The sequence below is a fragment of the Tinamus guttatus genome, unplaced genomic scaffold (assembly GCF_059628265.1).
Source record: "Tinamus guttatus ecotype Peru unplaced genomic scaffold, ASM5962826v1 Tinamus_guttatus_pri_ptg000451l, whole genome shotgun sequence".
NCBI lineage: Eukaryota > Metazoa > Chordata > Aves > Tinamiformes > Tinamidae > Tinamus > Tinamus guttatus.
The window spans coordinates 1,961,402-2,538,117 of record NW_028288985.1 but is presented as its reverse complement, the minus strand read 5'-3'; the positions used below and the strand labels follow the sequence as shown (position 1 = coordinate 2,538,117).

The window sequence follows — 576,716 nt, the reverse complement described above, 5'->3', positions numbered from 1 at the left end:
AAATGTTAAAAGTACAGCAAGTCCACACAACATTCCCCATCTACTTTTGTTTTTTTCTTCATTGCAATGTACTGGTTACATTTTCCTCATATTTTTACACTCACTTGCAAGCCTTGGTGGAACAATTTTCTCTCAAATATGATATGATTTGATATATGTCAAGGGAAAATAAAAGCTATAGGGAAAGTACTGATCTTAGTTGTACAGGTGTAAGGCAAGACTTAGCTTTACTCACTGGGATTACTCCTGACATGTATGGATGTAAAAGAGGTTAAAATGTGGCTCCTAATGTATCCTGAGAGTTGTGTAGATAGGGAGTTTTCTGGTGGAAAAAGAAAAGAGGTGTGGGAGAGGGAGGGAGGAATGAGGGGAGCATGTGGAATTGGGGAAGAAGAGATGCTTCGAGCCTTTGCCTTGGACTCCGATATGCAGGTAGCCACTGGGAAAAGCTTGTAACAAGGGTGAGACTTGGGGTGAGTGGCTTTACTCGATAAGAATATAGAAAAATTATACATGCGATGAGACATAGTGTTAGAAAACTTGTTTCTTTCTGTTTTGGAGCAGATAGAGAGGTCTGTAGCAAATTATTTGGGCTACCTTAAATTTGATCAATAGGAAACTTTAACATACATTATTTTGTATGTTAAATCCTATACCTTTTGGGACAAAAGGATTGTATCAATTTACTTGTAGTAGATCCTTGGATTAAATACAGAAGTGGTATTTTAATTTGAGATTTAGACTCACAAAGGTGATAATGTGTTTGGTCTCTTCCATTCTTCTCTTTCCATTTTGTCTGTCTGGATTCTTTTCTCCTGTTTATTTTCATTTTTCTGTTTCTGGGCATATAGGAAGTGATCTTCCATTGGGAGGTTATTTATTATATGGTTATAGATCGTGAGTGTTCTTGCCATGGTGCTGGTTTCCATGTAAGCTGTTACTTTGCTTCAAATTCTTGTGACTTCGTCCTCCCCAAAGTAGTGCAGATGCAAATGTGAATTTAGCCTACCAATGACCCCTACGAAAAACACTTTGTGCTTTCTGAAGGTGAATATATGGAGACTGGGTGCAATTTTTATCCTCACTTTCTGGCCTTGATACGGCAAGCCAAAATAAAGGGAGGTCTTAAAGGTGTCAGCAGCTGGACAGAGCAGCTGAATGAGTGATAGTCCTCTCAGAGGTCCTAACTTTGCTGCTCGGTATCGGTAGGGTTGGCGACATGGGACCTCAGCGTGGTGGGGCTCTCCAAATCCCGCACTGCTGAACTGCTGCTCGGAGTGTGAGCGCGTGCGGGGTTTCTGAAGGCCAGCGGCCATGTTGTGAGCAAGCCAGATCTAGGTGAAAGGGCAGCAGGACCACTGACTAAGGGTAAGGAATTCAGCCGAGAGTCCGATAAGGAGTAAAAGAGTTGAGACAAACAAGTAGAGGGGGACGGTCGTTAAACGTAAGGACGCGTGGACACTGCTAGTTAGCCCATCACGCTGTGTAGTTAGACGGGTGGACGCGGGGTCTTAACCAATCATTGTAAAGAAACGCTCGTGTCTTGGGAGAAGCCTTGCATATAAGTGTGCTTGGAACCCTGAATAAACGGGCACTGCTTGATCACATTGATCGTGTCCGTGGTGTCCAAGACCCCCGTGCCAACAAGCACGGGTAGAACAACCATCTCCTGCTTGATCCTCATGGTTCTCCAGCAGAGAAAGAAGCCCTGTGGCTCTTCCCTGAACTGTTAGCACTTCATTATTCACTTTAAGAAAAGTGTGAGAAGTGTAGTTCAGCCAGCCAGCAGTAAGGAGACCCATCTTATTTCTGCTTGCTTTTCCCTGCTTGCTGTCCTCCTGCCATTGGGCGCTTAAAAGAGCGCGTGGTTGCTCAGTGCCTGTAGTTTGCTCTGTTGCCTGACCCAATTCATACCAGTCCTATTGATTTTGCTTTCCTGTCTGCATATGGCTGTTTACTAAAGATTATGTGCTGCTGCTTCTCTTTTGACTTGCCTAGAAGGCAGTAGTGGTGAAAGGAAGGTTAAATTTCTGTCTGTATTTGTTTCCCACTCTATAAGTTAGCAAATAACAAGCAAGCTCTACCACACTGTCCTTCGCTAACTCATTAGTAGACTTGTAATTCCCATTCATGCATGTGCATATAGGCAGTGAGACTCCTAAATAAGTCATATACAGGATTTAAGCAAGAATATGATGCACATTACTTACTCTTTGCTAAGTACAGTAGAAAAAATTGCTTTGTCATAGTATAATACCTATAGAATATTGCTTTTTCTATCATTAAGCTTTCATATACAGTGATTTATAAGCCATGCTTTCGTTTAACATATCATATTCAGCATATTGTATTCAGTAGACAGTTTTGTCTGTTATTTTATAATTCATTCTGAACACATTGTACTAAACTCTTTAATATTAACCTCTTGCTAGGATAATCTTTTGTCTTTAGAGCCCTGATCATCAGTAATTTTTAAAGGCCATATTTACAGGTAACCAAGTTGCATGTTTTTCCACGTTTTTCTGTAACTGTATGCTAATTACATATGCTTAAGCACTGGTTTCAGTTATACCACCCAAAACTGAAATAATGCTACCTATCCTTTGAGAATTACTGCAGAGCTTTGCTCTTATAACAACTGAAACTCTCCTGCAGTTCCAATAAAGTGCAAGGGTAACTAAATGCTTTCTCACAAGTGGATAACAAAATCCCTGCAATACAAAATACATTCTTATAGAAGTTATTCAAGGTCAAAACTGTATGATCTTCTCTTTCTTTCTGTATTTATACTACTTTAAAAATAGTAAGACAACAAAAACTGAAATGATGTTTAGTCAAATATATAAGAGAAAATAAAAGTAATGCATATTTGCCCTGCCAGGTATTAATCAGCATACTCTGAGGTATTAATCAGCACACTTAGCGTATGAATTCTGGTTCATAGCACAATGCAAGCTACCATCATTCAACAACAATGAGAAGAAAATGTTTTTTCTTAATGACTTAAAGATGCATTTAGGTAAAGCTGATGACTGTGGTTTAAAAGGAATAATCAAGAATTCCAAGGCAAGCTAGAGATTTGAAGAAACCTGTCACCATAATTAAGTAGGATGTCAGATGAGTAGAAGATGGAACAGAGAACCTTCTTCCTATGCATGGAAGTTTTCTTGTTGTTGGGTTTTTTTTGTTTGTTTGTTTTTTCTACTCTAAACTCTGGAATGGATTTGAACTGTAACATTTAAATCAAAATTTTTTAAAAAATAGTGTAGACAAGTATATTCTGGCAGAAGATTTAAATTGAAATCAAAGCTACTGCACTGATTGCTTTTCCATGTAGGCAGATCCACCAAATTTATTTTTATAAGCATGTAGGCATCCAGTGTAATTTTCAGAAGCTGGTTTGATCACACAAAGAGAAGCTTATTGCTTAGGCACTTTTAAAAATTCCTCTGGCGGCTTTATGAAACTCTGACTTGTTGAGTCGTGTTTTCATTATCATTAATGTTGGACCTGTGTGTTACTGGAGCTTTTAACTCTACAGATTTGGCTCTAACCATGTATGAACATAGTTATATTCTTGTGGTTATTCAAGAGTTGTGTCGGTGTCATTGTGGGTACTTCAGCTCATAAATTTATTTTATATGCCCCTTTCTCTAATATTAGTCAGTGAAACTTATGCAGCTGATATTAAATGATTTAGTCATTTAATCACCCTTGAGCATTGATCTGTCCATATCTTTTTTTATAATATAGATTTAATGTCATTCTTGTAGGTCATAACAGATATCAGTATTCTGGCTATGTTTCAGCTTAGTAAAACCACTAACACACTTCTATCTTTTGCTAGTACTTTTTAAAAAGAAAGTCAAGTTAAAAAATCTTTCATCTCAATTGTCTAAAGTATTTTATTTGCTGTTGAATGTTTCAGTTTAAAAAGGAGTTTCTCTGTACTTTAATCAAAAAGAGGTTTGTAGATCTAGTTTCATGTTAAGACATAAAATTTGCTAATGTGAGACTTCACAATCTAAACTACTATGGAGCAGAGTTTGTTCCATTTTGACCAGTGATAAGATGAAGGAACTTCCTAGTGGTTTCTCCAGATTTGCCCTAGAAGAGTGAGCTACTGTAGGTTGGTAGATCTACTACTTAGTCCAGAAACTTACCCAGCGATGCAGTAGAAAGGTTTGGTTCAATAGCAACGCTCACAGGAAATGATTCAAATCTAGGGCACACTTTTCATGTGTATATAGCCTGTGAGAATTGCCTTAATTCATCTCTGTCTCTGAATAAAATTTGGATGACAGAGTTGCTCTGCTAACCTGAAATTGAGTTAACTTGACAGGCAGAGAGTAGCACTGTTATTGGTTGAATATCATTAATTTTGATGTGACATATTTCTTACTAATGGGAACTTTTGTATTATCTGTATTTTCAAAAAGCAGGGGAAAATATGAGCCACCACAACGCTGTCAATATTTCAAGGGAAGCCAATACAGTAGGGAGCACTCTCTGCTTCCTTAGCCACTGCTTTTATTGACTGCTATAGATGTGAAAAATCATTTTACTCTCTTCTGTGCCTTTCCCCTTCAGCGAATGCTAATGCATGTTAAGATGAAATTTAACGTAATGAAGGGAAAATATGAAAAAGCTATTGTAGTACCATGAGTAATCTTGAAATATTAGATGTATTTGGACAAAGCAAGCACTATATAGACCTTAACAGGAAAGAAGGGCTTGAAACAGAGATGGTAATAATTGAACATTTGCACAGAAATTTACATTCATAATTAATTAGATTTGCAGTCCTGGTTAGTTGGACATGCGTGCTAGGAAAAAAATGGATTGATTTCTGCAGGGTAACACCAGATTATATATGGAAAAACACAACTAGGAAGTAGGCCTTTATATAAACACAGGGAACATGAGATTTCACTAAAGACCAAAGCAAGGTCTTACCCTTGTGCTGCCCCTGAAGGTTCAGGTGTTCTTGGTGCTGTAGAACTAATACCCTCACTCAGTTGTATCCTCAGGACACAGTCTTAGAGATATCTACACATATAGGCCCCAAGAGTGTTGTCTGTGGTCACGCTTGTGTATATGCAGGCTGCCATCTCATCCTTCAAAGACTGAGAGCAGTGTACATCTAAGGACTCTCGTTAACTTGAGTTTCAGCAAGAGATTTGTTCTGTGTTTTCCTCTCATAAATGAGAGAAGATGACCTGTGAAACCAATGAAAATGCTTCTGAATCACAGCAAGGAAAAAGAGAACAGAACTAGTGTTTTGGACGGGAAAGTTAACAGGAGCAACTGAGTGAAAAATCATTACCTGTATTCTGTATCCTATAAAGCTGTTCTTAATAACGTAAGAGAAAGGGAACTTCAGTGCTGAAAATAAGTATATCCATTGCAAAGGACATTCCAAACAAAAAACAGCAATGGGAAATAGTACTACAAGTAGCTCCTCTGTAGTGTTTGTTGCCAGTGGTGAGCCAGTTGAGGAGGTTGGATAAGATTTTCTGTGGGATGAGGTCCTGTGCTGATTGCTCCATTTGATTTGTCAGAGAATTGGTGCACCTGCTTCCAGATCAGCTTCATCTGAATTCACAGCTCTAGCTTAGCTCCTCTTTAAGTAAGATTCTAATAAAGTAGGACCGTTTTTAAGTAAGAAGAGTAATAAAATGAAGGAGCCATGGTCACAGAGATTGAATGAGGTGTAACGTCCATCTTTTCTCTGCTTCTCTCAAAGAATTGTTGTTTTTGCTGAATGGAAGTAAGGGACAAGCCGATAGGTTTAAAGTTTAGCTGTACATCCTAGAAGGTAAGGTGACTGAACTACTTTCTTTTGTAAAATTTCTGGTAACTGAGTTCTGGATTGATAACAGATATCATAATGATATTAGAAAATGGAAGAACAGATATTTTATATTTAGTATTTTTCACTTTGTAGCCACTGCTTTACTTCAAATTCAGGCTGAGTTCAGAGGCAATGCTTTTTTCAACTAAGCTAAGGACATCCAATCTAGTAACTCATATAAGATAGCATTTTTTTGGTCAGATTTCACAGAAATGGAGAGGAATAATTCAACCCTGCAGGTGAGTTCAGTCAAAGAGATTTCAGTGAAGTTTCAGCATATTATTTCTACGTCAGGGTTTTGAGATGTGGCAGCTACGTTTAGACAGTGAGAGATGCTTTTATTGCAGATTAACACCTGCACACCTACACACTCCCCCGCTCTCTCCTTTTGTTATGGCTTTGGCACGACAAGGAGCCCTATGCTTGAACTTGCACACCTCCACAACAGCCTGGAAGCTTTCTGTGCAGAATGATGGAAAAGCATTTTCAGGGCTGCGTGAAGGCAGGAGGCTTCACCTGTCATGCTATTTGAGAGCATTGTTGGTATTTTATGTAGGGTAAAAATTCTTCTCAGCAGAACTAAAAATAATCTGTAACACCAGAAAACACACAGTAATATTCTTCGCTATAGTTTGCTTCCAAGCTAGGAAAAGTTATTAGCTGAAAAACTGAATAATAAAAAAAGCAGTAGAAAAAAAAGTCCTTTACTTGTGAACCTCTCTAACTGTCAGACAGACCAAAATCTTCAGGCAGGGATAGGAAGCCCCTGTGAAGCCCATCTCCAATGCAGGTCAGTCCCAGGGCACGGGTGGCTCCCTCTGCCCCTGCTGCCTCTGTGCAGGCATTGCCTTGACCTAAGCATCTTCAAAAGCTTTATCAGATTTCATTCTGCACCAAAGACGTTGCATACCTTCAAGCTTGCCTATAAGAAAGCAGAAAGGCTGACGTATACTCATAGTCTTTAAGTAGTTTAGTCACAATTTTATTTAAAAAGTCGAGACATTAATGCGCAAGCACAATTGCTTTCCTGACACAAATACCTTATTATTTCCTAACTGTTAGCATGGCTGACAGTCCCATGACATGTGAATATTTTTACATATAAATATTGAGAAGTTTTATAATGCATTGCATTAGTTTGCCAAAAGAAAAAATGGGGTAGACTTTAAAGGAAAAATTGCAGAATTCCTGTGGAACTTCACATTTGACAGCCATATAAAATCTTAACACACAGCAACATTGCTATGTGATAATATTGAAGTTTGAATTTCTGCTATCTTGGCATCTGCTGGAGATAGAAACATGGTACTTGGTCTTCATATTTGAGTTATATGCAGTAGTAAGGTCTGTGGATGTCCAGTTCCTGGCATGTATGCGCCCAGACGCATATATGTATATGTGTGTGTGTATGTATATATATATATATATATACACTTTGATAAAGCTGTAGCTAAGTTGTGTGACTTTGCAGAGGCTGTGAGGGAAGAAGGGGAGGGAAGAATTTGAGCCTAAGCTGATACCATTATAGATGAACAGGGTCAGGGCTGGAGAGTGCCATGTGTGCCGGGGTGTCATCCCAGCAGGCTGGAGATGGTCATGGGCTTCCCCTGCAGCTGTAGCTATTTACAGGCTTGGGATTATAGCCAAAAAGTTCTTCCTTCATGGCTCTGAGAGAACTTGAAAGTGAAGAAACCTGCTGTTTGGGGAGCGGTGGGGAATACGGAAGAGCCCCACCGTTGTAGGTGTGTGGGCTGTGGTTTAGATTCACATGTGTGAGTTCGGCTCTGAGGTGCTCTGTGTAGGCACCTGCGCCTAAATAAAATCATAATAAATAATTACATATAAATACAGCAAATATCAACAATATTATAAAATATATAAAACATATTTGGATGGTGAGTTAAGGCACTCTGGTTTTCCGTTCAGATGCTCATGCTCAGGTCCAATGCTGTAAGTTTACAGCAGGCCTGTCTCAAAAAGTTGCACGCTCAGTGATGAGAGCGATTTTAAGGTCGAATGCTTAGGTTAGCACTCGCTGCTGCTAGACATGCATGCCACAGCGTTTGGCAGGCCCAAGGCTTTCCCTCCTGATGGATCAAGCACATTAAAAGGCTATTTATGTCAGCACTTAAGGTACCTGTCTTGTTGAAAATTATTTCATGTTGTGAAAGCCTTCTAAGGATTATAATGCCTGCTTTGATTTTTCCAGTGGCAGCTTATCTAACTTTGTTTTGGTTAAATATGTGATTCTGTGAAGTGCTTGGGAATATTATTTTTGAGACTGTAGCTTAATTAATATTTCAAAGGGGAAATATTAAGGCAATTATTAAATTAGAGTTAATTATTAATCCCAGAGAGATAATTATCAAGGTTTGAGGCAATTTATCTTCTATTTGAAATAGATTTTTCATTTGATTAAGCTCTATTTGTCACTTGGATCCATGGTTGTCACTGCAAAGAACTTCATTATCTTGCAAAGTACAGAAGGGTTCTGGCTTGTTGGCCGTACCCCATGGGGACAGGTTGGCTGAGCGCAGCGTAAGGGCATGAAGCGGTCTGGGACGCGCTGCCCTTTTTGCTATCAAAGGCAAAGGTCACTCTGAATAAGTAGCAGTTCTATCACAGGCGTAATAAAGGACAGCTTATAAATGTAACAACAAAATGAGTAAAATTTAATTTAGCTTTGGAAAACAATATTTTGAAAGCTATATGAATATACAATACTGTAATCAAAAGCTTATAGTGATACTTAATTGTAATGGCAAAAATCAATGTACGTGATCTCTGCTCTTAAGCAGAGTTTATATTCTGTGCACAAGTATGAATCTTATACAGCATATGCAATGGTCGTAGACATTTTAACCCTTAAATTTATAGATTAAGGCTCTAAATAATGGGTACATTAAATGTACATTAATACATTAATCTGGGTTTTATGTGTGGTATACTGTGGTATGTGAAATATAAAGGATTTGTGAATATTATGAATGTTTGTGCATAAATGTGGTTGCAAATCTTCTGAGAAACGACTTTTTAATGGGTATGTGAGTCATAAATTCCGGTTTAATTACTCTGGAAATGTAAGCAATAGTGCTGTGCTTTAATATTAAGTGGTTTCAGCCCCACTGCGTTCCACAGATACCTGGTTGGTATGTGGAATCTTTGGAAACTCTTTCCTGTCAGGTGCGTGCTTTTTGATCAGGACTATAGAGGGAATGGAGGATATTCTCACTTTAGTATTTTTCTGTCAAGGTAAAAATATATCCATGTTTTCCTTAAAGATGAGGGATTCAATGCATCTAGTGCACAGGGAATGAATGTTCCCTGCTTCATTTCCTAGTCATGAAAGAATTGACTTGACAGGAGAATACTTCTTGTGTTCAGATGTTTTTCATCCTGGAGTTCAAAGAGCATTATTCATAATCTCCCTTTTGGAAATTCATAAAAAATGCTTAATTTTCTTTTCAGCTTAATTTTATTCAGTATACCTACAGAAATAGGGTACTCTGTTTTTACTGGGAGGAGGGGGAAACTGAGAATTGACGCATTTCCTCTAGGAGCTGAAACAAATGCTGTTCATTAACTTCTACTGAGCGAATCCATGAGAGAGCCTCTCCTCACTGACAGCCTGTATGAGAGAGCACTGCAGACCTTCTGCGCTCAAGTAGCAGAGATAAGGTATGCCAAGGAGTTTTGAATAAAAAGATTAGCGGAAATAGAACACCGAAATTTAGCAAAAGGGTGGAATACTATTTATTCTGGTGTAACTATAGCTACAGTGTGTGCCATGATATCTTAAGCTGCAGCCCATTTGATATTTTTGTTTGCATAAGATACCAATCCCAGTTGTCCATGTGAAAGAAAGGTTGAAGCATTCTGTGATTCTGTGAAAAATTTCCAAACTGAAATCTCCACTATTGCCTTAGCATCTGTGAGCAGATGTGTGCAATGACCTCAGGGGTTGCTGGGATTTTAGGTTCACCAGCCAAATGATCAAGTTTTGTCCTTCCAGCTATGGATTATGCTGGTTGTCTGTGGGGCCCCTTCAGGATCCTCTGCTGCAGCTGGCAAAGCAGCCAGGCAGGGTGGTGTATTTGCTGCATGTCAACTTTAACAATATTTTGAGGCTTGACTCTTCGTACTCAAGCTCTTCTAAAATATGGAGGTTTGTATTTGGTGCCTAGACTTGGCCAATGTTCCAGTCTTGTCAGAATCCCTCTGTTCTTCAGAAGCATCAGGAGGCACTGCAGGGCACCAGTGCTGCTCTGTGTCCTTGTCAAAATATTAGGGTCATCACTTAACGAGCCAGAATGGAGCTACTTAGTCATGTATGCTTAAGTTACAACCTGTGCTAATCACTACTGAGATTATTAAAATATTTAGGGCAAAGATTTAACTGATCAACCTGTTTTCCTCAAGAGTGATGGGAATACTTAGCCCCTTTTGCATAATTAATGTGGATGGATTAAACAACCTTTCAGAGGTCACTTAAAGAGAACGATTTAACAAAGTCTCTGATAGGGTCTTCGGCTTCGACTTTACTCCTCGGAGGCTTCTGTAGTCAAATGTAATGGTGATACTTAGCCATGTTACCACTGTACAGGCATTAACTAATTAAACTTCCCTCATCCTTAAGAGGGAGGTAAATATTTGTCTTCTTTTATAGTTAAGGCAACATGAGATAAAACAACCAAATGATAAAAGAGCAAACACAGCAGTGGTGCCTGGCTGTGAGCGAGGCTGAACAAAGCAACCCGCCGAACTCCTGCGGAGGCTGCACGCGGCCGCATCAGCTCTCTCCAAAGAGCTCTTTCTCCTAATTAGACACTGTTTAGATGTTTTAAGCTCTTCTTGCATGTGTCACAAACAAGATTTGTATAACAAAGTGGTTGTTATTATGGTAAATTATGGGGTTTTGAAGCCCAGTTTTTACTTTGTTTCTTTTCCCTCTTCCTGCTTTAGAGCAAATTTTAAATCTTGGATCTTCACCAGATGTGAATACACAGGAGGCAGCTTCAGGCAGTCCTTGAGGGTGGTTTTAGGCCCCATGAGAGTGGTGCAGGTGCCAGGTGTGCAGCTTGGTGTGATGTGAGAATGAGCACAGAAGGGAGAAGCTGCGAGATTGCTTTGAGGGAGCTCTTGGGCTGCAGGTTTTTCCTCTGTGACCACCCAGCAATTTTATTATCATTAATAAACTATCTCCTGTAAACCCACTCTGCAATAAGACCAGAATTTCATTCATCAATGCCTGCTGCTTAAGGCTTTCTTACAGTTTCCCCACAGACATTTTGTGCTTTCCTGGCAACAGAGTATTGAAGAGAAATTGCCTCCAATCTTCTGTAGGACTGGGATGCAGTAATGGGCTGCGCTTTGGTTGCTTTCCCACTGCCAGCTTATGAGAAATAATAAAGCCAAGGAAACAAAGTGGATATTAAATAGTTTATTCGTATGTGCTGCCTTCCTTCCCATCCGTCGCTGGTTCCTCCCACGTGCTGCTGCTGGAGGTTCTGCTGCTGGGGGCTGCCGCAGAGGCCCTGCTGGGGCTCTCGTGCTGCGAGCGAGCATTGGAGCTGCTGGAGTAGCCCAAATGTGCTTTAATGAGACCCTTCCAAATTATCGTGCTGGAGCTGCACATGGTGCTCCACAGAACACCAGCTCAGAGTCTGTCAGCATTTTCTAGATGATTCATTGTAAGAACTTATTCTATGTAGAAATTTGACATATAATGGACAAAGTCATTCTTTTCTCTTTACTCATTTTTCCTGTTTTCCTCCTTTTTCCCCTTCTTCTTCCTTTGTCCTCTTGGAAAACAATCTAGGTGCATTGCCCACTAAATTTGTCTAAAGTATTGCCCTACCCAAGGTGAGAGCGCAGGGCGTAGGAGCAGTCGTGGCGTCGCTGCACCAGGCTCAGTGCAGTTCTCTGACACGGTCCTGAGAGACAGGCTGCAAAGGAGGAATCTGAGTATAAAAACAGGCCTTCTGAAGCAGACACATGCTATTTTGAGGAATACTAGTTTTGTCAGCTCTAGCCTGCAGCCTTAGGTACTCTGAAAGGCAGTGTCTAGTTCCTCATAGCATTATTAGGAAGATTTTCGTACTTTTTGTAGGATAGACTGAGGGAAGATGTAATTTGGTTCAATACAGGTTTTCTGATCAGAAGTACAGCTGAGAACGATGCTAACTGGCATCGTAACCCTTTCATTGCAGAGTGACCTGAGCAGAATTTATTCCTGGGTTTTCATTTGAGGTCTGCAGTATGTCTGTAATGTGGGATGAAAATTGTTGTAACTAAAAAATATGCATAATTGAGCATGTGAGATATTTCTAAAGTCACTCAGGGTTCAGCTAACTTGAAGGTAACATTTTTTTTTTTTTTTTGGAAAGCCATGAAGTAGATCCTGATACAGGCAGAAAGACCCTTCTTTAGGCTATCAAATCTGACTGTAGCATTAGCAGCTGTGGCCAGGCTGAGGGGAAAACAAACAGATGAATCAAAAGCAGGAGAGGCTAGTAGGAGAAGAGAGGAAGTAGCAGGTTTTGTGAAAGGGCATGGGACTTTCTAGGGGTGTTCTTGATTACAGCTACTTCCAATGAGAAAAGAAAAAAAAACCATAGTTTTCTAAAAGCAGCTGAGGATAGTTTCTGGTTTTGAAGATACAGGTCATGTAAAAGGTAGAAGAAAAGCTGTTGTCGATAACATTTTGAGTTAAGGTCTCTTAAAAGTGCCCATCAGATGCTTTCCTGAAGATGCCTGTCTTGAGATGAGATACTGCTGCCTACTTTGCTGTCCACTGTCCATACTTTTCCAGAGGATTGCTGCTTTCTGAACTGTGCTTTATCAACCTCATTAACTGCTCCATTGGCGGTTTGTAAATTCCAGGCCATGGTTTATTGCAAGGTAACTGCTTGCTGCTTTGCCTGGCTCTTGTTAACCAGTGAATACTGTATAGCAAGAGCTGTGAGGCTCTGGAGCGGGTAGGTCACCTTCCTGCAGCAGGGGTGCTGGCTGCCAAGAGCAGGCATAGATGAGCTCTGGGGGGATCGGCAGCATCCAGAGGAGGCAAAGGGAGCAAACACGTATTGCAGAGTTTCCAGGAGGTGGCAGGAGGGGAGATGAGGTGAACAGTGACAGGTAGAAGCAAAGTGATTCAATTCCATTTAAATAGATGCCAGGCAGAGCAGTCAAAGTGTAACAATACTTTCCTCGAGTTACTTATCCCGTTTAATTTCCATGCTGCTGTTCCATGGTAATTCATGTGTTTGTGGATTAAGATGGATATCTTAGTCAGTATACCAAAAGAAAATCCTAAAGATCTTTGGCCTGCAGCAAGATAGTATAAACATATTTAGAATAAATCAAGTACTTTACTCCAACGGCAGCAGAATAGAAAGGTGTTAGTGTCAGACAGACGCATTTGCACAGGTGCAAATGGAGCTTATGAAGTGGGATACTTTAATGGCATACCATACATCTGCTGTAAATGTTTTATGTGCTTTATTATAGTACCACTGCTAAGCTTATTATATGCACCTCATAACCAAGTTCTGCTCTGAAATCTGCAGTGCGGAGTCTTTGATTTCATCCATATTCTGAATTAATTTGCTCATATGCCGACATTTGTGCTTTCAGAAGTGTACATCTTTAGGAAGATAATTCTCTAAAAGATAATGGAGTTTGAGTGAAGTGAGAAACATTAAAAAACGGCATCCTCACATTACACTTTGGATTCTTGTTATGCTTACTTGCAATCACATGTGCATTGTAGGCAATAAATACTATAATCAGAGCTCCAGGGTTGGTGACATCTGGTTTCAATACTACCCTCATGATTTAAAAGATAGTCAGCATTCATTGTCAAAACAGTTACTGCTAATCTGTGTAAAGGACTGTCATGTTTAGCTTTTTGCTAGTGTTCTTGAACACATCTGAAATGTCTCCTGCTTTCTATTAAAGCTCCTCACGGAGAGTCTTAGCATATGTACTGCTTGGCAGACTTCAGATATGCAAAGGATGTAGAAGCATTTTCTGTGGCTGGATAATTTGGATTTCTACTTTCTGTGATTTATGCTTGTTGACTTCAAATCTTGTCCCACCAGGAAGATACATCCTAAAGCTATTAATGTCGGGCAGCCTTTTTTTCTTTTTCTTTTTTTTTTTTTTTTTTTAACATGTCCCTAACTGCATAAAGGAATGTAGTGGCCTGCAAAGGCAAAATGCTGAAAACAAATTGCTGATGTTCCTTGGCATGACCAAGGGCTGGGGGACTGGGAAAATGGACTTTGCAGAAGTGAATGCAGTTACCACTTGCATTTTGTTCTAGCTGTACATTAACTTGTTCTCCAGTTCACCTCAAGTTATAAAATAGCATAGAATCATAGAATCCTTGTGTTTTTTTTTTTTTTTTTACCTAATGTTTCTCCTATTTTCTTTTATCAAGTAAGGTAAATGGATCAAAACTCTCCTGCATGTGATGACTTAAGACATAGTTTAATTTTCACTCTCATGGAATAATTTCACAGGATTTTAAAATTCAGTTTAAAATTCAGTTTATTTAGAATAAATCAAGTACTTTACTCCAACGGCAGCAGAATAGAAAGGTGTTAGCGTCAGAGAGAGGGAGCACAGGTGCTCTCAGCACCTGTGGGAGGGAGGTGCCCTCCGCTCTCAGCTTGGTTATGCTGTGAACTGCCCTCACACTGCAGGTATCTTGCTTGTTCAGGGTCCTTTTCCATCTTGGGGTTCAGGGAGGATGAAGGTAGATGCCTCATCTGAGCCCTGCATACTGCTATGAGCACGCATCTTGCAGCTGAGATGCTTCAGTAAGTGTGCTGGTCTTTGGGACACGATGCTTTCTATAGCTGTTTTCCTCTGCATATGTGCTCTTACAAAGGCAAAATTCATTATAATATGTCTTTTGGTCATTTCTCTGTGGGGAAAAAAATGTGTAACAGTAGGTGCTCGCAGTGCAGTAAATTAGATAGCATGGTTTTTCTTCCAGAGAAAAGAATATAGATTTTAATGCTGTTTACGCTTTCTTCTGTGTGATTTAGATTTCAGATTGAATAAATGAAAGCTGTGGAGGGATGGTATTTGTTTCATTTTATGTAAGATATGTAAACTTTCTCCTTCTAAGCATGTGGTAAACATCTAGAAGGTTTTATTGTATTTAGTGAATTGAAAAAAATCTTTCATGCATCTAAAGGAACAAAGGAAAAAGAATAGTCAGAGGCTGTAAAGCATTTAGCTATAGCAGTCTGTGCAGAATATCTAAATTCAGTGACTTCTTGGTAGATAAAGAATATATGGATGTCCTTAATCCAATGTCTTGTTCTATCTCTGACCTTAGCAATGTTACAAAGTCCAAAATTTGCCATGGTTAGAAAACTCTGCCAATGCATTAGCCTCAGAAATGTTTTTCTTCATGCTTGTTTTGCTTTCCTTTTTTGTTTTTGTGTTTTTTTCAGATCACTGAAGAAAAGTTGTGTTCCTTACAGTATATTTGTTCAATGTTAAATGTACAATGTATAAGTGCAGAGGGTATAATTAGAAGTAATGGAATGGAAGAACAAATCAACTTCAAACCGCTCTCGCTGTGAGGTCTATTAGAAAAGTCTCATCCTTTCTGGTGCTTTATCTTGACTGAACACAGCTCTAGAGATGATATTAAACTGTGTCCTTGTGCTTTGGAAGTAAGAACTGAAAGAATGGTGTGGCAGAAAGATGGATCAAACACTCTCAGATCTCTAATTTCTGTCTTGAAAGAGTCAGATATTTGCCTCCCACTGTAAAAATATTGTCCTCGTTGCTTTTCTGACAATTCTCATGTTGGTATGGAGGTCTCACGAGGTGATGTTAGTCTCTGAATTCTGCAAACGGTGAGCAACCCATAAATCTCTGTAAAGACATGCTAGATGCTACACCTGGGAAAAAGCACAGTGCAATTATGTAGGATCAAATGCAAAACGTCACTTGAAATGACAGCATGAAAGCAGGATGTTTGACCTCTTGTGACTTGGTATTCATCATAGGCTGACTGTGAGTCTTTTTTAATTTCTGAAAGTTAGTGGATTTGTCCTACGTAGGGAAAATCCTGTGTAGGATGAGATGGCACTCTGTCTAAAAGTGGTATGGACTTAACAGAGCAGCGTTTGTAGCATAGTAACTTGTAGTTTGAAACTCATGATGGATGGATCATATTCAGCTCCTATTTAAGCAAGGACATCTCCCACTCCAGTTGTTTTGCACTTGCCTATCAGCTTGTTTCATAGATGAAAACTAAGGATGAAATGCTTTAATCTAGTTAAATATTGCCTGGAATGCCCCTATGAACATCCCTGCTGTTTCTTTAATTATGAGCTTCTGTTAGAGTACTCTCCTATCTGGGTTCGTCTTAGACAGAAACTATTTGTATGACAGTAATTTGGAAGCAAAAAGTTTCCAGTTCTTGTGCCTGAAGGACGAAGGCAGGAATACCACAAGGCTAGTCTGATAAATTCAGGTATTTTTGATGGTCCTTCTGTGGCTTGTCTTTTACAGGTGGTTGAAGGTTTCCAGAGTCAATCAGAAGATTTGGCTTTATGGGTGTTTAAGTCAGGCTGCTATATTGCTGAAATCCAGTGCTCTTGCTCACTCTTGTTTCTTCCTTCCTTCCTTTTATTTATTTATTTTAATTTACTGGTTAACATTCTTCTATGCCTTGAGTTCATACACACATCATATATCAGTCCTATGCCACTTTCTAGGCTCAGTTCATCCCAGAGAGATAAAATACTTTTTTTTTTTTTTTCCTTCTTCTGATAACATGTTTCAAAGTATAATCTAAAGCAAAGGTAATAACATGAATGTTTGTGGAAATATTGATTTTACAGAAATACAATGCCACATCAGGAGCAACATGTATGTCTTCCAAATGAGTAGAGAAAACATGAGTGCCTTTTACCATGAAGAGGGAGGGATTTGAGAAGCAGCTTTTCAGTTTTGCGCTCTGCATATAGTTTAAATGCTAGTCAATGGAGAAGAGGAAAGTTGTGTCAGCATAATTGCATTATTCCCTGTGATGAATGCCTAACTGGGAGAGGATGACCAACATTCCTAGGAAAGCAAATAATGGTGTTATGAGATTAGATGAACAGTAAGAATAATGGTTTACCTAACACTCATACACTGCCTTTCATTTGAAACTTGTTACAGACATCAATTACTTTTCACAGGGCATCTGGCACGTACCTAATTGTTATTTAAACAGGGGAGAATGGAAAAGAGAAATAGGGAGCTGTGCTTAATGCATAGTATTATCTCCATGTTCTTAATTCTGCCTGATAAGATTTTGGGTGAGGGACAGCCTGAGTGGGGTAAACTTGGGTTGTTGCATTGGGAGCCAAATTTCTAATTCCAGTGAAGTGGGAGGAAGATGCTATGTGTCTATCACAAGACACCCAGATGGATATTGAGCAGGAATCTGCTCTGCTGACAGGAAAGAAGGGATGGGGGAAGCTTCTGAAACAAAAAACAATAGGAGGGAAAAGGAGATAGTGGCAGAGCAAAGACTTCTGCAGTGAACTAAAAGGTCCAGCTGAACTACACTGCAGAAGCAACACAATGATTAAGACTTAGCAGAGCGGAGAGGTCCAGAACGGCAATAAAATCCAGAATGGTGAAGTGACTCACCCAGACCAAAGGGTCTAAACACAGAGATGATAAAGGCTGCAGGCACTGCAGAGCCCAGTGCGGGCAGAGCGCAGATGTGGGCTCCAGTGCTGGCCAGTACCCTGCAGTAATGGGAAGAGCTGAAATCAGCTGGGCTACCCTTGCCAAAATCTATCTTTTGAAGCTCTAGTGTTTTAGTATTGATCAGTGCTGGCTAAAAAGAGTAAGGAGTCTATTTTGTGTAGTCTGGGTTTAATTCTTCAGTTCTGAAGTACAATTTTTGCATCATTTTCCACTAACGCTGTTTTTCAGAATACTGTGATATGATTAGCTCCTGTAAGTCTATCAGACTGTTGAAGATCTCAAATTATTTGAGATTTTTGGTAGGAAAACTAATGCATGTCTTAGGTTAGGCCTTTCACTTAAATGCTAAAATTAAGCAAGTGCTTCAAGTGACTCCCTGAATTGCTCTGATAGAGAGCAGCAATGTAAGGCAGTTCCTGTGCACTGAAACTAATGACCAAGTGCAGTGGTTATGGTCTGATGCAAATGGCAAAAGAAATCATATATATACTCAGAAGTCTGTGCAAACCTGATTTTAGATTTGCAAGAAATTTCCATCATATCCATGACTGCTCATAATGGTTAGTGCTAGGACAAAAGGCTGAAGCAAAATGAGAATATATGTGCTGTTTGTTGTAAAGTATAGCCTACAGTCAAATGGAACGGCCTTTCTACATTTATAACTTTTTGTTTACTATTAATTTACTATAACTTTCTTGGCAAGGATATATGCCTAGAAAGGAGTGTTTGCTGATGCCTGTGCAGACAACAGAAGCAGTAGGACACATCTGCAGTGAATATCTCTACTGCAGGCTCTTGTGGCTTGAATTTGCTTGGAAGCCTGGAGCATATTCTGTCCCTGTTCTTGCCAACAGGTCAGCCAGTGTTTCCAGAAATCTGTCTAGCTTGTTAACTGATTTTCTGAGTCAAACCATGTACAGAAGATTAAGTGCATATGAAAATCAGTTTGTGGCAGGGAAGGGAGAATGAGTCAGTTGCAGCCTAAACTGCCAGAACAAGATACTGCTTACAGGAGATCACAGCGATACGGTTGGACATGATTTCGAGGTCTCCTCTTGTTCTCCCTTCACAGGGCTGGAATAGGCTCCAGGGCTTTGCTGGTCTGTGGAGCTGGGTCCTCCGTTAGCCTGAGCAGTGCAGGGGCTCCACAAGCTACCCACGCTGTGGCATTAGAGGTGGTTGTGCATATTTGTGCTTTTCTCTTTTAATAATTTCATGACCACTAATGGTGAGGTCATGATAATGATGGTTTGTGAACTACTAGTGCTTGAGGTATGAAGTAGCTTCTCCTTGAAAAGAGTGAGGAAACCTGCACTTCTGAATGCTTTCTTCCTGTATTTTTTCCTTCATTTTTGCATTATTTTCTTTGGAACTACATTAGAAGGATGACTGAGAAAAAGCTTTTATGATAGAAAACAGTGTACCACAGGCATATATTTGTTTATAAGTCATGATTACATAAATGACACATCCAGTTTAGGAACACTTTGTGCGTACATATTTGTGCATATTTGATGTGTTATTTCATTAGTCATAAAACATGGTCCTCTTTCTTCTGAGGGACTTGTAATTTAAGACCAGCTGTGACACGTGCAGTTTAGGTAATGTTGATACCCTGCAGAGATGTCTGTCTTACCAACCTGTCTGCACTGTGCAGCTGTGCATCATGCCATGCGGACAGTGGTGTATGGGGTCAGCATATACTAGCTGAAGTAGCATTTACAGGGATGCAGTTAACGTATTCAGGATTTTTAATAAATCTCCTTCACTCGTGTGCTTCAGATGGGTAGAATTTCCAGGAGAAAAATGTTCAAATGTTATATGCAAGTCAGCCCTCTTATGTATTCCCTGGCTTAGTTTTTGCATGGAGCTCTTGCTGCGCAAGTGATCACTGTTTAAACTTCCTGAAGTGGCTTGGAGAACGTTTCTGAATGGAGAAGTTACTGAACGGATAACAGACTGATGCTTTTTCCCTCTTCCTCCCTGCTATTTCTAGTGTTTTTTTTTTTTTTCTTAACACAATTTAGAAAAGTTAATTTGTGTGCAGGGAAATCTGCAGACAAATCAGAGTTCTGACTTGCCGCTGCCTTTGATCCCATTTGTTGCAGTGCAGTTACCTTCCAGAGGCAATGCACAGATGGTGGTCCTACCTGCTCTTCACAAGATCCCACCTTTAATCATATACATGACGGAGTACACAGAGAGGTTATTTCTGGGCTTAAGTTATAGATAAATGCATGAATTTAAGGTCAAAACGGTCTGTTTTTGAAAGCCGAGTAGCAGGGTGCAACACACTGTTGTCATCCTCCATGAAGGAGCTGCATCTCATTTAGCTTTTCATCTTGCTATAGAAATCCCAGTGTGATTTTATTTCCATCTGCAGAGGGCTTTGATGTATCCTGACTCTCCATGCAAGTAAAGGAAACAAATTCTTGCGTCGTAGGACGTCTCAGCTTAAAAAATAGTTCATGTCTATAAATGTCATGAATGCAATGAACCTCATTAAAAACTATTAGCAATGTTTTGAGCTTGGTCTACATGCAATTTCCCTTAACCCTTATCCAAATGGGGAGGGTGATGCTGTTCCTGAGTGCGCAGGTAGAAGTAGCGTTTGTTCCTGCCATCCATATCCACCTACTGCTGTGAGAAGAAATTGACTGTCGGACTATTTTTCTGTATGGCATCAATCTAAGCAACTATGGGGAAAAATACAATGCTCCTTTCAAAGCAGCAAGCCAGATATTTTTTTAGCTTGAGTTATATATTTTAGAAAATGCTGGTCTAATTTAAACTGGGATTGTGAGAACTGCCTTGTTTTCCTTCTCTTTTAAGGGTATTTGCAAAAAACAACTTTATTAAATATTCTCTACTGAGAGAGGAGATCTCCCTTGTAATGGAGGCAAATCAAACAGGGACGTAAGTAATGGCAAGTGAGAATTTCAGAGCCATAGGCAGAAGATGATTGTGAAGTGCTGTGACTTATCCCATTTAATTTCCATGCAGAAGACCAGGTGAGCTTTGTGGGGTGAGCGTGGCCAGATCTTTGTGCTGCAGCCGCTGGACTGCTTGTGATGCCCAAAAGGGCTTGGGCTCCTCACCTCCTAAATGCTACTTAGAACTATTGGCATCCAAGGTCAGGTTTTGTGATACAGGGAGACATACTGGAAGACTGAAGAACAGCAATAACACAGTACACTTTAGTTTCAGAAGTACCCAAAGCCTGGTTCCAAAAGACTGGGGAAATCAGTAACTTTTCTTTTTGCCGGGGTCTTTGCGGGTAGCTCAGGAGCCAGTGCCAGCGCTGGTGTCCCCAGTGGCAGATTCAGAGAGGCCTGAACTGGTGCTGGACCCCACGGGGGAGCACGGAGCTGCACATGGGGCAGCTGATGCCCAGGACCATGTCCCCGCAACGTGGCTGTGGGTGGCCCAGCTGGCGCAGGACGCCACGTTGTCACCAGGGCTGCAGGCCCTGCCCTTGGGGCAGCTGGGAGCCCTGCTGTGCTTTGCAACACAGGCATGTCTGCGGATAGCTAAACATCTGTGAAATTGGGTAGAAGTTTCTTTCCCCAATGCCTGCATCATTTTGAAAAGGGATTTAAGTGTTGTAGTAGTTCTGAAAATTTTATGTATCATCCTCACATTAAGGATATTTCATTTAGAATTCAAAAGGCAAACTTTGCTCTCACTTACCAGGCTAGTCCTTGCATGCGTAGCTATAAATTCAGTTTGACCCAGTATGTGAGTTTCAAAACTATTAGGCCTATCTATTTAAAATATGCTGACTGATTTTTCACAGATCACTAGAAGCTTCTGCTCTGATGCTGTGTCAAAGCATATTTTAAAGGAACAAATCAAAAAATCCTCAGCAGTGCATTGCATGAAATAATAATTTGAAGAGCTAAAGTCTTATACCATGGTGTTTTACAGTCCTGTTTCAATATATTTCTCTGAGTAAATACTTCTCCAAAAGGCTTGTCACTGTTCCATTTGGTTATAATGCTTTATACTTGCAAAACTGTAATCTGTAAAATGTCGTAAGTAGTTCCTGAGTAGAGGAAACTATTAATGCATGAGATGTCTAATATGTAGATATATTTTTCCTCAGTGAAGAGTAGTAATTTCTTTATGAAGTTAAATTTTAAGATGTTACTGGTTAGTAACTTTCCTATTTTATTACTTGGCTTCCATTAAGTTACTTGGGAATTTTTACATTATGGCAAAAACATTTTGTGATACGCTTAATTCATCCCTCTGCCCTATGAAAGGGCAATGGACTGTGCCATTTACTAGGCATAAATGTGGCAAGTAGTGAATTTTACTATTCTTTCTAGACCACGTGCTGTCATGGTATGATTTACAACTATAGAGCTAGTAATGATTAAGATCCAAATCACCAGTATTATTTCTGTATGACCAAGGCCCAAATCGTTGTGATTTCCATCAGGCAGGACTGCCCAGGGCACCCCACAGCATCATGGTTCGCATCGACACTGTGATACTTAGTGTGCTGGAATGAAATTTTGGTAAGACGCGAACAGTAACTGAAACAAAACGTTTATTTAAATGTTTTTTTAAGGCAAGAGATTGATAATTTGCTCTTCCTGTTGTGGCACTCGTACAGCCTCTCTTTCTCCTTTGGTTTTAGGCACTTGGGAGGATTAGTAGTGCTGCAGTAGCATTATAGGTCAACCTTAAGTTGATGAAACTCAGTATAATTTTGTAAAATTCAGCAACAACATTAACTTTCATATCCTTTCACTGGTGTAAATGGATGGAGTTCACACTGGACTGGGCAGCATACGAAATGCTGGCGCATGTTTGATGTCAAACAGGAATTAAGCTTAAAACTGACAGGGTGAACGTAACTCAAAATAGGAGATGTTTTGGGAACCATACTTTAGTTTGTTAGTAATTTTAAAATTGAATACTGCCAAGACAGATTCTCTTTCACTAGTCATAGACCGTACTTTTACTCTTTTGCTCGTTTTTCCTCAGTACTTGCTTATTTTTGTGGGTGTTCTGCTAAAGAGTGGGCTAAACAGGGCATGCACATGAAGCCCTTTATTGTTGCAATGAACTTCAGTCATAACTAAAATACCTGAGCTTACCATAATGTTGCCCGTCTTGAGAGCAGAATGATGTTGAAGTCTTTCTCACCACAAGTTACCATGCTGAAAGAGAAAACATTGAAAACATTGAAAGTAAATCGATAAACAACCTGCAGCTTTGGAAAGCATATTAAAGAGCAGAGGATGCTCTTCTCAACCGTGTGTGTCTGAGGCTGGACTGTCGTGTCCTTCAGGTCTGTGGTTTACGTGCACCAAAGCTGTGACCGGCAGCTCCAGTAAAGCATGGAACATCTCTGAGCTAGCAGCATGTGTCTCTGCTAGGGAAGTAATTATATTTACAAGGTCTTGTTATCTCTGACAATAAGGCAATTAGCAACTATTCATAAAAATTGTAAATTATTTTTATAACATGGTTCTTCATTGGCAGAAATACCTTAGAAATGCTATTCATTAGTGATGTATAGTAGTTCAGGAGAGTTAAGTAAAATTTGCTCAATTACCCATCGGGTGGCAGTTGAGGGAATCGTTAGTACGTACTCAGTTAATGCCTCCTGTCTCTACTGGACTCAGCACACAATTTGCTCTTCCAGCTCCGCTCCTATTAAAGCCCCTTTGGGGGAGGCTTTGTGCGGGGTTCAGAGCGTGCTGTTTTGCTCATAGTCAAGGGCAGGTTTGAAGGTCCTTCTGCTCATTCAGATTTTTGCTGCTTACAGAGAAAAAAGAGGTTCCTGCATCTATTACAAACCAGAGCACTAGTCTGATGGGGCAGACTTCAACTTTTTCTCCTGCTGAAGCTTGTGAATCTGCTATTTTGTGTCCCTTGGAAAATGTTTTACAGCTTTGCAAATGGGCACAGCATGCCTTAAGCCATTGCAAGCACCTGACTCTCCCTGTTTGCTTCAGTTTGTTACTGGACCTTCTGGTGTAATATAATGTACCTGACAATCTGTTGCGAGCATGCACTTGGTTCCAAGGCCAGTGTTTGGATGTAGGGCTTCTCTTCTGTACCGCTTCTTCTCTGAGACCTACAATGTCTTTGTTTATAGTAAGACTTAGCCCAAACCCTTCGTCCTTGTCCTTGGTGTTGCTCGTACTTTGTGCTAATCCTTACCTCTGAAATCCTGCCAGGCATGTGCAAAGTTATGATCCTTCTGAACAAATAGACTCAGCAAATGGAAGCAGCCTGTACCACTACATGGTGATTTTGTTTAACTTCTGCAAGCCTGTAAGTAAACTTGCATTCCCCACTGTCAGGAAGATGTCACGTGTCTGCTTGATGCAAGAGTCGAGCCTTTAGCAGTGTGAGTTGCATGCAGTGAAATTGTGAAGTGCAACAAGTCAGAGGCTGGTCTCCAAACAAATAAGAATCCAAGCTCTTGAGCACTTGTTCATTTTGTTCCCAAACTTTATCACTTTCTCCCATACTGAAAGAGCTTCTGTAATTAGGTAACTAATTATCCGACAGCCAGATAACCAAGTTTTCTTTAGTAGCAGTTATCAGATGACACTGAAACTCTGTGTTTTGGAGGCCTGTATGTGCTCCATATGTCTAGGGGGTGTTGGCAGTGACAACTGCCCTCACGCTGTGCCTTTCGTGCCAGGAAGGTCTGTGGCTGCCTGTGGTGTGGAGGGCAGCAACACTGATCTGCAGTGGACGTGAATGATGAGGCCTCGCTTGTACCAACAGAATGGTGGCTGTGCCTGCTGGCCCCGTGGTGACATGAGCCTTCCTTATGTCTTGTCAGAGGTGTTACAGACTGAGCATTTCTCTGAGAAAAGAAGGAGCTAAAGAAAAGAGCATGTGGCTGGAGCAGCATAAAAAGGCAGCAGGTGCTAGAGGCCAAAACTTGCAATTGTGAGTGTAGTTCTTCCTTCAGGCTTTGTCATCTTCAAGAATGACATCGATGAAAGAGAAATTTGGGTACTGACCTTCAAGGTGATGTGAGTAGTGTATGAGATGATTTTGTTCTAGAATGACTTTCATGCTTGTCTATGAAAACAAACAAAAACCCTGGAAGCTGAGCCTCTAACAGTACCAAAAACATTATTTTCAGGTTTCGATTTATCTGCATTTGAGTTCTTTATTAATAGTGTTTTCTTGCCTGCTTTTCCTCCGTTCTTTGGCTATAAAATTCAAGATGAGTCTGTTAGAATTATTTTCATGAGGTTGTATATGCCATAAATGTGTATTTGCAACATATTCAGTGGTACTGTACATCTGAACAGAATTTAACAAATGCAATCTCAATCTCAGGCAAGTACAACATTAAATGCAGGAAAAAAGAAAAAAAAAGGGCAGTAGTTAGTTCCAGAATGGCATCCTGACTGTATTACAACTGTAATAAAGCTATTTCTTATCTCTAAAGAATGTGTTCTTGTCCCACAACTTTTCTTGATGAAAATAATTTCACTTATGTCAAGATTAAGTAGATAAAATAGTTTTTATGAAGATGGAATACAGATTCCGATTCCTAACTTTTTGTCTCATAGAGTAATAGTTATACATTAGTTTCAAGTAAGGGTGAAGTGCAGAAAAAGTCCGTTTCTGTGAGCACGCAGTGCGATCTGAAAATGTGTGAGGAGAGTTCCAAGGTGCACTGGATTCTTTAAATTTTAGGCACATATTTCATATATTATGTTCAACATTAAGACCGCATTTATGCTTTGTTTACATTTAATTAAGTTACAAGGGTTTAATGTATTTTATCTAAACTTTTAAAGTTCAGTTCACATTACTTGTTAGAATCTCATTAAGTAGATAAGCTTCTCATGGTGTATTAATTGTATAAAACTTTTCTCAGTGCCTAAATACCTAATTTCAGCACTTCTGAAAATCCTATCAAGAATACATTCAATTTTCTCTGTACCATAAATAAAATAATTTATGCAAGACTAAATTCTTCTGAGCACTCTTGCTAGTCTCTTTGTAAAGGAAACTTGAAAAGTTTTTGCCTTTTCTATTTTTTCAGTAGTCTGTAAGCAGGTGCAAGGGAGGCATATATAAAAGAGCCTTCATTTTACTCCATTGTTATACATTTTCATTACAGTATAGTTATAAACCTTTTGTTTTTCATAAGCAGTTTTTAGCAACATGTCTGTGTATACATATATATGTATATAAATAATAGAAATTGTGTCAGTGCCTGTCTCCTGAGTGGACTTCTGGAGCGATTTTAAGCACAATAAAAAGAAATGTCAGAAAAAGGCTCTGGAAGCATGTGCCACAGGTCTGCCAATATCAAACATACTGATTGTCTGTGGGAATCCTTCCATCCCTGTCCTTCCTGCTCCCTGGTATCTGTACACCTAGAAGTAGATAGGTATTTATTCTTTTACTGTTACGGAATAGCATAATTTGAATGGAGAAATCTATTTATTGGCAAATTGGATAGGAAGCTCTCTACTGTTCGTGAAAAATATCAGTTTACTCTTTTTTAATATCTCTTTCCTTTGAAAGTGTAGAAGATGTTTTGAAACTCTGGTATTTATATACCTATTTGCGCTTTGTTTGTGTACCTGCTTGCCCTTTGTAAATATATCATTTTATTGTGAAAAGCTAGAGGATGTTGACTTTGAGACTGTTAGTATTTACTTTTCAAGAGAAGAGCTGAAGACAAAGCACATCACTTTTAAGCGTGCATCTGAAGTATCTCACGTGATGAAATCACAGTTGCCTGTGCCCCTTAGCAGACCCTGCTTCTCTAAGGATGCAGCCGCAGGAAGCTCATACACACCTCACATGTATCCTTATCACCAGCTATTTATTCTCTTATTGGGCCTTATCCCATTCTAAATGTCTCTGTAAGCCCCTTGGCAGACCAGAGCTGAAGTCTGGGGCAGTTGGGAGCAAGGTGGTGTGGTTGTTGCTTAGGGGCTGCTTGGAGTTGCTTTCTGGTAGTGCAGATTACCTTTCCTCCTTGTTGGTCCCACCTTCCTGTGGTACGTTGGGTCAAAACACAATACGGTGAATTCTAGTAAGTGTTTATAATTGTGGAGTGGCTTTATTTACTGTACTGATCCCATGCTGATAGTCAAGCACGTGGTGGGTTGTTGATGGCCTTTGTGGGACATTGCTGGTAATTGATGAATGCACAGAAGCTCCATGATTATAGCAATAGGTGGTTTCTGTCAGACATCCCAAATAAAATACATATTCTTTGAAGCTGTAGGAAATTCTCTGAAGAATAAAAGGTTTTTCGGGTTTTGTTCAACCTGATATTGGAATTCACAGAGTTTGATTTGAAGCAGCTTAGGGTTATTTCAAAGGTTATTGAGTTCGCACAGAGTTTTCCATTGGTTTCAAAAGGTTATGGATCTTCTTCAATCAAACCACAATGACAAATACAACCTTGGAAAGTTTCTGTAAATTATAGCATCACAGGGAGGAAACGCTCAAGTCTTACTGTCGGCTTTGGTCTGATTTATTTTCCCTATCAGGAGAGCCAGAGAAGCTGAATGACTTTCAGATGCTGAATCAAGAGAGACCTAAACCTAGAATTGTTTCACACTTTGGTCATTTCTCATAAGCACATATTTTATTTTTGAACCCATCTATGTCTCGTATCTCTTCCCTGACGAAAAATACCTGTTGTGAAATAAGAATTTTGGGTAAGTTTCATTCTGTTGAACCTCTGGGGCTGACTCCACTTGGCAGTGTGCTGTGCAGTGCAGCTGGGGCTGAGCGACAGTGCTGCGGAGCCTGTCACTGTCACTGCACAGTTGTTAGAGCAGCCCACGGCTACCTTAAACACCTAAAAATAATGGGTCCTGTGCCCATCTGGCTTCTGCACGTTGCAGTCTGGCGCTCATCGGCCTTTTGCTGTCAGGGCTGCCTCTGTGCAGGTCAAAATACTGACTTTCATCATGTTGCTCCAGTTCTCTTAACTTGCATGAGCTGGTGTCTTTAACAGGCCTGTCAGGGACCTTTTTGAGCTGCAGGATGGTACAGAATAATTTGTGCATTACTGGTAGGAAACACTTTGGTGATGAGTAACAGCACATTTCCAGGAAGGTGGTTTCAGAAGCCGTGGATTCTGTTGAATGCCCTGCCTTTGGCTTGCTTTGCCTTGCTCGGCTTGGATTAGTCTCTTAAACTTTGGCTTCATGCTTGTGAAAGGAGAGTGTAACCAGTGACCTACCTGTCTTTCGTGTCATGACCTGTTCTTTATTATTTTGTAGCCTTTTAGAAAATCCTATCAGCCTGATGAATTCTGCAGTACCCTGCAGGAAATGAGCCTCATTTTGCTGAAGTTGTCCTGTTTTATTGAAATCTGATGAAAAATCATATCTGTGCATCTTTTTCCTCTGTTTTATGTGAAGATCATTTTCATATGAAATTCATCAGCATGCAATTCATGCATGCAATTCATTAACATGCACATCATGATAGTGAAGAGTAGCCTAGCTTGTTGCTGGTCTTGGTAATATCTGGGGTGAGCTTTGACTCAGAAGAAGGAAATTTTTATTTCTTGGTAATCTTTTCCTCTACATAATTAAGCCTCACTCCTTCTATACAATTAGCAAAATTGGATTTACTCTCTCAAAAGAAGGTCCTGTGGCCTTTATCCAGTCTCTGGCAATCTTCTATATGATATAAATTCATAGTTCTTATGCTTTCTGTATTTGATACATCATGTAAAAAAGTGTCATTTATGTGCACTCTCCCTCGATCACTATGAAGTCAGATCTTTGGACTAGCTTCCAGGTTTTACCTTAGCATTTTCTTGCCTGTGTAGTTGCAGGGGGGCTTTGGCTGTGGTTATCAGCTCATAGCCCTTCGTATCAGCAAGGTTTCCCTGCCTGGGCTGTTGACATCAGATGCAGAAAGTTCATGCAGTTACAGCAGGCACAGACAGAAGGGTAGAGTGGCTTATATTGCTTGGGTCATTTTTAGGTGGCATTTGCTGGATAATATAGTCAATGTTTTAGAAGAACCAATTATGGCATTTGTAGTATGTGTCAGGGCATTTCAAAGCAAGTACAGTGGATCTTTCATGAAGCTAGTGGAAATCCTTATACATAAATATGTTGGATTATTTGTAAGAAGTAGATTGTTGATAGCAATGGTTCTCTGTTGCTTTTTGCTCATATTCTCTTTAGAAAGATAAGTATATCAAAAATGTGCCGTATAATTTAGTTCCAAATATTTTATGGAATATAAAATCTGTTCCTGTAATGTAGCACTATTTTAGAAGCTTATTAACATTTTATATAGTGTACAGTGTATAAAAGTAATGGTCCAATTATTTATGTGGCAAGACATTCCTGAAAATTTTCATACTCATGCTCACTATTTTAATACGGTACTAAAAAAGGCCATAATCCTGTGACACTAATGCCTTTCTTGGTTACCATAATCAATTATACTCATATTCCAGTTTACTTCAGTATCTTCATTAAATCTATTTTTTTCTTCTCTTATGCTTTAAGGGAATAATCCTATTGCAGTTAAAAGACAGCATTAAATCACACACGATTTCCTAGGATGGTTTCTCCTCAGCAGGGCAGCCCAGCAGACAAGGGCACGTGCAGTAGTTACTGCTCTGTGCATGTGTTGTGAGCAGCACGTGTATCCAGAGAAAGGAGCACCTGGGCCAGGGCCCTTTTACGCTGTCTTTGGAGTCCAGAACCATTTTTAATATGAACAGACAATACAAACTGTAGTTTTTTTACTCTCCTGGCTTTCTAGTCCGTTTCATATCAGGGCAAGATCACACGATAGTTCTCAGAGTGTTTAGCCTGGCACTTTCAACATTCTGGCTGTTGCATCACAGTGTGTGTCTTTCTCTAGGCAGCTCTCGCCACTTTATTTTGCCATATTCACAGCTAGATGTGGAATTTCCATCTATCCAGAAGCAAAAACTATTGATGTTTTGGTTAAAAATCTGAAGACTTTACTTATGAGAAAAGCTAAGTATTTATAACACAGAATTGCAGTTAGAAATGTGGAAAGCTAGCTTTCATGGAGGTGAATTTGATAAGCAAATGAATAAATAAATAAAACTAACAGAACCCTTCCTGCAGCACACTAGGCACTGGTATTATTGAGATTATAGGAAACAATCAAATAAAGCCGCTGCCTTGCAACAGGTAGAAAATACTGAAAATGATTCTCTAAAGTTTTAGTGTTAAAAATTAATAAAACATTTTATTGTAAAAAGTAGAGTCAACAAATTAGAGGAGCAGATTTACAGTTCAATTAGTTAAAACTAGAAATGTAAGACAAAAGATAATTTGAATTTGTTACAGCTAATGGGTGTCAGTGAATACCTAAGTTGCTGTATATTACTAATAAAAGCAAGGCAAATACCTACGCTAAAATGAGTTGTGAAAGGACTCTCCGTCTTTTGCACTGACAGAATTAATTCCCTAAGAATAAGGCAGTTGCAAAATTATTGGCTTTTTCCTTTTTCTTTGGTATTAACCTACTTGTAAGCATGGCTCAGCAGGATTTACTTTAAGCTTAAGAAGGGCATAGACGTAACGTGAGGAAGGAAGAAGCAATAGGACTATCCTCAGCCCTGGCTATGGGACAAGCATTTGCAGAAGATGAGCTGCTGGTCTGAGCCTTGAGAACAGGAGAGAAGTGGGTGCTGAGAGGGGGCCGTTGGATACGATCTGGCAGAGAAGGAGAGCCTGGGGCTTGGCCAGGGACAGCAGCAAGGAACGGGGCTGCTTCCTTGGAGCCCTCAGCCCGGCGCGGGCTTCCTTCTGCCCAGCCGAGGAGCATTAAATGTCACCCAGTGCCACATACCGATTAGAAACCAGAAAGCTCTAGTTCCTGCAAAAACCAATTTTGCACATGGATAATTACCATCATTCTGGATTTATTCTCTTTAGCACAATTAGTCAGTGCACATATGAAAATAAAAATCAGTGACTGTCTCAGACTTTCCATGCCCATCTGCAAGTCGGTCAAATTAAAGGCAGACAGGAGTGGTTTGTGCCTGAGTCAACTTTTAAAATTTAATGAGCTTGTACCTGTGCCACCCGTGTACTTAAGCATTTGTCCCTTACATAAATTATTTTTGTCTTCAAAGTTGAATACAATAACATATCATCACTTACCACTGGTATTGCTGAATATTTAGGAATAAGCTGATTTTTAAACCATGTTTGTTTAACTGAAGATTTTAAGGAGATTTAACCACACTTCCAAAAGTGGTATTTCACATTCAATTAATTAGTTCAGGATTGCATAGTAAATCTTTTTTTTTTCTTAGGTTATTTATGTAGTTATATGTTTGTAGTTATATACTTTTATACTTTTTCTTTTGTTAAAAGTTTAATTTCCAAATTATGTAAGCGTGCTTCTTATAAACAAGTACAAAACTCTACCTATGGTGTTAAGAATGTAAAATTGAGGTAGATTCATATTGTTGACCTTTATTCCTTTTAAAGTGCCTTTTCAAGATGTATTTAAATGAGGAAGATAAGAAGAAATATTAAATTTAATGTGATTTAAAGAAATATAAATGCAGGGAATGTGAATTAATATGAAAGATTAACATGAAGTTGGTCTAAGTAGGATAGATGTTATTTGTAGCATGAATAGCTGATTCCTAGGATGTGGGGTATGGATTAATCGCTGTTATCTTGGTATTAATTTGTAGCACCAACACAGAATAAAAGCTGATGCAAAAAATCTGGTCCTGTACTTAAAAGTGATAAATTTTGCAATATCTTAGTTCACTTCAAACTATAAAAGCTTTATTTGCAGATATGTGTATAAAAGTTTAAAATGTTGCCCATGACAGGAAAGAGAGGGTGTCTGTAGGACACATTGTCTTTGATACTCTTTAAAACGTGTCATACTGCAGTGATTCAAGGTATTGCTGGTATGAGGTTAATAAAACTTTGTTCCTGTGAGCTTTCAGCTCCTTTAAATCTATCTTTGGAGTAAATGTAGTGTTATAACATTATAAGAAGTGATTTTTCTCTAGTTTTCGTATGAAGTAACATTCAAATTAAATTGGAATAACATTTAGATAAAATCTGAAAATGCTATAGATTACATAAAACATCTTGGCAAACACTTATGTAAACTTTGGCAGCTGTAGGCATGGAAACTTTGAGTAAACTGTAACAATTTAAGTGCAAGTTAAATACAGTTTTTAGAGTAATGTTGGCTGTGATTTAGTGATCTTCACCATGAGGAGCTCCATTGATTTTTATGCTAATCCTAACAGAAAGATAGCTGTCGTACCCACCAGCTTCAATAAAGTTAATCCAACTCATGAAAGTCTTGTAAATAGCCAGATAATTACATTATGGTTTTGAAGGGATTTAATCTTGCCAAGGTGCCTGTAACCCTGAACTGCGCATCGCTCTGTTCGGAGGCTGCCGGGCGCTTTCCGAGCAGGGCTTTAGTGTCGGGGTCAGGAGAGCCACAGCTCTTCCAGGGCTTGGGCCTCCCCACGGCTGGAGGAGGTGGGGGACGTCTATTAAGCACTAATGTCCTACAGCAGGGGCTTGCTCTGCTAGTCCTGTTAGCAGTTTACACGTGCTAGTACGCTTAGGAGCACTAAGTTGATCTTAATTGCTTCCCAGTGATGACTGGCAGGATTGGGGCATATCCAGAATAAAGCTCCATGTGTGCTGTTCACCCAGCAGCTAATCACTGTTTGTATTTTTGAGCCATGCGATAGTATCTCCACACAATCCTTTTCACTTCATCTAAATAAATATGTATTCATGTGAGTGCATATTAACTGCCAAACACAATATTGAACACAGAATTAGTTTCTTCATTTAATACATGCAACAGAATTAAATTAAACCTCAGCATAAGCAGAGCAGGCTTTGGTTATTAATCCTCCCAAGAGCAACTATAATTATTTTTGCCAGCCCTAATTTCATTTGCATATGTATTGTTAAATTGCAAATCACAGTGAACCAAGCAGGGTCTTTATATGTTTAGCTAAATTAAGTAGTGCTGCTTAAGCACATTGACTGTGGTAGCTAAAGTGCTAATTTAAAGGAAAAAAGCAAGAACAGCAACGCACTCACATAAAAAGGCAAATATGAACATCTTTGAGTGCTTTCTGATCCCCCCTTTGTTTGCGAGTTTCCTGGGAGAGTTTGTTGTCCTAGACGTAAATGTGCTGTTGAATTTGATGTGAGGATCATAAGGTTAGTTGACTGAACAGAGCTCAATATATCTGCTCAGAAATAGGAGAGATAATCACAAACATTTGTTGCTCTCTCTTTTCCTATTGAAGCTCAGCAATGCCATTGAAAAACTCAGCAATTCAGTCCCCTCCAGAAAATTGTTTAAGTTTGGCATTATTCTGTGGAAAAAAATAATTCTTCTTCTTATTCCTGAAGCAGCTCATTAATAGCAGCACTTATTCCCCAAACACAACAGGCGGGTTATTGGAATCAGTTAAGGATGTAGCACATTTGAAGGTCTGCAAAGAAAACAAAATAGTGCCATTCTGCTTATTTGATATGCTCTTGTCTTGGAAAGCCTTTGGTTTAGAGAACTGATAGAAATATCCATTTTGTGCCATCAGGAGGCAGAATTCAAATGCCGCTCTGAAGCCATCGCGCCACCGATGGCTCCCGGGAGCGGGTTGCTGAAGCGGTTTGTTGCAGCGTTACCGCGTGCGCATCCCAGGGGCTTCACAAGAGTGGCATTAACCGAGCTCCCTCTGAATCTCTTTTGTGTTATTAGAATTAAGAAATAATAGTCAGAATTGCTAACGGCTTCCCTGAAGCATGATCTGTTCTTTCCCAAACTTCAGATGGTATATCTGTAAAAGAGATAAATAAATAGCAAGTGCGTCTGTACCTGAGACACATTGAAAAGTTGTTCAATTTATTTCCTGGCTTCTGATCAAGCACCTTTTAGTAAAGGAAAGATGGAAGGAAGGTTTGCTGCAATATTTCATGAACATATTCGCAGGTAGTCTTCAACACTGCAATAATTACTTCTTTTGTGGCATTTCAAAGGTGGCATTTCTGTTACTAGCTGAAGGCCAGGAATTGATTGAGACTGGGATACTGGATACATTTCCACCGCAGATGAATAATGTTATGAGTTTATTTCAAAGCCAGATAATGTGTTTATTTCTAGATTTAATTTGTAGGTCCTGCTGCTGGGAGCTCATTGCAACTCATTTTGGATACTGGGGATTTCACTGCAAAAAGATCTGGAATGAAGTTACAAATACACAGAGCAGCTTGTGGGTCAACTTAAAGTCAAAAGACCATGAATGTTGTTTTAATTTTAATCTCAGATTAAAATTCAATCTTTAATCTCTTCCTCCTTTATTACAGAAGGAAGTGTCTAAAGGAAAGGATTTCAAATTGTCATGAAAATTAATACTGTGTGTTTTTTATTGTTGTTATTGTTCTTTGTTTTCCTTTGAAACTGTTGTTAAGTTTGGACTTTATCCTATTGACCTGTGTCTTCATTTTTTTGTAATCTTCAGCCCCCCAAAACTGTAGAATTCATATAGATGTTCAATTCTCCTTCTTCAGATAGGCACACTGGAGGTTCGAGCTGAAATTTATGATGCCTATTCAATGTTGGTAGTTTTTGATAGTAAAATAATTTTATTTCATAGCAATCTTTTTCAGACATGCCTTGGGCTGGTCATAGCTTTAGGTGATGACTTTGTTTTTCGTTTGCCCTTCACTTTCAGGTTCTCATTACAATTTATTCTAAAGTTTTATTCTGGGTCTTGTTGGTTTGTATTGCAAATTATTATTATTCTAGGGCTGTTCTACACAGTCATTTTTTGGCAATAACTTTTGTAATAGAGCAAAAAATAAGGTACTGACATCAGTAAACTGAGATAGCTCTAACTTTCTATATTCTTTTGCAGCTCTGGTTTGGGAGGATTAAATGTGACGCTACCAGTTGCATATTTGCAGATGCTGGATGTGACGAAAGCAGCTCCTGTTGTGGGAGGAGAAGCAATTCTCATCTCTTTGGGCTTTCCTAGAGGCTTGGTGTGCAGTGGATGCTAATGAGAACTTCAAGGAGGAGATGGGTTGGCTTGCTTAGAAATGGGGGGCGAGGAGGCTAGGAGCAGCCGAGTCTCAGAGCCACTGCTGGGAATTGCATGCAGCTTTTTACTTGCTCAACAGGCAGGGCAAAATAAATTGGTTTTATTAAAGGAAATCTAGTTTTTCAATAAGAGGGCTGGGAAGGAAAAGAACAAGAAAAGGGAATGGTTCACATCATTTCTAACTGCATAACATTTTAAACTCATTGATTTTTACAAATAACAAAATGAAATAACATTTAGTGCCGCTGAAACCAAGCGGGTCGGAAATAAGTCTCGTCTGTAAAGAGCTGATTTCAGGCAGTCATAAAGGAGCCACCTGTTTGTATATAAACCTGAGCTCTTCTACCAGTGCTATGTGACTTTCTGCATTTAATGCAGAACTGTTGATTTCCCAGGTTATTTCTGAGCAAAACCTGTCTGTTCTTTCCAGGTACTGAAAGCACTTGGTTTGTATGTGGTGTCCTTCCCTCCCCACCGAAGAGGACAGGGCTGCAGAGGAAGGAGCACCACGTGCTTCCTCATGCAAAGGGCAGAAGGGGAAAAATTCCCCCGCTCTGCAGTCTTGTCTGCACTTTCTGAGCACGCTGTGTGTCAAGCTGAACTTGTGCTAGGCCAGAGGTGCACAGCAGGTATTAGCAATTGGTAGTGATGTGGTCTTTCATCAAGAAATTAAGAAATAAAATAAAGAACCTGGGTTGGTAGAGTTGAGTAAAAAGATGTTTAGATCTGTGCTCTTTTATCTACAGATAAAAGCAGCTAAAAAATAGATATCATGAAAGGTTTTACTACCAAACATGGAAAATGTTGTGTGAAATTGCCGAAATCTTGTATGTCTCTGTATGCCTTTTGCTCTAGGAAACATGGTATGGAATGGGGCTCCATATTTCCCTTTTGCTGGTTTTATATGTTGCAGGTCTCTGAAGGGCCTCCGCATTTTTTTTCACCCCTTATGAATAGACGATAATGAGTATATGAAAAGGAAGTTACAAATAAAGTGAAGTTCCTTTAAACTTGAGTACCAACCTGACTTCTAGTTTGTTCTGTTGTGTGCTAAATGGTGACATGTTTAAGTAGGTGTAGAGATGGTGTGAGCATTTCCAAGAGTCCTTATTCTTTGTAGGAAGTATCTAACTGAAGATAGATGGAATAGATGTGGGAAAGGTCCCTTCACCTAGGGAATAAATGCCTTAAAAAGGCAGCAACATGGAGCTGTTGCCACTGGCACTAGGACCGTAAGAACAGATTCAGCAGGAGGGACTGAAGAGCTGTGCTGCTTCTTGCAGTGTCCTGCAGTGGCCGAGAGCCCTTGTCCTGGCAGGAGCATCCGTTGGGGAAAGCCACAGGTGGGACATCCCCAGCTGTTCTCAATTTGTGTGGAGCAAAGGGTTCTGACTGCAAACTGCAAACTCCAGTTTGCATCGCCCACTCCTTTCTCTGCCAGCATCTTCCTGCAGTGGGATATTTCTGTAAGTTGTTGTTCCAGCTTGTGATTTTGCTTAGGCTCCTGGCAGTAGTTCAGTGTGAATGTCGAATAATTGCAGACTTGGTTCTTTTTTGTGTACTATCTCCTGAACGAGCAGATGGTGCTGGTGAAGGGGCTGGTGTTGGAAGGAGTGGAGCTGCGCCGCGATTCTTCCCTGTGCAGATCAGGAGGGTGAGCATGATGCCAAATACGAGGCAGAAGCTGTCTCTGAGCAACCTGTGGCACCGCTGCCAAGCAGAGTTGCAGCTCTGTTTGAAGTGATCGTCACTGGTGTCTGTTCCAGTGCCGTGTGATGGGGGCTCCTCAAGTGCTGTGTTTTAATCCTGGCAAGGAAGTAGGAATGCGGTTATAAAGCAGTGTTGCCTGAATTCTCTTACAGATTTAGATGATCAGACTCTTGGTAAATCTCACGGCTTCCCCTCGATGTCTCCAAGGAATGTTTTAGAACAATATTCTTTTTTTAGGATTTCAGACATAAAATTTAGCAATACTGTAACATTGATTTTAAACCTCTGTTTCTTCTGACTACCAGCTGTTATTGTAAATAAAGAAAAGGAGGAAGACACCATAAGTACATATGTTGCTATTCATATATCGGTTTAGTTCAACTGAGGGGTGGGTCAAAGTCTACCAGGAGGTGGCTTTGGCTTTGCTTTCAGCAGAATCTGGTACGTTAAAATAATGAGAAGCATTTGAAAACTCAGCAGGGATGATTAGCATCAGACTTACACTCTGCTTTTGTCAGTTGCATCATTGCCTTAGTGAAGAGCAGATGCCCTAGACAGCATCTGTGGTCAAAGGTTCAACTGCTCAGTAGTGCATGGTCCCTCTGGAAGAGCCAAGTGTGTGCCTGCCAGATGCTTCTCCGGGAACAGCCCTGAGGCAGCATGTGCAGCTGTTGGGTACGTCTGTCTTTAAAAAAACACCTGTTATTCTTCCCACCGCCAGCTCTTTCCTCCTGGGGTTGTTCCATTGCAACCTATTTTGCAGTGCTCCAGTTCACTGCTGGCTAAACTCTCTACTAACATTAGCTTTCTTCTGCAGAACTTCTACCAGATTTTAAAGCTTGAAAATAGAAATCAACAGAACTTAATGAAAAATTTTAGAGCTAAGGTGATGGTGACGCCCCTCCCATGAGGTTCTCTTGAGAGCATTTCCACTGCTCTCGTAAGCAGCCTCCTGTATCCGTGTGAATCGCGGCATGCCTCAGGGATGCAGTGTGACACTCTTTATGTTTGTCTTCTACAGCAGTGATCCACAGAACTGATGGTACGGCTCTTCTCTCACATTTAGCAACCACTTTTAATGTGTATGTCACCTGATGTGCAATGCAAGGGCATGGAGAGCAGGCTGGCCCTGCGAGGGGCCTGCGTGGACTGCCCGCTCTCACCTGGCAGCTGCAGCACCGGCTGGTCGTCCAGACAAATCAGGCTGCTCCATGGAGAAGCCTGGATCTACTCTGGTCGTATCCATGCCAAGCTATATAATTTTCTGCTATTATGAAGTCAGACATGGACTAAAACTGCATACCCTGTTCGAATACTTTCCCATTCCTCTCCTCATTCTTTAAACCTCCTGTGTGGGTGCCTGAAGAGGCTGGGTTTTGTCGTGGGCAGTTTGGATGTGGCTGTATCCACTGGAGCCTGTCACTTCAGTCCTGTTTGCCATGAATGTTTCACAGTTGTGCGCTGGCCTGACTGCAGAAACGACCCCTTTGATAGATGGACTTCATGTTCCAAGATTTTTTTTTTTTTCCTTAAATTTCAGATGAGTTTTGGATGGTTTAGAAACCAGCTTGCAAATGCCTCATGTTGCTGCCTGGGGCAGTGAGGGGTGCCTAGTGGAGACACTGAAGAGGCTGTGGTTATCACTGCTGGGAGATGCCCTTATTTCTGCCTGTGCCAGCTGAGCTCCGAGCACGACTGCTCCAGCTGAACTTTGTTCCCCAAGGCTCAGGGCTGTGTCCTCAGTGCCCACCCGGCGCCATCGCTCTGTGTACGCTGAGCTCCTCTTGCTTTAGCCCATAGGCACTTCCTTAGGATCCCTGCAGGCTGCTCCTCCGTGTCGTGGCCGTTGGTACTGCTGGAGCAGCCGGATGGTGGTGCAGAGCGGTTGCAGCCGGCCATGGGGACGCTCCTCACGGGTGCCACGTGCGGACAGGGCTCTCTGAGCACCGGGGCTGGCAGGGACGGAGCGGCACTGGCTGGGAAATAAGGGACTGTCTTGGCTTCTGCGGATGGCCATGCCCTGGCCTGCACCAGTCCTCTCCTTTCTGCTGCTGCCTACTGCAGTGCTGCGAGTTGCAGAGGCTGCGTTTTTCCCAACACACTGCAGGGAAAAGGGAATCCTCTTAGCGGCAGCTGCTGGGAGAGGGGCGACAGCAGCTGAGCTCACGACCACAGCGGCACGTGCTGGCACGTCCCCAGCAAACTCCCTGCCACGCTGCTCCTTTGCACCCGCTGTGGCTCTGCCTTGTTTGCCCATTTTGCACCTGCACATTGGTGTAAAGGTCAGTGGCTGTCTTTTGGGGAAAGTTTTGCAGGATTATTTGGCTTCCTTTCGTCCTTGAAGCAAAGCAGAGGCTTCAAAGAGCTTAGTCTATTTGCTCCTAGGAAACTGGTTATGTAAAAATGGGTTATGTAACCAATGCAGATCATTCTTGCTTTTATTTTCCTAGTTTCCTAGCCATTACCATACAGTTTTCATGCCTGTGGCATCACCTTTTCTCTCTGGGAATGTCAGAGAAGGGATCCTTTTCCATTTGTGTGGAATACTCAATTTTTTGTCTATTCTCTCCACCGTAGGGAATTTTAGAAGACTGTCTCACTGTCAGTTCAGAAACCAGTGGATACGAAAGAGATGTCCCAGGCTGTAGCATACCCGTTGAACAAAATGCATATTTTATGTGCTGCAGTTTCTGTGGAATAATCCTCTTTTGCTGAATTTCCAAACCCTGACTCTTAAAATACATTAGGAGCCAGAAGATGTGTTTTAAGATGTGTATACTTTTGAGTGTGCTTATTTTTTTATCAAATATAATATTGAAATGAGATAAACATATTGAATATGTACAGTGTTAGCTATACGTATCATTTTAATATGATCAGTGAGTTGATTGACCTGTGAATGAATTTATTTTGAGGCTGCGGTAAACAATGCAAATTTAATTGGCAACAGCTGGATTTGTATGCAGCTGTATTTCTAATTTGTGGGTGGAATGCACCTTTTCGTCTTAACACTACATCTTGAGCTTAGAGGGACCATCTGTTGACGATGTCAGTTTAGCCTTTCTTTAGAAGAGACGCAGAAGTACTAGGTGCCCTGTAGGTGCCCTGATGTGTGTCGTGGCGGGACAGCAGCTGCCAGCGGCGCTGGCTGCGGCAGAGGGGATCGAGGCGGCCCAAGGCTGCTGGCCTGGTTACTTGGCTGTCAGGGCTCCCAGGATGGCTCCCCTTCTCTTTGCGTGATGGGCTTCTCTCACACAGATTTACCTTTCTTGTGAGATGGATGTTTAAAGGTTGCTGTTTCTGTTTTGAGGTGAAGAGAGGAAGCCACAAAATGAGGATGCTAAATCCTGTCTTTGAAAAATGATGAAGTTGCTTACATCTCACTATAACCTGCTTAGCTGCTTACAGGTCTGACTTTTGTCAAGTTCAGATGCCTAAAGAAGCAATGTGGAAGACCAAATTCCTCGTCATCTTAAAGGAAACAGAACCATTTGTGCATTGGGTATCTTATTTCCCTATGGGTGCTCATGTGTGCATCATTATTGACCGAAACCTGGATAATTTTACTTTGCATGTTCATCTGTCCCACATCGCAAGCAGCTTCCAAGAAAAATCAAATAATCCTAATTGTCTTGTCTGTGTGGTAAATGCTTGACTGTAAAACGTATGCAGTTGCATATTTAATGCCCCAAAGTCATGTGTTGAGCAGAGAATTGTTCTTTTTCTGTTCTTTGGAAGTCTCTGAGTGCTTGTTCACTTGCATTTTTTCTGAAAAAATTGTTTCACAGATAAGTCAATAGATATCCTAAACTGCTTATGAATAAATCTTATGAAAAAATTACTAAGCAGTGTTGATCAGTAGGCAGATTAGAAGGCTACAGACTCGGCCCACAATGAAATTAATAGCAACCTCGCACTGATGGAAGAGCCAGCCAAATTATCCCAAATCAAAGGGTTCAAGAAACAATAAATACAAATTAAGGCATTTTGTTTCTGCATTTGTTTATTTTGTTAAAACAGTTATCAAAGTTTTCAGCTAATGCTTAAAACCTCAATCCTCTACACAATTATGCACATATTTACCCATGAAAACAAAATGTGACCGAGGACAAGAATACACGTTACTAAAAAGAAAAAAAAAAAAAAATGTTTTGAAGCACCACTCAAGGCCTACCTTTCCATGGCAGACAAAGGAAAGCAAAAACACTGTGTACTTGAGGCAGGTTTTGTTCCTCGAGATCTTTGGCAGCCCAACTAAGAGCATACATGGGCGTTAATTATCTTTTGGGTTTAGTTTTGTCATGCTCCGAAGGTGACGCGAAGGCAGCTGCCTTCCTGCTGCGGTTTGAAGCACGGCCCTCGCTGCCTCAAGAGGTACAAGGAGCCTCTCGCCATTAGTGGCTCTTCTCTGGAAACCTCTCTGCCACAGCCGCAGTGCAGGAGAGACCATCTTCAAGTGCTCGTGAGCTCCCTAGACACAATACTTCATCTGCAAAAGGAAGCACTCGAGCTCCAGGCTTTATTTTCAGGATGGCATGAGATGTAATTGCAAGATCACACTTTTAATTATCGCACAGTAAAAGGAAAGTTATTTCAAGAAAAGAAAAACAAATCTTTTCACTAGCTGAAAAGTTTATCCCAAGTTCTAACTCATGGCTTTAATAAATTGTGTCTCCAAATCAGGAGTCATAGCTATGTACCTGCTGGAGGAGAGAAGAGAGGAACAATTTTGAACTGGATATTAACTGAACTTTGATATCAAGTCCATATATTCTATTTCAGTTTAATTTCAGAACATGCTGTTATATGCTAGCCAGTTGTGGAAGCTCACACAAAACAGCTTCTGAAACCGTATGCTAAAGACAACACTGAAGATGCAGTGTAATGCAGGCTGGCAAGGAGAAGGATCCATGGGACAGTTTTCTCCCAAAGGAAACACATCCACCAGCGCCGCTGGAGTATCCTGTGGCTCTCCGAGCCAGATGAACCCGACTAGTGGAGCAGCACTGTTGCTCAGGAGCTGTGTCATTGGCAGGATGGTGTAACCCCCCCAGCAACTGGAATTTAACCCCCACCACAGGTTACAGCTCCCCCAAGTCTTCTCCTTGCACTGGAGCTTGTTTCTGTTTGCTTGCAGCAAGGGCAAGGCAGAGCAGGCACCCGCTTGTTCTGCTCTCGTTCAGCTCCTGTGAGCACAAGCTCCGGGTCCTTTGCCTTAAATATTCAGCTACCCAACCAGACAAAATTCATTTTCTTTTTTAACATTTAAAATTTAATATGAAGTTAGAACTAGAGCATCATCTTTTCTTTGGCTATGGGAGCATGAAGTGGACAGGAAGTTCAGTGTTCCCGGATGGAAATCTTTTGTGGAATGTTGATATTCAGTTGTGTGAGCGTGGTCTCGTGGCTGCACACACGTGTGCTGGCTGGCACGCTGCCCGCTCCTTGTGAATCTGCATGGCCTTAGACAAAAGAGCAGTCAATTTCTAGACTTTGACTGCTCTTTCTGATGATCTTGGCAGGGGAATTCCTGGCCCGGGCTTCTTCATGCAGCCTTCGAAGTAGGTTCTTTTAAGCCCCCAGCTCTTGGGCTGCTTCGTCTTGGCTCTTGGCTGCTCAGCATCTTTTACTTCGCTGCTGGCTGCCTCCAGCCCTGCAGTTGGCATTGCCAGGAAATATGATCTGAAAATCCATGGAATACAGCAAGCATTCAAAAACTCCAAGGTATCATTTTCATACTTCTCTCATTATTACTGCACTTCAAGATATTCTCATTTCACAAATTTAAATTGGTGATGAGTAGATTAAGGGATTTTCCACCACCTGTTGAACTATTGTAAACCACAGGTGTTAGGTAACTCTGGAAATATAATTCTGGCCTGGAATTTGTAATTCTTCATTTATTTGCATACCTCAGTTTTTTGAGAAATGAAATAAATGTGATTTTTATGATCTCACACACAGAAGAAGACTTCATCTTCTTAATTGTGAAGATAAAATTATTTCTGTGATGATAATGAAGTAAAGTATACCAGGTAGAGTGGCACAAGAGAAATTATTGGCACTTACAAACTCCCTAGCTGTTTTTCCATCATAAAATCTCTTATACGTTATTCAGGAAAAGCAAAGCACAATACCCCAAGGTAGTCTAATTTCATATCCAAGAAAACAGAAATCTTTTATTTCTGACTACATCAATTTGTGTGCACAAATTACATTTTTATTACAGCAAAAAAAAGCATAATTTTTTCTTTTAGCTTACTGAAAAAGCAGTTGATGTAATTGGACAATTGGTGTAATTGTATATGCAATTGGAGAAATCATACATGCAAATAAGGTATTATATGCATCTTATGCAACTTCTGCGTGTGGTTTCAATATATTTCTGTCTTATTTAGGCATATAATTGTATGCGTGCTTTGCATCAAATGTTTTTATGCAGGGTCCTACATACTTACTGATTTTAGTTAAGACATTGCTTTCTAAATATAAAGTGTTCTTTACACTATAAGCTATAAAAATAATGGGTTCACCATAATGTTCAGGGCTGTGAACACATTATTTCTAATAAATTCAACTGTGGTGAATTGTACTTTATAGGGAGGGAGTTACATGCTTGCTAAAGATAAAACCTCATTTAAGCTCCAGTCATTTCACAGCAATCTACTGTACCCAGGTTGGTTTGCCAGTTCCTCAGGCTCTGCAAAGGGAGCTTAACAAGCACTTGTTTAATAAGTTTTTAAACTTATTGTTGCAAAGGGTAATATTTTAAAACTTTTTTGACTTTATTTTTTCCATTTTGCTTGACAACACAATCATATTAGGGCATCATGAAATGTTGTCTATGGTTAAATAAAATAATGCACTAGGCAGAATATAGCACAATATATAGGAGTCAGAGAGTTGTGCCGTTCTGTTTCAGGCTGCTGAGGTTTCAGGATGGAGTTGTATACATTGAGATGATTTTTTTTTATAGTTAAGTAATAGCTCTTTTACTCATTTTCTCTCCCTTTTTGTCCTGCAGTGACTACAGTGGCATGTATTAGCAAAGCATTTCAGTGACATGAGAATTCTGGGGCAACTAACAGAGGTAGACCAAGAAAGATAAAGTGAGTACAATTAATTTATTACTTTCATTGACTTCTGGTACTCTGGGGCAGGAGTACTCAGAAGCTCCATATAGGCTCAGAAGGGAGAGTCTTTGAATTTATAAGGCAAATAAAATTCCAAAATGGGAATATCATTGTTAGTAAAATCTAGTGTCAGGATCAAAATAAAATAAAAATTTTAACCTTTTACATATGCCATGGCAAACCTACCTAGTATTAGAAAGGGCCAGGTAGATTCTCTGTTTGTGTAACAAATGAAAGTTCTGTCATTATGAACAGAAGTCTCATTTATGTGATAGGATTTAATGAAAACAGAAAGCAGGGCCTAAAACAGTGGGGTCATGGCTGTCCTGTGTGTGGAGATAAGCTGTGTCTGCTTCAAAGGGGAAATCTGGAAGACGTTTGCAGCAACTTCATTCCTACTAGAAAGTTTGGTTAGACATCACCAAAAATTGAGTAATTTCCTTAGGGGGAAAAAAAAAAAAAAAAAAAAAAAGGAAAAGTGTCCTGTATGTTACGGGTTTGCACAGTTCTCTAGAATGAGATTTAATGTATTATTAAATGCAATGTATGCACTAGTCTATGGACATACATCCACTAATTAGGTTATTCCAATTTTCTGAAGTTTAAAAAATTGCTGCAAAGCCTGCCATCTATTTTTTGTGAAGATATAAGGAGAAATGTTTTCAGCTAGGCATAGCATAAAATCATATTGAACTTTCTGGTCTAAATCTGTGAGATACTCAACACCTATAATCTGTCCTTAAATTGATAATGTTGCATGCTGTGTCTCAAAAGCAGATCCCGGTTATGTAAGGTTGCTCAAAATGTATTATATCATTGTAAAGGTCTTTTAAAATATGGTGTGAGGTAAAAATCTTTTTAAAATCTTGTGACTTTTGGCTTTTGCTTAATGATTTGTACATCGTCTGGCTAACTAGACTACTTACCTTTGGTAAACGGATTAATAGGCCAAATGCACTGTTCTTTTTTGTTACTTCTAAGATGCTTATGCATAAATGACTGAATACATATATCATAGTTAAACCTTTGCCTGAGGACAGTTTTCATTTTCCATAGTGGTCCTGAGTGCAGAGAATGTTTGTCATGCCCAAGTGTTTGGCCTTTCCCTTACTGGGATCACTTACAGTTATTTTATGGTCTTAAAGTAAGTTTGTTACTTGTTTGTTAATTGCTTGTTAATTGCAAAAAAGGGTTCACATTTTCAAAACACATTTTAATGCATTAATATATGTCTTACTACAATTTTTCTTCTAGGCTAAAAATGTTTTGTGCTCTCACCAGTAAGGCATTTGAATGGGAGGCACAATTTTGGGAGTTGCCTTGGTCGCAGGTGGTGGCGGTTGCAGGTTGCTGCTTGCTTGACGTAGATGAACTGTTTGTCTCCAGCCCCACAGCCTTTCTCCTTTGGGATTCTTAATCCTTTTGGCGGAAGAGATGCCCACTTTTGCAGCCTTTATTTGGTCTTTATGTTGCGTTTAAACTGTTGCGTTATGCAATGAGCTAACATGCAATTCAGCAGCAAGTAGAAGGGGAAGAAGTGTGATGAATAGGGACTACCTGGCTGTGAAACCAGGTATTTGTGAAAAGTTGATTTATAATTTAATTGGATCTTCTATGTGTAATTAACTATGAAAATGTTACTTGTTTATGCTAGTTATCTTACTCTGAAATGTGGCAACCCTCTGTCCACCCCAGAGGCTGAATGCAGACATTGCTCCACCATTGCAGTCCTGGCAGCCACTCAATTCTCTATTGCTAATGTCTGAAGTGTTATTTCAAAAGAAGAAGAGAGTGTTATTTTTTTTAAGAATAGAGAGAGACAGAGAAAAAGCAGTGCTTTCTATTGACTATAGACAGTAACGTGTGGAAAAAGCAATTTTTGGACATCTTGAAGGGTACAGAAGTCAAAGCCCTCAAAAAGGCTTATTAAATTAAAAGAATTTAAATTATTTCCTGGGCCAAAGGAAGACAACTTAAAATCTATCAGTCAGATTCTCCAGATTCTCAGTAATATGGGTCAATACGTCCATTAAACTGTATAGAATATACTTCTTTATGTGAGGTACACATAAATGTCCTGTATGTGCTTAACATATTTAAACTAGAGAGATTCTGAGTCAGATTATCTCATTTCCAACAATATCCTGGGCAAATGAGCCAGAAAAAATGTATGTCTACTTATATACTTATGGCACAACAACTACATCTATCAGAGCAAGCCATTGTTTTATGCAGGTGATGGTACCGCGAGCAACTCGGACCACTGCAAAGGAGGTGCAAGGTGGAGAGAAATCTACCCTAGATAGGCGGATCTACCTAGAGTGGATCTCTATCCAAAAACTTTATGGATTCCTGCTTTGAAAATGTTATCTTGTGTCTAATCGCTGCCAGACACCACATTATTTAGACTTTTGGCTTGGCTCAGTCTGACAGTTTTTGTTTTAATGCAATAGGCTACAAACCAGCTGTGGTTCTGTGAGGGCATAGAGGCATGAGCTGAGGAGACCCAAGCAGAACTCAGCCAGGGCCTGACCAGTCTCTCCAGTTGGAGCTTTGATGCCACTGTGCAGGGATCTGGCCATTCTGGCATTTCTGCATTTCTGCAGAAATGCATAGTGGCATTTCTGCATTTCATTTCAATGTGGCAAGTTGGTGCCCGCTGGCAAAATGGGAGCAACTGGGAAGCACCTGGGAGCTGAGAGCTCAGCCTTGTTCTGAAAGTGGTGCAGCTCCAGCGTGTGAGTGTGTGCAAGGTCTTGGGCGTCACCAACCCCTAGCAATGGTGGGCTCGATGTCCAGCACAGAAACCGTGGCAGCCTCGGGGCTTTCCTCTTGATGCACCCCAGCAGGCTGGCTCAGCAGCGGCTGGGACAGGTTGCAGGTCTGGCACAAGAGTGAGTGCTGCATCACCTGCCTCCCTCCTTCCTATCACATTCAACATGTCCAGGTAGGGATCCGGCACAGAACTGAAACTGCCTCTTCCAGGCTTTGCTTTCTCCTTGTGTTTGTATTTCCATTGTCCTTTTTGCAGGACAGGTTCACATAAATGCGATAGTTGGTGTCTTTGAACTGTGTTAACAGTAAAATAAACATGAGGTTAAATCAGAATTTTTTAATTGAAGTGGAATCTACAGATATGCACACTCTTCTGTGAGTCAATACAAAGCTATTTACAGTTTCCGTGTCAGATACAGGGAATATTTGCATTAGAGGATGAGGTGAGATTGGTCAAGACATTGTTTTGGTGTTTAGCACAAAGCACATCATCTGACTCTATTTGTCCTTTGTAAATGTGTCCACAGAGGAATGAAATATAAGGATAATATTTGAAAGTTCTTACTGTTTAGCATTTGTATTTTGTTGAACAAGCACTGAAGCCTTCAGATAACACTCATATCTTGATATGAAGGATCTAGTTTGATTGGTTCCAGTGAGATATGAAGATTTATCTTTTCTTATCAATTCCATATAGAATTTTAGGGTCAGTTCTTTACCTGGTGTAGTCTGGTGCCACTCCACAACTGTCAATGGAGTAGCCATGGTGTATGATAGGCTTGGGTCTTGGGGAGACATCCTAATGCAAGGAAAGGCTTTACATTTCCTGTATTTCACCCTTTCTTATCTTGATATCCTGAAATCACTCCTGTAGTTTAATTCCAGTAGAAATCCAGAGAAACTAAAATGACGTAGTTTGGTTTCCATTTCCTCCCAAAGGTCTGCATTGCAATAGCCCTCCCTGCTCAGCTGTCCTTCCAGAGACCCAAAGCAGCACCAGGCGGGCATCCCTCTCACAAGTAGTAGGGCAGGCGAGCGATGTTTCCTCTTCCAAGTCTTTAGGTTGCCCAAGCAAGCTTGCAGGCCAGGACCTGGCTGTTATAGCTTAGCAAGAACAACCATGGTGTTTGTTACTGGTTCTTTCAAAGCTTCTCCCTCTGACTTCTAAAACAAAATGCCTACGAGGCTCGGGACTAGTTGCACAGGTCAGTTAACAGGACGTGGGATATTCTATCACGCAGCAAGTCTATGGTCACTCATGCAGTATAAGCTTGTAGCTATGTCATCTTGTATTATCCTCCACCTCATATCGAATTTATAGCTGTCTTGCTTGGTGCAACTTGGTGATAAAACACCTTCAGAAAGAGTTACAGCTCCTCCCCACAGGCTCAGCATTCTGCATGGCAATACTGGCACCGCTCCACACATGTGTCACCCCCGGTGCAGTGCATCTCTGCTGGCAAACTGCTCCCTGATGATCTGTCCTAACAGCAAGGAAAGATCTATACAGCAGGGAAGCCGTTCTCTTACTGGAGCCTGCTGATGACCTCAGCCCACAGTCCCGTTTAGGTGGTTCCTTCATCTTGCTATTTCTTACATTGGTGCAGAGATGACTTTTTGCTGTTTTGTTCCACATTTCCTTGTCTACATCTAAGGACTTTGTAACATGATTAATCCCCAGTACAGCATAAGGATAACAAGATAACAATTTGCTGAAATCCACCCTTAATTCATATATCTTAACATTTAGAAACCAAACCTTTATAATGAAAGGACAGAGAAAAAAGTGAGGAAAAGAGATTTTTTTGCACTGTTTTTTCTTTTTCAAGAAATTGACTCAATTATGTGCTTCTCTCCAGTGTTTAGAATGTGGTTCAGGAGCTTATGCAAACCTTGCTCAAAATGATTTAGTGTTATTCAGTGGAATGAGACTTCTGCAGAAGAAGATTTTATAAAATGTTCTCTTCAGAATATTCCTTCCTATTCCAGTCAAGTCAGAACTGCTGTGGCGTGGTAACTACCCCATGTTTCACCTGTCACATCTTTGTTCTTTCCGTTACTGCTGAATGCACAGAGTGAATGAAATGCTGAATAATTTTTTTTTAATGATTTCATATTTCTAAAAAGGGTTCTCAAATGCTCTGTTCTGATCTGCTCTTACCCTAATCAGACCCTTTCTCCCATTTGGAAATAAATAATCTAAGTCACTAGTCAGAAAAATACTTGTGTATGCAACTTTGAGAATTTTAATTGAAGGAATAGCATGTTTTCACCTGAGGTTGGTGAAATAGTTCTGTGAGAGTAACAGTGCTGTGATGTTTTGGTGGTTGCTGAGGGAGGGCCACATAACAGGAGGTGTCAGAACCTTGTGGTATCTGGCAATAACCTGGCAAGATTCCAGCATATTTGAGCCCTGTACTGCTATAACAAAGAACCTGAGCCTGGGGCCAGACTGTCCTTCCTTGTGCTGTGAATATTACTGGTTTCCATAACGATATTCATAAAATAAAGTATTCTAATTGCAGTATCATGGCTAAAGGGATGGTGGACAGAAGATTTTCACCCTGAAAAAAATTGTATGGATGTTCTGGCTTTTAAGGTGGCAAAATGGAACACGTAAACCATTGATAGTAGTTCTTAGAAGCACACAGATGAATTGGAAAGGAATTTTAGCCAAAAGGCATCAAAATTCAAAATATACAGATCTGTTTATAACTCAGATTGATAAAATGCACGTTTCACAGTAAGTGCAGGTTTTTAAAGAGGAAGGTAATTACAGACCTAAGCACTTCATGATACACAACTGCGTCCCTGTGCTGCCTGAAATGAAGTGCAGTGATTCACTGTGCAGGCTCGAGCTGCTCCACAGATCTCCTGCTGGAAAATGAGCTCATGTTGCTATAAGGTCTATTTGCAAAAAAAAACCCCAAAGTTTCTTGTATTAAAACAAATTCCCCATATGGTGGCACCCTTTAGAAGGAGATGGGGAAAAAGGCAAGGTGGCTTTAGGTTTTGCGTCCTCCTTGGCGAGGTTGCCCGCGAGGCCTTGGCGCAATGGGCTGAGCCGCGCGTGGGAGGCCGAGGAGAGCGGCTCCGCGGCTGCGGGGCTACTGTCCTCCCCTCATCCGGGCAGCCCTGCAAAACAGCAGGATTTCTGCAAGCAGATTTACAGGCGTAGTGATTACATACGGTTTTGTATGTCTTATTTCTCAAAGTGGGACTGCTCTACCACCCTGAAATAACCTTGTTTGTGCAATATTTGTCCCCAGGTAATAATAAGAAAGCAGATATAACCTGTGATAGGTACACTCTGAAAGTGTAGCTGGTATTTGTGGTAGGAGCTCCATTTCCAAGGTTCTGAGCTTTACAGCTGGTTTCGCCAAGAGGCAGCTGCTTAGATGGTTTTGCCTATGGTGGAGCTACTGTCAACCAGCTGCCTTTCACCTTTGTCCCGTGCCCTCCTCCACCAGGTCTAAGTCAGGTGAGGAGGGAGCACATCCCAGGCCGCCCCTTTCTTGACGTTTTGGCGGCTGCTGGTTGTGGCTCCTTCCACCAGCTGTGAAAGGAGCTGCCTGAGGACAGGGGCAGCACTGCCCTTTGCATCTCCTCTCTGCTCTGCACTCTCCCCTGCAGCATCCTCAGCATGGAAAGGTGCTCAAGAAGCTGCCTTCCCATGGGAAGGGTGAGACTGGGGCGCTGCTGCTGCTGAGATGGGCTTTCCATCCATGTTTCCTACCCTGGCCACCTCTAGACCTATTTCTGCTGGGAGATGGATGCCCTAAATTTCCATGGTGATGGGGCATGCATTCTTTGCCAGCTCTTTGCACTGTGCTTATGCACATGAAAATCACTGTGTTCTGAGTAACAGTGATGTGAGTTACAGCCTGCTTATTGTTTTAGAAATAAAGATATTAGTATGCAAATGACTCTGGAAGGTGTTCCTTCTCATTAGAGAATGGAGATCATTTGATAAAAGATGCAGCGTGCTGCTTCTGTAAAAAGGCTTAGAAAATTTGTCTTGTCTCAACAGCATCCTAACAACAAGACCGATCGGATAATGTAGAAAAGAAAGCACAGAAGACAAATGGTTTATGACACTCGGGTTACCTTTTCTGTGCAAGGTGGGCGTGAAATTTTTTGTGGTGAGACAAAAAAGATGATGGGCAATTAACTATAAACTCATGCAGCAGGTTTATCATATGCTCAGCTCATCCATCTGTGTCTCAGTCTCCAGTGGACTCATGAGTTTCATCAAGAAAACCATTTTCAAATCAGCAGACCAAAACAGATCATTTTCAGCTCCAAACTCCATTGAGCCTTTGTGCTAGCTTTACCTTATTTTAAGATTCACGGATGCAGCATAACACACAGAAAAAGTGTGATCCAAATATTTTTGCACTTGCAGAGTATCGTTTTTAAAAATATTTTTCTAATTCAGAGGCCAGTTTTGCAAATACTTACATGCATATGAATAACTTTTTTCACTTAAATTCTGTTAAATCGTTTGGATGGTAAACATGGTGCATAACTGCATTTAAATTTCAGCTTCTGGGCTGTGATGTTTCTGAAAGGATAGGTTCAGGGAAGTAGGAGAGAGGGGAGGAGCCGGCAGTTAGAGCAGTGGATCAGTACTCAAAAAACTGGTGCCTAGGTTGTGTGCTCTGCTGCAGACTATCTGCGTAACCTTGAGCGAGCCACTTGGTCTTAGCTGTAAGTGAGTTTTGACCTATAAAATCAGGACAATTGTGTTTATTTTGCTGACCTGTTGGTGCCCAAGTAGTTAACTTTTAACTATGGCGCTCTGCAGTATTATGGAAACATACTTTAATCTTATTGAGGGCTTTTAAGTACTAATTCAATACAAGCAGGATTTTTCCCTAACTAATTGGTTTGACATAGTCCAGAATCTAAGGAAATGGTTCTATGAATTTTTGAGTCTCTTTTCTCTTTTAGGGCTCTAAATTAGGGCTCTAAAAACAGCTTCAGGAAATGTGTGTGTTTCCTCCCAGTGGATCATGTTGGAGAGGCAATCAATAATGAGAGAGCACTGGAATTAATCAGTTAAATCGTCATAAAGCCCCATGATTGTCTTTTTTCACCTGAGAATGCAGAGGTGCTGAACCATGGTTCTAGTGGCTTCCAGAGAATGGTGGCCCTCTCCTCAGCTCTGCAACAAAGCCTCCTCCTTTTGCTTACATAAAGATGAATATGTCTAGAAGGTAACACACAGATCCCTATATTTTCATTAATTTGTCAAATAAGTGTGATTTTTTTATTGCTTTAGGCTGATACTAAACACTGTTGTAGCACCCTTTATGCAACACCATCAGTCTTAAACAAGTCAAATGCCTCCTTTATAATTCATTCCTTCACCTCTCAGCACCACTGAGGAAAGCGAACTGCTGAAGAAAGATATAGGCCTTGTGGTGTTCCCTGACAGTCAATAAATCGGAGTTTTGTCAGACCAAAGAGATGCCATAAAGAGAGCAGATTAAAAGAGATTAGTTCTGCCAACTGGCCTGAAGAGAGAATTTACTCCTTCCCCTTCATCTGTCAGGCAGAATGAGAAGGATGCACAGGCCATAGAGGTCAATGAAAATCTTTCTGTTGGTTTTGCAGGGATTAACATTGCAGCCAAGAGGAAAACTGCTGTTTGAGAGGGGAGGGAGAGGGAGAGGTCAAGAGACGCTTGTTTCTGTTTTTCCGTTGGTGCTACATTTGCAAGAAGCCTGTTTGATTGATTGATCTTGATCTCTGTCACCACCTATTCATACTCTCTGGGTGACAGTAGTTATTGCTAGCAAAGCAGGTGGCTGTATAATTGAATTCAAAGGCAAAGTAGTTTAAAAAAAAAAAAGAAAGAAAGAAAGAAAAAAAGGCATAGCGGCCCTGCAGAGCAGCCCTGTTGCCCAGTGGTGCAAATATCAGTATTCACAGCAGTGGGGCTGCCAAAAAAGAAAGTGGAACATGCCCAGGCAACAGGGATGATTCCTCCGCAGGTTTTGGGTGACCAAAAGACAGCTACCAATTGCTCGAGAATAAATCAGGGTTAAGCATTCAGAAGTAGTGAGAGAAAGGGAGAAGGTTTACCAGGGAAACTGAAGTGGGAGTGAAGGGCACTAAACCTACTGCAGTTAAAATCCACATATCAAAGGTTGCTTTAGCCCTTTTGCTCAAGCCAGATGGGTGTAGAGAGACATTATATAGCTGTTTCATAGCTTTTGTGAAGATAATGAGTCTTTATTTGCTGTGGTGACCAAGCTTTGCACATGACACAAATTATACACCAAATCTGAAACATATTTCTGCATTTATAAATAGTAGCATAAATGTATGTTTTACATTTTAGCTTTCATTTTGCAGGTGTTACTTCTGAGCCTATTTTTTCCTAGGGCCATTTCCTGTTTTATTTACTTATTCAGGACCTATTATAGAGAAAACAAGTTAATCTACAAGCTTATGTTTTACGCAATAAAAAGAATGTTTGTTCAGTCACATACGGTCCCAAAGATCGTGTTCTGGGCCCATCCATTTTAGTGAAGAAAATGAAATGAACAATCAGTAGGGAGAGCACAGCTATAGTAGTAAGAAACATAACATTTATTCTTATGTACCTCATGCATGCTTAGCAGAGCTTTCAAATGGTCTGCTAAAATGTATCTTAATGTTGAAGTTAATGCTTTTTCATTTGTAAACAATAATAACTACATATGCAAAAAGACAGATACAAAATGAGATATAGGAGGTTAATACCTTCTGTAAAAGTCTGTCTATACAAATAAATCCTGTAATATAGATCGCAAACTCAGCGATGCGGGGATTATATTTTATTTGTACAGCACACTGCACTTTTAACGAAGACAGATGCTCTTGAGCATCAGTATAGTAAAATTGGTAGCAGATGAGCTAAACAGCCCAATTCTTTTGATGAGAAAAAGACCATGTGCCCAGTTGCCCTATTACTGGGGAACTGGACTGATTCTACTGTAGCTGTTTGAAGGAGGTCTGTCCAAATTGCCTTAAAGATTTTCAAAGCATTGATCGTTCTTTAAAATTCAGAATAAGAAAGAGTCCCATTACCTTTCACATTTTCTCTCCCACTCATTTTCTCTCTCTCTTGTTTTCCAATGGATGTGCAAAGCATTGCATGGGCAGAGAGCTCTGGAAGCTGCAAGGCAGTGATGCCTCCAAAGCGCTCCTTGGCATGCTCTCAGTGCACCAGGTTTGTGGACTTGTGACCTTCTGGGTGTACAAATAATCCGAGTTTCAGGAAATTCAGTTGCAATTAATCTTTTAAAATAATAACTGAGAGAGTAAGGGCTGTTTTACAAATTTTTGTAGTTACCTTGTTAAGAGCATCTTCACCCTTGGAAAGAATAATAGCTCTTCTCCCTGCTGGCCAGCCACAGTACTTGGCAGCTCTCTTCTAAATCATACCACCAGCTAGTCATTCACCAAGCATCCATTAAAGTTAATGAAGCTACTCTGAGTGAGGATCTGCTTCAGACTAATTTGGTGTAACCTGTTTGGATTTTGGTCATGCCATCTTCCATGGTAGCCCAACCATTAGAGTACTATTAGACTATGTGATTGTGCAGGCTGTGAGAAAAGTGAAAAAGGAAGAAGTACATAATTTCAGAGTTCTCTTTTTGCTTTCTCCTTTTGCAGTTAGGGATACCAGGAAATGGACTATAGCGCTATCAGAGGTAACTTTCCTATTTAGATTGACTTTTCAGTGAGGAATAGCCTTAACAACACTCCCCCCCACCCCATTCATAAAGCCTATGATCCTACCATTAGACTGAAGCAAGCACAATTTTTTCCCCAAATGCATTCAATTCTAGGATCAGAATCAACTTGTATGTACATGATTCAGTTACAAAATTGATTTTGTTTGGGATATTTTTCCTTCATGAAATGCTGCTTGGGAAAAAAATATTGTTTGACTTCTATCTTGTTCCCTCCTTTTTGCTACTGAATTCAAAGAACATCAATTACATCGCCACCACCCATGCTGTTATTGGTAATGAATTCTTTTAAATTAAGTATTGCAACTCTCATAGCAAATATGCAGAATACTATATACAAATTTGGCACACAGGATTCTGGAGAAAATAATATTTTGATCTTTTCTTACACTTAAACTTTGAGAAAGTTACATAACTATAACCAGAATATGGTTAGCATGAGTAAAGAGGGACAACCAGACTGTTTAATATTGATATCAAAAAGACTGAGAATAAGAACAAAAATATGAAAATTCAATACTTCAAAATCTGTGTCTTCACAGAAGATTTGAAAGCAACTTCCTCCCTTCCTCTTCCTTTGAGCTTTTGCTGAGAGGCTTTGTTTCCAGAGGCCATTCTCAAAAAGAGAGGGAGGGAGAAGGCTGGATAGAAAATTAACTCTTTAAATGAGCCCTGCTGTTCCTGAATGACCTCAGGGGAGAAGCAATGTGGGGGACTATTACCTTGCAAGGCTGGCTCCTAACATGAGGGGGGAAGGCAGTAGAAAGGGCTACATTTGTTTTACATCTGTAAAAGCTACTGACTCATATTGAGTGAAGCATTATATCTTATTTTGTTTAAATTGATATACTTCTCTGGATCTTTGGGAACAAAGGTTAGACTTTCTGGACTTTCTGTTGTCCTGTGAGATCCAGCAGCTAAAGCGTTGTCTCTAATTTGTGTGATTTTATTCAAAAGGAACGAAAATAGTTCTTTTTCCCTCTCCTGAATCACTGTCTTCCATTGTGGCTTTTTTGCTGACTGATCATCCTGCAAAAAAAAAAAAAAAAAAAAAAGAGACAAGCAGACGTGTTACAGTGGAGACTAATGGTAAATGAAGGCATTAAGATGTAACCTTCTATTATCTAGTTATGATATGAACTGCAGCTGAGAATTTTTAAAGCAGAAGGTTAAAAATAATGACTTGCAATTGAAAAACAGAAAACATTGTAACAAAGAAAACAATGTGATGATATAGCCAAGCAGAAACACCTGTTACAAGAGAAAATGTGGTTTTGAACATGGATGAAGAGCCATGGGTTTAGTCTCAGGGAAGTCATTTTGTGGGTCTGTTTTCTCAACTGTTTAATTAAATGCATCCTGGAATCCCTTTCTTTAAATCATGATGGTGATGCCGTGTACAGATGATGGTAGTGATGATGTCTATTAGCTGTTCTGCATTGTCCATTATCTTCAAAACAGCAAAGCATAGAAGCAACTAACTGTGGTGGTATTTGAGGCAGAGTTGCTTTCCTCTCCTGTTATTCTATCCTGCATTAAAGCATCATAAAGATTCTGTCTATGAATTTTATGTAGAGGATGTCTCTGTAGACCGTACGATCTAGCAAGAGGAGTTATTTGTTTGAAGTGGGAACTTTGGGGTTTGGATATCGAGAGTTTTTCATGTTACCCAGAGGGATGAAAAAGCAGAGAAAGGGATGAACCCTCACTATAGATTGTTGTTGTTGTTCAGGAAAAATAATATTTTCTTGCAAGCTCACTGTAGTGTGAAGGTCATTTCTTTAGCAGGATTTCTAAGTATTTATGCAATGTGGCTACATGAACTATTTTCATAAACTATTGATGACCTTATACAACTCAAAGTATCAGAGCAAAACAACTCCACCTGACTTACGAAAAGGGCATCAATAATGAGTTAAGAGAATGTATTCACAACTGGTCCACTGCAACTTGTACTTATGCAAGAAGATTTTTGAAGATCAGACTTTTAAGGAAGATTTCTTTTAATTATTTCCTTTTAAGGTTATTCTATTTTACCAGAAAGCATCCTGCTGCTTCTCCTGCTTGTGCCTGCTGAACCAACCCTGATAGCCCTGCCAGGCCGGCATGCCCAGCATCTCCTGCAGATCTGATACAGGCCAGGTCTGCAGTGAGGATGACTCAGCCACGGCCTGGCTGAAGCTCTGGCCAAGCACACGCAGGAAGCAGCGCTCAGCACCTTCTCCCTGTGCCCCCACCTCTGGTCCCATTTTTGTGTGCCAATGAGAAAAACACACCCCACTTTTCAGGAGCAATTAGCATTTCCCAGGTAAAGACGGCAGCCAGCATAGGTATTTTCCATGTTTGCATGGTTTCCTTTTGGTGACTTTGTCACTTCATACAGCACAGAGCTAGAGCTCTGCAGGATCACACTGTACGTTTTCATCTGTGTTTCTCTGCCAGCCATTGTGAGGGGAACTAATCCTGCTTGAAACCTGCTTCATAGTGAGTGTCATATAATAAATCTGTTGTAAATGGAAAAAATTATGAATGTGCAGTATTTTTAAGGCTGCTTGATCAAAAGAGCTTATCCATAACCTATGGCAGAAGAGTATGTATTGATTCATGAATAATATATAGGTTATATATAAATCTCGATATGTATATTTTGACTTGAAGCCAAAAATCTCTCCAAAATGCATTGTTAAGCAAGACAAGCTCTTAAATATCAACACAGGACATTTCAACTTTCCTAAAGTGCAAAAAAAACGAATGAATAAAAATAATAGTTGTCTTTTCATACTATAGAAAAAATAAATTTCTGATAAAAATGGGCACAGAAAGCAACATGATCTGTGTAAAATATCCGCGAATTATTGTTATTACTATCATTGCTATTATTTCAGGAAGGACTTTAGCAGTAGGTATTTTTATATGCAAATATAAAAATCAATTACAATCTAAAGAATTTCATTTATTCCGTTTCCTCATAAATTCTAATTTCTTTAAAGGAAATAATAATGCACACATTGCTTTACCTGGTTTTGTAGTGTATTGCACCTAAACATACCAGCTGCCCACTGATAACTAGCCAGACAGTAAAGGCCAGTATAAACCTTGGTGTGGGAAAGGCAGTGAAATACGAAATGCCAACCCAAATTACATCTATTTATTCTCAGTAATCTTTGCACCATGATTCAGAAGAGTGACGGTAATCCAAGAATAAATGTGTACCTTTTTTACAACATTAACTTACTTTCTTATAGCTTGTCAAACAGCTTTGGGATTTATTATGTGTTTATTGTATGCCTCACCAGTTTCTTTCCAACTAGGGGACTTCATATTTATTTTTACCTTCCACCTTTGAGCATTGAATTTGGCTTAGTGAAGCATATTTCATAATGGATTTTAGCACCGCAAGACTGCAAATTTCTTGCCTTTTTTTTTTTTTTCAACTAAGGGACATTGGAGAATGTGGTGTAAAAGCAGAGTAACATAAAACTGCCTGTCAAAGGAAGTTTTCCACTCTATCATAGACAAATGTATTTTCAGAGTGCGCCATAGATCAGGGCTGCAAAATCAACATTGCAGGAGTTTGGACAGTTGCATGTTTGCTCAGCTCAGTTTTTATTTTCTAATCTCTGGACAATTTTAGTATGCATGCTTGTTCACAACTACTTTATCATGATTCTTCTCCATATTTTGCTATGGATAATAGTTATATGCCAATATAGATATTATACTAATATACTAATATATTCTGTATTCCAGAATGGCTGAAAGTTATGTAAGAGTTAAGCTAGAAAGCATTAATCAATGTCTATGGAATAATTATTTTTTGATGAATTGTTGATTTATCAGGAGCTAAGATTGTTAGCTCCTGATATATGATTTGTTCTTTGACAAATTTATACTGTATGTTGAACTTGTTATGCCTAGAAATGAAATGGAGCCCTGTCAAAGACTTTTTAATTGATACTTCTTTTAGATAATTGTTAGGTGCCCACTGTTATTCCTGTGATCAGAGTTATAATACATAAACAGGTATTTTGTGCACTGCAAGTACAAACTCAGTGAATAGCAGTCAAAAGTTTCAGTAACCTTTCTTCTCTTATAAAGAGAAGTTGAGACTACCTCAAAGGTGGTGCTATGAACTAATGACATACATTCACTTTGTCATTCAGGTTTGTGTTTTGGTAAGTGTAATTATGGTCTAGGTAAAAGTAAACTGAAAATGCGCTTACATTTCTATTGATTCATTACAGTTCGTGTACATCCAGCTGAACATCCAGCCAAACAAATTAATATCTTTTGTGGTTTAATTTTTGTGAGCAGCACTGTATGTCTATTAAGTTCTTTGGCTAGCCATTTCCAGGGAAATTGGAGCTATAATGCTACCTTGAATGCAGACACATCTTAGGCCCAGTGGAATGCATGCAGTAGAAGATTGCTAAACACTTTAAAAATTCTTTCTTCATTAGGTCAAGAGACATTGTACTTGTCTTACCTTGAGCACTCAACAGCAGAAAAAGGCTGTTGGAGCTGTTCAGATTGCAGATAGGCATCAGCATAACACTGTTGCAATGCCAGTATGTATTCCAGCACCGTTTTTCTGCAGTATCATTCAAACACGTCTTTTGAAAATTTGGGTGTCATGTCACTAGAGACCCAGAAATTAGTGGGACATACCTGAAGGCTAACGGTTAAGCAACAAATATGATTGCTGTCAAAATTAATTAGTTCTGAAGAGTTTAGATGCCACTTGAACTTCTTGGTTATCAATGGATTTAACAGCAACAAATTCCCTTTGCAGTGGAAAAAAATCTGTCATAGAAAGGGTATCCTGTACTGTGTTCAGCTGAGGGAAAAGAAGTAACTAGAAATAACATTATCTCTTTAAATTTCTTTAAAATTTCCTAATAAAAATCTAGTTCTGAGCGTTGCCCCAACTTTTCCCTCAGGTTGCCCTCTGTGTTTTCCTGAGAAGGAGCTGTACCATGTTTCCCAAAGCAGCCAGCTTGTCAACATGAACCCATCCATTAACCAGCTGTGCAACCAGCTGGAGTTCCTCAGGTTTGTTTGTTTTTTCTTAACTTTTATCCCTTTATTGTTGACTTGCTCTGTTCTTCCAAACCCCAGTTGAAAACTGGCTTGTGAAAAATCTACTAGCATAGTAATTTATACCAAAGAATCAAATGAAGCATTTCCCTTGCATAAGTTACTGTGAAGTCAGACATATGAAATGTGTTTAAGAGCTGGATAAGGTCCTTAAGTAAGTGTTAAATGGAAAATCAGCATTATATATATATCACTATTCTTCTTGCTATTAATCCACATAGATACAGCTGGGGATTTTAGCTTACTCGTGGGTTGTCATAAGTGCAGTGATTGAATAATACTGTTTTTCATCAATTTTTAAAAAATTAATTCTGGATCAAACTCTGCTGTTTCTTAATGGTACCAGCTTTCACTAAGGAAAAGAGGTTGGAAACAGTGTCATAGCAATTTTGGATTAAAATTAGTTTAATGATTATCAAGAGAGAAGAATATAATGTGTCATTGTACATCTCAGTGATAAAATGCTTATCTCATTGCATGTGTCACATTTCTTGGAGTAGTCATCATTTGTTGGCCATATTTAATTCAAGACAGATTGAAGGCTTTAAATAAAATACATTGATTCCTCTTTTGGAATCCTTAAGGATTCTGATTCACAATTTGTAGCTCTGCCACATCTTAAAAGCATGCCAAAAAGTCTGAATATAGTTTTTGAAATGTGCCAGAGCCTCTGAGAATAGGGTTGGATCATGTGAAGGACGCCTAAAGCAAGGTTGCTGCAGCCGTGCATGCGGGTGGAGAAGAGGGGCTCCAGGAAAATGCAAGCAGGGCTTTGGAAGGAATAGAGCATTGCTTGCCTTGAACGCAAGAGTCAATGGACATACAAGTTCTCAGCTTTTTCTGCATATATTTAGCATGCAAAATCAGATAGCATGTGAAGCAAACTAAAAATTCAGTTGAAAATGATGCCAAGTCATTACGTGAACTCTGATATGTTTTTCTTTTTCATTTTTTTGTGTTCCTTGTGTACAAGATTGTTTAAATCCAGTTGGTTTGTGATTGTTCCTGTTCTCTTCAAATACAGAAAAAGCAAAAACATGTTATATATTAAGTAAATCTGTTCACTTGCAGAATCAAATATATATATAACTAGTATTTATAGGCTTTGTTTATTCTTTTTGTTAGTAAGTATGTTTATTTTTGCATTTGTTATTTATGAGGACACTGTTGTTTCTGCTTTGATTTCCTTATATCTTTGTGTGTCATAAAATGTGGTGTCGATTAATATTCTGGAGGATCTTGTTAATGGTTATTGAATTACTGTGTATTTTATGGTTCTAACATAGCAGATAATCTTCCCCTCCTTCCCATGCCCCAGCAGGCACAGGATTTAGACTTGCTGACACACAACAAGAAAACCTCTCCTATGTGAAGCTTAGCCCAGTTCTGCAGCACAGAGACTTTCTGATGGCACGGATAAGCTTAAATAAACATTCAGGCTCCTGCAAGCTTATCTAAATGAAAACCCAGCTTGCAAACTCTTTGGAGTCTTTCCCATCACCACTACAAAACCCCATACTTAAGAAAGAAAATGAAATGTTTCAGTTTTCAATTTAAAGATGATACAGTTATTTCAGTTCTGAAAAATTAGATATTAGATTATTACAAACTGCTTCTGCATCTGAAGATGGCCTATTGCAGAATTCCACAGTTGATTCAAAGTAAAACTCTTTCTGACAGAGAATGGTAGGAATGTCAAGAAAGATGTGAATTCTCAGATTCCCGTTTTTTCTGGAAATGCTCACTGCTGTCATCCTTCCTACAAAGGACAGCAGCAGCACTGCAAAGTCCCGAATGGTTAGGTTAAGGCTGTAGAGGGAGAGGAGCAAACACTGCTATTACATGCTAAGATTGCTCGATTTAGCACTGAGTAGATCCTGGAGGGATGTCCCTGGGAGCTGTGGTGGCCCTGCCAGGCCCTGCAGCCCTGTCTGACGCTTTGCTGAGGGCAGCACGATGGGACACGAGGCAGGAGCCGCAGCGGCAACAGGGAGACGATACCCAGGGCTCGTCCTGTTTTCACACACTCCGTGAGGGGCTCTGAGCTGGCCAGTGCTGCTGAGGAACTAGCTAGCAGGTTCTAGCAGGGTGACCTACAGAGGTGTTGTGTCGGGGCTTAGCAGTCCTCAGAACCAGACATCTAGTGTTAAGAATTGTGAGGATGGAAAGAGAAGCAAAGAGGAAGCAAGAGCCCCCCGTGGCGAGCGCAGCGTGCCCATGCCTTTGAAAGCTTCCTGGGCTTCTAATCCCTTCCCCGCAGAAGGGATTCGGAGAAATCCCTCAGAAAGTGAGAACAGTAAAAAGGATGAACAAAATGGAATAGCTTACGTACAATGAAGGATTAAATATACTTAGGCAGGAATTATAGGCAGCCACGAGAGGATAGGAGTCTGAGCACGAGCTGCTCTCCTTGGACGAGCAGTTACAGCCATGGAAGCCTGCGCTGCAGGAACCCTTGCCCTGACCATTGCGGTATCGTAGCCTTGAAATGTGAAAGCATCCACGTGAGAACAGTGTGTGGTCCTCTACTTGTGTGCCAGATTAATAGTAGCTACATAAGCCAGGCAGCCATCCTGTCCCTGAAAAGATTAATTACATATTAGTTTGTCAGTGAAAAAATATGCCAGTTGATATGTTGTTATCTTTTAGACAGGCACAGCTCATACTAGGGAAGTAATTACAAGAGTATATTTTTTTAATATGAATCAAAGCTATGTTCTGTTCAGACATGTCTGTAGCATAAATTGAAAATCAAACAGCAAACAAGTTTGTTACATCTCTGCTGAAAGTCTCCAGGCTTAATTTAGTCAACACTGTGAATTAATTTTCCTATTAAATGGATGCTTGCTTAAAATGTAGGGGGGCATTTTTTTCACTGATAAGATTGTTCTGTGAACCGTTCCTAATGAGTTGCTGTGTCATTCCCCTATGCTTTCTATTTGTCTCGCCTAGATTGCTTTAGTTTTAAGTATTCTAGCCTGCCTATTAAGAACTTGGGTTTGGGGGTTTTTGTTTGTTTGTTTGTTCTTCTTTTTGTTCTTTTTTAATTGGGAGCATCTTCAAAGCAAGTATTAAAAGCTGTTGGAAACAAAAACATTGTATCTATTTATTTTAATTGTCTTTTATTCAGGATGATAAAACACATGTTATTTTGACACCCTTTATCTATTTCGTCAAGATTACTAACCCAAATTTTATTTTCAATGCTTGTCTTTTTTTGATTCTCTGAACGTTTTTCTTATCCCAGAGAACACACTTCAAGTCTGCAGGGATTTCAGAGACCTGGTCACTGTAGCATTCTTTACAGCTCTGGCTGTAGAGGTGCTTAAATACATATAGCTTAAACCCACAGAGTACTTGCCCTGAACACAATAAATGTCTTCACTGGATATCTCCCTTGTTTTTCCAGCACACAATGCAGTTCAATAGGGATTTTGCCAAGGTAAGAGTGATTTAAAAAGAATCATATTTCTGATAAGGTTTATTATATTGATAAATACTTGTACTGCAAGCCTGGCTTGCTTGTATTTCTTTGATTATTCTGAGATGACTGGAGCACTACCATCTCTGCACTCTGCAGCTGTGCTGGGCTCGCAGACGGTGCCTTCCTAGCTCACGGCTTCCGCTCAGAAAATGCCTTTGCACTGCTGCATGAGGAACTTAGACACGAATCAGTGTCTGCAGTGTTACAAATGCATTGGGTTTTTGTTTCTTTAGTTTCATCTCGGTATAGCGGTATCATTTTCAGTGGTAGCTCAGGCTTTTTTGCAGAAGATATAAATGAACCCCGTGATTGCTACGAGGCAGAGTGGGATGTCCAGCCCTGCAGCAGGCAGGGCAGGGGGAGGCTCCGGGCAGGCAGCGGCCGCAGCAGCTCGGCCCCAGCACCTCTTGCCACAGAGGCAGGGAAACAGCCACATGGGCATGGAAAACACTCGTAACTTCCGAATGACCGTTTCTCAAGGTGTCCATAAAGAATGAGGAGGTGAGCACTGAGGAGAAAATCTTTCAAAATAAAAGAGCCATTTAAAAATATTTCAGGCCAGAACAAGGCTATTATTTTCAAGATGACTCCCCAGGGCTTGCACAGCTTAAACAGTCCTATGATTAAATGTGACTTTTTTCTGGCCTAGGATCTCTTGGCAATGCTCTGTGGGATTCCCAGAGCCAGTTTATGTCCTAGGAAATGTGCTGTGATTCATCCCCACTTTTCTAGCCTCGTGCAGCTTTCTGCCCTCTCTGTGAGAAAAAAACAGATTCTTGCAGACTCTTGTCAACATCTGGCGCTGGCTAGTGCCACATTTCACACGTCTCCCTGAAGGAAAGGTTTGAAAAGAGCAGTATTTGCCTCATTCCTGAGGCCGGGGCTGTGCAGGGACGTTCCCGGGGCCCACAGCACCCACAGTGCCTCTGGCAGCACCCAAGGCTTCAGCACAGCGCCCTTCCTCTCCCTTTACCTCTCCACATTCTCTGCCTCTGCATTTTGGTAGAGGTTTGCAGCTTTCCAATATTTTCAAAGAACTTCAGTGAATTAGAAAAACTGCTCAAGCAAGAGCTGGTCTGTTCCTTGAATTTGTCTGTACTTCTCTGAGGAAAGGAGAACTTTCACACTTTTTCTGCTTCTTTTTCTTTTTATACTGTGAAATATCATAGTATTGTTTAACAGTGTCATACCTATATTTCCATAATTAAAATCCAGTTTTCCATCCCCATTGTACTTTTTGCAGTTTAAAGTCATGGATTTTAGAGCGCGTGCTCACAAGGCAGCCCTTTGCCAGTAACTTGTGAATAAAGTAGCATTCAGGCAATCATTAGGAAAAAAATTATTCAAATGGTGCAAATTCTATGCTGTAAAGAATTATAATGTCCTGTGTATAATGTACGTTTTCTTTACATTTTACATAATCTGTTTCACATGATAGCACATCTGTCCTTAGTTTTCTTTCCTTCTAGTTTAATGAGAATCTCAGTTTTTGAAAGTGCAGTTCTGTCCTTTGTGTCTAATCTGTGCCCTCTATTTCTCTCCCTCTCTTGGAGATAAAACTGCATTTTGCTGCTGTTGCAGTTCCAGGTGAATTTGATCAAGATAGAGGAACTGACTCATCACCTTTCCTTGAATCTTCTGGACTCTACTGGCACGTGTGTCCTAGAGGAGTCAGGATCAGCACTGTGTGGTATCTACTTGTATTGCTAAGAGAAAGGGGGGTTTTATTGTTGTTTTCAAATGCTATCCATCAGAACTCTTTGGAGCCTGTCTCCATTTTAGCTTCTATAAATGAAGAAGCAGAAAAAGCTAAGCTCATGTGTCTGGGGCATTTTAGAGCGACTATTTGAGAAGGGGGAGTTTCAAAAAGTGTGGTGCTTACCCCAGTACACCCTGCAGCCATATGCCAATACTGTAGTTGCTCTGTAAAGGGAATTGTCCTGGTACTTGTGTTTAATTTTCCATCCCATCTAATGCTAGATGCTTTTACATGAGTTGCCAGATGTGCCATTTTTGCTCTGACATAATAGGGCCCTTAACTCCAGCTTAATAACTTGCCTCATAACTGAGTTTGGATAGACAATACATTTCTAAAGGGCATTCAGTCACACTAAGACAGCATGAGTTTAAACGGAGATATTAACCTTCAGGAAGTGATGCTTTAACAAACCTGGCCACTTTGTTGAGAGGAAGAATCCAAACACCACAGCCATTTGCAAGGGCCAGTAGCAGAGGTCGGCATGGGCTGCGGAGGACTTTGAAGATGAGTTCTTACAGCAGTTGTTTCCCCACAAGTATCTCAAGCTCCTCTGTATGTTTGTAAACAATGTATTTTGCTTCTTATTTGCGGCATCAAATTAATAGCTGTTATTTCCTTGGAGCCTCATCAGCACTTTTCCTTATGGGCATTAAAGAAGCTTGGGAAGGGAAGAGCTTTTTACAAAGGAGCACAGAAATGTTTTGTATGCTGTTTCCATCTCTAATGACTCAGGGACGCTAAATCTTTTCTGTGGCTTGCAGTGAGATTCCACTGCAGAGGAGTGCTTTGGGTTTGTAGTATATTCAGACATACCTGTTTTTACTGCAAATTAAAGGACTTCTGAATAACTTTTGCTACTCATTCCAGCAATGCTTTGGCCATTCATTTGCTGTCTTTCAGCACAGTGTTTCTTGTGCGTCTGCCCTCTGATCAAGAGGAGCAGAACTTGCCAACTGTTGGGGCTATCCAGGTGCTGTTGGAGCACCACATATGGGACAGGGTTGTTGCTGGTTTTCATGTGGTAAATCACACCTGCAGAGAGACATGCAGGTGATGTTTTCATCAGTATGGAAAACAGAAGTGTTAGTGCTTTTAAAGTCTTTTTTTTTCTATTTGCTTGTTTTGGAGAGGGAGTCTTGAGGAACAGGGGAATTACAAGCAGCCCAGGCAGGACTGGCGCAACAGTCTGCACACGTCAGTGGCACTCATGGCCCTGCATGGGAAGCCCAGGGGCTGTGCTTTAACTTTGCCCTTTCTGGAGGCAGAAGGTAGCTACAAAATTCTTGAATTTTGCAGCTAGTTCAAGTTCTGATCCAGCTTAGCTAGTGTGTTTAAACCCAGAGAACTGGAAATCAATCTTCAGCAGGTGGTCTGGGTTTGAGGATTTATCTGCTCTGCAGGTGCAGCTCCCTACAGTGATCAGTGCACTTGCCCTGGCACAACAGTTGGTGCATGTCTTTTACTTCTTTTTCTTTAAGCCTTGTCCCCTCTCTTTTATTTTTATAAATTACTGTTTTCTATTTAAATGCTGCACTTTGGCAAGGTGGGCTAGAGGAGCTGTTGAGCAGGATAGTGTTCTGTTAAGATACAGCCTGTGTTTTAATAAATGCTTGAGTCAGGTAAATTGTTTCTTCCTGGAAAATAGCATTTGCTTTATCAATGCTGGATTTTTATTCTTGAAATTTATTCTGTTTGTTTTGTTTTACTGTAGAAGTTATTTAATGCTATGATTGCAAGGAAAAAAAAAAGATGCTTCCTAAATTATTACTGGGAATATTATTCCCAAATAATCCAAATAAATTAAACAAAGGGGAGGGAAAGGAGAACCTCTAAAATGTTCTCAAAATTAAAAGCTGCAGTGTGCAGGAGTACCTGTATCTCTCGGGTTGCAATCTCAGTCTTAATATTTATCATTGAAACTAGTGGAAAATATGATTCCTTCCGTTTGGTTTGTCAGATAGATAAATACTTTCTTTAAAAAAAAAAAGGGCATTTCTAGTAAATAAAACAATCCTCTGAGAATAAAATAGATTAATTAAATCTGCATGCCTATTTTTCTGGCATTCATAATATTATTTTTGAATTTCTGAATGTATTTTAATGACAGTTTTTTATTTGAACAGACTGAGAGTTGGGTAATGTAATTGTAATCTATCTTCAGACAAAAAGACTAATCCAGGAACAGACAAATTTTAAGTGTTTCATACGTGTAAGGATTTTTAGCTCTTCTGTGTAACTCAACCTTTCCCCTTTGCTTTCTCCCAAGTAGGTAGATGAAAATCGCTTTTAACTTTTGATTTGTTCTTTCTAACCCACCAGTTTTCACATTTGAGTTGTGTTCTCATTCTAAGGCAAATGGTTAAGTTTCTTACAGCTACATAGTGGATAGGTGAAAGTTCTACCTATCACACATTGATACAAAAATTCACAAGACCATGAATTTATGTTTACACAGAGTTAGAGCTGTAATGCATTTTGAAGTTAAAATACAATGAAAAGGGATGGGAAGAATAAGACAGAAAGAAATAAGAGAATTGAAGAACAGTGGGAATAGATTAACTAGAATTGTGTCTTTAAACATGCAGTAAGATTTTTGTGAAGGAATGCTACAACAGTCAGCACTGTTCTAGCTACAGCGCTAAAGGTGCTACAGAAATGCCCTTCTCCTTTCATCCTCTTTCTCTCCATTCTGGAACATATTCTCAATCACAACATTTGCTGGCCGCATTGAGGCAATGATTACAGGTCATACTGGGACACATTTCCTTAAACAGCTCCTGAAGTAGAAGGACAAAGTCACTACTCTGAATAGAGCACAATCTAATTTTAATCATGATGTGATAAGATGGGAGGTGACAATCTGATTTTGAAAAAGGGGTGAGGTGAAGAAGGGCAAGAGTACGTCCAGAAGCACTGTCTGGGCTCCAGGCCACAGTGTTTCCTTCCCAATACGGAAACCGAAGTGCTTTACGCAAGCATTCAGGAGTGCACACTTATAATTAACTTTTCCTGAATATTAATATTAGTGGAGCTTTGTTTTACTTGTAGAAAGAAAATGTGAACAGTGTGTGTATGAGTATGCAATGTTTAACTGGCTCTGGTACAATGCAAACCACTACAGGTGACTTGGAGACTTTAAATGCCATCTGTGATAACATTGGAATTGAAATCCTTAAACGTGCTTGCAATAAATCGCTGCACCAGGTAAGCATGAGCTGATCCAAGGTTTCCCTATGAACTTTTAATCTATCTTTGCAAAAATTATTTATGCTTGTGCAGCTTTGAGCAAGGATTTAGTTTAGAATTGACCTTGTTTTTCATTTGGCATCAGAAAAGCATAGTGCATACCTGGCTTCAATGCAAAGCATTATGAAACACAGTGACTGAAGATTTAATGGAATTATATGGACTGTCTTGTGTTGTCTTGTTCACAACATTGGAATCTGCAGCTTCTGGCAATCAAAATGCAAGGAAATGTTTGCCCAGAGCATTATTACTGAAGCCATTTCATCTTCCACGTATTTAAATTGAGTTTATTTTGTAAGGCAGAATTGGAAATTACAGTTTATTAAATATTTGTATAGGTATATATTTGATTCTTAGCTTCACATTTTTGGTCTCAGCTATGCCTCCTTAGGATTTGAAGCCTTTGATGTCATTAGACATGGTACATTTTGCAGAGACTTTCTCTTTCAGGAAAATTTCTGATGACATATATCTATATATGTATGCTGTCAAAATATTATGTGCTATTCTAAATTATTTGGTAGTGATGGGAAAAACACCTGCTTCCTAAGAGTATTTCATCCATTCAATTATCTGCAAGAAGTCTTCTGGAGATGTATTATTTAAAATGGTAATGACAACCTGACGTAAAAACTAGGTAATTTTTGATTCCTCTTGTTCCATTCCTTGACGTTAGCTGTTTTGTTCTGTATTCCATTTAATCATGTGCAAATGCCTTTCACAAAATGAAGTAATATGTGCCGTACTTCATCCATTATATCTGTGTACTGTTTGATATGCAAAATCTTTTTGGATGCACTGTGCAGCAAATGCTGCTTTTAATTATAAATATATTTAAAATATGCAAGAAGATAACTTGACATGAGGAAATAAAGAGCAGGAATGTGAAATGTATGTCCAGAAATCACTGTGCTTTTCTATGCTGTGGTGGTTTTTAAAAAATAGCTTGGTATGATAATGTTTAGAAGTACATTTTCAATATTTTGAAAATTGTGAGACATTGAATTTAAAATATAAATTTGGCATATATGTCACCCTACCTAATTAGTTACCTAAATTCATTCTTTTCCAAAATTAGTCTGCAGTATTACCAGCCACTGCATTTTGTGAAGAAGCTAGAGCAACTGAATAATATTATTATACTCAGAGTATAATTGGCTTAGTTTTGATTGAAACATGCTTACCAAATAAAACTGTATTATTTTTAATTTACAAGTATAGACTGCTCCTGATGTAATCCCCATTAAATTCTGTAGCATTTTGTCTTATGTGGAGCATTTTAAACTTCTTGTGTGTAGATTTTGCTAGTCACTGTTGCTTAGCAGTTTTAGGAGGTGTATGATCTATGTAAACTGAAAGGCATAAATAGGTGACACTCTTTTCCTTGTCTTACATGTTTTTGTACATGTAAGCAGAGGCTCCAAGGGCAGGAGTGTGAATTAGCATCACTGGCTAAGGGACTTTCTTCCTTCTTTTCACTTTTTTCCGCTGCTTTGAGGTATGTCGGCAGATCTCTGCTGAAATAATGATTGTTAGTTGTATGAAGGGTGGGATTAGAATGGAAATATTCAAGCTTGAGCTTAATTGAGTCAGAGCTGGAGCCATCCATCAAGCTGGCCGTGGTCAGCGGCATGGCAGAGGCAGGGGGCGTGATGGCAAGGGGCACTTCCAGGCCGTGGTTTTAGTAACCAGTGTGACAGAAAGGGATGATATTATCTTAAGTACAGGCCTGGAGCAGGGACAGCGATGGGAATAAAGCTTACCCTGAGCTCTGCCTGGCAAAAAAACACTTTGTTGGTCCGGTGTGGGGCTCGAGGGGACAGAGGCCTGCAGAAAGCTTCCCAGGTCCTGAGAGGTTTCATATTAGCTGCTCCTCCACCTCCAAGATGCAATGAAATTTGATTAGGTCTAGAGTTCTCCTGGGCCACAAAGAAAGAAATTGCAATGCAGAGCTTGCATGTGGGTGAAAGCAGCTCCTGCTTCCTCACGAGAACCTCTTGCAAGGCCTCTCTGACATCTGGTGATTGCAGAATCAGGGCTACCTTACATGAACATGACAGCTGAGAATTTTCTGGAGAATATTCTTCTTTGTTAAAATATATATATATGAATTTTTCAATTTCACTGGACTAGCATCTTGCCTACCACCCCCTTTGGGCATTCTGCTTATTGATTATATGGAGGTAAAGATGATCATGTTATTCAGAAAAAAAAAAATCAAATATAGAGAAAAAAGTGGGGGAAAAAAAAGGAATCTATATTTAGCCAGGAAATTTAATTGAACTTAATGTGAAATATATTGTCATAAAGATTACATCATTTGGCCTCTGTTCAACAACATCTGAAATTATACCGCGTATTTCCTTTACAGCACTTGCTGCATTCACTACGAAACTCCAGGCAAATTGCTCCTGTTCCACTTCCATTAATTATTCTGAGGCATTTAAACCAGGAAGAAATTTCATTGTAAGTGGCAAATATTGTGATGGGAACACGGCTGGATTTTGTTTTATTACTGAATATAAGAAACATGTATTTGCTATTGCACAATATGATGTACTATAACAGTGGTACAGAATATGGAGCAAATTACTGATTTGGCTGGTACAGTTAAAAAGTTAACTTACAAAGCTTGATCCAGACTGACATAAATGGATCATGAGAATTGACTTCAGTTTACTTGGATTGGGTCCATTGCCCGTCCTCCTCTTGACCTGCAGCAAGGCTACTGGCTCTATAATACCCATCACAGTATTCTTGAACAAATTATCTTATTGGCTCTTGCCTGACCTAAATTAATATGAGAGCAAGAAATGCAAAAACCAAGTTAAATTACACTTTAGCAGGAATTTCAGGCAACGGACACTTTTCCATGAATATTTCATACAAAGCTATAAATAATTCTGTTGGATTTTGAAGATCAGAAAGTGACTACTTGGATGATGTAGGGCATTTATGTAAGCCTTATTGCTTTGTGCATGCTATAATAGGCATACTCATTCATGGAATTCAAGTCATGTATGGGTGAGTGTGACATTTTTCCTTAAATTTCCCTTAAATAGCTATTTGTTTAGGTTGCTTAAGACTGAAAGGCAAATGACAGTGGTGCATTTGTCTTTTTCTTCTTACCTAGGATCTGCATACATCAAACTGTTTTTTCCAAAGCTTTCTCATTTTAAGAACATTTTATTCATTATTCTAATACTAGAGCTGAATGTATCATGTTCATAAAACACATGTTTGTTTGATTACTCAAATATAAATCTCTCTTAACCTTCATTCGAAAAGATAAATTAACTTCACTCAATTGAGTTTGCTTGCTCCTGAACTAACATGAATGGCTTTTTCAGTAAATAGTGACTATATTTTCATGTTAAACAATGGAAAAAAAAAAAAAAAGCTACATGCTTTTTCCCTTTGTTTCATACTCTGGGGAATTTGGTTAATCTGCAAATTTTATCTTCTAATAAAAAAGTAAAGTTTCTAGGCTTCTTTATGGTAAAGAAAAACTCAAAGAGGTGTTTATTTTTACTGTAAAATCTTAAGAAAGAACCCCAAATCTTTCCTTGTTTTTTGTTTAAAAAAAGAAAGAAAACCCCATGATTGTAAAGGTGCTGCTTCTTTTAAGCATTGCTGCTAGACGCCTTGGTGCCAGCAGAGCCAGCTTCTCCCAGCTCCCTCCCTGAAGGCAGCTCTCGGCACGCGTGCGTGGGCTCGTGTCTGGGACGGCCATCGCGCGTTTTCCTAGGACTGGTGTCTCTTGCTCCTCTGCATTCTGAAAGACGGAGTTACTGGCAAACAGAGGAAGTTAAGAAACGTCTGAAGAGCACGTTCTCTAAATTCCCAGCAAACACCTGCGAGCTGAGCAGCAAGGATGCAGACAGTCATAGCAGCAGCTCATGGAGAATGGCAGCTTTTGTGCTTATAGAAGATGCTTATGCTGCAAATATTGACACTTCTCTGGCACAACAAATGGAATAGCCTGTTGACATGTCCTCCTATGTAAACACTTGAGAGGAAACTAGACCTCAGAGCACCCTCGCTGTGGAGGCTGCTGGCCCTGTCTAATCTCACCATGTGTCTGTCCCTTGAGTTCTCTACACAGGAGTTAAGCAGGCAACCGGCTCCCAGGTGCTCAGGAACTTAGTTCTCTTGAATCGCCCTCAGAAACCAGTCCAAATCAAGCCTGTGAGGCAGTTTTTAAGTTGGCAACCGGTGTCAGTCTCTAAGAGGTGTAGCTGACACTCCAACCAGCTGCCCCAAAAGGAACCGTTGAAATGTTTCCCCTGGCAAGAATTGGTCCCCGAGGTGACAGTGTCTTCCCTGACAGGGAGATGCTGTTACTAGAGCAGAGACCTTGCGTAAGGTCTGTAACTCCTCCATGAGCGGAGGAGTTGCAGCTTTCAAGTTCTACTTTTCATCTTCATCAATCCTGTATATTAATGAAGAGTGTTCAAGTCACTCCACTGAAAACACTAGCAACTAAATAACTGGTTGCGGTTTTGGTCTTTGTATTTTTTGTTCAAATCAGCTCCTCAAAAGAACATTTCTTGTTTTGTTCTATGCATCATTATGCAGAAACTGAAATGGTCATTCAGTTAACTATTTTTCCCCTTTTGCTAATATTTTTGTCCCTATTTAGCACAGTAAAACTGGGATTTTGTATAATATTTCCATGCTGCAATTCATTACCATTTTTCATGTCACATCATTTCATAACATCAAACATGCTACCAGTGCATGATAAATTTGTATAACAGCAAAGAACTTTTCTGTTGTTGTTCTTTTTATAGCTAATGTATACTATGACAGAAAATATTGCTTGTGTACTGGCTAGTAGATATCACAGAATGAGGGCAGACAATAAGTAAGCCAAGCAAAATTACCAGGTGAGAGAGAAAAAGGTAATTCATATGTAACAACATTCAACTGGGTGCTGAAGTATATGCTGTAGCAACAAAATCTGCCATGAGAAGTTTGAATGAAATACTGAGTCTGGATGGCAAGAGCTAGGTTAGAGTTCAGAGAGATGACTCCAGGATTCTATCAATGTAACTAAGATTAAAATAGAACTTTTATCAGAATTTAAAGTAATTTAAGGACAGAAGGAAAGCTGATAAGTTGGAAACACTATTTCCTTTGATTTAATTTTCTTTCATCTATTGCTGTTGCCATTCATGTCTCCCCTCCATGCTTTTTGGAACGAGTATGTAATTACAGTGCTTCTGAATTTGCCTTCATTATTGCGGGATATTCACAGTTTCTACATTACATTGGCTTGATATTTGTACCTTGTGCAGCATTTCCTTATAAAAGAGGATCTTTTCAAAGATAATCTGCTTCCTCAAACAATAAGTAACACACTAACAAACTGCCAGTGTGTGGTACAGCTTTATTTGCTGTTTAGCTGAAATGTCAGGTTCAAGAGACTAAAAAACACTGGCTGTCTCCTGTGCCCTATTTAGAAAGTATAGGATGGGATATATAAAAGAGAGTTAAAAGAACATTCCTAAATTCATAATACTAAAGACTGCCAATATCTCTAGTGACCTTTTCTTGATGGTAAATTAGATTAGTAAGACTTGACTTTGCTTTCATCTTGTAATGTCCCAGCTCATTATATATTAATTTAACATAATTTCAAAGTAGGCTGGAATTAAAATTTTGCTTTTTAAACCATCTAAGGAAAAGGTGGTTTACCTTCTTGTACAATCCTCTTCAGGCACCTGATGGTAATGACTTTTTTGAAGTTTCTCAAAACACTACTGTGGTAACTCTCTTTTCTATCCTCTAGCTATACGAATATCTGCTGTGATATCATTCTTAAAAATAACTATGGTAAAATCTCACATCACTTTCTCAATGGTTCAATACAAATATAGTCTAAATTGATGCTAAAGCTAGATATCTTCTCATGTCCAGCTCTTTTCTTTAGACAGAATATTAGCCTTATTCATAGTCCCGTAAATTCTTCTACCTCCCAGAGCCAACATCACTTTCTATGAGTTTTGCAGCCTGACAGTTTTTAATTTACCATAGTATTTCATATTCCATGCTTTCTATTTTGTACCTTGACATTTAACTATTACTGACCTCTGGCAACATAAGGCTTAGAATGGCAGGAGAAAAGTAATGAAGCACTTGACGTGTCAGTCATAAAATGCGGACGAATGCTTGAATGCTGTTGTGTTGAATCCAGACTTATTTTCATTTATATCTGTCATAGCCAAAGGTAATATCACAGTGGATTCTTTTTTTGCTTTATAAATTGAATCTCCAGTTTTATTTTAGGTTCCCTCAGGAAACTGTAAGTGAAATTGTTTTCCTGTCCTGCAAAATATTTTAAAAACTTTCCTATCCAGAATTGAGGTAAACATTTTAGTGTCATTCCTATTGCTTTCCTTAAAGTAGTATGTTCCATTTTCCAGTCATTTAAAAGCACTTCAATTTGTATGTTTTTTTTTTTCTTTAAATTTCAACTTAAAGAGCATTTTTCAAAATCATGTTTTATTAGTTCAGAAACTTTTCTATATCAGTCTTTCACAGGAACAGTTTCATTATATCATTGTTTTAAATGAAAATGCTTGATGAAAATTTGCAGCCTTTCTTGTCCTTAATCTCTCCCTAATACCTCAAGTATATATTTATCCTTTTTGTTTTTTTTGTTAAAGGCTGGTGCTGAAGAAAAATGCATAATGTCTTCACCCATGTGACTTTTTTCCTTGGACCTTAGTGTTTCTAGCCAATTTTTCCATTGAAATTTAATTTCAAATTGTCTTCTTATGTTTACCTTTTCTTTTTGTCTGCTCAAAGCTTTCCAAGCTTTCATTTCTGTGCTTTTTCTTCATTTTCATCTTGTCCTGGGATATCTGGTCATAGTTATTTTGGGTTCAGAAACCAGATTTAAGTATGGCTAAGTACCTTTCATACATCTGGTAGCTTCAGCATATAAACTTAAATCAAGGTAGTCTTGAAAGACGCGTTGCTATTTGCTTACCTGGCAAAACAGTATTTCAAGATATATTTTTCTTAAACAGAAATTGAGCAATTTCAACAGAGTAAGGAAAAATATTGTCTTCTTAAAGATACTCTTTTTAACTGCTGAGTGCCACTGTCAGTGGTACGACACTTCTCCTGCCTCTTCCTACGACATATTAAATGAAATAGCACACTTGGTCTCACCTTTTAGTTAGCTCTTTTCTACTTACATCTTAAAAACTTCACACTACTCTTTAACGGCATTTGTGATATACTCACCACTATGATTACATCTTTTCCTTGTGAAAAATAACCATAAATTATTTGATGCAAATACTGTAAAGCACAGTATTTAATAGTTATTCTTTTATAGATTTAAAACTAGAAAGTATTTCTGTGGAGTTTTTCTGCTGCCTAAAAGAACTAACTGCAACTTTCATCTGTATATACTCAAGAATATTTTCTGGTTTATTCCATTAAGGAGATTTTTTTTTTTTGCATAACAAATCCTCACTGAGGAATTCCATGAGATGGTTTGAAATTTTTTAGTTGTAGAACTCTATCGTGTATTGTCAATGTGTAAAATGTTCAAATCTTTTAAGTTTGGAAAATACAGTGTTTTTTATAAGTAAAAATACAGCTGAAATATTAACTTTACCTCCATCTGAACCTTTTACATTTTGATGAAAGATAAATGAAAATGTGAGTGAATCCTGTTGACTTATTTCTTGCCTAACTCTAACTACTGGTGTTTCTTTCAACAAGATTTATTCTTGTTTTAAGTCAACTAATATTAAGGTGAAAACTGTGCCCACAGAGGTTTGTTTATTCATATATTGTTTGCTTTCTGAAGTTTACAGCCTATCAAACATTTATTCCTAACAGTAGTGTACTTAAGATTGCACAGTGATACTACAGTAAAGCATACATATATGCATATAGAGGAAAAAAAAGATAAACACTGCTTATAAATAGTAATGATTTACAATTGGTTGCCTGACACTCCAAACTGCAGACATTACTCAATTACCCTCTAGTGTAATGATTTGGCATTTGGCATTATTTGGCACTATATCATGTGATAAGTATTTTTAATTATTCTTTTAATGTGTATCAAAGGTAGCACGATTGTCTACATTTTCCCCTACTCTTCTCACTACTGATGCTGTTCCCCTGTTTTGTGGGCTCTCATCCATGCCACAGGATGTTAAGGACCCTCCTTGATGGCTCACAGTTTCTCCAGGAGGAATTGCTTGCGTTCTAATTTGCCTAAGCGTTCCTTGACATGTACTTCCTTTCATAAGCTTTAACACATTGCACTGCTGAAATTAATGCAGTAAATATTTGGTCCCAGGTGTATGCCCAGGCCTGGCTCACTTTGTGCTATCGTGGCACATGAAGAAAACTGTCAAGTTTCAGAAGCCTTTTTAATGGTTTTCTGAAGTAATAGTCTTAAAAATTAATCACTCCCACATGGCTTATATACTTCATTTTTAGTAAATGTCAGAGGAGTTCTTTTTTTGACCTTGAGGAACTCTGTATCAGTATCTTTTCCCCTAAATTTAGCCTATTATGAAGAGAATCATATATGATAATGTTTCTATGGGTATCTTTCAGTGCTGCTCTTTCTGGAAAACATTCAAAAACTTTCAGCAGGTGAGGAACATTTTCCCCCTTCCTTCAAAAAATATTACTCATCTATGAAGAAAGAATTTGAAGCACCAAGCCAAGTAATTCTAATATATGAAAAAAAAATCTCATGACTTATTTCTACTAGAATGTTAGCAGCTGCTCAGTGAGCAGCTGAATAACAGAGTTAGTAACTGGAAGAGGAAAGATGTTTTCTGCCTTAATTCCTGGGATTTTAAAACAAAGTATGTGTATTTCTCAGACTTTGAGCTGTACACAAAAGAAAAAAAACAGGCTGGCATTTTAGATAATCATAAATCATCAGAATTTTGGAAATCATCATAATCATTTCCCATAAAGGTATATTTTATGATCAAATGTCTGTTTCCATGTGTGTCATTTTGGAAGTGTGCTGAAGGCTGTCAGCATTCACTGAGGGAAATGGACAACCAGGTGCTCATCACTAAACACAACTAAGCTGCTATTTCATATGCCTTACCATTATATTTCAGGTATGGTAGTTGTATTCCTAAGGAGGTCAATACCATGTAGCTTTAAAGCTGCGATTATTACTATGTAGTTTTAGAGCTAGAAATTACCTTATACATTGCCACAGATAGATGTGCCTCTCCTACTGTGCAAAAGGAGGATGTACAGAGATGGTAAAGTAGCAATGCCAGCTAAACTGGCTGTGGATTTGTTCAGTTTATTATGCCTTAACACAAGAACTCCGAACATATAGTGCATTCCAAAAACCCAGAGCTTACAAAGAAAAACAAAAACAAAAGACAGAAACATGCCAGTCTTGATATTCACATGCTGCTGCTTTGATTGTTAATTTCTCTGAGCTGTTTAAAGAGTTTGTCAACCTCTTAATGGAGCTCAATATGTTAGAAATAAATAGGAAACCATTTCCCTTGCTCTCGATCTTCTGCAAATTCTTTCCTTTTAGAAAAGTACAATTTTTTCTTCTCTGCTGTCCTACTCTGTGTAATTAACTCTGTTTTCCCATTCTCCTAGCTCCCACATCCATTCTTTCCCATCTCCTTAACACCCTTTCCCTTACAAGTTTGGAGAAAATGGTTATTCCACTAGAAAATCAAAACAATTCAAAGTATCCTTCAGTGACAGCCATGCTAAGCATCAAGTGCGGTTTGCTTGGCTTTGGCTGAAAACGAGTGTATAATTATATGAGAAAGAATATGAACTTGCTTTTTCGCATATATATGGGAGCTAAAACCTACATCAGGAAGAGGAGCGTGAGGGAGGGGGTGAGGCACAGTGCCTGCCTCAGGACTTCCCTATGGCAGGAGAAGCCTCCCTGCTCCCTTCCCGGATAAGTAACTCATTTTCCTCTTTAAGTTTGGAAAGGAACTGTGGGGAAGGAAAATAGTCCTAATTTTGTTGATGTGGAAAGGCAGGGGAGATCTGCTGTAGGGAAATGGGAGCGTACAGAAAAACAGAAAGATCCCTTCATTCCTCATTCTTATTTGGAGTTAGGCGGGAAGCTGGGAAGTCCACATTGGCAAGCAGTCAGCAAGGGACTAGTCACCTTTTACCAGGAAATGTGGAGAACCTTGTACCTGGCAGGTACATGAACAGAGACATGTATCTGCAGTGACAAAGGCAGTGTGTGCGTGGGGGGGAATGTTTTCAAAAAATCAAAATTAAATGTCCTGAACGCAACATATATTTATTCTTCATGATTCTTCAGCTAGTCTGATGATTTCTAGATGCTTTTTGTTCAAACGCAAAGCTTGCAAGGTAAACTCCCAACAAGGTCTTATTACATTCTGGTTAATTACTATTAGTCCGAAAATCCTCAGGTTCATTGAAAGGAAGAAATAAGAGAACCATGAAGATGAGAGATACTGTAGAGATGTGATATGCCCAGACCAAACAAATGTACTAAGTACAAGATTACATAGATATAAACCAATCTAAAAATGATGTTCCAGAAAAATATTTAATGTTCTATGCAAAAATCAATTTTAGAGAATGTGTGAATATTTCTGATGCTGATGTCTTTTTGGTATAAATTGTAGTTTCTCTTTCTAATATCATATTTGCCAATTACTGGATTATAATTTGTAAAATCAGACAGCAATTTCCTTTAGGGAATCTGGAATGAGAAAGAGTAATGTATCAAGACTGTTGAAAACCAAGGATATTGTAAAAGCACTTGCATTACAGAATCAGATTTCAGCCAGTATCTAAGTGAGTTTATCTACAAATTGTCACAGACTTGTTTTCTTTTTCCCTCAGAGCTTAAACAAAAAAAGATTAATCTGTAGGTAGTACAAAGATGCTTACGTTTAAATAGTGGATACATACAGAATAATGAGCTTTAACTGTTCTTTTAGTGGCAGAATTAATGCACTTTGAAAAAGAGGTTTTCTGCTGGCAGTTGAAGTGTATCAGTCAGTCAACACAGAATCATGTTTATGAATTAAAAGTTATTGTCTGTCTGAGAGGGGATTGTTGGTTTGATTGGTTTGAAGAATTCTATTGTCCTGGAGTTTAAATACAGCTGAGTTCTTGTTTAAGAAGAGGTAACTATAGCAAGGTATTGATAACATAATTGGCTATTGATAAGTAAGTTAGTCTGCTTTATTCTTTAGTTTGTTACACTTCTTGCAGATTTATTAATGAAAAACAGATATCACTTCTTTGTATTTTGGGGCCAGTTGCCATGGTTGTGCCTCTTTTGCATTTTTACTGTAGGATTGTGTCAAGGAAAGCTGCCACTGCAACAGCAAACAAATTAATCTGTCAGAAGTTTGGGGACTGTATATTGTCTCATGCCTGCCTTCTTCTACTGTAACAACACATCCATCTTAAGAGCTCACTCATTTTGACCTTCCTGGTGTGGCTTTCCTTTATTATGTAGCAAGAGAATTTCTAAATTAGCTCTTGCATTTTCCTGTAATCACAGCATGTTTCAGTTGTGTACTTATCTATAAAATAATGTGAACTGATGTTGAAATCTCTTATAGACTTGAGTTGCATAACACAGTATAAATGGAGTATGAGGAATGATTCAAACGCTAGTCTCAAAATTAGCAAATAGCAATGTCTTGAGCCTCAGTACAGAAACTGGGAAAAAAGGAAATACCTTGCCTCTTTTGTGCTTATTAAACATACTACTTCTCTCTCATCACGCCTGTATGTCAGCCATGGAAATACTTTATCAGAGGGCAGGAGGCACCAATGTATCATAGCATTAATATGGGACAAACAGTGACAATGTAGTTTATTTGTGATATGAAATAAAACTTAAAATAGTAGTACCATGTGCATGTTTGTCCCAAGGGCATGAGACATGTTATTCCAGTAGTGACTTAGAACATGGCAGCTGAAAAACTAAAGTGAGTGAGAATATGGGTTTAACTTTCCTGAAACCCCATTTTCTTTTTAAGAGAGAAAGCTGCCCAGACTGAGGGTTTTTCAGTAAACCCAGTCTTTGGAATACGTCTCACCTCTTGATATGAACTAGTTCAAATCTGCTGACAACCTGCCTGTGCAGAAAAATCCTCTTTGGATCTGCATTTGAGTAGGAGAGGGCTCCTACCCAACCTATGTAGGGAGGATTCTGCTCTCTGCACATTTGGTATCATACCAGATTCATCATTCATACAGTATCGAGATGCACTTGATTCAGCACTCTGAACTGCTGGGAACATCATCTGTAGGGGCTCAGGGATTTACTGAGAGCTGCAAAAGCCTCTGTGATTCTTACAGTCACTTTACTGCTTTCAATGCCTTGGAAATCAAACCCGGGGTTGCCTGTAAGGGTCAGCAGCAGAGGCTGCACAAGGGCATCTGAGCATCCCTGAGCAGCCTCCAAGAGCAGGACCTGAGCTCAGACCTCTGCCATTAGATGAAGTGGTAGAAAAGTGTGTTTGGGAGAAAAGGGTTACTCATCCCTTACAGGGAAGAAGGCAAGAGGCGAGGGAGGGAATCAGCCAGGTTATTTTAAAAATATTGTTTTCTATTTGCTTTCCTGGAGACGTTCTTAATAAATCTTGGTCAGGAATCTGTCATTCTAAACACAGCTTACACAATTAAGGCATTTTCTGCAGAGAGGTCTAGACATTAAAACTGCTTATCTGAAAGAAAGTTATAGTGGAAGGGCTCTGGGCAAATACTTGTTTTTTGAGTGGATGAAAGGACAAAGCATTTAAACAGTAAATATTGACTACAAGATTTCCTAGAATGGGATGTATTCTTGTAGAACCTTTGTTTGTCCACTGAAGAATATTGAATAACATCACCTTCAAGTTCTGTTCAGTCCCAATTTAATGCCAATTATAAATGATAAAAGGGAAAAAAACAGAGTGGAGTTTAATAAGAAGGAATATAATTATACAGACATCTTTGCTTGGGCAATGCAACATGGTGGTAGCAGAAGTTCTGTTTCTTGTTAGTGTGACCTAACAATATCAATATCATCTGTTAAACTATAATTACTGAGCCATCTTTGCCAATGTAACATGTTATTTTGTTTTGTACTTTATGTGTCTTAATGTAATATACATAGATAGATATAGACAACTTGGCTCTTCACATTCTTATCCTATTGGTAAAACTAAAAAAGCCAAAAAAAAAAAAAAAAAAAAAAAAAGAAAAGGAAAAGACTTCAGCAAGACATTGCAGCAAGCCATTTTGTTCTCCAAAAGTCTGGTAGGTGATCAATACTAATTGATTAGATCAAGGTGACTTGTTCTGCTACAGTACAATTCTTATGATCTCAAATTCAAAATAGCTATAATAAGATTAATGAACCACTTTGCTACTCCCAAGAAATATTGTAATATAGCTATATATGATGGGGGTTCACTCTTGAAAATAAATTAATAGCGAGCAAAACACAATGGAAATACAGATGGGAGTTTCAAGAGCAGTATACAGCATTAGTTCCCGTATTAAGAAGAAGCATATGAACCAGATTATCAGCTTGTATTGAAACGTGGTTCCACAGTATTTGAAGGACTGATTTCCTTTCACCCCCACCCAGGCAGCTAATAAAGTTCACTATTTTCCAAAGTGCTCTTCTACTTCTGTTTTCCATGTTTGTGGTTCATTTTGCATTTGGTCGACTATTACTCAACAGGTAACATGGCTGGGTCAACTCAATATACTTAGAGATATTGAATATAAAATGAAAAATCCTCTGTAAACTCATCAATACTTACAGTGTTAGAATAGGATGTGTAAAGAAAGGTAAATGCCATGGTAACTGAATTAATTATTATTATTATTATTTTTAACATAGTGTGGAATTCCAAGGGGGAAAAACTGCATTACAGTCAAGTTATTTTCTTTATGCTGTCACTGCAAGCCTGAATCAGAGGATACTTCTTTTCACAGCCTTGAACAATAAATTCTGAAAAATTTTGATTAGGAAAAAACAAAGACAAAATAGGAGGTTAATGGTATGTTGTGATATATTTTCAAAACCTAATGCAGAAACACAAGTGGATATATTTTCACTCTGGCTTATCTGAATAAAATTCACACTTCACTAGACTCTTATGTTTTAACTGTGAGTATATCTTCATTGGCAAAAAGGGTATGCCCTACAGAAATGGCCTTCTTATAAGCAGAGCACACTTACTGTCTTTTCCCCTCCATGCTTCACAACTATTTCCTTAATTCTACCAGTTTTCAGCACTTTTCCAGATGTTTATTATATCTGGAGTGATCAACACAGCCAAGCAAACAATTACATTCTCTAGAAACAAATATGCTACTTATGTCCAAATAACTTCTCTACAGCATGTTAGATATTGTGGAAGAGCTCCCTGCTCAGTCCAGGGCAGAGCAGTGCCAGATTAAAGCCCTCCTCGGTGATGACTATTGATGAACAAGCAAAGAAGGCTGGTGGAGGTGCCAGTAAAGAGAGTATCTTCATACATGCACTGCTTGTGTAAACCTAATATTAGCTGTTGAATGTTCATGCTGCTTATCTGCAGACCATTAACATCAGTCTAGTATTTAAAAATACTCTTAGAAAAATGCATATTCATTTCTCTCTCCCTCCTCCCCCTTTCCTCCTTCCCAGGATACTCAGATAATACTTCAACATGAATCAATATTTAACTATATGGGACTGCTTCAAGACATCATGAAATTATGGCTGAGAAAAAACTCTGTATTCCAAAGGAAGAGGCCAAAGAGGCTATTTGTGACGAGCTCAACATTTTCAGCCACAATACTTTGTTTTCCTCAATTTTCCCCTGCCTAACGTGGAGGTAAGTCTTACTGTGTCTGCTCCACCTGATGACTCTATAGTGTACTGTGGGATACAAATGTAACTGTTGGGTTTTGCTCACGTCCTTTACCTTGTAAGAATTAAAATCTAAGTGAAGATAATAGAACTATGCAGAGAAAGCTTGGGATAAATGCAAGTTAGCTGGAAGGTACTACTGTATATTCACTTCAGGCACGTCAAGATGTTTCAGAGCTAAGAACAGTAAAAAGTGGCACCTGAATGTTATGGAACATTGCTAGTTTAATAGCATTCAGAAATGAGTAATGTTCTAGAGAGGATTTATACTAGAACCCTAAAATCATAGTAAAAGGAAATATTCTGTAATAAGAACTGGTGTTTGAGCCAGAAAAGGCATGAATTATTCTGTAATAACAAGTTTATAAATGTATGGTATAGCCCTTTTTCAGACATAAGCTATTATATCAGGGTTCTACCCTGCAAGCAAAGGATCATGTTGCTGAGAAATAACTAACAAAGCCGTGATTTAGGGCAATGTAATTGTGCTTGTACAGAGGATAAATGAAGTTAAAGTGCTTTGGGCACTGTAATTATGCCTTTTGTCTCTGGCATCCCAGTACCACAGAGAAAACTGTATTGCTGAAGTTAATAAATCATTCACTAAGAGTATAGTGTAGTAGTTCTAACACAACATAATTAACAGGCTAAATTGTGACTATAGTACATGCAGCTGTAGAGAATGGTGCTTAATTAAAAATTATTGTTCTTCCAATGACTTGAATTAGATTTGGGTTAAAATTTCAAGTTTTTTTCATGTTAATTTGGACTTTATAGCCTGAAATCTCTTGTGGGAAATAAAAAATCCTGTATTGTGAAGGTAGGAATTAAATTTCTGCATAAACTTCTGCTGAAGATTATATTTATTAGGACAACACCAAATTCAATTTCAGATTTTTTTGAGATGTGGCTCTGTAAAAAATACAGGTACGACTTCATGATGAGACCTCCATGTCATTTAGATCAGTCTTCCTCTGTCTGAAAGTAAATCTAATTATATGTGTAGGTCTATACACTTGCACAAAATTTGTTGTGAAAAATCAATGCTTATATTTACAACTGGCACAAACAAAATATACTTTTTAATTTAGCAGGTGTGTGGGGTGCATCTGAACAGAGGATCCTGCGTTGTCAGATATGTACAGAGCATGAAAAGAAAGGGTGGCCCTGCTTTTCAGATGTCACCCTTGGATTTAGGAGAGAAGAAAACCTTTCCTATAAACGTTCTGCACTGAACTTGGCTGCATCATTTAGGTATAGATCTCTCTTATTGATTCTAATTTAAAACAATAAGAACCCGGTCAACTTCTGAGGATTAGATTCTCTTTAATTCTCTTTGCATTATGCACCGTGTGAATCATATCATACAGGTCAGTAAAAACTGTCTTTGAATCATTTTCTGTGCTCCCTTTGGAGCGGTTTACACTGTGTTGTATCAAGTTGGCAACGTGCACATGCTCTGCTATCCAGGCTCAGCAGAGGTGATTGTATGTTCTTTTTGGCTTTTGACCTAATTTGGAATTTACTTAAATTCTCATCAGTAAACTGGATTAACAGCAAAGTAAAGAAATATAAATACATTTGAAGATTAACTACTTATATAATCCTAGTGCAGTGGGATTTATATACTTATATGTGTTACTAAAATATATATGGGTTAAGTTCTTCCATTTCTTGCGAGAATAGCTACCAGGTGTAAGCAAGTGCCAAATGCTAGAGAATGCTGAGAGTTTCTGGGGTTTTCTGGGCTGTATTACCTCCCCAGGTCAGAGCATCTGAGCCTGCCACAGGCACAGCCAGGCTCCTTGTCCAACCTTTAGAGTGCTGAATTCCTATTTTGCTTTTTATCCATTATTAAATATTATAGAATAGTCAATGATTTGCAGTAATTTTGTAGGAGTAAATTTTTGTTGCTCTTTAATTAATAAACCTTCATTTTGAAAGCATTTAAAATCTGAGGCTGGAAAAGAGCAAAGAGTGATTTGTATTTAAGTGCTAGCCAGTGATACTGTGGAACATATGTGCTATTACGGTAATAGGAGGAATTTAGTGTGTAATGTGCACAAAGACAAGCTGCTGAACACTGATTAGTGACAAAATGTTTATCCCTAATTATTAAGAATAACCCCAATTAAGGATTTCAGCTGTTTTATTTAAAAATAAACGAAACATCAATTCCTTAAAAGGTTCTGAATACCAAATGGAGAGGTTTTGCTTGCCACAAGTCACACCGCTTGTTATTGCAGGAAATTGTAGTCTTTGCTTAGTAGCTCTAACTTTTTATTTAGATAAATATGGAAAATGCTAATTGAGAAATGCTACGTGGCTTTAATATACAAAATGTAACATGTTTCTGCGAAAGAAGCCTTTTATTTGATTCCAGACATCTGGAAAACTCAGATTAATAAGAAGAATACAGTATTGCTCTGTCTTTTTAGTAGAAATCCAATATTAAAGACATAGGGAAAAAAGCAAAATACTTTTTCTTCTACCTCAGAAATCTTTGTCTAAAAGAGAATGGTCACCTTTTATGTGACACTGTAATTGCTAGGCTCACCACAGGGGTTTTCACAGTGGGTCTGTCACATCCCAGGCAACTTTCTGAACCACATTTCTGCCCAGGATAGCTAGCTCACACATTGAAATGATTCCTTGATTGGCCCATGGCTTAGAGACAAAAACTCACATTTTTCCTTGCTTTTAGTAAGGTTTTTAGCTACTTAAAACCTTCCGTCTTAGAAAGTCCCAGACAACAGGTTCAGAATTATGCTCATGAAAGCTTGTTATTGTTTGCTCTAAATAAGCTTTTCCTGTTCTAATATTCTAACATATACTATAGCATATTCTCTAATATTTCTGTTCTGCTTAGTCTTCTGCAACTCTTCGTATGCTCACAGATGGGACATTAGGTTCCATCTTGAAAAAGAGTTGTTGCAAATAAATTATTTCCCCACCTAAGCTCTCTGTGTTGCTGTTATGTTTTATTCTATATTAGCATATCCCTGCGTATTAAGGGTAGTTTTTTATATCTTTGTTTTTTAAAAATATTTTTGACATCTGTGAATGGTCACAAGTATTGGGATATATCTCCACAACAGTATACATCAATATTTCCTATATTCACTTAGTGTCTATTGACACTGTGCAATGTGTGTATGAAATAGTGATAACAGGAATTGTGATCGAGCCTTTTCTGAGTTATGTCATCTTTTGAATTTCATTCAGTTCCTCAACCCTCCTATTAGGCTCTTCATTCAGCGTTTCTCTGATGTCAGCTCATTATATCTTGTCATCTCTTTGAGCCAGTAACACCCCCTTAATGTGTCACTCTACTCACTCAGGAATGAAGAAACCAAGGAAAAGCTTTTTAGATTCTAATTGCTAACTGGATCTGAACTTTATAAAATGTATTTTTCTTATCCGAATGAATTTCAAAGTTATTTGGTAACTGTAATTTGGAGCATACTTCCAGTCATGCCTCAACTCACTAGTGTGAGTAAGTCAACAAGGTATGACAAAATCACATAGCAGCAACTTGACAGAGGATGTCTTGCACTAAGTCACCAAAGTTACATACTTCTAAGGACAGAATTAAATTAAAAGGAGTAATGGAAAACTTGGGGGTTTGAAGTGTTATTTTATGTTGTGTTTTAGCTCTAAATGAAGTGGATTGTGTTTTCCACATTTTTGTAGAAAGGATTGCAGAGTATGTCTGATCCCATTACCAGCTATCTAATTTTGCATAGCTCTACAAAATCAAAAATGCTGTGCCAAATTCCCTCTCACCCAACTCCAATGCAGGGAGAATAAATTATATGATTGTAAATTCTTAAATATGCCTTACTGGGATAAAATGGGTTTTTTTTCCATGCACTTCATTATGCAAATCTATATGCTTATTATATTGTGAAGCACGTTCATCTAACAATGTGAGTGGGTATTGCTTGCCCAATCAAACAACATTACCAACAAGCCGGAAATAATGATTTAGAGATAACAGCAGCAGATGTCAGATGATTAATACAAATTTCTTATTGTAATAATGTATGTATATTCAAATTCTTTTACTAAACAGGCAGGATTACAGTGAAAGGGATTAATTTATTGCATGCACAATCTTCCCCTTTATTTGTTAATCCTCAACTCCAAAACTGGCTGATAAACATTAATTGACCACAAACAAAGCCTCTCCCATGAGCTTGAAAGTATTAACCTCTCCTTCTGAGTATCATTTATCTTTGCCATGCACTGAGGATACATAGCAGGTAAAAATGACTTCACGGCAAAAGGCCTGTGCCAAGATTCTCCTCAAGGGTTAAATCATGGGGGGATCAGTATGAAGGACCAGCCCTGCGTGTCCCACCACCTTGGCAACATTTAGGTTTTCTTGGAAGGGGTTGTGATTTTTACATCCAGCCTCCTGCCAGGTGCTAGTGTTAGGGAATAGAGAGTCCTGCTGATGATTATCGTATTGTAAACAGGTGATGAGAAGACCACATAGGTACTGCGAAAAGGCACTTGCTACGTCAACAGACCTCCAGCTGCCTCCTGCCAGAAAATCAAACACTGCAAGTTTGTGTACAAATCTGCTAGCTAACGTTAAGCCCATTTTATCTAGGTGGCAAGTGATACTAACAGGCTACTTTCCTCTTTTTCCTCTCCCCACAGAGAATGTCTGACAAGTCTTCCTGAGTCTTTTAAAAGCAGAAGAGTGGATATGTATGTATTTTAAAGTAACATGCATTTAGTAAAGAAAAAAATCAAAGTGAATCGTGTTATGGTGAAGCCCTTTCACAACAGCAAGGGACTGGAAGTGTGGTAGTGGCTGTGAAAGGGATGTTTTCACCTGTGCTTTACACACATGCTTTCACCTGGGCTACTTGCAGGCAACTGGCACCTGGAGCCAGCGTGTAAAGAGAAAGAGAGAGCCCCAGGCTTCTCCTTCCAGGGGTGTCCAGCCGCGTGCACAGGGCAGGACTGTGCTCTGTGCTGGTCCCTGATCCCAGCACCCACTCGGAGCTGCGGATCCTGGGCTCCTTTCACCACCACGGGATGCAGCGGGAGCGACCATGTGCAGCAGCAGTATTCAAAGCTTTCTTACACAGTTATTTTTAGCTCTTAATTTCCTAAATACTGATTTTCTAGATGATATGATATCTAAACTATTAGATATTACACTATTTAAAATATAAAGCTAACTATATTTTATGTGAGAAGTTATAAAAGTCGTGGAGATAATACAAATGTGTACTCTGATTTCATTTGAAACAGAGCTTGTTTCTACCAAATTGAAGAACTTTTGTGGTTGTATTCAGACTCACCTGTCAGAGAATTTCTTCAGAAACTCTCTCGACTATAGGTGTTTTCATGTCTAAGGAGCACGGATTTAGCTCACACACACAAAAAATGAGGTAAATGTCACAGCCTTGGATCTTGTTCCTGTTAATAGAGTAAGTTACAATAACTTCAGTGTTTATACAGAAATATTCACCTACAAAAGCTTGAATATCAGATGAGGAAATAGGAGAAAAAAAATGACTCAATCTCAAAAAAGTTTTTGCTTTATTTTATGGCATACTTCTATTTAAAAACCTTGTGGTTAAAAACAGCAGAAAAGTTGTATGTATTACATTTTATTGAAGAGCAAATGGACATATGGTCCATTTAAGGATTTGTTTTCCATAAAGGTCATTGTCTAACATTTTTCTCCATTCTCCCTCAGTTTCCCATGCTTTCCCGACTGTAATTACTCAAATCAGCAACCCCGACCAGCAGGCAAGGTATCGGAGGCAGGGAGGAGAGCGGGCGGGCATTTGAATCATTAAATTGGTTGCAGCAGACTATGCTCGTTGTCCAAGGCGTCAGCACAGGGTTGTTGCCCAGCTGTGTGTGTGTAAGAGGGCTAGTCACGGTTAGGGGAGGACCCGGCACCAGGCGGCTCAAACCGGCTTGCACGGAACGCCGCGCGGCTCAGGATCCTGTGGGAGCTGTGGTGCAGGAAGGGACCAGCCGGGAACAGCCATGGCAGGGACACGGCGCAGGTAGGTTTCCTCGTAACCAGCTCCCCTGCAGGACCTGCCCCCTCCTGGCCCTGGTGGGAGATCCCTGTGCTGGCCCCAGCAGCAGATCTTGTGGCGAGCTTCCCTGGCCTGCAGGTGTGGGAGCACCAATTAGCTGCCTGTGGCTGGGATGGAGGGCTGGCTGTGGTCCGTGTGAATGGATGAGCTAGATGGTTTTCCTACTAAAGTCTTCTAGTGCACCTCAGCAGTAGTTGGCTAGAGCTGCATACTTGGACTTGAGGACTGAAACAGAAAATTCACACAACTTTATGAAACTCCTGGAGCTGGCTGTTGAGTTTTTTGGGTTCCCTGCGCATCAGAGGCTAAAAGCGCCTGCGCTAACTGTGCTTGTGTTGTGCTGTGAAACAGGTAATCTCAGCACGGTTAGGCCTGTCAGTGGTCAGTGCAGGTGACTAAGCAACCATCTCACACAGTCCCAGTTTGGCAAAGCAGTGATTTGCCAAATTGTAATGGATGACAACTACTATGTGAGGCTGGCTGCACATAGAAAAAATACGGTTGGCAAAGACCTTCCAGATCATTGAGTCCAACCACAAGCCACTCCACACCATGCCTGTTAAGCCATGTTTCTAAGTGGCTCATCTACACTTTTCTTGAATATTCTCAGGGATGGTGACTCCCCTACTTCCCTGGGCAGCCTGTTCCAATGCTTGACTACTCTTTCTGTGCAGAATTTTTTCCTAATATCTAACCTGAACCTCCCCTGGCACAACTTGAGGCCATTTCTTCTTGTAGAGTGACCCTCTGACTTCTGTTAGTAAACATAATCATTGTATTTAGGTTGGCACCAAAGTTATCAACAGGCTTAAAACAATCTGCTTTAAGGCTAATGTGTCAGTTAACCTTGTGTAGCTGAGGGTTAACTTCTATCCTTTTCTTAGCTAATGCCTAAGTTTTTTTTCTAATCACTTTTTCTCTTGAATTTACAAGTTCTGTATTGAATGTTTTAATGAAACCCAGGCATAATAAATTACTGAGCTCTGTTCGCAGCTATAACACTGGGGATACTTGGCATGGAAAGCTTCTATTTGTCTGTTTTTTTTTGTGCTAAACATGTTTGTTATTCATCAGGGAACTACTTGTTCTAATCTTGGTCGCAACAAGACAGCAACCTCCCTAGGTAGCAAGTTTCCTAAACAAAAGCTATCAAGGGAAGATAAAACTTTCAGATAAGGAGTTATGATTGAATTAGATTATCTTGCTCATTTAGCAGAAACAACAGAGAATAATGTTCTAATTGGTTTCAAGGAAAATACCACTTAATGCTGATTTCTGCTACTTATCTGTTGCTTATGAAGCTTTTCCTGTGAAGGGAAGGGCTTGTTGCATCTTGTATGGTTGTCTCCAGTAAAATATATAAGGAAGCATGAAACATAGTGCTTACAGGATAGGAGATGGTAAATAGTCTACTGTCAGACTGCAGTGTGTTAATGATGAGTAGGTATGATCTGGACTACTAAGAGTTTCAAGATGATTTAGTTGAATAAAAATAGTGTGAATTATTGTTTTCTTTCTTTCTTTTTCACTTTTTGTTCTTTCTTTTTTTTCCTAATTTATCAGAAGATGGATTTGGACGGACTCTTGTGAGCAGGTTTTTTTTCTCCTTTTTTGCTTTTAAAGGTATATTTCACAAACTGCTAACAGCCTTGAGGTTGATATTAAATAAATCTGAGCAGTACACTTTCTCATTGGCTTTATTTGTGGCTTAGGACTACCCCATTGATGCTGCTCGCTAGCTTTACGTTAGACCTGCTGACTGTGAAGTTTCGTCTTTGACATTTGGTTCAGAAAATATCTTCTATTATTTGTCAAACTGGAAAAAATAGCCCTCAAACAAACTTTTTGTCCTATTGGCAAAATCAAGCTGACAGGCTGCCAAGCTCAGAAGTTTCTTGCCCTTTCGTGGGTAACCTTGTTCTTTGCTGCAAGCCTGAATACCCCTATTAGGCATCTCAAGATGAACAAGAGCCTTAAAGGAAGCACTAGGAGGTTATGCAAGCTTTTCCCAAAACTGAGCTATGCTGAAGAAATGAAATGAGCTTTATTGGTAGAATTGTGGATGTGGCCTTTGATTCCCTTTGATTCAGTTAAATCCATATGAGGACCAGGGCAGTTTTCACTGTAGAAATTTTCTTTATGTTGTTCAATAGACAGAGTGTTTATTGCCCTTCTAAATGGAACTGATGCAGGGCAAGATTGACTTGTGGCTCCTAAGAAGGACTTTCTGTGCTGTTTTCCCAATCTATTTCAGTTTTTGTGGTTCTCGTTACTGAACAGGTTATTTTGGTGACAACTGCTGTTTCACTGTTTCAAAGTAGGAAATGAGGCTTGGTCAGCTAATAGCGTCAACTCTGACTGTTGCAAGGCATTCTGCTTCTTACCCACACTGCTCTTCCCACATGGTATTTTGGACCTTTGGGGATATTCAAGAGAATAGCTCTTGGAAAGAGCTATGTAAAAATGTTGAAGAAAATCAGGAAACTGCCACATCTTCCTGCATTATCAGCCCAGCTGTAATGTGCTTCAGTTTCTTCCACCTTGGGAATGCAGTTGAATAGAAATTGCATTCACTGGGAAGGATGAGAAGCTAACTTGCTGTGTTTAACCAGTCCTCCTGTGCTTTAAAACGCTGAATTCAGGGTTGGACCTCTGTCATTTTAACTGGCTGGTTTTCTTTAGTATCACAAGTGTGAACGAGAGCACTAGAAAATGATCACGTAGCATAAGCCAAATCTGATTGAACTTTGGACTGGAGAAATGGAAGTAAGGAGATGGAATGGCCTCAAAAATAAACTAACTTAAAAATATATTATTACTATTTTTAATGCTCTTGGTGAACAGGGTAGATTTCTCATTTTCTAGAAGCAAAAGATGTAAGGCTGTTTAGGATACCAAAAAAATATTTTCTTGTTTTGTAAATATTTTGCATTTTTATTTGCTTGAGACCTTGTTATGCAAACAACACATAAGCTTTCATTGCAATAAATTCAGTCCTTGCATAGGTGGAAATCTGCAATTTTTATATTTGTAGAGATGTATGGATGTGGTTATGTTGGCTCAAAATATGTTTATTTAGATTATGCTGCTGTACAATGTACATTGTTGTTGGTGTGGAGTAGTATTCTGGCCTGTGACTCAGTCTGTCCAGCAGCTGTGCTATACTGCATCTTCTAGAAACTACATTATTCATATATCTATTACAGATACATTGCGTTGTATTTTTTCCCCTAAAAAATTGTTGACTAATTGCAGTTAATACTGATTCTTAATCTTGCCAGTTACTGTAAATCATACTCTGATAACCAGCTTTTCTTTCAGTGGCAACAGGGCTTTTTCCTCCTTGCAAAGTGCGTGCACTTTATTATAATAGAAATGTCTCAAATATTGAGATTTATTAGTGTGGGGTATGGAGTGTTGTGTGGTTGTAGGTGAAAGCAACATGCTGGGTGATTTAAAAAGAAGTCAGAACAGAAAAGTCATGGACCCTCTAAAATACTTTATTAATGCTAATGGTAGTCTGTAGAACTTTAATGTCTTAACTAAGGTGGCTAAACATAAGACCTTTCATGAGAACTATTAGAAGCCTGCAGTGTTGCTGACATACTGTTTGACAGGTGCAATTTCACCTCTGAGAAATTAGCATTTCAAGCACTGCATATTGGCATCCATGCAGTCCTCCCATAGATGTCTGATATTTTAAGACTTTTCATATGGAATGCTTTGGATTTCATGGATAATCAGATCATCAAAGTGTTAGATCATCAAATTCTCTTAGCATGTAAATTTGGTTAAATTAGATTCACAAGTTTACATTACATGTAGATCTGTTTAAGGATCTCCAGATTAAAATAAAAGACCACATTCAAATTTTACAGGATTTAAAAATTGAATGTTATCTGCCTGAACATTCTTGTACTTGCACATAAGTGTTGGCATCATATTTGACTTTGATATTTGAACTGAATTCCTATTGACGTAGAACTTTTTTTTCTTGTTTAAAGGAAATAGTTAACTTGCACATTTCCAGAATGCAAATTTACTGCTTAGCCTTAGGAAGATAGAATTAAAAAGTCACCAGCAATGGATTCTTTGAGATCATGATGGTAAAAGCTAACAATATTTGGAGTTATGAAAAGAAAGCTAAATTTTATTTTTGATGATTAAATATGTACATAAAATGCTGGATTTGTAATGTGTATCACACATATTTATTGAAGAATATCTGTAAATGCTGCATTCTCACTCGTTGTGCTAGTACCTTGCACATTCGATTTTGTTACCTGTTTCCAATCTTGGCTGTTCTTCCAACCAGCCATGTTAACAAATACCTGCTGATAACTGGCAATGTCGTCAGCTCCGATGTGACTGCGTCCTCAGCATCAGGCCACACCATTACACCCCTTCAATCCTATCGTCTGTGTGTAGCTGCCAAATACAACCTGCTTTCCTTCCGTTATGTCCCTCTTCCATACTTTCTAGATAACAACTCCCTGTTGAAACCAACTAAATAATCATGATGAGCTATACTAGCCTCTCCATCTGACATGTCACTGTCAAAGGAAGTTTTTAATCTTTTAACAGTCTTCTACACTGTAATTTGCGTATATAATTGTGTTATTAAATACTTAGTATAGTCATGAAAGAGACATGCTTGCATATTTCACAGGTCGCTGTCTAACTGGGCAGCATCATCAAAAAGATTAGAATGAAGCTGCTTCTAGTAAACGTTGTTATTCTAGGCAGCTCATCATTGCCATGCTTGCAGGTATTCCATGGAAATCCTCCCCTACTATGTGACTACTGTATTTATTATCCAGTGTTATCAGCTGGCATCAAGGACTTGTGGTATGGGAAGGTATAGAGTCATATAGCAATAAAAAGTCCCAGTTAATCTAAAGTGATCTGGCAGACAGAGTGCAGTCCCTGTGATGAAGAGGAATAATAAGACACCTATTTTTCCTGTTATAGAACCTGCTGAATGCAGCTGAGACAAGATTTAGGTATTTGTCACAGATCATGCTTGAAAAACCTGTGAAAACACTTTAATTACATCTTGAGGGGACCCAAGAGGCATCTCAGCAGCTTGTTAAAGCTGTTGCAGGATCCTTAAGACTCTGTGTAGATTTTTATGGAGACGCCCCTTCCAGGAGCTCTCTGTAGAATGCTGGTGGTCACTGCCTAGCCCAGAGCAGTCAGGGATGTAGGCATGTCAGGACACTGGTTTGACATGCCCTCCATGGCATAGTTCTTGGTAATCTCTGTAGAAGCCATTTAAAGTACCATAGAAAACTTATGGTTCCCATATGCTCCTTCACCTTGAAGACAGACTATATTTCCTGCAAACATAGGCTTCAAAGAGCAAGGAAATAACATGTCTTACTAGAGACCCATACCAACTCGTTAATTTAACCCAATGAAAGGGAAAACACAGAGTTCACATTTCTTGGCTTGAATGTTGTTGTTATGGTTAATTCAAAAAATAATAGAGTCTCAAAGATGTTTTTAAAATATGTATAAAAAGTGGATAAACTGGTAAAATCACAGATGTCTTCTGCATGTTTGAAAAGTAGAAAAAGGAGGCTCTTCCAGTTCCCTTAAGAAAAGTGCTGCATTCCAACCCATACCTTTAATACCTTTAGGTTTCTGTGAGTTTTTTTTTTTCTTTGCTTTGGATTTACTTGTTCCTGCACTCCTATTGTGTATCCAAATTTGTTCTTTAGTCTGGTTTGCTTTTGGCAAATGTTTTTGTTCACTGCATAAATAACCAGAGATACGGAAACTTACACAGATTCTCATGTTGGAGATGTGGTTGCCCTGCCTAAGGGAGGTAATAAAGATTGACAGGGGCACTGACATTTTGGTTAATTTGTCTTCAGGAGCCTTAGTCATTACAAAGTTGACCTATGTTAAATATGATTTTTCTTGATTCATGGAGAGGTTGGGGGAGAGGGAGATGATGATACAGGAAAGTTGCCAGAAGGTTGACAGTTGACAGCCCTTTCCATTGAACATTGACTTAATCTGCCACTTAGTCTGTCAATGACTACTGGAACTTTGAATTCCCTAGTATTTGAAAAGTGGGATGACTGGATCGCATTATCAAAAACAAGTTTTCAAAGCCCATGTGCAAGAAACGTTATGAATTACAGAGGCTTATCCCTGCTTAGGATATGAGGGTATAGGACTGGAAGACTTTGTTCTGTATTTTTAAGCTATGATCAGTGCTTCTTTTTTGACTTATTCTCTCTGGCCTCCTTCTAGTCTTGTTGTTTCATCTTCAGGCACATTTCTGTTGACTTCAGTCATCCCAAGTATCTTCTCATAAAACTCAAATTAATGTATGAGTGCACATTTATAAAATTGGGTTCCCCCCAACTGTTTTCCTTTTTTTTTTGGTCATGTCAATTTCAGGAGAACAGTTCTTAAAGATGATGTGAATCACCTTAAACATGATGTGAATTCTTTGTTGTTGTTGTTTGTTTGTTTGTTTTGTGTGTTTTCCTTCTTCCCTCTATGTCGTTTGAAATAATTACTGTTGCTCATCAGGCTGATCTTAGCAGGTTCGCTCAATTGGGCCACTTGACACCATGTAGCATCAGCCATCCATACGGTGATATTTAGGTTGATCACTAATATCATGTGGCCCGCTGGAATGCAGCATATGTCAGCTGGAAAACGAAAAGGAAAATCTGTTTAAGTGCAGGGAAGACAAGCTTGTGTTTGCTTCTACAATTCAGAGGAATGAGTTAAGTCTTAATGAAATATGGATGCCTGAAAGGAGTTAAGTCAGGGAGACTTCTGCAAAGAATGCTGTACTACTTCTATTTTTGGAAGTATCTTAGAGCATCTAAGTGTCTAACAAGGAAGTATCTAGCAAGACTGATGGTAAATCTCTTAGGATCAAACATAATTTGTTCTAGAGGCCTAAAATCAATTATAGTTTTGTTTGAGGAAGGTGTACAGAGTTAGAGACACTGAGTGTTCTTCTGTTGACTCAATTAGGAGCAAATTGAATAGAGGCTGAGCTTTGGAAAGGACTTTGGAAATCTTTTCTGTTGTAGTCAGTCTTGATACTTGGAACTGCAAGGCTTTATTTATTCATCTTGTGATTCTGCTTTATTAGCATTTTGTCAATAACTGACACTCTGCAAAACAAATTCTGCAAGTTAGATATGTTAGAGAGATCTGTTAAAAGTGTTTTTGATTTTACATCGCACAAATCCTGTTGGCTCATTGTTCTATTCCTCTGCATGCTCCTACTTCTAATGAATCATGAGACCTGACCTATTCCTGATTCAGATCCTGTGTTGGATAGCGCAGTAGGGTTACTAAAAAGGGAAATATTATAGAATTTATCTTTAGCCATTGTGTCATTAAAAGAGTGTAAATCTGACCATTCTGAAAAATCCAATTATATTTATTATTTAGTGCTAAAATTTCTTAACATTTTCTGTAATGCAGAACAGTCTAGTTTCAGAGTAACAGGCCTTGAAAAAACAAGTTGTTTCTTTGCATTCATCTAACTGAAATTTGACTCTGAAATATTTTAGGAAAGGATTGTAGTTGTCAGATACTAGATGAATCCTACGTATCTTTATATCATATTTTTCTTTTAGAACCTTGACTATCATTTACAGAATTGCAGTATTTAGTCCCCAAATATATTAATTCCTACTATCAGTAAAAATCATAATTAAGTCCTGCTCTGTTTTATCAGATTTTACATAAGTTTATAGTAATTCCCCAAAATCAAGCAATTGGAAACCTCTCTCCATTCTGAATAGGACTGGGTGGGGAGACAGTGGCAACTTCGAGTGCGTCGGCAAGACCCCAAAGTGTGTGTTGAGCAGGCTGGTCTTGGTGTGGCAGTGAAACCTCCATACTCTGTCTCTAGGAGTGAAGCCTTTTTCGTGTCTGGAATGCAGAGGTGTTTTGTACCTGAAATACATTCTCTTCTTAATGCTTTTCATTTATATATATATAAAAGATAAGCTCTTTTGACCCTTCTCCATTACAGATGAGAATAATGCACTGGTAGTCCTTAGGTTTCAATATTTGACATGCAAATAGACATGACTATTTGTAAAGCACTTCTGTTCTTTAGTCCAATAATTCCCATAGCATTTGCCTCAAAGCCCACAGAAATAAGCACTTCACGCTGTCCAAAATTAAAATTTTACATGCATATTCCATTAAGAATAAATGTTGAGCAAACTAACGAACTTACCAGAAGCCCAAAGCTTAGTCCTGTTAACATACAATCTGAGGAAAGGATTTGAAGTGAGAGGAAAACAAATATATAAGGCAAACTTCAGTATGAGGCAACTTTCTTAGAAAGCTGAAACAGGTAGTGGACAAAAGGGCTAGAGATGCAAGAGCAAAAAAAAAAAAAAAAAAAAGGACTAATGATGGAGTGAAAACTAGTAGCCCACATAACAGAGGTATCTAGCCAACAGCAGAGATCAGAAGAAGATTACATGGCCTCTGCCTTGGCTTCCTCTTTTCCCACTGTTTCAGATTTCAGGGCTGCCTGATTTAATAGGAAGTTGTATGTTTTTTATTTAAAGGTTGATTTTTTTAAATAAGTCATTTAGAATATTTACAGTGCATGGCAAATTGTCTCCTGTCTTTTCGTATTTCCTATCCTACATGTTTTCTCTATGGCTTCCAATTTTTGGTTAGTTTTCTTAGGAAGGTAGATTGTGTCAGTGTGTGATCTGAGAGAGAGAAGCTTATGGATTGCTCCATCATCCTGAGAAGGCCAAACTGGGAAAAGGGAGAAGTCAATGTTGCTGGCTATTCAGAAGGGCCTGTAGTAACAGCCCTCCCAGACTTTTTTTTTTTTTTTTCCCCCCCCTTCCCCCAGTGTTAAGCTACAAAGTGCTTGAGCTGTGTGGCTCTGTCTATATCTAAATGTAATCCAATTAAAGAACCACGTCTCTGTTCCCATCTTGATTTTACAATATGTGCTCATTTGACTTGAAGCTTCATCGGAGCTTGGGGATACCAAAAAAAAAAGGAGAAAAAAAAAAAAGGATGCTGAAGCTCAAGATCTTAAGGTCTTGCCAGGCTTGAAGATTTTAAACTAATTACTTCATGTAAATTTGTATCTTTTGGAATGAGAGGCTTTGTAGGAATGTATACCTGTCTGAATTAGAGGCATATTGATGAATATTAAGAAATGAGGCACAGCAGAGACCTAGATAGTTACTATACTAGACATATGAAAATACACTTGTGCTTATGCATCCCAGCTATTGCATTAAACTCTTCATAATTCACTTTTCAAAATCTACGGATGAAATGTAGACTTAAATTAAGTGATGAACAACGTATTTTCTACCGTGTAAGGATAGCCTTCAAGGGGCCCCAAAAAAAAAGGAAAAAGGAAAAGAGCTGACTGTCAAATAAGTTAACCACTGCAAATTATTCTCTTAGATTTAATGAATGATTAAGTTTTTTATATTAAGCAGAAAGTATATTAATTTAGCTTTTAAAATGATCTTTCTTTTATGGAAATTAAAAGCGAAATAAGTTCTGAATGGAAAATAGTTATGTTTCAAGAAAATTATGTTCGAAGAGCAATGGTAATGCCAATAAATCTTCTAGACAGCTTGCATCAATTTGGCTGCAGTTTAGCTAGTAGGCAAAGTTCCTATTAGCTTAACTTCAGGGTGAGAAAGAGGAATGAACTGGTGTCTTGCTTGGAAAAAGAAGTCAGACAACTACCTTGACTGCCAACCACACAAAACGAATAAATTTAGCCTTACTTAGATTTAAGATAGTGTTTTCATGTTCAATTAGCTCCTGTAAGATTAAGATAATTCGATAGTACCGATTGAGATGAAGGGCCTGGCACAGAGTTAATGTTCTTCTGGCATGGAACCAGCATTCATGTGGATCTTTGCAACTGCAGATACTCCAAAACTCTCCATGAAACTGCCTTGACTTTTGGTTTATTATGTGTGATTTTCTGCCCTGATAGTTTAATTCCCTATTTTGAAGGGTGAGGATAGGAATTGCATTTACATCTTGACTTTAAATGGCTTATTTTATTTCTGTTTATTTTTGATTTCCATGCAATGTCTGCCATATAGCTACCAAATGCTTTTTTTTTTTTTCCCACAAGAATTGGGTATCCTTCAAGAAGCATTTAAAATATTCATGACAAAGTACTGAAGATTTGTAAGTAATTAGAATCATTCTATTTTATCACATGTGGTTTACCTCTAACAGTCTCTTTCTTTATAAGATGATATTTCTATATGGATATTTTTGCCCTGTAACTAATATAGAGAAAAAAAAAATACTAATTTTAAGTTCCTGTGGGTTTAAAAAAAAAAAGTACCTTTTTTTTTTTCCCCCTTCACAGTTACTTAGGACTCTATTTCTAGAAAAGCAGTCCACTTGGTTAAAGGTTACAGTCTTTAAAGGAGTTCATATGAATCACTAGGATATATGTATACTCTTCAAGATATGTGTTATACTCTTCAAGGTATCTATTTTTGTATAAGCCTCTTGTGACATTGTTTTGTTAAAATTAGGTTGAGCTAATAACCTCCTCTGAGGGTGTTATAATAATAAATTACTATAGTTTTACCTAAATTATACTTAGCTTATACTTACCAAAATTATAGTTGCTATAAATTACCTGAGCTAAAGCAAGCTTATCTGCTGTGCAGTACACTTTGACATGCTTTTATTAGAAAAAGCTACACTTAAGGTTTATTTGTGCATATATTTTTGTCCTATTTCAAACACATGTTTTTATGATTAGTTGTCAGTTTGGTAGTTGGGTTATTCTCTGAATCTACTTGGATGCGTAATCCTGGCATCAAGGCTATGCTTGAGATTTAGGAAAAGCCAGAAAAGCTGTTTCTGTCTGCCAGCAGAGCAGTTGTCTTACAGGCAGGGCTCTTGTCTCTGCCTCGCATTTTGTTTTCCTGTGTTTGAGGATTTGCAGACAGAGATGTGGAAGGGAGTATAAAGGCTCAGATCCTGCAGTTCCAGTTCATAGGAAGACCCAGCCACTCTTGAGGTAGCTGGAGAAATGGTGGAGGTTGGCAGAATTACAGTCAGAATGGGACAAATACGCTGAGTCAAAAGACATTTCCCTACTCGTAGGGGATTATGTAAATAGGACATTGCCTTTCCTGAAAGTGTGTGAAGGTAACAAAGTTTAGTCATGTTGCCATTTTTCATTGCTATCTCTGTACAGTAGGAGACATGCATACCTGATTCTCCCAATTAGTAATAACTATCTCCTATAGAGAATAAAATCTAATTCATATACAGCTCATCCTGCATTTGATGCAATGTTTAATATGAGGCTTTCTGGGACAAATGTGGAGTTTCATAAAGATCTGTGTTTTTCCCCATGTAAGAACCATAGAGAGCAGTCCCACTGAGCTGACCAACAGGTGCTTAGTTTCAGTGCTAGCAAAATAACAATGAAATTGTTTGACCATTAAGACTATTCGAGAGTAATAACTCCTAATGTTAAAATAAAATGACTTTTATACAGAAAGTCAATTAGAACAAAACTAAGCAATGTCTTGAGTTTCTTGCAATCTGTAACACCGACTTTTTCAAGATCAGCTTGCCAGTTACACTGTTGAGCAGTTGAGTTAAAAGGCTAGATTGAGAACATCAGTATGTATTTTTATTTAGAACAGATGGATGGAAAATTCCCTTGAGCACTGTATTAATGCCTGCCATTCATGACATGGATGCTGATAATGTTCTTGATGGACTTTTCTATCCATCTGATAGTCCATCTATCCAATATTGCCTGATTTAGGGAACATTTTAAACTTGAAACATCAAACAGCATAGTAAAGTGCTAGAGATGTTTTGTAATATTTATGGATTATGCTTGATAACATTTGAGAACATTTCCTGTGATTCATCAAGAGTTTTCTTGATTTGTATCATCTATTAAAAATGTATTTTAATGAGCTGTATGTATCTTTTGTAGCTGTACTGTTCGATGTTCGATGGTGAGACAATTTGAAACAAAACTATGATATATTTCATTAGTGGTTGATTGCCATATACTAATTCATCAACATTTTAAAGTATCAATTTTACTGCAACATATTATATTACTGTAGGAAGAAAGGATTTTGGTATTTTCAGATGAGGAAAATGAAGAGAATGCTTCAGCAATTAGCCTGCCTGTCCTATAGCTTCTATTTGTCTTTGGGTGACCAGGGAGTCTGCATGATCAGTGGAAAGCTGTTAATCTGACTGATAAGTCAAACAGCCATCCCATTGAAGAGAGAACACTCAATTGATTTGGAGGGTGTATGGTCTTTATTTTCCCCTTATTTCCTGTTGTCTTATTTATACTTGATTGGGAAAAGGTCCCTTGATAAACCAGAACTTCATAACTAAGATTAGGTTGCTCTTGGCTCCAGGACAGTTAAGATATGTGTCCTTTGTGAAAGAATGTGTTTCGCACCTCTCCTGTGCATTAACAAATAAATATAAAAGGATTAACATGGGTTTATACAGTTACAAAGGAGTTGAAGTGTTACATACAGCACTAAAAAGGATGTGAAGATTTAGTGCTGCTGTGCAGTACACTAAATAACACCTAATTAACTCATAAAACATGTCAAGACTTGGTACACCAGCTACTCCATCTGTGTAGAGCTGCCCCCTCTTAACTGCTCTGTAATTCTACCTCCTGTGCCTGTGATAAGGCATTGTAGGCAGTTTCAGAGAAAATGCTCAGTGGTGCAACATATTTTATAAAGATACTTACCTAAACCAGAGTTGGACTAATTTTAAAGAATGCTATAAGGTCATAAATAAGAATGAATATAACTTCAAGGAAAGGCTCTTAAATAAGGAATGGGATTATGGAGACAGAGAGCGAGCAGAAAATGACTCAGTTGCTAGAGTCCAGTTGAGATTTGCAGTATAAATCTAATGTATTTGGAGATTATTTAGACATCATAGTGACATTTGTTATGGCTATTCCTAAGAAAGCTATTTAAGATGTTTGTAAATTTTTTGGATTTCTAAAATATTTCCATGAATTGGACAACATCATGTCAAACTGACAGCTTCCCTTGACTTAGTAACATCTGTCTGCAGTCAGGACAGAATATGTTTCATTGGAAATTCATGTAGCTACATTCAACTATTTTAGTGAGGTACAGGGAGAAGGGACTCTGTATTTTACTCTTTATTTATTACTCCCAGTGATCTGACTCCCTCCCCTTCCCGTTATGCCACTAATCGTCTCCAGCTTTGCCGTGCCACAGCTTGGTGCACCATTCCTGATTCATGTGCCTCTCCACTGTGTGTATCGCTTTTACCCTTCTCTCTAGTACATGCGCTCTATCTTCTGAGGACCTGAGCTGCAGTTTTTTCCCCAGGGTTGCCAATGGTCTGGAAAAAACTTTGGTTTTCTTTCAGCAAAGTAACCTTCCTCTTCCTTTTGCAACAGGCTCCACTATTCATTAACGAGTAATGAATAAAAAACATCCATGTAGAGGTTATGGAAGATAAGTTGCCCCCCCTAAAAAATTTCTGGATTACTTGAAAAGCCTAGATGCCAAAATCTTTGCTGGCTCAAGCAGCAGTTGAAAAATTGGTCTCTGTGTTTAAGCAAAACTAAAATTTGACATTAAATGGACTGAACTCTCTTAGTTATTTAAAGTTATTCTCTTGCGTGCAAAGTCACAACATGAAAATGGACTTCAAAAGCAAAAAAACATAAAGCAACTGAAGGTGATTGTAAAATTCTGATATACTCAGAGACATGGATTAGTCTTGCAGCATAAGACTTAATCATGTGTTACCACAAGGGACAGCTAAATGCCGTGCAGAATTTAAGGCTGCCTTCCAATTGGTTAGCTCATTGAACAAATTCTAAATCCATTCCTTTTTCAGTAATTACTAGAAGTAAATAAAGAGAAGAGTTCTTGGTAAATAAAGAGTTTATGGATTGTAGATTTACAAGTAGCCTAATGTAGCTCTATTGCCATGGATGATAGTTCGCTGGCCATTCTTTATAGGATGCAACAGCAGCTGTTGGTAAGAAACGTGCATGTGGCTGTAGGAACGAAGTCAAGGACCTTGCTGTTCAGAAAGGATGTCTAGTCCTCCTGCTCCAATAGGGCAGTTTAAAGTTGTTCAAGTTCTGATCAGTCAAAAATCACCTGGCATGAAACTGAATGGAAATGTAAGATAAATTGTTTAAAAACTGAAGCCATTTATCTGTGACATTTAATTAGTGTAAAGGGATTTCTCCTAATCCATGAAAACCCGAGTTCAGCATAAATGTAGCTAAACCTCAGCAATAAGGGCATCCCTTGGTTTATATAGCTTTGTTTTTATTATTGCAAGTTTATTCTCAGATCTAATAAAGACCATTCATAAATTCATTTTTAAAGCTTTTTTTTTTTTCATTTTTTTAGTTTGTGAGCAAGGATGTTATGTAATTCCAAACTCAAAATCAGGCTATGATACTATGATAACAATGGTGCCTGCCATACCAAGCTTTCAGTCATGTGTTATCATCACAGGTGAATGAACTAAAAATCAGAATAACTCTTTCCCAGAAACAATATAGATAAGCTCTTGTCTCATCAGGCCGTACGGTGGGATACCAACATTGCTATCGCTTTTTCTAGGAGGGGGGGAAATGGTACTTTCAAAATGTGATTCATCATTTAAGCAAACTCAGTGACATTTGCAAAGATTTTCTTTAGCCCATGACCTGTTTTCTTACTGACATACTTCTGTGCCTTCCAGGCTTGGTTATTCAGTGAAAAAAAAATGTTTTATTTTGTTTTATGGTACAAAGTTTGTTTGTGTGCTTGAGCTTTTATTACATGATTGATCATTTTGCAGGAAGAAGGCACTTTATTGGATTTCTACCAATTTATGCTGTATTTAAATTTGGTCTTGTGAGACGCTGTTCTTCAGAAATTCTGTTCTACTTGAATTCAAACAACCACCCTGGAAATAGTTTATATTACCAAAAAGAGAACCCAAACACTATTTTTATGTTTGTTTATTGGAGTCTGAGGACAAGCTAGTTGTAGCTGCAGTATTTTAGAATTGCAATATGATGTTTGTCATCTTATAGTCATAGAATAAATATAAAATTTGGAAATGCACAAATTCTGACATAATAAGAAAAAAGTTCAATTTTACTTCTTTCTCTGAGGTGATAAAAATTGAAATATTGCTGAATTTTGAAGTACTGTTGATAAGTGAGATATAACTGATGTGAATAAGAATGTATTTCTTTACTTCTGTCTAAAATTCTAATGTCAACTTTGAATATGTACATAATGAAGAAATACATTTTCCCTAAAAGAACATGTAAAGTACTTCATTATTCTATTTGTATTTCCAAGCAGATATTTTACTGAAACGCGTGACTTCATGATCTTGATCTGCCTGGCTCAGTTCTGCTTGCTGTGGGCTCTTGTTTCCAATCTTGCACAAAGTTTAGGAATCAGCACGTTTTGAAGCACCAGTGTGCAAGAACCTTAGTAGCCCAGACCCCTTCATTTCCTGCTTATTTTTTTGTAGGATGTTTTTTATTTAGAATCATGGAATAACAAAGTGGAAAGGTGGAAGTGATCTGGTCCAAGCCTCTGCTCAGAGCAGAGCCACCAGCTTTGGCGCTGGCTGTGCTAGGTCAGGTAAGGTTTCTTATGGCCTTACCCTACTGACATTGTGAGCATCGCCAGACTCCATAACTTCTTCTAAGGTACTGTCTTCACTGTAAAAATCCAACAAGTCACAAGATTTCCACTGTCACCATATCTTGGTTCTCTGTGGTTGATGTTTTAGGGGTGGCTGCTCCTGAATCCTAGTCCTCAAACCCCAGGAATGCAACGTATTTTCAGTCTTTCCATTAGTCCAGACATTATGAGTTTGAGAGACAATCTTTTACAGGATTTATGCACTCTGTTTGTGATTTAGAGCTGTTCATTTAATTATGTCTGCCTGGCTTTGTAGGATATAGGAGCTTAAAGACATCTGTTTCCTTGATGTGATACCATTGCCTTCCCCCAGGATGCTTTACCTGGTAATAGGATTTTATTTCATTTCTCTCATGTAACCCACTGTTTAAAGTATGTAGGGACTTCAGCAAATGAGTAATGCATGTCATAACTCTCAAGATTGTTATAAATTCTAGTTGATTATTCTGCAGTAATACCCAAAGGCCAAGAAATGGTGTAAGTTCTCTTGCAAAGAGCTGTGCCTACTGTAGGGTAAGCTGATTGCCTTGTATTAGAATATAGGCTTGCAGAGAAAGGTAGTGGAAGGCCTGGAGAAGAAACGACGGGTATATGCTCACAGTGATGTGCATAACACTTACTATATACATTGCCGTTACATTGTTACTGCTATATTGTTTTTCTATGTATACATAAATACTTATGACCAATTCACAGTTGCAGTTTTGTTCTAGGAAATGGCATATTGATCAAGCAGCTCTGCATATGTGGCCTTCAGAAGTGTTTTGAATAGGGAAGACTACAGTGGCTTTCTGAGCTGATCCAGGAACTTTTTACTGTAATTCCCTACTCATATGCCTGCAGGATCACTATCATCATTGTCAATGGGAACTGTGTGCGTGATTTGAGATGAAAGCAGCTGCCAAATGTTGAAACATGTTCAATCACAACTGTCGCAGTACTGTGTTCTTCCAGCATATTCTCAGCTAAACATTAGCATACAGGGCCCAGGCATGTTGTATGAATAACACGTAATATGAATTATGGTGACATATCCTACCATTCAGTGTCAAGCTGTTTCCACAAACTCTATTGAGCTTTATTTAGTTAGCTTTATAATTCAGCTTTATTTTTAGCATGGGAAACAACGTGGGTCAAGGTCAATGAAAAAGTCCTCATTTTTTAGTATCATTTATTTTGAGGGATATTCAAAAGCATTTAAATGCCCAGAAGTATAGAGGAATATGTCTTGAGATTTATAGCCCTGTGTTTTGTATCTTCGCATATTTTTAATGTGTTGAAATACATACCAATATTTTGTCTGGCTCTTGAATATTACTTTGCAATGTAAAACATGTGCTCTGTGGTCACATAGTGCACTAAGGTGCACAATATAGTTAAAGATATTTTAACCTTGTGAACATGTTTCCACTTGTTGAATATATTTGATGCCCTTGGTTCACCAGAGTGCATAAAAGAAAACTAATCTGCTGGGTCAAAGTGGTATTATAGTGCAAATTGACTGGCGGGGACTGAGAAAGCATTCTCATTGTTATTTTCTCAGTGGAATAGACTGATGTGGCATCTGAAATGACAAGACTAGATTCTGAGCTGACACCTTCATCTCTTAATTAGAGCGAGTAATTATTTTGAACACAATAGAGTTATCATTGAGTTTATTCTATCCCACTGAGATTAAAGAGTGCTTGATTTTTGTTTTATTATTATTATGTTTTGTCCCAAGAGTGGGATAATCTCTATAATTGCATAATATTATCCACTGTTACTCATATATCACCTCTAGTGATATGGGGTTCTTCTACAGATTTCTTTCAATATATTAAACAAAATGTGCCAATATAGTTCCCATTTATCAGTTGAAGGTTTCTGTAGTGGAAGTTGCTACTTTTGTGTGAAAGAGGGTCCTGCCATGGTGGTAGAATAATCCTGCAGTGCTAGGAAGGCCAGCACAGGCTCCAGCAGGTACTCCTCAGGTTGATGACTTTCAAAAGATCCAAAGGTGCATTTTAAGTTGGAAGTGGCCGTTTGGGAACAGCTCTGAATTTTTGTCTCTAGTTCCTATTCACATGTCCCAGATCATCAAATTCCTCAAGCCAGTCCTCCATCATGCATTTACTCTACATATATGTTAGCATCTAGAGAGCTGCTTGCAGCTCTTTGTCAACCAGCTTGTCCTGGGCACCTGTCATCGTCGTGGATAAGCTTTTTCTTTCGCTTTGTGTTGTAAAGTTGCTTTCTAAGATGCCAGTATGCATCTTCCCACATCTGCGAGAGGATTGCACTTTACGGAGTGATGACAACATAGGAAAAACACGCTCTGTTAGTAAATCTATTCCTTACAAATATGTATTTGCATAGTGAAATTGGACTTCACTTATAACTAATTCTTTTAATGCATTAAAAAAATCATCTTCTAACATTTGATTGGAATGTTATTAGTGAATGAAAAATTGCTAGAAGAATGAATGTTAAAAAAATTAGTGCAAGGCTTCAGATCAGAACTGAAACATGTGGAAAGCAGAGTGGAGTGGACTTGTTTATGATTCCAATATTTTCTTCTAAAGAGCTAATTTCCACATAAATGAACTAGAAAGTTGTCAGGAAAAACTGTGATGACCATTTAGAAGGTTGGTCTTCAGGGTAACATAAAGGAAGTTTGGGATGTATCTTGCTTAATGGGAGATGTCATAGCATGCCATTCTCCACAAAACTGTCTGTAAATCCAACCTTGAGAATATCACAGTTAAAACAAATGATGTACTGGGATTGAAACCCTCTCTTCTTAGGTCTCACAGTCTATGGAAAGATGCCTGCTGCTCCTTGTAGTGTCTTTCTGGCAGCATTGAGCATTGTTGAAGAAGGTCTTTGTAAGCATTCGTAGTGCAAGGAGCATGCCAGAGACACAACGAAAACTGGGAGACAGATCAATTATGAAAGGAAGGCATTTTGAATGTTTTATGGTTATTCTGGAAGGGCACAGCAGCTCCTAGAAATGTCACGTCCAAGGTGCTACTGAAAGCGCTTGCAATAGTCGCTCTTATCTGTGTTCAGGAGTAAACTGACCCATCTAGTCTGGAGTGGACACAAATCATCTGCAGAAGGAAGGATTGTCATCATATAGGAACTTGGCTTTCAGAGAGCTAATGTGTTTTATTAATCATCCTAATATTAGAAGGAAGATACAGATATTACAGATTACTATAATTGAGGAAAATGTTAAAATAAGCAGTTACTCCTTTTGGAATTAGACTTGCTGCTTTTGAAACCTCATTAGATAAGAATCTAAGTCACCCGGAGTATATACATAATCATCTCAGCTGCAGAGTTCAAAGAGTTCTGTCAAAAATGAGAGGCCCAAAAATCTGACCTACCTTTCTTTCCATTTCAACTTTCCAGGGAGTTATTAAAAATTAAAGATACCTCTAATGAGCTTTCCAGAAATCTGTTAAAATGTAGGACATACTGTACCAGCAGGTTACAAACTGAAACAACTTTCGTGCCATATATTGTGCTGCAAAGCAATTTTGTTCCAAGTATTTTAAATATTTCAGTTAAGAAAAATACCGATAATAATAATACATCATTTTGGTAGGAAGGGATTACATCATTATCTCTATAGTTACTGTGCCAGAGCTGCAACTATAATTAAAGTTTTAAAGGCCATACTACATATATACCATTATTAAAAACCTAATGCTAATGGCCCACCCCACAGTCTTTTTGCCTTCCCGTCACACAATACTTAAAAGCCTGCTTTAAGCAGCGGACTAGAGTCTAGAATCAAATACATCACTATTGGATTAAATTCGTGCCAAATAGTAGGTCAGTGCTCTTGTTATGAAACCCACATCTTGACACTCATGGAAAAAATACATGTTTTTTTTTTTTTGAGGATATGGGACAAGAAGACTATCCAACTTTGCCACATTTTATTTAAAGCTGCCATATTTCATCACCACAGCTAAATAAGGACTGGCCTGTGTGTGTGCTAGAGGTCTTTAATAACTTTAACATATTCTGTTATTCCCATTTGCTTTGATTTAAGGCTGATTATACTGACACACCTTAAAACTGGAATGCACCTGACCACTCAATATTGTTTTAAGCAGATGCAGCTCAATAGTATTTTCTAAGTATAAACACAGTGCTTGCTATTATGAAGCCAATTCATTGTTTAGGCTTGTCCTTATTTCGTCTACTTGTAAGCTCGGAAAGCTGTTAGGCTCTTTTGCAAAGCTGTTCCTAATTGGGAAATATCTCACTGCCCCCAAACTAGCTCTTGCTAACCTGCTACTGTTGTAACTGTTAATTTTCTGCATGAGTCCTTTGGGAAATAAATGAGCCCAGCTGAGAGGGAAGGTGTTAGCTGTGAGCTCAGCATCCATCCAGTCAGACTTGCAAGAAGCTAAAGGTCTGATGCTTCCCAACAAATAACAGATGTTGATTATGCTTCCTTATTGTGCCTGAATTCAACCTATATGTTGTAAATGCCTGAGGCTGCCACGCAGATCACATAGCTAAAGAGGTACCACTGGTGCAGTAGAGGCACCCATGCAGTGTAATTCATTGCTCTCTAACAGCATGTGACAAGCAGACAGCAGCATTTCCAAGCTGGAGTGATCTCACTTCAAGGTATTGATCTTCTCAATACACTTGTTTCAGTCACAGCAGAAGAATTACAGGGATTGTCACAGTATTAATGTGGTAGGCTGACCTTGTATTTTAGTAGTAGTTTTATTCTGTCTTTATTGAAGCATCATCTCTTTTAATTGGCTAAATTGTAGGTAGTATTGCCAACTGTTTTGCATTTACTGCTGTATCTCTAGAAATAAGGTGAGAAGAGCTGGCTGAGCACTGAAGTCTCATTCCTGCTGCTTTTATAAACTGGGTTTTGGGTACCACTGATTCAAATGCAACTCAAATGTATGAGATTTAGTAAGAAGCTGGTGCTAAAAGTGGTGTATCTTATTACTGATCTGCAGTCATATATTTAAAGAATGGCAGACGAGGGACTGTAAACTGCAGATGAATGGCTAATATTAATTTTATCATGATTGCATAGTGGTTTGCAGCAACATAGGCAGGGTTCTCTGGAAGCAGACTGGTTTCTGCATGTCTGTACGCAGTGTTACTATTGTGTAGGGTGTAACAGCATTGTCGTAGAGTTATAATGAGCAAGCAGCTGTTGCAATGTTGAGAATACCTTCGTTTGCTTCTTGGACAGTTTAAAGGATAATTTCGTGGGTGAAGAGTTAAGGACGTGCAATAAATTAATTTGGCCAATGTTTCTACACAGTGCTTCTCTTGTGATCAATGTCATCTTTTGTCTTCTATCTGCAGCACCCATCTATCTGCACAGTTCAGTGCTCTGCATTTGAATAAACAGTCCTTACAAGCTGGGGCTGGCAATCCTTGTGCTGATGATAGTTTTATTGTTACCACACAGAACAGCAGGCATAATAAATTTATATTTAACGTATTTTGTAAACAAGATATCATGTATATAGTTAACTATGCTGAGTCTGTCCAAGTGTGCCATAGCATGGGGTTTGGAGTTGTAGACAGGTATAATAGAAAATAACACGTTCTGAAGTGATAGGAATGAATCAGAATTCTGCTTTTTGTCACCTTGCCAAGGTTGCATCGTCTAAGCCTATGTCAGTTTGTTTCCTATGGTTTCCTCAGTGGCAGCTCTGATTAGTGAATGGGATATTGAACAAAGATGAGGAAATAAGCTGTTCTCTGTATAAACAGCAAAGCCTACAGTATTGAGAATTGCAACCAAGATGCAGGAAAAAAAAAAAAAAAAGCTAATAAGGCTAGTATTAGATCTAGCCTGGCTAATATTAGATCTAGCCTTTTTTTTTTTTTTCCTAGACATATGACATCCAGAAATAACTTGATAAACTCTACTAATATCAGTAAGTCTTTATATTTTACTCCATATCATTGTCACAGCACTGGCATCTCTGAGGTTGAACGAGTGCAAGCTATACTGTGTTATTGGTCAATATACCTTTCAAGTTTGCTAGAGCTTACCCTTAACTGCACTAAACTTCCATTTATAGGTGCCCACTTTCTTTCAAATGGCTTCCAAAGAAAAACACTGCTCCTCAAACATAGCCTTGCAGGCTACATGACACTCTCAGCTGAGCTGTTCACCACAAAGGCAGTTCGTCAGCCTGTGTTCCAGTCGTAGCTTTTTGTTACCTCTCTGCTTCCTCCACCTGCTACCTTAGGTACAAGCGCTTGCTGTTTGTGCTTATTAATGCTCCATGAAAAAGGTTCTTAGACAATTTTGGGCAGTCTCTGCAAAAATATGACCTTGATTTTGATGGTGTCTGTGGGAAAACTGCTCAAGAAAGAGGAAATCAGAGGAAAAACCAGGGCCTAACAGAAGTTATGGCATTACAGAGGCTTGTTTGGGGGGTGAGAGACAGTTCCAGATGGAATCCTCTCCTCCACGCTTTCCCTCACCAACACAATCTGCCCTCCTTGCACACACTGATGAGGGCAAACAAAGAGTGGAGCTGCGTGAAAACACCGTGGCTGAACTCTGCTCCCTACGGAGGTGGCAGCCCAAAGGCGCCCCACAGCTGACTGATAAGCCACATGGTATGTATGACAAGCTGTCTGCTGCTGGGCAAACCATGGTGGCAGATCAGTCCCCTTGAGTGGACTTTGCTTGGACGTTGGCTCATTCTAATCATGTAATTAGAATGGTTAGAGATAACAGCAACACACACCTCCAGGCCAAAAGCTACCTGCCTCCAAGGTGCAACACCCCCCCCACTGAGCTGCTCTCCGGATTTTTCAATTGACTTGAGAAACTTTTAAACCAATGAATAACAAAAGTAGGCATGCCTAGAGTCACTCAAGCTCCACCTAAATGTTTTTATATATATATAAAGGTGAACTAAGGCGGGAAGAGGGTAGAGGGAAGACTCCATTGTAGCTGCTGGGCTGGGTCAAAGGGCTGAACCCCGCCATGGCTTGGCTGCCTGCCAGGTGGAGCACGAGATGTATTTTTTTGGCAAGAATCCAGTCATGGCCTGCTGGCTGCTGTAGCCTATTCATTTGCCTTTGGACCTGGACTGTCCCCACATGCTGGGGCAGGAGCCTGAAAAGTATTTGGCAAATTTTGAGTGAAATATCACTGTTTGATGGCATCAATATTTAGACAAAAAAAAGGGGTCTTGTCTGTCCTTGTGTCTATTCACAGTGAAAGAAGAAAAGTTCTTGCCTTATTGCAAGGCCAATGTTCATTTCTTGCTAACAAAGCCTTTATCTGGGTAGAAATTCATCTTCTGTTCCCAATATTTTATTCTTATACATAACAAACCTTACAAAAACAATGAAAAAAACCCCTCATATCTATACAGCCTATGTGGTGGCATAGGTAGAGAGTCAATCAAGGTCTACTACAGAGGTCTTCATCACTATGCTCTGTTGCTCATGTTGCAGCTGTCACATTTTCTTTGATGCTGATTAACTTCATCAGTATAATAATCAAGTTGTCTAGTGAAAATGGGAGGCTAAATACTTTTAAAAGTAATTGCCACATTGAAACCCCCCCCCCCCCCCCAAATGCTGTTCCAATGGCAAAGGCAGCGTGCAGGTGTGACACCTTGTCCTGGGTGCTGTGCTGCAATTTAAATGCGTTTCCTCTTGCCTCTTGCATAAATCCTCTTTTTTTGTGTGTTTTTTTTGTTTTCCCAGCTCACTTCCTATTCTGATTATTTTTTATTTAATTGTGTGTTGCTGGGATGTAGGGAAGACTGTACAGTTCAAGACAGCTTTGCAGATCATGGACACCAGAGCTGTACGTTAGCTTTTATTCCTGAGACCAGGATTTAAGAGGGCTTTTGTTTCTTCCCTGCCCCCCCCGCAGGTAGCTTATAGCAGTTATCAAATTTATTGGAATTTCTCACTGGGAATGAAGTTCACTTTGGTTTAACATGTAGTCTTGATTCTTGAAAGGGTCAATAATAAGTGTAATCTGTGCAGCTCTGTGATAACAACAACAAAACGTCGCCGAGATGATGGAAGCATTTTCTTCACTATTAGAGTTGCCAGAACCACTTTCGTAGCGTCTGTGCTGACAAAACCTTCATTGTGTGTTATCTCAGTAGGGTTTACTTTATAAAGCTGTCTCTTTGCTGAAGGCAAAAGTGTGCTTATAGCCAGCACAGGTCACCGATTGATTCAAGGGCACGGGTAATTGCTGCCTGTTTTCGCTGTTTCTGTGATAGAGGGCTGGAGGCTGTGGTGATCAAGACACACATACACACTGAAAAGGGTTTGGCAATTATTGCTGAAATGTGATCAGCTGTTTCCAACTGTTTTCATTTACTCAACTGTAACTGACCAAAATAACTTCATGGCAAGCAAGAAATTAGGCAAATTGCATAGCAATTGATCAACCTGAAATAAAAAGAAGTATTTAATAGTGCTTGCTAAGAAAGGATATATTCAAATATAGAGCAGTCATTGCTCAAAGGGTTTTGACTCGAGTTGTGACATGGCCATCAGCACGCAGCAGACACGGCTCGGGTAATGGAGGAGCACACGCAGGGTCGGCTGCTTGTTGGGCTGTGCTGGGGAAGGGGGCAGATTATTCTCTTTCACATTTCAGCTTTCTCTCTCCCATTTTCCATGGTTTGCAGGTTCAACTTGTGTCCCAGACTTTACACAGTCAAGCTCAGCCCCAGATCTGGATTGCTCTAAAATCCCTTAAACCGCCCTGGCAGAAGAGAGCTGGCAGGAATGCGCACGTGTAACTTAACACTTGTGCAGTGGACACTTGGGCCCTGAGGTCCAGCCTGATACACACTGCAGAAGGTTTATTTGTAGACACCATGGCTTCGGGTCCTTCTGATAAGCCAGCTCCCCTCAAATCATTTTCTGTGCCCAGTCTTTGTGCACAGCTTGAAGTATCTCTCTGTCATTTAGTTTTTTAAAGTTCCACATCTGACAACATAATGAAATAAATTTAGCCACAAGGGGGGAGGGGAAAGGGAACAACTAAAAAAATATATTTATTGGAGTAAATAAAAAAAAGTTAACCAAAATCTTTTATTGATACATTCTTGGATAATATCACAGGATTGAGAGAATGGAAGGGAAGGGAGGAGTTAGCGGCAAAGGGTGTTTTCACTAAATTGGCACATAAGCAGCAAGATTAACGAAATTACTTATTACAAACAGTATAAAACATACATGCTTTTTTAAGTCCTTATCACACTGGTCAGTCATGTTGGGGCATCAACAGAGAAAAACCTCAAGACATGTAAAAGCCATATTCCTTCTTCCAAATACCATAAGAATTATTGAAATTATTGCAAAATAGTCATATACCTTAAATAAAATAACAAAATAGAACACAAATACAAATATCAAACATAAATTATTAACATGTACCATAAAATACATTACTGGCATGCATTCCAAATATCAAGACCTCTACTAAACTCAGCAAAACTCCCTTCTGCTTCCTCTGCAGCCCACCAGAGTGGTGAAAGGCTGGGGGGAGGGGGCTAACATCGCCAGCACAGTTTTTGGTCTTTAGATTCTTTTGTTTACGTTAAAAAAAGTGTGTATGGATTGCAGTGATACAATAGTAGTCATACGAGTCATGTACATAGGTCTTTTAAATCCTTAGGTTTTTTTTGATGTGCTAAGTCTGAGAGAATAGGGCCTCAATGAAACTGTGCATTCAGAAAACAAACAGTGAACTCGAAACAACATGGATGGCAATATGCAAAAATCCTCACAAACTGTACAGAAAGTTCAAAAACTTGCAGTCTGGAAGTACATATAAAGACAGAATTAGCCCCTTTAAAGTCACTGTTGCTAAATACAGTTCACCCATAAGGAGCTGGTACTCAGGTATTTCAACTCCCATACGTAGAGAAGGTCCAAGGTCACAGCCTAATGGCAGTGCCAGTGACTTATTAAGCCAAGAATAATGAAGGATATTTCATATAGCAGCTGTTCAGAACACTTGGATCCTCTATCACGGCGGGTCTCCACACTGCCTGCCTGGCTTCCCCTCCTGCTGCAGGTTCCGTGCAGGCAGGAGGAGACGTGTGCCAGGGTGACTGAACGGATGAAAGGCTTCATCCCTCCACAGCTTCACTGACGGAGCGGACTAGATAACCAGGTTGTTATAACTGACGTACTTCTTTTTTGCAGCAGGGCCTGAAAGAAAACAAGGAAACAGTCATGAAACTACTCATTCGAAACCCTCTGTGAAAAGGCTTGCTGCTAATGCTGGATGTGGAAAGCCACCTCAACCTAAGTGGCCACCTGGTAACTCCTTTGCGCTGCTATTTTAAGCATGTGCTTACTAACCTAGGCAGACTATTAGATCAGCTGAAACGATGGCTCCAGGTCTAGCTGGTCTATGAACAAAATTGCCATAGATTGATTTTTCATAGTCTGCAGACTGTATGTCTTCACTGCTAGGACACTGTGACTAGATTCTATTAGGACTCTTTTTCAAGTAGTGATATTCTCTCCAACATCTTAAATCTCATGGGTAAATTTGGTTTTCTCAGGAATTAAAAAAAAAATGATTCTTATTCAAGTTTTATGACTGCCAAGAATGTTTTAATCTGGCAATCAAGGCAACAGCCTTCCTAATTATGATCGTGAATTTGTATTTTATGATTACAAATATAAATAAATAATGCCAGTCACTAACTACTATATGAATGATACTACACACTTCCATCAGCAGAAACTGTAAATACTTGGAGCCAGATACAAAGCAAAACACCGTGCAGTACTGTGGCAACACTTGACAGTTCCAGGACATCTCAACTGGTAACATATTGCCTATTAAGCATCAGTAACAAAAAGCAGCACATATGTGTGAATTCTGGAAGTAGGAACATAGAGTCTAATAAAAATCCAATAATTAATCAGTTATCACAAGATAAGTTTAAGCTAATGTTTATACCCAAAAGGTCAAAATTGCCAAGCACTGCCATTATTATTAACTCTTTCAATTTGGCCTTTTTTGAGTAACTTGGATTCAACAAAACACACGAATGTGAAGCATAACCAACCATGCACAGAAGAACTGAATCTGTAAATGAAAGGGATGCCTTAAAGCATCCCCCAATAAAATTTACATTTGGAAAATAAGAGAAAGGCATAAGGCTGATTTTCTGGGATTACTCTTTCTTTTTGTTTAGCTATTCTAAGTTCAAAAAAGAGTCATTGTGACCTGAACCTCAGAATCTCTTCTCTTGCAGACACCTAGCTCACCTAACTTTCCTCCCCGAACTTGGTGTATATTTTTCCTTCGGTCAGTCAGAAAGTACTATTAACTAGCAGCTACTATTAAGTTCATATGGCACTTTTTTTTTTTTTTTTTTCAAAAATGCTTGTTTAAAAAAGGCTTTCCACAGAAAGCACAGAGTATTTTTGAGGGTATAATCTATAAGAATGCAATCAAATATAAATGTTTTTCCCAGTGTTCATTATCTTTTTTACTGAGAATTTTACTCCTGGGTATTTTCATGGTTTTCATAAAAGAACCTCCTGTGTAACTTGATGACTTCACACTACTCTGCAACCCTGCTCCCTGCTTTACCATGTTCTATACAAGCATCAGAGCTGCCTGTTCAATCAAGGTCAAATTCTACAAAATGCAGATATTCTTCAATTGCTGTTAACTTCTCTGAGACATGAAGGTGTTCAACACATAGGAGGATAAAATTATCCTTACAAGGAGCCTCATTATCCTTCAAGGCTTTACTGCAAGTATTCAGTAGACTACGGTATGCTCTTAAATGCTAAAGAGAGTTTAAAATGTAATTGGAAAAAAAATGTATAGTTATGAAACAGGTTACAAAGTAACTATATGTACGATGTTGTAATATAAAGAGCAGCAGAGAGCTCATACAGAAGAGATTTTGTTGATCCATATAGTGTCAATTCACACCAGATTTACTTACAGTGGTTTCACTCTACCCTTCAGCAAACCTGAGATTTTGCTTTGATGAGATTTCTCACAATTCAACCACAGGATGCTATTTTTCATTTTTGCAGTAATACAATGAAACACCCATGCCCAGCGAATTCAACTAAGGAAAAGTTTTGATAGCTTGTGCTTCTGTAACCTCTCTGTGAAGAGATGGAATCCAAACATTTGAGTCATAGGCAATAAAGTTATCTTTGGTACTCTCTATTTTAGCACAGTAATGCAGTTGACGAAAGCATCATCCATAATTCAGATACAAGGATCAATAAAAGGCTTCATGGTTATTTTAGGAGGGGGAGGAGGCTCTTCCCTAGGTTCTAAAGACTGTTAGGCCAGAAGAGGTCATGTCTCTTATTATCTAAGTGGTGCATTTCACAGCTGTACCCTTGCATCAACGCTAGTATCTTGGGGCCTTGCAGAACTTTACCTTTTAGGAGGACTTCAGACTTTCAAGGCTTCTACAGGGAGAGCCACTACTACATAATGAATCAATGTTGAGTCTCAGCTCGTCATTATTGGGCAATTAGTGCCACGAGGCAGGTACTGACTAGATTTTTCTCAAATTAATTTACATGAAAATGGAAATTGCTAATGAACCCTCAACATAACCAACATTTACCATGCTTTAATCCATGATGGATGAGCATTTCCCTGTTCTTTCAGTGGAAAACAGATACAGATCTCATAATTATGCTGCAGTCAGTGTTAAAAGATGATGACTTTCCAGCAGCAAATATTGTTCTTTGTGCAAACAATATATATATATATATATATATATATATATGCTAAATAATACCTGTATAATTGTGTCAATTTTTATCCTTCTGTATAAATAGAAAAGATGTTATTAAACAAAAGTAAATCCTTATAAGCTAGGAAATCTAGTATGGCAGAAGCTGTGTTGCCATCATTTGACCCACTTTGTCTCTATACATTGCTGCCCCAAACAGCATGATGCAATGTAATGATTGAAGTACTGCCTGCGTGAGCAGGGACGGACAGGACGTGTGTAGCAAGGGCCCATCCAAAGCAGCTACAGGCTGCAGCTGCAGAAGCAGAGGGGTAACTTCAACTCCAGCTGGCCCGTGAGTCAGGCCCTGCTGCAGGGCCAGCTGTGCCTTGGCTCTGCCCTTTCTGAAAGGCCGGGCTACACCTGAAAAATCCAACTACACATATCAAACATACCTATTTCTGTTAACCAGCCCTGTGTTTTGAGGTCCTTGCAAAGGAATAAGCAAACAGACCACATCATAAATATAGGCTGCTAGTTATTCTTAAATAGAGAATATCACATAGGAAGGAAGTGTCCTGGATATTCACAAAAAATATATTATTGAAGTAAACATTATCAATTTGTAGCTTGTTTTTTAAAAAAAAAAAAAGGATAAAGAATCTATTTAAGAAGAGGTTACAGTGTGCTTTTTACCACTAACCAGCCCTGAATAGCAATAATGTTACTAGCAGAATTTAGAATGAGAAGTGCCCGAAGAACACAATTTCACAGCCAGACAGGACCACTGCACTTGAAACGATGTCACAGATAACCACATCACATAACTCCATTTATACACTGATCAGGCTCAGCATAGCACAGAATTCTTCAATTCCATTATAGTTTTGCCTTAGCTTTGTTCTACTTGAACAAAAATCTTTTTGTCCATGTTATGGTTAGGAGGATCTGTGCCAGGAATACACAGAATTACAAACATGCCATAATATTTTGCTACTATAAGCACAATACTAGATAGAGGGAAGGTGCCACTAGCAAAGCTGTACTGTGCTTGGGGACACTGCTATTAGTCTTCCAGTTTTGTGAGCATTACATTTAGTCTCAGTTTGAAAATAAAAACAAAGTTTCAAGAAACAAGAATGAATTCTAGAAGAAGCTGCAATAGGACTAGCACTGGATGTCCTGGCAGCTGGGCTGCCAGAAGTGTAAAGGCAGCATCGCAGTCACCACAAAACCCAGGAGCTTCGTAGCAATGTGCTAACGTTAAAAATTTGACTGTGTGCAACATACTGACAAGCAACAGGTCCACAGTTCTACACTGTGCCTTTTCCCATTTTCCCAGGAGGGATACCCACCCTCATCACTTGGAAGATTAAAAACATCAGTTTCAAGATACCTGCCCACAGCCAACATTGGAGGAACCTATCAGCAAAGATTTGCTCATGCAAATTGTAAGTTACACAAATGAACTTAGCATTGAAAATAAACCGTGTTTCTTTTATGCACAACAATTAATTTAAACCATTTCTTTTCCGACATCAGATAATTTGTGTGACAACCTGCAGAGGGCAGTGATATTCTACAACTATCCCCTGGCAGAAGCAGGTTAACAGGATTTGAAATAACTGCATCTCCTTTTCTAATAACATATTAAAAACAAATACGCAGAGGCAAAAATCCTCTTTGGATATAGAAGTTTCATCACTTGACTGGTTTTCATTATCTTGAGCATGGGCCACAGAGAAGAAGCTCCTGCACTATCCAAAAGCATGGCAGATCTGTCAATACTTACTCAGAGTGAGATTTAATCACTTTCACTTCAATTTTATGCACATTTGTAACCTCTTCCAAGCTTAAAGAGAAAGCTTTACAGTATAAAAGACAAATTTTATTACAGCCTACAGGCATCTCAAGCTATCAAATGTATGACACATGACCGTCTGAGCAAGAATTGACACCATAATGGCTACCAACCTGGAACTCCTGCTCTTACTCGCCTTTGCATTCAACACAGCACATCATTCTCACCTCCTCTCCTTTGCTTTACTAATTTTTGCTTGAAAGCCTGTATCAGATTCATGCCAGACAAAACTGTGGCTATTAAATTCTGGTTCTTGCTCATCTGAAAGGCAAATGGATACAGGGCTCCTCCCACAGCTCCATATCTGAAAGTCAGAGCGCTGGTGCCTCTAATTGGGGCACATATATGAGCAAGAGTTGAAAGAAGGAGGCCTAAATACTTACGCATGGAATGAAACCTACAAAGAATAACACAATTTTAAACTTTTGTACTTGAATAGATTGTTACATGACGGTTTTCAGTATGTCCTGTTGTGCTCACTACCATGGCATATTGGCGATGTATCTGGTATATAAATCCCTGCAGTTGTATTAGAAAAAGATCCCTCACTTTATTGCATGCTAAGTTTGTGTGCGTGTTCTTGGATAGCTGCCTGGTTTTGAACTGGAGCCTGAACTGAATGGCTTTTATGCAGATCAGCATACAGAACGTCATGTTTTAATAACAGAGTATGAATATATTAAATTACAAATATAACATTAGTAAAAAGTGTGTTCCTTCATAATTGCTTTTATAGCCTTCTCTTCTCATAAATTATATCATCTTTAGCTGTCACATTTCCTTGTCAGTCTCAGTAAAGCAGCAACAATTAGCAATTCAGCCCTGAACACAACCATAAATAGAAATGTTGTTGTAGTCGCCTGAGAGGTTTGTCAGCAGATCACAGATTACAACAGGGAGTGCGAAGGTGCTAAAGAGATTGCTGCTTCTTTTCCTGATTACTAATTTATCTCGTACATAAATGGCATGGTGGCAACCTGATGACAAGTGCAAAGAGGAGAACTGCCATTTTTTTTCCTTTTTTTTTTCTCTTGTTAAGCACATCTTGCCCCTCTTCACCTGAACACTGCTGCACTGGACTGAGTGCTAATGCGCGTGTCATGCTGCATTTTCATTTCCCTTGGCTCTCCAGCTCTTGACAGGCAGACTGCAGTACACAAAATCCACATGCTCAGGCTCCATCATATCTGACATGGTAGCTAAAAGATACTGTCCTGCTTTGATAATGTTACAGGAATGCCTTGTTTTTGTTTTTGCAATTTTAACACCCAAACTCAAGTCACCAAAAATGCAGCAGTGGCTGCAATTAAATTAACTCCTAAGACAAGCAGTGCTCACATATAAGCACTGATTGAAGAATGAAGGAGCTGAATGACCCTGTCTGGCCATCCTTGTACAAGCCTGCTCCGAGGCACAGCCTCCCCCTGGTCACAAAGGAAGATGCACCCTGCCACATTTGGGAGATGTGGAGCCAGCTGAGCTCATGCCTTGCCACAGCACGAGGAGAAAGTCTGAATTACAGCAGCCAACTTCCTCAAGTGAGCACTACGGCCACTTGGGACAAAAGAAATGAATTCCCCTTGCTGGTTTATAGTCTATAGGGCATCCCATTTACCACAAAAGCTCCTACAGTGTAAATTGTAAAGTGTTTCTGTTAAATATTCTTTAAAAACACAAAGTAATTAAATACGCAAAAGGGTCACTATTAGGAATAGCTTTCGGTCCTGCTTGGAAGCTTTGCTGAACTGTAGTGTAACTGATAGGAGCACATTAAGAAAGCAGAGTGGATGTGAAGGTCGGTATTTGTATGTGCAGACTATATGCTGATGTGCACAACTAGATTCTCTAGTTGGGATAGTTGAGCGGGATTTCCTCAGGAATTACTTGGGAAAGGGCGAGAAAACCAGAATAGGCCAGAGACAAGACTGAAGGAGCACGTTATAGGGAATGCTGGGGAGAAAGAGCAAGAGAACAGGGCTGCTTACCCAAGAAAGAGCAAGAACACTTTAGAATTTAACAGAAAAGCAATTGCATAATAGAATCATATAAATTTATGCAATCACTAATATTTCTTCAACTATCTTTGCGACACATTGTATTATAGCATGTATTACTAATATACTACTTGTAATCTATATAAAATAGCAAAATCAAAACCATGACAGAAACAGTTAGTGAAAGCTATATTTTAAGTAAGTATCTAATTCTGTAATAGGCTTTTATCTCTTTTCTTCACTCCAGTAAATTGTGTTTTTTTTTTTTTTTCATTTTGTTCAGTAGTAACAGTACTCTTACTATACAATCTTGGTAAGCAAAGGGACTTTTATAAGGGATTCTCTGGAAACAATGAATCCAAAGGGAATGCTGTTGAGGAAAATTCTTTGGGGACTCCAAAGAGTAACTCCTTCCTTAAACCTATTGCCACCTTGGGAAAAGCATGTAATTTGTGACTGTGGGAAGGGATTTCTCCAATGAGGTGTTATCGAAGAGGAATCCCAGCATCTGGAAAGCACGCGCTGTCACAGTGTCTTTGCGGGAGAGAGACAAATATTTCCCTTAAATAAGTTTTCTCTAATTCAGCTGGGCATTGTACATTGTTAATACTATTCATTGATATAAGTCCTTTTGCAATTGCTTACCTCTCAGCCTGCTCTGCCCTAGTACTTGGAACTAAATAATACATATGAAATAAGAGTTCAGGTTCTGGTGAAGGACATTCTGTGTGCCACAACAGTAAAACAAATACAGAGAGCTTAGAGGTGGACTGGCTCCCCAGAAGCGCAGGCCTCTGTGAGCAGTGTAATTAATCCATGAAATACCATCAAAGAGGTGGATAGGAGGTCAAGGAGAGGGGAGGGAGCTAACAGAGTTAGAGCAAAAGGTCAAAAACTGCACTGTGGTGGATTAACAAGCCCAGATTTTTAGTTCAGTTTCACAGGTTCCAAATCCAATTTTTTTTCCCCATGTGTGACAATTTGTACATGCTGTGCACATTAGGATCCAGGGTACAGACCCCTAAATTGTCACTGCAAACAGAACCAAATAAGTCGCTATAGGCATGGAGCATAAAGCCAAGAAGGAATTAAATTGGCATAAAAAGAGAAAAGGCCTGAGTTGCCTAGCAACTATTACCTTCTCCTGTGAATTATATGAGTCCAGAGACATTTGCATTGTTGACATTTGTTGCTTCGAACATAAAGTTGTTTTCCTATATCATTGTGTTAGACATTCAGTTACCGAGCGTGGTGTTAGCACTGAGAGCAGGCGAGTACCAGCTGCAGCCCGGGTGTATCAGCCTCCTACGCACCCCGTGATGTCAAGGTTGAGGGCTCAGATCTGCTTCAGAACTGTAGGCACAGGAGGCCTGAAGCTGCTTCACTCAGACTTCGATTCCGGTTACTCCAATGCAATGAGAAGGCCGCTGCTGCAGGCAAGGAAGGCTTAGCCATTTTCTACACCCTACAAGCAGGTCTTTCTCCAACAGGTGTAGGCAACACCAAACCCAAACCTGTATGTAGGTAGCATTGCTCCTTCAGAAACTTCAGCCTGGGCTTTCAGGGTCATTCCTCAAACAACTTAGTAAGCTTTGTGTATCTCTGCTCTCACCTAGGGGTTCAGTTTTTTTCACAGGCACTATATTTGCTTGCCTTACTTGCCTAGCGAATAGAAGCTGCAGGGCTGCCAGCCGCCCCTCACACACCCTGTGTCTTCATCACACACATCGGAGCCCTCTGCACGTCTAAACCACCACGAGCTGCGACGAGACCAAGCTCAACCAGGTTCTGAGAGGTACTAGTGCCACAACCAGACTTTGTTAGATGAAAGTAACTGCCACCGTTTAACCATGACCAAGCTTGCCTGAAAGGTGGCTCTGGTCCAATGCCTGTTATAGAGCAGCCCTGCAGCAGCCCACGGCCCACGAAGGCCTGGATTTAGCACAGCTTCTTCTGTATGCTCGAGCTCCCTACAGCAACCTGCTTCCATGGGGAGAAGGGAGACACACATATACGTGTGTTGCTCAACTAAGGTTAAAAAAAAAAAAAAGAAAAGAAAAAAGGCCTATGGCATGAAGAAAAAAACAAACAACAGCAACAAAACCCCCGTGCTGAGGGGAAGCAGCCACGCGCCCGGCAGCAGGTCCGGAGCGCTGCACGTGATGGAGGCCGCCACGGCCGCGCTGCTCCCGTCCTCGCTCTGCGGAGCCCGCCGGCCACCGCGCGGGCAAGCGGCCCCCTCTGCCACACGCCTCTCGAATGGCCGTTTTCTAGGTGCTGCTTTGGCTCGTTGGTGGGATTCAACCAATTTTGGGGACATTCACCTAAGATACTTCTGTAAAGACAACATGAAAATCTACTTCTATGCTAAACTGGTATTTGCTTTCACAGCTTGAGTCAACAGCGGTGAACTTCGGCGCTGGGTGGGAGATGATGATATTCTCCTCGCTCATTCGCTTTGACAGGCAGCTGCTGAGGACTTGCACCTGGTTGGGGTTTTGTTTTTCAACATGTAATAGAGGTGTTTTTTCTTCTGCAGTGCTACTCTAAAACCTTTTATTTTTATTCATTTAAGCTGAACTGTAGTTTACCAGGCGATTGCCACTAAAATAATAAAATGCAGCATGTATTAAAAATATCTGAAAAAATCTGCCAAGGTTATTTGAAATACTTTGGGTACTTTCAAAAAGATGAATTCTGCAACCAAACATCTACTGAAGTGTCATTATGCCATTTGTTTTAGGTTTGCAGAGATTCATTAGATTGGCTGATATCACAGAAGAATTCAAAGACATTCACAAACTGCAGCTTAAAAAGAATTCCTCTCCATAGAAAAGTCAAGTTTTTATGGAGAAGCTTTCGCATGCAGCTGAGCTATTCCTGCCGTTTGACACAGAGCATGTTATCTGCGACATTCCTGTTAGCAGCAAGGAAAGAAAAATGTTTATGAAGTAGGAAGATGAAATTACCACATACAGAAAGCAAAAAAAAAAAAAATGGAGTTGGGTTCCTGAAGTTGAACTTCTTTGAACTAATTCTTAATAGCTGTAGGCGAGTAAGAATAATAAAAATGTCCTGCAGATTATAACTGGAAAAAAACAGGCTCATTAACTTAGAAAGACAAAAAATGCTGAACTTTAAAAACTACAAATGGGAAGACCATATCTAGTGGAATGGAAAGCGGAAAAGAAAATTCAAACACTGTCTGAAATTCTCACAAGTTTGGTTGTACTGTACGGACACATTTCCATGCTGCAGGCGCATCATGTTGTCCTCAGGACTGTATGTTATCCAGATGTCACAAAAATGGCAAACGCTACAAAAGGAAAAACGCCAACCCCCACCCCTGCTTCCCACACGCAACAGTTGAGAAGGACAGAGCCAAGTTCTTGGTTGGCTCAAGTCTGCTGGCATCAGGTCACTCACACCAGTTTGTTTCCCCACGTGTCCTGTTGGAACCATATTTACAAGCACCGATCAAGTGATGCCTACATATCTGAGAGTGAGTTACTAATGTCAACGGAGCACAATCAGAAAAATAACCACAGGAATCTTGCAATCCAGTGCTGCTTTATGTACATTTGATAACAGGTTCAAACTGTTAAACTGCATGCATATGCATGCAAATATACTGCACACTGTAGCTATGTAAATGTTGCACTTACTTCTATCTAAAGTGTGCTCACACATCTCTCACTTTACACCTACATACTGCACCTCTAAATTTCTCACATTCATATTTTACCTTTAAGACTCAATTATTATCCCTTTTAGAAATGGGTATTTACTCTGCTATACAAGCTACACAACAGAAACTCAGACTGTGTAACTAGTGAAGTGAATTACATACCCAGAGAAGTGAGCTTGATACACATGGGACCAGCAAAACACTGCATAGAGCAGTGCCAGCACTGTAAGTAACAATTACAAATATCCAATATAATGGGTTATTCTAACTAGGTTTGCTTTGAAGTTCCCAGGAGGATTTAACAAGAAGCAGGAGCACCTCCTTGCCAGTTCTCCAAGGCACACTGGGGCTCGCAGTAAGTTTTTCTTTAAACTAAAGTCCCTTTTAGCTTACAAAGCTTTAAAGTAGCAGCTACTATGAGAGGTGCATGGGTTGTTTGTTTGTTTGTTTTTCACCATGCACTTTTTGTTAGAATGGAAAATATATCCAGTAGGAAGAAAAAGAAAGACAGGTCTTGGGTAAGAGAACAGCACAACAGAATTATCTCATTTCCAGATGGCAGCTCCATGACATTTTTATAGCAAAAGACAGTTTGTTAGGGCTTGAGTCAGTAAGGTATATATTTGCTTTGGCGTTCTGCAAAAGTATTAGATTTAGACCAATATGCTGTTGAATTTTTTGTCAATAGAGATATTTGGAGGGGGAATCCTGGTAAAATGAGGTCTCTGTCCATAAAGGTTAATCAACCATTACCTTTTTAGAGCCAGCATTAACACCTGAAGCACATTTGGTCTGCCCCATTAGAAACCACCAACAAAAAGGCAGCAGTGAGGTGAGCTCCACTACCTGTATCCGGAGTTTTGCGGGGAGCTCGCAGCAACTGGTGACAACCCAGATCAAATGCTGGCAACCAAATGAGCGTGGCCCCTCCGCCAGTGCCACTAGCAGATCTCTAAGTGAGAGACACAATGGCAAAAAATCCCTGCTTTTATAATGGCGGCTACCTGGGCGTACACGTATTGCAGAGGCTGCACTGTGAGCTTCATTTCACGGCATTCTCCTCTCTCGTTTCAGAATTCTCCTTTCCTCTATTTTGTGAAATGAAAACTTTGTATTGGTGATTTAAACCATGTTTGGATTTCCCATACCCGTTAGCCTTGCCAACTCAACCCACTCCAGAACATAAGTCATGACACTAACAATCACATATTAGAAATAATCTTCTTCCTTATAAATGTTACAGTTTTTATACAAGTCTTAAGAATTGGGATTTTGATGGACCATCTAAGTTTGGCAACAATAAGATCTGGTGGCTCAAATGTTTCCACTTCTACACTGTATATTTTTTAAGTAATGTGACCCAACGCCTGTGTGTGTCTGCTTTTGGGGGCCGGGGAGGGACTCGAGGGGGCAGGTTGTTGGGAGGGTTTTTTGGCCGCATACACAGCAAGCAGCACAGATGTGTAGCATCATCCCAGTGCTCCATCCTTGCGGACTCACTCCACTCATCAGTCACAAGATCATTCTGCAAGATCATTATGCACAATTGCACACAGCGCACTTCCCTTTAGAAAAAAATATTGCCTTGTGGTAGTAAATTTCATCTTTTTGACTTTATAAAACCAAGTAAAGATAAAGCCTAGAGAACATAGTACAAATACATACTTGCCATTTTTAAGGCAGTCTAAGGGTGAACTGTATTCTTAGGTTCCAACTCTATAGAAAAAGATGCAGCATTCTGTGACTGAAATCCTCATCTCACTTGAGTCAAGGACAAAACATCAGCTGCTTTCAACCAGTAAGTCTTGCAATAAAAATTTACAGTATAGTATAAAATTACTATGGAATGGTATTGGTTTCTCACAGTGTTTCTAAAACATTTTTCCCATTGGAAACAGGAAGGCCTTTGTCTTTATTGCACTGCTCACACGTTCTGCTCACACCAAACCAACGATCCTTCCCCATGGTCCTCCAGGCTCCATCTGCCACTAAATCGTGACCCAGAGTTCCCAGGACTGGACTCTGCTCCTGGTCAAAACACATGATGGAGCAACGTGGCCAAAACAGAACGGCCTCTAAGGGGAGGTAGAATGGAGTGTCAGAGGAAATTCACTCTTCTGAACAATATATGTAGTTTATAGCCTTACTAACACCTAAATTAGCTCTAAAAATGACATTCATGGGATATACAACACATGGCCCCTTTGCAATGGCAAGATAATATCATTTACAAACACTCAGCAATGAAAGTGCTGGTTCTCTGCAAACAAACAGAAAACCAAGTCACTCAGCCGCTCAAGTGCTTGTGCTGAGAACTTGGCCAGAATCAATCAACTATTTTTGCTAAGAACCTGTAAACATGAGCTAAACTACCTGCACTGACAGGCACTGTTTTCAGTCTCTTGAGGACAGTGCTAAACGATAATTTTTATCAGCCACACCTTTAACTGCTTTACAAGCTATTACTAAAGTAGGTGCCTTCAGAGGCAAATTTGGAGACTGACTCAAAATTACTTTTCCTATCTGAACCATTAGAAGAACATGTGAATTTGAGTCATACAAAGAACAGAGCAAGGCACACACCATTACAGTCTGGAAAAGAAAGGTTGAGCATCCTGGTTTTGCATGAGTGATGCCTCCAAGATTGCCATTTTGAGCTGGGATAGGATAGTAAAAACTGAAACCAACAAAGTATTGTACCACTCAAGAGTATCAATCTCGAGCATGTTGGCTGCATCTTTCTCTTATTTCCTACTTACTTTGCAGATAAAAGCTCTCGGTCATGTGAATTTTGAAAGAAAATAAAGCATGGGGCATGCCACTGGGAACAAAGGAGAAATAGAAGAAAGTCTTATCAGTGCTTCCAGCAAATGAAAGATTGCACAGACTCTTGAAGAAGATCTTGCATGAAGAACAGCCCAACACCTAGTTGTGAGCTGCAGTTAAAGGATCAGGTGAGCAATCCAAGGAGCACTTTGCTTTGAGAGGTTCCCAGAGGACAGCAAAGGCACTGTGTGAACTGTCACATCTGCTACATTCACTGAACTTCGCTGCAGCTCTCAGAGCAGGAGAGCACCATCACACAGCTGGAAAAGAGCACAGGATCATAGGAAACGTGATGCCAAGTCTTTACGTGACTATGGCAGGAAAGCAACAAGATCAATTCACATTACTGCTTAGCTAGAGTCAGGAGTACAGAAAATGTACTAATCTTAACTACACTCGAAGTGGCCCACTTTAAATCTGTTGATTGGAAAAAAAAACAGTAACAAGCTATTTCCACCTGCTTAAAGCAAAATTTTAATTAATATATTAATAACACATAAATCAGTTACTAGCACTTTTGTTTTCCTACCTGGAAAAGAGGGCTCTGCTAAGAACTTTAAACCAAGTGTGGAAATAATTAGAAATAAATATAACTGAAACTAGGACCTGAGCGACCTAGAATCTCCTGAAGGAGGAGGGAAGGGAAGGTGGTGCTCTCGGAAGATGCTTCTTCTCCACCTCCTCTCCCTCGGCTCTGTGGCTCGTGCTGCCGCACGCTCGGGTGTCTCGCTGCACGTGTCAGGCCCTGCTGCCCCCCGCGTTCACCTCGAGTGAGCGTCGCAAGTGACGCTTTCAGCCACGCGCACGCACGGCACAGCAGCACCCCTGAGACCCAGAACGTGCTGTTCCTTGTGGCCATCCACTGAGCACCACACCGGAGCTTTTCCCAAAAAAAAAAAAAATTCTGCCCCTCTGCCTAAACAGTGCTTTTCTGCAGGCCATCCCTACCCTGGCCATACTTTGGCACCTGTAAAGGCAGATCTCTGTCCCTGGTACAGGAAGGGCTACCCAAGTACATCTACCATTTACCCTGAACATCTATCCAAGCACACGTACAAATAAAGACAAGGGTACAAAGGAGACTATGCCTAGTAATAGTTTTTATGCTTTTATCTACCTTTAATAAATATGGCTCTGCATGTCTAGCTAGTTTATCCATTAGGTGGTGCAAAAACTGAAAATATTTTTGTAATTAATTACCATACGTAATAAGGAACAAAAAGGCTCTGCCATTGTCATTTAGAAGGAATACAGAGATAAAGGACAGAACAAGGCTTGCCCTCCTCTCCCCCTTTTAGAACCATATTCAGTTCATATTCCTACTGAGTTGGAGTAAGAGAGTATTTTCTGTTTAATGTTTTAATAAATTACAACTAGGCCATTAACTGTGTTTTTTTCCCCAGGTTTTCTGTTACCTACTAGTACATTATCCTCCAAACAGTCCCTTGAATACAGTGGATATATCTGTGCCATAAAGAATCCCAATGCTTCCTAGAACCTGGACCCAACCAAACCAGAGCATGGTAGCTAAGCAGCTCAGGCACTCACAGAGTCAAGCCTGGATCGCCATTCGCAGAGTCTGGGGACATATGCCATTTTTTAACAGCAAACCGAAACCAAGATGACATTTGAAGACAAAACATCTGCAGAAATTGCATTCAGATTTAACGCAATCTCACAGTCAATAAACTGTCCCTCGGTGGCAGCAGTCAAACCTCTGAGCAGCCCAAGAAACTTTTCAGGTGACATGAATGACAGCAACACCCGGCAGCAGGCGCAGAATGACATCTCGCGAAATGACTGTTAAATGGAGCCTCTCTTTGTTGGACAAACAGGTCGTGGTATTTTGAATAACAGCAAATGTCACACTTACTGCTCCATGTTATTCTTTCCAAGAAACATAACCACCGAAAAGCCTGAACAAGCCCGTGGTCACTGCGTCTTATCTGGCCTGCTCTCCCTTCTGCAGAGACTGCCTGCGGCTTGGCAGCGCTCGGCACCGCTGGGGTCCGCGGAGCGTCACACGCTGCTGCTTTCCTCTGGCAGTGCCCATTCCCCAGGGCTCGAGGCTCTGTGCCAGGGCAGCCTTCCCGCTCGCTTATGCCATAAAACTCTACCAGAATTCCCAGCTGCATCTCCCTGCTGCGCACAACTTCCCCCAAGGCAGCAGCTCCTACCCCACAGAAACTCGGGCCCAACTTCTGACGAGTAATTTCTGCAGTAAACTACGTTTCTTTCTGCTGCAAGGGCACAAATCAGAGGCTGCTCGAAGCAGAGCTGTGTGACGGGCTGGTGGGCAGCTGTGGGGACAGAGGGGAGCTCAGGGAGGCTGCCCGGGCCTCCCAGGAGCGCAGGGAGCCACCGGGCCAGGCCCTCCTCGGGACGAGGGACAACGCGGCCACCAGCCCTTGGCTGTGCCGGCCCGTGCGCAAGCGGGGCTGAACCGCCAGCAGCAGCCTCGCCTCCGCTCACAAGGACGTCTGCGCCCTTCCCTGGACATTGGCCTGCTCCAGCCTTTTGGCAGAGTTTTTAAGCAACAAACATCTTAATAGAAAAAAAAATCAAGAATGTTCATGAAGTGCAATGAGGCTAAAGTCACTGGATAATTTAATTGTGGGGTATATCTGTGGAGTATATTGCATCTTGAGCTGCATGTTTAAACATCACAATTTCCTGCAGTGAACATTTTATTTGTTTGCAGAAAGCCTTGATTTCAGATATTTTTGAAAATATTTAACACTTAGTATTAGTGAAAGTATGGATTCAATACAGGGCTCTTGAGTGCACAGACATGAGAAGCATCCTGACAAACGGGTAACTATGGCAACTGGGTTTTATTCTTTTTCCACTGAGCAGCAGGAATTGCGAGCGAGGGCGCCGGCTGGAACGCCAGGCTCAGAGCTCTGCGCTAGCAGAGGACGGACTGAGAGAAGTATCAGTTCCAGTATTCCATCCTGGAATGCCCTTCTTTTATGTATTTCAGTTGTGCTTCATTGGTATTTACATACATTTAGCCACTAACCTAATTCTCTTCCTTTTGTTGTACTGTGGCTGGAAAATAAAAACATGCCTTTTTTTTTCTTACTGCAAGACGGAGGATTCAGGACCAACAGCCTCATCCCAAAGTCCAAATGCCCATTTTCTTGAGTCACAGGATGGTCTTCTCTTTAATGTAGCAGAACAGATGAATGGAAGAAAATATGCACGTTTTCTTTCCTGAAGCCAATAAAGGAAAAGCAGTGACATGGTCCAAGATGCTAGTGTGCAAATGGTGCCTGTCTGCATACAGTGAGAAACAGTGAGAAAGACTGTTTTCTTATGTGACTTCTTTTTTTTTGATTTGGTGCTGTTTACTGCTGCTGCTGCAAAAAAAAAAACAACAAGCCGGCCAGGCTCCTGCTGCACAAATATCTTCTGTATTCGCTATCTGTGTCAATGTTAAATAATGTCTATCTCATTTTACAATATTATCTTCTGTCAGTGACAAATGAACGCTCAGCAGTGTCTCGTGCTCATTTTAACTCACGTGTTCCTTTAGCTCAACAGTACAGTCATTCCCAAGCACTACTCAGATGTTGTATCTGTTTCTTTCTTACAGCAAAGACAAAATATCTCAAGACTTGGGTAAAATTGTCAAAAACACACCCCTGTGTGCAGAAGCCAGCTTGTATAATACTATGAAACATGCATCTTTGCATTACGGAACCACCAGGTACTGGAGCTCCTTGACCAGAGGGGTGGCAGCTCTCGTGTAAATGGGATCCAGGGCAGGCAGGTCCTTCCAGGGCACCTGTTCTTTCTTCTCTCTCTAATCCTGCTCACTACAGGATGCATCATCCACAGTGCATCACACCATGATTCTGCACCACAGATTTTTAATTTTGAATTTGTATCTAGAAAACATTTTAACAGTTTTAATTGTGCTTGAAATCATGTGCACAGGGAAAACTGAATGGATTCACATCCATTTTGATAACTTTGTTCATCTGCAACATTGCTTATTTTGCTTTCCTGAACTTTTTGCTCCATTATTACTCCATCATTTACAAAACTTCCCTACTAATTTTTCAGCTGGTTTGTGAGCAAGCGGTTTCTTCCAACCTACCCAATGCAACTTCTTTTCCCAAATGTGGAAACATCCCCATATACAACCTTGCTTTTAAGCATGAGATGTTCCACAACAGAGAGGATTGTAACCATTTTTAAATGGTATCATTAATCTAAGGGGGAGACACAAAAGACGCTGCGTGGGCTAGCTGGAACCTTGCCCTGAGCCGTTATGGCTTTTGCAGCTATTCGTGTCACACTGTTAGGAGTTCACCAAGGTTGCAGCAGTTGATAGAGGTCATCAGAGCTGGGTGAGAATTCTTCAGCTTCTGAAATGTCTCGGAAGCTGCAGCAGGAGCTGCCTGGGAGCTGCCATGCTCCCAAGTTCCTTCTTTCCTTCGTGCCCAGATACTGAGCCTGTCATAGATCGACAGGATGCACAAGAGTTAATGTGAAATTAGTTTCATTCCCACAATCTATTTCTTACTGTTCCCTACTCAAGCAAGTCAAAGCGACTATCTGAGGCGGCTCTTCAGACCATCTTTCAGCTCATGTGGCAAGCTCTGGGTCGACCCTGTGTTCACATTTTTTTTATGTACAACAAGCGGGGGCATCACTGACCAATTCAGCGAGGCCCAGCCTGGCCATGACACCGTTTCTCCCATTGCAGGCACTTGCCAGCAGCGGCAGGCAGAGCTCTCTGTCCTCAGGCGGGCTTGATGAGGGACGAGCCCTTCCCAAAGCTCAGTTCTATCCAGGGCTGGGACCATTACATTGACTAATAAATTCAATTAACCAAAGACAAACTAAAATGGCTGAAAAATAAAGCGTCCAGCACTCTAAATCACAAACTGTGAACAAAACAAGAAAATCTACGAAGACTCAGAATTGTCAAATCTCACATTGAGCTCTCTGCCCAGCTCAGAAGCCAAAACACTGCACGTTTCCTTCAGTCGCTGACCTGAATGCCATTAGCTCTTCTCTCTTAAAATCTCTTTTCTGGCTACTTCAAACGCTTCTGACTTTCACCTTCTGCATCAAGGCAGCACCATGCATCTGAGTTCATAAATCTTTACCAGACTTGGAAGCCTCTTTTTTTTTGTATCTAGTCAGCTTTTGCATCTGACTTTAGAAAATACGGCTATGTGTGGAAAAACTGTTATTGCAAGTATAGTAGCAATAACAACTAAAAGAGCCCACGCGCAAAATATAAATTATAATACCTCTTATTGCAAGTGTAGAAGATAAAAAAAAATAATGTCTTCAGCTATTCCAGCACGCTACTCTGGGGCTACTCCAGTGACTCAGTGAAACTGAAAAGAGAATGTCAAGCCTTATTTTATAATCCCACAACATGGGATGAGTCATCTCATTAACATCTACGAGGATGAGAGTGCATCTACACGAAGCTACCACGTGAGAACAGTATAAAGTTAGTCCTGTCAAGGTGACATTAACTCTGCTCAGGAGAAAAAGATTAAATATAAATATATGGAAGACAAGAGAGCCAAAAGTCTTTGTCTTTTTACTGATACTAAAATTTATGAATTTGGCAAATTCTCCCACAGAGGATGTAAGGACTGATAAATTAGTTGAATGGATAACTCAGCACTACTAAGAGTTTATTAGGCAAAGAAGCAAGAGTAGATCAAGTCCATGAGGTACCCTGTGCTTGCAAGATTTACAGTTCACTCTTCCTCCAAATTTCCTAAGAGTTCAAAATAAATCCTGCCCCAAAAACCAGAAAATACAGAGAACAACAGTACAAAAAAGTAATACTAAAATTATTTCTGTCTCAAAGACATATATTAAACTAGCTAGATTTTTATATTATATTTTATATAATAGTGTATTTTAACTAGGACTGCTCAAATCACACAGTATTAGGTCATCATTTAAATGCATAAAGAATTTCAGGTTTGTACAAAAGAAAAAAACTGCCCTTTTTCTGCATATTTACAGTCTTGAAGCATATAAATTATGAAAGATGCGAGACAGTCTGTGAAAATAATTGGGAGCTTGCAATTATGCAAATGCATTAAAGTGCACCATCAATATTAGTTATTTTGAAATATAAAAAGTAAGAAACCCAATCCCAAAACATTTAAGTAACAGGGAATCTACCCAACATTGCACAAGAACTACATCATGTCTCGAGGCTGTCACTTATGGTATTAATTACTGGCTGATTATTGTTATTATTATTAATTACTGACTGGTTATTGGCACGCACTGAACTTTTCCAACAAAACTTCTCTGTACTATAATAATGTTAATGGTAAAAATGAATGAATAAATAAGCTCATTAAGCAGCCAGAGTCTAGCTCTTCTTAACAGATCCACAAAGTCAGACTTTGTTCCAACTGACCTCACTTTAGGCCTCATTTAAGCAATATTTGCAACTGACTTATTTATGAGAGGTTTTAAATTAAAGCTTTAAACAACACGTACTGCTGTCAGCCACGCAGTATTCTGTGATGTCTCAAAAAGCATATATCCATGGTGATGGAAATTCTGCAAAGCTTGAAATACCATAAGAGAAATCTAACCTTGCATTAGCTAGGAGAATAATTGCAAAACCACTTGTTTCACTCTTAAGATGGTTGGAGAAAGATAATTTCTGGCACTTGCTTGGCTGCTGGGAAATAGGATGATGGCATGGATAAAAAGAACCTGAAAGAAAATACTGTTTCAATCAGTATTGAGACCTTGAGAAACTGATGGAAATTAAAATGTAACTGAATGTGCAAATGTGAATCAGAAGGTAAAATGGAACCACATTCTGAGAACAGAAGTCCCTCATTTAACTTTCCCTCAACACTCTTCAGAGCACATGAAATGTTATTTTCTTTCCACAATACTGAGCTAGAGGCTTCTGAGCTGTGTCCAGCACCCTTCCTTCTATGTCTGCCTACACACTAAGAAACAACCAACCAGCCAACCAACTCCACCTAGATCCCTACACTGGGGCATCCATCCCAAGGCTCATTTAATGTCTGGGGAGAGCAACTAATGTATTTACACTTCTGTTTAAATTGAACACATCCTGTAGGCCTTTATCACCTAAAAAAAAGAGGATTAAGGTAGTAAATCAGAACAGTGTCTATCTTCTACTTTGGAAGTTGGATTTGTACAATACTTAAATAAAAAACAAGCCAATACCAACCAGCAAATTTATCCCAGCGCAAAATTTATGGAAAATAGTCTCACTAGGGATATAGCATGTACTATATTAAACACTGTCCAGTCTCATCAAATGCTGCTGGATTGTTGCTTCCAAAATATGTCCTACTTCATGAGTGATTTCTGGAATAAATACAGGTTCCAGATGAAATGTGCAGAAGTACTGGAGTGCAAGGCACTGCAAATCTCTTAATCCTGAACAGAAGAGACCTGTTCACATCTCTTGATCAATATATGCACATCAGAGCATTTGAAGCAGGTCAAAATTATGAAAAGAACTTGAGATTGATTGGTGGGCACTTGAGAGCAAGTTCAGGAAAAACGGACATAGGAATTAAAACAAGTGGGAGAGAAATCAACTTTGAACTGCAGAAAATGGAAAAAAAAAGGCAACTATGATTTCTAGTACAGCATAAGGGCTGCAAATCTGTTCTATTAAAGTATGTTATCCAAGAATAAGATTAGCATTCAGGGGTGGGAATCAATAATAGGAGAAAGATTTTAAAACTTACTAATAGAAATGACAACAGTTCTTTGCAAACACATTTCTGCTCAGATTTTAACCGCTGCCCAACGAATGTCAGCAGTATTTCTCTAGCCCTCCTAAAGGGAATCAAGCAAGTCTTCCAGTATTTCTCTCTTTTAAGAGAGAGCTTAACTGGCCTTACAAACTGTGTCATTTAAGCCTGTGCAATAGTCAGGTGGCAGGAGAAAACATATGAGGCAAGAGAAGGCTGACGCTTCCTCTCCACCCCTTCAGCGTGTGGAGCTGGGGGTTCTGCTGGGGGTTCTGCTGGAGCTGAGCACGGTGTGTGTCCATCTTCGCCACAGCAACCGCAGCACCCTCAAATCCTGCTTTATTTCCTCCAAGACAACCAGTTAGTAACTTGCTTGGTGTGTGAAAGGAGAACCAGTGGAAAGGGCTGCCCCTGGGTACCGCTTAGTCCTTCTCACAGCGTGCAAACAGCATGTGAAGCATCGGTTGAGAACCATAGGAAAAACGCCGAGGTTTTGCAGTAAACAGTAGCCAAAACCAAAATGTAAATCCAATCTACTGTACAGGAATGTCCTTAGCCAACTCCAACCCTGAGACCATGTTACAGGCAGCTCCAAGCACTTCCCTGCCCTGAGGGAACGGGGATATCCTGCTTGCCAGGAGTCCAGCGTCTAAGGCGGAAGGAAGGATGGAGAACACACAGGGCAGAGAGTGACTGCAGAACTCCTCCAGCCCCGAGCTGAGCCGACACGGAGCTAAGCGCATCTTGGGAAACCAGGAAATAAATATTAGGGACTAACTTAGGATATTGCTGGCATTTGGATGTATGTGTGTATAATACTTTTAAAACAAGCCCATCATTGTTGGAAGACATTTATGAAAAATGCTTAGTTTTTCAGCAAGCCATTCTAGAATAAAAATAGAGGCAGTGAAGGCCTGTCAAAGTTTTCACTTATCAAATTTGACTGCATATTCTCATTTCTTAGCAGTCTCCACTGAATAGAAAATCCTTCAAGTGAGGTTAAACACAGAGCACTATTTCTCAGGATGAAACTAGCCAGATTTAAAAGGAAAATGAGGCTTCAATCCAGAAAATAATTATTCTATCCCACATGCTCTAAGGCATGACGAGCTATAGAACATCACACAATTTGGACCTAATCCTTCAAAGAGCTGTCAAGTCCCCAGCGAGGATTTGGTGGATACAGCAGGGGGGACGTGGGGCTGCCAGGGCTGTGCTCCAAAGGGAGAGAAGCCTGGAAAAGCCTTGGTACAACTACCGACAGGTAACTCAAACTATCCGCCTCCCTCTGCACACCGCAGATTGCTTCGATACCATTGCAAATCACATCACAATGTCTTCATTAGAGCATAATCTAAATAACTGCATAAATGTTTTCTGGAAACGATATGCCACTGAAATGTAATGACTTCAAGCAACATGCTGCTGCACGTACCTTTCAAATGATCTAAATACTCTGCAATCACCATAGAAATGCTTCTGTAGCAGACTTAGCTAAAAATCACTTGTAAAACAACTGTGAATCTCTTGAAAGCAGCACCGTGTGCCCAAGCCTTGGGAACCAGAGACCCTGCCTGGGATTAGGGTGAGCCCCTGTCCCCGCCGGCCGGGCCGGGCTGTTTCAGAGCCTCCTCGCTGGCTCAGCCCTGCTCTGCATTAAAGCCAGCCCTCGAGAACTTCCAAGCCCTGTAGAAACCCAGCTGCCCCTGCAGAGGCAGGGACCGCACTGCCCAAATAACTCTGATAGTCCCAACACCTCCAGGATACATCTCTGCATTGCCGAGAGCAGCTCTCCTTTGTGCCCAGTCGGGCCCTGCGGCGCGCAGCCACAGGGACAGGACCAGAACTTGGAAAACCAGAGGCCAGAACTTCAGTTCGTATCAGTCGCCTCTGTCTGCCCGCAAGCAAGGGGCATTTGTGGGGCCACGTGCGGAGCACAGGCCCAAGGCAGGCGGCGGGACGGCGGGCACCCCGCAACAGCCCTCGAGGGGTTTGGCACCCGTCCTGCCAAGCACTCTCTGACAGAAGCTGAACAACTCCACGTACAATCATGCTGCAAAATGCAGCCAAACAATAATAAAAATTGCCCAGCAACAACCAGCTAGCCAAGAACTCAGTGGGTACTGTTCCTCCTGTGTGACTTTTATAAACTTAATGATGGACTTCAGAGCCCAGCCGGCTCATGGGATCCACTCAGGCCCCTTCCCAAGCAAGCAAATAACCAAGTCACCAGTTTCTTTTTCCCTCTTACACTAAAGCAAACCCCTTTTATACAGTTTATTACATACATGTACAGCAAAACGCCCAGTAGCTGGAGGATGGTGAACACACAGGGCAGAGAGCAGGACGAGCTGTGCCCGGCTCTGCGAGGGGCTGCCCGCGGCCTCCCGCACTGCAGGGCCACGAGCGCCGCGGCCTGGGCAGCCCCGGGGCTGGGCCCAGCTCCTTCAAACATCCACAGCGCTCCAGTCCCGGAGCACGTTTCCCCTGACCTGTAAGTGCGTTGCTTGGAGATGGATCGGGGAAAAGAGCAGCTGCTAAGATGCTTCTGCAGGGCAGGATCTTGGCAGAAATATTTGCTATCTCCTCCCCTTATTCAGATTACGGACAATTTTCTTCCCTGACCCAGATACCACACAGAGGTCTCAGGCACTGCATTTTGATCAGTCATTGCATTTTCATCAGTAAAGACATCCTATTTGTCACTCTCAGGAAACTATTTAAAAGCATTATAAACGCATCTTTCCAAGCCTCACATAGCAGATATTGATAAAATTGATATTGATATTGACTTTTTAGAAAAACTTTTAATTCCTGAAAGAACAAATCAAATTGCAGCCACCACAGCTCCAGCAATCAGCCCAGCTGGAAAAGTAACACCGATGTGCAAGAAATGGAAAAGATTGCCTGAGAGTAACAGCAACTCTGGAGTGGGCAAAACCATCACAGGCCCAAATTATGCTCGTCCACAGCAGTTTCCTTTGCTTTGTGTGATCTGACTAAAGCATTTTGAATTGCCAATACAATTTGTAGGACTTGAATCACAAAATATATGTGTGTCTTTGCGGTTATCGATTCCTTACATTATACAAGAATGCTACACAGAAAAACATGCTTTTAGCAATCTGTGTGATTTTCTAATACTTTTTAAATTAAAACTTTTTTTAAAGTGACTTCTCCTGAGATTTACAGTTTCTTCAATTTTATGTCTTCTTGTTCTTCTGACATCTTTTCTTCAGCAATTTGCACCTTCACAGTGGCCCTTTACTCTTTCCAATTTGATCTGCAATAATACTTTGAGTGGCCCCTTCTCCTCTCCAACCACTTTGTGTTGTTCCCTTTGGCATGAGCCACTGTTCAGTCTACTGACTCCAGCCCTTGGGTGAGCAGGGCCATTTGGATGTTCATATAGAGCTCCATACCTTAAATAAGGCTTTCTGTGCGAGTTTAATAATGGGAGGGATTCAAATACAATAAGAAGCAATTTGACCACTTCACAGGAAGTCAAGCTGAATTGAAACTGCAGCTGGGGCAATTCACACCAGCTAAGGATACTCATATATTTTACTTTGGACTCCAGGACTCAGTTCAAGCAACATTCCTACCTCTGCTGATATAATTTCTCACCTATTAGGGAGCAGATACACAATGTTTTTGAAGCATGTCTACCACAGTCACTTCTAGCAGCAATTACGCAGTTCCATAGTAACAAGGACAGCATCTTTCATACATGGGCAAAATCTCAAACAGTCAAAGCAGTATGAGGACAGACGAGACACACACAGAACTGCACATATGACAAATACTTATTAATGGCTGTTAGCTTTTTGCCTCCGATATCAAATGCTTTCTCATTCCCCTAAAATTACACCAATTGCTGGCTGATGAAGTCACAAGGATGAAAACCACTCACAAAATCACCACGTAGGCAGCAATGGCACTTAGGAAAAACCAACCCTCAAAAATTGTTCACTTGTGATTATTCAGAAATGGTCACTGTGATCACCTACAGTGAAAAACGTAATTTGCAAATTATTTTTTTTCAGCACTTTATAATTTTAGAGTGAAGCAGATTGCTCACATGTTAGCACTGCATTATTTTTATGCTGCCAGGCAACCTGGCAGTACTGCTGCTAGAAATGACTCAGAAAGCATTCTGTTAGTTGTTGGATCGATTGCCATAATTAACTTCTGATGATTTGTTTGCTCCTTTTTAAACTGTTATCAGATATCTACATCTTCAAAGGTTTATCCTGACCCAGCTCCACGGGCAGACCTGGAGGATAACCAGTGGCCTGTGCCGCAGTGGCAGAGCCGTGTCCTGGATTTTCCCATTCCAAAGCAGGTCCTTCACATGTAAACTGCAGGAAATGGATGTGTGAACAATTTTTAGGTTAGATCTTTCTTTTAACATACGTGAATTAATGTACATTCCCCATTTATTTATATACAGCGATACAGAATCTTTATTATTTTTTAAGTATAAAGTAATAAAAAGTCAGATTTTTTGCTTACCTTTTTGGAAAGCAGGCAAAAGCTATACTGTAGGTGGAATAGTGTACCAAGTAACAGATTTTTGAACACTCTTTCTTACTGGTGGTATGCAGTCTACAGGAAAAGTAAATACATTGGCATGTATAATATGTCTGTTCACAATAAACTCTTCAAGCTTTGTGCTGTCATTGAGGCCATGACATTAATTCAATTGAAGAGCTCAGATTAAAAGCGTGATAGTGGAAAGCTTAGAGCATGGCAATATGTGAAATTAATTCTGGGCTAGAAATAAATGAACCAGTTCACAGAAGTTCAGGTACCTCTGAACATAGGAGCAGCGGCTCAGAAATAAGAGGGTGGCTCTGATTGAATTCCTTTAGCCTCCCCTGACCAAGCTGCGGAACATTTTGGCTTTAATTCAAGATTCCCAGCCCCTTCCTCATCCAGGCAGTCACTCTCAGCTTCCTCGGCATCATCAGCAGCTGTTTTCATTTTTCCTCGGGAGGATGAAATACGCAATGTCATGTCCACGGTGTTGAGACTCAACATGAATGAACAGACAAAAGCAACGCAGCAAGGCACAGAGCATTTGCATAGATTTGCATAGCAGTGTGTGCAAGTCTCGCTGCAATGTGCAATGTTTTCATTTCATACACACTATTCGCAGCTTATGGATGGGAATCCACAAAGTCAACGTATATTCACAACACACAGAGGAAAATGAGGACTGACACTCTGCTCTGATTCTCTTGCTGTTCTGACAGACAAGCCACGGACGGCAGCTTTCATTTTGGATCCTAACCGTTCATGCTAACAGTACTTCAGGACACTGGAAGCACCATTTTCAAATGGGAAAATGCAAAAGTTTCATATTGGGGGAGGGCCACGGCAAGTGATTACACTTTACTACTGACCTTCGAAACAACTGCCAAGTAATTTCTACTTAATGCTATGTAAAAAAGAAAGAAAAAATCATCTGGAATGTGCCTACGCAGATACGGGCAGCCTTCTAAGTCTGCAGACTTGTAACTTACATATTAACTTATTTTTTTAACACAAAATCAGTCTGGGTTAGATTTCTGGCTCTGTATGGTGACACTCTTCTTTTGTCCCTTCTCAACAAATGAGAATATCCCAGCTAGCCTCATGGGGAAACCAGTCCCCTTTCGAGTGCCACATTGCTTAATGGACATCATGGTCTCGGTCGTAGAGACGCTCACAGCGCCTACTCAGTATTACATAGTGATGGGCTACTGCACAGATCTCTTCTTCATCTCAGACTTTTCTCTCACAACAGAGAAAAACAAGAAAACATGAGCAAACCTGACTACAGCCATCTCACAAACTGTGAGACTTTTCCCAGGGTCTGATAACAGGCACACTGGAAGATGAACACTGCCCATGCTGCTGAGGCCCAACAGCCCCAGGCCTCTTCAAGTGCTGGAAGCCTCTTTCCAGACGAGCAGCTCCCGAGCCCCAGGTCTCTGCACGCCACGTGCCTGACGTTCGCGCTTTTGGGAGCAACGTATGGGCTGGCAACGCAGGGTAACAAAGTCAGCGGGTGGCCACGTTTCGTGCGGTGGGAACCCGGCTGTCAGCCAAGGTCTCATCCCGCCGAACCACTGCCCGGCCCCGCGCAGCCCCGCAGGCCGTGCTCAGGCACCTAGCGTGGCAGAGCACCTTCTCCCCATGGAAACTGCTACGTGGAGCAGACACTGAAAAACATTAAGAAAGGAGCTGGTGCTTGTGTCCCTGTGAGGCAGGAGAGGCCGGGATGCCCTGCTCCTCCAGGGCTCTGTAGGAGTGAAGGGTCTGAAAAGCAAGTGCCCTCCCAGCAAGGGCTGCTAAGCCCAGCACGCGACGAGTGCTACTTCCTCCTTATGAAACAACTGACATGTTGATTTGCTGTTGCTGTGTTTGGTAAAGACACAAATTACAGCAAGTTGCAAAGGAAAATGAGTAATTACATGTAAATCTTCAATGTAAGTTAAGTATGGGTTGGAGGTTCAAATGTCTGACACTCTGCTCTTGCAGCAGAAACAAACACTGCTGAGCAGGAGAGGCTCTCGCTATCAGTTCAGCTTGAGACTTGATGAGAAGTATCTTTTCAAATAGTGTGAAATTCAACCCAAGACACATGAGAGAAGAATGAACTTGTTACAAGGAAGTAAGCTGCTGTGCACCAAAATCTGCTCATCTTAATCTGCTGCAAAACACTTTAGATACAAACATGTATTAGCAGAAAAAAGCTGTTGAATGAGTAAAAGCATGCACATACCAGATGGCAAACTGGAATGATTAACGGAATTGACAGAAGTAGAATAGCTTGAGGTAGAAAAGTTTGGCCTTAATATATCCCATTCAGCATGAAACCTCTCTCAGGTCATGGCAGGGGAGCTCAACCTGTGAAATTTCTCACTTTAAATATATCCTAAATCAAAATCGGTAGCACAGCAACCGCCTGTTCCTCCTGGTGGGCAGACTGCAAGGTGACTGCATTTCAAATGGTTTTCCTCCCACATTAGGGCAGTTTCACCACTTACATTCCCTTTCAGAGCTCAGCACCTGAGCCCAGCTCTCCCCAGTTCTCAGTATCTTTCTACTGAGCTGCAAATTCCTGCAAATCCTAAGGGATTTGTGGGAGCAAAGTGTGAGACATGCTCAGCTCCATGACCCAGGAACATGTTCTCTTAGGAGACCACTGAGGCCTTCTCTTCATAGGGAAATCTTCAGTTCACCAGGCATTCTTTTCAAGTTAATACTAAAACATGGAGGTTTTGTTCAGGCTTTTTTTTTTCTGTAAAACCATTCACAATTTGCTTTTGATCCTGCACATGGAACATATGCAGGACCCTACGATGGACCATAAATTTAGACTTAGACACAAGATTCTCCAATGTTTGGAGGTACATGAATCCCATGTTGGTAGCTCAGTATAAAACTGAAGATATGAAACAGGATAGGTATAAATTGGAGAGATGAAACAGTTGTATGTTTGCAATAGGAATGGCAACTTCAATCTTCAGTACCCGGACAACACATTAACAGAAGCATCACCGGGAAATACAATAGAAAATCAAACTGGCAAACTCAACTGTACTTCCACACTTAAAACACTGAAAGCTAAGCTGGGTCTGCCCCTCTTTAGCTGTATGTCCCTCTGATGAGTCCAGCCTCATCCTTTGGCCAGTTTGCTTTCAGCCTGGCATGCGCAGACCCGGAGGAGACCGACACGGAAGCAGCAGGGAGCGCGTCCCGGCCCCCTCCAAGCAGCAGCTCAGAGCTAAAGGGGCAGCCCTGCACTTGGTTCAGATCTGCATCTCCTCTTCTCTTCTTCTGTATATAATTATCAGCTACGTTTAATGGATCTAATATATAAGGCATTTTTAAAGAGGAAGATACTAAAAAAACCCACTGTTTTCTTTTGAAATAAAATAAAAAATATTCCTAGAAATGACTTAAAAGTCTAGGGAAATTTCTTTTCATAGATCCTGTTTCCCAATTGGAAAAATTTCCCCATCTGAGGCATGAAATACTTTTTGAAATTAAACTGATGGGAAGAATTCAAATCTTATTTATTTACGAAGTTCTTTTTCAAAATTTCACTGGAATTGTAAGAGTTTTCTTTCTATGACACTGCTTTTTTGAGCTCTATGTACTAATATTGTTTGAAATGTTTCCATCAAAAGGGTAACTGGAAGCATTTTTTTTACTAGAAATACTAGAATTCCAAAAAAAATATGAGCTGTATCAGCTACTGCAATAAATGACTTGCACAGACACTCATGCAGAATGTTGCCTGATTAGGGGGATTTGACTGAGAGGCTCCTGAACACAACAGCAAAGCTCCCACTAACTAAAGGAGTAGCCTATGCTGGGACTAATTGTACACGAGTACAGAAGTAGTTCAGTTCATTTGATTTTCTAGTAGATTTATTAATGGACAAGTTCAGGAAATGAAGTAATTAGAGTAGATGCATAGCACTGCATATGCAGTGATATATGAACACATGGTGTGATGTATATAAATAATTAAAGGATTTGAAATAAAATGCATACTGCAAACTATGAAACTTTTTTTTTTTTTTAAACTGTCTTGGGGAAAAGACACATATGTTCATACTATTGCCCATTTCCTGGCTGGTTACATTTAACAAACATATTTACATGCTGTAGAAGCTGACACATAAGCAAAAGCACATTAATTGCAAATTTTGGGGGGTTTCACTATCAGTACTGCACTACCAGTGCAGCTTACTCTAGGTTTAAATCAGTGTTAAACAAAGGAGCAGAGCATATGGCAGAAACCCACACATCACAGCAACCAGGGGGGATTTTGTCTCTTACTTCTCTTACTGGCTCTGAAAAGTACATTTTAGCATAAAGTCCTGGACAAACAAACAAAAAGTGCTTTGTAGGAAATTTGGTTCTGACTTGCTTTTTTAATGAAAGTCTCTCCTCTTCAAGGAAAAATATAACAGTTCTTTAGCTCTTCAGAAGTCTGAGAGCATCACTAAAATGCGGCACAGGGGAATGAGAGCATAAAGGCAAACTAAGATTATGAAGCCTCCAACTAATCCCCACAGGGCAGCACATGTATTTTCACATTAAGCACTTCAGCATCAAAACTTCTATGATGTTCTCACTATTCATAACTTTGAGTGGAAATTTTTAGATTTCTTTTCTTCTTTTGGAGGAGAAACTAAATCCAATCCTTTATGACTAGAACAGGAATGAGTAAAATGCAGTCCAGCTGTATCTATACTCACATTTCCCTTCATTTTGATTGCCTTTCAAAACCCCATTCCCTTCTCCTCTACATTTGTTCCTCCTTCTTTCTCTCCCTCCATCCTCAAAGGCCTTTTCAGACTTGGTCATATGAGGAACAATCCTCCCTGGACACCTCTAGGAGTTGTAGTAGCTCCTACACTGCAGGATTAGATCTCAGCAACAAACGCAGCAAGGAGCAGATTTAAAGACAAGAGCTAATGGAGTGGATTTCCTGCAGCGCCATGTATCACCTAACAGAAATTTGGCTTAGCAGAAGAACTCTCAGTCTTGGTGGGTTATATCCTGGCCTGGAAATACATTTATTTTCTTTTGGAGAGATGGTTCTGTTCAGTATGAGTAGAAGTGGCAGAACATGATCCTTAATTTATCAGAAAGATTTTCTTGCAGTCTTATAATTCTGACACTCATTTTTAATAAGGCGGTTTGTGATTTCTGAAGACAAATTCTGTTTTTCCATTTAGGATATATTTTCTATACCTGCATGATCACAGAAGAATACTCAAGGGGTGAATAAAGTGAGGAAAGTGCTGTGTCAGTGATTTGCTAGCTGTTTCCGCTTTGCTTTGACAGCAGAGTTTCTGCTTTCAGGCAGATATTCAGGCAGCAGTTTAACAGACAAGAAGTGGCAGAGATTTCAGCAGCAAATGGATGAACAAAACATAGGCAAGGAAAGGGCATTTCTCCACATTCAGATTTGGTTTTCGTAAAAACTGCAGACGTGCCTAAACCTTTCCAGTAAGCTACAAAGTTGTGCAGCTGTCTCCTTCCTCAACTCCTTCCAGATTCAAATGCAAATCAAATTTGATGGCCTTAGTGTGTAATTTTCTGCTACAATATACCATGCTACGCACATTAAAGAAATTAGAAGCATCTTCTCCATCTTTTTTTTTTTCCTCTTTTAAATCAATGGCGAGATCTGCATTAAATTTTACAGGACCAGATAAAATGCCTAAATGGGAATCTTCGAGGTTTGTGGCATTTCTGCAAGGAAACTGCTAAAATCATAGCTGTGGCTCAGGTTAACAGAGGCACGAAAGGAAATGCCACTTAATCCCTAAAGACGATTTTGGTACCTGTCGGCGTTGTCTTGGAAATGCCCCAGGTTAGATTCTGACACATCAGGGAGCAAGTTCAGACTGATGGGGTTGTACTCATGGGTGCCCTTATTCACAGAGGAGCGAAAGGAGGAGGAGCAAGTTACAGCTATCAGACCTTTTGTGAGGAGCTGCTGAACTGGCACATCTCAAAAACAGTGAGGAGAAAATAGAGAATTTAAAGAGAATTATGGGACTTTTACCTGAGGAGGTCACACAGTATTAATATCTGAGAAGTCAAAAGACCCTAAAGACTGATCAGTGTCTCCAAAACATATAAATAGCCAATGAATAGGATTAGAAGTACTTACTGTTTGGATCTACGTTTTCACAAAGTTCTGTTTTTGCTTCGCCGTTGGGCCTGTCACTAGGTTTGTGCGAAAGCCGTGACGACATGGTTGCTGCTGTTACCACAGCCTTGAAGCTGCGTTTCCGTTTCTGGACATTTAGTTCAGGATGGAAGATGATGATGTACACTTTCGGCATGTAAAGCATCCCCAGGGCCACTGAAGCACTTAAGTTCATGGATATTGTAAGTGTGGTAGTTTGTATGTAGAGCTAGGAGACACAACACATGAGACACTATTACAAATAAAATGACTGGCAAGTAGGTTGCAGTATTTAAATACAAAGCATTAAATATAACTAATCTAACAGAGATAGGCTAAATGTGTAGAAAACAGAGCACAGCACTTTGCAAAAATCATCAGAAAGAGAGAAGCAGAGAGAAACCAGCTGTGCCTTCAAGCCAGCACAGGCTGCCCTGTCCTCCCGGGGCAGAACTGCTGCATCAAACACAATAGCACCAGCCTGGGAGACTTTTGGCCCATGTTTCTCAGTGTTCATATTGGTATTTTCACTTGTGGCCACATATTAATCTTGATATTTCTACCTGTGGCCACAGCACTGTATACTAACCTCGTTAACGCTATAAAACCACACTTACTGACTTTGCGAGCAAAGATACATGACCCTTCCCAGTGCGAGTTACAACATCCATCAGTTATGTGTGATACCTGTGGCCACTTCAGAAGCTCTGTCCTAGAGGAAGAACCATCAGTGTTCTTACTGATAGCATTTCTGTGGCACTCTTACATTATAATTGCACTTTATTCAAGTGCAAAGATCAGCTTTGGATTTCAATAATGCTGATATAAGGTCTACTATAAATTACAGCAAAGGAAGACTAACAATATAATAATATGAATTAGTTAAAAAAAAAGAAAAAAAAAGACTTACCTATTTTTTTTTTTAATTTCAGTAAGGTTTTTTTTGTTGTTTTTTTTTTCCTCTATACTTCAATTCTCTACAGGTCACTGAAATAACTATGCAGAGACTACACAATAATTTGTATGCTGCTGCCATTCAGCTGCGCTTCTTATAGCACATAGAATGTAGGCAAGTCAGAGAGGAACTAGGAGCACGAGATGGGAATCCAAAGAACTCACAATGCATTAAAACATACTCTGCAAACACAGAGCGAAAGACAAGCCTTCCCCTATTTTTTAAAATCTTTTTAGAGATCACACCTGACAGATGAAATCGAACGATTCTCATCATTTAAGAAGATCGTCCTAAGTTAAAAGGCAGAGACAGTGTGTTAAGGTGTGAGTGCACTAAAAAGGACACAAAACCTCTACAGCTCCTCTTCGGAGATCAACATGCGTTGTAAGACCATACATATGGGAAATTACTACCCATTGTGGTGATTCTTTTGAAACAAAATTTCCCCTTTGCCTCAGAGCTAATCAGTCTGAACTCCTGACAGAGAAAACCCAAGATAAACATGATGGCAGAGTAAAATGCTGACCTTGCCCACATTTTTTCCAATTCCTGTATTTATAAAACTATAAATGTTTCCAGACTTATTACTTCTATCTGCATAGCAGTTGCTATTATACTGATTAAGAGGACCACTAGAAATAATAAAATGCTGTAGGAGAAAAATAAAAAGGAGGCTTGGCATAGATAGGTACCCACCTGTAAAGGTACCCACAATCAGAAAATAAGTGTTTTTGTTTATTCTTCATTAGAAGTAAATAGCAGATATTATCAGGAATTTTGCACAAATCAGGACATGAAGGTATAACCAAGCATATTATGAACAAATATGCTCGGTCAAATCATGTAATTTAAGGCCAGAAGAGAACGTAAGGAGTCACCTAGTTTAGCTGTACAATTTATGCCAGAGCTCACAGGTGACTTTGCCCCATCTTGAAATTGTCCTCTGGGAGAGATCTGAGCACTTCACCAGCCATCTCCTCCAGAGCACTCAGGTCTCCATCATGTTGGGTCTGCGTCTCCCAGCCAGCGCCGAGCTGGGCCTTGTCCGCTCCCACACAACAGTCATTCCCTTTCCCTTCCCTTCTCTTGCCATCTTTTAGGTATTTAAAGAGCTATCACGCTTCCCCCTTAGTCTCTGAGAGAGAATTGGGTCATTTTTTCCAAGAGCAGTCACAGGAAAGAGCCTGGACCCTCCTTCCTGCTCTAACGTGGAGGCTACAGCTACCTATCCCACCACCCTGCGGCAGCGTGAGGCTCTACCCCAACCGCCCTGCTGACTGAGCTCACAGCACTGCTGTTGGACACGATGCTTATTTTTGGCAGACATGTAGTACACTTGCCCCCTGCTCTTCCCTGCACAGTCACTATTTAGCTAGTTATTGCTCACCTTATATTTCACAGTTCAGTGTTATTGCGATACATATTCTCTCTATCTCTATGTACATAAGCACTACGTATATTTATCTTACACTATATGAGGACATTTAAAAGAGAAGACAGTTTACAAGGCATTTGTTTCTTTGCAGCTGACTCTCCTCTCAGTAATGTTAGTGTAAATCACTTGTAGCTCAGCAGGCGTCGCTTGCACTACGCTGACATAAACAGCACTGATTCAAGTTCTTATTGAATAAACTTAATAGTTCTTTAAGAACTGGAAATGAAACATATCACATGCAAGGGCTGGAGGATAAACAGGAAGACACCCTCTTTGTCTTCAAAATGTTTGTAAATGAGTATCGACTTTTATCTTTGCTAAATAAGGTAATAATTATTTCTATTTTATAAAGAGCTGCTCCAGCAGTGCTGAGAGCTGCAGGTACCACCACGTCTGCAGGCCAGGAAGGCGCCAGGACTGCACAAGTGACGGACTGCACTGAATCAGGGCTACTTCTCAGCCTAGTATACAGACCACACATTGCTCTGCTAATAATTTGGAAGAAAGTTTGCTGAACTAACAGCTGCAGAGCTCCTAGTTCAGTCTGAGAAGGCTGGAGGTCTGTAACCTGCTTTCATATGAATTCTCCCTATATAAATACCAAGTAGCTAAAACTGACAGGCACTGAATGTATAATAAGCAATATTACTGAATGAAATCTGCATTTCTAAAAGGTCAGAAGAGACCTGTATTGGTGAGGACTTCTCTCATATATGCAAATCAGGATTTTCAAGTGACATTTTCCTCAAGAGCCATCTCAAATGACTTAGTCTCACAGAAAGTCTATTCAAGAAGCCATATATATGGTGAAAATGCATAGCACTATTTAGACTCATCTTTTTTGGAAATCAGAAAAACCTTTACAGAGAAAGGTAATTTGGACCACAGCATAAAGAAAGAAAAAAAAAGGGAGGGGGAAAGAAAAAAAGTAAAGAAAAAAGGAAGAAAGAAAAAAAAAGAAAAAAAAAGGTAAAGAAAAAAAGGGAAAAAGGAAGAAAGGGGGAAGAAAGAAACTAATGACGGAAACTGCGTAATGGCTTATTAGTTTACACTACACAATTAGAAATGTTTGTATATGAATATTCCCCATCCAAATCCAATTTCTATTTCTGCAACTAAAGCAAAAGGAATTTAAACAGAGCTGTAAGTTAAGCAATATAACTGTATCATCACAGCATGAGGAGGAATGGATGGTTGCCATAGACACAGGGCATTTGACAGTAATGAAGCAGAAGGAAAGACATATAACTAAAGTAACATTTTTAAGGTAAAGCAAGGTAAAGCTATTTTTAGGTAAAAAGCATTATGTTGCAAGATTTTTTTCACCTGGATCCTCATATAGGAAGCTGTTTATTTCATAGGCCTGGCATTTTCTGAATTTTGGGTTATTTTGGTACGTGACACTGATGTTCTGTTTTCAGAAGCAGAAGACAAGAACAAGTCTAGATTTTAAACACCAAGAACAAAATGGGCTCCGTGTGCTCACGGCAGCTCCTGAAGGCTGCAGCCTCGCGGAGCAGCCGCCCCTCGCCGCGCACAGCGTGGGGCTCCGCAGGGACCCTCGGAGGCGCAGCCTGCGCCGCGCGGTGCTCCGGGGGCTGCTCGGCACTGCCTCCCCGGGATCGCAGGGGTCTCTCCGAGGTCCTCCCAGGAGCCAGGCACGGTGCTCATGGACTTGTCCATGCTGCCGGGGGCTGCACGAGATGGCACGTGGCATCACAGCTCCAGCACGCGCCGCGGGGCAGCCTGCTGCCCATCCTGCCACCCATCCTGCCAGGCCCTCCCTCCTACCCCGGCCTGAATTTGCCAACGGACAAAGGAAGCCACTGGCTCCACTGGTCTGTCCTCCTATGCTGTGCAATGGAAAGAAGAGCACAACAGGGTGGTGCTGCCCGCCAACGCCGCCAACACAGAGCTGAGTGCCGGGGTGGCAGCCTGGCTGCTGTTGCTTTTTCCACTAAAATGTCATCGCCGAGCGTGGCATCCAGGCGCCAACCTTGCTGCAGGCCACTTTGTGAGCAGGGCTGGTTGTGGGACCCCTCTGTCTGCTGATGGGCTCCCGGGCCCAAAAGGAGGTGTCCGAACTGGAGAATCTGACTCTACCTCTGCTCATGTCCCTCGACCAGAGCTGACTGGCACCCAAGAAGATGCACCCCAAATCCACCCCTAAAACCAGTGCTGCTGGGACTGCAAAAGCTGCAGACCACCTGCCTGACATCTAGCATCACGTGCTATTAACACGTCTATTCGAGGGCACATAGGTATTAAGATGAAATTACTGTTTGGTCCACTGGATCTTTTGCAGCACAATGCCAGCAAAGTTTCCTCCCTTGCAAATGCAGATGGAGACAAAGGCAGAGCCAGAAAAGCGCTTCTGTAGAACAAGAGATGAGTGACATGAAACACTTCTCGCGGCAAATGGAGCCTTATAAAGATAAGGGAAACGAATACATGTGCTTATTATTAGAATTAAAATCTTAGTTTTATGCATTTTATCTCTGCTTTGTGGCTTTACAAGTCAAATATAAAAAAACAGTTTACATGAAACTGTTTCATTTCTTATTTCACTTTTCTGATAAACTCTCTGGAAGCATTTTAGATCAATGCAAGTTGATGGCTTAAAATACAAAGGATAAGATTTAACTTACAATGGAAGTCTTAATAATTCATGCATGGCTTTTACAAATGGACACTGAAATCTGATAGTTTCCAAATCTGAGATCAAATTAAGAAATTAAGATGTAAATTTTAGTAAGAGATGCTGTAACTCGACATGAATGAGAATTGGGATTGAACTAAATATTTCCATTGAAAAGCATAACTCTTTTTGCTTCTGCAAGCTCACTGCCATGGCCGTTTGAAGCTGTATTTGCTTTGCCATAAGACAAAGGTCCATTTTGGATGGTCACTTACATGTCTCTTTCTCATAGACTAGCTCAGACTACACAGCTGGACAGGGATTTCTTGCCAGGAAGATGTGGGTTCAGGTCCCCATAGGCAGAGATGATGACCGAGCCCAGCACTGTCATCCTCACTACCAGCGTCAGTTCAGTAAACCCTGGCCTACTCCTCGCCTCCCCTTGTCCTCCCAGGGCCCAGCAGGCCCCTCTGTGACACCAGGAAGGACCGTGTCAAGTGGAAGGCGCTTTCGCTGCATGTTGCCCGGCGGCTCGTGTTGGCTGCCGGGCGCTTTGCTGCTGCTGGCAGGCGCTCCTGGCGCTGCGCGTCCTCGGAGCGCCGGCCTTCACTGCTGCCGCTCCGAGTCAGCAGAGACACCAGACCTGCAGCGCCCCGGCCGGTACCACCAGCCGGAAAAGACCACTTGGAGGTGCCGGGCACTGTCCTGATGGCTAAGCTAAGCTCACGTGGCCGGGCACTTACTCGGTATTCAGCTGTAACCCAGAGCCTTTCTTACTACGTGCTTTATACGTGTTTGTACCATGATTGTTGCCAAATATGGACTGTTCTGATGAAACAGGAACGGCGACATCAGGCTCCAAATTTTGAAAAAAATTCACTTGGTGTTAACCATACCACTAGAAATGTATCAGACTTTGAGGCAGCACACTGGAGAAAGCTGAGCCCTGAGGACATCATTCACATGCAAAGACACCTAGATTTTATCATTTATTTTACATAAAGGATTGCTATTTGAATTTTAGATTCCCATGTTTTCCAGATTCTTGCTTTATTCATGCAAATGATGAAAATTGCCTTAAAAACCTTGAGAGATAATTAGACTCATCCTGAATACAAACATCTAAAACCCAGCAAGTTTCACGGCCCAAACGATATCATCGGACAAGTCTGCATGAGCTAGGATGGCTCTGAGATGTAAAGCACTGCAGCACCGGGCCCTTCATTCCCCTCTAAGCCAACGGACAGATCTCCAGCTGCACAAGCACAAAAACAGAAGTTGCAGCAATATTTGTTGCTAAAGTCTTTTTACAAGTTAGAAATACTTTTTGTAGGCTAATACTTTGTATTCATAGTCTGATTGGGGGCAACTGCTCCTTTTATCTAATTCAGCTTTTTAATCATGCAGTGAATTGAGTTATTTTATAATATGGAAATAAATTGGTAACTCTAGATATTTTTGGACTTGTGTTATCACAAACTAATTTATCTCATTTTTGTACGGGAATTAAAACAAATGTTCTTACATATCAAGTAGACAGCACATAGATCTCCCACAAGACTCTTTCAGGTCATCTGAAGATTTCATTGCATTCCTTACATTATGTTACGTAAATATAAGGATGAGAAATACTTTTTAATAAAAATTAAAATTGGCTCCCACTGCCTTATGTGGCTGCAAAACCATGCAAAGCAAAAAAGCTTGAATATAAATGTCACAACAGACATCTTACTGTCTAATGCCTCCATCCACTGAAGATACTGCAGCATTAAAGGCAAATGAAAACATATGAAAACACCTTTTTACATAGAATCCTATGTTTCTTATACTCAGTTTTGCTTTGGAAATATCAGTGCCTTCTACACCCAGAAAGGTGGTGATCGCTTGTTACCCAAGCTACTACAGGAGGACACCACTCACTTCACAGAGCAAAATCAGCTCTGGTCACTGAGACCTATTCTGGGTCCGGGGCAAACGCCACCGCGCCGCAGCGAGGAGCTGCAAAGCGCCCGGGGACTCAAGGCTGTGCCGGGTCCCTCCTGCCCAGGAGGACCCCGGGGCACACAAAATGCCTCCTCCTTGCTCCGCACGGCTTGATTTATGGGAGTTTCTGGCAGATGCAACTTTACTCAGGCAACTGTGGCTTTTCATAAGGACTGTATACTCTCACTGCCTGAGTACTATAAAATATACGTATGGAGTAAACCCGGCAGCTCTCTCCACCGTCCTGGCTCAGTAATCCTCTTTTCATGCACCACTGAAACCTTCCAACAGCCCAGGCACGTCTCAGGCGCCTGCCGCTGGCTCCACAGCTACAGACACACGTCCCCTTTCTTCCCTCGTGTGGGACCAGCTCAATTGCAAATAACAGCACCAACGCCGACCTCCCCTGCGGACGACGTGCGAGCCCCTGCCTCCATCGGCAGCCTCCTAAGCACTATAACCTGAGTCAGGCATCAGTGCCCTCCGGGGAACAGAGCAGGCAGAGAAAAACAGAACTCTGCTGAGATTAGAAGGGTTTAGCAGCACATAGGGAAAGCCATTCCCCTTTCTTTCAGCAAGATAACATGATGTTGAAAATAATAAGGGACTCCAGGCTCCAGCGTTCCCTTCCCTTGGCTCCTTTTCAGGAAGATCGCATTTTCAGACGAAAGTGGAAAACATCTGCCAAATGGTTCTGAAGACAGATACACAACTGCAGGAGGGCATTTAAAAGATACAAAAGAGAGACTTCACCACTCACCACTCTACTAGCCTGACCGCTGGTAAAGCTATGGATATAATCCACAGGCATTTGCCTAGTTCATTACGCAGCACTTAAATATTTTCCAGAGAAAACACAGCTAGAGGCCCCGGTGCGCCCAGCCCTCCGGGCTGCGGCAGCCGCTGCAGGAACGCTGTTAGGGTCAGCAGGGCTGTGCCTCGGTGCCAGCCCCCGGCTGCCCGCGCGCAGCCCCTCGGTGTGCGAGCACCACGCGCACATGCGGCTGGGGCGGGAGGACCGCACCGCTCCCGGGACGGGAGGACCGCACCGCTCCCACGCGGTCCTGAGCGAGGAAGGCCCTGCCTGGCCGCGCTGCTCTGCGCCCTGCGACAGCGCGGGACGGAGCAGCGGGTGCCCCTCGGGGCTGGGTGCCGGGAGCGGGTCACAAACACGACTGAACAGCAACTCGAGACTGACAAGGCACGCACACTGTCACGCTGGCTAAGCCTTGAAAATGACAACAGATGCTCCCCAGGGGACATCTGATAAACAAATGATAGTAGTTATGATGATTGCAGTTATTACTGTACCAAATAGCAAGGCATGCAAATAGCCTTTGTGAAATATCTATGGGAATGTCACAGAATCAGTCACACCATTTAATTATAAATTCTGTGCCTAGTAATTATAGAAAAGGTGACACAGGAAATGATGGGATTTCAGTTTCAGCCAATTTCCCTTTATGAGGCAGTGTTCTGCAGGCTGAGCGCAGTGGTTGTACACAGCGGTTTTGCGTGGCGGTTGTGCGCACCAACAGCTGAGGTGTAACCGGTGCCTGTCATGGGGTTCAGGCCGCACTCAGGGCGCCTGTATGGAGGAGGTGCTGCACACCCAGCATGGGATGCACATGGGGGGTTGGAGCCCTCTGTAAGAAACCCACTCTAAGAGAGTCCCTCTTTCCTGCAGTTACGATTTGTATGCTGTCTTAAGTCCAAAAATCAAATGGGATCAATCAAGACTTGTTTTTTCCCTAATCTCAGAGATTGCAATATTCACGGTGATTCTCAGATTGGAAGGTCTCAGGTCTTTCCCAGACATCTCACTCCCCTGCTCGGCTCTACAGCACGCGCTGCCGTTTCACTGTGGTATCACACACATCCATCCGCACACAGGGAGGTGTGCGATGCACTTATGGTTAAATCAATTAAGCTGATACCAGCTGTATCAAAAAGGAGTTCATAGGTGATGAGGTAAGCATTTGCAAACTTATTTTCAAACTTAAAAAGTATGTTTTCCTGCTGCTCCAAATGGAGATTTGTGTGTCCAACAGGAACAATTTTATTGGCTAGCTGCAGCACACCTGAGGTTGGATGGTTTTTATCAGTGAAAATAGCTGGTTTATTAAGTTAGTGTCCCTTGGAAATTCTCACAATATTATATCTGGTAGATCAAAAAAAAATGTGGGTTAAGTTTGTGGATATATTTCAATGTAATGGAAAAATAGAATAGTTCTACAGAAGCAGCAGGAAACTACAGAGCAACAACACAATTCTTTCAGACGTATGAAAGCAAAGAAGATTAAAGTTTTGAAAGCAGCTCCCAAATTACTGTTCTTTTATACACAGTAATAACAATCATATCTCACTCTTTCAAGAGGTTATCAGCTATCTGCTGGCCCTCACTAAACTGGAGTTCACATCAGTACAACCCTAAAATCCTGCAGCAGGAGCAATAAATATTCATCTGGTGGTGACAGTCACAGAGTAGCGAGAGGAGATGAAATCAAACCAGGTCCCCACTGTCAGGCATCGAGGACTGTCTCACAACACCCCAGCGGGGCCAAGTTTGGGACAGCAGAGGAAAATTAGGCAAACACAGAAAAAAACACCTTCTCACCCAGAATTTTAAGAAAGATTTTCAGCTTCATTGCATTTGACAGTCTCATAAATATTTGAGGAAAATTAATTTTTGTTAGGGCAATTTAAGACAACTTTTCCCTCAAACATATTGACTGTAGGGTTTTTTTCTTTGCAAATAATGAAATAAATAAATGTAATAGGTTCTTAAGGGTATTTTTTAGATATGCCTTCTGTGTTCATCCTTACCATGAAGAGATTAAGAGTTATGGATAAAATATGAAAACAACAAATAACAGATCATCACAAAAGCATCAGGCACCTGAGCTTCCTGCATCTTGCCGTTACTAACTCAGCAATGACAACATTATGTACCATGTTATGCAGGTAATGAGTGGGATGAATTATGTTTCAATATGTTTCTTACAGCAGGAAGCTTAGCACATCAAAGGGAAAATGGGGTCATATTTGGACAGATTACCACCTGCAGAGGTCAAACGTCAATGTGGGCAGCACAGCAGCAAACAGCTCCAAAAGGACTCGTTTTCAATTCCCTCTGCTGGCTCTGTAAGTTGCTCCTTCTAATGTCACACTGCCATAGCCAAGCTAAATTTTCATGTCCTAAATCAGAGCACTCAACACAGCTGGGTTTTCACCTTTCTAAGTCTTAAGAAATAAAATTAAGAACATGCAGAGCAAAGGTGAAGTAAATGTATATATTTTAAGCATAATTTAGCTCCTTTGAGCAAAATATTTTACACAACTTGTTTCCTTGTAATAGGAACTTCTTTATGCAAGATATTAGCATACTTCAGTAAAAAAATAAATATTTACAGATTACATCCATAACTTGTATGATAACTCAAAAAAACAAATATTAAAGCACTTGCTCTGAGGGTTATGAGGCAAGTGCAGAAGGAAGAGGAATTCTGTCCCTCCATCCTTTGAGAGAAATTCTAAGAGCTTATCTAGAAGCAACACTGAATATTCAGATAATTGTACAGAGCAGTGATAAAAAAGCATGTTGCTATTGTCACGGGGCATAAAACGGCTAAAAGAGAAACAGAAGGAGTATCAAAGCAAATCCCCAAAAGTCAAATAGTTTATGCAGGATATATATGTATAGATTCTACATCCTCTAAAGAAGTTTGTACTTCTGTATTAGTTGCGGAAACAACAGAGGCCCATGAACTACATAGACTGATTTAGGAATCACTGCTACTGCTCATGTAGGAAGTAAACAGTGATCACACTGTCTTTGGTCAACCATAATTTGTTGTATCTTTGAGACTCCCCGGAGCTGGCCACACCTGGTGACATTACAAGGATTTTCAAATATTGTTGTCTTTGAAATATCAAGCTGGCATAGAAGGACAACAAAATTATCCTCTTGCAAGGATACTCACTGGTGAACCAAGGCTCATGCATGTCCTCCTCTGAGGAAGATGAAGATGTTTTCCTCTGCGCCCTTCGTACTCACCTGCTCCTGCTGTCTCTGTGCTCAGCTGTTGGCTGTGCCCACAAGCCAGCTCGAGCATTTATGGAGCCCTCCCATTCCCCACATAGTGCTAAAACACTTAAAAGTTACAGAACTATCACAGGTGCTGAACAGGTGAGCATGCCTCTTTCTTCTGTGTTTTACTCCTGCTATCAATACACGCCTGTGAGCTGACGGAATTTATGATCCAAATGAAGTCTGCCACCACAGATTTCACTGTGAGGTGCTTTTATCCAGTGTGGATGTTTGTCCACTTGAGAAGCGTCCTGAGAGTCACCAAGTCATTTCATTTGTATCACTGAGGGGTCTTCATGTGGTAACAATTTCAGTCATGGACGAGTTTTGGTTATATGTCAAGCAGAGAAAGAAGTGAAAGGGCTCAGAAAGCCCATTACCATCTCCCAGAACTGTCTAGTATCCCTTACCTGACATTCTCGTTTGCTCTAAGATCTATAAAATAAGTCAGACATTACTACAAGAGACAAATATAAAGTGCAACAAAAGCCATGTATTTCCCCAGCTTCTACTATTAAAATAATGGCTTTTCTGTCTCTTACTTAGCAAGCACTTAGCTATTTCGAGCTAGAAATAATTCCTCATCTGACATTTTTTCCAAAGATTACATCATCGGAGAGAGCCCTCATTTCATTCTTTGCCTTCACCATTGCACTGCTAAATTGACTGACATACAATCTTGGCATTTTTGGATATTCACTGCCAGACTTCAGCTGCTGTTATAAATCATATTTCTCCACACTTACTGCATTTTATTCATTTTATACATGACCAGAGATTAGAGTTCAAATGAAATAGATTTTGCTATCCTTCTTATATTCTAAACGTCACTAGTCTAGAAATCTGTAATTTTACACACTTCAGCTACTGAATAATTCAATGCAAAAGAAAAAGAAAACTGCCCAATGCTCAGTTTGAAATTTCGAGCAAAACAAAGCAAGGATATTCTGACTGCAGCAACTTTATCTCTGTAACCTTATGCGTATGCATTGCACAGCTCTATGTACCCTTCTTGAACTGATATCTCAGGGCATGTATGAAACTAGAACCTGCATGGACAACAGCTACCTTGGGAGGACTCCAGGGAAGAGCAGAGTAATGTCATTCAAAACAGAAACTCCTGCAAAGAACTCGGTATATTCAAATTCTCCTCTGGATTTTGATAGTTAAGAAGGTGTGATCATGAAGTGACTCTGCCAGTTAATGTGATAGCTACAATTACCAAAATCTCAAACATCTATCTTCAGTTTTCAAGAGAATACTTGCAGAAGTGGTAAAAAGCTTTCAATTAAAGAAATGCTGGAAAGTTGCACAAATTTGAATTGAGCTCACAGTTGATGATGTACTAAGTGGGAAAACTTTCGACAAAAATACAGATGTGCAAAGCATCAATTTCCTGAGTTTATAGGGCGTTCTGGAGCCCTGAACAAAATCTCTAGCCCTGAGACTCGAAGTCCAGAACATAATTTTGTAATGAGGCAGAGCCCGCAAGCTATGATTTTCATTCCTCCTTCATTTCCTTCTACATGGTACTTTTCTCTGGTGGAGCCAAAACGTTCATCTATATGATAGGAGTTGGGTTAAGGTTAAATAGATACCATATCAATAGAGCAGCATTTGGATATAAATAAAATATGTCTTTTCAAGTACTGCTCTGATGGTATGCACCTAAAAAACTGTATATAAACTGTTCATTACATATGTTTGGAATACAGGCACAGGGGGTTGCAGATCATTTCTATCTACAGTAAATAGTAAGAGAATCAATATGTCCAATTTCTCTTTCTATAGTGGATAAGCTAACTATTTTTTTGCCTCCTTAGAACATGCTTCTGCACCCTTTCTTCATTTATGCAGAAAGACAAATAAATATGCAAATGTAACCGAATAATCTATTTTTTAGAGCCAGATTTTCACAGTTGTGAGCAAACTGCACATCAGCATACTGCATGCAGTGTACTTTCCAAGATACGAGTGCCAAATACATGCAATCCCACATTCACTTGCACTCTAAAATATAACCAGGTTTATTCTGTGCGGATGGGGACTCACGCTCCCATACCCAACACTGCAAAGAGGAGAGCACAACGCACGCGGCGAGCTGATGCCAACGACGTGGCCAGCACGAAGAGGCGCAGGACACGTGGCTCTCGCCAAGGAGGCTGCCCCCTCAAAGCTTGGTAAGCTCCTGCTCGGAGCAAGCATTTATTCAGCAAACTTTTACTCACCTTCTCTTGAGCCAATTTCATTATGCAACTTACAGTGCCAAAAAGAGTCACGAGTTATTTTGTGTCTACACTGCAGGGCGTGCGGCTTAACCTCCCCCTGCGGAAGGGAACTGTCCAGAGTGCAACCTCTTTCTGTGGATCACTGCCCTGCAGGGCGCTTTGCTGTCGGCACTGCCAAGTGCAGAGAGACTGAGAAGCTCTGTCACCACATTTAGTACTTTTCTATGGATCTCCCACGCTTGTGGCCAAATTAGACCAAGGCATACATATGCCAGGCCTCTCACTGCAATAGCTTATCAGGACACACATGCCAGAAGGATCAAAACATTCTCCTTCTATCCTCTGCATGAACAATTATTGCACAAAGCCTGTTGGAAGCTAAATAGGAAAGACAAAGCATAAAGTACCTTAATAAACTATAAAGAACCAACTCTAAGTAAAAGCTGAATGAAAACCCAGGGATAGAAGGAGCTTCTGAGATTCCCTTTAGTTCTCAGGTTGCCTCTTTATACTTGGTAAACATTATTTGTACGGGCAAATGAGATAGCAGCTTGCAACACGGTGGGTGCTAGCAGGGAGGCTTTCAGTGAAGTTGCAGGTCACAAGCGACAGCAGCCTGACAAGCCGGCAGCTCCTGCACGCCCAGGGTTGTCATGGCAATGCAGCCGGCCCTGCTGCTGCTTCGCCCTGATAGGGCTCCAGAAATGCTGCCCAAACTACTCAGTGCCTGGAAATAAGAAAGAAGCAGCCACCCTCATGGTTTTCCCTGCCCTGGGCACTGTTACCCGCTTGGCGATTTGCAATTTTCTTCCTATCGGAGAGCAAATTGGTCAGTCTTACCCTAGGAGAGTAAGCAGTGCTTTCAGTTCTCTGTATTCAGTTCTTGCAAAATACATTGTATACTCCAAACTAAATACAATAGTTTTTATAGTTTGCAATCATACAGAATAACCTCACACGCTAGTATCACCATCAGAATGAAGGCCCCAGCCCCCCATGACAAGAGTTGCCAGCCAAAGCCGCGCGCCGGGAGCAGCGGCCGTGGGAAAGCGGGACCCCGTCTCCCCGCAGGGTCTCCCGGTGCGGGCGGCTTCGGGCACAGCCGCAGCCCCCGCTGCTGCCCGTGCCCACCCCGCTCCGCAGAGGCTGCCCTTCCTTCACCTGCAATGCACAGACTTACGGAAAATAAAGAAAAGCTATTTCAGCCTGTGATGCTAATGAAAAAGTAGGAACTACATGCAGAAAATTCACTTTTCAGAGGAAGCTTTGGCAGCTTTTTCTGTCCTTTCACTTTTGTCTTCTCCAATCTGGCCATATGAATGCTTTGTTCATATCCAGTCACCTTCACCCAGTTGAACACATCCTCTGAAAGAAAACTGCTCTTTTTCTGAGACACAATCCCTTTACATCTACTCGCTTCAGCAACCGAATCGCTCGGCTTGCAAAAAACCACCAAAACCTTCTCCCCTACCAGCCCCCTTGGAGCAACATGCCCCATGGCCCAGAGAAATGCAAGAGCTCTTCTCCTCCAGAGTTGCATGTTCTATCTTTAATACCAAAACAGATGTTTCTGAACATATAGCTTGGTTGTATTGACTTTTGATTTCTCAAAGACATTTGCATGAAGTTACACCCCACGCTACTGCTGGACAGTTATCTTGCCTGCATCACCGTAACTATTGATCTATTCATAGTATTTCCTATAAACAGACCAGGTGCTATTTTCTGAAGAACTTATTTCTTCAGAACTCTCTTGGCTTCTTGCTTATGTAACTTCAGTTGGGCTGAATTCTTGTAAAGGCTAAATACTTTTTTTTATCCCTGTATTATGTTTTATCTCAGAGCAAGTTCCACCTAATGGACAAGGAAATTCTCCATCTAAAGCTTTGGTGCTGGTTGTTAAAGCAACTAAACAGTACCCCAATAAGAGCAGCTGGTATGCAGGACCAAAACTCAATCTCAGAGAATAATTCTTAATGCTCTTCCATCATATCAAAGAACTGGACTATCTCAACAGCACAGTCCATCTCAAAGGCAATTATGGTCGTCACGAGTTCCCTCTATCTCTGTGCCCCTGCTATAAAAGCCCAAAAGTCAGTGGGAATGTTTGCGTCAATGTCAGGCTAGTTTGGCTGAGGTCTGTATTGAGAATATATTCCATATATTTGTCTACACAGTATGATCTAATTCTTCCTGGAGACCTTCAGGAAAACACAAAGTGAAAACTGATGCTAGTGAAGGAGTGGGGAGGAAAAAGGCTCCTCATACCACTCCTCTGCAGAACACTGGTTATTCAAAAGCACTGATATGCGTATAAAGCAAGTCAGGTTTTCAATGACTTTTAAATTATAATGTAATTATTATTTAAAGCAGAGCATTTGCATATTGCTTTTGCTGCTTTAAGCCAAAGTTGTTACTGCTGGTAGTGTCCTTTCTGTTTAACAATGTTATCTCAGTGCTGCATAGAGGGTGTATGTGACAAAGCAGTTTTTGAATGTTTTGTGATCTAAAGGTTGTTTTAAAGTATAAAGATCATACTGTAATTCCAGCCAATCCGCTGTATATACTGCATTCAGATTTGTTTATTACTACTGCTTCATTCGCATGAAAGTGTTTTTACTTTCTCAAGCATAAATGCCGAGGGTGTTTCAGCGATGCACAAAAGAATGGCTGGACTCATGAGAATAAGTAATAACAAAACCTTCATTCCTGACCAGCTGTCATGGGAAATTCAAACCATGGCAAACTGAAGAAAAAGAATGCCTCCTAAAAAAAATAATAAAAAGGGGGGAAAAAAAGAAAAACAAACAAATAAGCAAAAATAAAATAAAAACCCAAAAAGCAATGCTAAGAGCTTTCCCTTTCCATTAGTTATGCTAGGACACACCGGTATTTTGATGGAGGCTAATTTCTCAAAAGCACCTACACACAACATAGTGCACTGTAGGATGAGAGTGGGGCAGAAAGCAGCCTACAGAGCTGTGTTTGGCCTATTCCCAACAGGCAGCCCCAAACAAAAGTGTTTCTTGACATAAGCTCCTTTCACCAGGAGGGAAGTCTGCACTGCTCCCTAGGATGCAAGTGCTCATTTTCCAGTGTAACCAATTCACTGTTACTCAGTGGCAGAAAATTACACGGCAAGTCTGAATACTTTTGCTTTTGTTCTATTTTGATACACTTATTCTTGAGCCATCACATTTCTCAATAACGTAAAGTTCAAAGCATAAAGTTCGAAGCAGAACTAGCAGTAAACTGAAACCTTCCTGCCCTTGGAAACCCCCATGGATCTGCAGATAGCGGACATGGGTAGCAGACAAAGTCCCTACGCAGCTTTTGTCCTCAACCATTACTGACTGGGGCTCCTGCCAAGTAGTTCTGCAATTATGAGGAATCTGAATCTTTTACCCCAGGTGTAACTGTTAAATTCCACCAGCCAACTTCAGCATTTTCCTTTCTGAAAACAAGATTTGGCTTTCTCTACTTTAGATTGCATTTGTGACATTGCAGTAAGGTTTGTGTCAGCCTTTTCCATTATAAATCCCTATTTTCAGTATCTAAATGTGTTAGTCAAGGAGCTGTGGATTCATCATCTGGTATAATTGCTGCAAGTCACACTTCCCCCCAGCTAAAGTCTAACACGTTTTATTGGCTTGAACCATGGAACATGTTTCATTGATCAGCACCGTCATTCTTCATCTCAGCAAGTAGTTTAAAATAAATTATAGAACGTTCCCATAATAAAACATGTAAGGCTACGAGAGACATGTCAAGAATACACAAGTGCTTTGTAATTTTTAAGACAAATTATTCACATTTACAGGTGTATGCTAGTAGGTGTTAATTTTATCTATTATTCCTTTAGAACTGTCCAAGTTTGCATTTAATTAACTAAATGGCTTGAGCCATCCAATTCTTGTTGCTACTAATGTATCACAATTAGAACAAACTGTAGCCATGGAAACTGCTAAATCCATCATAATTCATAAAGGGGAGTAAGCTTGCCTTGTAGCTTAGGCAATCCTTGGGTTTCTGTGACATGCAGATGGGCATTCATTGTTATGTTAAATTGGGAATGGGTAATCCCAGAATACAAGATTATTTAGGTGCTCATTTAAATGAGATTTAATTATAAGAAGTCTATCATTTTAGTACCTGTCAAACTCCAGCCATTCCACAATCCTTCACACTGGCGTGTGGTTAGCAGATACCCATGCATGTGAACCCTGATGCAGAACACTGAGAAAGAGCTTCAACTCTTAACTATCAAATACTGCACTCATTTTACTGTAAGGATAAACAGAATTTCTGAAGCCTGATAATAAACAGAATTTTACTTATTTTATTGCACTTATTTTACGGTAAGAATAAACAGAATGTCTGAAGCCTGATGCTACAGTGACAGTTTACAGTAATACCAAAATATTTTCCAGTACATTCTTACTAGGTGATCTTCATCCTGTATTGCCGTAAGGCAAGTCACACTTGCTTGTTACCAGCTCTGTGTTAACTGAGAAATTACCTCCTATGTATCATACCTAAGAGATAACACTACAAATAGCTAGGAATTTTTCAGAGCTTCTTATCTGCAATTTCATTTGGGATATTTTACAGAAAGCAATCTGGCATATTAAGGGGAGAGAAAGCGCGAGTGGCAAGCCAAGTCAGCTCACATTAACAAATCCACGAACTGACAAGAGTTAATGACTCACACGCCCTATTCTACACCTTATGAAATGTATTTGTTGACAGGATTAAAAATACATTGTGGTCTTCACAACGATGCACAGCACACCTGTTTTTTTCTATCCCTTATTATGCATCAACAAATAAATGCTAAGTCTATAGCTGGTCCCTTATCGCTGCATGAGGAAGCCACAAGGAAGCTTGTAAATACAAGGATGAATTTGTGAAAAGCTATACCTTATGTCAGTGAATGTAACCCCTAGGCCTCAAGAGAAAAAAGGCATCAAAAGAAGGAATTTTTCTGTGTGTATGATTGTAATCAAATCAAGACATTTCTTCTCCCGGAGGAAGTTTCCTTTAATAATGGTTGTCTCCCGCTCATTACCTCTGGAGTCACAGCAACATTGCACCGGGCACTGAATAACCCCCCGCATTCTGCAGAGAATACCTGGGCACACATCCAGGAGCTGTATTTATTTTCTCCCAAACAAGCTCTTGCTCAGTTTCAAGTCAGACTAAATCTCAACTTGTACTAAGGCTGTGTTTGAATGTCAGTGCTCTGCTCTGCGTTCGCAAAGAAAGTGCCAAGGCCAGTGTGCAGGGGAACAGTTATAAGCAGGATATTTAGAGGCCCCAACCTTTCCTTCTTATCTTGAGTCACTACCAGATTTCATTTTCCAGTCAATAAAATGAACTAAAACTACATTGATTTTGAAGTTCTGGAAAATGAAAATGCTTTATCTTTCCACTTAAAATTCCCCAGCTCTCCAATTAAGGTAGCGAGCTAAATATTAGCCTAGTAGCTAATATCAGTTCCCACTGTGCTGTCACACCATCTGCAATCATGTGCAGGCACTGACCACCTTGGTTATACTAATCGATCTGCAGTCCGTTCTGGTAGTATCTCACACAATCTAGTGCTTAAGCTTTTAATGCATTTTCCTCTTTAACTTACTGGTGGATTACTGTTGCTAGCCAAGTTTGTTAGTAGGATCTGCTTCTCTGCCAAAAGAGAGCTATCTCGTCTTCAAATTATATTTAATTATCTCCATCAAACTTCACAGCTTGCTCTGATGTGGAAAATGTAAATCACATGGAACAAGAGAAAGATGATAACATATTGTTCATCTAATATTTTATCCTCCTACTCCCTCTGCTTGCCCTTAAATAAGTATCCCTCCCTCTAACCTTAAGTTCGATGAAGATCTTATGAATACTTAATATACTCAGTTTAAATACATGTATTTTTTGCTAGCTTTATAAAGAAAACGTGAACGTTACTTAATCAGTGAAACTATATGACTAGGGACCTGGATATGAGTTAAGCCTTAGTTTCCTGCTGTAGCAGACGGTGGTTAATAGCTGAATAGACGTTCATTTAATGCCATTTAATGGGCAATTAGTAGCATAAGAAAAATAGCTAGAGACAAGTGGAAAACATGTTCTTTGTAAATACGAGTTTCACCTTATTTGCCCATTCTGGGTTCTGGCACCACAGATACTTCAGTGATTTAAAGGCCAAATGCCAATTGAGACTAAATCATCTGTTGCTGAAGTGCCTGACACCATTAACTGAAAAGCGCTAAAGCTGCAAAACTCTTCAAAGAGCCTTGACAACCAAGGGGGTCGGGAAAGGCGCCCTGAGCCACCCCAACTTGCCCTCAGCAGCTGCTGGCCACCTCCACTTGCAATCCCCCTTCCCTGCTCCAAATTTTCCTTTCAGAAAACGGAATGACTTTCACTCATGAAAATATACCAGGCTTTAGCGTCCTTGTTGCTGAGGGGATATGATGACAAGCACCACAGCAAAAGCAATGGCAAGTTAAAGACTACGTCAAAGCAGCGTCCTTCAGAAAGGAAGTCTTCCCTTTTCCGTTTTCTCCCCGGGGGTACAAGGCCCTGCAGCTGCAAGCTGGGCCACGGCTCTCGGCAGAGCCCCAACGCGGGTCCCGCAAGCCCCCAAGCCTCCCTCAGGCCTCTTGCAGCCACAGAGCGGAGCTGCGGCTGCCGCGGCGCGGGCCTAGCGCGCTGCCCCATCGCTCGCTTCGTGCTGACACGCCAGGCACAGCGCTGCCCGGGGAGCCTCCTGAACGGCAGAGAAAAAGGCAGAAAGAGCACCTCTCCAACCCCCCCTCCAGGCTCCCCTTCCAGCTGTAGTCTGAGCCTGATCCTCTGAGCCAGCCTTTAGTTTTCTGCTTTATTCTATGAGAACTTCTTGTATTAACTTCTTGTAACCTTCTGCTAACTTTATCCCTCAAGACAGAATACAAGGTGATTGCTTTGACTGGAGCGTGATGATTTTTATGTTTATTATTGCTAAATGGCTGCTTAAACTATTTTAAACAGCAAATAAATCCTTCAAGTCAATATTTTTGTAGGCAGTTTTTATGTATAATAAAACCTCTTCTTTAGCTTTGCATTAAAGTGGCCTCGCTGGACTCAAGATGCACTTTCAAGAACAGCTTTTCTTCCCCTCTCTACAAATCCAGCTATATTTATCTCACTGACATGCACAAGGGACATGACATTTTTGTGTTAAGAGAATTCTGCTTGCAACAACCTGCAACAATCTTCGTGGTCAGCAAAGGCTTTGCTCTGCCAGCAAGGTGGGACTCCATGAGCAGTGACACTGCAGGTCCCACAACTCTGTATACAGCAAACTTGTTTAGAGGAGTAACTCTTGCCCTACTCTTAGGTCAAACAACAGCTGAATTCCTAGCCTGAACCGCAAGGTTCTCGCTGTTCCACCCTGCTAGGCACAGGACACTAGGATTCCTGCAACACGTCACACCCCGTGGCTTCTCCGAGGCACCTGCCCCACAGGCTTCTCCCGCTGAAGCAGAGGGAAGGCGGCTCCTGACTCCTTCCTGCCACAGGCTCCCTGTGCAGCTGCCCTACGTTTGTTTTCAGCTTCCATTTTGTTTCTGTTTACTCTAAACCAAAAGGATTGACTATGAACATGAGCCACTTAAGGGCAGCAGAGGAGCTCCCTCTGCCTCTGACTGAAAAGGGTCCTTATTTAGTCTCCATCCTCTGGCTGCTTTCATGATCCATTCATTGGCAGTTACAAAAGTACTTAAGGACCCATTCTTCTCCTTGAAATGGTTTGATCAAATAAAACCCTGACTCCTGCATAAAAGTTCATCAAGAAAATTCAGAAACATCTGCATAACTTACATTGTATTGAATAAGCCCTTTGTGGTTCTCTTTTTGTTCCTGGATGAGTTTGGAATCAGCAGCCATTATTTCTTACTCAAAATAACATTATTATGTTTCTACAATCCCCATGGGCTTCAGAAACTGATCACAGAACCATACTTCAGCTCCTTGCATTCGGCTTGTAATGTTAGCCATGCTCTACAGGATTTTTTTGAAAAGATGATTAACTCTTGTTCAAACAAAGGAGCATTAATGGGAATTGAGGTTTACTACAGCAAAAAGCAAACTGAACTATATATAGCACACTCTTCTTTGGCCAACTGTTATGGGAAAATGCTATACAATATGGCTCAGCGAGTCAACCTTTCAAAACAGTCCTAAATCATCCTACCTACCTTGCTAAAGCAAAATTCTAAGAAAAAATATACCGTAAAAAAAAAAAAAAACAATGTTGCAGGAATATATCGACATGACAAGGCAATTACAACACCTTTGCAACGCATATACCTTAAGTTTCATGTACACCAGAAATTCAAAATAACCACTGCAATACATTAAAACCAAATAAAACTCTATCTAAAGGCATCCAAACAAATGCTCCCCTCCTTTTTCTGACAGGCTACAATAGTTTCATGATTCTTGCCCTATAAACTAAATTTGAAGGGATATTTTGTAATTGTACACTCACCTCATATTCATACATGCGTGGTTACCTTACAGTAAACGTGATTGTTCATGTTACTGATAAGTGCTATTCATGCAAATGGTTTTTGCTTTGCAAGACTAAGATTTTAATGTTGGTCGTATCAAAACATAGCAAGATGGAAAAAGCCTCAACTGACACCAAGTAGCAGTTGCGTGGCTGATGCAGCAGCACTGCTGGAGAAATTATGCCGTCAATTCAAGTGAGTTTGACGTTGCAAAGATATCAAAATGCAAGCAAAAAGTTCCATGTACAAAGTAATTGCTCTTCTGGACTCGATTGAGCTGCAATTATTTCGCATTAAGGTGTTGTCAGTTTATACTGCAGATAAAAGCTGTTATGTAACACTGGTTACATACATGCAATTCACATGCAAAAGTATTGACACGTTTTCTAAAAAGTAGAAGCAAAAATGTACATGTCAACACGACGCATTAAACACCTACACATTCTTCCCTTTTTAAATTACGTTGCTTTTTAGCCACATGCAGTTATATAAGCCCCAGAAATCACAAAGCAAAGACAAATTTCTTACCTACTCTTCTGTAGCATGCTTTCTAAATGATTTTAGTGTTACTGTAAATTGCAAGATGGCGCAATGACCACCAAACAGAATTGAATGGAGGAGGAAACTCTTTGAGCACAAACAAATTCCAACTCAAACTCTTCCGAGCTCACGGGAGCCCATGAGAGGCAGCAGAGCCATGAGCTGCTGCCCCACAACCCCTTCCCTGCCTAAGAACATGAAGAGCCATTGCTTTGCAGATATGTTTTTCTCTACAGCTTAAGTTTTTCCACGTTTTGAGATGACTTATTGCAGCCGTTAAGCTGCTCCAGGCGATGCCAGCAGCATGAAAAACGCCTCTGCCCAGATGCCAATGAAAAATATTACAGTTTTGCCCCAGCACCTCCATTTCCTTCCTCCCACGATGGCACCTACTCAAGTAGGTTCCCACATTAACGTATCCTGCAGAGACACAACCTCACAGACCCAGAGACCCTCATCATGTAAGAGGGAGATTTGCAGTGATGCCCTTTTAGTGTGCTTACAAGGTCCAAAAAGGGAAATCACAGAATAAGCTGAAAATTGGCAGACTCTGGGCCGCGCTGCCTTCCACTGAGCCACAACATGACAACCTGGACTGCCTACGGTCCAGGTTACGGTACATATATACCTATTTTTCCCCTTTTATAATGCACACTCCTTTTTGGATTCCATTTATTTTTCCATGTTCCAAATCAGAATTTTTCTCTCCCAGTACAGAGGGGAATGGAAATGGCTAGAATTATCACAGTGAAAAGATCCCTTACTTTATACATCAGACATCAAAGCAGCATGCTTGCAGGCTTCAAAGAATCCCTCCGTGACTGCAGAACTACCTCGGGGTTGCTAACTCGAAGTAATTTCTGCTTAAATTAATACATCTCTGTTATGAGACAGCCACGTACAAATTTAAATGTAGTATTATTACTTCATTTTGGAGATACCTGTTTCAATTACTGAAAGTTTTGCAAAATGAATTGATTGTTAATTATCTTTTAGCGTTCACCTATAACTTCCTGGCAGGCTATTACCAGCACGGCAGCGAGCGCAGCGCCCGCGCTGCTCGCAGCTCCCTGGCCCCGGTGGCACCTCTTCCCGGGCAGCGCACCCTGCTCCGCAGGTAATTATGTGGAGCATGACTGTGCCCTTGGGCTCTGCCCGCGCAGTGTTTCCAATTAGATTTGACTACACGAGTACCTATTAACATTAAAGGAGCACTACAATGCAGCAAATGTGATGAAACAGATCAGTGGTAGATGTACCTTATGCTTCTGTTGTTTCAAGAATCATAATTGCCATTAATTTATGGTCTTTTCAGAAGGATCTGATTAATTATCTCTTATTTCACCCAGACTATGAACTTTTTCTATTAACAAGCTTTAAATACCTACCTTGAAAAGAACAGGTAATGTAGACCTGCAGTTTTACCAGACCTGCAGTTTTTTATAAGCTTGCCTGAATTAAAAAGGTGCTAAATACAGCTAGGCCCAGCCTATGCTTGGATGGGACATCTACAAGAAAGGATCAGGCTTGTTCCTTCCTGGGGTTGAATGACTGCTTTTTGGGAGAGTCCCAAAGGGAACATGGCACGGCGGCGTGGGCATGTGGAACCCTTTTGGATACATCCATTAAAGCTGCCTTGCTGAAGAGTAAAGGTCTCAACTCCTATATCCTGGCCAAAACCTTGGCGATCATTTGCTGCCCTCTTTAAATTCCCTGAGCTTCTCCAGTTGAAAATACCATTATTACTGTGGTTCATACAATCCTAGAAGGTACTCAGCACCTGCCAGTGATGAATACCATCCGCAAATATACAGAAAATTAAATACAAGTGCCTGCCTTAAACTGTATTTCGGAGTGCTGTTAAAATTGCTACACAATAGCTTACACAATACTTCTAACGGGTAGTTTATAAATCCATCTGTGAAATGCTTTAGGTTTCCTCCAAATGCAATGAACTATTATTAACTTTATTGCTGCATTCATTTCTGATCACTCAGAGCTTCACCTGGCGGTGTATTATATAAAACAGTGGTGGATAAAAAGCCACGTCACTAAACAGGTCCAGAAATAAGCATAAATTAAAGATTTTAGAACAAATTTAAATAAATGGAGATATTTTCCCAACACTTTTTGTTTTCTACCCAAAGCAGAAATGCAACTACCAGATATTTCAAAGAAATCTATATTAATTTACCATTTTAGTATTGCTTCACTGTGTAGTAAAACTTCAGGAAATACTTAATACTTCACACAAGTGACTCAAGGTGCTTTTGAAATACTGAATGTCAAATCCAGTTCAGAAAAATGCCACCCCGTTAGTGCCAATGGAGCAGCACTGGGATTCACGGCGCAGTCCGGTGGCAGCGGTTGCAGCAGTTGCAGCACTGCTCCTGCCGGACCCGCATCGCGGCTGCTCTGCGCGCGTCGCAGGCCCCTCAGCAGCACCCGCCCGAGGGAGACGGTCACTTGCTTGCAAGGGTGTCACAGCTCAGCTCGCCCTTGGAGAAGCTACTTAGGTGCTCTCATCTCTCTAGGGCCTTTGGGCACTGCAGGGCTAACATCTGTTGGGATTACCCCTCTATCACAGGTGAATTTTGCATAGCATGTATTGTTATGGATTTATTTTGTTATGGATGTGTTCTACGTTCACCTTTTAATATAAGGGAAAGCAGAGCAAAAGCACAGACTGCAACTGAGGCTGAAGGACTGTGCTTGATGTATTGCAAAACTTCCCCCGAATGTTTTCCAAGAAAGAGATTAGCAGGTGGCACAGCTACAGAACGAGGCCGCACCAGAGGCCTGATGCTACCAGGGCTGGCCTGGCTGCTGCCTCTCTCCTTGCACCTCCCGGCACAGGCTGAACCCCAGGGACGCTGCGAAGGACATGAAACGCAACGCCCGGCCTCTCTGGTGTCCAGGGTGGTCTGACACACATGGGGCACTGGCAGAAAGGAAAAAAAAAAAAAAATCCAACCACACTCTTCACTCTACATGCACAGCTCTTCTGTGACAAGAGAAAAGATGCATTGGAAGTCCAAGATCAGCCAATAAAACTACAAAATGGCCTGTGTAGTCTAGAACTGTTGCCTCAGGCATATCCCACATAGCCACAAAGTAAAATAGTTTCAGGTTTTAAAGACACAACAATCACAAGAAATAAATCTATCTTCCATCATGTATCTCTTCAAGAATCTTGCAAGTTAACAGGCTTCACCCAATCCATCTCTTGCTAATGAGAGGGCACAGATAAGCACCGTGTCACGGCGTCACCACAGCGAGCAGCACGCACACAACCACCGCCAAGGCCCGCCAGGGAGGACTGCACGCCGCACACTGCTGCTATCTGATCTGGTATCCCCACCATTTTTTTTTTTTTTTTGGCACCAAGCATACTAACAAAATTTTCTATCCGAGTTTTCATTTGACTCCCTCTTTGTCGGCCCTAAGACACCATCACTAATTTCAAACAGAAGTATGAATTCATCACTTTCTTTCCTTCTAAATGCTAGGGTATGATACACCCGATTGTACAGGATTTTCTGATTTTGAGCACACCTGGGTAAATACTTTTACATGTAGAGCTATGAATGTGGTGGAAAGTGCTTTCACCAGTGGGTGTATACTCAGTAACTTGGCTTTTCTCAAAGTCTCTTAGCTGCACAGGTATTTTAGAACAGGCCCAGTAAAGAAACCAGCAACTCCCCATTAGAGGGTTTGAGACATTTGCCACTCTCTTTGGCCAGCCCTGTCAGGAGGGCAGTGTCATGTGCAGTGACCTGGGTGCTGCCACATGCACCCAGGCACCAGAACAGTGATCCTTGACCGGCTCCCAACTTGTTCATCTCCCCAACTTACGCACCACACACTGATCATTTACTGTACTCAGACTGTCTGCTCAAGTTGAGTGTAGATAACAGTATTTAGCCAAGTATTTTGTTCAAAAGAAGGGTATTAAGGCACGTATCTGCCATTGCTGCAGTGTAAGGTCATAGAATGCTTAAGGCTGGAAGAGACCTCTAGAGGTCATCTAGTCCAACCCCCTGCACACGCAGGGTCACCTAGAGCACGTGGCACAGGACTGCATCCAAGCAGGTTTTGAGGATCTCCAGAGAAGGAGATTCCACAACCTCTCTGGGCAGCCTGTTCCAGTGCTCTGGCACCCTCACTGTTAAGAAATTTTTCCTTAAGTTCCTGTGGAACTTTGCATGCTTCAGTTTGTGGCCATCTCCTCTAGTTCTGTAGGTGGCCACCAGTGAAAAGAGGCCAGCACCATCCTCCTCACCGCCTCCCTTGAGGTACTTATAGACACTGCTCAGGTCCCCTCTCAGCCTTCTCTTCTCCAGGCTGAACAGGCCCAGCTCCCTCGGTCTCTCCTCACAGGGCAGATGTTCCAGGCCCCTGATCATCCTTGTAGCCCTGCGCTGGACTCTCTCCAGCAGCTCCACATCCCTCTTGTACTGTGGAGCCCAGAACTGGACACAATACTCCAGATGTGGCCTCACCAGAGGGGCAGGATCACCTCCCTGGACCTGCTGGACACACTCTTCTTAATGCACCCCAGGATCCCATTGGCCTTCTTGGCCACGAGGGCACACTGCTGCCTCATGGTCAGCTTATCATCCACCATGACACCCAGGTCCCTCTCTGCAGAGCTGCTCTCCAGAAGGTCAGTCCCCAGCCTGTACTGGTGTCTGAGGTTATTCCTCCCCAGGTGCAGGACCTTGCACTTGTCTTTGTTGGATTTCATGAGGTTTCTCACTGCCCAGCTGTCCAGTCTGTCCAGGTCCCTTTGGATGGCAGCGCAGCCCTGAGGGCTATCGGATACTCCTCCCAGTTTGGTATCATCAGCTCAAGTCTCTCTTATCCCATTGATCCCCATGTTTAACAGGGAGCTCTGGTGCAGACATGTAACACAGCACACTTCTGTATTTGCTGCAGATGAAACCAAAATCTTTGTTTTAATCAGAGCAGTATTCTAAATCTGCAGAAATCCTAAGTGTCTGAGTTGATATTGCTGTAATTTTGCTTCCCTTCTGCCTTTTTATGTGACTTACAGTCATCTAATAACCACAGAGAGAAATGTGGGCAGGTATTGCTGATGAGGCCCATAAACTGCAGCCAGGGAGGAGCTGCTGCATGGAAGTATTTAATAAACACTTTGAAGCAATCCAGTCTGCAATGTTATATCCTTTATGACTTGTATTCCCCTGTAGGAGTTCTTTAAAACATCTGCTAAAGGCCATAAGTCAGCTATATGCAGCAAGCGGCGGGTCTACGAGTTATCCGTTTAGGGAAGAAACCTCCCACCAGAACACTAGGGAGAGAGAAACAAGTGCGTGGGAAAAGATGAGGGACTTCAGCGCTCTAAATTCCTGTCGTGCTTACTGCTTCAATGATATCCCTGTTATTTTGAGGGCTGAATCACCGGTCTCAGTGACCCATCACATGCCTTTTTTTGGAGAATTTTTTCACTCATAACAGAATCCATTTCCTCCGGAAGAAAACTGCAGGTCAAAAGTAATAAAATAAATATTATTAATATGCTTTACCAAAAACCTGCACATTTTAGATTTTTGAGTGTTTCTATAAAATTTAACTCCTTGAGAACCTACAGTCACTTAAAGATATTCACAAGTTTTGTAACATACTTTTGAAGTAGTGATCTTACTCCTGATAAAAATAATGAGACACAGGGATTATTGGTGTCAAAGACCATCACAAACAAACAAAAATCCCACCCACTGATTAGTTCTTCATTAGTACATTTCAAAGAACACTTAAATTTCTCTTAATGAAAATGATTAAAATGAAAAGCTAGGTTCTCATTGCAAACAGCCCAATACTCCATGAAAGTGGAATTCATAGCATATTCTTTACTTAGAGGGCCCCAGGCTGCAGGGCCTGCATCAAACCTAAATCAAGATGCTTTTGCACCCAGGCTTATCTCAGAAGCCCTCCAGGAGCCAGGTCATTACAGTCCATGATTTCTAAAGAGATACAATCCTGAGGGTGAATAAAATTATGAACTACAGTATCTAAACACATGGACCGATAGCAGCTACTGAAAACATAAATGTGACAATATACGAACTGAATAACAATGAAGGAAATGAGTATTTTTGGTTATAGTGTTTTTATGCAGCTACTATTATTATAACCAGTCTTCATTTGTGTTTTGATATTCAAGGGAATATAAAGAGTAAATCATTACCCTTATTTAAAGCAATTCATTTTCAAAGGGTTATAAATTACATTTTTTTTTTAAGAAAAGCTACAATACACAATTGCCCTTCTATGTGCTGCAAATTATGGTATATTCATAGTCACATTACATATGAGCCTCAAAGCCCGATTTTCTCAGCCATCCTATAGGACAGCTCCAACAAATGTTGCATTAAAATCCTCATAACTCCCAAATCCGCATATGTACAGTTGCTATAGCAACTGTCATTTCAAGTGTTCCTGGGGGAGAAAATAAATGTGTGTCCTACCTGGCTAATCAGTATTTGTATTTCAGAGAACTGAAGGATAACTTAGTTTCACCAAAAAAAACAGAATATGTACTGAAGGGCTATCACATTAATGTAGCATTATTTAATCTGAATAAGAAACCACTTTGTCTGTGCGCCTGCAAATTATAGTATTTATGTAACATTCAAAACAATAAGTAAAAATATTGCTGCCAAATATACCTGACTTATCCCACTTATTGATTTGAATAAAATGGGCATTTACAAATGTAACAGAGAAATAGAGAGGAAGGTGGTAAAATAGATGGGATTAAAGACTTCAAATTTCACAGAGGCTGTACTGTAATGAAAAAAACTACAGAAGTTCATGCAATCTAGAAGGAAAAGCAAGCTGATGGAAAATGAGGAACGTATGGTCAATGTGTCCCCATTTCTCTTCAAGATTAAAATAAAAATCACAAGCAAAAATACCAGACTGTACTGTCAGGGAAACCACTGTCGCCTTTTTTAAGGTCATAATTGCAGCTTTACATTGAGAAATACTCAAAATATTTTAAGAAAAAAAAAAAACATTTGGATAATATATTCAGGAGCATGTTGACATTTATTACCAGGTTGCAGACATATGTGTATTTTTGTCTTAGCAATTACTAAATAAAAGTAATCATAGCTACTGGGCAATAAAATCTCCATAAAACATAAAAATATAATGATGACATATCCCTGCATATTACTTTAATGATATAATCTGAGAAAATAAGGTCTTAGGGGAATATTTAACATGCCCAACTACATCTGTACATAGCTAAAGAGTGCAGATATGGACTTCAAACTTGCAGAGACAATGATTCCTTTTAATCTAATGGTTGCAGAACTGGCAAATTTCCAGCTGCATTCTTTCCTCAAAATATTAAGAGCAGAATCACAGGAAGCCATAGACCTCTGCATGTCAATACATCATGCAAGGCTTCTGAACAACATGCCAAGTGTTCTTGGCTAGTGATGCAAGGCAGCATTATATTTCCAGGAACCAAAGTGCCCAAGTGGGTTTGGCAAGTCTGTTACATAAAGCAAATGGATATTCAGGTTTGCTGTTAAGAGGATCTAATTTTTCACTATTACCTTCTAGATATCCAGGGAATGTAATTTAAGCAACAGTATATACACACACACATATAGATACCAACACACTAAATATATGTTGTGTGTACATATATATATACACACACACGCAAACACACAAAATTGTCATAGGAGAAGAAAATTTGTGATTTCACAAAGCCTTGATAATCAAAGTGGAAGGTCATGAGAAAAAAAGGGATAAAGGCAGTGGTAGGAAAAAAAAAACACAAATGAGACTTATTAAAAATATAAAAATAAATAAACAAACAGTTCCTCCTGCATCACCATCCTGTTGGGAATGCCAAGAGTATACTGAAATTCAGCATTTCTGTAGTCTCTCACTTCACCCTTTCTGTCCAAATTAAAATATCCAAAACCACATCCAAAAGCTTATTTTATCCAAAACTTTTTATCTAAAACTATATTCAAAAAATTACTTTACATATGAGATAAGCTATTTATCTCAGCTACCTTCTTGGGAGGTTTTCCTGCAGACACGGAGAAGGAAAGGAACAGGCACTCAGCCGGGAAGATGACTGCTGTTCTAGGCTTTGCCACTAGACTGGGAAGAGACTCTTCTGACTGTGATTTTTGAGGGAGCACCAAGGAGGTGCTCTGTCTGTTCTGAAAGCCTCCAGTGAAATAAATCTCAATCTTTTACTATTGCCAATCATGGTGCAAAAAATGGCACAGAGATCTTAAAAAATAATAATAATTAATTAATCCTTTACCCTGAATCTGTCCTGGACTAGGCACGAGGGTGCCCCTCATCATGCTTCAACTCATTGTTAAGGGGGCCCCAGCTCGGCCAGACCCTCCTCACAAAACCGCCTCTCCCCAGGGTAACCACATGCAAAGGAACAGGCTGCCTCGCACTTACGGCCTGGGGAGAGTTCGTGTCGCTGTGGTACAACAACAAAGAAGAATTCCCGTTAGTGCTGCCTCCGACCACGCTGACTGAGCTATGGGAGATCTATTTCTGTCTGCCAGTCTTGCCTATCTTTTAAAACTCATTTAATCAAAAACTCAACAATAATATACTAAAAAAAAAAAAATAAGTTGCTTTTCCTAACAATGAATTGATGATTTTTCAGATGCAGAAAAAAAACCCTCAAATCCTCTACCTGTTACACTGATTTACTGATTTACTACAGATGCTTTGCCCCACCCTTTGCTTCATTTTTCTCTACTTTTAATCCATAAGTGTTGCCTCGGATAATTTTCAAAGATGCAAGTTCTAAAAATATTTATATCAAGATATAGTAGTAATAAAAAAGCAAATTGTTAGTGCCACCTAGGAATCAGTAAGTATTTCCAAGCTGTATTAGAACGTACCACATGTTCTGTCTTACTGTTTCTCTGTACAACGTTTGCAAAAGGAATATAATCAAAACAAGGAGAACTGAAAAGGTGCAACCTGACAAAACCATGTTAATCCAAAACACATCTTCTGAAACACTGTTCAGATGTGAATGCATGGCCAGGAAACGGTGCCTCTCTCTGAAGCACTACGTCGTGCCCCACGCGGGGACGCTGCCGGCCGGGAGCAGAGCCAAGCGCCGCCTCGTGCTGCCAGGCCCAGGGCACCACGCACACCCTGGCACAACTAAGTCCTTGCAGTGTCACATGCTGCAGGACAAGGGGAAGAATGTTCTGAATTAACATGAGACAACCACGTAAAAACTGATTAACAAATCAGCAGCAAATTGCTAGGGGATCATTACCTGGGCCAGAGCATTCTGCATAGGCAGTGAAGAGAGGAAGTTTCCAGAGGAATATCTATGTTCTTACACAAACATCTTGCATTCCTTCCTATCCCTTTACTTTTGGCCTCTAATATTTTGACTCAATTTGGTTTATTGATTTAGTTGTGCTTCACCTGACCTTACAGAGCAATCTGTGCTCTTTCAAGTGCCACTTCATATTGACTCCCGCATGAAACTATGACTCCTGTAATTGGCTTAACAGTTCTTTGAGGCCACTTTGTTTCTGAGAAGATACCCACACATCCCCTGAGAATTTAAAATAGTTTTGTTGTCAGAAACAATTACAGCAGCAAAGCACAGCTGATGTTTCACCACGGAGCCCCTCTCCAAAGGTGCAGGTTCAGCGCTGTGTGGCACCAAGGCGCGCTGCTGCCCGCACGAGGAGGCCAAGGCCGCCAGCTCCCAGCGTCGGGCGCTCGCAGCATTAACGCTGCTCTGGGGTCGCTGGTGGTGACCTGCCGTTCTCTGCAGCAGCTGGCTCCAGGGTCGGTGGCTTTCTACCAAATGCATCTTGAAGGAATGATCTTTCTGAGGAAAGACCTGCTATGATTCCAGTCTCTGCTACTGTGTCGTCACGGCTGCGCGTAAGGTACCACAGTGTTTTAGAACATGTGCTCAATATTATACAGAAATTCCCAAGAAGTCCCTAGACAATGCCAAGTTTTGCGGGCATGATAAAATGCATATGTGAATGCCATAGCAAAGCCAAAGAAATGCAAAGAACAGTAAAATCTCCTAAGTCCAAGTACCCTCCCACCCACTACCACCAAAGACATAGCACAGGGCATTATCCAACAAGCCCCTGAACTGCAACCAGCCAGGTACATTTTGAGCTTTTAACTAGCAGACGAAGAAATGGCCTGACTAAATGCAAGCTGCAAAGAGGACAGGAATCAATGCATTTCACAGATCACCTCACATATAACTTGAATGTTTTTAGCTCTATCCTATACCACAAGCTCTTTGATACTGGGCCTTCATCAAACCCATACCACCTCCCTGCAGGCTGTTGCAAGCACTAATGCCTACATAATTTTCCTGTGATGAATTACCAGCAACATACTTTCATTCTATTTCTCCCCCCACGAAGTTACTTTCTACACTGAGAAAGTAATCTTAATATGCTTCCTACCAAACCACATTATACTTGCATTTATTGCTAAGATAAAATAAGACCATGAGATGAAAATCACAACATTTTATATAGCACAATTTCTCAGTTTAAAAGATTGTGTTGCATGGGATTTTCGGCAGATGCAATTTCTGTTCTGGTTAAGACCTGTGTGGAAATATCTGTCAGGAAATCACTAGCAATCACAAAAAAATGCAATCCAAAAAAAAAAAAAAAAAGAGAGAAAAAATAAAGAACTAAAGCTGCTGCAGATTGATCTCTGTAAAAAAGGTTTTTCTGGTTTGTAGTTCAAATTTGGAACATCTCACTGCTTGTCCATTACAGCCTACATGAGGGAACAACTATCAGCTATAGGAGTCAGACAGGCCATCTGTTGGGGAATACCTAACAATATTTAGCTATTTTGTGTATACTCATGTGGCACAAGTATCATCGTGCCGAGTTGTCTGTCAGTCAGAAGAAGGGGGCTAAGCCCAGGAGCTGCTGGGAAGCGCGAGCAGGACTCGCGTCCTCGCACAGCCCTGGCTGCGCGCACAGCCAAGGGCGCTCGCGCCTCGCTGGCCGCACGCGCGCGCTTGAAACGCAGAAAGACTATTTGCTTCTTCTAGTACATCTTCTGTGCTCTGTCCGAGATTAAGTTAGAAACCATCCCTTTAGATGGAATACGTGACTTTGTACAAGAATCGCAGGCTTTCAAAGAAGTACTACCTAATTCAGCTTTTTAACTACATGAATATCTAAAACTCCAGCTACTAAGTGATCTTCACCTCTGGCAGCAGCCTTTGAGATTACTGCATCTTTCTATTATCTGCTTAAATCTTTGCAGGCAACAATTTAAATCAACGCCTTCTGGTTGCCACCTGCAGACCCACAGTGTTCCTGGGCGAACAGCACAAGTGCTGCATTGTGCTCACTGCATCGCAACAAAGCTACAAACAGACCCTACTGTGTTCAAAGCTGCTTACGCTAGTTCTTATCTGTCCCTCAACGCGGCTGAAGGATTTGAAATATTTGTGAGCCTTCTTCAGTTGAGATTATTTCCCTTTAGGGATGTAGTGATTGCCTGAAAAGCAGAGGTGAGACAATATTTGAGAAAACACATACACCTCCACAATTTCTCTCGTACATAACCTCTCATATGCCTCTGCTGGGGTATCACTTCTTGCACCCATAAACTCAGGCTGCAACAAACTATTAATCTCTGTATGACAAGCCTCTTGAATTATAAAGAACAAAATTCTTCCAAAAAGACATTGGAAGTGACATCCGTTCTACCATAGTACAAAATGAATTATATTAGCTGGGATGCAAAATTTCCTCAGTCATCCAAAAATGATATAATTCTACCCATACTAGTGAGCTTACCCTAGCTGTATGTTAAATTAAGATAGGTGTTAAACAAAGATATAGGGACAAAAGGAGCAAGAAGCTACATAAGGAAGTTTGGGTACAGCAGGTGAGAATAACTATCAGGACACTACTTAATCTGCACAAAATCTCTACAAAAACACTTGAAGTAAAGCAAATTAATTTGCTCTTCTGTCTAGATGGTGCACAAGTACACATTTGTGTAGCTTCCTATAGGCTGGATGCATGCCTTCAGAACTGCCTAAGTCAACAGAAAAAAGCCAAGTGCATGGATTAAGCTGGAGCCCTGACTAGCCAAGTCCAGGTCCTAGACCACAGCAGGTGTTTTCATTTAGACAACTGGTAAAAGGCGTTTAAGAATACCAAATCCATACCTTACTTTGGATCATTACTATTTAGAGTAGACATGGCTGTTTCCACACGCTTTTAAGAAGGAAGGGTCATGGCTGGGGAGGTTCCAAGAATAACTCAGTACAGCCTAATATTTCCATTTCTCCAGGTATTTGCCAAAACACTTTGAAATCACAGCTATTACCAAAGATGTTTCAGAGAAGATTAAAATCAGATCTGTATCACTAAGCATCAGCTGGTGCTACTTTGGCAGCAACAAGGAAGTGCAGAAAGGGCCTAAGACATGGGAGGCAACCAAAGCTGTAATGCTTAATCAGTACTGGATCATTTTTTCACCTCTTGAATACAGTTTATTCAAAACGCACAGTGAAACCCCTTTTTAAGGGCAAATCTGAAAAGATTTTCTCTTGCTAATAGAGTTTTGGACAATGTTTGGGAAAATAATCATACTGCCCTTTGGTTCCAGTCTTTTGCCTTCCTTCTCCAGAGCCATCTAAATATAATAGAAACCCACCACTAAATATAATAGAAAGAAGACAAATATAGTGGGAAGAAGACAGTAACTTTCTCCTTGTTATTCTGTGCAAGGAAAAACCAAGGCAGATAATGTTGGTATCTAAATTGTTAACTGCATCAACTGCACGACACCAGGTCAGGATCCCAGGTAACTGGGACAGTTCTACTAGCTTCAGCAGAGCTGATTTACCTTATACTTTTAAATTAGAGCACTTTAAAACTGAATTCTATTGCCAGCAAAGCCTTCAATTGACCACTTTTGCATCTTTTCACATTCATATCTTTCCTGTGCTACTAGGAGTGTATTTTTCTATGCACAGATGAAAATAGAACTGCAAGTGCATGTGAACTCCGTAACAAAAAGATAAAAATGCAGAGTCATGTTGAGCCATATCCAATGTCTCTCAAGGATGATGGGAATCTTTTAATTGAATTTGCAATCACTTTTAAATGATTCATTTTTATAACAATCCAAATAATGGATGAGATTCCAGTGTTTGCTTTATTATTATTATTATTATTTTCCTTCTTAACCAGTATATTTATAACATTTTGATATGGCCATTGGCTTAAAGGCAAGTGACTTGTGAGGACAGGCAATTTAATATTTCACTCCAGGACTCTTGACTATACCCATGCCATAAGCCAGGGTAAGTCTACCCAAGCTAGTTTATCTGCACAACTAGTGCAGATAATAGTGCCAGCCTAGCCTCAGCATCTGGAGCTCATGACAGGCTATTTACCCTGCGGTGCAAATATGCCCTGAGGCTGCTATTTGTGAAGCAGAGCACTCATCAGACAACTACTCACTGCCCTCAGAGCTGAACTCCAGAATACAGACATCTACAAGAGTACTTTTTGACAGATTCATAGCTTATATCTTGTGATCAAAAATGATTTAGTTAAGAGGTGTCTCTTTGGGTGATATGACAGCTAATTCCCATTTTGACTACTGAAAAGATACTATTGAAATGGATGCAACAATAAAACTAATGGCTCATCTGATTGCTATTTGCCAGTTTATCAAATGACTAGCCTACCAGCTAACTGGAAAAGGAAAATGGTGCATATATATTGCACATGTCTCAGTAATGAGTTTAACTAATAGCTCATTTTAAAATCTGCTTAAAGTTAAACTTTAGTGCCTAATTTATAACAGCAATCAAACCCGATATATCAGATGCATACTTACTCATTTTCACCTACCTTTTCAGCTGACTGGGCAGTGCCAAAAAATATTGGAATGAAGGCAAGCCACACTATACAGGTAGTGTACATAGTGAATCCAATGGGTTTAGCTTCATTAAAATTCTCTGGGACACCCCGAGTCTTGATGGCATACACAGTACATGTAACCATTAGAAGAATGCTATAACCCAAGGAACAAATGATTTGTAGATCCGTAATGTCACATTTGAGAACTCCTCTGGCTTCATCAGGGTTCATAGTTTTTTGCTCATCATAATCTATGATGATGTTGGGAGGGTCAACTGCAAACCAAATAAATACACCTAGAAGCTGAACAGATATTAAGCTTGATGTGATTGCCAGCTGTGATGTTGGGCTTATAAGCCTAGGTGCTGTCACTGATTTTTTGCCCTGTTCAAATATGCGGTAGATGCGGTTTGTTTTAGTTAACAGGGCCGCGTAGCTGATGCACATCCCCAAGCCCAAAAAGATACGTCGGAAAGAGCACACTGCCACATTCGGTTTGGCAATCATCAGGAAAGTAATTATGTAACAAAGAAATATCCCTGTTAATAGGACATAGCTGAGTTCCCTTCCAGAAGCCCGGACAATGGGAGTGTCATTATATCGAATGAACGTTGCCATTACAAAAATGGTGGCAATAATTCCAAGCATGGCCAAAAAGACGGGTATCACGGCCCATGGAGAATGCCATTCCAGCTTGACAATGGGTATTGAGCGGCAGCCAGTCCGGTTCTCATTGGGTCTCTCGTTGTATGAGCAGAGTAAACAAGTCACCTCATCAGCCTGGTACTGGTACCCATCACAGAGCTCACAGTGCCAACAGCAAGGCATCCCCTTGACCATCTTCTTCCTCTCTCCTGGTTTGCATGGGAGACTGCAGACTGAGGATGGGATTTCACGCACTCCTTTACCCCACTGCATTTCCTCAATCTACAAGAAATTCGAAACAGAAAGAGGTTGGTTATTTAGCATCAGCATCTGTCACAGGGAAGGGAGTGACCTACCACAGAAATAAAGGGTACATAAAGCTTTACACAAGGTATGTTGTGCATTCCCAAAAACTGCATGTGCCAGTTTCTGCCTTAAGACTTATACAAGCATGATGATATTTACAGTTGTAATTTTCATTTTTATTAGTTGCAAACTCTGGTAATTCACAACATTAGAGCAAATACCTGGAAAACCACTTTTTGCTTCATGAAAATTAGCAAGAACATTGCAATGCCTCAAAGGCAGGCAGGGGTTACATTCACAGAGCTACTCTTCATACATTCAGATGTTGGAACTTCTAACTGAAACCAGAGTTCTCACTTCTTGGAAATGCTACTGACGAGAACAGTATTTTAGAAGAGGTGAAATGTGGCATGTATGGGGTACAGAATCAATGAGAAAACAGTAAGATCTCCAATATTATGAACCATGTAAGAAATGTGCAGTACATAGAAAATACTTATCAATGATAAAAATAATTAGGTAAGACTTCATTTCAAAGTCATGTTTTATTCTTCTTTTGAAATATCACACATGTAAATCAAAAACAACTACACTAAATGAATGGAATGTCTCATCTCTTCTATAGTTTTAAGAATCCTAAACTCTCGAGCATGTACATGAAGCTTCTATAACTCCTGCAGAAAATCAGACTCTCAAATTATTTCAAATCATTATAAATTAAAGCTGCTTTCTGCCTATGAGCAAGGTTTGCAAGAATGAGGGAGGTGTAGAATTGGAGACCCCTTCCAAGAGTCTAGACTAGAACTACTCAAAAGGCTTTAACATTCCCAGTCAATTTACTGCACCAAATTCCTACTCAGTGGCCCAGCAAAACTTCAGAGCGTTTGCAGCACTCTGTGCACAAGTGTGCATGCCTTTCCAAATGCAAGGCAAGTTCTATTGTTTTCCTCAAACTAAGAAATTCTAAGACGAGTTTATTAAACCAGACGTGATTATTAATATGTACAGGAAGACTGGGATTTGCAGGTCTTCAACTGAAGGATTAGGTTACACTTTCCTAATTTAATTGAAAATAGGTCCTATATCGACTCCATTTCATATACGGGAAAAGAAACTCAAAGCCACACACTGTTTCAAATACCGTACTATCAAGAAACTCTACTGCTTGTTACAAAAATAATCCCATAAGAGTTGATAATTTGAAGGTTTGCCACTGCATGAGAAACTTCATTAATCTTTAATATTTACAACTTACACAGAAAGAAAAAATGGCATGTGAACTCTTCTTTCATACTCTGCTGAGCTGAAGGTATGTAACATGTAGAAGGAATACTGATGACAAATGAGAACACAAACACTTATTTAATTGTAATAATAAACAGTAACAATAAAACTGAATGAGCATGCACAAGGAGCTAGAAAATCCATTTCTAAGCCTGTCAGTGCTCCAACTGATAAACAAGTGGCAAGTCCCTTATAAAGGTTGAGATAAATTCCTACACTGCACTTATTATTTGTAACAAAGCTCGAATAAAGCAGTATGTGCACATGTAACTCACTTGCTAAAGAAGTAAGACAAGCTAGCTGAACAAGAAACATAACCAGAAAGATGGTGCACAAATTGGAACAGGGCTGACATGAGCACAGATTCGATTCCCCCTTAAAAAAGGGATGTGGAAGTATTATGAAGATTCTGTAAGAAACCAGCTGTCAGCTGACCTCTTTTTTTAGTCATCTTTTTCACTGATTTGTATTATGCTTGTTTAAAAAGAAGTAGACTGAGGCATATTAACTATAACTCATCCGGGTACACACAATGAGAAAGTGTCGAGACACTGGAGTCTCTCATTTGTAATGTAACTATAATGCGTAACATTATAATACATAGGTAATTTTTAGAGGATGTATTGATATGAAATAAGGAAAGCATCCTAACTGTATGTATTTCAACCCAGTCTGCAATAATGAAAAGACTTACACCAACCTGCATGATATCTCAAAGAATTACAGAATCATTAATGTGCTATCGTATTTCCCCCTCCACCATCATTTTAACTATAAAACGGTGAATTTACATATTCTCAGAAGTACTCCACACCTGATAGTTGGGACAGCCTAAAGGTATCTTACTCTGTACAGATACTGTGTGTAAAGAGATAAACAGAAGATCAGGCAGGAAAGTCCTTTTTCTGCTCTCCTGGGAATACACCACGATAACTCTGTATCATTTGCCTCAAAGATTTGCTACTGTTCTGTTGCTTCTGGCTAGAAAATTAATAATGAAAAAATGCCTGTCTGATAAGGCACCTGGCACAGAAACCTGGTGTAGTGAGATTAGAATCAAATAGAGACAGTTTCCCCACAAAGAAAACTTTCCTCACTTGTTTATGAGACTTTAAATAAATTACTGTTTCCTAATTCCTTTAAGAAATGCAAATAAAAGCAATAAAATCTTTGTCTGCGGTTTTTGGCTGCCTTAGGATTTAGTAATTGTGCCTAACATAGTTCTTTCTATTCCCCTTTTTCCTTACCTTCACCTCCTGTGTTTTGCTGAAGTTTCCTTGAAACAGCTTTTGCAAATTTGAATCTGAGAAAGACTTCTCTTTTGCAAAAGAATCGTTAAATTCAGCCATTTCTTGCATTTATTTAAATCTATATCTATTTGTATTTAATGACAGCTTTAGTCACCCCAAACTGGAAACTGCTTACTTAAAGCTTTTGCTGAGTTTAGACTTTCAGAATCAAGATCACAAAATACTGATAAAATAGCAAGAAATAACTTTTTCCTACAATTACTGTAAGAGGATCTTAAAAAAACAAAAAGTCACAGCATTTAATTCAACATAATCTCATTTGAGAAAGCCCAGGGATTGTTAAGGTTCAGGTAAATGCAACAGTTTTTAAACAATTCATTTGAAAACAAATACTTCTGGAATTTGCTTCTTCTGTTACTATAAAGAAAAACAGCTGAGATTAAGGTTAACTTAGTAATTATTTAATGCAATTGGTTAAAACTCAACATAATCTGTCATATTGAAGAGACTTATGATTGAAAAATCAGCGTCTGGAAAACTTCTTGCCCTACATCTGTTCCGCCTCCGTTTACACGTCAGAGCAAGAGCTTATGGGTATTCTGCCATGTTTCAGCTAACGGTATGACAACTCCCTAAGGAAATGAAAGAAGTGGGTTTTTACATGTCCAAGAATGCAAAGTTCTCAGTATTGCAAAGCATGGACCCATGTTTTACCCAGATGAAGCGCCCATAGGCGTTAGAGAGCCCTCCGGGCCGGGTGCCACTCGCCTTTCCGCCTGCAGGGCTGGCTCCCGCCTCGCCGCCTGCGCTGGCTCCGCTCCCTGCCCACGCTGTCGCTGATGGCAAACTAGTGACACGAAAGCTGAGCAACATTCGGAGGCAGCAAATGCAGAGTAACAGGCTGCCCTGACAAGTAGAAGCTTTCTGCACATTATCCGTCCTATTTCTAAAAGAGGTAATTGGTAAAATCACTCCTGTGCACGACTATTTCCAGTGCAGTTGTTTCAACATGCAACTAGCCATGCCCACAGGGATTTAGTAACAAATCCACATTTACCAAAAATACAGACAGATGACTTGATTAACTGGAGAAAGAACAGATCCAGTATCTAGGAGATTCTCCTGTTGACTCTGCCTTGCTTGACCAACTTGGGCAAAGCATTTCATGTTTTTTTTTTTCCCTCAGTTTCCTCATCTATAAACTGAAGATCATTTTAACAATATTTGTAACTAGAGCCTCTGTAAAATTCTCTGAGGTTAAGATTATAGAAAAATAATACATATAGGTATGTATTATAAACACATTGCGAAACCAAAAAGTAATTCCGAAAATACAAATTTTCTAGTTTAGAAAGTAATTATTTTTAAAAACATGATACAGTACTCTTGCAATTGTTATGTATAACCTTCCATTTCAATAATATATCGAAATACCACACAAAGGATTAGGAGTGTTTTTTTTTAAACGAATACTAAATACAGATGTAGTTGGACGCACTGCATTTACAGCTATACAACCATTTCACACCTTGAACTAAGCACTTGACCACATTAGCACACGGGTCACAGTGAACTCCTTTACTCCTCAGCAATTGTAGTTCATCCACTGCATAAACTGAGCTGATAAATGGGGGGAAAAAAGAAAAAGACTTCAAAGCTATCCCGCTCTGAGCAGCACTTGGAGCCGTGTCCTCCAAAGGTCTCGTTCAACCAAGCTCCTCCTGTGATCCTGTAACACTTGAATCCGCCATGGCTCAGCCATTTTTGCCTTACTATCAGAGTACAAGGAAAACATAGAAGGGAAAAACATGAAATGGATAGGAAACAACAGGAGACTGAAGATGAGAAAATACAGGCTACTGCTCAAAGAAAGCTTGCTCGAATGAAATGCACCCTGTCCCCAACAGTACTCTGCAGCAGTATCGTCTCAAAAAGTATCTGATGCACCTTTGAGACCGGAACGGCTCAAATAATATTCTCTTTGCACCCAACCTCCCAGTGTCCTGCAGGGTCTGGGGGTAGGGAAGAGCCTGGTTCAGACCAGCCCCCTGAGGCTTCGGAGCAAGCAGGCAGGCCCACTTTTCATGGGCAAGGGAAATGCTCCCTGCTCCTCTCTCTTCAAGTGGGAAAAAAAAGAAGAAAAAGAAACTCACAAATATTTGAATTTTAGTTTGAACTAATATTTTGTGTCTTTGGGTGAGAACACATCACATTTTGTATAAGCAACAGGAGAAGCTAAAACTGGAAATACCAATCGTTTCCTACTCAGTCAGTTGAAATGTGAATGCTTACAGCCATAACCCCAAGTATATAAAACTGCATGGCTGATTTTAGCCAAAAAATTCCTCTGTACATACATGTGAAAACTTCACAGTGCTACAATTATAAATACGAACAATAATTTCTCATTGGAGTTTCAATTTCATTTATTCTTCCAAGCCAGCACTTCCTTAATAAGGGATAGTGATGAACAGTCCCTTCCCAACGCACAAGCTGCCCAGTGACGCACAGCAGAGAGCGTCGCTACCTTGGGCACAAGGGAGGCTTCCCAGGAGCACTGCCCACTCCGGCACACGAACCACCTCCACAGGCACTGTTGCACTGTGCACGTTTTAGTAATTCGCTTCCATTTAAAACTTCCACACTCGACTCCTGCCAGCCTCTTCCCTCCGTTGCAGCCTCAGGGCCTGCCCCGGCAATCAGCACGATCCCCAGCTCCAGCAGGGAAGCGGTGCCGACACTGCTCCCTCAGCAAACACCTTGTGTCTGCATTACTCATTATTTTGTTCTCTGGGTTGATTTCAAGACGCTAATTTCAATAAATAAAGCTGCAAATTGGTTTGGGCCCTTGCTGCTTGAAAGACTGCCACTCTGCTCGCGCGGGACCACAGCAGTTAGTGAAGGTGATCGAGCCAGCGCTCATGTAGCTTTTGGTGAGGGGCCAAAACCAAAGCAAGAGAGACTGAGAGGCTTGCACAGGGTCACAGGAGACCTGCGCGCTGGGACTCAATCCTGCGCACCAGAGCTCTTGCCGAGTGCTTTCTGAAGTACATGCTTGTACTTCTCATCACTTACCTTCTCTCCAGGGCAAATATCCTCTTTGGTTACAGGTTGACTGTAACTCTTTTTTTTTTGCCCAAGCTCTCTCGACTTCTGCATATTGTTCAGGCCACAAATGCTCCAGGCTAGATCTATGGGAGCCATTTCTAATATAAATTCTAATTATGTTCACTACAGAATAAACATTAAGAAATGCTTAGTCTCTCTCAAATAGCCAAACATAATTGTTTGTTTTAATGAATAAAGTAACTCAGTATACGTGTAGAATTTAAACATCTTCGCTTCTTTTCTGCCCATCACAAATGTTCCTATAAGCTTTGAAGTAAATTGTTTTGTGCAGTTTGATTAAAATAGAAATCAGTGCAAAAATAGTGATAATTAACCTTCTCAGGAGGAAAAAAAAAAAAAAAAAAAAAAAAACAGCCACTATCCCAATATGACTTTCATAACCACCACGCCATTAATTTCATGGATATATTAGAAAACAATTGCTGAGGATTGCTCTTGAATTTATTGCTACCTTACAGATTGCTTTCAGACTCTGCTTACTAAGTCAGCAATACAAATAGTTTTTGTATTTTCAACTCCACAGATAGCAATATTTGCAAGACTTAGCTCTCTCTTATGGCTTAGCTATTAATGTCCTGTAATTAGTTTCTAAATCCAGGGCTTTAAAATGATAATGGTTTAAAGCTAAGAATATGTCAATAACACACTGTCAATAAAGCCTTCTGCAAAATATCAACTAAAATCCCTTAAATAGATAACAGCAGAGATAAGCCAATCTACCAAATAAAGATGCAAATCTACTCCAATAAATCACCCATGAATTGCAACGAAGTTCTTTTTATCTCATACTGTAATTTTAACTTCACTGCCTTGTCAGGAGTGACTGAAAGGCCTTGATAGGACCCTGAAGACATGAAAAAAAATGATGGAGACAAGAAATCTGAATGATTTTGGATTGTGTGTAACAACTACTTAATTACAAAGAGTTCAGACTTGTAACACTTTCAGGATAGCACATGCAACAGAAACAAGACACCTGATCTACACTCCTCCTCAGTTGCTGTAAGACCATTTATTGCTATAAGAAAGCTCCAGAGGGCACTGGTAGGGCCCTAGGCACCACTATTTAATCCAGGGGAATATTGATCAGACAATCAGCAATCTGACCATGAATTCTGCACGTAACCACTACATCATACATCTTTTTTCTCTCCTGTGCTTCAAATGCAGTTCCACAGGAACACTTCACTTCCCTTACTTCCTGAGAAACTTTAATGCTGGGGTCAGGATTTTCTTCTTTCTTACTCAGGAGCCAATACCTCTACTCTTTTGAATGAACACACCACTACAGCCCAAAGAGACAGTCAACCACAGCACATAGGAAGAGCCTGTGGCCTCATCCAAAGCCACCGCTGTATTTTATCTCCACCTGTACTTCACAGATATTGAGATAGAGAAATGTATGAAAAAAACACTAACAAAAAAAACTTTGTGAAAGAAGAGAGAATTCAAAGACAGGGAAGGTTTCCTGTGCTCAGAAAAGTCAAGGTTACTTGCTTTTACCTTGCAATGGTGACTGCTTCCCTAGTAAGTAAAGCCTTCTACATGATCTCTCAAAATAAGAAGTTCTTAACCCACATATAACTTCATTTACTTTTCTCTCTCCTTTCCTGATCTTATTTTTTGCTTAGTTTAATATCCGTCATCACTTGCCACCAGTCTTGCCTGCTTTAAGAACAGCAGAGATAAGTTATGATGAGCACTTCTAATAATGAGATGCAAAGGCTATTTGTTCTACATTAAACCAAAGACATTTTTAGCACAACACTGATGTAAGAAAAATGCTTCATCTACAGTTTTTGAGAAAATGCTTATTATCGTATATCTTTGTTGATACACAATAAAAATGTAAATTAACTATTTCAGTGCCTTTTTATCTGACTACAGCTTTGCTGACCAACTGCAGTCTTCCCAGTAGTAGAAGGGGATGCATATAGTTAAGTTGATATGTTTGAGCAAATCTATCTTCTGGAAATAGAGGAAATTAAGCAAATTTTTGGTCCTTAGTGGCACAGAATTCCAGAGCTGCTGCAGTCAGTCGCTAGCCATGCACTCGTCAAGTCTGATGGCTGAAGACTCGTTCTGGTTTATTTTGCTGTCCTACGCAGTACCCCTAGAATTTCTTTTCCAGTACATTCCCACTGTCAAGTTTGTCAAAACAAAATATCATCTAATAGTCATCGTTTACATTTGACAAAATATGCTAAGCTCGTGGTGCCCTTTCATTTTACATGCAGAAAACAGTATCTCCCATGTGGAGAGCAATACTCCACATTCTTGCATGCTGGGTTTAATTTCAGAATGTAATGTATTCATCTGAAAATTAACAAAAACAACTATCATTGTTCATATTGCTGCAGTCATTTTTTCCCCACAACAAACAAGAGAAGCATTCAAGGGAAAATTTACTCTCGGATGTTTTTTCCTTAAGTCCTGCCACAAGCACAGTGCAAACCTGTGCAACATGAAATTATCTGTTTTTTTTTTTCTTTTTATATTGAAGAGCTCTGAAGGCCTCAATTTGAAAGAACACCTATTGCATTGCATTAGGAAGATATTTACACATCAGATTTCAGTCTCACACACAGAAAATGACAGCTCACTATGGGACCAACCCTGAACGCCTTAATCAAGTAATGTTCCCACTGATTTCAATTGGAGCTCTGCTTCAGTGAGGAATGACAGATTCCTGTTTAATTACATTATAGATCACCTTGAAACCACCAGCAGCTTCCATGTTACCTCCCAAAACCAGGTATCAGGAAAAGCTTACCAACATGCAGGTAAAAAAAACATTGGAGGTGCGGGGAGAAGGGAGCAGCAGATTTAAAGAATGTGGTGCAGGGACTAAGAAAAACAACAGTCTCTTTTTAGCTAAACTACTGGTCTGTAACGTGCAGACCACAGAGAAGCAATCTGAGTCTGCCTGTTACTGAAATTGGAATAATATTTAACTAAGTATCCTGTATCTTGAGAGAATCACTGAACCTTGCCTAGCAAGAGACAGCCACACAAAGCGAAATGCAGGAGTATCTTTCACTGAAGCCCAAAAGCTAAGCAATCAAAGCTAGCCTCAGCTCATCCCCAGCAGACGCACTCTGACAGTTTTTAATTACATACTCATTAGCTATTTTTTCCCCACAAAATACCTTTCTCCTTAATGCATAAGTTTAATTTTATTATAACTTCTGAGACTTTTTTTTTTTTTTTGCAACTTCAATCCCCTTTTAAGAAGTATGCACACGTGTACTTTCCTAGGTTTTAACACAAAACCTCAGTGCCAGCAATGATATGATGGAGTCCCAAACTCAAACAAACTGTGACAGAGGGCACTCAGGGACATTTCTAGACAGGGCAGAATGGTGGTTCTGGAATTGCGTAAGCACAAACAATTTTTATCTTCATTCTTTGATTTTCTTACCCCAGCATCACGTTTGAAGTCCCACAAATGCCATTTAACAGGGTCTTACTCCACTCCCAGGAAGTTTCAGGTCTCCTCAGCTCAATTGTCCTATTAGTCACAAAAGATTTGTGCATTCAAAACCCCATTTTGGCAGCATTATTAAATGTTGATTGGAAAAGCAATGTCATTTTATCTAGATTCAATCTCAGGACCAGATTTTGGCAAGTTTTTGCAAATGTTTCAAAAAAATTCCAGAGCAATATATGTTCAGAAGAAAGATCCACGATTAAAGACTCGCAGTGACTAATGGAACTAAAAGCATCAGGCATGTTTTACTAGTGAGCAGCACAACAGCCTTCCACTGCCAAATGCTGGTTGCAGCAACTGAGCACCAGGAGGCTGAAGTGCAGGCATGGATGGACTGACCACGGGCTGCTCCAGCCCAGGTGCTTACAGACCATGCTGCAAACCCAGGGCAGGCTTTCAAAACACTCACTTTTCAGCTGGTTAAAAATAGGCTTCCTGGTAGTCATCTAGATGGATGGAGCAGCTAAAGCACTGCAGGCGCATGTTTTGCTTTTTATACTCAAATACTTTGTCCATACTGTCAGCCATGCCCCCCAAAACATCAGGCCAAAACACTGGAACAGAGCAATATACCACAAAATGTTCATATCTGTCTCAAACTTCCACTATTACCATATTTCTAGCTACAAACCCAGGACCAGTGAGTGAAGAGCGCTCAGCAATTCACCAAACTGAACTGTCTTCGTTAACATCAGCCTTGTTACACTGCTGCATTAAACTTCAAAATCATTAAACATGTACACAGCATTCACTGAGAGAAGGACATGCAAGCAATACCACTGCCCACTAATGATGGGAATTCATTTTCCTTCTTTCAAACGGTTGATCCACCAGTAAGACATTTAGAAGAGCTACCCATAGGGTGTGGGTCAAAAATTCTGAAGTCTTGACATAGCTAATATTTCTGTAAAAACATGAGTACATTTTTTTCCTGTTAAAAACTGCACAAATTCAAGAGTAGATATTAGTTTTCATTCAGAGATATTTAGAGCAGATATATTCAAAGAAATTTAGGTAAAAAATAATGATTGAACAACATCAAGACCTCTAAAAATATCTGTGTTTTAGTAAATGGGAATATGAGCAGACTGGTTAGGAAATCAGCCAATCTCAAAGTATTACTGGAAGAATCTGTAAGCCATAGATTGCAGCCTGAAAAATCTTCTAGCTCTCTCACTGATTCACAGGCTGCATTTTGCCACTCCTGATATTTCTCTGGTCATATACAACATCATAAAATTCTGCTTAAAGTAGTAATTTACAATTCTTCTGGCTACTACCTGGGTCAACAAAAGCAGAGTGACAAAAATGGTAGCCTAGATATCCCTTATGTGTTTTATGCTTTTTGGCAGGAGATAGGTCATCCCTTAGTGCCACAGTCTTAGCTGAATTTCAGCTGAAACAATGAAACCCGTCACCTCTGATGAACGGGAACAGAGTCTGTAACGAGGAGCCTTTTACCCCAGAGGTCATGGTGCCAGACCCACCGCCACTGCAGCTCACGAGCCGGCCTCCCTCGACACACACGGCACTCAGCAGCTGTTACCAGACTGACAAAGAGCTCCTGAGTTGTGTCCAAAACCATCCTGCACACAACAAATACCAAACTTTGCAATACAAATGGTCTGATCACAACAGGATTCATTTAAATGTCACTTAAATGCCACGGGATTTACAAAATATCAGCTACCTTACACTTGACTCTTAAAAGGGAAGACTGAAACGGTCCAGCCAACTCCCACACCGTTTTCCACCCGAAGATCTCGAAGTGGTATACAAATGCAGGAGTACTTGCTAAATAGGAAGAAGAAAACTATATCCATAATGAAAGTACGACCCAGTGAGCTGAAGGATCCAAGTCAGCAGCATACAGAATTTTCGGGCAGTAGCAACACACCCTTTGCATCTGAAGTTACGAACATGCTTAGTGCACACCCTGGAGAAGCAAGACTAAAGGGATTCCTTGTACAGGCTGATGAGAAACCCTCAATGGGAGCTGCCAAAGCTGCTCAAAACTACATGAACATTAGGTCAATGCGATCGCTCACATCCTTAAATGAACAGTTGAAAATAAATGCAAATTACTGGCCATTACAGACATGTCAGGAATGAGCAAGTTCAAGCCCTGAATAACAATCAGGTTGCTGCATGGCAGCAACACATCTAGCAGCAGAACCCAGGAGCTCAGATTTTATCCTGAAACTCTTTTTCTGAGCTATTTCTCATGGCACAGCCATGAGTTGGGCTAGGCTTTCAGAAAGGATTTTCTCCTTATGTTTATTTATCTCTGCTTATGAGCTAACAACTTTTTTTTGCTGTTCATGCTTGTGAAAAATGGATTTGTCTGCCAAATATGATACAATTCCTTCAAAATGGAAAGGGTGATAACTAGAGATGTACCAAAAGACATGTGTGTAATCTGGATAGCATTTATCCTGAATTGCCTGCCAACTCAAAAGCTTTAGCCTATTTACCATACTAATTCCCGAACTGATTCAAAGATCAGTGTTTGCTAGTCAAATTATTTGGTCCTAGTTTTCTCCTTTCAAAGGGCCAATATCAATAGCAAAGTGGTTTTCCCGTCATGTCTGGTTTCCACGGTGTAATGATGCACAGGTCAGGGAAACACGAAGAAAGAAATAAACTGCAAATATAACTGTGAAACTCAGCACCTCATTTCTCTAGGTCCTAATGGGATGCTGCAGCATTGCTAAAACTGTTACATTGCCTGGCTCAAGTTACACTGTCAATCAGTCCATAAGACAACTACAGTTGATACACAGAAAAGTTGAGTTGGCTGCTGGACGTTTATTGTAATTCATTTAAGATCTTCCATCAACAGTGTCTCACCAATATAGGACACGGAAAGGAAAATTCTGTTGCTCAAGACAGACGACTACTAAAAGGGAAGTTGCATAAATATGAAGATTAGAATCCATATGAGATAAGACACTGATTTGGTCTATGCTTTGAAAGGTAGACAGAATTGGCATATACTGGCAGTTAGTTGAAAACAGTTTACAGCTGTTTACTTGTCACCATTAATTCCTATCATGTAAATGACTAGCCTGGCATGCATTAAAATGCTATACATCCAATGCAATAGTCTTGCTGCAAACCACTTCTGTTTTCTATGCAAGCCACTATTCAGGGACATCTTAAGAATGATTATTTTTGACCCACTCAATGCATGGACTCCTCTGGGAACCATTACGCTTTTCTTAATTGTTGGAAACGCTAAGGATCGTTCACATGGTGCTGATGTGTGCAAAGCTTTTTAAATATCCTATAAGGAATTTTTTTCTCCCTTTAAAGAAAACGAGAATGGTATTAAGCCATAATCATAATTTCTATTCTGGTATCACTTGCATTTCTATGACTTTAAAATTTCATTTTACAAGACACAGCTGGATTGTGTTTTATGCCTACAAAAATAGCATTGAGTCAATAGCTCCTGTATCTCTTAACGCAACACCTTATAATATTTCATATGCAAACTTGATAAATGAGAACAGAGACAAAAGAGCAAGCCTTCAGCTGCTGCTCATTGCCACAGCACTACTGACGTGCCTGCAGAAGGACAGGGAACCTGCTGAGGGGCTGCTTCACTCAAATCTTACCAAGTGAAAGCCAAGTGCGCACGTCTAATTCTGCTCACTGCCGTTGCTTCCACAGTTTACGCATAGAGAGCATGATTGAATTCTCCGAGAATGAAAATCTCAACACGAATGACTGAATTTCAGGCTTTCTTTATGCTATACGAGCATACTAACAAAGCACGTTTGCTCTTTACGTGAGAACGTTGTTTGTGTGTAGCGCTCTGATGTGCTTCAGAACGGCATAGCGAAGCTCAGATCCCACTTTCACTGCAGTCCCGGCCACCGCAGCCCTCCTGCACCTCCCGCTACATCCTGACCTTTCGGAGAGCAACACACATCACTCACAGCTTACAGATATAAAGATATTAAACAAATAGTGTCTCTCACATCAGGCATATTTCAAAAGAAAGATAACGTGTATAAAAAAGATGTCAAGCAAGTAATGTAACAAACCGTCCTGAACCCATCCAGCGTGGCCGCGCCGTGTCAGAGCTGCGCCGTGCCCCAGCTGTTGTGCAGATGCCACGCGCCGGCGGCAAGGTGGCAGCCAGCTCTACTGTCCCCACTCGGACTGCAGCGAACAGCAGCTGACGGGACGAGGCCCGTCGCAGGCGAAGGCTAGCAGAAGTTTTGGCCATGGAGACAACACACAAGGTCCCGAGGCTGCGCCCGGGTTGGCCACCGTGCCCAGTCACACTGACATCCTCCCTTGAGCTGGGGCCAGTGCAGGCAGTGCAAACGAAGGGAACATGCCCGCGCTTTGATGGCATTTTTTCTGTTTTGTTTTGCTCCTTAACTTGGCAGCAAGCTCAAAGGAGCACTAGCACTAGACAGAGGCGGGAGGAGATGGCCAAGGCCTGGGCTCTGGCCTTTGGCCGGCAGCAGCACGAGGCCCGGGGGCAGCAGCTGCCACGAGGCCTTCCCTCCAGCGCCCCATTTTGCACCGTTACGCTCAGACCCCAGGCTGGCCAGGCACAAGGATGCCAGCTCAGCAACCACAGCACGGGATGCCTCCTGCGGGTGGGCTGGGGATGAAGGCAACAGGCCCTTCCCTTCCCCAGTGCACTTATTGGGGAGCTGAGCCAAAAGAGTTCAAGCCCAAGCTTGACCCTCGCTTTGGGTATACAGCATTTATCTAATAATTACCTCAGTCAGATGCGGCATATGGATTTGAGATGAAAGACAGAGTAAAGGCACCCATCACATGCAGTAGGTTTAATTGTATTTAAACTTCCAAGTGGATCTCTGGAACTGTTTCAAGAACCTTAAAACAGACAGTATTGAGCCCATGCCCTTTTCAAAACACTGAGACATTCTGCAAAAAGCATCTTTCACCTTTTACAGATGGGATGCCCTGTAGCTACAGCTTCTGATGCCATTCCCATGTGATAGCCTGTAGATACTATTCACAAAGAAAACTGCAGGGAAAAACAAAGTAGTGAATGTGTTTTCCCTGTACTGTCATTTTCTCTGCTGTATTGGAAGGTTTTATGTTCCAGGATCTCTTCCTTATTTGTCAGTGCCACAAAGAATGAAAAAACCCACAAATCTCAACTGCTGTACAAAATATGTAAGGAGAAAGTATATTTTGACAAGATTTTACATGCACTTCCGTTCTCATCACTAGTGACAAAATACTGAAACAGTTAACAATTCTGACGCTTGTCCAAAATGACATGGACATCTCCTACCAGCACTTCCAAGTTTTCCTGCTGCTGTGCAGCTGAGTTTTCTCAGACATGACCCTCCATGGAGGTGGCCCATCTACCCCCCAAAATATATATGTTGCAAAAGAAAAGAGAAAACCTAAATATGTTTGATCCAGAAGCAGAAATCCAATCACTCTGTTTTGCAGATACTTCTTAGGATCTCATTTCTGATTCTTCTTAGAATCTCATTTTCAGACACATTATGTTTTACTAGCATCCAACTTTGGCTCAGCCCTGTTTACTGGGCTAATCGCTAGTGTTTCTGTCTCATCATATCTTCTGCCTGAAACTCAAGGACTTATAATAAGGATAATATTTTCTGTCAAACTTCCCGTGACAGAACAAGGATGAGACGCAAACAGATAAGCTGCTATGGCAACCCTCTGTCATTAAAAATCATCCACTCCAAAAGAATCCCTCATTTGTTGGTGACATTAAAGGTAAAACAAAGCCACTTAAATTTAAGCTAAGAAGTAACTGATATTGCACCTTTATATGTGTGGGTTTCCTAGCACCACACAACAGGGTGTGAAAAAAGTGAACATTTTGGTTCAAAGTCTGCAGGAAAGCTACAGCTGATTTGCGTGTAGACAAAGTATTATCAGGATGCCCCACATTGCTTTTTGTGTCAAATGGAATAGTTTGGGGTTGAGATGTCTGGGGTTGTTCCTGCAGGCTTTGAGGAACTGGAAGGTAACAGACAAAAATATACCTGCTAGATATGCTGAGAGTTTGCCTGCATAACAGTTATTACCAATTTAAAAACTATGTTTAACTGAAATAAAATGAAGCCAAAGCAAATCTCTTTCATCTGGCACAAGTACCATAATATCACAATTGACCTAACTGGAAAACTAAGTTTTATACTTGATTTCATGACCCGTATTTGCAAATTGCCAAATGTTCAGCCATTCTTGTGTGAACTGTTTTATTCCGCTTTCCACTCGCAGGATGGCTATGCAGTAGGGTGCTTGCTTGGTGAGCAGAAAAACAGCTTTAGGTCACACAAACAGCATTTTGCTTTAAGCAGCTGAACAAACTTTTGAAAACAACAGGCATCCTATGCCAAAACACATTTTTGCATTTTCAGATATGAAAAGAGAGCTTTCAGGTATCACGTCTTCAATAAACCACAAACTGACATTATTGCCCTCACCAAAAGCAGCCAAACATGCTATCTGCAAAAATCCCGGCAAATATTTGCTTTTGAATATATCTGCTGACACACATACATTAGACTTGCCAAAAAAGGATTTAAGATGATGTGTAGGAGAGGAAATATCACCAATTTTAAAAATTATTTACTTTTTGTCCTTTTATTTCTTATGTTACTCGTTCTCACAGCGTAAGTCTGACTGCCTACAGCTTCATGGCTATTTCAGAGAATAACGCAAGATGAGGCAAACTGTGAAGTCATGTCATTTACATTTTTTTTCTTTTACAGATCTCAGTGATTTTCCTTTAGCATTTATATTCCTGAAGACATTTTACCTTATGACATTCTTTGATCTCCACAAAGATTATAACAATGGTCAGATCTGCCCAAAGCTTAATTCAACTTGCATTGCCTACGGTAGTACAGCTCATATGGTCCATGTTCACCAGTTAGACAAAATGGATCAATAACAAAGAGGAACTGACATTTCACATCTTTAATCCTGAGCCACTTACAAGCGAGGTATAAGCTTTAACTATACATCAAAATATCTACACAGAAAGCTCAACTTACTAGGACACAGTGATACTAAAGAGCTCTTCCTTTTAAGAAATACAGTTTTTAAGATTTTAAGATATGGAAAGTAACAGACAGGAAGTGGGTCCACACTGGTCTGATCTTTCTCTCCTTGTGAATTATTTTCTAATGCTACACATGTAGGTGACTGAAGGATGTACTTTTTCTTCTCCATTCTGTTACACTATTCACACCTAGCCATATCAGTCTCCTACTGCTAGAATTCTCTCTTTAAATTATTCTCTTCATAGCAAAAAATGACATCCTGGCAGGATTTCTGATTCACCTCAGATAATATCTTGCTTCAAGACAATTACACGGGACAACCACACTAGTAACTTAGCTGCAGCAGGACACATTAAAACTATTTGCTAATGTAATAGAGACCAATTCTCAGCTGTCTATTACATATATCTGGGTGTTAATCCATTGAACACTGTGCTACTCGCAAGGTTTTTTGGTTTAATTTGGCATTACACAGCAGTTGTATGGCACAAACACATTTAAGAAAATTGAGACAATATTCTCTAGCTTATAATATACATTAGCTGAGATTTTTTTATTAAGAAAACCCCAGTATTAATATGATTATCTGCACTTACTGACAGATTGTTTAGGTCTCTCTTGCAATACAGTTTCACAGAGTTACTTTACAGTTTTGAGGCTTTGCCCTTATCTGGCAAAAAATATATTTGCTGCAGCAGTTTATAAACCTAATGTATCGAAAATGTCTATGGTACTACAATCTGCATCAGTTTTATTCCAAGAGAACTTACCAAGTCAGACTGCAACCACAGCATGAGCAGGACTTCGGTGATTTCAGTCCTGCTGCCTGTTAGTATACATTTTAGACATATGATTGAAGAGTAAGGAATTAGCATATGGCCATTCAGCAGGCCAGTGGTTTGAAAAATTCCCTTCCAGTTGGCTGAGAAAAAATTAATTCTGCAAGTTAAGATAATTAAAGGTGTTCATGCCAGTCAAGGTTGACATGAGCAATGAAAGATAACAGAATCTAATGACCGAACAAAATAACACTTATGATTAATGTATACATTATAGCCACTGACATGCTGGGCATGGTAACCTCCTAAACTGAAACATGTAATTAGGATGAACGTTAATAATACACTGGTGTACTTATTCACCTTTAAATTTTTGACTGATTGCACACAATTTGGCTGAGGGTCTAATGAAGAATGCATTCACAAACGCCAAATAAAACCAAAGAACTTTGACAACAGTCTGCAGACCTTTCTGAAAGGACTTTGCATTTAGTAGTGCATATTCTGTGGAATAATTCTCAAAGCTAGACATCCAAGATCACAAAAGTGAGACCATTTCTCATTTTTTCCACTATTTGCTGTGGCACTTGTAAGCAGCAAGAAACAACCTCAGTGCAAAGCTCCACACCGATGTGACCTCTTGGTTGTCCCCTTGGTTGCTCTTCTCTTGATCCATGACCTTTATTCCTGGCTACACAGCAAACCTGCACTGCCAGAGGGAGCCGGTCTTCCCCATACCTACCCCATAGCTGAGATGCTGTCTTACACTGCTAGGTCTGAATCCTTGAAGACAGGGCACCTGAGCCACCCACATAAAGCCTGTGCTCCTGTTGTCACAAAGGGTACCTGCCACCTCCTCTGGTGGGTGCCTTTGGCAAGCTGCCTGCCTGCCCAGGAACATAAGGAGAGAGACCAGCTTGAGCCTGGTCTCTGCCTGGCACCACGAAGTGAAAGGTGCTTAAGGATTGTGACTGCTAGGTGACACCAGGGAGAAACAGTGATGGTCAGGTTTGGGTGCCATGAAATCTGGTCTCAGGTTAGCGGTACAGCTCATTAAACCAGAAACTGCAGGCAGGCACTAAGACTGACATCAGCAAGCATCCCCCAAGGTAAATACAGGGCAGCAGCTACCATGTTTATGAAGGAGAAAGGTAGCTTAGTGCTCCCATGTGCCTAGACTTTGCACACTTTTAGCATAAAGGCTAAGTTTTAGTAAAGTAGGAAATATGAAACGTGAAAGCATTGGGAGAAGAGGCCAAAGTCAGATCAGAACAGTAGGTGTAGTCATGAGGCCATCAGATGGGAAAAGAGAGCATCATTTCTCTGGCTGCCACCAAATTCAGTCTCAGTTTCAGTTCACGATCAGAATTAAGAGTTCAGGAGAACAAAAGATACTGAGTGACACTAAAAGTGCCACGAAAGAGGAAAGCATCAAGAGATTTATCTCAGCTACATCAAGTGTAAATGGCTGAAGAGTAAGTCCAGAATATATATTTTCAAATGTATCATACAACTAATTAGCTATTTGGGGTTCAGTAACATTTCCAAATTACTTGCTATGAAAACAAGAAATGTCCGCTCATTTAGGTGTTACGGAACATAGTCTCAGCCTAGGGCCAGTCAAAAGCAGTTTTACATCACCAGAACTGCAGAGAATGAACATCATTTCCAGAGGAAAGAACAGTCCAGATTAAGTGACTCTCAGAAAACACAGATGATGCATCAGTGACTAAAATGCTCCATTTTTTTTTTTTATCCATTTATCATGAACCCGGTTATTTCCGGATACAACTGCATCACCATGTATGTGGTTATACTGTCATGTATAGTTAAACAAACCTAAGGATTTACCTGATTTCAGCAAAAATGTAAACTGTGGTAATTTTCATAACTGGCTGCATCAGATGAATGCTTAAGATATTGCATTGACATATAAGACAAAACATACTAATACTTAAATACTTAAAATCTTACTTTTAAGTAACACCCTGTCCTTATTTCTCAATTTATTTCATGAACCTGTCTACACCGGAATAATGCACACCTCCTGTCAACCTACCATCGTACAAGATTTCAGTCTCAAAGTTGTAATATAAATTTGTTATTTTCATATCAGCTACTCATTACAGTCAGCAACAGAAATGCGAAATGACACCACAAGAGTCAATATACGTAACAATAATTAAAATGGGAAAGTAAATTGATACCAATTTCTACCCATCTTGGTGTAACAATCATGCAAACCATGATCTTAAGCTCTTTCAAATGTTGCAAACCAACAGAAACCACAAGGATTTGACACTGCAGAAGTCTGTGCATGTAAATACATCCATACACAGACACATGCATGTACAGGCATGCAAACACACGAAGACATATATACACACAATTGCAAACAAGGGTTTTGCAATTATGTATTGCAGACTTGTAGGAGCTAGAAGTGATAATGCTATGAATACTTGCTTTCAGTTACTTCTAAGTTTACTAAGTAAAATTGTTTAAGCTAAAATTTTCTAGGTTGGCATATGTCAAGTTACTGTTTTTAAATTTCAGACAAAATGGTTCAAAATAGTAGGTCAAAAGTGCAACCAAACTATGAACATTTTCTTGAAATTATATCATGTCATCCTACGTGAGGCAAAACTTCCTAATTGGTCATATATTGCCTTTTAACATGTCGATGCAAACTGGTGAAATCGCAAGCTTTCAAAATTTTAAATTTGCACGGGCTCCAGAAATATTCGATTTTCACTGTAAGATATTCTGAAAAATCTTTCTGTTCTGCACATGCTTCACCCCAAGAGAAAAATAGAAAAAAATGGACAGAAATAAATCTGAACACATTATTTCAGAAAACTACCATCTGTTGGCAGAATATTGTTCAGCATGAAACTTCACCAAGTAAATCAGTTTTTTGGGTCTAATTGTCTTTCTGAATATTTTAAGAAAAAAAAAATCAGGTATATATAGATCTCTTACCAAAATGTGAAACATTTAATTATTCTTTTCATAAGCCTGCTAATCGCAACATTTATTTCCAAAATCTATAACAGAGATGTTCACAGCATTCAAGTAAATTACTCAGAGCACAAAGAGATGCAATAGATGTTGACATATGTGCACGATTTGCATAAACTGTACAGATGATTACAAAGCTATTTTATATTTTCATGGGGGGAGAGAAGAACTGTAGTATATAAATCACAGCATTCTTTTTCACTGACATTTCCTTTGAAATCTGCCTACCTTAGAGGTGGCTCCCAATTTCTTCCTTGTCATTTTTCTTTGTAGGGTAAGAAGTTGAAGGGTAAGATCTAGGCAATGCTTATTTGTTTCTGAGACCAGCGAGACAGAGGTTTATGAGTGTTATGCTCTTTAAAACAAGACTTTTTTTCATCCTCCTATTCTTCTAAAATACTGAACCTACATAGCAGAAAATAACAAGCTATTTCCCCAAAGAGGACAGAATTTACTAAGGAACAAGCAGCAGTTTTCTCAGCACTATATATAATGCGAACCAGAATTTATAGACAGATGTATGTCATATAATATTTGTGAAATTACATTGATAATCATCAATACTATTAATCTTCTAAGCACATGTTTAGAAGGACAGCGCTAATATTTTACATATTGCTGAAGGAAAATATAAAGAAACTAAGGAATTCCTAGGCAGCCAGTACTCTGACATCTGCACACAAGACTCCATATAAACGGAAGTCATGTATCAAACTGCACATTTCTTAACACAGATTTTTATGTTTATCTCTGCACATAGTGTGTTTGGGCATCTTTAGTATGCAATTGTTTCTGTTTATAAACAAATTAATTAGAGAAACATTTAAATTTTATCTGGAACTAGCACTTAACCCTTTCTGATGCTTTGGAAACAAAGGATGTTTCAAATAAGAGCTACTTGAAATCTCTACAATACAATGGGCAGAATATCATGTGTTTTTATCCACCACTGTTTTTTTAATCAATTCAGGATGTATCTTCTTCAGTCGTTCTAAAAATGTGCTGCAGAGTCTGATTGGTACCTGCGTGCCCAATGATAGCTTCCTAAGCTGGAACAGTGAGCTGAAAGAGTACACAAGCTGGAGACACCAACCAAAATGATGCAACACATATGCAAATACTGATAGGCCAGAATCACAGCAATAATTAATGATCAAACTGAAATAAGTGTTAGTCGCTCTAGGAAGGTATTCTGTAAGGACAAAGAAATAGATCTCTCGTAACCAGTTTGGTACTCACCAACACTAATTAGAAGGCGAAGCACAAAGTCACATCTGCCATAGCATTGCAAGTCGCAGAAGGAATGTTACCAGATTAAACCACAACTTAGCCGGGCACTCAATCACAAAATGAAAGCGGGCACCCTGCCCTCACAGAGGGCTGGAGTCTTGACACTCAGTCAAGACCTCGATTCTAGTACACAGGGTCTCACTACCCAAACAGTTTATTTATTACTAGATCATAGAAAGCATGTTAGTGTCTTTATGCAGCAATCAAAATTCCTTCTATACTGTTTTCTCCAGCTTATTCAAGGTTCGGCCTCAGCGGTGGTGGCATTTCCAACCCGAGACTAAGTCAAACAGGACTAAGTCACCACTTCAAGCAGTGTGACCCTGAGATGTTTACTGACCCCAAGATGTTTGTCAATATGAAATAAGAAAGCAGGATAGAAAGGGAAGTGAATATTCTTGTGTCAAATGCAAACCTGACAGTGATACAAGAGGTTGAATTAGGATGCCTACTGTCCAAAGGCAGCAAGAGTGCCCTTACGGGCAACACTTTTGTGTTCACCACATTTAGAGCAATAATTACTAACAACAAGATAGTTTTTACCTAACTGTGCTTTCTGCAGAATTTTAGGGTATTTCTATATTTTGTCTCATATATATATATATACACACACACACATATATTTGTCACATATATATATATATATATATGACCCTCAGAGAGGATGAGATATATATATTTATTTCTGAGGAATCCTTTCTGAGTGTCAAGAGAGCTGGCCAGGTGGCACATGTACAACTCAAAGACAACCACAATATGGTCGTCACTTGTACAGCAAATTACATATGGATGTGGGAGAGAATTCAGGCACTGCTGGGAAACTGTGGAATCACAGAAAACATGATGGGCAAGCTGGTGGGAGAGGGTATGCAGAAGACAATTCCTTGGAAATTTTCACTGGGACTTTTTTATTTTGGAGTTTTGATATTCAAGTATACTTGCAGAAATTTGGATGTGAAAAATCTAATAAACATAGGACTGAATTAACATACTGAATTAACAATGTAGAGATGAAGAGGAGCAGTATCGCCAAATTTTCCATGAGAACCTCCAGTTCCTCTAAGGACAACCCATTTTTCTCTTTTTCAGGCACTTCAAGGCACTGGAAACTGCACTAGTAAGTCAGCCATGTCACAGAGCTGGTCAGCCAGTTCCTTGTGTACCTGTAGTGCCTTCTATTGATAGACATCAAAGTGCTTCATAAAGACTAGCAAATAAGGGCACATATGTCAAGAAAGTATCCATTGCTAGTGTATTTATGGCATATGCTAAACCAAAGCACTGAGACTTAATTATCTTTCTAAAAGTCCAATAGAAATTGAGGAGGTAGAAACAGAACCCCTAATCTTTTGGCCACTCTACCTTCCTGCTTTACTCACAGAACCATCTCCCTATTGCTTCAACAGCCCATGTGTTAGTGATCTAAGTACTGTAAAAAATATTAAGTTGAAAAGCAAATCAAACAAAACCCATCTGCTACCCTGACAAACCTTCCTTCCATCAGGTAAATTTGCTCTTTTTCGCCAGTAGCATGTCTTGCTTTTAAATACAGCAGCAGCCATAATGAAGGATAACCTTATGGCCAAAACAATGCAAATACATAGGCAGCCTGAAACTTAATAATCTCATGAGAAACTGCTTTTCTGATGTATTTTAACAAACCTGGCTGCTTTCAAGTTCGGGGAAAATGTGTATGCCCTCTTTGAGAAAAGTAAGAAAAATCTGAAGTGAAAGTTAAACTGTAAGATTACCCCTGCAATCTAAAAATATACCAGTGCAACAGAATGAGAGAAAGACAAACACCACAGACTTTCTTCTTATTTGGATTTCTTCTCCTCCTCTTTTAAAGAAGCAGACAATCTACAGGCATGCAGCTTTAACACAGAAGTTTAAATCATGGTATTTTTTAAAACATTAGAATATAATAAAACCATAGTCCTTGCTAATATACATTTAAAATACCTTCTGCACTAAGTGCACTGACATTCCAAAATGCTGCCTTAATGGTATGTATTTCTTATCAATTTAAAGCTAAGTAAGGACAATATATTTCTTTTTCCTTGGAATTATGTGACTGCCTTTAATACATGACCTCAATAGTGGCATAGTAAAATACAGACCTGGTTTCAGATGCTAACATTACCGTGATTTTATTGTCTAATTGAATTAGCATTATCTTTGCTATTAGGCAGGTGCTGCAGGTCAAAATACTGGATTTCAGTGAGGATGCAGCTGGCCAAACTTCTGATCTTGAATGCAGGGCAAAGCATTTCACATTACAGCAGGAAGCAAAGAATAAATGTTACACAGCAAATCTGCATGTAGAGGCCAAAAAGGGCTGGACAGAGCTTTACATAATCTTCACAAAACAGAGAGAAAAAAGAACATGCTTTTCCACGCCCTCCTACAGGAGGAGGACGGATATTCTTGTAATCACAATTTCACTGCAGGGAGAACAAGTACAGCAACATTTTTTCAGTGGAATACTGGCCAAACTATTTAAAATTAGACATCTGTTCATTTTATCCTTGTGTAGATATCTATGAAATACAGCCAGAATTGTCAATAAACCATGCCTTGAGTACTAGGCATAGCTGTATTAGGTTGCTTGAGATCAAGAAAACAAAAGGAAATATGGTGATTACATACTTGAGTTTCTTGCAGTGAAAAGCCACAAGATATTTTCTTGGTAATTGAACATTTTCTGACCTCAGATACAGAAATGTAATTTCAGTCAACTCTGCTCACAGGAAACACTTCACACATAAACTTGTTAAAGGCAGATCAGAATCTGGCCCTGTATTTACACAGAATAAACTCGTCTGCATTTTCTGAACATTTCTGGCAGGCATTAAAAAGCAAAGGTGATCTAAAGATGGGAAGAAATGATCAAGACTGAGACAAATATACCAATGAAGACTCAGACATTTCATAAAATCAGGTGTATAAACTGGTAATGAGAAAAAGAAAAAAGTGATATGGCATATTTTTAAGACTTATGAATGTATATTTTTAAAGACCTCCTCAGTCTATTCAGTGAGTGTCTCATGCAATAGAAGAGCAGAAATTGAGAAAAGAACACCTGATTTTACTTGAAAACACAGAAGAAAAAGTCCATAATGTTATTATATAAGTATCTGAAAAATATCAAGACCAATCAGCTCCTATCCCCCATACTCCCGCCTCACACTCAAAGATATGACTAGGAAGATAAAGTATAACCTTGTGAGATTAGACTGACTATAGGATTTAACAGTTGTGCTTCCATGGAAATATATGTTCTTGCTCATTCTTTGAATGAAGATGAGATAAAGAAGAGAAGGAAACAAATACTTCGCTCAACTGTGACAGTCCTTGGCACTTAATTATCTACCATCTTTGATATCTGGAGCATAAGACGGGGTGGTAGTGCAGTACAATTTTTGCTTTGTGAGGAAATTGAAACACTCAGAACTAAGAGATCTGCCCAAGATGGCAAGTCTCTTTAAAACGAAACATCTCTTCAGCATTTTCTAAGTTAAGATTGGTGATCTCTCATCAAACCATCCTTTCTCTCTCTCTCTTTTTTTTTTCTCCCTATATCTTATGTCAGTATTAAAGAAACGAGAACTTGAGAAAAATGTTCTAAAGTGTTATCCCCAACAATAATTACTGAAGAAAATTTAAAGTCTATGGCAGCTTTTCTTGGGACACCTTTAACAATATCTTACTTTGATTGGCTATGGTAGGAAACCTGACTTCTCTAAATTCCACAATTTTACTTTTGTTAAGAAACTATGTGCATAAACTACCTTAATAATGCTGATTCCTGCATGGATTCCAGGGAGAAATTAAGACCTGTAAGTGCATAGAAGGGAAGTTACTGTGACAGTCTCAACTACTGATAGAACACCATAGGCACGTGAGGATACAAAGGTGAGGAGAGTATGATTTTTATGGAAACATTTAACACTACAACAGGAATACAAATCAAGCTCCATTCATTTAGTTTTAAATTTTAATGATTCAGGATAAATAGTTTCTGTAAAGTAGTATTTACTTAATGAAATATTAATATTTTTGCTAAAAGAATTGTAAATTGCAAGTTAATATAGCAACTTGCCTCAAATAGAACATCTCAAGTTGAAAAACATAGAAATAGCCTGCAACAAATCAAAATCAATCAGAATTTAAGAAGAAAATATTATCTTGAAAGCTGGACTTTGGTAAACCACATTAATGCCTGCATTGAATAAAAGACATGAATACATTTAAAGAAGAAATACTTTAAAAGAAGAAAGTGGATTCTGTTACATCTCAAATTATCATACTTTATCTACCTAAATAGTATATAACCTGAATACAAGCTATATAGCTGGACTGGTGGACAGAGTTCCCAATGAAGTGTTCACATATAAAGAACTGAACCACAAATCAGAATTCCTGTATCAGCTACATCCTGATTACCCCTTGGCTGTGTGGCAGGACTGGACTATCATCACACCAGTCTTTCTTTTTTCCTTCCAAAGTGGCTTCTTTCCAAGGGAAATCCAGATACACAGGCAGGGAAAGAGCCACAGTACACTCAAGAATGTCTTCCCCTTAGATGATGCTCATCGGGGAACTTCTTGCATCAGAAACTAACACAGCAGATTAACTGTTGACCTCCTAGGCAAGTTCCTCTAGTATAACCTCAGGTGGAAACCTCAGCTGAGAAAGAAAACCCTTCTGTAGCAACTGCCCTTTCATTTTAGCAATACTTTGATTTTAAGCAGGTTCTCAGTTAAACTGAATCAAAAAAATTGCCTTTGTGCTTTAATAACAACATCTACAAAGAGACAAATAACCATAAGGTTAAAATGGCACCTCTTCTCCATGCATTCAAGGCCCAAATGACTTGTACAAAGCCAAGCAGGAAGCCTGTGCCATGGCCAAGGAGCGAATCCAGATCTCCAGAGACCCATGCAAGGCGCCTGTCACAGAATGTTCTTGCCTGGGTGAAGCTGCAGAGAGTTTCTAGCTCTCTTTGCTACCAGTCACATTTGTTTTTTTTTCGTGTGGGCAACAATCAAGTATTTTGGGGGTCTTGGCTCCTCTGTTTTTACATGACTACAGAAGGATCATCTCATTCATATGGCTATCTTTGTTACATGTATAAAAGTAACGCAGGAAAAGTGAGTGACACAAAAAATTCTTAATTTCTGTTTACCTAAAACTAGAAAAACTGAAGATAATCTAAAAATAAAAGTCCATTAGTTACAAACAACAATGCATTACTGGCTCATTTTCCTAGCTGGCGACTAAAGACATCAGACATGCAAAAGTAATAAAATCTGCATAATCATCTGATGTGTCTGTTCATCTGAAGAGCTTGGGTAGTCAGCATAGAGAAAAGAGATGGCATGATGGAACAGAAGAAGATACTATAGCTGTGAAGAGATAGTAGATCTCCATGTATTATTTCCTGCATGGTGACAAAATACTACTTAGTGGTTGTACCTGGAAAAGGAAAGCAAACGCTGAATAAGAGAGACTCACATTGAGCTGAAGGTCATCTGTCCACTGGCCAACGAGCCGGTAGCCTGGGGTGCTGGTGTTCGTTGTATGGTACTGAAAGATGTCATAGCGTCCTGGCGCATCACCATTTTTATTAAACATCACTGGAGTGCCAGCACTGCCTGAGGAAGGAAACAAGACAAAATCCAACCAAACAAAAAAGCCAAAGCTTTACAGTATCTGTTTTATTTACTTAGTCACAGTTGAAAGCTTTCAGACTGGCAACGTGTTTCAGGCAACGGCCGTCTATCAGCCCAGCCATTTAAAATAAACACACTACGACACTGTGGCATAATCCTAGCCCTCTTTCTGTGATTAATGATCACTACCCAAATGCACTGACGAATCCACTGAAAATAAAACAAAGCAAAGCTAGATCAGCTTTACTTCACTGTAACCTTGCACACAGCAAGAAACAACAGAAGGCTTTTCCTTCTGACCTCCAGTCTTCCTCCCCATCCTTCTTTCCTTAGGGAGTTCTTGAGTGAAAATCATCCCTGTGAATGGAGCCTCTAAATGATTTTTTTTCCCCCAGAAAACATTCCATCTGCTTCTGAGAGATACTGCTGTCAGAAGCCAGCCCAGGTCTAGTGAATCTTGACTGGCATCCAGAAATAGCTTCCTCCTCCACAATATGTTCTTATTCCAGTAATCAGCATGCAGCTGAGATGGAAAAGAACAGAGTAAACTAGAGGAAGACTACTGCTTGCATAGTTCCTTATTTATCCTCTGTGACACTGATACAGGCTGAGAAGTATTTCACTCAGGACCAGTTCAGGATCAGCATCCGTCACCCTGCACTGCTGATGGGCAGGAGGTGAAGCCTGCAGTGCACCCAAATACAGTGCACAGAATTGGATCTCCCAAGGAAGTCCACGCACTAGAAGCACTTCGATAGCTGAACTAAATTACAGATTATTCCTTAGACAAGAACGTCACGACCAGAAAAGCTTCATTTTAATTACCATAGCGATAGTGAACCTTTCTTAAATGACAATTCAAAGCAATGTTGTATTTTCTCAGGGCTCTAGGTAAAAACTTCAAGGATGACATTTATTTCAAGATATATTAAAACAGGTTTCAGCAGGGTAAAGTAATATTGTGTCAAGACTGAAGATTATGACAATGCTTCCATATATCTATATTCAAAGCTTCCTCCTACCCCATAACTTTCTTTTCCCCAAAGCAATGAAAAATCTCTCCTGTAGTAGCACTGAAATTTAAGATTATAGTTTCCTTCGCAATTCCCATTCTTCATTGAATTCTAGCAAGTGAAAGAAGATTTGGAGGAGTGAATTAGCATAGTTTCCATTCTAGCTCTAGTATATTGTTCCGTGTCTATTCTACAATGCTTCCCAGATCAGATAAAGAAGCAGGTCTCCCTGAACATCTCTCCGCAGCCCCAGAAGGATTATGGCACAGTACTGAGCCTGGATATGCAAACACACGTACAATTACAACACCCCACCAATGTGACAAAAAAAGCTAAACTCTGCCCTCAAATAATACACTTACAGAAATTGGTTCTTTTCCCACGGGAAATACCAGTAGCAAATAGCCAAAGAAAATTAAATGTTTATAACTGTATCAGTTTTGCCATCATTCTCCCTCTCCGCTAAAAAGCGAATCACTTCTTCAAGCCCTATGCTGGCCATGAGCCACATGTATATAACCAAGGAAAAACACCATATTGCTATGTAAATCTCATTTGAAGAAAGAAATCATCCTTTAAAATGCTGACCAAAGAAACACAACTACGGAAATCAAAGTTACTGCAAACCAGTTTTAGGAGCTGAGCAATACTCAGAATTAACTGGCCACCCATTTTCTCACAAATTATTTCTCAGCTTCAGTAAAATGATAGAATGACCATTCCTTCTCTTTATATGCAAAAGCTGTCTAGAGATGATAATGTATGAGCTGTTCTCAAGTGCTAAAATGGCCAAAGTACAACGGTGTATATGAATACCTTACTGCTATTTAATCTTTGTCTTTTTTATTTTTCTTTTTTTATAGTCACCTTCCAAAATGAGGAAAGTAGAACTCTCCAGACTTTCTCAGATTATTCATCTTGAAAGATGTAGTTAAGCAACTTCCCTCAGGGGAGGAAATAAAAATCTCCTGCAATACACTTTGCCATTCATAAGACAATTTTTACATAGAGGAAAAATATCCCTAACACAAATGACCAAACTTGACCATTACAGACCAGATTTGTTCCTATCTTTAAATCTCTCTGTTCCTATTTTTTTTTCCTTTATTAATAAAAACATTTATTAGTAAACTGCAGCAAAAATCCCAGAGCATGGGATCAAATTTGTCAAAATTCAGGAACCTAAACCTGAACACACATACCTACCTAGGTGCTGAAGCAGCTATAGCAGAGCACAAGATGCTGTGTCGCAGGCATGACCTGGCCTGTGTGGCCATGTGTGACGCACAGCGCCCTCAGCGCTCACCCTTGGAGGTGACGCACAACGTCCCCTGGGGCTGCTCTGGAGGCCTCTCCTTGTCAACCACAGAGCAGGTGATGTCTGCTCCATGAAAATCAGTATCTGTGGCTACGATGGCCATTTCCAATGGACACTCATTACTTTACAAAATCTGTTTTAACTAATCTATTTGGAGGTCCATCTTTTGGCCTCCAGTTAAATCCAGGATCTGTGTCTTACAGAGAGCTACAGCAGAACACTAAGCCCCCAGGTACCCACATTAGCAAGGTTTATTATGGGGAAATGACATTAGGTTGCTTGTAATGTTACCTGCTATGAGTGATCTGCTCCAGTGACTCTGGAGCTGGGCTCAGGTCAATCTCCCCCATGGGTATTAATGTAGCCAATAAAATTTCAGTAAAACACACAGAAGCAAGGAAATTCTGCCAGTACTTAGGCTTGATTCATACAGTACCAGGCAGAGGAAAGTAAGTGGAAGCCATTGACCTGTATGGAAGAGAGGGCTACTATTGTTCACTATCAATGCCACACACCAAATGGTGGAAGCATCAGTGGATACACAACAAGCAGCTGAATAAAAAAATTCTCCCATCCTCATTCCCAGGAAGTTTTGTGTTTCTGCTTCCTCAACCTAACTGGAAGAAGGAAAGTTGAAGTAATCAGTCGGTCTAAATCACACAGTTCTGATTCTACAAATGAACCTGTCCCTTTAGCTATCCTCTGCGTTGGCTTAAACATGAAGCTCAGCTGGGTTTAAGGGTACCAGATGTCATCCTGCTAGTTTTCTCCAAATAAAGGAAACAAAGTGAATAAATAAGAAAAAATAAAAAAGATATAGATATGTGATGTATGTGATGCTAACAAACTTCTAGGGCTCAAACAGGCATGTTTAATCAAAGACGACCTGAAGTTTTTCATTCAACTATTTGTTTCACTTATAGGAAATCAAAGGCTTCTGGAAATATTCTAAAATAGCAGCAACAATTTCTGATTATTTGCATTGGCTACCTGGGATCCTGCAAAACTGAAATGTTTTACAAAATATCAAATTCAAGTAAAGCAACACCATGTTTTTAAAGAGACACTAAATAAATACAGTCTTCTACCACAAACTCTAGTGAACCAAAAAAAAAACCTCCATCTGAATTAAATGAAAATATAAATAAACAAAAGTTTCATAGAGAAAAAAAAAAAACTTAGAGTGGTCAAAACGCTACCAATAAAATAGTCTTTCAGCTCACCGTTGAAGTTAACGCTGCGTATGTACTTCAAGAGCTTCTTGCCTCCTGCTTGCTCCATCTCCGGACAGACCCCCGGGTAATCCGCACAGAGGTCCTTGTTCATGTGATGGAGGGCGTGCGCCATCGCGTACACGGCATCGATCACAAACTGCACCTTCCCTTCTTGCTCATAATGGGAGTCTTTGCCAATTCGCTCCTGCCCTGCACATTAAAAGCAAACACACATACACACACAGAAGTACAATTAGGAACAATGTTTTCCTATTATCAAATACAAAGTAATCCTCTTTGGGCACATTTTAAGAAATGCATGTTTTAGTCAATACAATACAAAGTTATGGGATCACACACATACACACACACAAAAGCACTTTCTTGATAGCAGAATTACCAACCCTTATTCTTTAAAGTTAATTATCATAATCTAGAAAGACAAATCCTACTGCACTTACAAACTCAGAACTATAATCTACAGGGACCATCTTACAGAAAGGAAAAAAACATCAGGCTCAGCATGTTCCCAAAGTATGTCTTTGAGTGGAGAAAGTATTAAAAATAAAGCACAGCTGGTATTTTAAAGTCTGATGTTTTGTTCCATTTCAAATCCCAGTCTCTAATTGAAAGCCGTAGCCAGATTGAGGGAAGAAAGAATCACTTGAGATGCAACCTAAGCGGTGCTCAAGAGAATTCAGCCAACATGTCTACTATTAATGTAACCTCAGGAAGCTCAGTATGTTTGCATTAGCTATGCACCCCTTCTCCTCTACCTGCCGAGATTCAAACATCCTTCTGAATCCACTGACTGCCTTTAAATATTCTAGCAATGGAGAATTTTTGGAATCCAAACCCTTCATGTCATCTGAACAACAACCAGGGGAAAGCAGTGCTTTGAAAATCATTCCTTTATTACTGCTGTACCCTGCGTGGTAGAAACTGTCAACTCTCTGCCTCAGAGATCTCATCTCACAGGCCAAGACATAAAAAGTCTGAGAAAAGAGAGGCATTTTATAAATGAAAAACTGCGACATACAGAAATTAAAACACAAAAGATCCTAAAAAAACTCAATAGCAGTGTCACATAAAAGTGAAGATAAGTATTTTAAACAACAGATTAGTGCCATAACCATTCTCTCCCTCTCAGATTCAAGATGAAATAGTCGTCTGGTGATAAGACTGTAAAAACAGGCAGTGAGGTGGCTTGCTTGTTTTTCGTTGTTGTTGCTGTTGTTGTGTGAGCAGATAACTGGCAGCCTCTGCAATTAAGCAGCAAACAGAATGGTCTTTTCAGAGGGTTAGCAGGGAGAACATAATGGGTTAAGAATTAGGATCCCTTGATTTTTATTCTGAAATTGTCCACAGACTTGTTTTACTTTGGGCAGATAACACCTGCATGATTCAATCTGTCCAGCTGCAAAAATGTGTGATTATACTTACCTGTCTCACCAGGATTTTGTGAAACGTAATTACTGTTTGTTAAGTGTTCTGAGCTGCTTTGATGAAAGCAGCAAAAGTGTAATCTATTATTTTCTAAGGGTGGCAACACCACAGTCTACTTGTTCCATTTACAGAGTGACACTTTCTTCTAACCTCAGATGAGTCTTGATCGCTTTCTGCAGTACCTGTAAGTTTGGATAATGTAAGGAGGTGCAAGACAGCACTCTACAGAAATCACCTCTTGCAAATATTTCAGAGACCTTCAATTAAAGTATTCATTTGGAGGATACAAGGCAGAAAAAATAATCCTTTACTTGAAATAGAGCACAGTGAATTCCATTTGCTGATTGAAACCAGTAAGGAAAGGAAACCAAATTGTTAATGAACTTGCGAGAACTCATGAGGAAGAAAAGAAGCCCATTTTCCTGTTGCTGCTCACATCAAATGTTTGCATCTTTCCCCCTGCATCAATGAACTAGAGCTTCACCAGCACAGGACCAGAATCTATTGTCTAAAACCAATTCTGGCACTGCATTCTTCTAAAGAGTACAAACTTCTCAGAAAACTATTGTGAGAGAGCAGCTAAGGCCTTCTCAGCATAGATGTCCCTCAAGGCACTCTAAATCAGTCTCAAGATCATTTTGTAGTCTGTGACTGGCAAAGCTTTTCAAGTCTTTTCTGACAGTAAGGGAAGGACCCTGGCACAGAGACTCCCTCCTCAGCCACACTCAGAAAAGAGATATAGCAGTTGGCAGCAAGATCTGCTCACGTTTTACCTCGGCCCCAACCCTACTCTAGTTCATCTAGAAAGACTGCACAATTCTTGTGATGTCAGCTGTTTATAAAATACACATGCATACACAAAGATATATATAGCTATATATATTTACACACACATATATGTGCATACGCACTGTATACAGTCCAACGGTGAAGCTCCATTTGTTATTAAAACAGTTACTACTTAGGAACATTAATTTATGGCCTGTTACAAATATACATACCCTAGGAAAAATCCCACACTAAGATATCATGCTTTTCATACTGGACTCATTGAAAAGAAAAGACATGCTCCCCAAAAGAGTAAGTGATCTACATCATGACATACACATAAGTCTCTACCAATCCTTCTTCTCTTCTCTGGGTGGAGAGATGGTGGACTGGAATTACGAATAAACACAATCAAAGAAATCACCAACTTCCTACAGAAATCCTCTGAAATTATAACCCTCTACTGAAAAGAGTTCATATTCGGTTGAATATTAAAGGTCCAGAAATTTTATACAGTAAAGTCCAGATATGAAGCCAACTATATCAAAAGGCATGCATTCATTTTTTAATACAATTGAAGAAAATAAGAATACGTATTAACATGAGGATGTTAGTTTCCAAAGCGCACTTATTTGAAGTTTAGACCAAATCTGAACTTCCAAGTTCAAGTGCCATTTTTGAAGACAAAAATAGTCTTCAGACTTTTAACACTGAAACACCCAAAGAACTGGACCTGATTGAAGTTAGTGCATCCCTAGTTTACGTCAAATTAACATCACTTAACTCAGGGACCAGTAAATCGGCCGCCAAGCCCATTCTTGAGCTGGCATACAACTGAGCAATGAGTACATTTTTAACTCCAGCTTCAGCATTAGTTTGACAAATATTTTCCCCTCTTGGTTTTGACAGGAGAAAAACAAAAAAAAAAACAAAAAACAAGCAGACTTATGCCACGTACTTCAGGAATAGAGGAATAGTTATTCACTTATTCTAGTCTATTCCTGGAAGAGAACAAAACCCACAGAGGCCATTAGATTATTACAGAGACCCTGGCAGCTCCTGCAGTGCACTTCGTGTGTCTCCTGAACTCATAGCTGAATACACCACAGCAGTACTGGGACAGCAGTGGAGGGTCTCAGGACAGCAAAGCTTCATGTAAGAGGAAGAACCAGCAAACCGACTCAAGCTCCCAGTATAGTAAGTAACCATAAAGCTCTTCAAGATATCAAAAAACACTAAGAAACAGGAAAACATAAACACCATTTTCATTGTGATGTGAAAGCCTGTTTTATTCTTCCTTTCATGCTCCCAATTCTTACTGCTTCCTTGTTGGTTTTGGAGGGGGTGTGAGTTGTTTTACTTTTTTTAAAAACTTAGTGATCTCAGAGGAGCCATACAACAACATTGCTTTCTTCATCAATGAAGTAGCTGACACCTGAGACATATGCACACAAAGTAATTTCAAGAGAATGCACTTTTGTTCCATGAATTTGAAATGGATGTCAGAAGAAGGAAGAAACATAAAAGCAACTTATTGGCATGAACTTTTTTTTTTTTTTTTGCTTCCAAAAGATCTATTTGAAGGTGATGACATATAATTTAACCTCACTTCCTACTAGAGTCTCAAGTGCTCGTCAGTATGATTCCTAAGAGACTGAGTAGCAGGGTTTCTTGCTTCAGGCAAAACTTTGAAGAAAATACTGCAATAAAGAATGCAGGAAAAGAAAACAAAACAAAACAAAAAAAGCAAACCCAGATCAGTGAGAATAGAGGAGTAAATTCTCTTCTATGCCCTTCAAAGGAGCATAGAGGAAATCTGGGAACCAGATTTCTCCAAAGGAGGGCAAAGGAATGAAATGCAAGTTGAAGAATTCCTGGTCATTCCTTCCCCCTGTACAAGGGGCAACACTTAATGCCTCTGCTGGAGAAAGGAGCCAGTAACATTGTTTTTCACAGTGCAGTTTCTCAACATCTTTTTCAGTGGATTCTTGTGGATTAATCAATAATCTTCACATTGTTTAGGGGGATATGATAAGAAGTGTAAATTATATTGCGAGTACGATTTTTTGGATATATCATGCATACAATGGACAAACATCAAAAAGACACTTCACTGGTGCTTCTAATGGATGAATTCCAGACATTAGATTTAAATAGTGAAGGATTAAACGCATCTTCAAAAGAACTCAAACAATAATACTGTTGGGAACTTGTTGATAGTCATCATTAAGAAGAGATTTAATTTAAAAATTGCAGAACGCTCACAGTATCAAACAACAAGCTATTATTCGTATCATAAAAAATTCAGCAGCTGGTGAAGTACCAACAGAAAAACATATACTCTTCATACATCTACAGCATATTTAGCAGCATTAAATTCCCGAGGCCTGTGAACAAAGAAACAGCAATGATCTAACAGCTACAATTACTAGTCTATAACATTGTAAATGCCTACAGATGCGGTAGTGACACTGCAAGTCCCACCAGCTACACACACAGTGTGGAGAACTCGGCCTGCGCAGCTGCTCCTGCTGCTCTCCTGGCTTTCCAGCACAGGACAAGGCAGCAACTCTGGCCTCGGACAGACACCCAGGACTCCCCACAGTCACCTCAGGTAGGACTTGCTGGAAATTCATTCATGAAATAGACACTACTATACACACAGGAGGTGTAAAGTTTGAAGACTTCTTCAAATAAGCTCTTTATTTCAGTGTAGCTGAATACTACAGCTTGAGAAAAACTAACAATATCCTGGCGTAAATATTGTAATTCAAACACGAGGACAACAATCAAGCCTCTTTACAATATAATCCATGTATTGTATTTTTATAAAGAAATATAAAATCCAGTAATACAACCATGTAGTTATAGTCATCTATCCAGCTCATTCTAAATCAGAAGATCTTATTACAGACAAAAGCTCTTATCTCAAAACCTTCAAGCCACCACCTGTGGATTTTCTTAGGGAAAGCAAATGAACCTTCAGATTTCCAGACTGCCAATCAGACAGGAACATTTTTCCGGGATAGGACGAATTTCCAGTCTAAGCTTTGCCACGTAGCAGCACAGCCTCAGGAAACAAGGAGCAACCTCCTCCCAGCGCAGGTGCAAGCCATTTGTAGCATCTTTATAGCGATTAAGTAAACCTTTCCTTAATCTCCTCTGTAATCTTCAGTATCAAAGCAGCTCTACAGCCTCCTGGGGCTCTAATAGAGCCATAACTTATACTGCAAGATACACTTGGAAATCAGACAAATTTTCTATGCAGGGAATGCATTCTATAACTTAAAAGTTTGTTAGTTAAATTGGCACTGTCAGATTTTGCAATAATAAATATACTGAGATAAACCGAGACAGAGCTGTCCTGTTACTAGGACTAGTACCCCCACTGAAGAGCAGGTACGGTCAGCTCTGCCCTGACAGTTACTGTTTTTATCAAACTTGAGGCATCAGGCTTTCCCTGTGCCTTACAACACAGTCCTGTACCCGTCTGCACAAATTAGTATTCAAGTTAAAACCAAAATGAGCATAGTGCAGCAGAAATTCCTATCAATGCTTTTTTAACACAATATCACTAGCAACAATACTCCATAATAAGGAACATCACATTAATTTCTAATACACACACTAAATAAAGATTGAATTTTACATGCTTTAAATGATGCTCACCTTTGTGAGCTTGTGTTTGCTCCCATCTGTATCGTAGAACTGGCTAGACTGGGTCTGAAAGCAGGCTAAACTTTAGATGTAACAGGGAATAAACTCAGGCTCGCAGGAGCCGTGGGGTCTCATACACCCGTTGTGGAATGGACACCATTCCAGAAAACCTTGATGCAATGAAGTTTTTGAAGCTATACCTGCCTTGAGATTTTTTGGAAACTACATCCAGTTTGATTTGTCAGACCACATTTTGTTCTCAGTCACTGAGACTGCAATACTTTCTGTTCTTGTGTGTGAATACGTGTAAGAGAATAGACTTCAGATTAAAAAAAATGAACCTCATTTTCTTATCTGAAATATACTCTGTGCATTCCTAGTAAAACAGGAAAAGTAAAGCAGGTGCCCCTTATACTTCAATGCTGAAATATTAATCACAAAAAGTTACAATTACAAAACTCACTCTGGACCAAAATACACTCTGACATGTAACTCTTGTTGTGCTCAGTGGCAGCTGGGAGCCAAGTCACTACAAATCCACTACAATCCACTACAAATTACTTGATTATTTATAAATAGGACCCCAAATGACCAGCTTTACTGTACGTATTTCCGTTGGCCAGTGCCTTGACTAACAATTTGGGACTAGGTTACAGTTTAAGATTGTGTGTTCTGTAATTTGATCATTACAGAAGATGACAACACTGGACACCAACAGGAGTTGACAGATGGAAAGACCTAATACCATAATCATACCATTGGTCAAGATTTGGAAAAAAATGCTGCTGACTAGTGGATTACTTCCAACTTATTTTCCAGGGAAAAAAAGTAGCAAAATAGATGGCAAAAGAACCTCTGAAGCCTTACCACTTGATTACAGCACTAGGCAAGTAAATCACCTTGTACCTTATGTTACACACAGAGATAACAAGGCTCAACCCACCTTTACAAAGAATAGCAGCAAAAAATATCATCATGATATACACAAAATTGTCTGATAATTATGCTGAGCTGACTGAACTGTTCAACCTCTGTGTGATCTTGGAATATGTTTTTCACCTAAGGTCTCTTTGCTTCTGTTAAAGCTGTAGAATATTATTTATTTGGCTGTTTTGGAAACTTCATAGTCAAGGCAGCATTTACTGTATCATAAAACAGCTTTGACAATCAATGTAGCACAGCTGTGACCCTGATCGTTGCCTTGCTTACTTTTGTAACCTTTTGCAGTTAGCATATTTTCAATTTATGTTTTGCTTTACTATCAGTGGGGGCTTAATTGTTCCACATTTGTCTTTGGTGTAATTCTATCACATAGGTAATGATCAGACAGCATTCCAGATGGCTGAACTTAGACTTACATTCCCTTTCAAAACTTCAAAATGGCCATTTGATTGAACTTGCAAACTTTCCTCTCATTCCAAACAAACATTACAGCATCCCCTCCCTCAAGAAGGGACACAGTTTTTCAAACTGCAGATGAAGAAAAACAGACCATGGTTGCTTTGGACCCTCCCAAACCTGTTTTTTTTCTGCACAGTTCTTGATATCTGCCATAGAGCTGTACACAACAATACCCATTTAACAGCATAAACATCACTAGTACCAGCAAAATGGTGCTAGGGTGAACACAGGACATCCCGTGCTCCCTTCACTGCTGTCCACAGACAGGAGGCAGCTTTGCAAGGGAGGTCACACCATGGATGCTTTCATTTGTGTAGAGCTGCCAGCGTGACCTCGAGAGGCTCCGGAAGGGGACACTTTCCGGACTTCCAGCCCTCATATATTGTCAGTAGGAATCAGTCTAAATTTAGCCCCTCTTCCTGATATGATTTATATGGCAACGTTAATAGTTCAGATCTCCAGACACCTTGAAGTCCAATAGATTTTCATTCTAATGAATAGCACAGAGCTGTTCTCATAAAAAGTGAATCATGCACATCATGCCTCCTGGCAGTTGTTTAAAAAAATACTTTAGATATTTAGATTATGTCATTAAAGGTGCTTGAAACATCTCAGAAAATTCGTCTTTTTCCTGAGATGGGAAATTTTGAAAGCATTCTGGAAACTATTTTTCTTTCTATCTCTTTGCTAATCTATTAATGCACTAGGATCACTTGTTATAGACAAATTATAAATAATATTCTGATATCCTCAGGCTCTGCTATTTGTTACATCTTTAGTTTCTCATTATTTTTCTTTCTCTAACATATGGCTTCATGGTACAACCCATCTTTTTACTGCTCCTTATACTTAAAAACCTCAACTGATATAATTTCAAAGACAGACACAAATAATTAAATGTTTTTCCAAATTATCTGAGTTTTCTTCCGACAGCTCTCCATTTCTATGTTCATGATCCACTGTGCTGTGTCACATTTGGGGTGATTTGCCAAAACTTGGCTATCTAGACTTGGACTTCCAGCATTTTCAATGCATGATGCATTTGTCATGAGGGAAGATTTGGGTCAGAAGTTCAAAATCATTTATTTTGAGAAAATACAGACAAAGGGTAGCCCTGAGCACTACGTATGGCGTCTTTCCTTTCAAGGGGTAAATCCTCTCTCATACAAAACCAGCTACAGGAAACACTGACAAATGCACAACATGTTCACAACTTCACTGTCAAATATAAGTATGTATGACAACTACTGCTTTGCTGTTTTTCTTTATTCGATGGAAATCTGACCTTTTATTCCCACTATAAATAACCGTTGTATCTGCAGTGCACTGGGATACAGGACAGGACATCTGCCAATCTTGTTTTAGGCCCCTGACACCCTTCAGAGCACTAGTTGTTCTCTCTGCACCTTCAGAAGGGCATGCGCATGTGTGCAAAAACGCCTCGCTCTGGAATTCACAGTGCTCATCTGACTGCTGCTTCCTGATGGCTGCGTATCCGATTTAAATTAAGCACAAGACACCTTGGGTAGCCAAAGGAGACTGAGATGGGTGCTTCTTTCAAGGTAATTTGAACCACTGTGCTAGGATCTGCAGTTAAGGGAGTTAAATTCAGGTCTCAGAACGCCTTTTCTTCGTGCTCGTTACATTTGAAAACTGATTCAGGTTTTTGGAGCTTTGCCCAGTAAAACTCTGCTGGCAGAGCAAGTCATGTTGTCTTGTCCCTACACCTTACTCCATCTTTTTCTGTTACTTTTCCATACAAACATGGCCACGGTCTTCGAGACAAAGGCCCTACTCAGAGATCCCACAGCACAGTCTAATTTGCAAGTTCACTTCCCAATCTGCACAGCACATGAATTGGATTAAACAAGACTGCAAGAGACACTTATCAGTGCAGTACGCACGAGCAAACCAAATACTGGAATCCTCACACTCTTCCTATCTACACTCTTTACAAGCCTGTAAACTAAGCACAAAAGTAAACGTGGGTCTTTAGAATTTTTTCTACTCCATTTTACATTCTAAACCCAACACTCACTCTTTTGCAAACCCCTTTGCTAAATTTCTTTCACTTCTTTGTAAGGAGCTTCTCCCCAGCATTTTCTTTAGAGCAACTCATTGCTTGAGCCATCATCTTCAGACTGATTACACTGGCAGATAAGTAGAAAAAGCTCTGAGTAATCTACATTCTGATAGATGACATCACACTTCTACCACTTCATTAAGTCTCCTCATGTGTAAAACTATTTGAATTAAAAACTATATTTAACAAGTGAAAACAGTCAAGTGTTGCAATTTCCTTTTCAGTCAGTATTGCATTGCTATGGACTGCCTCCTGTGTGCATAGTCTTTCTGTGCATAGTGGAGACCTCCGCACAGTTGAGTAACTGCATTTCTCTTTTGGGAACACCTCCTTATGCCACCAGTGAGCACAGGTGCTTCTGATGTAGAAGGAAATATTTATATTCTCATACAAAGACGTTGCTATTATAATTTCCACTGGTGCTAAATACCATACAAATGATGCTTATTTATGTAAAATTTTCCTTAATTGCTGTATGTTTTTATTTCCTGCTGAGTTCAGAATAGGTCAAGATGCACCTGAAGCTATCCAACCCGCTGTCAGTCACGGAATTTGGCCAGCACAGGTATTTTGGGCTTCCTTCTAACCGAGCAGACAGTGGGGCCGAGGCAGCCGCCGCTCGCAGACAGTGCCGGGGCGGCCCCCGCGTCAACGCCCGTCCCCAGCCCAGCAGCCTGGAGCTCAGCAGCGCCGCCCGCACGGACACGTTTGGGTGCAAGGCAGCATTACCTATCCCCTGCAGTGCATATCTGATCTCAATCACCTCTTGGAAAATTGTGCTCATTCCAGTTTGTAGCATATCCACATAAAGAAAAAAAAATGTTTTATCATCTGCTAATTCTAACTCCATCGATAAATCTCAAAGCACTGAGAGCATTAGTAGCATGTGGGTTAGTTTAATGCAAAAGCTTCTGTCAAGCTCATAATCAAAACACAGGCTGATTTCTGTGAGGAATACTGTGCAAGGGGGAGTTCAGATAGCATGGTTCTCTGCAGAATCACAACTATTAACTGCAATATTATTCCTCTAATACAAAGAAAATTATGTTAATTCTTTTCTATAAAAACATTTTTACTAAGACACAGTAATTCAAACAGCTTTTCTGAAAATATGTGCTCAACAGATGTAACTTGTTACAAGTATGTCTAATATTCATAGGTATAAACCATATGCAGAGGCTCAGGAAATACAAGCCTGAAGCTACTTCACTTTTTTTTTGTATGAATAAGCGAAGTCAGTGCTCTCCTCCTCCCAAACAACTTAAAGAATTTAATAGAAAAATGGTATGTTTTCAGTTTTATTCTAGCTTTCAGGAAAATAAAAATAACCCAACAATATTCTGGCTACAAAACTCTTAAGCAAGACTTGAAAATTCTGATTTTATATTTTTTTGGTGCAGGGTCTGAAACCCTGCTCTCCTCTTTGCCAAGTGGGCAACTCTGACAGATAAGCTGGGGAGTGAGCAGGTTTCCAGCCTCATCCACCCCATCCTCTAAACTGACCCAGGGAACAGGGAATCATCAAGTGCAACAGCCCCAGCATGAATGAGCTTCCCATGTCTCACACGAGCACTCTGCAACTCCACTCCTGTCAAACTGATGGCCCACAGCCCAGGACCTGACTGCCTTACAAATTATCAATCAAATTTTAAAAGAGTGATGATGATAATTCATAATATTATTACATCAGTGGGACATTAAGAATCTCATATTGGCAATATAATTCAACATTAATGCTTTTTCTGATGCACAATTTACTTCAGTTTGTACAAGAGAAAAGAAAGATGACCAAGGGCAGTGCAAGTCACCTGGTGCAATATCTAGCTATAATGTGATACTTCAGTTCAACGGCTAGCCATCAAAAACTTAAGTATTTCTGCTGAAGCTGCTGAGGGAAGGCAGAATGCCACCTTGGTGCTCACATTAGAAAGCACAAACTGCAAAGAATTCATCCTCTTCTGTAACAAGATAAAGGCATAAACAGTAACACTTTCTGCAATTATCTTAAAGATATTTTAATGATTCCTAGTCAAATTCCAACCTTCAGGTGGGGTTTCAATTGTTGAATTTACTGGCAACATATTCCCACCTGTACCTGCACTATTCCTATGCACAGCACGCCCACTACCCTCCATGAATGGAAACCAAGAGCAGCCAATGTAAAAAATGAGATTATTGATCAAATTTCAACCAAAGCAAAATATATTGTGCTATGAACTCATTTTCTTTGATCAAAATTGAACACTATTATTGAATACAACACTTTATTGGTATGAAGAGTGGAAGGGCACGGATATTTTATGACTTAATAATAAAATGGCTTCGTTTATTTTATACAGGAGATAACGAATATGACTGGTAAGTCTATGCAAACCCTAAGGAAAACCTTCTGTGAAAAGTCTGTAATATTGTCAGCTATTTTTAATGTCAAGGCTAGCTCTATTCAGATCAAGGAGACACGAAACTGCTTGCTTATTTCTAAGGAAAGCAATTATAAAGCTTGGGTAGTCCTCTGGGAAATGTAGGAGTGTTTTTGTAAATGCACAACTCGAGCTAATTGAGCCATCTCATCATGCATCAATCAGTCTCTTATTAGTACAATGAACTACTGCTTTTCCTCCCAGACTTGCAACTTTAAAATGAATGAAATTATTGGCCAAAATGTGTTTAAACTTAATTTCTGTCTGAAAATCATACACTACATTTTAAATCCTGAGAAAATATTCCAATTCAACATACTAAGAATGGTTACACTTCAAATCAATGCTCGCTGCAGCTTGAGGACAGACTCCCTAAATATTTGAGTTTTAAAAATATTTCTTTAGACAAGATCCCCTCGGTCTAACTCCTTCATTGAGCAGAAGCTGAACTGGCAGCCTTCTGCTGTTTCTACTGATCATTTGACTGCACTTGGGCACAGGCATACCCATGCAGCATGGGAATAAAGACTTTAGTCCAATGAATTATATCACTCTGCATCACGAGGACAGTAGTGCTGCTCAATTCGTAACTCTTTAAAAACCTAACATTGCTGCAGTCATATTAAATCAAAAATGTTCTCAAAAACACAGTTGTTTCAATCAAATATTTTCAGCCAGATTCTTAACTGAGACATCCCCGGGTATGTTTCAGATGCCTTTAGCACTGGCTTCTCAGCATAGCCAGATGACCCAGTAGTATTTGGAGGCAGACCGTACAATGGTTCCTAATCTGCTTTAAGAATTCAATTGAAAATTATTATCCAGACTGAGTTCAGCAGCAGAGTAACATTGCCAGCTAGTCTAAAAAATGTGCTATCCTGAGGAAGAAGAGACGCTGCAAATTGTTATGAAATCAGACCCACTTCTATTTTAGCTATGTTCTAACTAAAACAAATTCTCTGGATCTGCCCGTGATTAGAAACAGAACTATGCAAAATATTATACTTCAGGTATTAGAATGTTAAGAGATAGCTCATAAAGAGGAGCGAATCTGATAGTCATTAGAAAATAATGGTGCTCAAACAGGACACTATGAAAAAACATAGCTACAAACACAAACACTGGATTTTCTATGTTGCTTTGTAGAAGCTGCAAGAATCTATTTAGCTCTCAGTTTTAAAATAACAGTAATCAGAACAAAAATCTGATCAACAACTTGAATTTTATCTAAAATTAAAACATTTAATTCTGTGCTAATACGTTCCAATGGGAGTATTTCCCCTAAATTTTCAAATTCAAATGTTCAAAATCACAAGATAGAAGTTCTAAAAATACACTTTATTTAAACAAGGACACCTCCAACCCATCCGCCAGTCACCCTATATTTAAATAAAAGTATTTCTGGGCCTCAAGAAAAATACTGATTTTCCTTCTAGGTGGAAAAGCAGAAATAGAAATACAAGAATGTAATTTTGTCTCTCTCCAACTGCTGCTCTTGTCCTGCAAGGCTTATGCTGCTGTTCCATTTTCTCTACAACCTTCCAAAATTCAATTTATTTTTTCAATCCGCCTCTGACAAGCTCCCTTGCATCAGCTATGCAGGCCACGTAGAGCAGCATGAGAAGGGTAAAGTGAAATAAATTACCTGTGCATTTGCGATCAGTGTCTTCCTTTTTTGATCCACTGATCGTTAACTTGCAGTTGAAGTTCTCCTCCCAGTACTCTGCAAACCACACGTTCCTTCTGTTGTTCTCCAGGGTACGTGAGGTAAAATAGGCATCAAACCCTAGAAAAGGAGGCAAGTAAAAAGCTCAAGTCTAGCTCATACTTTACAGAAACTCCTAAAACATGAAAAGCAATAGGCTGGTGGCATTCTCTGCAATACACAGCACATCATTATGCATCTATCCACAAGGGATGACTACAAAAAGGAAGGAAATTAGCTGTACATCTTATCTTATCAATTGCACCTTACAAGTAAATCACTCTGCTACTAACTGTGAGCTATACAACCAAGTAAAATATCTGTAGAACAGAGATAAATATTAAAAAGGAAGTATTATAAGCAGTAAGCGTAGACTAGATATATACCGATAAAGAATGCAGATAAATTGTATTGTGCAGCTGGTATTAGACTGAGCTTGATGCAATGGTAATTTTGTAATTAACCTCTCCAGTCCCCCACCAAGAGTCCCTGCCAAGAGCAGTCTCATCTCGCTATGTGGGCCACACATACCCTCTCTTGTATTTTATGTTTTCCTCTTCATTTGCTTTCACACAGGTGTAGATATATTCAGAGAGCAAAACTTCTAAGAGGCAACTGTAAATTATTGCTATTCACCAGATTCTTGGATTAGACACTCTAAAGGGGGAAGTTCCCCATCTTAGATTTGTGAGATTCAGTTTGTTATGTATGTTGTTCATTGCAGCCATGCGTAGTTTTCAGCACTGTAAGAGTAAAGCAACATACAACTCCAATATTAAAAGCATAGAAAACAAAATAAAGACAGTGAAGTGTCATGAAGACATCTGAAGCTCCTGTTTGAGGCTTCTTCTGTTTCAAACACACAAAATTCTGTTCTCTGAAGGAAACCGCATGACATCTAGAAGACAACTTAGGATCTTACTCTCATTCATTCTCTTTAGCACCTTGTTAACAGGACAGAAGCAGTTTCTTTGGTTTTGTGACTTTTTTGCATAAATATACAGCTGTACCCAGATGCATATTGTCATTAAGGAAAGAAAAAGCATACCCAAAAGCTCACTAATGTCGGGGGGGAAAGGGGAAGAAGGTTAGGAGGGGACAACAAAAAGAATTCATGTTGTACTATAAGATCATACAGTTCCTTAACTTCTGGAATATAATCACACCCGCTACAATGTAGGGATTTTCCCTATCAAGTTTTCAAATTCTTTATGTACAAACAAATTAAATAGGCCTCCATGATTTGAGGCAATACCCCTTCAGAAGTTATGCCTTATTTTAAATGATTTTTTTTGCACAGTACAACAGACAAATGTTTATTTTCCCAATAAAGATGCTAAAGAAACATCTCTTTACCAATTGCACTGTGAAATATTGCTTCACTTTGTTGTATTTAACTATTCTATCACCTATCTTCTTTCAGAGTTAACTCCCTTACAGCCTGAAATATATATATATATATATATCAATAGAACCCAAGCAGCAGCATGATGTCAGCAATTTCACCTTTATTCGTGTAACAGAGCAGACTCTCATGAAAGCGTGACACAAAGACAGACACGGGTGAATGCCAGGGAAGGTCAGGGGCTCGGACACCCAGCCGGGTGTCACTGTGCCTGGCACACGCAGGGGTCTTCACGCAGCTTGAGAGGGCAAAAACTATCAGAGATCACTACACTCTCACAACAAGTCATGCATTGCAGGATTAGAAACCTCCTGCCAAGCTAAATGGTGCAGCATGCCTCAGGCTTACAGTTTGCCTGGCAAACAAATGAAATCTCACTTCCATCTAAATTTTTATTTTATTGCTCTCCCAGTACGTTTTTTGGTTTTGCTGGTCTGTTTGGCAAAGAAATGATTTGCATGGGAATAAATATATCAGTGCACATACACAGTCTTATTTTCTCCCTTTATCTAGTCAACAGAAGCTATATTCTGTAATCTGTTCAGAAAGAAGTTAAACAAAATGAGAATAAAAGAATTCAAAAGATCAATACATTCCAACCCAACTTCAAATTTGAGCCTAAAGACAAATGGAATTAAAGCTTGCTCTAGTCCACTGTACTTGCTTTCTGAAGCCCTGTGCCAGCGCCAGGGACCTCAAGCAGGGAGGAGAGCACAGAGTGATGCCGCACATGGCCCCCGCCTGGGAACCGCAGCACCCACTGCCCCTTCGCCCCACGTGCCCCATCACCACTGGAAAAAACAAACTGTTGCATGTGCCAAGAAAAGGAATTAATGAAAGGAAATGAAAGGAAAACTTTTACCCACTTGAAATCCAAGCAGCTATCATGGGGAATGTTTTCAGTCCATGGTGCGACACAAGCAAGTTCTTCTTACATGTTATACAGAAAAGGTTTGTCACCTTTACATCAGAGGGTCCAGAAACATGGACAGTCACTGTTCCAGTTACACAGAGCTGCTCCTTTAGCCACATTACAGACTCCTGTTTCTGAAGTGCCAGTTTAATTTTGCAGGCTAAGCAACATAATACTGTTGATACATACACGAGAGAAGCCCAAAACCATCAAGCAGGAATTGATGAAGAATATGGCGCTTGTGGTCACATAAGGTCATTCATCATTTTTAATAAACATTGAACAATCAGTATCCCAGCATTTTGCAAGGGGGAATACTGAAGTGAAGATGATACCTTTCACATGCAGATAGAATCCATTAAATCCCACGCTAGAGTAGGGATACTAACTTAAAAATGGGTACATTTCTATTTAAGCAATGCTGTCATGCATCCTCCAATTTAAATGGATCATTTGTTTTCCTAAATGCTTTCATGGTATATCTTTGTGCTACTACATAGCTTTCTGACTTTTACTTTCCCTTTTCAGTGCTATGTTACACATATGTGTATATGTGTAAGCACATATACACACTTATAAGTACATACACTCACATACATGTACTTGTATACATACATTACATAGAGTACAACCACTGTATGTACACGCAACATATAAAATTCACAGTAGTCATGGGTATTTTGTATAATTTTGTCCATTATAAGAAAAAAACTTTTAATAGTTATTCCCAGTCAACAGATAATTCTTGTTTTGCTGACTCAGAAATCTAAGGAACAAATGAGAGCAATTTCCTTCTTAAGGTTTCATAAATCATTGGAAAAGCCAGCACCATAATCTAGACTCTCCCAGGCAACTTAGTCCATTGCTCAGTGCATTAACCTATAGGCATACCTCAAAGTGCTGCTGTGTAAAACGCGCTATATTGGTACATTATCATTAAAAACCACGGTACTCCTATCTGTACATCGTATAATTGCACAGGTTCTTGTGATTTTGCAGTAAGAAATTAGAGTAAATACATATTCTATTGAGGAAGAGATAAGGAGGTTCCTAGTACCATGGCCAACAATTTCTCTCAATAAAATAGATCTCAATCAATCAATAGGCTCAGTCTGGCAGTCTGCACAGTGAAATGGAGGCAGAGGAAAAACATATGGCTTCATTAAACTAGCACAGTAATCTATCAAGCGTGGGATAAAAATAGAGAGCAAGAAAACAGATATTTTAAAACAACAAATAAGATTAGGAGTGGGGTGGGCCCTTCTCACTTTATTAGCTTTGTGTGTTATTGACAATTATGTACTTTCTGTTCCTTGGTAACTCATGTCCAGAGTCCACCACTCATTCAACATGATGTACACCAACTCCCAAAAATCAAACTAGAAAAAGGATATTAGTGTTTTTCAGAAACAGCCTGAAAGCAAATTCAATTTTACCTTGCAACCACATTAGAAAACATGCATGAATCTCTTCTGCAGCAAATAAACCAGGAAGCTTCAGGATGATTACAAAATCCTGAACACAGTGCTGTACCAACTGAGCATCTTGCTCTCTGTTTGCTAACGAATACTTGAAGTAACTGCACCAAATCATGGAAACCTGCAAGCAAAACACCAAAACAGGACAAGAGGAAGCTTCAGTTGTTTACTGAGGCACTAGTTCAATCCCAGATATGCCAGTCAGAACCATATGCTGACTATGGCTGTCCATCCTGTAGTATCAGTGCACAGATTTCTCCTGGGCACTAGAATTTCTGAGTCCAAGTGATACACTGCTTTTTTTCAAGACATAACACCTATGTGCTTGTGTGATATTATTATCCTTAAAGCTCACCTGGTTGTCTTGGGAACAAGAGGCACTACTGAATCAAATTTCACTTCATTTGGTAGCCATACACTTATCTGCTAAAAAGTGAGTAAAGAGTTGCAGTTACTTTATTATGAATTCAGGGTGGCTGGAAAACAGATTTTATTTTCTGGAAAATGATGGTGTTTCTAAGCATGCTTTTATTTCCTATTTGAAAGACAACAAAACATTTCCAGAATAAAACCACAAGAACTTTCAGGAAAAGCATTCATTTGCAATGACAGAAACCCCAGATTAGCCGGACCATTTTCCCAATGAATTTTAAGGTAAGCCAGATATTTAACTCAGGCTTTTCACATTTTAGGAAATCATTTAGGAAGGCTCTCCTGCCACAGCAGCTCTAGCATAAACACAGAACCGCTGAGAGGCATGTGCCTCTCTGCCACCTCTCAAAGGCACCAGAGCTGTGCTCACAGCAGCCCATGTGCCCAGGGCATACTGTAATATGAATTATTCTAATAAAAAAAAAATATTTATCTTTTTAATGATTCCCCGAAGTATTCTCAAGAGGGAGGACACCACCAAACTGATTAACAGTTTACATTGTTTTTTACCATTATTTTCTATGGGTCAAGACAAGTAGGCAAATGACTGAGAGGTTAAGTAGCAGGTGACATTTTTAGCAATTTCTTCCTGGATAAAAGCACTACCGATTATGGGACTATTGCCGTCACGTGGCCAAAAACCTGAAGATGGTCTCTAGAAGGCATCAACTTGGCAAACTGTCTTCCTTCCTTTCATATCCCCTACAGCCATGATGAGTTGGGGGAAGGAGTTAATCATTAGCACTGAATGTTTTTTGCAGCTAACTCTGTAGCCGTACTTTAAAGCAATATTTTGAAAAATAATGGGGAGAGAATTATTCAATTAAGAAGAAATAAGAACAATTTAGAAAAATTACTGCTTCTAAACTTCACATTAGATGCACAGCTAACAATAAAGCAAAACCCAAATGCTCAGTGCATAGAAGTGCTTGCTGCATATGTCAGTGTGGCAGTATTGCTGCCTTGCAATCAACTAAGCTGGTGGATATAACCAAACACTGGAAATCACACGACGAGTTTCAGGATTTAAATTCCTATTAAAGAAGAGACTGTAAAGTAATTGCATACTTCAGTATTATTGTATTTTGAACACTAATCATAAGGTTAGGCTGGTACTGAGCAGATTTGTGCCATGTAATTACTGTAAGATAATGTGCAAGGATTTATATCATATAAGCTTTAACAGCCATGACTATAGTAGGTGTTCATCTTTGCCAATAATAACAATTGACAGCTTCTTCAATTTAAATGTGATGAAAACTTTTCATTTGAACACAAAGTAGTAATTTTTTCTTCAGCTTGTTGCATATGAATGGTTTCAAATGTAATCACACAACTCTGAGCCTTTATCCTACTCAAAGATCATACTCCCAGTGCAGAGTAAACTATTTTTGTAAATGGGCTTCATATATTCTTTACATCTCATTAGCGGATGATGAGCACGGGCTCATTCTTAGCTGCTTTCTGCACAGGACCGTGCCAGGCAGGAGGACTAGGGAGCTGCCCCATTGCTCTCCCTTTCCCGACACCTCGATCCTTTCTCTCCCAGCAGCACCTCGCGCACTACGCGGCATGCGCTGTGCCACCGTACACCGGCGCTTGCTAACTACATGAAAAGGGGGAACCTCTTCATGAGGAACTACCAGTGATACAGCTATCACACAGAGACGCTGTAATTCCTGCTTTATAAACACCATATTTTGTTGATAACTCCGTCTCTTCCTCCCTTTCTCCTCACAGCAGTGCCTGGAGTCCTCCAAGACTCTTTTGGCTTTGTACAATTCATTGCAGCACTCAGGCCGGTGGTGAGGCAACTGGTTGTTCCTACGCCCATGAATTCACCGTGCAGATGAGCCTGCATCTCAGTGGTTATGCCTGAAATCAAACCATGCCTTGCCAGGACCAGGCTGGGACAAAGCCTCCCGGAACACGTTGCAAGATGACACTTGTCTTACAAAGTTCCTATGAAGCAGCTTGTCTGCAAACTGGAGCTTCTGTGCCATTGTTTTCATTTATGTATTACAAGCAACAAAAATATATAGTTACATACTATAAAATAAATGCATTATTTTTCCAGATTTCTCAAACGGTAAAGGAATTTCCATAATCTCTGATTAATGCTGAATCCAGTATCAGGTAATTTTTCAACAATTTTTCCAACCAATCTTTAATTTGCTACCTCTAGCAAAGTCAATGCTTGTAATTGCAATGAAAATATACAAAAGATATTTCTGCTGTGAGGGTATAAAACTTTCTGTCTTAAATTTCTACAGCAAGTCTCATTTTCTCTATACTTCCCCCACACTGAGAAGCTGTCCTACAAACAAACAATTCTATCAAAACCAACAGTTTTGTAGCAGAGGGACATCTTAATTACCTACCTAATTTTAGACATTATTTTTGAATTAATGTGATTTAGAATCACATTAAAATCAGAATATAGGCAAATGCATTCTCTGTATTAAGGATATTAAGCCTACGCTTAAGTATTATTATTATTTTTTTTTTTATCTGAAGCCAGTGAGACAACTTATGGGCATAATGCTAAACATAAGAGTAACAAATTTTGGGTTCAGGGACACAAAGAATTAGATGACCCAAGTAAAGCGGCAGCATATTTACATGTAGAAGTACGAATAATCACTTTTTGCTCTTACATATGTCCAAGTATTACTCTTGTATAGCACATTTTAGTAGTCTTTCGATGTCCCCCATGTACCGTACTTAGGAAAAATACTTTTTTTTTTTTCCAGCAAATGCCACTAAGAGAGATAGTTATTTTATGATATTTTAATAACAAAAGCAATTCTCTTTTTACTTTACAGATCTGTGCTTTGATTAAATCATTATTTCTACACATAGAGAGATGATACTATCTAATAGGTTCATTTATTTTCTACCCAGAGGGATTCATATGTAAATTAACTACACGACAAAGAACCAGACTTAAAGAAAAGGGGGGCAGAAGGAGAGAAAGAGGAAAAAAGAAAAGAAAAACATCCAGAAGCACCAGGTATGACCAGTGACCTCTGGGTGAGGAGAAGGAAGGACTCTCACTCGCCTCTACTTTTACAAAGCCCGAACACCTTTGCCCATTCCCACGTTTCAGCTGGAATTTGCTCTCTAGGTAACATTCCTATACATCTAGGCATTTTATTCTGTGATAATTATTATTAGTCATCCAACTTTACACTGAACACCAGCCAATAACCGACAATTTCCTAACAAGACGTGCAACATTGCCCTAGGAAACATCCATAGTGCTCCAACCGCATCGTGAGTTTTCAAAACTATTTCTTAGATCTTCAAGAAAGCAGTATATGCTATTAACTAAGAAAGAAAGAAAGAAAGAAAGATGTCACAGTCCTGACAAAATTTGAAATATGTAAAACAGCAGTTTGATTCTTAGGTGGAAAATGGGGCTGACTTTTGACCAAAACCCAAGCAAATAAACCAGTAACTATAACATTAATCTCGTGTGTCTCCTTCCATGGGCTGTTATATGCTGATCATTTTTTGACTGAAAGAATAGTATTCAGTGGCAGAGGGGGCCAAGGGACCTCTTCGTGCTGCCAAGCTCCACGGCTAGCGGCGAGCTGCACTGAGGAGACGGGGCAGCCCCACAGCCGCGGTGCTCCCCAGCGCAGCGCAGCGCCCCAGGCAGCGACGCCAGGAGCTCCCTCCGCATCGCGGCCTGGCCCTGCCTCCTCGGGGCCCTCCTGCTGCCCAAGGACACGAGGACACGGGCAGAAAACTAACCAGCTCCTTAGGAAAAGCTAAAAATGCTTCAGCCAGCACCCAATACTAAAACAAACAGCGGCCAAATTGCAAATTTCCCAAATAGCAGAAAGCAATCTCTGCAGCTACCTGTTTAAAAATGTGGCCTGCTTCATCAATATCACTATTCTAAGATTTTATTGGCTATGTATTTTTTTTTGTATCACTTCTTGTTTATCATACTGTTAATATACACTATGAAACATTTATTTCACATGTCACCAGTAACTTACAGGGCTGGTGGAATATAGGCAGTTATTATTTAATAAGGAAAACAGTGAAACCTAATACAAAACAAAGTTGTTGACCTAGTTTGTATTTTTCTTTTGTGACTGAAATGTTTTCGTTTTCAGGCAATGTGGTTTGTGAGCAAATATAACACACTGACCCCATTTTACATAAGCAGTATTTTTATGTTCTCTATTTTGTCCAAGGTATGTCAAGAGTCATGATGGATAGTTATACAAAGTTTATTTACTCAGATACCAAACTATCACTTACTATGTGCACTGAGGCCTAGTGAGTTGAAAGCTACTCTCAAAACAGTCCTCTGGCTTCTTCAGCCCTCAGGCCAAAATAGCTTAATTTAGTGACATTAAATCTAGGATAAATGTATTAGATGTGGTATGGTAAGATGAATTTTAGAGGCACCCAGTACTTTCTGCAATTTTATGATGCTGCCTATGCCATACACTACATAGTTTTATGAAACTACTAAGGTAGTTTCCAACCTCCTCGCCCAGCAAAAAGGCCATACTATTGAGTTTTTTTAAAAATTTATTTTATAATATACCATAAATATGCTTTACTTTTGTTTTCCTTTTTTATTATTTGCTACGAGGAAGATTTAAAAAAGATTACTTTTGTTCATGCCACACGTTTCACATGTTTTTTGATACAGAGTACATAAAGTATGTGCAAAGAAATTATGCTTGACATGCTTAGGGCAAATCTGAGATTTAAACTATAAAGCTTTACTGTAGAAGCGATTGGCTAAGTATCATTATCATCAGTTTTTCTAAAAATATACAGCTGCTATGACAATGAGGCCATGACCTACGCATTGTCTAGACAGCACTGTAACAGAAAGGTTAATATACAAGTATATTATTATTCATTATTCCACATTTTATGGCCCTCAGGCAGTTCTTTCTTCCACAGAGCTCCCATTTATTTCAATGTAAGGGCTTAACAGCGAAACCTAAATTTATTTCCACTATTTGTTGTTTTAATGTCTTACCAAGACCACAGTCCCAAACAGAAGTCAAATGTCTGCTCTAACAGGCACTGGAGACACATGGATACGCACCATGCACAGACACAATATGGAACAAGCTTAGGACATCTAGTGCCCAAGGTTTTTCTTGCTGCTGTAGTTCTTTGGTGCCTCCAGGAAGGTAGGTCTTCTTACCAGAGCAAGAGGATGTATTTTAATCCACATGGAACTGTTTCTTTATAATCAAGAAAAAAACTTAATCCCAGCACCGAATATCAAGGGAGAGTTGTCTTCCTCTTCCCCTAACAAGTACAGAATTTATAATGCCTCACATCTTTACATTTTAAATCACAGAGGGACATTTTGAGCTGGCACTAATGTAAGTCACCTGGACTGTTTAACGCATTCTGTGCTCTCCCTGGAGCGAACAACTCCCTTCTCATTTCAGTGACTCCTGCTGCCGGAATGAATAACTTCTCTGTGGAGCGCAATAAGCACTGCTCCAGCTAAGGGTCAAATACTACTCTTATAAACCTATTCTATTCTGTCAAGAAAGACTGACCAGAATCAGACCAAACAGAATAGCTTTAAAAGTACATGGAGAGGCAGAACGTCTCTCCTAGTTATTCATACCTTTCTGCATCGATACTTTAATGTAAGCATAGAACATAGAGATCCCTTTGGATGTTATGATACAATGATCAGTGTAACACTAAAACATGATCAACGGGTTAAATAAATAGTTACCAGATGTAATTAAAAAAAAAAAAAAACAGCAAATGAAAGAACCCATTAGGAAGAGGCTGCAATCGCTCATTCCAGCATTGCACCAGGAAAGACTGGACTTAAGCAGCAGGGCCTTTCAAAGCGCTGTGAAACCACCCATAGATTAAACTAAACAGTAACATTTTACATGTGCTCTAACGTGGCAGTAGTAGTAAGCACAGGAGTTATACTGATGCCACACAAAAGTTAATTTTGTGACATTTTGTGACACGTGACTTAAATTCTGAGTTTGGCAGTCATAAATAACCACGATCAAGATAAATATCCAGCCTCCCCAGTTGTGCCCTTTGGATCTGCAGACTTAAAACCAATGTACAAAAATGCTCAGTTGCATTGATGCACATTCTCAGCAAACAAAATACAAAAAGTAATCAACTCCATTGTCTTCCTGCATGCAGCAAAAGCAGAAGAATAATGTAAGATCCATACCTCTATTCTGTAATAAGACAGGGAGAGGACAGCTGAGTTGTCTCTCATGGGTCAGCCATTCCCCAAGACTGCAGAATTCACTGGTTTTAAGATACACTTATAATGTATTCAATTACTTGAATAAAGAGTTTATATTCTCTTGCTGGATTTACTTTTATGTGTGTGTGTATCTAAAGTGTAACCATGTCAACAGGAAAATTTGCAGCATGTGTAGACATTTGTATGCTCTTAAATTTATAAGCATGCACACAGACCCCCACACACATACAAACACATGCACTGAAACAAACACTGATAGGTGCTGCTGCTGACATGGTCATGTTGGCTAATGAGAACAATGTTCTTTAAAAATCCTACCTAACATAATGCTACTTCTTTCTGCAGACAATCATTTGAGCAGTATAGATGGTAGACATCTGCAAGCCCAAGCTGTGAACTGCAGGCAGGTAAAGCTATTATCTATATAGACACATGTATCAATGCAAGGATGGACCTCGATGGTGCACAGAACAGTCATGTCTCATTGTTTTAAACTAATATATATATTATCTGTCTTATTTTCAGCACTCTCTTTGAGATAATATCTCTAACTAAATATTACCTCCTCGCAAAATAAAGTTGCCTGATTTTTGACAATCAACTTCTTAATTGTAAACAGGCTTTAACAGCGCTGGCCAGCTATAGGATGCTAGGATGAAAGGCAGTGTTATACAATTACTGTCCTCCTCCTCCTCCCTCTGTACAGCCTTCTCACCTGACACACTAATGACAAGTTTAAGTTTTCACTCCAACTGCGGACCTGAACCACGTCAAACTGCAAGCTACTATTGAAAACAGGCAGACTCCTATGTGTAAAGGCAAATATGAAAACAGCACAGCTAGTTTCTGAGGCCAAAAGGACACATTAAAGTCATCCTACATCAACCAGGCCATAAAACTCTACCAGGGAACTATTTACACCGATCTCAATTATTTGGGACTGAAATACAGCTTACCTTTTATGGAAAAACAAACAAACAAGAAAAACATGTTTCCTCAGTTTGACTTAAATATTTCAGGAACAAAATATCCTTTAAGCATCGGCACTTTTTCCTCTGATCGCCTCTGTAATTAGGAAATCTGATTTCTGCCCTTTCATTCATTTTTTTTTTTAGTTTATCTAGATTCACTGTCCAATATATAACCCTGGCTAGGTCTGCTCGTGCAACATCAGACAAGTACCTATTCTCAGTTTTTGGCTCTAATTTGTCCTCTATTTCAGACCCAAACTCAAGAAAATAGCAAGGCGAATGACTGCATATGACAGCCTTGTCTCTAATAAGACGCATACAGATCCTCTTAGAAATAAGTATTTAGCAACTATTCTGTCTGATCAAGTGATTCTGAATCCTGATCCCCTCTCACTGCCTAGAAGTCGAGCATCAGTGACAGAGGAGTTTCTAGGAAATGGAACAACGCAGCCTTTGCTAGAGTTGAGCATATGGAGGAACCTATGGAGAGATTTTCAAACCTGACTGAGGTTCAGAGGACTTCCCTAGTAATAAAAATGTCTTAGTAGAAATGAATAAAACACTCTTAAGTAAACTTTTAAATGACTCTCAAGTTGCAAGATAATTTGTATTCCCCTCTCTTCATAGTAACACATCAACTAAATACATTATTTCCATAATGAGCAGATGAACATCTGTGTGGCTTCCCAAAATTTCAAGTGGTAATACTTGAGACAAGTATTCTCTCCCTGGGGATTGACACATCAGCATTTTAAGTAATTGCCAAACCTAGAAACATAATTTAAATTCTAAGGAGACATTACAGCATGACTTCAGGTGTGATTTAGATTTGCGGATTTTACACAAAGCACACCAATTTAACACAAATTAAAGTTGCTGTAATATGGTATTAAAATTTGTACTTGTGTCCTGTGTAAGCAAACCGCTGGTAACTTATTAGACATATAAAAATTTACAGAGTATGAGATAAAATATAAATATCTGAAATAATCGTCAACAAAATAACACTAAGACAAAATTTTCTTGCAAATGCTCCGTTTACATCTACCATTTGCACAGTGTACCAGTGAATAGGCTTTGTAAGTTCTATGCCATTTCATTCTACATAAAACCTACACCATCAGTTAGGCACAAAAATACAGTTCTAACAAACCCGTCTTTATTCCTTCATTTTTTTTTTCAATAAATCTACTAAATCTCCAGAAAAAAAAATGCTAAGTTGCTATTTTACTAGTTGAATCCTTACTTAAATAGCTGTTTATTACAACTGAAATTTTAGAATTTCTAGAAAAGGCTTCTAAAATTTCAGCCATTTCAGCCTTGTCCACTGAAATCTAAGAGATGGACCCTGTGCATTCTGTTTCTAGGTTTTCCTTTCCCCTAACTTTAACAGTGGTTTGAAACTGGTAAAATGCAGATGACAATGGATTCTTCTCAGGATTTTCTTTTTTTCTCAAATTTTCAAAAATTTTAAGGTTCTTCAGTGATTAAAGAAAATACAATATTTTAGTTAAGAAAAAAATGTTGTCATACTCAGTCAACAAAATGAAAACGTTCTTGAAGGAGACCTACTGATCCAGCATGACGTGAGCATTTTAACATTCACTGTATCATCTTGAAGAGAATTAAGTATATTGGTTCCTAAACTATTATTTTCAAAAGCCTATAAACATTTTTATATTACCAATGAAAACTAAAAAAAAAAGAAAAAAAAAATCAAATCTCTCTTCACCTTCTAAAATTAGTATATATGTGTTACTCTATCCATCTTACCCAGTTAAGCTGAGCCTGTTTTGGAAACACAAACACAACCGTGTTCAGTTTAACAGTCCAGCAGCTCAAAAATTATGGAGAAAGAAATCTGGAGCCCTCAGAGGTCTTTGCCAGGATGCTCCAAATACTCATGGCAAGAATTAAGAAAGTAGTTATTACCTACTCTTGCAGGAAAACACCAGAACTAATAAATTTAATACTACAGTGAAAATAGTTTTAGCGTTTAACATCAGCATATTCGTTTGTTCACTTGTAAACATGCACATCATATTGGATTTTTACTCTCAAGCTTTTTTTTTCCATTTTGCGTTACTTAAGAAAGCATGAAGTACTATTTTTTTCCAGGCTTGCTAATGAAGAGTGTGAGTGAGTGATAGGAGACTTCAGATACTAATTTTAAGTGTCCTAGAAAGTCTTTTTAAATTACATAGCCAGAAATAAAAAAAAAAATGTGAATTTAGTAACTTTTACTCTCAATATCTTTTATAACCAGAAAAAAAGAACCCTAAGCAGCAGAAAAAAGTTTAAACAAATTAGAAGTGTAAAGTGAATAGTTGATAATATAAGATTAAAAAAAAATGAAATCCATGAATTTGAACATACTAGAGTGAAAATAATGTGTTTCTATAAATGTGTTAGATAATGTTATCTTGGGTAGAGGATCTAACATATGTGAACGAACAACACATGAGAATTTAATACACATTTCTGAAAACACATGTGCAGTTTCTTAGAGAAGCAGAACGATGAGCACTTAACATCCATAAATACATATCTACCCTTTCAATAGCACAGACTGATTTAATGAAATGCAACAAATAATGAAGTAACTCTTCTGGGTGGGTGCTCTGAGGCTGATTGGGAAGCATGTTTAATATCTCACCTCTTCTTTGCCACCAGATAGGAATCTGTCTTGTTCCTGACTTAGAGGAACAGCACATAAACACAGAAGCTGGTTTTGGTGGCTACGAGGAGACCCTTCTCTTCTTGGCTTCCTCTCTTCCCTGCACAGACGCTCTGCCAGTGGGCTACATTGGTACTTATGTAGCAGATGGCAGGAGGATCTTGATTCTTTCATTTTAATTTCTAATATATTAATATTATTTTAATTTTTTGTTGCAAAGAACAATCCTTGTAGAAAAGACTGATGACTGAACCTTTTCTTTCTTTCATCACCTTATGGCACAAGCAGATTGTATTTGTATTCTGTGCTTTACCGCCCTCAATTGCAGAGTCTGAAGCTTCATAAATTAGTTTAACAACTGCAGAGGAAAATAAACAGTCACCTAGTATCCATGAGTCTAATCCCCAAGTCCTTACTCAGATCTCTTTCTTGAGCCTATATTTATTATAAATGTGGCTAAACCTTGCAAGAAAGCCTAAGTCATCCAGCTCAATAACTGCCATTTTTGACTGTCTGTTCTGCAGCAGCTATGGGTAGCCCACCAGGCACTGGACCAGACATATCTATGTTACATATTCTATGAAATAAATTATTTCTTGTTACTACTTTCAGCTAAAGCAGCACATCAGAGATGAAAAAAAAACAAGTTTTATTAGCAACAAACTGTAATCACCATCCCTCATGCTGAATTGTATTTTTTAAACCAGGTATTTCGAATCATTCATGGATTTTTTTAATCAAAAAAATGAAACAGTTTGAGAGCTCCTGCAATTCCTAGCCTCTTTATGTAAAGAATAAGACATGAAGAATATGTGAAATATAAATGGTAAAGTGAGTATGCTACTAACAGGTTTCCTCTGAAGTAGACAAATGTGCTAAAATCTGAACTAATAGCGTAACAAATATCAGGCTAGATGCAACTTGCCAGCAAATAGCATAGGGGAGCTCTCTACTCTCCCTCTACATCCTTGACAGTGACACAGATGTAATGCAAAGCCTTGGGCGGCTACAGAACCACCTTATCCCTCTGTCCCCACACACTGTAATCCCCTTCTCCCACTCCTCCCTTCCAGCAGGGATAGCTCTTCTGCCGTTAGCACAGTACTGCAACTCTGCCTCAGCTTCTTCAGCTTGGTGGGTCCAGGCAAGGAGTCAGAAACAACGTGGGTGCTGTCTGGTATGCTATCAGTGCCAGTCCTTCTCTAAGGGAGTGCGAGAAGGTGATTCTCAACTTCTTTTCCTAGTACCTCTAGGCCTAAGGAGAATGACAAACTGAAAAAATATTTTTATAATTCTCCAGAACCAAGTTCTGCTTCAGCAGCCCAGAAGTTTCATTCATGTCAGGTCAGATCCACTGAGTTTCATCATCCCCACACCATTCAATCTCAAAAAAAGATACTCTTGAAAACTCAAATCAAACTCCAATATAAAAGATCTAATTAAGCATTGCTTATTGCCAGACCCAGAAACTGCACTGCATAAAAAAGCTAACCCAGCTTCCCGCAGAGACTGACACGGAACAACACAGCACCAAATTCTTGGGTAGTTTGTAAGATCACGAGACTTGTGAAAAGTCTTTCTGCGTGTAGTCAGCACTCTTATTAACATTTTGGTATTATCTAACAGCCTTCCCTGGGGACTAACAACGAGGCGAACTTCTGATCATTAAATATCCCTAGGTAAGTTGTAGATTTTGGAAATCTGCCAATTTTACAAACAGAAAATGAATTCTTATCAAATCAATGAGTCTTGCAACTCTCCGTGATAACAACAGCAGAGGCTAACAGCATTAGAAAACACTATAATTTCCTAAGGGGATGCCCTTTAAGGGACTTCATACCTATAGGATACAGACATTGCCTTCTTCATGTGCTTCCCAGTGTGCTATTCACACATAGCTCTACATGTTTCCCAAGGATGGAAATTTTGTGTGCCAGCCTAAGCTGCCTTTGGCTCTGCTTGCTTGCAGAAAAGCTGGAAAGCAACATATGGCTGTCTCCAATGTGGAGGAAGAAACACTTCCTTGCGAACCCTCTCTAATCTAATATACCCATTAGTACCTTCTGTGCAGAGCAAAGCTTCAGAGGAACGCTTAGAGCTTCTTACCACATCGCATGCCCATCAGGATCTGGCACACAGTAACACACTGCTTCCTAAAAATAAAGTCCCTTTCTGGCCGGACATGCTCTGCCTGACCACATCCAACAGACAACTTCAGGAGTAGATCAATGAGAAAAATGTTGCTATTTAGAGAATGGATAATTCATACCAAAGACCACTAACTATATTTAGCTGTTGACCACTGCTCAGATGTATTTTTACCTACAGACCTTGCCTTCTGACTGTGCCGACCATTTGGGAGGTGACGACAACACGTCTCTCACAAAATCACCCTCCAAGAAAACTTCGAGCGTCCTGAGATAACTGTTAAACATGAACACCAATGGGTGGGATTGCCCACACAAGCCCTAGGAGCAATATAGAAATATATATAAAGAGATAATAGATACATTATTTTAAAGATATATAGATGTGCATATCCCTACAATGAGAAATGACTCAAATCAGAGAAGTACCTCTATTATGAGCAAACCAGGTCTTTTATTTCAATAGGCCAAAAAGCTGGTCAAATTAAACTTCCCATCAAATTTCTTCATTATGAAGTGGTAATACCCTTTGAAAGTGTCCTGGTTCAAACTCCATTTGAGATAAAATTCCTTGCTAATGCTGCTTCTGGTCCAAACTCTATTTTGTATTGAGCAAGGCAGACAACTCCAATGTTCTAGGAAGACCACACCCTCATTAATATGTCTCAATAATTATGCAGAAGTTGGCATTTTGAGCTGCAACAGTATGTGCCTTTTTGAACATGTTCCTAATAGAACCATGGGTTTGGATTTCCAGGAGGTATTTTCTTTGAGTCTGCAGCAGTACAAAGACCACGTTTGACATTTTATTTCTGAGTGACTAACAGTTAAAGGGAGTCTTAAACAAAAGAAGAAAAGAAAGCTTCAATGCTTTAAGTTAAAAGGAAACTACAAAAATTAATTTGTAACTTGCTAAAACTGTGTTGCTCAACTTTCCTATATCTGCATATGAAAAAATAATGCTTCCCTTAAGCTACTGGCTCTTTGAACTTATTAAACCTCTCCCCAAAGCCTCCTTTTCAACCTTTTAAAGTTAAGCACTGCATTGCCACTGAAACACCAGTGAATATACAATTTCTTTCTACAACTGGAGAATAGGCCCTATTTGGCTGAATCTCAACAGCATTACCATATCTATCAATCTCAGGAGACTGCATCACTGCAGAGTGCTATTTAAGCCAATATTTAATTGCACTGCACTTTTCATGAGGAAGCTTCAAACTGGCAGTGCATGAAAGAGCACAGAACAAGCAGCACCACATGCTGCCTGGCTTACTAAGCATCCCCTGCTAAGGGTCCCTGCGCCCAGCCAAGCCCCTGGCCACATCCCGACATTTGCCAGGGCTGCCTTGGCTGCCCGCGCTGCGCTCTGCGGTCACGACAAGACCTGTATGAACACAAGCAAGAGGAAATGAGATTCAGCACTAAACATGGGGGAATCCACGTAGATCTTAATTCCCAATGTGACTTTTCAGCTTAAATCAAGATGCAATAAGCTTTTTACAGCTGCAAGGGTGTCTTGGATTCCCAGGTAACTGCAGTATCATTTTTAATTCAATTAACAGATTCATTTGTATTGGGAAGTATATATTCCTAGCAAGTTTGCAGACAGATTGACTACAACACTGTGCAATTGATAGAGAAGACTAAAAGGTAAATGCTTCCTTCACCTCTCCTTGGACAACTTACATATTTTCTGTAAGGGACAGGAAGGGGTACTTGTGAGGATCTTTTTGAGGAAAACCTATGGGATGGAAAAACATGTATCTTAAAAGATGATTTCTGCATTTACTTAACAATATGAGCACAAAATACTCTTAGCATTTTAATTCCAGTGCTGGTAACAATTATTTACTCAAGAGGAAATCATGCAAATAAACAGATTTTATTTATATATATATATATATATAGTTCCTCATGCAAACATTGCTTGTGAGATGCAATGTCCAAAAACAAGCCACTCTTTCAAACTATTGACATGAAAAGAACTTTGAGCAGAACTTCAAGTGCATTTCCAGACTTCTGCTGCTTTTACTCATAGTATTTTAATGCCCCAGCAACCAGAAGACTGAAATCCTTGTGTAAAGTATCCTGGAACCTCTTGCAGGGGCCACCAGCCCAGCTGCTGTTCAACATGCTGACTGCTATTGGAGAAAGGGAAGATCCCTTTACTGGTCTCAGTGTTCTCAAACAGCCAAAATGTAGAGGTGAAAAATGACTACATCTGTACATCATACATACATATCTTGATAGCTCGAGTCTTGCCTCTTAATTCAAAAAGCACATTAAAAGGTGGCATTTGGAAATCTAAAATTTCCAAAGAAAAGGTCCAAGGAAAGAAACAGTGAAATATACTTCCATTCATGCCTACTATTTTTTTTTTCTTTTTTTAGATGTAAGACTGAGGCAAACACACACACCTTTTATTGGGAAAAAAAAATTAAAAATATTTCTTTGATGGTTGAGCAAGTAAACAGAATATTGAAAAATTCCGGGACTGCTATGACAGTTTACAGCATTTGCAACACTTATAAAAATAATTATGCGCTTGTGAAATTCTCAGCTGTGAGGTTAAAGCTTAGCTCAAATTCAGCACAAGATTACAAATCTAGGTCACACGTACATTTTAAAGTTTCCTGGAACTGAATCACTGATCTTAAATTCTGACTTCAGACCACAAATGCTCTGATAATTTGTTTGCTTTTGTTTTCTTTTAAAGCTACTGGCAAAATATTTTGCCAGACATTCAAAATAATTACTACTGCAAAATATATATCAGTATCTCTATTTCTCCTCTTATATCTCTCCTACTCCTGGTCCTTATTTTGGTGTCAGCTAACTTCCATCAAAAGATACATGTTAAGAAAGAAGAAGATCATATATAAGCCAGAAAAATGAGAAAGACTATTTTAAAAGAAAAAGAAACTTAAAGAACAAGATACCTAAAAGTGTCAAGCTAGTAGCGTGGATATGAGCAACAAGGTGCAATACAATATAGCGGCCCAATTGGACAAATTTCTGACAGAAAGCAGTCACAATAAAAAAGAAACCAAGACTTGGATACTGTTTATCTTTTCTATAGACAAAGCTGAAGATGTTTCTAAGAAATATCTGACTACAGAGAGACTTAATTTATGATAGTTATATACATTTAGATTTAAATTGTTGCAAGAGTTCTTAGTAGCATTTGCAAAATTTAATGAAATTACCAATAGCCCAAATTATTTAAAAACATAGCTGTTATTTTCAGGAATCCTTAGTTATTTCTAGTTTATGACTTCTGAACTGCTTCCTAAAGGGAAGGTCCTCGGTATTTTCTCAATATCTTATCAACCTCAGTGTTATTCAGAGTAGTTAGACAAAGAGAAGCAAGCAAAAATCAGTCTCTTGAAAATAGCTCTTTTTACTAGATCATGCCACGCTTAACAAAGCACCTACTAGCACTTCCCTCTGCAAAAACTTGAACAGAGAGGTTGAGATTAGAGGAGACGCCACTGTCTGGAGATCACCAGTCAAGCTCAAAATATCTCACCCAGTGTCTGAATGGGGGATAAGGTTGAAAGGACAAACCTCAGAGCTGCAGGAGATGGACATTTTGGGAGAAATAAAGCCCTTCCTCTTACTTCCTGTTTTCTGGAGTTTCCTGGACAGTGGTGCAGAGCTCTAGCCACAAAAGCAACAATAACCAAAATACAGTATTCTGCCACAATGGTTCTTCCAAAAATAAATACTCCGCCTTTTTCCTTACAAACCTTGGAAAGCCTTTCAGCTGATACTTGGTTGAAGTTGGCTACGAAGCCTGTTTCCAACACAAGTTTTCATGAAGTGATTACTATTTAAGTGTGCACTTTCTCTGGCTCAGCATCGACTGCAATTATGCAAATAAGATGCAACTTCAGCCAGCATAATTACATCAAACACAAGCGGGCTGTATTAAGATTGACTTAAGATGAATGAATTCCGTTCATGTAATGATTTCCCAAATCACCCCACAGGACTAAGGCAAAGAAACATTTATCCCAAGAGTGGCATGCAGTACCAGGACGGCTAACTGCGTATCTGGGGCCTGACTGCACAGGCAACTGCAGGGTTTAAACTCCTGGTGGAGTAACAGGCTACCAGGATACCCACTGCTATGAAAAATGGGGAGTGCACTTCAAATTGCAGATGTGTAGACAAGTGAATACAATAACACACCTGCTTTGAAAGCTGGTGCTTAGAGTAGAAGAACATTATTTGAAAACCAGGTTTTTTGTTTGTCTTTGTTTCAGTTTATGACTTATGGGAACAATAGATTTACTGAATATACATGTTTCATAATCCAAAGAGTACTACATACACAATGTTGCCACATTAATTTTCAATGAAATCTAACATCTTCTGGCTTATTAGACTAGGATTTTTCTTCTTAAATTTGAGAAGAGGCTAGCGAAATTGCATATTGAACATCATGGTATGGTATTATTCCATCATCAGCAACAGTCCTAGAACTAGTAGCTAAACAAGCTGTTTCCAATTAAGTTTGTTAGGAAACTTTTTCTAATACATAGTAAGTACTACCAAAAAATTAAGAAATAAAATTAAGATAGTCTCAGGGAACAAAATAAGGGTAACCTCCTCATTCACCCGTAGAGTAACAGTTATTTTAGTTCAATTCTTAAATCTCACCAACCTCAGCAGGGTTTAAGCTGATGTGAGCTGTAGGGGCAAACTGCAACCTTGTCGCAGAGCACTACATAAAGAGGAGACTGTGCCAGGTTATGATACTGCTCCAGAATTGTTCCTTTAGGGAAAATACAGTCCACTTGTGCTAACTGAGTTTGTATCCATCAATTTAAAGTGAGGGTGGAGGAAGAAATAATCAAGGCTTAATTATTTTATGTATTCATCAAAAGAAATGCATTAGTAAGTTTTAAGAAATGGATGTTCACTGCTTGATGATAAAAGAAGGACATTAAGATGCATATTTCCAGTTCTCTTGTATTTGTAGCCAAATGAAATTATAACAACAGAAAAACAAAACAAAATACAGGAGCCTAAGTGCATGAAAGACAGATAATCCATAAAGAGAACAGCTTCACAAGACAAGAAGATGCTAATATGTAAGGATTACTTGCTTCCTGTAAGAAATTTCACTGAAAATTCCTCATAGCGGATGAACTAGAAATGGAAGTTGATTGAAAGATGTGTGGTTCTGGAAAAACACTTCCTACAGAGCAAAACAGTTCCTAGGATAGTGCTAGGAAGTCTGCATGAGGAGGACAGTATCAAAATCACTGTGCAGGAGAACAGGAATTTGCTCTGCATTCTTAACCATCTCTTTCCTTCTAATAGGACTAGGCAGATGGCAAATACAGATGGTAATTAGGGATGGATGAACGGGATTGAAAAAGGTAAGAACCAGCCTGAACCTTTCTGAGTGTTTACAAAGGATTCAGGAGCATTTGCTATTGACATCATAACTGTTAGTCTAGAACATATTTCCTTCGCATCCCCTTTAATAACAAGTTTGGAGTTTTTTTGTCTTTTTTTTTTTTTTTTTTTTTTTTTGCTGAGTGTTTTCCCCTTTCTGAGAACAGCACACAACTCATGGACCCCAAAATATGTATCTGTCCACAGGGCATTAATTCTTGAATATACATACAGAGGCAAAATATAATTTAAGCATCACAAACTCAAATAGTCATGAAATCTACATATCTATAAGTTGTTGCATTTTATATTAATTAATGGTCTGATTGTCTGATGATACTGAGGAAGTCATCTGAGAGCTCAATGGAAACATTTTTTCTTTGCAGAGGCACTGAATTTGCTGATGTTTAAATCATGAAAGTTTGAAGGTTTACAGTCACCACCATGTTTCCAAAAGGAGATGACATATTTCCCCTCATGTCAAATGCGCTTACTGTGTAATATAAAAGGAATATATTCTAAAACAAGTAAACTAGCAAAAGTTTTATATGTCAGTGTATGTACTGTTGGTAGACCCTCAGTTTCTAGGTCAGAAACCCTCTCAAGGATGAACACAGATGGTATGAGAGGATAATTAAAACATCCATTTTTCAGGAAAAAACAATCAGTTAATTCTCTAAGAACTTTATGTCATTATGGAAACATAACATGCAAAAATGTCTCCAATATTTCAAAAATATAAAAGGATGAAATATGTTATAGTTCTGTGAAGAATAATTAATAGGGTGGTAGTGTAGACACAATAACAAGGAATCCAACTATGTGATCTCCCTGTGACACCAGAGCTTATTTTAACGCATGAAATATGTTCCAAAGACTCTGTGGAGAGACAGATGAGGAACATAAAGCCACATACTGGCAGAGGAGATCTTTTTCAACACTTTTGTCTCCCTTAAAAAGAAGTTTTCTTCTCATATTAAAGGAGAACAGATTCTAATCATCAGGTTTGGTTTGCCCTGGAGGAAGCCACTTGGATTGTTAAGCACCTATGCAGACAAAGGGCATAACAAAGGAAGGGATGAAAAAGAAAGTAGTTATGTAAAGAAAATAAAATGTGCCTAAATTCGTATATACTTGTGTAAAATAAATAAATAAATACATGTAACGTTTGATCTGAATGATATATAAATTAAAATATAGGGACATTACTCAACTGAAAATGAATTTTTACTTCTTCAGTAGTAAATATATTACAAGTGACATATAAATTGCAACAGATTTTTTTCTTCCAATCCTTCTTATGTACACATATTATACATTAAGACCACTTTATTTTACTTGAGTTGGTAAGGGTCTTGGGCTATTAGCAAACCTTAATATAAGCTCTGAAATCATGCTTCTACTAAATAACTGCTGGTGGGTTTTCAACTGTGGATACTTTCAGATCAGGAAGACATAAGGGAAAAATCTCAGGTGATGAAAACTTATTTTATCTTACCATATCTATACTTATTTATTCATGTAAAATACAACAGAATATATAAGCAATCAATTTTGTATCACTGGAGATTCATGAAAACAGGCAAAAAGCAGTGAGAAGCTGTGACAAAGACAACCAGAAAGAGCTCTTACCCTCTATGGTAGCTCTCTTGGGCAGAATGGTGATTGCTCCCTCAGCAACATCTTCTTGCTGAATTAATGGACTCACTTTGGAGCCCCAAGTGTCTGAGCCCACCCATAGAAAATGACCAACTTGATCTGCCCTTTTAGCGGCTGCAAGGATTTGCCTGCAGAAAAGAACATTTTGTTCACAATTTTAATTGAAGTATTTAATTGCTTAGTAAAAATAGCATGCTGCAAGACTGCAGAATGAACAGAAAAGGCATATTCCTGTAACTAACAGAGCACACAAATCTCACAATAGTTGCCATGATCCATGCAGCACAGATTGATTCTTGTTTAATTCATTTTGTATACTAAGAATAAAATCCTGATTCCACTAAAACTTAAAATGTTGCCATTGACTTTACTGAAACTTTATCTTATCTTCGTTAGCATTGTTCTATATAACTGAGCCACTCATATTGACATACAAATCAAAATTCTAAGCTATTTTAAAAGTTATAGACAGAAAAGATGTAACAAAGGCCAGAAAAAAAATGAAAGTCATAGTGTTTTAAGCTATTATTTTAAGATCAAATAGTATCTGTGTGATTTAACCTTGAACATGCAAGCCATTTTATCACTAGTAGCCATTATTTGTCCTAAAACTGCCTGTATTAATAAATAATACACAGTATTATGAGGATGAAGGGAGAGGCATAATGTCTCTTTGAGAAGGAAGGTCAGGTCTGCCACCAAACGCATGAGTAATCTTATGACGCGGTTTGGAGTCACAGGGAAATCATTCATCAGACGTGCGCAGCACTCCCTCGCTGCTGTGACAAAGGGTAAACTCCATGTTCCTGCAGTATTTTTACCAACAGGTATTTCTACCTAATTAGTTGTATTCTTACTTGCTTTCTCTTTTACGTATATCTACAAAACAAATAAATTAATTTCCCCAATCATCCTTACTTTATGTCCTCATCGTTGGCAAAAATAACGATGGCCCTGGCATTGGGAGTTTCTAGAAGCTGCTTGATAATTTTATCAAAGTCGATGGTCTTGTCTTTGCGATCCTGTGGGATTTTCAGGGACTGAGCTATGCAGAGACCACCTGTTTAAGAAAGAAGAAAAGAAGTCTATAAATTACCATTGAAGGACAGTATGGTAAGTAATGGATAGTAGGAAATAAACATGAACTGGAAGGGGAGCCTAAGAGGAAGAAAACTCAAATCTGATTATCATCCTTATGGAGCAGTTAATCTTCATGCTAGGCCTCTCGAGGCTTTCTAACAACTAATTTTCTTTTTGGGAAACATACACCTCTCATCAGGACACATACAATATGCATGGCTAGGTAGGGTCACGGATAAGACAGACGGGCAAAAACAGCATCATAGAAAAACAAAACAAACAAACCAGTCAGCAGAGAGATAAAAACCAGTTTCAACTGACTAGAAAGGAGAAAAAAAATAAAAAAGCTGAAAGGCAAAAGACAAGGACAAAACATTAGACTAATTATCATGGTGAAGAGTTGGGATTCTTTTTAATTTAACAAGTTGAAGGATATTGAGAGAAAATGTCTCTACTGAATCAGGAATAACTCATCAGAAACAGGATTAGTACATGAGCTGAAACTGAAGTCTTTGCAAACAGAGATTGCTCATGAAAATCCTGACTCAGTCCAGGACCCATCATGGAACTGGGTAGAGCTGCCCAAGCAAGTGAGACCTCGAGGTGAAGTGCCTGTGAACTAACCTTCTCATAAGCACAGAAGCACTATTAAAAAGTAGTATCAATACAGTAATTACAGATAAACACATCCACACCACAGAACAATGCAGTTTTAACATATTTTGTATCTTACAGACAAAACATACATTTAGTTTAAGAAAAAAATAACCAAAATTACATCAGCAGTAGCACTTCTTTATCACTGAAGGAAGATGAAGACACACTTTTGATTTTATTATTTTGTTTCTCAGTGATAAACTCTTTCATCTTTTATTGCATCTTAGATACTAACTTCTTCCTTCAGTATATTGCATAGAGTGTTAATTAGAGTATTAGAGATGCATAATAAAAACAGCAGTGGGGATGAGTTAATTAAAAGACAGCAGGACAAAGGAGATATTCACAGATATGCTTTAAAAATACAGATTAAAAAGTACAGTTAAATGAGGAAATAGAAAAAGTGCATTATGGTAAGGATTTCCAGAGGAGGTGGTGCATGTACACACAATCTGTCAAAGGACAACATAATCTTCCTAAAATAAGGCAAAATAGATATGAAGACCTGGAGGAAAAACACTGAACTTTTTTTTTTTTCAAACCAAAGTAAATGGTTTTAAAATCTAACACACACACACACAAATCTCTGTCCAATAACACATCCCATCAGCAGATCTCTAAGCACTTTAGAAAGCTGGTCAGTATCGTTATTCCTTATTTTAGACATAGAGAAGATGACACAGAGGCTGCCTGATAGCAGGTTAGGTTTGTTGGTGCTAGATGATACAAAATCATTGGGAAAGAAAAAAAAAGTTGTGGCAGAAAAAAATAATCTGGAGAAAAGGAAAGATAAAACTGAAAAACAATCTCCAAGATTTTCTCTGACTCACACAAATGTTTCATTTAATTTTACAATTATTATACTATCTTCTAGTTTCCAGTTTCTCTGAAAATAATATTGATTTTTAAACATACACTCCCTTCTGCTAATGTGTTGAAAACATTTAATATGTCTGAAATGTTTCATCTTTTCATTTTCCCCAGTCAAACTTAGAAAAAATCAACTCAAATTCATGAACAATTACCCCACCTCCCCTGAACACTTTGTTTGGTGCAGACAGCCACCAGCCAGCTCTGGTTTTCAGAGCTGTCCCAAGAGACAGGGCATCCAGAGGCAGAGAGGCCCCAACAGAAAACAGACAGGAAAGTGATTTATTTATCTGTTTGCCACCGAGTGCTTCCCGTTTGAAGACCGGCCTCTCTCTCCTTTTGCTTCTCAGGATGAAAAATCTCTCTGTCCTGGCAAGCCTAAGGACAGGCTAAGGAGAGTTTGAAGTTATTAGCTGCTACTTTGAAGTACCACTGCCTTCCCTGGCACTCTATCAAGTCAACCTAAGCTCCTTTGAATCTCCCATGAGAGAAATCATTAAATAAGGGCTTAGGAACTTTGGAGAATTCATTGAGAAAAAAAGGAGAAAAAAAAGAACAGACTAGCGCAAAGTGCCAGATTTGTCACTTGAAAATATGCATGTTCCTGCTATGATATTCTTTCAAGAAGCTCCCATGTTGACATGCAGTTACAGAAAAGGATACATTTTACAGTGTAAAGACCACAGAGTTTTTGCATGCTGGATAGAACCATTGCTTAGACATTTCTGAAGCTACTGCAAGTATCCTTTGCAATCCATCATAACGCTCCCTCCAAAAAAAAGCAGACCTCATTCCTGAGAGGGTCAGAGGAGCAATTCTGAAGACCAGAAACCAGCTGACAGGATCCAGACCAACACTCCTCGACTTCTTGTTATTTCAAAGAACTGCACCAGAAAGTAACTTTAAGAACTTCATAAGGAAATATGGAAGCTTATAGGTTTCTTAGGTAAAACACATGGTGGTTAAATCTGCAGATTATTTTAAGGGGTGAACAGAGAGAAAACAGAAGCAAAATGGACCTGAGAGCTGAAATCTATGGCAGTAATACAGCATACTCTTAAATACAGGAGTATGAAGGGGAAAGAAAAAGACAAAACAAAAAACAAAAACAACAACAGCAAACCACTACACTGTTATGATAAAACTATTATAAAAAATACATCAGTATTTAAAAAGTAGTTGTGGCATATACCTTTTAAAGTGCTTGAAAAAATTGTTAAGTTAGTTAACAGCGCTATTTCAACAACCTATCCTGACAGCAAATATACTTATGGTGTGGATCAGTCAATCTGTATTGCATGGATGGAAGATTCCAAAATCTTATTACAGTTTATAATGATTACAGCCATACTGAGCATCTTTGAAAGAGACAATTGTGGTCAAACCTTCTCAACAGTGAGGGAAAACACCTCTATGGTAACATAGAAGTTAAAGGCATGTCATTTCCCTAGGACTTATTAAAGAAAAGAGGAAACATGGAACAGGAAAAAAGAATGAAACAGTTTGGAATTGGGAATCCACATTTCTGTGCCTTTTTGTGCCACAGACACTGTGCTAACATGACTGTTGAAGATAAATGGAGAAATGTTGCTATAGTCAGAGGCAGCGACGCAGCTTTCCCAAGGGACCGGCTACCTTGTTAACCTGTGTGTGTACCTTGACAGATGGCAGGCATTATGAATAAATGGCAAATATCAATGGCCAGGCAAACACATTTACATTACTGCAGCATCAATAGTTTCAAAAAAACAGCAGCCACACTGCTGCAGGTTTTTTTGCAGGCTCAACCGCAAGACTGCAGCTGAAGATCTGTGCAAGAACAGTGAAGACTCTAGATCTTCAGGGGAAGCTTCTCCAAAGTGTGAGCACCGTTTAGGGGAGAGCAGAGAACTTTGATATATATATATCAATTGGGAGAAAAGCTTTTGCTAATCCAACACAAAGGGGTGGCTGAAAGCAGAGGGGGAGGAAGTGAATTTCCCAGTGCTAAGTAGAAACGAGGCAGAAAAGAGGCTAGACTGGGAAGATCCTTGACTAAAAACATCTGTAAATGTGAGAAGATGAGGGCTAGGTAAAGGACGCTTCAGCGTTAGGAAAGCAATTTCTGAGGCAGCGTTACGAATAGAAACAGCTAGATATAAAGCATATCAAGCCTCAACAAAAGAAAGGCAAAGAATAACGTGCAACAGGACCAGGACCCAGCCAATGTAATTTAGACATGTTGGGAGATATTTAGATTTTAATTCACTGGTGTCTCTGAAAAAGGTTACCCTATTACAAACTGCGTAATACTTGTTCTCAGTCAGCAAAAGGGACAGTGGATATCCTTGTCTGCTTTATTTTTGCTCAAGTCTACACAGAGCTGCATGTAACAGACTACAAGTTCTTAGGGGAACATGGAGGTGATAGATCCCAGTCACCAGATAAACTCATGTGACTGGGGTGTATGTTTACACCCCAGCCTATGAGCTTGCTCCAAAGCATTTCAGCCTCCGAGAAGAGCTTCATTACAGGCAGGGGCACCTGTCATTTTTCATTTCCTAACAATAAATGCCCAAGGAATTTGGCATATATTGTCCAGATTAAATACACAGAGTAAGTTTAACTCTCGTGTACCCATCTTGTGTTCTTACAACAGAAGGAAACACATGTACAGTTATTTAAACTGTCAAGTTAATTCACTGTGCTCCTGAGGTAAAAACCTCCAAGGGAATTAAACAATAAAAATGTGAAACTTGCAAATTAAGAAATTTGTCATAGGACTTCTGCAGTAATACATTACCCTTGGCTGATTGGGGAACGGGCAAATGCTCCAAGTAGGTACAAACTGCCATAACAATTAATGGGAGCTTCTGAGCTCTTGTTTCAAACTGATTCTGCTGCAGCTTCTCTGCACGCCAAGAGCCCTGACAGCGCGTAAATGAAGCAGCATCCAGGAGCCTGTGAGTCATCTCGTGGGTCGCTTTCACCAAGAGTACTAGGATTTTTATCAATTGGTTACAAAGAGGTTCCCATTATTTGCTATATTACCTCTCTCTAGTGAATGAAGAGAGCAGGCAAATAATAGAAAACCTGTAACCAAATGTAAAGCCTATTATACAGGATGCAGGGGACACGTAAGAGATTTGAACTACAAGAATTATGGGGTGCAGCACTCAAGCAACTCTGCAAGCAGACAACACATGTCCTTACCTTGTTCTGCTTAACACACAGTATTTGCAAGTCAGGCAGCTGAGGCCTGCTCTTCCGCTATGCTTGGAGAAAGAAATGCAGCGTTCTCAAAGCTCAAACATGGCCCCTCTCTGTACACGAGCACGCAGCTGCATCATTAAGACTGATTCTTTCTTGCACTAATGACATCGGCAAAATATGAAATGGAAAACTTAATGGAAATGTTTAAGAGACATAATTTATTCTTCCTTTGATGCATATTGCGTCTCTCAGCAGCATCAATAAGAATTATACAAACATATCACCTTGGAGAATACCTGCAGTTAATAACATTAATGCATATTCCTTCTCCAGAAATGTTGGCAAAACTTACAGGTAAAAAACATCATCCATTAACCAAGCACAGAGTTAAGACAACAAGAACTGAACTTGGCTTCTGACAATTTTCACAAATGTTGGCACATGCTAGTGGCTAACAAAATGACTCAAATATACTGAACGGCTCCTCACTACAACAAGCAGCTGCATTTGTCAAAGTCTCTGCATTAAGACAAGCAAGGTTAGTGGTTTCATCTATGCTGTATATGCTACTGTCTCAATAGCGAGCAGATACAACCTTTGTACAAAATGATTTTCAGAAAAATCAATTCCAGCTTTCTGTATATTCAGGAGATTTATATAAATGTATCTTCTCTGGTCTTTCACTGTTATCCAAAAGGGCTTGTAGACTTTGCTACAATTGATATATTGTCTTGGATATTCAAACAGTTACAGGAAAACATCCTAACTAAATCCACAGAATAGAAAAACCCTTCTCTTACCCCTCAGAAATCCCTGAATTCCAGAAGGTGGCTAGTTTGAATTTCTTATGACTGTGCTCCGAGGCTAAAATACTTTTGGCTTCTGCTGGGAAAATGGGAGAGGGAGAACAAAAGGAGCAAATACTTAAAGATGGTGTTTGAGAAATGCAAGGAAAAAAAATTCTTTAAAGCGATCGCAACAGTAATGACTAAAGAAGTCAACTCTGTATCACTCTACTCTTGAAACAGCATCTTTTTTAAGCTATGTGTACGTGTCTGTCTTTTGCATCTTTCTAATCATTCTTCGCTGCCAGCAAACATTTTTGCAGTAATACAACGTTTTTGAATGGAACATCAGAAGCAGAACTAGTAGGTTCAATCTTTCCAGATGCTCCTTTGTCCAAAAAGTAAACCATTAAAATACCACAGTAATCTATGAAAAGGATAAGACAACATGACAAACCATTTCCTCAAACGGTAACATGAAATTATTTGGTTTTATAGCTTCTAGTTTTCCTAATGGTTTGTGCCACTTTGGCAGCCTTGTTTTTGTCAATTGTTTTGAATTGCTCCAGTCATTAAAATTCCCCACATTACCAGCCACTGGCAGTACTTGGAGAAAACAGAGAACTGCTAAAATGCTAAACTCTTCAACCAAAATTATCAGCTTTTTTTTTTTTTTTCTTTGCATTTTGTTTGTTTGCCAAGTTGGGCCTTTTCCTCTCTGGTGAAAAACCTGAAGAGCTGTCCTGATCCACTGGGCCATGTTTTGCACCAGGGGACCAGTGACACAGGTCAGGTGGAAGCTCTTGGTGAGCAGCTTTCAGGGCTGAGCAGGAGGAGAGGTGAGGGTCCAGGAGGAGCAACGTTTCAATTACACAAGTGAAACTTCAGCTGAAACTGGTGGGGTCAGTTGTCAGTCAAGTTGTGCATGCTTTTTTTTCCTGTTACTCAAATAGATGCTGAACCTAATTATTTTTCAAGAAAGGTCTGACCTCAATAAATACCTTGTATATAACCAGTAAAAATAACAAAACTAAATTTGTTCATTCCCAACTTCATTTATTTCAAACGTATCAAGGTTTTTAAAAAGCTGAGGCTTTTCAAGGTGCTTGTCAGTATGCTCCCTTTTCTAGGCGCTTTCATAGCCGAGGTACTGAATTCACTGTGATTTCTGGACTTTGCTAGAACATCACAGGCATCCTGTGTACCCTCAGTCAACCACTGCAGCAGGGAAGGACAAAAGGAACCATCACACGCTCCCTTCACCATCAAGCCTGTTTAGTCCTTAGGGACACACTGGGGGAAGCTGAGATGATGACAATCATTTTCGTTCAGACCCCCATCAAGACAAGTTCTAATTAAGCAGCTATCATGAATGTGGGATGGGAATCCCTATTCAAAAGGCAATTGCAAGGCAACTCTTTCAAAACTGGCATCTGATCTGAGGTCTTTGCCAAGAATAGGAAGTGACTGCATAAGAAAAACCATCTCAAATGTTGGCTTCTGAGTGCCCAGTTTGATGGGCTGACAGCTCCAGCCTACTCTAACAACCTAGAAGGCTGAGCAAACACAGACAAACAATTATTACTATGAAAATGAATTTGTAAATTCAATTTATGCTTGCAAGGCTATGGGTAGATGATGAGCTGCACTGCAACGTGGAACAATCCTGTCTGTACTATGAACTGCGTTTAAAAGCCTGGTCACTTACCTGGCTAGTGAGCAGAGCCAGACAAGCCCCAAGCTCTGGGGCTGTGCAGGACTAGAGCCTGATCCCAACACCTCGCAGCACGGAGCGCTGCTGGCAGCAGCCACTGCTCTTACTCCAGCGTGTGCCCACGGTTAGGGAAGAGAGGTATCCTAACCTGACACGATGAGGCGAGCGGAGGCAGACAAAAGCTCTAGCACTATCACAAGGATACAACTTACCGAATAAACATTTCTCAAGGGATCCTTGCAAGGAGTACTAAAAGACAGATACTTTATTTGGAAACATATAGTACATTTTTTCCCCAAATTTCATTTCAATAGAAGATTATTCTGAAGAGCATTAAGCCACTAATGAGACTCATTTTTGCAGACTTTCTGCCCAAGGAATGTCATTTCTAGTTAATTCTTGTGCAAAAAGAGCCTTCTTCAGGTTCACTTTGATTCTCACAATGGCTACTACTTTCTCATATTCTGCTGGAGGAATTTTAGTTAGCTGGATACAGGGAAAATTTAATCTTTATGTTACTCAGCATGTTGGCAGTTAGAGATATGTATAAACACCTGATTTTTTTTTTTTTGATTACCAAACTGAAAAGTTATACACCAAGCTGATTTTTTTTCTCTTAATGGAAGGTCATAAAATTAATTTTCCCTGAAACAAAACAAAACAAAGGCAACCCCCCCCCCCAAAAAAAAAAAAACAAACAACCCACCTGAGTTAGAGAGATTCACTGTTTGGGACTAGTACAGGGAAGAAAACAAGAAGCTACATTCACAAAAGAGGAGATTCCGTTTTTTCTCCCTTAGCTACTGATAAAACATTTATCCGAAAATGTGAGACCCAAGTTCAGGTCTCTTCTTTGTTAGGGAGGTTTTAAACTTGTATTCCAGACTTCTTAGTGTCCTGCCCTAGCAATCGCCTCCTGATACTCTACAGTGCTCTACCTATGCCCTTTCCCTGAGAACTCCTCCACCCAATGAAAAGCAGATGAGTCTGCTTCTCAGTCATAATAAACAGTGCAGAAAAAGAGACCAAACCTACCATACCCGGAGGATAAAAGGTACCCCGGTACAACAGCAGATCTAATGCTCCAGCATGGACACTGCAATTCCTGAGCTGAGACCAAAGGGATGGGACTGCAACCTACAGCCCTTGCTCAAGTTCTCTCCCACGCTCTTTCCAGCCAGAGCTACAGAATTAATCTCCGCTCACAAACAGATTTAAGAAGCATGAAATCACATTTTGCCCCCAAGTTAGTATTTGCCGGGAATTTTTGTTCTCCTCAATCTGGAATAGAACATAACACTCCTGAAGCGAGATGAGAGACTGAATGGTAAATGGTGATCAGAGGTTTGGGCCTAGTGAGAAAAACAGGCTAGCAGAGATAAACTGAAAAAGACCCCTTGTCTTCGGATATACCCTTACTTTTATCAGGCTGCCTTACAGGAAGGCTTCACTTTGCTTATTTATTGTTGGGAACAATGAACTAAACCCATGCTTTTTCTGACAGTAAAGGACACATACTTTCCTGTTTTCCCTCTTCCCATAAGACTATTACATGTCAGATTGCTATTCTTATCAACATTTTTTTTCATTATGAGAACCTTCACCCAGACATTCCAATAAGTTGATTTGATTACATAAAGGATATTTTTGTGAATACAAAAGAGCAGAAAGATAGACTAGCAGAAACAGAGCAGTCTTTACAAAGCATGAAAAAGGCAAAAGTATTTCCTCACATTTTGTCAAACTTCAACCTTTTGAATCACATGGCGATTTTACAACACAAAACTACTTAAAATTGCACAGATAGTGCAAATGCCAGCTCCAAGCCACAGCACAGTGGGAAGGGAGCACTGGAACAACAGTTCCTCAGAACCTGCTTTTTAAGATGTCCACAGACTCAAAAGCACTAGACTCACCATTATAAACAATCATACTCTAATAAACAATCATACTCTAGGAGCTCATTATCAAAGCACTTTAAAGAAATACACGTTTTATTTCTTTCCTACAAAGTTCACATCCACTATTGTACCCAAGAACCTTTCCTTTCTTTCCTTCTAAATAAAATGTTTTTTTTTTCCCCCATTAGCAGAGGACTGGGTTCTTTCAGCCAATGGAAAGGAACAGGACTCAGGCAGGCGGACACAGGCCCTGTTCAAACCACAGTCCCCACGCACTTCTCCTCAGATGCCCCCAGTAGCTTGAGCAGTTTCTGCAGAGAGCAGACTTTGTCCTATGGCTCCCACTCCTGCTCTGCAAAACAAATAGAGAAGTCAGAACTGTTGTGAAGAAATTGCGACTTCAACCTCATGATGGGTCCTGTGCCATGAAATAACTAACCTTGCTGTGATAAAAGGTCTAGTACAGCAAAGTAACAACATAAAGATCCATTCAGAGGGGAGTGCATCTTAACTGCACAATCGCTATAAATGGTTATCATATGAGTGGGATTCCCGTGAAAAGTCTTATGTCATCAAAGTGGGAGGGAGACTGGGATGTATCACGCAATGCTTCAGTTCACAGGCAGCTTGAGGACAGACAGTTGAATTAAGCCATCTGTGTGGCAGCAGTTGCAAAGCAAACCAGAACTTGGAAGAAGAAAGTTTTAAAAATATCCTAACTGCCTTCTTTTCCCCTGCTGACAGATTATGTGCTGTGCCTCTGAAAGCCAAACCTCAGGAGAATTTCTTTGAGCGAGTTCAAGCAGTCATGCATTAAATTGTTCAGGGCATTAAACACCTAACTCCAGTATTTAAGGGTAATGGATGTATCTAGTAATCAAAGTGTTGCTTCAGTATCCATGGATACCCATGATTATATGGTATTTTGATTCTAGTACAACACTGAGTGTATTATTCTGGTTCCCCGAAATTCTCCAAGAGCTATTTTTCTTATCACTACTTAATTGGATTATCAGGTAGCAAAAGAGAGATTTTTTTTTTCCAGATATTTCTCAACAAAGACACTCTCCTTTATAGAATCACTTTCAGTAATATTCAAAACATTGCTTCAGAAAGTTCTCTCTGCTGTTTCTAATTATTCAAAGGAGCTCTCAATTAATTTGATTAATATGTTACTTTAAAATCAGCAGTCGTTGAAAGCTGCCTCCTGGATGTTTATTCAAATTTGAACAGCACAAAGCAATGGGCTTATATGGCTTCGTCTTGGGGGAAAAGCAGGGAATTGCTTTTGAAGACTTTTTGCCCCCCGTATGGATTTGTCACACCTACAAACCTGGTAACAGCGCAATTACAAGACCTGACATTTGTTCACTTTTGTACCAAACAGCAGCAGCAGCTGAATCCGTCAGGGGCTCCCTGTCCCGCCTCGGTCCTGCACACATTCCCTGCTCCTCAGCCCCCTCATCCACAGGGGAGCTCCGCTCCTCCTGCCCGCCGAGGCTGCGGCTGCCCGTGTGCTGCTGCCCACCCGGCAGCTGAGCAGTTCCTCACGCAAAACTGCCAACTTCCTCGGGAGAGCCAGGCCGCACCTTGGCCACTCACTGCACGCTGCACTCGGGGAAGCCCGGCCCCGAAAACTTCCATTAAATTAATGAAAAGTAAACCACATGCTTCACCGGGGGAATACACAGTAAGTTAAACAGCTCAGGTAAGTTTGGGATTGCCTAAGGGGGAAGGAAAATCTAAGTGTAAAAGACTAATATACGGCAAGGGCACAAAGTAAATTTTTGGCTTTGTTGTACTAGCATATATTTATACACTCTGTGTCTAAAATCAGTTACAATGACTTTTTTTAAAGAAAAAAAAAACTTGGATATTCTATGGAAGAGGTATTTTCTATTAAAAAGGAGGAGAAAACAGCATCAGTAATTCTGAAGACTGAGAGGAAAGAAATCAGTATTCACCCTGTGTGAAGACTCATACTCCTTATTCTGGATATTTCCATGAAAAAGCTAAATTACACCATAAAGAAACCACTAAAATAAATATTACTTCATATTCTTGAAATATAATCAAGCTTCTAAGTTTTCTTCCACACAGTCAATTATCGTTGCAGGAGTTATTCACACAATTCACACAAAACCCACAAGGTCTTCTAAAAACAATCAATAAAGTTAATATATTAACTCACGCATTTGTTTTACAGGAAAAAAAAAAAAAAAGGGAAAAAAATCCTTACAAGGTTGTGTGTGATGGAGAGAGTTAAAGTAATTCTTTGGTACATGTGCATGGGGGTTATGTAGGAATTCTCATTTTTTGTTTTTTTTTGGCATTAAATCGAAAACAAAAAATAAAAAGAAGAAAAACAAACTCAGTTCCTACTGGGACACTCATTTTTTTCAAAGCAATTGGGAAAGACATACTTGCTCTCTGTCCTTTGGTAAGCAGCCTGTTCAAAATATTTCTGGCTTTATGGTCAGCATGAATGAAAATAATTTATTCTCACCCAAACAAGCTCTAAGGAGTCAGGAGGCTACTACCAGGCTCTTTACTCTTCACTTTAAATATTTAATATCCTCATTATGAAGAGGATTTTGGATATAGCATTAAAAACAAGTTTACAGCTGCACTGGTGTATAGATTGGCTAGCTTTAAATTAAATATATTTAATTATCATACTCCACAGTATCAGTATTCAACTGTGAAAAGAAAATGCACACCCATTTATTAAACATTGAAACCGTGATGACTTACGCAAAAAACTGTATTCTTGTGGACACTCAACAAGCCTAATTTAGAAACCTCTGTACAGAGAGATTCTACTGAACCATTGTAAGATTTCATTTTTGTAAAATTGAGTCCCTTTTTTCATGTTTCATCATAATCAAGCAATGGAAGATTTAAACCGGGACAAAAGTCCAATACTTCTGAGCACATAATAACCATCAATACTTAATTCTTTTGTATCATAGATTTGTTCTGACATTCCTTGTATGTTTTATAACCTCAAAAAATGTCTTTTATTATGACCATTAGACTCCAGCAATATATAAAAATCACAACAAGAAGACTAAATGAAGTTTTAAGAATGATTTAAGACCATACTTCATTGAAAGATTTAGAAAATATTTGCTGGGTGGGAAATAGAGAAAATGTGGACAAACTTGCAATGTCTCCTATTCTATCAACATCCATTGTTTTCAAGAATTCATGTTTTTTTCACTCTGAAATGCTCTAAAGCAGTTGAGAAGAGACTAGTTAACTACTTGCAGTTACAATATACTGCTTTCCCAAAATCTGTACTAAAAAAGTTACATTTGAGCCATGCAGTGTAGACACTTAGAAAAAAACATATAAAATAACTGCTCCACTTTGCTTCAAACATTTTAAATGTCCTCACTGTTACAACTTTTATTACAATAGTGCTTAAATGACCCAAGTTCAAAAGTGCTCTATAAAAGCCTGGAAAAAGAGACAGTTTATACCCCAAAGGAGCTTTAGATGAAACCGGAGTCTGAACAACTATATTCCTGGCTAAACAGCATTGTTTTTCAAATATTGCTCTATACTTGTTTCTAACAAGAAACGCCTATTTCCAAATATTAAAAAGGAACTCCCAAATTCAGACAAAAGGCTTATACTGAAAGGAATCAACTAAAAATTGGAAAAGAAGGCCTGGACCCATCTCCCGATCCATTGGATATCTGCAAAATAACGTATGATCTGATACAGTGTAAACCCAAAGAGAGTCTTCCCTCCTTCAGGTGTCCGATTTAGCCAAACTAAGACCGACTTTGCTGTGCATAAAAATAGTAAAGACAAAGTTCTCGGAAATGGTGTCAGAACACTTCATAAAACACAGCTCGTTTAGGAACAACTGTAGGCGGTTAAGATCTCTGGCTGTGATAACAGACAACAACAAAGTACCAAAAATACCATGTTTAAAAGCATAATGTACAGCCAAACACTGAAACAAATTAGAACTATGCTCAACACAAAACACTACTTAAGTATCTCAATCTTGCAGCTGGTTCATAAATCCTTAAAATTGGCAAATTTGAAGTCCAAAACTGAAATTTGCAATGAGAATAAAACAAAATAGTCATTTACAAAAGCATTTCTGATGCTATGTGCTATGAAGCTTCTGGCCCCAAAGAGCTCTAAGTGGGTAGAAATATCTTCTTTAATACATCCAGTTGGTAGCAGAAAAGAGAAGGTAACCCAGAAATGTTACCTTCTTAAAAAAAGAAGTGACCATAGGATTCAAATTTAAAAGGAGACTGAGTTTCAGTGAACAAAGTAAGGAACAAACCAACCGCTAAAACTTTTTCTAGTCTCCTGTAGTAAGTGCTAAGACCAAGGTATATTCAAAATCTGAATGTATGTATCTGAGATTCTGTGCCATAAAGTCAAATGATAAACAGAGATGTTACCTGCCATAAAAACTTCCAGGCTGGATGCTCGTCACCTCCCAGCACAGAGCAAATGTGGGCAGGGAACAGCTAGTCTCCCCTGTTCCTAATCTCCAGTTACTTGTTTGCTTCCTAAAATGCCTGACTGCAACACTGCTCATGAACAATAACTTCCAAGGCTGATTTGGCTCCCTTGCAAAAAGCAATTTCCTGCAACCTTCACATACACTAAGGAGTCGCATGCTCTATGACATGTTTTTTTTTTGTCTGAACTGCCTCTTGGAATTCCACGTTGTAATTTAGGAGCCTGCTTGGTGCTGTGTTGCTCTTGCTGGGATACTTCCCCCCTAGTAGTAATGATGCCACCTCTGGATAGTGAATCATTATAAATTGCAAGCACAAAATGATCTCTAATGACAAAGCTTTTCTAACTACAAATTGGAGTGTTCCCATGTTCCCAATTCATTTTTTCTTGGAGAGGTAACATAGTATTTTAGCCTTCTCTCAGTTAATGGTACTTGCCTGGTTGTTATATATCTCTCAGGGCAAATAAAGACTTGTCAATTCTTCAAAGAATGAGAAATCTAGAGTATAGTAATGAAAAAAAAATAGAGAAATCTAGGTGGAAAGGGAGGGAGGGAAGATTAGATTTTTGCCTTTTTATTTTTATTTTTTATTTTTTTTTTTAAAAAAGGATACTTTTGGAATGAAACTTGTTTTCTTATTTTTCCAGAACAAAAGAGATCTGCATTTGCAACATTCTGGGTACAGAAGAGCAAGGCACAGGACCAGAGTAGAGAACTACAGAGTTAAGCACCCAAAAGCAAACAGAATATGGCATTCAACTATCTTTGCTAGAAATACCAACTAACACTTTGGCAGGAAACAAAAGAAAACAGGAGAGCACAACAGGGAGCAATGATGATTATAGAAGGGAGAAAGAAAAGGTATTTATACTTCCTGAAGAAGAAAGGGGGAAAAAAAAAAAAAAAAGGAAAAGAAAAAAAAAAAAAAGGAGCATAACTTGTTCAACCTCCAATTCACTGCATCTTAGCCAAACCAAGGCAGACGTTATTTGCTTATCATTCCTATGTACAACAAATGAGATGAAGGTCTCTCTTCTGCAGGTGCCAGCAACCATCAAAACCCTTCTTCTGAGGAACTCTAATCAGCCTGTGCTATTTTGCTTCCCAGTTTCCAAGTTTAACTAACGCTCTATATAATTCTTTTCATAAGGTGCTAAACCTGAAGTTCTCTAGAACTGTACCTCCTACAATAAGGGGATCAGTCCCTACAGAAAGGAGATTGTAACAGAGAGAAGTACATAAGGTGTAATTTTATCGGCAGATAATTTCATGAAGCATTTCACTAGCAAATCGGCATTGGTTACTACATTAATATTTCTTAGCATTTTGGTGAAAATGAATAAAGCTCTGATGCACATACAACATTCTGCAAAGTCTTAAAATCAAGCCATCTCTGGAGATGTGATGGTTAGATGACAACTAGACTGCCTAGAACTATCAAAAGATAATTTTCCCATTAGGTGCCTTTAGGTTTCTGGTCAGTCCCCAGTCTTGCTGTAATCTATTTTCTCTCAAAACCTTGCATGCAAGCTCTGCAGACAAGTAACAGTGTCCACTGCTTTCTGGAACTCAAAATCTTGTAAATTTGTTTAAAAAAGATAAATTTAAATAGGATATATTCCTATCTGTTGGAGGGGGGATATAAAAATAGAAACAAAAATTTTTAGAGACCTTGTTTCTCTTCTACTCTATCCCATAGTCCTCATCCCATTTACACTGCAGTAAGGCTCTGAATGTTCAATATTGTCTTTTAATAATCTTCTCTGAAATGACTACTAAAAATGCAATGTAGTTCAATAAAATCATCATAGCAGCACTGCAACGCCCTCTCCTCCCAATCCTGCCAGAGGATAATCAGTTCAATTTAATGGGGTTCTGTAACAAAACATTATAGAAGCACAGAAGTTTGCAGCAGCCTCTTGGAAGGCAGCACAGATTTCATGCCAGCAGTGCTCTCTCAGGTAAAACAGCAGCAGTTACATCCTAGTTACACAACAAAAATATGCCAAATCCTTTGGGGACTATGATTTTTCTCAGAATAAACCAAGCATAAGGTGAAAGTCAGCCATACAGCTACGTATACTCTGGGGCCTTTTACACTGCCTAAAAATCTAAGAGAGTAGCGAGCAGTAAAACTTCAAGGGCAGGAAGTACATGGAGGCAACAGCCTGCCCACAGCAGGGCAGTCTAGGGATCGGATCCGCTGCCGCACACGCATCTGCCGCATGACTAGGACTCTTTAGCCTGGAAACAGGATTGCTGAAGAGAATATTGAAGCACTGTGTTTTCTGTTTAAAATTCTATTTGTTGAAATTGACACACACATCAGTTAATTCCCTGACTCACGTTTTTGTGTTACAACACTTGTATAGCATTTTCAAACTTTGGATATTAAAAATCAAGACAAGTCGTTATAGCCATTTGCTAATCCTACCAAATCTTCCTTCACTCATGCAGGAACACACAACAATTTATATATATTTGGAAAAGGGGTTCTTACCTTAGCAGCAGAATAGTTTTCGGCATAACAAATCTTTGAATATTGAGACTGTACAACTGGTATCTTTAAATATCACTCAAAAAGAATTTAAAGGCAGTTTGCCATCCAGAGAATGATAGTGCTTCAGCCTTGCATAGCCTGGAGAGCCTATTCAAGTTTGCTGTTGTCATTTCTGCAGCTGCTCATAGCAAGGTTGTGATCTGCAGAGGAGGGCTGGGATTACTTAGATGGCTAAATTGAGGATAACGGATGCTACTTCAGCAAAGCCCAGGTCACTACTGAATGGATTACATCAGCTTGCTTTGTAGATAATGGAGATACCTGTCTTGGATAAAATGTAACATAAGGCACTAGCACTTGAATGTATTAGAGATACTACATCCCAAAAGGCTTCAGGGCTAGAAACTCGTTCATAATTGTTCACAACCAGTACTGCACTGACATTCATTCTCATACATTTTCTGCTTTTTTAAAAATTGTTGCAAAACGTTTGTTCAGATGCAGTGATTATACAGATTAGAGCAGATGATGTCTCCACAGCAGTGGTATCTTCTTTGTCTCTGGCAGGTCATATACAGACACATTTAGGCATTTGATTGTGCCAAAATATACTTCCTTTACCCCACAAGTCCTGCCAAACTGGTGAGGGGTTCTGAACACATTCGTGCTAAAGCATTGTGTTTTGTACAGGCAACACAGCAATTATCAGGAGCATAAGGCGCTGTCCTTTAAACAGGTTTGCTCTCTTCCCGTGGCAAAAAACACAGAAACAACCCGAGTCTGACCTGCTGTCTTGGCCACCTTGCACAAGCAAGGTTTAGGTAACTCTGAGATGCCTCCTCTGAGACTAGCAAAGCAGCACCACACTGTGCACCCACAGCAGCTCCGGCACTGCTCCATACTCGGTCTTGGTGGCACTAAAGTCACTGAGACTTTCCTCCACAGTAGCTAACAAATGCCAAACAAAATCTGCACACGTGCCCTTAACCTTCCTAGCAGAGGGATTAGTTGTGAAGGCAGCTGTCATCATGGGAGCATTTCCCCTGGATGTTCGCAGTGCACGAAGGGCTCTGCAGCTGCTGCCTCTGAATGGAGCCTTGCCTTGCACCTAGCAGGGGGAAGGGAGAGTTTCAAAAGCAGCAGCTCCTTCTAAAAGACAATCGTGTCCTTTATCAGGACAGTGAATGTCCTCTGTAATAAATAAAATGAAAATAACATATGCATAATTTGAGAAGATCTTATTTTATCTGTTTGGTTCCACTTGTTATACAGGCTTATTTTGTGAAAATAAGTTTTTTTTCTTCATTTAGTTGATTGCAGTTAGTTAGGTAATATCTGTCAAATATTTTGAACAGTTCTATTTTACTCACGCAGCATATTTGCACCCATAGCTTTAGTTTATTGTGATAAAGCAATTTGTTGAGTCATGCGCTCTTTTTCCCCCCCTCTACATCCAGTTTTGATTCCCCAGACAGTGTCAGTTCTCCATTTGTTAATCCATATTTAATTCTTAAATCACAAAACAGTACGGTTTTAAAGATAAGCTTTTAAAATGCCCTCCTACACAGTCTTTCTTGCTGTCTCCCGGGATATTGCTGATAACAAGCAAAAAATCATATGCTTCAAATATTAATGAAGAAGCTGCTACTGAAAACTGGGAGCTTAAAGGCCAGGTGATTATCATGGGGATATGTGATTTTAAAAATCAAACCTATAGATTGCTGAAGAGAAATGGTGCCAAGAAAAAGAGAGCACTAAAAGCAGCCTAACAGTTTGCCAATATCAGATATGGATCTATTAATATATTTATATATATATATATATATATATATCACTTCACACTTCTGTGAGAAGATCTAGTCCTCATTTTAAAGCATGGAATTGGGAGTCCTCGATATGTAGAATGAAAGCCCGCCAAAGTTTCTCCTTTGGAGAAAAGGAGAAAACATGAAAATAATCATTAAGCTGCTGATTTCTCCTGCTTGGAGAATATTTGGGACACACAAGTAATCTACAAGACGAAATAAAACCTTTCAACTGCCTCACTGTCTCCCTGAAATCCAAGCACTTATTAAAATCCCTTGAAAAATATTTACCACAGCATTATCTGTCTGCTTTTGTTTTTACTGAAATATCATTTGTATGATAATTTCATGACCACCTCAAATAATGACTGCCACCTGGGAACAACAGTCTGTGCCAGGAGGTTGTGGTCAAAACCAGCTGCTGCCTCAAGGGCTACAGGAAGACGGATGTGTTCAAGGATCTTCATACCACTCTAGCACCTAAGGGCCTTTCCAAATACTGTAAGGGCATCTTACAGACATCTCAAACACCCAGAAAAATAAAGTAGAATACTTCAGGTTTGGAAGAATCACCTTTCTTTCAAAGAAACTCAAGATGGGTACAAAACCTCCACTGAAGAAGTCCTCCAGTAAAACCCTGCCAATCACTTTCTATCACAACACAGACAGAAATCTTATGTCTTTATTTCTGTGAATGACATTAAACCTTCTTTCTCGAAGTTGCCAAAAGGAACCTTCTAAGAGCTCTGAATCCACCTAAAAACACCTGGGAAGAGGTGTGAAGAAATGCATCTAATGCATTTTTCAGAAGAACATCATGGGACTTAGTATCAAGTGAATTCTATAGGCTTGCTTATAGCGATAAAATCATACAGCAGTGCTCTTTTAAATTACTGTTTCAGTAAGGCTTGTAAATATCAACTTGGTTTCTGTTACACCAGAATATTTGCATTAAAGGCAAAATAATTTTGATGATAAATTTTAATTAGCAATACTATTCACAATATACTGAAATAAACTGCTAGATAAGGAAAATTCACCCTGAAAAAATAGCATATGTAAATCCTGTAATCAATTAACAATTCTAGGAAGCAAAATTGGAGGAGTTTCTCTAATCTTTCATTCAATATTTCTGTTGTTGTTATGAAAGTTTTACTGCTTCAGAGACTTCATTTTTAAAAGAGGCTACTAAAAATTACTACAAATACTTTTCATTAGTATTAAGGTCATTACCATTAGACACCTCTGTCTTTTCTATGTCTCAAAACTTTATACAGTAATATATCATCCTGACCTCTTTTAATAAAATTTACATAGTCATTTTCTACCAAAAAAACCCCAAAGTCTTGCATTTAGTTACTTGTGTATCTACATGTCTGCTGTATTTATCCATGTCACATCCTCATTCTTTAGTCATCTCTAGAAAAGGGGGATGTATTTATATCCCTCTGCTCGCAATAATCAGGCAGTGGGAGATCTGTAAGGGAACTCTGGCCCCACAACGCAGTAACATTCTTAGTACCCCCCAACCACACAGCTCTGTTAACCCACGGGACGTCTCTGCTGCTACTCGCACCCACGCCGGCCCCTCGCCTCAGGCAGCAGCTCCGCGCCAAGACACGACCGCGTTGCGATGCGCACCCGGGCAACGCGCTGGCGGCGGCCTCTCCTCTGCCCTCTCACTGGATTTAAAGAATACTAACGTCATCTGCGTTTCGAAGCACTGAGCTTTTGTAGCAGAGGATGACATAGTAAAAACAAACCAACCCATAGATTCCTAAACAAGCACAAGGGCTTTAGTTGGTTGGTTGGGTTTTTTAGACAGTTTAGAGAAGCTGATGCACAGTACCACTTTCATTGCTGAAAAGCAGAGATGCTACTGACAACAGGAGAAGAAAAATAAACATTTAGAAACCCATTTCTAAACCTGAACATCACTTACTTCCCCAACACACTGTAAAGTATAAGAAATTCTCATGTTTCATGTGGAATATCATCAGGACAAGGAAAGAACGTGAGAAGTCAAATCCTCTATGCTAGTTCCTAAGCCTTTGTCTGCTTTGCCATCAGATAAATACTGGTAAATACCATCTACTAAAACCCAAGTTCATTCCATCTTTCAGAACCACCACTCAAATCAGAACATGCTTCATATGTTTAAAAAATAAATGGAATCTTTAAAGCAATGGGTCAAATGACTCACTTTAGTAGCAAAAAGGAAATCATGTTCCAACACTGCCTCGTATTTCTTAATATTGTCTGATAAAAATATGTTTTAAAGCTTCATCAATCTCACCTTCATCAATCTCAATCAATATCTTCATTCAAGTTCATTAAAAAAATAATACAGCAGTTTATGATAGTATCTGAGTTTAAAACATAAGCCACTTAAAACTTTCTTACTTGTAAACTGCTGACACTGGAAATACACTTTGAAAAGATAAACAATATCCTTGTTCTTACACTATTTAAATTGCTATTGCTGTTTGCATTCCTATGGCTATTTCATTTTAGTATTTAAAATATAAAACCTTTAAATCTCAGCTACTAACTTTCTATCTCAGATAAAATGTTTTAGACTGCTAGAGACTTTATTTATCCCTAAAAATGTGAAGGATAAATAAGCAGAGTATTTGGAAGATTTTGGTTTGTTTTAATTGAAGGCCTACTAACGTGTTAGCATAGAGCCCAGAGGAAAGGGAATCAAAATAAATCTTTTGTATATGCCCTTCTTTAGACAAATAATTACATTAGTTCTGAGCAAGAGTTGTGAGCATGGTATCAAATAAGAGCATCTAATTTTGCAAAGTCATAATTGGCAAGCCTCTGTTCTTAAATTCAGATCAAAATTAAAAAGCATCTAATTATGAACTTCGCAAGACTACCTTTATAAGTCTGTGACATTGTAAGACCTGAAAAATGCAGCATGATACAGGGCTTTATGAGTAAATGCCTACACAGAAAGTGAACTGGAAAGGATTTAAAATTCTTGTGATACTTTCCTTCTGTCCATCTGCAACAGACAATCAGCAGCAGAGAACAGGACAACAGAAAAATCCAGAGTGCACTCATAGCTCAAACAGTATTGCATTATACAGTACAACCTAATTCCTCATGATTTCATATTAACTGCAGTTCACTTACGTGATAGACTACAAATAACATATGAAAAAGAAAAAAAAAATACATCATATGCCATCTGATTTTTTCTCAAAATTTCTAATCAAAGTATTACTTAATGCATGGTTTCAGCAGGATGAAAAGATGATTTTTAAAATTTAGTCTAAAAAAAGCCTTTTCAAATGTAATTGCTTCCCTACTATTAGCTTGGCATCTTTATTATCCTCAAGCTTGCTTTCCCTTAAAAGGAAAACTCTAACAGGACAGAATTTCATAAAAATATGAGGATAAAGCCATTGGACAATGCTTTTATCTATAGGACCTAAAAGGTCAACAGAAAAAATGAGGTAGAGACAAATTAAATGAATGGTTGCTGAGAAATATTTCAATTATGGAGCAAAATTATTTGGAAGTATTTTTCAATCTTCATGTGCCTGTTTTTCTGCAGGTTTCCTCCATCCTATGTTTGATAGAAACATAGCTTATATAGCTTGTGAGGAGACAAACTAAAAAGAATAATTGGATACTAAAAGGGAGGGGTGAAAGGGATAGGGGAATGTAACCATGAAAAACAGAAGTAATCACAAAACTAAAAAAAAGGAAAGTTAAATGTCATGCCAGGAGGATGCAATTCAATCACACACCAGAATGCAGCAAGGCCCACAGAATTGGGAAACTGAAAAGTTTGAGGTTTTAATTGCGTTGGAAATCCAAACCAATTCTGACATACAATATTACAAATGGGATACCTTCTCTTGCATATTAACTTCCAGTCAGTGCACTACCTGTTTTGCTGTGTTTTTTTTTTTTTCTCTCTCTCTCTCCTCTCTCCCTTTTCATTACAAGGCATAACACCTTCTGCAAACTTTAGAAAGATGGTTCAAGTGTGCAGGAATAACTAAGTATTCCCATAAAACAAAATGGGAGAACAAATAAAACTCTTTCACTGTGAGCTCTCTGTGATGTAACAGGCTACTATAAGACAGTTTTTGGCGTAATACTGTGTTTTATTTTTTGCTACCTTTATTAATACACCATTTTACCTCTGGTATGTGTCAGCTCTTCACTTGCAGGAGAATTACATTTTTATGCTAACTAAGATAAAATGTGTAAGGACTCTCATGCTTCGTGCTATAAAATGAGCAGCACTTCAGGTTAGAAGTTCCATCAAGGGTAGTTTTGAATAGTTAAGATGGTACCGTGAGGTTTTTATGCCACCATCCCTCAAAACAACTGCTACCCAGCACTGTATCCCAGTTACTCCAGAGTAGGTCAACATATTGAATTTATATTTCCAGCTATGAAATCTAGAATTCAAATTTTCAGCTATGAAATCTAGAATTTTAACTACTTACTGCATTAAAAGAGTAGATCTCACAATTGTGTGTCACAAATCCCTCTACACATGCAGAAAAATCACAGGCTTCACAGCTTGAAGAGCACTTCCACAGGGCTCTCAGATGGGCAACCAGACTTGCAGGAAAAATGGCCATCTTTATTCTCTGCAGCTGCACCTTGTTCCTCTATCTGCTCTCCTGAGGTGGTTGCATTACAAGTTGGATTGCCCTATCAGTTCTTCTCACCAATTCTAACCCAACAGACCCGTTTTTTCTTCATGAAACAATCACTCTACACTTTATTGCTTTAAAAAAAACGTTACTGGCAAACTACCTCAGGTCCTGGTATCAAGGCAGGGTATATACATTAAGTTCCTGGAAGATACATGCAAAGGCCCAACTGATAGTTGGCCGAAAGCTAAAAGAGCGTGAAGAAGAGAGTCCATTCTTGTAATGTGCATCCCATCTCATAAGAGTGAAAAATCTAACAGTGCAGACTTGGAAACCAGGTAATGCAATGACCATCTATAGAGATTTAGCCATTACTAAGTCTCCTTGTTTTGTAATTTTAGAAAGGCCAAAAGAATCTTTAATCTTTCTTTCAAATAACAGACTTTGTAATCACTCTGAACTAATCTTATTGCTGAGATTTTGCTGTGACATATACTTTCTTTTTTTTTTACTTTTTTAAAATACTCTTTTAAGGCTGAGCTCCTCTTTCTTTTCCCAAGCACTGCAGGGAAAGCTCCTCCCCTGTAGAGCTGTATGTGCAGCTAATGCTAGAGAAAAATCCAACAAGAAAATTTCCTTAACACTCCATGTCAGACAAACGGAGTGCATAGAGAAACATAGAGAAATTCCAGAGACCATCTACTCAGTTCATCACATAAATAATTCACCCACCCCAAAGGATTTTTTTTTTAATATTTCACCATTTCTAATCGAAAGAGAAAACGATAAGGTTGACATATCAAAAGTAGGTCACAAATTAAATGATTGCACTTATCATTTTTTCAGGTTCTTTCTTCTTTCAACTCGCTCAATGGCCACACAGACTGATCTACATCCCTTACTGAGATCAAGACAGGTTGTCCGATTTAAACACTTGCCCAAACAAAGTAGTTTTAAGGAAGAAACAGAATCCTCATCACAATGCAGAGCCAAGTTCAAGACAGCTGTGTAAGCACCACTTGCTGCTTCTGTCCAGGTGTGCTAACAGCATCTGTGATCTTCTACTAAATCTGGAGAGCCTGAGGTTGCCGAAATGACTCCTTTAGGAACACACTGGCAACCTCTTAGTGGGGTTCCCCTCTTTCCCTCCTGTCTACACACAAAGCTCCTTCACACTGCAGCGAAGTGCAGGGGCAGGCAGTGCGTCTGCACAGTGTCTCTCTCCAGAGAATTTGAAAAAGGCTCAGTCCTGCAAGTTGCTACTTCCAATTGTACTCTACAAACATGAAGTTTCATGAACAGCCATCAGGAAACAGAATTATTACTGAAGAGCAGATTAACTGGTTTTCATATTACTATGGAGAGATTCTTTTTTCCTGAAAATGTGCTTTTAAAAATTAGTTGATGCATCCAGAATCAATTTTCACATCACACTGACCTATCCAAGCAAGAAAATGTGACAAAGTTTGGGGAGGAGCATAATCCCACTAGAATAATTTATACAGCGCAAGCAGTCCACACACAAAGTTACAGACATAAACGTAGAGTTCACTGCAATCTTAAATAAGTTACAGATATGATTTTTATTATTTTGGGTGGAGGTTATTTTATGTTAACAGTAACATTTTGCCCATTGTTTAAAGAGTAACTGAAATGTTTTTTACCTACCAAAATATGGAGTTCAGTGTTCTGTTTCCCCTGCAACAGCTGAAGACATCACTAACACCTAAAACAGAGCAGAGAGCTGCACTTGCATATTAAATGTCTAATGACAAGACGCAGAATAACTGTGGGTTATATGGCATCTCTCTTGCGATACTTACTCTAAAACATGTATAAAACATAAAACCAAGGAATATATGTCTTGTACATATCCACTAAAGTAGTGTGTGGGATAGATTATTTTCTTATATACATTTATGGGGTAGAAGTAAAATGAAACCTAGCTGATACCTCAGTCAATCCTGAGATGAAGAAAACTGCTAACACAGCCTCACCCTTCAAACACTGCAGTTCAACCCAGGCCACGCTATTAAAACCTCCAATGACTGTTTTGCAGAAGTTATTGAGATTCTGAGCACTCTCTGTGCGGGAGAAACTTAAATTTCCTCATCATTTTTATCAGCCCAGACAAAATTAGAGCTATTCAACGCTAGCTGAAATATGACTGCAGCTCCTTGAAATAACTAGACTTTAAAAGTTAAGTCCTCTCTGGACTCAGGTGAGGAGCTGGCTACATCCCACTTTCATCTTAGTCAAAAAAACAAACAAAAAAACACACTCTTGAGTAACACTCAGTGAAAGCTGTATCACATAAGGATACAGGAAAGCAGTATCACTGCTGTTATAAAGCACTAGTACCACAGAAGGTCCTTTGGAACACAGGAGACTTCACTGTTCTGGGCACCAAATAAAAAAGCCAGTAACTTTATAGTGTGGATTGTCATAGATGGTGCACAGTGAAATCTACAGGAGATTTTACATATATCTCAGTGAATATGTTGGCACATTGCAAAAGAAAAGACACAGGAACAGAAAACAAGCATGGAGAAATGCACAACTAGAAGAAACAAGGTACCAGACCACATTTCTTTTAGTGAAGAAGCTCCATATAATGGCAACTGCTGGTACCCAGCAAACCACAGTAGTTGCTTGCTGCTAAAAATATTCCATTTTATAACCTCACTAAACAAAGGGACCACAGTTTTCATGCAAACTTGGTAAAATTTCTATGTTACTTCTACCTTCTGGTGGGTTTGATATTTGATAATATCCTCACATTTCAAAGAGTGGATGATATAACACCTGCTTAAAAAGAACAGATTATTTGATGCATTTTTTCAATAAGACCCTCAAAATACTTGAAAACTCCTTATAAACTATATAGAAACACAAAACAAGATGAAATATCATTTTTGGGGAAAAAAAATGGAAAAATACAAAAAAAATCCATAAAACTTGCTTGAGGTTTGTCTCCAAATTTGGCCAGGCAAAAACATATAAAAATCAATAGTTTTCTGGCCAGGTGATATCTCATTAGTAACTCATGGTTCATTTGTTGCCTTTCACATTTTTCCTCTAAACACCCCAAAAATTCATAATCCTTTCAAATTAAATTTATCTTTGACAAAAATAATGCCAAAGAGCTTTCCTAGTACATCTGCAGAAGTTGGATGCAATGAAATTCTGATGCAAATGGCATCAATGTGTAGGCCCTCACGCTTGCCTTAAGGACGGGCGAAGAGGCCTCTGGGGATTGCCCAGCTCTAGCCATCACATTATTCTAGCTGTGTCCACTTTGTACCACCTGGAAAGCAGTGATGCATTAAACCTAACGTTAAAGAAATTCAAAAATAAACAGATTCATTTCCCTTTGTGGTTGATTTCCATTTAGCTGTACCTGTACATAAAAGGACTATCAGAGAACGCTATCTGTTACTTGCCAATGCAAAATGACTTCAGAAAGCAGTCCCCAAGCTCCCAATGATATATGTCCAACAATACAACCTCCTAATCTCTGCAAATTGTTGATAAGAGCTGCATTAAACCAGCCTCCCATCCATCTTTGTTCTCTTGGCTGTAACTTAACTAGATGTAATATCTCTAAGCACTTAGAAGAAACAGCTGCAGTAAGCTGCTACAGGAAAAATAAAGCTAGAAACACAAATGAGAGCTTTACTTTCAGAAAATCAACATCTTCATTCTACCATTGCCACTTCAAAGATAAATAAAAGAAAGAAAAGACAATACTGCCAATAGTATATTTTGCATTCTTTGCACAATTCACTGCTGCAAAATGTCTTCCCCATTCTTACATTTTGCAAAAATAATATCCTTGGATAAATCTTTAAAATATTTTTTAGTGAAAAATTAATTAAAATAAGCATAAACAAACGCTCACCTGTTGTAGGTTTCTGGTTCAACTCTAATTTGGTGCCTGAATGGTTAGTGTACAGTCACATTTATCATGAGTTCTTCATGGTAAAGGGTTAAAGAAATCAGTGTCACTGACTACCTCTTCCCAATTCTACTGAAAGTCTTTAGATTTTTTTCTGCCAGCTGGCGTATGATCTAAACCAAAATTACGGCCCTCCTGTGAACAGCTAAGAATGACTCCCAGGAGACATTCAAGTGCTATTGGAATGATTTTATTAGTTAAACTAACTTTATTCACATTTACTGTGGATGGCCACTTATGTGCATTTATTTAATGGGAGGATTTAAGCTTAGCTACATTGTAACTTAAACAAATTTTCTGCCTTCATCTTACTTCATTTGAATTCAAAAATTAGATAGCAAGATACCCCAAAGTTCTCACTAAGTTTCTCTGTTCACCTAGAAGTGGTGATTGATCTGGCCAGGTCAAAACCCGTCATTCAGTTTCAACTTTAGATGTAGTAGAAGTATAATCCAGGGATCACCTGTTTTCATGGCAAATCAAAAAGAACAAAACTGAAGTCCAGACAGTTAAATCTATAGTTTATATATATATACATATATACACATATATATGTATATATATGGAGAAAGGAACAGGGGCTGCAAAGATTTAGGCTCACTAGGCTGCCAATGAGTATAAAAATAATCACATCTGCATAGCTGTGGCTGAATGCAGAGCATTGCCTGCACTGGTGTCTTGGTTTACAAGGAAAGGATGCTGACTCCTACCAATGCATGTGCTCCCACTGAGAGAACCACTAACAAATGCTTCCATATGAACAATACTCCCTAATTATTTTCTTATAAATTGCTGAATTATCACATTTCTGAACCTTCTGAAGTCAAACTCACTCTAAAGTTCTGGCCTCTGAGCAGTAAGACTTACCTATAGATTGAAAATAAACATAAACCAAGAGATAAGATGTATCAGCCTGAAAAGCATGAACAAGAAAAAGCAGAACTGAGATAATGCAGCTGTGCTAACACCACCTCACATAGACCTGGGCAACCAAAAGCCATTTTTTTTCTTTTTCTTTTTTTTTTTTTTAATGTGGCATGTAATGAGACTAGTAAGATATAAGCTTTACTGACAAGTCCAAGCTCAATGTTAAAGCAACCTCACTCATCTCAAACAATTCAGTAAGAAGCAATTAGAAATCTAGGAGAGGAAAGCTTTTAAAAATCAAAGCCAAAATAATTCTTTCACAAAAGTTTATATTGCTTTAACATACACACTTGTTCTGACAGAAACTAGCTTAATTAGAGATCATTTTATGAAGATTTATGAGATTACAGAAATTTGGCTCAAATCAGTACATTTGTTCAGCAATTTGGTATTTCAAGATGTGACCAGTGGAGCCAAACCAATTCCTCAAAACTGCCTAGCAGTGATAGTTACTGGTTGAAGGAGAATGATGCAGAGCACCTTGTAGATAACAAGGCTCTTTAATACACACTATCCCATTAAAACTAAAGAGTGACATTTTAAGTAAGGTGGTTCAAACATTTATGCTGCTACTAAATTTGTCATAAATATTTATGCTCATTAGTCAACCTAAAAAGAAGAGGTGGTTGGGTTTTCCAGAGAGGCTAGTGAAACGTTGTGTCCCCGTGCCGTTCAAGGTCACCGTCCCTGACGGACTGCGCCAGGATGTAACACGGAGTGCAGCTGCAGCTAACGTTCCAGCACCGTGAGCACTTCCGCTCTACAACTTTGGCACTAGTAGACACCACAGAAGAAAAATAAAAGTTTGATGCTATTCCACAGTAGCTTGGTGCTCATTAGAAATCTCTACCTTAAGCCTCACTGCATAATTGTGACATAATTATGTGACATAATTGCCTAATGTTAGTAAAACCTTTTTGTTTAAAATCAGGAACCTTTAATGGAATGTTCTAGTCCTTACAGGAGAGTTTAATGTCCTGTTAATGTACAGTTCAGATAGACTGACTCTGAACAGACTGACTCTGTTTTGCATAAACAATTAATACGTTTAAAATGCATTAACAAAACTGAAAATAAGAAGAATGGATCATACTACATAAATTGGCATTTTATGTAAGGTTCCATCTACTCAAGAACCTTCTTTCCTGCCACAAGAACAGGTTATGAAGACAAAGCAGAGAGGCAACAGAGTCTCGAAGTGCTCACTAGATTCAAAACAAAATGTGCAGAAATGTCTAACAATTATTATTTGTTAATGTTTCAATCCTTTTCTTAGGTTTTTTTTTTCCTACAAACAGCTCATTTTATCAGGTGTTAGAATTTTTTCAGGCACAATATCTACTGCACCTTTTCCATAAAATCCCTAAGAATCCTCCTACTTTAATCACAATATCTCCTAAAACTGCATTATCATCAGCTTGTCCACTGATTCAAAAGCAAGCTGCTCCTTTCACAACTCCATCACATCTCCACAGCCTTAATCGTTTGCAGAAAAGGCAGATCGTTTTACAAAGGCTTCAAAGGACTTCCTATCCCAGTTACTCAAGTGAAAGATAATCAAAATTGAAAAAAAAAAAGAGGTATTTCCTGTAAATTAGTAACGTTACAGAAACTAGTTATTTTTATACTTCTAACACACCTATTTGTTTCAGGTTAACTACAATTGGTATTTTTACTGCCATTCTTTAGCAGACTGAGACTGGAGGTGATGCTGAACAGAACCTGAAGAATCATTTCTAGATTAAACATGCAGCCAGCAATGATGATAATGGTATTCAAGGCTTCTTTTAATTTTGCTTTGATTTTAGCTGAGCTCACAGTCACTTGTGATAACAGATCTGGATCCTAGTTGACCTATATAATAATATTGGTAGTGTAGAGCAGAATATAAATGAAACTGTGTATAGCTTGCCTGGTTAAAATGATTCTCAAGAGCTATATATTCCATTTTAATCAAATCTAAACTAATACTGCAAACCTGTCCAATTTGTAAGAAAAATTCATGGCTCAAATTCTTTTTCAAAAGAGGAACAAAACAATTAAAATAGGTTTATTATCCCCTTTTGAGGCATAACTAATCATTTTATACTATTTTACACTAATACGATCCTAAAGAAATTCAATACAGAGACGGCCGTTCTGGCCTCAGGGGAGGGGGAGACAGACTTTCTGCCTCCCTCCCTGTCAGTATTTACCCATGTAGCACAAGAAACAAACATGATAAGGCAGGAAGAGCAATGCATCAAAATAATTTCATGCTTTTTCCCTCTATTTTATTACCCTCTAATTGTCATAAATTAACCCTGAAAAATAGGAGACTTCTAAGGCTCCTTTCTTGCTCTCTCACTCCCTCTTTTCATGACAGCCTCACCCATCTGCCATTTCACAAACGGGAGAGCAACTGCTTTCAGATCCACATTTTAAATCTCACTTCATAGTAAGATAGACTTTGGCTATCTTAGCTGAATCAAAACTGGGGGAAAAGGTGTAAGAGATTACAAATAATCCTGCTGGCAATCTTAGAACACACTATTTGCAGAACAGATATTTACATGCCTTCATTTTACTACATTATTCCTGCAGAGTCCCATTTTCACACTGATGAAACCCGTGTGTGGTTCAGCACTCTGCGAAGAACAAGGCAAGGTCTCTCCTTCGGCAAGAGAGGGGTAAATAAAGGAAGCCCATCTGAGAAGAGTTTTGTATGCACCCAGAGGCTACGCATGAGCCAAGCAAGGGGTACATGGGATCCTGCAGCTCCAGCAAGAGAACAGGATACTCCCACTAAATTATTTGAAACTGTGTAAGACTAGCAAGAAATCAGCAGTGAGTTCATCACTTGCAACTTGGTGACCAGGCTGACTATTTATATTCCTTTTAAGCCTTGCAAATGCAGAAGTATATTATTTTTCAAGCACTGGGCATTGTTTCCTTCACATTAGCATATTGCCTGTGCTTTGTTAGAACAAAAAAAAGCACCCTCCAAATCACCTGCAAATATGAAAGCTATCTGTGCTCATACACAAGCCTTAAAATGGTCTTTCTGTTTTAAGAGTGGAAAAAACAGGAGCAGCAGAGCAGGACCATGAGGGAAGGGATCCTTCAGCACTGCCCAGCCCTACAGAGAAAGCAGGACCTTTGTGACCACGTCTCTTTTTGAAGTAAGGGCAAAAACGCGCCCCCAAGAGCCACAGCCGTGTCCCCCGAGGATGCTCCCCCCACATCCTGCACCCTTGCTCCAGCAGCGAAAGAAAGATGGAAATGTCACAGTAAATAAAGCTAGAACAGCAAACATCGAATCCAAGTGATGACCTTGAAGCCTGTTCCTGTTTTCCAGCACTTCACTTCTATCCATAATTACTGATATTTACCTCATGATTCAATACGTATTTTGTAAGTTCAAAGCTTATGTGTTTATAGGCATTAAGCAAAAGGCTCTTCTCAAAACAAACATACGAAAAAACTGTCCATAAGACTAAACACAGCAAAACAAACCCTGAAAAACAAATTACTGAAGAGTTGAAAAATCAGTGATGTGCATAATTTATGATTTGTTACAAATCATGCAACTTGAGCAATAAATGTATTTCATCACTGTGGACGCACACGATAGCAACAAATAATCAGAATATGACTGAGCAGAATCAAAGAATTAGGAGAACAGGAGAAAAATAATGCCTGTTATCATTCAAACACTGTTATCTGAGAGAAGAGAAGCCAAAGAGGATAAATCAATTTAAAAACAATCAATCAAAACAGGGTATTTGCCAAAGTAGCACGCATACATATTTTAATACAGAACTTTAATCCATTTCTGCTCATCTCAATTGCCTTACCTTAGTATTTTCTATCTTTTCTTCTAATACTTACAGAGAAAATATTTTTTCCTATCAGTAATCTTGTTTATTAAAGGACTAACTAAAGCAAAACTCTGTGAATCAAATGTTGACTCTAAACTGAGGAGAAATTCCCATAAGCAAATATTTTTAGTACTCTGCCAGTATGACTAATTCAATTAACACCAGCCAGAAAAAAAAGATTATGTAAACATAAAGGAAAAAAAGGAAAGAAACACAGGTTAAGGACCTTCTCTCCGGGTAAGAGTTGCATATTTTGACTTCTGGATTTCAAATACTGCCAAAAAAACTGACAACAGCCAGGGCAGCTTCCGAAGAGCTTTCAAGGGAAGAAGGGCAGAGCGTCCCAAGGACCTCCCAGCAAGTTCAGCCCAAGGGGCAAACTGAGGCCATTACATGGCAAATTGAGGTCATTTCAGAGGTTACAGGTCATTTGAGGGAGCCGTGTGGCCCCACCTTGCCCCAAGGGCAGTTTGAGGGGCCCCAAGTGGCTCTGCCCTAAGGACACAGATTTAGTATAAAATGAACCAAAAAAAAGTTTAAATACCACAAGCCTCCTTTCTTGGCCCTTCTTTTTCCTCTATCCAGATTCAAACTCCTTCCGCAGCACACAGGAGGGAAAGCTCTGCAAAGCAACAGCAGCAGCCAGAGGCTGGGGCTGCTGGGTGGGAGGTAGGAAGGATTCCCCTGAAATCACCTTCCAGAGGCTTCACAAAAACCCCATTCAGCTGCTCTAGGAGCCCTGAAATTCTTGTGACACAAAACGCCTTGTCCTTTCCTTCGAGCTCAAGAAAGAAACCCTCCCCCTAAACACCTGGCCCCAGGATGTGAATTGAAATTATAAAAATATGAATTAAATAAATTTAATGCAAAATCATCAATTAAGTTCATAGCCAATAGAGATAATCGGACGTTTTTTTCTTTACTTTTTTTCTCCCAAAACCAAAATACATCCTGACAATCTACCTGCAGGAGATGTAACTTTATCTGACTAAAAAGGCAGTTTTCTGAACAAATCTCACACCTTCTTTTAGGTAAACACATGCCTCAAGTTTTCCTTCTTTCAGGTTAACTTAAAATTCAAGATCATGCAGAGCAAATCTAAACTCCTTTTCACCAACACGCACTGAGATAAAGTTCTGCATTTGTTTCGTTTGGACTGAAATATTAATTTACAATCAAAAACAGCATGCTCTAAACTGCACGTTAAACATCCATATAGACATGCCCTGAAACCCCAGGCAAGAGAAGGATGAGTGCACAGCAGAGCCCAGCGGTTTCGCACAGGCCTGCTATAGTCACAAACTAGTAACGATTTTACAGTTCTACAGTTCTTCTAAGCTAACCTCAAAGCACTCCACTTGCAACATTCCCAGAAGCCTTACATTGCTCTTATTTTGACAGGATAAAGTTAGAACAGTATGGTGGATAATTTCACTGACTTCTGAGCTCACTGAGTTTTGGAATATCCCAAAACACTTGGTCCAAGCCATGAATTTCATCCACGGCGGAGCTGCAGAATCAACATCCTGTTTTTTCCCAGTTGGATTTTCAAGCAATGTTATTTTTGTTCCCACATACTGATTGGAGCAATCCCAAGGATGTTCTGAACAACATGAAGCACATTATTTTAAAAATAAAGATGCAGAGGTTGGTAGAGTTGCCCTTTTTTATATTCTTAATTATTATTTTAAACATAAGGGTAACATCTGTTCTAGGAAGGCTGCCAGGCAACAGACTGAACTAACGTGGTGGTCTGCAATAAGTCAGGCCACTGGGTATATAATTTTGATAGAGTAACAATATATTCCTACTGCTCACATACATCCTTACTCAGCAGCTTGTTTCTAAAGATTTCATATACCAAACAAATCAGTGCAGGCAGTGTAGGGACAAGCAACTACTCAACTTGCTCCCTTTTATGTCCAGAGGCACTCGATTTCTCTGCATCTCTCCCCCTTTCTGACCACGTTTGCTTCAAACCTGGGCAGATGACACTTCCAATCCTCCTGCCGGGGCCTCCGCAGCTGCTCCGCTGCCCCGGCTGCCCGGCATCCACCTGCGTGAAGCAATGAGATGAACAGACAGAGCTCGGCAAAAGGCACCATTTTTGCTTCATGAATTATTCACACAGAAAAATACAGGCTTGGGGATCTTGTGTGTAAAAAATGCAACAACAATGGCCACCACTTGCCTCTGTGGTCCTTCTTCCAAACAAGAAGCTTAACAAGGGCCAAACAGCAGCATTTTACTTCACGGCATGGCGCAACTTGGTGGGATTTTTCAGGTATCCTTGCTCTCTCTCCCTCAACAGCACAGATTCACAAACAAACACATAGCAAACACATAGCAAACACAGAGCAACAGAGCCTCATCTTTGCACTTGCTTCTGAGGCCAGGTGCAAATCCAGCATGGTTCTGTCTTTCACCTGTGAGGCTTAAGATAGACACATAGGCAGGGATTAAGTTTAAAAGGCTGATCTTCAAGATACGTCACAGAACTGCATGTGTATTGACCCATAAAAACACACATGTACAAAAGTTGGGGAAAATAGTAAAGTGCAAGATGAGAAGCGCACATTGTGTGTCAAAATAAGCCAGTTTTACATCATTTTTAACCTTCACTTGCTTAGGATTGCTGCCACTCAGCTTTTCTTATTTATGTCTGAGTTCAACTACAGGAAAAGCCATTTTTAGGGGCTTTTTTCACTTCAACACATCTTTGGAGAATACATAAATTCGAAGAAGGGAACAACAACCTCTATAGTTTAAACATAAGAGTTAGAGGATAACACCAATCTGTAATAAAATGGCTTACAAAGAATAGCATTTCCAACTCCTTCAGATAAGCATAGCATTCTCGACTACTTAAAACCTTCTTGTACAGTATTTTAAGGTAAGCACAAACATTCTCAGTCTTACATTCACTGTCTTACATTCACTGTACAAATAAGCCATCTGTTGGAAAGACTACAGAAGACCTTGTATCAGGTGTGGATTTTATCTGGTTCTTTTCTGATGACGACCCTCCATCAAGATGTTACTGGTATGGCCATTTGGGCCTCTATCTTCCCAATGCCCATTTGATGTATTTTACAGTAAATCATTTATGGAAAATTTAATTTCTTGGAACTGATAACAAGGGTAGCCAGATATGGATCCTTTCATTTAAAAGTTTGCTTTACAGCTTAATCAGCCTTACCACTAGCTTGAAAGTAATGCGGGATGGTTGTAAATTGGAATTAAAAATACATTTAGACAAAAATGAGATTAACTCTTTTATCAGAAATTTTGAGCTACTCTATATCAAGTTTAATTGTCATGTCCTCTCTCAACATACTCGCCACGTACTTTTTGGGGGAAGATTAGGTCTCTGTAACCAAACCCCAGCTGTGTCTAGGGGTTGAATCATTCCATATATTCACTTCACTGACCAGGCTTGACTCTACCCCTAAGCATAGGGGCTCCTGCCCCTACACATGAAGCAAGGACAGAAATGATAATATTTCAAGAGATTTCAGCCTTCCCAAGCTCCCTAACAAGCATCTTATGAACGAACTGATGTGACACTCAAAGATACTCCAGCAACCAGCAGGGAGCCTGGCAGGATTTACCCTTCTCCAGTTTTTCATCATGCTTCTGTGCCATAAAATTCCCACAGCCTGTTTATAGGTGCATTTTTCTCAAAATGCCCTATTTCCAGGCTGCATTCCCTTGTAATGAGTCTGGTCACTTTTCCCAGTGCCTGATGGTGCCCGGTGTTTCAGTTTTTCAGTAATAGCCTATGTTGTAACACTGAATCAGACATTGATTTCAAAGCTTATGCTATCTTCTCCCAAGTGCCAACTTCCTTTGCCATTTGCTCTACTCCTGCTTCAGTCACGGCCGAAAGCTGGACGAGCCCCTGGGCTCAGGTCCCTGTGCCCGCGCTGCACCGCACGCACAGACCGCGAGGCTCCCGCCACCGAACCCCCCGCCCTGTCCCAGAGGAAGATGTTTAATCCACCTGACGCCTCCTCCCTCGCCTTCCTCGGGGCCGCCGTTCCCCACCGCCCGCGCTCCAGCTCGCAGGCAGCGCTCAGGGCGAGCCGCAGCACAAGTGCCCCATGGAGCCAGTCCACACAAACTACCAAGCAGATTGCTTTCAAGATATTTGACCACTAAAATGCTTGTACATAAAAAACCAAAGCAAACAAGTGAAAACAAGTGAAAAGCTAGAACAATCACACATTTATCCTTATTCTACCAGCACATTACTCCCAGCATCGGCATTTGGCAGTGCATATTTTTTAATGGCCACCAAAGATTCGGATCGACTGTGATGGAAGGCAGCGATTACGTATGGGAACCCTGGAGAAGTAACAGCCACATGAAAAAAATCATACAGGATCTGCATTTATTCAGAAGACAGTACAAAATGGGGTAGTGATAATTTAAATGGTGGAAAAAAATATCACTTTGACTTAGATAATATAAATTCTTTACTCTTTACACTTTAAAGGGTATTAAACAAATATTTAGAGTGGAAGAGAGGAAATTGCTCTTTCTTTCACTTGGTAGTTTTTATATAAAAATTAGTAGTACCTATACAGAACAGAAAACTGAGTTCAGATGTTGGTTTTTATCTGCTGTAATTTCTCACAAGTACACAAATAAGATTACTATTCCCCAAAGTCACTAATGAAGCCTTATGAATTGTTACTCACAGTCTCAGTAGACTTATTTATTTGAATCAATTCTGAGAAACATTTGGGCTTCCTTAAGGATATTCAGCATGTTAAATACAAGAATATACATTTCTATTGATTGGAGGAGAGCTGGCAGTGTAGAGCACTGAATTACACCCAGAGCAAACAATCCAAATGCAAGTGATCATGAGATCAATGGCTGCACTGCAGGTTACAGTTCAAACAGGAACAAGAAGCCAAGGAGAAACATGGAGTGGCAAATGGCTATTAATAATGATCTGGAAATGATGAAGAAGAGGGGCCATTACTACTTGAGTCAGCATTAATCCTCCCCAGCCCTTCCTGCTAAACTGAAAGGCCGTCTTTAAATAACCTCCCTCACTGACTAAATCAATCTTTTTAGTGCTTCATTTCCAATTCGCTTTTGCTTCAAGCTTTCTCTCTTCTTTCTGGGTTCTGGCCCCATCATCTGTCTGGCAAAGAAAGGAAGTCCCAAATGGCACCGACCCTTCTTCCTTAAGTGTCTCTGTGTTATCTCGTATTGGCAGGTAAGGTATCTTCTCTGATGATGTTTCCTTTCCTCCTAAAATACTCTCTAACCCATTCAAAGAAAATGTGCCTAAAGAAGAGTGATGGCACGTAATACCATGCACTATACTGTGTAAAATGCGATCAGACTCAAAGCTTTGTGCTTTGAAGTTATTGTCTCATTCATCCTCCTAAGTAATCTATCTCCTTTCGGTATAGTTTGCCACAATCAATTGAAATCTCAAAGCACTGACTGCATGGCAAATCTGATGTGCAATGCACACAAGATTCATTAACAAGCAGAAGCTGACCTTAATTTGTGGCACGTAAACAGCCTGGCTGTAAGATAATCACAGCAATATGTAACTTGCAGGTTATATTTTTACTTCATTTTACATTTTGAAGAGTTCTTGTCGGTCACAGCTATATCTGGGACAGTTTCAAGCGACACCCATGGATGTTAAACTGGACAAAAGTAATCAATTTTCCTCTTTAAGGAAAATTCTATATATAAAAGACTAAAAACTTACACATCTGAAACATATTACCTTTATTGACTTATTGTCAGTTGCCACAATTTGCAAATGGAAAATTATTACTTCAAAGATCCAGGATATACTTCAATTTTACAACTATCTTTATTATAAATCAAACGTTACGCATGGAGCTGAGAGGTTTTTTTTGCCTTTGATGTATGCTTTAACAATGCCACACTTGCTAGAATACCAACAGCCACATCTATGAGCCCTTATGACCAATTACGCTTCATGTTTTTCCTCTAATTAATTTAGCCTGGCAACCTTTCCATCTTCAAGTCAGAGTGCCCAAGACTTTACAGTAAGTCATACCGATGTAATGACAGCACTCATCTTTGTTCTAAAATCATTCCTCCAAGCCCTACATTTGATCATGAAAAGCAAAAGTTGAGAGGGTAATTCATTTTTTCTCACTTAGGCAGATTTAGCTACCCAGAAAATGTTCTCTCAGGCTGTTCTAAATACGGCTCTTAGTTAAAATAATGTGACTCTTTGTCTGATTGTGTCATTGTCATATACTTTGCCTTTGAATATTCCAGATTTTTCACTTCCCTGATCCTGTCTCCAGATCACTAGTTTCCTTTATATCACTCTTATTTCCATATTTTGAGCTGTCATTAAGACTTGGCTAGACTAATTCCATAGTAATACTCTTTTCTATAATTCAGCACATAATGAAATCCCATACCACAATAGCCAAGCCTACAGATGAAAGGTACCTGTTAAATTTTAAAAACAAACTGGTAACCATCTTTTTTTGTAATAAACATACATAGCCAAAAGTATTACTTTTTTCTTTTTCTCTCTATTCCACCTCAATGCTGAATTGCAGAAAAAAAAATGAGATATGCCTCATCTGTGAATCACAGCTGTCCTTTTTGGCCCACAAAATAAAAACCGAAGGGGTATCCTGAAGTAATTCTAACATATATATAAATTACATTACATTATTAGCTAACTTCAAGAGTATCACTGCAATGTAATTCATTTCTGAAGAATGTTTTACTTCTGTAGTTGAGGCAAGTCAGAGAAGAATGGAAGCTGTAAAGCTACACGATTTTATGCTCTTTATTTAAAATTAAAAGTTAAACTGGCAGCAAATCCCACAAAGAAAAGGTGAAGACAACGGTCAATATCACTTACCAAGCCCCTGACCTAGCAGGGCTACGCAAGTGGCATCAGCTCTTTGTACATTTATGCATGATGGTGGGTTAAGCAGCCCCATGTCCAAGTCGATGTTTCATTTCCATACGCAGACTCGCTCGCACTCTTGCTTTTGGCAACTACGGTCACAACCCTGCAACAGGCGGCATGGAGATGCAGTCATCTGCATGCACACTGATGGTAACAGGGTCAAGACCTTAGCTAGTGAAGGATTTTCTTCTATGGATTTGCCAAACACAACATGATATATATAGATCAACTAGTTAAAAAAAGAGAAACAGAGCGAGCGCATCTTGGAAGGAGAGCAATTCATAATGACACAGAAATGTTCAGATGAGCAAAGGACATATCTGCAAATAGGCAAGGATGTGGCAGGAAAAATCCCATATTCAAAACCAGATGCTTAGGCACCTGTTCATGATCATATCCTGAAGAGAAAAACAGCTTAAGTACTAATTATATCCAAATTACATCTTTCCCATCTTTAATATTTATGATTCCTAGCTACTTTTTAAGAAAAAGGATGACACTGAAGCTTAACCAAGAGCATTCTACCTTAAGGAATGCTTTTTGAAGATGACAAGAACTGCAAAGGTTTTGCTTTGAAACCTGTTTGAATTTGAACAATGCTAAAAGGAATGTATTTTATTTTTCATGCTAGAGAGATCATTGAAATCTCTTCAGAAAATCAAACAAAACTACAGAATACGATTTTATCTGGGTTTGTTTATGTGCAGTGCAGACCTAAGAACCATGGAAAGAGCTGCATCTGCTGAAAATGAATGCAGTTATATCATAGCTGTAGGGTGTTCTGTTGAGAGGAGTACACTTGCTGAAGCAGGGAAAGCTCAGAAGCTGAAGACAAACATTTCCATAACTGAGACTAAAATATACTCAGACAAATACCAGTAAGATGCTTGTGCTTCAATTCAGTCATTACATTACTCAGGGTCAGATTCTGTTTTCTCTCACTGACTTGTTTTAATGGAAAACAACGCTCTGCTCAGGATTAATGAATGGCAAATCCGGGCTGTTCAGTTTTGCAGGGAAGTGTCACCTGGTGCCCAGTGGCGGTTGAGGCCGCGCTCAGGGCTCCGCACAGGCAAGCAGGGAACTCTTTGGCTCGAGCGCGCGCCCAACGCGCCCCTCCATGGAGGCGGCCAATAGGTCACTGTGCGGCTCATACATAGTAACAGAGCAATTCATAACCTGATTGACAGATTCACATGTACTCCAAAGCATTTACTTAGCTCCTGAACAGCTTCCGTGGCCCTCAGCTATGGAGTTTTCAGCTCAGCATCACCAAAGTGCTTACACAAATAGGACCCTTCAGTGGATTATTAGCCCCTGGAGCAAAAAAGATTTGCACTTCTCCAAAATACAATTTCTGTAATACAGAGCTTTGGTACAGTTCCAAGCTACAGTAACTGTATAGCACACATTGTAGTCTATCTCTCAGAGTAAGCCACTGGTTTGGCTTTTTTTTTTTTTTTTTTTCTCTCCTTCCTCTTAGTTTGAGGATGCCTTTTCCCTGTTTCCCAGGGAAATCTGAGGAATTGGCTAGGGAGGCCTAGAAGACATGTTCCCAAGTGCTCAAGTTAAAAGAATGGCTTTCTTGGATATCTGCTGTCCTTAATTTCAGTTTTCTTAGGGAGTAACACAAATGTAGAATGAGGAAAAAGAGAGTAAAACAGAGAAACAATATAGTGCTCCTTTAAAAAGAAGTACTTCTAATGAGTTTTGAAATTTTTCAGGAAGTAGGACTATAAATTGCAGGACTGACTGCAGTATAACTTCATCTCTCATTTATTACTGGAGAAGACTGAGAAAAATACTGCATCAAAGAAGTCTTTAGTAAAACAGCATTATTTGCAAGAGCCTCAAGAGGCAGAAAACTAATAAAATTTTGCAAAGCACTCAGAAGTGCTAATTGCTTTTTTAGTGCATCTTACAGAATGGTGGCATTATAGGGCATCTAAGTGTGAAGAACCTAGAAAGGGGCTATACTTTCTGACTGCTTCTGTAAAGATTTTTCAAAAGACGTTTATTTCAAGGAACAGCTTGGGTATCATACACTTTAGCTGCAATTTTGTGATGATGCTTCTGTCTTCCCTCCTGATGCTAATAAATAAATGTTATTTGATTACAGCAATTGGAGGATTGAGATCAAGTTCCGCCTGTAAAGAATGTGCTGTGCTTTCACAGAAACAAACAACAGGAGAAATGAACTGGCTCAGAGATCTACTTAATAGCAACAGAAGCTGGAGCCTCTCCATCCTGAGAGGGCAAACGGGACACTGTTCTTATCACTTGATTCGAGCTGGCAAAATGAGACCAATTTTAATAAATAAGCGACTAAAGAAAATATGCCTCCTTCCAATCCCAAAATAAACACCCTTTGACAAACCAGCAGACTTTAGGGTAGAGATCATTTAGCAAAGGGAATATTACTCCCAGAAGCTTCCCTCCGGGATTTTCTCTGAGGCCAGACATGTGCCCAGGTTGCTGCACTACAGCTACAGAGCATCACTTTTCCGTGGTCAGCCCCACACCTCACATGCACGTTGGGGCCAAGCAGCCGTGCCACTGGCACAGCTATTTGGGAATTCCCATAGGCGCCGAGCAACTGCAGCTCCAGCTGATTTTAATGGAAACCACAAATGCTCAGCACCTTGGACAATACAAGACACTTAGGTTCCTCTCCATAGATTCTGATGTCCAAACATAATAATACAAGTGGGATTTGTTTCTGATATTGATATGAAAAAAAAGCAATCCCCAGGAATAAAAAAAGCAAGCCAGACAAAAGGCAGATGCTGCAAAAATGGAGATCATCTTTTATCCACAGTCCACGGGTTATCCTGCAGTGATATATCAGCAGTATAATCTTAATTAGCTAGTAAATGTTTTTAGAGAACCTGTCTAGACTTTCTTTGGCATTGATATAAAATTGTCTTTAAAGGCAATGAAAAAGTCCATGAAAAGCTGTCAAAAAGCTTCCTGCTGCATCACATCTGCATCCTGCACTCTTCTTAAAACATGATCTTTCATATAAGTAAAATCTTTCATTTTTTAAGCAGAAAATCTGCCACATTTTGAATGGCTACACACCAGGCTCACAGTGGGCTTCCTGACTTGCCAGTGTAGAACTGCATGAAGACATCTACCCTACGAAGCTCTGATCAACATAGTTCAACAGGCGCCTTCATCTCACTGGTTTGGAGGAAGCAGAATTATTAGAAACAATCATACCTCTGAGAAGAGCCAAGCCTGAAGAGGTTTGGTCACACTAGCTTTGAAAAGGCCTTTTTACAGATGCACTAGTATTCTTAACGGTAAAATGCAGGGTTTTAGGTAGGGGGGACATCATTTCACATCAAAGCTAGAATTTCGACAGCTGAAAAAAACTACTTTTGACACTTCCAAGACAGGAAAAGCCAGCAAGATAAGACCCAGTTGGGATACAGGTTAATGCAGCAGATACTCCAAGCAGAAGTGGGCTAATCTAGCAAGCTGGTAGCACAGCCAGGAAGCAGGAGTGATCCTAGACTCTGTCTGCTCTGCTCAATTTGACCTTTAGGGATATTCTCGGAGAGGTTCATAGACAAGTTTGAGCCCAACATAAGGCCTCAGGGGTATTTGCAAAGAACCAAGTATTTTGAGTAAAAAGTACTAGGCTTGAAAAGGAAACAAATAATTAAAGGGGGATTAGACATATGGATTAGTGAAATTAGAGGGAGAAAAAAATACATTTAGGGAATTAAATTAGAATTTGCAGTTAATCAGCGTCTAAAGAACTTTTTTTCTTGATTGCAAGCTGAGATAGCAACCATCGGACTTTTGCATCTCAATAAAATCTTAACTGTAAGGCAGTTGCTGCCTGGAAGCTCTTTTACCTTTTAGTTTTCACAGAGGGCCTCTTCCTTTCTAATTCTAGAACTAGGACATTAGCAGGAATGTACTTGTACCAAAAAAGCAACCTGCACTCAGGGTAGGATTTATTCTGAGAGTTGTGCCTCTATCAGCAGTGTGTTCATCATCAGTGAGTTTAATTAAAATACACAGACATTGCTAGAAGTTTCTGTTTCACTGGGGTGAGAGTTGCTATGCTCAGGCTCAAAAAGAACATCACTGCCCTGAAACTGCTAGTTTTGCTGGCAGGTCCTGTGTCAGCAATATGTCTTACCTTGCAGTTTTCACTTCCACGGCTCACAGAGCAGAATCACCATAAGAACATGACACTCAGACTCACAAAATAGCACCAAGACATATTGACACAAGAAAGCTTGAGTTAAGGAAAGGGGAAATGATCAGAGTTGCTACCACACTCACATGAGGGCTGCTAAACAGCTTGAGAAGCTGAGTTGCTGTGTATCTACTCTTTTAAATTCTACATCAGACTACATTTGCTTAAAGCAAGCAAGCTGGCTGGCTCAGGAAGGGAAATTGAGCCCCTAATGACATCACCCTGCAACAGAGTTTCCTGCAAATCATACACATTTCACAGGCTGCAAAGACCATGCACGTGTATAACCCCAAGCAGAACGTATCTGGAATGCAGATGCCTGCTCACATTGTCATACTTGGGCTCTAGCAACCAAGTAGCAATTTAGCAAAGTGCTGCCATTTGTCATTAGGATGAAGACACCTTAAGTACCTCTTCCAATATCCACTGCTGGGATAAAACTTAATCCAAATTTCAAATGAGTATTGGCATGCTTGAGTTGCCTTTCTATTACCCAAACTTTAATCTGCTTCATCTCCTTGCTAACACAATGGAATATATAGCAAGTCTCTTCTGACCTGTTACCAACTTTGGGTTAGTAACGGGCCAAAAATGCTGCCAGCAGTGACTCGGAGAGCACCGAGATCCATCTGTATGTGGTGATTACCTCTTGTGATTTCCGAGGCCGGTCCGAAATCCGCAGCAGCATCACGAGACACAGGATCAACTGTGGGAGGGGTGCCGCCATCATTAGATTTGTGTTTTGTTTAACAAAAACTGGTAAATTGTTAAAATAATTTCATTAGTTTCCATTATAAGATCAAGCTAGATAGTATCCTGACGCTCAAAAGCCATGATTCTGAAAACACCAACAGGAGAGGAGACAGAACTGTCTGCTACATAAACTGTGTATGTAGATCTTCTCAAGCCTAGCCTGGCTCTACATGCAAACCACTAAAATACAACATTACTGTTTGTGTTTTCAGCTACGGGATCCAGTTGAATTATTGCACTAGAGCAAAAAATCCAGGTTATTTCACATTGCCATGATAAACAGATTTCCCACGAATACATAAGGAAAAAGTAAAAACAACTTTGATCCTAATTTATACCCCCGCACCATGATTTTGCAAAATGGGGTGCATACAGAAAGTTGGAGAGACTTTTTCCTCTTGCTGACCTTTTTTCTACACAAGCAAGTTGGTATGAGGAGGCTTCAGAGCTGCTGAAGCCTGACTAGTCAGTAGGGAGTATTTTCAGTATGCCAGTGAGTTTACCAGCAACACAGGAATGCCACCTTCCACGAGCCTGAAGGGTTTGAGATGTTCGTCACTCTCTGTTGTTGGAGGTGGCAGAAGGAATAAAGAGGCAGGAGAGGCACTTCCCAGAAGATGCATCTTAGAATTATTTATGGGCTGCTACTCCCCCATGGCTGAGAATGACGCTGCCTGTTTTATCGCAAAGTGAAAAGGGACTGTGAAGAAAGGAAGGTATAACATGAGACGGTATTTTATTTTTCCTCCTGGGATGCAGGATTTCAACACCAGAAACCGGAATGCCTTACTGCAATTGATTATACATTACCCTAAGATGCAGAACTGCTTTTAGAGCTGGTCCAGTGTGATGTATCAACCAAGTCAGCCTATTCTGTAAAACAGACTATACCCCATGGGAAAACCTGAGCGTAACTCAAATATGCCAATTTGCCACCATGAAAGTCAGAACGTGTGTGGGTTCCCAGCAGGGGAGTTTGGTGAAACTCCTTTTAGTCCTCCAGGAAAACTGACAAGACACTTTGCATGACACTCCACAGGGCTGAGGGAGGCAGGAGCCGGGGTTCTGGATCTCCCTTCCTTCCTTGGGTAGACTGGGAGGCAGAAAAAAGGCCTAGGGAAGGGCAGAGGCACTCAGGTCCAACAGCCCGGGAGTCTCGTGGCAGAAAGAATGGACTTCAGAAAGGATTTCTGTCTTTTCTTCTAAGAGTTTTTAATCTTCACATTCCATTTTGTTTCAGAAACTACTCATTTTTTTGGTGAAACAAATGTCATTTTCTAAACCACCCTCCACAGTAGGTCTTTCTTATTCACAGACTTCTCCTGTCTTGACTCACTCTTTCCAACTCCAAGCACTTCTAGCAGATTCCAGTGCATGGCTTTGCACTTCATCCTCCTCTAACACTTCCACTCACTCAATTTCCACAGACCTTTTCTTCCCCTCTGGTCCAGTAAAGCTGAATTCTCTGCTTTCCCCTTACTCCTGCCTCTCCCCAAAACAGCATTTTCTTTTGTACATCAGTACAACCTTCTCCTCACACTCCCCTATGCAATGACATATTTTCTGTCCCTTCCTCTAACATTTCTGCCAGTTTCCTACAAGTTTCTGTTCTTCCCTGCAAGCGATGGATGCAGAATGAACGCCTGTGAATGCTCCTGCTTCTCTGGTTCTGCTCTGTCCTGCTCTGTATCTTCCTCGAGGGGCACATACTACTCCTAAGATGCAGAACATCTTCCAAACAACAAATGAAGGACACTGGGATTGGGTGAAAAATTCACTGAATCTGCATTAAACCACCCTTTCAGCTTCTATCATGGGACATACACAGAGCAAAATACAAAATCATTTCATGACTATGTCTTGTTTTACAAGCAAAAATTAAGGTGCAACAATATATTTTCCTGATTTATAGTAACACAGACTTAATCACTTATTTGCAACTGACCCACATGACACACAACACCTAACCATGAAAAGCATGTTTTACTAAATTTGCAGTGGTATTTTTTTAAAGGATGTGAGAAGCTAATTTTTTGGTAACAAGAATTTTCTATTTCAATTTTATTCTATTCCTTGAAAAGTAATCTCTAAATGTTCAGTAAGTGCTATAACAGGCAGCAATTTGTCACTAAAGCCATTAATGTTGTAACTGCAACAAAAGTCTGTTACAATGGTCCAATACTAAAATTCTCTTTCGCCAAGAAACCAGATGTATGAGACCAGTCAAGAGGATAGAATGCAAGTTTCTGCACGTAGTATCAGCATGGGACTGGCCCAAAATTTCAGATAAGAAGGCGCTAAGCTAATCATCATATAATATCTTTACCGCCTGTCTTCTCCCCAAACTCTGTTTTATTGATTTTTCATAAGTCTGTTTGAGAAGCAAGAATTACTCCGACCTCTGCTAAATGAAGCTCCAAGTCATAACGCTGTTGAGGCAGACGGGCTTCTGCCACCGGGGTGCTAGCAGGGAGGGAGCTAAACCACGTGCTCTTAATGCCCCTCAACTTCAGTGCTTTCCCGAGTAAGATCATAAGCCTATAAGTCTACACCATATTTTTCTCCTCAAATGTTGGCAAAAGATATGAGAATACATATATCATACACATATCAATGCTTGGATTCATTTTAGTTTTTGCAGCTCTCTAAGCCAGGCACCTAACATGTTCCTCCCAGTGTCACCAAGAAGCCAAAGTTCAACCATCATGTCAACCACATCACTCATTTGCTTCCCTAAACGGCATGACCTCTCACCTCAGTTATACAAAAAAAGCCGCAGCAAGATAGATCAAAGCCCAAAGATGCACAGAAACTCACAGATTTACTTCGCAGAGCTATGCTTCTGTCTTGCACGCTGCTTACTCTTTTCCACTATCGCAAGTGTGCTATTAAGGTCTTAATATAATCCAGAATACTCTTGAGGATAAAGTCCAATGCATCTCCTAGCAGATCATTTACAGTTAAAATAAAATTCTACTGTAAACTGTTTTTAGCAAGGTGTAAAATGCATCTCCATTAATGTAAGTTATACTGTCAGCCAAGGAGATATAAAACATTTTCACGAGTTTCTACAACAAACAGGATCTCCAGTGTTCTACACAGATGATTTCATTTGGGAACGCCGAATACTCTAGAAATAATCCTAATATTGCATTTATATCTCTTAAAAACAACAATAAAAACATCTCAGAAAAGACTTTGCCTTAGTCTTATCACTAGCAACTGAATATAAATACTGCTTGTCGTGTGAAAACTAAACACAACATGCTGTAGCAGACAGTGCCTAAGTTGCTGGAACTTCAGAAAGCAATTTTTCTCAATGACTTTTTTTTTTCTGAGATAGCAAAACATTTGTTATTTGACAAAATGTAGGAAGGAAACTAAAATAATATCTTCATATTTAACATAACATCACTGAACACTAGAAAGGACAGTTGCACAAATGTTTCTGAAAACCAAAGTAAAGGAAAATGGAATCTGCTTTAAGTGCTTAGATATAAACTATATTCCATCAGTTTCATGTATTTATTTTACTGCATTTGATCCAGAGCTTTGCCTCAGCAGGAAATAAAAAGACGGTTTCTTATTATAACCAAGGTGCTATTTACCCATCACAGCTGACTGCCAGGAAAACGCTGTCCCCTGGCATCTGCAGTATTCAGATTTCAGCTCCTTGGCTTCACCAGGGTAACAGGGTGAAGTCAGCACCTTCCTTTCACCTCTCACCTTCCTTTCTTACTCTTGAGCTTCTTTTAACCCAGAGATTTATAATCAAGTCATTGTAATAAGTAATCCAAAAACATCCTGTAAGACTTCAATTTATCCAGAATTAAAAAAGGCAGAAACTGCTATTTGGCCACAGGAGTGGTATGCTGTTTAAGTTCCATTCTTAAAATACTAATATTTTGTACAACTCCTCCATAGCAGTGATTTTACTCTCTCCTGTTATCTAGCAATAATTTGTAGTCGTGGGATTTCCAACGACAGCGTAAACAGATTCTGTTACAAAACTGCAGGTTCAGGGTCATGGCAGGCAGTGACGAGCCCATCAAAATGCTGTGCCATTCCCTGAGGGGAACTGAGCAGTTCCGTGCTTTAAACAGTGTCAACTTCTATCATAGGTAGGTACCAAATTAGAAATCACATTACAGCATACTACACTGAGGTTTTCACAGGAAGTATCAGGAAATGACTCAGATAACGAAAAATCTGAATCAAAACAAACAGATCTTTTCAGAAACACAAGTCAGAGATCAGAACAACTGATAAGGTTTCGGCAAAAACTGCTATACTTCCACATTTACGTGATCAAAGACATCTAAAACTGTGTATGTAACAGTCCATTCCACAGATACCCAGAAAAAATAATTTCTCAAACTTAACTGTGTGCACCCAATTTTGCACAGAAACCAAGACACTAGGTTTTAACTAAATAATGCAGCGATTAATGATATGCAAAAATGGTGATTTTAGGTGCAGTATCACTTGAAATCTGTTAGGTGAAACAGCAAGGTAGCTCATGGCAGGGATATGCACATGCATGTGCGTATAAATGTTCTTTCACTGGAAAATACAAAGCTGGAAACAAGTTGAAAAAGAAATTCAAGCTTAAATTAAGAGACAGAGAAGAAATACTTGATCCATCCCCTGCAGCTCATGGCACTCGGCCCTCCTGGCACAACAGAGCTGGTTCAAAGCTTACTTAGCAGACCCCTGCACAGCGCTTGAAATTCATAAAAACAGAAGAATTAAAGAAAAAGGTATGTGCAAAAAAGTCTTTTTTTGTAAGAATGTATTATCTGAGAAAAAAAAAAAACAACAGGCAAAGAAGATAAAGAGATTGTTGCAAGTGTTGTGCCTGTGGATGTTAAAGTGGATTAAAGTTTATTCTGCTTTCTCATTCCACCAAGATGATGATAACCTTTTAACAAATGTGACACCGCAACTAAAAGCCTTAGTAGAAACTTCAGCAGATGCAATAATCGTATCAGCACACTAGTTCAAGAAGAACTTAAATCTTTTTTCCATGTTTTTATCTAATGCACAAAGACGACATGCTTTTCTGTATTTTTTTTTCTGCAGTCCTTCCAAAAGGTTGAGAAATACATTGTCTAGAATAATCTTTGTTTGCAGATTACGGTACTGCCTAACTGGAGCAAAGCCTGGCGCAGACACTACTCCCTGCAAGAGAGTAGGATTAGTTTGTGCAAGCAAACACAACTCCGCTCACGATCAGCCTTGCTAAGGGCAGATACTTACCCACGAAGTGGCATTTTGGACACAAGAGATGTGGAATGCAGAGGTGAAAGCAAGAGAAGTAGAGCTCAGCAGTTTCCTACACTGTACTGCAGCCTGTTGCCTAAGCACCGAAGTCTTCACAAGCTGAAAAGCAGCCACTATGCTTATCTGTGAAACTGTTCAGTTTTGGAAAAGAAAAATATGAATAAATGCATGTTGGATCTTTCATCTATCTGTTAGGAGGCATCCCAGTGGTCTTTCACTAATGACTTCAATATATATATTTCTTACAGACAGCAATTAACCTTCTGGTGCAGATTAATCTCTTAAAAACTTAAAAAAAAATCAAAGATGAAGTAATCTTTGAAATTCGAGTATTCAGTAGTTTCATTAATAATCTGAAATTGTCCTTCAGATATTCCATAATTAGAACATTCTCCTAATTTATTAATCCCAGACTGCAGAGCATGTTTCAAATCTTCATCCCCATCACAGTGACATATTCAAACTAGCTTGAAGTACTCATAATAAAAGTCACTTTGTGAAAGAATTATTAACCCAAAGGATCAGGCAAAGTCTTTATAAACTAAAAGTATACTTAAAAGCTAAGCATGGATAGTTTTTTCTACTCACCCTTACAATTCCTAAGATCAGGGCTTAAATAGAAATAAGTCTGGATAAAACATGGACTTTAGGATAATTAGCTTGCCACTGATTTGAGGCCAAAGATAATCAATGTGTTAGTACCTATGGACTAAATCTTCTTTTCTGCCAAAATACACTGATTACAAGACACAGGGCAAACGTCCGAGAGCTAATGATGACTGCTTATTTCCAGTATGTCCAAACTTTGACTAATTACTCCGCTCCAGGGTTGTTCCTGTTCCTGGCAGAGGAGAAAATCCTCAAGGACGACATATTTAAGAACTAACATAAAGACCTCTGCTTTGACATCCCTCCCCGCTCTCTTCCTCAACTTGATTTTTCTGCTAGTTAAAAGGAGGGACATGTGAGTTATGCCCTATAGCCAGGAAAACTCTTAAACAGCAAGTTGTACCTTCATGTCCCTACCCAGGCAGCATGAAGAGGAGACACAGCTAAACACAAAGCAGGAGCTCTGCTGTATATGCCACATTCACATATTTTCACCAGGCTACAGAGATTTTTTCTGCCACAACTTTTTGATTATTTATTTGTATATGAGTTTGTGAGTATACGAATTATCAATCTGACTGCACGTACACATTGTTTTTCTGCAAAGAGACTTTTCTGTTTCTAAACGCAGCCTTTCCTGGTGCTGACATCTGATTTGAGCAGGCAACTGTTTCAGCGCACGCAGCAGGCAACTTGTGCCCAGGACCAAATCACAAAATCTAAATGGACAACTCTTTAAATGTAACGCAAGCGCTCCTGATGAATACTGAATGCTTTAGCTCACTAGAAAACGGAGTAAACTATTAAGTAATTCTTCTACCTTCCATCCTCTCCTTTTTACTATGGAATACCCCAGGTATGCCTTCTAGCTTAGAAAAGATTGATAATCCTTCCAACCTTACTAATTTTCAGAAAAAAAAGGTATCGTTGACTAAGGAAACACTTCCCTGCACTGCTGCACTTGAGCCCGCGTTTCCCGCTGGGTGCCAGCACAGGCCGGAGCGCAGCGTTCAGCTCCTCACACAGCCGCAGCGTCGAGGCCACAATCGCCCTCCATTTCTTCGGGGTCACTGTGTTATGAGGATAACACAAGATACGGCTGCTTTTGTGAAGATGCTTTTATATTATACACCTCAGTCAGGCCACGTGTATTTGGTCCCATTAAACATACTCAATACCTCAAGTGCATTGCCCTTAGCAAAAGTCTTCTCTCCTTTTGTTGGTGATTACACAGCCTGCTCTTCACCACTCCAATGTAATTTTTAAATAGACAGAACAAAGCTACAAGCTCTGCCACAGCTGTGAGCCCAAAAATTTATGGCTGTTTGTGGCTTTTCTGTAAGGCCCCTACAGACTCTGTGACTGCAGTAACCACCTAACAGCCTCATTAATCAAATATCTGAATAAAATACATGGCAGGTAGTGCTCCCAGGAGGGGACACAAGGTCTCCTGAGCACCCTGCGCACAGGGTCATGAGGCCACCCCAACAGTATTGTATGCTTTCTCTTGCCGATGCTCTGGGAAATCATGTCACAGCAGCCCCCATCTGCCACCCAGAGCACACCCAGCCTGCCGTGACCCAAGGGACACGGCACGCTCAGCGTCTACGCCCTCTCTCATGAACTACGTTGCGTTTTATGTTGGCTACATGGAAAACTGCCATTAATGTATTCTACAGAAAATTTATAAAATGACACGGTATTATGCTGCTAGAATTTGTCCTTGACATGCGAACATACTTTTTGTATCATTTTGCAAGGATATTTGCAAATAAAGTTAATTTAAAATTATAATTAATACTGGCATTTTGTCACTTCCTGTGGTAATAAATCCAAAAGCATTTTCTTTAATACCACATAAATATGCATTCAAACGAACAGAAAAAAATTATGCAAATATAGGTTCCTTCTGTAATATCGACATAATGAAACAATCAGATTTTCCTTCCTAAAGCCCCTTGCTTTAAGTACAACCATCCTCTGTCGTCACTTCTTGGATTATGCTGACAAACGGGACAGAGGCAGCTTCCCGTGGCAGTTTGGGAGCAAGCCGACACGCGGCGCCTTGCGAAGCACGCGGACAACGTGCACGAGCACCGCGCACGCTGTGGGACCCGCTCGGCAACAAGAGAGAAAAGGGAAACCTCAGGTGGCTGCTTCAAAGAAACGTCTGTCCCATTCTAGTTTTTCCAATTCTGACTGATAGGCACTTATTAATTTGGCTAGTCAATTGTGTAATTTAGTAAGTGAATTATAGTTTGAGTTATGCCATTTATATTCAATATGATGCCAGGACAGCTACAGGCTGCTAGATCCATGAATTCCATTTGCAGAACATAAGAGAGCTTATTCTTATAAAATGATGATGTGTTCATGATTCGCTGTAACATGTCAGGATATATTGTGCATTTATGGAGATAGGCTTGGATGAGTGACATCTTCTGATTATTTTTCCTCGCTAGCAAAAGAATCAATTTCAAATATTTCAATTTACAAACCTTAATGATTCTGGATTGCAAATTAGCTTGTCATTGGTTTATATCTGTATTCCCTGAAGTGCCATCTGAAGTCCTCCTACGTTCTAGTGTCTCCAGGGAAATTTAGAACTACTTTACCCTGAAGAGCAAGTTAGCAGCACAAGAATATGACTGTGCAGTGGGGACTGCTGCATAACAGGCAACAGTGGCTCGTGGCTGACGAAGCAGCCACACCTCTCAGGCAAGCTGCTCCGCTTCCTACTGCCACAGGAAAACAAACTGCGGAATTAGGGACTTCTGTTAAATGACTTGTGATGGTTCCACACCTAAGCCTGACCCAATGTAAGAAGATGCATTTCCCTGTATGTTGGAACATCACTAACAGATGAGCAACACCACCCAGCACTGAAAGTATTAATTTTTCATGTTCGCCCTTACTGCACTACCACTAAATAAAACATTTAAGAAGTAAAAAGTGAATCATCTCTCAACAAGCACCTGATAGGTCTCACATCATACTGCCAAGTAGATCTTTGTGACTGAAGTTGTTTGCTTGTTACCTCAGAGCCATCAAGTAAAAGGGTATGAATTTTCTCAACTGAATTGGCCAACAGAAATGCTGAAAAAAAAAATCTATTTAAAAGGTGATTTGAAAGGTGAACACAATAGTATAAGACAAGTCAATGTGTAATAGTAAGGTATCTTCAAACAATCTCTTGCTGTGGAGAGATAATATTTCAAAATCTGACTTCTATCCATGTCAACGTAACACAATCCTGTTCCGTGGAATATCAAGAGTTTGGTAAGACCAGCATCTTCTATTTTCTCCAGAAATGACTGAACGTCACTAAGGTTTCAAGCTCTCAAACTCCATAAGCAGTTTAGGCATGAGTGTCTAGGAACTGTAGGAACAGTCCTAGGAACAAATGAACTGTAAAGAACTGGAGCAACCTTTTAATCATATATATTCTAGAAAGATAATATAACCTTTGGTACAAGACAACAGCATTTTCTGGAGGAAGGGGGGCGTTGCCTACCTGCCTCTCTGGAAATTTGCATGAAGGACTCGACTCCTTTTTCTCCATAATTCCCTTCAGATGCCAAAGTGGATACATAATTCCAGCCCAAAGCTTTTACAATGTCCACCATTGCTTGCGCTTGGAAGGAATCTGGAGGAACCACACGTGAGAAGAAATCATAGCGCCTGTCATCACTCAACTCTGGTGCGGTTGAGGCATAACTGATTTGTGGGATCTGTAGAAAAAAATAATTTCTGATAAATATACATATTCATACATTCATTGTACTTCTTGCAGCAACTAGCTAAAGCAGTTCGCTTTAGCTGAATCTTACTTCTCTGCCTTGTACCCATATGTGGTTCTCTATTGTGTTCCTTTACAATGTGCAAGTCAAAGAAACAATCTTTTCAGTAATTTCAAGTGGAAAATTATACAAAAAGTCATTAGTCAAACAACTTCACATATTGTACAATCATAATATGTTCCTTGCAGGCCATCTTAATCACATCCACCACATACAAACCATGTTTTTTCTTGATACGTCCTTTTTCTTGGTTTTCTGGTTTGACTAGTATCAGTCATCTAAGAGTTCAACAGAGGTGGAATCCACCCTGCCCTCACAGGTGACACACAGAGCTTTTATCAGTTCCTTGAGGAAGTTCTTAAACATCACATTTTAACTCCAAGTTTTATATACATATATTTATATGTATATATATATATATATATATTTCTGTTTTTTTCAGTTGGCTCTGCCCTAAACCCACATCCATCCATGACAAACCAATCACTGCTTTTTCTTCTCCCAAATGCAGACTGTGATGGATACTGTTAACTTATGAACATAATATTGTTTAGAATATTGTTAGAATATTGTTTAGGGTTCTTTTCTCCTTGATAAAAAAGATTCCCATCAGTTATGATCTCCTTAATATCAAAATACATTGTGTAAGTTTGAGGTAACAGTCTGGGACTGTTCCAACTGTTTCTTAATTTAAGGAGCCTTCCATAATTCTCTCTTGAAATGCCAAAGAGGATGAGAAAGGATCTGCAAAATCCGCAAGCAGGATAATAGATTTTGAATGCTGTAGATTGTGGAAAGGTCAGTATTTCATGCCTTGATGAGGCATTTTTAATATTCTATCTTTATATGGCAATTCTACAAGTATTTATTAGCTCTTCCAGTCTTCTCATACGTTCCCCCATGCTCAACATCGCAAAGGGCTCAGCACCTCCAGTCCCATGGAGGTCAGAAGCACAAGAGAGCAAACACAGCATTTCCAGAGTACACACGCTCGCCACGTTAACAAGTCCTGCAGCACAATAAAAGTGGACAGGTAGAAGCAAAATGAAGCCTGAAGACCCAGCAGACAATTGAACTTACCTAAAGCACACGAAATTAGTAAACATCCCTGAAAAATTGCAGAGAAATGTTCCTATCCTTAAAAGTAATATTCACTCTTCTATTACAAACCACAGCAAAGTACATGACTTATTTAAGATCTGTTTAGCCTCATTCAACACGGCCTAGAGCCAAACACGGTTTATGGCCCTCGATCAAAAACCTCCCGCGCCAGCGGGATCCCTGCGCGCAGCGACTCTGCTGAATCAGGTCCCTGGCGCAGCATCACTTTTAGCTGCTATGAATTATTAAACTGAAATAAATGCTTAAATTTTAGCTGGTGTTAAGGCTGTCATTATGTATGTTAGAGCACTGAATCCACCACTACTTGGAACAGCCTTTCTTTTGGATGTGTTGTGTCACTCATTTGGTAGCTTCAGCTCATGTTTTAAAAGACTGATGTCAAAAAGACATGGTTAATCATGCAGAAAGCTGGGATGCTGTAGGCATTGAATGTAAGACAGCAGTCATCTACAAAGCCTCGCCAGATTTATTTTAGATCTGTTGGTTTTAGACAGCATGTTGCCAACAAGACCTTCCACTGTTACAGTCACAGAAAATTTAAATAGTTAAAATTCAGGCTGGCAGAAAGAACACAGCAGGATGTTGACCACTATTACATGGCAGCCTTCAAAAACGATTGTAATTCCTAATTTGCCTGTGCTTACAATAACTGTTTAATAAATAATTGGTGACATTTTAGGACAGCTCTCTTCCTTTTTGTAAAATGCAGTTAAAAGAGCTTGCTCGGTTGCTTATCAGCTTAATTTGTCTATTCATTTGATGGCATTATATTAAGCAGAACAGTTAATCATGCCGACGTTATGGGTGCTATTAATTAGCCAAGCATCCAGTACACAATTTACAGCCCCGCATACTGAACCACACTGAGACAGCAGTGTGCTGGGATTTTTGAATTATAAATAGGAGATGTGAAAATGCATTTTATCTGCAAACGAGTATTTGCATTCCTCAGTGCCAACAACTGCTTTTTTTTAGGTAAAAATCAAAAGAAGTATGTTCTGCAGCTATACAAATGTGAACTGTCTGTGGAATTTGCTCCAGTACTTTTATTACTTAGGAGACTTTTGGGTTTTTAAGCCTCTTTTCCTCTGTCCAAAAAACACTTTCAGCTGTCACAGTTGCTTGCAGCAATAAAAGCATCCCCAGGCTTTTATATCTTTTTGATTTTGCTTTCTTACAGACTACCTAAAAACAATGTGAAGTGATAATGAAGAGGGGAACTGCAGTAGGGTTTTTTTTGGCTATCAGAAGAAAAATAATTAAATAGGTACAATATTTACCACAGCCACTAGAGTTTAACTTTGCCCAATATATCAGAGCATCTCAGAGCTGCCTCTGCAAGATGTGACCCCTTCCTGCACTGCTTCCTTCCCATCCGCCAGCCTCCCGGCAGCACAAACTGAGCATCTGTCTGCAGCAGCCAGCACAGCCCAGCAGTTCCTCTTCCACTCACTTTTGAGCGCTTCGATCTATTCCCCTCGGATGTGGACAAGCATCTCACAGACTTGAACGGAAACTGTTCTCCCATACCTTGCACCATATGTTCCTCTTGGTTATTATATTGTTTTACAGAGTGACTTTAGCTTGAAAAACACAACCTCACGTTAACTCTTAACCAGACTAACAACGAAGAAACAACGCGCCCTGCTGCGACGTGATGATGGCTTCTCCCCAACGCGCGCCTTGGGCTCCTGGGAATTTTGACAACAAAACACAGGAGACGAGAGCCTCAGCAGGTGGGGAGAACAGGTCAGACCCGCTCAGGACTCTCCAAAGCAGGGCTGAAATGTCTCAGTTGTGGAAAACAGACAGACTCCTTTTAACTCTTTTTTTTTTCTCCTACATAATATATTTTGAAGCATGATTTAAAGTGTTTCTCAGTCTTAGCCCCATAATTTCATGAATAAGTATCACACTAATGACAAATTTCATTTTTCCAGGAAAAAAAGAAGTAAAATTTGAATAGATTTGTTATGGAGAAAGCTTCATCACAGCACTGAACTTTTTTCTTTTTTTTTTTTTTACATTAATCAGCTATTTTATAAAAAAATTATTTTTCTTTTGTGTTGATATAGGCTGGTACCTCCTATTTGATCATCTGTTCAAAACTTTTAAGTTTAAAGAAGCAAGCATTCTCTTCCGTCATCTTTTTCCATCACATTTTTCTATTTTCTACTCTAAGACACGTCTGAAACATCAAAGCTTTAGGGAATTACATTCTACTTTCCAAACAGCTCAACCACTTTGGCAGGAGAGCTGCGATCCTTAAAGCCCCGGGGATAAAATCCCCTGGCCCCGCGCAGCACAGCGGAGCCCAGGGCTCTCCCGGGCGCACGCGCAGCTGCCCGTGCTGGGGCCACCCCTGCTCGTGTCCCCTGGGCCGCAGGTAGACGACGCAGCTGTGCGAGGGGCTTCTGCAGGGACCCTCCGCTTCAGCAAACGGCTCCGCAGAGCGGCCCTGCGAGAGGAGGATTTTCTCCAACGCGGTCACGTTGTTTACAAGATCATGGCAAACGTCACCTTCAAGAGCTTTGCATGTTGCTTGCCTAGTTGATGTCTGATTACACTAAGAGTGAATGATTAATGGGAACATTGCATTTGTCAGGGATTAATTAATGTTAATTTATTTTTAACGTTGAACATTATTCTTCATTTACTTCATTTTTTCTGCTAATGGAAAGCTCTCTTTGGATCCCCCTCATCACCTGGCTGACTTGCTAAAGACGCCGGGTCTGTTTTGCAAGCAGGCACAACACAAAGTGTTTCTCCTGGTCTGCTAAGCCACATCCTCCAGCATCAGGGCTGGAACTAGAAACTTGAGAGCAAAAACCAGCTGACAACTGAATGACAAACTTGATGAGTGTTTTGTTGTTGTTGCTTTGGTTTTTTTGGTGGCGGGGGGGAGGTAGAAGGAAGGGAAAGGAGGATGCTGAGCTAGGGAAAAATTCTCTACATTGTCCACCTTTCCGCCCATAAATGCCCATATTGAATATACCAAGAATGGACCTTTCAGCGCAGCAGGCACCATCCAGCTGAGCAGATGCTGGTCTCCCCATGCTTTGCCTATGCTATCCACCTGGACACCTATGTCTACCGCCCATACAGACAGCACAGCTGCTGTCTTACAGCACTCATTCCAATTCAGACTCCCTGGGGTTGTCTCCTTATCCCGTTGTCTCCTTATCTCAGCGTTCACGGGATCCTCGAGACCCTCCTCCTCGGCAGCTCGTCCAAAGGCTGCCGCAACCCCGGGGAGCACCAGCTCCCTTCCCCTCACACCTGCATCCCACCTACTCCCAAGTTCTGATGCAACTGCCCTTGCTCTGCAGAAGACCTGCCAAGTCACTGGAACCACATAAATAATTAGTACTGCCCTGCTATTTAAATGCGATGGAGTTACGCTATCTTCTTCCCAACAATCTATTAAAGGATTAATAAAATGGTGCACCTGAACCCACTCACCAAAGGACAGTTGTCAGAAAACTTCAGAAAAGGCAATTTCCCTAAGGATCATGTGCAATTAAGATAATGCATGAGCATACCTGTTGAGATATTAATGAGCTCCCACCAGGAAAATATTAAGTTCACAGTTTGCTGCAATTTTACTTTCAACTTCCTATTAAGTTTTATTAATATGATTTTCTGACAATAGAAGAAAAAACACCCTCTTCTGATAAAGCCTCTTGAACTCATCTTATTTAGCAGTGCAGTGTCAGTCTACACAAATTGCAAAACCCTGCCAATAACTACTTCACAAAAATAAGATGCCTGAAGACTTTTCACTTGGCTGCAGGACTCTTTGGTGTGAACTGATGGATGACTACATCTCGAGTCTGTTTAGGTCTCCGATTTTATTCATGTAGAAATTTCTCATGTCAGGATTTAATCATTAGTTAGTGCAACTATGCTTTGTTCACCATTTACATCTCAAATTGCATAACAAACAGCTTCGGTATCCTGTAAACTACATGTAATTGTTTTGATTGTCTTAAATTTAAATTATTTCAAGTTTCTAACTATCTGTTTTCTCTTGGCAGAGCTCCTCTATATTTTCTTCCTTTTCACTCTTTTCGCAACAGGAAGACAAGTCTAGGAGCGATACAAAGACGCCGGGATCACGGCTCGAAGCCTGTAGGGAGACGAGGAAGCAGCGTCTGCCCCGAGGCCCCTGTGCCCATCCTGGCGGGGCAGCTCGGCGGCCTCGCTAGCGGAGCGGGCTCAGTGCCTGACCGGGGCGCCCGGGGATCCGCTGGGAAGCAGCGCAACATGGGAACGCCTAGAAGACTGGGAAATAATATTGCCCACCATCCTAGATACTGATGAGAACAAACCCTACTAGGGTGCATCAACAATGCCGCCCCTTATGTTCTGTGCTGACACTGCAGAAGTACTACATTTCCAGCTGATTTTTACATTCAAGAATTAAGCGTTGACAATGAGAATGGAGCAAAACAATTAACAAGAAAGTTTTCGTGTAATTCAATTTTCAAAGCAATAAAAACCATATCTGCACAGCTTCACCACATTGCATAAGCTGTTTTAAGTATGGCAAACTGTGCTGCATGCAAAAGTCCCAATGCAAGGGCAAATGCCTCTGAGTAGTGAGCAAAAGTAGCACATTCAAGGAAGGGCATTTGTATAACAGAAAATTTTAAAAAACATTAATCTATTTACAGTTCATTGTTTACCAATTACTAAAGCTACCGGTGTTCAAACAAGGTGCTATTTGCCCACATCACCACCTTCCATATTTTATCCCACAGTGAATTCCTAATGACGTATTGGAAAGCAACACCATCACCTACAAGGGAATTGCAGAGATACTTCATAAGGAGATGAAATATAAACAAGAACAAATGCAATGAGATGCTGGGCCTGGAGGGAGAGAACACTGAATAAAATCAAATCAGTAAAATATCATTCAATAAAATACCAAGATAACAAAAGCACTACGAAAATGAACCCAATAAATGATTAATATACATATTAATCTATACCAGTCTCTGGTACAAGTTTGACCATTGCAGCTATCTCGCCATTCTTCGTGACATTACTAGATGAGCGCATCATCCCTGAACTCAGGGATGCCCAAAACAACATTGTTTGGAGCTCCCAACCCTCATTTAAGCTTTTTGGATTTTTTTATGGAAGTTTCTAAGCAGGATGGCAAAATTTCCTATCTCTGGAGAGCTACAGGTGTGTTCGGCACAACAGCAAGAACAGGGTCACTGCTGAATGGACCTCTTAGTATCAGGTAACTCGTGAGTGACACGGGGATAGGAGAACAAAGAAGTGTCAGCAGGGGTAATGGACTCACAAAGTACATGGAGGAGTAAAGGGAGAAGGGCATTTCTTTCATCCATAATTTCTTTTCACCGAATCGTCTTGCTTTGCAATATATTCCTCAGCTTCTGTACATAATGAATAAACACTAGAAGATCCATGCAGACTGCTGCGTGCAAATTAAGATGGAAAGGTTAGTTCTATGTAAGGATTGACTGTAATTGAGCGATGCAGCAACAGAGAGCTGTTATGAGACAGTAACACACCTCTGACCTGATCTCCTGACAAGGAGCCATCCTGAGCTACTGTAACACCCCAGCGTATCGCTGCTTCAGAAACAGCGAGGCTGCTTAACGAGGCCCTGGTCAAAACCTGCAGCTCCCTGATGCCCAGGATGATGATGGATAATGCTCTTCATCACTGAAACAAACACCTCCATCACTGCCTTGCTTTTCTCAAATGCAAACTCCAAGTGCCATTGGCCCCATTTCAAATCTGCTTGAGACAGCTATAAGCTTAGGGCATAGGCTTTTGCACCTGCAAAATATTAGGTAACCAAACACATAAGAAATAATCCAATATATGGCTTGAAAGCAGAATCGGTGATATTTATGAAAATCTGTATTAGCATACAAGTAAATATCTTCTCCTTCATTAAAGCTGTAAGCAAAACTGTGCTTCTAAGAAATAAGGACACCGTCCTGTCCCACCAGCTTACTGGCTCTCAGTTGAAAGCTTCCAACGTAAGCATTTCTCCTTAATGCTTCCCATGATCCTGCCTGCACATTAGGGACCACTGGCACATCAAGATAAGTAACCACATCTTACTAAATACACTCCAGGCAGCTAAGACCTACAAATTCTTGCACTGCAAATCAATTTATAATGAATTTACAGGCTCCCTTCCTATACTAATAAACAGGAAATTAAAAAAAGGAAATCTCTCTTCCATGATCTGCACTCCTTTCACAGCAACAGCCTGCCAGTTTTGTAATTGCAGGCATCTTAACCGTTGCTTTCTGACCCATTAGCTAGTCCTGGCTCTTGAACAATGCCACAAAACACAGTTAAAACACTTGGATCGATAAATTGCTACTCTTTTTCAAGAAACAGTAAGTGCCATCGGACATGCTGTTTATTATCTGGCAGGACTTGCTGCAAGAATGAAATGGATACTATAAAGCACAAGCTTCAACTCCAGATTTCCCTCCTTGAGCCTAGCCCACCTCCACAATCTCCAGGTGAACCTGGCAGTCACCAGAGACCCACCAAGAGCCGGCCGCAAGCAGGGAAGCTAACGGAGGAACACGGCCCAGATTCTCATCAAAGCTGCCTTGGCAAATGTCTTGAGATCTCCCCTTCCAGCAAGTGCCTCTACTGTACTGAACACTCTAATAAAATGTGTTTTATTAGCCATTAGACAGGCACACAACATGCTATGTGATTGAGCCCCTTAGAGACAGGCTTATGACCCAGGACCAACAGGTTCTGATACTTCTGAGCAGTTATTCAAACCTGTGCAACAAAACACTGCTCCCACTGCCTGGCTACTACCAAAAGAAATCACTTCTGAGGACGCCAGAATACAACTTAAATGCCCCTGTCAGTACTGCGCGGTGTTTTAAGAATAATAGACATCTAAATGGAATTAAACTGCTCTTTCACTTTGTGTCCTTGAGGGAAATAAATTAAAAAAAAAAAAAGAAAAAAAAAAAAAAAAAAGAAATCAATCCACACTATGGCCTGGACACAAAAGGTTCATACATATTTAAGATGACTTCCTTTGGAGGCAAAAATGTATTCCTGTATTCATCACAAGACATGTCATATTCTTTAACATTTCAATGGGATCAGCTGCTGTGTTACAGCACATCAGGAGCATCACAAAAAGAAGGTCCTTCTGTTCAGAGGCTATTTGAGGCCGCAAAAGCTACTGCTGTTGTCCAGCAGTTCTGGTTTTACACTTTTCGGACATTTCTGAAAGCATTCCTCCAACATCCACTTTCAAAATTACAAAATGATGAGAAATTAGTATAAAAACGTACACTGAAATGGAAATAAACTATGCTTAGATGCATGTGAAAATTCCTCTTTAGGTATAAAGTTGTGACCATGCACTCTTGGGACCACTTCTAAAAATTAACTAATTTACACAGGTTTTTTTGTAGTTTGATGTGATACTGTGCGCCGCCCTCGTGGCCACCAGCCCTGGTTAGCCCTTTGGTCTGGGTGCAGGTCACGGCGGTGCTGAGGCACCCGCGGGTCCCACAGGCTCCGGCCTCCCTTCCTGCCACACGACACGAGCTGGAGGCAGCTCGCACAGTTCCCACCCGCAACAAAATCATCTATCTGCCACATAACATGCATTATTGATAATAACGACAACAAGAACATGTACTATTATGAAACTTCAGAAATGCTTGAAGTATTAATTATGCCACAGAACTTGAGCCAGGCTGCTCACAAACTAGCAAGGCAATAAAGCTTTACTGATCTGTGGAGCTCAGGGGTGAGTTACGACCAGCACCACACATTTATACATGCTAGTGCATATTCATTGATTTTATAACATTAACTAGGATATTCCTTGTAGGATACATCAGTTAAACCATCAGCAGTGATTGCTCATCCACTGCAATGCAAGAACGCACAGCTCTTCATATTTTACCTCCAGTCCTGATGGCAAGAAAGCTTGAGAGCAGCATCAAAATAATAGATGGCCTCCGCTGCAGGTAATTTGAAATCTTAACAAAGCAGCACAGGATCTTGTCTATTACAAACTAATACTTCAAACCAATTTTTAGCTGAACTCGCAGAAGTTGATGGGAATACAGGGCCCTGTAACCTTTATAATAGGCATATTTCTGTAATCATGGCACAACAAAGCTGCTCATGCAGCAACACTCTTCTCAACCTTCATGTTGTGACTCCAGTTGCTGCAAAATAGCACATACACAGATTCTGCCCAACTTTCATTCCACGACACACCTCAATGTCTAAAACATAATTAGAAGGATATCATATGAAAAAAAAAAAAAAGGGAGAACAAAAGAAGCTTAAAAGAGGTGTATTCTGTATTCTTTGAATTTGTGCCAAGACTGAAGGTACTTTTCTGCTTGTTTACTTCTATCAAACCCTAAGAAATGCCTAAGTGATATATCCAGCAGATAAAACAGGCAATGATATTTCACAGCGAAGAAACCACAGTCAGGCTATTAAATACTACAGATAAGAAAACAACTTGTGTCAAAAATGCTACCGTCTTTGTACCAGAATCTTAAGAATAAGATTAATGTTTGTCTAAATCATCAGGTGCATGAGGATGGGAAAGGATACTCTCTTATGCAGGTAAGATGATGTACATCAAGAATCTTACATCAAGATTCTCCATGACTCTCCATGACTCCATGACGCAACATCAAACAAAATAAGAAATAAGGCATTTCTGGTTGCTGCACATTTTTAACACACATCTCTTATACACTAGATTCTGAAAAATAACTCCTTGAGGACTGAAACTTACTTTCTACGGTATGAAGATTTAGATCAAGGCACTCTCCAAATGGGTATTTCAACCATTCAAAGAGCTGCTGAACAGAGAACCAGAGTAGGGACGTGTCCTATATCCTGTTGTGGAGCATTACAGAAAGTAGATATACTACCCTCTCCTTGGACATATACCATCCCAGGGACCAATTTCTGCACTTCAAAAACTGGAAAATCAGGCACTGTGAAAACAGAGAGAAGTGCAACTATATATATATATGTGTGTGTATATGTATTTGTATATATATATGTATGTACACACACACCCCAAATATATTTATAAAGTGTGAATATGCTTGCCATAACTGGAACTCATACATCCATATGTAGACTTAGCCCAATTATTTTGAAAATAAATTTGAACCAGACTATAAAGCAAACTAGGTTTTATGTCCTATTTATGTGTACATATTGCTCCATTCATTGCACACATAATTGAACATTTTATTGTCTATGCATCTTTTTACAGGTTTTTAATCTGCACACATAAATATCACTGATTTTGAGAGTGCCCTCCCAAAGACAGGCTGAAACACAGAGAAGCTTGAGTCTAACAGAATTTCCTGAAAGGAATGCACAAAACCAGACACACACAAACCCACTGCAGTGGAAACAAATGATAATGTGGTATCATCCCAACACGATTGTTCTTCAAAGTCTAGTTATTAGTCCAAATGAAAGTTCCATGAATGACTACCATTGATCAGATTTTGTACAATTAAAAATTCAAGTCCAGGAGTTCAAACAGCCTCCAACTGGCCTTAATTCCAGCAGAGACTTTCAGAGTGAGAGTCCCTTCTCCCCCACCAGCTTGCCTTTCCCAGATCATCTAAAAACTGCCAGGGAATCCATTTATTAAGCAGTGTTTTAAACTGGTTTTCTGGAGCTTATTCCTTGATTCCCTTCCATACGATATGACAAGTACCTTTGCGTTTAAAAATGTCGGAATACTACAGAAAACTACTTTTAAAAGACAAGGACATGATATTTTGACTCTGATCTGATGTTACTGTCACGCAGTATAGAAAGAAATACTTGCAATGTCATCTTTAGAAAACTGATTTGAGCACAGCAAGTCAGTTTTAGGGAGCACTAACTCATTTCTGGTTGCTGATGGTCCGTGGCAAAACTGTGCATATCCTGAGGCACTTTTCCAAGGCCCAAGTGCAATATCCAAAGTATCCCAGTCTTTATTGGCACCACTTTGCTAGAGCAGAAGGAACTCTCATGGGCAAATTGGCAGTTTTAACATATAATTCAGTTCTTTGCAGATCTAATCAGCACAGTGTTACAAGTACCGTTAGCATCAGGAACCTCCCAACGTTGGAAACATCAGAGATGCTCAGGGAACGTCAGAAGTACCGAGGACACGTCAAGGGCAAAAAACCATTACCAGATCCATCCTGGTGCTCAGCGCTAGACAGACTATTAGTCCTTCAGGAGGCCACGCAGGTCATGCATACCAGTGATATGGCCCCTAAAAGTATAATTCCTAGGTTTTCCTCTGTTTCTGAGCATCTTTGCCTAAGCTGAACAATTTTATTTTGAATTAGTGCATTATTGCAAGACAGAGCCAAGAGCAAAATTATGGGTTAAAAATAAAATGTGCAAGGTCTTAATCTCTTGCTTGATTTTTTGGTAATTTATACCCTCATGCTTCAACAGTCTTTCTGCTATGTTTTCTTCTGTTCTGGAAATGCCTCTCTGCACTGACTACAGATGATGCCCCGGGTGAAATTCCCGTTAAGTAATCACAAGTAGAAAAAAAAAAAAAAAAAAGGAATCCAAGGCCACATAACTAATACAAAACTAAATGTGTGACCAAAGCTATATATTCCACTGCACCAAAACATCCCTCTTCACTTATGGAAGTAGCATTGCTTCTGAAAGTATTGCCAGTGATGTCAAGTAGCATAAATTCATTTTAGGCAAAAGTCTTCAAATGTGTAGGTGGTGCTCAGATACGTGACTGGGGCAATGGGGAACAGCCAGCACCATCACGAGGTGCCGCACGCCAGGATAAGAGGAGTAAAAAAACATGTCACAGCTGCTGATTAATGCTTTGAATATTATTATACTAACGTCTAATTCCCAGGGTTAGAAATCAGGATAAGATTGAATATATGGAGCAGATTACCCTATCTGCATGTATGGTGTGAAGTCTTCCTTCATGTCATATAATGACGTTCACAAATCCTAGAGACAAGATATGGCCTAAATGAACTCAAGGATAAAATCAAGCTCATTAGTTCCTGTTTTTTTCCTATAGATATTGCCTAATAATTTTCCTTTATGAAATACAGAAGAGAATTTCATAGCATCTAAGACACACTGAGTTTCAGGGACCTACAGTATATATGGCCAAGAACTATGTTTTCTACAATGAATAAATAAATAAAAAAAAAAACTCTGTGGGAGGGAGGGGGAAGAACACAACTAGATATTTTTATATCACATCTCCTTTAAATAGTGTCGTTAAAAGAACATTCCTATACACACTTTTAGCAAAGGTGCAATATAGGTATGTTCTCAATGTACATTTCAGGTATCTGAAGGAAATTCTCCATTTAAGAATAGTACTTAAATACCTTTTATTTGGATGTGCTCACTAGCGATAAAGCCTTTGTCTAGGATACTTGAGATGCCCCCTGTGTAACAAAATCCTTGATAAAATACTTGTAGCTCTCTTAAAAGTTACCAAGCTCTCTACTAAATCATCTCCTGCAGCAATAGCACCTGTATTAAAGGAAAAAATGCTGTTAAATCATAACAAGACAAATATAACATAAAATGTTTTCCTGTAGACAAGTGAAATAGAGAAAACTATAGCCATGACTAATTTTGACCTATGAGCTAAAAATAATAAGAGATTTGCACAATACGTTTTTAGGATGCATCTATACAAAGGACATCCCAGGAAACAGAGTCTGAATTGCATTTATAAAGTAGACATAAATCACAAATAAAAAATTTAAACCAAATAAAGTATTACTTGCAACGAAAAATGTCCCTCAGAGGACCTAAGCATGTGCTTAAAATTAAACCTGTTCATACTACTACTTCAAACAAGCGAAGTGATAGAAGTCTGTTTGAGAAAAAATGCCATTCATCACATAAGTGTTTAAATATATGTGAAATTGAAGTTCAAATTAACCAGCGTTTAAAAAAGATGGGCAGCCCTATGTTCGGAAGATGCATTGGCTGGGAAGGGAGCTGAGCCTGCAAGCTGACTCTGCAGTCAGCATGCTTCAAGGTAAAGCACCTTTGTCTTATTTGAAATTTACTGTTTTTCATGCTTGTGTTAGTGAATTTTGTGTTGAATGGATGAAGGAGCGAACAAAGGAATTAATGGGAACGAGGTAGCTGGTTTCATGCTGATTGGCATCCTTTGCTCCCATTAACACAGCAGGGGGTTTAAAAGACCCACTCGCAGGGAATGGGAGCTTTCCAGCCTCAGCCAATGCAGGCCGCATTAGTAAATCTGGCCTGGTCCTGGGGACCACAAACCTCTCCTTGGGCAGCCATGGTCCCTAGGCGTCAGTGGAATCATCCCACCCGCTCCTCCTCTGCCCTCACATTAGCTCTCTCACCTTCAAGTAAACACACACTGCTGCCCCGCCGAGATGCTCGCTGGATCGCGTCCCCTCACACTCGCCATCCTCAAACAAGCTCAGCTGCTCCTGTGGGGCAAATGATTCCTAGGACCATCTGAACTCTTGCTTCCTTCTAACACAGCCTTTCAACCAACACACGACCAAAGTACCCACCTCTGTAGCCAACATGCCCGCTCTGCCTCCTCACAAAAGCTTCTGCATGGGGTGTCATTCACTGGGGACAAGCAGCAGTGGCACTACCTGCTTCCACAAGCCAAGCAACATTTTCAATTGTTTCCCTTAGCCCTAAATCCAAGACACCACCTGCTTATCTTCTAAGGATGAGACTGTGACAGAAGCAGAAGAGGGAAGCATGGACAGAATAGATGATCTTACTGACAGTGAGAAATTTTCTGCTTCTCCTTCATCTGCTTGCAAGGTCACAAATGCACACTCGTGGAACGAGACAGCTGCAGAGAACATTTAGTGCCCATTTGGAAAGTTCAGAGGGACATCTCCAGGGACATTGCGCTGACCCTGTGCGTGGGGATGAACTGCACCAGTGAGACTGTTTGTTTACAGCCAGTTTGCTTTTGTTTTCACATTATCTTATTCTAAAATAAAGTTATTATGAGCAAAAATGCCTGTTGTGTCCTGAGAATATAAGAAACCCTAACGAGGTCCTTCAGGACAAAGCTTTCGCTTAAAGGAGAATGGGGAAACGCAGCAAGATGCAAGTGAAAGAGGATTATAATTACATGAGAAATCTGTGTTTGACATTTCTTATACTACACGTATAAGAATTACAGGATGTAATGAAGTTATAATGAATATCTACACCTTCAATTTCCTTATATTTCATCTCTAGCCTTTTCAGTAGTGTATCAGTAGCATGCAGTTTTACGTATGTATAAATATTTATATATTATTACAGGAAAAGCACAAGGCAATCTTTTACCTTCACTGGTTTTCTTCAACTCACCATTAAGCTTCCCAGCTAAATAATTACATTTCTTCTTATCTAACTTGTGGAGGAACAAATTTAATAACAGAAATACAGCTAGAAAGACAAATACTTGTGGGAGAATAATTTTCAGACTTAAACTTCACAAGCCCGATAGATTATTCTGGACATTGGATAATTACTAGACATGTCTTTATCGCAAAAGTGCCCAGACATTCTAATTAATCCAAATTGCTTTCTAAGGGCCATGCTATTAGAAACATGCAAAAGCATCTAGCTACAGAATAATTTCTAAGGTCTCTACCAGCTTCTGTCCTTCAGCACCATAATGGAAATCACACTGCAGAGGCCACCAGCTCCTTTCCTTGCATTACTGAAAGTTAAATGGAGAAAGAAAGAAGCCTGAAAAGAACTCCATGCAAGAAGATACTTTAAGAAAAAGCAGTATGGGCTAGATGACACACTGTTTTAAAAACCACTAAATAACAGCACCAAACGAGAAAGAGAGGAAGGATCGTTTATTCCCTGCTACTGAGCTTGGTGCCATGACTTGGCAAAGCCACTGGCAGCAGAGCCAAGGGGCAGAGAGGCCAGGAAGCCTGAGCTCAAGGTGCAGTTCGCGCAGACACCGCGTGCCTGGAGCCACGGAGCTGGCGAGATGCTCCGGGAGGGCTCCAGGGCACCCGCAGGCTGCGAGGCCCCGCAAAACCCTGTGCTGCTGGGCTGCAAGTCAGCTGCAGAGCTGCGGAAAAACGCAGAAAAACTCCTACGTCCTTCCTGTGATTCCCTTCATCGTTATCTTTGTTAAATATGTTTTTCTTTGGGCCAGATATGAACTTTCAACTACTTAAAGCATCTGTTCAAAAGAAGGTCATACATAAAATTTAGGGCAGCAATGTATTCAAGCAGAAACATTTCTCCTGAAGCAATTCTCCTTATGCAGCAATAGGCATTCCTATAAAATCACAGAGAGGACAAATATTGTAGGTGCCTGGACAGACAAAATGGTACAGAATATATCTGCTCCCTCAAGGAAATGCTTTTTCATTTCTGTAGTGAAATTCGTCCTAAGTAAAATGTAGCAATACTCACTGTCACTGAAACAAGCTTTCCTAGTCCTTGCCTGCCTTCTTCTTACTTTTCCTGAACAGGCCAATGTTAGTCCATCATTAACATAATTTTCAGTCATTGAAAAAGGATCAGAATCATCTTCTAAGCATCTTTTTAAAGTATCATTTGTGCAACTTTGGTGTAAATTGCTGTCAGTAAATCAATATAGGAGATACCACACTCAATCATCAATCAAAGAAAATATCTATGCAAAGTGCCTGCCTCAAGTAAATTAGGCCTGTTTTGTTTTCTCCCCGGATGCCAAAATTTTTACAATATACTTCAACTATCAAATCCTGTCATAGTCGTACGTATTTAGGTTTGTATTTTTAAGTGAAAGGAGAAGAGAAACAAGTGTCAATGAAGCCTCCTTTAATCATATACTAAAATACTTCCAGAACAGACCTCTCTGGTAATTTGCCACTCTTTGCAGGACCAACGAGAGATGAGCAGACTCTGGAAACAAGAATCCACTGGCAACTGCAGAGCCCATCTGACCAAACTTGGAACTTCTTTCTTCAACAAAACAGCAACTCAGGCTCCGCTTGGCATTTCTCTGGCTTTCTGGAATGATTTTTGGCTGGTTCCTTGCTGTGTCTACAAGCTGGCCTTAAGCTCTCAGGGATCAAACTGCTAATGGGCTTCCTGAGCAGCCTTGTGTTTTCGTAACTTTTTTTTTCTTTTTTTTCATGTTTGACTCACTTTCAGGGGTAAGGATCTTGCTGTCAGTTACGACTGGAAGTTTTGCATAAAATTTTGAGCTGATCTATACACAGGGCAAGTGAGCTTTGTAAAGGTGCAAGTGATCACGAGGAGCCTGAGCAACTCCAAAGATGAAAGGCAGGGAACAGGTTCCTGGAAAGCAGTAAACATTTCAAGAGCCCTAGTCTATATAATAGCAGATTTTTTTTTCCCTCTCTCCTCTCAACATGACAGAAGAAAGAAAATACTTTCAGAAACACAAAATGGCTGGAAGTCTTTGCACTCATCTCTTTTAGGGCTTGATTTTGCAAGGTGCTAAGCATCATTTCAACAAAGCACAGAAATCCATTTATTTTCTGGAAGTACCTGAAATAAATAAAATATTCTTGCATTCAAAGGTAAGACCAGATTTAAGGACTTTGCCAGACCAAATCTTCAGGCTTGTTTCACAGAATCACTGAATGGTTATGGTTGGAAGGGACCTCTAGAGATCATTTAGCCCAACCTCCCTGCTCAAGCAGCAACACCTAGAGCACATGGCACAGGGTGGCATCCAGACAGGTTTTGAAGATCTCCAGAGAAGGAGACTCCACAACCTCTCTGGGCAGCCTGTTCCAGTGCTCTGTCACCATCACAGTAGAGTTCTTTCTCATATGGAGATTAAACTCCTATGTTTCAACTTACACTCGTTACCCCTCATCCTGTCACTGGCCACCACAGAGAAGAGCCTGGCCCCATCCTCCCTACAGTCACCCCTCAGGTACTTGACCATGTTGATCAAATCTCATCTCAGCCTTCTTTTCTCCAGACTAAACAGAATCTGCTGGCTTAGTCTTTCCTCATATGACAAATGTTTCCTCAGCGGCTCTAAGGCAGAGACCAGGCAGGGCTCCCATGCCTGCCGGGAAGAGCTGCGCAGACACTGTGGCACTCTATCAGAGTTTTGATAGTTTTGATTACTTACCTATATCTGCACTTTATAATTTTAAGGACTGCCTTTGCACAGAAGCAGTAGTTTATAAGGCTCAACCATAATAGACAAGCAAGGTACAAGAAGTCGCCTGCTTCTCCCTGCTGCACATCCTCAGTGAAATGCAGCTCAAAAGTAAGCAGCACTTGGAAAACAAGGACAGCCCAACTGAGGCCTGTAATCCTGCTGAGGGCTCTGGGGTTGGTAGCGCTCACCTCTGCAAGCCACAGTTTTCAAATCCATATGGTAACATCGGTTCTTGGGCTGTCAGCCTTCAAAAAAGGGCAATTCCTGCTAATTCCAAGGGCAGTCTAGTCTGCTCCGGTGTAAAACATGCATAAATACATGACTCTGCCAGCTGTAATCTCCAAGTTGGACTGCAAACACCAGAAAATTCCACTGATTGAAGACGAACACTTCCATTTTATGGATGAAACAAAACCCAGGTAGCAGAATCCACGTATGCCCCAGCCCAGAAGGAGACTGGGCAGCACAGATGAAACGCTGCTAGCAAGAAGGAATTATATGATCCCATACACGCTCCCTTTCACGTAATAAAAATTGCACATAAGGAGTCACATCCTGAGCTGATGAAAATTGCCTTGGCTTCACTAGGGCTATACCACTTTACAGAGCTTGAAGATTTGATCCACAAAATCAACACTGCAATGAATAGTACTCCGCAAATAATCAGGCATCTGCATTATCATATTAAAATGGGCATCATGATTTTGGAGATCACTCCACACTGATGCGTGTACAGCTCATGCACTAAATCACTGTGTTTTTTAGCTCTTGTTGAATAGGTATTTTTTAAAAGGCTCTTTCAAGCAGAATGTTGGGTGTCAGATAATTTTGAACAAGTGAATATAAAGGTCTTATCAGCTATCACCAGAACAGATTAACAGTGCCAGAAGGCCTGCAGGAAGAGCAGCTTGTTTTGACGGTGGCGATGGGCTGTGATGTGCCCTGCTCGGCCCTGAGCAGCACACCCTGCTCGGCACATCAGTCTCCTGACACAAACTGGACAAGCTCTGTGACCCGTGTTCAGACGCCCACAGCCACCGCAGGGGCCTGAGCTCATGCAACATGGGACTGGGCTGCACAGCCCCAGCCCTTCAACTGGGGCAGGATCTTTATTTGCCATTGGATAATATTCCGAGGTTTCTGAATAATCTGAAAATTAAGAGCATCTCCCTGCAAGCCAAATTCCAGCATTCCCAATGTGTATTCCCCCAGAATTGCAGCCCGCTGGGCCTAGCACTTTCTTTCTGCCAGTGCTAAGGCATAATAAAACATGAGTGATGAATAAAGACGTGACCACTTTTCCCCCCCCACATGACACTGTTCTTCGTTGCAGCTCTTGCTCTGGTTCAGTGGCACAACAGCAGCTTTCCTTTCTTTGCACTTAAAACTTAGCACCGTCCAGGTGATTCCTAGGCATCAGCTTTGGAAACAAGCAGGGATGTTTTATTTGTTTCCTCATTACTTTTCTCAATTCCCTTCTGGGGATTTTTCTCCTCCAGAGGGCAAAGGAGAAGCAATGCAATGAGTGCCCTGTGCAAACTCCAGCAATGTCGCCGCCTGCAGACCACTCGTCCTGCAGCGCGGGGCAGAAATGCAGCCACCTGCTGTCACAGGCGCCCAACAGGAAAACAAGCACGGCGAACCCCCAGCCTCATTTAGACAAGCACAGCGCAAATCCATCTCATTTGTACCCAGAGTCGTTATATGATCACAGCCAAGCGACTCCAGCCTTTTCCTTCTTGTCTTTTCCCCCAAATGAGACTGCTTGGGCAGTGCCACTGGGCAGGGCAGCTGGTGGGGCCGGAGCAGCAGTGAGATGCACCAGGGTCCTCGTGTGAAGCTCCAGCACCATGGGGAAGAGTCACACGTCTGCACCAAAGCTTGGCCATCCCCAGGGTTGCTAACACTGAGCCAAAGGGCGGCTGGATAGGCAGAAATCCTCACCACTTCCATACTGGCCTGCTCCATCTAAATTGCTCCCAACGTTCAGGAGATTTATAGCTATCTCGGCACTTACACTGCTTCCATCACCATGGCATCCAAGCATCTCTCAAGTCTTTAAAAATAGAACTAATAACATTTCCTCCTTTCGAGCTTTCAGGGGAAATGCTTGATTCATTTATGGCTTTATTTTATTTATTCATTTGTTTGCAAAGAGGCTGAGTGGGGAACACAAGCAGGCAGAGCCGGCGCGTGCCCCGTGCTCACTGCAGCGCCCGGCCCGCGGAGGCTCCCCGGCTGCTGGGGGGGACAGGAGCTGCCTGCTTGGAGCCCCCGCTGCCGGGCCCGGACCTGTGCGCGCCCGGGAGGAGGCAGCGCTTCTCGCTCTCCGTTTCTCCAGGTCTGCAAGTGACAGGGAGGAGCAAACCGATGCTATAACCTAAGGAAAGGCGACTGGCAGAGCACAGGGCATCGCCGAAGAGACCCAGCAGCCTCACTGGCTTCCCAGACGGCGGGGCAGGAGCTGCCTTGCTCTCTGCAGCCTGCTTGTTTCCAGCGGGATGGGAGAGCCTCACCAGTCACCCCGGGCATTTCTGTGCAAACCGGCAGAACCTGGCGGCGGGTGAGACATGGGGTTGCAGCTGTCAGGAGAGCCAAGGAGACCGCCAGGCCGGGTCCCCTTTGCCACAGGATGGCCCCACGCCCCGGTCCGTACACGACCGGGGTTCCCGCCTGCCCATGCGGGAGCCCTGCGGCGCGGGCAGGCGCCTGGTGCCGCTGTGCAAGGGCAGACGGGTCTGCAGCACGGCGGGCTCACCCGCCACCCCTGGCACCACCACGCACACAGCAGCAGCATTTTGTACCTGCGCTTTGTAGCTCTCCGTTAGAGGGAACAAGGATACTACAGCAAAACTCAAGAAAATGGAAGAAAATTTTCCAAAGGCTTCAGATCTTTCATTGGTATCTTCTGGGAGTCCAGAGATGACGGATGGCAAAAACTTCAGAGCACCTATGCCGTTTCTAGGGCAAGGCAGAGGAGTTTTCCCCACAGAGCCCGGCAGCTCTGGCAAGCTTACTGCGGAATAATTACAGCGAGCAACATGATTTATGTTTCCCCAGAAGCAAACTTTCATATCCTGCCTGATATCCATGAACTTGTAGGGCTCCCACTGACAACCTCGCTTAGCCTCGCATGAACCTGCAGTATTTATTTCCAAACCATGCAGCTTCGGCAGGCACCTACAGAAATGCTCCCGATCTCAGGCTTCTGACCACTTGTGAGCAAAAATTTAACCTCACAGATTTATTCCATCCCATTTTACCACTGTAATAGCAGAGGGAAAGATACTAATTAGCTCAGTGCTGTCACAGGATTGCATGAATATTAATGCAACCATCCAAACTAATTTCACCAATTACTACTGTTACAGCAGCTCTATTACAATTCATAAACTGAGGATTGATATGAAGATCATTTTTATTCAGAGAGTGAGAACTGCTATAAGCAGAAGTCCTTACTTCATATCAAGAAGGTTAGAAACATTTTTTTGAAGGCAGTAGGAAATACGAGCAAGAACCTGCAAATATTTTAAGATTAACTGACTCTTTTTCATTCACTAGGTGAAAATTTCCCACCCAGCTTATAAAGATACCTCTGTAGCCGTTAATGAGAATGCTGAGATCCAGGACCTGCTGTTTTATTCCAGCTTTAACAGCAAGGGCCATTGCCTTTCTGCTTGTGCCTATCAGCTAAGCTGGCTTTTTACTCTAAACATTATTTATATAGACTATTCTCTCATTATAAAACATACACAGAGGTTTTTTTTACCACACATTGAGAGCAAAGAAGTTTGCCATCTCCTGTTCCTAAATCCTAGTGCACAGAGCATTTAACTCTGAGCTATGGCTGAAAAAGCCTCATTAAACCACTGAACAGATTCCTAGTCTGGGATTTTTGTTCCCTTTCTACATTTTGCACTGATACTCCCCTTTAAAGTGTTTGATCTCAGAAAGACTTCAGTATGTGAAATGGCCAATTGATTATATGACACATTAAAGCTTAAATGCACTTTTATTATGCACACAGCATTATGTTTATGCATTTATTGCCTTTCATAATGCTTTTTCCCTCACTGCAATACTGCCAGTACTTGGAAATTACATGGCTGATACCTACTGAAAGTGCAGAGAAATCAAAGTGCTTCATGGAAAAAAAAAACAAAAAACAAAAAACATAGAATCATAGAATGCTTAGGGTTGGAAGGGACCTCTAGAGATCATCTAGTCCAACCCCCCTGCATACGCAGGGACACCTAGAGCACGTGGCACAGGACTGCATCCAAGCGGGTTTTGAAGATCTCCAGAGAAGGAGACTCCACAACCTCTCTGGGCAGCCTGTTCCAGTGCTCTGTCACCCTCACTGTTAAGAATTTTTTCCTTAAGTTCCTATGGAATTTTTGGTGTTTCAGTTTCCGGCCATTTCCTCTAGTCCTATCAGTGGCCACCACTGAAAAGAGACCATCACCGTCCTCTGCACTCCCTCCCTTGAGGTATTTATATACACTGATTAGATCCCCTCTCAGCCTTCTCTTCTCCAGGCTGAACAGGCCCAGCTCCCTCAGCCTCTCCTCACAGGGCAGATGTTCCAGGCCCCTGATCATCCTTGTAGCCCTGCGCTGGACTCTCTCCAGCAGCTCCACATCCCTCTTATACTGTGGAGCCCAGAACTGGACACAATACTCCAGATGCGGCCTCACCAGGGCTGAGTAGAGGGGCAGGATCACCTCCCTCGACCTGCTGGACACGCTCTTCTTAATGCACCCCAGGATCCCATTGGCCTTCTTGGCCACGAGGGCACACTGCTGCCTCATGGTCAACTTGTCATCCACCATGACACCCAGGTCTTTCTCCGCAGAGCTGCTCTCCACAAGCTCGGTCCCCAGCCTGTACTGGTGTCTGGGGTTATTCCTCCCCAGGTGCAGGACCTTGCACTTGGCCTTGTTGAATTGCATGCGTTTTTTCACCGCCCAGTTGTCCAGTCTGTCCAGGTCCCTCTGGATGGCAGCGCAGCCCTCTGGGGTATCGGCTACTCCTCCCAGTTTCATGTCATCAGCAAACTTGCTGAGGGATATATACACTTAGCCTGCTAGACTGCGCTACCAAATCGCACCAATTCACACGTGGGTTCACAGCCTGCAGAGGACCATAGTTTCACAGCTGACTATCATGATTCCAGTAGCTAGCACCTCCTCAGATGCATCCTGTGCGAGACCACAGAGCTGGGACACGTCACCAAGCGCCTGAAACACGAGTCTGACAGTGACCAAAACTTATCTCGGATCCGAGAGAGCCAATGGAAGCCTCCAGCCAACGTGGAGTAAGTGAGAGCAGCAGAAATGCGCTTCCAGGTCCCACTGACCCCCGTTTTGTGCCAGATGCTTGACAAGGCTCTTTTGTATTGCAGGAAAGCAGCAATTCAATTTAACAAATAACAAAGCAAAGCACAGGACCCATGCACCACCTTTTTTTTTTCCTCTTTTCTTTTCTTTTGGCTGTCTGGTTATGATGAATAAACATGGTGAAAATGAAGCGAAGCAAACCCTGCAGCGCAACAAGCAGCACCAGAGGCAGCCGCTCCTAAGCTCGGGCAGACCAGGCTGTTACGGACCAGACACAAAACTCACAGAAACCCAGCAGCCCTGTGCTACATGTCCTAGTGGTCTCAAGCTTAGAAGAAAAGAGCTGCCATGTGAAGAGCACCGAAATGTGCAGGAATCTGGAGTTTTCCTTCTCTGCTTCCACCTGCTGGCCAGACCACATCCACAGGACTGTGATGCGGATGGACCTAAACCTCTTGGGAGCTGATTGCAGATGTGTGGCACCTGCGGCCGAGACCCAGGCCTGCATGAAGCTCTGCTGGCACTCACAAAGCAGCCTACCAATCCATTAGGTTGCTTCTTACTTTCTGTGAACGCAGGCCCCACACAGAGCTTTGCCGTGACGGACTGGATGCCAGCGCCTTCATTCCCTGGCGGTGCTGACAAACGAGGTACAGACACCGCGTGCAGCCGCACATCCCTGTCAGGCAGGAAGGGACCCGGAGTCTCCCCGACTCCAGGATTTCTGTGATGACGCCAGCAAAGAGGAGCTGAGCAGATAATTATTATCTGGGTGAGAAAAGTCTCCGTGCATTTCACGAGTTGTTTTTCCCTGCAGAAAGGACACTCACTGAAAATTGGAACAGCCTCATGAAAATTGTTCCTGGAGATAATTACTTTTAATGACTTTCATCCAGGATGAATATTGAACTAGCGCCAAATACTGCCATGATGTAGACTCGAGCATGCAATTCAAGCCTTCAATTTGAGCATAGCACTTGCTAAAAATCAGATTTATCTATTACCCTAGTCATCAACTTAAGAATTTCCATGCAATATTCTTATCCTTTCGGATAACATTGCCCTCAGATGCTCCCCAAAACATGTACTTGGGAGCAAAGATGACAAGACTATTTTGTGTATTTTAAATAAATGCAAACCTTGCTTTCAGAGTATACATTGTGAATTGCACTGGCTGCACCACCCTGAACTTAGGTACACATGAAGCGTGCACAACCATTGAAAAATCCAAAATCGAGCAGCAGGACAAAGCGGAGAGCGCGAGAGGCAGCTCCTCCTGCCCAGCCCAGCAGACGAAAGCACAAGCTGGAAATGGTTGCTGCTCGAGGCTCTCCAGAGCTTCTAGCTTCCCGCTCTGCCTTGAGACAACTGTGAAGGAGACAACCTGGAGGCACCCCTTCCCACCAAGCGCTCGCACTAACTGCGAGCTACGACCTACTTATTCAGGGCCTTTGCCAAATATGCTTCTATGCAAGACTGGAAGGCATCAAAGGCAAACAAGTAATGCAATTCAGCTACTCACACAGGCCTTTCTCATCTTCTGTGCTAATAATGTAATGAAATAACAGCATGTCAAGTTCCCAGGCAGCCAAACAGGAGGCAAAAGATATTGCAAAGTGTCACGGCACACCAAGCACATGAGGCAACGTGAAAAGACCCCTTTGCAAACAACTCTGCCATACCCACCAAGGAGAACCCTTCATTTGTTTCCCTTCTTTTGCAAGTTGCCTTTCCCAGGTCCTGCTTGTGTCACATGAAAGCCCCAGGACACTGTGCCAAGGAAAGGGCAGAGAGAGGAGGCAGATAGAGCCCTGCCACCCTCAGGAAAGAGCCCGGAGAGCAGGGCCCCTCGCAAGCCCCGCAGCAGCCCGTGGGGCCTGGGGACGGTCCCCATCAAAGCTTCAGCAGAACTGAGAGGGTAAAACAGAAGTGCTCATCAACAGTAAAGTTGTCACATTTAGGGGGGGAAAAAAAGCCACTGCTGTGACTTGCTCTGTAGCTGAACCTTCCTACCTCTGCATCCTTTGTCACTGCTCCTTTTATGTCTCTCTTTTCCTTTGAGAACCAGGGCTTCAGATTTGTCCCCTCAAGGCTTGTTCAACTTTTATTTCTTTGGGTCTCTATCTTTAAAGATGCTGCCTGTATTTCCAACTCTTTACTGTTTCTCTGTTACATATTCCTGCTCCATCTGGCATTTGCAACACCTTCCAATTTAGATTCATCTGGAAAGAATCCAGCAACAGCTTCAGAAATACCGAAACAGATGCTTTAAACAATGTCTTTTCCACCTTTTGCACTGCTAGAAAAGAAAGGAGCTGTCAGACTTTCTTGTTCGCTCTTCTGCACATGAATCCTTGAAACTACTTAGTCCTCAGCATGCATTAGGACTTACGGGCGAGCTCGCAGCAGTCAGGGCTAGCACACTGCCTGCATGGGCGCTGAGCAGAGACTTGAGCAAGCCCCAGAGCTCACTGGCACCGTCTCATTTTCTCCAGGCACCCAGGACTCTACACTCTAAATCCACATCATATCCTTGCTGCCCTACAAACAAAACCAAATTCTCTATTTTTTTGATGCCACTATCTCTCTTTTCACAGTTCCCAGCTGTGTGTAGCCATATTACCTTCTTCTTCAGTACTTCCACACCTCAGTGGCCATCAGCCCCCATGTCCATGGGGCTTTCTCGGATGTCTGGAAACACAACCTGGGACAAGCAGCAGGCAGGCAAACAGCAACCAAGGTTTCACAGCAGCTATTAACTGCTTGCACCTCCCCAGAATGGCAGCTACGAGCTCCACCTGTGTGACCATGGGGCCGGGGAGCTCCAGGCTCCGGGAGGGGAGGCTGCAGCAGCAGCCGCTCTCTGCAAGGAGAACGCACCTCCAGGTGTTCAAGTCAACCCCTGCCCTGTCCTGCATCTTCTTGTTGTGGCTATGCTGCTCCCCAAGGTCCCTTGCATTTACAGGCAGGCTTCTAACTCTGCCTTCACAACCACCTACTCAGGACATATGTCACAAATTTATTTAAGCAACTCCGTTTGCTTCTTCATTTTCTTTTCATCTCTGCGATTAGTGCATTTGATGCCTACCACACAGTAAGCCGTTACATCTATAATTCAAAACAGAGCTTCAAAACTGGCTCCTGTTTACAATTACAGTTTGGTATAGCATGGCTCTAGCTTCTTCCCATGCTGTAATCAATATAAATCAAACTAATAACCCTTCCCAATTTTAAATGCAGACCTACCACCTTGTAGCGAGCCTTATTCAAAGGTTTTTTTAAAAAAAATCCCAGGTGCATGTATAAAATCGTTTTGTAAGCCCCAAACTTCACACACACATGGGATGTGGCACTGAACCTACCCTCTAGCTGCCTTGAGCCTGACCTGGGCCCCTGCTGAGAGTTTAGGGTCGCTTGGCCAAGCAGGTCCCGCTCGGCAGCCAAGCCACTCGCTGCAGGCGCCGGGACCAAACACCCTTCCCAGGAACGGTCCTAAAGCTTATTCCAGATCCTGCAAGATCCTCCCAATGGGGAGGATATTTGCCATCATTCCTAGTCACCAATGTCAGCAAACACTAACACATGAAATATGGCACAGGCACCAAAGCACCGTGGCTTCAAAGCGCTACCAGCGAGGTAGAGCCCGCACAGAAACCTGCACCCCGGAGGCTGCAGCTGAGCCGCGAGCAAGCCAGGAATAGAAAACCACTTCCATTATATGCACAGCACCAACACGCCCGCAGGGAAACGGATGCATATCTTATAAAATCAGACACTGCAAGCAGCCGCAATTGTGCAGGATGTGTGAATGAGGCATTGTGTGTTTAAATACTGAATTAAGCTTCAAGAACAAAAAGTCGTATTTCGTTTACAGTACAAAGCTGTACTAAAAAAATCTCTTTCACAAAAATGCTATCTGAAAATGCCTTACACATAATTAAATGATACAGTTAATAAAAACAAAGTATCAAAGGGAAAGAAAAATAAAGGTTTGAAGGCAAGAAAATGATGTTTTCAGATCTGATTTCAAAATTATGTTGAGTAAATGAGAAAGCAAATTTAACAATATTATTATACTGTATCATTAGGAGAAAATGAGAGCAATCTACTTATCACTAAACTGCATTTTTAAACAAAACAAAAAAAAAGCCACTTAAAACAAAATACATGGTGGGTGTAAAGACCATAAAAGACGGGTTAATTACAACCAACCAGAAGGAAGGTTTCTGTAAAGCCTCCCTTCTTCACATGGTGCAAACCAGACTGCTCATTGCCTAAATGAAAGAACATGCTTTGACTAGTGTGGGGAGAAAAACACATTTAACATCGAAGCCACACGCTGAGAGACTGCAATCACTGCATATTCCACCTCAAGGCAAAAAAAGAAGTTAATCTGATGCATTTGTGAATGGAGTAAAAGGCCTCACACAGAGTCCACTCCAGGCAGAGATTTTATTCATTGCAAATTAAGTGGTCAAAGGTGTCATTCCACTTGCCTGATGCCAGTGCAAGCTTATAATGAGGTGGTTCCACTGCTTTTCTATTGCACCACAGGTTAAACCCCGTCAAACGCGCCGAGGTTTCCTAGAGCGGATGCACATCCTGACTGGTGTCTCATTTTCTTCAGGAAATGGAAACCAAAGTGAGCTGATTTTTATCATTAAATGCAATGGCTTCAATATAAAGAATGCTAAAGGGAGGTTTTGCTGTCCACAAACCTGCACTGTGACTAGGATGTGCACTGCATTTTGACATAATATAGTGCACCAATTTTGACATAATATGACCCCGTGGAAAACAAGCAAACCGCACAAATTAAGTGTCCTTTCCCCCTCAGGGACTGAATGCCCAATTCCCATAGCACACCTGAGCTGCAAAGGTGGTGTGTTCCTAAATTCTCCCCTACAGATTAAAAATAAGATGTATTTGCAGATAGGTACTTTGTTCCTTGAATAAAACAGAGAGGTGAAAAAAGTTAGTGAGATGAGTTGCCAAAATCTTAACTTAGTATCAAATCTATCTGTTCTACACATTTAATAATCCAATAAACCTCTATTATCATAATCTTACAACATAACCGCATTCAAAATACAGCTAGGTATGAGATTAGAACTTGCCTTCATAAACATCATTGGAAGCCAGTTTCAGAATTTGCAATTTTCATCCTAGATTAAGAAGAAATTAAAAAACAATGCTAGCATAAAAATACTAACATTATCAAAATTATTCTGTTCATATGGTTGACGAATTATTCCTTCAAAGAATACAGTGAGCAGTGAATTATAAACAAATAACACCCAGTGTAGCCAGGCACTTACTTGAAGCACTTTGGAAAAACAAGTCTTAAACATAGAAGAACGACACAAGTTTGCAGCAATGAATTGCTCAAAGCAAAGCATGTGCTCACCTGCTTGAGCGAAGCACGTGAACGCCACAAGGATTTGGTAGCTACAACCTAGCTGATTTAAGAATAGCAGCAGCTGCTCCTGTGGAGATTCTCTAACAGGTAGGGAAAAGCCAAGTAAAAATATAATCAAAAATTGAGAAATGCAAAACTGAGGAGCACTACTGCATCTGCTTCATTTGATCTCAGTAGTAGCTCTGGGACTGGGAAGACTTAAAGAAATGCACATTCCAGTCACTCATTTCTCAACCAAGAACCACCCCTTTAGCATCATCACTGTCAAAACGTCTATAAATTTAATGGACAGAAATCCTTGTAAGATGCAGCGAACATCTGTAGTATCTCCCCTGCATCTCTGAGCAGAGACACCGGTGCACTTATCCACTTGGAAATACCTCTCCCCTAACAACTGCCATGTATCAGGCCTGTCCCCTTGCTCCTGGGGGATGGCAGGCAGCCAGTCTAGAGCCAGGTGCTGAGCGGGAAGTCGGGGAGTACGTACGGAGCCTCCCCAGGCCTCAGCTGCCTTCTACAGAGCAGCACTTCTGTGTCCACTGAGTTAGGGTTTTGCTGGGCTTGTGTGGGGGACAGAGGTGACCTCAAACGCCGGAGGAGGCTTGTGACCGTCACCACTAAGCCCCTGCCATGGGGATCTCCTGGCCGTGAGCACCGGCGCAGGGGCCTGGCCTTGGCTCGGGTGCAGCCCGCGGTGGACACAAGTTTCTAGCAGCAGCTGGAGCTCCCAGTGCCAGGGCATTACCGTGGTCCCCGGCCCCCTCGGCGTGGAGATGGAAAACATGGAACAAACCCCTCTCCCAGCTCCAGAGCACCTATAACAGCACGCACGCAAAGCGACCGACGGCACTTGTTTACAAAATCCGTGGCTTACCTCCTCCCGCGCACCGGGGACAGCAAGGCTCGTGGAACAGCCTAACTTTAAGGTATGTCAAAATACGAAGAGGCTTTTGATGTATATTTAATTACAAAACTCAAAGAAAATCCAAAAGCAACCTGAGGTGAAAAACCCAGATATGTGATTCAGCTAGGAGAGCTCAGAGAAATGCGGAGAACTGCACATTTTCCCCCAGCTGAATACTTCAGACAATATTTTAAACAAGCAGCACAAATCTAGACGTGGCTGCTAAGCACCCTGACAGCCCAGAAAACTCAATGTCTTAACAATTAGGAAAAGAGTATTATGTATTATCACGTATGCTTTCAAAGCCAACCATGAGGAGAAAGAAAGAGGGTAAGGGAAGGAGAGGGAAAGAGAGGAAGAGCAGTAGAATAGACTTAAGAAGGTAATACTTCAACCATGTCTAATTGTGTGAATGCTGAAAATTAATTTTACCCCACACTTACACAGCATCCAGCAGATGAGCGGTCTGTGGCAACCACAGCTCGGTGGTGGATTAGGCAGAAAGTCTAGAGAAGCAGAGCCCCTGTGGCAGGTCGTGACACTGGCGAACGGGCTGGATTCAGGAATCCAGGCGCATCTCATATCTACTGTTCTTTTCCCTGCAAAGTGATGCAATGTTAATTTTTCTCCTGCAGCATTTCCTAAGTTTTTTTATCTATAGCTCATAGAGTTCTCTGCACTTAGTAAGGATGACTAAATCTGCTCCCCGACAGGCAAACTAGATATGGGTTTCTCCAGCTGCCTTGGACCTAAGAGAAAAACACTGCAGTGAGCTAGACACCATGAAGCGGCCGCTGCAAGGAGGGAGCAGCCTCCGTGCTGGCTCTGAGCTCTGCGGAGCTTTACAGCCTGCACAGCTGGATTCTGCCTTGAAGCAGCACCACCGTCCTGACCCTTTGTTTATCAACAAGGAGGCTGTGTCATGGAAGAATTAAGGTGCCAGCCACACAAATGCTTATGCACGGCCTCACTTCTACACGCACGTGAGCTGGTTTGCACTGAAGCTCGCTTGGGCAGGGGCCATCTCACTCACTTGTGCCTCCCCTGCAGCAGAGCTCACACCAGGGCTACTCCAGGTCTGAACAACAGCACACTCGTTCCTGCACCCCATGCATGGGAAAAGGTGGAAGGCAGTAGAGCTGCGCAGCAGCCAGGCAGGAAGCCCGCAGCACTCCTGCTTTGCCTTGCCCTCGGCCACTCGACCGCTGCACAAGGCAGCAGCTCTGCGGGACGGGCTCGCTGCCAGCTCTGCTCCGACAGAGCCAGACTGTCCCCCGGGCCCTGCGTGTCATTCACTGCTCGACGCATTGCAATAAAACTGGTAATTCCACCATCCTGAGGAACACTGAACCATCCGCAATGCTCCTGACCTACAAAATCTCCCAAGAGAGAGCAAAGCAGGTGCCAAAATAGAAGACTGATAATAAAAGATATCTAAGTTAAGACAAGTATACAATATTCCCGTTAGCACATTATATCCAAGCATTGTTTTTATCAACTTGAAAGCTACAGAGCATATGTAAGGATTACCTCCTCACAGACTTTATCTCAACCCTGTTACATATAAGGTTCTCATTATCATGTATCACTTGCACTGCAGAGCCCTTTTAATGCATTTATCTCGTATTTTATCAATTCATGCTCCCTTCTAAAGGACAAGCAAAGCATGGGCACAACAGGACACTTGCCAGAATGACGCCAGAGTTTCCACGTGAGCAGCACTAATGGCCCCGTTCCATTTTCACTGAAACTCCAAATTCCAGAAGATGATGGTCTCTATTGAGTCCACATCCTTTCAAGCCTCCCTTCTTATTTCCCCTGATCAGTAATGCTGAGGTTTGCACTATCACTCCCAAGGCAGCAATGGCTCTTCCAAGGGAGCAACACGGTGACCGTTCAGTACGTTCTGTCCTGGAGCACGTTTACGCAGCACTGGAGATGCCAAGATGCTAAAGACTTTTCTTAATTAAGAAAACTGATCCAACTGTTTGCAAAACAAAAGCAATGCACTGAACTACCTCCTGCTAAGCGGCTGCCCTGCAGTGGCAGAATGGAAGCAAGGGGCGAGTCTGCAGCACACACGTAGCTCTTACCTCGATGAGCAACGATTGGCGTTCAGAGAAAGAAAACAGAAAACGATAAAGAATAAGAAACCATTCAGAAAGAGGATCACATGCTGTGTTTTTAAGACATGAAATGTAATTTCATTTGTAAAGGCAGCTACCCAAGACTGCAGCTGGTGCCAGGCAAATATAATAAATAACAGACCTCACTGTCTGTGACAGCAGAGCTTATTTGCTTGCTTTTAGATGGGCCGCGTTTCGGAAAGGTGAAACGTTTAAAATACTTCGGCACATAATGTAACTGAGATTTTGGCTACCTGCTCATCGATTCAGAATAAATCCATCTGAATCTCCTTCGAAGGATAAATTTTGACACAGTTGAGAACAGATGCTTGACTGTATAGTGACAAAAACGATAAATATATTCTGTATGCATATTATATAACTATATTCTTACCAGCACGATCCGCCTCGAGGCAGCGCTCAGCCTGAAGGCGCGATGCAACGCGAAGGAGCCGCGGGCCGAGCGGCTCTGCCTGCCCCGGGGCAGCAGCAGCCCTGAGAGCCGCGTCGCCTCGCACAGAGCACCCCGAGCGCAGCCAACGACCAGGCACTCCTCACGGGTCCCACCAGCACCCGCCTGACACCACCGCATCGGCAGCGCTATGGGAGGAGGCTCCACAGGCATGTCGGGCAGCAGATGCACGTGTTTCAATGTGTTTTTCTCAGAAGTCAGGCTGCCTAGATTAGGAAAGGAGCAGCACAAGCCATCGCCCTGAGAAGCACGTACTTCAGAGGCGGGAAGGGCTGGTGGGGTCTGGGAAACCTCTCGCAAGAGCCGTCTTGGCTCTGCCACCACACAGCTCCCCACGGAGAAGGGTGAAACAAACAGGAGATGCAATCTGTGCTTAAGAAAGAAGAAGCTTTATCTAACCTTCAGGGAATATGTATTAAAATTTAATTCTCATAAATATCTTTTACAGCTTACAGAGTTAATTAGATTGAATCCATTTAGGTTTCAAACCATTAAATAAAGTTTTTCATTGATTTACAGATTATAGGTTGATATATCACAGCAAAGCTCCTTCCTGTTTTATTATCCCCATTGAATCCTTTTTAAAAATATTATTCAGCCTGAAATCAATAACTACCCATGCAAAGGAAGGAAGAGACAGAAAGTTTCCCAAACCCCAGCTTTACATCTGTGGGGTTAATCTTAGCCCCAAAGCAACAAAATGAGTTGTGCCTCAGCCCAGCAATGGGCTGCCCTAAGGTGGGCGATGATGGCAAACGCAGCATCACATTTGCCAAAGTGGATAGGGGTGATTTTCCAAACCAGAACGTGTATGGGCCAAGCTCTTGACACATCCGTATGCTCTCGGTAGAATGAACACCCCTCGATATGTTCAGGAAAATGTCTAATTATGATTACATGATGGTTGACCAGAAGGTTTTCTCAGTTTTCACTCTCTCCTGATTTCATTTCCCAAGATATCTTTTTCAATAGAAAAAAAAAAAAAAAAAGAAGCTGTTATGAACATTTGCAAAACAAAAAGCACTTAAGATTTTTGGTAACTGTTTTTTTATCTCTTTTGATGACTTTTTTGTATGGTTTTCAAATAAGACTGGATTGGTTTGGGAAGGCACAGTATTTTCTAGAAAAAGAGAAAATACATCCAACATAATAATTATGTTGTAAAAAAATGTATTTTGAAACTAGTTTTCAACAAGAACAGTTTTTTCCAAAAGCGTTAACCAGTTCAACTGCTGATGATTCATCAGACTACTCAAAAATATTCAAGAATGACTAATTTGAATTTTAAAGTGCAAATAAGCAGGTTACACACGATGAGATGCAGGCCACATTCCTCTCTAATGAGATCTCCTGCATGGGAGCGAGGCGAGAAACCGCTCGGCTCCTGCTGCAGCTCTGCCGAGGGCGGCGAGCTCTTCCTGCTCGCGCTCGAGCCCTCTCTCCAGCGCGCTCACCCGTGCGCTCTGGAAGCCCCTGCAGCACCCGGCAATCAACGCGCACAGCGCTGAGAAAACGACAGCATCTGCGGCGACGCTCCCGTGGCTCAGCCACAGTGAGAGCAGTTCTGCTACCGTGCTCAGCCCAGCAACGCAAGTGCTGCCAGGAGACGCTCTGCACAGGACCACCCCTCCAAAACACGTGGGAACTGCATCCCACAGGCCGTATGGGATGCTGAAGTCTGGGGGCACAAGGAGGAGGTGAAGACATTATAATGGTGTAACCGCACAAAACGCTGTCACTGAAGAATCACACATTTTTCTCCATCACCCAGAAAAGCATTAGCTAATAAAATCATCGGATCCATTATTAGATTCAGTTCCAGTCGCTTTGCCTGCTCTGGCAGGGCTGTTCCTCCCGGAGCAGGCAGGGCGCAGGGAGCGACCCCATGGCCATTCGTTGCCTGGCAGCTCCGAGACGCCAGGCGCAGAGACCCACACGGAGCCTCCCGTGCTGCAGCAGGGTGCAGGAGCGTGGCTGCTCGCGGCTCACGCGCTTATCACCGACACCATAATGCAATTTAAACACTTTCCTGGCAGAAAAGTGACACACTACAAAGCTCAAGTGCTTCTGACCTACCCTGTCCTACTAATGCCTTTTATAGCTGCAAAGAAAGAACGTCTGAGTTATTATTTTCAATGCGGGAGAGCGGGCCCAGGCGCTGGCATGCCGGGGAGGCCTCGCTGGGGCCATCTGCGGTGGCCTCCAGGGCAGTTCCTCCATCCGAACAGGAATCGTGCTCCGTGGCCCCACCATGAGCAGCAGGGCTTAATGTTTTCACAGGCTTTTCCATGTCTCAGCTGCCTGTACAGCCACATGTTCTCTTTCCTCCCCCTGCCTGGGCACTCTCTGCCCCAACACAAGAATGTTACCGCACTGCAAATAGGCCGGATGGGCACATAGTCCCCTAAAATGCCACAGCTTAACCCTGCCTATCAACTGCTCCTCTTCCCTCGCACACAGCTCAGCTCTCCCGGGCAAGCAGGGCGCTGGTGGGACCTGGCATCTGCACAGGGAAACCACTGGCTCAACCCTGGCTCCCGCTTGCTCAGGAAGGAGCACAGACAATGCCCGCGGGTTCCTCCTTCCCCTTCCGTGTTCCCCTTTCCCTGGGCAGCAACATGTCACACCGTTACCTACACGGCTTTGCCCCATCCCATGTCCCTCATCCTCCCACATTGCCTGGTGCCACCAACCTCCCCTCTCCCTCATGCCGCCTCCCCACACACGCTCGCATCAGGAGCTTCCTCAGCGGATTCTGTTTCAGCAAATGGATGTGCTTCAGAGGAAGCATCTCCAAAGGACCTTTTTTCTCCTACATTTATCTGCCGAGATGGTTTTCTATCCTGCTTTGCCTCATCAGTGTCAGCACTTACACTGCTGCTGCCCGAGCAGCTCCCTGCACAGCAGCTGCCTGTGCCTCAAGTAAACAATCTCTGCACTTGCTCATCACTAGCCGTGTCTCAGATCATGAGTGTAAAAGCCCCAGCATCAGCAGTTGAAGGGCCATCAGATTCTCCAGTCAGCCACGCTGATATTAAATTTTCCAATTGGATGTGCAGGATTGCTGTGGTCAGGATGCGACCCGCAGCCAGGAGCCAGCAAGGAAAGAAGGAAGCAGAAAAGGAAGGAAGGCGGAAGGCTGTGCTCGCTGCAGCGGGCGCTGCCTTGGGCTTTCCCCTTTGCCAGCTCCGTGCTTTGCCTCCTTTTGCCAAGGCTTTGCCTCCTGCTCCGTGCCGCCCACAGGTGCCAGCAGGCCAGGAGCGGACCCCAGCACGTGGACCCCGCGCGGCGCAGACAGCGGCCTCTCCTCCCGGCCACCGGCACAGACACTGGCTGCCAGGAGCTGCCTCCTCTGGAGCTACTGACCCTTGAGTGCTGGGTGTAGCTCACATGTAACAACATGATATTATACATGGGAAAATATCTTATTTTCCCCAGTGAAGGAAAATCATTCAAATGTAGCGTTATTATTATCATGCACGGAGAGTCCAACTTGAAGAGGAAAGGCTGCTGCTAGCTCCCATGGTAAAGAGGGTTTTTCTTCACCCAAATCCACCTCAGTGAAAGAGCAGGATCGGCAATGGCGCTTTTCATTCAAGTGGTGTTTTGTCAGAAAATATATACATAAAGCCCCTGTAAAGAACAGTTCATTTAGAATTAAATCAATTTGCTTTCTACTGTACTCCTTGCCTGAGGCATTGATTTGTTTAAAAAACTGACACAGAACATGATATTCTTGCCATGGATATCAAGAGATACACAGACTCAGAAGGTCTATATTTTCATGACAGTCCGAGTTAATTACTTTTAAAATTCCTATTAGAGCAGCTCCCATCTATCCCTCCATAATAATCTGGGGCATTTTTCAAATATGTAGCGAATGCCCCTGAATAGCAGGCACGACTGCAGGGTTCCTCAAAACATAAGCTTTCAAAATATAAATGGTGTTTCGAGATTTCATCAAATGAAGATAAAGCAGTAGCAGGGTCTCCTCTTCCATTAGGATAAATGGAAGGAAAGGTTTAGGACTGAAAACCGGAATCGCTTCCATTGTGCTCCAGGTCCATTGTGTCCCAAGCAGCCTGCAGTGTGCCAGAGCCTCCCAAGAGTCGAGTCATCCTCCTCACACAGGAGTATTAATCCTGCACACTGCAATGGGGGCCCAGTTGCCTGGGGCTTCCAACACTCTTAGAACAACTCTGTTTGATATATTTGTACCAGCTTTTGCAGAATATTCTATTCTGCTGTAAGAAGCAGTTGCATGGCAGGTAGGGAGGAGAGGAGCTGCCTTCATTTAATTGCAGCAGGTTTATTTCTGCCTCTAACGTTATTGTTTCTACCACCAAGAAATGATCATAAGAGCCTGTGGGCTCCTTGGTGCACATGTGGCTGCTGGAGGTGATGACTCAAGAAGGAAGGCAGTGGAGAAATGTGTGTTTTTCCCAGATCATCCCCACATACTTGGTAAATACACTGAGGCTTAAGAGATGCTCTGAGTATTCGCTAAGCTCCCCACACTCACTGCAGAGACCACCAGCACGGGTGCAAGGCCCTGCAAACACCGGCATGGGCTGAGCGGCCTGCGCGCAGCTCTCTGTGGTCACACTGCATGGCTGAGAAGTAATAAGCCATGATATAACAGCAGCTACCCAGCAGCATCCTCAGGGGAAAGAAAGTTATAACTTCGCCTCTAATAGAGTCCTCCAAACTTCCTACTGAATCATTTCCCTCTGAAGTTTCGGCAGCTACTCTTTCTTTCACTGCAGTAAATATTTCAAAGTGGACGCTAGGCGTTTATTTCAATTATTCTCTTTTTTTCCCTGCTTTTCAGGGAACGTCAGTGCTCTGCTCAGAACGCCCTGTTTATTCTACATTTTCACACAAGCGTTTCAGGAGCTCTCACACGTCGGCCAGCGCGCAGCCGGGCGCCACCACACGCGGCCTCCCGGGAGGCGGCCCCACCGCGCGGGCCGGCCCGGGCCTGCACCCGCACGCGCTCCCCAGCAGCCGCAGCCCGGGCGCTGCTGCGGCACCACGGCGGAGAGCGCAGGCTTCACACTGACAGGGTCAGCCGCACCAGCTGCCGCAGGGAACTTCGCGTTACCCCATCGATCCACATCGTGTCCTTCTCCTTGCTAATCAAAGAGCGCTTTCGCTGGCTAGTCAGCTGCTTTTAAATAAAGAAGGTGCATTAAGTAGCAGTTGCTGGAATTGAAATTTCATGATGAAATTAATGTCAAACTGTATTTGAAACCTGAGGAAGACGTGTGTGAAAAGTCTGGTTGGAGATCTGGAAGAAACATTTATGTTTGAACTCATAAATAATTCTGGTGACAGTAAGCTCAGTAGCAAGCTCAAATTAAACTCTAGGCTCAGTTCCTTAAATATAGTTTTGGTGGTATCAACAACTAAAACTGTATGGCTGAAAATCCCTGTTCAGCCCCAGGCACATCAGCGGGCACTGGCGCTTTGGCATCGTGTGGCTCAGCAGGGAGCGAGGGGCCGTGATGGGAGCCCCTGGCGGGGAGAGCGTCACTGTGGCCGGGCCAGACGGCTCTGTGCGTTAAACCCGTGTCCGCACAGCGCAGGGCACCCTGGGGAGGACGGGTGCTAGATAGGAACAGCGCACGCTGCCCTTGCCACACGCTGCCCTTCCTGCGGCAGCAGTCGCTCCAACTTTCTGCCAACAAAGTATTTCTATTAAGCAGCGCTCTAGCTAAGCACTGTGCAAAGCACCCAACCTGCTGGGCTTCCACTGCGTGACCTACATTTGCAGCACAGAGGGAGACGGGGGAGAGACTGAGGCCAACTCTGCGGCTGGCCTTGGGACACCGCGCTCTTACTCATCCCAGTCCTGCCCAGCTCTGGCACCCAGAGCTAAGTGTCTTAATCCTAGGGTGCCTCCATGGATCATGGCCAACCCAGACTGTCTGCTGCCCCAGAGCCTGTGGGATGGTTGGCGGCAGCCTGATCCAACTGGGGCAGGTCTGGACCAGATGGCTTCTTCTCCCAAGAAAGCCCAGACTCAAACATCTGTGATCATCAGTATTCACCACTTCCTTTACCTTCAAACGGTAGCGCCTGCTACCGCTGCTAAACATGGGCAATGCAGATGCAGAGCCCCATCTCCCAAAAGCCTAGGATTAATATTGCTTCCCTTGATGAAACAGCCTGAATGAGGCAAAGCAAGGTCAGGTTCAGAAGAACTAGGAGTTTTCTATATTGGGTCACGATTCAAGCTGCACAGGCTACACATGGCATTTGTGAGTGTCCCTCCCCAGACAAACTGCACAGGCGGAAGCTTTTGCTCTGTAACTATTCCGCAGTGAAGAGTTTATGAAGTTTCTATGATATAGGCAATTCAGTTCATCATTTTAATAGAGGAAGCAGGAAAAAAACCCAGTGACTGGTAGCCATAAAATTGTGAAGATCAAATGTCAAAGAGTAATTAAAAAGAAAGGAGGACTTGGATGGGATTGGATGTATAATTAGCGAGGGAGCTGCTGTAGAAGTGACACTTTGCTTAATAATCTCATTGTAAAAACTGACAAAAGTTGCATTCAGGGGAATTATTTTTGAATTATTTAGAATTGGTAGTTTGAAAATGAAATAGAAAATGGGTGATTGTACTGTTAAATGCTGCTAATGTGCAAGTCTCCTGAAAGAAAAAGCTCCTCAATTAAACTACGTGCAACACAGTGCCACCACTTATCAGCTGAGTGCATTTTGTGCTGCCGTTCTCTGGGGATCGAGGCTGTTCATGGCATAGGGAACTTCACAGCCACAGCCAGCAAGTGCTGCTGCACAAACTCCCAGAGCTTCACTGGACTTCACATAATGCAGAGTTCACTGCATTTTTAATCTGGATTATGATATGCTTTCTCTGTCCCAGCCATACTACCCAAAAAGAATAAACACCCCCTAGCTTGTGCAAAGTAGGAGGATTTGGTGTTATTTTTATAATGTTCCTTACAACAACATTCAGCCCAGGAATCAAGCACAGCAGCAGGCCTCATGTCATAGTATCTGACACAGCGCAGGGCAGAAAGGCTTTTCCCTGGGAAGTTTACAGCACAACACAGCTGCTGAAAAAGTCTCCCCTTAACAAATCTGTATGGACACAGAGGTAATGAATACTGCATTTCCTTCTTCTCTCTTTAAGGATGAAGAGAAAAGCATGCAATGCACATTACCACTTCCACGTCTCCAGAGAAAACAAATTGTTTTAAACACTTGGAACAGCTGTTAAGAGACCCAGAAGAACAGATAAGAGAAGGGAGCAGCCTGTCTTGCCTGACGCCGGATCTGCGCAGCGCAGAGCCCCAGACTAAGCGGTCCAGGACACGCTCCGCGGCAGGAGCAGCCACTCTGGCGCACGCTGCGTCCGCGCGTTCATAGCTTGAGCTGCCGAGGAAGCGCAGGGCCCTGCGATGCCTAGAAATGCACTGACTCCCCAGGAAGCAGGACCGACATCTAGAGATCTACATTGGGTGAGATGGATGATGTGAGAACAAAAAAAAGAGGAAGGCAACTGAAAACATCTCTCATGAGCCTCAGACCTAGAGCAGAGGGAATATAGCAGGCTAGGACCCTGGAACCTAGGTTTCCCTTAGAAAGATAAAAGATGGGTACATCTGGGTAGATGCTTATAGTAGTAGCATTACTTTTGTGGAATTAGGAGAGAATGGGGTACCGCGACCTACGCTTCATTTTAAATCTATGTTTAATTCAGTTCATTCAACTCCAGTTCTGTTGATGTTAAGCACTCAAGTAGGACATTTCTCACTGGGTATTTCAGATTGGGGACAACATTATTTTGCTCAGTATTGTAGGGCTAAAGGTCACAAGTGACTCCATGAATAACTGGAAAGAAATGCAGCGAGTCAGTGCCTATAGTACAGGGTCTAGTCACTGCTGCTCATGCACAGGGGGATCCCTCTTTCCCTCCAGGAATGACCTGGTCAACTGAACACAGAGAAACCCGGAGTGGCTTCACCTCGCTGTCATGTGTGGTTCTCCTCCCCTCTGCACTAAATTACAGACATCCAACAGCTCTGACATAGCAATGTTAATTATTAATATGATTTATCTCAATTGATTTTCCATTACAGAATATTATTTTCTATTACATTCCAATACACCTGCAGGAATTTCATTAAATTCAAAATGACGACCATCAATTTCCATTAAGAAAGGTGTAAACTAAATACATTATATCTCTGTTGAAGCCAATGAGTTCCATTATCCATTTCCAGTAATTTCCATTCATTTGAAGGGCCTCCATTTCAAATGGGCCTGAAGGATTTGATGGCTTATCAGTACTCCGGGCCCTCTAATTTGACAGGGACAAAAGCTGGCAGCCATCCCCTGCTCCTGCACATTTACAGGTTGAGAACCTCTATTGAACTTCATGATTGACTGAAGCCGGTAGCCAACCCATTCAGACACTTGTCCAAAGACAACTCTGACTTCTCTCCCTGCACCGAATCTATCTTAGGAAACCTGACACATTAAAATCGACAGATCGGGTTTCTTGCTCCTGATTAAAAAGAAAGAAAAAACTGCCCTCTTCTTCCCAAGCTGTTTCGTGTATTGACCAGTTCTCAGCTTGTGCCAAACACACTAATATCAGCTAATATCCGACTGTTCTCCAGACAATGCAAGGAGGGACAGTGATTTTCCCTGGAATTTCCATAATATAATGGATATTTGTAATCCTGCTAAGAGCAAGTGTTTATTTACAACACAGTGAATCAGAGTTTGCTGACCAAATGCCAGACAAACAATCTCTATTTTCTAGAAAACACATGATGTGGGATGATAAAAACAGAGTCTGCCCCAAAGAGGTCACACTTTCCATGCTTCTAATTGTACAGAAGAGATTCTTTACAAAATCTCCCCCACTCTTATCCCTCAGAATAATGTGCACACACTTAATAACAATATAACCTAAGTGTCACTTTAATTTTTAAGAATTTCTCATTAATTACTGACTAGTAAACCCCTAAGGCCTCTCCCTTGCGAGGGCTCCCTGCAATGCCAGGACTTGACGAGCCTGAACCCTGCTTCCCTGACACCCCGGCACATCACAGGCTGCATTTCCCACTCCGCTCTGGGGCCAGCTCGCCAGTTTAAAACAACATATTTGGGGGTTAAATAAGATAAGGGGGATAGCCAACTCTGGTAACTTGAAAGTATGCTTTTAGTAACTTCACTTGAATGGCAGGCTCTTAAATGCAGTAGCTAGGGATTGCCTCCAAGCTCTTGCCCAGAGTGGAATAAGAATATGCTGAAATATGACCCAGGATGCTCTGAATCTTGGCTTCCACGTTCCCAGCTCATGCCTAAAGGCGTGATTTTACACTTGGGATATTTTAGTTTTATTCTATGCTCTGATCACCTGTGAATGAGCTGGGAGTGTAAAGACAAACAGCGTTCAGCTAACTACATTTTTTTCTAAAAACACGTGAGATGAGCTGAACGATCAGCTATGACTCCCAGCTCCACCGACCGGAGGGCTCTGCCAAAGCTGCCTTCAGCACCGCGACCTGCGCGGATGCCTTTCGGATAGTGCTGATGCAGTGTGACTCATGCACCCGCACGCATCAGGTTATATCAGCTCACATCACCAAGCGGGATACGCTGCTGTGACCTATTTATTCCTCTCCGTTAAGGTGGCCAGACAAGTTAGGAGCAATAAAAGCGTATGATTAATCACTATCTCGGCCAAGAAGTAGGTGGCCTCTTCATACAACCTGACGCCAGTAAAGCAGGACAGTAAAACACTGATTTTCAAAGGTGTTAATTGCTCTTGGTTTTGCAAGAGCCTAAAAAGACTGAAGACATTTATAGCCAGGGAGGAAGGGACAAGTGCCGCCTGCATCTACAGCCCTGTAGCAAGCAGGTAAGTGCTCCACACACTGCCTGGGCAGGGACATGCTTGTGCAGCTGCACAGCACCTCTCTCTGGAAACTGAAATACTTTCCGAACACCTAAAATGGTCAAAAAATTACCCGGACAACTATGTAGCATAAAAGCACGAACAAGAACAGAAGAAAGAAAATTATGTGCCCCCCCTCAGGGGGAGCAGGACGTACTGCCTGTCCTCACCCCACCTGCAGCCCTGTGCCCACCACAGCACCTCCATCCCAGCCTTCTCCTCCTGCCACTGCCCTGGCCTCTTTCTGCTCCTCCTTTCTGCTCAATCAGAGCAACAACACCCATGGGGAACCTGTTTACATGGAAAATAGGACCTTCCCATTTTTCCAGGTGATTTCCATAGGCTTTTCACATCTCTGGCATGCTACCAGGATGCTGAATGCAACTCACTCCTCCTCCTACATGGGTATTTTTCTTCCAGATTTTAAGATACAGAGCATTTGAAGCACGAACATTAAAATAGTAATTTGTTTCTATGCTTCATGCAGTAAAATAAGCATTGGTTTTAAGCAAAAAGCTTCTTAGCATCATCTTGAAGGCGGAAAAGACAGAAGGAGAGACTTTCTCTAATGCATATGCCATATAAAATGCACTCAGGTGGTGGAGCAGAAACATCCAGATGGCTAATGTTTTGGGAACCTTCTTTCTTTTTTTTCCACTGCTTCAGACAACCATTTTTAGAATATTATTTTAAAGGATTCTTTCAACATAAAATTAACAGAATATACGCACCAGCATTATAAACACAAAGTCAAAACATGCAAGCCCAAATAATGTCAAAATTCCCTGGAAACCTAGTATAAGTTATCTCCAGTTTGGCTACGGAAGGTAACTGATCAATAAACACCCGTTATTACTGCTGATGAAATTATGGTGATACCTGCAGCTCAGTGAGCCCCCACTACATTAGGAACTCTGAAAAGATCAATAAAATCCCATTACAGACACCAGGAGCTTTACTATCTAAAAAGATCCTCAAACTGGTGAAGTAGAAAGACCATTGGTATTATTACAACTACATCAGAGAAAAAAATGAGAAACACTTTGCTTGCATGAGAAATTCAGTGGATCACTTGAAAGACTAAGACCCCCAGGTTCACGGCCTCGCGTTCACTGCATCAGCCAGGGCACGTCCTGGCCAGCACCAAGTTGGGGGAGCTGGAACGCCTGGTTCACAATGGCATCAGGGACCCCCTTTGGTGACGACAGGGACGGGGCTGATCTGGGACAACAAGGAGCCCGGGGCCATGGCTGCCTGCAGCGCCCCGCCACGCTGCAGCTCGCAGGCTTGAGGATTACTGCTAATTGCGCTGCCGCTTTGCAGAGTGATTAACTAGCCCTTCTCCTCAGAGAGGCTCGACACAGAGCAGCCACCACGCGAGCTTATCTCCTACGTGCCTCCACAGTGCGATAACTGGCAGGCAGACACCCGGCACAGCGACCTCCTCTGCGGCGCCTGCCAGGCGCTCACGCTCACTTTCCCTTGCTGAGGCAAGTCCCTCATCGTGTTTCTGTCCTGCCTGTGTGGGAGTTAGAGTTTCATAACGCTCTGGAGCAGATGGTGGGACCTGCGTGTCCACCCCATCTCTGCCCCTGGAAATGTGCCCAGAAGACTGAGGGAAGCAAAAGCCGTAAGGACCAGCTGGGGCCTGACCTCCTCTCCTGCCTCTTGCCCGTCCCTGCCCGCTTGACTCCTAAGCACAGCAGCTTCATGTAGATGCACAGGAATCTGCAACACAAAATACTCTCTCCTTGTCGCTTGTAGCAATTGCTAAAGGTGCCGCGCACCTGTGGCCTCCTTGGACAGAAAGCGCCTTGGTCAGAGAAGAAACGGAAAAGGCCAAAGGGATGTGGCTCATAAAAGCTTGGCAGCATTACTCTAAAAACCCATCAGGGTCGATTCTGCAGAAGAGATTGGGTGCTGCTGGAAGACTCACTTACAGATTTATAATGCCTGTTCAATTTTACAGAAATTGATAGTATTTCCCTATATAACATTAAATACAAGAAGATTTAAATCTCATTGAAAAACATCATTTCTGCTATAAAAGTTTAAGTCAAATCAGCCTGTAATGATCTCCTATTCTGGAGATACTGCATCTGCTGTTTTGGATGGACTATAATAACTTGGGAATGACGTATCTGATCCCCTCAGAAGCCTCGGTGAATTAAGCAGGCATCTGCAGGCAGAATCCAATTGACTCTGGAGAAAGCCAGGGAGAGAGAAGTTTAAATGCACCACATACTGCTCTCTTTATCTGGTTAGCAGATTAATTTCTCCCAGCATCAATAACTTATAAAAAGTTGATAAAAGCCTTTACAAAATAATAATAAAAAGCCTTTTTGCAGAAGATGAATACAGTGGAGTGGAACATGGGGCAAAAGGGTGAGGAGAGGGGGGCTGCCGGGGGCGGATCTGGCATCCATGTGGCTCTCGGGCATCTCTCTTTTCGGAAGAGCCGAACATACAGTCTTAAGAGAAACATACGTGACCCATTTTCCTCCTAAAATCAACATTGTCCGGTCTACTTTTTACATTAGTTTGTCTTTCCTTGCTTTGGAAAGTTTTTAATCTGGAAAGTTCTATTCCTTGTCAAATAAATGGTAAAGAAATCCTCCTGTTTGGTTGCTTGATACAGACTAACCTCTGGGATAAACAATTTTTTTTTAAGGAAAGTTATACTGAACAAAACGTTTTTCTATTGAGCAACTAAGATAGCCTTTCACACTCCACCCCATGCTGTCGGAAACCTAAATATGTGGCACTTGTGTTATCTCAGTTGACTCAAATACATTGTTCTGTAGGAAGAGTAAGTTACTTTGAAGGGGCGTTAGTTTGCAAGGCAATTTGCTGACATACAGCAGCAGTGCAATGGATGCCCACCTGCTACCACCCGCTGTGCTCTATCTCACCCCTCCAAGCTGCTGGTCTTGCCACCACCTTGCACTGGCACTGGCTCTTCTCATTGCCTCTAAGAAGATGCCTTCTCTTGGCAACCTGAAGCCCAGCTTGCCAGCTCCTCCTGGCAGAAGTTACTGCTCCCAGAATCCGGATGTCTCCCATATACTGAGAACAACCTACTAATGGTTTTATGGGGTTAATTAACTGGTTTTTTTTATAGATAATAGAATTTGCAATGAGGAACACTGGCATTATCTTTAGTGCTACCTCTGCAAATGGCCGAGTACAAGATAATTGATACTGCTTTGGATTGCCCGTTATGTAGAAAATTAAGGGAGGGAATTTACACACAGTGATTACCATTGGTATTTTATTACTTACAAATCCTTATAATAGATTGCAATTCAAACAACAGATTTGCAAAAATCCTGTGTCTGTTTTTAGTAAAAACAACATAATTAGCTAGGACCTCCCTCTTTATTTTTCCATTCCTTTTCTCCATGAAGCCTGCATATTTCCTAAAGCATGTAAAAGGACTGAAATATATCCCCTATCACCCTGCAGATGTCCAAGGTAGATCCATTAGGATCTGAGGTGAAGCTTGTTAACTAGGCAGCTCAGGAGGTCTGGGCACTGTGGGGAGGACCAGGCGCTGCTCGGGGCCACGCTGCTCCTGCCCTCCACTCACGGCCCCTCGAGGCCCCTTCCTTCTCTCCCTTTACCAAGTGGTGGGGAGGGGTCACCACGTGTATTTTACTGGTAGAAATTTAACACTAGGCTTACAGTACCTGGCCATTTATTAAAGGCCCTATTCTTAGGGTCCTGGGATTCTGTAAAAAAAATAATTTTTTTTTAAAAATGATAAGCTTTTCGTTTTCACAGTTGCTAAGTGAATTCTGAAAATGCAAATCTTTACTAAAAAGAAAACACTCAACTTTTCTCCAAACAGCCTGCCTTGAGCTACCTCAAACTAAATCAAAGCAGCCCAAAGATGCTACTGTCTTCAGGAATACATCTAGCTTTATGGACTTCTGTTTCCATTAAAAGGAACAGCGGGAACTTGAATGTGACTTTTCCTCCAGAGAGCTGATTTTTCGCAGTTCACCTAACACGTAAGGCTGACCCTGGCCCATCTTGACTTCAAGTATTGCACTCCTTCAACTGGCATTGTGATTTGGGACCTAGAAAGGGTATTCTGAAGATATGCAAAATAACTGTCTCTGCAACTATTCACGTATGACGCTGCGGAGGCGCAGAGGAACCCGGACTGAGGGCACAGGAGCGCACGGAGTGAAACCTCTGCGGCCAGTGGCGATGGTGCCAAGGGACTCGCATTGAGCCCCATGCTCTCCCTGCTCTATTTTACCTATCTTTTTTTTTCCCCCCTGCATTTCAGGTATTTTGTTCTTAGGGGTCTAAGTATCATTCAGATGCTGACAAACAGAGGCGCAGTTTGCAGAAGACATCCTTTTTAAATTAAAGCAGAGGCAGCCTTATCCACACCCCAGAGAGTGACGTAACTTCTCTTCCTCTAGGCTTTTTTTCACAGCAAGCGCTACTCAAAGGGCAGGTTTTCCCAAAAAGGCAAGTCCTGAGCTCCGCAGTCCCAGGTGGGCCAGAGCGAGGACAATCTCACTGCAGGTAAATCTACACTTCTCCAAAGAGGCACCAGGCAAACCATTCCATGCATCTCTCGGGATCATGGCAAACTGCCACAGATGCTTTTACAAACCCGACGCTGAGGCAGATCATTTGGAGCACAGAATCCATCTCCATCCACTTTAAAGGTTTTCAGATTACCGTTTCTTGCCTTTCTCCAGACAAATCAAATTAACACGACTGCTGGGAAGCTGTTAGGAAACTATTAGGAGTATATTTCCTTACTGGCAGAAACAAGTCATTTGAGCATAGCTATATTCATCCAACTTCTCAAATTAATAATTTATTGCCGTTTTCCCTCTCACTCAGTACCGGGCTGGCTCTACGACACGCTCCTCCTCTGCGTCCTGCTGCGCAGCCCTGCGCCAGCCTCGGCTCCTTTCTCCTCCTCTGGGCTTTTTCCTCTCTTAGTTGTTTTTCACCATTATGGGGATAAGTAATAAATGGAGCCTGTGGACTTTCCTCCAGCTCTCATTCCCTTTCCTTGGAGTTGTAATTCTCATTGCAAAGTTGATGCCAGTCGTTCATCGTCCTTAATAGCTACAGTTTGCTTTATAAATTTCTTATTGGTGTTACACCACTTAAATTTGAATTCCACGTTAGTATCACTACATCTTTCTCATGATTCCTTCTCATCCTTCTCCTTCTCAGAAGCCTAGGGATATCTGTAGCAACTGAGTATGCCACTGCAAATCTTTCCAGAAAACTGCTTGACCAGAGCAGCAGAAATCCTCACCCAGGCGGCCACGTGCCACCCTTTCATTTGGGGTTGATGTTGATTCACTGGAGCGTCCTGTAATCCCTTGGCATAAATACAAAGGATTTCACCCCAACTGTTAACACACAGAATTAAAGATTGCCAGGGAGTAAATCATCCACCCTCATCTAGTCCTATCAACAATAGATTGAGAAAAATTATTCATTCATTTTTATAGTCCTGTAATTCTTGCAGATGTTCCTATGGAAATTGATTTAAATCGATGAATCATAGGGCAAGATCGGTGCAAATTTTTCAAGCTGAAGACAATTGACTTCAATAGAGCAATCACAGAGCTCCCATATAGCCGGTATAACTCATAGGGGTTGAATGTTTAATGCAGCTAAAACTCTGGAGTCAACTCCTGAGGCACTGAGAGCAAGTGCTTTTTAATTAGATGAAGCCCAGCCTGCTCTGCAATATTTTTTCTGTTCCTCAGATGGAAGAGAAGGGCAAGATCAAGAGAAAGAAATTCACCTTTTTCAGATCACTTAGTAATCTAACCTCAACTGACACAGAAAACAAGACCCTGAGAGCCCGAGCTTCATACCCCGTGCTCCTAGCAGTGCTTCATTCATGGCTACAAATAAACCATGATACATGGGCTGTGGTTGGGAAGCGGGCAGCCTGGGTGCACCTCCCCTGTGGGCACTGCTGCGGGTGCTGCTGCTGGACGGTGCCACGGGCGCTGCTGTGGGTGCTGTGGCAGGATGATGCTGCCACGGGGTGATGCTGCGGGTGCTGCCGCGGGACGGTGCCGCGGGGCTCCCAGCTGCACGAGCCTCCTTGCCCGATTCGCTGTGTCACAGCAAACAGCCCAAAGAAACTGCCGGACACTCACACAGCTGCAGCGGGAGCTCTCAACGAAAACCACAGCTTCCATCTTCATCTTCAGCATGGGGCTAGCGTGCACCCCAAGGCCTCTGCGCCGCTCCTCCTTCCCAAGGGAAACAAGGAGGTATCCAGTAATTCCTCCCCATCTCTGCAAGGGATGCCCAGAGCTCAGAGCTGGGCTCACCAGCACCACAAGGAGAGCACAGCACTTGCTAGTTCTTCACATATCTTAGTCTGTAAAAATAACCACATCATCACTGAAGTTATTACTGTGCAGCCACTTCAAAAAAGACAAATAATTCGCAAAGAATAAACTAAACTAACCTTCTCACTTTATTATAATTGCTCCTTTCCTTGCAGAGACTCTGATCCGTGGAAAAGATGATGGGAAGGAACTACCTAAGTAGAGAAACCCTGCTCCCATGGGAACCCAGGATGCAACCAACCCTTTCATCCTCAGTGTGTCACGCACATGGAGTTACTGCCTCTACCACAGCGAATGGACTGAGACGCGCTAGTGAAGGGCAAACCCAAATATTTGTATTCATCTAGACACTTTTTCACAGTTTTTTCTTTTTAAAAGCACCTGAAATGCAACTTGGCTAAACTTCAAAATTCAGCTCATCTGTACAGCCAAGGTATCACGCCAAAGAGCAAAGATAAATACTGCAAGCATATAACCCAAATATAACACATAACCCAAATGAATATGGGCTTATAGGCTGTTGGATGCAGGACACTCTTCTAACTCCTGCAAGCTTTTATTGCTATTTTTGACCACAGCATATGAAAGATTCAGAGTGAAATTTGTACTTTGTAGGAAGACTCAGTGCAACCACATACTGCAGCGCCTGCACGCCTTTCCTGATGAAGGTTTGCACGGTGCTGGGCTCGCAGTAACTAAATAAAATCAGTGAAAGTTCTGCCTGATTTCAAGCTGATAAGAGGATGCCATCACTGGTCGCATGTGGCCAGGCTACTCTGCCCTGAACAGCACCTGCAAGCAAGATGATTCCTTCCATCTCTGGGAACAGCATGACACCAAGTAATTATCTTGCAGTGCAATTCTAACAAACAAAATAAGAGACCATATCTGAGTAAAGAGCTGCCTGTAGCTGTAAACAATTACTTGGAAATGGAATTGAGGATACCTTCTGAATAGCCAGTGAAACTGGCTGGAGCAATGCGGGAGAGACTGTGTTGCTCCACTGGAAATACTGCGGTCACATGCCAACCCTTTCCACTGTGCAACCCGCGCAGGGCATGAGCTTGCTGGGGAGTGTTTGGGCTGAGCCAGAAGATGAGCAGGCAGATTTAAGCTCCTAACTGTTGTCTGAAATTGGGAGCATTTGTTTCTAGAAACAGCAGTTTCGGCCACACCGCCAGTGCCGCAGGCATTCGGCAGCAATGCACCCGTACTTGGCACCAGCCGCACACGGCTCTTCCCATCACCTGACACGAGTGTGTGCAGAATACATGGGGCACCTCATCACAAAACCACCCGGGCTTGGAAAATAACCACCAGCTCCTTGAAATAAAAGGGGAAAAATAAAAGAGGTTGGCAAAGACGTTCAGCCCAGGCAGCCACAGGGACCGTTCAGAAGCAAGAGGAACCAGCTTCGGGCTGGGCCTGCCTACACACACACGATCCCCTTGCTTCCCGCACAGGCAGACACGCATGTGCACGCGCCGCTGAAAGCTGCCACTGCGGCGGGCGGGCTGCCAAGCCTGCTCTTCTCCTGCATCCTCCAGGCTGTTGTGAAGGGACAGCCCTGTGACTTTCTGCTTCTATAGAAACAGCATTACTGCTAAATTTTAGCTTTTGTTTTGCCAAGAAATGCCTTCTGGGCTGCTTAAGTGTGTGTATTCCACAGTAATTGTTTCTTTTTCTAGGGGTTAAAAAACATTATTCTTGCAGATGACAATGCCTTCAGTGTAAGGATGTAGTGCAGTTTGCAAACAAGAGGAGCTCTGTCAGTGGAGTGAGTGATCGCTTTTTGCAGCACGTCTCTTCATCGCAATTGTTTGCAGACGCGCAGCCTTCCCCGGGGACGGGCTCTTCTCCCCGCACAGTGCGGGCTATTGTTCTGGAGCGGCAGTAACAGAGAAGATCCTCATCCATCTGCAAAGGACAACACGCCATGGAGGGCTCCCACGGCAATGCAGTTTAAAGCAACAGACCGAAGGAGCTTGAAGCAAGACCAGGTGGAAGGCGGGCAGGCAGGCCAGGGCTCGCACCTGCAGCAGCGGCACCGCACGGCCCGCGTGCTCGGCACCCACGGCCCTCGCTTTCCCCAGCCATGCCAGTGCACAGCCCTGCGAGCAAACACTGCAGCTTCCTTCTCCCAAAGGACAGGGAGGGCACTTACTGGCGTTTACTGAATCCCAAAGGGACCCTGTATTTTATGTTACCTTTTTCCTCAGCAGCAGCCTACCGCTGAGGAGGGCAAGAGACCAGGCATCACACAAACACCGCTAGGGAAAGATGATTGCTCCCGACACACAGACTTACGTTCTTAACGCCCTTGGAAACACTCAGGTCATTTGGCTAGGAAGGAGATTTATAACTCCCATTAATACTATCCAAAGTCTTTTTCGAGATCTTGCTCACACACTCCAACCACGCTATTCAGCTCCCTGAACTCAGCGAGGGGCTGGGTTCAGGGTTCCTTTCTGCAGGTCTTCAGCACAGACCCCTGCTACTGCACAAGCTACGGAGCAAAATGGAGCCTGCCAGGCCCAGCAGGATGCGGCTACTCCCAGCAGCACCCGCAGCGGCGCCCGCCTCCTCCTGCTCCAGAAGACCAATGGGGACAGCACAGGGACAAGCTCTGTCACCTCCTCCAGGTGCAGTCACACAGCACAACCGCCAGCCTTGGAAGCCCGGGAATAGCCAGGGCTCCTTCCAGGTGCACAAAACACTTGCATCAAGTTATGCCTTTGGAAACATGGCTCAAACTCCAGTTAGTTGAATACAGAGTCTATGAATACTGCCAGCAGTAACTGGATTCTACAAGAGAATCATTTTATTGTTATGTTTTGAAGCCAAAGACCCATTGTTATCAGATGGACAACAGCAGAGAAATTCCAATTAAATACGCAGTAATTTTCATTTTCTTGTTTCAGCACTAGTCTAGTAACAGCAGCTGCCAAAGGCCATTACAAGTTATGTTTGCAGGTGGGAATCCTTTACAGCACTCAGGAAGTGCCATTACAAAATCAAATAAATGTGAAAGCCTGGTCTGCTCCCTGTCAAGTCAATAAAAAAAAAAAAACACCTTTAAGAGCGCAGATCAAGTCCTTCAGGCTTAGAGCTCTATCTGGACAAGTCCCGCTCCGCTCCTGTCTGCACTGGTTTCTCAGCAAGGCTTGAACAGCACCAGGGCTCACCCGGCCATCGCCGGCCGGGGCCGAGCACGGCCCTCCTCGAGCTCACGGGTTTCTTAACCAATAGTGAGCACAAAACTCAGAGTGGAGAAACGCTGAGGAAAAGAAATCAAGTAAGTGGCAAATAAATAGCTTACAAATCAAAGTACACAGCTGAACAAATAAGTTAACCCTCACTTTCTAGCCACTGCTATCTTTTCACAGCTTGAAATTTCTTAGAAATATATATGTACTGAAATTTTATGAGACAAAGTAGGGCTCAGCTAGGCTTTGGGTTAATACCATCAGGACATGTTCCTGGACTGCTTTTCCCTCTGGGCTCCCTTTTTTGGAGCAGGCCAAGATGGAAACACGGACTCCTTTGAGAGGGGAGCTGACGCTCGTGGGCCTGGCTCCCTGTTAGGAACCCAGTGACAGCAGGGTTTCGACACCTTCAGAAATAAGTTCTTGACAGACTGAAAATGCAGGTACGTCATGAATATGAGGAGTTTGACATGAGACAAAATACTATAAAAACAGATGAGACAAACCCAACTGGGGTATTACAGCACCTGGTCACTGATAGCTCTGATAGCTTTAAAAGAAGTGGCTTTAATGCACGTCCCAGAAATGTTCTTCCATCCTTCTTCTCCTCTTAACAACATCGTTCAGATCGCAATTCTTCAAATTTCATATTAGATTTTCTAATACAATTGGATTCCCAGAAGACCTAATTCTCTGCTGCTCTTCAACTTGTATGGTCATTAAGTCCAATCATCAGGCCTGGCCTCCATCACCTTTCCGTTCCCAATCTGCAGACTGCAGAGCCAGCTCTGCTTCAGAAATAAATTGCAGCAGCCTTACCGCAGATTTAGCTGAGGCACTCTGGTAATAGACCCAGAAAGTTATCAGGGACCAGGACACCGGCTGGATTTCAGCAGACTAGTAGCAACCCTTTTTTCAGCAGCAGACTCGAGCTCTGTCCTCCAGGGATGAGCAAGGAAGGTCCAGAGGACCCCTGATACACAACACAGCCTCATTTAGACCAGCTTAGCAGCTCTCAAACATGCTGGTGTAACTGCAAGCTGCTGCACACGCATTCATTTAGGGCAATCCTGTTCACAACGCTACCACTGATTCAGATTAGCCTTCCTTCCCTCAACGCTTCGCCCACAACCTCCCCATGAAAGAGGAGCCCTCAGATATTTATCCGCTGAAACCATCCCACGGATGTTCTGGGGTATCTCCGTTTCCCCAGGAAGGCGTCGGAGGACAGCACAGCCCCAGCAGTGTTACGTGCAGCCTCTCTGCGAAGGTTTCTTTGAAGTCTCTCCTAAGAAATGCCGTAGTCACTATGCCTGAACCTCTGAAGTGAGGTCTTCCGAGAGACACCCCTGCCACCTGTCCCCTCCTGCCCACATTTGGTCCTGGGGCCCATGCATCTTGGTAGCTTCTGAATCAGCACAAGCAACAACACAGAGCAAGGTAATGGAGAGGCAAGGGGCATACGGGAGCTGCAGGACCTGCTCCTGCCTCCGATGCACTCCGCCACTTTGCCATATGTGCTGAAGCCTTCACGTGCTGCAAATGGCAAAGGTTCAAAGAGCACGAGATGAGGGCTTGCCATGAGGAGGTAGGGTTTGTGTCCAGGCCTTCATCCTTCTCAGGCTCCAACTCTAAATGAGGGGGGTTTGTGATGCTGACAGCAGTGGTGCCTAGCAGGAGAGAGCTTTGAAAAGCCAGGGGCTAAAGCTAGCTCCAAAATTTAAGGAATGATACTTGCATGCAAGGTGCTCATAATAGTGCAGTGCCAGGTGTGGGTGTTCGGTAGAAAGGTTCGTCACTCTTAAATTATGAGGAATAGAAAAGACACAGGGTCTGACTTTCTGCCACCTTGCACTTTTTATTCTTTTATTCTTGTGCAAAGAGATGTAAAATAACACTATAAATGTTCTCTCTTTGAGCTAGTCATGTTTTAATACAGCAGTAAATGCCCTTTTTATAGGGCAATAAGAATCTGCTATTTGGCAGAGGTGCAAACTCTAGGGGTTAATGGAGAAAATTCCAGGTTCCAGGGTCAGATCTTTGGCGAGGACAACTTAGTGTGATATCAGTGATGCACCGGTAACAGTGCATAAATTAGCAGTCCTGGCTCCTGGTGGTCTTGCCCGCCTTGCCTCCCTTCTCCTCCCTTCTCCCTTCTCCCATGGTAACATGGCTCATTTATCATGGTCATTAATGGAGAAACAGACTGAAAAGTCCTCAGGAAATTACAAGCCATAGAAGAGCAAAGGTGATGGGTTTAGAAGCTGCACTTCCAAGAACGAGAATGCACAGCAGGGTTCGAGCGCTCTCCCCTGGAGAGGAGGGTCCTGGAGCCCCTGCTGAAACGCGGCCACACGCGACCAGAACCAGCTACTTACGTCCAAACTCTGAGCTTCTCTTTTTACAATAAGGATCAGAAATCTTCCAAGAGGGCCTCAAATGGTTTTGCTCAGTTTCACTGATAAAACACTATTTTGCTTTTGGATGAATAGTAGAAAATTGGTCTAGTAACCCCAAAGAAGCATCAAACTTGAATCTTATAAGGAAAGATTATACAAAAAATATAAAGTATATATGCAATGTTTATCTAATAAACATTTCAACAAGCTCAGGATAATCCAAGACTGTCTTCCTTGAAATTCTGCAACCAAGAGCTATTTCAAAACTGACTTACCAAGTACTTTCATTAAAAAGTTCTAAGAAGGGGGAAACAGAAATACTTTATGAAATTGAAAGCATGTTACGCGTCTTAATTCTGTGTGGAAACAACAGGCACTGGAAATAAATGGAAGTGACACACGGACTTTCGACATGCCGGAGACAGAACACGTTACACACGGGCTCCCGCCCGCCTTCCCCAGGACTCGCTCCGCTCCCCAGCGCTAGCCTGGGCTTCAGCACACGCGACTGCCCCACTGCCACAGGAAGAATCATCAGAGCCACCAGTCCGTGCAATTAGCAAATCAGCTGGTCCTCCAAAATCCTCTAATAACGAACAATAAATGAACGCTATGCCTAGCACTGCAGTGGCTCCTAGCCAGATTCTAGGAGAAGAAAACAAAACAAAGCAAAGCAAGTCCAGCTCTCTGCCCAGCTCTTTGCTCTCTAGTCTTCGACTGTGTGGCAACACAAGCTGTTTCAGAGCATTCACTACAGGGCACAGCCCGAGTGCTGCTGGAGCAACGCTGCAAAGAGAAAAGTAACTTTCGCATAATATTATTCCAAACCAATAAAGTTCCAAAGAGGACTACCCACATTACACCTCACTTGAAATTCTACACACGGAGTTTGTTGTGTGTTCAGTGAGGTAAGTCTTTGCGGTAACACCAGTATTAGGGAAATAGAATGATCCTGACCAAAGCAAAAATCACTTGGCTAAAATTCTTCTGACAAAAGTGCCCGGTAGAGCTGAAAGCTGATCTCAGACTGCTCCGTGTGATGCAGGGCCTGCAGCCACCCAAGCGACCGGCAGGAAGGACGGCCCCTCCTTGAACAGAGCTTAGCAGGGACTGGAGACGGGCACCACAGGGCTTCTCCCTTTGCAGAATAACATTTAATAAGACTGGTTCACGTCACATTAAGCAGGGAAAAAAAAAAAAAGGGAACTGGAAAGAGAAGGAGGCTCTAGTGATGCAGGCCTAGAACGGAACATTTTCCCTTAAATGAACAGGTTTTACCCAGAGCAGGTAGACACCTTACAAATGTTTATGTCTGGGTCCACTTCACTCATGTTACTAGCAATAACTTAACTCAGGAAAGCTGTTTGCAATCTCAGACACGCAGCAATTGTTATTCCAGAAAATTCAGATCTATTTAACAGCCAGTCACACCATACTTAGACTGCAAGAGTAACACAAGCAGATACTTGGCCTACTGACTCCATTGCTACGACTGACTTCTTGGTAGGTCACACATATATTTTTAATAAATATAATATTTTAAAATATTCTTTCTGCCAAAAAATACATTAGCACTTTACGTATCTATGATTTATAAAAGTGAACAATAACGAGTTTTCTGTCCAGCACTCTCGTGAGCAGAGAGATCTCAAAGTGCTTTGCCAACACCAAAAGGTTTCAATGCAAGGCATGAGGAAATTAAGTTGCAAGAGTCATTTCTCCCAAATTAAAAAATGCAGTTACCTCCAAGCTGAATCGAACAGGTAAGAATTTACAACATCCACCATACACATGCATGTAGAAAAAACACACGATTCAGAGGGAAAGTTCTGTAGAAGAAAACTAACTTCTCAGAGCTGAGATTTAACGGAAACCACTCCAGTAAATACATCTGTTCTTCGAGAGCCTTGAATGATTGCTGTGATCATATAAGAACTTGAGAAGACTTTCCTGCTATATTGGTTTGCTACTGATTGAAATGTGGAGTCCCTAAAATTGCAAGTGGTAGCACTGAAATACACCATGGAGAACTGAAAAGGCTTGGCTTAGAGCTGACAACAGTATCGAAAGCTCTGCTGCTGTCTTGAGAGCTTCAAACCAGAGCTTCATGTGGGAAGTAAACGCTCCTCCATTTGAACCACGATGTGCAGCACTGGCTGGTTGACCAAGTCAGCCATAACCAGCCTTAATGAATTGAAATACAAACTTTTTCTGGGTTTTAACTCTGTTAATTTCAAAGAAAGACTCTGCTCAGAGTGGGAAGGAATTCCGGAGTTTGGAATACTCAGCCAGCTCCAGTAAGTGGCCAGGCAGACTCCAAACCAGCAAGCCTGATACAGCCACATTCCGGGGAGCTGACAGCTGATGGAATGAGGACCTGACCCATGACGGAAGTGGGAAGTGACCAGTCAACCCTCTACACGCTGCCCATCTGTCTGTATAACTTTCTGCCCTTCCAGATTACAGAGAGTGATGTATTGGATGAATCTATGACGGCTGCCTCAAGCACCTGACAACTGGGGAAAATTATGTGACAGTTTATCATCAGTATGGGTGTCTGGAGTGCCAGGAATTCAGGATGGACAAAAAATACTCTCTGATTCATCAGCTAGCATTTCAGGAACCAGAACAGCCAGGAGGAATACAATGAACTCCGATGTTCACTGGCTCTCATACAGCCTTTTAGTTACAAGGAAGAACAGGTTCTTTATGATTCTTTTTGATTTTTGGAGCAGAAACATCCTTACCTGCATTTTTTTTCCTTTAAGAAATGCATCTTTTGCCTTGTCTTCTGTGGTTTATTTCTTACAAGTGCTTCACCTGACCTTCCCCTGATCTTAAAGTGTAAAAAATTTTTCTTTCTCACCAAGTATTTGCAACAATATTTGATCAGACAGCTCGTCTGATTTCCATCACACAATTTGCTCTGAGCATCCACATGACTTATCAGCACTCACAGGGCCTGGCTCATGTTACCGGAGCCTCCTGCCAGAGTCAAGTCCCAGCTCTTTGGCTGCAGAACCAACCCTGCAAATTCCTGGCACAAAAGGCTGCCAGAAGCTCTGTCTTGGCACATCAGAGACTTCTTTTCTATTGTAAACTTTTAATGGGGCATACATCCAGCATAATGATACTCTAAATGAATCAAAGTTATTTAAAATACCTCTCTCACAAGTGTAGCTAATGATCCCCATTTCAAAATTTCTTAGCAACCTCCTCTCTTATAGAGAAAGCAAAGTAAGCTGATGAAACAAATTACCAAACAGAATCACTAAGCTATTCATGGCTTGATTGACCAATAATTGTATGTAGCTGAGGCCCAACAGATAATGATCAGTAACAAATGATGAACTAATAAAATACATTTACTGTATATAACCCAGAAACATACGGTTTGCTAAACTCCTTAATGTTACTTGGGATGTACTAAGATCTGAACTAATAAGAGCTTGTAAATGTAAAACAATGTGAGTCCAAACCCTTGAGCAGGACAAGCTGAAGACAAGCGGTGACAGGATAGCCAGAACCCCTCTGTGTGCAGCACTCCAGCAGGGCCTCCTCAACCCCCTCAGGGCAGTGGAGCCCACTGCAGCTCTCCCTCTTGCAGTGAAGTCCGGTCAGCTCTGCCCTGTTTCCTGGGATAGCAGGGTAGGAAAATGGCAGGTCTATATCAGGGGGCTGAGCTGCAAGCCAGCCACTCGCTGCTGTAATAAAGTTGCATACTTTCCCTCATTTTAGTTTCATGCAGAAGCCTCCCCATTGCAAGAGACCTGAATTAGAGCATCTCAGAAATGAGTCCAAGGAGGAGAGGGACACTGGAGCAGAATCCCTCGAGAACTGTATCCAGGAAAAGCCTCTTCAGGAGTACAGCGAGGACAGCAGCACCATGACTTGGTGTCCTCAGATCTGGTTCAAGGATGATGGGGAGAGCATTATTCCTTATTTTTCCACAATCTATAAAGTGCTCCTATAAATCTCTTGCTTTCTATTATCCTCAGTCACAAGAAGAATCAGAGAATTTTCTACAATATTGAAATTAAAACTTGAAAATCTAGTCTGGCTAAAGTGGGAAATCAAAGAGAGAAGTCCAATAAAATGAGCTTTGATGAATTTCTTTCAAAAAGATAAATTAATCACCTCTTTTTTTTTTCCCTCCACTGATCCTACATAGATAATTTACATTAGACTTCACAGTTTTCTTGATATAATAGTAAAGGACTTTTTCACAGTGCATCTTTTGCGCTAATCACCACAGGATAATGGTCTCCTGTGTGGGAAGTCTGGATACAGACCCTTCCCTGACACATGCCAGACGGTGGCAGCGCTATGTGGTTTGCGTTCTGGGGCCCAGGCTAGAGGGTTACAGATCCATGCTACCTTCTGCAGCAGTCGGGTTGAGTAGGTCACCAGTGTCACGGACAAAGTTTGGAAGGGAATCGTGTCTTTCTCCTGGTTCACACGCTCTCCGCCCTTCCCTATCCCTGAGGAGGCTCGATATAAATACCAGCGCAGAGGAAAGTCTCATCAGGATGAAGTCGTACTTAAGTCTTTCTTAACCTATAGTCCCATTGTTTAAGTATTCGGTTACACTGGTGCCAAGACTTAACAAGTAGGGAATGAGGCCACTGTTGCGTCTTGCTATCCAACAGCAAACTGGATCAAAATTTAAGTATTTTCAATAAAAGCTAATAGTTCTCATCAGCGAAATTTTCTTAGTGAAAGACAGTACAGACCTAATAACGATGCAAAAATAAACAAATTTGCTCATATGCCAACAGTTTTGATGGTAATTAAATTTATTTGTTTTTCTCTAGAGTTGATCTCAGAAATTTACTTCTCCAAGAGCAAATTAAAGCTGATAACTGCAATAAATAAGGCAGCAGTTTAAATCTGAATGACATAATAATCAGCCTTGGAAATAGCTGCATTCTTGCATTATTAGGGTGCTGAAACGCAGATTGCTCAAAGGAAAGCCTAAGTGAGAACTCCCAGTGGCACTCAGCACAGAAATGTAGCAGTGATGGCAGAGGAAAAGCTAAAGCTTGGGCCCCCCTGCGGTGCTGCAAGGACAGTCTGGGGATTTACCAGCTGGGCCGTGGCACCTAGACCCTGCTAGGGCTCAGAGCAAGTCGTCCTGAAGAGCATTTCCTGAAACGTGAAGGACAAGATGGTGACTGCTCCTCCAGTAAGGGTTTACCCATGGGAAGCTGTTCCTGATCACCCCAAGAATGAAATTCACTTCAAGATCTCAATTAAAACAGCCTATCTCTAGTCCTCATCAACACCACTCCTACAAAGGGATGAATATTTAAGAACCCGAAAACCTAAGAGGAAACAGAAGCAGCTCCTTTGGGAGGGAGCCCTGCCTATCAGCTGTGCTGTCTGCAGCAAAGAATTGCCTGCAAAGCGGCACGTGCGAGCGCAGGCTGACACAAATGTCCAACGGAAAATGTGAGGGAGGCTGATGCCAAATTTTCCCCTCTCTAGCCCAATTCATCACAGAACAAAAGATGAAACACATCAGAAATAAAAAGAACCTAGCAGAAACTATATACTGAGAATCAAGTTGGGGAGAGATAGGTGGTCTTTAAAATTAAGCAAAGACTTCCTCAAAGAAAAAGTAAAATTGGACATGCATGAGTCTTATTTTCTAGATGTTGAGGCTGACAGAAAATGAGTTGCCTCCACGTTCTCATGAACTGACTTTTTTATTGTGAGTTACAGAGCCCTGCAATGTAACTTGAAAGAGAAACCCCTAGAAATGCAAAATAAAGGATGGATCTCCATGTCAAGCACAAAAAGGAGTTATCTGGGTTACATGTGCCTTTTCAGTCCCTTTTTTATTTCTTATTCTTTCACATTCTCTGTCATCTAGGGAAATCAGGTACCTACTGCCAGTTAAACTTTCCTATATTTCCTCATGGAATTCTAACTGACTTATTGCATTTACAGTAATGGCTGGGCTGTTGGCAGCAGCTACAAGTCAATCAACTGCTCGAAGCATTCATTTCAATTCCTTGTTAATGCAGGTTACTGATACCACTAGACTTCTGCTGCAGCAGCATTAGATGTCAAGAATCTCCAGAAGCATTAGAGACCCAGGACAAGGACAGGGTCTTCCCCAAATCTCAAGTTCATTTGGTGGAGGTGGGACCGTCAATTAAAAATCCGGGTTTACAGAAATTGGGATAGCCATTTTAATTCTGAAAAAAACACAGTATATATGAGAAAGTCTGTGAATGGTCTAAGAAGAGCCTCGTAAATATATTCCTGGCACGCTAGTAGCAATTTTGATCAAAAGTTACTGGGATTGTTTCTCCATCTACAATCAAAGGCTAAGCTACTTAGTGGGAGCTTTTTTGCAGTCCCACATTCTGGAAGAACTGCTTCAGGCCCTAAATGAAGGGTTAATCTTTAGATCCAAGAGGAAGGCAATGTTACTTTTCCTCTTTCTTGGTTCAGAAGTTGGAATCCTAGAGACTAAAATGATTGCACTTCTCTGAGCTGCACAAGCTTTATCCTGAGCTCTTAAGAAAGAAGAAGCCTACTGTGGAAATAGTGCAAGTAATTTATTTCCACTGTCATGAAAGCAGATCTTCATGATATTAATTTAAGCCAACCAGAGTAATTAGTTGCTGAAATCTGCAACTCTTTTCCCTCAGAAATTAAATACTTGCATAAAAGCATTTTCCAATCTTTAAATCTGATAGCACGGATGACAAAGCACAGTTAAAGCTAAAAAGTTTAAAGACTTATGCTCCAAATTCCAATTAGATGGAAGGATGAGTCACACATACAAACTTCAGGAGTCCCTGATATATTAAATAAGCTTACTATTGAGATAAGCACCGATTTGGGACTCTTCTGACAGCAGTTCTTTTGAGACAGTTAAAGTTTGCAGTGAGTTACACTAATTAGATACTACTGGTAACACCCCTTCCTATTTTACCGCGACACTTCATTTTCCGACATCAACAGCCATGTTTCCCTCACTGCAGAGTATCACTCACCAGTACAAAAGGAATCTGATGCCAAGGAAAGCAGAAATGCCAGCAAGGCGCAGAAAGCTTTAGGAGGTGCATTAGAAGGAACGACTGTATCTCTTGAAGTTCCCTCTCCACTTACTCTTGCTAATGACATTAGAGGAAAGATTAGACAGGCATATGGGGGGAGCCATAAAATATTTGATAATAATCAGGAACATCAAAGCCTTTCTCAGCCACACGCACAGAGGCAATCTCTTGTCTTTTCCTGGCTAGGCAGAGCAATGTCCACTGAGAAGAGCTCAGGCTCTTTAAGGCACAGCTGAGCTTTCTGATCCAAGGCACTGGCATCCAAACACATCAGCAGGTATTTGTCTATCTTCAAAGCACCCAAGATCCACTGGTCTCTGCTGCTATTTGAACCACATGTTTCCACAGCGTTTCTCCAGCAGGCACTGATTTAAGAATATAGGTTGCATCCGCATTTTGGAGGACTTTTGATAACTTACATCAAAAAAAAAAAAACACTTAATTAGAAGTTGAATATTAACCTCCAATTTTTAAATAATCTGTCATCTTTCGGGTCCATGCCTATCTGACACTTTATGATGCAAAACAACAAAATGAAAATAAACTTGCACATACATTATAAAGAAACCCTTGAAATGACTGTGGAAGAGCCATACTTGGTGAATGCTTTTGAAAGACTAATCAATTTATATGCGCTTCTGGCCCTCTTCTTCATTACTGTAGTTGCACCCTGACGTTCCTGTACAGGGAACCATGACATCTCACAAGCCGCAGCGAATGACCAAAACGGGGAGGTCTGGCTCAGCAGCTTGCGGACACACACACCGCAACACACTCGTCGGCACACCGTGCATTAGGAAATCTGCAGGAGGAGTCAAGGTTTAAACATCTCACGATGGTAAAGCCACATTGCAAAACAACAAACTTTTGAACCCAAACACTAAAATTTGAAGAAAGGACAAAATGATTGCATACTAGTAATTAAATTACATTGCAAGACAATTGAGCATATTCAGGATGCACACAAGTCGCAGAGAGTTTTACTGAGTTATATGCAGAAATGTTGACTGCAAGGTCAGACTTTTCTCATTAGCTTAATGGGGATACCACTCACAGAGAGATGTCGCCTGCACAACTTTCACAGCGGCTCTGACTAACTGGCTTAGAAACACAAAGCTGGTGCAGGAGACAGATGCTTGGGACAGCTTAAGCTCAAAAATACTACAACAAGAAAATGATAGAAAATTAAATGTCCCAGGAAACTGAGATTTTCTCTCGGTGTACCAGCACAAATTCCCTGAAACCTTAGTCTGTCACTTGATGATTTGCTTGAGGCAACAGCCCTTCATACCCTCCATGCTGCCCAGCTCGGGAGAACAGCTCAGGCCAGGAGCAACCAGCTCTCTCTGCAGCCAGCTGAGCTCAGTGCCACTTTCTGCAGGGTATCTGAATTACTAAGTACACAAAAGCAGTTGAAATCAAATTATTATCTGCTTGGATTCCTGCCAACTTGCAGATTAAATTGCCAAATTACTTTCCATTAACTTTTATTTTTCCCACAGCCATTCAGTTTTCCTCTGTATTTTAGACCTTTGTCAGTTAAGTATTTTAATGGCTAACTCTTCTTTTTCTTTCAGCTACCTTAGCATGGACTATTGGCCTAGCAATGCCATTTGTCCTCTGCACAGTGTACAATCCTGCAGAATTACTGTCAAATGTCTATAGGCTTGCTGTAAAATCCACCTACATCTAAAATATCTCTGCCATCAATATGCACCTCCTTGGGAATTAGTCTTTACATGCACAGGGTTAGTTCTGCATGGGAAGAGAGGCTCATATTATGCCTTCTGAAGGCAAATTACTTGTATCAGAAACAATATCTAGTTAAAAAAATAGTAAAAAATGGTTATAATGATCTTTCATCTGACACTATTTTTTAAAATCTCAGTATAGTAGTATATGAAAATTTATGAAGACCATCAAGAAGAAGCACCAGGTCCATCCTCCTGCACCGATGCAGGCCAGGGGCTGCCTGCTGCAGTGCAGCTCTGCTGGAGAGGACAGGGGTCCGGTAAACTTTCAATATGCTAAAGTGATATTTAAGATTAGACAAACTCAGAGTAAGAATAAAAAAGCATGGGGGAAAGCTACGAAGAATGCTGTAGGTTTCTAATGCATTTAGTGAGGACATTGGTATGGTCTGATGTCAAATTATCACTCCCTCACTAAGTCAGATCATGCTGGCTGATAGATGCATATATACGTACAGCTGCAGTTTGCAGGCAGGTGTGAAGAAACATTACTGTGTTTGGTGTGACATTCTCACTTAAAATCACAGAGCTTTTAAATGTTTTCTGTCTGGAGACATGTTCCACAAAAGCTATTTCAGTTCTTAAGGTTAGATAATTGCCTTTTGGTCATTCTGTTGGGACCGATTAATTACACTTCTGCTGAAAACACTGAAGAAACAAAGATCTAACGTTTCGGTAAAGTGTCCTAGCCCCTGGCTGGCACGTCTGGTTTTGGTTACGAGCTCTCCACATGAGAAAGAGGAAAGCAGCAAAAATACCACTGAAATAAGCACAAGCCTGCTGCGAGGCACTGCAGAAACATGGCAAGAAATGAAGGCTTTACCATGTAATTTCCTTCCCATTAAAGCTATTTTTTTTCTGGGGGACATTTCAATCACAGCATTACTAGCACATTTCCCACATATAAAAAGGCCTACTGAAAAATCACCCATGTATTAATGAATCTTCATTTACCTGCAGGTTTTCTGCCTGCTATTTGTCTGCCTTGTGTTTATCACTGCAGTCATGCCAGGGAGGCAGGGGAGAGCTGCAGACTGACACAGTTTTCCGATAATACTTGTGAATCTATAAATATGACTTTGAAATATCCTCTTTGATAATATCAGGCCAGATTTCATAACTTATTTACTCCGAGCAGCAGCTAACTCTGCAAATAATCCTACCAACTGCAGAAGGATTACTCCTGTAATGCATGGATGCACATGAGCAGTGTCGGCACCAGGCCCGGATGCAGTCTAGACTCAGAGCTGCGGTCCCAGTCCTCCAGATGTGGGAACCCCCTCCAGCACCTCGGGCACAGAGGTGCAGGGATGGAGGGCCCCGGGGCATCCGTGAGCCAGGCCAGCCAGGCCAGGCTCAGGAACGCACATCAAGGAGTCGTGCAGGTAGGAAACAAGCCAGAGCATCAGCAGAGCTGCACCCAGTCGTCACACTTCTTTAAATAACACCAGGCAGCAACCAAGGGCAGCTCTGCCAGGCTGAATCATGCCACTGAACTATTTTCATTTTCCAAACCCCTAACGACATCTCCCCAGGTGCAGTGCATGGGGTGAGGTGCACCTTCTTTTACCTGAAGTCCGCAAGGGACATGGACCCCAGGCATACAGTGGGTTCTCTGCCAGCGTTGCTACACGTGGCTCAGGTACTGAGGAACAAGGTGCTGACACAGACCAGGAAGGTGAGAGCAAAGGGAGCAGTAAGGCCTGAGCCTGGCTGTTACCTCTCGCAGCGCGGCCGCCATCCGGCCCGCAGCAAGGAGCTCCGCGGTCACCACAGAGCAGGCTCTGCTCCACACACCCTCCCCGTGCCCAGCGCCAGGGCAGTCATGGAACGTGACTGTGGAAGAGCCGCGCACAACAGCGCTTCGGCCCTTGTGAGCACCCGGGCACTCACTCAGGGACTGAGCAGCGATGCTCAGGCAGCAACTGCTCTGATTTTAGCACCGGTTCCCTTCACATTTCTGAGTGCTGCAGTCACGGCCCAATACAGGGCCACGAGGACGCCCGGCTGCCACAAGGCTCGGCCGCGCTGAGCAGAGGAGCCCTGGGCTCCCTATCGCAGCACTGCCTCAGTGCCTGGACATGAGAGCAGCCGAGGGCTTTGCAGGCGGCTGCCAGTACCAGCCTTGCAGCCACAAAAAGTAATTTAGAAAGACATCACATATTCCAACTCCTTCATAATGCTGACCTGCCACTAAATATTAAAGGCCTTGTTTCTAAATAGCACACTGAGAATGCACAGGGCCTCCGGAGCCTGCAGCAATCCCAACCTTCGAAACCCATACAAATCTAACATTTAACTGTGTACTAACATAACAGTAAGTAAGACTTTGATACTCGGGAGCCCTGTAGTTTTTGATATTCATTCTGATTTCATATACAGTGTTCTCTGCTCCAGCCCAAAACATCAACGTTCAATAGCTGGTCGCTCAGGGAGGTCACTGGCCACACGTATTTCAGGCTGGGCACAGAGGGGCCCCTGTGCAACTGGAGAGTTCGCCCCTTCTGCACGTACCACGAGTGCTCTTCCCAACCTCCTCGCATGGACCTGCCCCGCAGAAGCACACGAGCAGTTCCAGGGAGCTGCACACGTGCATGCAGACATGCGCACACGCAGCCACGCAAATCCTCAGCAGAGGACTGCACTCTAAAGTGCAATATTCCCCCAACTCCTCTAGAAGCCTGTTACTGCTTCCTGTAATTACACTGGCAATTTCTCCTTACTTTGATGTTGCTTTGCTTGTAAGGAGAGGAAAGTGCAGAGCTTTATTTTGGTTGTTTATACTGAGAAAGACTCATTAAAACATGCTTTGGGATGTGCACCTTTTTTTTTCCCCAAAATATTTTTCATTATTTTTTGGATTAATTTACTTGAAGGATCATCAGGGGATCAGCCACATGTGCTTTTGATGCTACATCATTTGTTTTTCAACCATAAGCAGGATTTTAAACACTACAGAGTGTTTCATATTATGCTGAGATGGGTAAATACATGCAATGAGTGCTGGATCCCAAGTCAACTACAAATCATGTTCAAACCAACGTTTGAACCAAATACCCTTTAGACACAGAGGCATGATTAAATGCTTTCATCCAAAAAACAGCTAGGGATTCTGATACACCAAGTCATCCAGAGGATCAGACTTAAACTGCAAAGAGCAGCATGTTGCCCTGATTACAAATGTGCAGGGCCATGGCTATTCATTGCAGCCTGCGCGTCCTGGAGATAACAGAAAACCCTACGCATTTGCAAGAAGGAACGTGACAGGAGGAGGGACTGGCTAGGAACAACATTGCTTCCTTTAGTCTGTGTTTGTTTTGACTAGCCGAGAAACACTTTTTGGACACGCTGTATAAATAAGCATTACATTACCAACATAACTAACTAACTTAGGATCTTAATGAACTCCTGAGTTTTTGCTAGCAGCCCAAGCAAAAGGGCACCAAACACACGCTCTGCTCCTCCTCACTCCCCCCAGTGTCTCCAGCCCCTAGCTGCTGCATGGCAGGAAACGCAGTGCTTGATGAGACTGCTTGCAGGACTGCTTAGCTGATTTGGAAGTATTCACATGTAGGTTTAGCAGCTCTTTTATCTTTTGCACCCTTCTGGTGTTATTTCAAAGTTGATTTGCATAGTCAATATAAAACTCTCTACAGAGAAACTGCCTGCAAGGATGACACCATCAATCCTCAGTTCTATTCACAAAATTTATTATTTGTTTCAATTTAAGAGAGATCATTGCCGGATTACACAGTTGCTGATGAGGATTTATATTTACACTTACAGCAAGCAAGATACATGTCCTAATTTTTAAAGTCATCTACACAAATGTGAAAGAGGGAACAAAAATAAAATCAGTGTGTATACATTGGTGAATGCTTGCAGATCATGTTCTGAGACTCCTCTTTCCTTCTAACAATATTGCAAATTAGCCAGCATCTGTGTAACATCAGCAGCATGGGTTAGATCATAAGAAAGAATCAAAGGATGCTATTGAGACAGAAGTTCTTAAATCTTACATGATTGTGAGACCAAACACTCCATATATGTACGTTTAAATGAAATGAGAAAAGTACCCAGTTGTGTTTCTATGACATCTTATCAGACACCAGAAATCAGACACCTTTATCAGATTAAGAAAGTGCATTATCTTTCAGAAATGGATTCACCCATACTGAAATGTCAGAGACCATGCAAAACAAGACTGTAAAGATTAAGGCCAGAAGAAACAGAGTTGACCCAGTTGTGCCACATAAAGCTCTTAATCAGCAGATTTCACCAAGTAAGTCTTTTGACATAACTCCGGGAATGCGGAAAAAACAGGGATGCATCACAAACCTGGATGAACTCTGCTTTACCATACACCTTGGGAAAGAGGAAAATTTAGCAGTGATTCTCTACACCATCCACAGTAGAAGTTCATAAAAGTTATGGCATCACTGAAAAGAAAGGATGCCTCAGTGTGAAATAACCCATACAAAGGCTGAGAGTAAGTCTTGCGTTTGAAAAAAATAAAAACGTTTTTCAGGACATGTTAAGAGAAAAGCTGTGCCTATACTGCCCTCCTTTAACAGATTAACAGACACATGTTCCTCAGAGGGTTGGCATGAAAAGACCAGGAACCTGTTTGGGGGCGCTGACCTGCAGGCCCAGCACCACCAGCTCCACAGCAAATACGTACCTTTTCCATTGATTTCCAAGACCCTAAGGGAGAGCAGATGAGCCTATCTAAATTCAGAGGTAAAGTGCAAAAGCACTAATGTACCTGAAATACCATTAAAGCAGAAAGTGACCTGTTCACAGTACTGGTTCTTGGGTCCATATTTTGTTAGTAAGAGAAATAATGAGATGGTGAATCAAAGCCCAGTGAAGGATGTGACATTCTACTAGTTTCACTGGCATTTGGATCAGAGTCTTAATTCCAACTCTCACTCACTGACTTCAGCCAGACATGAATACAATCTTAGACTTATTCATCAAGCACTCAACCCTTCCTATCTGTTTAAAAGGTTGTTTAAAAGGGAGGTAGAGATGCTAATTCGAGAACATATGACAACTTCCTTGTTTTATAAGACAGGTGAGCAGCTCTATTGAATGCAAAATAAGGACTCTTAATACTTGGCAGGAACTATAGTCCAACTCGAGCCAAAGGGCTCCAGTCAGCTTTTTTTTTGTAGCTCAAGGTAAAGCCTGAATCTTGCTCCTACTTAATGCCAAAATAGTGTTACCTTCATCATGGAAGCCAATAAACATCAGAGGTTTATGTCTTCCAAATAACATGTACTGTCTTATTAGTGTATTAGTAACAACAACAACAAAAAAGAATATGTGGGTTTTTTTTAATTTTTGTTGTAGCTTTTTAATCACTGGTTAACATTTGTCTTGGAAATTACTTTTAATCAAAAATACACATGCAATCAAGGAATGGCAAAAAAATTATGTTGCAGGGCGTGAATAGCATGCATATTTCTTAGGTAGATGCCCCGTTTCCCTACAAGCACAGTTTTGTTGATATGGACTGTAAATGAGTTTACAATCAATTCAAACTGGCACAAAGTTATTCAAAGATGAGTCAGTGAGAAAAATAGTGCCCAATAGATTAAATCAGCCATTGTGAAACCCAATCTGTTCAAAAATCATTGACACAACTGCCTGAGAGGCCTGCCAAAGTGGCAGATGTTGCTAAAGGATTCCACAATGTAGCATCTGGATCATGTGCTTGCTGTTTAAACAAAACAACACAAGAAAGAGAAGTGCTATGAGTGACCAAGAAAATCACTACTCCCTGCAATTCTTTCCTATTAGCTCCATTTTGTGCTAGGAGACCCCACACTCCTGCCACCCAGTCCCTCAGCTGGGGCACATAGCCGGAACACAGCAAGATGGGAGGACAAGTACGGCCATGCTCAGCAAGTGGGGATCAACAAAATTCCCATGCCAAATCTGTAGGAACATCTACAAATGCCAGATGCTCTACATTTCACCCTACCTCCTTCTGAAAAATAGTTACACTGAAAATGAACTAGTGACTTTAAACTAGTTGCTTAAGTATCATCTTCTACAGTACAAAGGTATGAGATTTTGTAAAAATATCACCCCCATGCTTCCAGAGACTGCAAGTAGAAAAAAAAAGATTGCAAGGACTGCAAAGCAGGGAAGAAAAAGAAAAAAAAAAAAAAAAAGAAAAAAAAAAAGACAGCCACATTTTGTCCTGTTTTATAGGAAATGAAGCTGAGGCCCAATGGAGGAATTGGCTGATCGTGTCCTCACTTTTCTAGTAAGAGAATTTGATAGAGATGAAAAAAATGGACTGTGGCAGTCAGTTTAATCAAGATTATGCGCGTACCTCAGTGACTAGATAAGGCTGTAACGATGCCCATACAGCTTAACAGCACATGCCTGTGCTTCCCCGCAGCAGTTTGCTGTGCCAGCTGTACAGCGTGTTATGGTAGGAGGCACCGGGGTCTGATGGTTAGCACAAGTTGAAAAGTCCAGCAACCTGGGATCTGTGCCCACATTTGCTTTGGGGAAATCATAATTTCTGGTTCGTGTATCTGTAAAAACAGATTAAATACTACTTAGTCATTTTGAAAATAAATTGAAGAAATGACCCAGAAATTGGTAGAAAAACATTGCATAAATTTATCACTGCTTCTACTAGTAGAGGTAGGTGAAGCAGTCACCATGAAAGAAAGATTAATGTCTCCTTTTGTTCTCCTTCACCTCTAATGCAATTTCCATCTTTCACATTTTAGGACATTAGCACTGTTTGCAAAGGAAAAAAAATCATACCAGCAGTTTTCTGCCGTAATCTGGAAGACAACAAAATTATCCAGGACTTTCCCACACAGCTAGAATTAAATTCAAAGGAGTTACTTTTGTGAATTTTGAAATTACTTCACCTCAATTCAGCCTTGTATATGAATGTTTACCACAAACAAGGCCAGAGTAGGCTTAACCCATTTCTGAAACAAACTAAACCAAACCAACTCAGCCATCTCTGGGGGAGACAGCTACTCAAAGAGCTAATGCAGCTTTAACCATAATCTGACCCTGTCACGATTAGGATGTGACTATCCTTGAAGTAAAAGAGATATATACTTAAGAACATGCAACAGCAAATCTTTAGATGAGAAGCTTCATCCAATAAAGCTTGCAAGGTGGAATTTAATGCAAAAGGTCACAATAGTCATACCCAAGACAACACAGTTAACACCTAAGAAGCCAAAACAAGACAAAAAAGATCCCACGCAGCTCTCAAAACCACAGAGATTCATTTCATTTTAGTATTTCTCCACTTGTATTTTCAGACAGAAGGACCCAGTAGAAGCATATTTAATCTGAACAGCATCTTGTCATGATTTATGGTAATTGATATTTAATGGCATAATTTTAGACTAGTGCAGTTTGTTTTGAAACCCGAGAGATTTGCAAAATCTTGCAGTGGAGGTTCTTTGTACACAAGGAAAACTGTCTTCTTGGGAAGCCAGCAAAGCCTAAGTCTCCCAAACACATGTATGCTTTTGCCACAGTCTTCTTCCATCTTTCTGAGGAAGATATGGGAAAAGGAGACTGATGGGCTCAAGTCTCACCAGTACAGAAATGTGGGAAGCAAATTAAACTGGGAACATTGGAATTAGCTTTTTAACTTCTCTCTCCTCAGAACAAGAGCAATCAGCAAATTATATCCTGTAGGATGGCGAGACTATTCAATGCAGCAGCAAAATCACCATCTCCTAAGAAGACGCTTCTCACTGCTTCACAATATTTGGCAAGACTCCTTTCAGCACCTTTCCTGTTCAAGGTCCACCCTGCACTCATTAGCTTCCTTATATGTAAGGTTTTGTTCTACCATTATCTGTAGTTCATGACACTTCTGATACCTTTCTTTTATATAAGGTACCTCTTTGGTTAAAGCTCTTTATTCATGTATTCAGCTACTTGTTTCTCAAAATCCAATTTCCTAGGTAGATAAAACATTCACAAAGCATCATTAATCTCCTCTCTCTTTGGATCTCAGAAACTTTAGTTCCATAACAACACCCTCAGCATTACTATGACTTTCCATTCTAGCAACCATTTCCCTGCTTTCTCTAAGATAACAGTTTTAACTGCAGAAGAAGCCAATCTAACTGCTAAGTCCTAGTAGCAGGTTTTGTTATTTCAGTAGAGGTAGCTATAAAATTTGATTAGTTCAGTTCAGTTTCCCTCTCTGTACCCCGTTGTGGACATGAAAGAAACAAGTATTTCTCCAGTTTCTCATTCACACACAAACACAGTGTCTATTAAAAATGACTGCTTACCACTCTGATACTATCCCAGCCTAACCATGCAGAATTCAGGTTGGCTTCACCTTCAAATGAATTCCTTCATTCTCATTTCCAATTGATTAGAGAGTTTTCATCCTTAAGCAAGCTCGCAGACACACACGATGCATCTATGCAAGGTAGTAAACAACTGATTTAATTTGCCTCTATTTCCCCTTTTCCTCACTCCCCGTATTCATATAAAAATCCAGTCAAGCAATGCCTAAAATGAAGTTACTATTCATCTTCCATCACAGCATCGCCTCTGGAAGTCACCTGTGCCCCTGGATCTCTGCTGCTGGCCAAATGCCACCACAGCGGCTGCACCATCCAAACCCCTGACAGCGCTTGGTCCGTAGGCTGCCCTGCCGTGATCCGCCAGGCCAATACGCAGCATCCCAACGCAGGAAAGCGGACAGCACAGGTTGCTTTCTTCCCGCCACCTTTGGAAAGGACTATAATAATATGCTTACAAACACATACCCGCTTGCATTTCAAAATGACAACAGGTTTTTGAGAATCATCTGTTACCTTGATAACTATTTCTCTTTCATTCTCTGCTCTAAAATACGGTTTAAAAGGATCAGTAAATACATATTTCAGTGCCAATGAGCACAGCCCTGGTGTCAGCTTGAGGCCTATGCCTGCACAGCAGAAAAACATAACTGTTCTGCATTTGCAGTATGGCAAGAAGTGTTGGCTTCTTACTTAAGGACAGAAATAGTAGTCTTTTGCTCTCCTTTTTCCCTAGCCACATGTAAAGATCACCTTGATCTTTTGTATTATTTAATGGCAAGCCTTTTTCTTTTCTGTTACCCTCTAACATAAATGTTTTTTTTAAAACACTTTAAAGCACATTTCTTTGATTTGCGCATTAGCATTCAGGAGGCAGTAAAAATAGGATAAAAATAGGATTTGCTCTAATGCGGTCTCATCTTCTTGTTTATTTCTTATTATTTCCACCCCGTGTAACTATATAGGTCATACATCACATTAATTTCAATACATCTGTCTTCACACCAGTAACATGTAGGTTAAATGGCATTTATGTTGGGCACTGAACAGGGATGTGGTTGCATTAGCTCTCTGAACTGGAATAAGTTTGATCCATTTATTAAGCTTCAATTTTACAGCAAACATTTCATAATCTACTTAAAACTGCATACCTGATTTTGTCAAAACTCTCCTAATGCTAATTCCACGCCTCAAGGACTCTCCAACAATGAGGGAGAGGGAGAGGGAGAGGGAGAGGGAGAGGGAGAGGGAGAGGGAGAGGGAGAGGGAGAGGGAAGGCGGCACAAAGGCTGCCCCCACACGCTGCTCTGGCACCACTGGGGCTGCAGCTCCTATCCAAACTGGGCATTTGTCCTTTTAGCATTAAACTCATTTGCCGTGGTTAAATAACTTAATCTTAAAGACAATTATCTGTAAGTGCACTCTTAAGGCATTTTGACCAAAAAAAACATACTAGGAGAAATACAGGGCATTTCTCTGTTTATGGTCTTAAGAGCTGCCAGTTCAACAGAAACCCAAGTCATGCTGATGGATACAGACAATCACAAGCCCATTCCGCATAACCAAAACAGGTTCAATTTAATGGGAGAAAAAAAAAAAAAGAAAAAAAGGTAAATACCTCAAACCTACAGTGAAAGGCTTCAAGAGTTAAAGAAGACTTGACTTTTAGCAACTTAAATAGCTAAAAATACTTAATATGCACATGAAATCCTGCTTAAATCATCTACCACCATACACAAACATTATGCCTCTAAAAAGCAGAACAGATCTTTGGCCTCATTTTTCTTTCAGTTACAGACTAAAAGATGATGCATCAAGAGAGCAAATGAAATGGGATCAAGGTCTCTTGAGGTCCCTATTATCTTTCAAAAAAAAAAAAAAAAGTATTCTAGGAAATAACCTCACACCATCAAACCATGGCTTTTTCAATCAATATTCAAATCTCTTTTTCAATTAATATTTGAAGCAGACCCACTTTTAAGATGAAAAATCCCCCAAACCTGCAAGGCTGAAGCCACTTCCTTCCCCGCTGTTGGAAGATGCTCCCGTGGACATCGGGGAGGGATGGGCAGCAGAGCGACCCCCGCCCTCGGCCGGCTCACCCCAGGAGCCGGGCGGCGCCAGGGCAGGATGGAACGGAGAGCCCCAGGGCCGCGCGCACCCAGCCCTGCCTCTCTGCTCGCAATACGCTGGATGTCATCCCGTGTCACACACACCTCACTTTTATTCAATGAGTGTGGATTTATGTGAGTTATCGCACCATTTGCAGAAAGCAATGGTCTTCTTATGAACTGCAGTTCTGGAGGAGGAAGGCTCTGTGAGGATGAGTAAGAAGCGCATGGCTTGATGTTCCTCTGAATTCAATGGCCTCCTGGTAGGAAAAGCCACAATGCATCACTTCTCATCAGCTCTACTTTTGAGTCATTTTATCTTATTTATGGGTGACTGTCAAGGCACTTCAGCTAGCAAAATAATTCATGTTTACTTGCATAGAAAACCCAAATGTAATAATGAAGTCTTTTTTTTTAAACAAATAAAGTTATGCATTATGAAAAAAAAATGCATTAAAGTCATTCTTTCTGGAAAATTCATAGCAAGAACTCCAAAGAGCTCCTTTTATACCTCTCCAGTGAGAACCTGCTCTAAGCTGGATGCGATCACTTCATACGCCTCTGAACAAATAGCCAGAACCCGAATGCTCGTTGCTAGTCAGGAGATTTCTGCTGTGAACTCGGAGTCATCAGCACCACCGCCTCCGCCCCATTCCTTCGTCACAGAATAAGGCCTTGGCAAAATTACACAACAGTTTGCAAAAGGATGAAGGCTGCACTGAATAAAAAAGTTCCTCCTGCCTCTTCAAGGGACTGAATAATACACATGATTTGCAGCTTCTTAAGAGACACGAGCTGACAGGCGGGAATTACTGCAGGGAACTCGGTGCAGACACTCGGCAGCGCTAGGGGATTTTGCTGCGCCAGGCTCCGAGTTTCCCAGCCGCTCCAGCCTGCATAATGTACTTCATTTCTCAGCAGCACTTACCATTTACCTACTGGTGAAGCACTTGCTTAAAAGAAGATTTTTCTTTGGGAACTTTCGACCTTTTGTCTCAAGAACCCTGGAAATACCTCTGGAGGGGAAAACTGGAGAGACCTTTTCACTGAGATTATCTTCTCGTTTGCCTTTAGAAAAATACATCTCAGACATGCACCATATTACAGTGTCTGTGAATATTCATCTTCTTGTAACAACAGCAATTACCTCATGCCTGTCAGGATTATTGATCACCTGATAAAAAATGCATTTGTTATCAAAACTGCTGTTCATTTTTCTTCGGCTGATCCTCTTCTGCCATTTTTCCCCACAGCGCCTTCCTCAGCCACCTCCTCTCCCATTTTTCTTCTTCATTTCTCTCCCCACAATCCCAGGCATGTCCATGTCCCTCCATTCACCTCCACTTTCTGGATGCTTCAGCCCTGACCTCCCTCTGCAAACATTCTGTTACCACCCTGGGGCATGATTTTTTTTCTTTTTTTCTCCTTTTCTTTTTCAAAGGAAATGGCATTAACTGTGTTCTGGATTGATATTTTGACCTGTTAAACAAACAACAGGTGTTTATGAGCTATCCTTTTCTTCTGCTGTTAATACTTGATTATTACCTGGTTTACAGTCAACACAGCCATCTGCCTGGCAATAAAAATTGTTGAGACACTGGCAAAACAAATAACAGTTGTCACAAGCCACTATTTATCCAAAAGGAAGAATTTTGCTTTATAAATGATGGGAACAGCATGATGGATGCCAAGGAAGCAGTGCATGACCACTACGCCCTCGAAGCAGACAAGCAAGATGAGACCCAGCGTCTCATGAGACGAGCTCCTTCCGCGCCTGTCCGTACGGCTCTCACGGGGTTACCTACATTAGACAGGTCGCGTGACCTACGTTCACGACGCGGTTCTCTCCCACGGTGTCCCCCAGGACCACAGGCGAGGCACCTACCCGTTCTGCCTCTCGGCCTGCAGGCAGGAGACAGCGCGTCGCTCCTCCGCGAGGATGGGCGTCCCACTGCGCACCCAGAAACCCCCAAGGGAGCTCCAGGTTAGGGCCTTGCAGCCTGCAATAAACTCCCAAAGAGCACAGAAGCTGAGTACCTTCCTGCAGCAAATGGCAGGCAGATGGTTTTGCTTCCCTTCCCTATCATCTTCAAAACTGCTCAAAGAATTATTTTCATGTTTTCTCATGGCTTTAAAATAAAAACAAATAATGACAATACTGAAAGCATATATACGCACACTGAGTCTTTTATATCTTGTGTGTGTCCTGAATTTAATTTTGCCCCAAAATTCTCTTTGGGGACTTGTGCAGTTATTTTAACAGTCCTAATTTTAAACCCATTTAAATGTATTTATGCACCTTTACACCAAACTCATTCAAGCATTTATACCACAGTAATGAATTGTATGACAGCAACGTATACACAGAAAAAAAAATCCCTTCCTTTGCAGAGCACATATTAGCACTGATTCATAAATTCAATAGTTAAGTTCATTGTCATGCGTAGAGTCAAGGGACCTTTGTTAAACTAGGACATTCGATGATGACTATTTGAGAAGATGCACATTGAGAAAGTCTTCCCTAATTTAATGTCGGGAAATTAGAAATATTATAATGAATTCCATTTTTCCACATCTTTCATCAAAGCCTTTGAGAAAGGTCAGTATTTAAACGTGTTATTTTAAAATGCCGGCTGCAATTTGCCTTACTGTGGTAATTGCAAGGGAAGTTCTCATGAAATAAAACTAAAGCAATCTGGTGGGACTCTTCGTATTTCTGATTTCAACAAATTTCAGTATTCGAAGGAAAAGATGATGCATTGCATAGGCACAATGTGTATGATGGTCACAGTAAACGTTATATAAAGTATTTACATTTCATGCTTTCTCTGAAGTAGGAGCTCCCTAAAGTCTCAGGTACCCTGAGAACGCTGGAATGATATTCTTTATCCCTCTTCGCTTTTTCAGACAAAACTATTTCAGACTATTTGCCAATTTGACGCAAGCTCCCCGGCTGCGGGAGCCTGCTCCAGCCCACGCTCCAGCTTCCCAGCCCTGATACGCTAAGGGCTACGCTCCCTATGCTCAGGAGAGGCCCAGGAAAACAGGGCTTCTTGCCATCCCGTAGCTATCTGATAGGCTAGGAATAACATTTAAGCACATGTAGAATAATAATCTCCCCTCAGCACATGCTGAGGAGCTTACACTGCAACTCCCCTCCACGCTCACCAGGAAAGACTACAGGTGAGTGCACCACAACCATGGGACTCTCATCAGTGCAAGGGCATGCACAGCTCGGGCCATTTCTTAGTTTTGAGGACCACGAACACTGCTCCAACTGCCTCGTGTGCCAAAACACTCATTTGCCCATGGCTGTGTGCCCACCTCAACGCATTTTGTCCTTAATGCAAAGCAAAATCCATCTCCAGGTCTTTGAAATCGCGCCTTCCACATCACTACTGTTAAGACTTCCCCCTGCCAGGGCAGTCTCTGCAGCCCCCAAGGGTCTAAGGGTTTCTACTGCCTACCTAGAAATACCAGTTCCTGAAAAATAACCAGATACCCAAAAGCTGGGATCAAAGCTGAGTTCAATCCTGGTTACATAAAAACTTGCTATCTAATCCGTATAAAGTAAGAAAATTGCACTTCCAATGACTGTAACTAAATGCAGTTAACCTTAAAAAGTCCCTTTTACAAACAGGGCAGATTTATCTGGATTTAAATTTTAGTTCTTGTACAAAGACTTAAGAACAGGTTCCTCCCTATTATTCAATTTAACAATAATAATAAAAACCTCCATGACAACGATAACAAAAAGCCTCTGATAAAGCCTGAAACCCTTTTGATAATGAAACATACAATTTCCCTGTTTGAAGTACTATTCCCTAGAGAACGCAAAAAAAAAAAAAAAAGATATAGAAGAACTGTCATTTTAAAAGTGCTAATGTAAAGAACGGTGTGTGAGAACAGTCCATGTAAAAAATAGACTTTCAGAAAAGCTAGAAAAAAAAGTGGGTGGAAGGGACTAGACAACTTGAAGGCAGCGTCTCATTAGCACAATTACAGGAGTCAATAAGAACTGGCAAAATTGAAGAAGATTCACTAGGCTGCTCGGTTCCATTTCCAGTTAATGCAGAGACAGAGAGGTCAGCTGCAGCCCGCAGTCATCTCATTTGACTCCTGCGGTGCGAGGACTAAGCAGGATCGGTAACTGCCTCTCCTCCCCTGCCAGCTGAGTACACCTTTTGTTGGAGCGTGACAGCTACTCAACAGCTCGTTGCTCTTTTAAAATGCGTCTATAACCACGCACCTATAATATGGTTTTAACAACAATAATTAAGAGCACATAAACTGTCGTAGGAAACACTAACATGTATTAATTAGGGTTAGGCCTAATCTTACTCAATTTAGTTCTAAATCTTTGCATTTTCTCATCAATACATTATCATTATAACACCAGAGAGGAATTAGTGCACTGAGAGCATGTCAACTCTTTGAAGAGGATCAGGCAAAATAATGAGCAGAAGAGCTGGATTAGTGAACCAAGTACAAGTGAGATCATCAAAAAAAGTGCAGAAGAGAAGGAAAAGAAAGAAAAAAAAAAGGCACTAGATCACACGGCTCCCCAGGTCAGAACATGGCTGGGAACTCAATGCACGTGAATTAGCTTTGTATGTTGTTTAATAAACTGTATGATCACAGTTTTCTACCATACTAGATTTTAATCATGTTTCAATCATTTTTGTACTACTGAGCACTTTTTAAATTGAAGAGCCTGAGACCTCTTTAATATGCATTTCTTCAGGCATCAAAGAATCAGAATCAACTGAACTAAAATTTAACTACTGTTCATAAGCAGATTTTTTTCAAGTTTAGGCCCTTTCGCGTACTGCAGAAACTCATGAGAATATATAATTCCTAACATACTGCAGCACCTTGCTAAGCATCGCTATTCTCAGTATTACCAGCTTTGCCATTGCACTTGCATGATTTTTGTTAAGGATCTTCAGTGCGGCAGCCCAGAGCCAACCCGGGAATCTACGCTGACATGACAATAACTGTGTCGCAGCCCTCAGAATGTTTTGCAGCCTTTTAGGCTGCTACACTTAAACTTGTTTCTTCAAAATTGTGTAGTTTTATGACTGGGAAGGGGCCTTCTGTACTGCAGAACATGAAAGCCTCAGTCCCCAAAGCCAGAAGAGCGTGGGCACATCCTGAGCACAGCCCAGGATCTCGTTCCCTGCTTTGCCCGGGCACCTCTATCACGCCAGCATCGCTTCGGACTGAAGAGTGCTCCTGGTGCACCCCGCGACCAGCACTGCCGTGACCGCTACCGTGCACCAAGCAAAGCGGGGACCTAAACACATTCAGAGGTACCTAAAGACAAAATGCCAAAATCAATTAATCTGAGAAGCTCATTTTAGCACAAAACTAAAGTCTGAAAGTCTCAGCACGTATCGGCCTCCTCTTAGACTCCACGCTGACAGGCGCGATGTGTGCCTTGCTTTGCACAGAGCTCAGCCCAGCAGCTCAGAGTCGCTTTGGAGCCTGCTGCTCCCCATCCTGCTGGAGCTCCGGCAACGACCGCCTGCCCTTCGAGGCCTCCAAGCAACCGTTGCTTCCAAGGCTTCCACGGCAACGTTCTTGCATAGGCATCGATGACACTGTTGCTTCCCTCTGGATGGCCAAGAAAATGAATGGAGTCACTGCGCAGGCCAGAGGGGACTTCACTGCGTACTCAGCAACTGCAGCATTTCCATCTGACCAAAACTACTCATGCTGTTCATATTTAATCCCAGCACACACGAACATCTTCTCCGTGTTCTCCAGAGCAGCTGAAGTTCTCCAAAACCATCAAGTTTGGAGAAGTTGCCAGCTCAGGCAGCCAGGAGTTAATCCATATTAGGAGCGGACAGAATTTCCTTCTGCATTAGAAGAAACTTCATTTTATCAGTTCATCAGATTACTGGCAGGGTTCATCTTTTTCCAAACTATGGAAGAAAATGTTGAGTTGGGTATTTTTCCAGTAGCAAAAGATGATGGCCAGCCTCAGGTATCACTGCTTGCTGTCATTTTCTGCTGAATAGCCCCACCAGGATGCCCACACATTTTCACTATGAGCAGTTTTACATTTTCAGTATTCCACTAGCAGGTATAAGTCCCAGCTGAGGTCCAAGCCTCGCTGGACCGGTCTACAGACATGAGTACATGAAAGAATATTTCTGATGCTGGAGAATCTGATATAATGCACACAAATGCTGTTAAGTTACACCCCAATTTTTATGACAGGGTATAGTTTAAAGTCAAAAATAAAGAAACAATATCTTCCAAATATATATTTTTTTTAAATCAGTGGTGCCTGAAATTAAAATGAGCAGTCTTCCTTTAAAAAAAATCCAGAGAACTTGGTGAGCTTTGCATCTGTCAAAGAACTCAGGTTTAACAGCACATATTACACTGTGCCAACTGTTAAGGAAAGCAGATGCCAATCGAACCATTTCACTTAATTTATGTGCGAGCTGGGAGACCAAGGGGAAAAACACCTGGAAAGCAAAACTAAACTTTTTTTTTTTTTTTGGGCTATTCTGACAATAAACTTGCCAAGTTTGAAAGGCTCCAGAGAGCCTCTTCAAAGAACAGAAATGGGTTTTGCTCCAAGAGACCCACTGCAGGCCCAGGTCCTCAGGCAGTGCTGTGGCCTCCTCTTCTGCACAAAGTTGCCTTAAAATGAGTCTAACGGCCACGAGTGATTCCCTGGGCGTCGGAGAGCAATGAGGGGGTCCCAGCAGGGCCCTGGCACCAGGAGGCCCGGGGGCTGTGGGCAGACGAGAGCAGTAACTTGGCTCCCACGCCAGGCGAGCTGCACCTCGCAGCCCAGCGCCCAGACCGGTTCCTCGCAGCCCGGTGCCACACACCTTCACGGTTGTGTTCCCCCTGGTTTCTATTCCAAACATTGCCCCAGCTTATGAGAGTGTTTCCCTCTGTGCAACAACATGCAGTAATTTCACCAGAACATGTCCCCTCCCTGCAGTAAATATCCAGGGGCCCATACTAAGCACAGAGACACAGTCCTGCAAGGCAGACGAGAGGCTTCCAACAGTGTCCCTAGGCCAGCTAGGGCCCCCAACTATCCCCAGGGCATAAGGGGACATTGTGGGTTGCAGGAAACGCTCCCAGTACAGGAGGTGCGAAGTACCGCACACCTCCACCTCACGTCCAGCCAACCACCATCCCTGCGTCCAGCCACCCCAAGGCAAAGGAACCCACCCTGCGGACACGGACCATGTCATTTATCCAAGGGACACAGCTGAAGAAGGGTGGCTAGAATTCCTGCAAATCTTAATTTTCACTACTGAAACACTGTCCAAAATACCATCGCCAACTACCAATAAGAAACCTTACTAAATTCTATAGAAATATTCAATACAATGATTTGGCTTTCAGACATAGGTGGGCGAAAATGGAAATAGTATAAACGGAAGATGTACTTGGCTTGTGCTTAACAGCCTCTGCTATCCCTGCCTATCTGATGCCACACACTGCATTCCTGCTATCCTCCCTACATTGTTGCACTCCAATCCATGACCAACAGGCTCCATTTTGTGCCTCAGCAAACTCAAATTCCACAGAGAAACTTCAAGGAAACCAGGTATAAAACACAGCACAAGATGGAGAAGCAAAGCAGCACAAATCTTGGTGCAATTTTATTTCATTAAATAACTGCCATTTCTCATTTGTCTTTGTGGAACACATTCAAAAAAAAATCTCTGTCAACAAACATGACAATGAGATTCATGAACAGTACAAACACAATTAGATTGAGAAAGATTGCGGTTTTTTCCTAGCTCTGTGTTTAAACCATTCCTCATTATTTTTAAGATATACTGTATTTATTATAATTTATGTGATCAGATTTAATGCACTCCCCACAAGTAGTATGAAAAACAGATAGAAGAGTTTGCTGGTTTAGTTAGGTCAATGATACCTTTATAATGGCATGTAAAGAAAAACTTCCTTTAAGAACTACAGAGCATCCTATCTAAAATTCACCCTGGAGATTAGGATCTACTGTCAGATCAATTTTCCAGACTGCGTAGGAGCTGGAAGGCAGAGGGAGGGAATGAGGGAGAAGCACACACATCTATTTCTAAATAAAAAAAAAAAATCAATTTCAAAAGCTAGCAAAAGAAGCAACAAAGCAATATGCATAAATGAGCCACCATGTAAAGTTACATTTAAGAATAGTTTGCTGTGTAAAGGTAAAATCAGCTAGTTCATGTTATGGAATAGTTAATATTTTTCATAAACTGTTCCAACTTCTTTCATAGTTTAAATGTATTATATACCTTAGCTAATTTGCTGCTACCTTTACTTGCTTACTCACATGTAAAAGAGATCCTATTAGCCAAACCTGCTCCAAGGCCAGGCTCTAGCACCACAGCTGAAGGCCCTGCTCTCATTCTGCATGGGGCCTTTTCACTGGGAGGGGATAACGGTTTCGGGCAGGGATCAGCTCCTGAGTTACAATAATCAGGTCAGTACACATTTAAATATAAAGTGTCTGGTTACAGAAAAAATAAATTCACACTCAAAAACAAATATGGAATTTATTTCCCATATCATAACCATGGTGATATATTGCACATTTTAATAAGCAATATTTAGTCCACCAACAGCTGGAATTCTTAAATAGAACAGTAGAAGTTTTACTTATCTCAAGCAGGCAGTTTTAGACAAGGGTTATCACCCCCATTCTTCAGTGCTTTTGTGCTTGGAGGTATTTATTTTCTTATGAAACATAAGAAGATTCCTCCTGAGAAAATAAGCACTAGAGTTGGTGGGGTTGTTTTTTGTCTTTTTTTTTTTTTTTTGTGATGATCTGCTGCTCTATCAAAATATATTTATCACAGGTGGAAAAAAAAAACAGTATTTGTGATTTCATTCATTGCCTCATGGATTTAGTGTCCTTCACAGTTTACCATATCACAAAAAAAAAAAGTGCTTCATGATGGAAACCTACCTTTAAACAGGCTGGAGCCACTCTTTGAGTGCCCCCATGGAACAACCCTCCACTGCTACCGAAGTCACCCTACAGCATTCCTGGAGATCTTCCAGAGGTTTGAAGAAATTAAGTTATTTCTCCATTTCTGCACATCTAATTAACCCATCAAAGTAAAAACAAGTGTGACTCCTGGGGGGCTGATACCATCAGGGTTGCCAGAGGCAGATGGAAAATTAATTTTTAGTGTCAACTTAAAAAAATCCCATACAGTACACAAATCCCTACCTGTGACAAAAGTCCTATATTATGGGAAATGTTTTCAAGTATTCACACAGGCATACAGCTCTCAGTTGCCTTGGAGCTGCCAGGGAGTGAGACACCTACCTATGCCTTGCTACCTCTGAACCCCCTTTGCCAGGATAATGGTGCACACCACTAAAAACCACCTTGAAAAACCTTCACACTGGAGACACTCAGGTATTTTGCGCACTGCGGTCACACAGAAACACTACCACGAGCAGCGACGCCACCTAATTCCTTTTTCTTGTCAGAATCATTATGCACTGCAAGCTTGGGTCACACTACAGGGAAGCTACTGTGTGAAACCACCCTATGAAAAACTACCGTATGAAAGCATCTGTACGGCACTTGCAGTTATTCCTATAATAACAACAACTTCCAGTCAAGTCTGCATTGATAGTTTCCCTTTAAGTTTTGATTAGGTGCCTGCTATTTTTTATTAACAGGATTTGGTGTTGATCCTCCCTAATAGGATTCCATCTCGATGCAATTGGCACGGAAAAGACACAACCACAGCTACTTGCTCTTTTCCACATGGCAGCAAGGCGTGCGCTTAATCAGAGCTTCAGTGGCGGTGAAGCTCCCCATGCTCTTATAACCTGCAGTTCGATTCAAGATAGCACATTTATTACTTTTCAGCTATTCATGAGGTTCATCTGTATCTTGCTGTTTCATTTTAATCTCTTTATTATGCATGTCATGAGAAACTACCATGTGTTGAGCACAACTAAGCACGGACAAGGTGGTAACTGGGGAGCATATCAGCTTTCAAAGGAAAGAAAAACCTAGACCAAAAGGTACAGAGTGGGTAGCCGAAGCTGCCAGAGCTCCACTTCCACCCCTCAGCTGGGATCTGACCCCACTCATACAGGATTCGCTTTTCTAAATTAAGTAAATAAGAACAGCTATGCCATTATCCCTTTTAATCACGACTCGGTTGGCGTTGCTCAGCAAGATGCTGGCACGGAGGATTTTGGCAGAGGAGTGAAGTGAGCTGTGGGGATAGGTGACCTCTGCGTGGGCGCTCAAGCACCAAGGCATGTGCCAGGAGGAGAAAAAGCTGAAGGCTTCCAGAGCCAGTAAAAGAAAGGGTGGAGGGGGAAGGTGCAGCATGACTAAAGATCAGGCAAGGCACATGGAAAGGACAGGCTGTGAGGCTGCTGTTGTGCATAAGGGTACAAAACTCAAACTTCACACTAAGGAAAACAAGAGGTGGGCAAAGAAATTAGGAGAGTGACATAAATAATACTCCAGACAGACATCTTCAGCAAGTACCTTTTAAATGCAAAGGGAACGACTGCAAGATGAGGAGGCAGCACAAACTGTTTGGTTGCATCAGCAGAAATGCTGGCTTTGAACTTCAAAGTACTATGGAGAGCAGCGACAAAGACTGGACATGCAGCACCAGCACACACAGTGCTGCCCACAGAGTCCTCATGGACCTGAGTGTCAAATGAAATTCCAGCATTAAGGGCTGGAGACTGGGAAAACAGTGGGGAATGTAGCACAGTGAACCCTTAGCCCTTCTTGACATTGATGACAAGACCTAGGTTGATACATGGAATTCAACGAATTTGCTTTTTTTTTAAAATATGGAAATTAACCATTGGGATATGTGGGGCACAAGGTCATGATTCAAGGCAAACAGTAGCTATTGATCAATAGCTATCATCATCCCACTTCATCCTGGAACATCCTTTCCTTTTAGATTAGAAGACATTCCTCTGCACCTCTTCCCAGTGCTTAACGCAAGCCAAGAGAAATGCCAGCTTAACCAGTACAAGCACAAAGCAGGTCAGGATTTAAGCAGTTTTTAATATTAAATGGAGTCTTGTATTACTGGGATTAGGCATTCATGCTGCCTGACATTGTCGTTGAGAAGACCATGTTGATTATGCTTAGAGCAAGACAGAGGTGTCACCCAAGAGGACACAGACACAAGGGAATGCAGGGCTCTCCCGAGAGAAAGGTCCATAAGCTCAGGAAAAGGGGAATTTGCTGGCCTGGCTGCAATCTCTAGCTTTCCTCAGCAACACCACAACTTTTAACACTACCATCAGTCTCTGTGGTGGCACTGGAGCATCAACAGGAGTTTTGTCCCCGTCTCGGGGGCACGTCGGCAGGGGCAAGCCCTGCTGGGGGACAGGCGGCCTGCTGGGCTCCGACAGCCGACTCGACACTTCCGGCAGCCCGCGATGCCTGTCGGATCCCTGCTCCCCTATGGAGCGGCTCCGTTGTCCTTCACGGAGGAGCTGGCTGCAGTTCTCAAGGCCCAAATCCTCCACTCTCATTCAAAAAACTTCCTGTCATACCATTCTTTTTGGTATACTGAATATGCTAATATCTAGAGACGAAAATCCTGAAAAGCTGTAAACTACGCCTGTCTCACCAAGCCTGGCACTGCATTTACAGAGGAGCTGCCCCAAGTTTGTATTGTGTGCAAAAATACCATGCATATAATTATGAGGCTGAATGTAATGACACTGAAACAAATCTCCATTCTGATGAATGCGTAATTACTGTTAATAAAATATTTATGAAATAATAAATTTATCAGAAAACCTTCTGCATGCGAGTTTGCAGACAGTTCTTCCAAGCAACTTCTAAAATGGCAGCAGAGAAAACAAACTTGGGAGACACCAAGATCTGAACTGAAGCATTTTGTTCCCAGCAGATGCTGGTGTCAAGGCTTCAGAGACTGTCAGCCACCTATGACTCCCAACAAACCAGGAGAATGGGGAGCGAAGATGAGAAATGTGGCGAGACCCGCAGTCACGATCTCTGCCCAGGGAACCACAGGGAAGGGACGGGCAGGCCAAGGGCTGAAGCGGGAGGCTGGCACTCTGCCACATAAGGGTACTTCCCAGCGCTACCGACTGCAACTCTCTCACCCTTAGGGTCCAGACTCATGGGCAAAAAGTTACAGGTATGTAAGTTCTTCCCATGTTTTCCATGATCTCCTAACAGGCAGGCAGGGCCAAAGGCACCAGCGCTTAGCAGCCAGTTGGAGCCTGTGGATGCAGAAGGCGGCCGCCTCGCACCCCGACAGCCGGAAGCTGGAAGCTGTCAGCACAAATCAGGTCAATCTCCTCCCAGCTTGCAGCTTTCTCACTGCTGTCTAACACCAGAGTTTTCAGAAAGAATGTTGGAGAAGTGCAGGAAGACAAGTTTGTGTCCATTCTTTATGATCTTTGGATTTGTAGTCCTATGCATTTAGTTGCAACCTTTTAAGAAAACTTAGGTTTAATGCCATTGTGCATGAGAACAATGAACAGCTGCTACCGACATCCCATGTGGGGATCTACATGCACTTTTGCACCCTGAACAAAATTTGAGGTGCAGAAATCAGGAATAAAAAGGATGCCTTTTCCAGCTAGCCCTGAAAAATACTGGTAACGACCTTGCAACCAACTTTTTTGGTGTTTCCAGTGACAAGTGATGTTTAAAGTCAAATCAGGAGCCAGCCTCTCCTTTGGGTCACATTAGCTCTGCCTGCCAAGGGACTGTTGGCCATTCCACAGGGCTCGTACCCCCATGCCCCTGGGACTGCAGCACCCTGAGCCGTCCCAGCTTGCTCTTCAAATCCCGCTAGCAGCAGTAAAAATGGGAAATCTCTAAGGAAGGAAGCATAGACACAGATTTAGACCAACCCACCTGAGAAGAACTTGGATCACAGTCATTTTTCAGGACAACCACAGCTTAAGGTTTTGGCTTTGTCAGCAAGTGTAAGACTCAGAAGTGAAAAGCCAAAAACATTTGTAAAACTGTAAGGGCAAGATCCAAGCAGGTAGCTACAGCAGGCGACACAGCTCTGGGGCCTCCCCAAGCCCTGGCTGGACAATCCAGTCTTTGAACTGGAAGCAGTGAAGCTGCTTGAGCCCACATGCCCCTGGGCTAGCACAGGGCGGCCGTGCCAGCCACACGGGGGCCATCCCTAGCACACCAGTGCCACTGCCTGGCACTGCAGCATGCAGCAGAGCCTGGCCCAGCTGCTCGCAGAGCGCTCAGCTCAGCAGTGCCCTGCTCGGAGGCTCAGACTGCACAAGAACAAGATACCTGGCACTACCCTGGCTACAGGCAGCACAAGGAGTGTGCACCCCACGCAGCGCCCACAGCCACGGTCTCTTCCCCTCCGAACAAGAGTCCAAGCCTCACCCCACCTCCGCACAGGAGGAAGGCAACCTCCAATTAGGAGCACTTCATGGCATGCTTGACAAGTTCCTTTAAAAATACTCCAGAGTAAAGCTCTGGCCTGCATTTCAGCCACAGACTAAGAGGATACAGGGACACCACAGCAGGTAAAGCTTGCGTGGAAGCACAGCCCTGGCAACAGGAGATTTTCCACCACTCCCACGTGCTGGTTCCTGCCATTCCAAGCCTTTCCTCCCAGTGAAGCACATGTGGTGCAGACAGCAGCTTGGCAGGGACAGGGTTTACTCATGTTGCACGACTTGTTTGGCTTCAGAACGTTCTTTGTCTGGATACCCCTTCCACCGCACTAATGATCTGACTGTATCAGATACCGTGCTATCCAAGCGGCCTTAATTACATGCTTCACATCTTCCAATATTATGATAAAATTCATCATCGTCCTATGTCTGAGACAGTCACCATTGTCATTCACTGAGATTAAGCTGAATATCACTATAAATAGAAATAACAACATCTGATATTATGATACAGAATATTATGCTGGATGGTTTTAATGCCTCCAAGCAAAACTCATTTAACAGAATAAAATACAGAATACAGTACATGTAGTTTTACAGTATTAGCTTTACAAGATTCAAAACTAGATCAATATTTCTTTCATAAAAATTAATGTCTTGAAATGATCCCTCCATTTGTCATTCCAAAGAGGTCACCTTATTTCAGTTCAAAGAAAGAAGTGGAATTGCACAAATGTGCTTGCTGGGTATTTGCTTTCACCGCAGAGGCTGGCGCAGCCCAACATGCCCATGTGCTCCCCTCATGCCAGCCCGCATTACCTGCTCAGCCTCCCTCGCATAAGCACTACCTGCCTTCTCCCCTCTATGCGCAACCAGTCCCTCCTGGCAGAAGCTTCTTTTTCCAAGTGACCCTGTACACTCTCTTCTACCCAAAGTCCACAGAGATGTACTTGAAACAGATAAAGAACTGAGATTATTGATAATATTGAACTTCTTTACCTTGTCAAGAAAATAAACATTATCTCCAAAATACTGTATTCCATAAAAATTCACAGCACCTCCAGCTTCCCTTACTAACTCCACATGTAAGTGTTTGAACCCTTTGAAACTTGGATTTTCATTTACTTTTGCTTTATGCAGGGGAAATAAGATTCCACATATATTAAATGTAGCAATATATTAACAACACCACAGTAAAACTGCATGGATCAGCTTGCTGAAGGGTATGAAGTGCAACAGTAACAACAAACACAAATACTCAGGGACTGCTAAAAATTACAGCTTGCTGAGAAACACAAGAGAAGTGGCACAGAATTCAGGTTTACTCTGTTTCCTATTTTCAGCTTTTTTGTAAAACTCTATGTGAATCCACTTGAAAGATAAAACGGGTTTTAAAGATATATCACTGCTCCATTTACTAACATGCATTGTCTTACTAAAAAATAAAAAAGAAAAATACAATATTTTTGAACTCATCAGTTGATTGCATGTATTACATGACAAAAAATAAAATAAAAAACATTGCCTAAGTTGTACGTCAGGCCCCAAGCAGAAGGCCAACCCATCGCTCCCCACTGGAAGGGGCACTGCACTACATGACAGTGGCCATTCAGTATCAATCATCTTGCCATCCTGAGCCTGGAGGAAGCACTGGAGCACAAACCTCTTGCTTTGCCGCCAGATCCTATACAAATGGAGATCTCAGGGCCCATTTCACATACTCCCTGTAAGAGACTTCAAACAAGCAAACAAGCAAGAGAGAAGAAAGAGGAGAAAGGAAGAGAGAGACAGAACGATTAATTTACAAATAGTTTTCCTATAGGCTGAAGGAGTTTATAGAAAGACAGCAGGTGAGCAGCATAGAATTCATTAAAAACCGAATGCCTATGAAGCATCTCTGGAAAGCATAGAATCACAGAGTCTGTAAAATCCATCTCATATAGTCCTTTTCCTTCTCCTCATGATCCTGCACACTGAACAGGAAAGGCAACCGATGACTGCTCAGAGACAAACTTAATTCGCACTCCAGCGCTGTAGCTCATCCAGTCACAGGCTATTGCTGGTGGCGGCTACCCTGGTTTGGCAGAGGATAACCTGGCTGCAGCTTCTCCAAACGGGCACACCCTTTCCAAAGAAAAAAGCAGCACACAACTTACCAGACCTACCCTCCTTGCCCTGCTACCTCCCCTCGACTTCCACGTCACACGCATCTAGGGCATTAACTGAAAATGGTGCGTGCTGCTTTCCTGGGGTACGCGAGTAAGGGGGGTACCACAACTTCCCCGCTTACTATCAAAGGAAGTAAATACAGTCAAAAGCAGCTAGGTGATTTAAGGGAAGTTTCAGCTGCTATTTCCAGTCTGACTGTACCCTTCATCCCCTTCCCTGTGAGGCACTGGGAATGCCTCCTTAGGGCCCCACACCCACCGTGGATAGAAGGAAGGCAGGATGTAGACAAGGGAGAGTGGCTGTTGTCTGACTGTTCAAAACTACCTACCCTGAGGACAGAAACCCCAAGCAGTAAGCAGGTCACTAGTAAAGCTTGTACGGAGAAGTCTGTCGAGTTTTAATGTAAGCCAAAACTCAGTTTTCCAGAGCATGAAAGGAAAGTTGAAAAAAAAAAAAAAAAAAAAAAAAAAAAGATCAGTATGCAGGTAGTCCTCATCTTCATAGTTTCAGTCCCAAAATCTACAAAATGGATAAACTGCTTGGCAATTTTCAGTGTAGTTATTAAATTTCATGGAGTTACATTTTAAAGGAAAACTATGACATGGTGAATTAATAATATTTTTAAAATGTGACACTAGCTTTCCAAGCTGTTTTGTGTTTTATATTTAGGAGAGATTTAATTTACAATCTGCATGCTATATACTGGCATTCTCTAATAGTATTTAAGAGATCAGTATACTTGACATACTTGCATATTTATGTGTTTATTACGCCACGGTCCAGCACACACACTGCATTCCCACCTTGGCTGCATTCATCCTCAGTCCTGTAACACCCCGCACCGCAGCCCTACAGCGTGGTGTTCGCTTCAAGCTATTGTCTGCAGCTTCCCACGAAACGCTCTGGAAGTTGTCCCTCTCACACAGAATAGCAAACACAATCTCTTCTCCAGAAATCTGGTTTTAAGGCAACCACATCTTCAATGAAAAGATATGCCACAGTTCATGACTCAAAAGCTTACACGTCACTCATCGTGGTGCCGCAGATGGGCCAAGGACAACAGACAGGACGTGTGCGCTACACGGGTGCAGGCACAGGGCGACTGTGCACAGAACCGACGACAGCCGAAGGTGCTGCTGCTACAAACCGGAAAATGGCTGCTCCACTTGACCTCCTTTGCAGGCACCCTCGCTCCTAGGCAGGGAACATTTGCCTGCTTCACAAGACAGTTGAACTAAATAACAAACTGATGCAAAAACAACCTGCCCAGCCAGAGGCATTGTCTGGAAACTGCAGTCCCCGCAGTCATTGTCACTGTGAACCCAGCAACAGGACGCAAAGGGTCAAGCGTGGGCACAGCTTAAGCAAGTCTTGGCCTCGGAGCTTACACAGCTCCACAGGAGAGACTTGGGTGTGGGGCTGGGGCGCAGCTGAACTTCTTGGCAACCTCAGGTCACACACAAACTTGCAGCAATGCTGAAGGCAGGTGTGAATTTCTCACTTTTCCTCTAAACCCTGCACTCGTGCAAAGGAGTTTGTTTGCACCTCTCACTGGTTGCAGTTTTGCAAGATGAGTGCTCGAGGACTCAGCCTAGGAGTAAGGACCTGTTCTGCCAGCACGTCCCTGCCACATGCCCTCCCAGAGACGGGGCACACGAGGCGGGTGCAGCTGCTCGGGCCCGGCCACACAGCCGCCCAGAGCCTCTGGTGCGCTACTGAGCGTGCGCTTCAGGGGTGTCAGGGAGATGTGCAGGCACTTCTCTCATCACACAGGAAAAAGGAAAAGGTTAATAGCCCTGTGCAGAGCCTTCATTTTTCTCCAAAGGGAAGCTTCTGCCCAACTTCAAACAGTAATTGCACAGATGAATTGGAATTCAGAGGAGCTCAGTGCAGCTCTACCCTGCTGATACACCCGCTGGCATTAGTTGAAGATACTCCAGATCTCCACACTGTATTGGGAACAGGCAGGTGAAGAGGACAAGGAGTTATTCCAACTTCTTATGCAGAGAGCGAGATGAAGAGCCTGAATTCTTCCCATCCAAAGGAGAAGGACCCCAAAGCCTCATTAGCTGGCTGAGGAAACCCCACAACTCTGTGCACGCTGTACATGTATTTTCCTTAAAGTACATCAATTCTCTTCCAGCATACTGCCAAAAAAATGTAAATACTAATGTGCAAAGTTTCCTTATATCAGCTTCAGCGGAGGGAAAGAAGAGTTTTCATCTACACCATCTTAAGGAAAAGCCAGTTTGTGCCTCCTGCAGAAAAACAAATGCTGGAGAAGGACCCGTCCCCACCTTACAATGCTGCCGAGGTTAGTAAATCTCACATCGAGCTATAGAAACAGGCTGACTGCGAAAGACAGCCCATAGACTACCAAGTTTTTTTCCCTCTGGTAACATATTGCCCCTAGCCACCATCAGCACACAGCTGCTTATTAGGACCAGCTCTTCTCCAACCTCTTTTAGGATCTCTTTCTTTCTTGTATCTCCCTGGCTGAGCCATGCTCTGAATTGTGCTTTGAAGGAAGAGAGGATGAGGGAACAGTGCTACTGCATGAAAAATCTGCTTAAAACCAGCAGAACCAAACCATAAAATAGACATTCGGTAAAACCATTCTCTGCATGTATGCATTGCTGCTTTGGGGATGATTTGTTTAAAAAGCAATTTTGGACAGATGTTCAATAACAATATGTTAAAATGTTTACACATATATGAATATCCATATGTATAGAAAGCTCCCCAAACACCTTGTTTTCTGCAAACTCCATTACGTGACATTAGCAGTAGGAAAGATTTTGCACATATCATTGCTACACAGAGGTTCAGTGCGCCCAGGATCTGCTCCTCAGCGAGGTCTCAGCACCCAGCACCCAGTATTTGCTCCTGCATAGCATCGCAGTGCCGGAGGGCTGCCTGCTCTCAATGCACTTGCTGGTACAAGTCCACAGCAAACAGCTTTTGCTGAACATGGACTTGAGCTGAACTTCAGCAGCATTCGTGTCCCCGAACACTTCGGTTCTAGCTCAGATGGAGCATGAGCTCATCTGTTTTCCAGCCCTGGCAGGGTGTTTATGAGGCGCAGAGTGTGGAGCAGCAGCGAGCAGAGCGTACCTAGCGATGCCAAGCATGCACATGCACGCAGAGCTGCTGCTCTCAGAAAGCTCAGTATCAGCAGCCGCAGGTTGAAGCCGCACAGACTATTACAGATTCAGCTTGCCACTGATTCCAGAAATGGCACAAGTTGCATCTTAATTCATTGAGTGGGGGGGGTGAGAGAAAGAAAAACAAAACGGGATTCTGTTTTCTTTTTCAGGAAAGCAGCTGGGGCTGAGTCCATCCAGCACTACCCCTACGAAGGGGTAACAGAAGATGCATCGCTCAGTTCCCTGCATGTGACGGCCATGCCTAGCACTGACAGCCAGATGGGAATAAGGAGTATCAGTGACTACTGACATCAGAGTGTGGGTTTCCCATGAAAATGGCACAAGTTTCCAGCTGGGGGAGGAGGGGAATCTCCCCACGCACAAGGGGAAAAAATCACGCAAAAATAACAAGAAAATCCTCCTGCTGGGCACTCTCAGTGAAGTCACAGAATAGAGAGCAAGAAACTGAGCTGCATGATGCAGCTGGTGGCGGCGGCGCCGCTCCCGCTGCCCCCGCTCCGCAGCCTTGGGGCCTCCCCGCTGCGCTAGGGACCGCGGTACCGTGCGGGGCAGCGCGCGGGGCCGCGCGCCCACGCACACAAACACGCACCCGCACCACACACACACCCCTGCACGATCCGCCTGTGATCCGCGCTCCCGTCTGAGCCGCCCGCACTCGCGGGCCCAGTGGAGCCGCCCTGCTCTGCCCCTGAGCTGCTCTGCGCGGCCGGACGGCACCGCGGCTGCGGAGACTGCGCGTTCGGGCACGCAGCCCCGCGCAGAGCGGCTGCTAAGCACCCGGGACAGGAGCTCTTGCCCCGCTAACGCCCTGCCTGCGCCTCGAGGGGCGCAGGGCGGCCCCGGCCCCGCCGCTCCCCAGCGTGGTCTCCGCGCTGCCCGGCACCGGCACGGAGGGGGGCAGCCAGGGGAGCTCCTGCGCCGGCCCCGCCGAGCAGCGCTGCGCCCCGGGCGCCTCCTGCGCGAACGATCCTCGGTCCTCCCGCACAGCCAGCTCTCCTCCCCAGCCTGGGATGCTGCTCGCGAACGGGCGATGCATCCGCAGCGTGGCGGGCTCTGGGGGAAGGAGGAGGCGCCGAAGCAGAGCGGGCTGCGAGGGAGCAGCCGGAGGGACGGGGGGGCCGGGGCGGCCGCTCGTCCCGCCGCGGGCACGGAGCGCGGACCCACCTGGAAGAGCCGGAGGATGTTGGCCACCATAATGGACACGGAGCTCCCGGACGCCCCGATCACACCGACTACTTTTTCGGGCTTGACGAAGACGGGCGGCTCGCCGTTGGTGCAGCGCACGTCGGAGGTGTCCTTCTGGATGAGCGCCTGCACGAACGTGAGCGACTGCTCCAGGGCGTACGTGTCCCGGGAGCAGGTGTCCAGGATGCGAGCGCCCAGCGTGACATTGGGCAGCAGGTCCGGGTCGCTGTTGATCTGGTCAAGCGCGTAGAGCATCGCCTCCAGCCTGTGGATGCCGTTCTCCTTCTTGATGTCCCCGCACGGCAAGCCTGGGGGGCCCTTGGCGTGCACGGGGAAAAGGCCGCCCAGGGTGATGTCCCCCTCAAGGCGGATGGAGTGCGGCGCGTACATCTCCTGCCCGCGGGCCGCCTCGGAAAGCAGCAACTCGAGCAGGCAGCAGGGCAACTTCACCAAAGTGAGGAGCCGGAGCAGCCCGCCCATGCGGAGCATGGTGCCGGGGCTCCCCCGCGCCTTCATACCGCCGGGCGGGGCGGCGGCAGGGCCGGGGCAGCGCCCGCCCGCGCTGCGGCTGCCTCCGCCGCGGAGCCCTGCGCGCAGCACTGGGGCGCCGCGCCGCTCCTACCGCTTTAAATGGTCGCCCGGCTCCTCTCCGCCTCCCGCTCTCCCCACCTCCCGCCCGCTGCCTCCTCCCCGCGCCGCGCTCCGCCGTTACGCACAGATGCGGCCCGGGCGGCCGCGCGCAGCGGCGGCGGGGCGGCCCCGCCGGCCTTGGGCCCCTCCGCCGCGGGGCCGGCAGCCGCCCGGCCCGGCCAAGGGCCCTGCCCGGTGGCCCCGCACGGCGGCCGCGAGCAGCCCGCGCCCCGCGGCATCCCCCACCGTGAGGAGCCCCCTGCCCCCGCCGCCCCCAGGCTGCCTCCCGCGAGCCTGGGCTGCCCCTCGGCCGGCGACAGACCCAGCATGTGGAAAAAATCTTCCTGTCAAGAACCGAATGTCCCCAAAGGAGACAGAGGAGTCCTCAAACCTCATTCAAATGAAGAGAAAGTCCACCGCTTCTTACGCCTGTAAGGTGTCTCAAATTCCTGGAGGATGCAGCCTCCTTTTATCACAATGAAAGTTCCCAAACGAGGTGCACCCTCTCCTTTTCCTGCTTGACCAAGGTACTTGAGAAGTTACAGACTGCCCAGCCCGCCTAACATAGGTTGCTGCTTGGTATGTTCCCCCTCCCTGGTCATACATCACATGTCTAATTAAACTGATTTTATGCCTCCCCTGGGTGCAAAAGTTAATATTCATCAGCTCATTACGCTTGTGCCTACTCTACCAGTGTTTATTCTGGGGTCCTTTGCTCATAAGGAGCCCGCTGACCTGCTCCTGTTCTCCCTCGAGGTCAACGGCACCAACTACATCCACGTAGCACAGCCTCCCTAGCCTCCCTGCCTGTGCTCCACGTCCCTTATTTGCAAGGGCACAGGATCCTTTGTTCTGCCCAGTCCCCTATTTTTTTTTTCTCCTCTCAGCCACCACCAATTTGATCCTTTCTTCTTGACCCATTTTGTCCCTTCACGGCCATTCCCCAGTCACCAGGTATGGCTACCACCTGCATTCCCTTGATCACATGCTGAATGAGCTCCATAAAACAAGGTATTATGCACGGCAAAGAGGATAACGTAGCCAATGCACAGAGAAAGAAAAACAACATTCTCTTAATCCAAGGTCCTCCAGGTAGCCAGGAAGACATGTCCCACTCCCATCCTTTCCACATTTGAACTGGTACATGGGCCAATTTTCTTATTTCCTCTGTTATTTGCTTTACCACTTTCCCCTTGTCATCTATTTGCAAGCAACAATTGGATTCATTCAACTTCCCACAAACTCTGCCACCCTTTGCTAATAACTAGTATAAGACCATTCAGTCCTGGAAAATCGCATTTCTCATCTGAGTAGCTTGATCTGCTAAAAGATCGAGAGCCTGGGCTGTTTGATTGGTTATAATTTCTAGAACAGCCTCTAATCTAATTATCCTGTTCAAATTGTAAATTGGTTCTCTTGCTCCATAAATTGCTTCATGAGGGTTCCAAGTTGCTGGTCCAATGTGCTGATAATTCGCTCTGGCGGCCACTCATCCCTGCCCCCTTTTTGGCCACCTCCTCCAGTTAGACTAGTATCAATTGATCACTTTTCCCTTATCAGATCATCGCATACTTTAACCTCCAAAGTGCTTCCCTGAACCTGGGGCAAAAAAAAAACAAGGGTCTAATGTGTCCTACATAACATATTCCTGTCCAGTTTGCAGGTAACCTTCTGTATGCACGCTGCCCACAAACCCAATAATGACCCCTGAGGGCCCAAGTGTCATCTGCCTTTCCAAGGGAAAAGACCATCCCAGGTACCTCCAGCTTTTGGGGCATCATCAAAGGACTCCCATACCACCATATATCCTGCACCTCTTCTGTATTCACACCTCCATGCCCCTGCATCTACCTGCCAGGTGCAGTTGCACTCTGACTGGTTGGTACTGAATCAGAAACTTTGGAAGAAGGTCCTAGTCCCATTTCAGTATTGCCAGGCCTGCTGAAATCTCCATGCTACATATTTCTTATGGTGCTGTTGCCTGCTTGGCAGTCAAATGGTCCCAAGTTTGAATCGCCGATCTGCAAACACCCTGACAGAGCTAGCTCCCCAAAAAATAAAATACGAGCACCTTACCCAGGAACCATCAGTGAGTTTTACATGGGTTTGTTTCCCATCCCCTTGATACTTGGCACAACTAATTGGTTTACAACGTCACCATAGACACTCATGTCCCAGAGACAGTGCCCATTCACAGGTGCTCTTCCCCATATACACATCCCTTGCCCTTTTTTGGTTTAGGCAATAAATCCCTTTTTGTGGATATCAAATTCGCCATGGAGTTACCTCTTTGGTCTAAAATTCTATACTGCTGTGGACTTCAGTTACTCACCAGCCACCTGGGTTTGATAGGTTAGCCACTCACAGCCAATCTTCAGCCCCTCCTGGACTCCCACAGACCCAACACTTCTTCAAAATAAAGACTGCGGCCACTTCTTCCCCGAGGGTCAAGAATCGATTCTTTCTCCCGCCCCACTCCCAAGCAGCAGCACAGATGTGTGTATCACTGCCAGAGATGTCATTCTCAGTTCTTTTGATCACACGCAGCCATGTTTCTATGGAAAGCTGGCCAGGGTTTTCCATCCTTTTCCTCCAATTAGAAGTCCAGATCTCTGGCACTTTGGAAATCTTGAGTATGATGAGTCCATCCATGGTCAGCTGTTTTGGTTGATGTTTCTGTGGTTAGTAATATCTGATATGGTCGATGTCACCTTGGCACCAGTGGTGCTTCTTTCCACTCTTTGACCAAGACCCAATCTCCTGGTTGGATATTATGGATTGAGAAATCCAAGGGCAGGGTCTGTGCAAGCTGGGCGTCCCGTTGGAGAGATTTTACAAGACACAGTATTCTGGCCACATATTGCCTACTAGTCCTAGGAAATGCCATAGCTCTTTCTTAGTCCTGGGTAACAGTATTTCTAAAATTCCCTGCACTCTTTCTGGATCAATGCGTTGTAAACCTCTGGTCAACATGTGCCCCAAGTATTTGACTCTTCTTTCCACCATTTGTGCTTTCTTCTCAGACACCCTAAGCCCTTTTTCAGCCAAGAAATTGAGCAGCTTCACCATGGCTTCCTGGAGTATCTCCCTTATTTATAAAGACACAGGCTTCTTTGTTCCTCTTGCTACACCCCAGTGCTGACAGCAAAGCAGAGCCGGGCAGGGGCAGTGGAGCCCGAGCACGATCCCAGGCCTGGAGCAACCCTGGAGCCTCGGACGCTTGGCGCCAGCACCATCCCCTCCCCTCCAAACATTTCCAAGAGTAATCCCAATTCTGACACCCAAGATCCCCTCCTTGCCACTAAAGCGGATGCCCATGGAGGCAGGGAAGAGAGGGCTGACCTTGGCTTAACTCTTCACTCCCACAACCCCAGCAATGCGGCCTATCTCCTTCACTCTGAAGTACTTCAATTCTAGGCACCAGAATCTCACGAATGGATCATCGAATTTTCATACCCTTCCTCCCCACACTGCAATACCCAAGTAAACAACACCTGTTGCCATTTCTTCCTGACCAACGAATCCCTGAGAGACTGAGCATGTTTTTTGGAGACAAACCTCCTACACAAACACCCCACCAAGCAGAGCTGCTCTGCGTCGCTTGCCCAACACAAGGCAGACCAGGAGCACTCAGTGCACACAGCAAAGGAGGCCTGGGCCGGCCACAGTTCCCAGATTCTGCTCACCCTGGGAAAGCTACCACCCTTGCATACTTTCCAGCGCATTTGAGTGAAGGCACAGTAATGCAATGCTGATTTTTTAAATCTTTTTAAACCTAGCCAAATTTTATCTCCTAACACTCAAACATTGCTGCACACTGGTCAAGCAGACATGAATGGAGATGTCTGGGGGGCTGTGATCCATCTTCCAAAGGCATCTGAATGCCTTGAAACCTTTGTATTTTAGAAACTGTATACTTATCCTATTTTTCCACCATATTTCCCCTCCTTGATCTGTTGTTCTGCCTCCACTTGTGCATGGCAGGAGTTACTGCAATGCAGACACCCAAACAGGTGTCACTCAGTAGCAGGCAAGTGCACGTATCTCTGGGTCCACACAGTGGGGATACCACTGGCCAGACTTAGCAGGTTCAACATTCAGCAGCAGGGCTAGGACACAAGCAGCGCGTTCAGCAGTCAAACAGCTGAAGTTCTCCATCAATTAGAATCTGGGTGCTTGGCACCAAACTGCAGTGTGTTCCCCAGACATCACAAAAAGCTACTGCCTGGTAATTTGGGCTTTGTGATCCAGCTCATGCCATCACTCAGGGTCTATCTTTTTTAATGATTCATCACTGTGTAAAAGCACAGACATTCCTCTCAACAAACCCACACTTGTCCACCAGCCTGTCCTAAAAAGAGGGGATTCACACATGGGATTTCTTCCACTCTTCTTTGTTGCAAGCACAAAAACCTGGCTGAGCCTCACACTGACACAGCTGGCCAGGGTGTCCACGGTAGGGGAAGCAGGGATAGGGAGAGCGCACAGCTGGGCTGCCCAGGCTCTCGAGAGGACAAGGCGCCTGCGGGTTCCTGAGAATCCTGCACCGACACCGGTGACGTGCCTGCTGCCTCTGCCACCACACAGGTCTGGACCCACTCCTCCCCCAGCCCCAGAGCCAAACTGCAGCCTAACAGGAGTCCCTTCCCCCCACCTTGATGCCCACACACATCTCAATTAATTTTATCAGTTCAGCTGCTGCTCAGTTTAGGCAATTACCTTCTCAACTCTTTGCTGGAATGTCAGCTACCATCTCCCTTCTGTATCTGTATTTGCACAGTTAAAGTGCAAGCACATCAACATGTATTTACTTCTTGCTCACTTAGAATTCCTCTCTGAGAGCCTTAGCTTTATTTAGCATAAAACGAAAATCTAACCCTAGTGGTTGAGGAGAAGAGTTTGCAAGCATGACGCAAGCTCATCTTAAGTGCTCAAGATTTAGAAAGGATATGAATAAAGATACTCTTTTCTAATAAATCCTATTATTTTACAGGAAGCTACTTCATGATTTTGAAACCTTTTTTTTTTTTGGGGGGGGGGAATCTGCAATTACATTAAGCATATTTGTCCTTTCAAAATTACAGAAAATCCATCTACTGTCTGCTTCACACTCCTTTTCATCATAACTTGGCTACCTAAAAAATTAGTCTATATATTGCAATCCAGATGCCCTAAGAGAACTCTGAAACGACACACTTGATCAAGGCAGACCCAAGGCCCATCCCAGCCCAGTAGCTCATCATATATTAGCAGCAGATACTTCAGAAGAAAGGGCAAGAGCTCCGCACTATGCAGATGTCTTTAATCTGTTCCTACCATAAGTGTCATCCTAGTCTCTCATATAGAAATTGGTTAAAGCCTTGAGGCATGAAAAATTATTCTAATTACATTATCAAAATTGATATATTTAATCATTACCCTGGCTATTCTTGACATGCATAAAAGTGTCCAGTCCTTCTTCCACTCTTGCTAAGTGCTTGGCTTCAATAACTTCACATGGTAATGCGTTCTAGTTTAAACACTCACCACCTGAAAAGGTTTCTGTTTTCTAGTTTTCCATTTCCTGCCTTTTTAACTTTTCCAATAATTAGTTAATCTCACCTTTTTGGCACCTGATATCCATCTACTACATACAGCCAGCTACCACATTCAATCTGGTCCTCTCCATCAAGAAACTAACTCCAATAACCTGTGCATCTGTCACAGCCCTATATTTCACTTCCAGGAAGCATTTCGGTTTGGTTTGCCTGGCTGAACCCTGGAGGTGAGGTGACTCTAACTGAATACAAGAATGAGCACATCAAAAATGAGCAGGACCTGTGCTACAGATCCTGCTTGCACATCCACCCATACCCAACTCCCCACCAAAACTCCAAGAACTTCTCATCTCCTAAGACCCATCAAAACAGCTACATGCTAAAGGGATTCAACAAGCAGCTCCCAAGCAAAAAATGGATTATATCCATTCAAAAACTAGCCTCACTCACTCTTAAATCCATCAGTGGTAATTTGGAATTACAGCACACAATCACATTAAAGTTGTATCTCTAATCTGAAATGGCTCTCAGAAAGCAATGCTATTACTATAAAACAGAACCTTTTATGTTCTTAATAAGGACACTGACAGAAGCATGTTTTTATTTTCCTACTAGTGGGAAAGTCTCTTCAATGCTCCATTTTGCATTTCACTTCACAATTAGTCATTTTTGGACTATATCAAATTTCCAGGTACCAGGGAATGCTTTCTTTAGCTATCCTAATTCCACGCCTGGAGAGCTGTGCTTGTACCATACCGAGTTGTTGTGAGACTGAAGCTGTTGTGTTTTTCCTCCCACGCCAGCTGTGAGAGGGCAGTTTGCCTGAACTCTGGCCCCCGAGTGCAGCTCAACAGCGCCCGGGAAGAGCGACAGCGGCAGCTCCTTCCAGAGGCCAGCTTGGCGTGGGGAGCTCTCCATTAACCGGCTCCCGGGAGCGCAACGTTGATATGTGATGATCTTACCCAAGGCACGACTCAACGTTACTGCCTGGGAGAACAGCAGGTGCTGTAAAGTCTACTTTTTCACACGGGGCCTAATTCTGTTAGTCCATTTTAACTAGGCAAAGTGCAGGATCAGTCAATTGCTTTCATCCCTCCTTTCCATCTGTAACTTACAGCTTAAAGTACATCAGCAGTAATTTCCATATAAAAGGAAGATGTAGACAAAGCTGGTATTAGATAGTGATGGACTTAATTTCAGAGAAAAAAAGAAAATCCTAGCCTGATCTTCAGTAACAAGATTATTTGTTTAGAAGTAAACAGCTAGTGGTTAAATACATCTAAAAGCATATCCAAAAATATTTTCTTACTTGCTTGTCAAACAAGATTATAGATTCAGCCAAATTTCTATCAAATAGGCAAAGAAATTGCCAAAAAGAAATCATAGCTGGCATCCTTCAGTGAAGCTACATGATCCCCATCGTATGAGGATCTTACCCACATCTACTGTCAAAGATACAGTATAATTAGACATTAGTATTGTTTTTATGTGGGCAACTGGCAGAGAGAACAGAAAATCATGTTACTCCAGACCAGTGGAAGCTAAACAAAGAGCTGTAAAATACCAGAAAAGAGAAATAAAACCATATTTCAGATTTTGGTAATGTAGCATGACACTACCAAGCACAGTTGGAGGTCATTTTGAACAACTGTAATGGACATGGTACAAGTGATTAATTTGTTGGGTGAAGTCAGGGTTGGAATAGCAGCCAAAGCTCCTGCTTATCTGGCATTCAGAAAATAATGAATTTTTGGAGCAGAGGCCAGTAAAATACTCTGTGATCCTTTGCTCAGTGTTTTAGAGTAGCTGTTTACAAAGCCACAGTGACAGCATGGCTCTGGCTTGCAGGCAAGAGGAGAAGAGAGCAAACTCGCTTGAAGGATATAGCTGCTTAAGGCTTTTTGCTAAACCTTACATTATATAAGGTGCAATATCACATTAAAAATATAAAATAAGTGTTCTGGATTGTTCCCAAACAAAAGTAGTCAATGAATGCTTTGAGCTAAACACCAAGTGTCTGGGCCTGGTTCTGTGTTGCAACATTTTGTGATGACATATAAAATAAGTGGACAGAGTAGTTCAGCTGAAAGAGTTGACCTCAACTACTGCCTAGAGAAACATTTATCTATTTGTGATGCTTGTGAAGATTCACATATCAAGTTATTTTTCATTTTCAGTCATCTCCTGGGTCCTGCTTCCTACGCACAGGCTGATAACACTTGAAAAAGGCTCTGGAAGGAATATAAAACCTTATGCCCTGAGTTGAGGCCAATCTATTACATGTGGTGATTAGCCCAAGGCCTTCAATAAAAGGTTTGCTGCAGATCTGCCTCTGCTTCTGAAGCAGGTCATTGCGGTGCTGGCAGATGTCACACCTAGGATGGGCCACACAGTTCACACAGCATAAAAACTCTGCGGTGCCAAGTCATGGGCCAGAAGTAAAGCTGACAGACACTCAATGAAGCACCAGAATACAGACCAATTTCAGGGGCTGGAGCCTTTTATGGACTAGATTTAACAGTATAATCCTCATTTGCTACCATACGCCTACGTACCTGTATGCTGACAGAACAGGACATGTAGCCCTAAGTAAATCAATCAATAATTTCTCATGTGCATCCTCATTCTGCATATAAAGAGTAATATGCGCTGGCCTAAGAGCAGATACGCGCTCATCCAGCCTGCAAAGGAGCTCCAACTCCTTGCTAGCAAGCTCTAACCCTCACTCCAGCCTTATGAAACCAGACACATCACTAAAAGATCAGTGATAACAGACAGTATCAATGTGAAGTCACAGCAAATGCTCTCATTTTTATAGTATTTCACACTATTATGTATCTACCTTTCATTTTAGGATCTTAACATACTTGGAAACATAATTTTTGATAATACTAGTAAAAAAAAAAAAAGAAAAAAGTGTCACACTGTAAGTCTATGCAGTGAATTTTCAATTAATTTGATGAATAGATGCCACTTACCTAAAGCAACACCAGGCTGATACACAGACCCTGCAGGTCAACTGGGCAAGTATTTTCAAAAACTTTTAGCCTCAACCACTTCATTTAAATTTCTTTATTTTTTCAAACCATAATTGATTTGAATAATCCTTATGGGAGAGAGTTTCAGAAACACCTAAAATTAAATCTTTATACAGGCACTCAGTTTTAGAGCCAAACTTGCTATATTTTGGAAAGTAAAATGTTGTGAAATGCCCATCTATATAGCATACGTCTAAAAAAGGGAGGCACAACACAAGAATTGGATGCAATCTTTCATAGTGCCAAGTGACTGAAATTAATGACTTTTTGAAATGAATACTCTTTTTGTCTTATTGCACTCCTGGCATCTGGGCCTTTCTAGATCAAATTTCCTGTTTAAATCAAAATCACAATAATCATGCTGTTTTCAAGAAAATAAAAGCTGAGAAGGAAAATCAGAGTATTGCACCCAACCCCATGGCTCTAAGAACAAAAACCAAAGAGCGAAAGGCCCCTCGGCAGCAGCACCGCACTGGGAGACACAGCACACCTGCGTGCCGAGGGAGACGGCACGGTGAGTGTTACTGTCCCACAGGACAGTACGGTGAGTAATTACTGTCCCACAGGAAGGTTTAAGCAAACATCAGACTGGGGAAAAAAAAAGAGGAAAAAAAAGAAAAAGAAAAAAAAACACACGCGAGAGAGAGTAAAGTCATTGCTACTTCTGAGGATGAGTTTTGGTGTCTTCTGAAAAATTCACACTTTCCAGATAGGAAGTCTCTTAGTTTACATAACCCCTGAGCTCTTCATCACAGGACAAGGCTTGAAGTATTTTTTGAAGTATTTTTCCCCCAGACCATCTAAAAGACTTACTCCATTCTGCCCCCCGAAGTCACATCCAGTCACAGCCAATCATGTCCCAGTATTCCAGAAGCATCCAAACATTTTAGAGGAACAGATCAATCAATTATAGAGAAGATGCTTTAAAGTTGTTCCTCTTAAGATACAACTATATTAATTGGGCAGATGTATTAGATGGGTACTGGAGCTAGTTCTTTAAAATCACTGCAATCCAGAGAGATCACTTTTTTTTTTTTTTTTTCCTCCCCAAAACTGTTATCTTTGTTCTGATTTGCTACGAAAATTTTGATTCATTTAGTGTTTGGAGGATCTTCTCAAATCCTGAAGGATGATCTACAACACTAGAAGATCATTCTAATTCAATCAGCTTTTTCTCTAAACAGTAATAGTTTGTAATGTCAGACACCAAACTGCTCCACCAAGGGACAGACGTCCCTTCCTCCCCAGCTGGCTGCAGTGCTTGGATTTTCTAAGGGGCACAGAACCATTAATGTAATGGGCTGGGATGGCAGAATAACTCCTGGTGATGCTCAGAGGGTTTTTCTTCCCCATCATTAGAACCTTTTTTCAACTTTGCCACATCTTAAGCAAGTAGGTAAAAATACTTCGAGAGTATTTGACTAATTTTTTCAGAAGTTTAGACAAAAACCATTTAATCTATTTCTAGGAGGAGTAGTTCTAAAAAAATATTTCTAATAGTAAGATTTATACCAACACGCTAGTTGCATTACTCCATTTGTTGTCCTTCAGAAGAGAGGTGCACATGAAGCTTCAGCACTGCCATTCCCAGGGGATTTGCTCCCGATACAGACTGGAGACCCGCAAGCACACGACGTGCCCTGGGCCTGGCAGAGACACCGGCGGCGAGGGCAGAGCCGCCCAGCCGGGCCGCGGGGGGAACCGCGCTCTGCTCCCCACGCCCGTAGGAAACGCAGCGGGGAGGAGCCCCAAGGCAGCGGCCAAAGCGTAAGGAAAGTGAAGGGCAAGACTGGAAGTACAAGGGCTGTAATGGAGCTAGGAAGAACAGCAGAGAGGGAACAGAAAATGGCAGGGTAAAACCACAGGCAGAGACACTGCAAGGAAAGAGAAGACAGGAGAGTATTTTTCTTGAGTTATAGTTGTGGACACTCTCCTCCTTTCAGCCTTCTGTTTTAGTTTTCCCTTAAAAATACACAACGCCTACTTAAAAAGAAACATTAAGTAGGCAAAATCAACCATTCAAAATGCCAGAATCATGATGGCTTTTTCAGCCCATTCTGCGCATATGTTATGACGTAGTCTCTAATTAAATGATTAAACATTATTTTATTTTCTACAGAACCCCTACCTCATTCAGTTCATAGAATAGATAGTGCTCACTTAATCAGTGGTTATTCAGTGTGTTGCTTTCTCCTCAACAGTCAGCGTGTGTCCCCAAGATTCCCACACACAGCACTCAACGCACCCTCTGAGTCAGAAATAATAACTTTTTGCTGGGTTCTTCTATCTTGATCATCACTATAGTGTCTGAGTGCTTCAAAGCAGTCATTTATTTTCCCAGGATAAGTGACATTATTATCCTTGTTTACAGAAGAGCCACTGGTCAACAGGCTTTGCATCACTACAATAAAAATGCCATCGATTTTAGATGAGCAGTCTGAGATGCTTTTACTTTCCATAATCTCATTTTTTAAGAATTTAAGATTCTCCGTAGCCCTGTGCACCCAGTGTGGGCACAGCCCATGGGCGGCAGAGCCTTTCTGTGGCTTTCACACATGAGACAAAGATATGAATTCATATCATCAGTCTCTCCTCCTTCCACCAGAAGTGAAAGAAATTTATTGGTGAGAGGTCAAGAAAAATAATCTTCGAGTGACATGAATGTTAAACAGTCTTGTAGTTGGTAGTTGTTGCCCAGAAATTCCGTGTTTTTTTTTGTTTTTTGTTTTTTTTTTTAATAATAGCATGTACATAACTGGGCATAGATTGTATCATGGAAGACTTAATAAAATAAAGTTCCAGAAGATTTTACTTGAAAACTACCTGCCCACATTAACAAGCCTGCCAGATGCTCTCATCAGAGTGAAGACCTCATCCACAATGTCATAACCAAATGCAGCGCTTGCACTCTCACACCTTCCTAAGCTTAAAATCGTCTTTTTTATAGTCACTATTTTTTTATTCAATAAAAAGGCCTACCAAAAAAAGTCATATATGCTATAACACAATTTATTTTTTCTTAATTAGTTACAACCCCCCTATTTCCTACAAAAGAAGCAGTTCACCCCTCAGGCCTGTGGAACAGATTCACCTGCACAGCAGGTCACAGCCGGGCTCGCCGCACGCCCCCAACACACAGGATGCTACCAGCTCATTCTGGGCAACGAGTCCAGAGAGATCCCACCAAGGCAGGGGCTGTGACATCCTGCAGCCTCCAGCTGGCTCGCCTGTGACCAAGTCCTAACAAACCCTGATAGGGAAGCACTGGGAATACAGGTTAACCATAAAACAAAGCAAAAGACAAGAATCTTGATATAAACCTGTCAACCGTTCCACATCAGGAGTGTTCCTCAGAAAACCTCTTTTGCTTTCATAGCTGTGCACTTTTTATAGGAATGCATTTCCCCCATCCATTTCACTTATCCTTAATTTTTCTCCCTGGTTCTTTCTCTAGCACAACCGACCAATGCAACATTTCATCTCCCTTTCCCCTGATAAGGAAACTCAGACAAAATACGATACTACAATTGATGCTTTGGTCTCTTCAGCTAATGATAGCAGATCCATTTCTATTAACACGTCTTGAAGTTACAGAATTTCACTTTTATTCATTTGCTTTGACAGACGTAGAATTAGACATTTATGGTGTTTTTTTTTTCCTTTTAGGATACCTGGTCATAACTATCGCATGTCCTTTTTTGCTCCCCTTGAAGGCGAATCTTTTCCTTAGCTTCACCCCATCAATATTCATCCTGTGGGTCACTAAATCCCAACGTTAATGTCAAAAGAAGTCAACATCTGGGTCATTCTTTGGCATGCTAAATCCTCCAACATCCCCAGCCTATCCATCTTAAACCTGCGTTGGCAGAGAGGGAGTTATACCCCAAAGTATTTTAAGGTATATTTAGTTCGGTGCGATATCGCAGAGGCTGATGGGGATGGCTCCTTTGCTGGGGAGGAGCTGAGCATAGGGCAAAGTGTCCCCAGGGCGCTGGCTCACACCGCAGGTTTGTTCTGCAGACCCCGGGGCTTGGCCTAGGTTGGAAGTAGAGAAGGAGAAGCGATAGAGCAGCTATAGAGCAGCATGGTGACACCAAAGGCCTCCTCCCACGGTCCAGCAACGCCCCAGGGCCCAGCCAAGTGAAAGCACGTTTCAAAAGTCAATACGTGCTTCAGGATCCTCAAGCACTGAGCTTCCCGCCTCACCTAGAGATAGGAAAGTCTAGCACTTTTGGAGTATGCCATCTCCAAGCATTTTCTATAGAAAAAATATTTTACAGTAACTTGAAAGGTCTTATTCCAGTATTTCATTTTATTTGGGCTGTTTTGTTACTATGATTACTGAAATGGGGTTTTTCAAATCTCACTTGTCGCTTGGGAAAACACAGATGCTAAATTCTGTCTCTCAGGAAATCCTAAGCTAATAAAAACTTCCTGGACAGGCTGCTTGAGCTAAATTGATATGGAAGGAACCTAAAATAACTTGGAGTTACTGCAGAACAAAACCAAAAATTCTGTTATTAAAATCTTTCTGTCAGGAACAACAGGTCAGATACAGCTAATTTAATGAGATGAGAATGACACAACTTCACACTCTGCACTCACAGGTGCCAGGCTGGTTAGCGGCAGGAATCGCTTTTGGGTTAGTGCTGATGAGGATGGCTGGGTGGGCTGACAGTCCAGAAGCTGATCTGCCTCCACTGAAGTCAATGAAAACCCATTAATTTAAAAGTTTGGACCATCAATTTGAAAGCTATTGACAGAACAGTGAGAGCAGGTCTGAAGAATTAAATAATGCAAGGACAGAGGCCATTCGTGCACAGTCTCATAGGGTAAATCCTGCATCTGAATCCAGAACTAGTTTAAATCCCTTGAGCAGAAAATGAACTGAGCCACAAGTGCTACAAAGAGACTGGAGGGAGGACGCTCGGTGGTAGAAGTATGTTTAGCAGTATTTTCACATGCAGGAGAAAAGGGTTTTTTTTTTTTTATTCTCAGCTGGCTCAAACCCACACCTTGGCCTTACCAGTGCAGGACTACTTTTTTTTCTGATGAACAGGAAGACAATATTACTATTTCTTTAAATTATTACAGCATTTGTCGGAAAAAAAACGTCAATGCCTTATGTGCAAACAGCCATGGGGACACGGAGCAGCCACCATGCTCATGGGAGCTCTCAGTGCCGGCCTTGCTGCTGACAACGGGAGGGTGGCACAGGGGGACCTGGCCACAGAGTGAAAACTCTGCTCCAAGACCCCTCAACTGCAGCACACAGGCTCTTCAGGTGCGCTGGAGCTGCTCCTGGAGCACGTCAGCCACGTTATTTAACCCAAAGGAATCCACGCTGGTACCTCCAAAACCACTGCACACTATAAACCAAAACTTGGAGACGGCTGGAGGATTTGCTTAAGAAAAACATCCTGTGCCCAACTAAAATGCCACTGCAGGCACTCTCACTGCTAACTCAGACACAGCTGAATGTTAAACACAGATATGACATGATTGTGAAACATGAAAATTCATAAAAAAGTCCTTTTTAAAGCAATTTCTTAATTCTAAATACACTATTATTTCAATGTTAATTTATAAAATGCCTAAACTCCCAAAACAACTTTTCCCAATCTTTATACAGATGTAAAGCATTGCATGTTTTCAGAACTGTTTCATGCTGAACAGTTTTCAAGAAGTATTATTTTATTGTGACGTGCACAGCTGAAAACCAAATCTAATATAAATATTGGATCAAGCCTTGTACTCTGTGGCAATCTAATTTTATCCTGACATGTTGATTGCTTGCTCTTCATCTACAGTGGCTGTCCCCAAGGATGCTAAGTGAGAGAAGTTGTATTTTTTTCCCCCTAAAGGAGATAACATAAAATAAATTTGGAAAACAAGCTAAAAAGAAATAAAGGAACAGTATCAGCTTTTATATTTACAAGACAGCTTCATGATGTCCAAAAAAAAGTTGATTTTTTTAAGGTCCTCCACAAAGCATGAAGAATACAAAATGGGGTGAAATCTCAGGCTGGTATTACTTTTAGAACATCTTAAGGTCTTTCCCTTACAACCTCTCTTTTTAAAAGACAATGGCACGGGCAGGTTAAACGGCTGGGTTTCCAGGCAGAACCTGCAAGGAGCTGAGTGAAATTCTGGTTCTCATCCACACTAGAAATCTCCTGCAAGCACTCTGAGCACAGGCAAAAGGAGTAAAAATAAAGAGATGAAACAGTAGGAAAGCGTGTGAGCAGTACTGGGAACGCTGAGGCTACTGCACGCAGCCAGGCACTACAGGGGAGGAACCCGCACAGACACCCCTTCCAAAGCAGGGCCATTAGGCATCTAGGTGCTTTTAAGTATCTCTGTACATCCCCCTTTAATCTTATAATCAGGTGGGATTCACTGAATATCTTCAGTGAACCTGGCCCTTTGAAAAATATAATCTATGGCCTAATGACCTGTCTCATACACCAATCAAATTCATCATCAAAATGGAGGTGCAGATTTTTTTTGTAAGTAATTTTTACCACATGCACATACTGCATTGCAGGAAGACACGCTGTTGCAATGCACAGTGATCTGTTTAAATGGTTACTTACGTAAATTCTTCCAAAAAATTAAGAGCCATTCATAAATTTCCATTGCTGAAAAATTACAAATACAAAGCCAAGCAATCCTCCCACTAAGGGAGAGAGCATCAGACCCTGCTAGCAATACCAACCAAGATCCCTTACAAGCAAGTTATCACTGCCTCACTTACAAGCCTCACTCCGAGGCTAATCAGAGAAGAAACAAGGCACGTGTTGGTTTGAAAGATAGTATCAGACATGCATGAGCTGGAGACACTTTTACCTATATTGAAAGAATATTACTTGCCCAGACATATGCTGTATTTCTCCAGAAGGTCCATTCAAGGCATGTTTTTTTTTCTCCAGTCATTTGGTATTATTAGCAATACAAGATGTAGACCTTCCACTTTCTGCAGTTCTTACGATCCATATGCAGTGCAGCTGAAAGGCAGCGGAGCAAGTTGGGAAATGGATGTTTCCACCCCAAGTCCTTTGGAGCCGCAGGCTGTCAGGGGCTGCACGTTGCAGACCTCAGAGCAGGGACTCCAGGCTCCTGCCTCCTCACTTCAGCCTTTGCTGCAGTCGGACCTCTAATATCCATTTGCAGATGTAAGGTATTTGAGTCCTTTTAAAACTCCTCTTATTATTTTTCCCATCCATAATGGTATTTCAAATCTCTAAATACTTAAAGTTAATGAAATTACATTTTGATTTTAAACGCAGACTTCTATAAAGAAGTGCTATGTTTTTATCTCCTAGGCTGCAATATAATTCCAATTTGACTGACTCCATGAAAACTAATTAATTCCTAATAAAGGATTAAGCATTGCAGAGCTCACCACTCCCCAGAAGGTGCCTGGCCAGGCGGGGCAAGCTGCCCTTATGCTGCTGCGCCTCAGGCCTGCGCCGTTTCTCCTGCTCTTCATTACTGCATATTACTGAGCTTCCTTTGAAAGACAAGATGTCTCTCAAATCTCTTTGTATACACAACCTGTAGGTCATAAGTTCAATTCAGCAAATATTTATGCATATGAATTCTGCTAATAGAAGGGAAAAAACTGGGGTAGGTTTTGAAGGACCACAACACAAAGACCTTGAAGGTTACAAGAACTCAAGGTTTCCTTAAGTATTTGGGGGAAAGAAAAAAAAATCAAATGCAAACTCACTACTCCATTAAAAAAAAAATGCACCATGTGTCAAGTCAGTATTTCTCACTGAGTTTCACTGACATGTATAAATCCAAATCTCAAAACATTGCTTAATTTTTGGAACTTTTCTTCCTCTTGACCCAGATATAAACAAGCTTTTACAATTGTGAAATAAAATAATCTTCATGCAGCAGTACTAGTTTTCCTTTTTTTTTCTGAATTAAAATAGGAGAGTTTTTCTTCTTTCCCTTTAATTACCTACACTGATACTGTTCCTGCATTATCAGCAATATTCAGAAGTTTTCTTCTGTTCCTTGTCTGTTTTCTCTATTAACTTAGAGGGTATAACTCTGGGTAAATTAAATTGACAATTTCAAAACACATATAAATGGTGGCTCAAAATTGGCATTAGCAGACAAGAATAAAAGCTTTATAAAAATACAATTTATTAAGGGCAATTCAGCTTAGAGAAACAGAAAATGAAATTAAAGGAATGATGCTGGAATGTATGCTAATTTCAGACTGTTAATTTAATTGCAGGGATAGCTGATGAGTGTCTGAGAGCACTATCTAGAGACTGGCAATGTGGACTCAATTTCCAGCTCTGCCACAAAAGCAAAGAAAAACTAGTGCCCTGAAGAAAAAAAAAGTCTCCTCATATTTGGGTATTTAGTTTTTCTTGTTCAGTCATTTTACTTCTCATTCTCTTTCCAAAGTAAATAGAAAAAAAATGGGTTTGGAGAGGAAAAAAAAGGAGCAAACAAAGGACAGGGAAAAATATGAGAAAACTTAAAAATAGTTCTAAAATAAGTTTACATTTGACAGTGTTCAAAATGTTGCACAAAATACTGCTACAACTGCTTCTGGCCCTCTCCTGAGGCGGAAAAGGTTTTCAGAAGATTTCCAAGTTATTTTCTCCCTCTTGACAACTTCTGATGTTAAGAGGCTCTTCAGGACATTAGTAAACATTGCATATACCTCATCTCTATTAAAAGCAGACTGACTAAGCAGGCTGCGGCAGCACTAAGGGATCCTCAAATACTGTTGATAGATTAGTAAGAAAAAAATACGGTGGGGTAGACAGGAATCCAGATTGGAATCACATTGTTTTACCTCTAGAGTTTAATAGCTCCCTTTTGATGCGATTCGATTTCTTTATGCATTTGGGGATCTAAGCTTAGTTTAGAACGCACTTTTCCAAAAAGCCAGGTGACGAGTGCCAGCCCAGCAAGTGCTGACGGGAAGCACTGAGCTTCATCCACACACTGGGTAGCACCAAAAACTCAAAGCCAAGGCTCATGAGCTCAAGCCAACGAGCAGCTGTCCCTGTTTTCATGATAAACATAGGAAAAGAAAGGGAGAAAGAGTGGAGAAGGAACACTCTTGTGTTACTTCTTGTATTTGCTTCTCAACTTTTCCATTTTTGCTCAAGCACATTACACAAGGAAGCCCCATAACAACACAGGTAGCTAGCTGGTGTCATTGATTACAGCAGGCTGAAGCTTTAACCGTGGGGTCGGCTCTGCTTCACGAAGCCAAAGTTTGCAGTCTGCATATAGCTTAAGCCGTCTCGCATTAGGAACATGCTGCAACTCCAGAATTAGCAGGGGGCAGAGCACAGGCCCATAGTAAACACTCCTCATTTGGGAGGAAGTGCAGGAGTTCGCAAGGTTCCCTTACACCAGGAGACACTAATTCTGAAGGCGAATCCCGATTCAGCCAACAGAGTATCAGTTTAGGATCAAAGGGATGTTTTAGAGTTGACAAGATGAAGATGTGTTGAGCATTAAAGCTACATCGCTTGAAATCACAGTAACTACTAACAATCTTTCTTGAAATAGAGCAAATTACCTTTGCTTTTTATTGCTAAGAAAGAGAATGTCCATTTCCAAAATATGTATTTTTATTATCATTTTATATCTCCCCTGTTTTTATGAAGTGAAAGTTATGAAGGCATATGCAACATAAATTACTTGAAAATTCTCCTGCTTAATTCCCACTAGAACTAGGCTCCAATTCACTAGCTCAAGGTATTCTGGAGTTCATTTTCCACTTCTATATCAAAATAAGTCTTCTTTTTATGCCTAACGGATATAGTCTAAAAATCAGGAGAAGAGCAAGATGGCCCCTGGTACAATCCCCACAGGAAAAGAGTTGTTTTACCCGGCCCTTTGCCCTGCAGAAGGCCCAGTCTGAGCAGCTGCCCCAGTCACAGCTCTTAGGGCACAAGTTGCTGCTGTGTCATCTAAGCCTCTGTAATAGTGAACTTAGAAGTAAAAAAAAAAAATCTCAGACGAAATTGCCACGATAAAATCATTTTATGATTACTCAAAGACATACCTTTAGTTTCAGATGTAAAGACTTTAAGGCAATAGTCCTATTTTTACTGCATCACATCTTATTTTCATATTAAAGATATGAAACACACACAGTTTCTCACTAAGTTTCTTATTTAATGTACCCTGCAAGAGGCCTTCCGTTGTCCTGAAATAAGTGCTTTGAAAAGCATTTGCAGAAAGGATACGACTATCAACAGATAAAATTACTCTAAACCCACCACCACCTTTGATTATTTCTATCAGTCCAGCTCTTGCTGATGCTGCTGTTAGCTGCGTGTTAAATGATTTCTCGTTTTCACGGTCAATCTAAAACTGCACAAAATTCTCACTTTCAGTGGCCACTAAAAGCAGTATGGAGAGAACTGCAAAGCTCCTGGGTCTCCACAAGAAGCAGGGAACATTTTGCATAAAACGTACCTATTTCAGTCAGCATACTTCATGCTAATTGAGTTTTAAAACTTCAGCTGAGATTTGTGTTGCCGGTTACTGGCCCCTAATGCTGTATTTTACAGGGTTATTCTGGGTCTCCTGAGCCTGGTCTCAGTTCCAGGTTTTGCACAGATTTCCTGTGCAGGACTCTGGGGAACCACCTCCTTTCTTGCTAATGTAGTTCGTCTTCTGCATAGTAGTAACATACCCACTAATTCACACATCTCCAAGACGCTTAGAACCATAGCAATAAAACTTGCAAACATATGAAAAACAGAAAAGCATGTAAATATTATTCAAAATCAATCTGAAGTGACTAAAATACAATGAAATCAAATTTCTCCTCTTCCATTTACTCCAGCTGATGTTTCCCCAGAGTTACTCTTCTGAATTACATGTACATAGGCACCCTTAATCCAGACTGCCTGCACTGCATGCCAAAAAAACAACAAACAAAAAAGAAAAAAGCAACATTCAACAAAAACCTACCTTACTTTGCTTATAGAGAAGGCTGATAAAACTACAGATACAGTCCATGCACATTCATAAACAGCTGAAAGCTAGGAATGTGTCTCATAGTGAAGAAGGTCCACAGGAATGAAACAAAGAAAACACCGTGCCACTATTTATCAAATACTCAGTCTACAAAAGCAGACTCAAGAGTTGGAATAGTATAACCAAAGTGACCACAGACAAGAGGTTGCACGTGAAATAAAGGTCAATGTTACTAGGAAACAAATGAGTATAAATTAGTTTTGATAAGAGCATGGAAAGTTTCTAAGCACCAGATGACCCAGCTTTCCTACAAAAGCAGTGGAGGAAGAGACAACTAGTTAAGAGAAGCAAGAGGAGTTTGATAAATTCCCTGCCATGCTGGTACCCGTGCTACTGGATGTGGTGACTCAGGGTCTTTTCCAGCCCTCTGTCCCCAGGGAACAAGCAGATTGTTGATAAAGACTTGATTAATGAACGGCATCCCCGCTGCCTGCCCCTTAATGCCAAGCCATCAGGGATTTATGGACCCCGCATCCTTTCAAACTAACGACCTTTCCTTTCATGAGATCACAAACCTGCTGATAAAGCTAGTGGTGCTGGGAATAGATTTTCCTGTAACTGTAAGATAGCTTCATATGACAATGACTAAGAAACTGTACGGAGATGATACAAAAAGATATATTTTACAAAATATACAGAATAAATAGCTTTTTTTTTTCTTCTTTCTTTTTATCTTTTTCCTCTCAAAGGAGCTCACATCTTCCAAATATCCCAAACAGACCTGACTTTTAGAGGAGCCACCTCCCCAGGACAGGTAGTGCGAGTGGAGGAGCCGCAGAGCCGGCTCCATCCCGCCAACACCCCCTCTGGGAGCACTCCAGGGAGCCGGGCAAAACCCTGCGGCAACGCGGCGCAGCCAAGAACTTCAGCTGCAGGACATCACATCGTGCGCCGGCCTCTCAAAAACAGGTCTAATACTCAAAATTTAGAAACACCATCTGTCAGAGATGCTTTGTTAAATAAAAATATCTCATTACTGAATGTAGGTCTTGGATCACTTTCTTCCCATATACATCTGATTTTATTTAATTGGACAAACACAAATAGTTATTGCCCACTATTTCTGAACAATTTCTAAAGGTTTCTGACATGAGAAACATTCCTAACCTGTAGCAAAAGAAATAACTATGCTATTAATCTGATCTTGGTAATAATTCATGATGTTTGAATTATATTGCTGAAAGGTGTCTCTTTACCAGCCTTATTTCTGCTGGTAAATAACAATTCCCTTAATTACAGATATAAATCAGTTGAGGTATGAATGTGTGGTTGAAAGTGATGAAAATGTTTAATAAAATATGTCCCAGAAAGAGAGAACATGATTAAATTCAATATGTTGGCTATAATTTCTTTTTTGGGACACACTGCGAACCACAGCCCCTCAGGATGAGAACAAACTTATCATCCAAGTGATAAATGTAAGGTGGGGTGGATGGGACACGTAGTTTGGTGATTATAGCTGTTCCTTGACATCTGAGCTACCCATGAGGCAACAAAATCCTGTTTAGCTCTGCCACTCCTCACGGTTTCTTACAACAGGAAAAGCACACATTACACACACCCCCTCGGAAAAAGCAGACCTTCTAATTGCTTTGGTTTTTATGTAAAGCTTTATCAAGACATGACTATGTTTTGGGATCTGAATTTACCATCTCTGTGATTCAGACTCACTACAGATCTCTAAGAAACAGAAACTGAAAACAGCTCAAAACGGTGGTTTGGTTTTCTTTTTTTAAAATCACCATTTTCAGAATCTCATCTCAGGAAAACTGTTCTGTACGAGCCAAGGAATCTTTGTCTGATATGGTGTTTTGTTTATGATGTTTTTGTGTATATTTATTACAGGGTGTTTTTTCCAGTGTATAAAGGCAAATTTTTCCATTTGAGATTGATGAACCTAAGTCTAGGACCAGCCTCAAAAGAACCCACCCAAACAACTTCCCCACAGGACCGGAGCAACACACAGACACTCAGCAACTGCAGCAATATCAGAGCCTGGCCAAAATGCACATAGGCTGTGGGCAGGAGAACCACTTTTACAGGAAGAATACGGTACCTGCCGCATACACATTGGGTTTCTTAACTTACTAATTATAATCATTAGACATTATTGCAGTTTTATTCCAAAATATCTACCCTTCTTTTAGGTATCTCCTTTCAACTAAGTCACGAAGGAAAGATGGTAAGTGCTGCCTCTCTGACCCTCTTGCGGGAGCAGAGAAGTTGATTATCAAGCTGCCAGTCTCAGCATTCGCCAGTGCTCCATTCTTTTAATAGTGGGGCACAACACTGAAATAACTCCTTTCTAATATGTACAAATGATTTTCATGTCATGCTAAGGGTGATTAAATCTCATTACGGTTTCTTTATTTTGGCATTACTAATGTACATGCACTTTCCATACAGGTATTCAGAAACTGTATCCATTATACCTATATTCCTTTAAAAAAGGATCTTTAACCTAATGTGTGCATATTTGCATTCGGATTACAAAGATGATTTTCGTGTTCTGATATAAAGCTTTCTCTTATTAAAAAGAGTTCCTACATTTTAATTTTTAAGATCATACTAATATAATCTAATATTTTATAATTTTCTTTGACAAAGTCCGATTCCAAGGAAGAGCTTTTCTTTGGCCAGAAAACATATCAAATATAGCACTGGTACATTCACACCACCTCATAGTTCATGTCAAAGTTCAGAGTAACAAAAACTCTTCCACTGCTCCTTAACTTCTCTTTTTTTCTCACATGCTAAAGTATCATTCTTAACTTACAAATAATGAGGGGGTTCTGTCCGGAGATGGCGAGGATTCTGACACCAACATAGGAGAGGTTATAGTAGCAGCTGAAGAAGAAAGGGCACCTCTTCCTCTGGACAAAGGTAGACACATCCTACACGCTCATTTTTTTTCGCTAAACAATTTTGTAACTTGTATCCACAAGGAAATCACAAGAGTTGCCTTAGTTTAGATTTTTATATATGCCAATATATTATGCAATGAAGAATAAAGTGGCAGAGACTAGTGCATGTTTATGGTGACTGAGAGCAAAGCCATTCCTCACAAACCTGTACTTCATTAAACAAAAAAGAAACCGTAGCAGCAAGCATTAAAAAACAAAGGGAAGAACAAAAATCCAGGACGAGGCAGGCACCGTAATTTTAAAATCCCTTCTCTGGCCTGGGTTCCAATGGGACTGAACCAATGGAAGGGTTTTTAGGGGCACTGCAGGAGAGGAACCGCCATGCCGGGAATCGCAGCTTGGCTGAATCTCGCGCAGTCCTGAATTAAGAGCTTAATGGAATTCAGTTCTTACTGGTTGCCTAGGAACTAACTTAGGGAAAAAAAAGTAAAAGCACAAACCATAATGAGTGTAGAGGGCTTAATACAGAATTCCTGATGCCACCAAACTGTTAGACAGCCTGATATATTTCTAACAAAATCACTCAAAATGCTCCTTTGATATTCTGAATAACAAGGCCGAAGGCCAAAGAAGGTAAGATCGCATCATGTGAGCCGTTCCCGTGAGCAGGACATGCTGGCTTTTTCAAATCTATGATAGGTCACCCATTTTGTTCACTTCTACTTCTTTTTTCTTTTTCCTTTTTTTTTTTTTTTAAATAACTAACATGTATCAGTTCTCTAAGGTAAATGCAATGAAGAGCTTGCGCTTCTTATGAAGTAAACTAGCTTGAATTAGTCCTATGGGTCTGATAAAAAAATCAGATGAGTTTATTAATTTAAGCTGAAAATTAATTTCCAAAGCAAGCCACAGCTTTTTAGCTAACCCTGTGCTGGGTAGAGCTTTAGTGAAAACTCAGTTACGCGCATTGGATAAAAACCACGCAAATCCCAGCACTCTTGTTGCAAAGCCCTGGAAGTGCTTTCCTTGGAGGACAGACACAAGGAGAGGTCAAAGACAACTCTGAGCAGCCAGAGGCCTCGGAGCAGCGGAAAGGGCGCTGCTCCAGCAGCAGCTCCACCTGCCACGTGTGGTCCCCATCAAAGCCACGTGCTGCCGTGCTTCCCGCTTTAAGCATGGGAAACTAGATGCCACATTTAATGGGCATGGATGGATTAACACAAATTCTCGTTGCAGTGGAAAGACTCTCCTCAGTTTCACCAGGGGCCTGGTAGAGTTCTGAAGGCATGAAACTAATTCATAGGCCTAAAAATGCATCTTTTAATTAAGGAAAAAAAAGCACTTTATGACTGCGGAATCGCAGAGCAAGTGCAGCTGAGGCACAGGCAGTCGCACAGCGTAGAGGCAGCAGCGAGCAAAGCCAGCCGCCCGCGCAGAACCACCTCAGCATCTGCAACTCCGGTGCCCAGCTTTCCCTCTTGAAACGGCTGCTTAGGGAGTACAGTTCTTATCCTAATTATTTTTGACAGGAATTAGGTCAGTTTAATTAGTTTAAAATTCAGCTGAACAGCCACCTCTCTGCTAATTACTCCGGGATGTATACATAATTCATTTATAGCACCAAAAGAGAAATATGCCGCAAAAACTAGCTGCAACCTATCAGAGACCATCTCCAACCACACAAATAAACCAACCTTGTACTGCACAGATGAATCCTGGCAGGTTTTCAGAGGATAAGGATGATTATATGTTAGAAACAGCTTTGAAAAGAGATCCTGTCTCTTCCTCCACATCTAATGCACAAGTGTACAAGCAATGTATAACATGCACAACAATATAGAACATATTGTGATATATCACAGTGTGAAACTCATTTTTGAGTCTCTGGATTTATCAGTTATGTTGAGATATTCAATAGACACCTTAAGAGCATTTTAAATAGTCTCTTAATAAAGTCAGCCACTATTTCTTACTAAAAACGGAGTTTGTTAAATGTAGCAGTCACTGAAAAAAACAAACTAATTTTCTTTTAAGTTTCAGCTCCTCTTCTCAGTTCTAGATGATCTAGGATAATGGATGTATAAACACGGAGATAAAAAATTACAACAAAGATGTTTAATGACGTTAAAAGGTACCACCAAAACCCTGTAACAACAACAACAAACACACAGCAAATGCAAAATCATTGCTTGTATTGCAATTCCATTGAAACTGTGACTATAAATGGAGTTCACCCCAATAGGTAACTTCTTTTCAATATTGTCCCATTATCCACAGTTTATATTCCCTTATCCCTCTTTGCATGAGTCCTTGAACTAGCAAAACCAAAAGGTGAAGCCTTTCCATAGTCTTCAGTCATTAGAGATCCCTGTATGTTATCCAAAAAGACCAGCAGTAAGCACAGGGTAACAAGCTAAAAAACACTGTAGGCCAATACTGTACTCTAGTCCATTACATGACCATTTAGTATTACTATTTTTTCCTCCTCTAGGTAAACAATATAAAGGCTTGACCTCAAAAGCAGCCAGTAACTCCAAGTACCAAGTACTCCAAGTACGTGGCGTGCCCCGTGGCTTACGCAGGGGCTGCAGGGCAGGGCTTCCCTTGGGCTCACGGTGCCCAGCACCCTTCCTGCGCTACAGGCCCTCTGTGGCAACCAAATCTGCTCCGCTCAGGATTTTCATTAAAACAACCTCAGTAGCTTAGGACTATTGTTTACTGTTCTTGAAACCACTGAACACACTCAGCAAGTATTTCAGGTGCCTGAAAGGAAACAGTGAGTACTGCTTTTTGTGCGTGTTACTTCTTACTTAGAAGTATAAGCACTTATGCAGGACTTGCTCCTAGGAAGAGCTGCTTCAATGTTCTCAAGCTTGGTACCTAACACTGAGCACTTAACATACACCCCAACAATGTTCTGCAAAAGTTTGAGCACTCAAAATCCTTATTACCTGAAACAGCCACAGGTTTGAAATTCTTAGCCTAGTGGGTTTCACTAAGCAATACACAAAACCCGAAGCGTGAACCCTAACTATGCCTTGCATATTTGAAATATGTTTACTTATTTCACTGACAAGTAGGTTTTGCCATAGGCAGCACAGTGAAGTCAGACAGTGAGGGAATGTCCATTTTTTTTACTCTACTTCATAACACTTCCTAAATCACATAAAGGTGATTGGGGAAGCAGAGATGTTTGACTTGACATTATCTGAAGTCCGTCTGGAAGATCTGCCATCCCCAGGCTCAAATGGGACCTAAGAGCTGACCAGGGTGAACTGGGCAGTGCCTGACAGTGGACAGTTGACAGGAAACATGGAACCTGAAAGGCTGTTTTACACATATATCCCTGACTATCACCATATCTTAACTACTGCAAGTGCATGCAATTAGCCTGAAGCTATTATGCTAGCAAACTACAGTTCAGGACAACTCTCATCAGCACCTTTTAGTGTAAATTGCTATCTCCTTATTGCCATCTGTGGAATTAAATTGATTTATTTTAGTTAAAGAACTGTCTCAGTATGTAAACTTTTTATTGTGGACATAATTAAAAGTATTCATAAACCTGGTCTTCTGGAAAGAGGGAGATGTCATTTTAAAATTGAAAAATGTCAGTGTTTAATTTTTTTATAGCTGTTGGAATAAGTCATTCATAGATTGCTACTTAGCATATTAATTCATAGATTACAAGTATTGACATTTATAGTCAAAACAAACGCCAAAACCCCAGTGTTTTTAATGGAGCGCAGGCAGGGCCTTTGTTCTAGCAAAGCGAGCAGCACTGTTAAAACTCATGTATCAACTATCAACAGATGGCAAATGATGGTGAAATTCTCACGTGATGCCACTTATTATTTTGGTACCAGAAAGTTTTATATTATAAAAAACAACGTTTACTTTAGTCTTTCTCTGCTTCCATATTGTTTCAGCCCTTTTGTAGAATGTATGTAGTAAATACAATATGAAACTATAAAGCAAAACTGAAAACATGTAAAACATTAATTTTCTTCATGCTGAGTTGTTGATCATCTCAATTTTTTTTTTTAATGCAATTTTACTTCCCTGTAATAAAATCTGCTAGATAAAGAACAAATTGAAGACTGATCAGACCATAGAATTTATGCATTAAATGAAAATTCCAGCAGCTGAATTAGGAAAAGAAAGGCCCACACGTGCTGTCCCTGGGGTGCAGGGACCCAGACTGCAGAAGCGCCAACTGGCACTACCCAAGGCTTTGGGAAAGGCCTGTCTGCCCAGCTGCCACGACCGAGCTCATCCGGCCTCTGCCTCCACGCCAAGAGGATGCCAAAAGTTGTCCTAACACAGCCCCTCGGCGAGAGAGGAATGCAATACGTTCTGAAATGTATCGGGACAGTGGATCGCAAAGGATTGCACTGTCCTTTGATCCCTTCCTAAGCGAAAAACCAGAACTGGGACTAGTAGGGAAATGAGTTAGAGTTGTGCTATTGCCCTGCTTCAGGGGACAGGAAAGCACCTGAGCATGTCTTCCTCTTTCTTTTGTGCATCAGGGACAACTGAAGCCCCTTTCAAGATCTGTATCCTCAATTCAAAGGCTGTCAGACTTAAAAGCAAAGCAGACTGTATGGCAGAACTGCTACGCAATCCTACAGTGGCACATACAGCAAGCCTATGCAGATAAGACATCCAAAGAGCACAGCAACTAGTAACTGTGAGGGGAACTTTTCTCCCTGCTATAGTCAAACTATTTCCAGTCAGCCTTATTAACACTATGCATTAAATCTATCGTCACCAGAGATTCCTAAAGCTCACACCCAGCACTCATTTGCTTTAAGACCCAGTGCCTCTGAGCTTGAAAGAACACGTCCAGGTCCAAAGCAAGCTGTGAAGCATCACCTTGAGACGAGACGGCACAACCATCACTAGCGGCCAGACATTGCTTTCTCCACAAGTTAACCATAGTCTTCACCTTGAATGCTACTACTACCACCGTGAAATTAAACCACTAAATGAGCATTTAGCTGAACCTTTTCCTCTTCTCTAAGTAAAGCACTATTTTTACACAGTGAACATTTAAAATACTCTCTTGCTTTTCATATCCAGTATCTCTGCAGTATACCTACACGCTGAAACGCTCTGCAAACCTTCCTCACATCCCCCTAAACATCAGGGGTGATTTTGTAACTACTTTTCTCCTTCTTGACACCTGCATGTGCTGCGTGTGGGATTTGGAATTTTTTAAACACTACACCACACCCAGAAAATCAATTCCTATGGCACTTCTGGATAAGAACAGCAGCATCCATAGGTAACAAATTTTGGTATTGCTGTGAATTGAAACAAGACCTTTGGTCTTATGAAATTATGCTTAAAACATATTTAGTTTCTTAAAATACTTTCCAGAGTTTCAAATATGCTGCATGATTGCTGAGTTCTTGCTCAAAAAAATAGTGTATGAAAGAACATAATAACCACACAAAAATGTGCAAGAAAAACTGCACTACATTGCTGTTTGCATCATGTAATTAAATGTGGGATCGAGATCATACCACATCCATTGATTGACAGGGACATCGCATGTACGTTTATGAGCAGCTAACAGCTTCCATTAACATTTAAATATAAGAGAAATAGCTTTTCTATGTTTCCCAGTCATCAGACTGGGGACTTTTTGAAAAAGCCATCTGCATGACATGATTCTGCCAGTTTGATTTCAACTTATATTTGGCTTGAGATTCACACCAGCACCAAGTGACTTCTCAACTTTGCTTTTGATCCAATCTTCCTCCTGAAACACAAGCTATCTTACTTATTCATCTCCTCAAGTACAGCACCTAACCATTTGGAGTACTTTTGGTATTACTGGAAACAGAAGGTAGCTATTTATCAAATACTATACACAATACACAAGCTGCTAAAAAACTTCTTCCACGATGTCCACAACATTTGAGTTATTGTTAGCATGTAAGAGATTTCACTAACAGCATCAAAGGGTGCATTACCTTTATCTCTGACTCTGTAGTATATTCTGTCTTCTGGGAGATTTTATGATAGATGGATTGGAAGGGGAAAAAATCAACTGGTCTCAAAACCTTTTATGGGTTTTCTTGCCTCATATGTATTTGAAAAAATATCTCATGCTGAGCATGTCCTGCCTTTGTTTTTATGTTAGTTTTTACAGTACAGTGCACTATTTGCAGTAAATAACAAAAATGAAGAATCGAAGAACTCAACAGCCCTATATGGCTAAAAGCTGCAAGACGTATTTGCATTGCTTATGTAATGAGTTCTGATTAAGTTAGGCAACCAGGAGTACAACAGCAGTGGCTGGGCAGAGAAGGATGATGGATTTTGGCTTTGAATTGTGACTCTACCACTGATTGTCTTGATGGCCATCTGCACAACCCTTACCCCCTCTTAGCCATATTTCTTGTCTACAAAACATACACAAAATGCTTGCTTGCCCAAGAAGGGTGCTTTATGTGAAGCAGATAGAACATCAGCTACACAGAGATATAGATGTTGCATTTTACTTGGTCAAATGCTTCACAAAATCAAATCTTGATATATGAAAGCCCTTCATTCTTGGGCAAACATATACAGATACAAATTAGAAATATATTTTCACCTCCACACATACAAAGTAGTAATAATAAAAAAGGTTATAAAAACAAAAGCAACAGAATTCCTTGCAAAGAGCTGGTCCACATGCATTCAGAACACATGCCTCCTTTCAATCCTAGAAGCCAACATAGGATTATTATATGCCAGGTGGTTCCCTTAGGGCAGGACCAGTGTGGGCTGCAGTGTGGGCTGCACCAGGGCGTCAGGATGGTCCTGGCTTACCCGGTTTTATGCCGCCATAGCCTGGCTGCCCCTCTCACCTTGCAGAGAACCTGCAAGGCAGTGCCATGTTTTGAACTGTGAGCATGGACAGGGACCCTCAGCCTCATGAGAGAAGCAGTGTCACTAAGCCAAGATGAAGGCAAGAGCAAGAAAGAGAGCAGACTGCTGAATACTTGTATCGTTCTATGGGAATTAGGTGAGTGTGCCAAATAAGAAGTCCATAAAACCTGTTCCAAACATCACTACTAGAGTTGGCACATTCGTGCAGGTCCTTCAGCATGACATCACACAGAGATGTTCTGCAAGGATCCTCTTGTTTAACAGTAACATGCACAGCCTGGACCCGAGAGCATCACACCAGCATTTAAACCCCAACTACTGCACATTTGCGCTACTTAGAGAATGGGCATGAGCAAAGATGAGGCTGAGCATTGTCATTTGAGGGTTCACAGACTTTTCCAAAGTTTAAGTAACAGATTTTTTTTAAAGCCAAAGATACAGTAACGAGTTTGCTGAAAATAAATTCTAAACTATGCAAGATATCTAAAACAAACATTAAACTTCAACCACCTAAAAAAAGGAAAAAAAAAGAGAGAGAAGGAACACGTCTGCCTATAAAACCAACTTCATCTTAGAATCTATTTATATAGTGGAAAAAAAGGCTATTGTATGTTTCCAATGCAAATGTCTCAGATCTCAAGGGAAAGCCTCACAGCCTACAAGTAAAGAAAGGACCATTTTTTTTTAGCCCTCGTTAGCTGTGCCACATTGTATCATAAAGCCTTAAAGGTCAAGTATTTCTGTCTTTCATTACATGATTATTGCAACAATTCTCCCAGTCAAGAGTCAGCTGGTAATTTTGCAGAAGATGCATGACAGAAACAAACTCTAGAGTCTGGCAGGCTGAAGGTGTTAAATACTTAGTCCAAACTACATATTCTTTCATTCTACACACTATCTTATTACTTCCAATTTATTCCATCCACTTTGTTTTTTTGCAGAGACAAAAGCTGTCTGCAAAGTAAACCCAAAGACCCAGCACATACTTGCTATGGAGACTTGATACCTTATTATAGAATTTTTGATAGAAAAAAAGTATTTTTGCATTTTGCATTAAAATATATAAAAAAGCATCTCAGAGGAGCATCTTCTCAGTCCTCACAGACTATCATAGGAATACTGGAAATACAGAATGAAAAATCATGCAATTTCCTTTCCTATACAGTTGCAAAATAATTAAACCAATTATTTTACTATAATATCTGAAATTAAGTTTTCCTTGTGTAAAGAAACTCCAAACAGAAAGCTGCAGTCTAATCTAATCTTCCTTTCAAAGTTGCCTGTGGGATACACTCCAGTGCTACTCCAGGGCTGGTTGTTAATGAATTACCAAATAAGATACGACATGCATTGGCTGTGTCTTTATTGCCTATTCTATTTATTTACAAACTTAGTTGTGATATATTACCTGTCCTTTGATGTTTATACATGTGGTAGTCAAATACTTTACCTACATGAACATATTTCCTGACAGCCTGGGAAGGCGGGGAAGTTTTAGCCAATTTTCTCATTTTCAGAATTGAAGCTGCATGACAGGATCACTATCACAGCCTAAAGGGATACGTTCAGGAGAGATCACAAATTTTTCAGCCTTAGACATTGTTGGTTGCTGCCATCTGGCTGTCCTTTCACCAGACTGCCGCTTCTGAGCATAAAATTAATTTCTGCATTAGTAAAGCAATGAAAGCAACAGCAACAAGAGCAGGGTGAGAACACTAGGTCCTCCCCATGCGAAGGGCCATTTGCTGATCCTCACCAGCATCAGTGTCAGGACTTCTGTCCTTATCTTGTAGGAGCTTTGCCTTATCTTTTGGGAGAAGATAGATGGGCTGAATGGAAAGAAGGTCAAATTCAGGGCCTTCTCCATTCAATTTTTGTTCAGTAAGATGTGGAAGTCTGAAGGGACACATACACTTGGCTGGGACAAGTGATCCTGAACCTGACAATATGACAGTGTAAACGTGTCAGACACAAAGTTTCCCTGAAACTTTTAGGCGAGTTTCTCTTTTGGTCATATGCATTTCCGTGCTGATTTTGATATTAGCTCATTGCTGGCTACTCGAATAATGACTACAAGAGTTTATCTGTATAGCCATCCCCTTTGCTTAACACAGGCTTTTACACTTGTAAGCAACTATTGCCTGTATTCCAATTAAAATTAGAAGCCAACTGAAAAGCTACAATTTTATTAATAAGAGTAGCTGAGAATGTAACAATAGTATTGCTTTTACTCTCGCATAAGAGTCAAAAATAATACAGTTGAATCATGCAATAAGCTTCACTCATGATCAAATATATATAAATATGTATGAATGGGTTCTCTGTTTGAAAATTACTCCTAGGTAACTATTTTGAAAACTCTTCTCTTGAAAGAATGCTTGCTAAATATCATAGCATCAAAAATGCAAGGCAGCTTCTGTCTTCCAAGAAGACATCACTTGCTGGAAACTCACCATTTAAGTTAGGTTTTCAGACTGCATTGCCGACCTGAATTTTAACTTTGCTTACCCCACTTCCCAAGACAGTCCCTTCTCATGTACTCCACAGTTGTCATAAGGGTCCTGTTAAGTGCTCCTACACAGCTGGTACCAGACATTTAGCTAGCGAAGTTTTGTGCTCGTGTATGGTGTGAACTCCCTCAGCTTCCAGGATGCTTCCCCCAGGTGTATCATGGCACAGAAATGTGGCACAGTGAGGGGTGAAATGTCATTTTATAGATTTGCTATGGATTTTCTGAGATACCATATAGTGGGTGCTGGGAAATAACCTCAAAGGAAGCTTTTGACACCCCCATGACCAAAACTAATAGAACCTTGCTAGAGTGTTTGCATGAGGAATGCTTTGTAACAAGCCCTTCCTCCAGTCATCACGATTTTTATTAGGATGCAACGTCAGGTTTGAATGATTTGGAAGACCACCCCTGGGACAGAGGTTAGCACTTGCTTCTCATACTTAAATACAGAAACACTGTATTCCCCAACTGTAATTTTAGATCTTGACCTTCACTGAGGTCCTCTCTCGCTTTTAAATTGATTAGGATTAGCATAGCAATGCATTTATGTGATTACCTCCTCTGACAGCTTTCAGGGATTTATTGTTTTTCTTTTTTCCCCATAGTCTTCAGTCACAGCCATACATACACTGAATATATTTAGTAAATAAGTAGTCTTCAATATAGACTAATTACAGTTGGGCCTTACGTTTTGTTTCTACTGACATCTCATTAAAAGCCTGTTTAAGAATGTTTATGCTCTGCTGTATTCTGTTCTTACTCTATTTGCACAGAGGGAGTCCTGCCACTGGTGAACTGCTTGGGCTAGTGATAATGAAGGAGCAGGAGAGCTGGGCTGCTCAGCAGGGGCAGGTCAGGTGGTTCCACATTTCACTTTCCATTTACAAAATCCCAGAAGAAAGCAGATTCTACAGAGTAAATTATAAGTCCAGATAATATTTAGAGAAAAGTAAAATCTCATGTGACGGGCAGGCAAATGAGAAAAAGATTCCGAGATACCACTAGGCACAGGGAGGAACTGACTGGCTACTGTGGTTCTGAATGCTACAGCTTCAGGAAGAACAGAAAACATCCGTGAGAAAAGGAGGTGAGAAATAAAGAAGGCAGCACAGCAAAATTTCAAACTGGAGGACTGAGTCACTTCACTAACACACTTATTTTCCTGAGGTCTGGAGCACATGCTCCAAATACCTTTTTACTTAATATATTTACATTCTTCAACATGTATTTATAATTTGAGAGTTAATTCATGTGAATTTAATTTAGCTATTTTAAGTATATTACATTTATAAACTGATTATATTTGTGTAACATTTCTGACTTTTGTTTTGTACTAAGTCTCAAATCGGTGAGCTTTACTAGCAAAGCCAGAAATTTGTTCTTACTGTACAAAGGCAAATCTAACTGCAAGATAATACCTGTAACATCTATTTACAGTAGATGTAAAATCTCTATACGAACTAGCAAATCCTCTTCTCTTTATTGAAATAGTGGGGGCCACAGCATCAAATTTCTTATAAAGGTATATGGATTTATTATTCATAATGTCAGCTGATACTGTTCCTCTTTTTTAAAAAATCTTTCAGATAAATCATTCCTTCCTATCTCATTTACATAACTATTTTATCACAGTAGTCATTAGTTCTTCATACTTCTGCATAGTTACATCTCCAAAATGGTATTTTATTTACGGAGTTACAGAAACAGCTATCAAATGAACCATCTCTGAACCTTGTAGGAGACAACTAGTGCTAAACATCTTCTAATAAGTCCCATATTGGTTCTATTTAAGCAACTAAAATATAGATTTTATCCTTAACAGTTCATTCACAATGTGGATACACATAAGAAAATCTAAGCCTTGTAACAAGAACCAAGCAAAAGGCAAGACATACTCTAGGATGGCACAGAGAAATTTAGTGAGTGGTTATCTAAATAAAGTACAAAACAGTTGTAAAATCTGAATTTGTAAAAACTATGCATTTACTATCAACAACAGATTCCTAAAAAATCACCACTTTCTTGCAAACAATTTCAAGCTAAACGTTCTTTAAAACTTTTAAAACGTATTTTGGTAAATTTGGAAACAAGAAAATCCATTACTTTTGAGAAGATCTATTCTTGTTTATATTACTTCAGTCAACTCTAACCTGGAGTGGTTTTGAAAACAGGATGAGACAAAGCCATGACTGCACTGGCCTTAGTTATGTTTTGGCTCAGGGGATTACATCTTTGGAGGACCAATTCCAGATGACCTTATGCATTTGGTAGGACTCACTATTCACACATTTAAGGGACTAACATAAAACCTAAACACATTCTTAACACAGGATTATTAAGTTCACAACTAAAAACATGACAGCTTTGCTCAAGTGAAGGGCATTGTTGCTTTTCTCCGAATCTCCTAAGTAGTGTCATTAGGCCAGTGCGGTCTCAATTCACTCCTTACGTATGCATGTAAGTCTCTTTCTCTCACAAAATGTTCATGTTTCTCTAAAAATAATAACAATACCTTTTGTTGGTGAAATATAAGATCACAGGAAAAACTACGTGAGCAATATAATGGCAGTGATATTTACTTATTTCAATTTTGGTTTTGATTGCATTACTGCTGAAAACATTTTCATGTCCACAAATTGTATACGCCAGTAGAACAACTGGAGAATTTGAACTCAGAATGATTTTGTTCACAAATATTCATAAAGCAGGTTTTGAACCAGAACCTAATACTATTATTTAGCAATCAGCTGTCAACAATAAAGAAGGAAGAAACCAGCAGTGAGGCATGAAATCCAACAGTAAGAAGAAATTCCATTTCCACTTAATTTTTTGTTTTGCAGACATGCCTGCCCGCAAGGAAGGTCATCCCCGGCAAGAGCCCACTGCAAAGTACCATCCCGCAGCCATCAGTCCCCACGTGTCCCCTGTTTTCCTCTTCAGGGATCAGAACTCATCATGCGTAATACACCAACACATCCCACACCACCACCATTCCATGGTGCAGCACTTTTTACATTCACCCTATCTCACAGTGAATCCATGGGCACAGCTAGGGCCAGGCTGGTAACCACTCTCCCTGGGAGCTTGCTGAAGCCCCGGGATTTGTGCCCCAGCTGCTCCCCTTCCTTCCAGGCAGAAACTGTGGCTAAACAGAACCATGGCACACAGGATAATTACCTACCATTAGCAAGATCTGACTTAGGTGTTTCTAAATATTTGATGGTGATTGAAGTTAATAGAAGATAGCAGATAATCATAAATTAGAAACAATTCTCTACATTCATTTTTTACCGCTCCTCTTTAACGAACAAAGCTCTACCATCACCTCACTTTACAAATGTTAGCTGCCAGACAGAATGTCCTTTTTGCAAAGAGAAATGTTGGCATTGAGCCTAGTTTTGGACTGAGGTCATTACAAAGTTGTAAGCAGCACATCGTGGAAGAAAGTGAGCACTGTGATGCTCAGATATTTATATACAGCATGCCTGCCTTGGTTACCATGACACCAAATCGCCCAGGCCCGGCTTCTCTGCCTGTGTGAGCTCTATCTTGAATTTCATGTTTTCCACACAAGCGTATTCCCAGGAACCTCATTATCTGATAGAGGAAACTGGTATTATCTCATACTAACTACACAGTGTCTTATTGCAGCATGCTTATACATATATATCCTTCATGTGTGGTATTTTCTGTAATTCTTATTTCTTCTACACATAGTATTAAATAAATATACATGCAAAAAAAAAGAAAATAAAGAAAGAAAATGTAACTATAAGATCATTGGCAAGTGCCAGAAAGAGCCAGAGGATCAACATGTCCCCAGCTAAATGACTTATTTCCTTGCAAGAGGATATCATCAGTATGACTATCATGTTGGCATTTTGTATCAGCATTACTGTAACATTATGGGTTCACAAAACATGAGTCTCTTCAGATTTGTCTTTGTTGGCAAACAATGCAGCACACTGAGGCTATATACCATAATGTCCCTTTCAAGCTGATGCCAAAGTGTCCTTTTTACAACACATTTTCTAACGATACAAATCCTATAAATCAAACATATTTATCCTGGAGACCTGACTTCTGGCTTGTGGGAAAGATATTGCCCAGAGTTCAGCAGTTCCTGGCCTCTGCACTGGGAAGCAATTGCATGTCTGTACTCACAGATCTGTAACTTCAGCTGAGAATACAGAAAATCTAAAACAAGGCCTCAAATTACAGGATCACCTTTAAATATATGTATATATATATATAGATCTCTTGAACTGTGCCATTCCTTAGTGAGGAGGCTCGAGTAGATTTATAATTTTTACCTTTTATTGTTTTATAAATCTTAATGCAATTATACTGTCAGCATATTTGTACCCATTTATGGCATGAGAAAACCATTTCTACTTGTTTCACACCCTAAGAGATAACAGTCCCGCATTAAGTTTCTATTAAGACACCTTTCAGGTTCTAGTGCTCCCACATGCATCTTTACTTCAAAATAGCAAATATTCTTCTTTTTAAAAAGGATGCCCTTACCTGTAATAATGTGCAGAGGGAGCTTTGCATTTAGGATCCTGCTGGAGGTTTGTCTTCTGCAGAGAGCAGAATAAGTAGAGACAACTTTATCCATGCCACTCTGAAGCTTTTATCATCTTTCTCTTCTTTGTGAAGAATTTTCCTTTCTTTTGGAGCAGCCTATATGAAATGATACCAAAACAAACAGTTAGTCCTTAACTTGATTTGTTCTTGGCAGGAGATGTATGAATCCACTGATGAACAGTTTTTTCCAGGGTTTTTTAAACTTGGATTGCGGTACACAGTCTGGGATGTGGCACAGAGCCTGGCTCCGGAAACAGTTTTCTCTGCACAACTAGAGGGACAGCAGCAGGTCAGGCACGTGCAGCTGCAGCAACAGCAAACTTTATTTCCCTTCACCCCTAAATCTCAGAAAGACTTAAAAATTGCTTTAGACTCAAAAATTCACAGCCGCAAACTCTTTCCTGAAGTCTGGCTGATCTAACTTACCCACCTTAAAAAGTAATAAATAAATAAATAAAATGGAAAAGCCTATATCCTATCTCCAAACAATGGGCAGGATCACATGGCAGGAGATTTGCCATGAAACCCTCTGGCAGGACACAGGGCAACGGGGGCGTTGAGCTTTGCAACAACTCCACATCTCTGGAGAACACAAAGGCCTCTGCAGAACTGAAAGGACAACTGTGTCCTGTTGAACACACAGTGCTCCAGGAGACCCTGTCCCCAGCTTTGTTTTGCATATAAGACGTGCTCCCAAAGTAAAAAAAAACACTAGCGCCATTGGTAAAAATGGAACAAACCACAAGAAAACCCACCTCTGATCTTTGCATTGAAAGCATAATTAAATGGTTAGACACAAATTTAGGCCAGCCTCTCCTTCTTAAAGCACCAACAAAACATCCAATGAAACAAAGCAGGCAACTCTAGAGTACAAGCTGCCAAGCTCCTTTTTCTCTCAGTCACTATTCTGAGCCAAGAACTCCCACAGGAACATTTTTATATCTCAAGACTACTTGAGAATAACCCAAGTACTACACCTGCACTGCCAAATTTAATATCTTCTTGAGCCCTCAGCTCAGTTAAAAGCTTGTTGGCCTTTGCGAGGAGCTGCAGCTGCCCAGGCCACCGCATGTCCTCCTGCCCAAGAGGTGTCATTAGCTGCAGAGAGGCCAAGTCTGTGCCCTGGGAAGAGCTACTCACTCAGTGACCCCCTGAGGTTTCACTGTTCCTCCTGTGCAGCCGTGGGCACTTCAGCATCTCGGGTACAAGTCTCACAGGGGCCACGGAGCAGGTGGCCTGCGAGAGCAGCACTTTGCTCCTGGGACAGGGCAGAGGCATCGCAGTGCCACTTACAAGCCCGACACCCGAATCCAGAGGGCATTTTGCTGGCTTTTCTAAAATGTACACATTCTAAAATGTACACGTTAACCCAACGACGTGAAGCATCTGATCACAGCTTTAATGACTGAAAATCGGAGACATCTTTAGCATTTTCCTTAGAGGTTATTTTATGGCTAAAGCTAAAATACCGATGAAAGATTTATATCACACACATAAAAATGAGACTGAATGAGTTTCTCATACTAAAGCACACAGAATTAAGCTTTAAATAATAAAAATGGTTCTAAAAGGACATATAAAGAAAACATTAAAACACCTATCCCACTGAAAAATAAGATTATTAACTTCTTTTAAAGGCCATCAATTAGGCTAAAATATGTAGAATACATAGTGACATGTTACAGCATAACAAATACTAATATATCTGTTGATGATCTTGCTGAACTAAATACATAAGCAGTTCTATTTTTTATTCTGTCTTGCATGCAGTGTGTTGGTGATGAGCAGTGCAAGGATAAAGCAGGTTATTTCAGTGGCATGTTGTCCCTTGGGCCTCTGTAAGGCAACCTGCACACCTGGTGTGGAGGGTGAAGCCCACACACCAGGGCCAAGCGTCCCTGGGGAATAACCGCACTCAAATGGATACTGCAGACCTACTAAAGCCAAAGCCACTAGCCTCACTTTTCTTTTATGCCAGCTTCCTCCCTATCCAAGCTCCCTTTCCTATCTCAGCTACTGGCAACAGCAGAAGGTGATGCAATTTTAATGACTCTTCCTTCCAAAAACTGCATTTTCAAACCTGCCCCCCCCATCCCAGCACAGCCCTTTTTAGCCGGCCGCATAAGGGCCCACAGCCCAGCACAAAGGACTGCTCTAATTGGGAGCAGCTGGGAGACAACGCCAGCACGTCCGTAATAAAGCCGCACAAACACAGCCGCTCTCATTGCAAGGGAGAGAAGTTTCAGTTGAGAATGGAAAATAGTAGGCAGAAAAGGAAGTCAGTAAGTCCACTCGAAAAAGAGGAAAAATAGGGACACTGTGATGAGAAATGAAAAAAGCACCGGGGTGAATTGTGTGTAGCTTGTCCTTGCCACCAGCCGCCTCAAAAGACCCTCCTCTGGCGACAACCCCAGCGGTGGCCACGCGGGTGTGGCAGCTGGACGCAGCTGGGGACACTCTGTGCAGGCACCAAGTGGCATGTAGCACGTCACCCAGCGGCAACCACACAGAGCACTTCTGCAACTGACCTTAATGGCACCCTTTAAGGGTTTACTCCTTATGTTCTTAGGGAATTCAGGCATTGAGGACACATGGTTTATCTTTTAAGAACATAAATCTGTACAAGTCTGAATTCAAAGCATGGTGTACACACATGGTAGTAGATGACTTTAACTGGAGAAAAGTTTAGCCTAAAACTTTTCCCTTCGAAAACCGCAAATTCAGGCTAATCTAAACACCTCATGTGTATGCATCCATTTCATCAGGCTGTCTTAAGGTTTTTCCAGAAGTGCTTAAGTAATATTTCCTTTTCGTCAAAATATTTTGTTTTGAATATTTCACTTTGACATGCTATTTCATGTTAAAAAGAAGCAGTAAATTACTTAGCAACTAAAATGAAATATCTAATTTGAGGTCAAAGATTAGAGTTTGAGAGGGAATTAATTTTTTTTCCATCATTTTTGGTTGAAGCAAAGCTTTTTTTTTTCCCCCACGGCATTTCAGAACTGCCAGAGAATAAAAGAAATATGATACCTAGCTGTAGGTAATATATAAGTAAAATATAATACCGAACCCTGCAAAACCCCCTTACCTTCCCGATCCACCGTGAGCCGCAGAACGGCAGGGTTAGCGCAGTGCTTGCACGCCTGGTAATGGCCAATTCTCAGAGACAACTCAGCAGCAGCACAGTAACAGCTAGCCGAACACAAGCAAGGTAATCAAATACAACAGCCTGTTCACATAACTGGAAAGCCAGGAGGAATAGCGAGACTCCATGTACGATCCTCACAACTCACAGGACAGCTTGCCCCTTAACGAGAGGGTGGCTCCCTGGACCAGGGCAGCCCCAGGGTAGCAGCTCTGCCCAGGAGCCCCTCGCTCGGGGAGGCCGAGCGGCACAGGCTGGGCATGGGCTTGGGCTTCGTATGGTCTCAGCCAAAGGCAATATGGGAGTTGAAGGGAAATACCCCTGAAAGTGCCATGTCATTAAGAATCCATCCGGTTTCCTGAGCTCTGGCCTATTTGATGGCTTGATATTGCACCACTTTACTAATTAGCAAGTTGTTGGACATGAAAACACAGACTATATGCTATGCAAAAGCAAGACTCTCTGAGCTGACACTGGAATCGTTTAAAAAGTTATTTTCCCATAGTACTGCCTCCTAAATTGATAAGACCTTTAAGTAGATTTATGGCACCCTATGTACATGTATGTAATTAAAACAACTTATCTTAGTCAGATGGGGATTATCTGATGAATGCTAGTCTTCTTTGTCATCCACTATTTTCCTGAACAATGTTATTAAAAGAAAATCAAATTAAGGATGAAAAATAATTGCAAAATATATCAAAGCATAAAGCAGACATTAAGTGCATGGAATACATAGCTGTAGGGAAAAGCTTCAAAATATTTCAAGAGCTTCAAAGAATAGCTTGTTTTTCAAAAATGTTTCTCTCTTCTCTCAGTTTTCTGTGTAGAGACAGGCTTAAAATACAAAGATTAAAAAAAAAGTCCATCTTTCATTTTCAAATATGAAATAGAAACCTCGACCTCTTCAAGTTGTAAATACCAGATCTGCTTCCTTAGGAGTTTGTCTTATCAGAAGACAGATTGGTTTACATAAAAAACAAGCTGCAGTACCTGCATCTCCCCTGAGAATATTTTGTATGGCTCATCCCACCTTTCCCTAAGTGAATGATCAGATACAACTTGACTATCAACACAAACGCCACCAACATCAGAAATTTTGCTCCAGCATCCAGCCTGGAGATGTTTAACTCGGCATCTCAGGAAGAGAAAAACGTCCTTGATCCAAAAGCGCAGACATCGGGGCAGCCGGAGAGGCCCGCCGGGACACACGCTGCGATAAGCGCCAGCAGCTCCTGCTCCAAACTGCGACCAGCACCGTCTCCGAACTGCCCCGGAGCGGCACAGTGCCCATTTCTGCCCCACCTTCCGTGCCAAACAGCTTTGTGCTTGCTCCTCAAGGGCCTCGATTCACAGCCACAGCAAAGGACATCAAGGTGTCTAGAATTTCACAAGGCACAAGCGTAGAGTGCATGTTGAAACACTCTTCCTGAGCACAAATAGAAGTCAGTTGCTCCCATGAATGCCCTGATGGCACTAATTGTGTGAGCCACATCTCTGTACCCACATGCCTGGCTGAGCTCTGCACATACCAAACAAATTCTAGTGACCAACATGAACCGGAGCAGGGTGTTGCTCAGCCGCGTCAGCTCTCAGTGCAGAGGTACAATTCAGGGCACCATTCGTACTCACAGCCCTGTTCTGCCCGAGTCATTTTTATCCAATAAACTGGCACAGACCTGGCCCATTCAAAAATGCAGATCATGGTTATTGATGCACAGCATCCTGCTAAATTACTCAGGCAAAATACTCCACACGGCCAATATTCCTCACTACCACAACGTGGCAGGACGCTTATCTAACATTTCCTCACTTGCAAAGGGTGCTTACAACCTACGTGAATGAGAGCACTTGAGACCTCTGTTTTATGATTCACTTAGTCAACCAGTGAAGTGACAAAGTGTTAAATTTCCTCTATACCCATGTCACAGTGCATCACTCAGAGAGGGGGCACAATTCTTCTGTACGCATCCCTTCTGGCTATATTTATTTGTGCAGAGACAGAAAAAAATGCTCCTGTCACATTTTAAAATCAAAAATATGTGAGTTTTATGAAAAGAACCAGATGACTGCAGACATGTCTGAAAAGATATTAACATAGACAGTGACACCTCGACTTTCTCCCTACCATCTCGAGAACATAAAGGAGCAGGTAGGATCATCAGGTAATACCTAGTTCCTGCCCTATTCAAACCTTGGCTGGTGGGAGCAGAGGAAGAGCCGTGCGGGTTCTGCAGTTGCTCCCTCTGGATGGTGTTTCACTGCACTGTGGGTGACCAAACCCCCAGAGACCCAAACCTTACATAAAAATCACAGACAGGCCAATTACCACTCTTTTAAGACAGAGAAAATTTTTAGGAAAAGAGAAACATTGAAGTATTTCAAAGTGTTCTCAATATCCAGAGATTTTAATTATGTGAAATCCAAACTGATGTATTTTTTTCAATATTTATTTTAGAATATTTTTAATAATGTCATTCTTCAAAGATCTATAGTCTTTTGACGGAAACCATGCATCAGCAATTAGAAAATGCAAAAGGCAACACAATCCAAATGAATGAGACCTTCAGTGTAGAAAGGTTTTAGCTTCTCTAAACCTCATTTGTAAGCAAGGGTAAATGTGAACAGTAAATGGAAGAACTTGATAGCTTCATGTCAAGAAAGACATGAACCGTGACACAGCAAAGTCTGCAGGACCAAAATGAGCTGTTAAAATATTTACAGAGTGAAACAACACAAGGCTTCCGAATTGGCAGATTAAAACACAAAACAAAACCCTCTGATAATAGGTCAAGAAGAGAAAAAAAATCTGTCTTGTTTCTGCAATGCACTAGGAGTTTTGCTTTAAAATTTTCAGTCAGAACATCTTAAATTGCCTCCAAATTAAAGTGTCAAGGTAATACTCAACAAGTATAGTTGAATAGTTCAGTAAAAACACTTTCAGTGAAGGAAACAAGGAAACAAATCTCATTTTGTTTTTACTTATAGCACATGAACCTGAAGAACATGTCTTTAAATGGAAGCACTCCAACTGCATAAATATGATAAAAACAGGCACTGTAACAACACTATATAAGGAAATTTTATGTGCCTGCCAAAAGATTTTAAATAGGATTTTTGGAGCTAAAATACAATTTAGCTTTTCCAAAACCATAGAAAACTAAAATCAAAAGAGGTGACCTTCAGGTGAAAAAAATACTGAGCGCTGATCACAGTTGAGGGCAGAAGAGAACAAGCCATTCTAGCATGTGGCATTATTATGAAAACTACATTTGCAACCACTCTTTTCCACTACTTCAAGCAATGGCTCAGCAAAATTTTTCAGTTTCCAATTCAGTAAGTAAAAATGCTCAAGGGTCTTTATTTTTCTAAGGTGAGAAAGGCAGATGACAAAACAAAAGTATTCCTGTTGCCAAGTACCATAACATTTGTCAAGCCTGAAAGCGTGCCTCACCTCACTGCATAGCACTGGAAACTCCCCTCACATTTCCATGAGCTGGTGTGACAAAGACACAAAACTCTACATCGCCCCTAGGTATCTACCAAAAACTATAATGGGGTAGAGGAAAACAGATTTTTCCTCCTGACTCTCAAAATAGTCACAGATTACTTATTTCTCAAGAGATTCAAGGAAGCTGCGAATCCATCATATCCTGCATATCAGTGTACAAGCTGCGCTGACTTCCTGCTCTCTGAAAGTTTGATACAACTGTTTTGGGAAATCTCAGCAATTAAAAAATTTGATCTTCTTTGGATCATGAACTGCGAATGGAACCCGTAGCTTCTACAATTGTATCACATTGACCTTTAAATCATCCTGATTTTTTCATTCATCAGTTTAAACATCAGAAAATATGACACATTGAAGCATGCATGCTTGCACTGCAGAACCTGTCCTCACCACCAAAGACAGACCTTAAACTCTACTCACTGAACTGAAATTTTAATTTTTTTTGACTAACTGCTTGAAGCAATGAAGAAAAAAAAAATCAAACACCTGATTTATAGGCTGCTGTTAGCTGTTGTCAACTATCAAGATTTTGTTAGTCATTTGCATCTTTTTGTTTTAAAGGCATATTTTTTCTGTTAAGACTACATTTTAAAAATTGTTTGGCATTTTAATTGGCTTTATATTTCACTTCTCTTGTCAAGAAATAGACTTGCTTAAAAAGCACAATCTGTTTTCTCTATGGATTCCTCCCTCTTCCAACCTCTTCTAGGCTGCTTACTTGAAGAAGTTTGTAGTCTACCAGTAGCACTTACGAAATCTGAAACCAGCTGACGTTATGAAAATTTCAGCTGTGATTTTACATTCGAAACAAGTATCTCAGGAGAATCTGGCCATCTTGAAGAGTGACCTGCCATCAACCTGCCTGCAAGGATGGAGGTCTCTCACCAGTTTTGGTGGGGCTTTCTTTCAACTAAGGAGATGCAAAGATGGAGCTAGAGAAAGCTACAACTGTTTGGAGATCTGCTTTGCTAAAAGCAAAGACCTCTGGCAGCTTTAAAAAAACATCTTCAGGCGCCAGTATTGTTTCCAGCCATCCTTTGTCAGCACTCTTCGGACTGGAGGATAAAGGATGTTTTCTGTTTGACGGGGAACATAGAAAGCCCCCTGAAATGGGGGCAACAGCCCCAGAGACCTCTAGACAGGAGAGCACTCAGCCATCCGACCAAGTGCTGCTTCCTCTGGCCTCAGTCTCCCCTGCCATCCAGCACATGGGTATGTGAAAAGGCACCCGTGTATTACCAGGAATTGTCTTGTACAAGGGAAATGGCAAGAACTGTCAATTTTCTCTGTTTAACCTATAAAACCAGTATGAATAACATTAGTCCTGTTCTGCTCAATCTGCATTTTTCTTTCAACAAGCTGATACAAATGTTCCCGCCACAGGAACAGTGGGAGGAGTATCTGACTGTTCTCTATCTTGGCTTTCTGCAAGAAAGAGGTTTCTTCAGCCAGTCATGGAAAGTTATTCTGCACTGTACTTGCCCAGAACTAGCCAGAGATGCTTACAGGGATGTGTTCCGTAAAGGGCTGACTTCACAGTCCTAGCAGTGCACACTTCCAGGCAGTAACAGAAACAACAAAGCTGTACTCTGCAGCAAAAGATTCTGGTTTTTGGTTTCTGAGAATTTAAATCAGCTCAAAATTCAAGACTTCTGCTAAAGTTCAGCCACCTTGAATCAAGACCAAAAGGGTATGCATTTATTTTCATCCAGTATCTTATGCAGGCTAAAATTATTAGGATCTGGTAAAGCTTATCAAATTTTAGATGCTTTCAGAGAAAACAAGGAAGACTGGGATTTGTTACATCAGCCAAGAACAGCTTGCCTGCCACAGTAAATCACAGGTTAACACCAGTGCATAAGAAAACAGTATTAGTGGCCAGTTCTGCATAGGATTCACTTCCAAGTTTCTTGAAAACTGAAGAAAGGCCAACAAGCCCAGTCAAGTTCCTCCTGGGTTAGATTTTACTTAGTGTTATTCATCTGACTTTTCTTTATTTCTTAGCTCTCTAGTGTGAGAGTAAAAATCAAGCTGCAACATTAAAATTTGCTACACAGATACAGTGTTCTCCATCCTATTATATAAATTGCCATACAAGTAAATCCAAATCAGAACTCTATTGATCAATATTTATGACTAGAGTTACCTTTTTTTTTTTTTTTTTTTTTAATCAGACTCATATGTGTTTATAAGTAGCTGGAATAGTTTGGAAAACTGTTTTCAAGCAGTTTAATATAATCAAAAAGGATTTTTCATGTGCCTTTCAGGTCGTATACTTGCAAAGGTGAAACTTGCTGAAGCAGTATTCGAGCAGGATCAAGGGCAGAGAACATCTACATATAGACTTGGGACCAATAACAGGAAATCCATTGAAAATCCTGAAGACGAAAAATAATCTAGGCAATGTACTAGGAATAGAGTGAGTCTGGAGAGAACTTCAAAAAATATGATTTATACAAATTGCATATTATTAGATTGAGAAAAAAACGCAGTCTCAGTGCTTTCACTTACTGCTTTTTATCTTCTGCTCATTGATTCCTTCTCACCATGGGCTCAAGCTGGATGTGTTGCTCCTCAGCTGCGTACCATGCTCCATTTTCAACATGGGGCCTGATCTACAAGTAAGACAGGAACATGAAAACAGATCATATATTCTACACTGATTTAACGTGGAAGCCAGAATGCCCAGGAATTTCAGTGTGCAGCCTGAGCTCTAGCTTTTAAAATCAGAAACTGTCTCTTCAGGCAAGAGTCCTGCACAAGACTATGGTGCAGCCTGAGAAGCTACAGGCCAGGGTGCAAAGGATGGTGCAATTATCAAGATACCATTCTGTAAGCACACTGGTAATAAAGGAAGACCAGAAAAGGAAGAGAAGCTATTAATCAAGGAAGCTGGGCATCTAGTGAGCTTTCTTTGCTTCGGCCTTCACAAAAAGCCCAACTGAGAACAGATGATCAGCCCAGCTCTGTAACAAAGAGGGAAGACTGTGGGCTCATGAACAGGGAATGGTGAGAGCACCAGCCTCAGGCAGGGCTTTGCTTTGAAACATACTAAGAACTGTGTGAAGCAGTATCAGAATCTTAACTATCATCTGAGAGCACAAAATTAGGAAAGATAAGGAAACAAGTGACTGCGTGGCCTAACTTTATGGGGAGAGAGAGGAGGATGAGGAGGAGCTAGTGCTCTACAGTGCAGCTCCCTAGCCATCCCTTCACGGAGAAGTGCTCAAGCAATCTTCCTAGTAAAATCCCAAGGTACCAAAGGCACGAGCAGCAGCATTTGTCAAATTACACTACACCAATTTCATTCCCTTCCACGGCACATAAAGCAGATAGAGCTTGGCTTAAGTCTTAGCTATTACCATTGCATCAGGTAAAACATACACAGGCTACGGAGCTTGCCAGCAAACCACTCACATCCAGAAACCTGCTCTACTCAAAACAAAGGATGAGTCACGTGCAGTTTCAGAGATCTGTCTTCAGCTCAGTATTATTAATTATTTCATTAATGACTCCAGTGATGAAAGGAGAAGTGTGCTTGTTAAATTCACTGATAACATCGTGCAGGGAGGGACTGCAAGCTCATGAGAGGATAAATTTAAAATTCAAAAAGGTCTCGACAAATTGCTAAAATAATCTTAAAAACGTTATTTGGGAGAGAGAATACAGGATACTATACTTAGGCAGGAACTGCTGATGCATAATTACAGGCTGGGAAACAACTGCCTAGACTACAGAAGAGGTTTGGGAAAGGGAGTTGGGATATCCGCTCTAAAAAAGATCATCATCATTCTGGGATGGATAAACAGAAGTTGGACCATCCAGTTGTGTGAAATGATCCTTCCACTACGGTCAGTCTTAATAAGGTCTCACTGGAGAAATATGTTCTACTTTACATACTGCAGGTTAGAAAACATTTGGACTACATGGAGGCAATCTAAAGGGGACGAGAGATCAAAGGTCTGGAGAACATCACCAAAGGGAAGGATCATGCAAAGTTAGAGAGCTGAGCTGGAAAACAGAAGTGATTGAGAAAAGAATTTGCAGATTTAAAAAATATAAAAGATAACAGTGAAGAGGAAAGCAATGATCCAGTCTGCAGGTTTCAACCAGGAAATACAGAGAAACTGCAGCAAAGAAAACTCAGGTGAAGTATTAGGGAAGCCTGAAAGGATATGGGAGGGAGAGGAGGACAGTGAGCGGGCTGCACCCCAACCTGCCACAGTCTCCTCTTGTCCCTCCAAGTCCAGACAAACCTCACAGATTTCTGCTATTGAACATGATTTGCAAACCACTTACCAAAACAAACAAACAAACAAAAAAACCCACCACTTTCAATATTAATTGAAAAAGGTCAATTTGACTGTTCATGGATATTTAATAAAAAAGGAGATAAATAATCAAACAAATTACTAGTTACTTGTTTCAAATTATCACTCATTTTTAATTGCAGTTCCTTATTGACTCAGATTAATGAATGCCAAAAAAGATATTACTCTCATACGAATATTGAAACTTCATAACCTCATTGCAATATTTCAAATAAAAATGCAATATATCAGCTCTCAGTGCATTTTTTATAGAGCCAAACGTCCTCCCAGGTAGGCAAATCATTTAAAGCGATTGTACTGATATGCAAGGCTGTGGAAAATTTCCATGCTGAAAATACAGGCTGAAGTACAGTTCTAAACACAGAGAAGTTAACTCAGAAAAAATTAGCTCAGTACAGCCAGGGAAAACACATTTCTCCATAGAGCTCACCACACTTCAGCTGCTTTATGTTATAAATAGTGATAACTGTGAAAAGACCTAACCTTCCCCTTAGTGTTTTGTGGGCTTGTTTTATTCGTTTTCACCTTTAGTAAAGCAGCATATTCTAGAGAAAAAGCGTTTGTACTTACCGAAAAAATAAAACCTATGAATTGCCAGGGAACCTGGGTGTACAAGGTCAGCAAGCAGCTTCCATACAGCCCCGACATTTATTTTATAGTTGTAGGTCCTGAACTCATTCATGTGAGCATCTACCATTACATTTTAATAGACAGAATTTGATGAAGGTGAAAATCTTAGGTTTCTTCAGGGAAAAACAGAGAAGAGGTGACAAATATCATGCTGTTCAGTGCCAAAACTTAACTACCTACACAGATACTGCAAAACGAATTCATTCCATTTGCTAAACTGGTAAAGTGACCAAAACCAGAAATTCTAGGATGAATCATTCCAGAGGAGCACACACTCAAGAAGCTCCTTCTTAGCCAATTAGGGGTTACGCTTATATCTTTTACAAGTTTAGCTTAGCCCTCTTCAAGTGAGATTAGCCCTCTGCCTATGAGGGATCAGGCCATTTCCAGAGCAGACTTGCCTGCACTTTGTACCTAACAGTGACTTTGGCAAGGAGTCCCTCGACAATGCGCTGCCTTCCCGACTTCCTAGTGCAGCCAGTCTGGTCTGCAGACTTTGTATGAAATTCTGCGGGCCTAAAAAATCCCAGTAGTGAAAGCGTCTCAAGCAGAACATCAGGAGGCATCAGAAGATCCTAAGAGATTTACACTTCAAAACAGAAATGAGAAGTGTGACACATAGCTACTTTAGAGTAAAACTGTTGTAAACTTTATGAAGGAGAACTTCCTTTTTTTCACATAGGATCACAGCACAAGATGACGACACCTCCCCTAGGCCAAGATTTATTTAGCTATAGGAAAATGATCTTTCTGATGCATACTGTTCATTTACTTTTTGTGGAAAGCTGAGTGACTAATTTTCTCAGCTCCTCTGAAAACCCAGGCAGCTCGGTGCAGACAGCTAGCATGTTTATGACTCCACGAAAGGTACATCTTGTAAGCAGTGTCCTTCAGTGCTGCATTCAGGCATTAGGCTGCTGGCTGCTGTAAATAACAGCTCTCAAGAGTTACATAAGAAGCAAAATTTCCTCCTTCAAAGCATTATAAAAAAAGATAAAATGACTTACTTAAAGCCAACCTTGTCTTCATGGTGATTTAAACTAAAGAACTTCCCAATTGGAACAGACAACAAATACAAGCCCATCTGTGTACTGCAACTTAGGTGATGCAGAATCATTCATGAAGCCTATGTAACTTGATCACGCTGGACCACATGGCCACAGCTTTATTGGATGGATTTCTTTTAAGAAGATCAAGATTTAAAGAAAAAAAATGCATTTACCAATCCTGGTTTTCTCTCCAGTACTCATAGTTGTTTTCAGATTCTGAAAGGTCACACTACTCTGCCCTCTAAGCTTTTACCGACTTCCATTTGTTTGTGAAATGATCCATTAAACAGCAAAGCTACTATTTCAGAGGCATTTTTAATTAGTGAGACTTATCAGCCATTTCAGAGATATGTAACATACTAAAAGATAACTACATACAGCAACATATGTAAGTTGCACACACATATATACATATATTATTTATTCTGCAATTATGTAACTAAATCTCTGCAATATGTTGTGAAACTCTTATCTAATTACCCTGCAGCAAAAGTCATTTGTTTGCAAAGGGTATTTTTCCTACTTTCATACCTTTTATGTTAATCCTTCTGTCCTGAGTAAGAGCAACTCCCTAGTGCCTATCACAAATAAGCCTGTGATCAAGACCAAGCCCACAAAAACATCTTAATTTGCACCTTGTTAACTTTACATTATCATTTATATTAATACCAAGCAACAAAAGCCTGGAGTGAGCAAGGATGGTCTCATTTTTCTCCATTCCTCCATTTTAACTTTCAGCTTTTCAGTATTTCTACGACCAGAACATGCTTTTCTCACACCACAGAGGATAATCAGAAGGTCCTGTCAGCAGCCCTTCAACACTCTCCCATCTTCTGCATTTTTTCTGAAAAAAATTCCAAGCCATACTTATTCCGCTTTGGTATGTTCAGCCCAAAAGGATTCGGCCTGCAGTAAGATCCTATGAGAGGTTATAATCACACTTCTTTTATGGATATGCTTTCCTCAAAATCTCTTGCCTCCATACCTTGTTTTCACCATACCTGTTTATGTACCTTTCCTGCAGGTGGAGGTGCAGCTTGTAGACCTGCAGCTTTCTTAACCCTCAAACTTATTTTAATACGTCATTGCGTCACCAGTTTTCCATTGTGGGTTTTTTTTTTTCTTTTAATCTTTATTGATCTTTATTATGGCTGTGCTTAGTATTCCTATACTGGTTGTCCTGGCCTTGCCTCATGTCACACTCCAGTCGCTCCTGCGTCTGCACGGCCCATTCTGGCACCACTCTCACTGCTGTCAGCTCTTCATTGCTTTCCTCCCCAGACAAATTAATGCATGCTTCTGGTATTTGGCTCATATTCTCCTTCACTGGACAGGGAGACAGCAAGTTCATTTCATTTTTGGCCAGAGTTACTCTTTTATGAACAATTATCTCCTTTTGTCACTCACAAGCCAGCCAGCATCTCTCTCTCACTTTTTTCTCCTGTACTGTAAGTCTATCCACATCATCTGATCACTGTTCTTCCTCCATTGCATTTTTTTTCCTTCTCTCTACAGAATCAAGGCTGTAACAAGTTGTTCCATAAATCCCAGGATTAACATAACCTGATTGCACATGAGAGTTCAGGTTTTAAATGATTTATGATACTCCCATGTGGCAAAAATCACTATTTGACTTGCAGAATTATTCACGCGCTGGTTTGCTGGCCACATGTGTTTCTGGATGCATGAATTTTGCCTACTTCTCTCTAGGACACCCCTGTCCTGTAACGAAACTTCCAGCCTTCCTTCCCCGCCCCCTCTATTTAGTTGTATTGGAGATTTCTCTCCCTCTGTAAAAACTAGCTGAATTTATATGGATTGAAATGGATGGAAAAGCTTAGCATGTCAAAGGTATCACATGAACCTCACTTTGAAACTAGGTCAAATTCAGCTCTAGAGAAGGTAGTTTGTGGATACAGAAACACTGCAGAACCGTAGAAATTCCTGGAATCAATTCCCTCCTTACAAAGTGTAGGCAGCTGCAGAAAAACTCACTTCAGAGGGCCTAAAAATCAAAATGGGGACAGACAGCAAAATCTCATTAGTCCAAATCCAGATTTGGCCTAAGCAAGCATGAGTTACCAAATTGGGAAAATTATGTTAATTCCTTAATGGTCAGGATGAGATAAAGTTGTCTGTGAATGGAAAGACAAATCTACCTGCTCATTTTTCCCTACTCTGCTCCACACACACAGTGAACCTAAGAAATTATACTTGATAAATGACTTGTCTTCTTCATGCTAGCGTTAAGGTGTCACTGAAGTAAGGGGGGGAATAACAGCCAGCATTGTTGTTGTATTATTATTACTAGGCAATAATTCCCCTTGCTTGCTTTCTTGGAGGAAGAGGAAAACAAGTTGCTCTCCTGCTCCCAAGGTCATCCCACCAAAAAATACTAGCTATTCAATTCTATTAGTTGTAATTATTGAGGCAGAGCTAACCAAAAAACAATCTTCTGTATTGCATGACTTGCCTTAAGCATGGAATTGCAACAATTACCAAAAGCACAAGTAACTACAAGACATATTCTCTACAGTGTAAACCATAAAACTTCTGGGCATCCACAAAAAGGGGGGTGTTGAGCCTTACAGCTTCATTTGCACTTGATGTGAAATACAGCCTCTCAGATTCCCTAAATTTGTATATCATCATCATTGTAAAAAGCTAGTTCCTAACTTTAAGTTAGGAACAAAATTAATTGCTTTTGGTATCTCAAGCCTTTCACATGTTTTTAAGCACATTGTCAATTTTCCCTGAGTTTCTAAAAGTTGTCTTATCCTTCAGTAACTTTTCAGGAGATCAAAAAGAATCCCACCTTTAATGCCTCCTCTCTTTTACAAACATTGAGTTTCACACTTTCTAAATCCCAATCTTCACTATTTCTAACCCGTTTGCAATTCTTAATTTCTGTGTCAATCACTCTTTTTCAGAAACACAGCCAGAGCTTCCTGTTGGATGAGAAGTGGCCAGGATCTCTTACACACTTTGTTTGTTTCCCCAGACAGACTTACGGAAGGCCCCTGCTCTTATATCTTTGTGTCCTTTTAGCAAAAAGGGACAACATACCAGGGAGCTAGGAGAATTACTTCCTAATACAATCATCAGTCTTGTGGCATCCTTTAAAATCCTCAGAAGCTATGAAGTAGTAATTCTTTACCTTTTCACAGGTATGATAAACACACTCTTGGTAACTGCTGGTGCATTCTCATACTACTCTTCCCTTTCTATTGCACTATTTTAATTCTGTCAGCTTGAGCCCTGCAGCGCTCCACAGGTTGGAACTGAGCACGTATGTTATATCCCATTCAAGGAACTCAGGCTCAGACAAGAACTGAAACACTAAGAGATTCACTTAAAAGTCTCAAAATTTTAAGTTCCTTTTATTTTTTTACTTTTAACCTTGCCTTTGTTTTTTGAACATTTAACCTTGCAAGTCCCATCATCCTCTGCCCATTTGAGATCTAAAAAAAACTTGCAGGTTTCTGAAAAGAAAGGCTAAGAGGAGAGGGAAGTCCCCATTATATCACCCTCTTCCAGGAAGCTGAATTTGTGAGGGAAGGACACACTACGCGCTGCAATGCTGCAAGGAAAGCGTGCAAACTGGCAGTATCATCAAGCAGGACTCCCTCCACGTGCTAGCTCCCTGATGCCATAAATATACTGCAAGACAGACTGTATTCATAGCAATTTATCTCCAGAGAGGAGCTATGTGAATTCAGAGAGAAACACGATCTTGGCAACACTTGCTTCCTTTTACACACTGTTTCTGTGAGCTAACAGTAGGGAAGAGAATAAGGTGGAATAAGGATAGAGTCATGCATATGCAACAATACAAATATTAAATCAGTTGTAAACTCATCTGGAAAACGCTGCTGGCCTGCCCCTCCAGGGGATGCTTTCAGTGGTCTGCACAGATGGGCAAGAAACTGAACTTGATTTGCCTGGAAAGATTTCACCCAACTTCTTCCTTCAAAAACACTTTGCCTCTATTTTCCTGCACTTGCACCAAGCTTGCCTGCAGAGGAGCCAGGGGGCTCTTTACATAGGCACCCAGGAGCACCAGTATTTGAATGCCAGTTTGGAGGTACCAGGTAAGATACCAGACCTGTGCTGCCACTGGGACCTCTGCCCTCAGCCATGGGGACATCTGTCTGCCCTAGCCTCAGGGCCATTCTCTCACCAGGCTTCTGACACCTTGCCCTGCTTCACACAAGCACTTCTACACTAGATGACACAACTCCTTCCAAGGACAACATCTACCAGGAATAAATTCTCTATCTCCTTCCCCATTTCTCAGTTTTCCTTTTTGTCCTTTTAGTGAAGGCCATTAAGATTTTAAGTAACAGATACTAAAAAACAATCAGGAAAAAAATGATCATGCAAAAAGCATTACCTTGTCTTCAGGAAATCTTCTGTGTGCAAGACAGGCTAGTGAACGCACCACGAGGGGCACTGTGAAAGTCATGCGTTTCCACCAAACATCCTCTCACAAGACAATTCATTTTGAATGGATTCAATTATATAAAAAGCTCAGTGGGAAACATCTGCTTAGTCTTCATGAAACAAAGTTGAATGAACGGCTATCAGATGTCAGCAGATGCCAAACATTTGGATGAAGCTCAATACTGAACTTATTTCTACATGATTTGGAAAGTCATTTTTCTTCAGAGCCCAGAGAAAGGCTGATGTTTGTTTCTCTGCACACAGATGAGCACTCATTTCCCCAGATCCGTGCTGTGCTCACAGCTACCTAGCAACAGGACAGCAGAAGTGTGTGAATTCTGTTCCCATTGCCTGAGAGATCAGAACAAGGTATGACAGAAACCCCAGAAAGCAAAAAAAAAGGCAAACAAGTGAGGAGACAGCAGAGGAATGCTTACAGAGGATCCCACAAGCTGCATTAATGCGCAGTGTCATGATAAGCTGGCTAAGGTTTCTTTAAAAAAAAAAAAAAAAAGCCACAACACCTTGCCAAGATTTCAACGGGCTCTTCTGAGCATTTTAAATATTCATCTCCAACATGGCCATGGCTGCATTAGGTTCACAGAGTGGCTGAAGAAACATGAAAGCAGCAAGCTAAGCAGAATCCTTTCCCCGAGTTGTAACTTGGTCGAAAATGAGAAGTATGAGACATGCAGGTTGCACAGGCCTCCCTAGAGTGAGAGCCACCTCAGCTGGCTCTCTGAAGGGAGCAGTTGGGAAGTGCTCCACGGCTTCTGTGGGCCTTTTATATCCGATCTGTGAAAAATCACCTGGCATAGCAGGAAGCCCTGGAGCACTTCCTGCAGAGCGCTGCCCACCAGGAGCTGCTGCAAGGCAGGGAAATATGTGCATGAGCCTCAAGGTTTTCTATCTGAACACTGTGGCTATCACATCTCTTAGGGGTAATCTGCAACAATATCAAAACAGGTGTGTAGCTCAGAATTAATTATCTTAAGCACTGGGACACAGAATCATTAACGAAGATAGGTTTGAAGACAGGTAGAGAGAAGGCCACGGCACTGCAGAAGAGGAAAGCGCTCCCAGCGTGGTTGCTGGAACACAAATATTGTGACAAGGGTCTCCAACGCATTCATGAGCAGCAGCTGATAAACTGTTTACCAGACATTAAGAATTTCCTGTCTAGCACTGAAGGTATTTTTCCTGGAAAAACAATATATGAGGCTAAAAGCCTACTTTTATCTACTCTGTGTTTAGGCATTTTCACACTTTTTTGCTTTTTTTATTTTATTTTTGCTTTATTTTCTTTCATACAGAACACTTAGAAACCCCAGCAGACTCTGGTAAGCTTTTGTGGCCATTTGCACATCTAAGAGGAATTTTTGTGCTCCTACAGAAATGTTCAAGTAACACTGGTTTTCAACACTGGCTGCCCTCAGAACAGTTTTCAAGGGGCCTTGCATCGATACAATATTGTCGTAGTACTCCCACCACTACCGCACTGCTCCTACTGCAAATAATGCCGATGTCCTTATCCAATTTCCAGGGACAAAACTGAGTTTCAACTACAACCACAATATTAAACAAAACAGGTAACACTTTAGAACTTTAACACACCAGGTACATCAGTGGCAGTTTGAGGTGCAAGTGGGCAAGGAAATATTTAGATATTTCTAGGCAAAAAGAGTGCACAAACAGCAAGACTTGCCTGCCCAAGAACTTAGCAGAGGAAGTGCTAAGCAGCCCAGCACTTCCCATGCAAAGACGGTACCACATCTCAGCGAACAGAAACCTCCAGGGAGCAAGTCTGAGCTGACAGCCCACTAGCATCAATTCAATGCATCTCCTTTAATTTCTATATATGTTTATTCTTGCTTTCTTTTAACAATGAGTTTAATCCTCGATGTATTCCTAAACCAATTCTTCTCCAAATATCATTCAAATTACCTGCAGCCTAAGGAATGCAATAGATACAAATTATGGATCCTAGCATTCAAATATCAGAACAAATTATTAGCATATAAAAATTGATTTGATGTATACAGATAAGTTACTGTGAAAGATGATACACAACACAGTGCACCTATCTTGAATCATAAAACTTGTCAAAGGTACCACAAGTTTATTGCTTTAGAAGATTCATCGAACAACACTGCAACACTTGATTTAGGTCTGAACAGCCTTTTATAATTCTTGCAGGCACACAAGCATTGCAGAAGATTTATTTAAATACAGAAAAAATAATTTAAGGAGTCCAAACAGCTTTTTCTGCTAATCAGAAGAGAGAGAGAATTTCTTTCAAAGCACTCCAAGGATTGACTTTTACATTTTTCTTTCTATAATTGTAAGCTGTAACAAATCTTTCTGCATGAGTTAATTCCTTAAGCACAGCAGTTATTTATTAGCACAGCAAAGCGCGTTTTCCCGACGCTGTCCTCAAGCACTAGGTGCATTAGGCACAGGTTACCTCACACTTTTCTGGCCACACGCCCAGGGCACCGATGGCCTCAGGCCATGGTGGGGTGTCGCTACCCTGCTGCGGGTGAAGCCAGGGTGCCCAGTTGGGTGCTCTTCCTGATGATACCTGGACTATTTCAGTTAAAACCCAGCAGTTCCAAGGGTGGGCTACACCTATAGATGGCCAGAATTATTTATGTATGGATCCCCTCAAAAACCCCAGCAAAAACCTGTACTACTTGGAGAGCTCTTTCGATCCACCAGGCCTGCAAGGGCTGGTCCCCATGCTTGCTGGCTGAGGCCTCGCTCAGGAGGCCCGAGGGGAGCAGAGCATGGCCAGAGCAGCCCCAGGCCTCGCACAACTGGCAAAGCAGCTCCCTCAAAGAGGCACCTAAGCTTTAAAAAGCAGACACAGGTCAGTCACCCAGCACCCGAGCCATAAGGGCACTTTTGTCTTGTCAAAATTCCTTGCTTCCTTACCAGCTGAAGCAGCAGTTTTCCCCAGCCCTACTCCCATCTGTTCTCCTACCTAGTGATTAGCTGTGCTATCTCAAGAAAAGCTGTATTTCATTAGCGTAGCCCTCATTTATTTCATTAATGGAGCCAAGACTGAGTTTTCTAAGCAAAAATAAAGCAGAGTCTGAATAAAAAATACAATATGAAATTTTCTTATTTCAAAAAAAAGAGAAGAGAAATAAGAGATTTCTTTTTTCATAATGAAGTCTCTGACGTCATTTCTATGCCACTTAAGTATCGCAATTTGCCCTTTAACAGCCTCAGCTTGGGAATTACCTTCCATTTTCATAATTTTCAACCAACTCTCAGTTAAACCAAAACTCACATTGCTAATTGTAAAATGTGTATTCCTTAATATATTCTCCAATGAGGCAGACAAACTTCCAAACACAGAAAACCGACATATTTAAATAAATTGCTAAATCAAGCTAAAAATCTCAAAGATCAAGCTGAATTGAATTCAAAAGTTTTGATCTGGGGCCAACTCTTGCTCCTTTAAGCAAAAAAAAAAAAAAAAAAAAAAAAAACACTTTAGCACCACTGATATAGCACATGAGCACATGTTCTGCTATGCTCTGGATCATTATGTTATCCCACCATTTATAGGAGTAAAATGTAGCCAACTTGTCTTCAGAGCTGGTCACAGGATTTCTCTTTTCCCAACTGCAATGCACATTTAGACACTCATATCTCTATATTAAAACAAACTCCTACAGGAATGCAATAAAGATGCAGAAGCACAACTCTCGACAGATTTTAAAGGACATAAATTCATCAATACACACAAATGTTAAAAGCCACTAGAAAAGTGTTCAATATCTGCTTCAATCTACTCTTAGCTGCTGGGTAACTGTTCATAGCGAAGCAGTCACCCCATCCAGCCTTGCTCAAGGCAGACAGCAAAGATTCCTCCTAGTGAGGCTGCAGCTATTATGACTGCAGCCTGCATCCTGGGAGAAACAACCTGTGGGTTGCTGGGAGTGACTGGGAACAGAAATTCTTGGGCAGACACAGGGACCTATACAAGCTTCCATTTTTTTTTTTTTTTCCTGGTAGCTCTCTCAGAGCTCACAGTTTTTCTGTTTGTTTTAAAGGAGAGAGAAAAAAAAAAGAGAGACACTTTTCTAAGATACCTGTTTTGTTTCAATTATAGTTATGCCTCTCACCAGATAAGTCAATTAGCGTGGTGCTGTGATCCTATAGCATGTTGATATAATACTACTTCTGACTACAGGGTCACATGTGCCTATGTATCTTACTCAGGTCACTGTGGGTATATTTTAAATGTGCCCTTGTACACATACTCCTTAGTATCTTGGTGCTTATGATGATCTTAGGAGATAATGGTTTTTTCACTAGGACATAATTTATTTACATAGTAGAGTTTTCTAAAGATCACATACTGTGCTATACAGTACATTGAAAACATTGCAGTTATTAATAATTAAGTTTTGCATCACTTTGTCCCCCATCTTTTCTACATACCTTTGTGTCATTTCCTTTAGAAAATGTAAGGGTTCCATTCCGTCTGCAGCTTAATCTCCATATGCTTTTCAGCCCTAATTTCAATGTGGTTACAGTAATTAAAATACATGACACCTACTTGTTAATATAGGCAAGAAAAGTAAATTTCTCTGTCATCATTTCAAAGCATTTGTTCTATTGTAGCCACAAAAAAGTACACAGAATACGTTAGAATAAGTTACATTCTTAGTAACTAAAATAAAAATCTACCATAGTAAAAAGCCAACATTTGTTCTTTCTTAATACATAAAGAATTGTAATATTATAAATGCTACGTTTTCCTTTATATAAAGGGAATTCTGTTACTCGGGGACATAAAACACATCAGGGTTCTTCAACATCAGATTGAGGGCCTGATCCTGAACACTGTGTGGCAAGAACGAGCTGCAGGAGCAGGTTTAGGGGTAACGTGACAGCAGCAGAGTGCTCTGTGCAGCGCTTCTTTCCAGGCACACTGTTTCCTTCCACAGCATGTGTAGGACACTTGCAACACGTAAAACCACCGAGCAGCCTTTTGCAGGCAGTCTCTACAGGAGTCAACAAGACCGCTCTGAATGTCAAGTTAACCTTAAATTAATGGACTGATATTGCAGGGGATCCAAGTGCAAATGAGAACAATACAAGCTTCTGAATACGTTAATGAACAGACCGATACAAACTTCTGTCTAAAGAAGGCAAGGTAACATTTAAATAAACCACAACTTTAACATGCTCTTGAATTTGTTCCTGTAGCGCCATACCATATTTACCAGAAAGCACGGAGAATAAGGTCAACTTTAAAGCACAGGTAAATAAATAAATAAAATGGATCTTTGTAATTTGGTTGCGCTCAGGAGGCTTTATTTGCTGACACAAAACGCACCCAAGTCATTTTGCCACACACAACAGTCATTACTCATGTACCAGGTCACACCACATTTCCCATCCTTTCAGATGCAGCCTCGGAGTTATTGATCCCATGAATCACGGTGACGTGAGGAGCTGGCTGCCCCTGAGCTGCTGCTGGGGATACTACCCTGCTGCATGGTACTGAGACAGATAGCTCCAGGTTCCCCGTGCTCCTCAGGGAAAGGAGCAACCAGGGAAATTGGTGTATGTTAAGTATTTCTCTAAATACTGTCAAGTCACTTCCAAGGTGCAAGTAATAAAAGTCAGCTCTCTGTACTTTATTTCCATCCAGCCTTACTGGGGCTGAACTCAAGACTTAAAGCTCAACAAACTTTACATGTGTGGGTGTAATCCCAGCATAACCGAACAAAAGTGTAACAATTATCCTCCGCTGCCTCTTGTCCTCCATTAGCCTCTGAACTCAAAACTGTGCATACTTTAAATAAGAACAACATAATGTGAGGCTCAGAAATTGAACTTATTGGAAATGATATGTTTTGTGTCATCCGTTAATTTGCCTCCTACAACTCTGGAGTACTTAATCTTATTTAAAAAAAGACTTCAGAAATTTTTCAGATACCTAAGGAAATAGAAGGAATGTGAACACACAATAAAACCAAGTCACATGCATTTGCTCTTTGGCAGAGAACAGGAAATGTAGAGAAAATTTAACATGAATTACAAACTAGCAACCCAAGTCCAATGCAACCCCATATATTTATCCAGCAGGTCTAATCAGATAACCTAACAAGCACCGCCACTTGCAGTATGGCATTTACATCCTGTCAATACACGGTGCACACCAACAAAAAAGAACTCAAAAGCCCAAGGGTTTAAGATTCTCCATACCACAATGGAGTGATGAGTCCTTATTTCCTAGGTATATTCGTAACTGCTGACGCCAGTTATCAAATGTTTACACGACGGGCAGAAAGATGCCACTGTCGAGAAAAGTAGAGGTTGCTATCGCGTGGGGTCCGACTGATAGAACAAATAATCCTGAGCCAAGCAAGAAATCTTCATTTTGCCATGGCTCCGAGCAACCAAGAGTCATGTATTATGCAACACTGCCAGGGCCAACATCGACAAGAAATAATTTACTCTTGCTTTAATGGCCATGTACTCCTGTCCCTTCTCCAGCATATTAGAAGGCCCCCCAGCAAGCAATCTTGTCAACACAGACCAAGTATTCCAGGCTTCCCTGAGCCACTGCTTTCTTGGAGTCACAGATCTGCTCTGAGAGACTCAGTGGATTAGCCTGGAGCAGCTGTAATGACACAGGGTACCTGTTTCACAGGAATACTAACAGCTCCTGGCAAACACCAGCCTTACTCTCCCAGCACTCGTTTTGTAGTGTTTCAAGAAGTATTGTGCCTCTGATAAAGTAGTCTAAAGAAATAATAAATAGAGCCCCTTATCTTTTCCAGCAGCAGCTAGTGATGCACATTCTTTCTCTTCCCTTCTCCCTGCACAGTGCAGTAAATCGGGTGACTCTCAGGAAGATTTCTGTGCATTATTTTTGTCAACAGGAAAATATCTTTCCTACTTTGACTTAGGAAAAAGCTCTGGAATTCCCTGTGAGCCAAAACCCAATGTGAATACAAAAGCAGATGGCTATCCAGTGTGCCACACTACGCACGCTGGCACAACAATATATTATGACACTCACAGATTTGCACCTCACAGAGTTTACAAGAAAATGGTTGTTTCTTCGCAACACTTTTTTTTTCCTGCTTCCAAAGATAAATCTCGTTAGGCAATGAAATATGCTTGATTTTGATAGTAAAAGCAGGTCTCCAGAATGTTTGCTCCCCCTCGCCCTCTTTCATAATAGCTTCTCTTTTTGATAGATTGCTTCTCCATTCTTCAAATACACTAAAGAAGGAAATGTTGTCTGCAATACCCCAAATATTAAAGTTAAGCAGGGAAGACACGGACCTAAGGAGGACTGTACAGTGTTGTGGCCATGATCACACAGTATCACGGGAGATGGGCACCAACTCCTGCAAATGGCGGAGAAAGAGGAAATGATTAACGCTCCGCTAGCACTACTGCTGTCTGGGTCTGAAGATAAGATCATAGCGGTATAACCTAGAACCAAGCACCAACTGCCATATACAACTAATAGGAATGGATTGACTGCCTGCTGCTTGGGAAATATCCACTTGAAGCTTGATCAAAAGCACTTCCAATTAAGATAGAAAAAAAAAAAACTCCCTTTTATGTCAGTGTTACCAAGTTCTTGCCATTGGGCAACATCAAGGATACTGCAATATTAAAAGTGAAGAAAGATATAGGGCACTAACCATGAAGAAAAGAATCTAAACAAAGCTCTCACTAAAAGCCCAGATCAACCAATCTGCTTTCTGGCCTCCTAATCAAGAGTTTTTCTACAAACCACAGCTGCTCTCATGCACTTTTCCTCTCAAGGGTAGCTGCAAAGAAAGTCTCTCAGAGAAGAGCCTGTGGAGAAGCCCTCAAATACCCCCCATGCAAACACTTGCACAGCCACACGAGGGGGGCAGTCGCCTTCTCTCACACAACACATGGAGGCTGTCCCCAAAGAGAAGGCTCTGTGTCCTACCCCTGAGCGCACAACCCATCTCTGCCAGGACTCCTCCAAACCGCCCCCATCGCCAAGTGCACACCTCAGTGCAAGGCGGTTTCACCCAACAGCCCCCTTTTGTGACTAAACTATTGTTTTGCACAAGTTTAAGTGAAAGATCAGGTTCTTTCAGGAGATTTGTGAAATTAAAATTGTTCCACTGGTAAGATGAATCCTCTGTCAAGTGGCTTTTATTAATCTTGCTTCTCCCCTTGACTCTTGTCATTTTGGCTAATAATCTACTTGGTCAGAGTTGACCACAAACATTGGCCAAGTGAAAAACCAAAATCTTCAGCAATTGAAATTACTTATATGTATTGCTGTATTTTTCTTTTATGAGAAAACAACCATTTTTAATATATATAAATATTTTTACTTCTTTCCACAAAAGCTGTTCTAATATGACAGGAAAATGTGCAAGAAACCTTCTGTGAAAGGAAATTCCCAGCAGCTTTGCGCTGTGTGCCACTCTTCTCTACCCAGATGAGCATGAATTTCACGGCCCTCTGGGCAAGCCTCACTAAGACCAAGGTCCTTTTACCTGAGAAACTGAGTATAGGCAACATCTACCTACACGAACAGCACCATTACTGTGCCACCTCGTGGTGGGTACAGGATATAGGAGGATTCTTTACAGTTCACTTTTAATGAGATACAGCCCAAACTGCGACAAAGAGCAAAAACTGGACTTAAGGTATATTCAAAGACTTAACAATGAGGTTACCTTATCTGAAGTTAACTGACTATCAATAGGACATAATTCATTTGCAACTCTCATACTTTTAAATCCTATAAGTAATCCATAGTGTGTTTCATGCTATCTGAGAGTAAATTCAAGGCCTCCAACACACTGTGCAGCCTATTTTTCAATAAATGCGGTTTCCATACACTAACGCACAGCAGGGACAGAAGCAATAATCCTCCTTTATTTTACCACGGAGAGAAAGCAGACTGAAACACACCCTGACTCTATCAGCATTTTCTCAAAGCCATCTGAAATGCTAGGCAAGCTTCTTTACTCAAGGAGCAGAGGGACAGTGACCCTTCCTGACGGCTATGCATCAAACTCGGGAGAGGATCCTCCAGCCCCACAAGGTCGGCTCCTTAAGTACCTCCCAGAACTGTCCATTCCAGTTGAAACTCCTGCACAGTATTTACTGTCTCTAAAGAAAAGGAAATAAATGCACGCTTCTTTCATGCCTTAGATGTAAAATGTACATGCAAATACATCAAGAAGACAGAGATTCCAAGACCACCTTGCAGAACAGCAAAGGATCATGAAAGCAAATTAGGGGGCCCAGTGCCGACAGCCTTAGGGAGTTAATCAATAAAATCCCCAAAAACGGCTACAAAAGCCATCCTACTTCTTGGCATTTTTATTTTAGCATGGGATTTGAAGTGTAAGTTAAAAACCTTGAGTTTTTTTGGAGTAATATATACACTACTGTGTGTTTTAGCAAGTGCTCAGGCAACTTAAACTATTACCAATTATTCCAGACAGGCATGGGGGAGAAGGTGTGGAAGGGGGGGGGCATCATCAATGCGCATTAGTATATACCAAAGAAAATATTCATAGGATAGTGCTGTATGTATGCTCTGTGCAGCTTCTCTTTTGATGAATAATTGAGGTGTCATCTTTAGAAGTGCTTCCCTGCTCTATTTGGGAGGGTGCAGAGAAGCTGTTGGGCAGCTAATGCGTCATACTATGGGCCTGACTCTTCAGAGGGCCCTAGACACCATTAGAGATGTTACTGGTGCTTATACTTAATTTCTGACAACTGCATGAACATCTGTGGGTAAAACTGACTGTGCTTCTATACTTACCTGTATACAAAGGGCCTGCAAGAACAACAGTGTTTTAAGGGAATATTACCTCAAAAGAACTTTCCAGTCTCCTTCCAAGAGGAATGACCCCCACCAGTCTTTATCAGAATATTCAGCAGCTAAACATGTACTACGCCCTCCTGAGTGGTCAAACAGAAAGAATTCACACTAGCATTTGAAAAAACAACAAACAAAACAAAAAAAAACCCACACAATTATTTTTTTCCAATAGACATTAAGACAGATAAGCAGTTCCTCTGTAGCTTTATAGGATCTTTTCCTGGATTTTTTTTCTCTCTTATTCAGAACTATTCAAGTATATGAATATTTGACCCAATATCTGAAAATAAATTCAGAATGATTGGCACCATATTTACTATTCATCAAACATCGTTCACTCAGTTGAATCTATTACAGGTCCCATAGTTATTTAACTTGCCTACAATAGACACTATCACAAGCAAAGCCTGGTCCTACAGCTGGGAAACACAATTTTACTCTCATCTGATCCTCAAACTCAGTAATTTTCTCTTTTGTAACATTTTATGAAGAGTAAGGAAGATTATGAGTGGGGAGGGGGCAGAAAATAGGTAACAGAAAATGATGATAAAGAGCCAGAAAAGAGGTGATATATAATTTACTAGAAACAGCAGCAGCAGGACTTCAGGTACTGTATAAATAGCAAATAAAATCTGTGTTCTTATTATGGGCATTTCTTTGTATTTTGTGTCTTTTTTTTCCCTCTACTTATTTCAGAACACTTTTTTTTAAGGATTCATTTCAGTAAAAGCAAAAATATCTTCCTTTATTTAAGTACAGCATGTTCCTCTGGGTAAAGTGCTATTATTTGGCCTTTTGATGCAACAATTTATTTTTGGAAAACACCAAAGATAAACAATAAAAGAACAAGACTGACAGAAGTGCTTGCAAAAGTCAGCTTTTCTTAATTGGAAATTTTATACTATGGGCAATACTGCTACATGTATAAGAAATCACAGCAATGAAAAAGTGATGGTTCCTCTGATATCAAATACAAGGTTTGACATAAACCTATTTTAAATTAATATAGCATTATTTCACAGCCATGGTATATAGAACTGCTAGTTGGTCTTTTCTTTTGATAGGACATTTTTAGTCTGTTATGCTATGTATTTTCAAAGTTTCAGACAATTCTCTCTCTCCTCACATGCCAGAGGTGTTACCCAAAGGTTCATCCAGATACTCCTTCTATCACCCATTTATTTACAGCCAGGGGAGTATTTGGGAGAGTTGGTGTATTTTTTGGTAAAATGCTTAGGTGGGAAAATAAATGTCATCTTTCTAAACACAACCACAGAACCTAAATACAACTACTGTAGCATACCTTGCCTTCTTTCCTGAGCCCTTTTGCCTTGAGATGAGCAGATGGGTGAGAATAATTTCTCTCATCTAACAAACTCCACTGACTGTCTTTTTTTTTTTTTTTTTTTTTTCAGACTCCAATCCAACATCACACCTTTGCTTTAAACATCTTTAGTTGTTTGCATCTTTTTCCTAGTGTTCCTCTTCCTGCATTTACAGCAAATGAGAGCTTTTTTGCCCCCACATTAGAAAGAATTTATTTTCAGAAATAACTAGACCACACAGCTACCACATTAATAACTCACCTAAGCAGTTCGTGTAGAACAAATGCAGACTGTTCAACAGCCAAGAGCCATCTTGCTTATCTCTATGCTCTCTTTCTGCTTCAGTCTTCAAGTTTATTTTGGCAAAATAAGATGCATCTCTCCCATCCAGGTGACTGGGCAATACTGCAATGCGTACACGCGTCGGCACGGCCAGCTTGATTTCAAAAATGTCTTGTGTGACTCTCCGAATGACAGCACACGGAAGGATGCTGTGACAGGATTTCATGTATCAGAGATCACTTTGAAAGTTGTAAGAGCTGGATTCTCACCAGAAACCCTTCTCTATAATCACATGAAAATACAACTTCAGGTTACCAAGAAGGTTTTCAAATTAGTAGAACAGGGCCCTAAATTAGGTTTTTTAGATAATTTCCTAGTATATCTTTTGAATCTGAACCATACAGGCAGCTTAAGGAGCTGACCCCCCTAATTTAGATATATATCAAGTCAGACCACGCAAATAATCCTGAAGTTTTTTAAACCGCCCAAGGCGCAGCAATCAAAACCTGAAACTAAATCCACATCCTACAAAATTATGTAAACAGTAAGTTGTAAGGAAGTGTTAAGAAGTACAAATATTGTGATTACCACTGCTGCACTAATTTCCAGTCTCCAAAGACACCTAGCAGGATCATCCCCAGAGTGGGAGAGTTCACTCTGAAGAATTAACAGGCAAATTAAAACACTCTCATTAGGCTCCCTTTGTTTGGATGTGAACAAGTGCTGCTATCTCCCAAGAGCTGCAGTTGAAGAACAAAGCCACAGAAGAGTTGTGGGGATAATTTATCATTCTTGTACAATGGGATCATTTCAGACTTATCTGAATCTCTCTTCAATTTCCATATTGTTATTTTTCCTTAGTTTTTATTATTTATATTTAGCCAGTAATTTTATGTTTACTTGCTGGGAAGGGAAAGGCAAAGGGAGAAGGGAAAATTTGCATTGCCTGAAGCAATGCTATTTTCTGCACAGATATCTTAGATGGCCTTTTCACTGATCCCTCACACTTAGTTCCCAAGTGTCAAGTGAATTTCAGGAAATATAGGAACTAGTGAGATCCAAGATACGTATTTATAGTTTCTGCAATTGAAACGGCATAGCAAAATCCATTATTTCACTGGGCAGCCCACATCTGAAAAGGGAGTAAGAGAGGTCAGAGCTGACCCCCAGGGCATGCTTTGGCCAACCATGACTAATAGAAAACAAGGTTTAACAAGCCAGAAAAGAAACTGCACAAGGATATTAGCGAGAGCATTTGCACAGCTCAAATTTCTGCAGCGCGAATTACCCAAGAGCAGTGTGAAAATGCGCGGGGCTTCTTTTCAAAACATGAAAGCTGAAGCTCCCCTCTCTAACACCCAGGCCACTTGCAGGCCCAGGCCACGAGCAGCTCATCCTATCTGACAGGTCACCCTCAGCTCATCCTAGGCCTGAACAGATTCAGTGGTGACCAACAGACATGGCACTGGAGCCGCACTAAGGCAGCGCACTGCACGTGCGCAGCTGTTGCTGCTGGAAAGCTCCTCCCTGGCCTGCACCATCCCGACTGCCGCAGCACAGCCGGAGGGACACGGCACCGCGCTGCTGTGCACGCACTCTGCATGCAAACATCCTCTAAACCGAGGCCTTCCCAAACTCCCTGCAGCAGGTTCTCCCATCGACATCACTTTAAATATATGTGGTGCTTCCCATCCTTTTTCCAAGTACTCACACTAAGCTTGCAGTGACGTATACACACATCCAATCTGTGAAAATTCAAATTCACGCTGCCTAAAATTTGTTTCAAGTGCTAGCTGAACAACTTCAAGTCTTGCTAAATTATACTGTGCAATTCTCTAGCAAACATGGCGGGGAAATTCTAGGGTGTCGCTGTCTCCTCAGGAAAAATGGCCATCTACCATATGTCCACAAGTTGTGGATGTTTAAAGAAACCCAACCAGACGAAGCCAGACACTCCTCAGAGAGCAAGCATGTTCTCTTTTAACACATGAAAAATTAACACAATCAAATCCCATTGTAAAACACACTTCAGAATTAGGCTTAGCTTTATTACCTAGACAATTGGGATATTTTTCCCCAAGCAGATGAAAGTATCTAAATGAGCAGAAAATTGATGATATGCAGCTAGCAAGTGGTTATGAAAAATAATGGCCAAAATTTATCCCTATCATTACTATAAAATGAGGCTCATGTGCTATCAACAGATATTATAATGGAATAAACCAGAAACACTGGCAGAAACAATTGCTGTCCCTATTGTTCGCTATAGGGCCTAGAAATCAGGAATTAGGACCCTGTGTTTTTTGGCATTGTACATAAAAAAAGGGACAAGTGGGACAGACAGGATGCTGCAAGGAGTGGAAACGGAGCAGCCAGGGAGGAGCTGGGACGGCACAACAGCACAGCCTGTCCTTCGTCTGCTGAGCTCCAGGGCGGAGGCACCTGCATCAATCTGAGCACAGCTAGATTTCAAGAAGGGATTTAAAGGGTAATGTAAGAGCATATAAAAGTGATTGGGAGTTCTTCCTGTGTACCGGGGCAGTGTAGAGGACTTGAGAGAAGCAACAAATAGATTATAGAGGCTTCCAGCACTGGCAGAGCAAAGGTACATACGGAGCGAACAATTCTCAAGAATCTCCTGGGAAGGAAAAGAGAGGACGTGATTGACTGGCAACTGCATTTCCAGCAACATATTTACTCTACTAGAAATGGAAAGAAGTGCATATGGTCTGGGTGAGGATCAAAATACCCTGGAAAAACTCCTATTTGGTAGAGCTAAGGGACCATTAAGCTGAGCAGAAGAGTACAGAATAAGGTGAAACGCCAGCAAGAGCATCTGGCATGCAGCTCTGTGGGCTCCCCCAGGGCTGTACAGCTGGATTTGAGTCAGAAAATTGAAGCACAGTACTTAGGGCATGGAAGGGTAGGAGCAGGAGACAGCCTGGGCTGCCATGCAAAGGAGAAAGCTTTAAACAAGCACTTCTAGGAAGAAAAAGGTTATAGCGTACATTCAGACACTCACAAATGCTAGAGAACCTGCACAGGAAAACAGGCTTCTAGTGGTTGAGTTACTTGCATCACTACCAACTTATTATTCTTAGCAAAATATTATATTATTACAATAATTAAAGGGTGAGGAACCCCATTTCTTCTGTCTATGAACACACTTGCTTGAGGTGTGGCCACAGACCAGATAAAGGAGGGACCTATTGCTCACAGAGTCCCCAGTGCCTAAGGCAGGTTTAACTTTCAGAGAACAAAACACTAAAATAAAGCCAGGCCCAGTCATGGCACAAGCACAGGCCCCTCTCCAGCACCAGGCACGGGCAGATCCCGAGCCCCCAGTCCACCAAGCTGGGGAGGCTGGGAGTGACTAAGGACAGAGCTACAGCCCTGCAGACACCAACACTCATGGACCCAGCAGCTCTCCCGCCGCACCTGCACAGCGGGGATCACTATCTAGTCAGCCAACGAAAGGGCTCCCCACCTTTTTAGAAGCATCCTGACATCGAAGTGGAAAGGAAGGAAAGGAAGGAAAGGAAGGAAAGGAAGGAAAGGAAGGAAAGGAAGGAAAGGAAGGAAAGGAAGGAAAGGAAGGAAAGGAAGGAAAGGAAGGAAAGGAAGGAAAGGAAGGAAAGGAAGGAAAGGAAGGAAAGGAAGGAAAGGAAGGAAAGGAAGGAAAGGAAGGAAATAGGGAACTTAAAGCATCTAGCATTTCTCCACTTACCTACTTAGAGAAAATAATGCTGGAGAATGTGTTTCATAAAGTGAGGTCTGCAAGTGCCCTGGTTGCAGCTTCCACCTCACTGCCAGAAGAAGATCAATTCGGTAACGAGAAGATCTCGTTCCAGACAGTGCGACTGCAGAACTGCCACACAGCACAGCCCCATGCCCTGTGCCGGAGGATCCCGGCAGAATGCGGGCGCGCTGACCGGCTGAGCTGGCACAGCTCGAGCCCATTTCAGCAGGAGCGTGCTAGGCCTGCGGCAGCACCGCGGCCGTGCCAGAGGGAGCGTGCACTTCTCTTTTGCTGGAGGCAACCGCTGCCTGAGCTCTGCCAAACCCTCCCGTGCTTCTCTGTTACAAACCAAAATGATTTGCAGTGTGGAGCCCACCAAAATCTAAACTGCACGTGAGCTTAGTGCATTTAAAATATGAACAAAACAAAAACCAAAACCTTACTGGACTTATATCCTAATTATATTTAGCCCAGCCACAACTAAAAAAACTGATTGTTACCTATTAGTGTTATATATATTGTATATTTAAATTGCTTCAAATGTAAGCCTGTACTTCATGGGTTATAAAACAATAGCATCAAACTCCAAATTAGTAATTTTAGTAATTTTCTTTTAGATAATAAATTCACAAGAAGAAAAATTTGTAGCTTTCCCCTGGTTTAATTAGTGTTTGAAGTGACATAAAAATCTCTCGAGCAGCCATTACAGTTTAATGATTTTGGAAAGCTGAAACAGAATTATTATATCATCCTTCTTTCTATTTGGTTCACTAAGGAAAAGTTAGTTTCATGCCAAGCTCTACTATTTCAATCTCTTTATTCCTAAAAATGTAACAGCTGACAAATATTGGTAAATATTCAATTCAAGCATGTTTCTACAAAATAACTCATACAGTCCATCCCTTTTGAACTCTACAGAAAGCAACTCGGATATGCTACAACATGTCATCTTTAAATTCACTGGCAATGTATTTTGTAATAAATTTGATACCCCTACATAGTTTTGTAATCAGTTTAATGACAGGAGCTCCTAAGCTCATGAATTATGCATTTTATTCTGTTAACACATAAGAAATAAAAACCATTTAAAGTGTAATGAATTTATCTGGTGTTTTTTAAGATTATAATTCACCTATTAATAAAACTAATGCATCTCATTCAGATTGCTTGGGAATATTCCCATGCTCCTATTTAGGGCTGATGTAACAACATTTGGGAGGCTGGCAGAAAGCGCAGGATTCCTCTGGCCTTTTTAAGGAGCTTGAGCAGAACTGGAAGCCAAACAGGCACTACTTAAGACAGAGGACAGAGAAAACTCGTGCTAAAGTTCTAGTCTGGGCCTCCAAACAGTCAGTTCCCAACTCTGCTACAAGCTGCCTGTACTGCCTTGAAATTCGAGCACTGAAGGCAGCATCTGTGCTTTGTCCTACCTGCCACATATTTTGTAGGTTTTTCTTTATAATAAGGGTTTTTATCACCCTCACACTGCATGAATATATCAGGCTCTAAATTCTACTGGGTCCTACAGACACTGAAACAATGAAAATAAAAATATTACTTTGCTCCAAAAATAGGATTCAAGCTCCCTCTTTATTCTCTATTTAATAGATTCTATTCTTAGACTTGCCTCTGAACAAAACTCCTCGGCATTAGGAGTCCTGCATTTTTTTCCTAAATATATCTAGATGCAATTTGAGATGACTGTATCAGAACTGCATTTTCCTGGATTAATTCAGGGAAATTCCTAAACTTCATCTCAAAGACTTAGCAAACACTTGAGAATCTTCAGATTACTTAATTTATAGTTTCTATATTATGTCTTGCTGACCTAGTCAAAGTTTGTGAAAAACTCTATATAGTTAGGGTAAAAATAACAGGAATAGGATTTCCCCCCCTCCCCCCCACATCTCCAATCACTTTTGATTGCTTCAGTGATTTGCAGTGTCTGTTCTGAAAGACCTAATTTCAGTTCTTTAATGGCCCTGTTCAATAGCTGTCAACACAATCAGCGAGAACGCATCACAACTGGCTGCATATTTATTCAAGATTGTAAATTATACTAACAATTCGTGCAGTGGATAAACTCTTGGCCCATTCTCTAAAGTACCATAATCCTGATTACAAGACAAAAAATTAAAACCTAAATGGAAACACACATGTGACCACTACCAGTTCTGGCAGCACTATACTGAGGAAGGCTGTTTTTGCAGCTCAAGCGCAATTACCTGTTCTCAAAAACACTTCGCTTTTTGGCACAGCCAAGCCACTAGGTTTTCTGTTTGTTTTTTGCATGGGGAAAGCCATGACCAACGTCCATGCTTCTATTACTTCTGCAGTAGCACTGCACTTACTATAGACAGACACAAAATCAAGGGCAGTTGTGTCAGTGGAAGGGGTACTACTTATGAACTCTCTTTTGCTGGAGGTTACTTACCAGCCCCTGAGGTCTGCCAAACCCATTCATATGCTTCCTGTTGCAAGCCAAATAAAACAGGTAGCAAAAAAAAAAATGCAGATATAAACTAGCTTCAGGTATTACATATGCTACTACGAAATACAGAGACCATAACTTTTAGTAACAAAGAAAAAAGTATATTGGCATTCTTCTTTTTTTTTTTCTTCTTTTTTTTTTTTTGGCTATTAGGTGCCTTGAAGAACACGCAGCAGCACAGTAGTTGCAGAGAGATGTGCTACTGCTTTTTCCACATGGAAAAAGCCTTATTAGTGGCTTACTTCTTTGGATCTATCACTTCTTAAGGAATATTCAGAAAAAAATGTGCCTGATATTTAGCCAGCATTGTGGTTTTCACAGAAGTGTCTCAGCAGCAGCCAGCACCGAAGTCAGTATGATTCATTGGATCAATAATTCTAAGGCCTGTACCTAAAAGGTTGAAAAATGTGATATAACCTGGCAGAAGAGTAATGATCATAATGTTCAGCAAAATGGTTAATGAGGCTTGGAGAATGCACACTTTTTGTGGGGGGGGGGGGGGAAATATGTACATATTTAACCTTGCACAGTAGCTTCAGCAGAACATTCTGTCTTTCATATTAACTCCAAATTCCCCATACTTTAAAAGATATCTTTATTTTCTTGCTTTTTTTCTCTCTTTTACTGATTATCCTTTTTTTTTCCTGCCCATTTTCAAGCACTGGTTACTGTAAGAGGACAGGGCCTCTCTTGCAGATCATATTATCTGTAATCATTACTTATTGAATGGTTGATTTTGGTAGAAAGGTTATCTAAGGGCACACAAAGTAAGTTTATCTTTCCTAATATTGTAACTCCCTTCTTCCTTCTCCAAATACCAAAATCCTTTCCCAGATCTCTACTTTCTCATGGTTTCACTTCCTTCAAAGATCCTTCTGTCACAATCCTGTATATACATTACTGGGCTCAAAGCCAGCCCAATATTTGTACTTAGTAATACTGATAATGAAACAGCTGAGGCTAGTAATATTATTCATTGCTGGAAAAAGAAACAACACAGCAGCTACAATTTGCTAGCAGTCCTCAAGAAGGACCACCTAGTTTATACAAGTATTTCAGCACAAGCTGGCACCTACTGCACCAGCACAAATCTTGCCTTTGTGCTTTACCTGTAACAGGAGTACGAGCCATTACACCAATAACATCAGGTCATCAACTTGAAGAAAAATACTAGGTAAGGGATCTAAAACTGCTTCTCCACATAGTCAAAGTCCCATCTTCCTCCACAGCAAAGAACCAATCCTAAATTGTCACAGTACATTTTCGATTTACAAGAGATAGCTTGTCCTTAACTCATTCATCTTCTAAATGCTGCACAAAGGAAACATGCATTGTAATAGTACTGAAATATTCTGCAATTTGTCCTGCATTTGTCTATCTGTAGCAAGAGATCTCCAAGTGACTTCAGTGCCATCAGTGACACTGTGAACTACACACTCATTCCATGTCCATGGTGAAGACAATTATATGTTTCCCATCTTTCGTGTATTCACTTTCCTGTCTAATCAACAGTTATTCATAATGAATTTTCCATTACTAGTTCAAACTCAGCAGCTTCTCTTGTCTAGTGTGAGACAAAGGAAAAAGCAGTGGCAAACGGCATATAATGTTTTATGAAGTGGTTTCTGAATAATCACACTTTAATTTTAAAGCTGGTTAACAGCCATAGCAAATGGCAAACAAAAGAAGTGAACTGAGGAGTGTGACCTAAGAAACTGATGAAAATTCATTTGGAAGAAAATGTTATTACAGAAAGGTCTCATTGTCATTCAGGTTTATAAATCATTCAGTAAAAATGCAGCTAAATCATGGAAGCAATTAGTTTTATAATTCTGTATGTTTGAAATTATCAGAGTGACAAAAACGGTGCAAGCAAAAACAAGTATTTTTGTCCTAGGTAAAGTTGCATGCAAGTTGGAAGCTGTTATGAGTTAACCTTCCCATTTGTAATCCCTCAGACAAAGAAATAAATCTGAGACTAGTTTGCTTGGACACCTGTATTAATCAATAGTCAAAACTCTAAGGTCAAGCTACTCCAGCTGCTCCTGGCTAGCAGAAAGCACATGGATGCTTCAGAACTCTTTATAAAAGCTCCTGAGGGAGCCTCCACTGAATAGGGAAGATGGCCAGCTGGACAGGAACAAAACCTTCCCAGCTTTGCTCAGTTTTCATGCAAATGCACCCAATCTCACCTTCAAAACTTCATGGACTTCAATTTTGATGAAAGCTTGGAACAGCTGCTATGTTGGCCTTTTCTCTTGTCAGGTACACAGTTTGGAAGCTGCATACCAAAATTCACAGCTATAAAGCATGAAAAATACAGCCAAAACTCACTAGATAACCTAAATCCAACCAATTATAAAATACCAGGTGTCACATAAAAGATTCCATATGCTTTGCTATCGTATCTTAAGGAGAAAATGTATTTGCCATAAAGGTAAAAACATCAGAGACTTACCTAATTCTGTTTACAAGCACCATGAAGCATGTTGGGGAGTGTACTCATCTTTTGTGACAGTGCTTCATCTAAACACTTATTCTAAGAATGAAGATCAATTTTCAGCAAGTCAGCCACAAAAACACAGGCAGCAAAAATCCGTTTATAGGCTTTAAAATAACAATTTTGTCAGGTATCCAGGAAGATCTTATTTTTAAAGGCATGTAATGACCTCAAAATACTTCCGAGTAAGACAGAGCTAGAGGTAAGTGTACTCATCTCCTCTAATGGCCAAATTCTACACTGTTATTTAAAGTTTTTTAAACAAATATATTTTACCTCTACTTAAATGACATCCTAACTGGAAGCATTCATATTCCATAAAACACCCTTCCTTTCATGCCCTTCTCAAAAAAAGTAAAGAACCACACAAGAATAAATGTGTTCAAAAACACTCCTACCCATGCAATAGCCTCAACACTTTGCTGTTGCACATTGCTATTTCCACAGCATTTTTTCCCCGCAGAATATACAGACATAAAGAGAAGACAAGCAGGACCCTTTTACGGGGCTATAGTTAACTGTATGCTTGTTTAAAATCCAGAATTTAAAATTTCCACAGAGGAAGGAAAAGAAAAAAGGTGGGAAAAAAAAGAAATAAATTGAAGCCTGAAACATCACAATTTTTCACAGAAATAATCATTCAGGCATCTCTCCCTGCCATTTTCTCTGTGTATCAGGTTCTCTGACCAGGGATCTCGTTTGGTCCTTTAAGGAGAGTGATCCATAATGTAACAAAAGTTACACAGTGAGGAAAAAGCTGGACTTCACATGGTGATTAGACAGCTACTAAATTAGCTAGTGTCGAATTTTTCCATGATGTTGAAAAATAAAAGTCCATGTAATTTTGTTATCCTAAGAAGAGAACATCACTAGATAGTTTCAGAGAATGGCTTCTAAGACCAGGGAGTTTCCTTCCCTTGTTACTAAGCTTCTTGTAAGAAACCATTCAGCAAGGCAGAAGCTAAAGGAATTCCTGAACAGAGAGGTATGTGTTTGCATTCAGTAAGCCTGGAAAATGCTTGCTTCCCCCTCAAGAATTTAAGAAAGAAAAGTATTAAAACTGTTCGGAAATTTTCAGATGCTAATTGAAAAAAAATTACTGTATCTGCAATCAAGGTTTTTTCAGGGTTTTTTTTTGGGGGGACGGGGATGGGAAGAGGCTGCGCTGCGGGAGAGGGTGGAAAGCACAGTTCAGCATTTTCAAAAGGATGTCTTATTTGTTTTACTTTACTGCAACACATTTCCCTGAGAGATATTCATGTACTGCCATGTAACTATAAGGACTTGCAATCCATCCAGAACAGATATTGAAACTTTGCATAAGTTTCTCTTAAGAGGAAGGAAGAGAGGGACAACCCTTAAAACTCCTTCTTATACTTATATTTGTCTTCTAATCCACCCAACTGCAGTTGCAGGTGGGTCAGCCCTATGGATTATGTCATCAGTAACAAACAAGAGTGAAGAGAACTTCCAGTTCACAGTAAAAAGTTGGGCAGCAGTGAAATACTGGAAGAAGCAGCACTGATTCCGTTGGAGGAGCTGCAGCAGGTGGCACAAAACCATAGAGCAAGTGTCAAGCACACAAACAGCACGCCAAAGTAAGAAAACCTGCACTATGGGAGTGTCTTCTCAACAGGCTCTGCGGGTCTGTGGCCGCCTTCTCAAGAGCAGGAACTGCTGAACAGCTTATTCACAGAAGCAGAAGTGAAGCTGCAACATTTGTCAAACTCATGGTCCCAGTCTTTAAGCTGCAGTCATGCAGATCTTCTTGTCATTTTTGGACTTGAGAGAAAAGAGCATGGGCCTTAGAGCTATGTCAAAACATTGGCTAGTAGCTAGCTGCTGAGGTTTGTCTGCAAATCTCTCATCATGTCAGAGAAACTATTTTGGTACTCGTAGTTTGAGCTAATAAAAAGGCAAATGTGTTTTGCTAATAAAAAGGCAAATGTGTTTTAACTAGCAGAATAAACCAATAGTCTTGAAGATTTTCAAAGGTGAAAAAAAGAGTTCATTACTGCCAGGCAGAAAAACAAGTTAGAACCAAGAACCTGCATTTTTCCTGCCCAGATTTTACTCAAAAACATTTAAGTTTCTCCTGTAGTAAATCATTCTTAACTAGAGGTTATATTTAGAATATATGTGTACTGACATTCACATACCACAAAGAGCTTTGCTTCTGCTCCTATGGTATTGTTGAACCTCTGTGGTGTGGTACCAAGAACACCTGAACCTCCTTTGTGGAGAAGCTGTTTTATGGATGTGGCTGTTCCCCATGGCCCCAGATGATGACCAGCTCAGCAGGAGAGCAATACTGACACATCACACATTACAATTTTGGCCCCTACTGCTGCTCTGATCCCAGAGCAGGGAAGAAAGCAGCAATCTGCTCTGAAACAGCATAGCATGGTCAGCACGGCAGGGTGAAACCTGGTGTCATAGCACAAGGACTGGCAGGTGGAAGACAAAGATACCTTTCTTGTATAAGGGTCATGAAAAATACATCTGGAGAAGTTCCTGTAGGGATGAGGAACAGTAACAAAGCACAGTAAAAAAGAAAAGAGCTACTGTCCGACAGCACAAAGTAGCAGAATTAGACAGCCAAAGAAGGGAATCAGCATAAATGGCTTCATCATCCATGCCAACTGACGTGGAAACAAACTCTCCGCCATGGTACAACTGTCAGAGATGGCTGGATGTCATTCCAAAAAAACCCAAACATCTGTCTCAGCCAGCAGCATTAGTTTTGAAAACACAGATGCTTGTTTCTCGTTTTCACAGCAGCTGACACATTATCAAAGCATCAAGAATGAATCAATATGTGATTTACCTCCCTAAAACTTCCCTCCAATTCTTTATCTCCCACAGTAACAGCTCACAGAAATATCTACATGGACAAAGTCATTAAAATAACACATATCCTTCTAACTGATACTGTTATATAATGATGGAGTTATCTGTCTCAGGAACTCAGGCACGATTTCATTCAACCTCATCACTCTACAGAGCAGGGTAAGGAAGAACACAAACATGTCCCTTTTCTTTGCATCTCTGTAAGCACTGGCACTTAGCAGAGGAAAGTCAGTAGGTGCCAAGGCCCCATAGCACTGGGGCAGCAAGCAAGCCCTGGCCATGCTCCGTTCAACACGCTCTGAGACCCGCCCCCTCCTCAAACACCCACTTGGGGTCAGTGCGATGCATCCAGCTGTTGGTAGGCAAGTACCCAGGTGTCCCTCAAGAACAAGGCCCTTGTGCGCACCCTGGCCCAGCACTGCCCGCATGAGCTGCTACACCCACAGCTGCAGAGCCATGCAGGCACTGCCACACACACTAGTGCCACGGAGTGACCTTGGCTCCTGCTCTCAACTTGGAAATAGCTGCCAAACCAAGTCTCTATACTAGTCACCAGAAATATATCAAACCATAAGAGGACTACTGGGATATTTAGTAAATGTGTAAAATATTACTTGAAGGTGCAGCTCCACTACAGCAATGTCCTGAAAACAAACACACACAGTGCTTTTTCTGCAATGAGGAAAAAGGTGTTTTGCTGCTGGCAGCTTCCCCCTCGGCCCAGGGATGGGGGAACCATAAGGAGACATTGATGGTGCTTGCATGGGAGTGTTTTCCTTTTTCTCAATTACTGCTCTTCTCCCAGCTCACAGTGTAGTGTCTTCAAAAAAGACACAAGCATTTCATTTTTGGCAGAGAATCACTTTGAAATTATTTATCCTGAATGCTTTCTACTTCCATCATTGCCTGAGAAATATTTAAGTCAAAGAAGAATCCAAATACTACCCAAACAGCGCCCTGCCAGGTGCCCCATCCTCTAGCCTCCCTCACGCCCAGCTCGCTGCTATGGCCAGCACACTGTCACCCGCCTGCCGCTCCCTGCTGGGACATGTGCGACTAATGGACATGGCCCCCTCACGCACACAGGGTCGCAGTGCAGGGGACAGACATTTACATACACAGCTGTATGACCTAAAACCATATGATAATATATATGAATAGAGATATATACACACACACACACTAACCTTTTTTGTTTTACAAGCATTTATATAAAAATTTATAATCAATATAAACCCTTGTTTGATAATTACTTTTGAACATTGATATTTAATAAAATAAATGCATTTCTAAGGTTATGAATCATCTGTAAGTGTATTTTAAAACCTTGAAGTGATTCACTAAAGAGGTTAGGAAAGGCAACTGCTCCGTTAACTTACCCATACTGAGAATGTTGCAGTGCAAATTTTTTTTTGATTTCTACAAGCCGCAGCAGCTATTACACCCACACAGCACATTCTTCGAACTAAACCATGAGCCCTTGGTTCCATTGAAGATGTTTACATTTCCACCCTGAGGTACTTAGCACCAGTGCAATGTTGCCTTTGGTTTCTTAACAGGTTCTTCCTATAACCAGTTCACTGCACACTGGCCTTACACTACTCCTTTGAGTCTCTGTCAATTTATTGTTACCCCTATTAGCTGCATGTGAATATTTTCTGTTAGCCACTTCCATAACAGACTGTACTCTTCTGGGTCATGTGAAAAACTGCTTAAGACGAGGCACCAGATGACAAGAAAGAAGGACTTCCTTTAGAGAAGGGAAGCTGGTCTTTGACAGGCTTTGGTAGGAATAATGAATTTTTCTCTTATTTTTCCTCAGTTTCCTACCTTCTTAATTTGATTATAGGAGCAACAAAGGCTTCAGGCCATACAAAGCAGACAATTTTTAGAGCAAGAATATGAAGAGAAAAGGTCCACGCCTCAAGAACCTGCACCTCAGTGCAAAGCTGTCATTCAGCTGCATTCTCGCAAGGGGTTCAGCCACCCAAGCCAGGGGAACACGGTCCCTAAGCACTGCCAACCTGCTGTGTCAGAGCACAACCTAAGAGACCCCGCAGCACACAGCACTACCTGCAACACAAGCAGCTGCTGGGCACGGCACACAGCCCAACACACACACACTCAGGTTTGGGCAGGCTTGAGCAGCAAATATTTTTTTTTGCACTTAGGTGTCATCATGATGCAACTGTAACAAACGTCCTAGGGGAACTGGGTTTTTTGATTGCACATATTTTCTGTGAATCTACCAAAATTCTACTAGTACATTAATGCCAAACTTAGTGTTCATAAATAGCACTGCAGAATTAAGCTTTCTGGGCGTTTGATATAGTATATAATGACAATTATTATTCTGAGTCAGAGTTTATTCTTCATTTGTTACATTAACTGCCTTTATATATAATTGTACTATAATATTTCCACATAAAGAATCTATGCATCCATGAAAGTACTAATCAAATGTATTTATTAATTTCTGAAACAGTTCTTTTGTAAAGCTTTTGATATAATTGAATGCCACATTGCAAACAATCATTTTAATAAGATGCTTAACAAAATATTTTGATAATTACTGTTCGTGCTACATGCTTAAGTAGTGTTATTTACAGCATATACAAACTGATGAATGATACCAAAATCTAAATTTTCCCAAACTGTAACAACTGCTTCCCTAACAAATCTAGACTGTTGCAAGGATAGTTAGTCAATAGTCTACGTGTGCAAATGTGGTTGCATGGTGTGTTCACATCATGTGAAACCACTGTAGTCGGTTATCAGCTCTTTCAGGCTCTCACCGCACTTGCTTGGCATGGGTCATATTGCTGCTGCACTCTTAACATGGTATCAAGTAGCAGTTTTGCAAAGCTATATTTGACCCTGGGATTCCCTTGTGCCCTAGCCAAAGGCTGTGCCCCAGGCATACTCCATAAATACAGAAAAGATGAGCAAAAAAGAAATGCATGAGTTACAAGGTACATCTGAGCCCTAGTTATGTAGTTAAGAATAGTTGGAACTACTGAAGAAAGTAAAGAAGAAAAGTCTCTTGTCCCCTTTGGAACTGTAGGGCAGCTGATACCCTCCCTTCTGGAAGAAAATTTGGAGTGGAATCCAAAAATCTACAACAATTACAGCAAGAGAAACACAAAAGCTACGTGAGACGGCAGCAGTTCCTGCCCCTTTCTGCCCACGAAAAATAAATAAATAAGGTCTTTGAACCTGGTAATTGCCTTTACTTGAATGTCATTTCCTTTCTAATGGACTATATAGGAGGAATCAAAGATGAAAACAGTATGGAAAGTTCATTTGTAGACAACCATCCTTACATTTTGTTTGGAAAATATTGCCAGAACAATTCTAACCACAGCAAAAGAAAAATGCAAAACAGCACCCAGAAGAAACAGGAATTAAGGGCATTTTAGACTGAACATCAGAGTAGTTAAACTTACTTGGAGGAGTAACAACCAAGAACTGCGGGCTACTTATAAATTTAAGGGCTGATACCAAAGTTTTTCCAACAGCTAAGTCAATTACTATGGAGAAGACACAGTGAAGTGCTGGGGCATATTGGCTTGTTTCACTGACTAGTAACATTTAATGAGAAAGGAAATTTGGAAAGGGACTCATGTCTAGATGTTCTGTCAGCATAATCCTTCTGTCCTAACCCCACACTCTTCAATGACCTTTTTTGATGATTAATTCCTTATGTGAGTGTAATTCTTAAGAGTTAGAAGCTAAATGAAAGGAGACCAAGAGGAAGAAAAGGCAGCAAAAGCCAGGTCAGTACTGGGGAAGTGAAGGATCCACTCCCTTCTCGGGGTACATGCTACAGATTACTAGTTACACTCTCAATGATTATTTGTGCCAGACTCATATCCTGAACAAAAAGTGGGTATTTTTAGGGTAGTTGAACCTGCTATGGAAGTCGGTGGAATTACTACTAAAAATTTCTACTAAAAACACAGCTAGCATGAGCTTATAGAACGCTTTCATTTTGTGTTGAAGGTTACTTTTGAGAATAGGCAAAGACCTCAAAGATTTACCACCTAAAAAGCATGCATCATCTAAGAATAATCTCCCCACCTTAGGAGCCGGAAATCCATGACCTTCAGGCTAATGACTTAAATATTTTTGTCTTATTTTGTGCCTTAAATACATAGAGGCACCTTCAATTCTGGTACCCTCTTTCAAACCTTAACCACTACGTGTTTAACATAAAGGATGATAAACTCCCCTTTATTTAACTTCATGCTGATATAGAAGCCTAGCCTTTCAAAATAATTCAGAAAAAAAGAATCTATACCCTCTTTTGCCTGGATTAATACACTTGTTAATTCTGCAGGTAGGAAAACCATATACTGAATATTAATGACTGTGATACTACCCTGACATTATTCCAAGTTAAAACAATAAATATTTTCTTCTACTCAGAAGGAATTTTTCTTTCATAAGTATAGATCATTTAATTTAGCTCACTGTGGGAACTTTGTCATATAAGAATTTAGGATGAGAGAATGAAGAGAGGCAGTAATACATCATACGTGAACACTAAAGTTTCACTTAACTCCAACTAGGTGAAGAAATAAACAATGCTGCTTCTTTTTTCACTCATCTATTGTTGTAACAGCAATGTAGAATTAAGTGTATTAGATGCCAATTTCACCACACTAAACTACCTTAGAAAGCATTTATTAACTACTCAGAAATCTGAGCTTAGCAGACACTTGGATTTCAGGTTGCTCAACTACACAATGAAATACAAGCTATTCGTTCCTTCCATGTGACATCTGGCTCCTCCATGATAGTTAGCTCATATTGCAGTATTTCATTAGATTACTGTAACCATGCTGTCAAGTTTTATTTTGAATTGGGCAGATATTCATCCTTTCAGCTCTAAAATGTCAGGCTCAGTTCTTGCTAATGAAAATACACTAAGAAGATTGTTTAAGCAGAGACTCTAGTTTTCTTTGATTTCTGTTGATGCTGCTCTCCAACTCCACGTTACAAAAATATACAAAAATCTTTTCAAATCTCAGAGTCAAAACCAAAACTGTGTATATTTGCATGGTTTTGTTTCATTAAAAAATAGTGGCTATGTAGATAGATTTTCCTTAAATATTTCAGGGTTGTAAAATAAGTCTCCCATTCCACAGCATAAAAAAAATGAACAACTTACAGTATGCAACTGCAGTAGTGTTACTGTCTTGGAACAACCTGCAGACTTCACACCTGCCACCTGACTGGTGAAAGTGAAGATAATCAATCAGAGGAGAGATTACCATGTGCCTCAGAGGCACAGCTCATCTGTGGGAGGTAGAGAAAGCTTCACATTCTCACCAAATTTACCCACAATAGATCTTCATTTATAGATTTTATAAAACTTGAGTAAAATTGTTGAACATGTGTCATCCAAAGAAGAAAAGAGGAGCCCTTTAGGGCACGTATGAGGTAGTGCTTAGAATTTATGTACTGCAACCCCACATGGAAAATCATAAAGCTCCCTTTTTGCCCACAGATAGATGACTCAGTGCTAACTTCTCTTTATGAAATTTTAAAATGGGAGTGTCTTGAAGAAGCTTACAAATAATCTTTACTAATACAACAGAAAACTAGAAAGTACAGAAGCCCAATTGCCCATTTAAAATCTCAACTTTATTAGGGACTCACCATTTTAACAACTGGATGCAGCATACACCTAAAAGCTACTCTCAAAATAACATTTTATAAGTGTATTGTGTAATTGCTGTCTGACTATCTGGAACAGATCATTTAGTTATGCTGCTCTATTAAAAAGGTAGGTTTATTTTATGGACTATTCCATTTATACTACTGCCAAATAAAACATATATATATATTTGATACTATTTTCTTTTAAGAACATTTGAAAAGAAATAACTGCTTGAAATAATTCAGCAAAATGTAACTTTTTGTCTCAGTTTCTTCAGCAGTGAAATTATTTGTATATATAATTCATCTCATAGCACTTATACAATATGAACATGTGAACTGTTGATGCTATTCAATGATCAAATAGGTTTTGTTGACAGCCTAATATTCTGTGTAAAATGTATTTGAGTAGCTTCAGCTATTTTTCTGAACTCATTAACTGCTATGAAAATAATTAGACAACCTAATCTTACTACTCCATTCACTGTCCAAAGTGTCTACTCTGTCTTATGGACTTGAGCAGATCTTAGTTCTTACTTCCACGCCTCAGCCAAAGAAATTTTTTTCTTTTCTTGACACTTGATGGATAGAAAATGAATCAGCCCATCTCCCCAGCCTCTTTGCAGTTCATATCCAGATAACTACATTCTACCAAGTGACAATTTTCTCTCCCGATTCTAAACTGGTTTGAGTAAATCTTGGCATCATGATAGTACAAAGATAAATAATTAAATACAAATCCACTGATGCCACTGCATTTCAATTACTTAGTCCAAATCATGAAATTTCTTACTTCTAGTGCACTGACTGATAAGAAGTCCTACATTTTTGAATTATTATTCAATATGGAAAAGCTCTTTGGCCCAAATGTTATGGCCCAAATAACATAACCCAGCACTTACCATGCCTGTGACACTCCAAGAGGATCCAGAAAGGACAGTTTAATGTTTGTGACTGGTTATGGGCAACTCATAATTAGCATGACAATATAAGAGTGGCTAGGAAGTGTGAATTTACTTTAAGGTTTGTTAGGGAGTAATTTTTTTGCTGGCATCTGATTGGCTTAGTAGAGTTTTCTATGTAATTTCAATGATTTCCAAGAGACTGGAAGTTACTGTAGGATAACAGTTGCTCAGCACTGAACAACCTACCTTAGTCTTATTTTGCCCCCATTAGGCATTCTGTGATTAGTTATTCAGTCTTCCCCCCCCCAATTAATGTTTGTCCCATGCAGTATCCAAGAGTACTTGGTTTGGCTGGGGAGGAGGCGGCTCAGGTCCCTGCATGTAAAGCACCTCCCTCAAGGGCTGCTGGACTGCTTGCCTGAGTAAGTCTGCAAGAGGCAGAGCACTGGGGCTGGCACTCTTCTCATGAATTGGTGCTATCCATTTTCAGCATGTGTCTTACTGCAAGTTCTATTAAGATCTGAAAACAACACTTGCATCTTCTTATATAAAGATAGATTGTTGAAGTTTAAAAAAGTATTAAGGCCCACATCTACAAAGGTTTTACAAAGTCTACAGGGTTCCAGAATACATGTGGCTGAACAGGGAGAATTCAAGCACCTCTTGTGAGGAAAAGATCCAAGCCCAGCAAACATTCCTCTCGAGGGGCCTCACCCATAGGAAAAGCAGCCAGCTCATGGCTCCTTAGCCACTAGGAGAGCCACAATGCCAAATGAAACTGGTACCCAGTGCTCCAAACTCTCATTATTATTTTATCCCAAATGATTTTTCTGGTAGTCATAACAAGTAAACATGTAAAATATACATAAAAGTTCTTTTTCTAATTTGACAAAGTAAAACTTCCTTTTTAAACACTGGTTAAGCCATCTCCTGCAAGTGTGACAAGATAAGAAGTGTAACTGCAACAAATTGAGACATTCCATTTTAGACGTATGTCTCCAAGCTGTCTTTGGAGGCAAGAAAGATCTGAAATGTTCCTGAAAACTTGAGTATCTCAGTTTAATATCGGCTCTTACTCTATTTCTTCTAGAAGTCCCAATGTGAACTAGAGATTTTTCGATTGAACTCTCACCAACTCCCTGCCATTTAAACAAATCTCAAGTGAGGAAGCAGAATTCTCAGTTCAATGTAGAGATGTTACACAACACTCGTATTAAACACAAGCACTACTTCAAATGCTTCTGTAAGAGAAAGAGCTGTGTGTTAGGAAACTGCCCCTTTCAAGCATGTTTTTGCATGCTTGACTTCAATGGAATATAGCTCAATACTGCAGAAGAAGGATGAGACATCCTACAGGGGCCTTTCTTGGGCTTGTACCTTCTCGCACTAGATATCCAGCAGTTCTATGTCACTTAGGACCTTGCAGATAGGGAAGTAAAAACAAAGAGTAGTTCTATAACAATAATCTATTTGCGCTACACTGTTAAAGAGAAATGACCAAACCTTTCAGAAAATAAACAACACCAGGAAGTTTAAAGGTTTTTGGATTTTTACCTTTTCCTTCTATTTCTTCTTACTAATGGATATTCTAGATTTCTTAAGAATAAAAAGGGATGTTGAAGGAAAGAGAGATATAAGTTGGAACAAGAATACACATTCAATGAACACTCTTTTTAAGTCATTTCCAGCTATACTGACTCTTCTTTCTCTGTCATTTTAACATCCTTCTCTTTTACAAGCTTATCTACCCCTCCAGATCAGAAGCTGAAATTAAGTGGTATGTACAGCTGATGAGCCAAACAAGGTAAAATCTTGACTCTTATGAAAAGCCTTAATATAACTGCTGGATCTATTTTTATAATAGTACAATAGTATTGTCCTCCTCCTCCACCTCCTGTTACCCTTTACCCACAGTGGAGTAAAGGTATGTTTTTTCTGTATACAGCTACCTTAGGTGTATGTAGAATTTATGTGTGTGTGGATTAATTGTATCTTGATATAGCTTTAGTTTACTCAGTCACAGAATTATTACCAAGCCTTGGCTGTCTCATTCTATTAAGCAATGGTGTTCAAGGCAACTGTCATTCCTACCGGGTACTAAAAGAACCAGAGGACTTACAAAATGGTTTCCACTTTATGGTTCATGACTTCTGAGAAAACTGGAGAGGAATTTGAAAGAACTTCAGACATGCCTAAAGTGTATATATGGAAGGAGGAAAAAAGATATTAAGCATTCCTTTCAGAAGGAAAACTTCAGATTCATCAAGGGATTTTAAAATTCTTAAGTATAGTGATGTATTTCAGCTAAAACTATATTCCAGTCTAACAGGGACAATCTCCTTCTTTTATAGAGGTCTGGTTTTAGAAAGACCTGTTTTGATTCTCTGCAGGAAAATATTGATGCAAGAAGTATTACACAGCAGATCTAATGGATTAATTACAACTTGGAAAGTATCTCTCCTTTTCTCAAATATATACCACTATCAGTATGACAATACTGAGCATTGGTAATCCTCATAATGGGGGTCCACAGGCCCTATTCAGATGACAAGGACTTCCACACCATGGATTGACCAATGACTTTAACAGATCAATTTCCAAGAAAAGAATGCAGTCTCAAGCCTAGAGTTTTTCAATTTTTCAGGATTTAGATATGACTAGCGGTGGGACTTGCCTCAAAAGAGGGCTTTATCAAGCATACTTTCTCAGAGAAGCTTTGTTTGGAGTCACACAACAATATCTGACTGCAGAAAGACAGAGAACCCAAGAGGTAAACTTCAAGAGATTAACAAATTAATAATTTAGGAATAAAGTTAGAAAATTTATTATTTCCAGAAAATTATAAATTACTTTTCATAACTGATGTTTATCTTCTTGACTGCAAGATTTGAGAAATAAGACACAAACTGAGTAATGAAATAGTTCAGAATTACTCATTCCTTTCACTTAATGTTTACTTAGGATGAGAAGGGGTGACATACAAAACGCAGACACTAGAGGGCAAGGATGTATGCACATCTATTGAGAAGAGCACAAGATCACGGCGTAACTCCAGGGATGAAGAGAAACACTGGCCTTACACACTTGATCCACTCTCAGAGATACTTACTTGAATCCCATATTGCCTCTGCCAAGGCAGTTCTGATATTTTGCTCTCTCAATAACTTGCTGCACATTGGTATATACATGTACAAAGGCCTTCCTTTGAGTACATAAGAGCAGGGCCCCACAGTTGTTGCTGCATACTTACAACACTACGAGGTATGCATTACACAAAGCCACTCAGATGGATGCTAATATTGGGATGGCTAAAGCTTTGGAAGTGACAGATGGTTAGTTGTGTAAGCTTAATTTGTCTCCTTTGTGTATACGCAGTATTAGACACCCTTCAATTTCAATTACTGTTTTTTTCCAAGACACTGTTGCAGAGTAGCATTACTCACTTAGCAGCCGCCTTTCCACATTTTGTTTTATTCTTATCATTCAGCCTGAGCCCCAGGCCTTAATTTCTATAGCCAACTCAAAACCCATCTCTGATTATAAACTTACTAAGTTCCTGTTGGGCATTTCACTGCTCTTTGTTGTAGCTGGGAATGTGTCATACATATTCTTTCAGAATTTCTTCAGAAGTCTCCACTGAGGTAAGACCATATTACTGACCCATTTTTCCAGACTGAAAACTCAAGACTGAAACACAAGAAAAAGCGCTCATGAATGCTGGGAGCATACTCAGTCCTGCCTAGTGTTCAAGTTCTTCAAAACATATAGCGCTTCTTAAGTTCAAAATACATCTTCAATTGATCTTGGTTACAGGCACAATATCTAGCAATAATACTGGTATCCAGCTATTCCCAGCCTACAGTTGGGACCTACTATTGGCTCTCAGGATGGCTAGAGTTTAGTCTCATTCCAATGTAACATTACTTTCCTTTAAAAATCTAACACACACACACATATATATGCATGTGTGTAATTACACATATATAAAAAATATTTTTACACATATATGTATAAATAAAAACATATAAGTATAAAACAATAAATGTGCATACATATATATGACAAACAGTTGCAGTGAGCAAAGCAACACATGTGGAGGCTCTGCCCTACTTGTCAGCCCTGCTCCAGAGGAAATCTGGTCCCTCTTCACTGTCCAATCACATGTACAGTGCTATGGCTTCAGCGTGGCATCTGCAAGCAGGAAGGGTTCCAAGAAACTGGTGCAGCATAGCTAATACTCCCATTAAATCCTGCAGTGGTATCAATGCTTCCCTCCATTGAGCTTACAGGAAACAACTCGCATAAACCAGACCCTACACATAGTATGTTGGGCTGTAGTATATGTGTTCTTGGAGGTCAGTTCTCCCTCTGTTACAGAAGATTTGCCTGAGATTTGGCACAGTAGAGTCTTTTATACAATTATCCTCATGCGAAGAAAAAGATTTGTTCAACAAGAATCCAGAAACTCATTTTCTTTATAAAGCTACAATTTCAATGCCTCTAAGACCATCTACGTCCATTATTTTCATGTCAAGGCTGCTCATAGTGACCAATTCTTATGCACACTCATAGAGAGTAGAAAACTAAAGATGTTACTGCATTTCATTGCCAAAACATTAAGTGAGACTATAAATAAAACAAAGTTCACCATATAGAATATCAGGTAAATCGTATTAATGCAAGTGAAGACCTCTGGCTGAGGAATTTTAGTTCTTCATTCCACTAAACCTCCATTCTGCACCTCTGGACCTGTTTGATGAAGATTTCATAATTCTGGATTAATTCTGTTCTTTTCGTGAAGCTCTGCGAGATGAAAAGGTGCTGACAGCCCAATGTAATAGCATCTGAAATATCACTACAACTTTTTTTTCCCCCCATCATTAAAATTGAGGTTTTAGAATCTGGAATCCACAGACTCTCCCATGTTACTCCTCCTTTCTGCTGAAAGTTTAAGTGTCAGTACCAGAGAGTGCTTTTTTATGATAAAAAACATTCATAAAATGAATAGGCACCACAGTTCTGACACAGAAGCTCATGCTCCTGGAAAACTACAAAGAAAAAAAGAAATTGCAAAAATATCTTTTCTTCCCTATAAATTTAAGCAGATTCTTCAGAAGTGCTGTGCCCAGACTCATCATGAAAGAGGGCTGCACAAAAATAGATCTTTTCCTAGTTCAAGTAATGACCCATATGTAGCATTAAAAATAAGCAATTGGTACTGTGTGAGAAAATAAGCTACTCTGTAAAATGTGAAAGGTACAAACTCAGATCCAACAGATGAAATTCTAGTATTATGATCATACACATGGACACACGTCTTGTTATATAGACTTGTCTGATTAGTATAGGGACAACCTTGTAACAGTGGCTTCATACCTTGAAAAGGGGGACTTGTGTTACCATAATCATAAATATGCAGCTGTTGTATAAATCTTCACAGAAACAAAAATAAAAGACCCAAGTGAGAGGGGTTCGTCAGCAGACCCTTGCTGCAGTGCTGAAAGGGCTTTACTGGAGATTTGTTCCAGACTCTTCTCCTGTTGCTTCCCTAGAGGAAAGGGCTCCTCTTCCTTTAGTCTGCAGTTTCACTGCTGATACTGCCATTTTTTCACGCCCCTAGCCTACACTACAGAGCATATTCCCCCTCTCTTCCATCAGAGGGGAGGGGAATTGGCGCAGGACGTAATTCTCCAGCAAAGAGAAACTGACTCTTGGCTATTTAAAAAATAACTGAATAACAGTGCAATCTTCTGTTCAAGTTTATCAAGGGAAACCAGTCCTACATGTAAATAACCTTACCAAAAACTAGGCAGCTATACAGACTGAATCCAAAAACTCATCTACACATATTTTTTCAGGTTTACTGAATTATCTGTGCTTTTTTTTTAGAATCCCATGGGCTAGAGCTCTAGAAGGCAGGGGGGCCCAAGAGAGCTGGTTAGTTTTCAAGCGGCACTTCCTCCACGCCCAGCAACAGTGCATCCCTGTGTGTAGGAAGGGAGGCAGAGGGGGCAGGAGACCTGTGTGGATGAGCCGGGAGCTTGTGGCAATGCTCAAGCAGAAGGCAGCGGTATACAGAATGTGGAAAAAAGGACAGGTCCCCTGGGAGAAATACAGGAACGTAGTCAGGGAATGCAGAGATGCAACAAGGAAAGCTAAGGCATGGTTGGAACGCAATCTGGTAAGGGACGTTAAAAATAACAAGAAAAATTTCTTTAAATACATTAACAGCAAAAGGAAAATCAGGGAAAACATGGGTCCGCTGGCGGATGGGATGGGTACCCTGGTTACAAATAACACAGAAAAAGCAGAGTTGCTCAATGCCTTCTTTGCTTCGGTGTTTACCAAGGGCAGCCCTTTAGAGCCCCAGGCCCTAGGGACAAGAGAAGAAGCGAGTGGAGAGGAAGACTTGCCCTGGGTAGAGGAAGATTGGGTCAGAGAGCGCCTAAGGAACCTCGATACCCACAAATCCATGGGCCCTGATGGGATGCACCCCAGAGTGCTGCGGGAGCTGGCAGATGCCATAGCTAAGCCGCTCTCCATCATCTTTGAAAGATCCTGGAGAACGGGGGAGGTGCCGGAAGACTGGAAGAAGGCCAATGTCACGCCAGTCTTCAAAAAAGGCAAGAACGAGGACCCAGGCAACTACAGGCCAGTCAGCCTCACCTCCGTCCCCGGAAAAGTGATGGAACGGCTCATGCTGGCCGTTGTCTCCAGGCACATGGAGGACAAGAAGGTGCTCAAGAGTAGTCAGCATGGATTCACCAAGGGGAAATCCTGCTTGACTAACCTGATAGCCTTCTATGATGAAATGACCGGCTGGATAGACGAGGGGAGAGCGGTGGATGTCGTCTATCTCAACTTCACCAAGGCTTTTGACACCATCCCTCACAACATCCTCCTGGGCAAGCTCCGGAAGTGTGGGATAGATGAGTGGACAGTGAGGTGGATTAGGAACTGGCTGGATGGCAGGGCCCAGAGAGTGGTGATCAGCGGCGCAGAGTCTAGTTGGAGGCCTGTGGCTAGTGGTGTCCCCCAGGGGTCAGTCCTTGGTCCAGCCCTGTTCAATTTATTCATCAATGACCTGGATGAAGGCACAGAGTGCTCCCTCAGCAAGTTTGCTGATGACACGAAACTGGGAGGAGTAGCCGATACCCCAGAGGGCTGCGCTGCCATCCAGAGGGACCCGGACAGACTGGACAACTGGGTGGTGAAAAACCTCATGCAATTCAACAAGGCCAAGTGCAAGGTCCTGCACCTGGGGAGGAATAACCCCAGACACCAGTACAGGCTGGAGACCGACCTTGTGGAGAGCAGCTCTGCAGAGAAAGACCTGGGTGTCATGGTGGATGATAAGTTGGCCATCAGGCAGCAGTGTGCCCTCATGGCCAAGAAGGCCAATGGGATCCTGGGCTGCATTAAGAAGAGCATCTCCAGCAAGTCGAGGGAGGTGATCCTGCCCCTCTACTCAGCCCTGGTGAGGCCACATCTGGAGTATTGTGTCCAGTTCTGGGCTCCACAGTATAAGAGGGATGTGGAGCTGCTGGAGAGAGTCCAGTGCAGGGCCACAAGGATGATCAGGGGCCTGGAACATCTGCCCTGTGAGGAGAGGCTGAGGGAGCTGGGCCTGTTCAGCCTGGAGAAGAGAAGGCTGAGAGGGGATCTGATCAGTGTATATAAGTACCTCAAGGGAGGGAGTGCAGAGGACTGTGATGGTCTCTTTTCATTGGTGGGCACTGATAGGACTAGAGGTAATGGCCGGAAACTGAAGCACCAAAAGTTCCACAGGAACTTAAGGAAAAATTTCTTAACAGTGAGGGTGACAGAGCACTGGAACAGGCTGCCCAGAGAGGTTGTGGAGTCTCCTTCTCTGGAGATCTTCAAAACCCGCTTGGATGCAGTCCTGTGCCACGTGCTCTAGGTGTCCCTGCGTGTGCAGGGGGGTTGGACTAGATGATCTCTAGAGGTCCCTTCCAACCCTAAGCATTCTATGATTCTATACTCAAATATTGGCAGAAATTCCGCAATTAAGTACATGTTTAAAACTTCCTAACAATCATTTTCATTTATCTGAAATTCAGACCACTGCCAGTTTTTCCACCATCTCCCAAGACATTTGCTTCTTAAACATAGAAGGCTATGCATGAAACCATTGCTTCGGTCCTATATAATACCTTCTTAAGCTCCCACTTTCTATGAGCTAATATGGATTGAAACAGACTTACTTTGTATCCTAAGCCAAATTCTGCTTAAGGAGATAACTATTATTCTGGGATGCAGCCAAAGCTTCCCTTTGGAGAGTTATTTTGTACTAATGCTAAAACAGAATGGAAAGTTAGGTGATTCAGTAGCTCAATCTGCTGCCACAAAGGGAGAGCTCTAATTCAGGTACCTGGAATTTACTCAGCTCCTTGTTGAAAGAGCCAACTCTGAATTTTAGTTTCCTAAATAACACAGATATGAATTGCACTAGTAAGCACTGGGGTAGGCTAATTATAAGCCATTATGATCCTAACACAATACCTATGGATAAGGAAGCAAGAGGACTAAGATGCACACATGTTCCTCTAGTCAACAGATATTTTACACATGAAAAAGCTGTATCTACTGAAGAATTTGAGCTGCAGCAATTTTTGAAAATGCTGGACTCCTGCACCTGAAGGAGTGACAGCATATTAATATGTAAAAGAACATATAGACCATCTCCACAGCCAGAATGAACTGGTGTCACACCTATTTAGACAATGAAAACATTGCTAAACACTTGTATCATCCCTTCAGATCTTGAAGGCTTCAGATCTCCACAGAAACTTTGGAAATATGTATGATACAAATATATATTTGTATGATAGCTCTTTTTTCATTAGACTATACTCATCCAAGCCCAAATGGGTGATCCACCTAAGCTTTATTTTACTGAGTTTCTGGAGCTAAGAGGTGGGAGTCTATGAGTTAAATTCCAAGGTCCCAGATACATTGCCCTGCCTATCCAAAGAGGTTTGGGGTTGGGTTTTTTTTTTTGTTTTGTTTTTGTTTTTGTTTTTTTTGAGAGAGAGAGAGCTCCAAATAGGCAGAGGGACTTCCACTCTCTTTCCAGCTTTGTACTCACATTATCAAACAGAGGAAAAGAAATAAACTACCTGTACTTCCAAAAAAAAAACAGTGTATGGCTTAAAAAATAGGGATCAGAATCTGGAAGCCACCCAAAGGTTCCAGGTAGCCTCTACATAAAAGAGATGGAAAGAAAGAACAGAGATCTGTATCTCTTTGAACATTTCTGATCCTATAGCTATGCTATAAGGGCTCAGCCCCAGATGCAACACAGGACAATCAGGAGGCTGTTGATTCTCAAAAAAAAAAAAAAAAAAAAAACACACAACTGCTCATCACCCCAACAGACCAATTAAGCCTCTTGGATTAGAGAATATATAGTTACACTCTTTTCTCATATGTCACAGATATTAAAGCTAGGGGAAAAGAACAACTGTGTTATGCTCTAGACTGCTCCTTGTAAGTAAAGAGAAATACTTCTCTAGTTTCAATATAGTACTTTCCTAGAAGGCAAGCTGTGCTAATGTGGGGGTTGTATTAATCCTTGGGTCTTTCATGTTGTGACAGCTTTGGCTTAATATTCCTTTGATATCTCTTCAGACATTATCAGAGGAACTTAATAAAGAATGTTGCTTTTTTCTAACATCCCGTAGGGAACCCTAGTTGTAAACGACGAGTTTCACAGGGATGTGAATCAAGCAGCTGACACTGTGAGGGCTGCCTACTGCGCAGGCCTCCGCTTACAACGCCCCAAGAAGCCACAACCATGGCATAAAATGCAGACAGATGCAGACAGTATGCCATGTAAGGTAAAGCCATCAATACATACAACATTCTATTGTCATCAACCCGGAAGGTAACACTTGGCACAGCTGTTGCTTTGCTATTAATGCACAGAAAAAGGGAATAAGAAAGAGGAGAGAGGCCACAAACAGCGCCCAAAACAGCCAGATAAGAAACAGAAAGTAAATCCACTAAAAAAGCCCAAAACGCTTCCCCTCACAAGGATGAAGTAACTGAAGAATTGCTTCTTTCAGGCAAGAAAAGATAATTATATATGTGAGGAAAAATAAATCTGTACAGTTTTGACAGAAATTCTCTTGGAACTGAAATACAAGATTGATGGCCACAAAAAAAATATTTTGTCCCCACATGAAAAACTACTAACATTCTATAGCTGCAATCTGTTTTTGCATGTGGCAAATAAAACTGTAGGAAAAGCAGATTAATTCGTATTTGTTTAAATAGGTTTCAACATAGTGCCTAGGTAACATTTGTTTTATACCTCATTTTTGAGGTATTTAGATACACTAAAAATGCAACCCCCTTGCCTGTGTGATTTATCATATAATTGTATGACTAGGTTCTATTTTATACCAGATCTTCAACTGCAGCTTTACAAGCTCTGCCCAGTGATGATTTAAGAAAACAAAAGACCTTAGTATTCTTTAAAAATGCAATTTAAATGTGACAGTTTCTCTAACAGCTAGATGTGCCCTATCTCAATTATTTCAATTAACTATGTAACCAAGCAGTACCAGTACCAGAGTCCCATAGGTTATTAGACCACTGAATTGGGGAAAAGTCCCAATTATATACCTGAAACCAGAATCTGTAAAATTATAAATCAGCTGTAGTCTCTTCTGAACATGCAGCAAGAATATTCTCATTATTTCTGCTTGTTCAGTTGAATTCTATTCAAAGTGCATTGAAAGTGGAAAAAACAAGTGAGAGTTAAAAAAGAACATGAACAACCCTGCTTTGTCTTCTAAGCTTGGAACACTTGCAATTCTTGTGTTGGTTGCTTCTATTTAAAATGAAAAGCTCTAGAGTTTCATTCACATGAGGAAGATGGACCTAAGGTCTAAGATTTAACTGTGGGCCAAACACAAGGATAAATCATTTTCTCTAAGTAGGCTCCTTTAACGTTTCAGAGCTTTCCTTCATGATGCTGCCCAGCAAAAGAGAATGGAAATGACAGCCACAATAAGGATGAAGGATTCATGGCCAAGATTCCAAAGCGCAGCACTGCACATTCCAAGCCTATCTAAACTAGGAAGAAAAGAAAGTCAAAATATGCAAATCACTGTACATTTTTTTAATTGCGTACTATCTCATAGCAATGCTGACTATATTAGAATGTTTTGTACTTTAACTGTTAAACACAGAGCATCTTTGCTACTTCTGCTTGTTCAACCTACAGTTTTGCCATACAATATATAAAAAAAGGACATTTCCGACTTGGAGAATCTTGGAGCAGAAACACAGTTTTATACCAGATGGAGGAGGACTATTAGAATAACACCATATATCTATTACTGATTTTTTTTTAAATGTATAACATCGTAAATATTAGAAATACACAGTAATTTACGAGTATCTTTCAGCATGGTCCCCTTATAAAAACTGCAGAAAGCTCAGAACCTGCCCTATATATACACACCAGGGAGAAGAACATATTGAGGAAAAAGCATGAAGAGGGGGATGAAAAACCCAGCACCAGAAGAAGTTTAGTAGACAAAAATCATTTCACTCCAACACTAAATGATTAAGTTACATTTTTAATACTTTTTTTCCTCAGGTTTAAGTCTTTTTCCTTCTTTAACTTTTCTTAAATATTTATGCTATTATGTTTTACTGGCATAAATGCTTTTGTTATTAAACCTATTTCACTGAAATAGAAGAGGAACTATTTTCCTTTCTATGTTTAATGAGTCAACACTTCTTTCTTCACAGCACAGAAGTGAAAATCAAGTCTGCCATCCTCTAAAGAATCTTTTGGAAAAAGAAGGGAGAACATGACTTGACAGTCTTCTTTTACATTGGAAGATAAAAACATAACAAATCAGAAATCATGCTGAAATTTTAGTAAAAAACAACAGTTCTGTCAAGATCTTAATTTTTCAAAAATATGAAGTGATTTGCCTATATGCTGAATATGATTGGCTACTTGCCAATATTAATTGTTTAAAAAATATCTTTATTTTTTCCCTTCTATCATTCTGCTTCAGATGCTACATTCATCCTCTCTACGCTGCCAGCCACTTATGCAGATAAATCAACCTGCTGCACCAAGAAGTAGTTATTGCGGTCTCTTAGAGCAAGTGCAAGAAATCCCTGAACAAAATGGATCAGCAAGTTTATAGGCAATACACTGAGTAAAAGGAAGAATCCTTGATAGATGGCAAGTGCTGCTTTCAACTAAACCTAAGTAATGCAAGGCATAACACTCACAGCTAATTAGCACAACCTTTTAAATGAATAAATAAGATGCATACTTCAGTGAACCACCAGTGGCACACTATCTAGTCATGCCTTCCTAGGCAGCTCATGTAACTTATTCTAAGGCTTTATTTAGTCACAGCTTCTAGGCCAACCTCAGCATTTCCACTATCTGCATCTATACAGGCAGACAGACATTCAAAAGCACAAACACTTTGAATTAATACTTGGAATGCAGTGGGACACACAGGCTTTACATAAACTCCCCCAGAAGAATAAGTAAAACAAATCTTGCTCTCATTCATTAGAAGTATTCAGCACTTGTTAACAGTATTAATTCATCAGTCTCGCAATTTTTGCTTACCCAGTGTTATCAGCACTTATTTCAGGTATTTCCTTAATATGCCACCAAAAGCCCAGCCTCTATTTCCTATGGTCACTCTACCATACCATCAATGCAGGTGAACACCTGTTTAAGCAGCTGTTTCAAGGTAACATCAAGTTCAACGGAACATCAGTCATATTTCTGAGTTTTGTCCTTGTACAACACTAGGATGAAAACCCAGACTTCCACGGCAGGACTCTTCCAAGTACAGTAATACACGCACAGACCAGACAGGGCATCAAAGCTAGGTACACAGTCATTTGTGTCAGTGTAATCTCTTCAGCATAGTAAATAAAGGCTCCTCCATGAGTACAGACTTCCTGTTTTAAGTTTGCAAAGATATTGTCCCTAACCTCAAACAAACCAAGATGATATATAGGTAACTTAATAATTCTATTAAGTAATGAAATGCTTTCTGATACATACTCCAGCAGTAAAAAAAAAAAAAAAAAAAAAAAAAGACAGCCTAATTCTGAGATGATTTAGAATAGAGTTCAGGGTGCTTATGCTGTTCTGTGTACCACATCCCCTGTATATTTTTATCACTGTAGTCTGCCACATGTAAGGGCAAATGCAATGTCAAAACAAAATAAAACACACCACTTTTTTTTTTAAAAGAACTCAAGATGAAATAGTGTGGAAATAACACATATATGGAAAACCTCATTTATTTTTCTCAGTGGAAAAAAAATAAAATAACTGATATGTCAATAATAAAGCAGGATACTGATCTTACAAAAACTAGACAGTAACATGTCAAGGTAAAGTACTGATTAGTTTTAACAGAGCTAAGAAAATGTGAAGACAAGGCTTTTAATTGTTCATATATTTCCTTTACACCACTTTCTGGTGAAAAACTTGGAAGAGTAGAATATGCAAAATATTTGACCTGAAAAAATCCTAGTGCAGATAGTAGAGGCAGCAACATCTATCATCAAATCCTTTAGGGTAATCTGGAACTATCACACAGCGCCTACTTTTACATATAGATTCTGCACCGCTGCCGCCTTCTGAGCTGAGGAAACCGGTGGGGAGCAACTCAACAGAAGTGCATCTCAGTATAAACCTATAAAAACCCTCCGTCCTTCATGCTTCTCTTTGCCGTCTTTTCTCATGCAATGCTGCATCTATTTTGTTGCCTCCCTCCTCCTTCCCAATTCCTTGTTTTATGGAGCTTCAGTCTGTGCCTCAACTATATATACGCACACACATGTAAAAATATATACTCATGATATTCCTATCTTTTTCATCTCTCCAAGTGGATATTTTCCCCTCCTTTTTCTGTGCACTACCAAACAACTTACCTTATTTTCCAAAGGCCCTTACAGAGTCACTCTTTTGCCTTTGACAGAAATGCTTTGCTTCTCAAATGACCCTATTTCTTGCATATGAAAGAACACATTTACTAACGCAAATATTGACACTGACATACTCAAATAGTAAAGATCTACCATAATTTACATGTTAAGAACCTACCTAATTCATCTTTATAGCTTGTCACTGAATACTGCATAAGAACCTAAATTTTATACAGGTAGCAAGATCTGTTCCTTCTCACAGTAAGATTTGCCTTCCTCGAAACAATACTTCACCGAAAGCTTCTCAATAGTGCGTATTCTGAGGCCCAGCATAGACAAAGTTGAGTTTGTTGAGCTAAAGGCAAAAGCTAACACTGACTTGTATTATTGAGACCGTACATGAGGAGATCTCTGGCTTGTTTCTTTCAACACTCCTGTGCTTCAAAACTATCTTTCCCATTTTAGTAATTTCATTATAACTTCAACAATGTCTTCACAGGCTGAGAGTGTCTCAAGTGTGCATTTTATTTTTCTGAGTGGGATTACCAAAAAATGGCTGAAAGATCTAGTCATCTAAAACATATCATCTTTGGAGTAAAAAGGTACCACCTAAACTTGTTCCTAGAGTAACAACCAAGATTTAGTATCCTTCTGAAAGCAAGGTAATTTTCCATTTTCATGCAAGTTAGCAGGTCAAATTATAGAGTACAGAGAATAATCACTCACATAATTAGAAATTATAAATTCTCTTACTACAAGTGTTTTGTCGCTACCTCACGGTGTCTAATGTGCTGACTCCCCTGAGATAATAGACTTTTTTAAAAAAAAAAAAAAAAAAAGCCCCGTAAGACAGTGTTACCTGAAGCTTGAACCTGTAAAGGCATTATGTCTTCTACAAAGATACATCGTGAATTATTTCTTCTCTTGCCTGTACTCTTTTTACTTTATCTCACAGGGAAAAGACATGGAGATTTACTGCAAACAAATTCCTTGGCAACTCCTACTGTTTAATTAATACAAAATAAGCTATTTTTAGACAGGAGTGCTTGCAAGTACTTCTTGGGCCTCAAGCCTCAAATATAAATCAGCATGGTCTGTTAACATATTTCTTCCCCTATACAATAACAATGGATTTTACTTTAGAGATAAGACATGGTATGATAGAAACAAATATTGACGGAGAGATAAAGAGATGTTATGATAATAGGCATAATGAAATGTTGCTTATAAATTTATAGTTGAAAAGAGATATCTTTGTTGTGAAATATTGATCCTCAAAAAACAACACACCTTTAGTCTACTGTATTTACAGATGTATTTTACATCTACAGTAGGAGTAGCTACCTTTAAAAGATTTTATTGCATGCTGATAATTTTCAATACAAATGTGATCAACTCTGCGCTACCTAAGGTAAAAGGATAAAAAAAATAAATAAAAAAAAATCAGAAGTCACCTTGCACAGACAGCCTGTAATTCCAACAAAATATGGAGGACCCATACACACTTCTCTCTGGAATAGTTCTCGGTAAAGAACACGACCAGATTTAACTATGCATAGTGTGCAATACCAGTTTCATTTTTGTGTATATGTTGAAATATTAATACAAGGCAGCCATTCTGAAACCAAACATGCAACTTCCCCTTTTTAAGAGCGTAGTTTCTTTTTTTTTTTTCTCCCTCTCTCTCTCTTTTTTTTTTTTTTTTTTAATAATGTAATGAAGTAGGTAATGCAGTGTCATTAATAAAGACTCCAATCCTTCTTGTAAGGAATGAAATTTCACAGTAAAATACATTGCCATTGGTGAAACAATTCTCTAAGACCAGATACTTTGTTATTCAAAAAATTATGGTGGGGTAGCAAATTTTTGGTTGATTCATATTAAGCAATAAATGGCATTGCCCAAAGCAATTTATTTTGTGTATGAATTCAGGCTGCCAGTCTTAAGGAAAGATACATTGTATACAGTTTTTGAAGAAAGAATAAATAAGCATACACTCACTGGCAGCACATTAAAAATTGGCCCTTATCTGACAGCATTTGATGTACAGCCATTGACTGAATAATTATAATTATTCATAGAGTTATATACAGCATATGATAGCAATGTAATTATTTCTTGTATAGTTATATCTTAATGTTATTCCTTGAACCTCAGTATCTGCATGATTCAACAACTGTGATTCAGTATGTTCTGATGCTGAAGTGTAAGCAATTCATCTGAAGAAGCTGATATCCATTCAATGCTGGTTGTGCCTGAGCTACAACAAAGACTTTCATTCTGAAGATAAAATGTATCATACATATCTTTGATTAGTTGATAAGCTACAAAACAGATAAATATCCTAAATGAACCTGAAACTGAAAAATGAAAATACTTAAGTCATGTATATAAAGTGAGTGAGCAACCTTCATCAGCAGGCATAAGTACGTTGCATTAAACAAATTAGAGAAAAATTGAAATAGTAAATGTTTTCAGGATAAGTCACTGTGACTATAATGACATACCAGTTGCCTATCACTAAACTCCTTTGAAAGACGTACTTATTGCAGTGGTATATTTTGTCCATCAAAAAAGACCAAAGAAGTCCATGTGCATTGCAACATACAAGCTATGTAGTTTTGCATAGAAGGTTGCTTTCTATTGTTAATTTCAGGCATGAATAATGTTTTGTAAGAGTCTTTTTTGACTGTGTATTACCCTTTACACCTCTATGAAATGAAGAAGTTATATCTGCATGTGTTTGTGTCAGTGTGTCAAAAATATGTACATATAAATATGTGCAGGTAAAAACTATGCTTAACATTAAGCTGAGATGAGGAGGTACCAATTTCAGAGGAAAACACAGCACAGATTTAATAGATGTCCTTCCCAATAAGTTCCATCAAGGTTAAACTCAGAAGAAAAATAACATGTTATGGTGCAAAATTTAACTCTGTTTTAACTATGAAGTCACAGATCTCACCTCGGCAATCTAAAACAATAGCAATTTTAATTAGAGATAATGACCTTAAATGGCAGACTGAAAATGTATTTCAATTGGGTCGAACTGTTTTTTCTTTCAAGTCAGTGACAAAACCAATTGATTTCAGAGCTAGTTTTCATTGAAGACCCTAAATATGAGTATAAACAGACACTTTATCCAGAAAGTCTCAGATTGTATGTATATACAGCGACATTCGTATCTTTCAGTTTTTATAAAAAGAAGTAGAATCGTCTACTGATCTATTTTCTGCTAACAAACACAAGTACCTGAACTTTCATAGTGTTCACTTATTTAGAATTTTTCCATCCGATCTTCCTGTCTAAAAACTGAAACTGCAGTGATTTCTACTGGCATCCAGATGTACCGTTGAAATACCCAAGCTAATTTGTTAAAGGGGAGCTCAGTACCAGAAATAGTAGTTTCTTAGCATGAACTAATTGGTTCGTTAACTCTGGTACATCTGCACAGTATTGCAGTCTGCAATGTTGACACCTTGTGTCAGAACTTAAATATATCCAAAACAATTGAAATTAAAGGATGAAAAAATCCCTCAACTTTTGTTTTTTGTTTTAAATTATTCTTAGGACATGTCTGTTATCTCTAACCAACTTTTGACACTATTTAGTTAAGTCTTGCAATGAGCCATGTAAAAAATATTACTCCATGCACAGGCAGCCTGAGAGTCGCTTCCAACGCTGCGCTGTGCCCTGGCCCTGCACATCCTCTTCTGAGCTGCTGAAGCTGAAAGCTGAGCCATTTGTATGTAAAGTCAGTATTTTCTGTAAACAGTACAAAGGCTGGCCTAAAATTACAGAATATCACTCAAAAGAGCAAGGTAGGTTCATTTCATTTCTATTCACAAGTGGATCTCATATCTCTAGTATGAATGTAAAGTACTTCAAGTTTATCATTTCTCTGGAAAAGCATTCCCTGTTCCCCTCCCAAGGATCCCAAAGATTCCCCTGCCGCATGCCAATGATCAGGAAATAGGAAGGTGGTTGTAACATCACAATTACTATGCTTAAGCACTCACTGGGTGTAAGTACCATAGTCCTCCAAAATGTCAGATTTATACATATTTTGCTTCTACTGCCATCTGTGTACCTGCCTTTTCCAACATATACAACATTTAGCTATCAATTTATTGTTCTCATCTGGTTGGGGCTTCCAAGTGTCTATTTTCAGTTTAGGCCAGAAATACCCCTTTTTTGTAACAATGTGATTTACGCAGAGATAACAGATTTCAAAAGCCTGCAACCAATCCAGTGTTGCATAAATTGGGAGCTAAGTTTCTACAGGGTATGCCTCAGTCACTCAGTAGTAAGTGGGATATGTATTAGCCTGTTCTCCAGTGATTGTTATTACAGATTCTCAGTGAAGGCAAGAGATACTCCCATTGCATCGTAACTCACTGCTTCTGCTGGGAATATAAAGCAGATGGTAGTCATGTTGGTACCTACCATAGAGAAGCAAAGAGTCCCTTCCACTGAACTAGTGTTATCACGTGCAAAAAACAAGTTGCTGAACACATATTTGAAGCCAAACCTTTGGCTTTAAATTTTCTTTTTCACAATTATTTGTGCTATTTATTGCTCAGCCTGCAGTATTAATACAGAGAGTTTCCTTGATTTCTTCAGAGTCCCTTATTTATCTATTAAGACATTATGGCTACTACCAGATTGAATTTTTGATGCAGCAACATTCTCCTACCACGCTGCATTAAACTGTCTCTTCCAAACAAACCACAAACCATATGCTCCCTATATTATGAGCTTCTTCTGTAAAACTTTATCATCGTCATACCAGTTTAAACCAAGTTACCAGTGTAAATCTACAGTAGCTCCATTACAATCGCATAATTATCCTTAATTTATGACAGTGAAGGTAGAAGCATAGCACACCAATCAAAAACTAGTTTCACTTGATATTTGAAGGTATGCTGTCAACTAAAAAGTTACATTTGAAACTGGCTATCACAACTATACATAACATCTAAAATTTTAAAAAAGGCAAAAACAAACATTATCCCCATACTCTCATAATTTCTTTGGCTTGTACGTTTGACCAGTTCAAGTTCATGACAAAAATATCAGTAAGGCAATCAGGAACAGGCTGCCAGGTGAAGCAAGTCTTATGCACAGAAAAGCAAAAACAAACACAACTTCCCCTCCCCACCCCATCCCCAAAAAACTAGCAAACAAACAAACCCACACAACACACAACTAAGCCATAACAAATCAATGTCTTGCTTCAATAACACACATGCACACTCTTCTTGAGAGAAGACACCTGAATGCTTTTTTTTTTTTTTTTAAATGAAAGGACACCCAACCCCCTCTGGGAGGGAGACAGTCATGCTAATCATGGCAGGTGATAACTTTAAGAAGTTCATAGTGACATTTATTAAGTGACATTGCTTTTAGCAGTGCCATAGAATAAGAGTTAACTATAAACAATCAATGCTCCCAGAAGTATGATGGCATCAATAAGTCCAACTGACAAACATAGAAGCTAAATAATTTTGAAGACTGTATCAGATCTTTTTCAAGCAGTAAAGAGATAATATTAGTTCTTTTGGCATGTTGCTGAATATTTCTACATAGATAAAAAATAGAAACTACATCTCTAAGACTAGGCTCTGTTTGAGAACAGACAATTAAAATGAGGCTGCAGGGTTTGATTTTTAATATCTCACTTAAATCTGGTAACAAAGTTCAACTAATGGTCATAATAAAGTTTTGTATAATTTAATGCTGCTCCAGTGCGATACTTTTTATGACTTGCTACTGCAAAGGTTTTCTTCCATTTGAAATCAGGCTGTATTATGTAAATATGATCTTGGCAAACACAGGTAGAGTTGATAACATTAGTGGTCTCAGCTTTCAAATTTGAGAAAAAACTGAACATCAGACTGGCTGGACAGAACAAAGATTTCCAACATACTAAATTATTCAGAAAAACCATTCCTAAACTGGGAAGGTGGGGCAAGGGGGGAATGTCTCAGTGAATGTACAGGGTCATGGTGCCTTCAAGCTGACTACAGTAAAAGAGATGTTTTCAGGAGAGGTAGACATAAGAGTCTCCCAGAATAAACAACACTGGCCTCAAACTTGAAGAAGAGAGGCATGTGGTAGGGAAATAGAGAAGCACATCCTAAAATATAGTCTGATGCAGAGATTTATGGGGGAAAGACATATTGGAAGGTTACATATTTTTCCAGGATTAAATGTTCTACATTTTTAAAGTACACCCCTCCAGGCTACCCACAAAATAACTATGGCTATGCAAAAAGGATAAGCAGATAGTTCATACCACAGGTTGTCTGAATTATTTATTTTATCATCACAGGATTTGATTTCAACAGCTATGTGGAATATAAAGCAGTGTCTTCACATTGGTAAGCTACCGATTTTCTTTCATTTTGAGTAGTACAGAGCCATTTCTTATTGAATTGAGTCTAGTAACTGCATGGTGTCCTTGCCAAATTCAAGCATTTCTTTCATATTTAGAAAAGGTGGAGAAGAGACTTACCTTTCTACTGAAAAGCCTAGACTGAGCAGAGCACTTTGCCAAAGTCTACTTCTGACACAGAGCCTTTTTCTGGGTCATAGCTGACTATGGCTAAGGCCACTGCACAGCACATGCTGCTCTACTGCATGACCCTGGCCATGCACTGTATCAGGAACTGTCTGGCAGAGGAGACCTACAGACTCCCACCCATCCAATGAAATCTGCCTCTGGCACATTAGGTATTTCCCAGTGTGTGGAAGAGCTGTAATAGAGATCAAGAACAGTGATGTTCTCTATATGTGGTATGGAAACTCAAGTTTTTTAGAAAGAGCAATCCCAGAAGAGGTTTGGATCAAAGCACTCATTTACAGATCAAAGTTTTTTTTTCTATTATTTATACTATTTATCTTTGCTTGCTAACTTGACCACTGAAAATTCTGTATTACTTCTCTCCTGGTCTTCAATCCTCAGGTCTTTCAAATTGACTGTAGAGTTGAGTTAAATACAAACCATAGTAAGCCTTTAAAAATTCCCCCACATATTAATTAAAATACTGTTACAGGCCAAATGAGAAAGGGTATTTTACATCTAATTTGTCTACTACAGCTATTGAATGTGCTGTTCAAGATTCTTGAAAGCTTCACTAAATACACTTACCAGCTTTAAAATTTTATATGCTTAAGTAACATATCTTGTTCTGACAGAAGCATCTAGACTGTTTCTTCTCCTTTGGTTAGTATACAGAAAGACAAGCCTCATACATTAGGAGCAGCGTTTACCAGATTTAAAGGAAATGCAAGATCTTCCATCTCATTGTTCTAATAAGAATTTATGCAAGTCTTGAAATCCCTAAGGTTAAGATCCTTGGCTCAAACATGACAAGATAACATATGATACATATTCATTTTTTTCCCCCCTCAAGATGGGAATGAAATGTAACAAAATAAAAAGTACTCAGTAGATATTCCCTCCCCAAAGTGCAAAAAAGACTTGTGGTTTTTATCTCACTGATACCACAAGAATTGTGCTGGCATTTACCTTGAAGGTGTGTTTATGAAAAGGATTTTTTTTTTTGCAGCTGAAACTACATGGCATGAAACAAACTGATAATGGAACTCTGTTTTGAAACTGTTTATTCTGGTGGCATATTTTTTCCCCTTTATAAGCTTCATGACAGCCAAGTAGTAATTTCCTTTATTTTAGCACAAACAATATATTAGCATCACATTGTTTTCTTTAAGGTTTTGTTTTCTGCTAGCACAAATGCTTGTCATCTGGTTTATTCCAAGTAACATGGATAATCATTAAAAATAAAACCAACAACAACAAACTCTGAAACATTTTTGGTCTATCAGTAGCAAATATCTTGAATACAGTATAAAACTACAGATGCAAGGGTGAATTTCAGTCATAAAAACCACAGACCAGAACTTTGTCCACTGTGTATTACTGTGTCTGTAGAGCCAAAGACTTCTATAGAAATCTCACCCCAAGAAAAACAAAACTTGTATTTTAAAATAATCTACTTAATGATTATGTTTTAAATTTAAAATATAGCTTCATAAAAAATACATTCAAAGGTTACTCTTAATATAATTTATATATTTTTTAAGCATTCTTATATTTCCACTGCTAGAAATGTGAATGAAACATACTCCATAGTGGTTCCCTGCCTTTTTCTCTTGCAAAACTCTTTAAAGGTAAAGCTTCCTATTCTTCCTCTTTTCCTGCATTATGAGAAGTACGGTTTCACAAGCGTCTACTCTAGTTTCCCCTAGTACCTTCAAAGTGAATATATCTTATATAATTTGTATTTTTTCTAGCTTGTTTAGCATACCATTCTCTACACCTTGATGCTTCCTCATATCTTTTTGAACTGGTACTGCTCTTACAATATATCACCTTTAATACTATCTTTTGGAATTTACAAGTTGTTACATTACAATCAGGTTGCCTGTATGAATACAGATGTCTTTGAAAATTTATCTAAGTTGCAGGCACACTGATCGCTGATACTCCAAGCACTCTTGCCCCCATATACCTCCCAAATGTATGCTTGCTATAATGTACAGCCTGAAGAACATTCTTTCCTACCAAAGAAGCAGTGGTGGCAGTGAGCAGCCCTTCAATTGAGGAGGCCAGATCCTCCCCTTTACCGCTCTTATATAGTGACTAATTGCCTCCTTGTGACAAGGTATTAAAACTCCTTGGTCCTTTCAAAAAAGGACAGATGAAGTTAAATGTGGAGATATCAGTAGCAGATACAAAATTTAGGGATAATGAAGTTTAGCTTGTCTAAAGTGCTGTTAATTGAAAGAAAAAATCTTGTGTGATTATACAGCAATAACTTTTTTTTACATTATCATTTCCAATACTCAACAAACACAAAACTAACATCACTCGTCAAAAGCAAAGAAAGGCTAAGTATACTAATAACCACAAGTGAACTTCCTTGTCCACACATTATAACTCCATGGTATGACAGACTCTCTGAATATGAGACAGAAAAAAAAAAGCCCCAAAAAATAAGGGTAACAGACATGATAGCTCCCATACAGCAGTATGCAATTTAGAGACAGTACATTAGTATTGACCAACATATCTTCTGTTCATCCTCACAGTTTCTTAGTTGAAAGTGTGTTTTAAACACATTTCATTCACTGAGACAGTGTAACTTCCCAACACCCCTGACTCAGCAGCAAGTCTGACTTACCTTGCATACAAACATGAAGTCCAAATCCATCAGATTGAGTCTACAGAAACTGATCTTGCAGATCAGCACTGCAAGAATTTGTTGAGCGTCAGAACAGGCATTCACCAGTAGGTTCACTGCAGCCCATCTATGCCAACACTTGACAGAGGTGTTTGGAAGCATGCAGGTATCCACCCAGCCCTGTAGAAAAGGAGAATCAAATTACAAGCCATCTGTACCCTAGCAGCACACTGGCAGAATGAAAAACAAATGGCTCTAACCTCTGACATGTTCAGAGACCATAACCTGTTTAATTAGTCTACAAACCACACACCAACCTAAAATCCAAGCAAACTGTAATCTTAAGCAACTTCATCTTCCTGTGACATTATAAAATGGGGATTACCCTAAATCCATAATGAGCAGATGCAAAACTAGCTACAAGATATTTTCAAAATAGGATTTAGGTATTTGAATAACTGTAGAAATGGTGGGTAACTCGAGTGTTAGAGGAGTTTAACAGCCTGCATTTCCCAGATGTATCCCAGAAACAAATTAGCTGGTACTATACAAAGTATTTGTATAATAACACTGAGGTGAGAAGAACATAAATAAAAATAAAATGAGATGCTATCTAGCATTTTTTTTTTTTAAAAAAAAAAGTGTTTTTTTTTTTTTTTTTTTTTTTAAAAAAAACACTCTGAAGTTGCATGGGCTTATCAGGAGATGTTTGTGGGCAAAGAAGTAGGCAACATCTTGACAAGGTATGGCAACTAGAAACTAAGCACACACCTAGGACAACTCAGGTTATTTTTAATCAGGGATTAGATGGATTAGATTCTTTGCTTGTATCTACTTCCATAGACCTGACTGCAGATAGGCAATTCCAAGATGCTTGTCATGGGATACACAGATTAAACTACAGATTAAAGAAGGGTCAGAATTTCCTCTTATCTCCTTAAGGTCAGGACAAAGTATTTCCTGTAAGGCTGTCTACAACAGCACATCCTTTGCAAACACAAAGATGAGAAGATTTCCTGCAAATGATAGAATGGCTTAAAATGAAATTACTCAGAAAGATTCACAAGACTTCTACTGCCTAGCTATGCCACAAGGTGCAGAGTGGGAAGAATAGAACACACATAGATATTCCAGCCAAAGTGGAGGACATCCACAATCCCAAGTGCATTATCCAAAGTACAAACAATTAACACTAAGGAGGGAGAGATACAGTCCACTCAGCCCCTCACCTACCTTACTGAGCAAGTCAGATTATGTTTTAAGAAAGCTGGAAAGTAGTCTGTAGAACTTCACTTTGCCACTTCAGATTCTTAAAAAGAAATAAATAATTTAGCTTTCTACCTGCCGGTAGCTTGTGCATCCAAGTTAGCCATAGCAATGCAGCTGAACAGGAGGGGAGAGGCGTGTGTAGGATTATAGTGATAACATTTCCTAATCTACAGCTTGCAGCAGACACGTGAAAAATACAAGGACTTACTTCTAGATCTAAATCTAGAAATAGCTCAGTGATCTAGAGCGCTTCACACTCTGCATTAGATAAACTCCTCTCCTTGGGTTATATTCAAGCCTATTTATACATTTTTAATTTTCCTCTGAATTCATCCATCTCTGTTAGCAAAGAGATGTAAAAACCAAGGATGGGAAAGAAAGCTACCAAACATGTTTAAAAAGATCAAAAGGCTCAAACCATGTTCAGAGCTATACATATGATGATTTGCTATATTGTTCTCTCTGGAATGAGAAAGCTCCATTCTCACTGCCACTTTCTTCTTGTGCTGTGACCAGCAACATCTCAACACAGGTTTAAGGCCATGAGCTACCACAGAGCAGTGCTACTGCTCTCTGAAATTATCTCTAACAATTTCAGCTCTACAAAGAGTGGGGCAAAACTCATTCACATCATGCACTGAATATACCAAAACTTTGTGCCAGAAGGATCACTGGGAGTCCTCTTGCAAACAGGAAGTCAAAAGTATAGCATGCTTTTAAACTATAAGATAATTGAATAACTTTCCTTCTCAGTGGGAAACAATCCAGTCAGGAATGGATCCAGGAGCTAGTTCTTTTGTTCACATCCTTGGCATAATGATGTCAGTGTACTGGATTCAGGGGGATTGAACTACCACTGAGACACTGCAAATGGATTCCCACCGCCACACACACATATTTTTTCCACCACTAATTCCAGCAGCAGAAAGACTAATTAAAAATGAGAAGTTCTAAATTAACCTTTCAACTTTGTTATCATTTATCATAACTTACACTGTGATGCTGGAGAAGGGCCCTACTTGCGATCAGGGATTCACAGGTCCTATATAAACACACGGTTTATGAACACCGTGAAGCTTGCAAGCACATGCTGCTGGAGCAGAAACCAGGCAGCATAGCAAGCCATGCAACAGCAAGAAGCTGTTTCTCCCACAACACACAGCCGAGAAACTATACAGATGCCAACATCTCAACTACTCCTAGATATAAATATTCATAACAGCACACAAAAGCCCTGATCACTCCCCATCCTCCTTTTTCCTCACACATGCCCTTAGGCCACCCAGTGTAGTTGGGTGGCCTTACTCAGAGTAAGGTAAATAAATTAACCAATTCATTCATCAATCTTATTTACAGCATACTTCAGGCTGAACAATAATAAGTAAACACACAATATTTGGCAACAGCAAAACAAAAACCCAGGATCATTATTGCTGAACGTCAGCAGCTTCTTCACCTCTCAGCATTCTGCCCAGAAGACTTATATTTAAGTTTTATAAAAGGTTATAGTTGGAAGAGAAAGATTAAAAACAAGATGACTCTGCTACTAACTTCAGACTCCTTAATGGCTTCTAACATCCGCCACCGTCTCTAATAGTCACTGCATCACTAACAGCCACCACACCCTAACAGCTGCCACTCTTTAACGGCCACCACTGTCTTTAACGCCTCCGCCTCTAGCGGCCGCAGCTGTCTCCAATGCCAGACACCGCCCTTAACGGCCGTGGCATCTCTAACGCCCCCAGCTGTCTCTAACGGCCGCCGCTGTCTCTAAGAGCAGCCCCGCCCCTAACGGCCGCCTCTGGCCCCAACGGTCGCTGCCTTCTGGAACGTTCTGCACATGGCCTCTCCTTCCTGGCTGTGCAGCCCAATTACGTTGCACTTTTCCTCTCCTGTAATTTCCAGTTCTTCCACGTGTTACATATCTACAGAAAAATACTATTAATTTCTAAGAGGTTTCCTCAGCCATGCGTGTTGGTGGTAACCATGTATGCTGACACTGTCTGTACAGGTGCAGGCGTCCGCTAGGTTTCTTCAAGCTGCCCTCAGGACACTATCAAGAGCCATCTCTTTCCATAATGGTGTCCTTCATTTGGCTTGGAGAAGGATTCTTCTAGAAACACAAGTGTGTTTAAAGCTGGGCCACTCATAGAGTGGGGGCTGCCATGCCTTGTCTGTACTAGCATGCGGCCATGGCTGCAGAGAAATGCCCGGTAAAAATATTGCAGTGCTACTGCAAACACACCAAAACCCTTTGTTATTGCTTGATGGGTAAATTGGACTGGGCGACGGTCATTTTGTAAATACAGATACACAATGTAACCACGAGGACGCCCAGCTGAGGGGCCCCAACTACAGCACCACAGCCAGGCACGGCTGTGATCCCCGGGCCCTGCCTTCTGCACAGAGCTCTTGTCATGCCCAAGGATCACTCCCATGCCGGGTTGCTTTGTGCCAATAGGGATCCGTAAGCATCGTATTCCTTCCTGTGCCCCCTGGCTCTGGAAAGTGGGAAGGAGAAGCGGCTCCCGGACAAAGACACTGAGCTAATGGTTCTGGGTTATGACAGGAATCTCTGTGCTAGGAAGGGCCCTTTGGCACCTAACCAGGAGGTTGGGTGAATCCATCACTGTAGCTTGGTGTCTCGTGGGTGTTAATGGCTGCACAACTCACGTGAGGGAATAATTGCTGTAGAGAGCCCATCAGCAGTCACTTGTTGTTTCATGTGCTGCCCTGTCCTCGATGAGGGGCAGGAGGGCAGTTCTGCCTCTGTGTGCCGAGTTCTCACAACACCCAATTGCAGTGTGTACTGGCATGCTATAGCTCCCATTCTACAACCGAGGAACGCAAAGTGCAGCAAGATGAGGTGACATCCTGCTTAATTGAATAGGAAGCCTGTGTCAGAGCTGGAAAGTAAAATGCTATGTCTTGAGCTCCATTGCAGTGCTTTAACCACTAGCTGTCTTTTCTCTGGCTATGAGACTGTTGCCAAGTTGATATGAATAATGCATGTTCAGATCAGCAGATATGCAAGGGCGGACCATACCAGTGTGAGACTCTGCTTTTCCCACATCCTTGCACAATAATGAAACTCCAGTGATCTTAGTAAAATTAGAGGTATAAAAGGTTTAGGAAAAGATGGAAAATTGGCGCGTCTCTATGTGATCTGTATCAGTATGCTAAAATAACAATAGCTATTAATAAATAATAGTTATGTGTCTGCCACTCCTTTCCTCTAAATGGACAGTTCACGATGACAAATTACAGACAAAAAAAGAAGAAGACCATAAACCAGAAAATTATTACTGGAGAATAAAACACCTGCCTGATTAATTGTTTTCTGCTCACCATTTATAACGATCAAGATTTGAGAATTACATTTTATCAAGCTCATTCCTTCTATATTCCCACATAAAAGTTGGGTTTATCTTTTAATTGATCTATAATTCATTTACATACAAATCCATACATTTGGCTTTGAGCTCTGTAAATTTGGCTCTCTAGCAATTTAAGAAAAGGATAACTCTTAAAAATAATTTTAAGTACACTTAAAGCAAAGTACACTTAAAGAAAAAAAAAACAGTATGATTATTGACCAAGCTATCACTAATCCTTTCTACCCACGTTCCCGTACTTCTTTATTCAGACTGTTATATAAAGAGAGGTGATGAGGCAGTCATAAAGCAAAAGATATACTGTGATGTCCCATTTTTGTCAGGCACAGCTATTACAAGTGGCTCTGCATTCAGGGTATATTTCCATTTATCCTTTAATTAATCAGATTTTGGAGTTTGGTTTACAGTTTTAGGAGGAACCAAATTATTAATTAGTAAATATTTACAGGTGAAAGATAACAGAGTTTTGCACTACTTGTTCCGCATGCCCACTCTATACATACTGCTGTTGAATTGAAATAAAACAAAAAAGGGATATAGAACAGCTGCTGAAGCTTATGAATAAGATATTTCATGGGCAGGATACAATATACTTTTATGGCACAAAGTACAATAAAATTATGATTCATTGCTGATTAGTTAAGTCTGGGGAGGACACAGTGGTAATTTTAAAATGGAGCAAGATACATACTGAATATAATTGCATTAGAGGAAGACGGCTGAGATGAAGGAAGGTTCAACTGGTAAAATGTCACACTGAGATGTAAGAACACCAAAGCACAGTTGACAGCGTTAAAGCTTTTTTGTTGTTGTTTTCATCACTACACACTTTTCTCGTATTCTGTTAGCACATGAGTTGGAGAGATGCAGACATCTTCACTAGACACCTGCTACAAGAGGTGCAGTGAGTTTGGGCCTTGGCAGGGGAGCCAGAGGAGAGCAAACAGTTCAGTAGAACTGGGAACATTGAAAAAAAGCTGGAAAAAAATACAGGTTACAGTATCATAAATTCCAATTAGACTGCATGTTGTTCCCCAGGCACCATTAGGAAGTCATATTAGTCATTTTGTCTGAGAAAAGAGTGACTAAAGCCTATGCAAAATCCTGGAATCTGTCCCACCTGAAAAACTGACCTTACATGTCAACTCTGAACTGTAGGGGAGTTTCTGGCGGTATGCCCTAACTTGAACAGTAAGTCTGAAAAATGTATTTAAAGATATGGGAAGGAGTGAAAGAGGCCTCTTTTTTTTTTCTTTCTTTTTTTTTTTTCAAATCAAGAGCTGCCTTTAAAACAATCAAATGCAATTTCAAACTCCGACAGTTCTGTGTTCCTGGAGATTGGCCCTGACCCCAGTGCTCCCTGCTGCATTCAGTGTTAACTATCAAAAGGCTTCACAGCTGAACCATGCTTTGGGGTTTGCTGTTTTATTTAGCAGAGGTCATTTCTTTCATTATTTTCATTTCAAAGATGCTCAATCAACCTACACCCACACACACTTTCATTTCACACATTTTAATATTTATAATAATATTAAAATACTTGAACTGTTTTGAAACAGCTTGTTTGAAAGCCACAGGATCCTTTTTCAATTTCACATAGATTTTTCTCACATCACATCCTTAATGAAATTAGCAGGCCCAAGGCTTTGCTCCATCTACTCCTTATGACTGGTGTTCGTCTCAGGGTATTCGTTTGCAAAGCTTTATGGTAAGAGCCTTCAGCGCTGGCCAGTAAGTGGCCAGGCGGTTATATTCAGTCGTCTGGAAACAGATATTCCATGGATTTGGTTACAAAGTCTCATATGATTTTAAGAAGAAAAGCTAGACTGGCACAGCAATTAAAGGCTTCCCAAGGACCATTGCACCGTAGCCCTCAGTTATGTTACCTGCAGACTCACCTCCAATACCGAGTCAAGTCACCATTTGGCCTTTGACATGAAGAGGCCTTGTCAGCCCAGCCTTGTGGTCTCTCCCAACCCTTAATATTAGGGTGGCCGCCAACACGAGCGCTTTTCTCAGAGAAGCGAAGCCTCCTCCCGGCCAGCCGGGGCCTGGCACCCCTTAGCGATGTGTGATGGATCCCCTGGCCCAAAAGCAGCTTCTTGCTGAAGTAGTAGTAGTAGTGCACTGCCTGTGTCTCAAGTTATGTGAAGAAATTAAACCCTTGTTTTGTAGAAAGCACGTGCTACCAGTGTATTGAGGGAAGTTGACTAAATTACTTGGTGACATGGAAAAATGTTTTATTCGTAACTTGCTTAATGCCTGGCATTTGCTTTTCTTTTGGTACGTATTTAATACATATTTAACTTTTTTCAGAGTGTTAACATATTTTGTAATTATCTAAAGTTAGCTATTGAGGGTTCAGATGTAGGTAACAAAGTAATTTGCTTAAAGGCACTGAACTTCTCTCCCAGTCCTATGGTGAGACTTCAATCACTAGCTACTCTTTTAATTCTTAAGCGCATATAAAACAAAACAGGAGTGCGAGGAACTCTTTCCTTTGCTTTCTTTTCCCTTACCTTCCACCACCACTGGCACACATCATCTGCTTCTCTGGGATTTCTTTTTATAGCCCTGCACAGCCGTATTGGAGATGAAACAAGAGGGAACAGGAGGTTTGCTGTTCTGCAGATCTACTCCCTGTAGTCACTGTCGCAGTAAAGATGTATGAGTAACTCCAGCTATGATAAAGACAGTTATGTGAACATGGGAATGAAGGGACAGGATGACGGACTTCACTCTAGCTTTTTTATTATCTTCTATATTTATTATTCATTACTTTTTTTTATTTTATGGTAGGACAGGTAAATCTATTCTACTACTGCTGTTTTTTAAAATAACTTCACAATTCCAGCAGCAGTTTTGTTGCTTCCAGTATTTGCTGGGACAATTTTTCTTAGCGTTTAAAAATTCAATGAGATATTAAAATGCTAAACACTTTCCTCCAGGCTGATGAGAAAATGCATGGACAAGGGCTGCTTTTGTATGTCAGAGAGCCTAAAATAATGCGTTAATTGTAGCTGCTGTTACTATAATGGAGACAGATCCTAGGAAAAAAATGTATACAAAACTTTCAGAAAGGCAGGGAAAGAAAGCTATCTACCAGCTGAACAAATTGGACTTGCTGCACTCAAAATACTCATTTCTGGTAAATACTTCATTTTGTGATTACGTTTGCTAGCTTTTCCTTACCTAGGATTATCGACCTTTCAGATAAAGGGAGTCTGGTGATGCAGGACTGTGGTGACACACATGGGTGATTACGGAATTGAGATGTGCCATATCTAACATAAACCACTAAGCAGCCTCATTTATTTATTTATTTTTAACTAAAAAAAAAAAAGAAAAAAGAAATGCTACCAAGCTCAGAAAGAGCTTAATTAAAAGTTAATGAACTAAGTGTGAGGGATGTCGAAGGCTTGGAGTGAGAGCAGCAAGAAATTAATTTACAAAGAAGTCCTGCAGTTTGGGAAGAGCCTGGAGATCTTGTAATAAGTCATGTTGGGTAAAAGGGACAGGGTCTATCAAGGGAAGAAAACCTTATTGGAAAACGTAATAAATTGCTCATTGATTCAGATCCCTCTATCCATCTGCACTGAATTTCCTCAGAACCACTGCACAGTGATCTACATTATCCACCTTTTTTAGCAAATACTTTGCCTTGCTTAGAATCTTCCCCCCATCCAAGACCAGAGTTACGTATTGATGTTGATTCCCTTTCTACCAGCCACTGACTAGAGGGCCAGCAACACATTGCTCCAATTTTATTTTGGCATAAATTTATTAAAGTGGAATTACAAGAGATAAAAATGGAGTAATCCAAGAACAAATGTGAACTCTTTTTTTTTTTTTTTTTTCCTCATATGCCTCCCATGTATGTCCGGATCTGTCATTTTCTATCTTTGACTGTAAGTGCTCTTAATGCTTTATATGTGTGAGAGAGATATTTTTAGTAGATATATTTTACAAAAACAGTTGATTTATTTCTGGATCAAATATACCTTCTAAGCAAATAATCACCTGCTACCAAACCAGATAAAATTACATGGAAAAGTGTGTATTCACACTATCAGGAAATTTCTGACCCATATTCTCAAATATCATCCTTTCCTCACAATCACTGTTAAAATGGATGTAATATGCCTGTTACAGCCGCCTTCAGCAAACGCTCTTCTAATTTCTTTTCCACAGTGAGGAAACGTTCCCTGTATGAAGACACGCCGTGTACTCCAGCTTCCAGCATGCGGGCTCTGTGGAGATGAGAAGTGAGACAGAACATGATCATCGGGAGCCCAAGCGCGCTCTGTGTGCGACTAGAGCTAAGCCCAGGCACAAAACCGCTGTGGAAACCTAACTGCATCTGGGCTGAGGTGCCTCAGAGATGCAATCACACAGCCTTGCTGTTTGATCACTTGTCTGACAAAATTAAGAATGTATCCTATCTGCATGCCATTGCTTTTTTTGTTTTCCTTCTTCTCCAGAAAGCTGACCAGCGGGACTCTGGACAGGTTCTACCACCATAAGAGTAAGACTGATTTCAGGTGATGGCATAACAATATAAAACACAGGAGGGAAAAAGCAGCTTTAAGTTCTGGTATATAGAAGCATATATTTAAGCAAAATTCTTTTTTTTTTTTTTAACTTGGGAAATTCAAAACTTATCTATTCTGTAATTAAACATAGGATCTTTACAGCTTTTGGGAAAAGCCATCTAACAACTTGCACGGATGCTCAGTCTTCCTCGCAATTGCAGGCTTGCCTTTCAAGCTGTGAACTCTTCAGATAAATTTTACCATTGATGTCTATAGGCTTTCCCACATGTCTAGTTCTTCCACTTCCTATGCTGGGAATAGCTGAGGATACACACATCCTCCCGAGACCGCTGGATACATTTGTTGGTGTTTTTGTGCCTTGTGCTAGATGAGTCTTTCATGTAAATATCATTCAAAGCAAGAGAGAGCCATTAAACATGGGTACGCCAAACAGTGCACAACAGGCTGTTGTAACCTAAAATCAGACCCAAATGTTTTTTTAAGTGCTGATTAAAAGGTGAAGAGACAGTGCTTATTGAAGACCTGAACAAAAATGGATGACACATACAGGCTATTTGTACTGAATTACTTATCATAGTTTGGCATGATGAGAGGAGTGGACAATATCTGTTGTTCTTTCTGGTGTCATTAAGTTTTTGTGCTGTTATTTAGTCATTTGAAATACTGAGATTTCATCTCCATGTGCATGCATGTCTTCATAGAAACAATTTCTCGTGCTGTTCTATTTGAATTCCAAGTGAATGAAATTCTCTAGTATAACTCTTTGAACTTAAAAGTATACAAATAACCATTATAGTTTTGATTAGGCAAATGAGTTCTACATATTCTTGAGAAGTTTAAAAAGAGTAAGTTACTGACTACTTAGCTGAAACATATATTGGTATGCAAAAAGATAAAAACAGCTTATTTCAGCTTTTATTTCACAGATAGCAGTGTTCCTTTGTTTCCATTTTAATGTGTTACTATGGTTCTGTTTGTTGTTCCATAAAAGATATTGCCCTAAAAAACAAAGATGACAATATTGAAACAGAAAGAAAAGTCTCACCAGAAAAATGTGAGGTTTCATTACTTCAAAAGAGACCCAGCTGAGTCGCATAGAATGCTTATCTGGTAAGGAAAGAAAGGGTCAAATTTGTTATTTTCCAATAAAATCTGGAAAGCATTCTTTGAAAATGAAACAAAAATTGAAGCTATTTAGTGTTATGTATTTTTGGTAAGAGAATGGAAATTAGCCAAGTGCACTGGGGTCATCAGGGAACACTGATAATTCTGTGTGCAGATCTTACCTGGGGCATGGTGTTTGTTACTCATAAAAACAAAAACAGGTGCTGTGTTAAACAGGCCACTACAACTAAGCAGGGGAACTGTCTTATTTAAAATAGTTGCAGTACGTGCTTCAAACCCTAATGCGAGAGACATGCACGTTCACTCCTGTAGGTGCACTCCAAGACAGCAGCAGCAGCTGCAAGAGATGATCATTTAACAGAGTCACAGAAGTGGCCACAGTGCTTCCTCATGATTAATTTTGCTATTATGGCACAGATGAAAAAAAAAAAAATAAAGACCACCTTCTCCCTATTGACCTAGAAAATGTGCTTGCTGATTTGCAAGAATGAGTCATCTGAAAATTGAGAGGAAACACTAAGCCTCAGGCTTTTCCCAAAACTCACATTTCTGAAAGTGTAAAAACAAACAAACGAACAAACAGAAAATCCACATTAAACCCCCAAACCAGAACCAATTCATTTGCAGTCTCTATTCTAGGGCGCTGCTCTCCTCTCAGCTTTCTCTAGTGATCCATCCAGGCCCATGCCTGTGCATGCACCTTTCCTCCAGTGCACGGGGGGACTTCTGCTGCACTTCCAACTTACACGATAATATAATTATCTCGTCTAGTGTTTCTAATCTCCTCTTTATATGCCTACAATTATGTTTTAGAAGTAAATCTTTCCTGTTTATTAACCTATGCATTACATTTCAGTTCAGCGTATAATTCTAGATTTTTGTAAGAGTTGTAATCAGTCATTTACCTGCTGAAATCTTCTGTTACTATCACACAAATTAGAGAAGAATCATTTTTTGTTTAAGGCCATTTTTTGGGCTGCTTATGGTTTAGTCTATAAATGGGATTTGGTGACATACTGAATGATGTGCACACATTGCCTCATAGCCCTCTTTATTCCATATTTCAGGCCCACTTTTAAGATATGATACTGTACCTAGCTCATTGAGTCCAAGGCTACTGTTGCTGTGTGCCTCTTGGCAGGCACATGTGCATACAGAGTAATATAACTGGATGACCTGAAAGGCAAAGAATAACACAAAAATAAACTATCTTGTGTTGTTTTCACCTTTCGATTTCAATTAAATATGAAAAAAACAAAAGAATCAGCTGGCCAATAAGTATGGATCCATCATAATTAAAAAACATAAGAAAAAAAGAGCAGGTTAACTTCATGTAACGTAATATTTGACATAAAACACAAGTCTTTGCTCATGTTTGGAACACTTGCTTATCATTAGTGTTAAGAATGAGTATGTTCCCTTACAAATAAAAGGATGGTACATTCTGTGTCAGGTGCAAATAATCTGAAGGGCAAACTATGTTTCCTGATTCTAAGTTCATGCATCATCAATCATAAGAAAGGCTGTACACCCAGGAACAAATACAGCTTATTAAAGGAAGTAAGGAAAAGGAAATAAAAGATATGCAAACCTATCTGTGCCATTTTCATGTAACCACAATTTTTGCCTGATCTTACATCATATAAAACAGCTCAGTGTGCTCACACCAGTATTTGGTGGCTTTCTCGCAACGCAAGTGAAACAGATTTAGGGGTCTACCTCACGCATCATAAAGTCCCCTTGCCAACACTATCGTTTGTGCCATTCGCAACTTCACAGAATGCTTCTAAAACTGCTGTTAGAACTCCTTATTTCCTTGTAAAAGCTCTGTATTTTCAAGCATAGCTTGCTCCTGTCTCAACTATAGTGCACATTGCTTTGATTGCAGCAGTGGCGGTGACATCTTCACTACATGATTCAAAGACAGATGCTGTAGGCAATTCAACTGACACACACTAGGTTCACTAAAGAGATTCATAGACATCAAGAGATCTTAAAATAAGAATGACCTTTACTTATGAATTGACAGATGTGAAAAACAGCAGCTCAGGCATGTGTTCTCTGACAGAGAGGGATTCATAAATGTAGTCCAGTTAAATTCAATTGGTTGTCAAAAGTAAAGAAGTACCTTACATGTAACTGCACAGTAGTAATCAACACAGAAATGCTGGACAAATAGCCTGCTTTAAAATGAGGACCTCCTTGATCCTTCATGTAAGACTGAAAACAGAAGGAATTCAGTATCGCAAAGCTGAAATGTTTGTGCATTGCCTAAAATAACACAAAAAAGAGAACAGATGTTTTAATACCATTTTCAATTTATTTTATGTGGAACAAGTTGGCCTTGCAAAATGTCCAGGGGTAGCCTAGAATATGATGAAAATCTGCACAAAGATTAATTATGGAATAGAGAGATGTTGACAGAAATCCATTTTCTTTAATATCCTTTTGTTTCTAATCTTCCCTAGCTGGAATGAGGTTGGTACTATTGATGGGCACACTGATGGTCTTAATAGAGAGAGGGAAATGGGATGTGATCTTCTGGGCTCTGGGAAGGATGTGAAAGATTCTCTTAGGAAAAGAAAGGTAAAGTGATAAATATCTAAGTATCTAAACAGCATGCCCTTATGATGTTTCTACAGAGAAAAATCATTAGACTCTATAATTAATTACATTACAATAGAACTAGAGCAGAGACTTAATTCTGACAGCCAACAAAACTTTAAATCCCTAAAGAATATTCTTCTAAATAATGGTCTAAACCAAGAGTGAATTAAAATTCAAAGAGGAGAAGAAAGAATAAGCTTCAGTAGGAGGTTTTGACATCCACTCTGAATGATACAGCATACCAAGTGCATTTACATCAAAAGTCTAAGTAAGCATCTGAGGCAAACATCTTTTAGGCAAAACTGCATGACACCTTTGAAGCAAATGGGAGTAACATGTTTTATTTATGTGCCCAAGATTTTTAGAGTAATTTAAAATGTAGCTTAAATGTATGATATTAAAATAAACTTCCGTATCCCAGGCTATATTTTCCACACCCGGCTCTACACAGTGACGTGTGTCTTGCTTTGCCCACCTCCTTACGGGCCTCGGGTAGCAGCTTTACAGCCACATCACACACCACCAGGAAAATAACTTCTGGGCTACACCATGGAAAGGCCGGGAATTCACATACACGGCAAGCACCACATCAACAGCTGCTGGCCTTCTGTCTGACACTAAATACTAAAATCCTTAACAATCATTAAAAGCAGGAACATTATAACACTGTATATTCAGACCTATAATACTAGATTTAGTAAGAAGAGTTAAAAGTAACATTTTTCACTTTTAAATGGGAAGAAAAGTCCCTCATGTATACCAGGACAAAAGTTAAGGGACTCTTTCATGTTCCCATGTTTCAACTGGAAGGAGAATGATCATCTACAACAGCTCTGCCAACTCAGGGGAAATTGTATCTTCAGAAATACATGTCCTTTGCTGGACACACAGAGCAGAAAGGATTTCCCTGAGAGTCCTCAGAACTGGGACTGCAAGTTTAAACTCCAGGGGGAAAAAGAGTGTAACACAAGTTCTCAGTTCCTCCTCTGGACTCGCCCTAGACAAATGACAGGTACAGAAAAACACTCATAAAGCATTCCCTGAGAGCTGAAACTTTTGCTTCAATTAGTCGATTTTAAATTTTGTTTTAGCCAGAGAGATAAACTTACAGTAAGGACTGACCTGATTTTTCATTCTGTAGAACCAATAAATAAGTAATTATACAAGTAATCCATTTAATGATTTTTTTACCTAGCAGACTTTAAAGGAAAGAAACATGCATTTTGAAAAAAAGGAGTCAGCTTCTCCAAGGTTCCTGAAAATTTATTATAAAAATTAAAAAATTAGCTGAAACCTCTCCTTAATCCACTAAAAAGCAGCTCTAAGCTTTGGCAATATGGGTTAGAGCGAGGCCTGCCAGATCATTACACAACCATTGGAGAATCTTGTCCATCACTTCGAGGTTGCTTCCATAGGCCATTACGAATGGGCCGTCCACACAGTTCTGCCCCTCACTGTCCTCCCCATGCTTGTGAATGGGCGTAAAGTGAGTTGAGACATTCTTGTTTGGTGGGGTCTGTAGGTTTCAGGTTAGGAAGAGGTGAAGTCATGCAGAATTCCCCCTTCTTTTAGCTAAAGATTCTGGGGAGCTGAATGGCTGTCAACAAGGCCTACTCGCAGAGGCAGGCCCTCTCACCAGTTGGGCAAAGAGGTTTAATGAGCAGTAGATCAAAATCTTCTGCTGCAACAGCATACAGAGCTTGTAACAACCTGGATGAACCCTAGAACTGCCTCCAGGCAAATATGCCTGAACCCCCTGCATAGGTACTAGCTAAGGCAATGAGTGAGGGGTCTATTTCTGGCCTGAGGAGTTGATGAGGTTTTTACATTTTCACAGTGATGTGGTGCTGCGGCAAGCACGGCTCTGCCAAGCGGGCTTGTGAAGTGCGAGATAACGTTTTCTTCAAAAAAAAAAAAAAAATCCATCAGCTTTTCACTGAACCCCAGACTCTGGTTTGATGGAGTATCTGATTAAGTTGTTTGTGTGCACTGGCAAAGAGCAAAAGAGCAGGGAAGGTGGACACCTCGGGACATAATTGAAATGAGATATGTCACTTCAAGTTCGGTGTCACTGAGCTCGGACCCCATTCCTGACTGGGAAAAGGCATTTATAAGGAGCAGGGAACCCGGGCAAGACACCACCATTCTTTATTAATATTTGGCTTTCTCCCTCTCGTATCGATTGCAGTGAGATGCCTGTCACCGCACTGAGTCACACAGCAGCCCTGACATGCAATCTCCTCACAGAATTACATTGCCGCAGAGCTTGGGATCGCACTGGACTTGGCAGATATTTCCTGTGCTACCGTCACTTGTTGGCAACCTGCTTAATAATTAATTTAATGCACAGGCAAAGTTGCACATTGAAGCACAAAGTCTTTCTGCTTCTGCTAGGTTTATGCACTTATTAACATTGCTAAAAGCAGAACTCCTCTTTCATGCATTTTAACACATATCAAACATTTTCAGACAGCCTGCAAGATGTGGTCATTTTTTCTGTGGCTTATACACTTCCACTGCTTTTACAGCCTATCCAAAACACTAAATTAAATGGTGAGTCTTCCTCTGAGATTTGAATGAGTGTCGTGTTTTCTGTTAATATTCTGCCATCTATAGCTGAAGAGAAGTAAATATGGGAAAAAATAGGTATACCAGATGTTATCAATGTTCAACATTGGCACTGCAGATCTTTCTACCGGATTGTGACTGTCCTCAAGGATCAGTTCCTGCATGAATGAAGCATTTCAAACTCGGTGTCTGTGCTCTTCTCTTCATATTAAAAAAATATTTAGAGAAACTACCTGCCACAGGATTTTTTTTTTTCCGGCAATCAGGTCTCCATCCTACTTTCTTTTTGTCTTTCTCTGCTGTGTTTATTCTATGGCTTTTACAAATTTTGTCCAAACAGAAGTGTTGCCATTAGCAAATGCATCCTGCTACATGAGTGATATGCTATATAAGTTGAAACGTAGTGCCTAAACGGTGAGCTCTGACATTTCTAATTGGACTTATTCTCACTAAAACACTTTCCAGTGAGAGAAATGTATTACCTAGTAGGATTGCTTTGGTAGCTGTACGTGTCTCTAAGTGCCTGTGTGCATGGCTGTGTATGTGCATATGTGCATGACTCCATGGGTGCCCAGTACAGCAGCCTGGGCAAAGAGCAAACTACAGCAAACTCCTTGGAGGCTCCATCTCACACCCAAACTGATGAGTTTAACACAAACTGACTGAAGGACAGATTCTATCTTTACAATAATAATGCTAATAGTATTACAAGCCATATGGGGACCACCTGCCTCTACAGTGTGGCATTGTGGCAGCGCTCTACTTACGTATGTATGCTTGGATGCATGCATGTATTTATCCCTGTGGCTTCTCTGTACGAGCAGTGAGGAGCATTCCTCACTCCCCTCCTTCCCACGGAGCCAACAAAAGGGACAGAGCCAGGAGTGGGGAGCCCCAGGGCTGCCCAGCGCTGCGAGGGGAGCAGGACCCAGAGCGGTGCCAACCCAGAGGCCGGGCAGAGCCACGAGCTCCAGGTCCCCGTTGCTGTTTGGTTCATGGCTGCACACACAGTGTAGTGGCCATGGCAAGATCAGGTACGAACATCACTTCCACTGAAAAATAGAAAGCAAAAAGAAAACAGTTGAGCAAATTTCAGATGAAATAGAAAATTACAAAGGTTTTTGTTTTTCGTTTACTTTTGTGGGGGAAGAGAAATATTTACACTTTTACTGAGGATGATAAAAGTATGCTGTCCCCTAGGGGGAAAAGATGTGTTTATAAAATAAATGCAGCAAAACTCAGTTCAAAGAGATGCATTCGTATTTGGAAACAAATCCTCTATTAAGCTTTATGGAATGTTGGAGAGACAGAGCATTTAAATTTGAAAGATTCCTTGTTTTTAAATCAAACAAAACCCACTTATATATTTATCTAACATGAAGAATTGTATCACTTCCTAACAGATAATGTGAAGGTTAAAATTTAGTCTGGAAAATAACTATAAATCAAAGTAAAATAATTGGAAGCACATGCCAGTTCTGTGAGGAATCCTGTTTCCTTTATGGATGTTTACTTCATTTTATCTTAATTTTATATACATATAAAATATACATCTAGAATATACAATAAATGCACATATATTAACTAACCCCCTTGAAAACTTAAGGAATAACCTACATTCAGGCCTTGTGTGAATATCAAGACATTAGTGAATTACAAATACAATCGAGCTATGAATTGTAGGTCCATTTAACAAGAAAGCATTCCGGGTTGCAGATATTATGCAAGACCAAAGACTGGATCCAAGAAAAATATTTAAAAATCCACGCCAGAAGGTTTTGTTTGCTTGAACAGTTGTTCTTCCATAGAGAAATATTACCAGTATAAATCCACAGAAAAAACATGAAACAGTTGTTTCATTCTCAGTGTAGCATGGTCTCTTAGTAATCATGACATAACCTTCAGTTACTTCTCACTCCAACTATTATTGTAAAAAGCTCATTTTATTGTGCATTAAACATAGAAAGATTAGCTCCCGAGGACAGACCTTAAAGAGAAGGTAGAGTTAATTAGAATTTATTAAAACAAAAGCAGCTAAAAGAACTTCAAAGCAATGAAGTAATTTTAGAAGTCAGAAGAATAGAATTGTTCTGGGAATAAAAATTCATGTGAAAAATACAGACCATGCATTACGTATGATTTTTTATACATTTGCAAATTGGAACCCTAAAGCAAATGGAGTGAGGAGATGCACTGAGCTGCCTTTGAAGCAGCCCTGCATAAAAAGAAGCTAACTGCAATATTCTAACAAATGTACTGCTACCACTTTGAACCACCCAACACTCTCTCCACTTCACTGATGCCACCAAATGGTCAAAGTGCTATAAATACTGAAGGGTTGTGCAGCTCTTCCACATCCTCCTGCAAGACCCGATCCTTCCCCGAGGAGCCACCTCTTAGACTAAACTAAATTTTGTGAGATGGAGCCCAAAATATTTGGCTGCCATTTAAAATCTGTTTAAACATTTGGAGAAAGAGCAGAAGACACGCATATGGATGAAAATGCTACAATCCAAATAATACAGGTATCAGCCAAAAACAATAAAGGTTTCAGAGGTTTGTTCTTTTGCTGCATAGAATTCAGGAGCAATTAGCCTCTGAATGAATATAACAACTTCAAGCGTAAAGTGAAACACACAGAAAAATAACACTAAAAATGGAAGACTTTGCAGTCATATTGCGCCTTGCATGCAGGGCTGATTTTGCACCTTCCATTACGCTGCTCGGATGGTTAGCAATCGTTTTCGGATCGAAGGCCGGGCCTCAGTGGGAACAAGGCAAAGTCACCCTCTGTGGAGCAGCCACCACACGGTCCCACGGTGACCAGGAGCACGAGCAGCGGTGCCTCGGGCGCCCCGCGAACGGAGCGTCACCCCGGTGCGCTCCAGGCCTGGGCCGGGCTGCCCTGCCACCCGCCGCGCGAGCCCCGGCCTCTGCAGCCTGACGTGCCCGCGGGGCAGGTGCGCGGCCTCCACGGTGCCCTGCGGCCTCCCGGGTCTCTCCTGCTGTCGCTCACTGGCCTGGCCAGGGTCGCACGTGAGCTCAGGGACCGCAGTGTGAAATCTGCCCAGTGCAGCTCCGAGCAGAGAACTCCGATTCCAACAGCTGCAGGACTCACCTGAAGCCTCCTCATGCCCACACTTGGGCAGCTCCCCAAATACTGCTGCTGACTTTTGGGTTTCTTTAGAATCTCATTAGGAAGTGAATTAAATCAAACTTAATTTTCTTTTAGGCTTTTCTCTATAGAATTGTTTAACATCCAGAAGATATAGCAACAAGGTAAAAAGTAAAGCGTTAAAATTAGAGAAGAGTGCTGAAGTAAAAGAAATCTGCTCTGTAACCTGCTGCAATCCATCTTTCTGCAATTAAGCACTAGCTAATGTGCAGGTGGCCAGGCCAAAATTACCACAAAAGAAAACCATTTATTCTGTTTATATAATTTGTAAGCATTTATAATCAGTGAAATGACAGAATACAGAATAGGCCTCCCTGCTGAGATGCAATCTTCATTCTTTGTCAGAGATTAATCACTTACCTATAAAATAATAGAGACGCCTCCGTGATGGGAAGACTGCCTGTCAGTGGAGTCCCTGGTGAGCGGGCGAGCGGTGTCCTGCGAGCGGTTGGGAGGGCCACATGCCCAGTCCTGCAGGTTCCATCTGCTGCCGGGGTGAAGATGGGAGCAGCGAGTGACAGGCAATGCTCTTGTTGAGCCCAGGAGTTTCTCAATGTCCTTACTGTAGAAAAGGTTCCATTACTGGAAAAAGAACATGTTATGAAATTTTAAGCTGGTTTTGGGCATGATGGAAAGGAAGTAGCAACGCAGGGCAAGTTCCCAGCTACTGGCTAATGCAAATCCATTGTGAAAAAAAAAAAAAGGCTTTACATAAAGATGCAGATGCTGTGAAGGAAAGAACAACAAATGGGTAAGAAAAAGCACATGAGCTGAATATAGTAAGTGTTAATATTACTATCAAAGTCAATTACAGAGCTTAGTGGAGGGTATTACATCTATTTTGGTTATAACTCATGAGAAGAAGCCTATTTAAACATTTATATTTACACAGTTTAAGTCACTGCTATGTTACTTCAGGTTTCTGCTGGTTAATCTTCCTCAGCTTCATGACACTCATTGTAACCGAATTGCAATCGCCCTGGTGAAGCAAAACGCAGCTCATACTAACTGCTACAAGCCAGCAGATGTGACTCCTGCATCCCACAGAGCCTAGCCACATTCTGCTTAGACCTTCAAGTGCTCTCAGAGCGAGTCTCATGTGAGTTTTTTTCACAAATGGAACAGCTGAAGAGCGTGAGACTCTGCAGAGCAAGGAGCAGGGTAGACGCATTGGGTACACAGGGCTGCCGACTCCTGAAACTTGCCATGCCGGGGATTTTACTGCTGCTCCACCTCGCAGAGGTGTTGGATACATTTAAGGACTTCAGCATTCTTGAAGAAAATAAATGTTTCTGTTCCTGAAAGTTTTAGGGGAGAGTTTGAGAGGATGGCCTGGTCACAATCTGAAGGTCTAGAAGACAAAAGGGGGCAATTAAAAGGCCCTCCAAAGTTTTCAGTACAGCAAATGAATGAGGTGAGCAAATCCAGAGGCATCAGCAGGCGGTCCCATGATCAGTTCTGTGTCTTTAGGTTTACCGTTGTAAGAATGATGCTTTGCATAGTGATAACATTATCTAAGGATCTCACATAATTTTAACTAATTTCTTCTAACCCCAGACTGACGTTACCAAGTACACAAAGCATTACCATCACCCACAAAACCTTGTAGCATAGGAAGCGATGAGGTTGCTTAGCCAGCGCTGAAACTCAGCTGCCTCGCCGGAGCACACGAGCAGCCACAAAAGTCACGCAGGAGAAAGGGGCAAAGCAAAGGAGCTTCTCAGAAGGAACTCCAGGGAAGGAGAAGCAGCCAGCACAGCGGCTGCACCTTGGCCAGGCTGACAGGATTAACCCTGCAAAAAGTGCAGGGTGATTTTCCTTTAGAAGATGCAGGTGAGACCTTGTTTTCACATGGCCCCAGTAGAGGTGGCTCTGGCAGCTGCTGCAGCTCCTGCCCTGCAGCAGGGACCCAGCGGCACCTGCACTGCCAGCATGTGGGTCCTCTAGTGCTGAGCAGGGCAGAGGTTGCACAGTCTGAATACAGTGACCCTCACCCTCAGCACTGATGTTGAACTGCTGTTGTAACCCTAGCCCAACCCAAATCCTACAGAGAAGCCCCAGATTACACTGTAATGCCAGCACTTGGCAAAACCAGCCAAAAAACTGACTGGAAGCCTTATAAAGTGAAGGGAAACTGCAGGGCAAAGCTCTGCAGGGCCTGCACGGGGCTGCGACGCCGGTGGCGGCACTGGCTGCCCCAGGGAGGCTGCTCAGGCCTCACTCCTTGGCGCCCTGAAGCGCCTGCTCACACTGGGAGCCTGCAGCAGCAGCACGTGACGCCTCAACATCCAGCTCATTCATGCAGACTTTAATTGTCATGACTCTGACTGCAGAGGATACAACTGAGAAATAGAAGTTCTCTAAAAATCAGATTTTTCTACAGAAATTGTTTTGAAGAAGGATAAAAACAGGAGTTATTTTCTAATCCATATGCTTGTATTCTTAACTCTAAAGATAAATAAGAGAAGGTATAAACATATAGATGTTTACACCATCTCCTCTCACCTAGGCTGGTCAGAAGAGAATGTAGCAATCCATGTTCAATTTTACAACATATTTTCCTGAATAATTAGGCATATTTTTAATGGTTGACTATCCCAGTGCTTTTTCAATGCTTGTGTTTAGTAGCATCAAGAGTAACTGCCCATGGGCACGTTCACTTGTCCAGGGCAAGTGAGCAAGCGAGAGTCTGTGGCTGGGGCATCCATGCAGAGCGCGCACGAGCAGAGCCTAGGGCAGGAAGGCGGGTGAGCAGCGGTGCTGAGCTCCTGCCCCGCAACACAGCACTAACAGCTCCAAACTGCACTTCTGCAGGGAGCAGCGCTGCGTCGTGCTCTGCAGTCACACGTGTGTGTTCTAGCTGATTTATGTTATCCTTCAGATGAGCACATCGGAGTTGAAATGATTAAAGACTATAGTCACCAAATCCCATTTGCTATGCTAAGCATGGATTTACTGGAGAGCAGCGAAGTGCACTTTGCTCTCATTAGCGCGATGGCTAGAGCTGTGCACAAGCCTCCCCTCTCCACCAGCTGCTAAATCCCCCTCTCCCGCACACATCAGAGCCGTGCCAGCCCATGTGCTGCTCCCGGCCCCAGTCCCGCCACCAAATCTACTTGATCAGAAATTGGGATTAACTGAAATGTTTGTTCCCTTCTCTCCTGCTTGTCTTGTCATCACTACCCAAACAAGCCCCAATTTTATTGCCGAAATAAACCTTTCTAATAATTATGTAGACTATTTCCTTCAAAGCTGTGATAAACTGAATTCACTATGGTTTGGCTGGTTTGGTGGTAACAGTCCTATGCCTGCATGAATGAAACAGCAATCCAAATTCTTCATGGTGAAAAGCATCAGGAAAAGTGCAGTCCTGGAGACAGCCATGACCACTTACATGATGAGCAGGGTGTGATCCATCACTGTGGCTTGTGGACTGTCTGTCACCCTCAAGGACACGGGAAACCTTAGCCTGGGCGCTCAGGCCCCCATGGGAGGCTGCCCCAACAGGGAGGAAACGTCTCCCACAGAGCTGATCTTTACTCTTAGGACACAGGGCTCTGCTTTTCTTGCGAGGTGTCACCCGCAGTGCACATGCAGACACGCCAGGGAATACCCAGCGCTGGGTTGCTTTGCTTCTCGAGACTGTGCTGAGCTGTTACGGAGCACCTAGGGGCCTCAGCTGGCGCTCGCGAGCGCTCAGCACGAGCAGAGCTTCAGCCTCACGCGTCCTGACTTCAGCCTTGCTAGAGGGCTGATATTTTTGTCATTGACCATCTTAGATATCTGCCTGTAATATTTACTCTCACTTAAGCTTGACAAACATTTCTGCTTGGGCAGAAATGGCTCCATAATTGGGCTTTATAAATGGGAAGAACTAAATGCTCTCTTACTCTCATCTCTCTTAGCAACTTAATAACTGGAAATGACTGACGATCAGATCTGCCTGGAGATGGCGAGTACAGTTTCTGTCGTTATAACCAGGCACAGAGCACTGCTTAATAATGGCCCAGCTTCTCCTCGCTCCAGGCATGCGAGCAGAGGGCCCACTCAGCACCGGCTCCGGGACCCCGGCACCCTTGGGCGCCTCAGGGATGGGCCGTTTGTCAGAGCACTCACTGCCGGGGGGCGCGTGGGCACGGATGAGAGGGGCAGCACTAGCTCGAACCCGCACCTCGCACTGCCAGCCTTGAGGAAGGCTGCGAACGCCCAAGGTCACTCCAGAGCCCTGGCTAGTGCCCAAAAGGCTCCAGAGGGCTTAAAGCCCTCGCCTAGACACATGACTGGGGCTAGACTGATGCAGCTGGTACTCTTCTCTCTCAGGGGAATGTAAGGGCTATATCTAAAAGTTAACAAAATACACCTTGCTCCGCTAGGTAGCTGAACCCATAAATTTAAGTGAAAAGCCGTGAAGCAAAAGCAGAGTGACCCCTAAAGTTTACGCAGTTGTAAACTCTGCTGCCAAGAGGCCTTTCTGTCGTGTTTCTGCCACGTTCACACCTCAGCAAAGGTCTTGAGAAACAGGGCTGCCAGTCACATTTCCATTTAATAGGAAAGAGAGGAAAAAATAGTGTACTCCAAAAGACACAAGATAACAGCAGCACTGGTATGAGAGCCAGGGCAGTGCTCATTAGCAGATCCTCCTTGAGCAGCTACCTTTCACTGTGCACATGGTATAACACGAGAAAGTCCAAGTGCTAAAAAAAATCCCCAAATTGCAAAGCATGGCTGTGATGAAGCAGTATTGGCAGTGTACTGTACACTTCAAGGCACACAGGGGAAAAAATACTGATTTTAGAGCTTGAGGCAGAAATAGCTCTATCTTCTTGACACTCAAATCTTTGGTAGTAAAAGGTTAAAGATAAAAACAGAATATTCTTTCAGTATTAGTGGAAATGTAATTTTATCCTAGACCGAAGCTAGCCTGTAGGATGCTATAAATCTTAGTGCTCACCCTTCCCCCATATTTATCTGTGATAGTATTTATTACTTCCACTATAAGGAATATCAGAAACCTTACCATAGCCCTCAGCAGTAAATTTCCAGTACAATGTTTCAATGCACTATTCAAAGAAAATAAACGTGGTTATTAATGGAAAGCTAAGTGCAATGGAGAATGCTTTTTACCTTATCCTGGAAAGTCAGAGTGGTCCAGTTCTGTTCTCACTTTGCATCTGCACTTGTGTCATGACTGACTCCTGATTTCTGTGGATCCTGGATGACGTGTCACCGTGTGAGAGATTTGGAACTGCAGAGGGAACCGCACTTCCAGGCTTGACTGAGCATCCCTTAATGCAGACCCTCAGAAAAAGTGTAAAGGTGAAACTTTTGTAGCTCCCTGACCTTTTAATGGCTCATAAGAACATTTTTGATGCTTGGCACCCCTGAGCATTGGTCCATGAAGCAGCGACTGGAGCACGGTCCCGTCACTGCCATTGCTTCCCTGCTTCCTCCAGCTGCTGGCCTTTTCCATCCTCACCAAAGGAACAGCAGGGGCACATCTCCAAGAAATGCATTTTCCTTTGGCCAGACCTGCTCTGTGCTCCTCCTATGTCTCTGGGAGTATTTTGAGCAGCCTTTAGCAGCATGAAAGCCTTCTTCACTCTCTCCTTTCAGAGCTGTATTAGATGCAATCATGCTCTATCTCTAAACCTCTCTTTGCTGTCTCTGCACAAATCTTAATACTCAGCGAGACTTTCAAAAGCTGCCTGTTCCAGTATCGATCTTCTCTCAGAGCCATTTTTTCCATTTACTTCCAGGTATATTTGTATCTCAGCCCAAGAGCTGCCCATCAGACAGAAAGCCTCACAGAAGCTCCTGGAAGCCTCCCTCTGCTGTTAACCTGCACAAGATATTTATTTCTGACAGAAGTGTCCTGTAGTTCTTTCTCTCATTAACATGCACCAAGGGATATAAAATAAGTATGGAAAATCATATAGGTGTATTTTCTTAGGCTGTTTGTTTGTGCAAAGGTTCATCTTTCACTATAACTCATCGAAATGTTGTTATGTTGTTATAACTCATTGAGAAGGAACCTCTGGAGCTCATCTCATCCAACGTCCTGCCCAGAGCACAACTACCACCAACACCGCATGTGACAGCCACACTTCATGCAGCTGCTGCTTTAGTCTGCGGCAAATCTCAGGTCCAGCACTGAGGCCTCTGCTATTGCCAGGTCCAGTCTTTCCTGCATGGAGGTAGCTGGAACTAGTGGTAAAAACCCAGCTCCTCATGCCTTGTTTCCTCTTGGAGACACATACTCTTCCTCCTCTCTGCCATTATCTATTTCTTCTTCAGCCAGAAGAAATCCATCAGCATCAGCAAGGCAAGGTTATTGCCCTAGGGACACAAGAGATCAAATCTTAGGGGCTTAAAAGAAAAGCAGTCCATTCACAGCCTCCTCTCCTGGGCAAATGAAAGGCAGCTGCCTCGCACCTTTTCCTCTGCGTGTGTGTGAGCAGAGAGGAAGGAGAAGAAAGAACTGCAGATCAATCAGTATAACCTTCTCTTGCTGAAACAGGTATTCAATTAATTATTTGCAGGGACCTGGATGATGAGGTGAGAAGCAGCCAGCAGCCTGCCTTTGTGGAAAACAGACCATACCAGAGCAACCTTATTTCACTGGGCGGCTCACAGGCCCGGTGAAGATGGAGAAGCAGCAGCTTTGCCTTCAGTAAAGCTTTGGCAAGTAAAACCTCTCATGACACCCTCCAAAGGAAACTAAGATCATGTGAAATGATCATGACTGCAATACTAGACAAATCTGAAGCGCTATCTGCTTGCCAGAACACCTGGCCATGAATTATTGCACAGCAAGGTATGTCCTAAAGCCTGTTACTGCAATTATATCTTCCCTGCTTTGCTGGACGGGTTTCCACAGCGACTTCAGTGAGATTGCTTGAGGAGAAAGTAAGATTAGTTCTTCTGAAGGCTGAAAAACAGCAGCTTTGCTTCTACCTATAAATCTGTTTTTCTTGACTGCAGATGGCTTTAGAGAGTCTATCAGGAAACTCTAAGGAACTTTAAAAACAGTGAAAATGAGGTAGAATTAAACTTGACTTTCACATGTAAAACTAAATCCTACTAAAATAACGTACATAAATTAACCATATTTTTGAACATATTTTAAGCAAAACTTTTCACACATGCCTCCAGAATTAAAGCCCATTAAGTGGATCCTTTTTTTCCTATCCACTCAAATAAAAGGTTATAGAAATTACAAAGGTGATTTTCAGTTCTTAAGGCTTCTGCCACCGTCAGGATGAGGAAATGTTGACTGGTTTTGGCACTATTAAATACTGCCCAATGTGCCGCACTTCTACTCCAAGTTCCCAAGGTGACACAGGCCGGTGCCAAGGCATCGCCGGGGCTGAAGAGGGAGTTAATCTACCTCTCCAGTTTTTCTTATGGCTTCAATGTGTCCTTTTTGAGGACACCCAATGAATTAGATGGGTCAGTGCAGGGAGTCTCAGGCTCAAGCAGGTGGGAAGGCTACAAGTTGCAACTTCCAACTTAACACCTCTGCACTGCACTGCCAGTTATTTCAAGAGACTTGCCTGATTCCGAAGTTTTGAAAGCTTTTCAAAGTGTCCTCTAGCAATTCAGAAGAAAACAGCAAGCTTCACTGTCAGTATTTTCAGGAGCACTGCAAGAATTCTCAGGCCTGCTCCATCTCAGCAGCTCAGATCACCGTTGCGGGCAGACAGGCCAGGCAGGCCTCAGCTCATGGCACTGCTGGTGTTCCTCACATACAAGCATCAGTGGAGTCAATCTGCTGTTCTATGTACAAAAGAGTACCTGATCCTGATGACATAACCTGTTACAACGTCTCCTAGAACACTGCCTTTCTCCAAACGCTGCAATAGTCGCTCTTCCTTGTGCCATTATAGTGTAGAAAATGCAATTAAAACTCATGTATTGCTCCAACTGAAACTTTCCTGACTGTATCACCTATCCTTACTGACAGCTGTGGGGAAGTGGTATCCTTGGCCCACCTTACACCAGATTTCATATGTGGAATCTGCAAATATCTTTCCTATTTGTCATTTTGCATGACAAGTCTCTAGTTACCATAGACACTTTGCTGGAGCTTGCAAGAGCAGTTGCTCTGGCTTTACTTTGAATAATTTAAGCCATGAATATCTTGTTCTAGATAGAGTGGAAAACAGGAGAGCTATAAGCCTCTTCTTTCACATCCATCATCTGCTATGAGAATGCAACAGCAGCACCACCGGATAAGCATCACTCCCCAGTCCAGGCAGTAACTTCCTTGCTATTGACTAAAACAGATTAGCTAATCGGGTTGTTCCCTTAACCACCTTGAAATCTCATCATACCTGTTACAAGAGTTCAAACAAGCCATTAATCTGCTGGAAACTTTGAGAGGAAACAAGAGGCAACAACTGCGACTCCTGGGTTTAAAAAAAAAAAAAAAAAAAAGGCTGCCTCCCTATGCGTGGGAAGGTAGAAATTTAAACACTCTCCCTTTTAAAACAGTCTATGTATACAAACATGAAATATATTTAAGGCGCATGGTAAAACATATTATATTCTTCATTCCATTTGCCACTTAAACAGCACTCTCTTTCTGCCTGCCTAGATACAGATAAGATGTGGTGCTTCCTTAGTAATATCCATAAGCATAATTTAATAGCTGATGCAGTACTAGAGATTCACATTTCATATTTAATCGCGAGTGCTATTTGGAAGTGGTCTGGAAGAAATGTGGTATATGTAGTGGTTGCTTGGACTGTTCTGAGCACTTAGATCAATACAGCATCATTTACTTACTGCAAATTATTAGCAATGTCATTTCTGTTATCTCTATTCCTGTGCAGCAGCTATAGAAGCAGCAGGATGCAAAGGACTCAAAATTAGCTATGTTTATCTGACAATAATTAATGTAAATCCCTTAAGTCCACTTAACAATAGAGAACAAATGAAAGAAAGAAAGAAAGAAAGAAAGAAAGAAAGAAAGAAAGAAAGAAAGAAAGAAAGAAAGAAAGAAAGAAAGAAAGAAAGAAAGAAAGAAAGAAAGAAAGAAAGAAAGAAAGAAAGAAAGAAAGAAAGAAAGAAAGAAAGAAAGAAAGAAAGAAAGAAAGAAAGAAAGAAAGAAAGAAAGAAAGAAAGAAAGAAAGAAAGAAAGAAAGAAAGAAAGAAAGAAAGAAAGAAAGAAAAAGAAAAAGAAAGTTTTAATTTTCAATTTTAAAGAGTTACCAGCCCTGTCCTAGGTGGGACCCAGGAGGGCCGCTCTGCCCGCAGGAGCCACCAGGCACCCACGGCCCACCACGAGGTTCACAGCAACCGCGCAGGGCCCAAGCCGCGAGGGCCCGGACGTGCAGGCAGTGGTGGCCACGGCGAGCAGGGCAGCGGCTGGGCCGGTGCCGGCCGGGCTCTCCATCCCTGCCCGGAGCAGTGCGGGGACTCACGGCTCCAGCACCTAGAGCAGCCAGGCAGGGCAGTCTCGGCCACGACCCTGTGCACGGACCTGCCAACTTTTGGGCTGAATTCTGAGGGCCTACAACAAAATCCTACTAACATAAAGCTTGTTTATGCATGAGGCCCTGCAAACAGGCAAAAATAGGCATTTGTATCAATGCTTTATCATCACTGCACTAAATCATCAAAAAGAAGAAGTATCAGGAAGGCAGCATTATATTGGCCAAAAGCTATGAGGAATTTGCAGAGGTTGCACCCAGCTCTGCTGAAGGCAACGCTCCTGACAGCCTTCTGGGATGCCGGCCCGTGCTGCTCCTCCTCGGGAGGCTCCATCTATGGCCAGTACCTACCAACTCGGCAATAGACAGCTATGCTTTATTCATGCACTTCAGGATGTAAAAATGAGCACATTGCCTGTGTTGCCAGAGTAAATTATAACATTACTTGATTTTTTTTTTCCATATTTCCAATTATTTTTCTTCCTGGGTGTTCTCAACACAAAAACATAGGTAGGAGGAAGACACCTACCTAAACTTCAAGAAAAAACAAAAACCATCAAAAACACTGTCGATACCCAGGCATGTTCAGACCAAATGAAGCAGCTCGGTGCGCAGCGGGTGCTGACACAGGGCCAGCCTGGGCCGCGGCTCCCACGGCTGCGGAGCACCCACGAAGGCGGCTCAGAGCACGCCGGTCCCAGCAGCGGCCGCAGGGTGCGGGGATGCACAGAGCTCTGCAGGATTAAGCCTCGGCAAAACATTAGCACATAAACACAACTGTATGAATACATATTCCTTCCAACACATACGGCAGCTACTTCTGTGCAATATTCACAATTTACATTTATACCCTTCAACAACTGATTAAAGCTAAACATCAAAACAAGCACTCAGTTCTGCAAAGGGGATTAAACTGCTCTTCCTCCGAAGCAAGCAGCGGTTTATGAGTTTGTTGTTCAGCTCCAGTGAATTCACAAATGCATTTGCAGCAGATCTCACTGGCATGAGAGCAGACTCGCAGCTTCCCAATGAATGTGTTTCCGAACTGTGTATATGCACTGACACACTTAAGGACACACTTATCTTTGAACACGCGGACAGTCCCGGGGCCCACGGCAGTCAACAGAGCCACTGGAACAGAGCCACTAAATCCTAGGCAGGGGCACTGGCTGCCCGGAGGCCTTGCAGGACTCCTGGGCACTGCTGGGGCTGGAGGCTGCGCTGCCCCGCGCTGGGGAGGACCAGGCGTCCAGGGAAGCACGTCCCACTCGGGAGCCAGCACCGCGCACGGCACCGGGCCCACGCTCCACTCCTCCTCCTGTTCATCTTCCTCTGCTGCATACAGAAGCTCCTGCTTTAACCAACCTTCTTCTGCCCGCACTGCTCTGTCTTAAGCACATTTCCTCTGCTCTAAGTGAGACACAAGGAAATTGGGTTCTCTTAGCTCTTATTACTAAATACATATGCATCCTTTGCCATCAAGCAACCTCTGAAGTTCAATATTCTTCTCTGCCTCCAGAACGGTGCTGGAGAAGGAAACCCATGCTGGCAGCTACAGACACCACAGCATGGAGCCCAACGCATAAGCGCCACCGCAGCCCCGTGCTGCAGGTCACGGCGGGCAGGACCCACTGCCACTTCCATGATGGAGCCTCCAAGGCTAGAGGATAAAGTAAAACAGAAAAACAGCTTTTCTACAAGCTCGCAGGACTTGGAAATGGTTTAAATGCTACTCAACAGCATTAAGAAAATATATCTCCAGGAATCAAAATCCCCAAACAACAGATTTATACTCAGGACCCACTTCTTCTTCCCCTATGAGGTGTAAAAGCTCTTCATGAAAAGCTTTTTAAATCTAATCTGGGATTTGCCATTCTGCATTAAGGCATTTTATATAATATATATGGACTTCGGAAGTTTTAGAGAACAAAATGATAACTCTCAATTACTGATCAAAGGAGGCAAATATATACAGTGGCCTTCGGATTGCACTGGCTGCTACAAGAAGAGAGCCTTACTTGGTGATTGCACTGAAGATGCCCATGTATCATGATGAAGGCTCATTTCTAATTACATGATCTTATAACCCATTAAATATAAATGCAATTTTTCATTTTTAGGCAAAGTTTGAAACACTTCCTTAGGAGGGAACAAAGGGACACAAATTTAGTAACAGAAGAAGATGTAAATATGCTGACCCAAACAAACAATTACCGAACACCACGCTCTCGCAGTACCTTTCATCCAAGGACTTCAAAGCCCTTGCTGCCCATTCAGCAATTAAACTTCTTCACATCTCTCCAAGGGCAGGAGAAGTATAAAGAAAAAATGATGGAATAAAAAAGCAAAGCTGTTACAAAAGTGGGTGAATGATCTATTCAGGAAAGGAGCCTCTCAAAACCAAGCCTGCCCAGAAGCTGTCCACCGGCTCATCTTTCAACACGCAAAATAGAAAACTTCCCCCACATGAGAGTCAGCAATACCCTTACAGAAGAGGCGCCCCAAAGAGCTACCCCATTAGCAAGTCCTCTGGAAATTCAGGTTATTCCTTGTAGATGTGGTTTTTGCCTATTTAAATGTGTCACATACACCAGAACACAGAATAACTCCAAAAGCATGAATTGATTTAATAGCAGGACAGAGAAGAGAATCCAGAGCAACTGACTCCCAGCTCTCCACTCTGATACTGCACTAACATAAAGTTTTGATTTCATTTATCTTTCTAGAAATTTCTAAAGCACTAACATGAATTTTCCATCTTAACATTGAGACCCTTCAAAAGCCCAAATGAGGCTGTCTCTCAAATATAAAAGGAAGATCAATATCTTGCCATTATCAGTAACAGCTGTTCACTATTCATCAAAATGAGTTTAGCTGTGAATGAGTAGCATATGTATTAATTAGAGATGTGCATTCTCTGTAAAATTCTTGTAATTAGTGACATGAGAGCTGCTAATTTCTTTGGTGGAAATGAATTTACCAGAGCAAATTTGGCAGCATTTTATTATAGAGAGAAAGGTATCTGCAGGAAGGAGGAATTTTGATCGTTTTCATGGCATTTTACTTTTTCAGCTACTGAAATACAACATTATCTACAAATCATGCCAAAAGAAAAAAAAAAAAAAAAAGGTGCAAAGTACAGTGCAAGTCCAATTCCCAGTTCTGAAGTGGAAGTACAATGTGCCATTTACATTGACTCGTTTTGCATTAGCATAATTGTCCTTTTGGAGCTGTGTGTGCTAGATTCAGCACAGGGCTTTAGAATAAGGCACAAGCAAATACACCATGTGCAGAAGAGCTGGAAGAAAACAGCAGTTGTGGTTAAATAAATAAATAAAAAGCTCCACATCTCCTATCCTATCATATATATATAGACACTAATCTTCATCCAACCACAAAAGTACAGCAGCAATATGTAACTTATATTGGCCATAGAGTAGAAATAGCAATCACTACTAATGGGACCAAACAGTGAATAAGCTCTGGCTAATATTCATACTGGAGATCTGGAGGACGAAAAGATGAACAAGTCAATTACAGAATGTCCTGCTCCTCATCTTCCTGAAGTAATTGAAGATTCAGTATCATTTTTACTGAGTTATTTTTAATTGGTCTCATTTGCTGAAGTAAATTAGGTGTAGCATTGTCCTCAGTATGATATATGCATCTGTGCAAATAGGAAAGAAAACGTGAAAAAAATTTCAAGTACCACCATGGAAAAACAGCCAAAATCAGATAAATGCAATTAATTTCTAAGACTCGCCTTGAAAGATTATGATAGTAATCTATTTATTTGACTGTTAGTGATGGTTTCCATCAAGGTCAGGAGAAATTGCTCAATTAATAAATGTCTGCTTCCACCTGACAACAATAAAACTTTCCCTTGAGTGCAATGAGCTAAAAGCATACGATCTCAGACACAGAAGGGAGGCTTAGTGTTTTTTTTTTGGTGAGACCAAACAACAAATACGTTACCTGAGGACCAGATTTCTCAGAGCACAAAAGCTCCCAGCTGTCCTGGGCACCTCACCTGTGGATGCGACTGCATTCTGAAACTGAGACCCCGGGGTCAGTTATACCTGACCTTGTCACCATTCACTGTCCTGTTAATTGATGTTGGGCTCTCCCTGCTTTTCCTGACTTCAGTAGGAATAGTTCTAATAACGATGGCGCTTCAGGAGAGACTGAAGAATAGATATTAGTCTGGACCAATTCAGTGATTTGTTTCCACTGTCTTCTGCTGTCAGAGCAGTCTGCAGGCTCCTTCCTGCAATAAGCCCACCAGCCAGAAAAGCCCACAATAACGATCAGCTCTTTCCCCCACGCTCCTGCTTGCCTTCCCACAACGCATATTTCACGGGGCTATCAAGACAGCTGTGCAGGCCCAGCCAGGTGTGTCATAGTACATCACACAGAAAAGAAAATACTGCAGGCCATGACCCAAGTCGAATATTTGCTCTGAAAAGTGACCACAGGGGAGTAAGGACATGTCTTCATCGCACCCTTAGCTTTGATTTTCACCTGGTTGCTGCCCTAAGGGCCAGGATGGTTCCGGCCTAGCGCTGCCTTCAGCCTCAAGGGGAGCAGGCGATGGGGCAGTGCCACAGGGGTGCACAAGGTGAGCCAGCGAAGAAAGCAGAGTAATCACAGCACAAATATAAATTTGTTCCATGTTTCACAAGAAAAGGGGAAAGGTATTTGTTTCCTTGCCCCTAACTTGTCTCCAGCTGATGCTTGACGTCCTTGTTTAATGTCTGCTTTGGGGCTTCTCAGTGGGTTGGTCATTTCAGTGGTACTTTGAAGGAGAATTGTGCTTTTTTTGTGAAAGCAAATCGGAGGTAGGATAACCCATGTGTCCTGTCTCTTACAGGAACAGCCATCCAACAACCGAGTCATGAACAGAGTTTAGAAGAGCCAGACAATAGCATAGCAAAGGATGTAACTGCAATAACTATACTTCATTTGTTAGTCATATGTCATTAGCTGTTTTTAACTAGATATATTAACATTGTTAAATAGTAGAGACCTAGGAAATCTATTTGCTTTGGCTTTAAACAAAAGCTGTGCAAATCCTGCAATATTTGATTCCCTGGAGGCAGCAGCAAAGCAAACACTGTGCCGAGCCAGTTGCCATGGCATCTGAGTGCCCGGCGCCTTCACCGCGCGGTGCCTGCAACGCAACGAGCGTCTCACAGCGCGTGTCTCCTGAACTTGGCTTCAGCGATGGGCAGAAATGAACCCAAGCTCCTAGGCAAACACCTGGCACCAGTTTTATTCAGAGTCTGAAGAGTGGCTATGTTCATACACCACGAACAACATTTCTTCAGTTAAAAATTGGTTGGAAAATCCATACCCTACTCCCTCCTTGCACAAGCCTTAATCTACTACACGGATTAAATTTCTTCCATAGAGCAAGGGCTCATTGTATTCCAGAGCTTGGAATATAATGGAATCCAGCAGGACAACCTGGAAACACGACAACACTTAAACAGGCCACTTTTTGTGTAGATGCCCCAAACCCAAAGCTATTTAGCACAGGTGGTACGCTGAAGGCTGGACATATATTTGAAATACAAAATATTCGTTAGAAAGATTCTAACTAAAGGAAGAAAAATAAAGACCTAAATAGAATGCTTTGTCAAAGGCAGAAGCAGCTATTTCATTTTTGCAAATGCTTTAGCTTTAATTTCATGTGAAGTTTCCCAAATGGAGAGAGACCACTGCATTGCCCCAAATCAGTATATAAGTCAAATTACACATTTAACTGCAAACATGGTCTCACCAAAGGAACTCAGAAAAGAAGAAGCAAAGATGGCCTCATGGATAAAAACACTCTGGAGTGTGAAGCCACCAAGGAAACCACTCTGCTACGCCCTTGAAGAAGACTGTTCCTGGCAGAGTGGTTCTCAGGCAGAACCTTACATGGTGCCACTGGCTCAGATAGCAAGTTGCTCTGCTATTAAAGGTCTTATTGCGAAAAAGACCATCATAATCTAAATCTAAAAGACACTACTCCCTTTATTTTTCAATCATGATGGCTGTGATAACTTACTAATGACTCAGCTGGATGCCTTCACAGCAGATCATGGTATGGACCGGTGAGAAGAAGAAAGGAAGCCGGAAATGTCTCTGGTTTTTGGGGAGGAAGGTTTGCTTTCCAATGGCTGTGTTACTGTCTGTGAAAATCCAGCCATTTCTGTCCATGTGGCCCATGGAGAACACAGCAGGGCCCTGCCTGGTGGTGCCTAACCCTGAGGCAAAGAAACAGAACAGCAGGCTGCAAAATTTGGATTTTCCTCAGTTGCAGCCCTTGCTTTTGTGCTTGTACTTTGAGCACTGCTAGTGGGGGGACAGAAGATGATGCACGCCTCCAATTCAAGGGGCAGCCAAGGACAACACCGGCTTGTTGACCAGGCCCTATATAGCTGAAAAAAATCAATAGGAATCCATGAAAAGTTGTCTATTGTTCTTCTCATCCCAACATTCATTAATTTTGCCACTCTATTTTGCTTACAGTATTGTCTCAGGCTAAACAGAGCTTTCATATATGCATGCGACAAGGGAGGCTTTTTTTGTGCATGGATTTGTTGCGTAGTGAGCAAAGGCTGGAGAAAGTAGGTCATTAAAGTATAGTTACAGTATCTTCTTTTATCCTTAGAATTGCTTTCCCTTAGGCATTGGCCCAATTTGCAGTCCTTTCTATTGAAAGGTTCACCTGCCCTGCAGATACGTGGTGCCTTCATTTCAAGAACTCAGTGGTGTCTGGAGAGCAAGATAATCTTTAGAGGGAAGATGATTTTCAAAATAGCCTTGCCATTTATTAATATAATTCAAGAAAATAAATCCATATCAAAGAGGGACTTCAGTGTCAGTCCAAAGCAAAATGAGGACCAAGTGGGGCAACCTTTTCTCATGCAGAATGTTACATTTCTATTGAAATACCAAATCAGCTGCTACCTGAAAAGCACAGTGTGTGCAGCAGGAGGAGGGAGCTCGGGACACATCCCGGAGCACCTTGGAGGCAGCTGAGCAAATGACCCTCTTTCCTGCCTCAGAGAAATGCAGCTGCTCGGAAAGAATTACCGAGAATGGAAAAAATAGCAAGCTGATCATTTTGATAATACAGCTCTTCCAGGTAATAAAAAATGAGCACTTTCCAAGGTCTGGTCCAAATGCAAAGCAATCTTCCACTGTTCTCTCTATGGGAAATGAATCTTCCAATATTTGTTGTTTTCTCATCAAAACTATTTTTAGTTAATTTATTACACTGTGATGATACCCATTTAATTCCTTAGAGAATGGCAATAAATATATTAGATAAGCAAGTTTCAATTCCTATTTTTCCTCTGGGGGGAAAGAAAGCAGCTCCATGGAGCTCACCAGTCTGTTCAAAGGTAAGCACTTTCCAAGTGGAAAGTTAATGAAGTAATCTATTAGTATTACAGCGTTCCACTGCCCGTGGCAGCAGCAGGGAATAAATTCATAATATATGTTTCACCAACAGGAAGAACTTTATATTTGTATCATAAAATGTTAATGAACCCACAAAATATCTGATTTATATAGTAAAAACCAGGGCTCACACTTCAGGGAGCATCATGAGATGCTCCCGGTACAGGGGTTTGTAAGTATTCCCACCACAGGCTGTCACTAAATCTGACTATTCACAGCCCGGGGTGTGTGCTTGAGCATGTACATGTGTGTGTATGTGTGTGCGTGTGTACGTGCACGTGTGTACCTGTATGTGTGTGTGTACATGTGTGCACTTGTGTGTACAGGTGGCTCTCAGGCCATGGGGTACCTGGCTCTCCTAGGCCTGGGGCTGCAGCTTCAGAGTGATGGCAGCAAAGAACAACATTCGTAGCATCAATTGGGACATTCATTAGCATCTAGCTACAAAAGACAAAAGCAGTTGGTTAGAACAGGGGTCCTGTACATCCGGAACAACGGGTTATTATTATATATCATCATTATAATTATCTGTGTTATTTGAACATTCTATATATCCTAAGTGTCAAAAACATTGCAAATCACAGCTCCCTCCCAAGGTTGTGGTTCTGCTTAAACAAATACCGCTCATGCTTTCTTGTATTTCCATCTCTTGAAGCAGAGGTTTAGATTTCTGATACTGCAGGCAAAAGACAGAGATGTATTGAAAATTAAGGTACCTAAATAATTAACCCCGCTGCTGAGTGTGAGCAGGCAATCTAATAAAGCACTCCCGGGGCCCTGGCCGACAGTGAGTAATCCCCCCTGTCACTGCGTCTGCACAGGCTACAGAAACAATTTTATGCTGCCATTATACCAGAGTGCTTAACTGTTTGTGTTCTTGAGAGAGGTGACATTGTCTTGAAGCCAAGTCATAAGAAATATTTGTGCACACGGGAAATTATAGAAATAAACCTGGAAGATGAATGGGAACTATTTCCTTATCCCAAGGTGGAGCCATACGTCGAGCCAAAGCATATTATTAAACCCATAACTTGTTGCTCTAAAAATACACGTCTCTTGTCTCATCTAGGGCTGGCCAGGAGCAGTGCAAGGGGCAGGTCTCTCTTTCCCGGCCCCGGGGCGCCGGGCTCGGAGCCCCCGCGCCTGGCGGACACCTTCGAAGAGACATTTTAAAAATTTGTCCCTGCTGGAGCCCTGGCAGCGCCGAGGGAAGCGCTTTGCTGAGCTCCTCGATGTTCTATGCATTTTTATGTGTGTTTGATTAAATATTTATGGACTTTTGATTGCAAATATGGTGCAGAACGCCGGGTGAATCAATTTGCCTAAAATAAGATCCATCCACAAACCCTGGATTTTTTGCTTCCATATTGGAGAAACAGAAATTTCTTTTGTGCTTTTGTTTTGAGAATTGTTTTTCATACTGGTGGTCCCCGTGGACTGGGTCAGAAGCAAAGCTAATAGGAAGTGCAAAAGCAGAAAGCTGGAAAGACTGCAGCCCCCGCAGGGATGGCCAGGCCCGGGAATTCATGCCACTTGCGGAAGTAACAATTTCCCTGATGCTAACATACATCTTGGTTCTGTGCAGAGCGAGCTAAATGCACATTTACTGCAGCCTTAGTTCTTGGCAACGAGCGTGGCACAGCGAGGGGACAGGCTGCAGGCAGAAACCCTTCTCATTCGAGTGAGAAGCAGAGCCCAGCTGAGAGCTGAGCGTGTCCCATCTCAGTAAGCGAGGGGACAGTCACTCCCCCAGATCCTGTGCACTCCATGCTGGGCCTAGCAGTGGGAAGCAGCAGTCCCAGTCCTACCTTCCCAGCACATCCCAGCCAGATACCACTTCTCTGCCAGTCTTCACTGCCCCAGGAGAAGCGATTCTGCTCCAGAAGGCTCAGTCTGCAGGGTCCTTCTTGCCCAATACAGTTGGTAACTGCTTCCTTCTCATTACTGCAATTAACAATCTAACTTTTGGACACCTATGAGAAGATACACTTCAGGTGTTTTGACTCCAGGTCAATGCAACACCTCCAGACACCTGAGGTTCACCCTGCAGGAGTCATCTTACATTCTTAAACAGTATGAAGAGGGTAGTGTAGCAAAACCAAGCTCTTCCAATGGTTTTGCAAGTGGAACACTATCCTAGCCAAGCAACTTGGTACATTTGTGTCAACAATTTTCACATATATGGGCCCTATACATTAAACAGAGAAGGGGCTGACAATGTACGCCAAGAGGTGTGGGGTTTGGTCTCTTTTTCCATGATGCAATGCCCCTGCAGAGGTTTGTAAGTGACCTCTGCAGAATTATCCCATACCATGACATTATAGGGAGCTATTACTGTTAATGACGTAAAGCTGATAATGGGAAGAACTGGCAGAAAATCTTTCCATGGAAGAATAATAAATGTGAAGGTTTATAAGGTGATAGCTTTAATTTTAAAAGAATCAATAAATATTAAAGTGGCATTTATACCAGGGAGGAGAGTGAGGCGCAGTTCCCTCACCAAAGCCTTACTATCACAACCGGTGCAAAACTAACTTCTTTAACTCCCTTGATAGAGCAGAAGTCCAATTTACCACAGGCTCCAATCTGGGAACTCTGCACTGTGTTAGCTGGGGTATATTACTCTTTAGTCAGACTCTCTGTAGCTCCTCCTCTCCACCAAGAAATCCTGCCAGAGGACGAGCCACCCTGCTGTGGCTGGATGAAGTTGTCAAACTCTAAGTAGTTCTTGGACCTTGTTAGCAAATACAGATATAGCAAACAGAGAAATGGCTACCGCCTTCTTCTGCTGGCCCATCAGCCATGGACCCTGTCCAGTGCCAGACACAAGCCTAAACTTAGCTGTAGCCATCTCGTGGTCCCCCTGAGCAGGAATCTAACATGAGTGCTACAGGTGACGGAGCTGAGCTGCTGAGTCCTTATTATATTTTTACTTAAGTTCATCAAAGAAATAACCACAGCACAAGTGTCTTCATGACTGATATCAGCATTTGAAGAAATTATGGATTTGTACAGGTGAGTCACAGTTAATGATCTCCATGACTTGCCTTGCATGATGAGTTTATTCACCCAAGTGCAAACTTGCCATCTAGGAATCCACATACCTCTATACATCCCTGGATGTGCTATACAGACATGACAGGTGATGCTGAAGCTGGATAGAAAATAACACAAGTTACTTTGGGCACTGTAGGCATGCTCAGTACTTCATGATTTCTCCTGATGATTACTTACAAGTAGTTAAAAAAAGGTCACTCCCCTTTCTTTTTTTTTTTTTTTTCAGAGAGAGAGTTAAAAAGAATATCAACTCTGGCTGTCTGGAAGGTAATGCTGCAGGGTTGTTTAGCAAATCTTAATTACAGTGTTGTCACCCATGAAGTACTTCAAATTAAGAACTTTTTTACAGTATTTCTCTGTTATGCCCCAAACATGCATTTACAAACATTCAAAGTACCCAGTACCATTTTCATTCAGGCTATATGCAGAAAGAACAGTGATGTTAATAAGGCAAAGGTTGGAGGGTGAGTTTCTCTTTAGAATTAGAATAAGTGTTGGGAAAACAGATAAACATTCAGATATAAAACATGTCTTCAGGTCCTGAAAATGACTTTTTCAAATCAACTAGTTAGTTTGAAAAAACTGCCTCTATAGATTTTACCTTCCTGTATCGCTCGATAAGCATAATCAGAACAAAGTTTTCACTTCTCCCATGCTGCTGTCTTGCTAAAGACCCAATCATGTCCTTAACCAAAGCAAGGTCACAGACGCAGCTCATTTTAAGGGGATCAGAACACAGAAGCAGTCTTTTGTCTATCTTAAAACCACACTGTTCCTAAAGCATTTGCTTATATCCCTTCTGCTTTTTTATAACTAGTGTGCTAGTGAGCAGTGTTCATGTCTCCTGTGTTTCTCCATTTTCCACCGACTGTCAGGACACGTGGTTGGCTGTGGTACCTAGGAACGGCAAATGACCAATTGGCACAAACCCAAGACCCCAGCAACATCTCAACCATATTGCAGGCCAAAGATGTCAATAGTTTTAGAATTTTTTATTTCTTTCAAAAGCAAATCTCTGGCTCTAAATGTAATCAATATCATTTGGTGAGAAGGTCAGTGTTTCTGAAAAACATTAGGAATGATTGTAGCCAGGGCAGACTCTGACAGGTGAGGAGCCCTTGAAATAGGCTGTGCAAAATGGCCAAGTTGAATTTGTAGAAAGTAATATGAGTTTGGGGTGTCTCCCTCTCCCCAAAAAACAACATGATAAACATTACCACAAGACAGTCAGAACCCTGCTGTTAACTGTCACAGCTGTGCAGAGAGTATTCATTCTGCGTAGGCTATAGCAAGCCAGTCTCATGTGACTGTGCACAAGGTGTTAAGCGCTGTGCGCAGGTAGCCAGGGACCCATTCCCTCGGTGCAGGTAGCTCTGCCTTCCTTGCTTCAGGAAAGCTATGGTGGGGATCTTCCAACAAACCCTTGTACAGAAAGATTTTTGATGCATAACCATTCCTTCTGCTTGTCCTCAGCACTCTGCAGTATGAGGAGCAGGCCACAGAGGACACTCTTCCCTCCTAGAGTGAGGCCCAAGTTCAAGCTAGAAATTTCCTGAATTTCAGGTCTGGGCTATGCCTGCAATAAGAACACCTTGCTCACTGCAGAACTAATAAACAGCAGGTGACCATACTGCCCTTGGAATGAACGAAGTGTGTTGGAAGAGTCCATCAGCATGGAAGAAGTCATCAGGACTGCCCTGCCATCAGACACAGCACACGCAGACTCAGATACGGACTTCTGTAAGGTAGACAGCCATCAAACCCTACCTGATGCTCAGCTAAGGCAGTGTGCGCGTGTTCTTGTGTAAGGGGATTTCAACCATCCTCATGAATGTTCTTCATTATCTCCAGTAACTTTGGGAAAATCTTATCTATAGGCTTCTATAGCCTATTTTTCAGGTGAAGACTTACGCACACACATGCACACACAGACACACAATACTTAGGAAATTGGGTAAGGTGTTCTACACATCCTCACAAAGCATCCCTCCATGTCTGGCAGATGCCAGCAAACTGCTACATGGACCATGAGTTCCCAGCAAAGGACCCAGCGAATACTTAATATGCAGTTCATGAGGACCCCAGGGACTATATCCCAGAAGTAACATGCAAAGTACAGAAAGGGGAATTACCAGTTACCAATTTCCAGAATATTTGGCCTTTCAGCCTGGTCCTGCCATCATGTGACTGTGCACAAGGTGTTAAGCGCTGTGCGCAGGTAGCCAGGGACCCATTCCCTCGGTGCAGGTAGCTCTGCCTTCCTTGCTTCAGGTTCCTCCAGTTCCTCCAGTTTTCCTCCCGAGCGTTGCCTGGCTCACCGTCAGGGCTAGTGTGGTGACTTGCTGCCCAGGCTGCTCTCCAGCCCTCTCCCATTGTTCATCTGCTCCTTCTGAACTGCTTAAGATCAAGCTCAGCTCAGAGCAAAGCCTGCTAAATCCCTCTCCCTCTTCTCCTGCTAATTATTCCTTTTAGTTTATCTTTATTGCTCTGCTTTCCCAACACCTAAATAGTCTACAGCTCTAACCCTCCTACCTCTCTGCTTCCACTATCCACTATGAGAGCCTAGAAGAGATGTGAAGAAATGGAGGCTTTTCTAAAGGCAGTTAGCTTATTTCTGAACTACTGATTGGGACCCAACATGATGAATTCTCTAAACAGCATAGATAAGACTCAGGAAGATAAGTCAAGATAAAATTTAAGAAGACTGGATCACTATGACCCTGTGGTGGAGGGGAAGCTGTGGGATCCTTGACATAATACAATTCTACTTGTGGATGCACAAGGAACTTGTTTAAATGCCACACAAGCACATTAGTTGGTCACAGGAATACAACTCCAGTCCAAGGAGTGCACACAATCACGTTTCCATGGAGCTGAGAGTGCACTGGGCAGCCCAGAGCCCATCGCCGGAGCTTGAGCTGGCAGCCACACAGCGGGCGCTGCATCCAGCTCGAAGCGAGAGCGTGGAGCTGGCCGGGCAAAGCCCTTGAGGTGCTGCGGCTCTCGTGGAGAGCTCATTCCCAATCGGGGCTCTCGCTGCGATGGCTACAGCCGTGTTCATCTGTTACTAGAGATCCTGGTATCAAGCTGGGGCCTCAGACAGCTGAGAACTTCTTGTCTAAATGTGGGCAATGATTTGATTTAGACTTTCTGTGGATGCTGTGAGCGCAGATATAAGGGAGGGAAAAGAGGCACAAATCACTGAGCAAGGGTTAGCCGTACATATAGGATCTTCAGGAAGAGGGGAGATGTATCCTACTGTTTCATTTCACTTCTTTACTTCTTTTTCCTTCGTGTGCTGCTCCTCCAAGAGCGTGCAGGATGCAGCCAGACATCTGCTGCCTGTGGCCACTGGCCAAGGCTGCACTAATTGCACAAGTGTTTCGTCCTGCAGATGTAACGTGTTTGGCATTGCCAAGAGTGTGCCATGGGACATTTCTGTAAGTGGTTGCTGCTTAGCATCTGACTCCCAGGGAGCTGCACTTGAACAGTTACTCTTTCGGTCGGAAATGTGGCTTTAAAAAGTCATGATGGAACAAAACCAGCTCATGTCTAGGAGCTGATCCTACTCCAGGTAAGGGACTCTGTGATATGTTCTCAATCCCTAAAAGGCCACACTTGCAAGCATTAAAATAAAAAGAGCTGCAACCACTGGAAGGAGAACAAGGTGGCAAACAAACATTTACACTGCCTTGATGACAGAAATGGATGTCTCCTACAGCTGCAACAAACCATTTGCCACTATTTCAAACTCCTGCAAGCTAATCCCGAAGAGGCCCCGGATGGAAAGCACAAATTGCCCTGTAGGCTCCCACCTGGAAGATTTTGTCCTGCTGCTGCAAGCAGCTCGTCACCCAGCTGCACGTCCTGCCCGCTGAGGCGCCTGCTTGTCACTGTGGCACAGAGGGACCGAGACGGCGCGCAGACCTCGGAATAGGCATCGGCAGTTCATCTCCAGCAGTTACACCTACTCCCACAGAGAGCCTGGAGCAAAAGCAACTGTTTGGCCACACGCACAGAGGGCTCTGGAATCTGGCTTCCACTAATGAATCCCCTGGTGACAACTGGGAGCTGTTAGACTGCGAACACGCGCTGTTTCTTACATTGCCTGAAAATCCTAAGCCATGAGCACTCACAGGGGATGAGAAGAGCAGGTGCACGTTCAGCTCCGCTGGAGGCCAACGTTGTAAAAGAGACGGCGATAACGGAGGTGCTCGTTATATCTCCTGCTTCCCCGCATCAGGCTGCCCTGCACTGCAGCACAGCTGTCCCGAAGAGCACCCAGAGAGCACCGGAGGGCCCCAGGTGCCCGAGGAACGGCCTGGTGGAAGGGCACGGGCCCTGCCAGCCACGTGACAAACACAGCGGCCTCGCTCTCATGGCTGCAGAGGCACAAAAGACAATGCACTTGGAGCGGAGCTCAACATTGACCACCATCCTGCTTGCAAAATAGCTTCTTCCATCTTTACATGGCTAGTATCTCCAGACAAATTTTTAGTGATTCTCCTCAAACTATTCAGTACAGGCACTATATCTGGTTATACGTAACATGGAAGAAATACATGTAATATGAAATGATGCAGAGCTCAGTCATTAAAGCACAATCTCAAGCCATGGAACAGCTACTCTCCATGACATGACTTACAACAGTCTTCTCAAAAAGAAATTCTGATTGCAGTTGACACATCTTTTGTTGGTCTCCTTCCATCTCTGGAACAGTGAATTCTGCAGGAAACATGAACAATTGCAGACACATATTAAATAAGGCTCTGGGAAACTGAGATCAAAAGATAAAGCACTACAAATCATCATTATTAATTTGCAAAAGAAATGTTCCTGAGCTCCATGTCTGAGCTTACGTGCCCATGTTGTGCTTTGGCACAGAGATGGTTTCTGGGATGCGTGGCCCAGTGGAGGAGCAAGGATGCCGAGAAGGCGGCAGCCCGGAGGTCACAGCCAGAGCATTCAGTGGCCTTTCCAAGCAGCTTTGCAGCACGTGGAGCTGCCCCGGGAGACGGCGCCGCTCTGCTTTCCAGCGCACAGATGTGCTATCCCCAACACAAGCCGCCCATCCCTAATCCCAAGAGACATAATACTTAGTAGAAACCCTACGGAAAATCAAGGCTTTACCTTAATGAGACTACGTCTGCAGAGACTGCAGCATATTATGCAAGTTTTAGAGACCTCGAGATATCAACTCCTTGAATGAAGCCCAGGCATGAAATTCCCAGTTTGTGTTCCTCCATTTTAATTACCCATCTACTCTGACTTGTTTTGAGCAGTGATGGAATTTAACTTAATGTACTTAACAGGGAATAGAACAAGATTATTGCTTTCTCATTTTACCAGTGATGACTAAACCTTTCTATAGCATATAATGCTTTACCATTACAGCACTGAGAATCTTTCTGACCCAAATATATGTCCTGAGAACAAAAATAACTGTGAGGAATACTGTACTTAATCTGCCTAGATTCCACTTTCAGAAAGATATAATCTATTACAAATGTTATCCCTTGCCTTGTCTATTAATCCTAAAGGAACGAGTGATTAAGTACTTTTCCTAACCCTCCAGTCCCTGGAGCACCCGCGATTCAGAGAATTACAGTCACGCGGTGCTGTACATCTGCTGACGGTAACAGCAGTGGTCTGTTATTACAATGAGATTTCTCTGCTGCTTACTGGGTTGCAAAAGCTCGATTGAATTCAGCAAATTTCTTGTGCCTCATATCCAAATAAACTACATAAACAATATTTAATGACTTGAAGAAGGGTTACAAGGAAAGCACAATTCTAGGTATATTTGCAAAAGCAAAAGAAGTATACGATTTATAAAATTTATAAAATTTAGAGGGAATAAAGAGAAATAAGCACATTCAAGCTGCAGCTCTGACAGCAGGAAACTGCAATAAATGAGACGTGAACATGAGGACAGGTGTCTTTGAGAGCTCTGTGCCAGTACTGGGACTGCATTCCCAAGCGCCCGGTTTACGCTGGGATCTTTATGCCGAAGGATTTGCCTGACGTGGGGGACGCAGGGACACCCCCAGGCAGCTGTACGTACTACACCCGCCCTTTTCCCTTCCGTGCTCCTCCCGTGGCTGAGGGAAAGGACCGTGCAGAGCTCGGCGTCCCACCGCGAGGTGCTCCAGGGCACTTCACGCCGCATCGCTCGTTCCACTTACGCCAAAGTTACCTCAGGAGGTCTGTGCACGTCTAAGGTGCTGCTGCCTCGAACAAAGGCAAAAACAAGCCCCAGACAAGCAGATACAGCAAAGCTGCACTTGCCTTCCAACCTAAAAGCTTCAGTATATAACCACTTATGGCAGTGTTAAGTCTATCAAATTAATTTTAATTAATTCAAAGAAAGAAAAGCCACTTTAACATCTCTAATCAACAGGCATCTAATGAAGCATGTTAGTTCCTGTAGTCTGAACACAGTAGGAATTTTTTTGAGATAATTTATTTCATTTATATTCAAGTAGAAGTGGATCATTCAATAGTTTCCTTGGCGGCATTGAGAAAAAATGTCAAGAGGAAAATTTTATATTTGACATGGACACCAAACTTCACAAGTTTCACAGTTTCTTATAAAAAAAAAAAGTTAACTAAAAAGAATATTATTATCCAAATTATCAGAACTATTAGAAATTCAATTTTAATGTGAATGCAACACACGCATTATTAGTAGTCACACAAATAAAGTTCCCCTGTTTTTTTCAACATCTCTTCCCCTGTTTTATTTTAACATCTCATGTGGGACGTGAGTCTCCCTGCAGACTCTGCAGTGGCTGTTCTTTTATCACAACCTGGCAGTTCATGGCCTGAATCAAGTAAATTTCAAATAATAAACATCTGCAGTTTCTCTTTGTGTCTAAAGTTGAGAGAAACACAGAGGCTGTGAGGCCTACAGCATTTATCTTTCAGGGAACATTTTGTTCAGGAGAACTCTTCTGGAGTCTTTTTGGATCATGTTCTGTCATTGTTTCATCTTAAATATTACATATCCACAGCGGCAAAAAGCCTGACCCACATTTGAGTCTGTCTTACAGCACAGTGTATGACCAGATGCAGAGCCAGTGCTAGTCCCTGGTTTCCCAAGTGACCGACCCAAGGGGGAGCTTGTTCCTACACCAGGTTGCTCTTTCCCCAGAAGACAGCCAGTAACTCAGAGCTGGCAGAGTTGGGATGTGCTGGGCTGCCCACTAGCCCTAGCGCCCGCACGCAGCTCTGGGCAGCGGCAGCTCTGCCAGGGGCACAACGCTCTGCCGCCCATCGGTCTGCGTCCTGCCTAGCGGGACATTGGCCAAGCCCACAGCAGAACGGCTGCCCTTTGTCTTTGCTAGGCACAGAATCTGCCTCTCCTCTCCTTTCTTTTCCTCTGTAAATTGCAAAGCCAATACTTTGCATCTTCCTTTGTGTGCAATTAATTTCAGTTGTTAAAACAGGACAACGTGCCCCACCAGTAACTACAATAACTAGTCAGTTCAGGGAGCAGCTCTTGAGCAGCTGAGCTGTGCAGGCCCAGACACGGGCAGGAAACCTGCCCTGGGGCTCCCACCTGTGGGGTGCTCATTTGCTGCACTTCCCAAAACAAAGGACTACAGGTGCAAGCATTTAAATGCCAGGTAGCTACACGTCAGCCTCAGTCCAGGATAAATAAATAGGTTTTTCATCATGCAGACATTAAGGCATGCATATTTAGAAAACCTGTGTAGATTACTTGAAAGTCCAAGCTGCTACAAGTAAATAAAAGCCTGTGCTAATTTCTCCTTGAGAACCTCCAGCAGCCTTCTTCTTCCTTCTTTCTCTACTGAATTTTAAAATGTTATGCTCTTGAAAGATGTTAGTCTGGATAGCATCATGCTATCAGAAATGGAAGGAAAAAGACAAAATCATTAATATTTGAAAACCTATATTTTGAGGATGTCTGGGTTTTTGGGTTGCAAAAGGCAGCGGCAGCCAAAAGTAGTTGGATTCTTACTGTTCTGTCATGCCAATGAGTCAAATCGATTCTGTAGCAGTAAAACCAACAGAACGTTCTTGCTTGCGAGAGGATATACTAACTTTGAAAGAATCTTCACATACACATTACACAGTAACTGCTCAAATGATTAATATGCCATATTAGACTTTTGAATCACAGTAGATTAAGTGAAATCTGCAGCATTTAAAAAAAAATGCAACTACGGAAAATAAACTTCATGCACCAAAGGAAGTGGCAGATGATGATAAAAATGCACAAGAACTGCAAAAATAATACTGTCTGCCATGATATTTGCAATCAGGGGAAAAAAAAAAAAAAAAAAAGGAAGCAAGCACAGAGTGATGTGAGCTCCAACGCTGGGCCTGGGAGCTGCTGCTGGCTGCTCTGGGCTGCACCTTGGACATGAACCACGAGTCCATTCCTGCCCCTGCGTCCCCCAGCTCAACGGCTCTCGCCAGCTCAGGTGCCCTCAGGGGGCAGGAATCACTGCCCCCTTTCTAGCGCCCTGTGCTCCGTCCCCTCTGCTGGCACCAGCGCAGCCGCACCACAGCTGCGCCCGACCCAGGCTTTGCCACTTGCCTCTTGAACCTGTTGTTTTGGTGCCAGAGGAGTGAGAACCCTTCCGTGTGCCATGCTGAGGCTTTACTTCTGCTGTTCTTTTAAATTTGGGCTTTAAACAAAGTTTATGTATCTGCAGCATGAAAAAAATAGATATTTTTTGCCACCATGACTAATATATAAAGCATTTATATCTAAGCTTTAATTTTGATTTTTCATATTTCCAGCCCTAATCATAATTTTCCAGGCCTGCTTGGTTGAAGTGCCATAAGATTCAATTTTCAGCTCATAAGATGCTTGTTAGTGCCTGTCCCTATGTGACTTGAGGGGATCAAAGTTTCATTTTTAACATGGCTCTTTTTCCTCTATCAGTCAACTCTGTATATTCTCACAAATATAAACCTCCATAAACAGACCCAAAATGAAGATTCGATCCTCTCATATTCTGCCACAATCGAAGACTGTGGTCTTGAGCCTGAAAGGAAGTTTGCCTGTGCAGGAACTGGTTGAAGAACTGAGTGGTAAAATATCTGGCCCTAAAAGGAGGCGTTTGCCTTTTGCAGCTTTACTAAACTGCTACTAAACTGCTTCCCATTCTGCACAACAGTGAAGAGTCAAACAAGACAAAGAAATGGAGTTGATTCCTGGAATAGGACTGAGCGCTGCGAACTTTGCAGTTTCATAAAATAATAGCAATAACTGCACTGCTCTCCTGGCAGTTCACGGTCCTGGGCAGAGTAATAGCATTGCCCGGGGTAATCAGATCACTGCCTCATAGGCAATTTGGATGGGAGAAAATGTATGAAGTGATGTTCTTCAGTAGCTGGGATTCCTTATGTTCAAGGAGCAAGACGAAATAAGTCCTGACAAAACTGCGGTGTGGGTAGTTCTGGCAGCTGCTCCCCGCTTGGGTTACCTTGAGTCAAAGCTGCCCCTGGAGGCTGCAAGGCAGGAGTGAATCTCGCTGCTCTGTTGTGTCCCGCACGGGAGGATTCATGCAGGTATTGCTAATCTCCTTCTCTAAAATGATCAGAAACTGACCCAAAACACAATGGATTTTTCTGTTTTCTCCATATAAAGAGTTGTGCAGTTCAGTACAACCAGCTAGAAGAGGCACAAGTGAAAACAGCCATAAACATTTCTTTCTGCTCTGATTTCTTTCCCATTAAACCTCACTGCCGTTCCCCGGTCAGACCATGACCTATTTGATTGGACTTCAGGATAAATGGCCGAGCACTTCCTTTCCCTTCTTTTTTAACTAATGTATTTGATGAAGACTATAACCCAAAATAATGAAATATTTCAATGGATATTATTCTACCTTTGAGCAATTACTCTAATAATAACACTACCTACTTGCCACTAAACATTTCATTACTGCACTTCTTGAGAATATGACAGGAAGTAGGTTTCAAATTTCATCTTGTTAATGGATTAAATTAAATTACATTCTCAGGATCCAAAGACACTTAAGCTAATTTAAAAATATGTATTTTACCAAAACCTTTCTAAATGGCCACATAATTTCTTGTGGTTTCCTTTTCTCTCACTGCAGACTATACGATGCTTGAGAAGAGGCAGAATGTGCTCTCTGCTGTACTTAGCAGTCTGTCCCTCTGATTAGTTCACTCCTATTGCATGGCAGGAAATTTGGAAATCCCAAGTACCCTGCAGGGACATCAGCAGTGCAAGCACAGACAGGGAGCGGACAGGGAGCAGAGTGCAGGTTTTCCTGAAAAGACAAGTGTGAGGGCTATTGGAACAGATACTGAGGAAATCATCTCGGTTCAGCACGAACCCCAGTGACACAAATGGATTTTTCTTTGCTCAGCTAGGAAAGAGAAATCCTGAAGGAGACTTGAGCAAGGAGAAATTCCTCAATCAAACAATGAGAGAACAGAAACCACTTCCACCAAAGACCTGCTCCAGAGTCTCATCTGCTCTTGCGTGGGGCGGTGGCACAAGGGACCGGTTGTGTAGTAGGAGTTACAGGTAAACTGTGAGTTTATATATATGTGAGTTTTACATAGCATGAAGAAGAATGTATTTATGATAGTAAGCCTTAATGGTAACATATAAAAAACTCAGAGGAAGGAGAATGTCAGCAAAACTCTGAAATTGCATCTCTTGAACCACCATCTAAAGGGCAATTTGAAGCATTGCTTTTGCATTCTCCCCATGTAAAACTTCCCATGTGATTTTCTCTGGGAAGGTAGTCCCTGTTTCCTGCTCTAGGAGACCCCGGCACAATGAGGCACTCTGCGTATTGGCCTCTTTTCTCATCACAGTGGGAAACTTTCCAAGGGTGCAGGAGTTTGCAAAACACCTTGATGTTCTTGAAGATGAAAGGCACTTTAACAATTAAGTCATATTATTGTCATCAGTAGCAGTACTGGTAATAATAATATTTCAATCCTACAAAATGAGCATCTAAAATATATTCTCTGCTTTAAGAAGCCCAAACAAACCTTTGAAAAACAAATACTATGCAGATGTAAGATTACATTTACCAAACATTTAATGGGAAAATAGAGCCCATATTTGTTCTCATTATGCAAAAGCCTGAGATATTACTGCAGCTTTTCACACGAACAATCAATCCACTACCTGAACTAACTCATCTCCTCGTGGTGCCCGCGCAGGAGCCGCGCGCAGCCCTGCTGAATGCAGATGAGCAGGCGATGGAGGCCGCTCCGCACGGGAGCGCGGGGCCGCGCAGCTGCTCGGCGAGGAGCCCCGTGGAGCGGGCTGGGACCCAAGCCGGGCTGGAGGCAGGGGCGCTACACACGCTGCCGGGGAGCAGTGACAAATCCCACGCTTGCCATTCGAGTGCATTTTAACAACTGCTGCTAGGGCCACAGTCATATTTATGAGTTTTGTGGGTTAAAACTATTATTATCTTGCACTTTTTAAAAGCTCAAGTCGTTCACATTTGTGAATATAAAGGAGGAAACCTCTTTCTGATGGCTGGATTATTTATCCTGCCCCAGCAGATTAAATAACAAATTGAGGTCAAAAGAACAGAATGTTTCTAGGATCAGATCCAAGAAGAATAGGATTTATTGGAAACATTTACACTGCTTTAGTTGAACCTGGCCCTCAGTGAATTCAGTGCTTCAAAAATCACCCTATCTGATTAATTAAATTAATAGTGATTTTCAAAATTCCTTCCATCCAGGTAACACATGAAGTTGACAGGCGCAGACATAGGTGCCATGAACTGCTGCTGGTATGAGGTGGTTTGGCTCTGTGTTCAAAGACAGCACAGTGCAGTGTTTTAAGCAACCACTTGGAGACTAAGGGCTTGCTTAAAAGACTCAAACCCTGAACAAAAGCAGGGAACAATTGGATGCCTTTCCCTTCCCACAGCTTGAATATCCACCAAACAGAAGCAGTATCCCAGAGTGTTTTCCTGGCATTTTGTATGGTGCTAGTCAGGGAGAAGCACCTCAAAAAAATGGGTCCTTTCCCAGCTCTGGGACTTGGTGCAGGACATGGCAATGCTGCCTGGGAATACATCACAAATTGTGATTCCCAAACAACAATATTTTTCTTTACCTCTCTGCTGTTAATGAGTACTTTCACAGTGAAACCACTTCTCTGGATACACATTTATTTTACATTTTATGCCTTGACAGCCAACAACTCTTTCTTTTTATCTGAGACTTAATTTGTCAAATGCTTTCTGTATGTATTTACCTAGAAGTGAAAGGCAATGACAAATTAATAGTCTTTAGCAAAACGGTAGATAGTGATCCCAGACCTTAGCGGTGGAAGAATGAACCTTCTAAAGCATTACAAAATTTAAAAATCCACGCACACTTGATACGTTGCTGCCACAAGGCACCCGGGAGATGCAGCAGAAGAGTACTGATGGTGTGAACTATTGCAACAGAAAACATTTCTGTGTAATATCTTGTAAGTATGCAAGATAGCAGTGTCTCTAATGTGATAAAATGTAAAGCCCCATTTCTCTGAAAAGAAAAACAAAGCTGTTTTCTCAGCAGAGTAAATAGCTGTCACATTAAATACACTCTCCATCCTCTCATCATCACCAATTGCTGGAAGCCATTCATTTTGACAAACTGGCAAGAATTCAGAGGCAAGCAACAAAATGATTAAGTGACTGGGGATATTGTCTCATGAAGGAAGATTAAAAGGAGTAATTTTTGTATGTGTAGGTGAGCAGTGATTTTAAAGAGGTCACCAAGAGGAAATTTATGAGAAAGGATCAGAGACATAGAAAGTAAAATATCACTGGAAAGAAAGAATGAATCAGAGGCCAGGAAACAAAATTTAAGACCACTATGTTATGGTGCCAAACGAGCTTCTCAGTGAGATGAAATGACAGTATCCAGCCCGTTGAGTCATCTGGACCTATATGAAAAATTTTTCTGAGTAGAACAAATTAATTTTTGAAGGCAAACTTGCATTGGCAATAGATAAAAGACTATCTGTTCTTTTCCAACTTCGATTTCCATGATTATTAGCCAGAAAATTCATATACGAGAAGAAATCTAGCAGTCTAGCTGCAGAGCTGTGAGGAATTCTCTTCATCCTGCATCTGGGTGTGCAGCACAGAGATCTGCACCAGCAGTATGTGAGGAGCAGGGATGAGCGGACGAAAAAGGAAGGGTAGGAGAAAGGACAGCTGGCTTGAAAATGAGATGGAACTTCTCCTAGGCAATGAAAGCACCTGATTAACTATGGCTGGACACTGGACTGAATATTAAGGCCCAGGGGTAGTCTTGTTGCAGTGCAGTATTGAATCCGAAGACCAGGACCAATCTCACTTGGCCTACAGGCAAAATGCCACTGGACTCCAGTGTCACAAGAGGAAAGGGAAAACTGCTTGAAACTACGTTCTGTCTCTCTTTTGCTCTCACAGGGATCAGCATAAGGTACACAGAGAGATACTATTCAGTGACTGTTTGAAAAAAAAAAAAAGGCAGACTTGAAATAATTAGAAATTTTGTCACACCTGTATTATTACTGGGACAGCAAAAACTCCAGCTACTTCATTATTCATTACAGGGAAGACCTGCGGCTGCTGTTGATATTCCTGTAGGAAACTGCAGCTGAGATTTCTGGCTGCTGAAGTGGAATCAGGTGCCGGGAGCAATTTGGTTGCTGTGAAGATGCACGGGGCAGGGAGGGCAGCCAAGGGGCAGCAAGACTGAGGGTGGCGGCCCAGAGTCCACACCAAGAGGCCCAGGTGCTTTAGCTTCCTTTTGAGTTGCACAGGCGTACAGTTTGCTTTGAAAGAATCGACTATAAAGTCATCCCAAGTTCAAAGCGCAGCGGACCTCATTCTTCATCCTAAGAGCACAGGCAAGTCCACGCCATCATCCTCCCACCAGATCTGGCTTCCACCTGCTGTCACCTTCCTCAGACACTCGTGAAAACAAACAGCCTTCATGATGCGCCCTTAAGGTCAATGGATTCAGGCATCAGAAACAGTCAGGAATATAGTTTGAAATAGCCAGCTGCACTTTGCTGTAAGAGAAATAGAAAGGACACACAGCAATTTTCTCTGATACATAAGTGCCTGGATTAGGGACCTGATCAGACGCCAAGCAAATGCACATGTATAGAACTAAATAAGAATGTTGCCTGTGATCTCTGTGTCAACAAATTAGATAACCAAGTCAGCAACTTGATGGGCTTCTCTTGTTTGCACTGGTAAATTAAGTTCATAATCTTCACCACTGCAAGGGCGATTTTTTTTTTTAATTATAGGCATCATTCTTGAAAGCAGATTGTATGGTGTTTTAGGGAGAGCATCATGTAAAGGAGTCGGCCAAAAAAGTCTTGTGTCTGTGGAAATAGTTCTTACAGGGGGAAACTGGGAATAATGAGATTTTTTTTTTTCCTGTGCAACATACGGTGATTTTCTTAAACTCAGAAAGTTAAAATTAACAAGACAATTAGAAAATTCTCTTTCACTTCTCATCCCTTAAGTTCTGTGATTTACTGCAAATTTAAGAAGAATCGATTTATTTTCATGTCTTTTCAGTACGGAGGCCTCGTTCTTTTGCCAGTCACACCAGTAGAGGCTCCTGTGGGATAAGAATCAGGCCAAAGACTATTTTAATGGAAGGTGAATCACTTACTTGGTTAGTCTGGAAATTGTTAAAGACATCTATTGTGTGTAACAAATGGTCATGTTGAACTAAAAAAGGATACTGAATCCCTTTATAGAACAACACCTTGCAGCAGTGACCGTGTACGAAGTCCACACCCCAAGCTTCTTTCACACATCCGAAAAGCTTCCTTTATAATCTCCCCCATTCCCTCTCAAAATCCTCACCGATTGTGCAGGCTGCAAAATTTTAACACTGTTCAGGTGGGATAAGCTCAGCCCATACAGTGACAACCAACTTGAATTCTTTTTATCTACTGTCTTTTGTCAAGGCTCAGCTGTAAGCCCACAGGTTCAAGGACTACTGTTTTGCTCTGTGCACACACAGTGTCCAGCGCTGGGAGCCAGGCACACGATTTTGGCTGCTGGCCCCGTGTTATTAACGGAAATAATTTTTGAAAACCTACATCCATTGCATGATTGCCCCAGTATACTGGAGAACACTGAGAGCAAGAAAAATAAATAAAGACATAAGATTTTTAATTGCAATGCAGATCATCTCCAGATAAGGAGAAGAAAACATATCTCTGCAATGCGAAGATATTACAAGGTTATGTCACCACTGCTTCTTCACAGACATGTGCTTAAGCGGTTAAGTATGGACCCCAGTATTTAACAGACAGTTGTGTTGTTCAGTGTTCATTTGACTTATCATGGACTTACCATAATAAAATACCACATTAAATATGTTGATTTCCCAAAGTGAGCCTGATGGCTTCTCTCGAAGATAGATACTGCCTATAAAAACACTCTCAAAACTGTTCACCGTTTCAGTACTTACTACAGATTTCAAACTATATCTTTCCTATCTCTCTCCTCAAAGCATCTGTTCCTACCCAGAGAATCTAACTATGTCAAAAATCTGATTAGTTCTCACTGATTCTCCAAGAATAAACATTGACTGCAAAACCTGAGACTGTTAATATATTTGTCACTCAGCATCTCCTGCTGCACCCTCTTTGTTCAAAGCAGTAAGAGATTAATGCACGTGACATTCTCAGTCTCATATGCCAATCATCCAGGTTATAGTGTGGGTTCTGTGTGGAAAGAAAATAGTCTTAGAACAGGGCAGATTTCAATAGGAAGGGGCTCCACTACACATGAAAACATTTGCACTGGAAGCTATCTGCCGTCAGACATAAACGCTAGGATGGTCTCCCTCCACTTGCAGTTATGTCAAGGGGTCGAGTGGGATAGTAGAACAATTTGTCTTAAACTTCCCACTTGTTCATGGGGCTAAGCAACTATATGTATTTGAGTTTAAGACAAAAATCTCCACGGCTTTTAAAGTCTTTTTGACTTTCAGTTCTTCCAAATGCTGCAGACAGCCAATACATAAAATTGTCATTTCACACCTCCATCTGGCTGCACCACTTGAAGCATGTTTGAAGGTACATCTCTACCTGCAGCGGAAGGACTGGCATGACAAAAATTATAGGACAATGGCAGCAAAATCAAACTTCAATTATTGATAATCTCAAGGGTATTAGGAAGTCGAATGCCGTTTATTTTATCATATGATGGATCACGATCCTGTGCGGTTTAAAGAGAAATATCCACCTCTGAGGCACACTGGACTGCATGTCTTTGATGAGCAGTAATTCTCAATTACTCCACTGTGTCCTTGTAGAAACCTCTGATCATTCACAAGGAAGCCTGGGCTGACCAGTAAATAAAGTCCTGGAATAAGAAACTTATTATTGGCCATAGAAGACTGATGGGGAAGTGCCAGTTATTTTTTACAACAGCTTTTACAATAGCTCACAGAAGCATTTTGGGGCCACACCGTGACAGTGCCTACATCTCCTGGGCAAGTGATCAGTAAATCTCACAGATATATCAACCTTCATAATAATATATAGCTGTGCTATTTTGATGAGGTCAAGTTGTAAGGCGCACATGAGTTATGTTCTCATCCAAAATGAGAGATTGGAACTTGGGACTTTATTGCCCTGCCGGCTGTCCCTGAAATGACTTCTCTGACGCTCCCTCACAAACAAGAGCAATTCTACCAGCAGGCCCTCTTAGACAACCACCATGAAATGAATTGCTGTGATAGGCAACAGCAGCCTTGTGCAAATACTTATCCTCTCAAAGACTTTCATCATAAAACTTTATGATATCTTTTTCCGTACAATAATCCAGTATAAACATAATTTAATGGTATTGGGAGGAAAGCAACCACTGCAACAAAAACAACAGGCAAAGACTGTAAAATCTCTTATCATATTTTTTTTCATTTCTTTATTTCTCTCACTTTTTTATTTTAAACGTGTATTATTCCACTCAAACTGTCACTGGCTTATTACATGCTCTTAGTTATACTGGTGTAAATCCGGGAGGTCTTCTGTGGTTATAGTTTAGGCCTTTCAGGGTTTTGTTTTTTGTTTTCTTTTTGCCTCTGAATTTGATTCAACTTCCCTTTGGATTACTTTTGTGCCTGCTAAACTACTCAATTCAACTTTGAAAAAGATAATTGTGTCCACGGGACACATTCAGTTGAGCCAATCACAGAAATAATTAACTGGGGAGATGTGCAGGTGTCCCCAAATCTGAATTTGACTTTGGATAGCAAAAGGCTCTCCTGTATGCACCTGCACAGGCTGTTTATCAAGCGTACAATGCCCTTTCTTGTAGCATTAATGCTCCCGATGTTTGTCCATACCCAATCACGTAATACTCCATTAATGGATCATTAACAGAGAGAAGAACTTCACGTACCCTGCCCAAATCATGCCAACTACTAAGCACCTCTTGCAAGATGGTGGGAGCACAGAGAGGAGCAGCAGGGAGAGATGCTCATGCTCCAGAGGATTTGCTTCCCAGCCTGACAAATCTCAGCATCCCAACAAGCCAGCGGATGCAGGCGAAGGCTCCTCCCCGGCACAGGAGATCTTCCACAACAATCTACATGGCATTTGGAGAAATACTACCAAGTTATATGAATCGTCACGAGGCAATGAAGCAAATGTCAACCTAATCAGGCAGTGACCGAGGGCAATTGAAGAAATACCTCTCTGAGTGGAATACTGTTTCCACAAAACATTTTAGAATTCACTGATCTCTGTAATTTTTATGCCTTGGTCATATTTGATTGAATTTGGCAAACTGTTTTTAATGTCAGTGGGTTAGGAACACATAGGCAACACAGCTGTAATTTCACAGGAAGCTAGGCCAAAAGCAGTAAGACCAAGAATAAAATATCCGTTGGGTAGTTTTTGATTAAGAGGCCCGCATGTGAACATTTATTGATGCTAGCCCCACAAGCTGATTTAGAAATTAATGAAGTTTATTAGCTACACAAAAATAACCTGCTAAGTGACTAATTCTGCAAGCTGCAATCCTGAAGGAGATGCAACTGCACCTTGCAATATTAAACATTTTAAAAACGCTTCTATGATCTGAAGTCTAATTCTCTTTCAGAACTCCTCAAGGCAAAGTAAATAAAAATAAATCTAAAAATAAGTAAACAATAAGGAAGTTAACACAAAATTTAGGTTTTTCTCATCTTCCTGGGTGTCCCTCAGGAGCTGGTGAAGCTGCAGGGCTGCACAGCAGGTCCCTGCCCAACGCAGACCCAGGAGCCAAGGCAGGCACTGACATAACCTCTTTTAAAACTAGAAAAATCTTTGCTTCTAGGCTTTAGTATCTACTTATTAGTCCAATTTGACCACCAGTCTGGTATATGTCATTAACAGACTCTGTGAGAGACAGCTTGGTCTCGAGGCAGCGAGTTGATGACCCAGCTAAGCAAAAGCGACAGGCAAAGGCTGCATTTCCCATCTGCCCCTTTCTGAGGAACGCTCTGGATTAAGGTTTGCTTGCCTAAATCCAAGGAATTATTTACAAGCCTTACAGCTCTCACAAACGAAAAACACCTGATGCACTAAAGGTAGCTCTAATATATAAACAAGACTGGATTAGAAATCCTATTTCTCTGTGATTTGTCTTACCACCACAGCCTATTTATTATACTGTGTCAGCAACCTGCTCAGAGAAATCATTATGTAAACGCACACCAGGGTGATATTTACCTACGTTTCCTGTGCTGTGGTAGGAGCAGCTCCCTGGCACTTGTCAGCGCGGGCGCGCAGTGCGCTGCTCTGCCCCGTGACGGGCGCCACACTCACGGACGGCCATGGGGACCGGCAGCCCACGCAGCATTCCTGCCGCTCACCGAGCAGCCTCGAGGCTCGGTCTCTCGGCTGGAACTAGAACACTGAACAGCAGTTCCTCCTTGCAGCTTCTGGGGAATAACCGTGCTAGATCACGAGATAAATTGTATTAACTCACCTAAATAAATTCACCACTGTTATTTATTTTAATGACACAAGCTGATCTGAGCAGCAACTAGTAAAATGTAGTACTGGCAGCTACCCAAATATGGAACGAAATAGACAAAGAACTCCCAACCCAAATAAACAAGGATTTCAGAGTACCTGTTTGTTTTAATAATTACAAGTGCATAGAAATATTTTTAAGCAAAGAGATCCTGTCAAGACTTGGTGTGAAACCTTGGCCTGGCTGATGCCCCAACCGGCTCCCTCATCTAAGAGAAGTGCTGCCCTGAGTTAGGAAAAGCCCAGCAGAAGCCTTGAGACGACCAAGGGGACGCCCTGCTCCCATTGCTAGCTAAACATATCTGAAAAGGAGACCTGCTGTATTTGCATGAAGACAGACAACCTACTTCAATGCAACTGACCTTGCATTTTACAGGGACCTCCGCTGAGCCTCCCCCGTCCCAACGCAGCCACTCACGTTGCAATAAATTCTTGATGGGGCACTCAAAGTGCTCCCAGAGCCGTTCTTATTTTTGCATAATTCATGCTAAATATACAAACACACGTAAATTACCCTGTTCCTCCCCTTACTTAAAATGGAGTAATTTACATCCTATATAAGATTAAAGGCCGCTATCAATCCTGCTAATGCGCGGGTGGTGGCTGCGCGCGGTTCCTGGGCTCGCACCGCCCTCCGCTGGCGACGCGCTTGCCCGGCTGCCTCCCGCTGCTCCCAGGGACAACTGAGCGACTACCCTGCGGATCAAGCCGTGCAATAGCCATAGCTTGAGAGAGGGGTCTCTAATCGAAGCATTTGTGCAGGTATTTGCCTCTTACAAGCCAAAGCAAGTGGATTTATCAGTCAGACTACAACTCCTGTACTCAGTATTGCAGAGTGGTCATTTATTTTCCTAACAGGAGAGCTATCGGGGTACAGATGGATGCATAAAGTGAAGTCCAGCATCTCCGAGCATGCCTGCGTGCTCCCTGGACTCGGAAGCACCTGTCATGCACAGGGAGGAATGGTAGCAGCCCCAAGGAGCAGAGGTCCAGAGCAGGGAAGCTGGCAGGGAGCCTGCCTGGTCCTGTCAACTCCTGACGGGCGCAGCAAAGAAGATGGAGACAGCTCCTTGTTGAGACAACAGGGAAGTGACACAAGTTCCAGCAAGGGAGATTTCTGTGGAGAGGAATAACGTATTCAACAAGGAGAGTGGTTGAATGCTGGGATAGGGACCCAGAGAGACTGTGGAGTCTCCATCCACCCTTGGAGATTGTCAAAACTCAGCAAGGGAGAAGGTTTCGTTGGGACCATAGCCAGGTCTCCTCCAGGCAGGCTTCACTGCGACCTCTTTGGTGACTTGCTTCCTATCAGCCTGGTGTGCTGGGAGCTGCTGCACCTTGTCTACACTCTTGTGAAGACAGAGCCACTGAGAGAAGGCAAGGCAAATGTTGGGGACAGGCCCTCCCTGTGCAGCCCAAAGGCCCGCAGCAGCACAGCCCTTCTCTGCTGCCAGGGAAAAGCAGGAGACGAGTCCAAGCCTCCTGAAAGCCCGAGGAGCCGCTGCCAGGCACCATGGTACTGTGTGGACACCTCGCTGAGCATCACGGGTGACGCAGACAGCACAAGCATGGGCAGATCCCTTCTGCCAGCATCTGCTCCCCACACGTCCTTGCTGACAACCTGGATGCATTAATGATGGTTATTTGACTGTACAGAAAAAAATTGTGAGGTGTGGATAGAGAAAGCATTTAAGATTTATATGTGAAAAAGCTTCAGAGTGACCTTGAAGCAGTTTGGAGCCCAGTGAGAAGCAGCCCGGGGCCTCCCATCGCATTCAGCTTTATTCGGAGCGCAGCCCAGTATTAACGGCCTGTCAGAGCTCCCTGGGCAGGCGAGAAATCTTCAGCGTCGCTCAAAGGCCATGGCAGCTCTGAGAGACGTGGCGGGCAGCCGCAGACAGCAGTGAAAGCAGGACCTTCCCCAGCGGTACGGGAAGGAGCAGGCAGGGTGGTGATGGAAGGAGTAACCGCACAGCCAAAGCGCCCCTAGGGTCATGAAGGGCAGCCAGCACTGCGAGGCTTCAATCCCCTTCCCTCCAGCATCCTCAGAAACCAGCCTTAGAGGTGCAACCCCTGCACGACCCAGCAAGGGCTTGCTGGGGCCCTTGCCTCTCCTTCACCCACGGCCTTTGCAGGCGAGTTCTCCATTTTGGATTCTGTAAAAACCTCCTTTCATTTCTTTCTCGTTAAGGAAGTCAGGCCTGAACCCAGAGCCATTCCCTTTCTTTAAAATGCTATTCCTAGTAAGGAATATGTTAGATGTTCTTCAAGTGGGTCCTGCCCCCAGGCTCTGCTTTGCAGTATTTACGCAGTAGATCCTAAGGAAGGAGCATCTTCTTGTCACCACTTTTATCCTAGAAAGCTCTGCTGGTTGTGCGTGGCAGAGCGGTGAGGACAGATGATCCCTGCAGGATTGTTGTGGATGCAATCATGGCACAAGAGACACCTCACAGAATATTTATTCTTCTTTCTTTTCCACTCTTTCCCTATTTCTTCCTGTGAACAGCACCCCAGGCTCATAGACATTCCCTGCTGCTTTGCATCATATTTCAGATCCCAGCACTTTGCACTTTAACTTTGCAAAAAGTGTCCCTGTGTCTGCCTCTGCAGAGCCCAGGAACTGAGGTCACTCAGCACCTCGCACGTTTTGGACCACTTACATAACACTTACATAACACATCTCTTCCAATTTATTTCACCATGCAATGGGCTAATTAGATCCTGTCATTGCAAAAACATGCTCAGAAACCTGTCCTTCTAAGGCTGCAGTGAACTCCAACTATTTAAATTCTTCGGATTACTTCAGCTGTACTTTTGCAGGAAGGACCATTTCTGGCAATTAGCATTATTCCCTCCCAGCTGCCTGACGTCAAGGTACCATCCCTCCTCCTAATGGGTCTGGGTAATGGAAACTCCCAGGACCACAGAGGGGAAAGAGATGGGATCAACTTCCCTCTCCCTTCCTCAGGCAGTCTGCAGACGGACACACGGCCCAGGTGCTCCCGGCACTGCGGGTGCCAATGCGAACACGGTCGTGGCCGCGAGCCCCCGGCCCGCTCGCCTCCTGCTGAGGGCGAGGCGGCAGCAGCCACATGCGGCCGCAATCCACGCTCTGCTCACGGAGCACTACATGGCCACAACGTGCGGCGAAGCTGGCCTGCGCTTCCGGGAGGGCAATGTGAAACTGGCCACGATGAAGAGCAAGAAAGCGCCAAGGCACTATTGAGCATACAGAGAGCTCTCGGTTTTTATTCCTAGAGTTGCACTGCAAGTTTCCTCCTTTAAACCCTTTCTCCTTCTCCTTTTTTGTACTATCCCAGGCCCCAACCTGTGAGGTATCTGCGTGCCTACATATTTATCAGCCTTCAGAAAATTACTAGTTTGACAAAACTGGGCACACCAAGAGCATGAAAAAATGTACTTCCAGAGCGAGGATCCCCTAGGACAGAGCAAGCGCTGTCCACATAGCTCCCCATCTGGAAAGAGCTGTGTGAATTAGGATTATCAGGTCACACTGACAACAGATCCGCTCGAAGCTTGGCTGAGATCTGCCCACCCCTGCACCTTTGGGAGTTACAGCTGACAGAACACAGTGCAAAATCATATCAGTTAAAGACTGAGAGGTTTACAGCAGTGTCTGAAGGGTCCGATGGCTCTACCCATATCCTGTCCAGATCTAATGCAGCCAATGCCATTTGAATATAAACAATTGTTCTCATTAAGTATCTTTAAAAAACAGAGAAGTTTAATCTTTAATAAACTGGGAATCCACGCGAGGCATTTCCTCCTGGCTCAGTACTTCACATTACACTGAGAGTATCAGATCACTTACAGATCCACTATGGCTCTAGGATTCCCCATTGTACTCATGTACAGGAGGTGAGATAAACAGCACAATAACAGGCTTAATTTTGCACTTCCCCAGCTCGCCTCAGCTTTGCTTTCTCCACGACTCTATTTGCAAACAGCCCCTTTCAGTGAGCTCGCGGGATGGGGCTGTCCCGAGGGTAACACCTCTGCCGTAGGTTCAGCCAAGTGAGAAGTACAGAATAGTTACTAGTGAATAAAGGCTGACATTTATCCCATTGGGGGTGGATCAGCAAAGTAAGAACTACAGAAGAAAATTTTCTTCCAAAGAAAATAGCAAAGCCGCGATCCCACAGTATACATCCAAAGAGCAGGTGCATTTAAATCTAAACATGCACAGAGTACACACTTCAAACAGCTTTCCTTGGGAGACAGGCTATCTGAGATAAAAGATCCAGCCAGCTCCATGCCCCACATTGAAATTAATCTTAAATGAGAATGATAATTTGATTTAGTTATTCTTTTAATGAGAAACAGGCTGTGTTTCAGTTCATCGTGATGAGCATTATCAGTATGGACAGGGCTTTTGCTGCAGTTTCCCCTGTAACTATGGCTGTGATTAAGGTTAATGAGGATATTGCACCAGTTGAAGACCTACTCAGCATTGCCCTGCATCCTCCTACATGTCCTTTGCAATATAGGTTTGAGCCCAAACAAATATACCCTCCCCCAAGGCTGATTACTACTGAAAGGCTCAGGGACAAGCTAGCAAGTTGTACCCTGTCATCCCTATTGCTGTCCTTGCACCCCTACACCCTGGGCACTGCTCACCTCCTGCTCCACTCTGCTCTGTGCTGCTCCTCTTGCACACGGTGAGGCAGAGGCTTCTTCCCACCTCCTGCCAGCCTCTCCCAGGAATTAATCACCTCCTTTGTTAACGATCTTTAAATAAGAGATAAACTTGTCATCCTGCATTTAAATAACCAGATGCTTTTTCTTACCCTGCATCTATACCTTACAGCAAAGCCCCTTTCTTTTGGGAGTGCTAGCAAGGAATCAGCAAGAGCCAGTGCAGCGAGTACAGCATGGGCAAAGAGACCAACACACAACCACAGCAGATGGCAAATATCCCATGTTACCAACAGGATCAGAGAAATTGGAAAAGCAATTGCCTGAGTCAATCCAACACAGAAATATTATCCCTATTAAAGGAGCCTTCCTTGAGCTACACAGATAAAAAATCAGAACTCTGATGTAGACTAACAACTCTGTGAACCCTGCCAGGACAGGTCTTCATAACCAGTCAGAGATGGCCCTGGCTCTACAAAGCAGATGCCTGAAATGAAAGATGAAGCGTCTGGAGAGGCAACTTGAGCAGATCCCAAAGTGCCATGAAGAACACAGGCAGTCGCAGCAGAGGTGCGAGGAAAGGTGCAGCATGCTTCCAACCTGACACTTGTTGAAGAAATAAACCTACCTGCTCTTGACTAAGCAAGGAGACATAAAAGAAAATGAGAAAATAGAGATATTCCCATGGCATCACCTTTATGGGCCTTTTCACACATTCTCACAGGCATTTGATAGGTGAAGAATAAAAGGATCATGCAGGGGCACCGCTCAAGCAAGGTTGGGCACTTCTGCACTCTCCTGTGCAGCTTGGCTAGCAGGGAGGTAGGAACAGTTTGGGAAGCGCCGAATGGCTCACAAAGCTCTTCCTCAAGGCTGCTTGTGTGCTGAGGTTCGTAACTCAGGCCACGACCTGATAAAACAAATCTGACAGAATATATTTTTTCTGTATTTCATTAGAAAAGTTGGAATATTCTGCCATTATTTACTACCTGAAAATAGGGGGTCAGTCTGTGGACTCAGCTAAGAATAACTCGATGGACTGATGGGTTCTTATTAAAAATTTTCCCTCCTCGGACGATGTGCGGGCAGGGCAGCTGGAGGCCTCAGCGGGCAGCTGTGCTGGCACCGCACGCAGTGGACAGCGTGGGCTCGAGGCGACGTGGCGACCAGCTGAGCGCCGCTCCTCCCTCCTACAGCTGCACAGGGTAACAAACTGCCTTCATCCCGTCCTCTCTCCTGGGCAGACCATGTGCAAGCAGCGGGCAGGCAGCTCTCATCCCTGATTCCGCTCTGCACAGCAGCTCTGTCCCCAAACCTCTCTGCACAGAGGCTCTGTCCCCAACCCCTCTGCACAGCAGCTCTATCTCCCACTCTGCCCCCGCCTCCTGAGCTGTGCCCTGATGCCTCCGCTTCTGCTGCCTTCCCTGGGAGCACCAGCCGGCACTGCTTTCCCGTGGGAGCCATGAGGATCACTGGCAGGGTACGAGGCGCACGTTGTGGGGTGCCGGTGCCAACAGGCAGGGAATGCTTTCTGCTTCCTTCACCCCTGGCCCCTCTGCAGTTCCTAACTGCCCAGTGAAATACATAGAAAATTAGATGCGTAACTTCTTCCCATTTCTAATTTTAACCACAAAACCAGGGAGGATTTGCATTTCCTCCTGCCACAGTTGGTGTTGGCGTAGGAGGGTGTTGGCGTAGGAGGGTGGTCTCCCTCGGGGAGCAGAGCCAGCCCGACCATGTTGCGGCACGGTGGGAGCCTCCTCTACTGCGCTCTGCGGCGCTCGGAGCCACACGGCACGGCGGAGGGGCACTCGCTGCCACAGTGCAGGGCCTGTTTTCCCCCCAGGCAAAGGCCGCCCGAGCTCCTCAGCTCTCGCGCTGGGCAGAGCCGTGCCGTGGTGCACGAGTCTAGGGCAGCACGTGGGCTGCGCGGTGCCCAGAGCAGGCTCCTGGCTCCAGGACCAATCCCTCCCCAGAGGAGGGATTTAACTATACACAGTTATAGCTGCAGGACACCTATACACCAACCACAGCAAAATAAGCACAGCAATTAGCACACTACACATTTGCAGTGTTTCATGTTGAGGTGCACTGCCTGGGATGGGAAAATGCGCCACACTGCAAACTCTGGGCAGATCTCAGGTTCTCTGCTGCTTCTCCACAGCCCCAGTGCCAGAAGGGCCTCTCCCCAGCAGTTTGGTTCTCACACTTCCAAAGTGCTCATCCCGGAAAGATGCAAGAACTTGGGGCATCAGCCACCAGGCTCCGATGGCCAAGATCCTAGAGAAACACAGTGCTTTTCCACACCACATTCAAGAACAAGGGAACCTTGCTGACACAGGGGAAGCAGGAGGCCTTGGCCTCCAGCAGGGGCAAAAGCCATAGGGAGAATGCACATCTACCTCAAGAGAGGAGGCCCCCAGTGTTACTGAAATAGCTTCAATAGCTTCAAGCAAGACCATTACCATCCTCTCATCTTTCCTTTAGAAATGCAACTCAAACAAGAAATCACTTTGGTTTAATGTCACATTATACTAATGACTTGTGTCAAACAATGCCCAAAGTTCCTGAGTATGCACTGGAAAGGTAGCATCAAATCCCGATGGCAACAGGTATTTGCAAAAGGTGAGAAGTGCTCTGCACAAAAGTAGTGCTAATGGCTACGTGGCCAAATGAAGTATCCAAGTATTCAAAGTATCATTGTGTTTCTGCATTATGCTCCTTTAACTGCAGGTTTTACACTGCTGAATGTCAGGAATAAGCAGAGCCCTGGGAACACATAGGTAATAGAAAACACAGTGGATCAGGAAATGCTCATGGTCAGGTCTGTGTTTTAAAAGAATACAAGACACTGTAATTTTGAAGTGTCACTTTGAATTTAAGACTTTGCATTGCATTTCATCATTTAGAAGCATCACTTTGTGTTACATCTTCTCCCATTAGGCTGTGCCTTCGCACAGCACGATGCAAAGGTACACAGAACAAGTTAGAATCTTGCCATGATCCAAGAGATATTGCCAGACAAACCTCACAAGGGTTTTCCACAGAGGTACCATGCAAGTGCTTCCCATTTCCTCCCTGCCCAGCAGCCTGTCAGGCTCTAATGGCTTCGTTTAGGTAGGAAGAGCGAGGAAGCCTCTAGGGAAGGTGCAGAGCATGGCCGGGCTTTTTACTGGCAGACCCCTGAAACTAGGATGCGTGGAGACCATGGGGCAGGAGAAAGGGTACGAGACTCCTGCTAGAAACATAGTGCTTGTGTCTCACCCTCCTCCTCTTTTTACTCCCTTTTTTTTTTTTTTTTTTTTTTTTGAGGGGGAATGACTCCAGAAACTGGCATTATATTAAGGCACAGGCACATGACACATAGCAGATTATTCTACTCACAGTTTTCCCGACTGTATTCCACCTCTTCATTGAAGATCCACAGTAGGTGCAGTCGCAAGGTGACTTTCCTACAGAAAATAATAATAAAAAATCTTATTTATTTGTGTTCAGAAAAGGTATTGGGTAAGCTCTTCACTTCCTGTATCATATCACTGAACCTGGGCAGTCAATATCTATTTAAAGGTGAAGTTTTGTCACTTTTTTACCCTATGCATTGAGATACTCCTTGAGAAATATCACCAAGCATTTAAGATTACTTATTTAACTCACTTACTAAGTAGGAGTAAAAATAATAACATGGACACTAATAGCTTGTCTGCTTCTGTCAAATCCACTACTTCTCATTTTCTTCCTTCCAGAAGTGTAATTTTTTCTTACCATCTGGGCTTATGCAGTGAAGTTTTGCAAGAATAGCAATTACTAGAGTACGGTAACAGTGTTTAGGCATCTTAATCCTCAATGGATCATAAATAATGCCTATAATTTCAGTGAGAAGTATGTATCTGAAGTATTCTGTTAGCTTTTAGGGCCATGCTGGAAAAATGAGATGTCCATCTGCTATCAAGTAAGTCCTCAGACATAAAGTTCCATGAAGAAAATCGATGGCCAGCCATGAAAGTCAGCACAATGGCTTGTACTTCTGAAGTGAAGAATGCTAACAGTAACAGTGCTAACACCACCACCACTAATGGGGTCACAGCAGCAAATATCTTCTTCAATTCCCGGGAGCCTAGCATGAACTCTGGTAGAAAGATACACAGCTTTATTACAGTTCTTGCTGGTACTACATTTTAGAGGCTGTAGATACTGAACTGGGTTAAAGCTCGAACCTTTAGTAGTTTCCTATGTATCTTGAGCCTATTGTAGAGGTTTCCACGTAGACTTGAATTTTTTATTTTTTAAGTCTTTTACAGTCATAGAGAAAAAGCATAGTAAAAATTGTTTATGGCTTTCACAAAAAATAGCCTGAATACTGCTTTTTATAGCTTCCTTAATATATTACAGAATTGCAAATTGTATAGCAATGCTTATTCTGAACTGTAAAGATTACTATTTATTTTATAATGTAAACCTGTCTTTTCATTTGATGTATTGTATGTACACATGTACAAATTAGCTTAGCAGTGTTAAATGTGAAATAGCAGCTTCTACAAAAAAAAGAAATATAGGTTAATATCAAGAAAGGAACAAAAAATCCATCAGGGTCATAGCGGGATGCTAGTTAACGTGTTAGCCCAACACCAGAGCTCACAGCCCCTCTTCCCAATGATGACTACTTTCCTCTGCTTACATCTTCCTGACTACTTGTTTCCTAGGACTTGTGAACTACAAAGTTTGAGGCTAATACAAAATGATGGAATTGAGGCAATTCCATCCCAAAGCAACCCAAATCTTCAGCCTTTAAAATTTCATTCCTACAAAAAGAGATCCTTCATTTGCCTGTTTAGCATATCTTTAAAGGTTAACAAAAAGGAGGAGGATTTAATAGCTTTTTCTTATGGATTTGCCCAGACAGCCCGGGCTTTCTAGTGGAGCACAGCCAAGATCCTGTGACGGTGTCATTTTCAGCTTTCATTACTGTAACCATGAAATCAGCCAACAGACTATTATGAACTTGATGTATAGTGACAAAAAAAGAGATTTTTCATGTATCCAGTAAAGGGGTGAAAAATATGCCTCTTTTTCATCAGAACAATACAAAACCACGTTTTTTTTTTTCAATCCACGCTAAAACTGCTGCAACGCCTACAGAGCCAACCTGAACAAGCCGATGGCACCACAGCCTGATTGTTGCCAGGGAACACTGTTGACATGATTAATTAGATAGTCACCAGGCCAGAAAAAGGAGGGAAAATTAACATGATTTCCTGGCCACGCTACAGTGTTCTGCATTAAACAGCCAAAATCCATAAACAACTTTTGGAGAAAAGAGTGGGCCCCATGTCTGCTGCCTACCCAGATAAGCCCAAGACCACAGGGATTTTTGCCTCGCTGAGTACTGGCCTAACTGCACACATGGTGCAAGATCTCTCGGAGAGTTTTAAGATGCCAGGGCTGTACGAACATGCAGCAGTTGCATTTTCGTGCCTCTGCATGCTTGCATACACGGAAAGGGGCAGAATTAGGTCCACGCTAACCACCCAGCTACATAAATATAACCAAGTACTGACCAAAACTAAACAGCATTTTTTGCAGAATATTAAGCAGATATGTGTTCAATCATCTAAATTTAACTCAACAAAACTCAAACAAAAGATCAAAAGACTAATTCTGTACTATATAATTTATTCTCTGGTTAGTATATGAAATTCCATCTCATTTAATTCCTTCCACGTCTGCATCAGTTATACAAGACAAATTTTGTTAAATCTAGGGGAAAACAATCGACAAGTAACTGACTGCAGCAAACATGTAACCTGCCTGCATATTTTTGCCTTCATGGACTATACTGAACCATTACGCATTTGCTCAAAATATTATTTATTCAAATTTAACAACTGCAAGAAGTTATGTTAATATTCTTGAAGTTTTACTAGAAGAATGTAAGTAGGAGATGTACATCTTCATACAATGCTTGAACCCACCCAAAGGATTCAAAACCCCTGGAGCATCCCAAAAGCTGGTGAAGGCCTGCTCAGGACACAGCCGGGATGTGCTTCCCTGAAAGCTATAGAAAAACTTTGGAGTTGCATCATCTACACTCAAAACAATTAATAGCCTCTGAACAAGCACAAGGTAGCACTTATACACATATTTGATTATGAAACTTATTCATTAGATTAAGCTTTTAGATGCCACTTTGTTTATGATCATTTATACATGCAAATTACTGGTGAGATTTATGGAAGGAGAAGACAAGTGTTAACTATCCATTATTTTCTACACCATATTTCCTGATGACATTTCTAGCTCTTCCAATTTCACTCCTGGCCAGTATCTGAAAATACTGAGGTAAACAAAAATGAAAAATGATGCAAAGAAAATGAGCCACCTGCTTTGAACCTCGGAGGGTTAGTATTTATTTGAACAGGAGCTCGCAGGACATTTGGGGTTTCTGATTGCTCCAGTTGGTTCACTTCACATCCATGGCCATCTGGATATTTGTTGGTTAGCAATTCAAAAGGCTAAGTGAAACAGTTGAAAATGTTATTGCTCTGCTTACTAATTTTTACTAAAGATTAATAATAGGTATATTAATCATTAGTGCAAATCAAACAATGCTATAAACATGTATCTCCACAAGGGCTAAACATGTAAATCCACAGGTAGGCTTTTTCCAGATAAATTTCTATAGTTTGGGGAGTTTCATGTACTAGGAGGTAAGAACCTAATGAATGAACAAGCAGTATGAAGATGAGCATGAAGAGTTACATTTCAAGAGGAAAACAATATATATTCTCCTTTATGTTGTACTGAGCATTGCAGAAGCCAGGTACGAAGCACCAAAGGAAACGAGAAACCTGCTCCTGCATCTTTCTGCTACTACCCTCTCCCCTCCCCAAATATACCATCCGACTTCACCAGCTGTTTTTGAGGCTAGACTTACCCTTTCATTAAACTCGGAGTCATTCAGGATTCCTGGAGGCTTAGCACGAAGCCGTGATCAGGAGTCTACGCCACCCGCGGCCGCATTGCAGCGCGGCAGCTCCGGGCCCCCACCTACCTCCTCCCTGTGTGCTGCTCATTCACTCACTGGATATACTCATTTCTAGCCCCACATATAGCCTCCTTCCAGCTTCTTTTCCATGAGATATCCTATTACAGACAAATTCTACTTTTTGACAGACAAGAGAACCCAGCAGGAATTCCAGAGGTTTCTCCTGGTATAAACTGTGCGCAATAGTCTCTCTCCATTGCCCATTGCCTTGGGAGCAGAAGAGCATTCAGAATGCCTGCCACAGGCACAGGAACCAGGACACTCCAGCCCTGTGAAGCCGGAAGCAGGGTGCTCCAGCCCTGGAAACTAGGAGGTTGCAGCTCTGGGAAATGACGTTCCAGCTCCAGGAAACCAGGACACTCCAGTCCCAGGAGTCAGGACTCTGCAGTCCCAGGAATCAAGGTGCTCCAGCCTCTGCAGGCAGCTCTCGGCTCACACAGGCTGTTGGAAGGAGCCCTCCTGACCCTAGTCATGCCATTGCAGAACATGCAACCTGCAAAGATTAAACACCCTGGACAGTCTTCAAGTAGCCTGACACACTCTCATTGATGCGCTGCCTTCCTTCCCCTCCACATGCTCTGGTTCCTGGCTAGGGACTGCAACTAATCCATAACTGACTTTGGGAAGAGAATGTTGTATTTAATAAACTGTTTCAGATTTCAGGAATACCTTGAATGTGACAGCCACTCTTCCTATTCCTGTGGGTCTTAAAAATCCAGTTGATGGCTCTTACCCACTCACACCAGCTGCTGCCTCTCTGGCTTGGGGAACATGATCAAGGACCTTGAGCTTTCATGGTCTAGGATCCCTTAATACCCTCACTGGGCACCAATGGGCTTGTCAGGCTCTTAGAGAAAGACCTAAGCAGAATAATGGTTGGAAGCTGATGTTGCAAAAATGCAGATTAGATATGAAGCTGCGACTTCTAACTACTAGGGTGACTAACCACTGGAAGAACAGCTCAGGAAAGGCAGCTTCCCAATGGCTTGGTGTCTGCAGCCATCAAGCTGGATGCCTTTTGACAAGTGAGCTGTCATCAAATGAAAAGGAGTGGGTTTCATACTGGACGACTGATGAGATTTCCTTTTCTGTGATATAGAGAAGATTGTAAGAGATGATTTATGGATCTCTTCTGACTTCATAAAGTATGAATAAATTTACTGCTTTCAAAATACTTGTCCTAGGAAGAGCCTTTGGACAGGAAAATGTTTCGTAGTGTCCTCCCAGAAAGCTCCCTGCACTCTGCCTGGCACAGTGGGCAGCAAGTTTCCAGCTCTTCACATCGGCCCCAACTTTATAGCTTCCCTTCCAGGTCCAAACAAGGACACACGTACAATCAAGTCTTGGATTTAAAAGCTTTCAAAATCTTTCCAGTTATGACAGATACCAGGGATTAACTTCATTTATGAATTTAACAATGATTACACTTTATTATGCTCCATACAAACAAATATTATTAGGAACAACTGAATTAAGCATAAAGGCATTCTTTATGCATTTATTTACATACCCCCAGAAAGAATGTCTTCATGTTGTATAATTCCAATTGCATGCTCTGTCGAGCATTAAAAAGGTTTACCACTGACTGGCTCTCCCAGTTTGACAGTTTTGACAGCTTAACTCTGAATGTGTGCATGAACAAACAAGCAAATCTGGGAAGACGAGGTGTGCTGAGCAGTGTGGAAGGCTTTCAAATGACTCTCCTGTCACAATAAGCATTGCTGGTAGGTGTTATTCCATACGGACATCTTTATTTCTGAGAATTTCACATGTTAACAAGCTATTCATTTGTACTGTATCTACTTGCAGGTACCAACTCTCATTTCTGTATGTGTCATCCCAAGATGGCCTGCAAAACTGCAAAGCTGCTACTCACACAGAACTCTCTTTATTTACTTATTTATTGCATGTCTGAAGTTGTCTTCTGTTCTCATCAGGACACTGGGGCCTTCACACCCCTTTGCTCCTGCTGGGAAGGAGCCACAGCCAGCTCCCCAATCGCTTTTTTTCCTCACATGGCTTATTGCTGCATTTCTCTCACTGTAAGCCAGGGATCTTCATTAAGCTTGCCTGATATTATATAAGAATTTACGATTCCACCCTAAGGCAACACAGTGGGTAAGGGCAGAATTTTTTATGCTGAGTGGTGGCTGAGTTGGAGGGGGCTCCCTGTCCCTCCTGGGTCAGCATCTCTGAGTGTCACCTCTTTGAAGGCAGGTTTCAATAAAAACACAGAACCAACCATGCAGCAAAACAAACGGGCAAGCCTATCGCAAGGGCTGTCGTCAAGGAATGTCAACAGCAGTTTTACAGGCCAATTTTGAAGGACACTTTGGAGAGAGCTGGCAACTCCACAGGCACAAATGGAGCACATGGTCCTGGGGAGGGGCATACACTGAGTAACATTTGTATTCACTTCAAGTTTAGATGTGATCCTTGCATCTTTTTTGTGGAAAAGGGTCTGCATTTCCATGTCCTTCCAAAAAAGAGTGTGTATAAGACCATCAGAAACACAAAGTGATGTTGAAAAGGTAACGGAACTATTAAAAACACCATGGTATTTAATCATGTTTAATTGTGGGGAGAAATACAACCCACACAGTTGGCCTAATGAAACTTCTCTTAAGAATGTTAATGTCATGTTATTTATTCAGTATTTCTAAAGCTAATATAATTAATAAAGATGAAACATCTGAAAGAGAAATTAGTTTTTAACTGTCTATTTTGTTCCTCTAGGAGTTTAAGGTTAAATTCTTAGATTTATCATGCATTTCTATTTTAAGATAAACAGCCATATATTTCTAGTAACTAAATAATAGAGTAGGAAATTATGTAGCCATAACATATGTGCAACTAACTTAGGAAATATCAGTTGCTTTAGCAGAAGGTCAAAGCTTTGCTGTTGCAGAGGCCAGGAGGAGTGCCAGTCCCACGCAAGCATATGGCTTCTGGCCACAGAAATTGTTTTTCCAGGGCAAAGGGACTTTTGGGCACAGGAGTGGCTCCGGGCACCTGAGCCACAAGTCCTGGAACAAATTAGAGGACGATGAATTAACTTGATGACAATCTGGAAGAACCTTGAAATTATTCATTTGTTGAGAATCTGTACAAACATGGAGAGTATGATACCCTCGGTGACTAATTAGATGAATAACTGCCATTTAGTTTTTCTGAACCTGTTCCTAGCATTTCTG

General features: G+C 41.1%; 1 protein-coding gene across 4 annotated transcripts; it reads right to left on the bottom strand.

Moving 5' to 3' along the window:
• Nucleotides 1–114,424: 114,424 nt before the first annotated feature.
• GRM7 (glutamate metabotropic receptor 7) lies at nt 114,425–397,763 on the bottom strand. 4 transcript variants are annotated; one of them, XM_088532059.1, is made up of 11 exons: nt 397,145–397,760; nt 304,215–304,431; nt 251,440–251,581; nt 250,495–250,649; nt 227,121–227,261; nt 213,710–213,910; nt 209,998–210,137; nt 182,235–183,170; nt 145,865–146,111; nt 139,690–139,782; nt 114,425–114,535 (listed from the first exon to the last, which is right to left on the bottom strand). In XM_088532059.1, exons 1-10 carry the CDS (start codon nt 397,679–397,681, stop codon nt 139,712–139,714), a joined length of 2,787 nt encoding a protein of 928 aa, XP_088388185.1. In that variant the 5' UTR covers nt 397,682–397,760; the 3' UTR covers nt 114,425–114,535; nt 139,690–139,711. The 4 variants fall into 4 exon arrangements, with proteins under 4 accessions (XP_088388185.1, XP_088388186.1, XP_088388187.1 ...); XM_088532060.1 differs by lacking the exon at nt 139,690–139,782; XM_088532061.1 differs by lacking the exons at nt 114,425–114,535; nt 139,690–139,782 and having other exon boundaries at nt 145,873–146,111; nt 182,221–183,170; nt 397,145–397,763.
• Between the last annotated feature and the right edge of the window lie 178,953 nt (nt 397,764–576,716).

Bases quoted from the DNA above. Each gene is read 5' to 3' on its own strand.
- GRM7 (XM_088532059.1), bottom strand. From the start codon at position 397,681: ATGAAGGCGCGGGGGAGCCCCGGCACCATGCTCCGCATGGGCGGGCTG. The intron at 250,650-251,439 runs GTAAGGATGATT...TCTTTTCTGCAG, and splicing joins GCCAACGATGAGGACATAAA to GCAAATCCTTGCAGCCGCTA. The intron at 183,171-209,997 runs GTGAGTCTCTCT...AATTTCTTGTAG, and splicing joins CAGATGACCTTCAGCTCAAT to ATTGAGGAAATGCAGTGGGG.